The sequence below is a fragment of the Parasteatoda tepidariorum genome, chromosome 5 (genome assembly GCF_982258835.1).
Source record: "Parasteatoda tepidariorum strain Cologne lab strain chromosome 5, Ptep-v5.0, whole genome shotgun sequence".
In the NCBI taxonomy this organism is placed as follows: Eukaryota; Metazoa; Arthropoda; class Arachnida; order Araneae; family Theridiidae; genus Parasteatoda; species Parasteatoda tepidariorum.
This window is the reverse complement of record NC_141759.1, coordinates 84,772,748-85,348,638: the sequence shown is the minus strand read 5'-3', so window position 1 is coordinate 85,348,638 and position 575,891 is coordinate 84,772,748. Positions and strand designations below refer to the sequence as shown.

The following is a 575,891-nucleotide window of genomic DNA, read 5'->3' as shown; positions in this document are numbered from 1 at the left end:
GTAAAATATTGCTTATAGCTTGAATCGAATATAATAAATTTAAAAAAACATTTGATCGTAGAAGAAGAAAAAATGTTTAGGTAAAATATTAGTGCTGCCATCTATGAGAAACAATTAGTAAAAAGGTAATAAAATTGAAATAAAAATAAAAATGTTTAACGGATTGAATAAATTAGCAGTCTTAAAAAAAAAAAAAAAAAAAAAAAAAAAAAAAATCATTAATAGGGAAATTAATTTAAAAGTCAGTCTGTCAGGATAGAAAGCCGTTTATAGACTCATCCTTCATTCAAAAAATCTAACATAATTTTACAGAATACACATATCCATCTTTCATAGGGTGACTTATTTAAAAATCAGAGCCTGCATACAGGAATAGAAAACCGTTTATAGGTTTTATTCTTCATTCATACAACCTTACATAATTTTAAAGTATACACGTATCACCTGCATTCATTTGGGGTGGTTCTTTACGAACCAGAGCCCATTCCACTTATACAAAAATAAAAATAATTAAATAAATAAATAAATAAATAAACTGTTTATTATACTGGACAATTAAAATTAAATTAATTTTAAGAGGCTACAAATATTAAAAAGTAACTAAAAAATATTTAACTAATCCAGTATAAAAGGTCATACATCCAAACTATTCCGTCCAGTGGCTTTAGGAATAGTTTATCATAGTTAGTTCCTACCTTGAAAAAATCAGAGCTTATTCTTAAAACAGAAAAATTAAATAAAAATTAAAAATTAATGTACCAAGTTTATTAAGATTTTTTTAAAATAGAAATTAAGAAATGAACTAGGAAAATGGCTATTAATTAAATCGTTTTTATATATATCAGTATCTAATAAAAACTCGTTATAGTTAGAATTATTCCTGTAAAATCTATGAATTTGATTGGCAATAATATTAGAAAAAACCTTATTGGCTAAGTTAGAGTTGAAATCTATGCATTTTTTAACTGGAAATTTAAATTCATTTCTTTTGTCAAAAAGTTTAAATGTAATATTTTTATCTGCATTAATATTAAGAGTCAAATCTAAAAAATTTGCTGAAGAATTACTATTATTTGTTTTATTAAGAATTAATTCATTTGGATAAATATGTTTTGCTAGAATATCGAAATCATTAAAATTAATAACTAATAGATCATCAATGAATCTGAGAAAGAGAGAATCAATTGGAAGATTAACATGTGATTTTACAAATCTATATTCTTGTAGAAAAAGAAAAATATTGCAGATGTTAGTACTGAAATTATTTCCCATGGGAATACCATTAATTTGTTGATATATATATATATATATATATATATATATATATATATATATATATATATATATATATATATATATATATATATATATATATATATATATATATATATATATATATATATATATATATATATATATATATATATATATATATATATATATATATATATGTATATATATATATATATATATATATATATATATATATATATATATATATATATATATATATATATATATATATATGTGTGTGTGTATATATATATATGTATATATATATATATATATATATATAGTATATAAAAGATGGCTTTGGTTGTTATGAATGTTTCATAGTGACAGCTGGTTTCGACATTTCAAGAATGGTGAATGGTGTTGTATACAATGAGCAGCTACAACCTAGAGATTTCATTACGGGAGAAAGGCATAGGCTGCAATTGATTCGTTTGAGCCATGAATTACGGTAAAAATGGCCGGAATATGAGCAAAAACATGTGATTCTTCTGCATGATAACGGTCAGCCTCATGTCACAAAAGTAGTAAAAAATATTTGGAATAGCTCAAGTGGGACATTTTACAGCACCCGGCGTATTCACTGGACATTGCATCTTCTGATTACTGGTCTTTCCGTCGGATGCAGCACGATTTGGCAAGTTACTGGTAAACTTCTTTCGCAGAAAACAAGAATTGGCCCATAACGTGGATGGCCTCGAAAGAGGAGACATTTTATCGATATGGAAATCGAAAATTGCCTAATCTGTTCAGAACGCGAAAATGCATTCAAAATAAATGCAAAATAAATGCATTATTTCTTTGTTCAAAAATAAATGCATTTTTGACCACACAAAAAACGGACTGAACACTAATTTGTACTCCCAATATATATATATATATATATATATATATATATATATATATATATATATATATATATATATATATATATATATATATATATATATATATATATATATATATATATATATATATATATATATATATATATATATATATATATATATATATATATATATATATATATATATATATATATATATATATATATATATATATATATATACTAGCTGTACCCTGCGTGCTTTGCAACGCTTTCAGTTTGAATTTAAATTTTGTATTTAAGTGTGTAAATGAGATTTGTGATTATGATTTGAATAGAGAATTTTATTTAATGGTGAAAAAACCAGTGATAGTCTCAACAGTTAATTCTCTAGGATATCGTTAGTGCATTTTCAAACAGACATGTATGGTGATGCACACCGACCATGAAACATATTTTGGATGATGACCTGAAATAATTCTGGATCAATGGCGTCATGAATATTTCTGCTGATATGAGCTGACCAATTTGTCCTGGTGTGAGTTTTTCAATAAGCCAAATCATGTGGCAATTCTCTTTTTCTGCTGTTCAATAGAATGCATCAAACACCGTGTCTCTCTAAAAGCATGACTTTTCGCAATAAAACCAAGTTTAGAGCTTAATATTTGTTTTAACTCACGTGTGATAATGCATCATGAAGATCCGATGATGTTTGCCTAAGTTACTAAAGCTCTTTAATTTTAGCTCAAGCAGGATTGCATGTGAATGTAATAAATAACTCTAGCTGTCCATATGCGCACCGATACTTGAAGCAGCACCGAATGAAGTCATTTGGAAACACGAATGTACTGACCTATATTCGCCAAGAAAAGTTTCTATTGATTTGCTTGACCCGATAACAACGTTGATAATGGCTCGGCTGGCGACGTTAAATCTGGTAGTTACACTTTGCCTCCAGAATAGCAAATTCCAGCTGTTTCATTCTTAAATTTGAGAGCACTACAAAACATACATAATTGATCCATTTTTCCGATGATGACGCTTGGGTGAAAGACTATAGTTGGTTGTCGGATTATAGTGAAATGCACTGAGATTCAAAGCAGAGTATTGGCAGCGTCTGAATAGCGAAGTGCGTTCTTGAATGATTTTTATTCTTGCATCCCGTTGCTCTGATGTTTCCGACGAACGGGCTTGAGTAGTGCGTAGTTGATTTGTTAACAGTCTTCTTTCCTGTTTCTCAGACGTTTCTAAGTAACGGGCTAAAGCATTGTGTTCTCGATTAGTTTCAAGTCTTTCTTCCCGTTGCTCCGATTTTTCTGAAACACGGTTAGTTCTCTTCTTGCGTGCTTGAGATGTTGAGTGACTAAGAGCGATTCGTTTAGGTGGCATATTTTTGCAAATATTCTCTTTCAAACAAAAAGAAATGTAGAAGTTGACAGTGGTCGCAAATTTGCTAATTCGAAAATTCACGTATTTATTTTAAATAATAAAAAAGCAATAAAAATGAAATAAATTAAATAAGAAATATAATAATGATAAAATTTAAAACAAAAATCTATTTTTGGTAAAAATATACTTGTGGGTGCCCCTTGACGAAATTGGCAACTTATGTTTATCACCATTCCTGTTTGCGCGGAACACCGCGGTAACAGGAATGGCTGCCAAAGCATAATGATATTTTAGTAATACATTGGAAAATTTCAGCAAGACATCGGCCAAAACTTTATAAAATTGCAATGAACCCAATGTAAGCAAAATTAATAAACCCAATAAAATGCATTTTGAATCGAAATAAAAATTAATGGAGTAAGCACAGAAAGAAAAGGAAAAAAAAAAACATCTCACTTATTCATTAAGCTTGAATTTCCTCAGTTTTAAGTGGACAGAATTCTCTAATAGCAGTTAGATACTGTCTAAATTTATCATGAATAGAATCTGTGTTCCTCCATCGCCACATAAATTCGGCGAAATACGAATTGAAAATGGCGTCTGTGGTATCGGAATGGCGGTGACATTTTTTTCTAAAGTCCTTTTTTTATGACTGCCCACATACCTTCGATCCTATTGATCAGAAGCAAAAGTAACCTAACCAGCCGGTATCCAACATAGAACTAACGGACTTCTGAAATTACATATACCGTTGAACATTTAAAAATAACGCTGAAATTTAAACGAATCAGAATCACGATTGGGATTCAACATCGGCCAGCTTGGAGATCAAGCGCTATCACAACTTGGTGAGAATCAAGGGACACCCTCAAATATAGTCTACTCCTATTTTTTAAATGAAATAATTAAAATGAATGTGAATTCGCAAACTTTGTAATAATAAGCAATCTAATAGTTTTCAAATGACAACTGCCAGCAATGAAAAATTGCATACTAAATTGAGCTAAAATTGCATACTAAATATAAATAATTATTAAAAGCGTGCAAGATGAATACAATTTGCTTTTGCCTTGATTTTTATTAGTTTTCACAAAACTAAATCCGTGATACGACCAATAATTACGAAACTTATTCTCGTTGATTATACGTGCCTGTGCTCACCTGAAATAAAGAACCGAATTATGATTAAATATTAAAGTATATGTAATTTACTTTTCTAAAAGAATAGAGCTATAAGATAGAATATATCACTGTTGTTATCTTCAAGATATTTGAAAACTGATTCGTGTACAGCAAAATTTAAAACAATGGCTAACTTTTAACCAATCAGAAAATTCCATTTCAATTTTCGCTGATACCGCTGGAACGGCTTGTGGCAGAATGTTCTATTGTGAATCTAAACCATTCTCGAATCCTTTTGAAGGTACACAGAAAATTTCATTTAAATCAATCCAGCCGTTTAGATGGAGTTCAGTGACATACACACGAACAGACGAAATATATATATAAAGATATATATATATATATATATATATATATATATATATATATATATATATATATATATATGTATATATATATATATATATATATATATATATATATATATATATATATATATATATATATATATATATATATATATATGTATATATATATATATATATATATATATAAGGATAAAGTGGGTATATATATATAAAGTTTTGAATACCTCGTAGTAACAGTAGATTTTCAGTATATTCATGTATGCAGTATGCATTAAATAATACTGTGCTCCAGAGTACATAAAATAATTCGTACTGCAGTATGCATTAAATAATGTATAGACACAGTATAAATGCTAATCACCATTTTAATGACAATAGCAAAAGCCATTTTGAAACACATTGTTAGAGGACAATTTGTCTATGGCGTTAATTACGCTAGTCAAATGATAATAAAATAGAAGAAATCATTATATTTAAGAGCAGTCTTTAATTCATAATTTTAGAATAAAAGTTAAATTTCATTGGACATACTCTTGATTAATATAAAATTACAAATGCAAAATATCACAATATTGCTGGAAAGGAAGAAATTGAGCCAAAATTTTTGGTCATCGTACCTGCGTCCTTACTGAAGAGATGCTTTATTTTAGCACTGTTTCAAAATGGATGGTTAAAAGCCGCGTAACGTAAGAAAAAATTTCTAATGCTCTTAGATGTTTATATCATTGTCAATAAAAGTGTATCACTTTCCCCCAACTTTCAAAAGGGTTAATTTTGAATGCTTTACGTTTCAGGAAAAATAGAATTATGCTTGATATACAATATATTTCAACAATGAAAACCTATAAAATATTTCAATGCTGTATATTTTGAATAGTGAAATTAGTTTATATATCTCACGAAACACAAAATATTCAATTGGTGTATAACATAAATGAAGAGGAAGTATTAAAACCATTCCTAGGTCAATATCTATATTTTATTTATTTCTATCTAATTTGAAATCACGAACTGTTTACTGTAAGCCAGACGAAACAATATATAAATATGATTTAATATAAAGGAAAATGAACAATACAAAGCTAATCATGATATTTTATAAATAACAAAAACATTTTTATTCGAAATACAGATGTATATTTTTATATTTTTGAATACTGATTGAGTTTGAAGAACGCAATTTCTGCTCATTTCTCGTTTTTATGCACGCAAAATTTTTTGCTTCCAATTATTCCATTGTAAACCTCTCATTCTTAAAATATTATTTATAATGCCAGTATAAAGGAAATTTTTTAATGTTAATAACTGATTAAACAATCTTTGCTCTTTGAAATAATATTCTAAAAAATAAAAATAGGAAGTAATTTTTCTTTCTTATTAATTTTAAAAATTTTTCCTGTTAGTGTATATCAGTTCTTTTAAATCATCGGTTGTGATTACTTTCTAACAGATGTTTTCGTTACTGAATTGTGCTTTTAAATCCATCTATAAGCTCATTAATTGAAAAATGTTTTTACATATTTTTGTGTTAGCTCAATTTTATACAGAATAATGTTTTAAAAATAAATATGAGAAATAAGACTTTCTTATTTATTTTCTTATTTATTTTTTGCATTTAGTTTTTCTTCCTTATTTATTTAAAAAATTTTTTCGTTAATGTATATCAGTTCTTTTAAAACATTTACAGTAATGGTTTCTTTCTGACAGATGTTTTTGTCGCTGACTTATAATATAAATCAATATTATAAATCAATTAGTAATTCCAATAATTTAAAATGGAACACTCATTTCAGGGTTGGTTCAATTGTCTATTGTATTGAATAATATTTTAAAATAAAAATTGAAAGTAAATTTAAAATTTTTCTACGTTAGTATAGACGTGAACAGCAATTGATTACTTTCTTTACTTTCGTAGCTGGATTGTATTTATTAATCCATCAATAGTACCATTAGTCGAAAAACAATTGCATATTTCTGTATTAGCTCAATTGTTTACTAAATAATATTTTTTAAACAAAATGGGAAGTAAAATTAGTTTTTTTTAAAATTTATCTAACAATTTATCCCGAAGAGTATATCAGTTCTTCTAAAAAATGAACAGAATGATTTCTTTCTCTTCTTTCGTTGTGGAATTGCATTTAAAAATCCATCAATAATATCATTAATTGAAGAAAAAAAGGTTTCTACATATTTTTGTGTAACCTTAATTGTTTGATGAATAATATTTTAGAATGAAAATTGAAAGTAAAATTTTTTAAAATTTTTCTTTTCAATTTTGTACCCGTTAGTGTATATAAGATTATCTGAAACATCTACAGTACTGATTAATTTCTGAAAGATGTTTTTTTTGTGCTGAATTTTATTTATTGATCCATCGATGATTTTAATGATGCAATTTTTTGTATTCATTTCTTACTTCAATTGTTACCGGAATCATATTTGTATGGAAAAATAGGAAGTGAAATCAGTTTTTTTTACTATTTTTCCCTTTTCGCGAATATCAGTACTTCTAAGACGTGTACAGTAATGATTACTTACTAAAAGATGCTTTCGTTGCTGAAAAGTATTTAGAAATCCATCGATGACTTTTTTTAATTTGACTGACTTTACACTTTCCTATGCTTGCACAATGGTTATTGACTGTTGTCAAAACTATCTGAATATAGAAAAAAGATTGGGCTATCAGAACACAAAAAGGCTCAGAAATTATCGAGGCCCTTTGCTGATGATTCTGATAAAATTAACAATTAAATATGGTTTAATTATATGTGAAAAAATTTTTTACTAAACGTGTGATAATAAGATTTATAATTTAGAAAACCAGTATTTCCGGTTATTACCATTTGAATGAAAATATATATATATATATATATATATATATATATATATATATATATATATATATATATATATATATATATATATATATATATATATATATATATATATATATATATATATATATATATATATATATATATATATATATATATATATATATATATATATATATATATATATATATATAATTTTTTAATTTTAAAACCAGAAATTTCAGTAAAACTTGGCAAAGTATAGTTGACAAATAAATTAAACTCATCAGGATTAGTCACCCTGGAAAATATATTAGGAATTAAAATGCGAACGCTATCAACTATCATCTATCTCTCTCCCTTGCATAAATATTAATTTGTAATCCCGCGTAAATTTTTTTTTGAATTTCTGCTTTGAACAAAGGTATCTTTAATATTAATGATTCTAATGTGTGATTAAAGTTAAGTAATTAATGCAAGGATAATTTATAATTAAGGTCTAATATGCATTAGAGCTGTTAATAAACACCCTACATAGTTTTAAGATATTCTTTATCAATATATAATTTTCGGAAATTTATTTTTTCCTCACTAATTATTATATATATAATATAGATTCCATCTTTTAGTTCGCAACTAAATTAAAACCATTTGTTTTTTAAATTAATGAATTATTCATGAATTAATTTCTTTGCCATTTTTTCCCTTTCCTGAAAAATTGGTTTAATCGCTATTCATCGAACTCAACTAGACGGTCAAAAGTAAGTAGGTATTTTGACTCATAAGTTTCATTTCTAAACTCTGCATGTCAATCTTGAGTGACTCTAAGATTTGACAATCTTTCCTTGCTTCGCACAAATGACAAGAGATGCTTTTACAGACTTAAATGCATTATAAACCCATTAGGAGCCGCAACGTCAAAGAACGATATTTGTTGATTATTTCAGAGTTACTGCATTTATTAATGTGGATGTAAGACGAAGTAAAATTATTTTTACGCACAAAATTAATTAGTTTAATTTTTATAGCATGTTCCCAAAACGGAAGCTTTGGCGCCGAATAGTTGGCAAGCATAGTCATATTTATCTTCCATCCTTTTTGATTCGTTGACTGTGGATTGAGAAATCCTTACTATTTTAAACCATTAGACAGATTCGTTTTTAAGTGAGGAGTCCCGAGTTCGAATCCCAGAGATAGCTAGTCGATACAAATTTCACCCCTGGTAAACACAGATCACAGTGTGGAGGTTAAAAATTCTTAGTGGGAGACGGATCATGGGTTAGCCTGCTTGCCCCCAGGCTAACCATTGAAGATTTTTGCGGTTTTCCTCTGAATGTAACGCAAATGCGGGTCCTCCTAAAATCCTCCACAAATTCAGATTTCTCCCAGTATCTGATTCAGTGGTTCCCTTGTCTTCTGGATTGGGTTCGAAATTACATGGCATTCTGATGACCATCGGTCATCATAAACTCAAAATTGGGTCAGCTGTTTAACGACGGATACAAATTAAAATAAAACTATAAGATAAGTAAACCTTTTCTCATCACAAAAAGATTATAAAATAAGAAAATTTAAACAAAAAATGAGAAAATATAAAACTTATTTATTTTTTTCTCTTAGAAAATTACCAGAAAGCATCCGACCTAATATGGGAAACCAAATAACACGGATAAAAGTTGGACACGTTATAAAGAATGTGGCAAGCAGGTTTAAGTAACTGATGCGTTTATAATGCAAAAATATGATTTGGAATCAAATGAAATGTGTACATATTTTAGAAAAAATACAAAATTTAGATTATAGAAGGTATACGTTAGCTCATATATTTTAGTATTTTAGAAGAAGGAATGCAGAAAACGATTGCTCCTGACTACACAAACAAAATCAATCATTAGAAATGAATGAAATTGAGTCAAATTTCTAGAGAAGTGATCACTTGGAGACTTGGAAAACATACTAATTGTTGTCTTAGCTTCGTTTGATGCCATTTCTCACTCCCTATGTTTACAAAACAGTAACTGTAACTGTTTCTGTAGCTGCCATCTGTAACTTTCTTTCACTCAAGAGGAAAAAAAAATCTTACCCAGAAAAGTTCTTCACAGAAAGATTTCAGTGATCAAAAACAGACGGAGTTTTTAATTTATCAGATAAATGGAGTTAAAATTTTGGGAAAAAGGCCGTTTTCTTAGGCCGTTCTATGTATAAAGGCCTATGCTTAAAAGGCCAATCTATATAAAGGCCATTCTATGTATAAAGGCTTATGTTTAAAAGGCCGTTCAATGCATAAGGATTATGCTTCTTTTTATTTCCTTCCAAATTTGGAATGAACTTTCCATATAACTCATTTATTTATGTGAGATATACGAAATAAATGATTTTTTTTAAAATATTAACCCTATGTGACTTCATTAAATTAGCTTTATAAAGTCAGGCTACAGAATTTATAAATTTTCAAGAAAAATTATTGTTTCAATTATTTAGAAAAAAAAAAGTTTTTTTTTTCTTTTTTTTTTTAAATGAGTACAGCACTTTTTAAACACTCAATGACGCATTTTAAGAAATAAGGTAAAAGAATTTAAGAAACGTATTTCTCAATAGTAAGATATTATAAGGATGATAAACTAAGCTAAACTCAGCGGCGCGACAGCTCATAGAGGGCCAAGGCCTACTGTGCCCATCTCAGTTTTCTTGACCTTGGGCTCTGAGATGCAGGAGCAGATGTTTCGGTCAGGTGGTCAGCTGAACGCGGAACCCCCAGTGTTTAGTTCCCAAGCATGCTTGGTACTCATTTATCGACCCACTGAAGAGATGAAAGGCTGAGTCAACCTTGCCCGGCCCGAGGATCGAACCAGGGACCTGTGGCATGACAGCGCGAAACGCTACCGCTCAGCCACCGGGAATCATAAGCATGATGCTTAATGAAATAAATAAAGAAATAAAATTTTAAAAAAAAGTTTGCTTATAGTGATTTTTAAAATTTGGATTGAGGTGGGTTATTTCTTGAACATTTAAATAACTAATTGCTTTAATATAGTTATTAAATTTAATTGATTGATAATTAAATGTTGTAGAAAGCATTCCACAGATTCTACTTAGTCTTTGAATTTATAGTAAGACAGAGGAATATCTTTTGAATTAGTTGAGACAAGATAATGACATTGACATTCGCAGTTTTCAAATTATACAGGTTCCCCATTTCCATTGTAGAAAAGTACCAAAATTTGTAAATTTGTAATAGTATGATGCTTTGAGCTACACTGTCATTTTGTGAAATTTCCGTAAACTCTTAAAGAAATGTATTCATAAAGAACGGAAAACATTAGTAGAATCTAACTGAAAACTAACTGAACATCTCACTTAATACATTAGTAGAACAGCAAAATCTGAAAATTACAGCAAATCTAGGTTTCGATGGAATTGAAAAATACAAGCAAGAAATAAAGTTTAAAAATAAGTTAATGCGATATATTTCAGGCTCTAATTTGTTTATATCATTTACACGGAGATAGAAATTATGATAAAGATGCATTTCTGAACAAAAAAAAAAATACATAACTCATTCAGAATTATTAATTTAGAAATTATTTGTTAATATGGTTTTTCTTTACTGAAAATTCTAGCTTTAATAATTATCATTCCTTTTGCAAAACAATTAGTAAGGCATACAAATCTGAAAAGTAAAATTATCCTAAAAAATGGTTTTAATACCGTACCCTTAAGTATCATGATTAAATTACAAAATTTTTCCACTGTTACAAAATTTTATCACAAATCATGAAGCCGCATTTTATTTTTAATTTTATTAAAATCATCATCGAAGTGTTTTGGTAGATATTACTGAGCTTTTTAGTGTCCCCATAGAGCGAAAAACACTGTATTTTTTTAGTTTTGACCTCCTATAACAGGGCAAAAAGGTTTTTCCGTGAGCATGACTTAAAAACAATAAAGCGTATTAATATTTTATTTTTTCAGTGCTTGTTTTTCGTTCTACTGAAATATAAGCACATAATGCCCGTCTATGTATGATTCAATTATATTTTAGACAATATAAAGAGCAACGCATTCTTTATGAGGAAGTATCGTTATCGCTGTAATTATTATGCCACTGGAACACACAATGGCTGGAATACACAATTTCGAAACAATGCCAAATTATTTGCTCAGCTTTTATGATTTGACTATAAAACCATTTTATTTAGCTCATAAATTCTATATCGATTTGCTTAAGCTTCAACTTTTTGCTTCAAAATGAGTAATTTTAAGTTTTTTATATTCGTTTATACTATTTTTGCAATTGCCTCAGTTCCAACTTTCGGATTTGGAATGGCACCACCCATGGCAAGTCCAAGAGGATCGGACCATTTATATCCTTGCTCTATACATGTTGCATGTGGAGATCCTGGTATGATTTAATGACTTCATCATATTTTGAAATAATAATTGTAAATACATTAATAAGTAATTATTCAGATGTATTGTTTATCTGTTAAAATAGCTGAAATCTGGAGATATACTGGACTATTTAACTCATTATGACTTAAATATTTTATAAAATGATTAGCTCCGTGGTGCATACAATTTCTGCAAATGATTTGAATCACTTTTTAACTTTGATAAAAATTTATTTGCTTTGTTTCTGTTTGCATGTTTTTAACGTCAAACATAATTTTTTGATTTTTATAATGCTTCAAATTCATAAGACCATGATAATTCCCAATTTGTTAATGTTGCATACGAGAATAATGGTATTGCAAACTGATATCATATAAAAAATAATTATAAACTTACACTGTTTTGCAGAAGTAGTTTTGAATATTAGAGTCTGAGCGCATAAGGTGAACCAGGGATGGGGGAACTACGGCCCGCGGGCCAACTGTGGAACGCCTGAAGGTTTTATGCGGCCCGCGGATGGAATTTTAACTTGCTGATCTGTGGCGAATATAAACAATATACATCCATTTTCTTGTCTACTTTGTTTAAAGTTATTTTTCTTTCTTTTTTAACTAAGTACTGCGGACCTTTTAACTTTCTCTATTTTTGTTCTACAAAACATAAATTGATCGAGGCTAGCACAGACAGCTTCAATTGGTAAAATGAGCAGAAGTTTTTTATAGAATAGCGTAGATTGGTGCCATCTGAAGCAATTGTTTCTGAATATGCCAAAAATTGAGTTTTACAAATCATTACCAAAAGCTAGTTTCCCAAATATTTCATGCCTAGAAAATCAGGGCTATGTTTGCTTCCTTTTATTTATGTGTGAACAAGTGTTTTCATCTACGAACCTGAGAAAAAATCATTTCAGATGTAGAATAACAGAAAAACATTTCCCCTTGTCCCTGAAAATAAGTACATCTCACTTGGAACCTTAATATAAGGAACTTTTAAAAATGAAATCGCAATTTTATTCATCTCATTAAATATTTACATTGAAATTTGCATATAGTATTTTTTTTTAATTTTAGATGTTTTTATTTAGCCCACCAAATTTTTTTTCTTTCAATTTTTGGCCCTCGACCAGAAAAGTTTGCCCAATGAAATGAAAATTCACAAAAAATGAAAATTCACTTTTTTCCTGGAAAAACCACCGATTTTTCTGCGACAGATAAGTGACCATTGGGTGGCATTTAACAGGCAATTTTTTAATACGCAGTTCTTAAAGTTAGATCTTTCTTAATTTTTATCTTTAAAATTTCAAAAGTCCGTAGTAGAGTAGTTTCTTTTATTTGAAGTAAATCTGATTCCTCTGTTTTGCTAATGCATTCTGTCACGTTCAAAAGATCAAAACCATCCATATAAGCGCATTATTTACTTATCTTCGCAAAAATTTAGTATAGTTCATGGATTATTCTTTATAGTTTACGGATTAGTGGCTTCCTTTTTGCAAAAAAATAAGTGGCCAACAAGAGGCAAAAAACGAAAAACTTTTTTATTGCCACCTTTTAAATTAATATTTTATTTAATTTTTTCTTTCATATTTCAAAAATGCGATATGGATCAGTTTCTTTACCTTTAAATAAGTCATTTGAGTAATCGTTTTTGCCAATGTATTCTTTCAAATTTAAAGGGTAAAAGCCATTCATATTAGCGCATTATCTTAGTATCCTTCCGAAATTCATAGTATAATTTACGGATTATTCCTATCTATTAAATAAGCCAATAATATGGAAACATAAATTAAGCATTTAAACTTTAAAACGTGAACAGTATTAAAGTTGTAAACGTAAAAAAATTAATTTTATTTTACTATATGGTGCATTACTATACTATGTGTTATTTCAAATTTTAAAATTCCATTCAGAGCCAATTCTTTTATTAGAAATTAACATTTTTATGCATTTCCTATCCACCTTAATTCCTACCAGATGCCAATGTAAGAAAACATTTAGTGTCAGCAAGAGCTTGTATCACAAAGCTCAGCAATTTTGTAAGTGATTAACAAATGCACCATGCAATTTTGAGACAATGTCAAAAGTTAATTTTAAAGCAATTGAGAATCTGGATAAAGCTAGAATAAAATAAAGCTAAAACAAGCATTATAGTCCTGTAAATGAAAGGTTAAAAATGAGACAGTTTTCGTAAGGGGTTTTGCTTGCCTTTACTCAATATTTAAGAAACCAAGTTTTGATTGTTTTAATAGATTTATTATTTGATTCAATTTAAAATAACATTAAAAATATTCATTAAGAACTATTGTAGTGGAAAATGTTTAATAAAAGAAATGTTTTTAAAATTAATAGACTTCAGACAACAGCAGATTTCTTTAATATTATTGCCTAAGAAAATGAGATTTAAATGATTTTTTTCTAGATCCGAAGGACAAAAAAGAATTTGATGACATGTTTGCTCGAGTTAAACAAGAGGTAATATCATCAATAAATTGAACTATTGGATGCTAGTGAACTGAATTATTTTTTATATCGCATTTATAAAACATTATTTAATCAGAACATATACATATTTTAAGAAATTAAACCCAATCACACCATATGCACATTTATATAACTTTCATCAATCGCATTTAAAGAACATTTATTTTACTATCTTGTATTCAACAAATAACATATGCTAACTTTGTAACAAGGAAAATCATAAATATTAGGGAAGAGCGCCCTTTTTTACGCTTTTTATTTGTGTAATATATTTGTTGTGAGTTTCATGTCAATTTCATTATCTTTAGATCAAACGTTCCATTTCCATGTTTTTATTCTTGCTCTTATAAATATTAATTTACCTGATTTTGATATTGCTGTCGTTATTTTCGTGTTTAAATTGTAACTTTCAAAAAATTAATATGCATTTCTTTCATACCTCTTATAATAAGCAAAATAAGAATTGAGGTAATAATTTGAGGTAATAAATTTACGGAAGTCGCCGGTAAACCAACAGGTCTTCTTTGATTTTAATTAATTTGATGCCAAAATGTTAAAATAATTGGATATCTTTACACTTTAAAAAACTGATACTCTAATCTCATGAAACTCGATTAGTTTGTGACGAAATAATTTTCTGGAATATGCTACAAGCGAAAATTTTACCAAAAAATGACGAAATAACTATAGACACTTTTTCGACGAAACAGATTTTGCCAAAAGTGAGAAATTCATTCCTAATTCTATTTAATTTTTCAAAAAAAAAAAGTATCATGAGGAACTTGTAGTGCCTCATGGCAACTAACGGATGACGTAATTATCCACTTTTTCGTGGGCACCATATAAGATAATCAACGTCACCCCAACAACACAAAAAGAACAGAAAAAAAACCACACCCATACTCGAAACGGGAATCGAACCGTGGATCTTCCTGTTATGAGGCCAACTTCTTAACCACAATATCATTCTAGTTTTGGTCATATATTTGACAGTTTGCATTTCTTTACAAATCACGTGACTTCGTGACGAAATGGTCCTGAAATGATTGCAGAATCAACAAAAGTGAGAGTTTTAGTTCTGATTGTGCTAGTTTATTTTATTGAAAGTCGTTTTATATCTCTTCTCTCCTTATTTATCCAATTATTAATTTATTTTGAATTAGATTGTAGCAAAGCTACAGCTACAACTACTCAATTCCCATTTACTAGTATACAAGACATGTTAACTAGATTTAAACTTGATGTACCTTTTACTAAATGGTGGTCGGTACTTTGTCGGTACCCTACTTTCATAATTGGTGATTAACCTTGCGTGATCTCAGCAAGCTTACTTAAACTAAAACACTCACTTCAATTAGAACACACTTAGTTCGATGGGTGGTCCGCTGTAAACAGTTGAGTTACTATTTATGACTGTGACATTGTTCTGCTTACTCTGTTGCTACTCTATCTCTATCACATACAACTGGGCCTGCATACATTCAACTGCTAATAGCACCACAGGAGGGACCCCACATGCTAATATTATCGTAATACATATGTCACGACCAGCACTCAAAAGTTCGATGATTTTAATACGGCTCGCCTGGTTTCTCGCACAACAACGAATCAATTAGTATTATCCATTCATTGAATTTTATAACAGATAAAATTCTAAAGGAGGACTAATGTAGCATAGCTACCACTACAACTCCTCACTTACCACTCTCTAGTATATAAAACATGTTAACTCGACTCTATCTTGAGGTACCTATTGATAGATGGCTGTTGACATTGTCAGTAGCCTACACAAGTTGTTTTTAAGTAAATGTGTCAAGATGAAATATTTATTCAATAGACTTCCAAAAGACTCAAAATTATTTTTATATGTCATGTAAAACACGGATCCCTTTTAATCTAAATTTAGGATTTTGATTACAGGATTTTTTGATTGTAGCAGAGGATTTAAAAGAATCAAAAGATCTGTATACTTACAAAGCTTATGAAGAAATTAATCCAATGATAGCGGAAACATGTGGAATAGAAGATAAAGAATTACGGGTAGGTTTAGTTGTTTTTCTTTTTCTTTGGCAGAAATAATGCTTTTATTGTTTATTATTATAAATAAACAGTTTCACCAATTAAATGGTACCACCTTTGAGATTCAAGAAAATTCAGTGTTTTGTAAAGAGCAAATGAATTTATTTCATATAAATTGGAGTTAATTATAAAATAGATTACATTTTATTTCCAAATCACATGTTTATATTCATTAATTTTGAAAACGGGGCTGTTTTGGTGTCAAGAAGAAAACTATCAGTGATTTAAACAAATTCAAACGAATTTCAAATTCATTTTATTTCCATTCCAAATTCATTTTATGTCCATTCATTTCACTAAACCATGGCTGTTCAATACCCTGTTATGTGAATAGACCAGTTAACCTGAGAGAAAAGAAATAAATCTTTCTCCAAAATACTGTGAAAAAGTTGGGGAAGAAGAGCTGTCAAGAATGTCTACATATATCTCAAAGTTTTTGTTCCTATTCACAGAAACTTATATACCCAGTTCAAACAGCTCTCAGTAGGCCAGTTCAGGTTTAAAACAACCATATCACTAAACCATGGCTGTTCAATACCCTGTTATGTGAATAGATCAGTTAAACTCAGAGAAAAGAAATAAACCTTCCTCTAAAATACTGTCAAAAAGTTGGGGAAGAAGAGCTTTCACGAATGTCTACATACATCTCAAAGTTCATGTTCCTATTCACAGACACTTACATACCCAGTTCAAACAGCTCTCAGTAGGCCAGTTCAGGTTTAAAACAACCATATCACTAAACCATGGCTGTTCAATACCCTGTTATGTGAATAGATCAGTTAAACTCAGAGAAAAGAAATAAACCTTCCTCTAAAATACTGTCAAAAAGTTGGGGAAGAAGAGCTTTCACGAATGTCTACATACATCTCAAAGTTCATGTTCCTATTCACAGACACTTACATACCCAGTTCAAACAGCTCTCAGTAGGCCAGTTCAGGTTTAAAACAACCATATCACTAAACCATGGCTGTTCAATACCCTGTTATGTGAATATACCAGTTAAACTGAGAGAAAGGAAATAAACATTCCTCTAAAATACTGTCAAAAAGTTGGGGAAGAAGAGCTGTCAAGAATGTCTACATACATCTCAAAGTTCATGTTCCCATTTACAGAAACTTATATACCCAGTTCAAATCATGAAAAGCACCCTCACCATGATTAACCTCATTTCTTTAGTTAGGTAACTGTATTTTTTATACGAAGAATATACTAAACAATCCTTTCATGAACATTGCTATTTAATCTCACAGTCTATGATAACGAATGTCTATGAAACTAGCTATCATTTTTTTGCTCAATGTCTTCCTTTTAAATTTGTACATTCTTAATGAGAGAACGATCGAGATATCAAGTGTTAGAGGAAGTCTGAACCCATCTTTGCCAGGTTACAAAAATTACAAAACAACAAGCAAGTAACTTTAGTTATTCAATATCACCTCCTTCCCCCCTATGAAAGGGGACTTATCTAGACATTTTTAAGAGTAGAATGCAAAGGAATGCTATGTATTCCTTAGCATTCTACTCTTAGCACTCTACATTGTTCATTTGAAGCAAAATTCTTCTTCCCCCTGTACATTGCTCTTAAGGAAAATGGCACAAAATACCTTTTATAACAGACATGCCGAAAAAATGCTTTTTTAAGTGTGTTATATTATTGGTCATTCGATATCTATTTTTCGATTTCTGGCTTCTGAAATCAAAAGTAACGTTTGAAATATTTTGAATTATTTAAAAAAAAATTTCAATTTATCTCTCTTCAAATTCAAGCCTCTTTTCTTTAAAAGCTAAAAGAAATAATGAGATTAATATACAATAGCTCAGTTATCAAATCAAATTTACATTTTGCATGGTATGAATATATTAATGTTCACCGAAGAGCCATTACATTATGGCCACCTTACATCTATAACAATGGACTCGCCCAGGGCTTTAATGGTTTCTCGCTCAGGAACAATGTTTTCATTCGGCACATTAGGACCCATAATCCTCATAGAACAATCCCTGACGCTGCTTGAACATAGTTGCAGACCAGGTTCACCCATTCATGGCAACAGTTTTTCCTGCGGGGGATGGTGTTTACCAACAGGATAATGCACCATGTCATAAGGGTCGAATCGTCGAGGCACATTCCAGTGACTTTCAAGTCATGTCTTGGTCCTCAAATTCACCTGACATTAATCTAATAGAGCATTTGTGGTCCTACTTGGAAAACTGAATTCGTACTGCCACACTACCCACTCGCAATGTGAGGGAATTGCAGGACCTGTTGGTGAGCGCTTGGTGAGTTGGTGAGCTTACTTCAGACTACCTATCAGCAACTTGTGGAATCAATGCCACGACGAGTGCAAGCAGTTTTGCGGGCTAAAGGTGGTCCTACATGCTATTAGCAGGGTGGTCATAATGTAATGGCTCTTCAGTGTATCTTGAACAATGTTTTAATATTTTCCTCCTAAATATAATATTTTTATTGCAGTTTTTATTGCAGTCTATAAAAACATTATTTTCATTGCAGAAAAAAGTTTTTTTTTTGTCTGTTTATAAATATTTTTCATTTTGCTATTTGTTTAAAAAAATACTTACAGCATTCCCACAACTGCTAGTGTTTTTGTAAATGAATCACCCAATGTTAAGATGAACGATACCACGTTTGAATGCTTTATTGTAAAAGTCTTCTGAACATTTTCACTGACCTGCTCTATGTCATCCTAATGTATTCAAAAATATGATAAAGAAAATCTGAATGGGTCGCTGAATTCTGCCTAGATAAATTAATCGCAATTACTATTTATTTTACATATTAGAAATTATTATAAAACGTTAAGTAATTAATTACTTACTTAACTCTTAAAAAATAAACTTTTAATTAAAAAAGTTAAGTAATCAAGGAATATGTTAAGTAATATGAGGTACACTTATAGATTTTTCAATAACTGCTGTTATTCCTTAACATAAACATTTGAAACTATTCAGTAATTAGAGAATAGTAAGAGCAAGTTCAAAGCTCTTTTAAATTCTATAAAATGTTAACAAAAAATATTGAAGCTAAGAATAACTATTTTCTCTCACTTTCTTTACTTCTTATATAAAAGTAATGGTATAAAAAAAATGGAAAGAATTGGAAGCAACTTATTTTTTTTAAAAATAAAAATTAAATGTTATTATTAAAATTAGCAGAAATCGTGTAACAATAAATTATTTGTTTGTGTATTTCACAATTGTGTATTTAATTCAAAACATATCGCGCGAATTGAAAATTATCGAACATTTTAATAGTCTTGGCTCTAGAGGACGACTTCAGAATTAAACAAAATATTTCTAATTTACAAATAATTAAGAGAACATTAAATGTATTTTTGTGCAGATGAAATTAAGTTACAACATTTGAAGAGTACCTTCTCTGAATAGAGATACATTTCCTTTTAAACAAGAAATGATTTTTTGTTCCACAAAATAATAAAGGCACTCACAATCTAAAAATTACGTTTCCAATGGTTTTATAGCTTGATTCCCTGAACATAAAATTCTTTTTTTGTACATTTCATCATATCTATGGAATAACTTAAGCAACGAAAATGCTTACTAATCTCCTTTATCTTCATATAATTGTATGCAATTGTTTAAAAATTATTACTAAATTTTTATAATTTAATTTAATAATGGTCGAGATATTTGAGAATCATTTTGTGCTCAGATTTGATAAAAACTAGGGCAATATTAAACAACAATATTTGAAATTGTCATCAAATTTCATACAAATATTCATGAGAAATAGAAATTTAGAAAATTTTACTTTTGCAAAATTTTATTATTCGCATACACTTTGTAATTTTTGTTCAAATTTTGTAGTTTACCTTATAAAAATACTTATAATGAATTTGTATACAAAGTAAACTAAATAAAAAATCTTAGCATCATTATTAATTTATTCAATAAAAACAGAATATTAACCTTAATAGTTAATATTTATCTAAATATTGCTAATTGGTAAATTAGCTTTAAAGTCTATTATAACAAAATGTATAATTTGTCTGTGCGCTTGCCTCTCTTATAAATTCCGAACAGCTTGGGCCAGTGTCCCGAAAATTAAACAGGATAAAAAAATCAACTTTAGCCAGCGAGTTTAAAATCATTCAAAAATTTCCATAAAATCTTTCTTGTCACATGCTTGAAAAATCAAATATTCTGATTGGCTTAGAACTAGTCTTTGATATATAATAAACTGTAGATGATTATATTTTTTGTCTTTGTCTTTTAGATATGTTAATGATAAAATCAGATGATATTTGCTAGCTTATAGCCCTCATAAGTAAATGAAGAAGTCTTGCACCTTCTTTAATAACTAATTATTTTTTAATCTTTATGTCAATATAAGCACAATGATTAACGACATCATGTTAACGATTAACATTTATAAAGTTATATAAAACCACGTGTTTATTTGATAGATAAACTACTAATAACGTGCTTTGTTTAATCTAATAATGCAAAGACTCTATGACGGACAAAATATGATATTAAATTTAAAAAAATAATATTAGCATTACTAATTGTGTAGGTATATAACTTTCTGCTCTGTGCATGTTTTCCTTATGATGCAAAATATTTGTTGGCTACGCAGACTTATCGATGTTTTTTTTCACCCGAACGAAAAACACGTATTCAGATAGTAATGCATAAAATGGTTATTGATTTAAAATACTTTCAGAGATATAACGTAGACAAAAAAAAATGCTTAAGAATCTAAAATTTCATCAATTCTCCTGGCAAAGCAAGTGTGATGCATTATTTTCTAGATTACAGCTATTTCCTTTCCCTCCTAAACGAATTTAAGTTAAATATTCCCCAAAAAAAAGACTACTTTATTCAATGAAATTGCACTTTCAGGTCGGATATCATAACTTAAATACCATTTGCATAAATTAAAAGGCATATTTAATTTTAGACATTTGATCAATTAGATTGTAAAAAAACTAATCACTTGTTCAAAAGTTATTAAGGATTTCTGAATTTTAATTTGGGCATTTTAATTTTTGTTCATCACTATTTTTCAATACAGTTTTAATCTGGAAAAAAAACTGCTGTCAAAACTGTAATATGATATTTACTGTATATGTTGATGATTCATTAGTGATTTTCTTTAATTTTACAGGAAACTGTGTTTAATACAGTTGTACAAATATATCTAGAAAACTATTCAGTAAGTTAATTATTTTTTTCTCTATAAGATGTAATGCATGTGTGATATTTAATCCAAAAACTGTGGTTTCCATGTACTAAAAAAGTCTTTAAGCAAGGTTTATACAAGGTTAACTTCAGACTCAATAATTAAAAAGTCTATGTTTGAATTTTGATGAATATATTTCCCATGTAGGATAATCAATAAATGTGATATATTTAATCTAATCTAATAAATGCAAGATATTGTAAGATTCGATCAAAAAATTCAGAAGAGTAATAAAAGACATGGAAACATCTTTTGACTGTGTTCATGCAATGCAATGCATATAGGATATGTAATTCTAAAACTATGGTTTCAATTTACTGAAAAAACCATTTAAGCAAGTTTTAGACTAGGCTAACCTCAAACTCAATGCTTCAAGCTTTGTTTGGTTTATTTGTTAATTATTTACAAGGCTTGTTGGGCTTTGTGATAAACATTGTTGTTGACATTAAAATCAGCATTAGACTGCACTCTGGGTAGGCTTTGAATCTAGAAGAGGTAAATGCTGGAAGTCAGTTGAAATGTGTACTATCTAAATTTACCAGAAACATGCCACTCCTCCTTCCAACTTTCAGACTGCTTTCAATTTGGCAGAGATCAAAAGCTTACCTTACATCTTCAGGTGCATCTAGGAATTGTTTTTTCATCCTAGTATACTGTGAAATGACGCCAATGACCGCCATTTTGAACAACTTTTGTTATAATAAGTTAAATAAGTATTTTTGTATTTCAAAAATATATGGGATATACACAGTCCAGTCACATTAATGTGACCACCTGTCAAAAGCCAGAATAACCACCTTTGGCTGAGTGGACCGCTACGAAACGTGCAGGGAGAAAGTCAATTAGGTTTCTGAAAGTGTTCACTGGGATGTTGAGCCATGCCGACTCCAGTGCCGTGGCCAGCTGAGCTAGATTACGTGGTTGAGGATCTATGGCCCGAACAACCCGATCGAGGTGATCCCACAGATTCCCGATTGGGTTCAAATCCGGTGAGTTTGCTGGCCAGGGGAGTACGGTAAATTCATCCTGGTGCTCTTCGAACCACGCACATGCACTGCGAGCTGTATGACTCCTCGCATTGTCCTGGTGGTAGATGCCATCATTCTGAGGAAAAATCATTTGCATGTAGGGGTGGACATGGTCCGCAAGGACAGATATGTACTTATACTGATCCATCGTGCCTTCCACAATGATTAGTGCACCCAGTGAATGCCAGGAAAACATTCCCCAAGCCATAACGCTCCCTCTTCCAGCCTGCAGCCTTCCGGCAATTGTTGCAGGGTGTTTGCTTTCAGACGTTTTACGCCGTATACGCCAACGTCCATCTGTCCCATGGAGCATAAAATGCGATTCATCGGAAAAAGCCACCTGTTGCCACTCTGTGGACGTCTAGTTGCGGTACTGGCGTGCAAACTCCAGCCTTTGTCACCGATAAACAGCAGTCAGCATAGGTGCATTAACCAGGCGTCTGCTGCGGAGGCCCATGCGCAGCAACGTTCGATGAACAGTTGTTGAGGATACACTTTTGGTAGCCCCTTGGTTCATCTGGACGGTAAGTTGCTCAACAGTTGCACGTCTATTCGTCTGAACGCATTTCCGCAGCCTTCGTTTGCCTCTGCCATCTTTGGCCCGTGGTGCACCACATGTGCCACACCGTTTGTTTTGTATAGTGCCATTTTGCCATGCACGGTATACTTTTACCACGGCGGCACGCGAACAGTTCACAAAATCAGTCGTTTCCGAAATGCTTCCACCCTTGGACCGAAAGCCAATAATCATGCCCTTTTGGACGTCGGATAAATCGCTACATTTCTGCATTGCGCCAACGACTGAAATGCTTTTCGATGCCCCAGGACGTCCAATATATACACTACACTGTAATGTGCTGCCACCTGCACTCTGTGAGTGGTTATTTCACGTTGACGTCGAAAGTCGGTGGTGGTCACATTAATGTGACTGGACTGTGTATATACAGCTAAGTGAGACAAATGTCAATAGTTTTCCTCCACGCAAAACACACATGTAGATTTCATAATTTTGTTCTGGATAAGGAAAAAATAATAACCCATATCAATAATTGGGGAGTGTTTTTGTCTTGAATTCCGATTAAAATTGTAAATATATTAAGGAGAAAATTTTTTATATTCAAATACAGCAATAAAAAAATAATGTTGTTAATTTTTCCACAGGCAATACATTTACATTTTTTAAAGTCAAACTACATTATAACATGTAAAAGTTTGCATGAAATTTAAAACTACAGAACTTATGCATTAAAAGTTCATTTTATAAATTCACGACTACAGGTACTTATTATCAATGATATGCAAGTTCCTTTATAAGTGTATATATTTATACTTTTGTGAAAATAAATATGTAAATAAAGCAAATTATATATTACAAAGAAATCCGAAATAATTATTATACATCTTCAATGACTATTTAAAAGAATGAAATAAAAACAATGCTTTAGAATTTCTTTAATCTTGATATTTATTTACTATTATAAACATTCTTCATATTTGGAAAAACTTAGTTCATTTATTATTATTTATTATTTCATAAAGGAAATTTGTACAACTCCAACTCCTACGTGCAAGCGCTGGTCAGAACGATCGGTAAGTTTCTCTACCTGTATCAAAAATCGGAAATCAAGATGTTAAATAAAAAAGTCCTTTTTGAAAATGTAATGCAAGTAATATTCCAAAAAGCATCAAAAATAACATTTATGTTTCTGAAATATTTCGTCAAGATATTTTTTGCAAGTATACTTTAAGAGTGTAGTATACTAACGTTTCATGAAGGAAATATTAAATAAAGAATTTATAAAGGAAATATTTAAAAAAAAGTGTACTTAAATAATAATTTGGCTTAGATTTATTTGAAATTTAATTTTGTTAATTTTTTTGTTTCGTTTTTTATCCATAGGAAACTGATTTTTTTCGACAAGATCATTATTTGTGTTAAATTAGTTTTATAATGATGTACCTTAAAAATTGAAAACATTCATCGTTAAAAACTTTAAAAACTTATGTTTCAAGAACCTTAACTTGTCTTCAGAAAGTTGAAACAAATATTTGATATTTTATTAGATATTTTTTTGAAAAAATCTAGCAAAAATTTAAAAAAAAAGGTAAACTTAATTTAAAAATTACATATATTTATACAAAGTTATTTAAAATAAATAAATTATTAAAACAAATATTTAAAAAATTAATGTATAGGTATACAATGTAAAAACGTAACTAATGATATCATATAATAAAAAATTTCAAATTATTTCATGTATTGGGTTGTTTATAAAGTAATTCAGCTTTTTTTCCCCTTTAAATGTTTTATGAGTGCCAAGGAATAAATGTTTTATGCTTTATATGTTGGCCATTAGGGTGAAGCGAAAAAAAAGATTTCGATAATTAAAAAGCACTACCTCCCAAAATTTGTACATGGTCTTGTATATCACATGTGGGTTTTTTCAGATTTTTTATGCATCATCTTCATTTTCCGAAAAAGCTTCAAAATTTTAATATTCCCCAAAAAACAGCAAATACTTTCAAATTTTTTCACATTTTCATAAATTGTCATATGAAAACAAATTATCTCTTAAAAGTTGTGTTTTCAATTAATATTACTTGTGTATTTTTTCAGAATATATCAGTTGCAACAGCTGTAAAAATTATAAAATTTTACAAAAATTTTAAAATGTTTAAGAAAATGTCATATTTCTAAAAATTGTCGAAAGAACGTAAAACACCTTGCAAACGTTGTGTATTTAGAATAGTACTACTCAGGATTTTTTTTGAAATTTTTCTGGTTCATTTTCCTTTTCATTCAGTAACTGACTCTGGAGGTTTTTCTTTTTAGCTTTTTTAATGTTATTAATAATATTTTAAAATAGCAACTAAAAGTAAACAAGATATAGAAAAGTGAAGAGTATACCATTTCTTCACAAATGATGAATTACATTTGATATAAAATCATAGGAAAATTCATCGAAAGACGGGTTTTTTCATGATTAGCTAGCTGTAATATGAATGGGTATAGGTTCAATTAATTGACAAGTTTTTTACAGTTAAATCAAAGTATGGATAGAAAAGAAAACGAATCCAGCTTTAGGCGAAGCACAAGTTTCCAGATTTCAATAAAACAAGCGAAATCATTACAAAAGACATCAAGAAAACAGCATTTTAGTTAAAAAAGAAGGCAAAGTAGCGCATTCTGGATTTTTCAAATTTGATGTCAAAGGAGAAGCAGAAGTCTCATGCTTTCCAGCACCTTCAGTCTCAGCCACACCCCTAGCTAGAATTAAACTTGTGACTGTTGCTAAAACATGTGCCAGGTATAGAATGCTGGATGGTCTTGGTGCTGCATTTGCGGTAGCATTATCATGTGATTTACACAGAGTAAAAACAAAGATGAAATTACAGAATGCAACGATTCTTCAATCACTGAAGACAGATGTAGAATAGACAAAATTAGCAAAGAATACTGTAATTAAATATGCTGAATTAAATAGCTGAATAGGAAATCAAACCTCTAGGTATTTACTTTCATGGAGGAAAAAACAAGTCGTTAGTCCCAATGGTGGAAAGAGAGTCATTTCAATCATAGATCTAAAATAAAACCATATATAGAGATTATTCAAGAACTAAGAACTACATATTTAACTTCGACACATCTCTCCGTAAACCCCTTCAGTGTCGAATATAAAGGAATCCATTTTGATTCTTTTAAATAGCGAAACTAATGATGCATCTCAACTTATTGTAATTATTTGTATTAGAACTATGGTAAATGTCCAGAATTAGGCGTTATTTGTCTGCTTAAAAGGATATGCAAAAAGGGTGATAGGTGAGTTAAACTCAAATGTGCTAAGACTAAAAAATATTATGAATTGCCAGGACGGTCGGAGAATGAGCCTTTAAAGATTTTTCTGACCAATGAGTCAGGGTTCAACTGCGAACAATCTAACTATCACGTTTCATCAGATTAAAAAGGTTCGTCAGAAATGATGGTTCATATTTTTTTTTTTTTTGCGTCATAAAATTACATTCTTTAAAATGATGTAGAAATTTGTGTACCTTAAATTTACAAATTATTCTACTATTATAAAATATTACCATAAAAAATAATGAAAAATATTCAATTCCTACTATTAGAACAAAAATTATTCAAAATGAATCTCTTTTTTTGCGTAATGTACCTTTTTAAAATTTTCGAATCGAGAGAGAAAAGGGCATAAAATTTATCACCAAGGGAGGATTTTTTCTAGATCAGTAAGTAGCAGTTAATTTTGGTCAAAAGATGCACTCTACACAGTAATCCCATCTGCTTTAAAATAATTAAGCATCATTAATTAGCATACATAATTAAGCCAATTAAATAACATAATTAATAAGCATATATAAATAATAAGCAATCATGGATAGTTAAATTTGTTCAACCCCCATTCTTTATGAGTAGTTTCTAATTATTAACTGGTATTTTGATGCTTTTATTTTTTAAACTGAGAAAATATTTAAACTTTATTTAATTATTGATTTTCGTGTTGCATAAACTATTTATCTATCAGTCGAAATTATTTATAAAAAAAGTTAAATTTATCATTAATAAAGATTTCTTGTGTTATGTGTATAACAAGAAGTTTAGTTCGCATAAATTAAGTATCTAATAATGCCCAAATTTATATTTGTAGATTATAAATACGTAGTCTAAGGGTTTTCGCATTTTGTTTAATGCATACATTAATAAAATGATTTTTAGTTTCTAATATGAACTTTAACTTTAAGAAATTCGATTTTGATATAATATATTGTTCTAAAGCATACTAATGGAGCTAACCTAAAACCATTACAATTTCGGTAGGATCCTAGAACTTTTAAACATGCTGTTCAATCTTAAAATAATATATTGATTTCTTTTTTATAGAAAGAGATCATGGATTTCTTGGATAGACTTCGTGATGAAAAAAAATGTTAAAATACTGAAATGCTGAAAAAATAAAACAGCTGTTGACCTTTAAACCGTAGCAGTTTTCAAGCATTTAATAAAAGTTTGCATAGATTATTAAGAATTATTATTTCCTTGCGTGTCAGAAAAATAAAATGTATTAAATAGACTATAAGAAATTTCATGAGAAAAATGGATAAATAACAATTTATTTAATTGTTATTTTACCATGTTCAAAGAATACAGTAATATAACTGAAAATGAGAAAATATTTAAACTGTTAAATGTGAGAAAAACAGTTTATTAACTGCTTTTCCCTAATATTGTTAAACAGTCAGAATTTTGTAGCACAAACTAGGCTCACCTAAAGAAGCTGCTCAGTTCTTTACAACTGGGTGCATTTTATCCGGAGCAAATCCGGAAATCTCATGATTGACAGAACGGGGGTCCAGACCCAGCTTTTACACAACAATATTTCCTCATTTTCTTTTAACTTATGAAGAGTTTCCAGACTCCTCAATTTGTGACCCTGGGTTGTTAGATTATGATACTTTCATTCACGTATCGATGGCAGGAACATGAAACTGCTTACCACTATAAAAGTCAAATATTTCCCATCTCTTATGATTGGTGAAACCGAATTATTCAAATAACTCACATTACTGGTACAGTCCGCAAAAAAAAAACGAATCACCCTGATTAACTTTCGTTCTAATGATCGGATTTTCTCGAACTAAGTGTCAATCGTAATGGTTTTTGAGGGTGACCTTAAATATGCTAATTAATTAGTGCTAACTATTAATTAAGTTACGAAATCAGACACAAAAACGTACTTTCTCCGAATAAAAATGCATTTTTTTACATATTTGGATTTCTTATCCTCAAAATATAGGGGGTAGCCGCAATCTGGGAAGTGTGGTCCCCATAGTTTGGTCAGGAGAGCGATTCAAAGTTCGTACCCTTTAATGTTAATTTCGCTTTTTGCGTTTTCAGTCATATTTTCAAAATTAATGAAGCAATTCAGAAAAAAATTGCACCCACTCATAAAACTCATTTACCCAAAGATAATTTCATGCAAAAAATAACTTTTAATATTTATTTATTATTTTTTTATTATTTAAGTAAAGTGAGGATGAAAAAATATTGAATTATAAGGTATGATTTTTTTTTAATACCATATTAATCTACATATTTTTCAATTGAAAAATCTATAGTTTCAACTGTTTTTATTTATTAGAAGCTGAAAAAAATTAAAATTAAATATTTTTAAAAAAATAATTTGGCGACAATAAAGAAATAACTAATTGGGGTGATTAATATTAAAATGTGATAAACTTGGGAGGAACTTGAGTTCGCGCGCGTAGTGTAAAATTTCATTCATATTTTTTTCGCTAATAATTGTTTGCTAATCTTTTTATTTTTATTTCTCCCACACTATAAAATACGATGTTTCTTTTTTAGTCATTTAATAATTTATTTGCAATTTAGTAAGGAATTTTGAGTAAAAAACACTTTATTCAACAAATGTCTAGTTTCAAAAAAGCGTGCTTCTGATAGAATACTCCAGATTGCGCTTATTTAATGTGATTATTTTTTATTTTTTTTATTTTGTTTTTCAACAACTGATACAATTTCAATATTATACATACGTATGCATAGATTTGGAATACTAAATTTATCAATTTCTTGAATATATATTTTATAAATATTAATAAAAATACGTAGTCAACATTTTTAAACATCTCTCACAACATCGCAAATTTCTCAACATCTTATAGGGTAAACTAAACAATGAAGGAACACTTAAGCTTAGCTTGCCTTTAAAAAAAATTCATAAAAATTTTAAAATTTGTAATTTTAGCTAAATGATGGTGTCTACATATTTGTTATTAAATGCAAATTATGCAAAAGAAAGTTAGATAACTTACGTAATATTGTTTAAAGCTTTTGGTGGTTTAAATAATAAGTAGTAAGATGACCAAGTGAAGGAACAGTTCTTACCAGTGAATAAACACTAAATTTTCCAGTGAATGAACACTTAATTTTTAGAATGTTTGATGCTCGTTAGGAATTCATAGGCCACACAAATGTCTAAAAACAGGATTTTTCTTGGAATTACGACATATAACCATAGTTAATGAGGAAAATATTACTTTTTTTTCAGTCATGGAATGGAAAGTAAAATGTGTTTGAATACATAATTTAAAAAAAAGGTTTTTCATTTTTTTCTCACAGTTTAATAGTCCGTTCTAAATTATGAATGCTTATCATTGTGTAATCCGATGATGGTTTTATTATTATTATAATTCGATCATTTTTTTGTTTACTCTTTTCCCCATATTTTTTAAGCTTTATTTTAAATCTTTTTAAGTATTTTTTTTCTCTTCGTCATGAGTTTTCTTTTGATTTAACCTTCCTCTTTTTTCCAAATTTTTGGCCAATGTAAATGTATCTTCGAAATTTCTTTTAATTTTCCTGTTCCATTTCCAGAATTCCTCACTGGATAATAAATGAGAAAAAGGAGTTTCGAAGTTTGAGTAAAACCCATCTCTCATTGACTTATATCTAGTAGTTAATTATGAAACCAATTGTTTTTGCAACTAACAATGCCTCAAGAGGACTTATCTCAAAATCAGTTTTCAAGATACTTTCATTATTAATGTTAGTCGTCTCAGCTTCAGAGCCAAAATTTGATTATACAATTGCTCTTTTTTAAATAAATTCTTCAATATTGAGAAAAGCACAGACTATTGGATATTTGGGAGATTAAACTTTTCTGTCAATGTTCCTTTAAAAATTTGCAACATAACTCTCAAGCTTCTGAAGAAATAGCGCATCGTTACTCTCGAAGCATGTGTTTTGTTGATAAGTTGTCTTGCTCATTAACTCCTGGTGCCTGTTTTGCATGCATTTGTTACAGTCAACGTTTTCTACATCGAATGGAAAAATATTGCATTTCATAAAAGCATTTTAACTTCATCAGTTGATGCCTCAAATCTTATTTAAAAATGGATGTAAAATTTTCTAGACATATTGTTTTACAATTCTTTTGTTTTCAAGATCTAACGAGAGATTTCCATGAATTAGGTAGAAAATTAAATCAGAAAATTTGTTTTGAGGAACAAAACTTGCTCAGTTTCAAATTGACATGAGATTTTTACCTATCCAGAAGAAGCAAAATATGAAATTTTATTGCAATTTTAATTAGCCATGGGTAGAAACATTTGCAATATATTTGTAAAATGTTGCTCGTTTCATTTCATGAATAGCTTTTTCCAATGAAATATGAAGCAGGGACTGATTCTGTAATATCTCAACGAATTCTACTGTAAGGAAAAACTACCAATGAAGGTACTTTTACTTTCCTAGGTACTTTAGAATATAAATCCTTATAATTTTTAAGGCCGAAGATTTTTCCCGTTTAAGGGCAGTGTTCAACTCTTGTTTCATTCGCATTGTAAATGCAATTACTTTATAAAAGGATGCCAGGGCTACTTCCCTCCTGAAAAATTCTTCTGAAGTTCTTAAAACCAGTTTTTCGAATATTGTTCTCTAAGGGAAGTTTTGCTTTTTGAAATTATCTTCGCATTGCACTGAGTTATCGGTGGATGTTGCCTTAAAAAAACTTCTCCCATTTTTCACCAAGATAATAGTCTTTAAATGGATTTTTCCTACCAGTTCTCGTTAGGACATTAAAGACGGCAATAAGATAATAATTTAGCTAATTATTGGCACAAAATCCAGCGAAGAAATTTTCCATTCAAGCTTTTATTATTATATTTAGTTGTTATATTTAGTTAATAAACATACTTTATTAAGGTGTCTAAGGTATGATGTAATAACTAATCACTACATTTATAAAGATAAATAATAAATTAAATATTATTATAATTCTCTAAATATATTTAGCAATTAAATTTGCATATTTAAATGAAATTGCTACAGGAACTATTCAAGCAACATTTAACTGAATTTTAGGAGTCCTCTATGTCGCTGAACTACTAATTATCCATGTAAAATCATATTTCACACATACTATTCACTGGGAAATCTATTCTCAGTGAAGGAACATGCCTGTTCCTTCACTGGTTAAAAGTTGTTTTTTTTTTATTTTTAACATAATTTTGATTTATAATATGACAAAAGGTACAAGAAAATTAAAAATTTTCTTTTATTTTCATTAACTTGAGAAAATCCCAGTAAAAGAACACTTGTTTATTCATTGGTTTTTCATCGTTCGGTAATCCAGTTAATAAACACCCCCTAATCTCAGTACTTACTTATGTTATGATGCTTAAAATAAATAAAACGTAACCTCAATGACCACATTTTGAATTATTTTTTTTGTAATGAGAAAAAAAAGCATTATTATATGCAATTAATTGTAGTTTAAACGGATAACAACAAACACTGACCTTATAATTTTGTCAAAGAGACAAGGCGTTGAACAGATACTAACAAATTCAAAACTTTTTCCAGAGATGAGTCAAAGACCAGATAACTAAATGCATTGTTAAAGGACTTCCTATTGTTAGGTAGTAAGCTACTCTTACCAATCAATCCAAATTAAAACGTTTAAAATCTTATTTCTAAGAAATGTCTATGAAATGCTCCTTCATTTGTTGGTTTACCCTATATCATCCTAATCTTGAAAGAAATTTCCGGAAGTGTATTGCAGAACTATTTTACCAACTATTTAATTAAACTTTAACATTTTAAAAATCTTATTCTTTACCATTTTACGTTTATTATTTCTTCATTAATATACTAATAAATTTCTTTAGAACTTTAATTTAGATTTTCTTTAATTTAGGTTTCCTTTTTAAATTATAGTCAATTTTTTTTTAAAGAATTATTGTCTGCTAGCTAAGAATAAAAACTTGTTAAGAAATTAAAAACATTCAGCTATTTAAAATTATTTAATGCAAAACAGCTGATTATTTACTTAGCATACTATTTTTTTTTTGGAAAAAAGAATATAAATTATTGATTGTCTTTTTTTTTGTTTCTTGTGACTTCAACTTAGATTATCTAAAATAGTGTTGATGTTTAATAAATCACTACAAAGAGGATAAAGATACCTAACATAAAACGCTGTGGAATACGTAGCCAATTTTTTTAGTGTCTTAAAATATCTCAGTATCTTAAATGTCGTCCTACTATCTTAGTTGTGAAATTAAATTTTTAATTATCTGACCACGTGTGATTCACTAATTATTTCATTATATCTTTTACTCTTTATGATACCAATTAGATTTTTTTTCCGATAATATACTAAACTATTTTGTTTAATTTTTTACTTTAGCATGATTTCCAAGATATTATTGTGGTATAATTTGTTATCAGGAAAATGCCTTATTTTGTTAAGCAGGAAATAAAAAAAATTGAAAAATGATTCCGAAGCTGTGCCAATTTTAGAATCATCTGATTTTTTAAAAAAATGCTATAAAAAAACACAATTTCCGAACTTATTTTAATAAAAATAAATTTAAAAAAAACGTGGCAAGTAGGCTAACATACTTTTTACAGAAACTGTGAAAACTAATTTTTCCTATATTTCGTTAAAAGAGGATAAGAATGATATTGCTCCAAGGGACCTACTCAATAATTTCGCTATTTCCAGAATGAAATCTGTTTGATCGAAGCATATTATTCCTTGAAAATTAAAACGAGGGAAAAATTAACTTTTATTATTTATCTAAGCTTATTCTATTCATTTAGTGATTAGTGATATATTCCATTTATTTAATGATAGCGGTATTAAGGTTAAGGATATGCGTTGGAAGCTCCGTTTATTATTATACTATAAATGCATTAAATCATGTAGCTTGAATAATTTATTTTAAGTAAATTATTTAATAATTTTAAGCAAATAAGGGTGTAAAAATAAACTCGATCGAAATACTCCAAAAGTATACCCTGAAATATATGTAGAATAAACTTTGGAATCGATATATAAAAAATACCTTTTCAAACAACTTCGAGTAGGACGGAAACGCTAACTTGTTTAAAAAAGTTGTCCTTCTAACTATTTCATTTCGATTCCTGGTACTAGGGGACATTCCATTTTCACATTCGACTTTTGCAATTTCAATTGTAAACGGAATTTTTTTATGACCTTAAATTAAAATGTTAAGGCTTGCAGCAAAAAAAAAAAAATTTTTTTTACTGCATTGATTTTTTTACAAAGTAGTGAATTATTATTTTTCAATCTAAGAACCTTTGCCTATAACATATGTAAAACTTATTTTAATATCGAGTGAAATAATTTAATATGTTGTGTAACTAAATGGATAATCCCAAGAAACTGAATCGAAAATATAAAAACTTCATTGATTTAAAAAAATAATAGATGATAATAAAAATAGACATGTTTTGAGCGTCCAATAATAAAAGTCACAAGGTATCCAAGCCTGACAAGTCTTGAGAATGGGCGATTATATTTGAAATCTCGAAACATGTTGACTTTTACTTCCCTCTTCATATGTTTTGAAGCCAGTTGAGTTTTTATCGTCAATTATACTGTTTTACATTTGGGTCTTGATCATTATTTTGATAAGGATTTTACACTCGTTAAAGTAAACATATGCATTTTAATATTTTATCAGGATTCATGTGGTCTTTAAAAACGTAAGAACACCACTATTGTAAAAGTTATATTTAAATTAAAAATTAACATTTTGACACCAGATATTTTGCGTTAATGAAATTAAATATTTTATCTTTTAAGTTTTTGTGCCCCCATTTCAGTATCTTGAGGATCTTACGAGCTCTGTTTAAAAAGAGAGCATTAGATATATATAAGAAAACAAAAATAACCATAGTAGCAGTATTTGGTGGTAAATGTAGCTTATCGTAATTGAAGAATATGCTGTGCGATATTTTATGGTGAATTTGCGTACGTATAAGTTTCAGAATGTATCGAAACATGAGGATGCTATTTGCTAACCATCTTTATCCAAAGAAAACGATGTAACCTAAATATCTAGTAGAATGAAGCGATTTTTTAAACAATGAATCCTACAATATGCAGCATATTATTTCAATATCTTATTCTTAAACATTACATATTTCAATCTTTTTAAAATGCCACTAAACATTCAGCAATTCCTTGAGAAAAAAGAAATATCGTAAATTATAGAAAACCTTGTTAATGTGCATTAGAATTAAATACAATCTAAATTTTATTTTTCAAGCACTTTTTTTTCTTCAAACTTTCTTGCCTAGAAGACTCGATTAAAGCATTAAAAATGATTATCCCTAAAATTTTGTATATAGCTATAATAAGTTTTGTATATAGCTATAATAAGTCATGTATTTAAATTCTAAAAACTATCATAATTAATTTATAAATCGATTCAAATTTACTTTTCAAAGGAGATTAAAATAATTTTTTTTTTTTTTTGCTTTTTGGACAGAAATTCCCTAAAAAAATTGTTTATTGCCTAGAAACTTCGAGATATTTTCTATTAACAATAAATTAAACCTCTCCCAGCTATCACTGAGCATTATTTCAATTTTTATACTATCAGAGCATGGTTGCGTAGCAACCTAGTAAAATTAAGCACTCCTCTTTTGAATTAGTCAATGGGTTATCTTAAAATATTTATTTGCGACGGCGACTTTTTTTGGCGGTTTTCAGGACTATCGCTAAATATATAAACTTTTATTGCGGCCCAATTTACCACCCAATTTTTTTAAAATTTTGTCTTGTCACATTGCTGTTGGTTATTTTGTCATAATTTCACAATGATAATTCTAACAGTGTAAATTTGAAAATTCAAACTTTTAGACATTAGACACCTAGACATAGTTAAAAATTTTGTGGTTTCTTGAATCGTAATTTCGGTTACAGTTATTGTGTTTTTAATTCAGTATCGGATGACATTAAAACCTAATTGTCTCTCTGATTACGCGACACTGTAGTTTAACTTAATCTAATTACAATGCAATTCAATACAATTCGAAGATGTAGAAAAACTGCAAGATATAACATTTAAAATATGATATTACATTTATAAAGGTTCATCTTTGAATTGATTTTCTTAAAAAGAATAAATCAAACCTGTATTAAAGAATTTTGTCTTATGATGCAAAATAATATTTATAGACTCCTCTTATCATTTCGGACATGCTTTTAAGAAGTACGAAAACTGCTTAGAAAATTGCTTGAAATTTTTTAAATTTTCAAGATATTCAAATCGGACTTTTTTTATTAACTGCAAAATTTGATTCACTACGAGATCCCGCACATGCGCAGTATAAAAGAACTAATTTAACTACTCATATCTTGATCAATTTTAACATATTGTTTTCAAATTTTAAACAAATATTTCTATTATTAATTGAAAATTACTCTAAGAAGTTAGTTTTATTGAATGTAGCATTAATTATAATTTTATAGAATATAGTTACAACAAAAAAACGTAAGACGAAAAAAATGTATCATGTCTCCATAAATATTTAAGCTAGGTTTACGAAATGTTGTGTAATGGTTGCACATAAAAATCAAAATAACTGCCAAAAGTTACAAATCCATTGCTACACTTTTCGGCACATCGTGATCAAAAACATAGTTTTCCTTTGTTATTCACTGTCGGTCCTTCAAGCCTGTATCAGCTTTGAACTTCATTGATATGTATTATAAATCACATGCTAATTCACTGAACAATTCTTAAGTTTCAAAACAATTCATTAAGTAGTTTTGGAGAAATATAAAAAAAATATTAATTTAAAATTGTTTACATTATTTTGTCTATCCACTGCAAATAGTGATGTTTAAGATGATATGTATTGTTTGTAAAAAAATGCATAGTGAAAAATAGTTTTCATTTGGTTATCAACTCGAATATAATAAATAAAATATACAAAAAATATTGTACTGTTCCTTTCCTCTGCTATTTACATAGATTCATTAAACCACTCTCACACTTTGGCTTATCGTAATTGTATACAATGCTTGACGTTACGGACCATGCTCAAAATAAATGGCAGTATTCCTTACATTTCTGGTAACATAACTTAAAATGATTAGAGCTTCTTCAGGCCTATAACCTAAGAGAAAAAAGTGTATTGGGTGGTTCATAAAATATATTCAGAAGTTAATTTAAATAAAATTAAAAAAAATTTATGTATTTTTTTAAAAAAAAGTGCAGTTCTTTTCTATATACGCTAATGGTCTGAAAAAATAAAAAAATGGAGCCATAAATTACACATGACAGAACTTTTACGCACTTTTTAATTGTCATGCTGGATATATCAGTATTCATTATTTTTTTCTTAATTAGGATCTAATTAAGTATTTTAAAATAATCATTGGTTGTTGTTGTTGTTGTAGTTCATTTACGTCGCACTAGAGCTGCACAATGGGCTATTGGCGACTGTTTGGGAAACATTCCTGAGGATGATCCACAGACATGCCATCACAATTTTGATCCTCAGCAGAGGGGATGGCACCCCTGCTTCGGTAGTCCAACAACCTGCAAGCGAAGTCGAGCACTTTACGGTAGCACAGTTTAACGAGGACCAATACCGCACACCCTCGGTCCCTACGCAGACTGATTCAAGTGGTCACCCACCGTCACACTGACGTCAGCCAGTGATGCTTGACTTCGGTGATCTGCTGGGAACCGTGCCTTAATGATCAGTCCACGGCGGGACAAATAATCATTGGAAGTAATATCACACGTAATCAAATGAATGATTTTCCAGCCTTGAATTTGAATGAACTATAATAAATTATAAAATACTAGCAAAATCATTTTTTGTTCAGAATTTTTACATAAATGTTGCGAAGCGAATTTTGTGCAAATAATGCGGTTAAAAGGGAAAAGAAAAACTTAAGAGAAACAACCCGAAAACATTAAAACAAGTACATAATTTCACCTATTTGTAGCAAGTTCACTTATTTATTTGGGAGACATAAACTGCAAGAATATAAACAAATGAACTTAAAGGGCACATACGGGTACCTGGATAAACTAGTTAGCAGTCATCATTTACGAGTGAGAGTTCTGATATTGAAATGATTAATATACATCATAGTTTATACAATAAATTTGCTATTGGCTATAATGAAAATACTGGTTTGTTAGATTTACCAGAGATTGTAAATCAAAATTCATACGTTCTTCATGATAGAACATCTTAAAGTTATCTGTTTTGATTTTCTTGGTAGTCTCGACTAAAAACAAAAAAAAATGTTATATATATATTTTCTTTAAATGTATTTTTTTTATGACAATAACAATAAATTTCTTGGATTCCATAATGTGAAACCTTGTTGCTCCAACGTAGATGGGCCATCTAAACGAAATGTCTTTTTTCATCTTAAGTATCATTTACGAGTTTAAATTTCGCTGATGGATATTACGCTCTGGATGATTCATTAATGGATCTTACGAATGCACTTTGGGTGTATCATTAGTAAAATCCTTTTTACCATACAATCTATTTTTACAGTGAAATATTATATCGTAATTTTTACAGTAGTATTTACTTAATTAGAGTGATTCAATGATTTTACGGTAATTATTACTGTAAAAATTTTCATAATTTTTACAGTAATATTTTCTTAATTAGAGTGATTCAACGATTTCAAGCTAATTATTACTGTAAAAACTACGGTAAAGTTATCGTAATTATTACAGTAATGTTCATCTAATTAGAGTGAATCAGTGATTTTTACAATAATTATTATTGTTAAGTTTGCGGTGCATCAGTAGTTTTGCTCCATGAGATGTTCTTGGAAAACCTAATTTTACCGTAAAACGCCGTTACTGTTTATACCGTATTTTTAACCCTGAATTTTTTACAGTGTAGGGTGCCGGTAATCCTTAACGGTCACTTCACCATTAATGACTGAGTAATTATGATAGAAGTTTCTGTAAGTTCAGCAGAAACAATCAATCAAAACTTTTGCGCTCCTGACGTCAGACCATCTTAAATTATTTCAAGCTCAGTTGGTTGGGTCATTGAAATTATGATTTCAATTGCTGGTTCCTGTAAATAATTTTCATGTTTGACCAGCATGGAAAAAACCCGTCAAAATAAATTGTTTTTTCTTCATGTTGGATCACCATTAATAAATTTAAATAACGCGATGATTTCGATAGTTTCCTCAAAAATATGTAGGTTTTATAATGGAAGCACCTGACAGTTACCATTATACTTATGTTTGTACATCAACTGAAATCCGCACTAAAATTTGACTTAAAAATTCCATCACATTTTTCACAATTTAAAAACTTATATTTAATTTTTATTGTTCTTATTTCTTAGTTTCACAATCATAAAACTCTTTGAATTTGTAAATTTTTAATTTGAATTAAAGCACGTGAAATGATTGATATATTTTTCATTTTACAAGCATAGTATTTTTTCATTATTTAAATATGTGTGCTAATCCAATAAAAGATGGGCAGTGTACTTGCTGGAAGAAGGTAGCAGTCAGTAATTAAAATTATTTTGGAATGCGAAATTACTTTTGCTTCAAGATTCCAAATGAAGAAATTAACATAGTTACGTTTGAAAAAATTATCTGCATCAGTGTTTTGTTAGTTCAATTAAAATGGTTGCAATTGTGAATAGTTCTGTCTTTGCATTTAAAACAGATTTACTGGCGAATGTTCATTCAATTCTTAGAGCATTATTTAATAACCGGTGGTGCTCCAAAGACCAAGAAAGTCTCAGAAACATTAATAATGTGTCTAATCCTTAACTTGACTTAGTTATTTTTTTTAATAATTGTCATAATATTCATTTGTAATAATCATTCCAAAAGTAAGTATTTGATTTTTATGCATGGGTGTCTCCAACGAAATTATATGGGCAGATCTCTAGAACCTTTAACTTTTGATAATAAAAAAAAATAATGAAACATAATAGGCACACTATTTTTACCCCCCCCCCCCAGAATTGTTTGAAAATTTATAAAATATCAGAAAATAATCGTGAACATCGAAAATTTTGATGCCCTTATAAGTATAAGCAAAAAATAAAAAATTTTGAATTTTCCATATTTACCCTTAATTTTTCATCAAAAATTATTAGTATCATAAATGAATTGAAAAATTTTAATATTAAGCTAAATTGTTACAAAATATATAAAAAGGCTTACTTTAATTATTTTCAGTCAAAAAATATCTTTAATCAGTAAATAATAGGGAAAAAACTAATTTCTGATTTGTTAAATTCAATTAATTAATCCGGAGGTTACGGTTTGACAGGGTTACGGTCTGGACAACCTAGGGAATAGATCGAAAACTTTACTCAGATGCAACGCAATGTGATGCACACAACACAGAAAATAAATTAGGCAATGAAAGCCAAAAGCAAGTGACTCGCAATCAAAACTGTACCTATCTTGAAGTTAGTAATGCATAGTTATTCCTGTAATTTTATTAGAATTAATTTTCGCTTATTAAATTATATATTTATAAGAAAAGTTTGAAGACATATAGGTTAATGATTCCTGAGATTCGCCCATATATATATATATATATATATATATATAAGTTCGGTCCGTTTTCAAAAGATGGCTCTGGTTGTTATGAATGTTTCATAGTGACAGCTGGTTTCGACATTTCAAGAATGGTGAATGGTGTTGTATACAATGAGCTGCTACAACCTAGCGATTTCATTACGGGAGAAAAGCATAGGCTGCAATTGATTCGTTTGAGCCATGAATTACGGTAAAAATGGCCGGAATATGAGCAAAAACATGTGATTCTTCTGCATGATAACGGTCAGCCTCATGTCAAAAAAGTAGTAAAAAATATTTGGAATAGCTCAAGTGGGACATTTTACAGCACCCGGCGTATTCACTGGACATTGCATCTTCTGATTACTGGTCTTTCCGTCGGATGCAGCACGATTTGGCAAGTTACTGGTAAACTTCTTTCGCAGAAAACAAGAATTGGCCCCTACCGTGGATGGCCTCGAAAGAGGAGACATTTTATCGATATGGAAATCGAAAATTGCCTAATCTGTTCAGAACGCGAAAATGCATTCAAAATAAATGCAAAATAAATGCATTATTGCTTTGTTCAAAAATAAATGCATTTTTGACCACACAAAAAACGGACTGAACACTAATTTGTACTCCCAATATATATATATATATATATATATATATATATATATATATATATATATATATATATATATATATATAAGGATAAAGTGGGTATATATATATAAAGTTTTGAATACCTCGTAGTAACAGTAGATTTTCAGTATATTCATGTATGCAGTATGCATTAAATAATACTGTGCTCCAGAGTACATAAAATAATTCGTACTGCAGTATGCATTAAATAATGTATAGACACAGTATAAATGCTAATCACCATTTTAATGACAATAGCAAAAGCCATTTTGAAACACATTGTTAGAGGACAATTTGTCTATGGCGTTAATTACGCTAGTCAAATGATAATAAAATAGAAGAAATCATTATATTTAAGAGCAGTCTTTAATTCATAATTTTAGAATAAAAGTCAAATTTCATTGGACATACTCTTGATTAATATAAAATTACAAATGCAAAATATCACAATATTGCTGGAAAGAAAGAAATTGAGCCAAAATTTTTGGTCATCGTACCTGCGTCCTTACTGAAGAGATGCTTTATTTTAGCATTGTTTCAAAATGGATGGTTGAAAGCCGCGTAACGTAAGAAAAAATTTCTAATGCTCTTAGATGTTTATATCATTGTCAATAAAAGTGTATCACTTTCCCCCAACGTTCAAAAGGGTTAATTTTGAATGCTTTACGTTTTGGGAAAAATAGAATTATGCTTGATATATATTTCAACAATGAAAACCTATAAAATATTTCAATGCTGTATATTTTGAATAGTGAAATTAGTTTTTATTTCTCACAAAACACAAAATATTCAATTGGTGTATAATATAAATGAAGAGGAAGTATTAAAATAATTCCTACGTCAATATCTATATTTTATATATTTCCATCTAATTTGAAATCACGAACTGTTTACTGTAAGCCAGACGAAACAATATATAAATATAATTTATTATAAAGGATCAATGAACAATACATAGCTAATCATGATATTTTATAATTAACAAAAACATTTTATTCAAAATACAGATGTATATTTTTATATTTTTGAATACAGATTGAATTTGAAGAACGCAATTTCTGCTCATTTCTCGTTTTTATGCACGCACAATTTTTTGCTCCCAATTATTCCATTGTAAACCTCTCATTCTTAAAATATTATTTATACTGACAGTATAAAGGAAATTTTTTAATGTTTATAACTGATTAAACAATCTTTGCTCTTTGAAATAATATTTTAAAAAATAAAAATAGGAAGTAATTTTTCTTTCTTATTAATTTTAAAAATTTTTCCTGTTAGTGTATATCAGTTCTTTTAAGCCATCGGTTGTGATTACTTTCTGACAGATGTTTTCGTTGCTGAATTGTGCTTTTAAATCCATTGATAAGCTCATTAATTGAGAAATGTTTTTACATATTTCTGTGTTAGCTCTATTTTATACAGAATAATGTTTTAAAATAAATATGAGAAATAAGACTTTCTTATTTATTTTCTTCTTTATTTTTTGCATTTAGTTTTTCTTTCTTATTTATTTAAAAATTTTTTTGGTTAATGTATATCAGTTCTTTTAAAACATTAACAGTAATGGTTTCTTTCTGACAGATGTTTTTGTCGCTGACTTATAATATAAATCAATATTATAAATCAATTAGTAATTCCAATTATTTAAAATGGAACACTCATTTCTGGGTTGGTTCAATTGTCTATTGTATTGAATAATATTTTAAAATAAAAATTGAAAGTAAATTTAAAATTTTTCTACGTTAGTATAGACGTGAACAGCAATTGATTACTTTCTTTACTTTCGTAGCTGGATTGTATTTATAAATCCATCAATAATACCATTAGTCGAAAAACAATTACATATTTCTGTATTAGCTCAATTGTTTACTACATAATATTTTTAAACAAAATGGGAAGTAAAATTAGCTTTTTTTTTAATTTATCTAACAATTTATCCCGAAGTGTATATCAGTTCTTCTAAAAAATGAACAGAATGATTTCTTTTTCTTCTTTCGTTGTGGAATTGTATTTATAAATCCATCAATAATATGATTAATTGAAGAAAAAAAGGTTTCTACATATTTTTGTGCAACTTTAATAGTTTGATGAATAATATTTTAGAATAAAAATTGAAAGTAAAATTTTTTAAAATTTTTCTTTTCAATTTTGAACCCGTTAGTGTATATAAGATTATCTGAAACATCTACAGTACTGATTAATTTCTGAAAGATGCTTTTTTTGTGCTGAATTTTATTTATTGATCCATCGATGATTCCAATGATGCAATTTTTTGTATTCATTTCTTACTTCAATTGTTACCGGAATCATATTTGTATGGAAAAATAGGAAGTGAAATCAGTTTTTTTTTTTACTATTTTTCCCTTTTCGTGAATATCAGTACTTCTAAGACGTGTACAGTCAGCAAAAAAAAAAGATATCACCCGGAATAACTTTTGTTCTAATGATCGGATTTTCACGATCTAAGTGTCAATCTTAATGGTTCCCGGGGGTGACCTCAAATATGCTAATTAATTAGTGCTAACTATTAATTAAGTTACGAAATCAGACACAAAAACGTACTTTCTCTGAATAAACATGTATTTTTTTTTACATATTTGGATTCCTGACCTTTAAAATATAGGGGGTAGCCGCAATCTGGGAAATGTGGTCCCCATAGTTTGGTCAGGAGAGCGATCCTAAGTTCGTACCTCTTAATGTTAATTTCGCTTTTTGCGTTTTCAGTCATATTTTCAAAACTAATGAAGCAATTCAAAAAAAAAATTGCACCCACTCATAAAACTCATTTACCCAAAGATAATTTCATGCAAAAAATAATTTTTAATATTTATTTATTATTTTTTATTATTTAATTAAAGTGAGGATGAAAAAATATTGAATTATAAGGTATGAATTTTTTTATACCATAATAATCTACATATTTTTCAATAGAAAAATCTAAAGTTTCAACTGTTTTTATTTATTAGAATCTGAAAAAAATTAAAATTAATTATTTTTAAAAAAATAATTTAGCGACAATAAAAAAATGATTAAATGGGGCGATTAATATTAAAATGTGATAAACTTGCGAGGAACTTGACTTCGCGCGCGTAGTGTAAAATTTCATTCATATTTTTTTCGCTAATAATCGTTTGCTAATCTTTTTATTTTTATTTCTTTCAAACTATAAAATACGATGTTTCTTTTTAGTCATTTAATAATTTATTTGTAATTCAGTAAAGAAATTATGAATAAAACATTTTGAATAAAAAACACTTTATTCAACGAATGTCTAGTTTTATAAAGGCGTGCATCTGATAGAATATGATTATGCACCAGATTGTGCTTACTTAATGTGATTATTTTTTAATTTTTGATTTTCTTTTTCAATAACTGATACAATTTCAATTCGCGATCGCAACGAACTATAGGGGGCGTTGTTGTATGAGACGCATACCTGCGATTTCTATATGAACCGTCATTCAGTTACTCTGGAGACGTCGTTAATGTAGCGTGTAGCATTGCAATGTTCCTTCTTTAATGTGGCTAATTAAATTTAAAAAAGAAAAATGCTTGATATTCTTTCTTGTACAACCGAAAACAAAATGGTATCTCTTTTTATTAGAGAAGGAATATCCAAAACACATCGGAAAAATATTTGTTCATTAACAGAAAAAAATATGTATATTCTTATAAGAGTTAAAACCTAATGCCCGAGAAATAGTATTACTAAATTTAATGATATAGCATGAAAGGCCCATTTAAACTTTACATTCTATAGTTTTAAGAATCATATTACTTCAAAAATTAAAATGAACAAAAAGTATACATAAGCCTCATAATTTTATGAAATTTAATTTTGTAAACAAAGTTTTTTGACAACAATTTTTATCAAAAAATTTCATGTTTCAATAAAAATCATTATTTAGAAACTAAGAATCGTAAAATAAAGAATGCTGACGAAACAAAAACAAAAAAACAATTCTTTTTTGTCGTCATTTTTAGTGCCACGAAAATTCGTCTTTGGGATTTGCCAAAAACAAAACAAGATGCAATTTTATTTTTTCAGGAGGGAAATATTTTACCGAAAAAACGAAAATGTACCAATTCCCACAACACGAAACTTTATCTTGGTAAACGTACGTTTTGGAAATGTTATTTCATTTGGAATCTTATTTATCAGAGTTCATATGGCGATATGATTGTTTTGAATCTATGCTAAACTCTATATCGGCTCATTTTCCACCGAAATCCGATTGACTATTTTGATTTTAAATAAAGTGTTTTATTTTATGAATTGTCGCAAAAATTTTAAGTGTAGATTGGCGGCACTTAAAAACCGCCAAATTTGTAGCCGCGGTGGAGTTAATACGTAAGTACCGAATTTTTATTCCATATTTTTCTGAATCATATTACTTCAAACATTGGAATATACAAGAAGTATACATAAACACATAATGTTATACCATTTAATTTTTCAAAAAAAGTATTTTGAGAACAATTTTTATCAAAAAATTATAAACTAAAAAACGGAAAATAAAGAATTCATAGGATAAAAAAATGATTTTAAGAATTCTTGACATTGAAAAAAAAACTTTCATATTGTTTCTTTGTTTATTATTCTTATAGTTCTTAATCAGACGTAAAAAACCATTCTGTAGAGAACCATCATCAAATGAAAAAAAAAATATTTACAAGCATATTTTTTATTGTAAAAATCATTGCACTTACCTGATTTATAATTCCCGGAGAATTCCAAAATGATAAGTTCCTTGTTTGAAAACTTTATACTCAAATAATAGATACATAGTTTATCCCTTCATTACTTTTAGATAACATACTACACAGCAAAATTTTATAATTGATATGAATTTGAATATGTAGCTAAAAACAGAATAGCTGAATTCTAGTTGAACTTATTCTTTCAAAACTAAAAAGAACTTACCAAGAAAACGATTAAAATTAATTAAGAATCAGCTCAAATGGCACTATTTCAAGTAACTTGGATAATTTTTTATTGTTGTTTTCCGAATTATATGGATACAGAAATATATACTATTCTATAACGAAGAAGAATATGCTATAACTATTACAATTCTGTATGTTCTGAATTCATATTTATTCACTGGAATGACGAAAGCAATGTTGACTTCACTTTAATTCGTAATGAATTGAAGACAGAAGAAATGCATTTTACCTTAATACACACATCTGTAACAGTATCCGAAATCGGAAGTCATCAGTTGCAAGTTTGTTGATAATAGAAATTAAAAATTATTGAGGAATTTTTCTTCAAATGTTTGGCGTGTTCTGTTCCTGAAAGATTTACTAATATTCTGGAGATTTTTTTCAAGTTCTTCGGCCTTTTCTTTCGGGAAATTTTGTTTCTTATTTGCTGCTAAAAAATGGCGTCTGATTCTGTCAATGACTTTGATGGAACTAAATAAAAACGTGATAAATTAATGTCTGATATTTACAGGCTCCCGCTAGACGGCGTACTCGAGCGTTGCGATCGCGAATAATATACATACGTATGCATAGATTTGGAATAATATATTTATCAATTTCTTGAATATATATTTTATAATTATTAATACGAATGCGTAGTCAACATTTTTAATCATCTTAAAACTTCGCCCGGTGGCTGAGCGGTAGCGCTTCGCGATGTCGTTCCTCGGGCCGGGCAAGGCTGACTCAGCCTTTCATCCCTTCAGTGATTCGATAAATAAATACCAAGCATGATTGAGAACATTAATATGAAACTTTATTTATCCAAAAAACAAATCGAAAAACCCGTTCGAAATTTGATTAAAAACAATAGATTCCTAACTAAAGTAATAAAATTTGTTATATAATATCATTGAGTTAATCGTATATTATTGTAGATATATTTACCAAAATATTTCTTTGTTAATTTATATAATTTTTTCCCGCGCAAATCCATGTCGGGCAAATCTGGGGCTAAAATTATGTGCGAAACAGGCAATTCATGTTTCTTTCTCCTTTCTATTTTTTTCTCTTAAATAAATATTAATTTTTTAAATTTATTAATTGTTAACTTCTTTAAATTATCCAGTATAATAAATATTTCCTTGCTCACATCCATTTTCGCGCCCATCCTTGGTAACTAACAAATCAAACGCACTACAACACTGCAGTAAGAACGCACTTTAATACAAAACCCCTCTATTTAAGCTTTTAGCTCAATTTCCGCTTTTGGTTTCATATTTTGTAATGTGGCTATCTTTTTCGAAAATATTTTAAATCATTCTTTAAAAATTTCACGTTCATGTAATAAGTTCATTTGAATTCGCAGCTCGCTTTATAGATTTCGTTTCATGTTTTATTCTGTTTCTTCTTTATACTTAATTTTCTGATTTCGCTTGATATTTTTACTTATTGTGTTCCATTACATTTGTAATTTTTTTGTAAAATTTTTTTGAGTGCTTCTCAAACTATTGCATTGATATATTTTACTTTGGCTATATTGATACAATAATAGAAAGTGCTATTTTTTTGCTGATATAATCGTGTAAGCTGATGAAAAGATATAATCTTTTATTTTCCGGATATTTTTAGAAATTTTTTTCCTTTTTTCGGAATTTTTTTTTCCGGTATCTTGCAGTTTTATTTTTTATTATTATTTTTCTTCCCCCCTTTTTTATTGTTCTGTAATTTTTCCCAAGTTTTTTCTACATTTTGAACTTATTTACTTATTTTATGAGTTCTATTTACTTGCAGCTTATGCGCAATAAATAAAACTTATTATTTTTCGTAATTTTCTTCGTGTTTTTTTTGTTTTTATTTATTATGATATATATATATATATATATATATATATATATATATATATATATATATATATATATATATATATATATATATATATATATATATATATATATATATATATATATATATATATATATATATATATATATATATATATATATATATATATATATATATATATATATATATATATATATATATATATATATATATATATATATATATATATATATATCAAATGCCATATAACATTTATTAAGTTTTACAATTTTATCGAAAATAAATACCGTGATTTCTATAAAATTTTGCGATTATGCATCAGAATAGCTATCTTTTTTCAGGTCCACCTTTACTTGATCGCTTTTTTTTTTCCTTTCCTAAGAAACTCGAAGTGAGGGGCAAAAGCATTTAACCCTACAACTCTTCATAAATTTATGATAACTTATGAAAATTTGGTTTTAATTCAAAACTGTCATACAAATTACATTAAAACAGCTTTAAAAAAATAAATAATGTCAGATAAAAATTCAAAGACTTTGTAATCTTGGAGAATCAAATATAATTTATTAATTTATTTAAATTTCCTTTTTAAAGGAGATTTAAAAAAAAAAAAAAAGCCCAGAAAGCAACGCGAAAAATTATTTTGGTTGCTTAGCAACGAGAAGCACTATCTTTTCCCATCTTGTCATTCATTCAGTTTCTTTATGGTTGTTATAAATTATTTCCCCTTCTATGGCGAGGTAATTTGGCATATTTTTAAACCATCGCCAGATATATAAATCCTTATTGCCACCTAATTTACAACCCATTTTTTTCGAAATTTTGTCTACCCCCCCTATTTTGAAGGTCAGGAATCCAAATATGTAAAAAAAAATACATGTTTATTCAGAGAAAGTACGTTTTTGTGTCTGATTTCGTAACTTAATTAATAGTTAGCACTAATTAATTAGCATATTTGAGGTCACCCCCGGGAACCATTAAGATTGACACTTAGATCGTGAAAATCCGATCATTAGAACAAAAGTTATTCAGGGTGATATCTTTTTTTTTTTGCTGACTGTACAGTAATGATTACTTACTAAAAGATGCGTTCGTTGCTGAAAAGTATTTAGAAATCCATCGATGACTTTTTTTAATTTGACTGACTTTACACTTTCCTATGTTTGCTCAATGGTTATTGACTAATGTCAAAACTATCTGAATATAGAAAAAAGATTGGGCTATCAGAACACAAAAAGGCTCAGAAATAATCGAGGCCCTATTGTTGATGATTTTGATAAAATTAACAATTAAATATGGTTTAATTATATGTGAAAAAATTTTACTACTTTTTTTACGTGTGATAATAAGATTTATAATTTTGAAAACCAGTATTTGTGCACCAGTGTATATATATATATATATAATTTTTTAATTTTAAAACCAGAAATTTCAGAAAAACTTGACAAAGTATAGTTGACAAATAAATTAAACTCATCAAGATTAGTCACCCTGGAAAATATATTAGGAATTAAAATGCGAACGCTATCAACTATCATCTATCTTTCTCCCTTGCATAAATATTAATTTGTAATCCCGTGTAAATTTTTTTTTGAATTTCTGCTTTGAACAAAGGTATCTTTAATAATAATGATTCTAATATGTGATTAAAGTTAAGTAATTAATGCAAGGATAATTTATAATTAAGGTCTAATATGCATTAGAGCTGTTAATAAACACCCTACATAGTTTTAAGATATTCTTTATCAATATATAATTTTCGGAAATTTATTCTTTCCTCACTTATTATTATATATATAATATAGATTCCATCTTTTAGTTGGCAACTAAATTAAAACCATTTGTTTTTTAAAATTAATGAATTATTCATGAATTAGTTTCTTTGCCATTTTTTCCCTTTCCTGAAAAATTGCTTTAATCGCTATTCATCGAACTCAACTAGACGGTCAAAAGTAAGTAGGTATTTTGACTCATGAGTTTCATTTTTAAACTCTGTATGTCTATCTTGAGTGACTCTAAGCTTTGACAATCTTTCCTTGCTTCGCACAAATGACAAGAGATGCTTTTACAGACTTAAATGCATTATAAACCCATTAGGAGCCGCAACGTCAAAGAACGATATTTGCTGATTATTTCAGAGTTACTGCATTTATTAATGTGGATGTAAGACGAAGTAAAATTATTTTTACACACAAAATTAATAAGTTTAATTTTTATAGCTTGTTCCCAAAACGAAGCTTTGACGCCGAATAGTTGGCAAGCATAGTCATATTTATCTTCCATCCTTTTTGATTCGTTGACTGTGGATTGAGAAATCCTTACTATTTTAAACCAATAGATAGATTCGTTTTTAAGTGAGGAGTCCCGAGTTCGAATCCTAGAGATAGCTAGTCGATACAAATTTCACCCCTGATAAAAACACAGATCACAGTGTGGAGGTTAAAAATTCTTAGTGGGAGACGGATCATGGGTTAGCCCCCTTGCCCCCTGGCTAACCATTGAAGATTTTTGCGGTTTTCCTCTGAATGTAACGCAAATGCGGGTCCTCCTAAAATCCTCCACAAATTTAGATTTCTCCCAGTATTTGATTCAGTGGTTCCCTTGTCTTCTGGATTGGGTTCGAAATTACATGGCATTCTGATGACCATCGGTCATCATAAACTCAAAATTGGGTCAGCTGTTTAACGACGGATACAAAATAAAATAAAACTATAAGAAAAGTAAACCTTTTCTCACCTCAAAAAGAATATAAAATTAGAAAATTTAAACAAAAAATGAGAAAATATAAAACTTATTTATTTTTTTCTCTTAGAAAATTACCAGAAAGCATCCGACCTAATATGGGAAACCAAATAACACGGATAAAAGTTGGACACGTTATAAAGAATGTGGCAAACAGGTTTAAGTAACTGATGCGTTTATAATGCAAAAATATGATTTGGAATCAAATGAAATGTGTACATATTTTAGAAAAAATACAAAATTTAGATTATAGAAGTTATACGTTAGCTCATATATTTTAGTATTTTAGAAGAAGGAATGCAGAAAATGATTGCTCCTGACTACACAAACAAAATCAATCATTAGAAATGAATGAAATTGAGTCAAATTTCTAGAGAAGTGATCACTTGGAGACTTGGAAAACATACTAATTGTTGTCTTAGCTTCGTTTGATGCCATTTCTCACTCCCTATGTTTACAAAACAGTAACTGTAACTGTTTCTGTAGCTGCCATCTGTAACTTTCTTTCACTCAAGAGGAAAAAAATATCTTACCCAGAAAAGTTCTTCACAGAAAGATTTCAGTGATCAAAAACAGACGGAGTTTTTAATTTATCAGATAAATGGAGTTAAAATTTTGGGAAAAAGGCCGTTTTCTTAGGCCGTTCTATGTATAAAGGCCTATGCTTAAAAGGCCAATCTATGTATAAAGGCCATTCTATGTATAAAGGCTTATGTTTAAAAGGCCGTTCAATGCATAAGGATTATGCTTCTTTTTATTTCCTTCCAAATTTGGAATGAACTTTCCATATAACTCATTTATTTATGTGAGATATACGAAATAAATGATTTTTTTTTAAATATTAACCCTATGTGACTTCATTAAATTAGCTTTATAAAGTCAGGCTACAGAATTTATAAATTTTCAAGAAAAATTATTGTTTCAATTATTTAGAAAAAAAAAGTTTTTTTTTTCTTTTTTTTTTTTAAAATGAGTACAGCACTTTTTAAACACTCAATGACGCATTTTAAGAAATAAGGTAAAAGAATTTAAGAAACGTATTTCTCAATAGTAAGATATTATAAGGATGATAAACTAAGCTAAACTCAGCGGCGCGACAGCTCATAAAGGGCCAAGGCCTACTGTGCCCATCTCAGTTTTCTTGACCTTGGGCTCTGAGATGCAGGAGCAGATGTTTCGGTCAGGTGGACAGCTGAACGCGGAACCCCCAGTGTTTAGTTCCCAAGCATGCTTGGTACTCATTTATCGACCCACTGAAGAGATGAAAGGCTGAGTCAACCTTGCCCGGCCCGAGGATCGAACCAGGGACCTGTGGCATGACAGCGCGAAACGCTACAGCTCAGCCACCGGGAATCATAAGCATGATGCTTAATGAAATAAATAAAGAAATAAAATTTTAAAAAAAAGTTTGCTTATAGTGATTTTTAAAATTTGGATTGGCGTGGGTTATTTCTTGAACATTTAAATAACTAATTGCTTTATAGTTATTAAATTTAATTGATTGATAATTAAATGTTGTAGAAAGCATTCCACAGATTCTACTTAGTCTTTGTATTTATAGTAAGACAGAGGAATATCTTTTGAATTAGTTGAGACAAGATAATGACATTGACATTCGCAGTTTTCAAATTATACAGGTTCCCCATTTCCATTGTAGAAAAGTACCAAAATTTGTAAATTTGTAATAGTATGATGCTTTGAGCTACACTGTCATTTTGTGAAATTTCCGTAAACTCTTAAAGAAATGTATTCATAAAGAACGGAAAACATTAGTAGAATCTAACTGAAAACTAACTGAACATCTCACTGAATACATTAGTAGAACAGCAAAATCTGAAAATTACAGCAAATCTAGGTTTCGATGGAATTGAAAAATACAAGCAAGAAATAAAGTTTTAAAATAAGTCAATGCGATTTATTTCAGGCTCTAATTTGTTTATATCATTTACACGGAGATGGAAATTATGATAAAGATGCATTTCTGAACAAAAAAAAAATACATAACTAACTCAGAATTATTAATTTAGAAATTATTTGTTCATATGGTTTTTCTTCACTGAAAATTCTAGCTTTAATAATTATCATTCCTTTTGCAAAACATTTAGTAAGGCATACAAATCTGAGAAGTAAAATTATCCTAAAAAATGGTTTTAATACCGTACCCTTAGGTATCATGATTAAATTACAAAATTTTACCAGTGTTACAAAATTTTATCACAAATCATGAAGCCGCATTTTATTTTTAATTTTATTAAAATCATCATCGAAGTGTTTTGGGTAGAAATTACTGAGCTTTTAGGTGTCCCCATAGAGCGAAAAACACTGTATTTTTTTAGTTTTGACCTCCGATAACAGGGCATAAAAATTTTTACGTGAGCATGACTTTAAAACAAACAAAAAATTTTAATATTTTATTTTTTCAGTGCTTGTTTTTCGTTCTACTGTTATATAAGCACATAATGCCCGTCTAAGTATGATTCAATTATATTTTAGACAATATAAAGTGCAAGGCATTCTTTATGAGGAAGTATCGTTATCGCTGTAATTATTATGCCACTGGAGCACACAATGGCTGGAATACACAATTTCGAAACAATGCCAAATTATTTGCTCAGCTTTTATGATTTGACTATAAAACCGTTTTATTTAGTTCATAAAATAGATATCGATTTGCAAAAGCTTCATCTTTTTGCTTCAAAATGAATAATTTCAAGTTTTTAATATTCGTTTATACTATTTTTGCAATTGCCTCAGTTCCAACTTTCGGGTTTGGAATGGCACCACCACCCGTGGAAAAACCAAGAGGATCAGAACATTTATATTCCTGCTCTATGCATGTTGCATGCGGAAAACCTGGTATGATTTAATGACTTCATCATATTTTAAAATAATGATTATAAATACAATAATAAGTAATTATTCAGAAGTATTGCTTATCAATTAAAATAGCTGCAATCTGGAGATATTATACTGGACTATTTACCTCATTATTACTTAAAATATTTTATAAAATGATTAGCTCCGTGGTGCATACAATTTCTGCAGATGATTTGAATCACTTTTTAACTTTGATAAAAATAGATTTACTTTTTTTCTGTTTGCATGTTTTTAACGTCAAACATAATTTTTTGATTTTTATAATGCTTCAAATTCATAAGACCATGATAATTCACACTATGTTAATGTCGTATGCGAGAATAATGGTATTGCATACTGATATCATATAAAAAAATAATTATAAACTTAAATTGTTTTGCGAAGTAATTTTGAAAATTCGAGTCTGAGCTTACAGTGCGAACTATAGAGAATAAGAAATTACAAGATTCTCTTGTATTCCTCCTACATTGATTCTTTACAGGCCAGAGGCCATTTTTTCGAAACTTGAAATGTGTAAAAGCAAAACATGAAAATTCACTTTTTTCCTGCAAAAACCACCGATTTTTCTGCGAAAGATAAGTGACCATTGGATGGCATTTAACAGGCAATTTTTTAATACAGCAGTTTTTAAAGTTAGATTTTTCTTAATTTTTATCTTCAAAATTTCAAAAATAGTTTAGAGTAGTTTCCTTTACTTGAAGTAAATCTGATTCCTCTGTTTTGCTAATGTATTCTGTCACGTTCAAAAGGTCAAAACCATCCATAAAAGCGCATTATTCACTTATCCTCGCTAAAATTTAGCATAGTTTATGAATTATTCTTTATAGTTTACGGATCAGTGGCTTCCTTTTTGCAAAAAAGTAAGTAGCCAACAAGTGGCAAAAATGAACAATTATTTTATTGCCACTTTTTAAATTAGTATCTTATTTAGTTTTTTCTGTTTTAGTTTTTTGCCACTTTTTTATTAGCATCTTATTTAGATTTTAGTTTTTACATATTTCAAAAATGTGATATATATAAGTTTCTACATCGCATAATGCGATATAGATCTTTTTTACCGATGTATTCTTTCAAATTTAAAGGGTAAAAGCCATTCATATTAGCGCATTATCTTAGTATCCTTCCGAAATTGATTTTTCTGTTCTATTAAATAAGTCAATTATATGGAAATATAAATTAAGCATTTAAACTTAAAAACATAAACATTACTAAAGTTGTAAATGAAAAAAAGAATTAATTTTATTTTACGATATTGTGCATTACTATACTATGTGTTATTTCAAATTTTAAAATTCCATTTAGACCCAATTCTTTTATTAGAAATTAATATTTTTATCCATTTCCTATCCACCTTCATTCCTACCAGATACCAATATAAGAAAATATTTAGCGTCAGCAAGAACTTGTATCACAAAGTTCAGCAATTTTGTAAATGATTTGCAAATGCACCATGCAATTTTGAGACAATGTTAAAAGTTAATCTTCAATCCCAAACCAAGAGTGGAAACAGTTCCAAAATCAAGGATAAATTCACATTCTCTAGTTTTATTTTAGACTAGCTGTACCCTGCGTGCGTTGCAACGCCTTCAATTTGAATTTGAATTTTGTATTTAAGTGTGTAAATGACATTTGCGATTATGATTTGAAACGCAAATTTTATTTAATGGTGAAAAAAACCAGTGATAGTCTCAGCAGTTAATTCTCTAGGATATCATTAGTGCATTTTCAAACAGACATGTATGGTGATGCACACGGAGCATGAGACATATTTTGGACAATGATCTGAAATAAGACTGGATCTATGGTGACATCAAGAATTTCTGCTGATATCTGATCAGTTTGGCATGGTGGTTTTTTTTCAATAAGCCAAATCAGAATGTGTGCCTGTGTCAATCCTCGTTTTTGCCATTCAGTAGAGTACACCCAACACCGTGTCTCTCTAAAAACATGACGCTTCACAATGAAATCAAGTAAAGATTATCATTTTTGTTTGAACACACGTGCTGTAATATCATGACGATCCGATGATGATTGTCCTGGTAACAAAATATCTCTAATTTCAACCCAAGCAGAATTGCACGTAAATGTAATAAATAAATCTAGGAGCCCATATGCGAGAACATATGTCATTGCATCCTGTGAGTATTCATACATGTGCCTTGGAGTCCAAGGCACATGTATGAATACTCAGACATGTATAAATACTACCTTTGCAGGGAGTCCAAGTTTTTCTCCCTGCAAATGTAGTCGGCAATATAATCATTTTCCCCACATCGTTAGGATTAACGTTACCATCATTAATTATTGCATCCCGTAAATGAATGCATTCTTCTGAACGTAATTTGGTTTGATTTAATTTAATATACAGTAGGCGTTCAGTTTCAATTTTCGCATACATATAGATAATGTATTAATGAACTAATTGTCGACATTTTAAAGTATGATTATCAGCGTTTTGGCAATCATTAATCTATATGCATAAAAACTTATTGCACTTGCTTTCTTATTGGTTTTCTCGCCTGTTTGCGGACTTCTTAATTTTATGTTAAAATAATATCCCTCCTCTCCTCACCAAAATAAAATAGGATATTGCAATGCATCATATGATCGATACGTTTCTGAGAACTCTTTGAACGTCACGATTTCTACGATGAAGAACTGTATCGCGGGAGGTAAATTCTTCGCCAACTATAACAATAGCCACTTCATCCAATGTTGGCGCATTGTATTTTTCTTTGTGGTGGCCTACAGGTGTTTTTTGAGCTCTAATAACAACTTTGTAAATATCGGATGACATTTAGTCAAGGGCAATTGTGAACAGCCTAATTAACTGATTATGTTGATCGAAAAATTTTTGTAATACGGTAACAATTTTTCGTTTAGTGCCATTGTTTACCTGACAACGTTGATTGACTTGATCATTTGTGTTATCCATGAAATAAATTTGTAGAAATTTATGATCTGCGTTAGGCATTGAAAGAAGTGATCCTGCACGATGATAAATTTGGCCTTGCACTTTGAATGTTGGGATGTAACTCTCGTTCACGATACGTGTAGCACCGAATAAAGTCATTTAGAAACACGAATTGTACCGGCGTATATGCGCCAAAAAATGTTTCGATTGGTTTGTTTGACCTGATACGAAGGTTGATAATGTCTCAGCAGGCGACGTAAAATCTTGTAGTTTCAGTATGCCTCTAGAACAGCAAATTTCAGCTGTTTCATTTTCAAATTTTAGAGCACTACAAAACATACATAATTGATATATTTCTCCGATGATGACACTTGGGGGAAGACTATAGTTTGTTGTCGGATCATAGTGAAATGCACTGAAATTCAAATCAGAGTATTGGCAGCGTCTGAATAGCGAAATGCGTTCTCGGTCAGTTTTCATTCTTGCTTCCCGTTGTTCTGATGTTTCCGACGAACGGGCTTGTGTAGTTCGTAGTTGATTTGTTGACAGTCTTCTTTCCTGTTGCTCAGACGTTTCTAAGGAACGGGCAAAAGCATTCTGTTCTCGATTAGTTTCAAGTCTTTTTCCCGTTGCTCCGATGTTTCTGAAACACGGGTAGTTCTCTTTTTGCGCGCTTGAGATGTCGACCGACTAAGAGCGATTTGCTTATGCGGCATATTTTTGCAAATATTCTTTCTGACAAAGAAAAAGAAATGTAAAAGTTGACAGTGGTCGCAAATTTGCTAAATCGAAATATCGCATACATATTTTAAATAATAAAAAGAGCAATAAAAATGAGATGAATAAGAAATATGAAAATTATAAGATTTAAAACAAAAATCAATTTTATAAATGAAATAAATAAAATGGATGAATTCGAAAACTTTGCATAAATAAACAAACAAACTAATAGTTTTCAAATGACAACTGTCACAGCACTGAAATCTTTGAAAACTATATTTAATTGTGCTAACCTAAAATTACGTACTAAAATTTGAATGACATTTGCTTTTGTCTTTATATTTATTAAACAGTTTTCACAGTACTGAATCCGTGATACGACCAACAATTAAGAAATCTATTCTCGTTGATTTTACTTGCTTGTGCTCACCTGACATAAAGAAACGCGCTAATTAAAAATTAAAGTATATGCAATTTACTTTAATTTACTTTTCTAAATGAATAGAGTTATAAGATAGAAAATATCACTGTTGTTATCTTCAAGATATTTGAAAACTGAATCGTTTATAGCAAAATTTAAAACAATGGCTAGCTTTTAACCAATCAGAAAATTCCATTTCGACTTTCACTGATATCGCTGGAACGGTTTATCGCAGAATGTTCTAATGTCGACAGAAACCTTCCTCGTGCTTTGAACTATCTGTATGCCAAGTTTCATAGCTTTCTGTCGGATGGTTTAGGAGTCTATAGAGGACAGACAGACACACATTCACTTTTATATATATAGAAGATTATATAACCATCACTGAAAAAAGGGTTTATTTGCGCAGGATTTTATATATTTTCCTTAGGCACTTCAAGAGTGAAGGTTGGCCTTATCATTGCGTTTTCAACACTAACTAAATGTCGCAATTGAGAATCTGGATAAAGCTAGAATAAAAAAAAGCTAAAACAAGCATTATAGTCCTGTAAATGAAAGGTTAAAAATGAGATAGTTTTCGTAAGGGGTTTTGCTTGCCTTTACTTAATATTTAAGAAACCAAGCTTTGATTGTTTAAATAGATTTATTATTTGATTCAATTTAAAATAACATTAAAAATATTCACTAAGAACTATTGTAGTGAAAAATGTATAATAAAACGAATAGTTTTAAAATTAATAGACTTTAGACAACAGCAGATTTTTTTAATATTATTGCCTAAGAAAATGAGATTTAAATGATTTTTTTCCAGATCCAAAGGACAAAAAAGAATTTGAGGACATGTTTGCTCGAATTGAACACGAGGTAATATCATCAATAAATTGAACTATTGGATGCTAGTGAACTGAATTATTTTTTATATCGCATTTATAGAACATTATTTAATCAGAACATATACATATTTTAAGAAATTACACCCAATCACACCATCTTCACATTGATGGAACTTTCATCAATCGCATTTAAAGAACATTTATTTTTACTATCTTGTATTCAACAAATAACATATGCTAACTTTGTAACAAGGAAAATCAAAAATATTAGGCAAGAGCACCCTTTTTTGCGCTTTTTGTTTGTGTAATATAATTGTTGTGAGTTTCATATCAATTACATTATCTTTAGATCAAACGTTCTATTTCCATGTTTTTATTCTTGCTCTTATAAATATTGATTCACCTGATTTTGATATTGCTGTCGTTACTTTCGAGTTTAAATTGTAACTTTCAAAAATTAGTATACATTCCTTTCATACCTCTTATTATAAGCAAAATAAGAATTGAGGTAATAATTTGAGATAATAAATTTACGGAAGTCGCCTGCAAACCAACACGCTATAGGTCCTCTTTGATTTTATTTGATTTGATGCCAAAATGTTAAAATAATTGGATATCTTTACATTTTAAAAAAACTGATACTCAAATCTCGTGAAACTCGATTAGTTTATGACGAAAATATTTTCTAGAATATGCTACGAGCGAAAATTTTACCAAAAATGACGAAAAAACTATAGCCACTTTTTCGACGATACGGATTTCGCCAGAAGTAAAGAATTCATTCGTCATTATTTAATTTTTCAAAAAAAAAGTATCATGATGAACTTGTAGGGCCTCATAGCAACTAACGGATGACGAAATTATCCACTTTTTCGTGGGCACCATATAAGATAATCAACGTCACCCCAACAACACAAAAAGAACAGAAAAAAACCGCACCCATGCTCGAAACGGGAATCGAACCGTGGATCTTCCTGGTGCGAAGCCAACTTCTTAACCACAATATCACCCGGTCAGCTAACATAGTCATTCTAGTTTTGGTCATATATTTGAGAGATTGCATTTCTTTACAAATCACGTGACTTCGTGACGAAATGGTCCTGAAAATTAACGAATTTGTGCTCAATGATTGCAGAATTGTCAAAAGTGAGAGTTTTAGTTCTGAGAGTGCAATGTGTTAGTTTATTTTATTGAAAGTCGTTTTTTTATCTGTTCTCTTTTTATTTATCCAATTATTAATTTATTTTGAATTAGATTGTAGCGAAGCTACAGCTACAACTACTCAATTCCCATTTACTAGTATATAAGACATGTTAACTAGATTTAAGCTTGATGTACCTTTTACTAAATGGTGGTCGGTACTTTTTCGGTACCCCACTTTCATAATTTGTGATTAACCTTGCGTGATCTCAACACACTTATTTAAACTAAAACGCTCACTTCAATTAGAACACACTTAGTTCAATGGGTGGTCCGCTGTAAACAGTTGACTTACTATTTGTGACTGTGACAGTGTTCTCCTTACTCTGTTGCTACTCAATCTCTATCACATACAACTGGACCTGTATCCATTCAACTGCTAATAGCAACACAGGAGTGACCACACATGCCAACATTATCTGGATACATATATCACGACCAGCACTCAAAAGTTCGATGATCTTAATGCAGCTCTCCCGGTCTCTCGCACAACAATGAATCAATTAGTGGTATTCATTCATCGAATTCTATGACAGATAAAATTCTAAAGGAGGACTAATGTAGCATAGCAACCACTCCAACCACTCAATTATCATTCGCTAGTATATAAGACATGTTAACTAGACTCAAGCTTGATGTACCTTTTAATAAATGGTGGTCAGTACCCTACTTTCGTAATTGGTGATTAGCCTTGCGTGATTTCAACTCGCTTATTTAAACTAAAACGTTCACTTCAATTTGAGCACACTTAGTTCTGTGGGTGGTCCACTGTAAACAGTTGACTTACTATTTGTGACTGTGACAGTGTTCTCCTTACTCTGTTGCTACTCAATCTCTATCACATACAACTGGACCTGTATCCATTCAACTGCTAATAGCAACACAGGAGTGACCACACATGCCAACATTATCTGGATACATATATCACGACCAGCACTCAAAAGTTCGATGATCTTAATGCAGCTCTCCCGGTCTCTCGCACAACAATGAATCAATTAGTGGTATTCATTCATCGAATTCTATGACAGATAAAATTCTAAAGGAGGACTAATGTAGCATAGCAACCACTCCAACCACTCAATTATCATTCGCTAGTATATAAGACATGTTAACTAGACTCAAGCTTGATGTACCTTTTAATAAATGGTGGTCAGTACCCTACTTTCGTAATTGGTGATTAGCCTTGCGTGATTTCAACTCGCTTATTTAAACTAAAACGTTCACTTCAATTTGAGCACACTTAGTTCTGTGGGTGGTCCACTGTAAACAGTTGACTTACTATTTGTGACTGTGACAGTGTTCTCCTTACTCTGTTGCTACTCAATCTCTATCACATACAACTGGACCTGTATCCATTCAACTGCTAATAGCAACACAGGAGTGACCACACATGCCAACATTATCTGGATACATATATCACGACCAGCACTCAAAAGTTCGATGATCTTAATGCAGCTCTCCCGGTCTCTCGCACAACAATGAATCAATTAGTGGTATTCATTCATCGAATTCTAAAACAGATAAAATTCTAAAGGAGGACTAATGTAGCATAGCAACCACTCCAACCACTCAATTATCATTCGCTTGTATATAAGACATGTTAACTAGACTCATGCTTGATGTACCTTTTAATAAATGGTGGTCGGTATCCTACTTTCGTAATTGATGATTAGCCTTGCGTGATTTCAACTCGCTTATTTAAACTAAAACGTTCACTTCAATTTGAGCACACTTAGTTCTGTGGGTGGTCCACTATAAACACTTGACTTACTATTTGAGACTATGATATTGTCTCCATACGCTGTTGCTATTCACTCTCTATCACATACAACTGGACCTGTATCCATTCAACTGCTAATAGCAACACAGGAGTGACCACACATGCCAACATTATCTGGATACATATATCACGACCAGCACTCAAAAGTTCGATGATCTTAATGCAGCTCTCCCGGTCTCTCGCACAACAATGAATCAATTAGTGGTATTCATTCATCGAATTCTAAAACAGATAAAATTCTAAAGGAGGACTAATGTAACGTAGCCACCTCTACAACTCCTCAATTGCCATTCACTAGCATATAAGACATGTTAATTCGATTCTATCCTGAGGTACCTATTGATAGATGGCTGTTAACATTGTCAGTAGCCTACACAAGCTGTTTTTAAGTAAATGAGTCAAGGTGAAATATTTATTCAATAAACTTCCAGAAGACTCAAAATTATTTTTATATGTCATGTAAAGCACGGATCTCTTTTAATCTAAATTTATGACTTTGATTACAGGATTTTTTGATCGTAGCAGGGGATTTAAAAGAATCAAACGATCTTTATTCTTACAAATCTTATGAAGAAATGAATCCAATGATAGCGGAAACATGTGAAATAGCAGATGGAGACTTACGGGTAGGTTTAGTTGATTTACGTTTAATTTCTTTGGCAGAAATAATGCTTTTATTGTTTATTATTATAAATAAACAGTTTCGCCAATTAAATGGCACCACTTATGGGATTCAAGAAAATTCAGGGTTTTGTAAACAGCAAATGAATTCATTTCATATAAGTACGAGTTGATTATAAAATAGATTACAATTTATTTCCAAATCATATGCTTATATTCATTAGTTTTGGAAACGGGACTGGTTTTGTCGTTAAGACAAAAGCTATCAATGCTTTAAGCAAATTTTAATTAAACGTTAGTTGAAACAGTCAATCTTCATCAATATGGTATAGAATCTAAATCATTGAAGACAGTCTCTTTTATTCAAACTCTACCTATCTAAGAGCTAAATTTAGAAATAAATTAAAAAGAAAACTCATCTGGGAATGAAATGTCTGAAGTGAAACAAATTGATATTGACTACGAAGTAAACTTCATCAATTTTAAAAACGAGACTGGATGTGGAGTCAAGAAAAAAACTATCAGTGATCAAACTATCTATTTCTATTCGTATGGTAGAAAATCTACATCCTGAAAGACAGTCTCTTTAATCTGAACTCTACCTATCTGAAAACTAAAAATTAAAATTCGATTTTTTTTTTTTAAAAAAAAGCTTCAAGGAGTGAAATATTTTATATTTAGAGTTTCTTGAGAAATTGCAGAATGAAATAGATTTGCCAAGATCGGCTTTCTTAGATATATATTATCCGGGCCAAAATATCCGAACATCAAATGCTACGAACTTAGAGAGCCATATGGCATGCCTTAGTAAATTAGTCCTATTTTTATATAGTCCTATTTTTTCTTAGTCCTATTTTTATATCCCATCGATGACTGCCTACACAAGTCCAGAGAAACGTTCCATGATTTTTTCAATAGGTGGCCTTAAGAACTGACTTGCCAAGGTTCATCACAGCCAAAAGGTGTGCTGGCAGTGAGGATTTCCAATTTGACTCTGTATGCAATCTTTGTTCCAATTCATTCTAAAGGTTTGTATAAGATAATGATCAAGGCTCTTAGTAGGCTAGCTCAGGTTTAAACCACTAAACCATGGAATATACTAAACAGTCCTTTCATGAACAGCGTTATTTAATCTCACAGCCTACGATAACGATTCGAAATGTAATTTACAACCCTTTTTGTGCTCAATATCTTCTGCATTTGTGCATGCAATTTGTGCATTCTTAATGAGAGAATGATAGAGATATCAAGGGTTGGAGAGAGTATGAACCCATCTTTGCCAGGTTACAAAAATTACAAAACAATCATCAAGCAACTCTTGTTTTTCAATTTCAAACTTCTCTCCAATGGGAGTGGACTCTTCTAGACAAAGAAAGCTAAGGAATGCTATGTATTCCTTACACCATTATTCATTTGAAGTAAAATTCTTCTACCCCCATACATTGTTTTTAAGGTAAATGGAAAAAATAACTTTAATAAAAGACGTACTGAAGAAATGCTATTTTAAGTGAGTTATATTATAGGAAATTCGAATTATATTTTTCGATTTCTGGCTTCTGAAATCAAAAATAACGTTTGAAATATTTTAAATTATTAAAAAAAAAATTTCAAACTAACTCTCTTTAAATCCAAACCTCTTTTATTTATAAGCTAAAAGAAATAATGAGATCAATATACAATAGCTCAGTTATGAGATCAAATTTGCATTTTGCATTGTACAAATATATTAATATATCTTGAACAATGTTTTAATATTTTCCTGCTAAAGATAATATTTTTTTGCAGTTTTTATTGCAGTTCATAAAGATATTATTTTTATTGCAGAAAAAAGTTTTTTTTGTCCTTTTATGAATATTTTTCATTTTGTTATTTGTTTAAAAAATACTTACAGCAATGTTAAGATGAGCGATACCACGTTTGAATGCTTTACTGTAAAAGCTTTCTGAACATTTTCACTCACCCTCTCTATGTCATCTTAATATATTCAGAAAATATGATAAAGAAAATCTGAATGCGCCACTGAATTCTGCCTAGATAAATTAATCGCAATTACTATTTATTTTACATATTAGAAATTATTATAAAAAGTTAAGTAATTAATTACTTACTTAACTCTTAAAAAATAAACTTTTAATTAAAAAAGTTAAGTAATCAAAGAATATGTTAAGTAATATAATATGAGGTAAACTTATAGATTTTTCAATATCTGCTGTTATTCCTCAACATAAACATTCGAAACTATACAGAAATTAAAGTACAGTAAGAGCAAGTTCAAAGCTCTTTTAAATTTTATAAAATATGAACAAAAAATATTGAAGCTAAGAGTAACTATTTTCTCTTACTTTCTTTACTTCTTATATAAAAATAATGGTATAAAAAGAATGGAAATTATTGGAAGCAACTTATTTTTTTTAAGAAATAAAAATGAAATATTATTATTAATATTATTTTCTTAAAAGAGGTTCCGCTATGATTTTTTATTCACTATTTCTAGCCATATTCAAAATTAACAACAATCGTGTAACAATAAATTATTTGTCTGTGTATAGTGTATTTAGCAATTTTGTATTTAATTCAAAACATATCACGCGAATTGAAAATTACAGAACAGTTTAATTGTCTTGGCTCTAGAGAACGACTTCAGAACTAATCTAAGATTTTCTAATTAACAAATAATTAAGAGAACATTAAATGTACTTTTGTGCAGATGAAATTAAGTTACAACATTTGAAGGGTTCCTTCTCTGAATAATGATACATTTCCTTTTAAACAAGAAATGATTTTTTCCATCACAAAATAATAAAGGTACTCACACTCTAGAAATTACGTTTCCAATAGTTTCATGCCTTGATTTCCTGAACATAAAATTCTTTTTTTGTACATTTCATCATATCCACGGAATAACTTAAGTAATTTTTATTATATAATTTAATAATGGTCGAGAAATTTGAGAATCATTTTGTGCTCAGATTTGATAAAAACTATGGCAATGTTAAACAACAATATTTGAAATTGTCATCAAATTTCATCAAAAATCATGAGAAATAAAAATTTGGAAAATTTGACTTTTGCAAAATTTCATTATTCGCATATATTTTGTCATTTTTGTTTAAATTTCGTATTTTGCCCTTTAAAAATACTTATAATGAATTTGTATACAAAGTAAACTAAATAAAAAATCTTAGCAACTTTATTAATTTATTCAATAAAAGCAGAATATTAACCTAAATAGTTAATATTTATCTAAAAACTGTTAATGGATAAAATAGCTTTATAGTCTATAATAATAAAATGTATAATTTGTCTGTGCGTTTGCCTCTGTTATAGATTCCAAACAGTTTTGGCCAGTGTCTTGAAAATTAAACAGGATAAAAACAGCAATTTTAGTTCGCAAGTCTAAAATCATTCAAAAATTTCCATAAGGTCCTTCTTGTGAGATGCTTGAAAATCAAATATTCTGATTGGCTTAGAACTCGTCTTCGATATATAATAAACTGTAGAAGATTCTATTTTTTGTCTTTGTCTTTTAGATATGTTAATGATAAAATCAGATGATATTTGCTAGCTTACAGCCCTCGTAAATAAATGAAGAAGTCTTGCACCTTCTTTAATATTTAATTGTTTTTTAATATTTATGTCATATAAGCACAATGATTAACGACATCGTGTTAACAATTAACGTTTCTAAAGTTATATGAAACAACGTGTTTATTTGATAGATAAACTATTAATAACGTGCTTTGTTTAATCTAATAATGCAAAGCCACTGTGAGGGACAAAATTTGATATTAAATTTAAAAAAATGAAATTTGCATTACGAATTGTGTAGGTATATAATTTTCTGGCTTGTGCATGTTTTCTTTATGTTGCAAAATATTTGTTGGCAGTGCAGACTTATTGATGTTTTTTTTCACCCTAACGAAGAAAACGTATTCAGTTAGTTATGCATAAAATGGTTATTGATTTAATAAAATACTTTCAGAGATATAACGTTGGCAAAAAATAAATACTTAAGATTTCAAAATTTCATCAATTTTCCTGGCAAAGCAAGTGTGATGTATTATTTTCTAGATTGCAGCTATTTCCTCTCCCTCCTAAGCGAATTTAAGTTAAAGCTTCCCCCCCCCCAAAAAAAAATACTACTTTATTCAAGGAAATCGCACTTTCGGGTCAGATATCATAACTTAAATACCATTTGCATAAATTAAAAAGCATGTTTAATTTTAGACATTTGATCAAAAAGATTGTTAAAAAAACTAATCACTTGTTCAAAAGTTATTAAGGATTCCTGAATTTTAATATTTGTGCATTTTAATTTTTGCTATTCCTTTTTTTTTAGTACTGTTTTAATCTGAAAAAAAAACTGTTGGCAAACGATATATTATATTATATTTACTGTATATGTTGATGACTCGTTAGTGATTTTCTTTAATTTTACAGGAAACTTTGTTTAACTTGATTGTGCAAATATATCTAGAAAACTATTCTGTAAGTTTATTATTTTTTTCTCTATAAGATGTAATGCAAGTGTGCTATTTAATTCTAAAACTATGGTATCCATTTACTAAAAAAGCATTTAAGTAAGTTTATACAAGGTTAACTTCAAACTCAATAATTAAAAAGTCTATGTTTGAATTTTGATAAATCTTTTTCCTCTGAAGGATAATCAGTAAATGCAATATAATAAATCTAATCTAATAAATGCAAGATACGAGGGTTGCTATTTATATTTCTGGCCTAATAATGAAAAAACAAATATGTAGGATCGAAATTGGTTTTATTGTTTTTCAAAATATTCTCCATGATGATCAATACACTTTTGCATGCGTTTGAACCAATTTTCAAAGCACTTTTTCCAGTCCGATTGAGGTAACTCCAAAACATGCGTTTTGAATGCATTAACCGGTTCTTCGGGGGTCGAAAATCGTTGTCCACGTAATTTATTTTTGATGTGAGGGAATAATAAGTCATTGGGTGCCAAATCAGGGCTGTACGGTGGATGACCCATCATTTTGATCTTTCGCTCCGTCAGAAATGCCTTTGTTTGAGTCGATGTGTGAAAGCTCGCATTGTTATGATGAAGAATGATTCGCCTGTTCTTCTGCTTTTTTTGAATTTCTCCGATGACTTCTGGCAAACAAATGGTCGTGTACCATTCAGAATTGACCGTCCTGCGTTGCTCTAACGCCACATGACCGTTAATGACGAAGAAACAGGCAATCATTTGTTTCGATGTGCTTCTACCTCGAACAACTTTTGTTGGTTTTGCCTCGTCTTGGAAGACCCATACAGTTGATTGCTGTTTTGTTTCCGGCTCATATGCATAGATCCATGATTCGTCACCTGTGTAGAAGTTATAACAGCCTTTGATGTACCTTGAACTTATTTTTCCAACATTTCCTTGCACCAATCGACACGAGCCTTTTTTTGAGCGTTTGTCACATTATGCGGGATCCAACGCGAACAAATTTTTTTTTACGCTCAAATGTTCATGCAATATTTTATTGATGCTAGTCATACTAATGTCCAAAGACGCCTCTATCTCACGGTATGTCACATGACGATCTTGCTTTATCAGTTCACGCACAGCATCGATCTTTTCTGGCACAACAACTGATTTTGGACGACCTGCACGGGATTCGTCCTGGATCGAACATCGACCACGATTAAATTCGTTATAACAATTTTTTACAGTGCTGTAGGATGGCGCTTTATCGCTGAATAAAGAATTAAGTTCATCGAAGCACTCTTGTCTTGACAATCCACGTCGAAAGTTATGAAAAATAATGGCACGAAAATTTTCACGATTCAATTCCATTTTTTGAAAGAAAAGAACTTTTCAATTTACTGTCAACAACACAAATGAAGCTATAATGGTAAATCGTCTGCTGAATTTATGTTTAAAAATATCAAACTTTCGATTGAAATCGTCTGCGGTCGCCTAGCAACACTTACTGTTGCCAAGGCCAGAAATATAAATAGCAACCCTCGTATTGTGCAAATTGAATCAAGAAATTCAGAAGAGTAATAAAAGGCATCGAAAAAAATTTCTGACTAAAAGATGCAATGCATGTGTGATATTTAATCCTAAAACTATGGCTTCAATTTACTAAAAAAAACTATTTAAGCAAGGTTTTATTAGATTGACCTCAAACACAATGATTGAAAACTCTATACCCGAATTTTAACAAATATTTTTTTAATGAAGTATGGGTGCAGGATAGTGTAAAATTCAATCAACAAATTCAGAAAAGTAATGAAAGAAATCAAAACGATGAAATGTTTACATAGAGCATGGGTTCGCAAACCTCGTTGATAGAAAAAAAAAAAAAACTGCGAAACACGTTAGTTTTCAGTTTACAGTACACCTTACTGTAAACGCTGTATTTTCATTTTCATTTGGTTGGCATAGAAATGTTTACTTATTTATCTTCTTTTAAACTTAGTAGAAACATTTGTACGCCAAGTTTATTTCCTTAAAGATTTCCTAAAAGCATGCCTAATTCTTTCCAAAAAAATTTCCTTTTTTACCTTTTGCTTCAAACTACCTCGCTTTTGCTAGTTTGCATAGTTAAACTTAATATTGCTTCCAGCTTTGTTTGGTTTATTTGTTAATTATTTATAAACCTTGTTGGACTCTGTGAAAAACATTGTTTTTGACATTAAAATCCACCTTAGACAGCTCTCTGGGTAAGCTTTGAATCTAGAGGAGGTAAATGGTGGCAGTCAGTTGAAGCGTGTACTACCTAAATTTACCAAATACATGCTACTCTTCCTGCTAACTTTGAGACTGTCTTCAATTTGGTAGATATCAAAAGCTTACCTTACATCTTCAGGTGCATCTGGGAATTGCTTTTGCATCCCTGTATACTGTGAAATGACGCCAATGACCGCCGTTTCGAGCAACTTTTGTTATAGAAAATTGAATAAGTATTTTTGTGATTTAAAGTCAAACTACATTTATTGTTACATTATTGTTTATCAAACTACATAACATAAAAAAGAAATCAAATCAACTACGGAACTTATGCATTGAAAGTTCACTTTATAAATTAACAACTACAAGTACTTATTATCAATAATATGCATTTTATCCTTTTGTGAAAATAAATATGTGAATAAAACAAATTATATATTGCAAAGAAATTCTAAATAATTATTATACATCTTTAATGATTATTTAAAATAACGAAATAAAAACAATGCTTTAGAATTTCCTTAATCTTGATATTTATTTACTATTATAAACATTCTTTATGTTTGGAAAAACTTAGTTCATTTAATATTATTTATTTTTTTATAAAGGAAATTTGTACAACTCCAACAGCTACGTGCATGCGCTGGTCAGACCGAACGGTAAGTTTCTCTACCTGTATCAAAAATCGGAAATCAAGATGTTAATTAAAGAAGTCATTATTGAAAATGTATTACAAGTAATATTCCAAAAAGCAACAAAAATAACATTTATGTTTCTGAAATATTTCGTCAAAATATTTTTTGAAGGAATACTTTAAGAGTGGATATTATTATTTCCTTTATAGAATTAAGATGCTTACATTTTATAAAGGAAATATTAAATAAAAAATTTATAAAGGAAATATTAAAAAAAAGTGCACTTTAATAATAATGCAGCTTAGATTCATTTACACTATTTGAAATTTAATATTGTTTGTTTTATTTTTTAAACATTGGAAATTGATTTTTTTCGACAAGATCATTATTTATGTTTAATTAGTTTTATATTGATGTACCTCAAAAATTGGGAACACTCGTTGCAAAAATCTTTAAAAACATATGTTTCAAGAACATTAATTTGTCTTCAGAAAGTTGTAACAAATATTTAATATTTTAATAAATATTTTTTAAAAACATATTTTTTTGAAAAAAATCTAGCAAAAATTTAAAGAAAAGGTAAACTTAAATTTCAAATTTTATATATTTATACAAAGTTATTTAAAATAAATAAATTATTAAAATAAATATTTAAAAAATTAATGTATTGGTATACAATGTAAAAACATGTCTAATGATATTGTATAATAAAAATTTTCAAATTATTTCATGTATTGTGTTGTTTAAAAAGTAATTTAGCTTCTTTTTATTTATTTTTTAATGTTTTACGAGTGCCAATGAATAATTGTTTTACTTCTTCATATATTCATGGTCTCGTATATCACATGTGGGCTTTTTCAGATTTTTTATGCATCATCTTCATTTCCTGCAAAAACCTTAAAATTTTTATACTCTTCAAAAACAGTAAATTCTTTTAATTTTTTTCAAATTTTCATGAATTGTCATATAAAAACAAATTATCACTTAAAAGTTGCGTATCCAATGAATATTATTAGTGTATAATTTCAGAATTTTCAGAATTTTAATCAAAAGATGCACTCTACACAATAATCCCATTTGCTTTAAAATGATTAAGCATTATTAATTAGCATACATAATTAAGCCATCTAAATTGCATAATTAATAAGCATACATAAACAATAAGCATATTCATAATTAAATTTGTTCAACCACCATTCTTTATGAGTAATTTCTAATTATTAACTGGTATTTTAATGTTTTTATTTTTTAAACAGAGAAAATACTTAAACTTTATTTAGTGATTGATTTTTGTGTTGCATAAACTATTTATCTTTCAGTCGAAATTATTTATAAGAAAATTAAATGTATCTTTAATAAATATTTCTTGTGTTATGTGTATAACAAAAAGTTAAGTTCGCATAAATTAAGTACCTAATACTGCCCAAATTTATATTTGTAGATTATAAATACGTAGTTTAAGGAGTTTCGCATTTTGATTAATACATAATTTAATAAAATCATTTTTAGTTTCTAATATGAACCTTTACCTTAAGAAATTCGTTTTTGATATAATATATTGCTATAAAGCATATTAATGGAGCAAACCTAAAACTATCACAATTTCTGTAACATCCTTAAACTTTTAAAAATGTTGTTTAATTTAAAAATAATATATTGATTTCTTTTTTATAGAAAGAGTGTATGGATTTCTTGGATAGACTTCATGATGAAAAGAAATGCTGAAATACTGAAATGTTTAAAAAATAAAACAGCTGTTGACCTTTAATCCGTAGCAGTTTTCAAGCATTTAATAAAAATTTGCATAGATTGTTTGGAATTATTTTTTCCTAACGTATAAAGAAAGTATTGAATAGACTGTGAGAAATTTCTGGAGAAAAATGGATAAATAACAATTTATTTGATTGTATTTTAATATATTCATCAAAAACAGTTAAATAACTAAAAATAAGAAGATTTTCAAACTGTCAGCGGTGAGAAAAGCAGTTTATTAACTGCTTTCACCTAATATGGCTAAAAAGTCAGAATTTTGTCGCACAAACTAGGCTCACCTGATGAAGCTGCTTAGTTCTTTACAACTGGGTACATTTTATCCGGAGCAAATCCGGAAATTTCATGATTTACAGAACGGGGGTTCAAACCCAGCGTTAATACAACAATTTTTCCTCATTTTCTTTTGACTTATGAAGAGTTTCCAGAGTCCTGTACTCCTCAATTTGTGACCCTGGCCTGGATACTTTTATTCACGTATCGATGGCAGGAACATAAAACTGCTTACCTTTATAAAAGGCAAATATTTCCCATCTTTTATTACTGTGAAACCGAATAATCCAAATAACTCACATTACTTGTACATTTGATAAAACACAACTCCTTTAAAACCAAACTGCTATGCCCTTTACCTAACGAAAAGCCTAGCTAAAATGTCATGTTAAATTTCCGTTGTTTGTCCGTTCTGAGACTATGCTAGCTGCAAATGGTTAAAAAAATCATATAATTTTGTATTCATGATTTTCTAAACATACTAGTTGAAAACGGTTTAAAAATGGTTTAAAAACCGTAAATGTTAAAAAAATGCTTTCTACTGTAAACTTTAGGGCTGATTGAATGAACAGACAGCTGCCGGTTATTTAATAATAATTTCAGAATGATAATTCTTCTTCAGGGGCGCAACAGCCCTTTGCAGGCCTTGGCTGCCTGAACAGCACGCCTTCTCCAGCTCTCTCTGTCCATGGCAACTCCCCTCCAGTTCTTAAGTTTTAGGACTTTGATAATTGCAACAGTGTAAATTTAATCTTACACTGTCAGACATTAGACACAGTTAAAAATTTTACAGTTTGTTGGATCGTAATTTCGATCATAATTAGGTCTATTTTAATTCAGTATCAGATGACATTAAAACCTAATTATCTCTCTGATTACGCGACACTGTAGTTTAACTTAACCTAACTACGATGCAATTCTATGCAATTCGAAGATGTAAAAAGCTACAAGATATTACGTTAAAAACACGATATTATGTTTATAAAGGTTCATCTTTGAATTGATTTGTTTAAAGAAATGAAAAGTATTTTGTACTGGTGTACGGAATGTGAGAAACGGCAAACATGCCAATTGCATGCCAAGAGTTGAATAAGACTGTTGTATTATTACAATACTTTGACGATTAACTTAACTCGGAAGTTAGTTACAAAAATTATTAAATTACGAAAATAACATCTATTTCTTATTCTATTTAAAGGCCATTTTTGACGAAAATTATTAAAATAACATACTTCACAAAAATCAAGATAATTTATCTAAATAAATATGCTAGTCCAGAGGCGTTTTGTCAGAATGTTCATAATACGGAAGAGCATCAAGTGGTGAGTGATGGCATCCTTTTTCACGGGCTAATAAGCAATTTTCAATTCTTAATAATGCCCTCAACCTATCAAATTTTCATAAATATTTGTGGGCCAACCTCAATATATTTATCTACTAGCTGATTACATTGTCTCCGATAGGTGTGAAAACGAGAAAATTATCAATTAACCAGTACTTAGCAACACAAAGAAATAATACAAAAAACAGAAGGTACATGGCAACACAAAGAAATAATACAAAAAACAGAAGGTACATGGCAACACAAAGAAATAATACAAAAAACAGAAGGTACATGGCAACACAATTAGAAAAGCTAAACTAATACCAAATAAATATTTCCCCTCTATTCTACTTGATATTTATTAATCAAGAAAAATACAAGTGTCCTTTAATCTCAATGAATGTTTATTTCTAGAAATATATATATATATATATATATATATATATATATATATATATATATATATATATATATATATATAGAATATATATATATATATATATATATATATATATATATATATTACTGATGTGTGTAGGCAACAGTAGTAAAATAAATTGTACAACATAGCTGCACTAGAATATTGGTCAAACATTTAATATGTATTAAATGAAAGTGGTTACATGTGCCTATAAAGGATAAGGAGTCACTTTATTTCGCAGCATCATTTTATTTACGATATCATTTTGTTAACGATATCTCACTTTATTTCACGATATAATTTTATTTCACAATATTATTTCATTATCATTTCAAGATATCATTTCATGTTGTCAAAAAAAAAAATAAAAATAAAAATAAAAAAAAACTTGAAGTGAACGCGACAACCTGACACTTTAAAGCTAATTTAAAAAATATATATTTTAATTATTTGCATCGAAAACTTTTTTAATCACACTGTTCTGTGTATGACAGACGTTATAGATTGAGTAACTTTCATAAAGGGAACGCAACCAATTGTCTTTCTCAATTTTAGAATATGCACATTTTACTTAGATATGCTTGAAACAGAAATGAATTGCCTCTGCAATTAGACATAGAATTGATTGAGTTACTTTTGATAAGGTGACTCAATGGCTTAAGTCTGTCAATATAAGAATATATACCTCTTATTTATATGCAACTATAAAAAAATAATTACATTACCAGCTGCAACAATGTTATGTGTGATATATTTAATATTTATTATGCAATAAAAGTAAAGCCACCACGTCTGCCTATAAGCAATCTCAATTCATTTTATGATATCTTCATTTCACTTCATATCAATGTCATAAAAACTCCATGAAGTGAAAGCGAGAACATGACGCGAGCCTGAAGGCTAATCTAAAAATATATATATTTAAAGTATTTGTTTCGAAAACTTTTCCAATCGCACTATTCTGAGATTGACAGACACAATCGATTGAGTTACCTTCGGGACGCGAGGAAGGTGTCAGGAAAAGACTTTTACCTTCAAAAAAGATAACTGAAATATTTCAGTTCTGCACCCCCTAAGGAAAAAAAGAAGTGATTTTTCACAGGAAGAGGAGAAAAAAACATTGGTTGTGCAATATATTTGGGAATCAAAATAACTCAGTTAAAGTTGAAAAGAGTAGAAACTGTCTATTCAACTTGAAGAAAAACGACAGCTTCAAAAATGTTTTCCTTTTTTTTTTTAATTTTTTTTTTTCAAAAATATATCTTCCCAATTCTGCCGGTGTTTATTTAAAACGATAAGATCGTCTTTATATCTGAAGTTTTTGACAATTTAAAAATTCATATGGAAATGCCAACTGGAAAAAAGATCAAAAATAAAAATAAGCAAACATTTTTTGCTCTAAATAATACAGTAGCAATAAAAAAGATTCTTACAAATATCTATGAAATAACTAAGAGTTTTATTCTATAAGCAATATAGTATAGTTTCAAAAACAAATTAAACTGCGTTAATGAGAAATACCTGCGGCAAAATACAAAATTTAAATTGTTGAAAAAAAGGCAAAAAAAATTTTACTTAGAAAAAAATATTTTCAAAATGTCATTATCAAACTATTTCTGTTCAAAGCTAAATGAATATTAAAAAGTATAATTTTTTTTAAAAAGAAATGGTGCTTTTTTACAAAGAAAAAAGGTTCAAAGCTTCCTTTCTAAAACTATTCAGCTCTAACAATTATTTTTAACGAAAAAATATTAAAGTGAGTTGAAAGAATTTTAAATATTTTATTCTATAGTATAATAGAATAAAAGTAAATATTAGAAGACATAAAACACAGTCAACACAGTTAATTTATATATATATATATATATATATATATATATATATATATATATATATATATATATATATATATATATATATATATATATATATATATATATATATATATATATATATATATATATCTTTATATAATATAAGAAGATAGTGGAATGATAACACATAGCCAATCACAGAAGACTTCTGGTTAGCATCGCACGAAACAGCCAATCAAAATTGAGAACGCATGAGTGTGAAAAGATAATAATTTTTAATAATGCTGTCTGCAGAAATGTTACAACTAAACTTACCAGCTAAATGTTGTTGCAATTTTTATTTTGTATTGAATGTGTGGAATATATTGAACAGAGTTTAAAATACTTATATCCTTTATAAAAAATGGATCGGCGTGAATATCTTAGGCGATATCAACAGCGACATAGGGCTGAACATAATTAAGCAATAAATAGATAAAATAATCGGGAAAATAATCGTAGTGCTGTCAATACGCGACAGCGGAATGAGCGGCGAAGAAACGTTGAAGAGTCAAGACGTTTAAGTGAAAACGAATAATATGGAAAAGAAATTGATAAAGAATTTTGTATATGAGGAGGTTTTGTAAATAATTTTTAGTTTTATCATTGTTTTTCCTTACTTTTAATTGCTTTTCACTTACTTTCAAAAAATCGTTCAGCCAGAAATATTAATTAACAGTTCATATTTGTTTGAGATATTTCTTAAATAATGCATAAAAGTGCAAATCATTGGTACACAAAATGACGTAAAAAGAAAAATCAATAAAAAAATGTACATAGCTAGGTTTTGTGAATATTCAGAGATCTATCGTAAATAATTTTTAATTATCCTATTTTCACCTTATTTTTTTATAACAATTCAGACAAAAATATTTATTGATCATTGATAAAGTAATTATTTCATTTTAAGTTCGTTTTTTATTAGTATTCAATATGACAAAATATTGCTTTATTTAATTTATTGAATTTCAGTTACATATGTTTTTATTATATAATTTGCTTTTTGTCTGATTGAAACTAAACATTTTGTCAGCTGACAGTATTGAAGTTAATTGGGCAATTACTTGCAATGATTTTTGCTTTTGAAATATGACTCATCATCAACTTATTAATATTACATGTTTTAATTTGTTTGCCCAATTTTAAAGTTTTTTTTTCATTAGGTTTTAATTGTTTTCAGTTTAAAATTTAAATTACTTTGGGGAGAGGGGAGAGAAATGAAGCACCATATAGGGAGCATCCGGCATCCTATAAGATCAACAATGATTTGAGTTAGGCGTAATAATATACCTGAGGGTGCCCCTTGACGAAATTGGCGACTTATGTTTGGCGTCATTCCTGTTTGCGAGGAACACCGTGGTAACAGGAATAACAGCCAAAATATAAGGATATTTCAATAAAACATTGGAAAATTTCAACAAAACATTGGCCAAATCTTTATAAAATTGTAATGAACCCGATATGAGAAAAAATAATAAACCCAGTAAAATGCATTTTGAATCGAAACAAAAAATAATGGAGTAAGCACAGAGAGAAAAGGAAAAAAGCAACTCACTTCTTCGTTAAGCTTGGATATCCTCAGATTTAGGTGCACCGAATTCTCTAATAACAGTTAGATACTGTCTAAATTTATCATGTATCATGAATATGTGTACCTCCATCGACACATAAATTCGGCGAAATACGAATCGAAAATGGTGAAATGGTTTCAACATTGTCCAGCTTGGCAATCAACCGTGATCACAACTTGGCGAAAATCAAGGGGCACCCTCAAATATAGTTTACCTGAGTTAGGCTCTGCCACGCGCGCTTCGAATACGGAGATTGATCTCCGGCTAATGCCCTATAGTAATGTGTTAAATAACATTGCTTCCTCGCTTTATATAAGTTTATAATCTTGTTTATATTAAAATTGGTTTATATAAGTTCATAGTGCTGATATTAAGGACATCTGACATTTTACAATCCTATCATATTCTCTCTATGTAATTTTGGTGCTGAAAAATTGCCAGCTGATTTCCAGAAAAACGACTTTAGTTTTGTTCGCGGAGCGAACAAAACTGTAATTGCGGGACAATTATCTGGTGTTGGCGAGCGGAAGCGAGCAGGGGGCGGAGCCCTCTTGTATCTATCTATCTATCTATCTATATATATATATATTCTTCTCTCTAAAATTCAATTTTTAAGCGATGAAAAATATTATTATTAAATAACTTGTTTTTAAAAAAATATTAAAAATTTAAAAAAAATGAAAGCAAATTAAAATGCAGGAAAACAAAGAACGGAAAAGATATAATCTCATCATCAGATCATGGGACTATGTGCGCAAAAAAAGATTATTGTGAAAAAATTTAAACAATTGAAAGTCAAATATACTGTCCATTCAATTTTTTAATCAAGTTGGAAAAGAAAAAAAAAAGAAACTTGAAAAGACGAAAAAGTGAAATTTATAACGATATCGCGTAATCAAATTGAAAAATCAAGATATGATTCAGGTTAGAATCATATTAAGTTTACTGAAAATTGTAATGGATTACTGCTTAATAAGTTCCAATAATGTAAGCCAAAAAATGAAGGTTTTAGAGAGACGGAAGAATCCGGATATTTGACCCTTTTGCTTGGAATGTTCAGATTTTGATTCCTTCACTGAATATTTATTGTTTTAAAAACAGTACTTCTTAAATAGATTCTTCGATAAATTCAACATATGATTGAGGATGAACAAATGCACTTTTAACACTCATAATACCAAAGCCGTACCGTTGGTCGCAATTTTGCTCACATTTTTGGTAATCTATTTCCTGATTTGGTGAGTAAATGTGGATGATTCAAAACTAAAATTAAGTCATAATCATCTATATATATATATTTCTCTTACATGGCGACAAAAAAAGCCTCATTGCAACTCCCCGAATGGCAACGTTAAAAAATCGACCAATGATTGCAGCTAAAAATATCACATGCCAAATCTAGCTGAAGTGGCTCAACATATAGCACTTTTACAAACGGAAACTGAAATAACCAGAGAGAACTGAAATAATCAATCTCATGCTATTAAGCTAGGCAGAAGTGAGTAGTCTTTGTCGATAGATCTCCATTTTGCAATTCACTCATTTTAATTTTTAAAAGACTTAATTATAGCCAAAATTTTAACCTTTTTAAAGAAATATCAGTTTTAGAAATTTTATCTTAAGAATTTATACTATATCACATTTCTAATAGGTTTAACGAATTACATGTCATTTATTTGAACAGGGGGCTGAGCCCACTAGTGTTATTTATAATGTATCCAACAAACAAATAGTAATCCATTGCATTAGCATTATCAATTGCTTAGTGAATACAATAAAGTTTGACTGTTTTTATAAAATTTTAGAATGAGTTCCAATTTTTATAGCGAGAATAAATTCTTCAGAGATACACCGCAGCAAAAGTGTTAAATTGATTTAATTTTAATTTTGACACATTTTGAAAGAGTTTTTAAAGCAGCTTGTATGACTCACAGTACACAAGGTAACAACTCAAGCTTTTACAATTCATTTATTTATTTATTTATTTTATTCAGTTTCTTGCAGACACAATAATTTTGTTCGTTGCTCGTAGAAATTTTTTATTGAATTTTAAGTTTTCAAAGAATCAAATGTTGAACAGCGATTTTTGTTGTTGATATTTTCATTTAGTTTCTTGGCTGCTGAAATGCTATCCATTTTCATAATAGAAGAAGTTAGCATTCAGTTATCTGAAAAAGATGTACCTGATCTTTCTATGACATATCATGGTTTCATTTGTACATAATTTGCTTTAATGATCAGTTAAACTGTGGTTCAAAACGTAAACCACGTATTTTTAAACAATCTTCTTTTTAGAACTGATAATCCAAACAATTCTTTCAAAGCTATTTGCTTAAAAAATTACAGTAAAATTTCTTATTTATCAACACAGTGCAAAAATTGAAGTATTTCCAATGGTATAATAAGAAGAATCAAATAAATGACTCTCAAAACATCGAATAAATTGAAAAAAAAACAATTCCAGAAAGAATTCTTAACAGTATTTCCAATGGTATAATAAGATAAGAATAAATTAAAGGACTCTCAAAACATCGAATAAGTTGAAAAAAAAAGCTAATTCCAGAAAGAATTCATAACAGTATTTCCAATGGTATAATAAGAAGAATCAATTAAAAGACTCTCAAAACATCGAATAAGTTGAAAAAAAAGCTAATTCCAGAAAGAATTCTTAACAGTATTTCCAATGGTATAATAAAAAGAATCAATTATAAGACTCTCAAAGCATCGAATAAATTGGGAAAAAAAACTAATTCCAGAAAGAATTCTTAACAGTATTTCCAATGGTATGATAAGAAGAATCAATTAAAAGACTCTCAAAACATCGAATAAATTGAAAAAAAAAACTAATTCCAGAAAGAATTCTTAACAGTATTTCCAATGGTATAATAAGAAGAATCAATTAAGAGACTCTCAAAACATCGAATAAATTGGAAAAAAACTAATTCCAGAAAGAATTCTTAACAAAATTCTTTTCTGTTCTTTGACAAGACCAACAGTAATGATTCCTTAACTGCCGACTTCAATGTTCTTGCTGTTTCTGTTTCATTGTGCTAATGTTTTGGTCGTGTGAAATGTCTGCGTTAATGATTGTTGTTTAGCTCTTGCAATCTCGACGGAAACTAAAGTTGTTTGGAAAGAAAATTCTGAAATGGAAGAACTTAGGTTATTACCATTTGCAGTTTTTTTCTTTCAATAATGTATATTTCAACCGAAGTAATATAAATATATATTTTGAGAAGAATCCGTATATTTCTTTTCAAAAGACAAAAGCAAGTCTAAACCTCTATTTTATAAATAGTTTTTTAAATGAATAAAAATAAAAGCTATATATATCATGATGCATATACTGAAACACTTATTTAAACGGTACAAAGCAGTTGTAAATAATGTAATTATTTTGATGAGTTTAGTAACGGAAAACAGTTTGTAAATATAAACAAGGCTTTGAACGTTAATTTAGTTAATTTAGTTCCTGAAATTTTAAAAAACTATGTATTTTATAAATAGTTTTTGAAATAAATAAAAATAAAAACTATATATATATTATGATGTATATACTGAATCACTTATTTAAACGGTACAAAGCATTTGTAAACAATGTAAATATTTTGCTGAAATTAATTATGGAAAACAGTTTGTTTGTAAATATAAACAAGACTTTAAACGTTAACATGTGAGTTATTTTTGTTTCTTTTTTCTATGACAATGTATTGGCTCAGAGAAGCATCCATGTTCAATGTTTTTGCTTAGTTCCTGAAATCTTGATGAAAACAAAAGTTATTTACAATAAAAATTTCGAAATGAGAGGATAAGGGCTATTATAATTCACAGTGTTTTTGGTTTTTAAAGTATCAACTTCATGCCGGATGATATAGGATGATCCCGTCCATTGCTTTTGTATTAAAACAAGGAAATGAGATATGGCAAAAACATAAAAAAATCATTTACATTTTCGACAAAAAATAATTTTATTTCTATTTTTGAAAGATCATAAATAGGGCCACAGTTATAAGCTGATAAAATAACATGTTAGTAGGACATCACGCAATCCTTTTTAGAGAAACGAAGATAGTTTTTTTAAGTTCCCCTTTATAAAAATGAGCAACATTTTTAGCTGCCGGACTGGGGGCGAGGAAAGACTTTCAAATTCTCTCCTGGGGCCCTATTTCACGGAATCTGATTCCGATCGAAATGAAGCTCTCGTGACGTCATAAATCCGTGAATGTCAGTTAGGCCGTATTACGAGCTCTTGATTCCGCTCGGAACTAAATTCCGATGCGAAATAATTACGAATCCGATTCCGGCAGGTTTAGAGCAAGCGAAATCTAGATTCCGATAGGAGTTAGTTTATTTTAGTGATCAAAATGGCGCTGTTTTTTGTAATTTCTACCGATTAAAGCCAATCTCAAAAACATTTTTGTAGTTTTTCTTAGCGTGTAACACAAAATTTGATAATTTTAATTTAATTTGATTTAAAATAGGATATTTTTATAGCTTTCATAAATATAACTGCATTTCGATACTTAAATTGCGGCTTATTTTGTCTTAAGGATTGAGTTAAAAAGAAGAGCTTTTCGTTATATTCAGAAAGATGATAACTTATCTATTTCATAATTTTATAACTGTCGTCGAATAGCCGACCTAATTTTTGTTTGCGACTACTGTTGTTCAACTCTGTAGTCTTATAATTTTGAACCCAATCCAGAAGACAAGGAGAGTTCTGTATCAAGTATTGAGTGAAATTTGCCTCCGTGGAGGACTTTATGATGGAACTAACCCTCATTTCCGTAACATGGAGCGTAAAACCACAAAAACCTCCCACGGTTAGCCTGACCTCAAGGAGACTCCAGATCTTCTGAGCCACAACGGCTAGGCCTGATTAATAATAAAAAATGATTGCTTATGAAAACATAATTTCATTGAGATAATGATGAACATTTAGTTGAAATCCAATTACCGCCAAGCAATCTGAAAAACATTTTCGTAGTTTTTCTTTTCGTGTAATGCAAAATTTGATCATTTTAATTTCAACTTATTTATGGTTAAAATAAATTATTTTTGTAACTTTTATAAACATTGTTTTTCGCCGAAACTTAAATTGCGAGTTACTTTGATTTTTGGGATGAGTTATAAATACAAATAAAAAATATATAAAGAGCATCTTGCTATATTCCCAAATATAATTGGCTGTCTGTCAAAGATGCTAAAAAAATGATTCATTACATTAAAATAATTCATTACGATTCCTGAACATTAAGTTGGAACTCTTTAAGCGTCAAGCAATATGAAAGATATTTTCGCGGTTTCCCGTTACGTGTAACGCCAAAATATGATTGTTTTCTTTAAAAAAATAATAAATAAAAATTAAAAAAAACAAACATAAAGGCAGAAATGTTTAAAAATTTACATAAATTATGAGTTATTTTATCTTTCTTCCTTGTTAAAACAAAACAAAATGAAGAGCATTTGATTGAGGGCAATTCATTAGCAGGGTAGATAGTCTATTGCGGACGTTAAGAACTGATTTGGCAGATTTCTTCATAGTAAATACTACGAATAATTATTTTGACGAAAAAGATTTTTATTTTCAATTCTCATAGGAAAATTTAACAAATTTACAGTTGCATTATAAAAGAACTAGACGCTTCAAACTAGTAACTATGGTTGAATAAGCAAATATCCTTCCTTCGGTTTTAATTTATCCCAAAATTGCTTGCAACGAAAACAATTATAGACAATCTTGATTTTCCTTCTGGATATTTATTCTAATTGCATTCAGTGATGGATATCGCTGGCGAATATTGATTTTTGTACGGGAAGCCATTTTTTAAAGTAAAACGTATGAATTGTTAAGTTTTCAGTTCTAAGTTAATGCGATTTTAACTCTGATAGAAGTAGAGAAGACAAACATATCGTTGCCAGATTAATAAATTAGAATTATAGTAATTTCCTAATTGGTCAAAGTTAGCTCCGCCTACAAACTTCAATTTCACCAGAATCGTGTGGAATGGAGATTTCGATTCCGGATTCCGATATGCTCATATTACGGCACAGTGGGTTTTACGAAATTGGCAATCCGATGAAAGCTAGTTTCCGATCGGAATCGTTTCCGAGCGGAATAAATTTTGATGAGTTGGTAATAGGGCCCCAGATGGCAGACGAAAAAGAGGCAGGCCGAATTTGAGATGGATAGATGGCCTAGAAAAAGACCTTTTGATGTTAGCTGGAAACTGGAAACGCTATTAGAAAAAAAAGATTAGCCTGCAAAAAACTTTTTGTAAAGGCAAGCCCACCCTGGGCAGTCAAACCATTGACGATGATGCTGAATATGATGAATTGACATCATTTTTTAACTAAAAATTGCAATATAAAAATCCATGAACTATTGCTAAATTTATCTATATATATAAAAATCTCTTGTCACAGTTTTAGTGGTTAAACTCCTCCTAAACGGCTCGACTGATTTTAATGAAATTTTATATGTGCATTCAGTAGGTCTGAGAATAGGTTTATAACTAATTTTTTTTTTCATTTTTTGGACAGATTTAACGTATATTTTAAATATATCTTTATTTAATCGCATTTGGATCCAAACTAGACATAGAAGCATAATAATTAAAAAACAATTCGCGATCGCAACGCTCGAGTACGCCCTCTAGAGGGAGCCTGTAAATATCGGACATTAATTTATCACGTTTTCATTTAGTTCCATCAAAATCATTGACCATGACGGATGCCATTTTCTTAGCAGCAAATAAAAATCAAAATTTCCCTAAGGAAAAGCTGAAGAACTTGAAAAAACTAACCAGAACATGCCAAACATTGAAGCAGAACACGCCAAGCATTTGAAGAACAATTTCTCCATAATTTTTACCTTTCTATTACCAACAACATAGCTTACAATTTCATGATCACTTGCTGTTACAGATGTGTATATTACGGTAAAATAATTTTTTCTGTCTTCAATTCATTACAAATTAAAATGAAGTCAACATTGCTTTCGTCATTCCAGTAAATAAATGTGAATTCAGAACGTCAAGAACTGCAATAGTTATAGAATATTCTTCTTTGTTATAGATGATTAATAAATTTTTTATCGTTTTCTTGGTAAGTATTTCTTAGTTTTGAAAGAATAGATAATTTCAACAAGAATTCAGCTGTTCTGTTTTTAAGCTACATATTCAAATTCATATCGAGATCTTACAATTATAAAATTTTGATGTGTGGTATGTTATCTAAAAGTAATAAAGGGATAATCTAAGTACATATTATTTGAAAATAAAACGAATTGAATCAAACGAAGAACATTTCATTTGGAACTCTGCGGATTTATAACTAAGGTAAGTGTTATGATTTTCATAATAAAAAATTAGCTTGTAAATTTTTTTTTCTTATTTGATGATAGTTCTCTACAAAATGGTTTTTTGCGCCTGATTGAGAACTAGTAGAATAATAAGAAAAGAAACAATATGAAAGTTTTTATTTCAATGTCATGAATTCTTAAAATCGTTTTTTATCCTAAGAATTCTTTATTTTCCGTTTTATAGTTTATAATTCTTTGATAAAAATTGTTGTCAAAATACTTTTTTTGAAAACATAAATGGTATGACATTATGTGTTTATGTATACTTCTTGCATATTCTAATGTTTCAAGTAATATGATTCAGAAAAGTATGAATAAAAATTCGGTACCGTCATTCGGGGCTACTTTGTGCAGCGGGGGCTACTTTGTGCAAATTCGAATTTGGCATTTTTCAAGTGCTGCTATTCAGTATTATGCTTATTTCACGTTAAAAATGCGTGGAATTTGAAGATAGAAGTCTCTTCTATTACTACAATTTTTTTTTCGAATTTTAAAACAATCTCAGAGTGTGTTTCGTTCATCCAATGCCAACAACTTTCCGAGGACGTCGGATGTTGAAAAGTGTGCGTGGAAACTTTAGCTGTGAAATACAAAGACGTTGATAAAAATATTGTCGTAAGAGCAAAATTTTTTATTTATATATTAATAAACAATTATATCATGTTAGCGTTAAAAAAATTTGAAAATTAATAACAAATAAATGGAAAATGAAAAAAAATGCATTTTGGGGCTACTTTGTGCAAAGTTTCATTCGCTTTTTTTTTCGACAGAAAAATGGTCAGACGTTATAAAAAAATACCTGGAACGAGAAACTACCGTGATTACACTTTAGAAAAGCTGCAACAATGTGTGCAAGCAGTTGTTGGTGGTATGTCGATTGCAGAAGCTTCTCGGAAGTACAAAATCCACAGAAATACTATCTCTAATAAAATTCACAAGAAACACGTGAAACTTCCTGGTAAACTATTATTTTTCTTCTACAAAGATTTTTCTAATGACTTAATCAAACGATTTAACACATAAAAGTATATTTTATAGGACATCGGGTAATTTTGACAGAAACTGAAGAGCAAGTTCTGTCATGTTCATTCAAGGATGTTATGTTCAAATTTAACAATATTATAAATGTTAATGAATATGTAATAATTATTATTTTTAAAATTTCATCCATTTCAATGTTTAAAAATGTATATGGTTTTCTTTTGTTTAAACTCAAATGTTTTGAAATAAACATTCTTTTTAAGAAAAAAATTCTTCAAAAAAATGGTTTTTTAGCGCTGAAAATTATTTTCAAACTAATATCTTTACATATCTTGATGTGTTTGTCTTTAAAATGTCAACAATAAACTTTTTTAACAATTTTATATCAATATTTTACTAAAAACATGATTATTAAACTAAATTCCTGTCGCTGCACAAAGTAGCCCCATTTGGGGGCTACTTTGTGCAAGGTATGTTTTGACTTATTACTCGTAAGTATTACATACAAATAATGCCAATATTTATCAAATTCACTCGTCTGAGTCCAGTTATGAATATAATATCGATAAATTTTACTAAAGTTTGAATTAACATAGTTTTTTTACATGTCCAAGTTCAAAAACTGCGAAATCCTGCTCAAAGTAGCCCCGAATGACGGTACTTATGTATTAACGCCACAGCAGCTACAGATTTGGCGGTTTTTAAGTGCCGCCAATCTACACCTAAAATTTTTGTGACAAATCATAAAATGAAACACTTTATTTAAAATCAAAGTAGTTTATCGGATTTCGGTGGACAATGGGCAAAATATTTCGCTCCTGAAAAAACAAAATTGCATCTTGTTCAATTTTTGGCGAATCCCAAAGACGCATTTTCGTAGCACTAAAAAATGGTAACAAAAATAGAAGAGCAAATCATTTTGGAATTCTTCTGATTTATAAAACAGGTAAGTGTCAATTTTTTTAAAATAAAAAATTTTACTTTTAAGTAGTTTTTTTCTTATTTGATGATAGTTTTCTATGGAATGGTTTTCTGCGTCCGATTATGAATCAAAAAAGAAAAAAACATGAAAGTTGTTTATTTTAATGTAAGGAATTTTTAGAATTGGTTTTTTCTTTTTTGCTTTGTATCGTAAGCATTCTTTATTTTACGTTTTTTAGTTCCTAAATAATGATTTTTATTGAAACTTGAGATTTTTTGATAAAAATTGTTGTTAAAAAACGTTTTTTTCTAAATAAAATTTCATAAAATTATGAGGCTTATGTATACTTTTTGCTCATTTTAATTTTTGAAGTAATATTATTCTTAAAACTATGGAATGTAAAGTTTAAATAGGCCTTTCATGTTATATCATTAATTTTAGTAAAACTATTTCTAGGGTATTGGGTTTTAACTCTTATAAGAATATACATATTTTTTTCTGTTTATGTGCAAATATTTTTCCGATGTGTTTTGGATAATCCGTTTTTAAAAAAAAGAGATACCATTTTGTTTTTGTTTGCATAAGATTGGATATCAAACATTTTTCTTTTTTAAATTTAATTAGCCACGATAAGGAAGGAACGTTGCAATGCTACACGCTACATTAAAGACGTCTCTAGAGTAAATGAATGACTGTTCATATAGAAATCGCTGGTATTAGTCTCATACAACAACGCCCCCTATAGTTCGTTGCGATCGCGAATATTCACACACGTTGCAACAAGTCGTATTAAACTCTAATACTTATGCTCGCCCTTAAAAGAAGATCATCAAATATATTTGCAAATATGTGAATAAAGGCAGTGATATGGCAGTATTTCGAGTTGCAAATACTAATGTGACTGCTCTTCCAGTGAATAACAACGATGAAATAAAGCTGTACCAAAGTGGCGGGTACATCAGTTCCAATGAAGCTGTTTGGCGTATCTTTGGTTTCCCAATTCATCAACGGGATCCAACCGTTATTCATTTAGCCGTCCATCTGTAAAACGGTCAGCACTTATATTTCACGAATGAGACAGCTATTGACCGAGCTATAAGTCCACCAAAAACTACACTCACCCAATTTTTTGAATTGTGTAATCGTGCTGATGCTTTTGGTGCCTTTGCACGGACATTACTTTACTCAGAAGTACCACACTATTTCACATGGTCTCAAACAAAAAAATGGACACCCCCGCAAGCAAGGCGCACCGGTTGATGCATGTCCCGATTTATTCAAATCAAACGCCTTGGGGAGAGTATTTACAGTCAATCCAAAGCACACTGAGTGCATTTATCTTCGACTGCTGTTGGTTAATGTCACCGTCTCATTGTCATTTCAAGATATACGTAAAGTCGATGGACATCAGCATCCAACGGATAAAGATACATGCCTTGCTCTCCGCTTGCTGGAAGACGACAACCAGTTCCAGCAAAAACAAATCTGTAGGTCCAGCTCCACAAAACTGCTGTTTGCCACCAGCTAAAGCGACGGGTCTGTGCCGGCAAAAGTCACTTTCAACTGTACTAAAGTGAATGGCTGGCCTTCTGTCGAGCCAACAATACCGGCCTATCGATGGCCGGTAGTACCTAACCCAGCAGTTACTGTCTAAAACGCGCTGGGTGAGTGATTGCCCGACATTTTCCAGTAGAGGGTAATCAATGAATCAATAATTGAGGGCCAGCAATTTATATACACCCAGCAGCATCCCTTTAGTTTATAGAGGTTTACGAGAGGTCATTGACCTAGTTACAGGAGTAATTAAAACCCACAAACCTAATTTTTATTTAATTCAATTAGCTAAATAAATATCTAGCTATCTAATACATTTCTGAATAAATTATTAATATATGAGCTAAGAAAATATTTCTAGGTTAATTTTTTCATTTAAATTGTTTTATGCAAAGAATATTTATTACACAGTTCAACCCCTTAGTCCTAAAGATTTGCTGTGCACAATCTATGCTTCCACTTATCAATACATTTTTAAACTAGGTAAACATATGTAATAATCTTTTCTTTACAGTGATATTCTACTTAAAAGCAGAATAATAAAACTGCTGTCCAGAATTATGAAAATTCTGTATCTCACAAGTAATTTTTCAAGTTTTAACTTGAAGTCAATATATATGTCTATAATAGCTTGTAGTCAGTATATATATGTTTTAAAATAAAAGCTGTGTTCTTAAGGAATCTAGTGATACTATTGTACCCTATACAAAAATAAATACAACCTACAGCCGATAATATTAAGAGGCTGTCCAGAGATGATCATTTAGTGCGATACTGATCATGAATTCATGTTTTACTGATTATATTTAGTCTTGCAGCAAATTTAACAAAAAATAGGTGTATTGGACAAAAATGTACTAATGTAGCCTGTCATGTAATGAATTGAATGTACCCTGAAATTAGTTAAATGAATAATCAACATTGTCTCTTGCAAACATTTTATTATACAAAGACATATAAATACAAAGACATAACCTTAATCAATACAAATATTACACAAATTTCAATTTAATTTTAAAAATAATAAAAACAACAGAGAAATCATATCTTTGTCTACATAGAATCACTTGGAATAGCACAGAAGAGTTCTCCTGAAAGAGAGGATAATAAAATAAAAATTATGCAAATCGTATATTTTAAAAACATAAGTATTTTTGTGAAAATGAGCATTTAAAACTAAAATTTCTATCGAAAAGTTTTTGCTTTTATCATTTCATTGATAAATTTTGACTCATCAAATTAGTCTTCAAATTAGTAACACCATGCAAAACATACACCTGTCTTATAATTTAGAAAGATTTTGAACATAAAATTCCTTTCTGAATGAAATTATTGAATATTGACTCACGAACCCATTAAGATTGACAACTAGTACATGAAAATCTAACTGTTAAATGAAAAGTTATTCAGGGTGTTTAATTTTGTGCTCACCTTTTCTCAGAAAATATTTAATTTAAAAAAACATGCAGTTTTTTCTTCATTAATTTTATGGTGCTCAATTTTATTGCATTTAATATTTAAAACAATTATGATATTCTAATGTAAATTATTGTTTCAAGGAAAGGTATAGAAGAAAAATTACTTTTAAATATATATTACTTACATGCACGAATGTATCAATAGTATTTCTTTTTCGCTTTACTTTTATGATTAAATTTTTAATTGTATACCCTTGACAAAAAACATTTCAAAATTTACAACATTTTTCATATTAAAATAGGCATCAAAACAATAATATGTATTGAATTGAAACCAGAATTGAAACCATATGAAAAAAGGTTGCTCAAAATTTGCTAGTTAAAAAGGCAGATAATTTTACAATTCTGTAATAACTTTATAAATCAATAAATTCTTAAATTACTTTAATGGTGATGCTTTGTGAAATTAATGTTTTCCTCATATAAAAAACACAAGAACTAGATAAGAATAACGACAGATTTGACCAATGTCACGATTTCCGTAATGTCTTTATATAACTGGTATAGATGTAAGACAAAAAATGAAAAGTTTACATAAATATTAAAAACATTGTTTACATCTCTGATGAAATTTCTTTTCTTCAAATTTTTTTATTAATTTAGTTCCTTCTTTTAACAAAAAATATTTGTTAAATACTCCATTACTATGCCTAGGAATAAAAAAGGGAAAGGTGCTTCCTAAAAAAAAAGGGTACACCGAGTTTTTAAAGGGCTTTTAATTAACACCGTAAATAGTTAACAAAATGTGTACTATTATGTAACAGCTGAATTCGATTCTTAACAACTGTAAAATTACCATCCTATACCTACTATTTTACATGTATATTTCAAAAAGTAGTTCTCACCCATTATCAAAATGAGAAAAATTTGTAGCTTACAAAGAAAAAAAACATGCTAATAGAAAATCATTGTGCAATAGAAAACATTGTGCAATAGAAAAAAATATTGTTAAACTTGAAGGCTTTTTTCCATAATTTAAACTATTAACTAATAAACTATTAATTAAAAATAAATATTGAAAGGTACATATTTTTAAAAAAAATATTCATTTCAAATTTTTTTAAAAAATCTTTTAATAAACTTATTGATACTAAAAAAATCTTTTAAAAATTTAACCAGTTGAGAATTAACAAAGTAAATATTTGTAATGGTATCTGAATCAAACTTATTAACACGAATAATTTTAAAAGTGTGTAATCATCATTTACACATTAAATTTTTTAAAAGGAATATTATCAGACAGTGTCGTCAAAGGGCAGTGAGGACGGTTGGCCCTTCTCGAGGAGGTATACTGCATTTTTATTTGATACAGAAAAATTAGTTGTCATTTTCTGTAGATTAGAATAGCAGGAGTTGCACATTAACCACTTTCAACATATACTTTTCGAATTCTAGCAAATAAACTCTGTAATAGGATACACACATTATGGGCCACAAATAAAAAGAAACAAAACTTATTTAAATCTAATGAATAATTCAGAGAAAAATTAGACTGAAAACATTTAAACCTGTTTGATTGCCCAAGGACAGGAGCGTTACAATGGGCGTTTCCTTATTATAGACTTTTTTCCCTTTTTTTTTCAAATTGCAGGCATTGGGGGGTTGTCCCATTGGCCACAGGAATGCCAGAACTACTACTTTCTTCTCGTTACCCAGTGGGCACCTGTGGTGAAGCAGGGTCGCCCACGTCACACAACCACAACCCGTTTATAGGGCGGAAAGTTAAAAAAGAATCTTTAAAAACTTCAACATTTCAATATGCAGTTAAACTGGTTCTGATGTTTTTCATCTCGTTTAACTCATAAAATCGTAAGATTTCTATAATCTTTTTGCTTCTGTCGCACTTAAATGTTAGTTTAGAGATTCCTAATGTGTTTACATTTTAAACTTCTGTTTCAAGAAAACTTTTTTGTTTTTAAAAAGGTAGGTGTATATATTTTTGCCAAATAAAAATATTTTGTACTATTGAAGAATAGATAAATAAGTGAAATGTAGGTGTTATTAACATTATTTCTTAGTTACCATAAATTAAATTTACTTACACATTTTATTAAGAATTTTTTAACTTTTACGGGGCATTTTATTTGCTTGGACTAAAAAATTGTTCTTATCGCAAAAATTTTTTCTACCAAATAATGTCTTAGAAGGCATTCAATATTGTACAGGTTAGTTTCAAGATGCTTCAAATCAGTACTTTGTCGTTACTTTTTTTTTTTCTCTTTAACCTACACGTTTTTAAGCCATGTTAACAAGGTAGGTTTTTAAATATGATTGCGTTTTCACAATCAAAATCTTACTGTACTTAATAAAATTTTTAAAAAAATATTTTATATACATCAATAAAATTTATAAATATAACACTTTTTTTCATTGAATAGGGAAGTGAACGATTAAAATGAAAATTAATAACCATTATTAAAATATAAAACTACATACAGTGACCAATCACTTCTGCGCCACCTCTTTTATGTGCCTTTTGCATATATACAAAGGTTTTCAAAGGCCCTTGATCATTATATAGGAAAATAATAATAATTATAATTCTTTATGCATCATTCAGAAAATAAATATTTCAATTCAGCACACAATTTTTTTTAAAAGTCTAAAATTTTGATTTTATTTTTTGTTTAAATAGAAAAAAATAATCCCATTTTTTAGAAAAAGTTTTCAGTTTAAAGCAAATAAACAATCTTCGTTACAGATAAAAGGAAATAAGTTACTGGATCTAGTAATACAGTTCATTTTTCTTCCCTATGGGATTTTTTTCACTTTTATTGTTTCTAGGAAGACATTTTTTTATATGAATTTGAATAAGGTGTCTTATCTATCACACCACCCACATTGAAACCACCATATATACCACCCATATGCTTCCAAAATTTATCTAGCAGTGTCTTTCCCACCACCAATTAAAACGTTAGTTTTTGGTCAAGGAATGTAAAGCTATAGCGATTACTATTCCTCAGTTTACGCGAAAACAGAGATGACAAAAACATTACTCGAAATCATTAAAAACAATTAGAAGGTTTAGCCGCTATTCACGACTATTTGTAGTTTTATTCAGCTATTGAAACTTTTCTATCTAGCTTTTCTTATTTGTATGAACTTACTGTTTTTAAAATCTTATGGACTTTCTCTTGGTCCCAAAGACTGAAGCATAATGAGAATTCACTGTATTTTATAAATGAATTCGCTTAATACATTAAAATGTCCCTAATCCTTCTTTAAAATCATAATTCAAATAATAATAATTAAAATAATACTTCTCAAAATAATAAATTATTTATGCACATCAAAGACTCTGCAGATGATAAAAGTAATAAAACTTACATAAATTCATGGTGGACTGGCACAGGTTTACCAACATTTGAAGAGCTAAAAGGGAAAAAAAGGGTCTTATTTTTATGTAAATATTAACTTGAGATATACAGTAAAAAATTTTTTCAGTAAACTTTTAGCAGAAATTTAAAAAACATTATACAACGGACACCCAGAAAGATTAAGTAAAAATTAGAATAATATTTTTTAGAAATTTGAATGAGAAAAATAACTTGCAGGCTACGAAATTTTATTAACAGAATCGTCATCAATAAAACAACAAAATTTTCTAAGTTCGCCTCTAGGATCACAAAATATAAGGTCAGCGTTTAAAATCTTCCAAAGAGTTAATTGAAATTTATTTTTTTATTTCCACTTAAAGATTCTCCACAAAAAATTATTGTAAATTTAGCTTTCGCTGAATCTGAAGCTTTTCTTATGTGCATGAACTTACTGTTTTTAAAATCTTATACACTTTTTCTCTTGGTCCCAAAAACTGATGCATAAGGGAGAATTCACTGCACTTTATAAATAAATTTGCTTTATACATTAAAATGTCCCTAATTCTTCTTTAAAATCATAATTCAAGTAATAATAATTAAAATACTACTTCTCAAAGTACCTAATATTAAATTAATTATGTACATCCAAGATTCTGCATATGATAAAAGTTAAAAAACTTACTGAAATTCATGGTGGACTGGCACAGGTTGAAAAGCTAAAAGGAAAAAAAGGTCATATTTTTATGTAAATATTACCTTGTATACAGTAAAAATATTTTACGGTAAACTCTTAGCAGAAATTTAAAAAGTATTACAAAATGGACACCCAGAAAGATTAAATAAAAATTAAAATATTTTTTAGAAATTAGAATGAGAAAAATAACTTGTAGGCCAGGAAATTTAGAATGAAAAAAATAACTTTTCGACCAGGAAATTTTATTAACAGAATTGTCAACAATAAAAAAAAAACACAAAATATAAGGTTAGCATTGAAAATCTTCCTAAGAGTTAATTGAAATTTATTTTTTTATTCCCACTAATAGATTCTCGGCAAAAAATTATTGTAAATTTAGCTTTTGCTGAATCTGAAGCTTTTCTTATTTGCATGAACTTACTGTTTTTTAAATCTTATACGCTTTTTCTCTTGGTCCCAAAGACTGGTGCATAAGTGAGAATTCACTGTACTTTATAAATGAATTCGCTTAATACATTAAAATGTCCTTAATCCTTCTTTAAAATCATAATTCAAATAATAATAATTAAAATATTACTTCTCAAAATAATATTAAATTATTTATGCACATCAAAGATTCTGCAGATGATGAAAAAAAATAAGTTAATTGATAAATCATTTTAACTATTAATATATTTAAAAATTTGTATCAGGGGAATCGGTTGGTAATAGTTGCTTTTCTCAATTTAATTTATGTAAAATAGAACAGTTTCACATAAAAGTCATTTCTGAAATTTAATTTATTTTGAAAAAAACTTTTCAAATTGATTATAATCAAATTTTTGTCGTCTCCATATGGTTCGCCCCCTAGTACAATAATTTAAAATATGTGCGTTTAAACCCTCACTTTGCTGTGGTCAGACTGACAGGCAAACAACAACTATTTTGCTCAAGCCAAAACAGATTATAAAAATAAAATAAGAAAATTATCAATAAAAAAAAGCGGCTAGATTTTTTCGTTAAGCCGTGTTTCAAACTACTCGTAAATTTACGTTTAAATTAGTGTTCAATGGAATCTAATATTAAAGCATATTGTGTCTAATAAACTATTATTAATAATTATATTAGTCTAGCACTTCCATACAAAGCTCAATATAAGGATTTGATATTTAGTTTAAGAAAAAAAAAATTCCTTTAAGTGATAAGATGTAAGTTGTCAATGGAATAAGAGTTGAATTTGGAGCACTTCAGCTACTTGGAAAGTGAAGTTGATGAGAACAGAGACACAGTACTTCACCCAGTTGGAAAATAGTAGAAATTTCAATTGCAAGTTACCATTGTTACAAACATGAAAGCGAGATAATTCAATAAATAATAAATACATTAAGTAATAAAACTTACAGAAATTCATGGAGGACTGGCACAGGTTTTCTAACATTTAAAGAGGTAAAAGAAAAAAAAAGGTCTTACTTTCATGTGAATATTAACTTGAGATATACAGTAAAAAAAATTTCGCTTAACTTTCAGCAAAAATTTAAAAAGCATTACACAACGGGCACTCAAAACGTTTGAATGAAAATTAGAATAATATTTTTCAGAAATTAGAATGAGAAAAATAACTTGTAGGTCAGGAAATTTTCTTAACAGAATTGTCAACAATAAAACAACAAAATTTTCTAAGTTCGGCTCTAGGATCACAAAATATAAGGTTAGCATTGAAAATCTTTCAAGGAGTTAATTGAAAAACTTTTATTTCCACTGAAAGATTCTCTGCAAAAAATATTATAAATTTAGTTTCAGTGATCTGGAAGCAGTTATAACTTGTTTTCTCAATAGAATACAAGTTAAATTTGAAGCACCTCGGCTACTTCGAAAGTGGTCAAACATCCTTTTAAGAAGTTGTACTTGTAAATAAAATGGTATTATATTCTGTCTATAGCGGTCAGGAAATGATTGTAATTTAAATTGTCAACAAGTACAGAGCTCCTGTAGATTTTAGTACTCTAACTAGTCGAAAAGTAGAAATTTTGATCGCATGTTACCAATACGAGTGCGAGTTCATTAAATTAATAATAAACACAGCAAGAAATAAGAAAACCTATAGAAATTCATGGAGAGCGCTAACAGGTTTTCTAACATTTTTAATACTAATAGAAAAAGAGTTGTTTGTTATTTTTATTGAGTATGAATTTTGTTTTCATATTGTATTGAACTTTTATATATTTTTGTAATCCCTATAAAAATCGGGCATTATTTTATATGAATATTAACTTGAAATTCACAATAAAAACATTATTCACTTAACTCTTAACAGAAATTATGAAGTAACTTAACATTGATTTCAAAATATAAAAGAATTTTGTAATATTTTTTTTTGTATAAGTGGGGTTAGCCAATATACAATTAAGTATGAGCAACTGCGTGCTAAAAAACTTTCCATAATCTATATTTTTTTTAGGTTGTTTAAGAATTCACAGCACGATTCTTCGCAATTATTTATATTAACATGTACAAATAAATTTTTCATTTTAATTTAAACTATTTAGTATAAATTATTAAACCTTTACCTATTTTTACACTTGAATTTAGCTCAAAAATTTCATTAAAATGAAATACATATAACAGAAACAATTTTTAATATTACTAACAGCAATTAGTTAACTAAAATCTAAATATTATTTAACATAAAGAAATAAGTTTTAATGAAAATTCTTGATTATTATACAAACCTATTTTCATAATATACTTAGATAAACCTGATTTATATCATATGCTACAACATATTATGAATTGCACTTAAAGAGTCATCATACAACAGAATTTATATTTGTTTTTGGCGTGCTACTGCTCGATTGTCGCTAAAAATTTGGCGGCGATCTTGGTGTTGATAAAACATTTGTCTGTACATTTTCATTGAATTAAATTTAATATTTTTTATTATTCTATCTTAGAAAGGTGTTAATTATGATGTATTAATTGAATAAAGATGATTGCCAATCTAAAACATAGCGCCAAAACAGCACTTCAAACGCGGTTCTTTGTAAACCGAAATCTGCACGTCGTAAACATATTTGAACAATAGTAAATCAAAAATGATTAAAATAATAACTTCAATGTAATAGAAAAAAATAAAACCTTACCTTTTTTGAAAATTATAAGAATCCAACGTGCTTCTTTTTCTAAACAATAAATTCACAGTTACAGTTACTCGCTCGACCGCTTCACTGGCGGCAGCAGACAACTTTAACTTGGTGGCCCATTGGGTAGATACAGACTGACGGGATGCGGCTGTTTGTAATGTACAGGCCCAACACTTCCTACAATGTTGGCAAAAGTTCATAGGGTGGCCCAGCAATCAACCCAGCTGACAGTAATTTGCTCCTTCACTTTTCAATCAGTACCGTCAGTAATTTCGAAGATGGCCAGAACTTATGTTTTTGCTGGGAATGTATGCTTGCTGAAGCAGCGTTGAACTATACTGTAAACAAATTCGTCTATTATTCGCTATAGTACTAACTACATGTTTCCCGGCCCGAATAGAAACGTTATGGGATAATCACAAAGATTCGATGACTGATATTATACTGTATCAACATCGCACACGTTGCAACGATCTAACGATGGCATTCAGCGATGCTATGTACAATGAAGCACTGATTGCTATTGAGAATCTTTGCATTATTATTACCAACTTGCCTCTCTGTCATTTCGGTATGCTTTCTCCAAATCGAAGTGCATCTGATTTATTCAACAATGACATGAATCGTGAACTTCAATACAACACGGTAGAAATGGCAGCGATTGTTACTCGCAATGTTCCATTGCTTAATGAGGAACAAAGGAACATTCATGACCGCATTATGCTCGCAGTTTCGGCTGGACAAGGTGGATTTTTTTGATGCACCAGGTGGAACTGGCAAATATTTATTATTTCGCTAATTCTCGCTGAAATACAATCAAATAATGGCATCGCGTTGGTCGTTCCATCTGGCATTGGGGCAACTTTATTGGATGGAGGCAGAACGCTCATTCAGTATATAAGCTGCCACTAAACATTCAAAACAACCCAGACGTAGTGTGAAACATAAAAAAGCAATCGTCTATGACCACAGTGTTGAAACACTGTAAAATTATCATCTGGGATGAATGGACTATGGCACACAAACATTCGCTTGAGGCGTTGAACAGGACATTGAAAGATGTAAAAAACAATGACAAATTATTTGGTGGGATTCTGTTACACCTTTCAAGTGATTTCAGACAAGCACTTCCCGTTATTCCGCGTTCAACGTACGCTGATGAGATCAATGCTTAATGACTATTAATAAATCTCAAGGCCAAACAATGTCTGTTTGCGGCTTAGATTTGAGCACACCATGTTTTTCAGACGGACAATTATACGTGGCATGCTCTCGAGTAGGCAGACCATTCAGTTTATTTGTGTTAGTTAAAGATGGAATGACAAAAAATATTGTACACTCCATTGCACTAAGAGATTCATATTATTGACTAATATTTTCAGAATTCATTGTATATATAATTTATAAAAAAAAGTTAACATAAATTTTAAAAAAATATTATTTGGTGTGTTGTTATTTTCACATTCCGTCATCGTTCATAACGCTCCATGCCTCTTCCACTCATATACCACATACGCACACACTTACAATAAATAACATATATTTTCATACTCTAGAAATACTTCATACGGCAAAACAACGTTTGCCGGGTCAGCTAGTAACAATATAAAAATGAACAATAATTCTTTTTCATTATGTTATAAATAATTTTACAGCTATGTAATTGGCTCAGATTTAAAAATTTTAACTAAAACATATTCATTAAAGAAAATGTAAACATTGAAGTTTTCGCAGTTAAACAAAATCAGCTTTTGATAGTGAATATGCTAAAACAACTCATTTAAAAAGGCATTCCATAGATATTTCACCACAAAGCATGAATAGGATCACAAAATATTAAAAGATAAATTCTCAAACTATCCCTACCAGTTTTATTGTCCTTTTCTGGAACATTGCAATTAAGAAGACTAATGAGAAGCGTTGGTCCCGGGCGCGTGCTCTAATGACTACTGATTTTAAATCTTTCGCTTCATTAAGGCTCTCCGTTGTTGGCAGAAACTGGAGAAACTAATGCCGAAAATGTTATTACGCGGCAAGAAACAGACACGGACCCATCCATCTATCGAGATGTTCCCGAATGATTGCTATAATTCTGAATTCTGTTGTTTAAAACTTTTGTCTTTTTTTAGCCACATACATTTTGGAGATATATATTTCATTTTTTTTGTTGTTGATGAAACTAGAATTTTAATAATTTCTAACAATTATGAAAAATATGTTTTTTTTTTGTGTGCGAGGCATTGAATTGCATTCCTTGCTTAAATTTCTAACCTATATATATATTTCTCTGACACGGCGACAAAAAAAGCCTCATTACAACTCCCCGAATGGCAACGCTGGAAAATCGACCTATGATTGCCGCTAAAAATGTCACATGCCAAATCTGGCTCAGATAACTCAACACATAGCGCTCTTAAAAACGGAAATTGAAATAACCAGAGCGAGCATAAGCTAGACAGAAGTGAGTGGTCTTTGTCAATAGATCTCTATTTTAGTATTTTGTCGAAAGCGCGAATTTTTCACGAATTTATATATAACGAATTTATTTGACGATTTTTGATTTATATCACGAATTTATTCGTTTTACTAGAATTTATTTGTTTATGCAGGTTTTTCCATTGCAATTCACTTATTTCAATTTTTAATAGACTTAATTATAGCCAAAATTTTAACCTTTTTAAAGAGATAACAGTTTTAGAAATTTTATCTTAGGATTTTATACTATAGCACATTTCTAATAGTGTCACATTTACACTTAATGTAATGTGACAATTTTAATTTCTAATTTTACTTAACCTTTAATTTTTCTGTAAACGTTATTCTTTTTTTCAATTTGGCAATTTTATTTTTAACTTTCTTGTTGACCTTTCTCACGGTCGTTGCGGTCATCGCACTTCCTGTGGGGAAAGTCAACCAACCCCTCTACTCACGCCTTTCTTTTTCTTCCTTTAATTTTAGGGGGGCTAACTAACCAATCTCTTTACTTTAAATTTCAAACTCTCCGCCTCTTTAAATTTAATTGGTCGTAGTTTTTCTGGTCTACCCCAGTTAAGGAATTTTTAAGTCACTTGGAGGAGATTCTCTGTTGGCTTCTTCCTTGCATGTTCTTTTTTTTCGAGATGCGGACTTCGGTCCGTATCGAGGGATTTCTTTTTTACATTTTTTTTAACCTCTATCTTAAATTAAATCCCTAGCTGTAATCAATTTCTGAAAAATTTAAAATCAACAGTGTATACCTTCAATTTTTCTTTAACATTAAAAATCCTCTCAAATTTAAGTTTGCTTTTCATATTTTATTTTAACGATTAAATTACTCGTTCTTTTATATTTAACTTTATGCATGACGCCTTTGGTTTCGTTAAATTCTCTCGTCACCCATTTCTACTGTTAAAAATGGTTTTAAAGACGTATTTCCAATAGTTATGTTATTAAATATTTTTTCTTAAATAAATCTTAAACGCAATTTAAAAATGTGTGTTCCATTTCGTCTTTTCTTGATGAGTCTTTATCTTGTCCTCCAGTATGTGTGCGGTGAGTACCTTTCATTTATTGTTATGGGCATGCATAAATGTGAATTTATTAGTTTTTCTTATTGGAAACATCAATTTACTCCATTTATCTTAAATACTTATATCTGGATATAGCATGACCTTATTTATCTTTTTATCTTTAATTATTTTTAGTTTCACCCTTATTCTAAATTCGGTGATACCAATTTATCCAATTTGTTCAAACCTCACACTTTGTGACCTTTTGAACCTACTGGGTTATTGCTATCCCACATTAGCATTGTACTACCACTTTCCTTAACGATCACATCCCCCTTAATTTATTTTATTTACCCTTTCATATATTTCGGCCTTAATTATATTTACCACGACGTTTCAATCATTTAACCTTTTTAATCATGACTATATCCAATTATTAGTACATATACCAAATATTTCAATCTATTAATTATAATACATAAACAAATTTACTTTACCTTATACGCACCAATATAAATATTTTTATTTAACTCTTACAAATAGGTTTAACGAATTGCATGTCATTTATTTGAATTCAAATTTATTTTAATGACTTAGTATTTACTAAAAAGATGTAATTTTTTTTAAAAAAAAAGTTGTTATATGGATTTGAATTATTGTTTTGAATTCTTAGAATTTTGTGCATTTGCAAAGTACTTAAGTTAGTAGCGAGCGAAGCGAGCTTGGCTTGCGAAGCAAACCATATAAGATTGCGTAGCAATTTTCGGGTGTTGGCGAGCGTTAGCGAACAGGGGGCGCAGCCCACTAGTAATTTAAAATATTCCTGAAATTAGAAACCAAATTTGCCAATGACCGCAAATGAATTGAAGTCCCGCTGTGGACTGAGCATTAAGACACGGTTCCCAGCGGTCCACATTTATTTTTAGCATTAAAATAACCGTTATTACGAATCAAACACTTATTTTTTAAATCATCTACATATTTTTTAGTTGAAGAATCATTATCTTCCTGAGGATGTAAAACATTTTTTAAAAGTTTACTTTCCATATCATAATTACCATCATTCGTTAATTTAAATCCTATACCTGGTGGTCCTAAAGGTCCTTCTTTTATTTCATCGTCGTAAAGTGGATAATAAGCGGCCATTTATTAAAATAGAAAAAATCCTTTATGTTTTCAGAGTTTTAATCATTTTTATATCTTGAGTTGACATATTAAAAGAGCATTTGTTTATTTCTTTCAAAATAAAGTAAAAAACATAATTTTTAGTAGTATTATTTCTCAATCTCCAATTGAATTCAATCATTAAATTACTTAAGTTCGTATAATTTTCATGGTTTGCCAAGTTGAAACAAATTATAGGATACTTACTGAAATTTGAATAGTTTATCATACAACCTGTTTCAGAATTTATATTATTCATTCCTGATTCTAAAATAGCATAATATAATCGATTATAATCATTTTTATTAAAGTCCATCATATAACTTACAGTGGGAACTTTAATGTTATTAATCATTAACCAACATTCTATCATATCCAAGTGATCAAACATCATGTTATTTTGATTCATATTTTCATTTCTTTCTTCATATTGTGGAATGACATATAAACTCAAAACTTCATCAGATGTAGCAGGAATAGAATAGGATCCACTGGAATTTTTATAAAATACATTTGATTTGATAATGTTATAATGATCCCAATTTATTTCTATAGGAGTATTTGATAATTTTAATTCATTGAATTTTACAGATGCTGAATTTTTAAATCTAACATAAGGTAACCAAAGTGATAAATCTTCAACAAGAACCTTAAAATCTGGATTTTGAATATCTGTATACAACATATTTTTACTATCATTTCTTTGAATTTCTATTTTAACTTGGAAACCTGTCATTACTTTTTTATATTCGTTAAAGAAATCAAATATATACTTTAAAGGAATCCATATTTTTACTGTTTGACTATTTTTAGTAAATTTACATCTTTTTGAAAATCCTTCATTAAAACTTTCATTTAGTTTAAGGTTTTTAAAAAAATCAGTTATTTTGGTAGTATCTATCAGATTTCCATTATATTTGAAATTGTTTCTATCTACAGAATCAGTTGTATCTACATAAAAGAACATGTTAGTAGCTTCCGATGTTGAATAATCAGGGGTGAAGTGTATCATCCCTAATATTTGATTCATAATGGCTTTATAATTTATAGTGGATTCAACTTCAGTATTTCCTATAGTCAACCTGTTTGAATTTATGAGACCTCCTCCATTCACTAGAGTAACATTTTCATTACTTATTACACCTCCATCTCCTTTTACAATTTTTAATTCTTGTTGCAGATATCCTGCAGAATATAAAATATTAGCATTTGTATCATTGATAAAGAAATTATATGTAGCATTTTCATGATTATTAATTCTATTTTCACTTTTTAATTCTCTATATTCAAAACTTTCAACGTCATTATTATAATAATAACTAGTGTCTTTCAAATGGTAAATTTTATCCATTTATTTAGGAATAAAAAATTTCAATCCAGTACCATGTTTTTTATTTTTGGAAAATATTTCATTCCATTTTTCTCTCACAAATTCCTTAGATTTATCTTCTACAATTGGACTTATAAAGTCTGAAAAGAAGCTCTTCCTTGTATTTTTTTTACTCTTTCTGTACAACCTATGTTTATTCATTTATTTAGTAATAAATTTGTACTGTACTTCTTGTTTATTTAAATCAATTAGTTCACCTCTATGATTTGTAATTCTCATTCTAATTCGATTAATAGAATCAGATTTAACAGGAATAAATATTAGTTTATCAAATTCTTTAGCATATAAACTTCCAGGAGGATTTGATGATGTAAAAGAATAAATAACTTGAGATTGAAACTGATTTATATAAGCACCATCCACTATATCACAGTGAATATAAATATTATCATTACCATTAGCTATATCAGCAATAAATTTACTTTCTAGCTCTTCCTCTTCATGTATTTTAGGTTCAAAGCCTAAAATTTTGTACAATTCACTTTTAGATAAATCAATTTTATAATTCTTCTCGAGTTTAATACTAAACCTTTGTCTTTCTTCGATTATTCCAAATAATATAGGTGAATCATTTCCAAAATATTTTACCATATAAAGATTCAAACCTCTTATACTATAATGACCATTTGGAATAATAACCTCTTCCCATTTGGCTCCGTCAAAGTATGAAAATTTATTGTTTTTCTCCGTAATATTATTCCATGAAATATACATTGAAAAAGACTGAAGAGCTATCTCTGTAAAATGAAAAGGTCTCGAATACTCAATGGTGAAATCTTCAGATTTATCTACTTTTTTCGAATCTAATATAATATACTTCATTTATAAAGAACAATTTTTTCATTTAAATTACTAGGTTCTTGAGTAAATGAATATAAAACTTCAATAGGAGATTTATTTTTATTTTTTTCAGTTATATATTTCATACAATAGAAACCACATCTTACAGAACTCGGACTTTGTAAAAAACTATCGTTATATCTAATTTCCTTACCAGAAGTATTTAAATAACTTAGTATGTTTTGAGGAAGAAAATCATTTTTTATTTTTCTATTGTTATATTCATATTCTCCAAAAGGATCAAAATATTCAACAAAATTATATTTTGGATCATTATAATAACAAACCCAATGAGTTCCAGGACCTGTAGATACATCTAAATTTATGATTCCGTTTTCAAATTTTCTTATCTTTTTAGGTAACATATCTATAGTAAATATACCTCTAAATCCTTTTTCATTTTTCATATTGTTTTCAATCATTTTGTTGGATATTCCCCTGGCTGATAGACTCCCTTTCCACAAGGTTTTTTTTTCCTGATCTAGAAATTTTGTCCAATACTTTTTTAGTACCCCAACCAGCTGCACCACTAGCTGCTCCTAATGCTAAAGTAGAAAGTAAAGGTACTAAAAATGGTAAAAACCCTCCATTCTTTTTCAGTTGAGTCTTTGATATGTTAATTCTTTTACCTTTATCAATTTGGTTAATTTGTGTAGCTGTTAAATGTAAATCAAAATTGGGTGTTTTACTTTTATCTATTTGTAAACTAAGTTCTTCACCATTTTTATAAGCTGATTTCAATTTAGAAATCTGACTGTCGCTCAAGTATACCTTTTTCACAATATACATTTATTTACTAAGAAATTTCTTATAGTATTCCTTTACCTGATCGTTTGTCATAGTTCCCTCTCTTAAAAGTAAATCCAACAAATCTACAGTTTTATTATACAATTTTTTACTTTTAGAACCTTTACAAATTTTATCTGTCAAATCAACTAAGATATTCAGTTTATCTTCTAAACCTTTTCCTGTGTAATGTCTACCTTGTTTAATAGCTGATAAAGCTTCTAAATATCTTTTCATCATATTCATTTTATAATCAGCATTATCAATCCTTTTCTGATACTCATCTTTGTTGTTTGTTAAATTTCTATTTTTGGTTTCATTTCCTTTCTCTCTTTTAAATTGATCTCTTTTTGCTTTTGCCCTTTTAATAACTTCTTCAATATCTTCATCAGTTTTATTCCACATTATTGAAGGTAATTCAAATTCTAATTCTTCTAGTAATTCTTTATCTAAATTTTTGTCTATATCTATTTTTAAAAACATACTTCCTACATCTTCAGTATAATCTTCCTCTGACTGATTCTCTATCTGAGGTAAAGATCTATAGGTCTCATTCATAGTGAAAGATAAATTATCAACAGCATCTTTTATGCCTAGCAAGTTTTGTTGTCTAGAAGTTTCTAGTTTTTCCATTTGATGAAGTACAGGTTCGTGAAAATCGGCCAATGATTTTTGTATTCCTATATCTTCTTCTAATTTTATCTCATTATTTTTCCTAATTTCTGATTGTAGTTTAACTAATCTTAGATCATTTTTTAATTGCTCTAACAACTTTTTATTTCTCTCTTTTTCAATACTTTCCATTTATAGGTAGTAAAAATAACTGTAAGGCGTTTTTGTCTAAAAAAAGTATTCTAAAAATGTTTCTTAATAAATGGATAAGATTACAGTCATCCTAAACATTCAGGGATTTATTTTTCCCAATCGTAAGATTGTAAGAGAGATAGGATGGGTTCATTTAAATTTACCAATCGGTGAATATATTGGCGTATTTACACCTAATTGTGAATTGAATGATCAAGAATTGAAGATTGTACGTAAATGTACTTCAGAAGTACACGGATTAAGATTTAATAGAAATAAGAATAGTTTATGGATAAATCATCAAGACGTAAAAAATTATATAAATAACCTATATCAACTATATGGTGGTACACTTGCTTATAAAGGAGGTATTTTAAAAAAAGAGATATTAGATGAATTGAATATACCATCTATTGACATTGATGTACCTAAATGTACTAAAATTTTAGGACCTGGATGTTCGTTATACAAGTGTATGTATTACAGAAATTATATTACAAAAAATGTTCTTAAATAAATGGAAGAATTTAATGACCTCAAACGATTTCCTGAAACATATAAATTAAATGAACTCGAGATAGGTAAATATAATTTAATATCACTGAGAAAAATAAATACAAAATACGGTGACTCTATTATAGCTAGATTAGAAGTAGACAATGATGAGAAAGATTTTTATCTCTTGAAATGTCATGGTGAATTATCTGATAAAGCTATAAGAAAAATTAATAGTGGAAAATATATTTTTGATTTTAAAGGTAAAAATAAATATTACGATTATGAATTACATGTAAAATAAAAAACGATATTTTAAATAAGGTATAAAAATAAGAATTTTGATTACTAAAGTTATATAAAATACAGGATTATAAATAAAATAAAAATTATTAATATAAAAATAAGAATTTTTAAATATACTGATTTTGTTTAATATTTCGTATAAAAATACAAAATATAAGTCTATTTTAAATTTTTTTAGTATAAAAATAGGAAATTAATAGTAGTATATGAGGAAGGCAAAAGTGTCCTGTAGCCCCCCCCCCATATACTACTTTTAAATTTTAAAATATTTCTCTATAACTCTTCCTATGCCTATAAAATTCTTAGAAGATGTATAAATATTTTATTTTACAGATTAATATGCAAAACAGTTGTTTAAAAAAAGTGAAAAGAATTGTAATATAATACTTATGTACTTCGATTATTGTATTAAAACAAATATTAAACGAAATAATAAGAAGAAAAGAAATAAATAACATTTACGCAGAAGTTATTTAAAAAAAATCATAGTTTTATCAAAAAACATGTGATCTAAAATGTAAAGAAAAAACAGTTTTTATAGAAATAAGACATTCCAGCAGACGAAAACTGCATACTTCAAATTAAAATATTTCAATTCCAATTTAGATACGCTAAAAAAAATTTTTTTTCAGTGCAATCATGATTTCTAAAATGCATTTCCTTGGTAAATAAAAAAGTATTTTATTTTTTGAAAAAATATATTTATAATGTAGCTTTTCTCATCAAAATATAAAAGAAATATTTTTCGGAAAAGAAGAAAAAAATGATCCGAGAAAATACAAATTCTTAGAAATTTGTACATAATTGAGACAAAAGTTTTCTTTCTTTCTTTTTTTTTTTAAATTCTCCAATTCTTATTAGGAAAAATAAAGAAAGGGAATATTGAAATCGAATCATGCGTGAACATTAGAACAGGGATTCTTTGTCCTTTTAGGGATTTTTTTATTATTATTATGCGCTAAAATTCTCTTAAATTCCCTTTCTGAGTGATGGAATTCGAATAAATTCTTGAATATCCCATCTATTATCTCCATCTCAATAGACAGGAAGAAAGATTTAGTTACTTTTTCCTTTAAAAAGGGCCTTTTTAAAATAAATTTTTTTCCACGCTATTTAAAAAGGAGAGATTTGATATGTATGTAACTTAAAATAAAAATCTCTAAAATAAAAAAAACTTTCTTTTGATCCTTTTAAAGACATTCTTTTAATGTCTCAAATTAAATATAAATAGATTTTGTTAAAATACTTTTCATGTACACGGAATTGTGTATTTTGTTCATTTCAGGGAAATGCGATTTATTGTTTTAGCTTACATTTGCCGGCAAAGAAGAAATCTTTCTCTGTATGAATGAATACTTTTTAGCAATTTTTATTGTTTTCGGAGTTATTAAATTTTATTCTCTCAAATAAACGAATTTTTTGTAATGCATGTTTTAAATGTTATTAAATGCTCTTCAAGCACAGCGATGGGATATCAAACATAGTTTGGTTTCTATGTGCTAAAATTAACATTTAACTCAGTGATTCATTTGTTTATTGATTCATTTATTTGTTAATTCACTCATTTTTTAAACCAATCATTTCCATTCATTCATTTGTTTTTGCAGTGATTTTTTTTATTTCTATGGATTTTTTTATTGATTCAGGGATTCATCATCCCTCTGACTCGTACATTCATGGATTCATCTTTACACTGATTAGCTTGTAAATTGCGTTGCTGATGTACTAACTCACGCATTCCTGATTCACTGATTCATAGACAGGGTCGTTTATAGATAAACTGACTCACTGTTTCTTTAATTCGTTGATTTACTGATTCGTATTGTTGATATGGGGATTCATCATTCTTCTGACTCGACATTCATGGATTCATCTTCCCACTGATTAGCTTGTTAATTGCGTCGCTGATGTACTAACTCACGCATTCCTGATTCACTGATTCGCAGACTAGGTCATTCATAGATAAACTGATTCACTGTTTCTTTTATTCGTTTTTTTTGTTGATTCATTTTACTGATTCGGGGATTCGCCATCCTTCTAACTCATACATTCGTGGATTCATCATCACACTGATTAGCTTGTTAATTGATTCGCTGATGTACTAACTCGCGCATTCCTGATTCACTGATTCATAGACTGGGGTCATTTAGAGATAAACTTATTAACATCTTTAATTCGTTGATTTTCTTATTCGTTTTATTCATACGGGGATTCATCATCCATCTGACTCATATAGTCATTGATTCATCATCATCTCACTGATAGGCCTGTTAATTACTTCACTGGTATATTAACTAACGCCTTCCAGGTTCTCTGACTCATAAACTGCTTCACTTATTTTAATTCGTTTTTTTTTGCTGATTCATTTTATTGATACCAGGAGTCATCAACCTTCTAACTCGTATATTCATTGATTATTTTTTACACTAATTAGCTTGTTAATTGCTTCACAGGTTTATTAACTTGCGCATTCCTGGTCCTCTGACTCATAGATTGCATCACTTACAGATAAACTAATTCACAGTTTCCTTAATTCGTTGATTTGCTGATTCATTTCATAGATATAGGAATTCATGCATTGATACTATTTAACATATTTCTTAATTAAAGATAATAGTTATTTCGTTTCAGTTTGAAAAGTATAATGAGAAATATTAATTGAATATTTTTAAATGCTTTTTCTTTTCATAATTTTTTCAATTTATTGTTATCAGAAATATTAAATTTTCTTCTAAAAAATGCTCTTTTTATTTCTTTGGCATTTTATTCGAAATAATTTCATAAAGGCTCAAGGAAAATTAAATAAATTATGAATCATTGGTTGAATCTAAATATAATCTTAAGTTTCAAAACTCCACACTGGTTATAAAATAGTTCTAACTCACGAAACCCCTTTAACTCTTCCGCGGAATGCCATTTCGGAACCACTGCTATAGACTATACTAACATTATTTTAAGACTCGAACGATTGTAACTAAATAAATATCTTTAGTTTCAAAATTCCTAACCAAATTAATCCTATTCCCAAGCTTAATATAAAGTTCTCCTCATAGGTTTTATTTCTTTATCACCCGAAGTTGTTTTTATCATCTTAGAAATTTACCTCGGTATTGAAATTTATAGCGCAAACAGCTGAAGTATTTTAAAAATACATGTAAAATATTTTGCTTTTTTTAATATACTCTTTTACTGAAATTTACATAGATATTAATACTATAAACTTTATTCTTTGTATAAAATTTCATCTTGTTTTTTTTCTTTCTATTCACTTATTGTTTTGAAAAAAACCTCTGATTTCCCTCGTTTTAACCTCTGATTTTATACTTGCATAATATTAATTTTTCTATTATTTTTTCACGTGTTTTTTTCTCTACTTCTTTTAAACATAATTGAAGACCATACGGAGGAGACGGTTTATGCTCTTGAAAGCTGCTTCAACGAAAAAATATATTTAAAGGCTTGAGATAGTTCGGGATCCAGCATAAACTGTAAAAAAAAGTGGTGTATAGTTGTCACTGGTTTTCGAGTTGCGGTAAACTAAAATGTATTGCAGTGCATATAGTCACAAATTTCAATCAACCTTTCCCTTATTTATTTATTCATTTTTCGTTTGTTTATTTGCGGTCTACACATTTTTTTATGCGCATTAGGATCAATTTATGTCTTCATTGCAAAAAAATTTCGTTTAGAGAAAAAAAACATGCTAAATTATATATTTGCACTAATTTTTTAGGCAATTATTATTTTGCCAATGTTCTATAATTTTTCTGCACAATAACAACAGTTCTATACAGCTCTGTGTACTTAGTGGAATACTTGCAAGTGACGTAGTGTAGGTATTTCGATCCTGATTGGTCGTTTAAACGTGGTATTTGTTTACATTAGCAACTGTTCTTTCCATTATTTTTCGAGTAAGCCAAGCCTCTCAAGTATCAATTATCCTAAGTCACACATTCTAAATTCTTTCACGTAGATTCTTTCTCAAATATTTCAATTTGTTCACCATATATTTAAGCAGAGACTTAATACATAGATAGGCATGATGCCATGTTTAACATCAACAAACTAATTATGCATTGAAGTTGCCAGGAACAAAGAATAAAACTACATCACATTTGCAATAAAATAATAAATCTAAATTAATTAAAAGAAGTAGATGAGAAATAATAATATTTTAATAAATTTAATGTATAATACGACGTTACATCTAATTTACTTCACGTTAATTAACATTCTAGCTTAGGAGGAGAAACTTAGCTCGACATTAACACACCAGTTTGTTTATAGACGATCTGCTGGGACTGAGGTCACGTGTTTACGTACCAGTGATCGTCTTCTTCTCCAGTTTTCAACTAGAAGTAACCCTTTAGTAGGAAAATTAACGTTTTATCAAAACAAGAACTATTAATTTGGCATATAATAGTGATGTGACTCTGTATTTAATTTAATTAACTTACTGTTAATTAACATCCTAACTTATGCAGAGAAACTCAGCTCAACTTTAATACGCTATTTTACTAATAAAGATTATTTGGCGCTGAAGTCATAGGTCACTTGTGAGGGCTTGTGAGGTCTTGTGTGCAAGTATCCAGTTAACAAGTTGAATGCCACTCTAATTTTACATGGCTTGACCGTCTGGCAACAACGGTAAATAACTAAAAACTAAATTTGCAAATATAGACAGATTTTGCTAGTTTTTTAAAATATTTAGCACGGCATACATGAAAAAAGTGGTGAATTTTACAAGCCTATGAATTGTTTAGAAATGGTGGGGGATAAAAATCTACTAAATTGAATTTATTGAACCGAGAATCACAATTAATAAATAACCACAGGAAAATATTTATTCACTTCCCGGAGCAAGTTGGCATCTCTGTGTATATAAATAAAATTATTTTTGTGTGGTCTATATTGCATTAATCAAACCATTTTAGTAGTATATTAATATAAGAACAAATTTAAAAGTTACTCGAATTATGTGCTTCTAATAATCTTGGCTTTGCCGGTCACCGGTGACCCCCGCGGCACTACGAACAAACTTAGTGACGGTCACCGGTCACCCCCATGGCATTCAACGTGTTAAAGACTATTTAATTTAGACCTTTAGTTTAGTTTGAGAAACTTCATGAAAGTATAAAGTAAGTGTGTTTTATTCACAATGTTTTTTTTGCTTTAAAGCATACCGTACCGTTTGTCATTAAGGCGTACCGTATCATATTTAGTTTACCTCAATACCAAAAATGGTGGCAACTACTCGCCAAACTTTTGTTGCATTGTACGATTGAAATTGTAAAAATAAAAATATACATGCATATCACAAGCATTTATTTACATCTCCCAAAATTTTCAAAACAAAACTTGCAATTTTCAATGTCAAGAAAGATTAAAATTTTTAATCTAGTAGGAGGAAAAGCGTTTTATCCTAAATTAGTCTCCAGTCACTGCCCCAGGAGAACTCCCGTCGAAATTTGTTACTTTACTTTTCTTTGTTAGTCTTGTCTACGCGCAGACTAATAACTCCCGGGGAGAACCAATTTTCCATGTTATTAATTTGTCAAAGCATAGTAATCTTCAAAATGCCACGGAAGGTAATTCAATAGCTACTTTCGTTAAAAATTCTCATCTTTAATTCCACCTCGGTCTTTAATTATATTTATTTCTTCCAAAAATTGCACATTTAACAGATTTCTTATGTATTTTATTACTTAGTATTAACTGGTCAATTAGAAAATTGTTTTTATATATATTCTTATTATATATATTCTTATTATATATATTATTATTATATATATTCTTATTATATATATTCTTATTATATATATTATTATTATATATATTCTTATTATATATATTCTTATTATATATATTCTTATTATATATTCTTCCTATAATGAAAAATTTCTAATTGAAAGTCGCAGTATGTAGCTGATTCAAAACTTTAATTTGTGCCTTAGTGCATAAAATTACAGATGTTCCTAAAGAGTGTTTTTTCTTTCACGTTTTAACCAAAGGTTTTGGTCGATTTACTGTTACGTAACAAGCATTTTTGGGGAAGGAAAATAATGGTTTTCTCTATAGAATAGATAAAATACACATATCTCTAATTTAAACAAATTTGTTTCATTGTAAGAATCTAAAGAAGAAAAGATATTTTTTAAAGTAGAAATCTTTATACCAACTCTATTTGTATGAGAGTTTAATAATCGAATTTTCTTTGACTGGTTTAAACAAGAAATTCTATTTTCTGTAAATACAAAAAAATATCAACGAAAACCGTTTTTGTTAAACTATCTGTTTTTACGCTATTATACTTCCATTACAAATGCCTTCAAACTATTGTTTATAAAATATTCCTTTAAAGGATTCTAACAAAATTCTTAGAACATCTGTTCCTATCTCTTCTAACTCTATGTCAAATCTTATTGATGTAAGAAGAATCCGCCTTTTTACTTTATGTTGCACACTTTGCCCATCGAGTTATATCAATTTTTTTCATGTCCGATAAGAAAAAAACGTAGTTTACTCTTACATTTTTGCTATTTTTTACGGAATATATAGGGTATTTCTTTTTCTACAAATAAAAGAAGGAAATACTATTCCCTTCGGAAAAATAGCAAAGTGATGCCACGCACTGGTTTTCTGTCATCTATTTGTATAGTGCCACAATTTTTGAAGTGACGATAGGATATATATGGACACCTCCGTTCGAGTTCGTATATTTTTTATCTGCTGGGAGGGTTCTATTTCTCGTATGAGAATTTATGAGTCGACTGAGTTTTATTGGTTTATGAATAAGTGTCTGATATTTTAGCTCATGAATGATAAGAAGTAGTAAATCGAATATATTTCTGAAATTGATTTAGGAAATAGCTTTTCGTGTTTCTGTTTTCTCCTAAATTTATGGTCGAATGTCTTGGAGATTTTTAAAGCTTAATCATGTTCTTTCCTTGCTCGCTTTTAAATACAAAATTCCTCAATGTTTCATTGCTCACTGTTGTTTTAAGTTGCCTAAGAATTAGAAGTTCTAAAATGAGCATATGGAGTTTCAGAATGAGCGAGATTGGATAAAGTTTTGAAATTGATTTAGGAAATAGTTTTGCATGTTTATGTTTGTCCTAAATTAATAGCGGAATGTTTTGGAGATTTTTAGAATCTTAATCGTGTTCTTTCTTAATTTATGCTCGCTTTCAAATATAAAATTTCTTAATGTTTCCGTTTCTCAGCATTGTTTTTAAGTCACCTAAAAATTACAAGGTCTAAAAAGAGCATACGGAGTCTTAGAATGTGCGAGATTGAATAAAGTTTTGAAATTGGTTTAGGAAATAGCTTTGTCAGTTTATGTTTTCTCCTAAATTTACAGCCGAAAGTTTTGGAGATTTTTAAAAGCTTAATCATGTTCTTTTCAAAATATGTGCTCTCTTTTAAATACACAATTCCATTATGTTTCCATTGATCACTATTGTTTTTAAGTTGCTTAAAAATTAGAAATTCCAAAATGAGAATTAGGCTGTCTAGAAAGTGCGAGATTGAATAAAGTTTTGAAATTGATTTAGGAAACACCTTTTCATGTTTCCGCTCGTTCTAAATTTATGGCAGAATGCTTTGTAGGTTTTTAGAAGCTTAACTATGCTCTTTTCTAATCAATGTTCACTTTTAAATACGCAATTTCTTAACGTTTCCATTGTTTATGATTTTTTTTTAGTTGATTAAAAATAAGAAGTTTCAAAATGAGCGCAAAGAGTTCTACAGTCAGTGTTATTGAATAATGTCTTGAAATCAATTCAGGAAATAACTTTACAAGTTTCTTATTTCTCTTAAATTTATGACATTATTCTGAGAATATTTTTATGATATTAATTATATTCTCTCCCAAACTATGCTTGCTGTAAAGCATTTTTACTTTTTAAATGTAAAATTCTTTACAGTTTCAAATATTCATCATTTTTTTAATTAATTCCACATAAGAAGTTCTAGATTGGGAGAGATAGAATAAAAATATTAATTTAAATAGCTTTTTATGTTTTTTTCTTTGGATTCATGCATAATCTTTTTTTTTAAAGATTCTTATGAGAATAACCTTTCTATCTTCACATCCTTTTCTAATCCTACCTCTCTCCAAATTATCCTTTCGCGAATTACTTTTTACTTATTTTTTTGCTTATTTAAAATTAAAAAGTTGTAGATTTTAACAAGAGAGATAAAATGTCTGAAATTTATGTTTAATGTTCGAGTTTTTTCTAAGAGTTCTAAGAGTTCGATTTTTTTCTATCAGAAAGTGTGTTAATAAATTAAAGATTTTTACTTAAGAAATCATATGTTTCTATTTTTTCTAATAATGTTTTTATATTTTCGAATTATTTACCATGATTATTTTTTAAAATTTATAATAATCGTATAAAGTAAAAACTGATTAATTGCACGAGTTCTCGATAAAATTTAGAGCGCAATGCTTTAGAGATTTTTATGTACACTATAACACGATTTTATGTTCTCTCCTATTATTTCTCCTTCGTTTAATCTGCTCCAGACTGTTGGAAATGCCTCAAAAAATGGTTAAATAACAATTTATTCAATTGTTATTTTACCATATTCAAACGAAACAATGAATTAATCATAAATAAGATGGTATTCAAAATGTTAACTAAGAGAAATACCGCTTATGAGCTGTTTTCATTCAATATGGTTATAAAAAGAATATAAAATGTATAGAATTAACAAGGCCCACATAATGAAGCTACTTAGTCCCTTGTACCTGGGCACATATTATAGCCGAGATGACTAATCTGTCATTCTTAGCAGAATGGGGGTTCGAGACTCAGTGGTGGCACATGATATTAACTCTATTCTCCTCAACACTTGAAGTATTTCCAATGTCTCAATTTGCGTTAACGGACAATTAGAATATGATACTCATTATGACGCATAGACAGCAACAACATAAAAAAGACTACAAACAACGATTCATTTGATAAAACACAACTCAACCACAACCTAGCTCCATTGTAATCAAGCTCAAGTGTAAATTTTTGTTATGGGTTGGGACCTTGCTAATTGCAAATGGTTAAGAACTGTGTGAATTCATGAGATTTATTGAATATTAGTCGCACGTGGTTTCGAAATTGAAAAGATAGAAAATGATATTTACAACTAACTTTACGGCTAATTCGATAAACAGACTGCTGACGAATATTTTATATCGTAATTTTAGAATGAAAATTTTTATATTGTAGATTTAAGAGAAATCTTACTTTTCAACGTCATACTTGCTTAATTTAATAATTTTTAAATTTTTAAATAAGCTGAAAATAGGGAGTTTCAAATTATTAGAGTTTAAAAAATGAGTTATAGTTCTGTGAATCAACCAGTTATCCCAGCAATAACTGGTTGATTCGAATTCCGCCCCCGGTTCGTACCGACCACAATGGTAAAATATTCCCAGTTTTAGATAGATCATGGATTAGAGTCCCATTGCCGTCAGGCTAACCGTGGAAGGTTTATGTGGTTTTCTTCTCCTTTCGCAATAAATGCAGAATATTTCCATAAAAAAGTCCTCTACGAAGGCAAATTTCTCCCAATATTTGATCCAGGGGTTCCCTTGTCTTCTGGATTGGGCTCAAAATTGCAAGGCTACGATGTTGAACATTGATAGTCGTTATCTCTGAATGGGGTAGTGATGTTTATAAAAGTGATGGTTATAAAATAAAACAACTTTAATTTTAATTAATTTCTCAGCTAATTTGAAATAATAAGTTGAAGAATGTACAACATCAAATAAATGATGTTTTTAATACTTCTTATATCTGTTATTTAAAGCGTTTTGAGAATTTAAGATTTTTATGAGCAAAATTACAGTTTTCTTCATTCTCTAAAATATATTTACATCTTAATTAAATGATTCTTGGAATGCCTTAAAGTTTATTATTTATCTTACTTCTTTCTAATTAAATTGAAATAAGAAGTTGTAGATACACAAGATAATAAATTTCAGAAAATTAGTATTTTATTCATTAGCATTTTTGAACTGTAACAATTTCCTTAAGAGATACGGTAAAACGGAATTGTATAAAGTTTTTTAAAAATAAAAATTTTAAAATATAAAATTTTTTGAAAACATTATAATTTATCATTGATTTATTAAAGTTATTTAGATTTTAATTTATATATCGCAAATTAAATTAACCACATTTCTTAGAATAATTTTAAAAATAGCTTTTACTCTTTCTGTTTTCCCAATAAAAATATTTTTAGTTGCTGTCTTGAAATAATATTTATTTTTAAATATACATGATTATTTGATTCATTTTAATTATGTAAGTTGTTACTTTTTTTTTCTTGAAGGGATTAAAAGACGCATATATATGATGAAATCGAATACTATATAGAAATTATTCAAGTAAATATGTTTTCAGATTATAATTTTTCTATTGAATTGATTTGTTTCTGTGCCTTTACTTCCGTATTGCATAATTCTTTTACGTTCCATCTTTCTCTAACGAGAAGAAACAAATAAAAACCTGTTAATTACATAAATAATAATTTATTTTCTGAAACAATTCTTGCGAATAATTAGAATTAAAGCTTATGTTTCCTTTTGGGGATATATAAGGAACTTTTATGTGCTGATGAATATTTTTATAATCACATATAAAGGAAATTTTTATTTTAATTATTTATATTTTTTGCATACGGTAATTATCAATTAGCAAAATAATTAAAATTTTTAATACTTTGGAGGAAAATAATTGTAAAAGCATCCTAAGATGATTTTATCAGAAAAAGAATATGTGTATTGACAATAAACAAACAACATAATTTCAATTAAGAAAAATAGGATTGTTTTATAATTAGTTAATTCTAACCTGAACACTACATACTTAAATCCTTAAATTAAAAATCAGATTATTTCAACTTAAAATAAATAATTATTTAATTATGTTCTATAAATTTATGAAGAAGATTCTTTGATGTAAAAAAGTTAAGTGCTAAGAATTTATATTTAATAAGCTGTGAAAGAATGAAACTATATTTTGTGTTACCATTGTTATCAGTCAGTCAAATTTTATTTGTCATTTTTCCTTTTCTTTCAAAACACACCACTGCTACTATGTCACTACTTTTTACCGTACAATTTTACGGAAAATAAAGTCTAATATACCGTAAATTTTTAAGTAATATTTACGGCAAAATTACCTAAACAATGTGATTGCAAAAATATTAATAAACAAAATACTTAGTAAAATTTAATTGAAAAAATAATTTTACGGTATAATGAAGTTTACAGATCCTGCCCACATGGTGCTAGTACTTTTTATCATAATTTGATGCAGAATTTTTTAGTGTGTATAATAAAACTAATAGATTTATTCGGCTTTTAATTAATCTGTATATTCTGGAACAATATGAAGAAATGACTACTTTGATTTAAATAAAGCTGAATGTGTAAAGCCAGAATAATAATTTTACGTTAATTAGGTATATATTAGCCATGTAATGAGTTCGTCATTTTCGTCAAGGTATCAAGCATAAAAAAATCATACAGGTAGATTTTAATTTCTAAGTTCTATGTTCTATAACAGTACGAACAAAAATATTTTATTTAAATGAAGTTAATTACAAAAACTCTGAATAAAATTCATATATTAATTAAATATGTTTTGTATTATAATAATTTCATTCGGTCAATTTTGATACGTCGTTTTTCCTCGTTCTAGATTACACAATCAAACTTAAATATACAGAATATACAAGGAAATGCCTAGATTTAAACGAAGTTCAAAGCAAAAAGCATGAATAAAAACGATATAATAATAAGCTATGGATCAAATTTTTTTTTGTTCTGAATATCATGGTATCAAACATTAAAAAAAAATTCTTCACCCTTTCTTAGATTACACAATCAAACTTAAATATGCAGAAATCTATTTGACCTTAACGTTTTATCTTCTATAACAATATGAAGGAAATGCCTAGATTTACACAAAGTTCAAAGCGAAAAGCATGAATAAAAAGGATATAATAATAAGCCATGGATTAAATTTCTTTGGTTCATGGTATCAAACAAAAAAAAATTCGTCTAGATTTATTTGACTTTCTAAGTTATGCTCTTTAACAGTACGAAATTTTTTTTAATGAAGCTAATTACATAAAGCCAGTATAAAATTTATATATTAATAAGATATATTTTGCATTATAATAATTTCAGTCAGTCAATTTTGATGCGTCCTTTTCACTCTTTCTTAGATTACACGATCAAACCTAAATATGCAGAAATCTATTTGACCTTAAAGTTTTATCTTCTATAACAATATGAAAGAAATGCCTAGATTTAAACAAAGTTCACAAAAACAGCACGAATAAAAACTATATAATAATAAGCTATGGATTAAGCTCAAATGTCAATTTTTTTATTTTTTTTCACGGTTTGGGACCATGCTAATTGCAAATGGTTAAAACTGTGAGAGTTCATGAGATTTATTGAATATTAGTTCCACGTGGCTTTAAAATTGAAAAGGTAAAAAATGATATTTACAACTAACTTTACGGCTAATTCGATAAACAGACTGCTGACGAATATTTTATACCGTAATTTTAGAATGAAAATTCTTATAGTGTAGATTTAAGAGAAATCTTACTTTTCATCATCATACTTATTTATTTTATATTTATTTTAATTTTTAAATAAACTAGAAATATGTAGTTTTAAATTATGAGAGTTTAAAAAATGAGTTATATTTCGGTTTCCTTTCGGATTAATGGCGTTTGAAGCTTTTTTTTTAAATAACAAGATTATAATTTACAATAATTACAGCTGAGACAATAATAAATCTAAATTCCTCAATAACTGTAATTTAAGCCGCGGTGGCTCAGGGGATAGAGCATTCGCTTTTAACTGAGGCAAAACCGGGTTCGAATCCCAGTCGATACGCATTCCGTATCCGGCTTGCACCGACCACAGTGCTAACGTGAAATATTCTCAGTGGTAGACGGATAATGGGTTAGAGTCCCTTTGCCGTCAGGCTAACAGTGGGGGGTTCTCGCTGTCTTCCTGTCCATGTAACGCAAATGTGGGTTAGCTCCATCAAAAAGTCCTCCACGAAATCAAATTTCTCCCATAATAGTTGATCCAGGAGTTCCCTTGTCTTCTGGATAGGGTTCAAAATTACAAGGCTACGGGGTAGAACATTAGTAGTCGTAAACCCATAAAATTGGCTCGGCTGTTCAGCGACGGTTATAAAATTAAATAAAATAACTGTAATTTGAGCAGTGAGGTGACGCGGTTTCGATCCCAGCGATGATTGGTTGATTCGAATTCCGCACCCGGCTCGTACCGACTACAGTGGTAAAATATCCTCCGTTTTAGATGGATCATGGATTCGAGTCCCATTACCGTCCCATAACCGTGGAAGTTTTTTGTGGTTTCCCTCTCCTTGCGCAATAAATGCAGGATAATTCCATAAAAAAAGTCCTCTACGAAATCAAATTTCTCCCAATATTTGATCCAGGTGTTCCCTTGTCTTCTGGATTGGGTTCAAAATTGCAAGGCTACGGTGTTGAACATTAGTTGCCGTAAACCCGAAATTGAATCTGCTACTCAACGACGGTTATAAAATATAAAATAACTGTAATTTGTGACTATGCTTTAAAGGGATAAGGTTTTTGCCTTCTAATGAGGTGAACTGGCTTCGAATTCCAGCCTTGGCATGTCAATACGAATTCCGTACCGATCACTGTGAGAAAGCTAAATACCCTCAGTGGTAGACTGATCATGGGTTTGTGCTATCCGGGGGGGGGGTTCGTGGTTTTCCTCTGCTCATAACGAAAATGCGGGTTAGTTCCATCAAAAAAGTCCTGCAAGGCAAATTTCTCCCAGGATTTGATCCAGGAGTTTCTTTGCCTTTTGGATTGGTTTCAAAATTACCATCTACCAGTCTACTGAGTTGAACATTGATAGCCGTAATATCTGAATGGGGTAATCTGTTCAGTGATGGGTATAAAATAAAAGAACTTTAATTTTAATTAATTTCTTAGCTAATTCGAAATAATAAGTTGAAGATTGAACAAAATCAAATAAGGATGTTTTTTATGCTTCTAATATCTGTTATTTAAAACGTTTATATAAAAATATATTTACATCTTAAATAAATGATTCTTGAAATGCCTTAAATTTTCTTATTTATCTTATTTCTTTTTAATCAAATTGAAATAAAAAGTTGTAGATAAACAATATAATAAATTTCTGAAAATTAGTATTTAAATAATTAATATTTTATTCATTAGCATTTTTGACCTGTAACATAATTTTCTTAAAGAGATACGGTAAAACGGAATTGTATAAAGTTATTTAAGAATAAAAATTTTAAAATACACAATTTTTTTAAAACATTATAATTTGTCATTAATTTATTAAATTTATTTAGATTTTAATTTATATATCGCAAATTAAATGAACCACATTTCTTAAAATAATTTTAAAAATAGCTTTTACTCTTTCTGTTTCCTCAAAAAAAAATATTTTTAGTTGCTGTCTTGAAATAATATTTATTTTTAAATATACATGATTATTTGATTCATTTTAATTATGTAAGTTGCTACTTTTTTTTCTTGAAGGGATTAAAAGATGCATAGATTTGAGGAAATCGAATACTATATAGAAATTATTCAAGTAAATATGTCTTCAGATTATAATTTTTCTATTGAATTGATTTCTTTCTGTGCTTTAACTTCCTTATTGCATAATTCTTTTACGTTCCATCTTTCTCTAACGAGAAGAAACAAATAAAAACCTGTTAATTGCATAAACAATAATTTATTTTCTGAAACAATTCTTGCGAATAATTAGAATTAAAGCTTATGTTTCCTTTTGGGGATATATAAGGAACTTTTATGTGCTGATGAATATTTTTATAATCGCATATAAATGAAATTTTTATTTTAATTATTTATATTTTTTGCATACGGTAATTATCAATTAGCAAAATAATTAAAATTTTTAATACTTTGGAGGAAATTAATTGTAAAAGCATCATAAGAGGATTTTATCAGGAAAAGAATGTGTGTATTGACAATAAACAAACAACATAATTTCAATTAAGAAAAACAGGATTGTTTTATAATTAGTTAATTCTAACCTGAACACTACATACATAAATCCTTAAATTAAAAATCAGATTATTTCAATTTAAAATAAATAATTATTTAATTATGTTCTATAACTTTATGAAGAAAATTCTTTGATGTAAAAAAGTTAAGTGCAAAGAATTTATATTTAATAAGCTGTGAAAGAATGAAACTATATTTTATATTACCATTGTTATCAGTCAGTCAAATTTTGTTTGTCATTTTTCCTTTTCTTTCAAAACACACCACTGCTACTATGTCACTACTTTTTACCGTACAATTTTACGGAAAATAAAGTCTAATATACCGTAAATTTTTAAGTAATATTTACGGCAAAATTACCTAAACAATGTGATTGCAAAAATATTAATAAAAAAATACTGAGTAAAATTTAATTGAAAAAGTAATTTTACGGTATAATGAAGTTCACAGATCCTGCCCACATGGTGCTAGTACTTTTTATCATAATTTGATGCAGAATTTTTTAGTGTGTATAATAAAATTAATAGATTTATTCGGCTTTTAATTAATCTGTATATTCTGGAACAATATGAAGAAATGACTACTTTGATTTAAATAAAGCTGAATGTGTAAAGCCAGAATAATAATTTTACGTTAATTAGGTATATATTAGCACTGTAATGAGTTCGCCATTTTCGTCAAGGTATCAAGCATAAAAAAATCATACAGGTAGATTTTAATTTCTAAGTTCTATGTTCTATAACAGCACGAACAAAAATATTTTACTCAAATGAAGCTAATTACGAAAATCCTGAATAAAATTTATACATTAATAAGATAAATTTTCTGTTATAATTATTTCATTCGGTCAATTTTGATACGTCGTTTTTCCTCATTCTAGATTACACAATCAAACTTAAATATACAGAAATCTATTTGATCTTAAAATTTTATCTTCTATAACAATATCAAGAAAATGCCTAGATTTGAACAAAGTTAAAAGCAAAAAGCATGAATAAAAACAATATAATAATAAGCTATGGATTAAATTTTGTTTATTCTGAATATCATGGTATCAAACATAAAAAAAAATTCATTTAGATTTATTTGACTTTCTAAGTCATGTTCTTAAACACAACGAAAAAGAATTTTTCTAAGTAAAGTAATTACAAAATGTCAGAATAAAATTTATATATTGATAAGATATATTTTGCATTATAATAATTTCAGTCAGTCAATTTTGATGCATCATTTTCACTCTTTCTTAGATTACACGATCAAACCTAAATATGCAGAAATCTATTTGACCTTAAAGTTTTATCTTCTATAACAATACGAAAGAAATGCCTAGATTTAAACAAAGTTCAAAAAAACAGCAAGAATAAAAACTATATAATAATAAGCTATAGATTAAATTTATTTTGTACTGAATATCATGGTATCAAACGTAAAAAAAAACTTATAGAATTATTTGAATTTCTTAGTTATATGTTTTTAAGCACTGCGAAAAAAATATTTTATTTAAATGAAGTTAATTACAAAATACCTGAATAAAATTTATATATTTTTAAGATATATTTTGTATTACAATAATTTAATTCAGTCAATTTTGATGCGTCGTTTTGTCTTATTATTAGATTTCACAATCAAAATTAAATATGCAGAAATTTATTTGACTTTTAAAGTTTAATCCTCTATAACAGTATGAAGAAAATGCCCAGATTTAAGCAAAGTTCAAAGCGAAAAACATGAATAAAAACTATATAATAATAAGCTATGAATTAAATTTCTTTTGTACTGAATATTAAAAAAAAAAGAAATATTTTCTCAATTGAACAAAAACACGTACAAACGGTAGGAATAAATTGGCAAATATGTTTGACGGGAAGGGCAAGAAAAACAGAAGCTGGATTGAGACATCTGAAATATGTCTCTCTTTTGCATATTTTACAAGAGAATCAATATAAAAATAAATAAATGATGAGCTTTGCTCGCCAAATATTGCCAATCTTGCTCCAGAAAGATAACGTTCGGAAGAAAAAGACAGAAAGGAGAGCTATTGAAAAGTTCTTTTTATAGCTTTAGTTTGCTTCCATTCGAAAAGAATGACTGCATGTGTTAGACATATTTTGGAACAATCTCATCAAGAAAACCAGAATGTGTCCTATGATCTTAGATGCATACCTCAAAACGACAATTGTAAGTGAACTTTTCTGAAACTGGAAAATTTTGAGACAGACATAAAAACGAATTTGCGTAGTCGGCATTTATTTTATTTATATTTGCTTCAGGGGGATGGATAGTTTAAACTTCTTTGTACTGATAAAAGTTTATGCAATTACAAGAAAAAAAATGATGCAAAAAAAATTTAACTTTTTGCTACATTTAATCTGGTAAGAAATAAATAATATAGACTGAAATATAGAATGTAAACACTAAGGATAAATTACCTTTAGTTTATAGTTAAAGGAAATATTTTAAATTAGTAAAAATATTTTAAGAACCAGCCTATTAAATATATTCTTTTTCTATTTTTGTTATGTACTGCAGGTGTATCACAATCTGGCTTAAATCAAAATAGTTTTTAATTTTCCAATTTAAATTTTCATTTTGAAACTTCTATTTTCTTTTTTTAACAAGCATATATTTGTTTCTTCCTTATTTGTCAGAAGGCAAAAAAAAAAATAGAAATCAAAGTTAAGTGTAATATTTTGTTATAATATTTTTTTGAAGAAAAAATAATTCATTTTAAAACTTATATTAAAAACCATTAAAGGTATTTTAAAATTTATTTTTTATTTGAATATTTATTTCTATTTATTTACTTTATTTTTAATTTACTTCATTAATTTATTAATTTTATTTATTATTTATTTAACTTATTTTTTTATTTATGCTGTATCATTTTTTTATGTTTTTCATTTATTTTTTAATGATTTAGTATAAATTGTTCCATTTCATGAAAACAAACCATGAACCCAAACAATAAATATGATCTTAAAATATATGAATGATAACAATATATTTTTACACCCTTCAGCACTGAAAGTGACAAAACGTAAGAGATTGAATAGGATATTTTAAGGAAATAATAAATTGAAATTCACTAAAAGTTATTAAATTCATATTTTTACATTTATATCTTATAAATCAAATATAACTGAGTGCCTTAAAAAGAAAATCATTAAAACTATCAGGTTAATACAAATACACAGTTTCTCTAATTTCAGCAATATGTTTAGCCAAGCACAGCCAAAATTGAATCTGCACCAAAATTTGTATTTTATTCTTAAGCTAATAAATTTAATTTAATTTCAATGGAAAAGAAATGTTCAAAAAAATGAAAATGTTCAACGAAAAAGAAATATTCAAAAAATATTATATACCCACGAAGAGCAAGTAAATACATAATCCATATAAAAATGATTAAAAGTAGGTTATAATTGAACCATAAAGCATGTTTTTCTTATTGTACAGTTAGTAATTTGGCTTACAAATTATCCCTGACCCATAACCATAAAAATTCTAATTTTAAGCATCAAATTAATGTACATATCTAATCATTAATGTGGATAAAATCTTAATATTTTACATACAATATTCCCTGATTAATGCGATACATTTCCTTCTGGAACCACTGATCGTAAAAATCCTGTTATCGACGTCGAATCTCCATCAAATCAATATATCGTCTACTGGACAAGTGCCACGCCGAGAAGGTGACACATTTTTATGATTTTCCTTCTTCCTTACTGCTTTTTCTTCAAAGAATAAGATAGCCTCCTCTTCAGCAAATGAGTGTCACAATAATACGTCTTCAAGTAAATTGAATGCCTCTATCAAGCGCGGATGGACAATAGACTTCGTTTTTATGGACCCTTCATTGCACTCTAGTCTTGATGACTAGAATCTATGGAAGGTAGGGGTCTGCAAAAGTATTAAGATTCTAAGCCGTAAGGTCTATTTTGTTGTTATTAAGGGAAAAAAAGTGAGATCCGTTTTATTTGAAGTGACTATCTTTGTATTGGGTTTTTTGGGGGCAGAAGTGTTATCACTTAAGATAGATGTTAGTTAAAGGGTTTAATGGTGTTCTGAACTATTACCTCATTTAAGGAAATTGAAAAACAGAACTATAGTAAAATTTCTTTGGAAAATGTATTTATTGATTTTATTATTTTTGACTAATGTGTTTTCGTCGTAAGATATTAATGTGGGTTAAAATATTTGCTGAAATTTCGAAAACAAGTGTTTTCACTTAAGAGTTTGATTAGGATGAAAAATATTCGTTGGATATAATTAAAGGATATAAAAGTGTTCTGAAAACCTATGTTCAGGAAATTGAATAACAAAGTTACAAGAGCAAAAATTTCCTTAAAAAATATTTTTATTAACTTCTGATTTTCAAAGAATTTTTTCTTTAGAAAAATCGAACATATGAAGCAGGGTTGAAATTTTGATATTTTTGATTTTGTTGAAAGTTTCATGACGCGTTTCTTTATGGAAAATTATTAGAAGCGTGTTACTTTTTAGTTTCGCAACAAAAACTCTTTTTCAAGGTTTCTGGGGATGAAACTGAAATTTCATGAGAAACACAATCAATTTACATGATGTAATACTTTTTGTGAAATAAGTGAACCCCACACTGACCATTTTTTGTGTTCTACTAATCCACACTCACTATTTAGACATAAATACTTTTAGTGTACTTTTCCATCAAATTTCAAAGTTAATTCAAAAATTATTATAAATTTTTTTTCTTCTTTTGCTAACAGTGAACCACAAAGTTTATTTTTTGCGATAATAATGTGTGTTTATGTAATGAGTAGTGTTTTCTTTTGTACGTTTTGCTAATTAGAAAGTTCTTAATCAACATTGCTATCTAGAAGTTATCTGAACATGTAAGATTTTTTTTTCGATGCAAATTTTTTATGCTGAATTGATTTTGGTAAAACAGAAGAATTTATAAGATTAATTATTAAAAATTTATAAAGCATCTGTGTACAAAAAGTACAATATTGTACTTGCATTTATAAACACATGTCATGTTGCTTTATAGAAAAGTAAGGTGTTGTTTCCTACGTGTTTTCCCTCGCATAATCGAGTGACAACAAATACAAATCAAAACAACTAATGTTTCTAAAATTGTAATGTCTAGTTTATATAAAAAATACTGTTTTTGAATTGCACTATTTATTATGAAGAAACTATTTACACTATCGGCATGAATTTTATTTTATTCTATTCAGCATTAAAAATTACATCGGATTTTTACACATATAGTACTTTGAAACTCTTAATTCTATTAACCCCTATATAATCTCAACGTAAAAACATCCACATAAGAAACAATACCTCACTTGTTTTGATACTTAGTTATTTTGGCATTCCCATTGAGTCTGCAGCATATCAAATTTTACCACATTCTACTTGCTTTGACTATACCATGTTCTTATTGACCATACCTTTATTTCTCAGTGAGCCAATGAGGCTCAAATAGATTTGGTTATTGGCACTTCTGGTGTTATGATAAATGATGTAGTTTTAATCCATTCAAATATACTGATATAGGGACAGTGTGTGATTATATAAGTTTCTGTTTTATAAGTTAAAACTACGGCAATGCAATACAGTTTTAATAGAGATACTGGTAAAAAAGAATTTTTACATTTTGTCGGAAGAAATTTGCTTGGTGAAATTTGCTTGATGAAGGCAAATTCATTGAGTTAACCTCGGGCAACAGCATCATGCCAAATGAATATAGTTAAGCTCTATTCTGAGGGGAGGAACTACTAAAAAGGTGTTTTGCTTAACCTATTAACATAAAACCAATGGGTTATACGAAATATTATATAAATTACAAACTGGTATTACTTTAACTTTTTAAATTGTGTATATATGTCTTTTTATTGTGTATATATGTCTATTTCTCATCAAATTTTATACTCGTCCAGTTTGGTCGAAGGCAGTTAATAACCTTGCAAATTAGGTAAAATCTCAGTTTCTTGCTAATTTAAGGTCATTCCAAATGTACACTACACTCATTTGCATTTATTCACAGAAATATATATCTTTGTGGTTTGCTTTTGACACGAGTAAATTGTGATTGTCACAGGCTAAGAAAACGGTCTTTTTTCGAGAATTTTTCAATAAAGTTTAACATTTGATGTAAAGATCTAATGAAAGTATTTATGTTTCACTCATTAGTGTGGAAGTATTAGAACGCAAAATCATGCTCAGTACCGTGATTTCAACATAACTCAAATAATATAACCACATAAAAGGTGATGTGTTTTTTGCAAAATTCCAAAGACTTTTGTTTTGACTCCCCAAACTTTTGAAAAAAAAAAAAAACACTTTTTTCGCATTAAAAAAACAAGCGTCTAAAAGTTTTAACGTAAAGAGCATGTCCTAAAAATTCAATAAGATCAACAATTATAAACATCGATACCTGCCGGAATCTCAATAAAACTGGCTCGTAAATATTGGCTAAATTTATTTTGAAAATAGTTGGATCTCCGGATCTTATTGAGAAACGCATTTTATCTCCGGATCTTTTCACCCAGCATTTATAGAAAAAAAACATAAAGTTGAAAATAAAATAATGTATTGAAATTAAAGAAAATTATGCTTATGAGACAACTGGAGACAAAAATATATTTTTTATTTTATTTTCTAACATCAGCAAGAACTAGTTTTGTTAAAAAAAAGATTTCCTAATAAAATGAATTTTTTAAATTCTATTTTTAAGTCTTGGTAATTAATAGCATGAATAATTTTTAATTGACTATTCCTATACAGTTTTTATCTTATGAAAATAAAAACGCACTTCGTAAAATAAAAGCCATATAAAAATATTCTTTTCCTTAAAATTCAAGAACAAAATGTTCGAATTAATTGAATTAAATTACACCACTAAACGCGCATTTTATTGAAAAGTAATTCAATTTGTTTGAAAGAATTTTAATTGTGATCGATATTTTGTTCATTGAATTAAAGTGTTATTACGTTGCGAATTTGCAAAAGAATGATTACATTAAATAGACCCATCAAACCAAACCCCTAAACACCACAATACAACTTCAATTAACTGCAGTCATTTGTTCTTTGTCCCCAAGCTTTCAGAATCTGATAAAAAAGGAAATTTTCATTGAAGGGGTTTGGCTTTTCAGCATTCATTGAGATAATGAAAATACCCTGACAATCAACTTGAGGTGTTAAGTAAAAGAAGGAATTATCTTAAAGACATTTAGCGTATTTTAATGTGAACTTATTTTTAACGGTGTTCTAAGCCCAATCTTTTCAGCTATAATGTTTGTAGCGGTTTTTTTGTAGTGTTTTATTCTAATTCTTTTTTTGCATGCTATTGTTTATCAACAAAGATGTATTGTTTTTATTAAACTTTACTCAGAATATTATCGCGCGATAGATCTCAAAAAAGAAAGTAAAATTTTTAACGTTTGAAAGTTTCTAAAGTTAACTTAGTTTTAATAGTTCGCAGATTTTTTTTTTTTTTCATTTTCAGCATAATGTTTTCTATTGCCAAGGCATTTATTACACTCTAAATAATGCAATTCAAATGTGACCATCCTAGCGAACATTTAGGCTATCGTGAGTAAAACTGTTGTATAGTAAATGTATAAATCGATAAATGTAACAAAAATTATTAACATTTCTTCTTAATTTTGTTTTTTTAAAGTTAAAATTCAGAAAAACTATTTTCGGTTCATGTAAAGGTTAAAATCGATCTAGAAATTAGTGCGAATTTCATTTCTCTGAATATATAATATTTTTTTTTTCATTTTCAGCATAATATTTTCTACTGCCAAGGCATTTATTACACTCTAAATAATGCAATTCAAATGTGACCATGCTAGCGAACATTTAGGCTATCGTGAGTAAAACTGATGTATAGTAAATGTATAAATCGTGAAATGTAACAAAAATTATTAACATTTCTTCTTAATTTTGTTTTTTTAAAGTTAAAATTCAGAAAAACTATTTTCGGTTTATGTAAAGGTTAAAATCGTTCTAGAAATTAGTGCGAATTTCATTTCTCTGAATATATAATTTTTCTTTTACTTTTTTTGACAGATTTATGTTATTTTTTTTTTGATAGTTTAGTACATATGTGATTGTTGTCTATATCAAATTTTCTTTCTTTCTCTTTCTCTCTTTCGCTCAATTGATTATTATTTGTTGAATACTTTTGCTTTAGTTTTGCTGTCTAGATTTAATATTAATTCCTGTTTGAATTCTACGTTTTTGAATAGGTTTCTCTACACATAAAATTCTTTATATACATTTTAAAATAGTAATAAGGTTATACTGAATCTAGATAGTATCGCTATAAGAATTATCAAAGCTAAGTTATTCTGCATTTTTTTTTATTTATTTCCAATGAGCTGCACAATTGATCTTGACGATGAGCAGACCTAGTGCGTTCTCCAGAGGTGGTATCCACTCTTTCAGGACGACCACAATGGATGAGATACCGTTGGCCGTGTTAATTTGGACGTCTAGTTTCTGCCACACTAGATGGCAGCACCGAGACCCTATTTGTATGCTAAAGTGCTCTAGGAATTTAATTTTGCCGGAAATGCCAAGAGCCAATAAGGCACTCCAGGGATCTTTTACATGCCGCATAATCATACCACATGGCCGCTGAGGATTTTCTGCATCCAGAAAATCCGGTGTCTGGGCCGGGGATCGAACCCGCAGACTGGGGCTCAGAAGGCCGACGACAAACCAACTGCGCCACCCAGCCACAGTTATTCTATACTACAATACTAGTTTAACATTCCAAACTCCAATGCTTTTAAATTTTCGAATAGATTTAAATATATTTTTGATGCAATATTAAATTTACGTTCCGAATTTGTCATCTAAATGTACTTTATAACAACGCTTAAATTAATTTATATAATTCGGACGCTATGATTTATGCACCCATTTTCGAAATTATTGAAACAAATTCTTTTATCAGATAATAAAATACTCTGCATTCTGTAATGATTAATTTTTGTACGAAACTATTTTTTAACTAATCTCTACCATGTGAGCTTCGAAAACTAATGCCTAATACCCACTTGTCCTCATAGATTAGCTTTATGTCAAGTCAAATGTCCAATATAGTTATATATGACGTTCCTCTTGGCGTTATGTCTAGCAGTTAGCATGTTTCATTCCTTAATAGCTATGAAAGTTTTAAAATGTGCCGATTGCTTCCCAAGACGTTAAAAACTTGGGCCGAAAAGATATTCAGGCTCAGGATTGACGATTCCACATGCAGAAACTCACTAACCAATAATTTTCAGTCATATTTAGTCGAAAACAATTTACAATAAAACTAATTTGAAATACGAGAGAGAACGTTCCTTAAAGGCCTGGTTTCTTAGGACAGGACGCCGTCAGCTGGAAATCAGCGCTTACCTCTGATTGGTCCATTTGTGAGTTTGATAGTATACGTCATCGAACGCTCATCTTGAACTACAATTGCCGTCCAACTCAACTGCAGTTGAATTACAACGTGACGTTAACCACAGAAGCAATGGCGGACAACATCCAACAGCACATTAAAATCAGCCAAGATTTTGATTTTGACATTAAACATAGCTTCTTCATTAAACGTAGCACTCTTCACTTAGCTCAGCTATAATGTGTTTTTTCTTGGACAAAGTCATTATTTGTTCTCTAAAACACTGGTCGACAATAACAAAATCAATACAAATTCAAAATAAATATTTGTTTACGTTATTAACGCATGCGCAATGAGAGATTATGTCTGCATTGGACAGACTGCTCACGCTGAGCTAGCAAAAAAGTTTTTTTTTGGCGTCAGATCTACGTCAACTTTCCGCTGACGCCCAGATAAGGCGCTAGTTCTAAGAAACCAGGCCTTGAGCTAACAAACCAGTATTTTGTTGGCGTCAGCGTGACGTTGACGTCCCGCTGACGCCCAGATAAGGCGCTTGTCCTAAGAAACCAGACCTTAAGTGTACCTGTATTACCGCTGGAATGGTTAGCTGGACTGCCATTATGCTTAGCTGGACTGCAATGAGGTAACTTATTTTCTCATTGATTAGCTTTATGTCAAGTCAAATATCCAATATAGTTATATATGACGTTCCTTTTGGCGTTATGTCTAGCAGTTAGCATGTTTTACTCCTTAATAGCTATGAAAGTTTTAAAATGTGCCGATTACTTCTCAAGACGTTAAAAACTTGGGACGAAAAGATATTCAGGCTCAGGATTGACAACTCCACATGCAGAAACTCACTAACCTATAATTTTCAGTCATACTTAGTCGAAAACAATTTACAATAAAACTAGTTTAAAATACGAGAGAGAACGTTCCTTAAGTGTACCTGTATTACCGCTGGAATGGTTAGCTGGACTGCCATTATGCTTACCTGGACTGCAATGTGGTAACTTATTTTCTCATCGATTAGCTTTATGTCAAGTCAAATATCCAATATAGTTATATATGACGTTCATCTTTGCGTTATGTCTAGCAGCTAGCATGTTTCATTCCTTAGTAGCTATGAAAGTTTTAAAATGTGCCGATTACTTCCCAAGACTTTAAAAACTTGGGCCGAAAAGATATTCAAGCTGAGGATTGACGACTCCACATGCAGAAACTCACTAACCTATAATTTTCAGTCATACTTAGTCGAAAACAATTTACAATAAAACTAGTTTAAAATACGAGAGAGAACGCTCCTTAAGTGTACCTGTATTACCGCTGGAATGGTTAGCTGGACTGCCATTATGCTTAGCTGGAGTGCAATGAGATAACTTATTTTCTTTCACAACGAGTATTAAAACTAGAATCCGAAGTGAAGCTTAAACCCGAAACTTTACTAAGCCCGAAGTAAAGTTAGCCATTTTACATAAATACATCGTTAAGTTCAATAGCGGTAGTAGCCAAACAGTAAAACTCAAGTGTCGAAATTCAATGGGCAGAGACTTTGAGGTTTAATACGCTAGATAAGAACACTTTTCTTGCAGCAATGTGTACAAGTAAGCCGAGAAGTTTCAAAACAGCTGAATGAGTGTGGAACACCACGAAGAAGCAGAACGGCCGTCTTCCACCTCCTCGCTTGGTTTGATGCTGGTCCAGATGTTACGGAACTTTTCGTTTAACTTATAATCAATTTCTGTTACTGAAAAATGACCCAATATTGCGCAGGAAATTTAACTAATCTCAATTTCAACAACGTCATCCGACTAGTCTGAGATTGCCTTTGCGTTTTTAGAACTACAATTAACAAAACGTCATCGATATTTGCCTGCTAGTCCTACATTTTACCGTAAAAAGATTGTTTTATCAATTAAATTTATTCTCTAAATGTATCTAGATTTTTTCCTATACCCGCTAATAAATTTTGCATTGCTACGCTCTGCCAACTCGCTAAGTTGGGAATTAAGATTTTCTACGTCACTTTGCCCACCTAAACTATTACTTGAATTCCTGAGCCTGACGGGCCTAGTTAACATTTGGAGTCGTGTATCCACTATGCGAACTATCTCTTTTGATAAATTTAACTCTGCATAAGAATTAATCTAGGAATAATTTCAGCTTACCAGCGTGATGTTTGATCAAAGTTTTTACAAGCAATTAATTTCCTTTCCTGAAATACGCATAAGTGACCATTTAACAAGACTTTTAATTAAGTATTGACTAATGTAACATTTGATGAATAAATCGAGAAATATCAATTATTATTATAATATTTGAGTTAAATTTTCAAAGTCCATTTTAGTTGTATTTTATTCTCCAGAAATCTCGCAATAAGAAAACCACAATTCAGAAATAATTATGAATTAGAAGACAATGTATTTAAGAAGATGCATGCACTAATATATGTTACTGTTTCAGGCTATTAATTAGACTGTGTTTAATGGAAAAATATCTTCAAACTTAAAGATGTCAAGTTTAATTTTTATGTTTTTGTATTTTAATTTTAGTTTCCTTTGGTATAAGTAGATCAAGACGTCCAGTCGTAGCACAAATCAATAGTTCTTTTAAAATGTCTTCCAAGTTAAGATTTTGTTTTAGTTTAAAATAGACAATATTTGACTTTGTAAATTATTATTAAAATAGATACACGGTTTTAAAACTCTGCTGTAGATATATTTAATATACCGGTTAACAAATTTTATTTTATCTGAAATATAAGTTTAATTCGAACAATTCTAAAATCAGTTTATTTCTAAAATATTTCTAAAAATTTTTTCACGTAATTTTTACTTTTTCAAAACATGAAAAATAACTGAAAATGATGCGAAACTCATAACCTTAATTACACGAAAATTTTTCTCATCTCGTAATTTTTAAAAATTTCAATTGCTTATAAGTATGCCTTATTGTTTAAACTTATTTAGCAGCTGAGTCAATGAATTAGTGTTAGCTTGTGATTAAAATATGTTATAGTTACTAGTATGTTAGTAAATAGCCAGAAATAACTAATATGAAGTATGTATGTATAACAAACTTCCTTAAACATGAACTGCTTTGAATTTGCTATACGTTGCAATTATAAATGAGTATATAAAAATACATTTAACAGACTGAAGTGTAAAGTGTCAATATGTCAAATATATTAAGTGCTTTCTAACCAGTCATTTTATATTAAGTGCTTAAGTCAAATATATTAAGTGCTTTCTAACCAGTCCCACTATGATAGGGTGATAACAAAGTTTGAAAAATGCGGTGCTATGACGTGACTGCTAGTCCTAAGCTTTAAGGGTTTTGAATAATGTAAGCGATGATCTTGAGTTAAGACAGACCGATAGATCCTGAATTGTAATATAAAAATTGGTATTTGGAACAGTGCTTGTGTTATTTTAAATTTTAAAATAGTTCTTTAACAGTACATTACATATGAGGTTGGATTTATTAATAACTATCAATTTGATAGTGTTTTATTTAGGTAACACTAAATTTGCGATATTGTATATTCAGGTTTTTCCAAACTCCTCAAATAGTTTTGAAATTTTAAAATTTGAATTTAGTTATACTGGTTTCTCCCTGAACGCTTTAATTTGTTAAGATTAAAACAATAAATTTATAAAAGGATGCAATATTTTAATAGCGAATGGTGCGGTTGTTAAAATCACACTGAAGTTTTACTATGGGCTAGTGGCGACGATCTGCGATTCATCCTCAATGATTATTCGATTCATGCGTGTATGACACTACCACAATTTAGCTTGGACAGATGGAAGAAACCGTCCAATCTTTACCACGCTCCCCAGCCTCTTAATTGTACGTGTACTATTATGGCTCTTAAAGTGCCATAAGTCAAAATGTGCCATAAGTCAAAATGTGCAATAAAGTCCATAAAGAGAAAGTCAAGTTTGAAAATAATATTGCTTGCCACCGTAAACCGATACATAAAATATATTGTTGTTGTTGGTTCACTTCAGATGACCCTTCACTAATTGCTTATGGTGCGAAGAAGGTGGTGATTTCGATTCCTGCTGTATATCCGACTTCAAGTTAGTATTTTCTTCATGCAGTAAGTGTTGGTTCTACCCCGTTTAATCACAGAGATCCTTCAGTGACTTCAGACCTCAACTTGAAACCTTTTCTTTTGCCGATCAAGTCAATAGGCAGTCAGTTTCTCTTTAGACACCTGCTTCACAATATCGTCCCATTAAGTCTATGCCTTTTCTCTAATCGTTTTAGTCAATTTCTTAATTTCGTTAAATTCTATTTTGACAAGGATTCGAGAAATACGCATCATGGTTCCGGATCATGGGAAATTCAATATAAAAATATGAGACTCGTGAAATAATGCAAAAATGTTGTTTCGGTCATGGCCATCTTCAGAATGTATTTTTAGAATCTATGTAAGAAAGGGAAGGACTAAGCGACACATTAGAGTTCGATTAGAATTATTGAATCAAATATTGTCCAAAATATTGTCCAACTTTTTATTAATACAGAAAACAAACAAGAGGTGACGATGATTAGGAAAATCATTTCCATGTTTCCTCAAGCAATCAAACCTCTTTAGATATTTTTTGTATCACCTTTCGATAGCTTTTTCGTTGAACAAATTTCGATAGCTTTATTTGTTCTTTCCATACTTAAATATTGGTTTGTAACCCTCTGATGTGTATACCAGGATGGTTTTCATCAATATGGAAAAAAATTAGCAAATCTTTTGCGGCACCCGCTAAAAAGGTGCCATTTGGCATAAAACTAATATTTGAAAAAACAATATATAATATTTAGACCACTACTTTTCTCACGATGCTGTACTTTTTTTGCTATGAAATCCGAACGGGAGGTGGTAAAAGCATAAATCTAAACCCATTTTAAAGATAATGTTATTTACTTTGTCTTATATAATCAAAACTTCCTTGCAAAATGAATAGATCAAAAGATGAGGAGTTTTTTGATAATCCTCACAGTAAAATCAATTTTTTAAAGTAATATGAAAAAATTTTTTCATTTTGAAAGAATGGCTCAAGTAAAAGGGATAAAGATTTCGTTGCTATGTGAGTAAACAAATATTATAAATTTTTCGAATAAAATCATATTAAATTGAATTTTTTCCCGTGTATTATCTTTTTCGTAAATGGATCTTTTATAAACCTTAGTACATGGATTTTGTATGAAGAAAATAAGTCAAATGTGATTGATGCAAATGAGATAATTTATTGCGATTGATTCATTATTTCCTTTTTATTTAAAAAAAAGTTATCTTTATTCGTTGTTTCCATAAGAAAACAAAGTTCAGTTACGATAATTTCTGTAGATGCTATTTTTGAGAAAGAGTTTCATTAATGTTAGTGTCTTTTTGACTTGCCTAATTTGCAAACATCTTGTTTTTATGTAATACGATGAAGAATATTGTCAAAAACAGTGAAATATAGAATTTATTACGAAATGATCAACCAAAATCGTAAAAAAGATATCTGGATTGTTTAATCTAGATTGTTTTATCTAGATTGTTTAAATATATTCGTGTCGATATATTAAAAACATAGAAATAGAAAAGTATAAAATAATGCAATATCTCTTAAACATAATAGTTTAAGCATCTGTGGGCAAATACTGTAAGCAAGTACCGATAATTATATTTTATTTTTTAATAATTATATTTAATTGGTTCCATCCTGTTAAGCCTTGTTTGAGTTTGTGTTTATGTTACCCATGTGTTACACGTATGTTGGATTTACAAATAAATTTAATTTTAAAAATTTGTGTATATACCACTCTAAATTATTGATTTTTACCTTATATTGTATCGCAATAATACACTTACTGACTCTTATGTGTATCTTATTTTGCTATACAAATTTTAGAGCAATTTGAATGCACTACTTTACATCAAGTAGTGTAATGGAACATTTTTGGTGTGGTGGAACTAAGTGGGATATCACTTTGGTGAAAAGTAGTTGTCGCCCTTTTCGGTGCTAATAAACACGAAATTATTTTACCGCGTATCAAAGTTTAAATTTATGCTTCAAAGTCTGTAACAGTTTCGTATCAAGACCATAAATTAGTTGAAGCCTTAATTATTTTGGAGAAAGTAATTGCATAAAAATTGAAAGTAGCGATATCAAAGTTCCTACCCCATTTGTGGTACTTAAATTCTCAATTACTTGCTTTTGATTCCTTTTTTTAAAATAAAAGAAACTTGAAAATAAATGAAAATATCTTCAAAACTATTGTCACGTAATGAACATGAAATGTATGAAACCTTTCTTGTATAAGTATATTGTTTCTTGTATAAGTATGTAGTTCTTGTATGTAGTTTTCTAGTACATATTTAGGAAACTAAAATAATCTTTCATATCCTTTAGCTCTTTGTCTGAGCAATTTGTCTAGAGTCTGTAATTTTTTATTTTATTTCAAAAAAGGGTTAGTATTGTATTTATTCTGATTCCAAAATTTCTTATTTTCAGCATAGCTTATGATTTCATGTTTTGTATCAATGATTGCATTATCTGAAATAACGTCTTTTTTTTATAAATATGTTTTTTTTCCCTTCAATGTCTCATTTTATGCCTATTTTGCTTTAAAATTATTACTTGTGCCTTCATAGTTAACGTTAGTACGACCTTTTCCTCTTACCTTCAAACATAATTTTTTTTGGAGGAGGGATGAGGTTAAGAAAAACATTTGTTATCCTTTGATATGTTCGTTTGTTAAAGACGTTTCAATTATTAAAGTTTAAGCTGAAAACATTTTCTATTAAATAAGTCGATATTCGTGTTTCTACAACTATAACACGGGGGAAAACATCCCATTTTCCACGATTTTTTAAACCATTATTTATAGAGCAGTGATGCCACAGGGGATAGAGCGTTTGCCTTCTAATAAGGTGAACCGGGTTCCAATCCCAGAGATGGCTGATCGGTACGAACTCCTCATCCAGTTTGCACCGACCACAGTGCTGACGTAAAAGATCCTCAGTGGAAGACGAATCATGTAACATGTAACGGAAATGCTGGCTAGTTCCATCGAAAAAGTCCTCCACGCAGGCAAATTTGTCCCAATATTTGGTCCAGGAGTTCCCTTGTCTTCTGGATTGGGTTCTAAATTGCAAGGTTACGGGGAAGAACTATAGCAGTCGTAAACTCTAAAAATTGGGTCGGCTGTTAGACGACGGTTTTAAAATAAAATAAAAACCTTGATGTTCGGGAGAAGAGCATAATTATTTTTTTGAGCTAAAATTTTTTGAATATTAGTTTTATAGTAAAAGGCATTTTCTTAGAGGGTGCGGTCAACGAAATTCGAACCTTCATTTCTTAAGACCACACTAGCGTACACTCTGTTTTGCGGATATAATCGTGTGGGCTGAGGAAAAGATTATATCTTTTTTTTCCGGCTTTTTTTCCGGTTTTTTAATTAGCATTTCATTTTTTTTTCTTTTTAATAAAATGCTGTTTGTTATTTTTTTTTACCTTATTATTTCCCACCCCCTTTTTTTCATATGTCTATAATTTTTCTTTGTTTTATTCTTCATTTTGAACTTATGTAATGAGTGCTGTTTACTTGCAGCTTAAGCGCAATAAATGAAACTTATTGTTTTTCTTAACTTTCTTAGTGTTTTCTTGTATTTATTTGCTTATATATATATATATATATATATATATATATATATATATATATATATATATATATATATATATATATATATATATCTAATAATTTTTAGGAAATTAGTATTGAGAGCAACATGATTAACGAGTCCAGTTTCGGCATGATATTTTATTTAGCTAAACGATGGTGAAATAGCAGTTTCACCCCTCTCCAGACGGAGAGGGAGAGACAGAGTTACAGTCAGATCTGACGGAGTTTAGTTGGTAAACATTATACACCAAAAAAGACACGCAAAAACATTGCTCCTGCATTTTATAGGATGATTTTTAGTTGTAAAGAGGCCCAGTCATATGCCTTTTTCTGTATTCTTACGCCTCATCAATTTATTTATTACTCATAGCAAATCGTTTAATCTTTCCTTATATGGAAGTGAAAGATCTTAAAATAACTTCTCTTTTGAAGTATAAATCTAATTATTATTCATTGGCATGTTTTTAGCCTTGAAGTCCCAAAATAGAATTTCTACCCTTATCTTTTACTAAAGATATTATATGAAAACGAATGAAGTTTTAATGCTTTTATTAATACAAAAGTATTTAATTATTGTATTACATTCTAATATAAGGGCAACAACCCCTATATTTTGGTGGATTTATTTGTCAAGAAAGCAGGAATAATGAGAACATATTGTGCACAAGATTTTATTTACTAAATAGATCGTGAAGCCGAAGTCACATCCCCGCTCTCCCGGCTGGAGAGGGGGGACAAAGTTCCAGTCAGATCCGACGGAGTTTAGTTTGGTAAACAATATACACCAAAAAAGACACGCAAAAACATTGCTCCTGCATTTTATAGGATGATTTTTAGTTGTAAAGAGGCCCAGTCATATGCCTTTTTCTGTATTCTTACGCCTCATCAATTTATTTATTACTCATAGCAAATCGTTTAATCTTTCCTTATATGGAAGTGAAAGATCTTAAAATAACTTCTCTTTTGAAGTATAAATCTAATTATTATTCATTGGCATGTTTTTAGCCTTGAAGTCCCAAAATAGAATTTCTACCCTTATCTTTTACTAAAGATATATTATATGAAAACGAATGAAGTTTTAATGCTTTTATTAATACAAAAGTATTTAATTATTGTATTACATATATATATATATATATATATATATATATATATATATATATATATATATATATATATATATATATATATATATATATATATATATATATATATATATATATATATATAGAGAGAGAGAGAGAGAGAGAGAGAGAGAGAGAGATACCACAGGTCCTTGGTTCGACCCTCGTGCCGGACATGGTTGTCTCAGCCTTTCATACCTTCAGTGTGTCGAAAAAATGAGTACCAAGCATGCTTGGGAACTAAACACTGGGGGTTCCGCGTTAGGCTGACCACCCAATCGGAACATCTGTTTTAGCACCTCAGAGCCCAAAGGCGAAGAAAACTGAGGTGAAAGAAACAGTATGTTTCGGCACTGCATGGGCTGTCGTGACACTGAGTTTAGTTTAGTAGATCATAGAACACCTTAAATTTGTTCAGAAAAAAGATAGGGTATACTTTGTGCAGTGTATGAATAAAGAGTGAACAACGTGAATAAAGCATTAATAAATGCAGGTAGTTTCGATTCTATGGACATAGACAATAACTTTCATCATTTCAAATACGAAAGGACACTAGAAAAGTTATTTGTCTCTTTTCTACTGTAATTTGTTGATTAGACTTTGGGAAAAGTTCTTTTCTAAGTTACAGAACTTATAGTATGTCCATTTCCGTACCTTTATTTGTGCTTTATTTGCGTTGCTTTTGTCTTAACCATATATTTAATCTCGAATTTTAAATTGAAAATTGCTTATTTTTATTAAACGAAGTGTCGCAATGCTAGTAAGAAACAACGTAAGTGCTCCGCGAAAAGTGACTTGACTACTATTTTCTTTCCATTTTCAGCACTTGAAGCTAAAATAGGATTTCAGATAATTCATAAATATTTTTTTGAAAAAAAGTTTTTCTGCTACATGTAACGTATCATACAAAAAATGCAGAAGAGAATATTCGTCAGAATGTAACTTTATTCAAGTTCCTTATTATTTTTTACCCTATAGTCTACAGCTTCATTCAAATTCATTCAATGAGCTAAGAATCTACGAATGTTAGCAAAATAACATAATTTCTTACTGCATCACTCACTATGTTCTAAATGGGTTCATTTGGGTAATGGATCGTTCGAATAATTCGTAAGTGCCTAAAGGGAGGAGATGGGTAAGCGATATGTTTATTTTTGCTAACATGGGGCCAAGAAGGATATTAAGCATTGCTTGCGTAAGGCATTAAAATTCGATAACTTTTAAAATTTTCTAAAAATGAAAAAAAAATGAACAAAAAAAATTACTCGCGGAAAAATTAAAATATAGAGCAAAAGTTGAATATGAGAAAGGAAAAAGTTGGAAAAAAAACTTTCTTGAAATTTTCAGAGATCAAGAGTTTAGACCACATACGGAAAATAATAATGATTCTTAAAGAATAGTCATTTCTAAATTATTTACGATGCTTTAAAGTAGAAAATTTCATTTTATTCTAAGTTATATGACTTATTTTAACTAGATCTCAAAATTAGATTAATTATTAACGTTGCTTTAAAAACGTAAATTTCCTTTTATTCTAAGTTATATGACTTATTTTAACTAGATCTCAAAATTAGATTAATTATTAACGTTGCTTTAAAAACGTAATTTTCCTTTTATTCTAATTTATATGACTTATTTCAACTAGATCTCAAAATTAGATTAATTATTAACGTTGCTTTAAAAACGTAAATTTCCTTTTATTCTAAGTTATATGACTTATTTTAACTAAATCTCAAAATTAGATTAATTATTAACGTTGCTTTAAAAACGTAAATTTCCTTTTATTCTAATTTATATGACTTATTTCAACTAGATCTCAAAATTAGATTAATTATTAACGTTGCTTTAAAAACGTAATTTTCCTTTTATTCTAATTTATATGACTTATTTCAACTAGATCTCAAAATTAGATTAATTATTAACGTTGCTTTAAAAACGTAAATTTCCTTTTATTCTAAGTTATATGACTTATTTCAACTAGATCTCAAAATTAGATTAATTATTAACGTTGCTTTAAAAACGTAAATTTCCTTTTATTCTAAGTTATATGACTTATTTTAACTAAATCTCAAAATTAGATTAAAACAGTAAAATTAAAAAAATAGTAAACTGAAGCATTCTTGCAACACCCCGTTAAGAACAACTGGTCTTTATGGCGACAATACAGACAACATTTGCATCGACCTCCTTTACATGCCAAGCAAGCTAGTACCCATCGTTGTGTGGGCTTCAAGTCACCGCTTGGAATCGAACTCCTGTTCTTCAGTGACAGTTCAGTGTCTAAGAGCACGCCATACCGTGAAAGAAAGTTTTCCTAGCAAATTCTCTTTTTCCTTCATTACTAATTTAAAAGTAAGAAAATGTTAATTCACACAAACCTAGAGAAAGCCATGAAGTATCAAATATTGAAAAGAAAATTATAAAATGTACAAATGAAATTAAATTATGAGATGATAACTTTGGAACACACAACGGAGAAGTGTCTTTTCTAATAATTTATTTGCATTTTAATATTTTGAATTTTTTTTTTCAGAAATTAAAACTTCATGACTAGGTTTGTCTGAATTAGCTTTTTCTTTCTTTTAAATTTTAAATTAGTAATGAAAGAGAAAGATAATTTTTGACGAAAATTTTCTTTCTCGATATGGCGTCCTCTTAACCCTTTATATCTCAACGTCTCTGATTTTAATAAAAATTACTCATACATTAGAATACATCATTCTAAGCATGTAAAAAATAATAAAAAAATTTACAACATAAAATAAGAAAAATTATCGGAAAAAAATTGATTGTTGTATTTCTGCACCCTTCCGCAAAATGACAAAAAGTGCTTGTTGCATTCCTGCAACATTGTGAAAAATGGCACTAAGATTGAAAGATTCAAAAATTTTAATTCATGTGAAAATTTTTAGAACAGTTGTTACTTTTGTTGTAACAAAGTCCTACACCACATTTCTCACAAATAGTTTGCGTAAATTCTTTGCATTTTGAGTATTTGCATCTGATTCTTTTGTTAGCCCAATTAGGCCAGTGTCCAATTGCCCAATTTCATTTGGCGCACTGGTTTTGGCCGACAATCGCCGAAATCGTCCTTCAAAATTTGTTGGGGCAAAGACAAAGGCTTTTTGTGTACGTTGCAGATATGCAACACGGTGATATAAAGGGTTAATTACTGAGCCACAGTGGCTCTGTAAAATTTAAAAAATAAAGCAAAATCCTGGGTGGTTGAGAGTTTCTTAGGTAAGCACAGCTAAGGCTTTGTGATTAGCTTATTTTTGCTGACGATAGGGAAAGGAGTCCAAAATTGCCCAAAATCAGTTCATGTAAATCAGTTCATGTAAATGTTGAATGACCCCTAATTGCAAAATATGGCTTACAAAAATTTTCAATGGTGAAGGTTTAATCCACTTTTCAATATTTACTGTAATAAGTTGAAATAAAATAGTCAATGTTTTTGGAGTTTGATTTTCAATGGCAAGCGTATAATCACATAGAGTGTCAGTTTTGTTAAACACACAAAGTAATTCCCAATCATTGCTTTTTACATTGTTTTAATATCCTTGTAAAAAATACCTAAGAAATAAAAAAATGAAATCGCGACCAAAGGCAGGAAGATAGCAGTGTGAGCAGCATTGCACATCAACCTTCGCCAAACAAGCTGCCATCCATTGGTTTGAAACAAGGTAAGTCTTATACCCACATTGGGAATAGAACCCCAGTTTTTTTATTGTAACAGCTCAGTACTTTAATCTCTGGTTTTAGTTATGAATTTAGCAATTAAAATGTGTGGCCATGATAAATGTCCTTTTTAATTGTTTTGAAAGCTGTAAAATTCTTAACATCATTAATTCAAACACGAAAAATGAATTAAATCTTTCTCTTAGCTTCACAGATTTATGCTTAAAAATATATTTGGCACTTCTTTACTTTAAAAATAGGAATTTAAAGTTAGGAGAAATGTCCCTCGGGGAAAGAAAAGAACCTAATCATACAAAACATTTTCACAAATGCCTCCAGTTCAGACCGATATATTGCTTTCGAATGAAAAATCGCACCACTTATTTCAAGAGCAATAAAATTCCGTGAAGCCATGTAGCATCACATTTTTCTTTAAAGCTCTTAGTGAATAGATTTTTATCATTCCTATCAAAACGTGTAGTGTTGCATAGAAACTCTTTTAAACCAACGCCGAAACAGAATATCTTATTTTTTTTTAAGCAAAATGAATAAATTAAAAAATCTACCAAGACTAAATTTGAAGTATTGTAAGGAAAAATGGTAATTCAGGTTCTCCATTGCTGTCAAAAATTTAATTAGCAAAAGCAAGAAATTTATATATATATATATATATATATATATATATATATATATATATATATATATATATATATATATATATATATATATATATATATATATATATATATATATATATATATATATATATATATATATATGCAATATAAAAAATTATAAAAATACTTTTGTATTCATAAAAGCATTGAAACTTTTTCGTTTTCATAAAATCTTAGTTTAAAAACCAGAGTACAGATATTCTATTTTGGGACTTCAAGGCTGAAAACATGCCAATGAATTATAATTAGATTTATGTTTCATGAAAGGAGTTATTTTAAGATCTTTCACTTCCATATAAGGAAGGATTGAACGATTTTCTATGAGTATTAAATGATTTGCAATGAGGCGTAGGAATACAAGAAATGCAATATGACTGATATTTTTACCCATTTTAATTATCGTATAAAACGGAAGAGCGATGGTTTTTGCGTGGCTTTTGGTGTATAATGCTTACCAACTTAACTCCGTCGGATTTGACTGTAACTATGTCTCTTCCCCTCCAGTTGGGAGAAGGGCTCTGAGAAGTCTGCTTCATCATCGATTACTAAATAAAAGCTTGTGCACTACATGGTCTCATTATTCCTGTTATTTTGGCTAATAATACACGAAAATATCGGGGTTGTTGCCCTGATATTATCTATCTATATATATATAATAAATTGCAGAATATAATTCCGAATTAATATATATATATATATATATATATATAGTTAATAATTACTTTATGAAACTTGATTACTCTGCCTAGAAAAGGATTACTAAAATTGGTTTAATCATAGTACACGGCAGAATTGGCGATATTTGGGAACATGATAAAATTTGCAATCTGTAGTAGTAGATTTTGTATGTTATAACTTTTTTAGCCATTTTGCATTTTCATTTTAGAATTCGAAGTATGATTTTAGCTTTGGCAACAGTTTAGCGACAGCTTTCAAAATCTAACCAAACGTTTAACGTATACCAGGGTTTTACCCTCAGATTAAAGAAATCATTAATTATCCATTATTATGTAATTAAAAAGGTATTAAAATTATAAAATTTAGTAAATGTATAATGACTGGGAAAAGTAAGAGATGTTTACCAGGTTGTTATAAATTTTTTTTTAAAGCATTCTTAGATTCTTTCTTAATTGTATTTATCTTAAATTATCTTAAAAGCATTTATTTTTAACTCTCACGACTGTTAGATCATATAACAGTAATAACAGACACTGAACTGTCAGAAATTCAGAAAAAGAGTTTCTTAAAATCAAAAAATTTAACTTTTTTTTGTCGACATTTTTTGTGATTTCATTAATCCCTTCTATGAATTCGCTCCATTCAATTTTTAATTATTTTCTGACTTTATTTTCGTAATAGTGCCAGCAAAAAGAAGAAAGAAAACAAGGTCATAATTGCTTGATTTGCTGCCATAAAAAATCTTTAAATTGTAAATGCAAATACAAGTAAGAATTTTAAAGATATTTTCAATGCACAGTAGATCTTGACAGGGTCAATAAACTTAGTAATGTAAAATGTAAACATTTTGACCAGTATAATAAATTGCGACTTATACTGGAACATCAAATGTCAAGTTTTATCTTGTCAAGGTCAATACAACTACTGGTGTAAATGCAAAAATATTTTAGCAGTAGAAAAAAATTTTTGAAGGTCAATGAAACTCTAAGTGTAAAGTTAGATTTCTTACTTTGATCTTCAGTTCCGTAATTTAAATTGACTAGATTTATTTTTATTCCTATATAGCAATTCTGAACAGTAATTTATGATATAGTATAATACATTAAGAACTATATTAGTTGTTAAATGTATTTATAGTAAACTTTTTCAACTGAAAACTAGAAAAGCTTAATATTTTACATGTCTTGTTTTGAAGTTCGATAATAAATCGCTCAGAGACAAATGTCACCCTAGTAATCCAGATAGGTCAATCCTAAAGGAGTCGTTTTCAAAGAATTCGCCCTTTTCAATTACTTTCTTTTTATTTTCTTTTTATTCTTCCTCATCAATACCAACAAGGGAGCTGGAAGCAAGTATCGTAGAAGAAGTAATTCTCACGTGAGTTATTTCCAGTCCTTTTTACAGGGGATTTATTTCCTTAGTTTCACTAGGAAAGAATCTAAACTTTTGTTTTAAGAAAATAATAACAGATAAATCTCTAAGACTGAAAAATTGAAAAATGTTGCCAATTCTTAAAACAATAGCTGGTATATATATTCTTTTTTCGTCGAAAGTGTATAATATCCAAATGTCGGTAAAAGGAATTTTTTTTTCATCCACGTAATTCTTTGTTTAATTTATTATGACTATGTCGTTCATGGGCTGCAATAGCGGCACAACATAAAAAATCAAATTTTGAGATAAATGTGTTTAAAGTTTTCATTGCTTAGAAAAATGGATAAGAAATGCTTTCGTTTGCTTAAACGAAGATTACCTTCAAGTTGAATTATGAGTTGTGCAAGTAATTCTGCTGAAAGAATGAGTATTTTCCTATTTACACCTGTTTTTAGTCCAAAACTCATGTTTTTTGAGTTGTGCCACTATTGTAGTCCATGAGCGACGTATTTATGTACAGAATTGACAACTAAGCTCCTGAATTCATTTTTTTAAATTTTTTGAAAGTTTAAAGTGCGTGATTATTTTATTTTCTATACCAGTTCCTTGCCATTTGATGCCAGGGCTAAAGAGAATATTGAGGAGAGTTTGTTCATTCCTTACTCAAGGCAAATTCCCCTCCTCATGACGTCACGCCGCACACAAATTTCGAAAATCACAACTAAAAGGATATGAAAATTTAGTTGATTATATTTTCTGTAGGAATTGAGTGAAATGTTCCAGACTCTTTCTGATAATAGCCGTCAAACTTTGCACTGCTAACAAATTATTTCTGTTCAAAAATATAGAACTTATACATTTTCTTTGTATTCCCCTTGGTATTAAAAATAAAATTTTAAAGTTGGAAAAATATCTCAATGGTTGTCGTCATCATTTCATTATCGTTTTGGAAATATATTTTTTAACTTTTTCTGTTAAATAAAAGAAAACATATACAGACACTTTATTTTACATATTGTCCGATAACAATAGCTTATTAATTGGGATGCCTAATTTTAATATATTTTTTGACACATAATAGGAAATTTTTTTAAGCATTATATCTATGAAACAAAAACGTTGAATGCTAATTACTAACAAAGATCTTTGAGCTTATAATAATGAAAATATTACATTTGCTCATAAATATTTAAAATTATGACGTTATAATTAAAGCACATAAATATTTTGAATAATGATATTCAAACATAGATTATGAAATTGGAGTAATTTATAAGCATTAATAATTTTTATTTTAGTAGCTCGGCATTTTATTTTCTTTGGTTTTAATTTCTATTTAAAGTTGCGAGATAGTATCGATTTGAATGTCGAAATTCTAATAAAAGTTTTTAAACGTCTGAACCAAAAACATAATACATTTTTAATTCGCTTACAATAAGGCGTAGTACAATAGATTAGTATATTTTATAATTCATTTGATGTCATCATTATTTTTTCTGAGGTCATATTTTGTGCTTTATAATAATTCTTGCCGGCAGCTATAGCGCAAGCTGATATTTAAACACTATGAGTGTATTGAAATAGGTTTCATGAAAGAATGCTAGTTACGTGCGAAATAATTTATTTTTGAAGTAAGAAGTTGATGCTGCGCCACCGTGACGTCTCTCACTGAAATCAGAAGCCGGGAGTGGCACAAGTCTATTCAAATGAGTGACCTAGCCCCTTCTACTTACTCTTTAGCCTTGGTTTGATGCAAAATGCCTTTCGTGCAAAAGCATTTACCTTAAAAAAATTCTTTAGAAGCTAGGCATATCAATCAAGAGCAGTTCCTTCAATCAATCAGCAGACACCTTCTCTATACACAGCACAAATATCACCAACTGCCTTTGTGGCTTGATGAGAAACAAAAATGTAGAAAATTCCATTTTTCTCTATTTCGATGGTCTGAAAATTAACATAAATTGATTATAAATTTAACGAAAAAAATAACAACAAGTGTATTGTTTTACTTTATTTTATAATTGTTGTTAAACAGTTGACCCAATTCTAAATTAACAACTATCAATGTTCAACACCGTAGCCTTGTAATTTTTAATCCAACCCAGAAGTCAAGAGAAATTCTTGATCAAGCATTAAGACAAATTAAACTTCGTGGAGGAATTTTCGGTGGAATTAACCCGTATTTGCGTTACATGGAGAGAAAAACTACAGGAACCTTCCGCGGTTATCCCTGCAACAAAGGGATTTTAATTCCAGGGTCCGTCTACCTCTATTGTTATTTTTCGTCTACACTGTGGTCAGTTTAAGCCGAGAGCAGAATTCGTATCACTGCTGAGACGTAAACCTGGATCACTTCATTGATAGGCGGGTGCTCTATTCCTTGAGCCACGGCGGTTCATGAAAAATTTGAAAATGGTTGAAATGTATGAAATTTAATAAAATAATAATAGCTGAACTGGTAACGGAAGGGTGAATAATATTGCATATTCAAAAGCCTTTGTTTCAAATTTGTCAAGATTTTAATATTTTACAGTGAGACTATCACGCTATTGAAGAACAGAATGATAATAAATAAAGTCGCCTTTCTTTTACTTTTAAGAAATTTAACATAAATTTAAAATTTAAACTCATTCGAAAAGGAAGAGGCAGAAGTACATTATTTTCAAAGTCTTCTTCCTTGAAATTTCAAAATTCGAGAAAAACAAAGAAACGAATAGATGTTTGAAAAATTGTGAAGAAAACGAACTGTAATAAATATCTGATGAATCAATATCAAATTAGATCAGTGCAAAATATTAATTAAAATAACTGAAAACCACTTTCTTTGTAGGATAAATATCTGAGGCGTTCGCTTTTCAATGAAAAAATCTTTCACCATCTTATCACAAATAAATTTTTTTTTGCTATTTAAAACATTATTACTTAACTATTATTTGTCTCGATAATGATTAGTGTCAGAATTTTGAATTCTTTTATCACATAAATGTTGTTTATTATTACTAATTTGCCTAGCTTCAAAATATTTTTATTTGCTATGATACAGCACCCTACTTTGATTAGAACCTTATCTCTATTATTTTAGTTCAAAAATGATGACTTATTATTTAGTTTAAAAATGATGACTTATTATTTAGTTTAAAAATGATGACTTATTATTTAGTTTAAAAATGATGACTTATTATTCAGTTCAAAAATGATGACTTATTATTTAGTTTAAAAATGATGACATCAAAAACTTGAAAAAAATGGACTCTTGAAAATCCATTTTAGAAAAAAATATTTTTTGCTTATGCTTGCATTTTATCATGAGCAGGATAAAAAAGCATCTTTAATCAAGCTAATAATTAAGTAAGTAAATTAATATTTTTACTTTTTTGGGCAAAATAAAATTTTAGAAAATTACATTAATAGTTAAAATAAAATCTTAAAAATATTATCAACTAAATGGAGTTCTCCAAATTTTATGGAACTATTTGCTCATTTACAATTTTTTTTACTGCATTTCGAACATTATATGCTTATTCTATAGCTAAGAATTTTAAATTTCAATTTTTGTAAATTTTAAAGCAATTAGCTCTCTGAACTTGCTTTGAACAAAAGCTAGCTTCTCAATTAAATATTTTTAAAATATGCATGTTTACAATATTGAAATTTTTTTGTTGTATAATGAGTGAAATTTTGCAGGTGACTAGCATTACACATATAAGTTAATTATTTATACATAAGTTAGTCACACATAAGTTAATTATTTACACATGTAAGTTAATTATAACATATAGTCAATTAACAGTTATAAATTAAGCATTAATAATAAGTATCAGGATTAGCTTACCGCAATTAAAATTAGCAAAATGACAATTTTTCTTCTTTTATTAAGTTTTTCTAAACACTATTTTCATCTATTCTACACTTTTCTTTGAAAATTACATTTTATTCACTTACTATATAAATTCAATCATATAAACCCATTACGATATCATTTTAAATCTGAAGATATAGCATCAAAATATTTCATGTAGCCATTTATGTAAATTAAGTAAATTCATCTCATGCAATGAAAACAAAATTATTATTTATCAACATTCATTAAATATTATTTTTGTTTATTAAAATGTCATTTAAATTGAATATTAATAATGATATTTATAACTAGTTATATAAATTTAATATTTATAAAATCTGCTTTCTAAAGAATATTTCATGTAGAATAATATATTGCTTGAAATTTCCATGAAAAAATATTTTATTTTGCATAATTTGCTATCCAGAAAAAGCGTAAAAAATCAAAAAATATGTCTAAAAATGATTTAATAGAAACACTGATTTTATTTTAACTAATAAATTCTGTGGTTTCCCATTTTATAAGCCTAAAAATTGCTTATTAATCAAGTGCGGTTTTAAATTTAACTAAATAAAACAAAAATTTATACAATAATCAAATTAGTTTAACTGAAAATATATTAAAATTACTATCATGTTTTCAAATAAGTATATTACATTTTGACTACTCTATTAGATAATAAATTTCCTTGAAAATATATGAAATGGAAGATATAATTTTTTTGGCATTTATCTTTTATCAAAAGATATTCACGCTCATTTAATATAATCCTACAAACATATTTTCTGTTTTCTGTAAGCAATTTTTGCGTATAATTGCCACAATTTTTAGTGATGTGGTAAACTAAAACTTTTAACAGAGCATGGAGTCACATATTTTAGTTACTTTTTTACTGTTATAGTTTTATTTATTAACTTTTTGTTAGTTTGCTTACTGATTCCCACAATTGTTACTTTGTCATGTTTATGAAATGTTTGCTCGATTACACAGTTCTGCAAAAGTATTTAGTTTACATCAAGACCAAAAATGGCGGCAATTTTACACTGAAACTTTTTCCAGTGTTAGGACTTTGAGATTTTCACGTAAGAAATACTAAGATTTTCTAGTAACAAAATCCGGTACAATACATAAACATCAATTTTTTCAGCGGAGTTGGATTCTGTATTCTCCAAATATGTTTATGGTTATTTAAAAACACATTGCATAGCTCATTAATTCTTATATTTTTAAGAAATACAATCCAGTGCATTATTGTGCAAAAATACAAACACTTTTTACGCCATATTTAAAACGAAAACTGAAACCTACAGTACGTTGTATGTTATTCAAAAACGGTGATTAAAAAACAGTTTGTACTACATTAAATTTGTATATTTTTATTACAATAGATACTTTTATTGCAAAAAAGAGCCTTATTAAAAGCTAATTTATTTCATGTTTTACAAGACAGCTAAGGCCTAGTATATATATATATATATATTTTTATAACCGTCGTTGAACAGCCGACCTAATTTTATGGGTTTACAACTACTAATGTTCAATTCTGCAGTCTTGTAATTTTGAACCCAATCCAGAAGACAAGGGAACTCCTGGATCAAGTATTGGGAGAAATTTGCCTTTGTGGAGGACTTTTTTGAGGGAGCTAACTAGCAATTGCGTTGCTTGGAGAGGAAGACCACGAGAACCTCCCACGGTTAGCCTGATGGCAAGGGGACTCTAACTAGGGACTGGGCTATTTCACGTCATCACTGTGGTCGGGGATAGCCGGATACGGAATTCGTATCGACTGGGATTCGAACCCGGTTCGCCTCATTAGAAAGCGAACGCTCTATCCCCTGAGTCAGCGCGACAAGGTCTAGTATATACCAAGAGTGGTTATCAAAAAACATATTGCATAAAATGCAATTTCTCACCTTCCTCTCTGAATTAAAAAAAAATTTAAAGTGCCATCGTCGTTGTTTCGGGTGTTCATATTAGCATTATAACTTATTTCACTAAAATACACATTGCATAGCATATAAATTATAATGTTATGATTAAAAACACCCAATGTTAGAGTTATTCAAAAAAATCATATTAATTCTTTTTTGACAAGACAGCTAATCAACTCTATGTTAAAAATAATAATTAAAATCACCTTGTACAACACAAGCATTCTTATATTTTGATTAAAAAACAATTAAGGCTTATTATGCAAAAACACCAATTCAAAACTCTTACAGTAGGAGTAACTTTTTATTTGAAAAACAAAAAAGTATTTGCGTCTGCTGAAAATTTTTATTCTTTGAATGAAATTTTTGGTTGTCAAAGATATTTAATTATCTATCAGCAATTAAGAGAACCCCTTTTTGGGAAGATTTATTTCTTTTTGGAATTTCCTTCATCATTGGCGCTTTCAAAAGAAAATGACTGACAAGCGCTAATTAAATTTAAATTGTTCTTCCGTTGAATCTAGTGTTAATGGTTTGTCATCGGCTACGTAATTTCAATCACAATCGATTTTTTAATTATTGAACGCATGGTAATTTCGGTTCATTTTCGTTTATTCCATCATCTTTTGTACTTGTATTGTTTAAATCCTAACAATATTTAGTTAATAGATTAAGATGGGGGCAACTGATTTTAATGTTTTTATGGTTCCACGAATCGTGCCGGATCCATGTAATGTCATCAAGCTTGTACTTACACTAGCATGCAAAAGTTTTTGGTCAACGCTTGAAATGCATTTTAACCTTTCTGCACGGTTTTCTAAAATTTTTAAAATTTTTTTAAATTTTTTTGTTGAGATGATTTCTGTTTTATTTAGTAAAGCTAACATATATTTTAAACTTGATTTCAGAATTTTTACTTTTCTTGCATTTTAATGGAAAATGTAATCTTCTTTGGATTAAACTTAATCTTTCTACCCAGTTCAGTTTATTTATTTCTTATATAATTCGTGTCTTGTAAGATCTGACCCTTCAAAAATAAATGTCAATAAAAAATTAAGTTAAAATCACGATTTCTGTTATTAATTATGCAAAACTTATGCTTATTTGTCAAAATTGTATCTTTTAATTGTATTTTCATCCAATTCTTAGAAGCAAAAAAATACCCAACTGATGTGACAATTGCATATGATTTAAAGTGACTTTCAAAGAGCTGACTTTGCTTTCTAGTTGATAACAACGTTAAGAATGTTTAAGAAAAAAATTATTCATTTACATTTCCAATCAACCACCCATAATATTGAGTTTGACCAAAGACTTTTGCACGCTAGCTTATATTTACCATGTTCAAAGATAACAATTATCTAGCCCTATTCACTTGAATTTTGTAGCGATAAAAGAATGTTTTTAATAAGTACATATTTGCTTTTTGGTAGAAATATACATGCATGGGAAGTGTTTGATAGTACCAGGTGTGTACATAAAAATCGAATTGGTAGAATGAAGGGTCCATTGCTATAATTAATTATATACTAAGCGGATGTTAATGGTATATGAGAGAAATAAAAACAATGAAGCCTTTTCTCAGAAAGATAACCAAATTGTGTTTTGCAGAAATTTTTTTTCAGAATATGTAAGATTCCGTTACAGTTTGTGCTAGTTGGCAGTAGGATTAAACACCAATTGATCCAGGCTAAAGGAACGAGATTGGCGTTTTTAAAAAAAATCATGTGAAACTTTTAGAACAATGGATGCTTGAAGTTGAGAAGAGTATCTCTGCTTGTACCACATAAAAAGATATTTCTCATTGAGTTTTCAACCATAACTAATATTTAAATTGGAATATAGTTTTGTGTTATGCTTAATTTTTTTAATTGAATATTTTTTGTATACAATTCATGTTGATGACTCGTAAATTATTTATCAGCAAATATAATCAACATGTGATTACTCCAACATAATTGCGATACCTATCTCACTGTGTTTTCGTCAACGGTTGCATCAATACTTGCATTTCATCAACAACACTTGCGTTCCCTAGACATTTAAATTAATATAAATTGCGAAAACAAACCTTATCGTGTATTGAATTTCAAAGCGATGGGAGTCGGACTAATGTTACAGGCTTCAATGCTATAAAATAAGTAAGTAACTAAAAATTTTCAGTCATCGCGCAGTAAGCAAGAATATGGCATTATTGAAGTCCAGGATGACGTGATTGTTATCACTATCATTCATTGAATTAACGTGATAACAAAATACAATGTCAATATTAAAATTTATCAATGGCAATATTATGCCAATATTAGATAGTTATAAATCTGCGTTAATAGTTGAAAGATGTGAAAGTTAGTAGTCAAGATTTGTAGTAGTTAACAATCAAAGATAAGAAGAAAAACTTTGCATAAGAAGAGTATTTCTTATATAAAAAAAACCCTCATGTAAAGAAAATGAAAAGAAAAGACTTTTCATATAAATTGCAACTCTATGCAAAAGAAAATAAAAGAAGAAAAACAGCTGAAAAACAGCTGAAAAAACACACGAATTTAGATTTAATTTACTATTTCTCCATATGAGTTTTCATATCGCAGGCACCACAGTCAAAGATTAAATAAATTTAGGCATACTTAATGCAACAAGAGTATTCCTGTATACTAGAAATCTGTACATATTGAAAGGATAAAAGATCATTCTTGTGAATTGCTACTCCAAAAATGCAGCCTTGTAAAAGCATCTTACTTAAGTTCAGATTCAATAAGCCATTGTTAAATAGCTAACTAAATTGATCACTGTAATTGCATCGTAGTCATAGATTTAAAAAAGTATATCCTAGGATCTTATATAAGAAAGCAAGTGAACACGAGGGTAAATCTACTTGCAAGAAATTTTCAGGTAATGAAAGTGAAATTAAAAGACCATTCTTGACTATTCCATTAATGCACCACTTGAAAGAAACTTAACTGAAATTTGATTTCAATTAACCATCTTAACCATCTTACTATACCGTTCATGTAAAGATACCGTTGTCAATGATTGGAAAAAAAAACATTTTTGACATGCATTAAAAGTAAGAGCATTCCAGTATACGAGAAATCCTCATATAATGAAGGGATGAAAAACGTTATTCATTATCTGGTGCGTCATAAATGAATTAGACTCTTATCAATATCTTTCGTTGAATGAGATTAAGTTCATTTTAACAGACAATAGAATATATTTTTTCGAAGTATTTATTTGTACTTAGACAAAAAAGTTTGGCGTTGGTATTTAAGGCGTTGTGAAAAATCATTACGTTAAGCATTGCATTTAATACAATGTCTGATTTAACCATGAAAGTCTTCTAATTATCTCTTAACATGAAACGTTGCTTTTTACAAAGATCTTCTTTTCGTTTTTCATCCTCTTAGAAGTTTTCAAAAGGAAGAATAACGTACATTAATTAGATTCAAATTATTTTCCGTTATAGGTAGTTTGATTGCTTTATTGATGGTTTTTAACATTGTAATTCCGCTGACACTTGATTTTAAGAAGGTTTAATATAACAGATTCTTATTCAGCAATCAATATTAGTTTTTGATTGAATTGTTATATTGTCTACAGTGTTTATCTAAAAGATACTTTTATCACATTTTTGTTGCAGATCATAACATATTTATTAAAAATTAAATAACATAAAAAGTATTCTTTAAAGCCAAATTATTATTCGTATTTTTTAATCTTTTCAATAACCATAATTTGGGAAATTTTAGAATGCTTGCCTTTTTTTTTCTCTTTCTATTAGACATTATTCAATTTTGCTTACAGTGCTGGTCTGAATGTCTAAGAAATATGTTTTTTTTAGAAAACTAAGTAAAATATTCACTAGAAATCTATTAAGTCATGTTTTTCTTTTCATTCTGAATGAACACATTCAATATATTTTTACATCCAATAAGCCCTAAAAGCTAAATACTATTTCTTTTTTCATACCTTGAACAGTCATTTTTAGAATTTTTCATAAAGATTTTTTTTATCTTCTTCAGTAGGTCAAACTTTTCTATATCATGATTATTTTTTTTAATTTTAATAGTCACATTTTATCTTTGTTTATTAGTAAGGACTCAAACCTGGATTGCGAGTGTCTCCATTCCCCAATAGAAACTCAATTATGCCCTTTTCCCATACATGCTTCAAATGAAAAAGTAATTATTTTTAATAATTGTTGTAAATGCTTTGAAATCTATTTTAAAGATAATTTGTGGTAAACATGGAAGTGTAAATACACTGGTGGACAAAATTAGGAGATAGAAGACATTTTCCCTAATATCTCAAAAAATACTGAATATAAATAAATGAAATTTGGTATGGATATAGCTTATTCCATGATAACTTTTCTATATAATCAAATAGTAAATCATAAAGTAATCAAAACAAATATGAAAGTGCCATTCACTGGCAAGACCTATTGCCAATAAATCCAATGTAGTCTGAACTTAAGGATAAAAGATGACAATAAAAATGTAGCTTTTACAGTATGTGTTGCCTCTAGTATGGTGTATGGTCACCCCTGACAGACAGATAGCATGCACAACGAGTATGCATGTTGTTAATAAGGGAGTTTAGTGGAAGGATGACTAGTGGAATACCCTCCCATTCTTCCACCAGAGCAATTTTTAACACCAGAATGGTTCTGGGGGGAGGTTGGCGCATCACAATAGCTCTCCCAAGAGCATCCCAAGCACGTTCAATAGGATTCAGGTCAGGGGATTTGGCTGGCCAATCCATTCGTTCAGCAATTCCTCGCTTTCCAGAGCCCAATGTGGCAGCGCATTTTCGTCCATAAAAATGAAATCAGGGCTAACAGCGCCCCTGAAAGGACTCACATAGGGCTCTAGGACCTCCTGCCTGTACCTCTGGGCCTTCACGGAACCACTGTCAAACGCATGGAGCGGTGTGCGGGTATCTTGCATGTGCGAATGAATGTGCGGAAATGCTTTCCATCTCTTAATTTTGTCCACCAGTGTACTATAGTTTTAGGATTCAACTAAACATAGAATCAAATTATTTAACCGGTTCCTGAAAGTCCTTAATTGTCGTTGCTTTTTATTTAGAAAATTATTCCGTTGAAGTTTACCTATGAACCACTTTCTTATCCTTCCAGTATCAACAGAAACGCACAACGATGTTGCTGCTTTCCTGTTATTCTGTTATTTAACTAGCTCAGAGAAATTCCTGATTACAGTTACTTTTTTAAAAAAAAATCAAATCTTTAAATCCACTGAATTGTTCCCAAGTCCACTTCTTTTTCCTTCAAGTTTCAACAGAAACACTCTATGAGGCTATTGCTTTCCTGTTATTCTGTCATTTAACTAGCTCAGAAAAATTCCTTATTACAGTTACTATTTTAAAATCAAATCCACTGAACTACTACCGTGGACCACTTTCCTATCCTTCCAGTTTCCCACGGAAATGATTTGCGAAGTCTTAGTTTTTATTTAATTATGTTATTTAGCAAGTTAAGAAAAATCACTGATTTAAATCGCATATTGAAATGAAATATTTCAATCCCAGGAATTGTATCTATTCATTGCTCTCTAATCTTCTCCGTTTTCAACGAAAAGGATCTATGTGATTGTAATATTTATGCATTTCAGCTTCTATTTACTTATAGCTCCTCATCATGAAAGCACGAAAGGCGATGAAAAGATCATAAAAAAGATCGGAAAAAATTTCTTTGTCCATCACTGCTTGATAAGAACATTCAATTAAGTTGAGGACGTATTATTGTGTCACTCATTTTCCCTATTCAACCTTGTCATTTCCCTTGAAAGGGAAAAAATGAAGAAAATCATAAAAAAAAAGTGTACCAGCCGTTGTGTTCCAGTTGTTTTCTTGGCGAAATATTGATTTCTTCCTGGTGACAAGCCTATAATAAAGTACTGATGATATTTATTGTATATTAATAGAAAGTGAAGGACACTAAGTATTTGAAGAATGCAAAATAATATCAGGTGTAAATTATATAACAGTTCTATTGATTTATGATTCAGTCTTCATATGAAGAAGGCTAATATTTACAGATAAAAAAACTAGTGTTCATTAAAGTATTGCCAGATAGTTCAAAATAATCTTCTTTTTACGTTTTATCGTCTTTTCCGTTTTACGTCTATGTTTGATATATTAATAAATAAAATGTTTGGCAATCAAAAGAATATTATTCTTTCCTTTTAATTTCAAACCAGCGTTTAAATATCATGAAGAAATTATTTAAAAAAAAAATATTTGATTGTAAAATTAATTTATAATTAATTATAACTGAACAACTGACAACAGTATAGGAGTATATATATATATATATATATATATATATATATATATATATATATATATATATATATATATATATATATATATATATATATATATATATATATATATATATTAAAATTAACCTTAATAGTTAAGAACAGTATTGCTTTGAGAAGTCTATATATATATATACCTCGCGTCAAAGTCTGAGGCCGTTTGCTGCTATGAATATAAGAATAGCTCATTTCAGGGAGTGTAGCTTCTCTTCACTGCTAATACAGCAGACCGAAGAAAAAGATTTCCTTGATCTCGCCGACAGTAACCAAAACCTGCCTTAAACCACTACCACTACTTGTCCCCTCACCACAACTTGAAATTGTTATACCTTGTTGCCATAGTCACCGTCATATGTTCCAACGAATGGCTAGGAGAGTTCTTACTTTAGAAAAACTTTGTACAACAGAAGATATAGTCAATTTTTATCAAAAGGCATGTAAAAAGTATATTAAATAAGAGGCTCTACCACGACCCAAACTCTTGCAAAAGGGAGGTCATATTTAAAGTGACCCTATTCAGACCCCTTCAGAATTCATTATGCCAATCGGATTTGATGAAACTTGGTATATATGGCATGTAAACAATAGAGAAAAGATTTCTGCAATAAGAAAACAGTTCGAATTTTGATAGAATGGAACTTATAAAAATTCACTTATGCAAATTGATCAAACCTATAAAGGGACTTGCAGTTAGTGCAAGAAAATTATTCTGTTCGCCTTTGTCATGGTTGGTGTCACAGCGCCTCAACAAGTGTTAGTTTACGGTTACTTTTATTCCGAGACATGTTTGTTCAGTAGAAAAAATTTCAAATGCGTAACTTTACATCACTGCAGTCCTTCTGCTATTTGGGAGGATTTGGAAGCAAGAAAACCACGTATTCTCTTTTGATGACGTCACAGCAGCATTTGGTCAGTTGTAGTATTGAGTTTTCACCCCCTTTCTAATGAGTAACTAACAATGTCATAACCTTCTCAGAACTACTCCTCATCTCCATTTAACAAGAAAAAAGCAACAGGGTGAAAGATTTATTCATTTCAAAACTATTAATGACTCATACTTAATGAATGAACCTTCTTATCAATACTCAAAATTAATCATTTGTAGCACTGACATCATGATTTAGAGGACTTGTATACAACGCAAAGCCGAAAAAAGTAGAAGAAAGAAATATTTCTCCTTCATTATTAAAATGCAACACATACTTTTAGGAACTTGGTCAGAGTGACCCAACCCCGCTGTTTTAGGTAGAAAAGTCGAAAACTAAACATCCATTTAAGTAAGGCTCATAATATTTCCACAGTTTGTGATACACAAAAACTAGTAAAGTTTTTGTTCAGTTTCGTTTTTAACTTTCTGAGAAAAACGATAACACAAACGATTTTGGATCAAAATGACCTAATCCGAGGTTCTAGTGTTAAAGAAAAAAACTCTACTGGTAAAAATATTTTATCTTAACAGCATCAATAACTTAGCTGCATTGCGCCATTTCAATCAATTACGAAAACATCCCAAGTCAAAGAATGGTTTGAAGAAAAGGATTACAAAATTTAAAGACAGTAGAAACTTGGGAGTGCTGCCAGGAAGGGGGTGGAAACCAGTTTCGAATAAAATTGTCAAAGTCGCTGCTAATGTGGTGGAAAGTACTTCCAATTCTAGCTATTTTTTAGTAACAGCTCGATCGATGTCACGTGATTTCTTGATTCCGTGGTCAACAGTATGAAAGCTTCTTGCATCCATTCTAATTTGGAATCCGTACAAGATCGACATGGTGCAAATGCTTCTAACGCAAGACCAGCAAACACGCTCAGAATTCAATTGCCGAGTTTTTAGATTTGGTAAATTCTATAGTTAGATGAGCCGCTGTATTCTTTAGATATGAATAATCAAAATTTCCGCATATGGGGTGCTGCACTTCATAGCCACTGCATTCTGATATCATAGCTGCATGGTGTGGATTTACTGATGAGTTTATCCTTGAGCCATTTTTCTTCGAAACTTTTACTCTTCAAGGTCCTGTAACATGCTTTTTCAGGAGTGTACGGTACAGTGAGCTTTTTCTTCAGCAGAAATGGCACGCCTTTGAAACATTGTTTGCAGATCACTGTCTTCATAAAGATAAAGCAATGCTCCACATTAGCAGCCAAATCAAAAAAAAAAAAAATTCGTGCTAACTTTGACAAGAATCATGCTAGATCAAGAGCTTTTCCGGATGTCCAACCAATTCGTTCACTCCACTTAAATCAATGTTTATTCTTGTTTTAAGGATTCTTTAAAGATCGTGCTTATGGAGGAGGAAGTAGCATTTTATCTGAGTTGAAAGTGCGTCATGTTGTCAATAAAAACGTACGCCATGTTGCTGAAATCCATCGAGAATTTCTCCAAACAGCAATTAAACATACTATAATGTGCTTTCAACGCTTAATTGATGTCAATAAAGCACATGTTGAGCACATTCTGTTATTGATTATATTTTAATAATTCTGGCAGTCTTTTCAGGTCTTTTTTAAGCGCTACCATTCTTACTGGTGGCCAAAATTGGATGAATATAATGGATAGAACCAAGTTGTTTAATGAGTAAAAAAGGGTCCATGAGGGGTCTTAATAGGGTCAATTTAGTTATATCCACTTTGTACTTACATGTTTTTAGAAAACTGTGGAACGAAACTAGTCCTTCAATTATTGATTAAAAAAATCTTCATCAGAATACATATTAAATTAACGAGCTTTTAACTCATCTAAAACCATCTAAAAGATCTAACAGCCATGAATTTTAAATTTTCCTATTTAATGGAACTAAAATGCTCTTTGAGTTCATTCAGGCTGTAGAGCAAAATCCATACAATTTAAAAAAAAATTTCAAACACGAAAGTAATCTTCAAAGGATAAAATAAAAATAAAAACATATACTTTTCTAATGTAATCCTTGTTAAAAACTTATAAAATTTAAACCATGAGGTTTTTATGTTATAAGTTTGCTTCTTCACTGTAAGCAAACCATGAACTGCAAAGCTAATTACTTTGAAGAAAAAATAACGTTAAACATTATTAAGTACTTTATAATGTTTGTTTAATGAAGATCTTACTAAACACGAGCTTTTAAAATGGGTTTTAAAAGATTTTAATAAAAATTAACAGTAAATGTTTTTTAAGGAATGTGTATGACGCTTCGTTGCAATTTGTTTTCTATTATATTATATTTCTATCAACAAAAAAAAATTGAGTGCTCTAAAATCACTTGTATAATATATTCGTTAAGGAATTATTTGAAAGAAGTCTTTGAACTGATAAGGTATATTTTACTAATTAATTTCCTTTAGTTTGCACAAAACTCATCCACAAAAAAAAAAATCGCGTTTAAAAAAAAATAGAATATTTTTTTTCGTTCATCAGTAAAATAATAGTTATTTAGCAAATGGTAAAGAGTTTACTTGATAAATTTTTTTAAGAATGAGGCATAGCTTTCGAAACAGTTTTCATACAATTTTATTACTATAACAGCCATAAGCTGTTTATAAATTACATTTAAATTTTACTTTGTATTATATTTATTAAATTTCAATTCTATATTTAAAAACATTAAGACTGACTTTTCTATATTCTGCAATTATTTATTAAATTATAATTCTATCTATTTATTATATTATAATTCTGCCTTTTATATATTATATAATTGTTTATTAAATTATAATTCTATCTATTGTATAACTATCCATTATTTTTGTATTCTCTCTATTATTATATTATAATTCAATCTTTTAAAAATTAAAGAAATAATTTCAACTAAAACATGAATATTTAATTCGTTATAATGAAACGTATTTTTAATATGTTCATATTAATATTTTTCTATCACATATAATCAAAATTTTCAATCAATCATTATTGCGCATTGAAATTTAATGTTTTTATATCTTAATGTACTATATAGGATTGCCATATAATAATTTTTAAACTTTCAATCAATGCAATTTTTTCTTATTTGATTCAAGAAAATATTTTTTTAAATCATATGTCATATGCTGATTTGTCGTATAGCAATATTATAATTTCTTACAGCTGTATCCAAAACCTTATGATAGAGATATTCATCATAGCTGTTAACTGGGAGGATCGGAAAGTGCACAGAGATGTGTGCTTATTTATTGTTATTTAGTTTAGCTATAAATGAGAGACACTGCTGTAAGTGTTAGCTGTTATAATTTGAGAAGAAATATAATTACTTTATAAAAACTTCATTAAGTAACAAATTATTAAAATTAGTATCAAAATTTATGAGCAAATAGTTTTGGAGCTATAGAAGAAACACACAGAAATACACACACACACACATTTTCTATCATTAGTATGAATAAAAGACGGCTGCGCACTATACATTAATGCAAGTAATAAAAAAACAGAAAGGAATTTTTTAGACCTGTTAATCACCTTTATTTTAAAGATAGGTTACCTTTATAATGGTTAATTTTTTATTGTTTTAAAAAATTCACACTTAAATTTTGCTTAATAAAAAATCACTGAGATTATTTCGATTAACTAATCATTAAGATTAACTAGGTTGTGTTATAAAACCAGATATAAATACGAAATTAGCAGTGAAGAAAAATTACAAATTACATATATTCTCAGGGGAAAAATTCATAGTTATTGAACATGGCCAGGTACTGATAAACAAATAGAACCAATCAATCAATTATCGGCCTTCAGTAAGAGAAGTTTCAATAAATCAAATATTGCAGGAAATAGGAAGAATTTAATGCACAAAAAAATCGATAACAAAGCGTTCATTTTTTCATTTATATATTTATTTTATTCTATTTATGAGAATCAAAAAACGTGTGAGGACCAAAATTATTCAAACAATTAACATAGCTATGAAAATAATTGTATTTAATTAGGGTTTTGTTTATTGTAAGCATTTTTGGTTTTATACATAAGTGTGTACTGTTTTAAAGTTATGTACTTTATGGCACTTTGGAATGCTAACAAACTAAATATCGATAGGAATTGATAAATTGCTTCATATCTCAAAACTTTCAGCAATCCTACAGATAATTATGCTTAGTATTTTTGTGCCTAATTCAAAGAACAAAAAGTTTATTTTAAGTATAAAATGTATACTGATAAATGCAAAACAAAAATAACCTTTTCTTAGAAAATATTATATGCAATTAGGAAATATTATAGTTAAATGGATAAATTCCAGTATTAGCCTTATATAATATAATAATATATCAAGAATATATTAATTATATATAAGGATTAGCTTTATATAATATAAAGCTTCATATAATATAAAGAGATGCTTAATTTAAATGCGATGGTCAACTTACCTGAAAATCATTGAATTGTCATTTATGAAAAATAGCATGCTGCTATAGCATGACTAAAATAAATTTTTTTAAAATTAAAATCCATGTTATTGCTAAAAAATTGGAATAAATCTTAAAAAACAACGATGAAAATGTTATTTATTAAATATAAAACAAACATACGCTTCTTTGGAAAATCCTTTATATTTAAATTGATAACATTTATTAGTTCTTGATAATATTATGGTAATGCAAGCATAATATTATGGAAAAGATATATATATCGTTAACATAGAGGTGTACAGTTTGAAAATTTTTCATACTTTTCAGCAATGAAGTAATCATTTAAAATTTGCTTTGAATTTTAAAAAAGTGAGAGTCAATTTAAAAGAAAATATAAACAGATGCTAAAAAATATTAAAAAAAGAAATTAAAAAGTTTTTTCTTCGAAACAAGCAACACTCAATGCATATATATATCACTAATATAGAGGTGGACATTTTTCGAATATCTTGTAATTTTATGAATCAGAAAATCTTTTAAAACTTGTTTGATATTAAAAAGTGAGTTTCAATTTTAACGAAATCATAAATATATGCTAAGTACTATAAATATAATTCCTTTTTTAATTTTTTTTATATGAAACAAAACAAGCTATACACAGGACAGCTTTCGAATTTTTTATAATTTTTCGGAATGACAAAATTCTTTCAAACTTGCTTTATACTAAAATGTGAAAGCCAATTTAAAAGAACTTTCAAATAGATGGTAAAAATATTTAAAAAAAGTTCTTTTTTAGTTTGAAACATGCTAAACTCTAAAGCACATACCTAATTAACAGAAAAGCAGAAAATTTTTGAATTTTTATAATTTAGTACCATGAAGAAATCCTTTAATACTTACTTAATATTAAAAAAATTCGCTTCAAATCAAAAAGAACGAGCAAATAGATGCTAAAACTAGTACTAGAAATTTTTTAAAAAAGGTTTGTTTTGTCCAAAACAAACTGCTCTCAAAGCATGTACAAGGTTAACATAGAGGCGGAATGTTGGCGAATTTCTTATAATTTTTGCAATACGGAAATATTTTGAAACTGTTTAGAGACTAAAAATTTAGAGTAAAATTTAAAAAAAATTGAAATATATGCCTGGAAATAATGATATTTTTAAAAGGTTTTTTTTTGTTCGAAACAAGCAACACTCAAGGCTTATGTATCTCTAATATAGAGGTGGACAGATTTCGAAATTTTTATAATTTTTTACAGAGAGGAAATCTTTTGATACTTTTTTTACATTACAAAGTGAAAGAAAATTTTAAAGAAAACTTATATGTATGCTAAATATTATAAACAAATTTTTTTTTAAATTTTTTTTAGTTCGAAACAAGCTCTACAGAGGATTTATTGCGAATTTCTTATATTTATTTGAAATAAGAAATTTTTTTGAAACTTGTTTCATAGTAAAAAATAAACATCAATTCGAAAGAACTTACAAATAGATGGTAGAAAATATAAACGAAAATTTTTTATAAGAAATTTGTTTAAACCAAAATAAGCTACACTCAAAGCATATAAGTGACTAACATAGATGCGGATAGCTTGTAAATTCATTTTTATATTTTGCAACGAAGAAATCCTTGGAAAATTAACACTAAAAAGAGGGAATCAAATTAAAAGAATATTCAAATCGATGCTTACAAGTATAACTAAAAATTTAAAAAAAATTTCTGCTTTTTCCGAAAAAAAACGGCACTTAAAGCTTATATATCGTTAACAAAGACGCGAAGAGTTGCAAATTTTTAAAAAAAATTTAAAATACTGGGGAGCAGTTTGCTAATTTTTAAACAAAAACTTTGTTTTGAGGAAATCGTGTGAATCTGTTTTTACATTAAAAAGTATGCGCCAAATTAAAAGAACATATAAATAGATGCCAAAAACTTCAATTAGAAAATTTTTAAAAAAGGTATATTTAGTCCAAAACAAGTTGCTCTCGCAGCATATATATTGCTAACATAGATTCGGACAGTTTATAAAATTTCATAATTTTTAGCAAAGTAGTCCTTTGAAACTTATTTCAAATTTGAAAGTGAGGGTAACTTTTAAGGAAAATTCAAATATATGATGAAAAATATTAATTAAAAAAAATTAAAAATCATTTTTTTGCAAGAAACAAGCAACATGCTAGGCATATGTATCACTAATAAAGTGGTAGAAGTAGTAAATATAAACTTCTTAAAGAATATTTATTTAGTCCGAAACAATCTACACTCAAAGCATATACATCTTTAACGTGGAGATGGACAGTTTGAGAATTTTTAATAAATTTTTCTAATGAGGAAATCATGTGAATCTCGCATTAGTTTAAAGAGTGAGCGTCACTTTAAAAAAAACATAGAAATAGATGCTTAAAAATACAAATATAAATTTCATAAAAATATTGGTTTAGTCCGAAACAAGCTACACTCAAAGCATATACGTACATCTTTAATCTGGAGTTTTATTATTGACATTATGACTAAAATATTAAATTATAATTTTATTGGATGAATGGGTCTGAAGTGTGACACAATTTAAATAACTACATCTTCAGTCTAATCCGTGTGCGAAAATTATGAGTTTACAAACTTTTGAGTGTACAAACCAAGACTTCAAAATTTAGTTCAAATTTAGTTAAAAGCGGTAGAAATCAAAGTAATAAATTATTGTATAGTTCTTCCTGTTTTTTCCCTATCTTAAGTAAACATTCAATTGTCATTTATTGAAATATAATTCCTGGATGTTTATAATAAATACTTTTGGAAATTATTATTGTTGAAAATCTAGTAATAAATTTTAAAAAAAATCAAAAAATTTTGATAATTAAATTTAAAATGCTTTTTCGGCAAGCGCTATGCTCAATTAGATTGTATTCGACTTAAATTGATGATATCGGTCAGTTCTTCATTCATACAAGATATTCAATTTAAAGGAGATACTTAACTTATCTTAACAATATTGAAACGTACTTTATCGAAAATATATGCTAGCCCCTAATCAATACTTGGGTAATACAAAATAATTTTATTTTTAAACTCTCGTATTACTTTAAATAGAACAATAATAAGAATGTTAATTATTAAATGTAAAACGCGTGTACGCTTTCCTGACAAACACTGTACATACTTAAAAATATTTATTTGATAATGTCTATAAGTTCTTCATGATATAAGATTATGAGGATAGAGATGTCTAAGTTATCTTAAAAATACTGAATTGTCAAGTGTAGAAGTTACTTGAATGATATTTAAAATGATTTTGTTCTTTAATAATAAACTAATTCATTTAATTTCAATGTATAATTTAACATATTTTACAAGTACTGCTTAAAATACTAATTAAAGTACCAATAATTGCTATATATCCTTGATTAAACATATTATTAAAAAGAATTAGTAAAAACTTAAAAAAGCAATTTTAAAAAAATATTCATTAGCTAATAATAATAGTTCAAAAAAGCATTCAAGAAATGATTAACTTAAGAAGCCCCAGTTTTTATCTGGCACTTAAAACCTAAAGTGCTTTTCAATTAATTTGATGAATTTTTCCCTTAAAATCAAAAAAGCTACTTATATAACTTTGAAAAAATTTCACAATAAATTAAAAGTGAGAAATTGACAGAGAAAGGATGTCATAAAATTAACTCAATAGCATAATTCATTTTTTTTTCTAAATATATCATTTCTAATAAATATTTATAAATAAATTACTTAAGCATGTTAAAGTAAAACATTTTGAAAGCAAAAATAAGGCGCATATAATCACTTAATAGTTAAAAAGCAACCGAGACTGATAAAATAATTATATTAAAGGAACATTTCATTAAGTAGCATTTTTTTAACTAAAAAGGACAAAAATCTTTTTGTTGAATGACCTCCAGCTAAAAAGTTTAATATTTATTTAAATAGAAGATATTTTTTGTTAAATTCGAAGAGGCGTTATTAAAGATGGTTCCTATAATTATCATAATAAGCCAAGATGAATAATTTAATATGATGTGAAACTTTGAATAAGAAAACAATGAACGATATCGATTTCAGATAGAAACTCATTACTAAAAAAATATTAGTTGTGCACTCCTTCAACTGGAGTTAATTATGTAAGCTAAAATATTAGAAAAATGATTAAAAATAACTAGCAGGGACAAAAAAAACTACTTTTCTATTACACCCTTATCGAGTTGCATCAAAGTCTCTAAATAATATTTAAAAAAATTGCTGTTTGTAGTTTATAAATCATTAAGTATTTTAAGTTTATTGCAAAGAAAGTGAAATACTATTTTTAGTTTTTATTGTTAAACCAATAAAGAAGATGGATAATGTATATGCAATTAACTTGTCGAAGAAAAACATGTACTTTGAAATTAATTTTGAAATTAAGATAAATGAAGGAAAATGTTGAATTATAGTGAAGTTTTAAAATGTAAACGAACTTCATCGGTTTTTTGCTAATCAAAATTGATTTCATTTAAGGAAAACTTTTTTTATTTCATTATGTTAGTTACAGTGCCTAATTTGGATTTTATATTTTTATTTATTTTTTATGTAGATCACTTAATTAATTTTATATTAATCACTGATGATTTATTTTAATTTAAAATTTAAGTTAGTATCCAATGAATCTCATTACAAATGCATGTTGAATTGAGAAAACACACATGGTCAAAACTACTAGAATATACTAAAATTTACCGTCTTTCTGGCACAATGTAAACGACTAGAAGCTTATAGTAATTTTTATTAAAGCGCTTTGATAATGATTATGGTGAAACTAACAATAAAATATGGTTTTATAACACTTGATAAAATTTAATAAGTGTGGTAAGATTTGGTGACCTAAGATGAAAATGAGTAAGAAGAAAATGACTTCGGGGATCTCTGGATCCCTTCGGACCGTCTCAGCTCTCTTCAATGCCTCCACAACTGAATTGCAATTGGAGATCAATATAGTATTTCCATTCTCCTGAAACTCAAGCTAATTTCAAAATTCCATGATGTTTATTTCAGTGGATCCCATCTCATGTTGGCATATACGGCAATGAGCAAGCTGATGGAATGGCCAATGAGCGCTGTTACCACGCTAATCTTTCCTCTTCAATCCTTACCTTTTTAGAACATCAATCCATAGTTAATTCTGAAATTTCGAAGGGGTGCAAGATTCCTCCCTGCCATCACTGGTATGCGGGCAAAGATCCAGGTTCTTCACTGGCCCTCAATTGTGACAGAGTTTCTAAAACCGCAATTTCCAGATTAGCAAGCGGTTACACAAAAAGTCTCTCGTTTTTCGAAGGCAGGAGAATCTTCGATGTCTGCTCCAAATGCCAAACTGAGCAAGCTTCTCCCGAACACATCCTGGACAGTTTGGGACTTTCCCGAGAAGACATATATTCATCTCCCCTTCTGGTTCACGGTTTCCTTAGGGTCAACAGTCTGATGGACCTTGTCTGACTTCGCCAGGCATTTGGAGAATTTGCTACAACTCACAGCAACACAGATTTGGTAATTTCAATTTAATAATTTAAAGAATGGCATAAATACCATTTAATCGGTAAAATTTATCTTTCAGTTCCGTATTTCTTACTAAAGATGTGGTATTTAGAACTATAATTTTGAAAATCAAAATTTCAGGCAAACCGTTACCATGTGAAAGGAAAAATTACGAAATTGCTTTTACGCTGTAGGTTTGTACGCTCGATGACCAATGGTGTGTGTTACGTTAAAAGCATATTTTCATCAGGAGGGAACGTGGCCCTAGAAAGAATCTTGCATTCGTGCACGAAAGTGTATAAGATTTGGCTGTGGGAAAGGGATGGTCTATGCTGGCATCCCCATTGATGGGTGCACTCAATTCCGTATCATTCGAAATGGAGCTCTGGCTGACCGCCGATATAGGGATGAAATAATGAGACCTATTGTGGTCACTTACTCTGCATCAATTGGAGATGACTTCATGCTAATGGATGACAATTGCAGGCCACATGATTTCTTTTTGGAAGAAGGAATCATTCGAATGGATTGACCAGCGTGTTTTTCGGACACGGACCCAATCTAGCATGTTTGGAAAATTCTACGAAGACAAATCACTGGACGACTACCTCCGCAAACTCTCCAAAAACTGGAAAGGGCTCTTCTGGAAGAGTGGGACCGGATAACCCTGCCCCTCATTAATAACCTCATTGATTCGATGCCTCAAAGTTGTTTAACGTTGCTGGCCGTCCTTGTAAACAATGCCTTCTACTAAAAACATTTTTTTATGGAAACACCTTTGTACTTGTTTTTCTCATATGTACAAATTGAGTGTTTTTCCTTTTGTACCCAAATGCTCAATTTTAACGTATTTCTTTCCTGCCATACAAATGTCTTTTTTATCTCATATATATCACGTCTGTCGATTATGTATCAATCATTCAAACAATACTCCAGGTGCAAGATCAGTCCACAACCTCAATATTTTTTTATTTGTTTTGAGCGGTGAAGTATTCTGTCCACACGGAAATAACAAAGTAAATTCAAACAAATAGAGACAATTTAAACACATCAATTATAGATTTTGCTACGTACAAAACTTCAAATATGAGAATGCAGTTTGATAGATTTTTTCCTACTAAAAAGGGCGATCAAACAAAAGCATAAAAAGATGTCGAAATCATTAAGAATATACTAAACTAATTTAAATAGCAAGAAGTATTTGTCACCTAGAAATGTAAATATTCGAAATAATAAAATCATCAATAACCAGAAAGAAATACTATACGCAAATGATTTCTATAAAGAATTACATTTCAGAAGGAAATAAGCAATTTTATTCCATCTTATAAATAGAAATTCGGATTTCATTGTACATGGCTAGAGGAAAAGAAATCGGATTCTAGTATTCAAAGTTATTTCAGAATGCAACATCAGAAAGTTATGCTTTTAATTTTTATAATATGCTTTTTAGCAAAACTATCTTTTAGCTTTAAATTGCCAGAAAAGATTCCTGACGTCGAAATAGCACATCACCGCAAATGCCTGGAATTTATAATATGTACTGAATCAGGTATGGAATATTTTACATGCAACATTGTAACTAACTGCCTTTCGATATTCTTTATTTCATTATTTCTTTTTAATTTAGTCCACACAGTAAAAAGATGAAAAGAACCGACACTCAGAGGGCCGGCAATTTTTATCGTTATATCCATTTTTACCGTAACAAGTTACTGAGCAAAACTCAGATGTACCTAATTTTTACAGAAAATCACCAGTTTTTCACAGTTATTTGCCGTAAAATTACAAATAATTCTATTTAAATAAATATTACTGAAAATATTACAGTGCAAAATTTTACAGTTGAATGATTTTGCGGATAATACATCCAGAGTATCGATACTTAAATTGATCCTGAACATTTTTTACAGTATCTATATGTACTTCATTTATTGCATCTTGGGATTTACCTATTCATACTATACATCACTCATACTTGAATATAACTAATTTTATGTTACTTTTGACTAAATTTCTTAATTGATAGAATTAATATAGACTTGCATTTAAAAATTTATTAAATGACCTAAAAAATCTTAAATAAATTAGTTATGAATGAAAACTAATTCATATCTTAATGTTACAGAAATTCATAGTTTGAACTAAGAACATAAAAATGTTTACGTGTGTGTGGCAAAGTCCACAAGGATATACATATTTTGAGCTAACTGGGACAGTTAAACATACTTTGACCAGTGGAAGTTCCAAAAGCATACACATTTTGATAGTTTTATTCTTTTTCGAAATATAAATTATTTTACTTAAGAAATGAGAAATTTACCTTGGTACATCATGGTACTTATATTCCTTAGTTTTGTTTTCTAATGCAAGAACCATATCTTTTTTTTAATTTTGAAATCAAACTGAATAAAGAAAGTATGCAGTAACTAAGGAAATTCTTTTGCAAATGCCTGGAAAAACAGAATTAACAGGTTTCAACTACATTTACTGAAGGCAAAATTCTCATCACTGTTGTAACTACTATATATATATATATATATATATATATATATATATATATATATATATATATATATATATATATATATATATATATATATATATATATATATATATATATATATATATATATATATATATATATATATATATATATATATGAAGTATGTTAAAGTATGAAATCCGTTATTTTATAGAATACCTAGTGATTCCATGAAATAACTGATCGTGTCCGTTAAAGTGTAATAATTTCATAGAATAACGATCTGCAGCCCGTTAAAGTGTAAAATAATCTATATCATATATCTCGCATGGCATACATTTACCTTCCACCCCTACTGCATTTATCTATTTTAGCTATCATTATAAGAATAACCGAAGAAGGATTTTTCCAATTGGGCACAAGAAACGGCCGTATAAAACAATTATATTCCTGATCCCAGTTCAGTGTCTGCGAACAAAAATTAATTAAAATAGAAGAAGTACCGGATGTAGAAATATCGCTCCGATCGGTTGCTACAGCTCAAAGTTTAGGTACTGGTCAGGGAATTAAAGAATGTTCGTGTAAAACCCAGTGTGTCAGCATAAAAATGTTTTTGTTTTAGAAATAATGTTCTTTGTAATTCCAAGTGTCATTTTAGTAATCCTTGTTGTGACAAATAATTTTATGGTACGTTTCCATAAATACCATTTATGCGCTGAATAAATTAGATAAATTGCTTCTTTTTAATTTTAATTGTCTATCATTAGTTTATTTATAGAACACCTAGTTATTCTACGAAATAACTGCATTATATACTTTAACGGTAACATATATATATATATATATATATATATATATATATATATATATATATATATATATATATATATATACAAGGTCTGGCTATTAATTTCCAGGACTCATGGAATAACTCAGAAGAAAAAAAAGTTAAACACATAGCCATTTAATATTATTCGAAGTAATCCCCATCAGCCGTAATACACGTCTGTGCTCGGCTGTACAAATTTCGGAAAGAAGTTTTAAAGTCCACTTTTGGAATGCTCTTTATCAGTGACGTTACAGTTTTCGTGAAGGCTTCGACATCCTGAAATCTTGTTTCTTTCAGTGAATTTTTCTGCTTAAGAAACAGGAAAAAGTGTGTGCTAGGTCTGGCGAGTATGGTGGATGCTGCGACTCAACGACGCCATGCTGAGCTGAGAATCGCCTCACAGTCAAACGCAATGTGTGTACGCGAACTTTTTCAATTGCTTCCGGCTTGCGTGCGAACTGTGTGCGGATCATCTTCCACGCTTTCGCGTTCAAAAGCGTTTAAACCATTCAAAAGTTCTTGAGCGAGATAATGCTTCCTTGCCATAAACTTGTTTTAACAATTCGTAGGTTTCTGCAGCTGTCTTGCCCAATTTGAAGCAAAATTTAATGTTAATTCTTTGCTCCATTTCACTTCGACAGCATTAATTTAAGAGCTCCGTTTTAATGCGCCTTCCTACGAGAACCACTCACTTCAGAATGGCGCCGATTGCACTGCACATGCGCAAGAAAACACTCTTCAATATGCAATCATTAGCGCCATATTCCGGCTTTTCTTTCTCCTACAGTTACCTCAGTCCTGGAAATTAATAGCCGGACCTTGTATATATATATATATATAGACATAGAAACATAATAAATCAAAAATAATATTCATGCACGTTGCAACAAGTCATATTAAATTCTAATACTTATGCACGCCCTTAAAAGAAGAGCATCAAATATATTTGCAAGCATGTGAATAAAGACAGTGATATGGCAGTATTTCGAGTTGAAAATACCAATGTTACTGCTCTTCCAGTGAATATCAACGGCGACATAATGCTGTACCAAATAGGCCGGTACATCAGCTCAAATGAAGCTGTTTGGCGTATCTTTTGTTTCCCAATTCATGAACGGGATCCAACCGTTATTCATGTAGCCGTCCATCTTGAAAACTGTCGGAGCGTATATTTCACGAACGAGACAGCGATTGACTGAGCTACAAATCCGCCAAAAACTACACTCGCCAAAATTTTTGAATTGGGTAATCGTATGGATGCTTTTGGTGTCTTTGCACGGACATTACTCTACTCAGAAGCACCACCCTATTTCACATGGGTTCAAAAAAATGGACACCCCGCAAGCAAGGCACACCGGTTGATGCATGTCCCGGTTTATTCAAATCAGAATATTTACAAGTCAACCCAAGGCAGACTGTGTACTTTTACTTTCGACTGTTGTTGGTTAATGTCACCGGCTCATTGTCATTTCAAGATATACGTAAAGTTGATGGACATCAGCATCCAACGTATAAAGATGTATGCTCTGCATTCGGCTTGCTGGAAGACGACAACCAGTGGGAATGTATGCTTGCTGAAGCAGCATTGAACTGTCTTCTACAAAAAGTAAATTCGTCTTCTATTTTCTATCGTATTAACTACATGTTTTCCGACCGGTATAGAAACGTTATGGGATAATCACAAAGATTCGATGACTGATGATATACGGTATCAACATAGCACGCGTTGCAACGATCTAACGATAGCATTCGGCGATGCTATGTACAATGAAGCACTGATTGCTATTGAGGATCTGTGCATTATTATTGATAACTCGATATTTACAACTCAGTCATTTCGGTATGCCTTCGCCAAATCGAAGTGCATCTGATTTATTAAACACTGACATGAATCGTGAACTTCAATACAATACGGTAGAAATGGCAGCGATTGTTACTCGCAATGCTCCACTAATGAATGAAGAACAAAGGAACATTTATGACCGCATTATGCTCGCAGTTTCGGCAGGACAAGGTGGATTTTTTTTCCTGATGCACCAGGTGGAACTGGCAAAACATTAATTATTTTGCTAATTCTCGGTGAAATACGATCAAATAATGGCATCGCGTTGGCCGTTGCATCATCTGGCATTGCGGCAACTTTATTGGATGGTGGCAGAACAGCTCATTCAGTATTTAAGCTGCCACGAAATATTCAAAACAACCCAAATGCAGTGTGCAACATAAAAAATATTTCGTCTATGGCCACAGTGTTGAAACACTGTAAAATTATCATCTGGGATGAATGCACTATGGCACACAAACATTCGCTTGAGGTGTTGAACAGGACATAGAAAGATATAAAAAAACAATGACAAATTATTTGGCTGCACTCTGTTACTCCTTTCAGGAGATTTCAGACAAATACTTCCCGTCATTCTGCGCTTAATGTGCGCTGATGAGTTAAAATTATGTGTCAAATACATATGTTTAACAATATTAATTATAATCTATTATATATAATTCTCTTACGTGGCTCCCAAATTTTGGTTGTATTTCTTTTCCGCCGGTGGCAACGTTTGCTTTGTTTTGAAAACTCCAAAGCATTCTGCCTTTTAATGATGTGTTTCTGATCTAATATATATAATTCTCTTACGTGGCTCCGAAATTTTGGCTGAGGTACTTTGTATAATTAAATAAGATTATTTTCACAACAGTTAAATATTTACTTTATTTTCTTCATTTATAGAGAAAACAGTCGGTAAAGAATTCTGTTAGGTTAAAAAACATTTCGCTAAAAAAATAACGAATTCTAAAAGAAATAAAAATAAACAACTTAAAAAAGAAAAATGCTGTTGCCAGCCATAGAATTTTTTGAAAGTTAACTTAGCAACATAAATCAAAATGACATAGAAGCGCAACTAGATCAAAATTATGATACCTGAGAGCTTGACGTAACAAATCCTTCAATTCTAAAAGTGTTGTATCGCGAAATGCCCAAATTAACAATTGTGTTCTTAAAGAAATTATATAAAAAGTTTTAAATAAACAACCTACTTCTACAACTGCTTCTTGAAGAACTTGGCTCATTGATAAAAAATATTGTTTTAATTTTACAGTACTAACTTTACTTCTTCTTTCATTATTGCTATGACCCTCTTTCATTACATTTTACAACTTCATGCTAAATTTGAGGACTTTAAGTTGTTTTGTGGTTGAATACTGACATTTAGAAATGTGTACATAAAAAAAAATAATATTTAGAGGTTAAGAGTTGCCTCAGAAAAATTTGATTTGTTGACATTGAACTTAACAATAGAAACAATCGTTTTTGTGAAAAATTAAATTGTATTGTTGACGTCAAAACTGAAAATATTGTGTTTCAACTTAACAATACTACCTTAATTTACACTTTAGAATTGCCTCGGAGAAATTTGAATTGTTAGCAATGACTTAAACAAAAAGTTTCATTTTAACTGACAAATACTATATTATAATTTTAACTTCTTCTATGACTATACTCATTTTCTGACTCTTTTCTTTGTTTTTTATACATTTTATTTTTTTGTGATAAAATAAAAAACTTATAGTTGTTCTGCTTCTGAACACTGATGAAAACACAAAATGATGGGCTTCATCAACAATCAAAAATATATACATTTATTTTACAAATTCCATATTATTAAAGTGGCTCCCTTCAGATAATTAAAAATACAAAATTATCTTCATCAAAGCCGATGCTTTACATCCGGCGTTCATTGGCTGACTACTATTTCATATTGTTTTACAACTCATGGCTTTAGCCCTCTGGTGGGAAAGACTTTAAAACAAAACTTACAACAGTTACTTTTCTCAACAACTGAAATTTAGAATGGTGTGATTAAGAAAAATATGTGAACTGTTTGCAATTTCAAATTAATATTGAAATGTACAGGTTTAGAATTTTCTACAGTGAAAAGTTTTCGGAACTTCAGTATTCAAAAAAGTATACAAAAACTAGACGATAAGAACGTATCCAATGAGCGAGCAAAGCGAGCATTGGATTGCGAAGCAATCTGAAATGAACTGTGAAAGCAGTTCCGGGGGTTGGTGAGCGCCAGCGAGCAGGGGGCGTGAATGTAGTAGGGGCTCAAAAATAGGTGCCTATTTTTGAGCCCCTACTACATTCAATCCGTATACTTTTCGAAACGAATGAAGTTTTTAATAAGGTAATATCTTACAGCTTTAGTTTCTCTAACTGTAAGAAAACATAATCAAACATAATCGAATTTGTCTTAAAACATAATTTTTTATATTTATTATCAAATTTATCTTAAAACATAATTTTTTATATTTATTATCAAATTTATCTTAAAACATAATTCATTATATTAAAACATAATCGAATTTATTTCTCTTCTTTATTCTGTCATACATAATTGGATATAATCGTTTTACTAATTGTTTTGCTATTATCATCATACTTAAACAGTCCTACTAAGAGGTTTATTATATTTATTGCTTTTAACTATGTTTAGCTGTTTGTTTATGTTAAGTTTAAATTACATATCAATCTTGAGGAGTTACACAGTTTGCATCCTTTAAGAGAGTTAAATATTATTCTAGTCTCTATCTAATAATTCTAAGTTATGGAAAATATTTTTATTCAAATTAATGGGCATACTAAAAGGATCAAATTGCTTGACAATGCAGACTGTTTAACCATTTAATAATTTTTATACTATTGTGAAGAAAAAAATATACACTAAAGATGAAATATGCTTTTAAACTTACATTACTTTGTTACTTGATAGTTTCTCCATGGAATAGCATTTCGCAATTATGACAAAAATATTTTCTTTAGTACTTTGGATTTAAGTATAAAAAAAGACGAAAATATATATGCCGTTGACTTAAACGATAAAAGGAATGATTTTAAGCTTACTATAAATAAACCAATTGCATGAAATTCTAATGTTTCTAAAACCATTTATTCGAATAATACTTTAATCAAATAAATAGAATTAAATGAATACGCTGTAATATTTATTTGACCAAAAAAAATAAACATAATTTTCCAAAATTTGCGTAAGCACAACGGTTATCCGACTAATGAAATTAAATTCTATGCAGAATCAATGAACTAATTACGCATTGAAATTACAAAAGAATGAATATATATGTTTATTTATTTTCAGATCCAGAAGCTAAGAAAGCTTTAAATCAATGCAGCTTTTCAAAATTAACAGAAGAGGTTAATCATTTTCTCTTTTTTTTATATTTGTATTAACTTTTATGAAATTAACTTATCATTAGACGATATTTTATTTATGGTCATTGTATCAATTACCTTAAAGGAATCAAATGGCTTCGTAGACCACTTCAACAACTGCGACTTCATTAACATAACAATAGCAAGCATAGAAGACGGGCTAAAAAAATATTGTGAACTCGACAAGCTACTTCAGGTACGTAACTAAGAGCGGTTGACATCACTTTAAGAGACATTCAAGTAGACTTTCAATGAGTAGGTTATTATTCATATATTTTATGCTTTATCTATAAATACACGTATTGAATAAATAATAAAAATCAAAGCTATATTTTAGTTGAGATTCTTAGACGTTTAAGTTAGTTTTACAAAAACATTATGTACTTAAAATATTAAACGAGGCCCATTTCGATTTTACAAATTACAAACCAGATCAAATGTTACTAGCTAATCAAAGCTATATTTTAGTTGAGATTCTTAGACGTTTAAGTTGGTTTTACAAAAACATTATGTACTTAAAATATTAAACGAGGCCCATTTCGAAATTACATATTACAAACCAGATCAAATGTTACTTAATGATTTAGAAACACCTATTGCATTTAATAAATTTAATTAATAATTCCGTGTTTTTTTATTAGTAACTAACAGTACTGATTCTTCACACACATATCATAAGAACATCGTTTAAATAGTTTTTGTATTTATAACCAAAGAAAATTCACTTTAATATTCAAATAAAAATAAAAAAGAAGCAGATATTATGGAAAAAATTTCTTGGCGGTATTTCAAAAATGGTTCAAATAATTTTGGTCGGTGGAAGCTGGATGCGGAATTCGTATCGACTGGGATTCGAACCCGGTTCGTCTCATTGGAATGCGAACACTCTATCCCCTGAGCCATCGCGGCTCTCAGCGTCCAGTTGTGAGATAAGATTGAAGAGATAAGATCAAAAGCCTAAAATGAGATAAGCTTAAAGTTCTGCCTCGCGAAAAACGGGACTACATTGGCATTGTAGGCAACATTGCGCACCTGTCATTTTTACTTCCCAGGCAAGTTGGTACATAATAATCTGAAATTGAGCAGGTTTGCAACCACCACCAGAACTAGATCCCTTTTCTTTCATAATAGTAGCTGAGTTTTCATCATGGTGGCTCAATCATTCAGACGTCACGACTTCTTAGATAAATACAGCTAATTTTAGATTTTTCTTTTCATTTTTTATTTTAGGATAAAGTTTATGAAGAAGTAATGAAGTTTTCAGTTGATGGTTACACAGTAAGTTTATTTTCTTATTACTCTGTATTTTCTTCAAATTTTCCAATTTTTGAGCAAAGCATCAAGAATTGTTCGATTTCGTTGAATTAAAACAATTCTAAAATAATAAACCCGAGTATACGAGACCGTTTTGTACATTAGATCAATTTTGACTTTTTATTTTTATGAAAATGCAATAATTCACGCAACATAAAAAGGCTTCTAGAAAAAATTAACATGTTTTTCTTTTAATGCAATTTTTTGAGTGTAAATTTTTTTAAAGCAAAAGGCATCGTTTAAAGGTACAGCATAGTATTGTACTTTGGATCAACAACTATTGTACCTTAGATAACAATCCTTGAGTTCTCTTTTTTTTACATTTGTTTGTTGTTTGATTTTGTATATTAATGCAATTAAAAGTTATTTTAATGCAGTTAGTATAAGTTAAAATATATAATTAAGTAATTAGCACCAATGAGAAGTGTAAAGGAACACTTCAGAACATAAAAAAATATTTTTCGTTTTGTGATTAACGTTAACCACATGGAAATATATTTGTGTTAACTTAAGCTTTTTCACATACCATAGAACAGAGAAAAAAAGTCTAAGGTAAGCACAACAGACATTGGACCAATTTTTAGTCAAAGTCTAGCAATATTAAATATTTTTCTTTTTAAAAAAGTGGAATGTTACCTAAAAGATAATTACATTGGGGCACTTATTAACTTAATTCTGTTTTTAAACGCAATTTTTATGAGATTCTATTTAAGATCAAACTGATAGCAAAATTACACATCGGCTAGAAACTAAAAAATAGTTCTCTAGTACACGTCTAAAAAACCTATAATAGTATAATATAACTGCAATTACTTTTTGTTGATAATGAATGATTTGTTTTTCGTTTAATAATATATAAACTCTGTAATAATACTTTCACAGCTTTTGAAATAATAGGTTTAAATTTCAGTTGTAGTTTTAAGTAATTTTACAACTATAAAGTTTTTTTTTTTAGAACTGATTGTGCTTATCTGAAAGTAAACAGATCTTTTCAACCAATAAAATGAAACAAAATTTAGATTATAAATTAATATTTCGTTACACAAACATTACAAAAAAAATTATATATTATATATAAAATAAATTATAAATTATGTATCAAAATAAATAAAAAAATAATTCTGCTTACAACTTTATTTTAAAATCTGCAAGTTCAAACATTCAAAATATGCGATGTTATATTTTTCAGCAAATGTGTGCTGAACCTACTCATGCTCAAAGATGTGAAGTACACACAGAAATTATTGTAAGTAAAATATTTAAAATGTTATTTGTACGGGATTTTAAGTAACAGATTAATGTTTGTATTATATGATATCTGAAATATTAACACAAATAATTTATGAAAATTTTAAATTATTAAAGCTTCTTTTAAAGAAAAACTTCCTGGAAAAAAATTAAAATCGATACTAGAATAATGTAATGCTTCTACTTCTCTATGTGTTTTGATAATTATGTTTACTTAATTTTAACTTACAACTAATTTTATTCCATAAATTTATAATCATAACTAATTTTAATTAACTTAGTTTTGGAATTTTAAAGTAATTTTTGATAGTTGCAAAAATTTCAGGTGTTAGCTCAGCACTTACAAATCAAAGAAATGCTGAAATTGAAAACAATTTAAACAATTTTTGAAAGATATTATTGATTGAAAAGAGCGGACGTATTTCGGTTTAAATAATTAAACAAAACGCTTATAAAGTAACGGTAAAACAGATTTATTGCTTTGACCATTGAAGATAAATCAGAATCCATTTTAGCAATTCAAGGAGAAATCAAAGACCTAGCGAGACAGTCAAATAACCGTAAAACAGGTGGTATTTAAACTGTAAACCGTGTAAAAATGATTTATTGAGTGTTTTTACCTAATACGGTTAGACAACCAGAATCTTATCCTTACTTAACTAGACCGACTTTCAATAATTTTATTCTCGCATTCGGAAGCTTGAAGCTCTATCTTCTGATAAGCATTACGGATTCATATTTTTATTTTCTGCTATCGGATGCCTAACACAACAGTGGACTCATAATAACCATAAAGCAATGAGTGTGTTGAATGAGCCACTTAGTTCTTTGCAACTTTATAAGTATTTTTCCACTAGGGCTAATCTGTCATTATCATGACTGGCTGAACAAGGGTTCGAATGACAAAGTTAACTTAAAAATATTTCCTAATTCTTTCAATGCCTGAAGAGTTTCCCATGCCTGACACTCCTCAATTGGTGAAACTAAATTATTGGAATGCGGAACTTTAATTCCGGCATAGAGCTGCATAACATAAAAAAGATTAGTATTTCCCATGTCTCACGATAGACTGCACCACCAGCTAAACCAGTAAAACCCCATTCCGTGGATCATTTAACAAAACACAACTCAACCACAAAAAAGACTTATATATTCTAGTTTCAATGTCATGTTGAATTTAATTTTTACAGTTTTGAAACTATGCTAGTTGTGAAGGTTTACAAAACCGTATATTTTGGTATTCATAGTTTTTTAACCATACCTGCTGTGAACGGTTTGAAGCCCTTAAAGTTTTTAAAAAAATGCTTATATCCGTAAACTCTACTGTTGATTAGATTATTTTACTAACTGCTTTTTATTTTACTGTAATTTTAGAATGAAATTTCTTCGAGTGTAGTATACTTAATGCGCTAAGAAATTTACATTAAATGAAATGCCTCTAATGCTCTTGTTATATTATTTTTAGGGCTGTCAGAGGGAGCTTTTAGATACTATGCACTTGGAAAATAAATGTTAATTATCTGAATTCAAGTTCGTCAATAATTGATTTTTTTTTCTTTCAAGAAATGTTTTGCATGCTTCAAAATAAATTATATTCAAAATATTGTGTGATTCTTATTTTTTACATTGTGAAATAAATTTTATTTGCATGGTGTCAAGAGTACTGTTTTTCAAAATAATATTTCTTGATTCAGTGCAGTAATAAAAAAGAATAATTCTAAAGTTTTTCATCAAACTATACTTTGCAGCCTTGTTTATGCATTCATGCTAATGCGGCGAATTAAAATATCCTTATAAGTTGAAATGGGAGCCGCACTACGATAATGTAATGAATTTTAATGAAGTATTAGTAAAACTAAGGTAGCTATAATCATAATTTGTTTGTATGAAGTCTTTAATTAATTAACTGATAAAAATAGCATTTTTAAAAATGATAAATCCTCGTATTTAGAAATCTTTTAAACGAGTTACAAATTTGAAAAAAAGAAGCATAGAACAAAAGGTTTGGTTACTGGTATATCGTGTATCTATAAAATTCCAACATCCGTGCAATTATTGTTTCGTCACCTGAATTTTATTCAAATAATCATATTTAAACCACACAACTCTTCTTAATTCTATTGTTCAACAACGCTTCTTAATTAAAATTTTATTTTAATGTGATTGTACTTTTGTAATTTCAATTAGAAAGCCACCAAATTGCACTATAAAATGCAGAATATAGCGTTAAAACCTTTCTTAATATGCATTTTAAGAAATCTGTTTAAAACTGAAAACCAAACAAATTGACATATTTTAGGGGTCCCCAATGTCTATTTAAATAAGAAAAAAGACGTAAACACTCTCAATATCTGAAAAATCTCTTCAAAGTAAGGCAAGATGGCAGAATGTATAATATCTTCAAAACTTGCAAAGTCATATATCTATATATAAGGTGATTATATAATAACTTCACTGACATAAAATAACTTCACTGACATACTCTCAAAGCTCTCGTTGTTACAGTGGTTTTTCAAAGGGTAAAACTCACTTTTTTTAAATCAAAACGTAATCTTCACAGTAAAAAGCTAATCACTTATTCATGAAATTGCGATTACAGATTTAATACTGAAACAATTTAAGAGCAATTTCAAAAAATAATTTTTAGGAAATATAAATTTAACATGAAATTTATATATTTTCATTAATTGCAGGTAAATTAATCGTAAACAGGGAAAAATGGAAGGTATCTTACATTCAATCCCTTTTATTTGGCCTTTTATTTGGTACATTTCATGTCGATCTCTTAGGCCCATTTCCTTTTACAAACAAGAACTATCAACATAGATTTTCTGTGAAAGATGTTTTTACAAAACCTATTTGGTTTCATCCACTAAAATTGGCGTGCGCGCTACCTGCTTTGAAAAATTAAAACAACAACAAGCATTTGGTAACCCTTGAAAAATTATCTCTAATTGTTTTTTTCATTTCGAAAATTTTGAAGGCATTCTAATAACAACTGGCATACCAAGAGGAAATATGCTGGTCAAGACGACTCATAAAACTCTAATCCCCATACTTATGATACTGTCCATAGTTAAGGCAACTAAATGATGCAAACATGTGAGCAAACTTCTCAGAATCACTTAAATGCATTGAAGCAATTGATGAAAATCTCAGTTAAAAAAATTAAAAAATTATGGTCGAGGAGTATGCAAAAGAAAAAAATCATAGAAAATAGCTAATCATTATGGTCATTAGAGAAACAGCGTATTTTGCAGATTTACGATCAAAACAATGTCATGGCACAATGAAAAATTATAGGGAAAAGAAGCAAACTGTTCATCATTGTGTTAGCGATGTATATGTTCTAAATAAAGGTTATTTTTGCCGAAATTATTTTTTTAAATATTTTCTATTAGCATTTCACCGAATATATAGGCATTTTTTCTTGAAAATAAACACTCACTTTAAAAAAATCAAATCATTCTTGCACTACAAAAAAATATTACAAATTCGTAAAATGTCAATTATTATATTAGAGAAATATATACTCTGTATGTAGTTTGTTCTAGATTATACTAGCTTTTTTCATAATTTTTTTTATAAAAATTTTGGGATATATATAGGTTTTTTCTCATACATTAATGTTCAATTTTTAACATAAACTAAGATTCAAATTATTGAAAGATTGTAAAACGTTATTAAAAAATCGCAAACTGTCGACTGTTACGTTACCGATATTTATACTCTGCGTGTAGCTTATTTTTAATCAGGTACGTTTTTATAAGCATTTTCTATGAATATCGCGAGGAAAATAAAGGTATTAACATATAAATCGAGACTCACTTTTTAATATTAACGAAGATTCAAATAATACCCACATTGCAAATTATTACTCAAAAAAGGAAATTTCGGCGGTATTATCTCATTACCCATTATTATCTCAGAAATGTACATGCTCAAAATGTAGCTTTTTCTGAAAAATTTTTTTTTCTAGAAAAATATTTTCTATAAGCGTTTCGTTGAATGTATTAATATCTTTTTACAAATAAAAACTAACTTTTTAAAATAAAATTCAAATCATTCCTGCATTACAAAAAATCCTTAAAAAAAATTGCAAGCTGTCTGCCATTAGAGATATACATACTCTACATGTCGCTTGTTCTGAACTGTACAGGCATTTTCTCAACAGATTTTTTTTGTAAATATTTAATGGCTTACGTGGACATTTTCTTATGAATTCAAGTTTAGTTTTTAAAATAAAACAATATTCAAATAATTTCCATTTAGGAAAATGTTATTAAAAAAACGCAAACTGTCCACATTTATATAGCGTAAATATATTCTCAATATTGCCTGTTTCAAACTATAATAACTTCTTTCAAAAATATCGTTACATTTTTCTTCGAGCATTTATGTGCATTACGCATAAAAAAATATTTCTGTAAATTAACATACAATATGGTAATGACATTTTTGGCAAAAAAAAAAAAATTTAATTCTGGTTAACTAAACCATATTACATGGTATTTAAACCATTCATTTGCTAAATTTTAAGTTCCTACAGTGGCTGTTTACCAGACATTCAAAATTATAGTTCTTATTATCACGCAATTAGTAAAAAAAAATACAAAACTGAAAAGTATATTCAAACTAGTAATTGATTATTATACCATGCTTTAAAGTATAATGAAAAAAATAACAAATTTTTTCACATTTACCAAATTTTATCACACATTCAAAGCCCATATTTTAATGTTAAATTAACCAAAATCATCACTAAAGCGTTTCGTTAAAAATTATGATATATTTTGATGCTCACATATAACCAGAAAAATGGTAAATTTTACCATATTCATGTAGTTTTGACCATACTTTTTTTTCTCAGTGTACCAATTGACTCTCACTTTATATCATAAGAGAAGATTCAAATGATTCTCCTTTTGCGAAATGTTATAGAAAAGCGTACATTGTCCTCTATTATTTTTGCAATATAGGTGCTCGAAATGTAGTTTATTTATAAACTGAACATTTCTTTATATCTTCCGGGATATATATGGGGATTTTATGACAAATTGGCATAGAAATTTTCACATGATCCCAGCAATGTAAGCAATTATAAGCAAAAATTCGTAAACTACTCATCCCTATGTTAACTATATATATAGACTCTGGATATAGCTTTTTTTTAACTTAATAAGAATTTTTTTATTTTCATAAAAATTTAGAAAAATATTTTGCGACACATATGTGTATTTGTTGTCAAACTAAAGTACTTTTTTAAATTTAGATCAATTTTCAAACGATACAGGCATTGCCAAAAATTATGAAATAATCGTAAACTACCCACCTTGTAAATATATGCTCCATCTTATATGCTTTGAAAGTAGATTTTTTCAAAATTAAGAATTTTATAAAATGTTTTGTGGCATATATCTGTATTTTCTTACAAGCTGGCTCTCACCCTTTTCAACATAAAATACAAAAAAAGAACTTTAAAGGAATATATATATATACTCTAAATGTGGAATGCTTGGACTAAACTATTAGTTTAAAATACTTTTCTATAAATATTTCGATGACTTGGATGTTCCTTTTCTTACGCTCACTTTTTTAAAATTAATTTTAAAAAAATGATACCCGCATTACAAAAAATTACAAAAGAATTAAACACCCTTTCGTCTGAGATATATATAAATAAAAGTTTTTTCCTTTAAAAATATTTTAATATTTTGTTCGTATACAGATTTTTTTTTATTACAAACTTACTTTCAGTTTTACGCATAAAGCCATATCAAATAATTCCCGCATTGCGAAAAATTAACAGACTGTTTATCTATTTGTTATTGTTATATATTATATGCAGCTTGTTTTTCACTAAAAAAAGCTTTCTTTAAAATTCGGTATACTTTATGCAGCAATATTTTTACCACTATTTATTTTTAAGCCAATTTGAATGTCAACGTAAAGGAACCATTTCAGAACAAGATAAGAAATGTTTTAAAGTAATCCCCTAAAATAAGATGTCCCTGAGTCAAACAACTGTTAAAAAAAAGAAAGAGTAAATAAAAAAGAACTTTTGATTTGTTTTAGTTAAATAAGATTGCGACACCAATTTTTAATTTCGTTGCTCACATTCTTCGAAAGTAAACTAAAAATTAACAATTCTACTCTCTTTCAGCTACATTCATTAATTTCCACAATCATTTTTAAAAAAAATCGCATGGATTTTAGCAAACGGTTAATGGTCAAATGTTTGGCAGTTTCCTCACACGTGTATTATCTCAGTGCATTCTGGGAATTATCTTATCTGATTTAAAAATAATTTCCCTTTTATGACGTTACGATGGAGATTCCTATGCACCCGCTTGACAATAATTTTTTTTTTCCAAGCTCGGTCTTTCGCAATGAAAGAATGCTTATTCAAATAATATTGTTTTATTTTAGGATGTAATGTTTTCAGATGTCAGTTTAATTTAATAAGATTCCCTTAACCTAATGCATTTAAATATATTCCTAAATAAGTGATGATAATAATTTTTCTGAACATGATGTTAATGTTCGCTGGAAATCGGTGTCGTCAGTAACTAAGTTTCAAACAGTTTTTAGTTTTACAAGGTGGTTCAATGTATCACAAAATAAAATTAGCTCGAAGTGCGTAAGTCATTGAACCAGGAAAAGGAATCAATCATAATTGAAATAGAAATCAAACATTTTATCTGAGAGGCAAGCTTTTAACTCGAATAATTCTAATGTACCTTAGGGAAAAGCATCAAAAAATACTAAACTTTTTGTTAGCATTCAATTACAAAAGCAGAATTTTGGAGAACTTCATGGAATAAGTATCAGATGTTTACACTGCATTTCAATTTAGATTTTCATATACTTCACAAGACATTGCAAACTCGAAGTATAAAATTAGTTCATATCAAATTAATGAAGTAGTAAATGTTAATTAGCTTAATTTGTATTAATTGCGAGTAATTATAATTGAAACCAATTGTGAAATAACATTTATCAGATGAAAAACACCTGCCCTGGTTTATGCTGTTTAAAAGAAATGTAACAAAGTCATAAATCAAAATAAAAAGACACAAAATCAAATTTTTTCACCAATTCCAGGAAGCTGATTCAATTAAAAGAATGGTGTGAAAATCATACAGCGTGTGCCGCAGAACTAAAAAAAAAGGAAAAATTATTTATTCTCTGACAAAACGGAAGTTTTCTACTACAATAGAATACCTATCACTTACCTTAAAAAGACAAATTATACTTCAATACTGTTATGGATCACTTTTCAGCAGGAAGTTACAACTCATTTTTTTCTGATCAACAAGCAAACATATAGATTCATCATAATATATAAATAAAATCGGACTGTATTGGTGGTCATAGAAGTAAAAATTTTAATATTTCCATGAATTTGAGAGAAAAATGAATTTATTTTTCACATTTTTCTGTGTAGCTCTCTATTTTACAATATCAGTAGCTGATGAAGATGTTCAAATGAAACATCATCGTGGATGCTCAAAATATGTAATATGCAGCCAACCTGGTATGAGAAATTTCAAAATCATGACGTTAAGATTTTAAGTTTCATTTTAAAATTAGGTTTTATTGAATTTGTATTATATTATTATATTATAAGATATAACGGAAACATGTACTTAAACGTTTTTGATTTTTACACTAGCCCGTTAAATGTTTTGAAAGTCTCGCGGCTATTCTTACATTTTTCTGGCTGAATATTTGAGTTAAACAACAATATGGCTTTTGCCAATTATTTTTAAATCTGGTTCTGATCATTAAATCTTTGGTTTAAACAAAGGATCAATATATATATATATATATATATATATATATATATATATTCTAAAAAAATGCTGATTGACTTGCCATCTGCTGCATATTGAAGAATATATCAAATTTTAATAAATTAATAACGTGAAAAACGTATCCCTGATAGTTATTGCGCAAATCATTTTACTCTGAACAAAAATAATAGTACCATACTGATGTATGGTGCAATTAAAGAAATAGTGAAATACATAAACTTATAATAAAACTCTAGCCTTTAATTCCCATTTCTACGACGATTAACTTTTTATAGCTATAAATATGCTGACTTTAATTTGACAGCTTTAATATTGAAGTTTAAATGTATGCAATGCATGGGTTTGGAAACGTTACGTTTTGCAAATATTTTTCAGATTCCACAGCAAGAAAAGCTTTAAACGAATGTTCTTTATCAAAGTTAACAGAGCAGGTAAATAGTTCTCTTTATATCTACTTGTGTGTTATGGATCTACTTATGTATGTGCTTTTCATTAATTTTTTTTTGATATCATTCAACGCAGTTTTTTTGAGTCTTAACAGACTTTTAAGTTTTAATTTCTCGGAAAAAATGGTTGAATAAAAATTTTTAAAAAAATTTTATTTTACCATATTCTAACTAAACAGTCAATTAACCATACACGAGATGGTATTGAAGCTGTTGACTTTGTAAAAAAACCGTTTAATAACTTCTCTCGCTAAATGCAGTTAAACAACCAAAATTTTATTCCACCATCTAGGTCCACCTAATGAAGACACTTAGTTCCTTGCAATTAGGTACATACAAAGATAGCTAATCTTTAAATCTCATGACTGACAGAACCGGAGTTCGAGTTCTAGCCCTGACTCCACTGTATTTCATCCACTCCCTTCAACACATAATGATACCTGAGTCCAGCACTCCTCAGTTTTTTTCTGAACAATTAGAATACGATATTATCCTTCATGTGTAGATGGCAGCACCATAAATTTGATTATCACGAAAAAGCTTAGTATTTTCAATCATAAAGGTTAGGTGAGATAAACAGATAAAATAATTAAACCACTTTTCACTGTTCATTTGATAAAATACACCTCAACCACAACCTAATACCAATGACTATTATCTAACAAAAAGCCTAACTCTAATATCCATTTGAATTCCTTTTTAGCTGTTTTAAAACCATGCTACATAAGAAACTAATCTTTAAATCTCGTAACTGACAGAACCGGAGTTCGAGTCCTAGGGCAGACTCCACTGTATTTCATCTATTCCCTTCAACACAAAATGAGTTAATTGTGTCCTGCACTTCTCAGTTTTTCACCCTGGACAATTAGAATAAGATATTCTCCTTCATGTATAGATGGTAGCACCATAAAACTGATTATCATGAAAAAGTCAAGTATTGTCAATCATAAGCGTTAGGTCAAATAAACAGATGAACTGATTAAACCACTCTTCACTGTTCATTTGATAAAATACCCCTCAACCACAACCTAACACCAATGACTATTATCTAACAAAAAGCCTAACTCTAATATCTATTTGAATTCCTTTTTAGCTGTTTTAAAACCATGCTACATAAGAAGCTAATCTTTAAATCTCGTAACTGACAGAACCGGAGTTCGAGTCCTAGGGCAGACTCCACTGTATTTCATCTATTCCCTTCAACACAAAATGAGTTAATTGTGTCCTGCACTTCTCAGTTTTTCACCCTGGACAATTAGAATAAGATATTCTCCTTCATGTATAGATGGTAGCACCATAAAACTGATTATCATGAAAAAGTCAAGTATTGTCAATCATAAGCGTTAGGTCAAATAAACAGATGAACTGATTAAACCACTCTTCACTGTTCATTTGATAAAATACCCCTCAACCACAACCTAACACCAATGACTATTATCTAACAAAAAGCCTAACTCTAATATCTATTTGAATTCCTTTTTAGCTGTTTTAAAACCATGCTACATAAGAAGCTAATCTTTAAATCTCGTAACTGACAGAACCGGAGTTCGAGTCCTAGGGCAGACTCCACTGTATTTCATCGATTCCCTTCAACACAAAATGAGTTAATTGTGTCCTGCACTTCTCAGTTTTTCACCCTGGACAATTAGAATAAGATATTCTCCTTCATGTATAGATGGTAGCACCATAAAACTGATTATCATGAAAAAGTCAAGTATTGTCAATCATAAGCGTTAGGTCAAATAAACAGATGAACTGATTAAACCACTCTTCACTGTTCATTTGATAAAATACCCCTCAACCACAACCTAACACCAATGACTATTATCTAACAAAAAGCCTAACTCTAATATCTATTTGAATTCCTTTTTAGCTGTTTTAAAACCATGCTACATAAGAAGCTAATCTTTAAATCTCGTAACTGACAGAACCGGAGTTCGAGTCCTAGGGCAGACTCCACTGTATTTCATCTATTCCCTTCAACACAAAATGAGTTAATTGTGTCCTGCACTTCTCAGTTTTTCACCCTGGACAATTAGAATAAGATATTCTCCTTCATGTATAGATGGTAGCACCATAAAACTGATTATCATGAAAAAGTCAAGTATTGTCAATCATAAGCGTTAGGTCAAATAAACAGATGAACTGATTAAACCACTCTTCACTGTTCATTTGATAAAATACCCCTCAACCACAACCTAACACCAATGACTATTATCTAACAAAAAGCCTAACTCTAATATCCATTTGAATTCCTTTTTAGCTGTTTTAAAACCATGCTACATAAGAAACTAATCTTTAAATCTCGTAACTGACAGAACCGGAGTTCGAGTCCTAGGGCAGACTCCACTGTATTTCATCTATTCCCTTCAACACAAAATGAGTTAATTGTGTCCTGCACTTCTCAGTTTTTCACCCTGGACAATTAGAATAAGATATTCTCCTTCATGTATAGATGGTAGCACCATAAAACTGATTATCATGAAAAAGTCAAGTATTGTCAATCATAAGCGTTAGGTCAAATAAACAGATGAACTGATTAAACCACTCTTCACTGTTCATTTGATAAAATACCCCTCAACCACAACCTAACACCAATGACTATTATCTAACAAAAAGCCTAACTCTAATATCTATTTGAATTCCTTTTTAGCTGTTTTAAAACCATGCTACATAAGAAGCTAATCTTTAAATCTCGTAACTGACAGAACCGGAGTTCGAGTCCTAGGGCAGACTCCACTGTATTTCATCTATTCCCTTCAACACAAAATGAGTTAATTGTGTCCTGCACTTCTCAGTTTTTCACCCTGGACAATTAGAATAAGATATTCTCCTTCATGTATAGATGGTAGCACCATAAAACTGATTATCATGAAAAAGTCAAGTATTGTCAATCATAAGCGTTAGGTCAAATAAACAGATGAACTGATTAAACCACTCTTCACTGTTCATTTGATAAAATACCCCTCAACCACAACCTAACACCAATGACTATTATCTAACAAAAAGCCTAACTCTAATATCTATTTGAATTCCTTTTTAGCTGTTTTAAAACCATGCTACATAAGAAGCTAATCTTTAAATCTCGTAACTGACAGAACCGGAGTTCGAGTCCTAGGGCAGACTCCACTGTATTTCATCGATTCCCTTCAACACAAAATGAGTTAATTGTGTCCTGCACTTCTCAGTTTTTCACCCTGGACAATTAGAATAAGATATTCTCCTTCATGTATAGATGGTAGCACCATAAAACTGATTATCATGAAAAAGTCAAGTATTGTCAATCATAAGCGTTAGGTCAAATAAACAGATGAACTGATTAAACCACTCTTCACTGTTCATTTGATAAAATACCCCTCAACCACAACCTAACACCAATGACTATTATCTAACAAAAAGCCTAACTCTAATATCTATTTGAATTCCTTTTTAGCTGTTTTAAAACCATGCTACATAAGAAGCTAATCTTTAAATCTCGTAACTGACAGAACCGGAGTTCGAGTCCTAGGGCAGACTCCACTGTATTTCATCTATTCCCTTCAACACAAAATGAGTTAATTGTGTCCTGCACTTCTCAGTTTTTCACCCTGGACAATTAGAATAAGATATTCTCCTTCATGTATAGATGGTAGCACCATAAAACTGATTATCATGAAAAAGTCAAGTATTGTCAATCATAAGCGTTAGGTCAAATAAACAGATGAACTGATTAAACCACTCTTCACTGTTCATTTGATAAAATACCCCTCAACCACAACCTAACACCAATGACTATTATCTAACAAAAAGCCTAACTCTAATATCTATTTGAATTCCTTTTTAGCTGTTTTAAAACCATGCTACATAAGAAGCTAATCTTTAAATCTCGTAACTGACAGAACCGGAGTTCGAGTCCTAGGGCAGACTCCACTGTATTTCATCTATTCCCTTCAACACAAAATGAGTTAATTGTGTCCTGCACTTCTCAGTTTTTCACCCTGGACAATTAGAATAAGATATTCACCTTCATGCATAGATGGTAGCACCATAAAACTGATTATCACGAAAAAGTCTGGTATTGTCAATCATAAGCGTTAGGTGGAATAAACAGATGAACTGATTAAACCACTCTTCACTGTTCATTTGATAAAGTACACCTCAACCACAACCTAACACCAATGACTATTCTCTAACAAAAAGACTAGCTCTAATATCTATTTCAATTCCTTTTCGACTGTTTTAGAACCATGCTGGTTGTAAACTGCTAAAAAAAGTTTAGTTTTGTATTCATTGTTAGCTGTGAACTGTTTCAAAACCGTATAAGTAAAAAATATCCTTCAACGTAAACTTTATGGGTAATTGGCCGGACTGGCTGCTGCCATATATTTTTCCGTCATTTCAGAATAAAAATTCTAACAGTGTAGTACTAATTTGAATCAGAATAGTTTCACCCATCAAAAATTCTGATCTCTTTTATTAATTTTTCCATCCATATGCATTCGATTACTGGAATTTTTAAAGACATGTATAGACAAATATAAATTTTTTTATTATATTTTAAAGGAAACTAAGGATTTTGTAGACCATTTTAACAATTGGGGAATGCCTGATTTCCAAATGACAGATATTGATGATGGGCTTAAAACATTATGTGAAAGAAATAGAGAATTCCAGGTATGTATAGTATTTTTAAATATCAAAACATAATACTCTCAATGCACATAAACCTATATCTTAGTAGTGAATAAAATAGTAAAATGGGGCATATTGTTTTGCAACGCAGTTTTACACAATGAAATTTTAATTAGAAATACTACAAAAATAAAAGAATAATCAATTAATAGAACATAAAAGCATAAATATTGTTATTAGCAATTTTAATTTATTGAACATTTAATACAGACAAGACTGCAGAAATATAAAGAAGGAAACAACTTAATATTAGACCGACTTGGGGCAATAAAATTAAAGTTCACCAGCTTAAATATTGCAACTTTAGAAGATTTATAGTGTTAGTAATAGTGTTGATGCGTACATCCAGTGTTTGCGCTAGTGCGTAAGTGTACGCTATTGCATAGAGTCGTTATAGCATAGAGTCGCTATTGCATAGTGTCGTGATGCATGTCTACGCGTAGGTTATAGAGTTGTGTACGTGTACCTTATATTATAGAGTTGTGTAAGTGTACGTTATATTATAGAATTAATGCATATGTGGACGTGTTATTATAGCGTTAGTCCGACTTGAGCAATATTGCAACTATGACATGTTTTCAGTAACGTAAGTACAGCACGTTCCTAGCTTTATTATTACAGATTAGAAGAACAGTGATGGGTAGATGTGTTTCGCTCCTCCAATCAGAATTAAGTTGCTCCTCCTGCCAGGTCAAATTTGCTGTAAATATGTTTTTTAAATACATATTTCATTACAAATGAAAACTCCAAGCACGTGTCTGCTAAGAAGTAATTCAAATTGGTAAAGAAAAATTAAATAATACTAAAGATTAAATCATCCTCAATTGATAGAGTGTAGAAGCATTATTTAATGGTATAGAACTTTTAGTAAAGTTAAGGCAGCTGAAGCTTAATGAGAGAAAGGCAAGGCTTAAAATAGTTCGACAAGTAGTTTTGAAAAGAGGAGAGTAGTAGCTTTAATAATACACGTCCACATAATTTATAGTTTTAGTAACACGGGACAAATGACTTTAGTATGTCCTGTGCTTAATATCTTAGTACAATACGTTAATAGCTTATTAATACGTATTAGTTGATAAATACAGATGCAAAGAACGATGCATTTCTCTAATTGTTTACATTGTTCTTAAGATAATATAATATAATTAGCTAAATTTTGTAACTAAGAATGATTATTCTCATTTTCAGGAAATAGCTTATGAGGAAATAATGCATTTTTCAATTGAAAACTATGCCGTAAGTTACTAAACATAATCTTATTGCATAAAAATCAAATAAAAAAAAACTTAATTAATATAATTAGTGAATAAGCACTTAATGCAATAATCTAAATAGGTTTTGATAGTCATTAGTTGAAAACTAATCAGTTATTGTTGAAGTTACTGGTTTTAAATATTCCTTTAAATATAGTATTTTTAATAGGATTATCATTTTATTTTTATAAATAATTAAAAATTAATAAATGACATTTATTTAATGACTATATACATTATTAATCTTTCATGTCTAACGTGATTTATGTTGTGCTCAAAATAGTAAGCTAGTTTCATAAGAAAAATCACTAAATTGCAAAACTACACTCAGCAATTCTAGGAAAGATGGGTATTAGGATTAAATGTTACCCAAACTGAATCGAAACTGTACTTAAAGAGTCAAATTAATATTAATTAATATTAATTAAGAGTCAAATTAATAATATTATGTACCCCCTATGGGAAAATTAATTCCTTTGGTACGGTACACTATTCCATGTGAATATAATACGTGGTGCAATTAAAATATTATGGGTCAATATTAAGGTTCCATATCGCGCCTTGCGTTAGTATTGAAAAATGACTTAGAACGTCCCTGTTTCAAAGCATTTTAGAAGACGAATTTCCTCAAAATAAAGCTTCTAAGAATTATTAATTAATATTAATTAATATTAATTAATATTAATTAATATTAATTAATATTAATTAATAAATATTAATATTAATTAATATTAATATTAATTAATATTAATATTAATTAATATTAATATTAATTAATATTAATATTAATTAATATTAATTTTAATAACACAAAGAAAAATTACGAATTTTAATTGAGATGCTGTTTAATGAAACGACTATTATCTACTATTTAAAACTGTTCAGTAAAACAAAATTTATCCTGAAGCATTTGAGCAGGTTGGTAAACTAAGCTAGTAGGGGTGGGTTGCATTCTACATAGTATGCTTATAGCTAAATAAAATAATCCAGTTAAAGTTTTTAACTCATCAATTCTGTTTTGAACATTACAAAAAGTAAAATAGTTTTGCCTGTCTTTTGGCTTGCATTTTATACCCATTTATTAATAACTAAATAAATAAACCTGAGAAATGCAGTATATATTAATGTAATAAAATTTTAGAAACTTTTAATTCAACACACGCACACAATATATATGTATATATATATATATATATCAAATATATGTTATATATATCAAATATATGTTATATATATATATATATATATATATATATATATATATATATATATATATATATATATATATATATATATATATATATATATATATATATATATATATATATATATATATATATGCACGGCGAAAGACCGAAATCGGTGGTTGTTGACTTTTACTGGTTAATGCCGACAATCACAGATATGCCTTGGTGAATGTCCGAAATATTTATTACATTCGATTTGATATGAATTTATTCGTGGATATGATTACATTTATTCGATATTTTAATCCTACACTGATGTTTTTTAAGGTTAAGTGCCACTACCCGGTATACCCTACTGATGTTTTTTTAAGGTTAAGTGCCACTGCCCGGTATACATTTGCCCGGTATACCCTACACTGATGTTTTCTTGAGGTTAAGTATCACTGTCCGGTATGCATTTGCCCGGTATACCCTACACTGATGTTTCTTCTAATCTATCTTCAGTGAGTATTAAATATAGAATAAATGTAAATATATCAAATAAATATAATAATATTAACGAATAAATTAATATAAAATTGGATGTAACAAATATTTCGAACATTCACCAAAGCGACTATGTGATTGTTGACATTCACCGGTGAGAGTCAGAAATAAGGGTATTTAGCAAATATTTCGGACATACTCCAAGCGACTACGTGAATGTTGACATTGACCGGTGAATGTCGACATTCTGCAGATTTCGGTGTTTCACCGTAACATATTATATATATATATATATATATATATATATATATATATATATATATATATATATATATATATATATATATATATATATATATATATATATATATATATATATATATATATATATGTAGTATATATATATACTAGGAGGCTTCGCCCCCTGCTCGCTGGCGCTCGCCAACCCCCGGAAGCAGTTCATTAGGGATTGCTTCGCAATCCGATGCTCGCTTTGCTCGCACATTAGATACGTTCTTAACGTCTAGCTTTTGTATACTTTTTTGAACACTGAAGCTCCGAAAACTTTTCACTGTAGAAAATTCTAAACCTGTGCATTTCAATATTAATTTGAAATTGCAAACAGTTCACATATTTTTCGTAATCACACTATTCTAAATTTCAGTTGTTGAGAAAAGTAACTGCTGTAAGTTTTGTTTTAAAGTCTTTCCCACCAGAGGGCTAAAACCATGTGTTGCAAAACAATAAGAAATACTACTGAACGCCGGATGTAAAGCATCGGCTTCGATGAAAATAATTTTGTGAAATTTTTTTTTTATAATTCGGTGAGAATTCACCCGATTAGACAAATGATCCTCACTACGTGCTCTTGCGCGCCGAAGCCTATCAATTAAAACGCATTAGCGTTTTATATAATATAGATTAGCCATATGATGTTCACTACGTGCTCTTGCGCGCCGAATCCTATCAATTAAAAATGAAAACTGTTGCCAACGCGAGAAAAGAAATATCATCGGGTTTATTGATACATACGTATTAGCGTTTTTTATATATATATATATATATATATATATATATATATATATATATATATATATATATATATATATATATATATATATATATATATATATATATATATATATATATATATATATATATATATATATATATATATATATATATAAAACTTCTCAGTCAAAATGTTTAAATGAACAAAACTATTCATGAAATAGTTGTGGAGATTGGTTGATTAAGCAAGCAAGGGTTGTATTCAATATAGTATGCTTGTTTGCTAAGTCAAATCATCAAATTAAAGTTTTAAATTCACTAAATCTCTTTTGAAAATTATGCAAGGTAAAAATGTTTTTCCTCCTATTAGCCTTAAACTTTACCGCAATGGATTAATAATTTATATTTAGGAGACTATTTATATCTGGGAAATCAAATCTAAATTAATACAATAAACATTTTTTATTTAATATGTTTTTAATTTAATGCAAACTGTTCAAAATAAGAGATTTTGGGGTTTGATAAAATAAGATGGCTGGGCTTGGATCCCCTTAACAGTATTCTATAAGGCTTATATTTTATAGAATTTGAATAGGTAACTAAACTTGAGAAATAATGTCTATATCAAAAATCAAGAATTGCAGTTCCTCATAAAAATTCACGCGAGTTTAACCTTAATAATGTTAATACAAAGCTAAAAAATGAAATTTTTTTCATTGAATAATTTTTCATTCTGATATAGTCATTGATAATTGAATAGTTTTGATACAGTCATTGATCAATGAATAAATTTTTTCTAAAAGCGAATATTATACAGAAATAATTGTGGAGGTTGGTGAGCTAAGCTCGAAGGATTGCATTTAATATTGTAGGCTTGTTTGTGAAGTGAAAACATCAAATTACAACTCTACATTCCCCAAATCTTGTTATGAACATTATACTAGGTAACAGCACCACAACATTATATTCAATCTCTACATGATAACGATACGCAAGGAACTGTTCATGCGATTTATTATTTTTTTGAAAAACTTATACGTCGACAAAATCTCTTCAGTTTTATAAAACAGTTTTATTTTTTTCAAAGCAGGCTAGTTTTAATGAAATTATAAGTTTCAAAACGCTATAAAAACCACAAATCAAAATCACTTCAAATTTAAACGGAACCCTATTGAAGAAGGGAAAAAGGGTATATCGAAGAAAAATATCCAAAATTTTTGCAATAGGTGGCGCTGTTGGCATTATGACTTAACTTTTTATATTTTAAAAGGGGTCGACTACAAATGTAAATGCAACTTAAAAACACGGTAAAGGTGCAAGTTATTCGTTAAAGCAACTGTACTGTTTAATTTTTAACGTGCAATTTGCATCTTACGATTTATTTGCCATCTGTAGTCAAATCTTTTAAAATTGTGATGATTGAAGCATCATCTGTGCTGAATTTAGAACTATTTTTTTCTTTTGCATTACGCTTTCCCATGCTTCAATAATGTTTTGCTACAGTTTGACGCCATTCCGTTTATTGTTTTTTTTATAGCGTTATGTATCTTAAGCTTTAATTATAATCGCGCTATATCCCTAAATACGATTTTTAATTTGCTTTAAATTTACATTTATTATAGAAATGCAAAAAAATTTGACTTTTTCGACTTTGAAAAAAGATACCTACAAAAATTTTTTTGTGAAATTACATTTTTCAAAAAATATTTTACATCAAAAAGACTATGCAAACTTTGTCACCTTGATAGTATTGAGGCCCATTTGTGCATCATAATAAAAAAAAATAGTTATTGAAGATAGAATGAAATTAAAATGAAGAACTTTCTAAAACAATATAAGAAGTAACTATATTAAAGTTAATAGAAGTTCGAACCAGAAAACTTTATAAGTTTAAATATTTCCTTCTTTTCAGAGAATTTGCGCTGACCTCACTCGTGTAAGGAGATGTATAGCACACACAAGAATGATAGTAAGTAAAGTTTCAATTTGGAATAATATCCGCATTTATAAATTACGTAAAATTAAAAACAAATTACATATTTACATTAATTTTAAAAATTGCATTTAAAATAGTTCATAAGATAATATATGAAAATTTTAGCACACAGAATGTTTTTTAGATAGACCTAAAATTCGTTGATTATTTCAAAACATGTATTCTGTTATTTTGAGATGGTGCGACAGATTGAATTTTCATTTACAAAAATAGGGCACAAATGAAAGTTCGTGTTTTCTTGGTCGTAATTAACTTTTAAAAAAAATATATTTTCTTATATACCTTTGGTTAACAGAGAAACATACAGTAATATCAAACAAGAAACTAAATTAATTTTCATATGATACAAAAAAAAATAAGGAATAGAAATAAAAAAAACCGTCCTATTATTAAACACAAACTAATTATCACAAACTGATTATCAATCAGATACCAGTACTTTACGAAATCAGATACTAGTACAGTGAAAGAATTTTTAATCAACTTTAAATGATTTTGAATATTATATACCTACACTTTTGAAGATTATATACCACATATTATTTACCTACATTTCGAAGAAATTTGGTTTGGTCTATTTTGTTAAAAAAAAAAAAAAACTTCCAAGAAAACCGTTCTAGTACTTGCTGGTTATCGATCATACATATTTAAATATTTTCCGCGCATGCGCATTATAAAAGAATTAGTTTTAATACGTTATCCTGTGCGAGGCTTAATTTTTTTTTCAAATTTTAAAGAGATATTTTTATTTTTGAATAACATTACTCTAAAAAGTTTGTTTAATTTTATTTCTGCAGTTATAGAAAAAAACGTCAGGCCCAGAAATTCGTTTTTTTTTAAAAAATGTCCACATTTCCATGGATAAGTGAGATAAGTGAACTGTCGTGCAGTTATTGCATGTAATAACCAAAATATTTGATACAAATTAGAAGTTTATTGCAGTATTTTTTGACATAGGATGTTGAAAAACACTATTTTTCGTACGTAACTTATTGCCGGACCCTCAAACTTCTAACAGCTTTAAACTTTATCGATATTTACGAGAAATCACAGGACCTAAGTACTTTAAGAAATTTGAAACCATTCCCTAAATATATCTCTAGAAATATGACATAAGAAAGTTGGTATAGAAGTGCTTCCATAATTTTGCCCAACCCCTGTTTAATGTAAATAATTTTTCACATCTAAATTTAAAAAAGAAAAAAAAAAAGAACAGTTTAAATAATCTTGATTTTTTTACAATGCCGGTGTTTTTCAACTTGTAAAACATTTAATTCTTTGAAGCTCTTGCCATTTTGAAGTTAATTCTATGAAGTAAATGCTCCCTAAGTAAATATAGGTATAATGATTAAAACTCAATGCAGATGCAGATCATTTTTAAAATAATTAAATACGTTTTGTGTTAAATTAATATTTCCGTTAATCAGATCCTGTGAAACTCAAAAATATGTCTTATCAATGTAAATCACATTTGTATATTTTGGTATGAATAACAAAACCACATTTTTTTTTTCAGGGTTGCCACGTCAAACTACTAGATGGTCTGCACGCAGCAGGGGAATGTTAATAATCCAAATACATGGTGGAAAATGCAGGGGAATGTTAATAATCCAAATGCATAGGGGGAAATGCAGGGGAATGTTAATAATACAAATAAACGATTACAAAAAGAGGGTAAACGATAAATTTGGAGATTCGAATATATTACAAAATAAAGAAATTCTCAGGACTGTTTTGTCTCCAATTGATGATCAATATATGCCTACAATTAAATGAAAGATCGAGGTAAAAGTTTATCTACAGAATATACAATAAGGAATAATTTTGCTTAAAAAAATCTTATTGAGGTCGCTTTGTTGTGTAAAAAGCACTTTAAATTTAAAGGTAGTGATGAGCAAATCTAAAGAAAATTGATATTATATTATTCAAGTTTTCATTGCATCATTAATGCATATTTTTAAAAGTTCCATTATTGTATTTTTAAGTATACAAGTAACAATTCCTCTTAATATGCGATCACTAGATTTGGTCATTAATCTATGATCCATTAATCCATTTGGTTTGTCATTATTCTACTCAATTTATGTGAAGAAATTTTCTTTTTTTACGGTTTTAAGAAAAAGTAAATCAAAATGAAATTGAGTTTTATTTAGTTTTTTCTGATTAATTTATTTACTCGAAAAGAACGGTAATTTTTTCCCTACGTAATTGCATTTTGTATAATGTTAGTGGGAATAGGATCTGTTGACTTCTTTCGAAATATCAGAATGAATATATAATTTTCATAATCATTGTATAGGATGCATAGTTTGTAAAAATTCCAGATCAAATTACGATAAAGTATACTGGCTTATTTGGTGCAACAACTGTAAGATCTATTTTTTCGTAAAATTGTTTTGTACCATAAAATATATTTTGACCGTAAAAAATTTTATACCGTAATTTCTACGGTAATATTAATTTATTTGTAATGATTCAGCGATTTTACAGTAGGTGTTACTGTAAAAATTATAGTATACTGTAGAACCTCGATTTATCGTTTCCTGAGGGACAATTCATTACAAGGGACCATAGATGTGGGAAAATGTCGAAGGTGGGAAAACGACGAAACGACGGGTCAACTAAATAGTAGGTCATTTTTTCCTAACGTAATTGCATTTTGTATAATGTTAGTGGAAATAGGATCTATTGACTTTGCTCAAAATATCAGAATGAATATGCACTTTACCTATTCACTGTTTAGGATGCATGGTTTGTAAAAATTCCTGATCAAATTACGATAAAGTATACTGGCTTATTTGGTGCAACATCTGTAAGATCTATTTTTTCGTAAAATTGTTTTGCACCATAAAATATAATTTTACCGTAAACAATTTTATACCGTAATTTCGACAGTAATATTAATTTAATTGTAGTGATTCAGAGATTTTACAGTAGGTGATACTGTAAAAATTATAGTATACTGTAGAACCTCGATTTATCGTTTCCTGAGGGACAATTCATTACGAGGGACCATAGATGCGGGAAAATGTCGACGTTGGGAAATCGACGAAACGACGGGTCAACTAAAAATATTGGGTCAGCATAAAATAATGGTATGAACGTGTAAGAAAGGTAATAAAGAAGTAATGAATTTGGAAATGAATAAGTTTAAAAAGGTCAAAAAATTTTAATTGTAAAAGCAAATATGCAAAAGCTTTTACGAAGCAAAAAAAGATGAATAGAACTTATTTACTTATTTAATATATCTGGAAATTTTGATTTAGACATACTCTTTTTTTCTTAAGCGCAAATAATAAATTTTCGACGCTTATAACAGATTGCTGTTCATTTCCTGTAAGTTCGTATGAATACAGAAAGCTCCTTATTATTTCAAAGGCTTCTAGGCCAAAATTTCCGCAAACGAATTTCACTGGTTTTTGTCAAGTTAACTTTCTTTATCTGTATCACATTGTACTTCATTAGTTTCTACAACCATTTCTCGGACGGATAACACAGGCTTAAACATTTTTATCAATTGATGCATATACATCAAATAAGATGCTTGATGCGGTTTTTTTCCTAACTACAACAAATTCTCATTATCTTCTTCATCATTAGCATCAAGAGTTACTGCTTTTCCTCTTAAAACAAATTAACGAATAATATTTTTGGAAAATATCAATAGAATTTCTGAAAGATAGGTGAGGGAATCTGGTAGTATCAAAAACGATCTAAACGGGTAACATTTTTTTAAATTTATTTCCAATGAGCTGCACAATCGGTCTTGCAGATGAACAGACCTAGTGCGCTCTCCAGAGGTGGTATCCACTCTTTCAGGACCACCACAATGATGAGATACCGTTGGTCATGTTAATTTGGACGTCTAGTTTCTGCCACACTAGATGGCAGCACCGAGACTCTATTTGGATGCTAAAGTGAACTAGGAATTTAATTTTGCCGAAAATACCAAGAGCCAATAAGGCACAGGTAACATTATAACATTATAAAAACAGCATTTGTGACAGGACCGTTAAAGCAGAACAATATATACGGGAAAACAAAAGATGCGGGAAAGATGGATCAAATTTCGACTGTATCAGATATTTTACGCTTTAAAATTTTTCCTGTATTGTGAGTTTTTACTGTACAAAGCACCGGCACCCTGCGTGGCATTACGTTTTACCGTAATTTTATCCGGAATTAATTACAGTGTGGTCATTCAAAATAAAGACAAGTATAATCTTTAGACCAAGTACAGAACATGAAAATTATCACATACTTTGCCTAGTTATTGTATAAATTTTCCTCGGGTTTCTTATTAGTTCTGTGGATGGTAACACATATATTTTATTTAATAATTATTGATAAAATAATATTAAAAACCTCTTTTTAGGTGACTAAATATCATCGACAAATAAAGATAGTATTATATTTGCATTAGAAAAACAATCTATGGATATTTATTTACAAATATGACCCGTAGTGAAATTCTTCTTATATCTTAATTTTAGGTATGATTTACAGTGGTTGGAATAATAAAAAATTCTAAATGTGTCTTTTTACACATCACGTTTTTAAGCCAAAAATAATATTGACAATTAAATAAAAAAAATAAGTAAAAAGATAAATAAATTTCTTGTGAAACAACCAGATACATTGTTGTCGTTTACAATGGTATCTCTTTTTTTATCATATAAAAATAAACTACAAACCTAAAATTCAAAAGCTGCATTTTTTCATTTTATATTTTTTAACTAGTATAATATGTAACACTGTTAAGAACGTGTGAAATAAACAAAAAGGAAAAAAAAAGAAGCAAGGCAAGAAGAGAATTTTAAAGAAACCTAACCCTTATTCCCGTCTCGAACAATTTAGTTTTATCCCTATGCTTCAGCGGGTCTAACGAAAATCGTTATCCGAAAAACAATCCCTATCATGCTGCCCAACTACGACCATTGGCCACGGTAACAGCAAAGAATAGAGGCTACGTCTCCACCCTAAAAGTAGTAGAAAAATTCAAATTTTTTGAAAGCTCCACTTATTTTATTCCCTTTTTTTCAGAGAAGCTTACTTCTTTCTTTATTTTCTTTTCTTCTTCTTTTACAATACTTCAGAAGTCAAGAGCTTTTTTTTCGAAACTGAACAGATAAGATGCTCTCATGTTCTTTGTATGTTTTGCCATTCTAGTATGTCTTGTTTGCTAAAATTCCTTAAATGACGTAATATGGAAGAAAAGAAAATTGTAAAGGAAATCAGTATTCTTTTAAATGTATATTTTTTTTGAAGAAGAAAAAAACAGTCCCGATAATAGGAGTAACTAATATTTCATTTTAAAAATGCTAAAAGTTTCGAAATTCTCAAAAAAAGAATTGCATTTTTTTAATGTTCGGAGGAACTTTAAGTAATCAAATCGAGTCAAATATTTTTGAATTAGATCTCTCTAATACTCGAATCGATCTGAAAATCTAGAAATGCAAGATTGTTTTGTTTTTTTCTTAATTTCTTACACTAATTGCTTGTGACATTATGAAGTTCTTAATTATGTTTTGAATTCGTTTTCCGAAATTTGTCTTTGAGGATTTGTAAATTTTTATTTACAAAAAAAGATTGCATTAATTGCGCTCTTTTAATATTTAAACTTTTAACAGTTATTAAATATAAAATAAAAATTTTTTATCAGTTATTATTATATATTTATTTTAATAGTTTTTTCAACAAATAACTAACTGCATTTCAAATAAAATAATTTTCATTTGGAATACTGTTGTACAGCTAATTGAATTATTTTTTCGTAATAATGTTTGTACAGTAAGTACTAAATATTAATTATTTTCGCAAGGTCCGTAAGTGATGTGATTTAGGAAATAATATTGGTATGCAATATTGAGTATATATTGAGTATAATATTGAGTATAGTTATGATTATGTAGATAAAAACACCATAAATAACCCTAACCCAAAACAATTGTTTAATACCAAAATAAGAAGCGTGTATTAGATTTTTGAGCTGTTTTAAGTATAGTAACTGCATATAAAATGCTAACGAAATATGATGTAACGTGATACAATGTTCAAGCTTAAATTTCTAAGTATGTGTATTGACACATCGTTTTTAGTTCCATAACTAATTTTTTTCTTTGGCTTTAGGGATGGGGGAAATTTGTTCGATAGAAGCTTTCAACTAGAAAACCCTTTAACTGATCAATCTGTCAAATCACATTACTGACCAGTAATTAGTAGATCATTAATTAGTAAAACATAAGAATTATTACTTAGATGTTTTTCATCAATTTTAGAAAACTAAATTATTACAATTAGAAAACCAAATATTATAGTAAGAATGTTAAATCTCACTAAATTTACTAAAATAATTTTGTTTATATCGTATTGATTCTTTCTGATTGATCCTTTCTGATTGATTCTTTCTGATTGATAGTTTGAGGATATTTGCGACCAAAAATCAATTTTATTGGTGCACCTTCTGGTTAAATTCTTTTAAAAAAAAGTTCTAAATTTTTGCAGTTTTATTGTAAGCCTTATTAAAATTCGATGAAAAACCTGGTAGTAGGTGAAAACTAGCCGATAAAAAAGTTCTCATCTACTTTCGAGCAGTTTGGGTGTAGTATAAATTTAAATGCTCGAAAAATGACCTGTTTGGTAGTTGAAATTGATACGTTGCTCTTAAATTTTAACGATTTAAAATTGTACATGAGATACGATTTTGGCTACTATGTGCAACACAAAGCAAAGTGAACAAAGTGATATTGCAAGCCTAAAACAATAGTTTGCTATAAAAGAAACAAGTGGAACATAACAGAATAAGTTGTTTAAGAATTATATGATGTATTAAAAAATGTCTACATTACTTTACTTCTCCTATATTCGTAAACAGGATTTTCAAAAATTACACTTAAATCTCATAAAATCAATTAACTTAATTTAAAACTTTACGCAGAAGAAATAGCGATTATACTGTTCTGCATGAATCTTCACATCAAATAAGTTTCATACTTTTTCCACGAGAGCGTTTTCTAAAGAATGCTCCTTAAAAAATGAGAGATAGAACGATTTGGGATAGGTACAAATAAGGTAACCTCCCACTATGAAATTAGAAAATACTGTACTTAAAACACTGTAAAATGTTGTACTCATTTTTTTGCTGCACTTGATTTTATATATCTTGGAAATAGTGCTCTAACTAGAAAATTCGATATTTGTTTGATTTCGAGTTGTGTTTATTATTTGTATTATTAGGTTACCCAAGAGCTTGTCTAATAAAGCTCTATATGTTCTTACTTAACGGCTTTTTAATGACACAAAATATTAATTTAAACACTGATTATTAATTAATATTATTTTTTTAATTATTTAAAAATGCCACCTTATATATGATATTTTTCTGTTTTTTTTCTTAAATTTTAAGAAATCTGAACAAATTTACCAATAACTTCTTTAGTAGCCGCTAGTTCATTTTTAATTTACATCAAAAAATCATCGAAGTTACAACTTTTTTTAAATAAAATGTACTTCCTTTATTAATTAATTTCTAAACACTCTTCTATAAATTTCCAGAGAAATAAATCTTTCCTTCATTTTATTATTCATTTTTATTAAATTAATGCAGTGCGCCCTTTTTGCAAACGATTATACATTGCATTATAAACTCATAATTGGGTACTTGCAACTATTCACATGGCTGTGCATGGTATTTTAAAGTTACAGCTTTAATGTTTGGATTTATTATTACACTGAATCAAATTTCAGATCAGATTTAATTAAAAGCATGAAAGCGGCGTCGCTCATGTGTGTCCAACTTGATTGGCTGACCCACGCGTGACGTCATTCGCAGGTAGAAAACTACTAGTACATGATAAAAAAGTTACTCGCTGGAATCTCGATACATCGTTCCTGCAACTTTCATTTTCCTATATGTATCATCTTGTGTTAGCGGTTCTGGGACAATACTATTCTTATAAAGTTAGAAATACCAGTTTAGAAAAACAGGTAAATTCTGGTGGTGATTGTAAAGCAAGAAATTAAAGAATTTTTGGAATTTAGGTAAAACTCCCCAAACAGCACCTTTGATGTTTATGTATCAGTTGATAAAAATGTTGAAATCTGTGGTGCCGTTAGTTCAAGAAAAGGTTGAAGTGCAAAGTGATACGATTAAGAAGAACTGTATCCGTATCCAGTTCCTACATTTGTGGCCTCGAAGCCTTGAAAAACTGAGTAATTTCCTGTATTTACACAAACCTAGAGAAAATAAGCAATAAACAACAATAACAACAATAAAAGTACTCACTAATGTAATTCAACAATTTTATTTCGAATAGTAAGAATGAATATTTTTAAATGAGACGTTCATAGGCATTAATATTTTAATAATATTTGTAATATTTATAAATTAATATTTTTTTTACGAAAAAATATTTCTCAAAGTGTGGAGTAATTAAAATAGATAAGGTTGAAAAATAAAGTAAAACAGTTCATGATTTATGGATATTTTTTCTAAAAATATCGAAAAAAAGTTACTATTCAAACAAATTTTCTGTATTAGATAAAATTAAAATGAAAGTGCTGAATTTCAACTATTTTATAATGAAACATTTGAAATAAAATTATAATTTTATTAAATAATATTAATATGTTTTAGTATATTCATTAAGGAAATTATTGATTTTTACTAGAGAAAATATCACTTTTTTGCTCGGTAAAAAAGTCAATTTGTAATTCTGGAGTACTCGTTTTTATAGCTAAACCATGTTCAATTTACTAAACCATTTTTTGTTAATAAAAATGCCATACATTTTTCCTTTTCAGTGGATGTATTATAATTTCTCTTTTTGTCCATAGAAAAAAATGCTCACTGTTAAAAATTTCCCGGAAAAAGTGCTTAACAATTTATCCTATTATTATTATAATAACAATTTATCCTGCTATTATTTTACTATATTCAAATAAAACAGTCAAATAACCATAAATGAATTAGTATTCAAACTGTTAACTGTGAAAAAAAAACAGTTTATTATCTGCTTTCACCTAATACGGTCAAACAACCGGAATTTTATCACATCAACTAGGCCCACCTGATTAATCCACTTAATTACATGCAGCTGGGTACTAATTGTAGCAAAGAAGGCTGATCTGTCAATCTCATGACCCACAGAACCAGAGTTCGAGTTCCCAACATTGACACGGCAATATTTCCTCCACTTTTTTCAACACATGACGAGTTTCCAGTATTCTGCATTCCCCAATTTGCAACCCTGGACTCTTAGAATACAACAACATCACTCTCGCATAGATGGCAGTAACATAAAGCTGCATAAAGCTGCTTAACTTCATTTTTTTGTATTTCCCAGCTTTTATGATGGATGAAACAACCAGCTAAACAAATTTAACTACATTCGAAGGTTCATTTGATAAAGCGCAACTCATTCACAACCTAGCTCCAATGTCCATTACCTAACGAAAATCCAGTCCAGTTAATTTTCGTTTTTTACTGTTCCGAAACCATGCTAGCTGTAAATGGTTAAAAAACTGCATAGTTTTTTATTGATGGATTTTGAACCACATTAATTGTAAACGGTTATAAAACCATAAAGGTGAAAAATGTTCTTTACCGCAAGCTTTACGGTTAATCGAATGGACAGAGTGATGCCCGTTATTTTACCTTAATTTTAGAATGAAAATTCTAAGAGTACATACAGAAAAATATACGTTTCTGAGCATAATGTTATAATTAGCTAAAATATACCTAAACAATTTATAGTTTTCTTTTGAAAAAAAATTCTGTAAAGCTGAAAAAATATACATTCTTTCTACATTTTCAAAATCTTTCCTTCTTATCTTTACAAAAGCTTCACCGCAGTATAATGTGCTAAAATAAAAGAAAAAAAAGCTGTTACTATTGAGTTCCTTTATATCCCACCCGTCTGCTAATGGTTTGTGGAGAATCACCCGGAATTTACTTTAGAAGAAGAAAAAGCTCTTCTATCTTTACCCGAAAGCTCTGAAAATACTTATTTCTACTAATATAAAGTCTCTTTGGTTAGGAAAGTAAAGGCTTTGTATAAAGTAATTTGCTTAATCTGTGTATTCTTTAGTACAAACCAAGAATTCTTTAACAAATATCTTACAATTTTTTAGTAAAACACTAAACTATTTAAAATTATGTATTCAATCCGGAATGGAAGTTGTATTCTTTTTCTTATTTTCACTACACCATTAATTTAACTAGAATTAATTTATAAATTCTAAATGTATTGAAAAGATTTGTTAGACTCTAAATTTTTCAAACAATTAATCAGATTCAGTTAATTAAAGAAAAAACAATTTACTGAAGGAAATCCTTTTTATTTTCATAAAATGAACAGTATTCCAAAAAAATGAACTTTCAGAACAACTTATGAACTGATGATCGGATTTTCACGTCTACATTGATACTACCAGAATAGGGTCGGATTTTCACGTCTACATTGATACTACCAGAATAGGGTAAATTTTACGGTGTTTCTCGATCTAGATAACAATAGAAAGCAAAGTTATTTTAACCGAAGCGTCTTTGAAATGATTTCGGTAAAGTAAAAAATTAAATATTGTTTTATATTTAGTTACAAAATTTGGAATTTTTTTAAAAATTTAATCCTGATACTTTAACGTGGCGTTAGAACCATATGTTCCCATAGATTTACTTTTAGGTTTGGTATTTTTGACTAAATGTGTGTTAATAAGAATTATAATTTTGAAAACTAGAAGTATCGGTTACTCGTAAGCACATAAATGGAAAAATTACCAAATGGAATGTTGGAACATATGGTATTTTGGTTTTATTAACCAGATTTATGACCTTTTTTAAAATAGAAATATTTTTACCATACAATACTGCAATTTTTCCAATTTTATTTTCTCTCTGTATAATTTTCGGAATTGATTTTCAACTTGTCCATTTTTTAATTATCTAATAAAATTGCAAAGGAAATAATTCAAAATCGCCATTATGAATAAATCATACTAGAAAGAAAAAAAAAAAAAAGGTTATCGCTACCGGTTAATTGCTGCCATATGAAAGAAATAATTTTGAAATTAATGGTTTAAATACCGTATATTTTGGTTTCATTAACCAGAAATATCGTTCTTTTAACTAGAAATATAGTTCTTTCTTCCAGTCATGTCAAATCATAAAACAATTATCATAATTTTATGTCATATTCATCATTTCATATAAAATTTTTTATTCGCTCAGGACTCAATCTTAGGAGTTCGAAAGGGGTTAATTAGTGAAGATTATACTTAAAACTTCAAAATTAGAGATAAAAACTACTTTCTCTGAGAATAAACATACATTTTTTCTACTGATTACTATTTTTAATCTCCAAACTATACGAAGAGGGAAGATATTTCACTATGCCCGTTAACTTTTAAAGATAATCGAAAATTTTTGCACTTAATTATAAAAGTTATTTATCCTTAGATAAAAAAAATTTATTCAACAAAAAGAAGTTTTAAGATCATTTTTTTAATTATTTTACTTAATCAGAGTCGAAAACATATTGAATTATAAGTTATGCGAATTTTTAAATTTTAAAAAAACTTAATTTTAAATTTCAAAATAGAAAATTTAAACCAAATAGGGAGATAATAATTTTGAGTAAGTAAAATAAGAAGAGTAAAATATATTTTTAATTACAATTTTTTTTTAAAATTTGAAAACTCAAATATTTATCCGAATTCGCTTAAATTTTGATATCAAAAATTGCGCACTTTAGTATTGCGCAAAAACATGTAACAATTCTAAATTTTTTAGACCACTATGTAATAAAAGAAAAAAATAATAAGTAGTTATTAAAAATCATTTTTTGCATAGAATTATCTTTAAATGTACGACTTCTACAATTGTGTGCCAGAATTGCTTGATTCTCTTAAAAAATTCCCGTGATGTAGCGAAATAGACTAAAAGGGAAAATAATGATAAGGCACCCTATTTTCCAGATCGTGACTTCCCACCATACTTCTTTTGAATATATATATATATATATATATATATATATATATATATATATATATATATATATATATATATATATATATATATATATATATATATATATATATATATATATATATATATATATATATATATATATATATATATATATATATATATATATATATATATATATATATATATTCCTGAACTCCACCATATTCCTAAACTTTTAAAAATATTATTTTTATTGAAAACAAGTTTATTTTTGTGCCTAATTTCAAAATTTTATCGTCTAGCATATTTAAGGTAAGGACTTCACACTATTAAGATAGAACGTGAAAATCCAATTATTAAATCAAACAAAATACAGTTTGTTCCGTTTTTTTCGTAAGTTGTACCTTTTTAAATCATTTGTTTTAAAAAGGGTTTTGAATTGAAATCCCTCTAAAATTATTTTGTTCCATTTCTGACTCGATCATAACGAATATAATACTCGAACTTTACAAATCTGATTTTAGCCCAACTCTGATAGCCAAAGTAATTTTATTTTAACTGAATTATGAACGAATTTATGTTGTGAAGAAGCGGTCAATTGGATTCAAGAAGCGGTCAATTGGAAATATTTCCAAATATTGCATTTAGAAAGAAGAAAAACAAACAAAAAATTAGTTTTACGAAAAAAGACTAACGAGATACAATTATTATTGTTATTAATCCACAATTTGTCTCTTTTATTTGAAACAGAAAATAAACTTGAAAGTGTTTAAAAAGAGATAAGTTCATAGTTTAATTTTATCAGAAAAAAAGCAACAAAAAGTGTGTCAAAATTGTCTAAAAAAGGTAGTCAAGTATCTTAAAAATGCAGGATTTGTTTTAAAAAATAAACGTTGTTGTTTTTATATAAGTGTTATCGAAATTATATAGTTGTGGAATGTATTGAGTTAAAATTCAATTGTATTGTTCATGGGGATTGGGATTGGTTTTAAGTGTGCCCTTATGAAAAAATCGAGGTATAAATGAGGTATAAACGAGGTATATTTTAAAGGTATAAAGGAGGTTGTTATTTAAATACGTCGTAAAGGTTGAAAAGGGTGCAAATGAATACCTCAAAATCAACCTCAAATATACCTTAAATATACCTCCAGAGGTATATATGTTTCAGCCTGAAGTATATTTTTTTACACTTGTGGAAGTATTTATTCAAAAACCTAAGGTGTGTCATTTTACACTTCAGGTTATTATAAATCAACCTCAGGTGTATTTTGTTCGACTTCAGGTAATTATTTTTCAAGCTCAGGTATGTAATTTTATGCTTGTAGAGGTATATATTTATCAACCTGTGGTGTGTCGTTTTACACTTCTGGTTGTTATAAATCAACCTCAAATGTATTTTGCTCTACCTCAGGTAATTATTCTTCAACCTCAGGTATATAATTTTATGCTTGTAGAGGTATATATTTTTCAACCTAAGGTGGGTCATTTTACACTTCTGGTTGTTATAAATCAACCTGAAGTGTATTTTCAACAATTGGAAAGGTTATTTTTAATTAGCGCCATGTGTTCCATGTTCTACCTTAAGTTATTATTTCGTAACCTCAAGTATATATTTTTGTATTTTTAGAAGTATCAATTTATCAACCAAAGATGTTTTTTTTTAGCACTTACGAAGGTGAGGTGTTATACGGACCACCTAGTTTATTAATTTTTAGACTCACTGTATAAAAAATATAATATATATATAAAGATATTATATATATTATATGAAGAATAATGAACATTACATTTTTTTCACTAGTAGAGATCATTTATCAACCTGAAATTTTTAATATTAAACCTTCGGCAGTAATTGCTACTTTTGTTAAGCTATAAAAGAAAGTTTGAAATGCGTAATTCTTCTATAATTTTAATAGATTGATTTAAATCATCTTAAAATAACACTTATCCAAATTCTACAGTTAGTAAAAATTATTTATGGGAACTCAAACTCGCATTTTTAGAATATAGTTGTCTAAGGTGCTTGAATTTTTAAAGCTATAAAACTACAAATTTAAATAATTAGTCAGCTGAAATTCAAAGTACTTTTATTTAAAACTAAAATTTCACTTTTTTTACAAACCAACAAAATTATTTTAAATACTGTTTCCGTCTACATGTTGAAACTTGTAATTATTGGAACCTAAAAGGAAAAATATATAAATTAGTAAGAAAATCATATTTACAATAATAGTGGCAGGTCTTAAAATATTAAAAAGTATTTTTTTTTTATCATTTAAATTAACTGGATGAAATTAATTTTCCTTTTCAGATAAATATCTTCTGCCATTTCTATTCAATCCTCGTAGCTAAAAAGCATGACATGTATCACAGACACAAAATAAAATACACTGAAGACAGTATTACCATTAACAACATTTACAGAAATTCAAATATACAGGGTGTTTATAAAGTCTCGGACCCATTTTGATGTTTCATGACCCTTTTTAATGAACTTTCACGTTTGCCCCCTTCGTCGCACGGAGAATATCAAGTCGATAGTCAATTTCACGCCAGGTAGCGGCAAGCATGTCGGCATCCACAGAGGCACAGGTTGTAATTCTGGCTTTTAGGCCATCAATGTTCGACACGATCCTCCTGTAAACATTGTCCTTTATAAATCCCCAAAGAAAAATGTCCAGCGGCGTTATATCAGGTGATCTGGGTGGCCAAGGAATTGTACCTCCTCGCCCAATCCATCTTCGTGTAAAATGGTCATTCAAAGAACTAGGAACGATGATACCCCAATGAGGTGGTGCACCATCTTGTTGCAAAAAGACATGTGGCTGAAGCTCTTCTAGTTGTGGAAATACGAAGTTTTCCAACATGTCTAAGTATACGACTGATGAGATTGTCTTTTCTGTAAAAAAGAAAGCTACCTCTCGTGAAACTGACTATCGACTTGATATTCTCCGTGCGACGAAGGGGGCACACGTGAAAGTTCATTAACAAGGGTCATGAAACTTTTTGAGTCTATCTAATCATTAATGTTATTAATTTCAATCTATCTTTATTATTTTATGAGTTATTAAACATCAAAATGGGTCCGGGATTTTATAAACACCCTGTATAATTCCAATCTTATTATGCAATTTTAACGCTTTTTATTTTTCTATACATCTGTAACATTATGGTACTTGTAAGTTTAATAATTAGATTTCCTTCCCTTTCTTTTTTTAAAATCTTTAAACTCAATAAACCTAGTCTAAATTTTTCAACTTTTTGTCAGACTTCATGAAACTAGCAGCTTTTTTTTAAATTTTTGACGCTGATTCTGAAAAGGACTTATGTTATTGTCAATCACATCAGAGTTTCTTAAAAAATAGTTATTTTAATAATTTTTAATCAATGTAATCAAGAATCTACAATCGTTTAATAAATTAAAATTTTAAAGTTATGTACCAATTTTTATTCTTTTTTTACACTCAATCGAATAGAACAAATTACAAGCTGATAAGGAGCATTTATTTTTAAGTTGTGAGTAATTTTATGTGAGGAAAATGTCTAAGAGAGAATGATTTGAAATAATACTTTTAAAATAAGTTGAGTATAATATCTCCTATATAACTTATGATACCGAGCAGAATAAAACTAATAGTTAGTTGTTACAAACACTTGTTTAAATATAAATACACATCCCATAGGATGAAACTCAAAATAATGCATATTACTTTCAACAATAAATGTTTTTATTTGCAATTGATTTTATTCAATTCAGGATTAAAATTGCATACTATACTGACTTATTTCTAAAATATTTAAGATTTCCGAAATTCGCACATTTTTGAAGTAGTGAACCATAAACAGCTGCATGAAAAAGCTCATAACCTTGAAACAAATTGTCATATAAACTTGAAATCGGATTTAATTTAACTCTGCCCAATATTCTAATAAGTAATAACAATCTGCTTAGTAAATAATTAACGTGGGTAAAATGCGAGAAAATAACATGTAGTGAAAATAGCAGTTTTGTGATCAAACATGAAGAAGTGAGCTAGTACAGTTACTAGTTTTCAATTATCAAATATCTAGCAAACTATCGTTATCAACAATTACATAAATTCTGTAGTTTATTAGGAGAGATTACTTTTTCTTCTAGGTATAAATTCAGAACTATATCCTAGGGGAAGGCTGAGCAGTAGCTTGCTTGTCTCTTCTTCTGCGCCGCCGCGCATGTGCTATTTACAGCCTAGGCCATCTCAGTAATATCAGGGAACTGTGGATAAGCTCTGTAAATATATATATATATATATATATATATATATATATATATATAAACTTTGCAACAAATATCCAAACGATAAGCATACAGCTATAGTAGAATTTCAAAGCAAAATTGCTGTTTTAAAAATCTTTCAATTTTCAATGATTTATTTATAAGAGAAATTGTGAACATTTTTCTCAATTAATCAGCGTGCATACTGCTACGTTAAAACATATACATTTAAGCAAAATAAAAAGAATAGTTGTATTTGACTGAACTACAAACAATAAAATATACTGTGCATAACCTGCTGTAACGATTCACCAGGAATGTTACCCTAAACAGTGACGAGAAATATTTCGGTCATTCTCTCTTATTGCTAAGCCTACAACGATAGCTTCAAAGAATATCCTCCAACTTAAACTATTTAAGATCAGAAGGCATCTTTAAAACAAAAATAATAAAATTCAAGTTTGAAAATTGAAGCATATTTGATTAAAAGTGATAAAACCAAATTAATGTCAAGCACACTTACCGAATTTCGAATACACTTTCGATTGTCAACACACACGCCATTTGCCGGCTCGCATGGAACTCTGGGAAGTGAGGTAGTTAATATGAAGTGTACTTTAAGCAACCTTAAAACAAGCCTAGGTATAAATAAAATGACTTCAACACCTCAATAAATACCTCAATATCGTTAGTAGAAAAAAGGTATATTTTTTATACCTCGTAATTACCTCACTCTCGTTAGTTGAAATAAGGTTGATTTTTTTATACCTCATAAATACCTCTTTTGTTACAAGTGCAAGAGAAACAACCTCGTATACCTTAAAAATCATCTTATCAATCTGGATGATTTGAAGTGAATTTAAAACAACCTCAAAATAAGCTTAGGTATAAATAAAATGACTTCATATACCTCAATAAATACCTTTTTATCGTTAGTTGAAGTAAGGTAAAAAATTTTATACCTCAAAAATACCTCTTTTGTTACAAGTGTAAGAAAATAAACCTGGTATACCTTAAAAATCACCTTATCAGTCTGATGATTTGAAGTGAATTTTAAACAACCTCAAAACAAGCTGAAGTATATATAAATCAACCTCGTACACCTTAATTACAATCTTTACGAGGTATAATTTTTATTGCTGTTTTCTCTGCAACCTTAAATATACCTCAAATATACCTCAAAACAACCTTAATACCTCAAAAATACCTCAAATTAACCTTAAATATACCTTAAATTTTCATAAGGGTGAAGCTATGCTATTAGTGATGCATTTCCAAAATTTATTTGACTAAACTATTGAAGCCATTATAGAACTGATGCTGCAAAAAAGGATTTCTCGAAATTGAGCAAAATTGCGTCAAAATAGCTTCAAAACAAATAATAGTCGAATTTTAAAACACTACGCATTAAATTTTAAAACAGATTATACACATTTTCCAGCAAAATGCATGTTGACGGAGAATGTGTGATACTGATTTGACTAGCTGGAGGCAGGGTTTAAAACAAGAACCCTGGGTTCATAGTTGGAGACTCTGACTACCATAGATTTACTCCCCTGCCCATTTAGGAATTGATTGCTGTGTGGAAAATATAATCACGATTAGATTTTCCAGCAATCATTTTTACTTGGCATTGGGAATTAATATGTAATGATGAGTCATTATGGTGGCCACTAAATAAAGCTTCTTAACTATCCCTGAACTGAACTGTGCAACTAGGATGGTTACAGCATCGTACAACAAATCCCGAAGGACCTTTGTTCGAATTTTGAAGACAGACTTACGAGCATATCTCTGACACATTTTCTCTTATACATTTTCTTTTCCACATGCATTTTGCACAAAAATTAGTACATATTCTACTATTATTTGTTTCAAAGCTATTATGACATATTTTGGCTCAATTTTGAGAAATTATTGTAAACAGTGTAGAACAGTTCATAGGTATTCCTTTTCTTATTTGATGTGGTCATTAAGTTAACGAATGATAAACCAAATGAAAAAAAGGAAGAAAAAATATTTGCAATTAACATGATATATCAATATGCATTATTACTATATATGTAATACCACATGCCATGCTATATATATGTTATCGCTTTAATTTTCATAAAACATATCTTGCGGCGAAAGTCAAAACAATTTTGTTACAACAAACAATTAAAAGAGAAAAACCAACTTATAATTTTTGATTTCAATATAATGGCATAACGATGCAAACCATTAAAATAAGATATTTTAAAAATTCCCTTTAAGTTTATTTTGTCCTATCTCTACATTAAAATAATATTTACATTTTACTGAACTGAGCCCGTATTATTAAAACAACATTAGCTGCGCAACTTAGTTCTCAATTGAGATGCAAATGCCTTCAAGTCAACGTTTGTTTCGACATTTTTTAAAAGTATTATACATGCGTTCTTTTTATCTACTAACTGTGACATTTTCTTTTCTTTTTTTTTTTTTTAAAAAAAAAGAGGTCTTCTCAATAGTGAAAACGTTTCTTGAACCAAGAAAAGGGAAGTTCATGTACTTTAATTTTTTCGTCTACTCTTCATCAAATGGAATTCCAACGTAGACGAATTTGAATGAAAGAAACGGATATAGAGAAACAGGAAGTTAGGAGACAGCCTTCGTTTTTGAAACCCTGCATGCTTTATATTCCTGCTCTTTACTAATGGCATTCGGAATGTAAGAATATTTTCAAGGAGCATTAGTAGAAAGGAAAAAGTAAGAAATTCTTTGGCATCGTGAATAATTATTTACATTGGTTGAAACAAATATTGAATTTCGGAAGTAAAATTCATGCGAAAGTTGAAATATTTCATATAAACAGGCATATACTTTTAAAGGCATATAAACAGAGTTTTTGGGTTTCACTACTGTAATTTTTTTTCCAAATGACATAGTCTTTAGAAATATTGTACTCTCTTTTTTCATGCGCAACATAGGAAAATTAAAAATTCTTAGACATTTTATTTAAGAAATACATATTATTAAAATAGCATTATCTGCACAACTAAATTTTCAATTCCTTGTCGTCCGAATTGGTTCAAAATTACAAGGCTACGGCGTTGAACATTAGTAGTCGCAAACCCAAAAATTGGGTCGGCTGTTCAACGGTCATAAAATAAACTAAAAATTAAGAGGCAAATGCTTTCAAGCTAACGCTTGATCAACATTTTTTAAATGCATTATACACGAGTTCTATTTCTCTACCAACTGCGACAAATTTTTTAAAAAAAAAACAGTTTTTCAATAGTAAAAATGTTGTTTGAACCCAGAAAAGGGGAGTTTATATGCTTAAATTTTTTCGTCCACTCTTCATCAGATGGGATTCCAGTACGAATTCCTGACGAATTTGAAAGAAAAAACGGATATAAAGTTAGAAGACAGTCTTCGTTTTTGAAAAACTGCATGGTTCATATTCCTACTCTTTACTAATGGCATTCAGAATTTCAGAATATTTCAAGGAGCATTAGTAGATAGAAAAAGTAAGAAATTCTTTGAAATCGTAAATAATAATTTACATTGGTGAAGACAAATATTGAATTTTGGAATAAAATTCTTGCAGAAGTTAAAATATTTCCTATAGAGACTTCTAAAGACATACAAACAGGGTTTTTAGGTTTCACAACTTTATTTTTCCAATGATATAGTTCAGAAAAAATAATATACTATCATTTTTCAGGCACAACTTGTGAAAATTCAATTTCTAAGACTACTTATATTAGATAATGCACATTAAAATATTATTCCTAGTGTACCTAATTTCCAAAGAAGGAGCTATAGTGTTGAAAAAAAGTATAAATCACTAAAAGTATAAAATCACTAAAGAAAGTGATAAAATGAAAGAAGAAAGGACAGATCTTATATTATAATGATTTTATCTATGATCTTATATAAGGTATGAATACATATATGGTATGATCTTATTTTATAATATAGACGTGATAAAAACAAAAGCAAAATGAAATTGATAGCAAAGTACATTCTTTAATGTGTCATAAAATGATTCAAAAACAAAGTAAGTTGTAAAAAAGTATAAAGTCTGTACAATTATAACATCAGTAATCAATGTGAGATTTTTATTACATTTGTTTTTTATTACATTTATCAATCTCGCATTCATGGACCCAGATAGAGTTCGTAAAATGCTGTTATCCATATTGTTCTAAGTCATCTTCATTGCATCGATCAAATCCGACTTGCGCTAAATTTGTCTGTCATATCTGTTAATCTCTCTTACTTATATCAGAATATAAGTAAAAAGGTTTAGGTAGGCGCAAAGGTTTTTCACTGGATTCAGATCTGGTTTACGAGATGGCCTCTTAAAGAATTTAACAACATTTGTTTTCCTCCAGGAGTTAATTAATTATAAAGTAAGAACTACCAGAATGTCCATTTGGAAGGTTGAGTATCCGATTGTTATAACAGGAGCAACCAGCAATAAATTATCTTTCATTGAATCCTGGTGCATAATTGAATTAATTTTAGTTCATATAAATATAATTGGAGGTGTATTGCTTACCCCAAATCGGTCCCAACACCAAATCGACGTATGAAACATAAGTGTGGTTTAATCCGTAAGTCGTACCAAAAATTTCGACAGCCTTTGTCCATCCAACTCAAACTTCATTTTATTAGAAAAGACCACAGTAGGGGAGAGTGGAGTCAATTGTAACAGATTACGATTGTAACAGAGCAAAACTTTCGAGTGTCGGTTTCTAGATTTGGTTTCTAGGTGGCGCACAAGGTGTATTTAATAAATCTACATGTACATCCTTGCTGGCAACCATTTTTATGTACTTTTGAAAGAGTTACATTACAAAAGATATTTTCACGCTACGTAAGTTCTTTTTTTGGTATTAGAATATTATATTGTAACAAAGTAATTTTGTTTAAACAAATAAAAGTTTTTAACCGAATATGTAAGTGGACACTTTAATTAACATTTCAATAAAAAAAAATTAGTTTAGTTAATTAACTAGCATTTTTTTTTAACAAATGAAGCTGAAATGGCGTCTGGGGGACATTTGTAACAATAAGTAAAGGGACGATTGTAACAGCAGAAAATAAATAATCTTATGTTTACAAACCATTACTTAACTCCTTAAGAACCACCAATAGTTTCCTATATGATTTATATTATGCTGCGTGTGCATTATTTTATTTGTCACCTTTCACAGCATAAATTAAAATTTTTAACCCCTAAAAGTCAAAAGTTTAACCCTTTAAGTATCTGCTCATTATTATTTTTACTCCTAAAATATAACTACTATTTTGATCAATAAAAAAATATATCACAACTATGATAATATGTATAATTAACTATGTTTCAGTTGAATTTATGAACTGTTACAATTGACCCCGTAAGTGGGGACAATTGTAACAAGTGCACGACTGTCAAAAATTGTTTATAACTAATATAATAACATTTAAAATAAGGTATTTTTTTTTTTTTCTAGTAGAGGATAGTCTACTTTACTCGTCTGTCAATTAATACTAATAATATATAGGATTTTTTGTTAGTTAAAAATAGTTAAGTAAAAAATGTTACAATTGACCCCACTCTCCCCTACTCCAAAGTATACCTTTTTTAAGATGTTTCCTTGGAAATGCTAAACGATCATCTTTGCGTAATTTAAAAAGCGGTGGTTTTCCTTTAATATTTTTGAATTGAATGTTCGAATACGCTGCTTACTGCCATAGCTTTTCGGATTCCTGAGAACTATTAACTGCAGCCTTGAAACACCCAATTTTTGGTGTAATTAGAGAAATACTCAAACCCATTTCTTAAAAAGCTAAAATTCTACCTCGTCCACATTCCGTTAAATGCTTTTCTCTTGACATTGCATTGCAAGCACAAACTATCGAAATCTACTTTTATACAACTCGGATTTGCTTCCTGTACTGGAGCCAACCGCTTTATAGCATGTCAAGTGCTTAACAGTGACGTAATTCGTATTAACTTTATACTTTTTTTCTTCAAGTTATTTTTCAATGATTATTTCAATTTTGACAGGATCTAAATAATATGAGGTACAAAACTAAATGCGTCATTCAAAGCAATTAGGCTCGACATTTGCAAAATAAATAACAAAATTACATATTCAGCCATTAACGTGGTGGTTCATATTCAGTGGCATTATGCTGGGCTTCATACTTTTTTCTTTCATCAGTGCATTTCTTTCAAATTATTAAGAAATATAGGTGAGTTTTGCAAGTTTTTATTTATTTATTTCTCAAAACTTTTTTCATTTCGGAGGTCTAACGAGTATTGCACTTCTAAAAATAAGGAGAGGAAAACAGGAGCGTCAGTTAAATAATGAAGCTATTGTTGTTGTTGTTATCGTTGGCCATGAAGGCAAAGGGGCGATTGTTTTTGTTTTCAATTGACGCCATCTATTGCCAAAAATCTGACTTCTGCCATCCCATACGTCATACCCGTTTATAGGACAGGCGCACTCATTCATCCATTCATCCACAGATCGTAAATTTGACATGAGCCAGAGAATGTTCAATTTCCAATTCAGTGCCCCCAGAGGTGTAATTTGTTATGGGAATATGGAGGACATTGTGACCCGACAGATTCAACGTGCATTAGTAACCATTTACTACAAGGAGAGTCATCGGTCGGGTGAAATCGAACCCCCGTTCTCACGAACGTGAGTTCAGTGCCCTGCTAGCTAATCTATCCTGGCCAAAAAGCTATTGTTCAAACACAAACACCTATTATACTAGATTGATATATGCGTTTCGTCAAAACAATCAGTTAATTCTTGAAACCTACCCTATATTACTCCAGATTACGCAACAGATTATGAAAAATATCAAATCCCAAAACACACAATTCCATACCTTCATATAAATTTTGTTGTAATTTATTTCATTACTTAACATCTGTAGAGTTGGTGGGGTGAATAGAAGCCCTGTTTACCATGGCTGTGATCGGGGATCGATTTCCTGTTAACACCACCCAATTATAGCCAATCTCTTAGCCCAATATTTAGGGCTCTATCATTTTTACGGCCATGTTAGGAATGCCACGTAATTTTTTCCATGGATGGTCAGACAACGCGGACAAGTCTGAACTGACACCCATATCACCGAATTTCCACAACACAACCATCAAGATAACCTTCTGTCTCGACAGATTTAACGAACACTTTACTGCGTATACGCGGTAATTGTATTGTCAACCGACAGGATCAAACTCATTATCCCTAATTCTCTGACCAGCTAAGTGAGTGACGCCTTAACCAGCTACGCACCCAGAGCGCCCATTTTTCAGTTAGAACTTAAGCGGCGCTACGCCATGTTAGAACCTAAGCGGATTGCACTTACTGCGTCCCGAATATCAGCACTCATACGTAAGGTCTAGTTTTAGACCCGGATATGCCTGAATGCCTGAAACCAGAGGAAAAATTAACAGACTTTAACTTACTTTATTTTTGTGTAATCGAAAATATTAAAGTGCTTTCTGCAAGTATTTTCTGTGCTTTTTCAGACATTTTCTATTTTTAATGTCCTATAATTTCACATGAGACTGTTAGTAAAGGATTTCCAGTAGATTCATATTTTTTTCTGTTTGCTATACTTCATAAGAAAAATAGTTTTATGATGAATGATTAAAATTTTAATTTACAAATTATTCATAAAAAAAAATAATAAGTTCAGTTCACGGCTCAATTTTATAAATACATAAATATACATAATTTTCTTCCACAAAATGATTTTTTTTTTAATTCATTGCTTGTTGAACCAGGTTTTATTATTTTCATATTTTATTATTTATGTAGTTGGCTTAAAATCATGTTTACTTTTCAGCGTAAAAAGAAAAAATTATATTAAAAAGAATATATTAACACGAAGATATTAACAAAAAGGAAAAATATTAAGAAAATATTGGCTAAGCCTGAACTACCTTATGAAAATATTAACAAAAACTGAACAAATACTTTTAAAGGGTATTGCATTTTTTATTTGGAAAGAAAAGGAAAATGTTAATTTTCTTAAATAAAAATATTTCTTAACATAGACTTCTCTTCAAATTTAATTTTTGAAAATACTAATGTTTTCAAATTATCTTTAAAAAATATTTCTTCATTGTTTGTTTTATATTTCTTACTTCAAAACTTTCTTTTGATATAAAGAACCTTTTTTTTAGTTCTTGACATTTTTATGAATCAAATGGTAGGTTTAAAATATTTAAAATACCTTCCTATAAAAATTTATTGTATTACGATATATTTCCTTATTTTTTTAAATGAAGTCAAATACTTTGAAGGTATTGCAAAGTGAAATATGATCTTAACTATTTTAACGCCTTTTTAAACTACTATAGGTTTTCAGCTTTCTCTAAGAAGTTAATAAGCTGAAAAAGCTTTGTATATTTTAAAAGAAAACAGCACTAAAATATTCAGTCCTTTTTGTCTATCAAAAAACAAAAAGGGTTTTAGTTAGCAGTTTTTATTAAAAATGAGCTCGTTTTGCTTCCTCGAAGAAAAAAGAAAAACCTTTAAGTAAAATAAAACTTTATCATTAGAGTTTTTATTATCTGTAAAATTCTTTCGTTGCTTAAATACAAATAGAAATACAAAAAAATGATTATGAGCTAGTATTAGCCTACACTTTTATACATTTTTGTTTTATGTGTTTGCGATTGATTCTCAGACATAGAATATCAAATAAACTTTAAAGAAAAAATCTATATATTTTTCTTTATCATTGAATAAATAAATGAGCTATTCTAACTTAAACGCTAGGTAATATTTAGTTCTGTAATTGGAGAAAGAAATGAAAAAAAAATCTGAAAAAAAGTCATTTTCTTCAGATGATTACTGGTTAATTTTTTCAGAAGTAAAGTATGCCAATATGAAAAAGTGAAAACTTATTTAACTAAAAACCTATGTACTTAAAGATAAAAAAGGATAAAACATGTAATTTCGTTTTTTGCTTTGAAAAATATTGCTGTTATTTAATTATTTTATAAAACGTTATGGTTTAATATGATGATATAAAAGATTTGAACTCTGGAAAACAAACTTAAAAATGACAGATAATTAAAGAAATTAATAATTTTCGGAAAACGTTTGACAAAAGAAATATAGGATTCACTGCTCTCTTCTTAAGAAGCAAAATTTTATTCTCAATGAGTTTGAAAAATTAGTTACCGCAATTTTCAACAGAGGGTGCAGCTTACTGAGAAGGAATGAAAGAAAAAAAGGTTTTCAGAATAACTATCTTTTACAGGACTAAATTGATAATCTGAGGATATATTTACCTATTTAAATTTACATATATGAGGACAAAATTGACGGAAGCCACTCAAAAACAAGTTAAACTGACAAGCGAATAAAGACATAATTTTATAGTGTTATTTTCTTTAATTTCAACAAGAATAATTTTTAGAGAACTAATTTGGAAATTTCTTATGAAAAACACCTTATTTCCTAAGAATGAAGATGGCCAAGCATTTTTATCTCTCACCACTTTTCAAAAAATGACTTGTCTGAAAATGACTTGACTTCTAAAAATGACTTGAGTCCTGGATAATTTTTAAGACTACCAATATACGAACTGATTTCTTCATTTATTCTATAATGCCTCAATTTTTTGCAAAAGGCGTTGTAAAACCTTAAGGCTACAAATTATTGGAAAATTAATAAATTTTTCTGAGACATTCCTACTTTTTGAAGAAAAAAAAATATTTTGTTATTTTCGATAAAATGTGGTAGGTATTACATATTAAAAGGCATGAAGTCAAAAATTAAAGTTAAATTTGGAGAACTAAAAGAAAATCCAGCTAAAGTGTGCAAACCGCGAAAGGGGTGCGTATTTTTACCTGATATCGCAAGTTATTAAATTCCTTCAAATTATTTTATTACTTTTCAAAAAGAAATATTATTTTATCAAATCATTTCGAATGCTTTATAAAGTTCGATTGCGATATTCTGTACTAGTGAAAAAATATTCAGCTAAGCGAAATGGATTTGAATGTCATAAAACATAAAAAAAAATACCAACCCTCTTTTTTGATATATTCTGCATATATTCGTGCACAGTGATACACTGTAAAAAAATTTCGTGTATGGAAGCACCAAAAATAATGTCAACTCTTTTACATCACAGGGTTCTTTCACTAAGTGTTCCACTCTACCGAAGGATAGTTTCTGGTGCAGTGAAACATCTAGAATGATCTTTTACACTAATTGGTGTTAATAATACACCACCATTGTTGTTTAGTAACATTAATATTTACTGTAAAATATGGTACTCATAAGAATCAGTGAAGATACTTTTACGATGCAATCGGAATCATAATCATTAATTTAAAATAGGTATAGACAATATTAATTTAAATAGAATAAGTTTTTAATCAAACATACACACAGAACAGACAGAATATTGATTTGAATTGAAACAAAACCAAATTGAATAAAAGTGAACTATTGAAAATATATTTCATACAATTGACACATTTATGTAAATCTAAGAGAAAAGAAAATATTTTCGTAATACAACATAACATACATTCAACATTCATATATTGAACAAGCATACACAACATACAGCATACATACATAAAACATACATACGTACACGTATTTAAAAAAATATATGAGTAGTTTGTCTAATCAATCCGACAAATAAAAAGTAATCGGCAAATAAAAAACAATAATCAATACCTTTCATCAATCATTAAAGAAGATTGATACTCACTTGGCTATGATCACTTTGTCATTTAAATCCGACAGGAACACTGTTAGAATTTTCATTCTGAAATTAAAGTAAAATAACCGGCAGTCTGTCCATTCAATTAACAGTAAAATTTACTGTAAGGAGCATTTTATTTTTAACTTTTGCGGTTTTGAAATCATTTGCAACTAATATGATTTCGAAATAATAAAAAAGAAAATTTACGGGGGACATCGTAGTTAGGGGTTTTGCCAGGTAATAAGCATTGTAGTTAGATCCTGGTTAAGTTGTGTTTTATCAAATCAACCGTGGAATGTGATTAAAGTTGTTTATTTGGGTGGTTCGCCTGTTGTGAGAATTGGGTAATACTCGACTTATGTTTTGTGTGAAACAGCTTTATAGTGCTGTCATATGTGTGTGAATCAGAGTATCGTATAACAACACAGGGTGAAGAATTGGGGATTGGAGGGCACTTCATGTGTTGAAAGGAATGACGGGTATATTGTGGTGTCGACTCTGAGACTCAGACTCCGGTTCTGTCTGCATTAGATTGTCAGATGAACCCTCTCGGCTATAATACGTATGCAATGAACTAAGTGGTTTCATTAGGTGGCCCTACTTGATACCACCTTCTTAACCATAGATTTATCAATTCTTGTTGCTAAGATTTAACTTTACCCTTTGAAGCATGTAAGAACACTCGATTTGGTATTAACTTGAAATGAAGTAATTATTCACACATTTTTCACATTTACACTCGATTTTTTTTAACACCAAATTTGGATAGGTATTACATCACAGTTTTTACAGTGTAGCGAAAAAAGTTAAGCAATTTAAAAGTAAATAAATTGAAAATTGAGAAAAAAAGTCTTTAACTGATGTTAATGTTTTTATTATTTTTTTCAAGATTCAAAAAAGTGAAAAAAATATATCTTCGTTTAAATTGTGTTTTAAAATTAATTAAAATAAGTGTAACATATTTTCCATATCATTGTTTGGTAATTTTTCTCCAATAGGAGCGTTTAATTGAATTTTTATTAAAATAATTACGATGTAAAATACCAAGAAGTATTTTAACATTCAAGGAAAATTGTAGAATGTAGCTCTATAAGTTTTTATTTCAGGTTGTTTCACCTATCGTGAGAGATGGGAAATACTAGAGTCTTCTGTGTTTAGCAGCTTCACGGTACTGCTCTCTATGAGTGAATGAGAATATCGTATTCCAGTTGTTCAGAAACACAAACTGGCGAGTGCAGTACACTGGAATGCACCCATCTGCAAGGAACTAATGACTTCATTAGGTGGGCTTAGCTGATGCATATTTAACCATTAATCATTTAACTATATTGGGTGGAAGTAATAATTAAACGGTTTTTCTCACAGTTAGTAGTTTGAATACCATTTATTATTATTGACCTTATTTATAGTTATTTAATTGTTTTGTTAGAATATGGTAAAATAGCAATTAAATAAATTGCTATTTAACAATTTTTTCAGCAAAATTTCTAACAATGCATGGAAGAAATAGGTCAAAAACTGTTTGAAATAGGTCAAAAACTGTGCGCAAAATAAATCACTCAATTAAAATAATTTTCTTGCTTATTTTCAATCAACCATGCTTATGCAGAAAGCTACCTGCTGCAGCAATCTTTTCCTCACTAAGTAGCAGGTTTGCTGTAAGAGATCAAGCAGATGAACATTACACAAAAATATACTAAAACTAGAATTTATGCTTCATAAACACTGTACATAATTTATTTTTTGGATTTAACTATCATAGGACTAAAAGGAAATGTTTACACAATAGAAATATTTTTTAAAATAATTTTTATTCCTATTTTCTAGTTAAATATATTATACTTTCAATAAAATTATTGTAAGATAAAAGTTGCGTATTTATATTTATTTATTTTTAAATTTACATGAAAAAATTACTCTTTCGGCATTAAAAGTATTTTTTTAAATATATAAAAAAATCAGAATTCTTTCAAAGTAAATGTTACATTGCATTTTTTAAAGTAAAAGTATAAGGTTTTTTATGAACTTCAAATTTTACCTTCGAAAATAAAAACACTTCTACTTTACCCAGCCATTATAATGCATTTTCAATTTTTCCCCTTTTACATTGAAATAGATAAGCTGAAACTTCTTTTAAAATATCTAGTATCTTTTTCGCTAAAAAAAAAAGAAGAAAAAAAAGACTTTTCGTTAGAATTATTTTTTTCGTCCTTTGAAATGCTCATTTTAAATTTAGATAGATTAAAACTAACTAGAGTAACAATAAAAAGTACAAAATTAATATAATATTTTTATGTTTTGTCACTTGTTTGGTTAGCCAATTACAAGGGAATAAACACAAATGTCTTAATGCGTTTTTCCAAATCTGATGCATATTGCGATAAAAACATGCACGCTCATTAACAACTTTAAAACTGGTTTTCGCGTACATGGACACAATTTTAAGGAGTAAAAAAATTAACCAAAAGTATGCTATTCATTATTATAGTCGATATTTTTAAGTAATGAAATCATTGACTAAAATGTACTTTTTTTGAATATGACTTTCTTTCTGAGTGATGAACATGACTTTCCGTCCAACAAATTCTGATTCTGGACCCCCTAAATATGAGGGATAGTCACAATCTCTACATGAACCCAATGACTAAGGCAAGGGTGTGGTTGAAACTCTGGTTCACTTAAGGCTAATTTCTATTTTTGAGTACTTAATTATGTAATTTTAATTTGTATAAATGATAAAAAAAAGTAAGGCCGGGATAGCCTGGTTGGTTGGGCACTAGCCCCATGTCCAAGAGGTCGCGAGTTCGATCCCGCCGGCTAAGGACACCTCGTGTAATAAATGGTGACTGATGCACGTTAAATCTGTCGAGTCACAAAGTCCCCCATTTTCCCATAGCAAATCATAACTCTGAGAGCACTGATCCCGAAGTTTCCCTGTCTTCTGGATTGGTACAAAATTACAAGGCTACGGAGTTGAACATTAGTAGTCGTGAACCGAAAATTTTGCTGGCTGTTCAACAACGGTTGGAAAGTAAGAAAACAAAAATAAAAATAATAAAAATGGTAAAAGTAAATTAATAATAAATTACATTTACTCTTAAAATTTTCAAAAAAGTATTTCTTCTTACAAATATAGTAATGGGTGATTTTCAAATTTGGGGCATGCTTGAAACGGAAATAAAATTGAGTTAGAATTTAAACCTGTGCAGATCTTTTAAGTCATCACTGAACTAAAAAGTACATTAACAGGTAACAGTCTGGGAAATTTTGCATTATTAAATTTTTCATTACTACTGCGCTTAAACATTTCAGTCTCATAACTTCATTGCTGAACTATGGTTCACAGACTTTATTTTGTATGTGACAAACAGTTAAAAATTCTTCACTAATTACCTTTAAAAAGTTGGCAAAAAATCTGGCAACATAAAAAAAACTCATTTTTTAAATTTTCAAAAATCTTCAAAAGTAATCTTTTATCTCAACTTCATTTTTTAAAATGATTATTCCCAAATAGTGAATCATATAAGCAAAATTGAAAAACGGTAGCATCATCTACTGAATAATTTTAAAAATTATTTTTTTGGCAACAAACCTTACAATAGCAGACCAGACATTTCTCTTGGATCATACAAAATAATTAATATGTATCAGCAAATCTTTTTTTAAAAAAATCAAATATTTTTTTCTAGGCGTATTATGGAATACTTTTTTGAAGCTATCCTACAAATTGGAAATTGGTAAAACATCAAAAAAGAATTTGACTTAGGCTTTTTGGATAGTCTAATTTCTAGGATGGCTCTTTGTTAAAAATTTGTAGAAAATTAAAACATTAGACAAATGTTTATAATGATAAGAATATAAAACCATATCCTTATGCATTTTCCAAATCACAAGCATCTTAATCAACCGGTTATTGAATTCTATAAATAAAAATATTCTTCAATCCATCGTAATTTGTGTCACCTTACATGTTTGGTGGGGTGAGATTAGTAGATAAATAAAAGCAAGCCATAAAATTTCAATTTTTACAAAAATGCAGATTAACAATTTCATTTAGGTAGAAGAAACAGGCACAAAGAAGTATTAAAAATAAAATGGCAATGACAGGTTAGCACTAATTTAATAAAAAACAAAACCAGATACACATAGTAAGAAGGAAAATTATATAACCAGACGAAGAAGACAATAGATATCACAGAAACTGCTTTTCTTTACTGTAAGAACTGAGATGCATTATCTTTTCAAATTTGAAGTTGAAAAACTTTAAGGAAGGAGCATTATTTCAAATTTAGACCAATTGAGATTTCATAGAGGTTAGTTAAATTTAAATATCAATGATTGATAAAGCTTACGCTGTATCAAATGCATTTACTCCATTCCTGGTTGTCAACAGGCAGGGTGATCAGTTGTCGTTTTAGAATGCTCCGTAAATTTTGGAGGAATAAAGATATATTGATGTTTTATTTGTGTTTCATAAGATATAATTGATGATAGAGGAATAAAGCTACATGTAATGAGTGAGTTTTCTTAATTATCAACATTATTTCTGAAGATCTCACCAATTTTAATTCTCGATCTATAATGGCGGAGATCGAAGATTAAGGCTTAGCTATTGACTCCAGACCTTACAGGAGGGCAAGTTCATAGTCGATTATTTTCCAGTAATTGCCATATTCTTGACGAATTGATTTAACATACTAAACATATTTTATTTTAAAAAAGTTTTAATTTTCTTTACTGATTGAACAAGAACGTCGGTTGTGGTCGGGTGATTTCAATTTTCTTGAGTGAATGATTTCACAAGCTAATCACGTAAACTGTTATAAAAATATTCTCAGTTTTTAATTGTGAAATAAAGATATTTATGTTTTTTATAGTGTTTTTGCCAAGATTTGAAAAACCTGTATGAAATAATTTTAAAATATTTAAATTTCATTCATTTCAGTTTTGTAAAGCCTAGTTCAAATTCATATAAATATTCTCTAAGTGCTGTGTGTATGCTTAATTTTAACAAACTAATTTCATATTAAGGCATATTATATATATACATGCGAAATTTATAATTCTTGCTTTATATTTTATGATTAAAGTAACTTTACTAATTCTTATGTGTTTAATATCTGACAGTAATAAATTTTAGTATTGCTGAATAACAAGCATCAAGGCGGTTACTTTACATTAAGTAGAGTAAAAAAAAATATTTAAGGAGCTTTAATACATTATAATGAAAGGGAACACCACTTTGTTTTTAAGTCTTTGTTACTATTTTCGGTGTTTAGATGAATGGAAATCTCTTAAAGTGTAACCTGTCTTTCCCTTCATTATTATTCCATCCGGAACATTGAGCATGTGCTGAATACTAGCTCTTATTCATTGATATGAAAGTATAAACTTTTTTTTGGATAATATGGATTTTTCGTATTATCCAACATCACCCTTATTTTTTTTTTATCTAAACTGGTTTATCACAGTATAAAATTTATCCTAAATAAACTATAAAACGCATAATATTTAATGTTACGGATTGTATACTGAAAATATTTTACTCAGAGGAAAAAGTACAGCTCCCCGATGTTGACAATGCCTTGCGCCATGAAGTATAAATATTACAAACACATAAACACAAATTAAAGAATTACGCTTTAGTCTCCTTTACTTACAGAACAATCATATAGGGTAAAGAATTGGACAGAAGTGTGCCGAAATAGCTTCGAAAGAAATAACAGTCGAATCTGAAAAACACATGACGTAAAATAGTACGTTAATCACATTTAAATAACACATAATCTCTTAATGTTATAATTCTTTCTCAGATATTATACATCAAATAGATTTAAACAATTAATATATGAACAATGAAATGAAAGCAAATGTATAAACGAATTAAAAGACATTATTAATATGAAAATGCTTTTATTTATCCATGTGAGATAACAGTAAAGTATATTTATCAATAATTTAAAATTTTAACTCAATTCATACCTACTTTTCTGGAAACAGCTTATACATTCCAGTGAGATTTGTTAGGCATATAATTACGAAATAATGAAAAAAAAATTAATTTACCATGCATGTTTTTTTACTGATATTTTGTATCTGCGTATATTCCAAGTATTTATTTATAGAATGCAAACATAATTCGCAAAATGTTATTCGGGGAAGAATTTTAAAGAAAATTAATTCAGTATTTTTAATCTAATCATTAATCTAATCTAATCTTTAATCTAATATAGTATAATTAATCTTCGGAACATAAAAAAATGTATATTGGCATAACAATGAAGTTCTAAACTATTTAGCACGTTGTTTTCTTTTACTTCAGAAAGTAAAATATTTATTCAAATGTGTCTCGCAATATTTAGGCGGGCCTCTGTTATATACTTAAGATTATTAGGAAAAACTTTAAAGAGAGGTTGGGGACATCACAAGGATTCAGCAAGCCATGGTCGGATTGGTCTTCGTTCACAGCTAAGTGTTTTTGTTCAGAAGATGGAATGGGTGAGGTGGCGTGGTTCCAAGACCACCCAGCTCTCCTAATTTAAACAGCGTGTATTTCTTTATTTAGGCTGCACTGCAACACCTGTGGATTCAAAAGGAATATGGTGGCATTCGTCTGTGCTGCCGCGGATATCCAAAAAAATCCTCGTGTATTTGAGCGAGTACACGCATGGCTCGACGTTGTAACGCTAGCATTGGTAGTAACTTTGAGCATGTTTTGTGACATTTCTGTATATCATCTACCACAGCAATGCCGGGATATCAAGGTAGGTAGGGAGTTGGGCCCGCGTCAAGGAGGTCGTGAGTTCGATTTCAGCCTGTCAAGGACAAAATAGTGACTGGTGTGGGCTAAATCTGTTGGGGTCGCATATTCCTGAAAGCTCTCATTCCAAATGAATACCTCTGGGGGTACTGGATCGGAGATTGATCATGCTCTGGTTCAGGCCAAAATTACTATCTGCGGATAGATGGGTGGTGTGTAAATGTGTCCTCCCTGTAAAACGGGGCATGACGTAAGTGTGTAGCAGAAGTTGAACTCTTGGCAATAGATAGCGCCACTATAAAACAAGAAAAAGTGTACCCCTTTACCCTAAAATCGGATTGCAAGTATTGACAAATGGCAAAAACAACAACAACATTTTCCACGGCATATGTCGGTTGGCTGGTTCTAATACCACTTGCCACACGGGTAAGCCTGCTTGATGAAACCGAGCAAATTTAAGGCAGAGTGTGTGTGGGGGAGGTGTTATCACGCAATACCAACCGTCATCTATCAAAAGGTACCTCATGATAGAATCAAGTTAGCATGCTTTATATACCAGTGAATTGATGTTTAATTTTCATAGTGGTAGTTACGCCACATTGTGCATTTCTTGTTTTTCAGTGGCGCCATCTATGGCCAAGAATTCGACTTCGCCACATCATACGTCACACCTGTTTTTTATAAGGCGGACCCATTCATACATCCATTCATTCATCCTCAGATCTTAATTTTGACCTGAATCAGAGAACGATCGATCTCCAATCCAGTACCCTCAGAGGTTTTGATTTGTTATGGGAACATGGAGGACTTTTGCGACTCGACAGATTCAACGTGCATCAGTCACTTTATGTACTACATGGGGCCCAACACATGTAATTTATTATATGTTACAGGTTAAATAATATTTTTGTTATATTTTACAGGTCCAGCGATCCCAACTGGGAACACGACTTACAGATTACGGAACTCTGCTATAAATGATCCTTTTAAAACACAAATGTTTATAAATTTACCTAAAGAAACGATATAGACATGGGAGAAATATTATAAATTCAAAAACAATTGTATATTCTTAGAATCCTATTCTTAATGGTCAATCTATTTAAATCATATTAATTCAACTGGACTGCATAGAAATTTGACAACTGCAATATGTTTCAGGATAATATAAACTATTCATCTTTACAAATTGTATATTTCTACTTGGAAACAAAAGTGAGCATCCCGCATCGATTAACTAATTTAGAAAGGAAAACTCACCAAGGGATTTGGTTTCCATTATGTTATTGCATGTTCTAACAATAACAATTCATCTTGCAGTGTTGTCAAAATCATCAAAATTGCAATAATGTAGTTCATCTGAAATGACATACTAAATCCAAATGCTATTAACATTTTACGCTGAAATATCTGAATATTCAGTGCAAATACTTTAAATTCTAATTTTCTGAATTGAATGGACAGAAAATGCATAAATATAATATGAAATTGAATGATTAGAAGTACTGTGTTTCATTGATTTTATTATATTCTAAAATTTGCACATCTTTATTTCAAATACATTTTTTTTAAATGTTCTAAAAAAAGTAAAAGAGTACACTTAATAGTGAATCTAATCTGAAAAGTTTTTTTTTTTGATTGAAATGATTCGAAATGTATTTATATCTTTGTCATAAAATGTTGCATTATTTTCAACAACATTTTAATTGACATACTATTTTTAAAATAATGCAATATTACGCATCACGTAAAAATCAAATTTTACCAAAATGAGATAATGAGAAAAGCAAAATTCAATGTGGAATTAAATAATTAGCTCTTATTGGCATTATTTATTAACTTAACTTCTTAAATCAAAATTTTTTAATTGAAGTTTCTTTTTAATTCTAAAAGCTTCGAGGTAAATACGTGTTAATTTAATATGGGAATATTTTTAATGGGAATAGAATTAATGAGGTATATTTATATACATTTTGTAAGTAAATAAATTATTGCAATTTTATAGTTTTTGGATAATCTTCTAATCATTTTAAAATAAAATATTTTTAATGAAGTATTTTTTTTATATTACAAATATGTTTTGGTAAATATTAATTATTGGTAGACCTAAACTTAATACGAGGAATCTATTTTTCTAAATGGAAATGATGGAAAATGTAAAGATTTAAGTGTGTTACAATTGGATAGTTTTGTAAATGTTCGAAATTAAAAAACTTTTAATCGATTCACTGCAATTTAAATTTAGTAAAAAAATACTTTAAAAACTTAATTATAGATCTTCAACTTATAAAGGATTATAAAAATTAGAAAAGGGCTCGATATAATATGTTATTTATTAAAACAGAAGTATAACTTAAAAATTTTAAGAGTGTTTGATGACTATGGAAATGATATGAATTTTTAAAAATTCATCTCTAAAATTGATAAATTGATTGATACCTCAAAGCACTTAAAGTTTTTAAATTCATAATTTTATGCATTAAGAGATTCGAAAAATAGTATCTGATGCATGAATAAATAATTGCTTATATTTTCAAATGTCTCTGAACGCAGATTTAAAATACAATATGTAAAGAGACAAATATTTCAAAACTAGAAATTTGTTTTACAGATATTTTTTATTTCCAATGGCAGGCCAATTTAAAAGAACAAAATGGATAAAACAACAAGAAAAACATGGCAAAAAGAGATAAATAAAATTGAATGCATAGTGACTTGCTTAGCCCATACGGGCCCTAGCTTCAAAGTAGCGTCCACACACAGTAGTGGAGATGAGCGCAGGACAGACGGAAATATGGGGCAAGTCCATGTCCTCCCCAGGGCGGCAGAGCTTGCATTTAGGAGAGTCAAAATGTTTATGCTAAAAAGGTGTTTGGCCAGACAGTCATGGCCCGTTACAAGTCTGAAGAGAGCGACTGCCGTAAACCTGGGCTGATTTGGGATAGTTATAATATGGTTGAACCAGGTTTTGTGTATATTTGTTTTACAGATATAACATTCTACAAAAATCAACTATTGTTAAAATCCAAAAAAATCAACTATAATTAAATCCCTTTAAAATCTAAAATAGATCATTAATGTTGCTACTGTTACGAGTCAAGCTGTACTGCAGAGATAGTTTTTATCAAAAACAATATTTGAAATATCTATCACTCATCAACAAGCAAAAATAGATTGAAATACCCGTAAAAGTTTAGTATAAATCTTAAATACAAAAAAAAAAAATATTTCGACAAAAAATAACTGCAAACTAATCAACGAATTCCATAAACGCAAATTCCACAATTTTTCTCGTTTTTTTTTTTAATTTTTTTTTTTTTGTTTTCTCGTTGCACTGTTCTTCTTTTAATGCTTGCGTTAAATATTTAGAACTCTATGCTACCATAGAAAATTTTCTTTTATTAATAAAGTATTATGAGATTAAAAGTTTTACTTCTTGAATTCGTAATCAAAAAATTTAAAATAGGCCTCGATATGGTGTCTAAAATAAAAATATATTTTCACATAACTCGTGGACTTTCTCTCCATGTAACGCGAATGCGGGTTAGTTCCATCAAAAAATCCTTCATGAAGGCAAAATTTCTCCCAATACTTGATCCAGAAGCTCCTTTGTCTTCTGGATTAGGTTCAAAATTGCAAGGCTCCGGAGTTGAACATTAGAAGTCATTAACCCAAAAATTGGGTCGGCTGTTCAACGACGGTTATAAAATAAAATAAAAACATTATTTTCAAACAATTCTAAAAATCACAACAAAAAAACTAACATGGAATTCTGAGAAAACTTTAATTTTTTATAATCAAATAATGGAGTTATAGATTCTGAATTTCAGATGTTCAAAATTAGAATAAGTTGAACTATTCTGGAATTCGAAGCAAGTAACATTTTGACATTAGAGAAATATATTCATAGGAATTTAACTTCTTGAATTTCCAATCTGAAAAGTTGAAAAAAAAATGGATCCAACTTGCTTTCTTGAAAGAAAATCGCAATATTCATAATATTGGGTATACCTATTAGATATTTACAATAGGGATCATGTGGTGAAGGTAGGTTTTACATCCTGTACTTCCAATATGAGAATACAAAACAATCCTATTTATGCTTCCGAAAAAGACAGTTTTTTAGTTGAACAGCTTTTAAAAATAATCGCTGTTGTCGTTCTTAAGTTCACAGGATTAGCAACAAAGCAAAATTGGAATCCACTTAAGGCACAACTCTGCGACTGCCAATTTTGACTGCCATAAGTGGAATATACTAAGCTTAAGTGCACTATTAGAAATTTCTCGAAAACAATAGTTAAATAATTGAATGATTATTTTACCATACTTAATCAAAACAGTCAAATTACCACAAATAAAATGGTAATCAAACCGTTAAGTTTGAGAAAAACTGTTCATTAACTGCTTTCACGTAATACTTTTAACCAACCAAAATTTTATCGCACCAACTAGAACCACCTAATGAAGCTACTTAGTTCTTTGCAACTGCCTACATATGACATCCAAGCAGGCTTATATGTCAATCTCATGACCGGCAAAACTGGAGATCGACTCCTAGTGTTGACACCACAATATTCCTTCCATTCCCTGCGACACATAAAGAATTCCCAGTGTCCGGCACTCTCCTATGCCCATTACCTAACAAAAAGCCGAGGTCCTGTGTCTAGTTAAATAACAAATTTTTTTTCACGTCTCTGAAAAATGCTAGTTGTAAATGGTTAAAAAACCATATGGTTTTGTATTCATGGTTTTATAAAAATACTTTCTGTAAATGGTTTCAAAACCATGAAGGAAAAAATGTTCTTTACCGCAAATTTTACGATTAATCGGATGGACAGACAGCTGCCTGTTATTTTATCATAATTTTAGAATGGAAATTTTAACAGTGTGTTCTTAAGGTTAAAGCAGGGAACACGGCGATAAAATCATTAAATTCGGAAACAATATAAAATGTAAAGAAAAGTACATCTTAACATAAAAGAATTATGAAATTAAAAGATGTTTTACCGACTGAATTTTCAGCTTAAAAATTTGAAATAGTGAAACCAATTCAAAGAAAGGCATATTTTATAAGAAAATTATTATGGAATTTAGATTTTAGTCTACAGAATTTACAATGTGCAATATCGAATGCATTATAACATTTGAAAAAAACATTTTAGCATATATATAAATAAATAGAATTAAATGATATTTTCTGAATTTTGAAGCAAAAAAATTGAAATAGTGAAATTAATATCATATTCAAATAAAAATTTATTGTAACGTAAAAGAAATCTAAAATCCAAGGATTTACCTCTTGAATTTCCAATCTAAAAATTCGAAGAATATGACATTTAAAGAAAATTATTTTCTTGATATTTATTTAATATATAATACTAGAAATATCTAGAATAAACACACTAATACAAAAAAGCATGTTACTCGCAATTTTAATACTTCATGATTGCCTAAAATTCTTTCTCGACAGCTTTTTAAAGTTTTATTATAATAAAAACTAAATAAATCTATTTTCTTACATTTATAGGCAGGTCATACATTACTACATTTTCATAACAACATTTTACTCAATGCGCATCAAAAAATTTTTTTTAAAAAAATTCGTTCTTAAACAACAAAATGTCAAAGATTACTTTTGCCCTATTTTAAATGTTGAGATCTGTTACATTTAATAAACTGGAAAAACTGCTCCAGTGCCAATTTACAACATCTTAAGTAACACGCTAATAATCTATTTTGGAATAGCAACGTATTTTAATGATGCTTATTTTTAACGTTTTTTATTTGTGTAACAGAATTCCATTGTCTAATAATTGCCTCAAAGCGTCTTTTACAAAATTTGTATTAATTTAAATAACGACATTTACCAGGAAAATTTAGAAATATTTTTATCGAGCTCCGAAAGCAAAATTTTTACTCTAATCTGCATGTCTGGAATTTATTTTTATGAAAGAAACAGCAAATTACCGATAGAAAATCATTAACGATATTATTAATATTAAATATTCTAACCAATTATTTTAAAAGCTATATATCGTATATCATTTAGCTCTTCCTAATTACAATTTTTGATGGAATGAATTAATTATATTGAGACTACTAAATGATTTTTAATGCTTTTTTTTTCATAGAAGCATTTAAAATCTCTCTATTATTACGGACAAACTGGAAGAACCATTTAGAAATAATTAAATGTTTTCCAGTATTTAAAATTTTGAAGGAATTAAAAAACATCATATTGCTTATTTGTATAATGTTTTTAATGAATTTGTAATTTGATTTTTGAGCTTGTGCCTTCTTTTAAGAATTTTTTGTCAAATATTAATAGAAATTATAATTTGTTTAATATTGGTAATTAACGAAATCGGAATTGGTATGGTAATACTTTTTATTTAATTGTGGTTCAAAATTATAAAAAAATACAAAAACATTCTAGTCGTAAATTTTGTGTGAAAAAAGTTAATTAAAGTACATATTTTAATCAAAAATTGGAATAATTTATGAGTTGTTTAATATTAAAATTAGCGAAATCAGAATTGGTTTCGCAACACTTCTTTTATTTAATTTCGATTCAAAATTATGAAAATAATATAAAAAACATTCTAGTCGTAAATTCTGTGTGAAGAAAGTTAATTAAAGTACATATTTTGATCAAAAATTGGAATCATTTATGAGTTGTTTAATATTAAAATTAACGAAATCAGAATTGGTTTCGCAACACTTTTTTTAATTTAATTTCGATTCAAAATTATAAAATCATACAAAAACATTCTAGTCGTAAATTCTGTGTGAAAAAAGTTAATTAAAGTACATATTTTAATAAAAAATTGGAATAATTTACGAGTTGCTTAATATTAAAATTAACGAAATGAGAATTGGTTTCGCAACACTTTTTATATTTAATTTCGATTCAAAATTATGAAAATAATATAAAAAACATTCTAGTCATAAATATTCTGCGAAAAAAGTTAATATATGTTTTGAAGTTAATGTATAAAAAAATTTGACAAATCCACAGCTCTCTGATCTCATTGACCATCAGCTTTCAAATGAAAAAAGCACAAATCTGAAAATAAAATAATATAAGACGAAAGTTGGGGAGGAATTTGACAAAATTAGACGATTATTAGTCATGTGCTAAATCTAATTAAATTTTTTTTTGATTCCCTTATGAATTGATTGAATAAAAAAAATATTATGTATGTAAAAGTAAATATAACTTCCATTCCCATCATAATTGCCTGTATTCCCAGGAAATATGCAGGAAAAGCTGTTTCTTAGTTGATAGTTTTGTAGGTAGTACTATTTATTATTTTAAATTTGCCGTGCATATTCAGTGTCGATGGTCCAACATGGTGACATACAATTGCAAAAGAAAAGAAAAAAAACTTGTAGCATCAAAATTTTCAGATTTCATTTTAATTTGCTTATTGTTAAACTGTTTTTACTATTGTATCGGTATTTAAAAAAATGTATATGAAATTCATTTTATAAAAATGCTTTTATAAAATTTGCATTTATGTTTATGACATAAAATATTAACAGAGAAAATATATACTAACAAAATAGAATTTATGTAGCAATTTGATTATTGAATATTGTTTATAAGAAATTCATTCGACTTACCAACCAGTTCAATCATGAACTTTAAATTAATTTAATTTCTTGATTTGTAATTTCAAAATATAAAAATAATTATTTCATACTTTTGAGATCATACTTTCTTTATAAATACATTTATAAATAAATAGCATATAAATACATTTATAAATAAATAGCTTATGAATACATTTATAAATAAATAGCTTATAAATACATTTATAAATACATACTTCATAAATACATTTATAAATAAATAGCTTATAAATACATTTTTAAATACATACTTCATAAATACATTTAAAAATACGCTTATAAATGCATACTTTATCAATAAATACATTTATGGCCATCATACAATAGTTGTTATATTGATACAATTATGTATACTATGCAATACTTTTCTAAACATTTCAATTATGTTTATTTTATAACATTTCTTCTTTTAGGAAAATGACTTTCTGTGAAATGTCTGAAAAATTTTCTAAGTAAAGAAAAAACGTCCACTAATCCTAAATCAAAATAAAAACATTTCTTAGAAACTATTAGGCAGTGATTAATGCGCTGAGAAGGACTGTGTTTTATTCACGGCAGTGACTTGAAACCCAGCCAGCTTCAGATTTATAAGTGCCAGCTTAACCAGGAAAGAAAAGTTGATCGTGAACTATACGAACTTCCAAAACCTTATTGGCTAACAACGGACTCTTGAGGGAATTTTGTACTTTATTTATTACTAATAATTAAAAGGTATTATTTAATAATTATAGCTTAAAAAGCAATTTTTAAAATTATGTATTAAAATATTAAAAAAAAAGTTAAAATTATTTCTTGATTATCTAAAACAAAAAGCTGTTTACTCATATGGTATAATTAATACAATTCGGCTTAAATTTCTTATTTATTTATTTATTTTCTGCTTATTATGTAAGTATCTGACATTTTTTTACATTTAGTAAATTTAATATCTTAAATTTCATTTTGCAAAATAATAAAATCTCGTAAGAGCAAATCTTTTAAAACAGCGGATAGTTATTATTTAAATCTAATTACTATATGCGTATCATTTATATTAATTGTTTAATTTATCAAATTTCCGACACTTCTATAAAATATTTCTTAATTCATTATTATTAAAACTGTATTTTCAAAACTATAGACTCAAATTGTACTAAACTAATCCTCATTAAAAAAAAATTACTGCTTGCGCATGTTATGAAATATTTGTTTAATTTACCAATTTATTTTCTTCGTTTTAATAAAATCTAAAGGGCTATTTATTGAATTAAAGATATTTAATGGGAGGAGCTTTTCGTTTTTTATTTTCTTACGAATTCTCAACACATTTAACAAATAACTGTTGATTCATATTTATCAAAATAAAATTTTTAAGACTAGGCGCATACTGTACTACACTGATCTTTATTATAAACTAACTACTTCCTCATATTATAAAATACTTGTTAATTCACCATTTTTTTTAAAAAAAAATCTCAATTGTTATTTATTGAAGGGAATTTTTTTTTCCATTTTTGTTTTTAGATAATTTCCACACACTTAACAAATAACTGCTAATTAATAATTCTGTTAACTGTAACATAACTGTAGACTTCATGCTTTACTAAACTAGTCTTTATTATATAACAATATTATTGTAAAAAAAGGAAAAAAAATATTTTTAATAAAAACTAATTTTTTGGAAGCATTTCAAACTAAACATAATTCTCTAAAACATATATTAACCCTTTGTATCACCGCGTTATGTACCTGCAACATACATGAAAATTCAATCCTATAATGAGCTGGATTTATCTATAAAATCGAACAAAATTCAGGTAAAGAAAATCTTGCAAACTCGGGGGAACCACGTCTTGGTGCAGCTACCTATATTATAATGCGCTTAGCAAGAATTGTTCCTCGACATAATTGCAGGATATACATTTTTTTTACAACAATTCCCTTGATTGTATATTTGGCTAAGGAGCGATTGAAAAATGTGGTATGAGATTTTGTTACCATAAAAACAACAATTTCAAAATTTTTCACATGAAGTTTTAAATATATTGGAATTTTTGTGCTATTTTTCACGATATTGGAGATGTTCAACAAATGCTTTTTATCAATAAATTTTTGATTTTAAGGACTTAATTTTTTCATTATTTTTTACACGTTTAATAAGATGTATTCTAACATCCACGTAAATATTTCTTAAATCAGAGTTGCTGAGTTACAAAGGGTTAAGGTGAAATTACTGCATTATGGTAAAAGTAAATTATATAGATTTTTTTCCCTATCAAAAATTATTCTTGGTCAAAAAATCAGAAGATTCGTTTTTAAGATCAGGAATTCTCACTTTTACCCGCGGCAAATTCAGAGTGTCTTTCTGAAAAACCATTAGCAAAATAGCAGAAATATAAAGCAAGAGGAATTTAATAGCAGAGTACTCGGTCGCTTATTCAACCGGGGAAGCATATCCGTTCATCCCTTTCAAACTCTTACGAATTTGGACGATACATTTGGAAGAGGGAACGAAAAAAAAAGTTCCAAAAGAACATGAAGAACGATACTTCCTTTTCCTTGGTTCAAGAAATGGCTTGACTTTCTAAAAGAATTCCATTTTTCCCCTCAAACAAAACTCAGTGCATTGTGATGAGTAGGGAAAAAGCATCAGCGTATGCATCTTAGGAAAGAAAAGTAGGGAAAAAACACGGACTTCAAAGAATTTGAATTTGTACTGTAAAGCTGCTATTGTAAAGTCCCGCCTTTTCCCTATGTCACCATGGTCAATCGTCACTGCTGTGCTGAATAGCAAATGTGTTCTCAGGATAACGAGGAAGCACGGTAGGGAAAAGGATTTTTTTCAGAAAGGAAAAAGTCACGTCTCCATATTAAGTATAAAAATATATAGGGAAAAATTGTCTATCATATGATGTACAGGACTATTACGGTAATAAAAGTAAAATAGTAGTAAAATAGTAAAGTCCCCTCAGTTATTTTATTTTTTAAACGCAAATCCATTTTTTTTCTAAACTAGGTATCAATTTTTTCTTAATCCTTATACATTCTCAGAAATAAAACTCTCACTTATGATGCATCAGTAATCTTTGAGCGGTATTTCGTTAATTTTGCGACTCACTTTGTCAACAAATCACGTGATTTGTGATAAAATAGCGCACACTCTCAGATAGATGATAAAAATGTTCCCTCTATTCGGAACCTCATCGCAGTGCACTGTGGAAGATTGTTAACTAGAGTGACAAAACTAGAATGAAAATTAGATGATCGAAAATATTGACGAAACAAGCTGGTCATCCTAGGGTGATCAAAAAGTACGCCTTAAACAAAAAACCGGGTTCGAATCCCGCTATTATCTATTAATCTCTATTGTACTTTTAAAATAAAATTGATACGCCTATATGGTGTCCACGATAAATTTATTATTAGAAAAGTTCAATTATCTAAGCCCTACATGGTTTTCTTTCCTGAAAAAAAATAAAGTGAAAAAATATGTAATTTTTAATTTTGATAAAATTCCTTTTCTTGAAAAAACGATAGTTACTACATCGTTTTGACGAAATTTCTGCTCTGGGCATAAACCAGGAAATGGCTTTATCAAAAACGTAGAAAAGATCCTGAGATTTGAGTAATCATTTTTTACAGTATATCATTAGCTTTACTTTTTATACAGGTGATATCTTTATATCAAACTATTTTTTTAGTATTGTTTCATGAGAGGTTCTTTAAACATTCACTTAATGGCAGCACAATGCACAAACTCTCAACGTCCCACTCTCAAGATGGAAATTGGGGTGTTCATCAACAAAATCACTTTGTTTAAGCAGTTTAAAAGATGAGGCTTTTCATTATGTGGTACCATACCTTTCAATAACAAATTTAAGTTATTCACTCATTTAGATATTATGTAACATCTACTTTTAGGTTTTTATATCCATTAAATATCCTGATCCTGAAACCCTCACGGTATAGACAGAGTGTTTTGTAATAACTGTGCAATATGCGTATCCTTACAATCCTGGGAAAGAAAAAAAGGCAAGAAAAAAAGTAAACACATTACGGACATAAAATTTAATATTTAATCATGAAAAAATAACCTAAATGCTATCTAAAGATTTAAAATAACTAGTGCTGATGGCGGGGTAGAAATATCAAGACTAGTTTCATTGTTTGAGGAAAATTAAAGAGTATCAACTTTAAATTTTCTATGGAAACCAAACATTTTTCATTTTTTCAGTCCTTCTCTTCTTCAATATTGATTCATTTTATTTAGGTTATGGTTATTTAAATTTTTATTGGCTTAATTTGAAACCTCAAATGACAATAATTTATTGACAAGGATTCTGAAGATGTATTTTAAGGGTGTTATTACAGAACACTCTTCAAATTGATTTTTTTGTTGTTCATTTGTTTTCATGGATATTTCGAGGGAAGCAGAAAATTTTCAGAGAATATTTCTCCAGAAAGTAGTTTTGTTTTGGATTGAAATTTCTCCAAAAATTATAACGTTCTTGTTAGTTACAATAACGTTTTTCAATAAATTTTAGAAAGGAAATGTATATTGTTAAAACGTTTTTATAATTATTGAATAAATTGACATGCGTGTTAAAAATAATAAAATTGCAAATGTATTGAAGTATTAATAATTTGTATAACTAAATATGATGTTCCACTCATAAACGTATGGAATTCAAACTAATGAATAAAAAAGCTGACATATGAAGTTATTTGTGTTATATTTAACATAACAGAAGAAATATTTTTTTTTTCTTTTTCAGACGTATGGAATTCAAACAAATTAATAAAAATACAGACATACGAAGTTATTTGTGTTATATTTAACAAAACAGAAGAAATTTTTTTCCCTTTCAGACAGTAAGTTGATATGGCATAAAAAATCAAAAATTAAATTAAGCTTAAGTATTTAAATTATGACACATTTTTTCATCGTTCTTAAGACTTATTTGTCTACAACATATAAAACTAATCAGGAAGTCAAGTAGTGTAATTTGCTTTAGTTAAATGTGAAAACACTGGAAAGTTTTTAAGTTGTTTAAAATAAAATCTTATTTATCATCCGTAAATGGCAACCCCCTTTCTCCTGAAGCATGCTATCAATGAAATAGATGTTTTCTACAAAGTTAGATGTTTCATGCATAATTAGATATTTTTAACAAAGAGTTGCTGATAAAAACCTAAAAATTGAAATTTCTCGTTATGAAAATCTCTATTTGAGGACTCTTTTAAAAGATTTGAAGCTTTATGAATTGGAGGTTCATTCCATTAAATTAACACCTCAAGCAATAGTCTGTTAAACTAAACATTCCAATTAGACAGATACGTAATTTCTAGAACTACGAATTATACTTAATGGTTTGATAGGTTTGCTTAAAACTGAAAATTTTCATCTCCATGTATGGTAATCTTAATACTAGTTTTTACATACGAACTTCACTGTTAGAAATTTCTCGGAAAAATGGTTAAATAACAATTTATTAAATTGTTATTTTACCGTATACAACCAAAATAGTAAAATAAATGTTAAAAAAAACGGCATTCAAAATGAAAACTTTGAGAGAAATCGTTTATTAACTCTATTCACCTAAATACGGTTAAAGAACATGAATTTTATCCGTGTTAACTAAGGCAACCTTATGAAACCTCTTTGTTTCTTACAGCTGGGTACATACCAGTACCTAGCTTCGAATCCCAGCGCTGACACCATAATATATCTTCTATTCTTTCAGCACATGAAGACTGTCCAATGTTCTGCACTTCTCAGTTGGTAATTTTCGAACATTGCAATACGATATTATTATTCACATATTGATGATAGTAACGCACAGAGCTGCGTAACATATAAAAATAGTATTTCTTACGTCTCACAATAGATGGCACTACCAGAAAAAACAATTAAATGACATTTCGCTTTTTATTTAACAAAACACAAATCAACCGCAACCTAACTCCCATATCGATTATCTAATACGAAAAGCCTATTTCGAGTGTCAAGTTAAATTTAATTTTTACAGTTTTTAAGCCCTCCTAGGTCGCAATACACTGTACTTTTGTAATAACGCTTTTTAAACTTTACTAGTAATAGTTTCCAAACAGTATAGGTAAAATAAATGTTCTTAAACATAAATGTCACTATAAATTAGGCTTATAGACAGCGGCAGCACAGATTAAAAAATAAAATATAACAAAAAAATATCAGGAAAAATTAAAATCTTATTATCGCCTTATTAAATGTTATATTTACAACATTTGCTTCTAAGTCTATAGTATAAAATGACGCAAAATTTTTTTTTTCATTTTTTCTCTAAAAAAAAGTAAAAAAAAGCAAGACTGTACATATTATTAAAAGAATTAAAAACTGACATTAATACTTAATGACATCTATAATGTCTCAGCGCAATGGAAGTTATGGATTTAATCTGGAACGTTTTTAATTATGGTCTTAACAAATTAAAATTTTAATTAGCAGAAAAATCTAAAATACTTATCAGTAATGTTCAAACACAAATATACACGCCAATTAAAATCATAACAAGCTAATTTAGAGTTCAGATTGCATGCAAATGATGTGGAATTCATGTTAATCCTACGTTAGGGAAAATAAAATAGATGTGCAATTTTCTAATGAATTATATAAATTAATGAAAAACACGATCTAATTTTAAGATTTCATGCCACAGATATTTTTTCTGAAATTTTATCTATGTTTAGCAAAATCTACAACATCATGGATCAATTAGTTAGATTAATTATTAAAAAAAATAGCACAGTGTGTTATTTTTCGTAACATACGAAAACTTCTGCAAAATATTAGCCATAAATTTTAAATAATGTATAGAAGTTTTGCTGAAATTCATCGGGAAAGAGTTCACGTGACAAACACTAATTGCATTTGTAGCTCATGTTCTGTTAGGCAAAGGGTTTATGTATATAAATATATATTCTTTTTTTAAAAATTATGTTACATTTCTTGTTAAACTTTTGTATCTTCTACACGTTCATCGTTATAAACCGGTAACGACAGAGAGGACACCAAAGAGCTGAATCTGGACATTTAAATTATTTTTATTCCAACCTCCATGACTTTAAACTGATTATTTCTTTTTATTTTCCCAAACTCTGAGTAATGCATTAAAGAAGCATATAAAGCATGTCCTAAAATTAAATGGAAGCTTACGGTGCATAAATGTTTCATAATTAATTAGGGATTTTTTTTTTATGTATTTAAATATGATTTTGAACATCAGCTTCGGGATAAAAAAAAAATAAGTTTTTGGCGCGAAACAGCACCTGTTGGTTTGGCGAGGAGGCTCCCCGGTTTCTCTCGACTCCATCTGAGCGCCCCCTGTCGGGACGAAAGCGGGGGTGCAAAAATCGTCTGCTCTTCATCACCATCAGTTCTGCTTGCGATTTCCCGGCTTTCTCACATATAACGGTGAAGAGTTCTTTTGCGGTAGTCTATTAAGAACTTTTTTATTCTATATTTTCGTTACTGCGCTCGATTGTTTCTGATATTGAATTATTAACCACCTTTTTTTTTTAAATTATTTGTGAATAATTATTTTTGAATATTTATTTTTTTTTTGGTATTTTTTGTTAAATCTTCATAAATAGTGTTGTGTTGAGAACTTGTAATTCAATATGTTGAGTTGAAATAATAATCCACCAATAAATATGACTATGATGGATTTATAAGTTGTTGTGGTTTTCTTCAAGTCTGTATAAAGATGGAATATTTTATTTTCGTTAGAAATTCACACTCTTATTAAGTCTAGGAGGTAGAAAAAAATAAGAGATGTAAATTTTTTTTTATTTGCTATCTTAATATAAACAAGCAAAATTTCATTCAAATCTTTTTAGAACTATATGATGGATACTAGTTTTTGGTTTTTGTGTTTGCCATAGTTCAAACTGTGTGTTCCTAGTGTCAAGGATATTTATTCACGTTGCCACTTTAATTGTGAAAAGTAGTTGGAAATAAGAAATTTTAAAATAGATCTATAAATTTTTAAAACGGCTTTCAGCGAAATAATGGATCAAGAGAACTAAAATTTTTATTATATTATAACATCAAGAATGCTAATAAGATTAATTATTCCACTTTACAAGGAAAAAACTCGTTTGAAAACGAATTATTTGAATTATTTATCGTCTCCATAGTAAAAACTCACTAAAGAACGAACTTTTAATTTTTTTTCTTCAACTGTGAATTATATTCAGATGTTGAAAAACATGCACATTCTAATGTATATGTGTCTGTGTCTGGAAATCATTGTTTTCAAAGTACATTAAGATCATGTTTTCAATTCAACTTGTGACATAAGAACATAGGATGAAAAAATCCATTGGTATGGATTACTCAAAACTGTTTCAGTGTGGTATATTTCGAACTGTAAAGAGCTGATTTCGAATTAAGAATTTTTAACAACGTGAGCTACATTTTCATTTGTCAAGCAGTTTTTCATAAAAGTATAACATTTTTACTCAATGGTGATATCAAAATGATGCATCGTAAACTTTCACATGTTTGTAACACTGTATATACAAAGAGTGTGCACAATTTCGGATATTGGTGTACTCATTTGGTAATACTTTTCGGATTTCTATTTCATACAGCATATGGAGGAAGTAATCTCCGTAAGTATTTGCATGTTTATTCAAGTTATTAAATTTTTTTTCCATGACAAACTGCAATTCTGACAGAGTATATGTTTTCCAATTTTTAAATAATATTCCAGTTATTTTATATTTTTATTGGTATAACTATTTAGATTTTAAAATATTTGAACTAATTGTATTTTAACGGTAAAAAACTTGTTTTTTTTAATGTCTACCAATTTTTTCAGATATTTTATAACTATTTTCAGGCGCTTTTCTTTGCAATCGTTTCATTTTTCACAAAAATAATTTCTAGACTACTATTACATAAATGGTAGCAGGGGTCTGCTTAGAAGAAATTTGGGTCCGTTAACGGATCCTTCACAAAATATTTTAACTTAAAAACGGACCCTTCACAAAATATTTTAACTTAAAAACGGACCCTTCACAAAATGATTTTTCTTTTAATCGGACCCTTCACAAATTTGTTTATATTCATTATTATTTTGTTAATTGAATAAACCCTTTCCAGGGCAGAAAACAAGAAAAGATGGATGTAAACGAATTAAGTTCGATCAGCAACTTCGGCAGACGATTCTTCCATTATTCGTCCGAAATTAATATTCTGTGTTCAGCAGTATAGGCTAAATACCAAATATTTGTATGTTGCATCTCTAATTTAGAAGCAACAATTGTTGTTTATTTTTTAAAATTTAATTTCGTTAATTATAATTTTACAGTGTTGAGCAAAATCTTGTATGTCTTTACAATTTAAAAACTCCTTGAAAAAGTTTTTTTTTTTTGCAATAACGGACCCTATTTGCACAAATTCATAAAAGCGGACCCTGGTTGAAAGAATGTGAGTAATTTTTTCACAATTTCACGAAAAACGCACCTTTTACAAAATGTCTGGACAGACCCCTGGGTACATAAAAATAATTTCTAGACTACTATTACATAAAAATGCTTAAATCCATTTAAAAAAGTACAAAAATTATTTTGCATAGATGTTAGAAACATTGTAAGAGTTAGTTGATTTATTCAGTTGGAAGAGCCTGTGCCAAAAAGCCCATTAAATTTTTCAAAAAAAGCTTTTTTTTTCAATTTAATATTGCTTATCAGAATTTTGCTTCGTCAGAAATTTAAATAATATTGTTATGATGTAAGATATAATATAAGTTATATAAATTTAAATGATATAATATAAATAATATTAAGTTAATGATATACATAGTTAAGTTTAAATTAGCATATCTTTATCTTTATATCTTATGCTCTAATCTATTCTCGATGGTAGTATTTGGTTAAGGATTGAGTGTCTGGAACTTAAGGATTTCTAAAAGAGACCAGTTCACGCTATTATGTACTTTGAAATATGACTTTGAAGTTTTTTTTAAAATCATTTTTTAGTTACAAAATTATTTAAAAAAACTTTAGATAGATTTCTTCATTTTGAAAGCTATCTCATAAATTATAAGATACAGATTGCGCAATCACCACCCTTTAATGGGTCGAACCATATTATTTGAATATGTTAACATAAAATTTAAGCATAAACTTCAAACAATATCTTATTGCTTATACTCGATCAACAATGTTAACATTATTTTTTTTGTAATGTTTGATTAAAATATGTTGCAAACATTATGAAATATGATAACTGTCTAAATTATTGAAAGATGAATTTGGAAAAATATTAGAATTTATATCATGTTTTTAATTTTAAATTTTCAAAAGGTAATTTAAAACAATGAATTTGAATACAGCTATCTTACGTAAATTATTGTAAAATAAATTTCATTTGTAGAAGTTGTATTTTACTTTTAACAAAGAGCGGTATTTTATCAAACATTGTAACATTTTTTTAATATTTAGAGACATTTATTGCTTCAAAAAATTATTTTTTTATTTTAATTTTAAAGTAAGATTTGATAAATGACAATTTTCCTCGTATGAGTTGTTTTAAATATTAATATTGGTGAATTAAAGTAAATTTTAGCTTTTAGAAATGTTAAGTCAAAAAAAAATTTTTTTAGAAAAACATTATTTAAAAAAAATATCAATCAATACCATTTTAATCGATTGTTTAATTCACACATCGAACTATAAATTTAAGAACAAAAAATATTTTTTTGTTTCCAAAAACTACAATATGAAAAAAAATTACAAAAGTAAGTTCTAATGCTCATCTTTTAATTTTGATACAAAATAAATTAAAAACAATTGATTGATTTCTCGATTATCACCTTCTTCTAAGTTAGGAAGTAAATCCTAGATTGTTGGTGTCACCATCAAAAAGCGTTAAGAGAACTTGTTTTTAAATCTATGAAAATCTTTTAATTCATAGAGATAAAAGGAATACTTTAAAAAAAGAAAAAAAAATTTCACACTTTTTTTTACTCTGATTTTATTATTAGATTTACCTCAGTACATAAAACAACTCGATTTCGCCAAATGAATTTGTGTATTTTGACAAATAGGTAAAACAATTTAAAGCAAGATTACAATTTTGGTAAAATATGAGCAACTAAAGGATGAACTAAAGAAAGCCAAAATATCCCAGTAACCAGCAGTAAGCAGTTTCCCACTATATTGATTACCGAATTGTTAATTTTTTGGTAAACGCTAGATTTTTACGAGCAGTCGTTTTTGTGCTAGTAAAATATATCTTTTGAGCTTTTGTGACATCAATGAGAGCAAAAGTTTCGAAAGTAATCATTTATTATAAATAATTTCGTAAAAAAATAAATGTAGCATTTTAATTTCTCAGATAGTTTTTTCAAAAATAACTTCGTTCTAAGAACAAATTAACCTTTAAAACTGTTGTTCTTCTACAGTTCGTCAAGCTAAAGTGGGCTTTTATCCTTTCACGAAACTTTTTCCACTACTTTTCTTTCCTGCTAACGTTTTCCAGTTATCGGTTTTTAAGACCAAAAGATCTCAAGACCATCAAATTACTTCAGATTTGGTTTTCCTTCCTTCTTTATTCCAGCTAGTCAGACATTGAGTTATTGCAGATAATACAGATCCTAGAAGTGTAATTATTCATTGTATTATTTTATTAAATACCGGAACTTGCTTAGTCAACTTTCAATATAATCTAGTACAACATATAAACTTTAATTGCAACTAAGCCGAATGCACGCACAACTTTTTTTTAAAATTTACTTCATAATTTTTCAACCCTTCTCCACTCCTAGCGTCTTAGTTAATTTTAAACAATATATTAAATAATTTTTTTCAGAATCTATCAGCCTATGCACGTGCAGAAGTACTTCTTTGATTTCAGTTTTAACTAGTTTTAAGAGATGTCCGTGAAATTATCTTAAGTTCTTTATGTATTATGAATTTTAGTAATAATTTAAAATCTCACCGGCATCCATTAAATCGCACAAACCATGGTAAGCATGAGATCGGAAAATATCAGCATAGTAGGTCAGTAGAAGTATTAAAATTATTTCCATCCATTTGTTAGATAAGAATAAAAAAAGTCATGTTCCATTATGTGCTGCACTACTTACGCACCTCTCGGGTAACTAGAATATCGTATCATGCAGATATATGCTATTGTGGAGAAAGTGTGCTGTCGATCAAGTCAACCTTCATCTACCATTAGGTAACTCAAGAAAGAATCAAGTTAACATGTCTTATATACTAGGGAATTCGTACTGAATAATCCTATTGGAAGTTACGCCCCGCTATTTGTCGAAAGCGAAAATCTTCACCAATAATTGGTATGACAATATACAGCACAATTACCCCCGTTTTTCTACTGCCATTTGAGAAAGGATCATTTGTAAATCAAAATAATTACACCGCAACAAAGCTTCTTTTTTTTTAAAAAAATGTATAAAATTTCTATGAAATAAATATTTAAATAATAGACAACCTAACAAAATTAATCTAAATAAATACTTAACGTGCAACTAATTATTTATCACTACTTAAATTATTTCTTAAGACAACTTTGGAAAATAAATAACAATAGTGTAACCATAAGATAGAGAAATACCAGAGCTTATAGTGCTACATAAGAAAAATATAAATATATATAGAAGAGAGAAAAGTTTATGTTCTTTTTTTAAGAAAATAGTACAATTTTCATTAAAATGAAAATAGTATTCAATAGTAATAGTAATATTTTCATTAAAATGAAAATGAAAATAGTATAATTTTCATTAAGTTTTTTATGAAAAATCACGATATTTATTTTCGACATAATTTTTTTCCTTCAAATGTAACTAATAGCAATAAATTTTACTAATTCTTATTGCATAGATATTTTTAAAATTATATAAATATTTATGAGAGATGCGTGTCATTACCATTTGCATAAATAGTTCCTTCCTTTTGATTAATAATAATTATATTTTCCTTCTAAATTCCTTGTATCATTAATGTTTGCATAAAAATCCCATTAACCAAATTATTACAAATAATTGAAGGAAATACAAAAACAAGAGGTTTTTAATGTGGTTTGCAATCATGTGTCACATTGTAATATACTATTTTACTTACGTTGATATAACTAAAAACGCGTTCAGTGGGTAAAAAAATAAAACTGAAATTGCAAAATATTCAAATTGAACATTTTTGAGTAGTAAAAACCGACTAGAAATAGGATTTAGAGAATAGAAGTAGGATAGAGAATGTCTCTGTAAGAACATCAATATTATTCTCTTTAGAACAACGAGGAATAGCCACCAATCATTTTTTTAGTTCTGCTTTAATTTGCATATGTTATAGAAAGCTCATTATTTAAGGTTTGAATGAAAAAATATTCGAAAGAAATCAAAAACGTTTTAGAAAAAAAGTTTTTTCCATTGGTTAAAAATGAAGTTAAAAAAAAAGAAAAAAGATTTTGCTCAGTACTTTAATTATGAAAACAAATAGTAAAAGTTTAAAAAAAATACTAATTTACACCTTTTGCCAATACATTGAGAGAAAAAAGTATTGTTAAAACTACAGAACATGATAATATTTACCGTGTTTCTATCTTTATGGGAACTAATCATAAAGTATGTTAAAATAGATAGAGTATGTTAAAATTGAAATCAAAGTGATTCTGTGCAGGCTAGTAAGCTAGTAAATGCTACAGCTAGTAAATGCTAATAACAAAACAATTGCAATATTACTTAAAAAAAAAAGAAAAAGAGAGACGTCCTTTTCAAAGGACGCTAGACACAGATGTGTTAAGGAAGAAAAGGCTTAGTTGCACACTAAGTAATCTAAGAAACAACTGCAGAAAAAAATAAAAAATGCGCGTGAAAAATACTACACACAAAATAAAAATCTACACTACTACCTCTTGAAATAAGAACCACTTCATTCAAACAGTTACATCAAAAAAGGCTATAGATATCTAATTATGCAATAAAAATAACTCCGAGCTTGTTCAAACAAACTTTTGTTTTATTAAAAGCATAAGCATAAATAGAATAACGCCATGTCTTTTTGGCGCGCTTCTTGGCCACCTGCAGCTTGGGCGGCTGCCAAGTGTATAATAACAGTTGGAACAAATATGTCCTGCTACAACAGTTTCGAAGATTGAAGGAATAAAGAAAAAAAGTTTTAAGCGTCAAAGAGAAAGAAAATTGTGTTATGAAATATATCTTTTCCTCCTGTAATGAGATAAGGAAAAGAAGTTTTAGAGGTCGTTTTTTACGAACTTGATAGGAATTTTGGCGACAAGATAGAAGATTTATGAGATTTGTTTGAATGTTTCTGATATGTTGCTAAAGTTATCTAACAAAATATTTTCCGGTTAAGGTGTTGATATCATTCTATGCAAAGTATAACATACGATAACTAAATTTATGGTATTTGAAATCTAATTTAGATAGATAGTTTTTTTAAAGCATGTGAATTATGTAAACAAATAAAAAGAAGTTAGAGAGCCATTTTTAAATCACTTTATAAGATGAACTAGTAATTGAAACTTCTGAATATTTTTCGTTAATATCCATGAAATATTTCCATGTTTTACAATATACGATATATACTATTTGGCACATAATATTTGGCGTATATATTTTTTTTACATATTTTTTAAAGTTATATAAATATTAAAAACATTACTTTTTAATAACTTCTGCTTCCTAATTTAATTTAACATTCCACCTTAAAAATTTGATTTTTTGATTTCAAGGTAATTGGGGGGTTAATTTAATAGTGTTATCAGGTCTAATAATGTGATCATCATTTCTGTGGTAGGTAGGCCGTGTGATTGAGCTCTACATTTGTAATTTTTGTTTAAAAAATGAGTATAATTTCTAAAAAAGTCAATTAAGAAAGGTAATTTCTACCCTTATAGCAGTCAGTGCATGTGCATTATGCTTACTATAGATGGCAACATCAATAAATATGATTCCTAAATATGCAGGGGTAGAGTCAATATTTTTTCCAGGGAAGAGGTGCTTTCTGACAAAGATTACAAGTTCTACAACCAATGCATTTTTAAGGAAATTTTAATACAAGTTTTATTCAGGTGAAATTACCATAAGTGTTAAAATGTTTTTCAAAATGTTTATACGAATATTTATATACATCCCCTGATTTATCCTGGATTTATCCACTGTATATGCTCATCCCTGGGTTTATAAAAGATATTATGTTTTTAAGGGGTTTCATTGATTCATTTCATTGTTGTAGAGTACGACGGATTTTGTAGGTAATTTTATGCAGATGGCATTATTACAGAAGCAATATAATATAAATAAAAATATTAAATTAATTAAACAACCCCATTAGCAAAAAACTTCCAGCACGATAGCGAGAGCTGCAGAATATTAGAGTATCTGCAGATTGTTTGTCATGCATAGAAAAGTGTCACAGCATTTAAAGTTTTATTTTTTCAATTTCATATTTAAAAAGATTATATTTTAACTCTTAAACTTTAGGAATTGCTATTTGTTTCAAGTCCTTGAGGGCAATTCTTTTTGAAAATTTGCTGCTTTAGAAGCAAACGAAAAATGGAAACTTTCAAAGTTTCCGACTAATCGACTTTAATTCACTGGTATTTTGAAAAATAAAGAATTTAAATGACAAGAAAAATTATAAAAATAAATTCTCAACTTCGAAAACTACGGTTGCATGATTTTAGACTTAATACGGTTTAATTTCCTTTATTTACCTTCACTTATTCTATTTTTTCATTTATTTATTCACTTATTCTATTTAAAAAGAGTTTAATTTTTTTAGCGTAATGTGTTTTTCTATCCCATATGTTTTAATTTTGCTGTACGTTTGTTAAGTTAAACTTGATTTTTAAAATAATAGTCTTGGTCTGATTGTGTTAGAGTCAGTGAAAAATTAAAATTTATGAAGATTGTGCTGCAGATCGCCAGTGTTAATTTTGATTCTATGAATGCATTTATTAAAATCATTAAAAATGATAAAATAAAACAAACAAAGAAAATCTTTATTTGAGTAGACTGATACGAGAAAAAAATTGCTCCTGACATTAAACGAAAAGGATTAGACGGATAACATTCGAAAGGCGTGCAGTGATTACTGTGATGATAGAAGTTCGTTAAATAATGCAACTGATTATTTCAAATAATGCAATTGATACTCTTACAAACATATTAGGTGTTTTTTAGTTTGTTTTGCGGTTGACAGATGTAAAGAAATACACCTGAGGTAGAAAATGTGGTAATATTTTGCAGCAAAAATAATCTCATCAATAAACCAAAATTTCAATTGAACCTCATATATAACTCAGAAATAATCTTAGTTTAGATCGGGTGAAATTATTCACACCTCAAATATACGTATTTGCTTGAAGTGGTGTAGAAAAAATAATCTTTAAACCCCCAAAACAACCACCTTAAGGTAGTTAATTGGAAGTAAATTTCCATAAAACTCAAAACAACCTCAAGTGTGAATATAAAACAACTTTCCACACCTTGATTATACTTTTTGAAAGGTTGATCTTTTAAGGTTGTTTTCGAAATCAACTTTAAATAAACCTCAAATCAACCTTGATAGCTCAAAACAACCTAAAATGAACCTCAAAAATATCTCACATTTCTGTAAGGGATTATATAGATTGAAAATAGAGACTTCAAACTTAGAATATTGTGTAATTCGGCAATTTTCAGTCATTTAAGCGCAACTAGTTCCTGAGTGCCTTTTCTCAATCTATCACAGCATTAATGCAAGAAATAGAATATTTTATATAATTTATATTTTCACAGTTTTATTAAAAGTAAAGCATTCTTGCAACAGCCCATTGTGGGCTAAGGGGGTTATAGAGTTTAAGGTTTCAATATTTCATGATCAACATTATAGTGTTATCATAGTGGTCTGCAGTCAGTAACCTAGGCTAGATTTTTCCAACCGATCTGAAGTTGGACCGCAACAGGGAATCGAACTCTAGTTGTTCACAATGATTGTCCAATGCTTTAAACACTGGGGTATCGCTGCTCTAAGAGTTTTGTTATTTCTTTTTGATATCTGTGCTCAGAAATTATGCTAGATTTTTACATCATAAATTTTACAGTAGTTGTTAGATAATTGTAGTGCAAAACCTTGCTGAAAAGATGAAAAAGTTTCAAATTATGAAGAATGATATTTAACATACATTAATGAAGTTTTACTCAAAAAAAAATATTTTCGATGTCTTATATACCCACAATAGTTTTAAAGAGATAGAATTTGAATAAGCATCAGTCCTTAGTGCGTGATTTTGTTCATTGAAACATAGCTATAACATATTTTTCCTGAATAAGAATTTGACTTCAATTTATAAGAATAAAACAATTTTGCAAGTTAAAAAGGAGAAAAATATTAAAATATTATAATCTGATAGCATGAAGTTTTATTCAAAAAAAAAAATATTTTCCATATCTTAGAACCACAATAGTTTTAAAGAGATAGATTTTGAAAAGGCATCAGCCCAAGTTCTTAGTGCGTGATTTTGTTCATTAAAACATAGCTATAACATATTTTTCCTGAATGAGAATTAGACTTCAATTTATAAGAATAAAACAATTTTGCAAGATAAAAAGGAGAAAAATATTTAAAAAAATTATTCTTTTGATACAATTAATACAATTTTGTAAGATAAAAAGGAGAAAAATATTAAAAGAAATAATTCTTTTGATACAAGAATGAAAAATAAGAAAATACAATTTCAAGCCTTTATTACTTTAATTTAGTAAACAAAATAAGATTTATTATTTATTTTTTAATTATTGATAAAATATATATATTTTATAACAACAAAACAAAATATTTGGCACAGGAGAAATGCTCTGAAAAGAAAAAAAAATTTAAAAATTGTCATTAGCATATCTATAATAATTAAGTTAAAAATATCATTACTTTGTAACATTTTTAAAGCATTATTTAAAATGAAAATCATTAGTTTGTGTAAGAAGATATTACAGTTAAAAAAAAAAACATTATTGAATAAAATGCGCCTACTGGCTTCATATCTTAGCGTATTAAGTTAATTATATCCGGAGAAAATTTTTGTTCATTTCTATTTTTCCTTTCCCCATTACCCTTCTCTTCTAATTTTCATTATATTATTCCAATTTCCCCTAGGCGAAGAAACCCTTTTGCAAAGTCTATATTTCCGGTTTCCGGTTACATTTCATGCTGCAAATTTTTCCAGTGTTACTCTCTGTTAAATCTCTATTTACACATTTATAATGCGGGCTCCATATCGTATTTCCCTTTCAGGATATCTTCGTTATTGGTAAATCAGAAGTCGAAAGGTTTTAAGCACGTTATCAGAATATTTAAGGTAAATAGAAAAAGCAAGAAAACTTGTTTAAGCCTTTGGTCTGTCTACAGAATTCTATTCGTAAAATTAATCCTTTTAAGATCAATCAACTAAGCTCCAGGCAACATAAGGACTAATTAGTTTTAATTTGCTCCGGTAATAGTTTTGCGTTCGTAAATTTGTAAGACGTTGGTCTTTCTTCGTGGAAAATGTTGTTGATTTTTTGTTCTTATTAAGAACTTTACGCTTGGCAATCTTTTTATTTTTTGCTTGTAAGTAAGAACGTATATTAATTAGATTAATAAAATATTTAATACTTTAGTTTCTGCTTTATTTAAAATGCTTTACACGGTTTTAATGTTTAACTCTAATTCAATTTTGTTTTATTTTCAATAAATGTATCGTAGAAGAACTTGTTTAAAATATTGTTTTTCTCAAAGACTAAGAGCTATTTTTGCATCAGGTTAACAAAATTTAATAATAATATAGCATTAAAAAGAAATATTAACGAAAGGCTTGCAATCAATAGAACCGAATTTAATATTTTATCTTAATTCCTACTAATGATTTAAAGTCCTTTTTTTAAATAACAAATATAAATTTTTTTTCAACCTGTGTTAAAATTAAGAAAGAGAAAAAAATCTTTTATGATTAACATATCTATTAATATTTTCACAAGATGCTTCCTTATGATATTTGATAAATAGATTGCAGTATGTTCATTATATTAAGTTCCTTCTTAAATCTAATCTTAAAGATTTTCAAAAATCGGTTGCAATTTACGTGCTTTCTTCTACAAAATTAGTATCGGTATTTCGAGAAAAAAAAATCATTTTTTTCTTAATTTTTTCAGCTTTGCATTGCTTTGAACATTTTTTAAATATACATAATTGTTTTTTTTTTCACGTTTGTTCTTATACTGTTCATTCAATAGCAATGAGATTTGACGTAATATAATGAAGCCCCCCCCAAAAAAACTAGAGGCACCAAAATTCACTAACTTTCTACTCTGTATGAAATTCTGGTAAAAATAACGGTAAAATGTACCAGCACCCAGTGGGACAATATTTCCGACTGCAAGATTTTACGGAATGTAATATGCCTATGTATTGTATCACTTACTGATATATCGTAAATTTTACAGTATCACACAGTATACGATAAATCACTGAATCATTCTAGTTAAATAATATTTAATGTAAAATATATGTTAAAAACAATAATTTATTGTATCATATTGCAACAATGAAAATGGATTTTACGGTAAAATTTAACTTAACAAACGATTCACCCAGAATGCCGGTTCTTTTTATTGTAATATGATCCAAATATTTTTTATAATGCAGTAGAGTCTATGAAGAATTAATTTGTTCAATTATATTAAACTCATGTTTTTTCCTTTCTTTTCCTTTCTAAAACATATATCGATGCATCTGTACAAGCCAATTATCGGGAAAAGCAATAAATATTTCAAATTTATATAATATATGTTTTAGGTCACAATATTAAGTGGAATTATTTGTTGCAGGATTAAATGCATGTATTTTTTGTCCTGTACCTCTATTTTTATTAAAAACTAATTGTGTAGAAGTAATAGCGCGAGTATCTAATTTGATAAGCACAATATTCAGAAATATATTTATTTTATTTCCTCACTTTTTTTAGTTAAGCAATGCCAGGTACGACAGCAAGTTGTTTTATAAAATCTTTACCATTTTTTTTATGTTTTTCGAAATTTCTTTTAAATAATCATTCCAGACAGAACACAGACATTTTATCGGAAGGTTTACCAGATATTTCTAGAATTCTAAAAATTGACATAGAAAATAAAGTTCTTAAATGATGCTTATGAAAATTTACCTGGATAAAAACTTCAATATTTCCAAATAACGGTAAAGTAAAACTATGCTTAAGTAACACGCTAAAGATGTTTTCAAAAGGTCCTTTTACCGTATGACATAATGCGTTTTAGCTCCTTAAGCATTACTTCAACTGGCTCGATTTCTCAACGTTTATTTTTAACAATTGGTTAAAGTTTTGAACAAAAAATAATTGAAATTTCGTTTTTTAAAGTAAAATTTTTTTTTTATTTCTTGTATTTCTTTATATATATATATATATATATATATATATATATATATATATATATATATATATATATATATATATATATATATATATATATATATATATATATATATATATATATATATATATATATATATATATATATATATATATATATATATATATATATGAAAAGCTACAACACTCGCAAATAAACTTAAATTATTTCGAAATGCTAAGTTTACGGAGTTAAGAAACTGAAAATACATTTATAACATGTATTTATTATTAAGTTACATCTAATGTTTTTTTACTCCGCGTTACTTACAACAATCTGTAACTAATGCCATTATCGTTGAAATAACCATAATTCCAGAAAACGTTTCAAAACATTTCAGTGATATTTTGTCTCAGATAAGTTAAATTCGATTTTTTAAGTCATTTTGAAAGTAAACTGGATGATTGCTAAAATATCTCTCTATTACTATTATTATTTTTATTTTTAATGTGTACTTTACTGCTACAATTTTTATTTCAGTTTTTATAAAAATACTTCTATCCAAGAAAAGTAAAAACAAATAGATCAAAAGACAATGTTTTATTTTTTCTTCTTTCTCTTTTTAATCATTTTATCCCAAAAGTAAGAAAAATGTTATTAAATTTTTACGAATGACAAAAATCAAAAAGTTTATTTTTGTCTTCAAGAAAGAAATGTTGAAGCTGCATTAATAGTTGAAAACTTACGTCGGTATCCTGCTCAAAATATTGTTCTTTGACTCAGATAAGATGATTTGATACAACTCCAGATGTATTAGATTAACGTTTATAATGGACGGAATCAAATTACATTTTTCACTGCAATTCTGGAAGGAAGTATATTTTCTCAGTAGGCGAGAAATTTTTTTTTCAAATAACTTCTTGTTTTAATAGTATTTTTAATTTCAGAAAATGCTGAAATCTTTAACATTTTAAGACAGCCTTTACAGTAAAATGTATATATATATATATATATATATATATATATATATATATATATATATATATATATATATATATATATATATATATATATATATATATATATATATATGTGTGTGTGTGTGTGTGTGTGTGTGTGTGTGTGTGTGTGTGTGTGTCACGGAGAAAGACCGAAATCAGTGGTTGTTGACTTTCACTGGTGAACGTCGACAAACACCAAATACGTCGGTGAAAGATCGAATATTTCATTGCATTCTTGTACATTCGGACTCTCACCGTAGTATGTCGACAATCACAGATATGCTTTGGTGAATGCCCGAAATATTTATTACATTCGATTTGATATGAATTTATTCGTGGATATAATTACATTTATTCGATATTTTAACCCTACACTGATGTTTTTTTAAGGTTAAGTGCCACTGCCTGGTATACATTTGCCCGGTATACCCTACACTGATGCTTTTTTAAGGTTAAGTGCAACTGCCCGGTATACCCTACACTGATGTTTTTTTAAGGTCAAGTTCCACTACCCGGTATATATTTGTCCGAAACTCCAAACACTAATGTTTCTTCTAATCTATCGTCAGAAAGTATTAAAATATAGAATAAATATAAATATATCAAATAAATATAATAATAATTACGAATAAATTATTATAAAATTGGATACAACAAATGTTTTGGACATTCACCAAAGCGACTATGTGATTGTTGACATTCGCCGGTGAGAATCAAAAATAAGGGTATTTAGCAAATATTTCGGACATACACCAAGCGACTACGTGAATGTTGACATTCCCCAGATTTCGGTGTTTCACCGTAACACACACACACACACACACACACACACATATATATATATATATATATATATATATATATATATATATATATACATATATATATATATATATATATATATATATATATATTGAAAATTGACAATAAGGAATAAATATATATATCAATTATAATGAATGAACGCAAAGTACAATTTAAGTGAGCTGTATCTTTTTAACATAGATTTGTTTAAATATAATGAGAACTAGAAAATTATTATCTTTCCCTATATTTTAAAAAAATATTCGAAAAGGTCCTTTAATACAGTTCTAGACACACTGACAGTCATATTTGACGGAATAAGTTTGAAATTAACTAATACATTTTAAATAAGGATGAATAAATTTTTGTGGGACAAGCAGAAACTTTTTTTATCAGTTTTTTATTACGGTTTCTTGATTGTTACGAAATCGTATCGATGTTGATTTGTAACGAAAAATAGAATATTATTCATTTATTTATTTATTTATTTTATTTTTACATCTATTTACGTCCGCGACACTTGATTCATTCATCTAAAAAATTTGAGGTAAGGAATACAAAGTTTCTAAGTTTTGCAAAGAGCAATTAAGCATAGTAATTAAACACAGCGATTGTCACTGAATATTTCAGACAATCTCTTAGAAAATAAAAATAAATAAATTTAGAAAAAAATTAAACTTATAATATATAATTGTTTTTATATTAGTTACAATAATTGTGTGATTAATAACTTGTGTTAATATAAACTAGTTTTATATTTTCAAATATAAATAATTTCCTTTATGAGAAATGCTTTTGGTATTAAATGCTCATCTTTCATGTGCTGTTATAATTAATTTACCTAATTAATTTAATTTATTAACTTAATTAATTTATTTAATTTAAAACGACACTGTTTTAGTTTAAAAATAAAATATTAATATAGCAGCATTGATTAGTAAGGGTAAAGTTTTTCTTTCACAGTAATTTTACTTTACAATTAAAAATATCTTTCAAAATATTTGCTGCAAAATAGTTAAAATTAGAAACAAGTTATATTTTATATCAATTTTTATCTCAATTTTGACTTCATTAATGCTTAATTTCGTCATTACTGATTTCTGGTTTTTATAAAAATTCCGTTTTTACAACCGATTAAGATTAAATTCAAAAATCATTTTAAATATCATGATATACATTAAACAAAATGTCGTGTTTATGCAAAAAAGAGAAATATATTTTTAAAGAAAAACTAATTAATACTATGATTTTATTCTTTTCTTTCTTTTTTAATAATTTTCTTCCATACATTTTGTGCCGTTTGATAAGGAAATGTATGTTTTATCATTTAATTGCTTAATGAATCTTTCATTTTAAAAATATCCTGCTTCAAGCATTAATTGCAAGAATGATTTTTTTCAGTCAATTTCCCCTGCGAATTACTAATTAAATAGATATCACGTTCAGGGGTATTTTCCTATGAATGGTTAATGAGATGTTGACGAAAAGTTTTGTCTTTAAATTAATATTTTTCCTCTTGTCATATTTTGAAACGAAATATTTAGGATTAAATTCTTTGTTTTAATTATAAATTCATTGATTTATTAATTTGATGCTGAGAGGAATTCATTATTATATAAATAAAACAAGATAAAGATTTTGTTGCTAAATAAATTGCACTTTTTTTCTCACCATTTTTAAAAATGGATCTTTCCAATAACTTAGAGAGATTCAATTTTAAGCTATTAGTTTCTTTTATCGGAAAACGCTTAGTTACTTTAAACTTCATTTGTTTGAGTAGTTTATTGAAAATTTTAGCTATTAAAATTGAAATTTTTAAGCAAAATTATAATTATGGATCATCTGATTTTTTTTCGAAAAATAAAAATCAGCAACTTTTTGCGAACATTAAAATAATTTTTGTTTATTCGAATTTTACAAAAAAATTGTTCAGTTAAATTCACTGTTGCTCATTTTACTGTTTCTAAATGTTTAAATTGGAATTTTAATACTGGAAAATGAAAAGCAAGATCAAAATGTAGAGAAAACATGGAAAAATTTTCAGAACAATGAAAGAAGAGAAAAAGAAAGAAAACTAATAATAATACTAACATAAATCCGAAAAAAAAAAGAAAATCCGAAGAATGGAAAATTGATTCGCTTTTCTTTTATTCAGTTTAGAAAATAATATTAATAATTCATCAGTCAGTTCAACAAATTCATCAATTTTACTTTATTCAGTTTAGAAAACAACATTGATTAATAAGAGATTTGTGTCTGTACCTTTTATATTATATGAGCTATCATAACACCATCATTAATTAAAGTAAATACATTGATCAAGTAATATTTTATTCAGTTAAGAAAGCAAAATTGATTTGTTCTTCTTTTTCAGTTTAGAAAACTAAATTTAGTAATAAAATGGCACTTTTTATGTTTGCTTTATATACACAATTATGCACACTAATATTTATTAAATAATTGGTTGGCGTAGCCACGCTACTCAGCAAAGGAAGGCAACTATGCGAGATTAAGTCATAAAATTTCAATTTTCTTTTTATTGCGAACCACAAAATAAAAATCTCATCATCAAAAATATGCGCTCTTTAATATTACGATCATGCTAATCATCTCACAGACAAACCGCACCCATAACTGTAGTTATGACTACTAAATCACTTTCTTGAAACGAGGGGTCGTAAAAAAAAAGATATCACCGCAACTCTGTCAGAGAAACATAAAAAAAAAACGCGACATCTTTAAAAGAACTCTTTTGTTAATACACAGGAATATATACATATATGAAAACATTTTTTATTATTTAACTAACATAAAACGCAAATATTTTATTAAAATAATTTTTCAAAGTGTAAAAAAAAATATTTTATGACCCTAAAATTAAAAACCGCCATTTGGAAAGAAAAGTAAAAAAAAAAATGCTTCTAAAAAAGGATCAACTCTTAAAGGAAATTTTATTGGGTGTAATTGCAATTAACTTTTATGTGAAGGGAAACTGAAGACAACAAATTACTTCCACTTTAATACATTTCTGTCTTCTTTTAAGTTAAGCGAAGTTGTTTTTAAGTGTTTATTTGCTTTCTTGTTAATAAGTTGAAAGTTAATTCATTCTTTTTTTCTTCTAAATTGAAGGGAGGCGCGATAGAAATATTCGTCACGGACACTTTAACAGCAGCATAAACGTTTTCAGTGATTGCTAGTATAAATAAAAAGCACAAATAAACTTAAGATGTACAGAATGATTTAAATTATATTTATCTAACGTAGAACTTTTAATCTAATGTGGAATATCTAATGAAAGAAATGAGTGGAAAGTTTGATAGAGCAATAGATATTTTTCTTCCTTTTGGAATAAAAAGTTATCTATTTATTTTAGGAGTTATTCCTGTCTATTTGTTAAAAGTTCGTTTTTGTGATCTACCAAAATCTACCAATAATTTTGTGATATTGTGAAATTTTACTAATGATTCTGTGAATTTGTAGAATTCTACTATCTATTTTGTGAATTAGTGAAAATAAAGATCTGATTTTGTTAAAAAAATTTAAAAACCAAAACTCTGGTTAGACTTTCGTGAAAGAACTGGTGGTCTGTTTAGATTAGATTTTTAGGAAATTTCCGGTTTGTGATACTGTCAGACCTTTACCATAAATTTGTGAAATTTTCTAGAATATGGGCCTGATTTTCTGAAAAATCACAAAAGGGATTCTATAATTAGACTTTTTATGAAACATCCAGTTTGTGACATTGCAAAAAACTTGCCCGTAACATTGTGAATACATAAAAACAGGTTCCTGTTCGATGCGAAAGAAAAGACAAAAACTATGTCATTCAACGCTGAGAAATTGATATGGTCAAAATCACCAACTTATGGTGAAATTTACTTTGCTTATGGCTGTATGGGAACGCCAAAAAGAACTTTAATTTTTGCCAAAGCTCTTTGGTAAAAACTTTTGGTAAAATAAACAAAATGTATGATTTTATTAACATTCTGTTTGGAGTAAATGAGGTAAAATTTGATAATTTTATTATAATCATGATATCAACACCGATTATTCCATTAAATTTACTAAATTTGTGGTAATAGGAATTATAATTTGAATACCAAAATTTCTGATTAAACTTTAGCCATACGAAATGAAAAACTACCAAATGATAGGTTTAAAAAACGTATAGCTTTGTTTTATTACCATGCAAGTACAATAATTTAACTTTATTTTTTTTTTTTTTTTTTTTTTTTTGGTAAAAAAGTTTTGGTTATAAAATTTCAAATCAATGCTGACATTGATTCTCTCTTTTTTTAAAAAGGAAAATCTTGTGAACAGTAAATTTTTTCTATACAATATTTTGTCTAAGGCCCATTTTTTCAGATAAAATAGTTTGAGAAGGGTCGGTCTTATCGGCAAACTGAGGTATGTTCAGTAATCCAGGAAGAAGTATCCGATCTAGCGAAGTATTGGTTAAATTTCTCCTAAAATTACCTCTGTATCCGTAGTTTTTATTGAACAGTTTTTCAAATAATTTCATTCTAAGAGCTGCACTGAGAAGCAAATAAATTCAGAACAACTAGAATATGGTACAATTTGCCATCTATCAGGCTTTACCGGAGCTCAAAAATTTTCATAACTTTTACCGAAGTGCTTAATAAATGATAAAATTTGTTATTTGTAGATATATTTGGTGACGCCCAATTGCAGAGTGATAGTTCTTCGCACTGTCGTGCAGCAGGTCCTTAATTCTATCCGCGGGCCGGGCAAGGTTAACTCAGATTTTCATCTCCTCAGTGGGTAGATAAAAGGAGTAGTAAGCATGATTGAAAACTAAACATTGAGGGTTCCTCGTTAGGCTGACCACCCTACCAGAATATCTGCTCTTGCACCCCAGAACCCTAAGGTCAAGAAAACTGAGATGGGCACAGTAGGCCTTGGCCCTCTATGGGCTGTCACTCCTCTGAGTTTAGTTTTTTTGGTGATATTTGGTAATTTTATTACAAACTCAACTCTTAGCACACGTACTCAAACAAAAACATTTATGCAGTTAAATTTACTTTTGATGGTTTTGTATTTTTTTGCTGAACATGCGTTGATAAGGACTAACACTTTGAAAACCAGAATGTCCGATAAACTATTACCAAGTAAACCTAAAAAAATACCAAATGAATCATAAATTTACATTACGTTTTGGTTCAATTGACCAGAATTACATGGTTTATTTTACCAGAAGCGATATCACCAGAAGCGATAATAATTCCTTCCCTTAATTTCAAAAGGAAGGAATGCCGTAACATAATTTAAAATAAAAACGTATTATATACCAACTTGTAATGCATTTTACGAACATGTTCTGTATTATTTTCCATTAAAAAATATCGTACAAATAGTTTTTAATTGAATTTGGTAAATGTATTAAAATTTATTGCAGAATTTTTAATGCAATGTCTGTTTTAAAATATAAGATAATAAAATCCATTTCATTTCTGCCAGTATAAAAGTTTACTCATATCCTGAATACATTTTTGAGAATTAGAATTTTGTTTCCTACATAAGATGTTTGCAATTTAAAAACTATTGGCACTTATAAGCAAGACATAAAGAATAAAATGCATTTTTTGACAGCACAACATTCTAGATTTTTTTTCAATATTTATTCTAAAATTCAATATTTTTCGTATTTGCATATTAACATTCTCTTGAATAAATAAATATAATATTGATGCTTCTGAGGGGAAAAAATGCATTAGAATTTAATTCTAATCTAAACTTACTTGTAGAACGTGTATTTGCATTTGTATAATTTGCTTTAAATTTAATTTTACCGCACGTGAAATTCAATCAAGAGATCTACTCAAGGTTTTAATTTCCTTGGGGTATTCAAACATTCACTCATAAAACTAATGCAAAATTAATCATGTAAAAATAAAAAAAATTCCGAGAATCAACTATTTAAATCTCGAAGAATGTTCTGTCGTTGAATTTGTTTATTTACGGGTAGTAAGATGGATTTTGCAAGCCAAGTTTGTTTACTCATGGCAAGAAAATTCCACGCAAAAAAAAAAAAAAAACACAATACAAAGCCAAATATTATATAAATGGAGACTGTTTTGTTTGTGGTCTTATGCACACATACAAAACTTAAATAAATGGAAATTTTACTGTAAGAGAAATCACTAACAAATAATACATATTTAAAATCATTTGGAATTAATTTAAACATTACAAAGAAGACAGATATTTTGTTTGCTTCTAAAACATTATATGCATGTTACATTTGATTATGATATTAAAAGATTAAAACACTTTCTGTCTCTTTATCGCAGCATATTTCTAACATTTCATTTTATTATTGAAAACAAATAATTAAGTACATTTCTCTTGAAAACTTCCTTTTCGTTAACCCAACTTTTTTTGCTGTGCTGCTAAACTTAATTATCTGTAAAAAAATGAAAGCTTTTGCAAATAAATATGTTTCATGTTGAAAATGCTCTTGTATGATGTCACAGTAACAAATTTTACAAAGTTTCTGCTTGCACTATAAGACATTTTTTCGAAAAAAAATGGTTAAATAACAATTGTTGCCAATGTAAATGTTATGAAGAAAAAAAGCGTTTTTTTAGTGACAGTTTTTTTTCTCAACTTTCGCAATTCTCAAACAATCTACTTTAAAATACGGAATTACAAATAACCTACATTTAATGCTTAGAATTATTGAACTTGACGATTAAAAACTGGTCATCCCATTCTTCATATCGTTGCATCAAATTATCTTTACAGGATGCACAAATGGGTCATTGTTTTGGACTTGACATGAATAAAAAACCAAATCAATTCCATTTGAGTAATTTCTTTCGAAATCGTCCAGTCTTATGTTTATGCTCTTCATCAAATTATTTCGAAAAATAAATCTTCTTAGAATAATTCTTTTTATCCTCTCTTTGGCTCGTTTGTGAGAAAGATTCCAAATTTGATTCATTGCCAACAAGAAAACAATTTTAAAACAGTTCATACCGTTAAGCTTGCGCATGTCCCCAAAAATAAACCAGAGCACCGTCTTTTGATTTTTTTTTCTACATTTATTTATTTATTGTTTTTTTTTCGTTTCTGGCATTCCTGCTGCAGTTCTCACGTTCATCTTTATTCTCCGGTCGTCTTATTGTTTTGATCTTTTATTTATTTATTTATTTTTTTTTGCTTATTTTTCCTAAGAGTATCTTCTTTTTTGCAATTTAAGAAAATTATGAAGTGTTTTGGACTCGGGATCAGACACTCTTAGTGACCTGAAAAAAAAAATTATTTTTTGCATCGTAACATGTGTTTTTTTTTTTAACTTATCTATCCAATTACTACGAATTACTTTTTATTTTAAGTAAGTAAGTATCATTATACAAAAATGATAACTGGTGGTATGTTACCACAAAAAAACAATATTTTTTTTTAAAAATTGAATAAATGCTTTAAAGGAATTTTAATTGAAATGAAGAATTATATATTTTAAAAAACTGAGCTTCTACCCACGTAGCATGATTCGTAAATTAAACGTGAATTGTTGGGAAATTGATAAAATCAATGCACTTTATACATACATCTATATATATATTTCTCTTACACGGCGACAAAAAAAAGCCTCATTACATCTGAATGCCGAATGGCCCGAATGGCAACGCTAGAAAATCGACCAATGATTGTCGCTAAAAATGTCACATGCTAAATCTAGCTGAGATGGCTCTACATATAGCGCTTTATAAAACGGAAGCTGAAATAACCAGAGAGAGAGTATAAGCTAGGCAGAAGTGAGTAGTCCTTGTCGATAGATCTCTATTTTAGTTATTACGAATTTATTTGACGATTTTTGATTTATATCATGAATTTATTTGTTTTACTACCATTTATTTGTTTATGCAGGTTTTTCCATTGCAATTCACTTATTTCAATTTTTAATAGACTTAATTATAGCCAAAATTTTAATGCAATTTTTTTTAAAAAAAAAGTTGTTATATGGATTTGAATGATTGTTTTGAATTCTTAGAATTTTGTGCATTTGCAATGTACCTTATCAAGTTAGTAGCGAGCGAAGCGAGCTTGGTTTGCGAAGCAAACCATATGAGATTGCGTAGCAATTTTCGGGGGTTGGCGTGCGTTAGCGAGCAGGGGGCGCCGCCCACTAGTATTAAATATTATTGACGAAATGATATTACCATTGAGATATTTGGTGAATAGCTTCGGTATATTTTACGTAATATTAGCGTAAAGCATTTTACCAAATACCTTTCGGTAAGATTGCTTTCGTATTGTTTACGATGTTATGTATTGTGAAGTGTTGTATTGTTATTTCGTATTATTGACGAAGCAAATTTACCGTTAAAATATTGTGTAAAAATAACGCATTTATTATTTAATAGTATAAAGAGGTTAATTAATTATTTGCAAATAAACTAATTTGTTTAAGTATGAGTTTATGTTTTTTGGATATCCATTTTTTGCTATAATACGAAGTTTCAGTTTAGCGTTAATTTTACGAATGCTTGGTAAAATTTAAAGTTGAAATATACGTATTTTTGATGTAAACTTGATAGTTCCCTGCCATGATTTAAAGTTGCGAAGATCTTTATTAAAATTCATTAAGTATGCATTTTTATTTATTGATATTGAAAATGAATTTCTTTCTGGAAGAAATCATTAGAATTTCTTTTGGGTTTCTTTTGTAGAAAATGATTTCCAAAAAGTGTTGCTTTGCAAACCATATTTCTTTATTTATTCTAGGCAAGCGTTTCAGAAAAAAAACATAATTTTGATATTACACAGGTACAGTTGATCGTTTTAAACTTTATTTCCATGAAATAATATCAGAGTATTTCAAAAGAGAAATTCGATTAAGAAGAATGCATCTCGAGTGTTATGATTATGGATCAGAACTTACCAGCTATTTAAAAATTTACATTGAAGATACATTGTTAAATACAAAACATGGAGCAATAGGAGAATTTTTTTCAATAGTAATGACAATCAGCCTGAAACGACGAAATATTCTTGATTCCTTTCATAACCTATCAGAATCGATCATACTTTACTACACTATAAAATGTTCCGGATCAAATTATGTTAAAAGATTTTTTTCTATAGTAATGACAATCAGCCTGAAACGAAGAAAGATTCTACATTCCATTCATGATATACAAGAATAGATCATTCCTTATAGCACTATGAATAGCTCCAGGTCAAACTACGGAAAAAAATACTGGTATTCAGGGTGCTACTTACAGTAACATCCATTATCCCCGTAGCTTTTAAGGAAAAAAAATTACAATATGCAGTAGTTTTCATATAGTAATATTTACTGTAAAATCATTCAATCACTGAAATTAAATAAATATTGTTAAAAAAAAATTAAGATATTGAATGTTTTGGTAAAAATTATTTTACAGTAAAATAGATTTTGTGAATGCGGCATTCAGGGACCAGTATTTTTTACCGTAATTTTATAAGAATTTTTTACAGTGTTCATATTTATATACCTAAGCTAACACTTATATACTAATGTTTACTGTAAATGTAGTACTGTAAATAAAGTAATATATTCTTTATATAGTAATATTTACTGTAAAATCATTGAATCACTGTAATTAAATAAATATTGCTATAAAAATTAAGTCATAAAATTTTTTGGTAAAAACGGATTTGACAGTAAAATAAATTTTTTGAATGCTGCATTCAGGGACCAGTATTTTTTATCGTAATTTTATCAGTGTTTTTTACAGTGTTCATATTTATATACCTAAGCTAACACTTTTTTTCTTCTTAATATCTTCTAAAAACTGAAAGTTATACTGAAAGTTGAACAGTGGATGGAAACTTTCGTAATCTAATTTTTTTAGATTACGTGAGAAGACAACCACAAATTTCTCAGAAAGTCGTTAAGAAAAACTATCAGAGATAAGGGAAAGTAAAAAGAAGAACTAAAATTGTTACAATTATTTCTTTCATTTCTGTTTACGTACATTTTTAAAATGAGAAATGAAATGGTAGATACATTTGATTTGATTTTATGACATAAGGAAAATTATTTTCAGAAAAAAGTAGTTGTAATTTTTGATGAGCCATTATAAAATTGATTTCTATTTATTATGAACTCCTGTAAACTTAAATAATTTTAAAAATGTATGTGTTTTTCCTTGGAGTATGTTTTTTTTATTATGTGGCTGGGTGGCGCCGTTGGTTTGTCGTCGGTCTTCTGAGCCCAAGTTCGCGGGATCTGAAATTTAATAGATTATAAATAAAATATATGTCCAAATAATTTATGGTATTAAATACCCTGTATTTTGCATAAAGTCGTTATTAAAGAAACTATGAAAAAAAAATTTCTATACGGATCACACTGTATAGTAAAATATCATACAGTATAGTAATGACATTTTTTTAAAAATGCATAATTCTGGTTAATAAAAGTCTAAATATAATCAAATCATTCAAAAATCAAATCATTCATTTTCTAATTTTTCTGTTAATATAACAGTCTTACGAAAATTCCTGTTTTTTAAATATTTTTTTTTATTATTTCGCATGTAGTGAAAAATACATAACTGAAATGTAAATGTAACAAAATAATTTCTTTTTATTTCATGGTTTAAGATATTATGATAAAATTTCCAAATTTTAGCTCATTAACCGAATTTTATCGCACATTATAGAATGATATACTATTTTTAATTATAATAAAATCTTTATTAAAGCGTTGTAATAAAAATTACCGAGAGTGTTGATGTTCCCATTGAGCTAGAAACACTGTAAAAATTACCGTAATCTGGTAGTTTTGACTATAATTTTTTTTTTCTCAGTGTATGATGTTTAAAAGATCTAATTATGCCTATTATGTACTTAGTAGTTCATTTAGTATTATTTTAAATCCTTCATAAAAAAAATTAGCTAGTTTTAACGTAATAATTTTTTAAAATATTAAAAAGGTAATATAGAAAGATAACGAAAAAATTTATTAATTTCAATGAAGTTAAATTAGGTATTTTTGTATTTGCTGAAAAAGAAGTAGTTTTCCACATTAATCCAGAAAATAAGCACTAGTAGTAAAATAATAAAAGTAACACTTAATAAGCTTACTTTCAGCTGATTAAGCTTAACATGCCCTATTTTAATGCATAAATGTTTCGTAAATTCTGTTTTAAATAATTTTTAATATCAGTCCTTTTATTAAATTACAATATCACTTTATTTAATGAATTTTTAGCTCATATCTACTAATGCTAGTTTAAATTTTATTGAAAATAATTGTTTTATAATAATTACTAGATAATATTTATATCAATTAAAACAATATATATAAATTCACCAATTGCGTCGGGGAAATAACAATGTATAAAAGATTATTTTTAATACAGGAATAAGACCTGCATTTATTCAAGGATCAAAGAAAGGGTTTTATATTCTATTTTTCAATATCCTGTGTGAACAAAGTAAAATTAAGAAATTTGTGGAGGCAATTCAAATAAAACATATTTTGAATTTCAAAACTTATTTTGTACTTTCATGAAAAACTTTAAAACACTCTAAGTTACATATTCAAATTGCTTCCTAATGGAAACTCTGACTTTCATTCTAGAATAAAGCAAAAGAACAAGAATTTCAGTTTATTTTGTTTCTTATGAATATCGTCCTATTAGCTTATTTCAAAAAAGACTATTGCTTCCGACGTCTTTAAGAAACTATTGTTTTCAGTTTCAATTGGAGTTTTACGTTTTACAACTTTTTTATCTTTGCTAAAGGCTTGAACGGAATATAATAGTTCCTAGTTACACATAAATATTCGCATCTGTGCTTTGTTCCTTTGCCGAAAATCTTTTGTTCCGTCTTGAAATTTTGACAACGAGACATTTTACCATTTGTTGAATAAATTTGAATTGGAAAAATTTATTGCCATGTTAAAATAAAGTTGGACAAGGTTGCTGCGCAGAAATGCGCCTGAATCCTACACTTTTTTTTTCTATACAGTATAGAAGGGATTTAAATATTTAAAATAAAACAGAAGGGTAAATTTTCCAGAATGTTTTAGAATATACCTGTTTTGCTGCTTGCTCAAAAGGATTTATTGACAACAAAAGCGCTTGTTTTAAAAACACATTTTTTTAATGTTGTCATCACAATGCCTTTAAGTTATGTACACGATTATGCATTTTTTTTCAAAGTGAAATGTTTATTTTTTCTCTAGAATTTAATTGACATAATTCGATTCTTTGAGCTAAAATATAAAATAATTTGGTAAAATAAACCGTAGACGTATCACCTCTGAACATAATCTCGATTCAACGTAATACTACGTATTATTTTATTTTGTAACCGTCGCAGAACGGCTGATCCAATATTCAATACTACTAATGTTAAAAAGCTCCCCAACCAGAAGATTCCAGAAGACAACCAGAATGACCAGAAGAATCCAGAAGACAATTTTGAACCCAATCCAGAAGATAAGGGAACTCATCCTGGATCAAGTATTGGGAGAAATTGTTTCGTGAAGGACTTTTTAATGGAACTTTCCCGCATTGCATTACATGGTGAGGGAAACCACGAACACCTTCCGCGTTTAGCCTGCAGCAAAGGGATATTTTACACCAGCACTGAGGATATTTTACATTAGCACAGTGGTTAGTGCGAGCTGGGTGCGGAATTCATATCGACCAGGCATCGCTGGGATTCGAACCCGGTTCACCTCATTGTAAGGCAAACGCTCTATTCTCTGAGCTACCGTGACTGTTGGTACTAAATTTCTAATTGATTTTTTCCACCTCATTTTGAGCACACAGGATTCTGTCCTTCGAAGAATTAGTTTATTGACAAAATTTAATGAGTAAATCTGTACTATATATCAAAAAGTATCGAAAAAATTTAAATATCACGATAACTATATTTAAGCATATTTCCTTTTGAGGACATTCGTGAATCCTATGTCATCTAATAATTGACGAATATAAAATATGATGAGTTTGAGAAATCGATCAAATACGATACTATTATTGTATTTGGTAATGTCTGCACTAAATTTCGGAAACTATAATATTTTATAAACGATAATATTCGATATATCGTCTATAACCTGACTATATCGAACTATAAACGAAAATATTCGATTATAATATTCAAATAATTACTGACCTTCGTAATTATGAAATATAAAATTATTTCCTCAGATATCGATATCGTTAGTATCATGAGTTCCGGTTTTAATGCACTATACTTTTCTAATACTATATTTTTATAATTGTTCATTGATTTTTCTTGAAATTAAAATTAAGAAAAAAAATACTAAGAAAATTTTGAGGAAAAGATTGTTTCATCTTTTTGCGTAAAGAAAAATAATGTACAATGCAAAAAACAAGCTTATAGTTACTTAAAAATATATCGCGATGTTTCAGGATATGAAAACATGGATATCGCTCAACACAAGTTATAAGTTTTTTTGTGTGCATCGTTTGCGATATATCGAATATTATAAACGATAATATTCGACATATTATTTATAACCTGACTATATCGAACTATAAAGGATAGTATTCGATAATAATATTTAAAAGTAATTACTGCCCTCCATAATTATGAAATATAAAATCATTTCTACAGATATTGATATCGTTAGTATCATGGGTTTCGGTTTAATAATTAAATTATGAGAATTATGAGAATTGATGAATATACCATTGATGAATATACCAAAATTATGAGAATTGATGAATATACCATTGATGAATATACCAAAATTATGAGAATTGATGAATATACCATGTGTTTTCGTTAAGCAAACCCTTTTTACATTATAGTTCAATAAATTAACTAAATTTATTTTCAAAATTACAAGAGAGCGTTAATTAATTGAAGTAACTGGTTATCAGTTTACCAAGAGTGTAAGATGGGGTATAATAAATTTTATCTTTTCGACATATTTAACTCTCAGAGAAAAATAGAAATTAGAATAATTTTAGATACCGAAAGGGAGAAAAAAAAATCCTGGTAAAATATTATACTCGTTTGCAATACCCTAATAATTTGTTTGCCTTACTTTCTGATAAAATTTATTCATATTGACAATTTTGAATTACTTCTTTTCCGATTCTATTGGAAAATGACGAATGCACAAATTAAAGTCAACTTGGATAATGTTGTAATGCTTTGCTGGCAATTGTTTGTCTTATTTTCAAAATTATATTTTGTATTATTACACATTTAGTAAAAAAAAAACTGAAATGCAAATTTAACCGAATAAATATTTTTTATGTCATCATATAAGGATCATGATAAAGTGACCGAAATCAACCTCATTTACCACATTTTATCAAATATTATAAATTTTTTTTATTTTTTTATTTTGGCCAAATTTATATAACCAAAGCAATTTTATAAAAATTTACTATTTTTTTGGTGTTACCATAGAGTTAGAAAGATAGTATATTTTACCATATTCTGGTAGTTTGTTCATACTTTTCCTTACAGTGCAATAGTATAAAAAAGTTGTAAAATCATAAAAATATAAGTTATCATATTCGAAATTAATTAGTCACTCATAAAGCATGTTTCGTCAGTTGCACGTTTTCAATAACATATTTTATAATAACATTATATGTAACATTATAACATTATATGTTGAAAATGACTAGAAAATTTTTTCAAAAAACTCCCACTGCGAATTTTTTTTGTTTTATTAACACCAATCACCTAAGTTTTTAAAACTTAAATTCTTCAGCATTGTATAAAATACAATTCCGCTTACAAAAACTTCATTGAATTTTCTCAGCAAGTTAGTTAAAGCAAATAAAATCATAAATAAATTAAAACATCTCTTCGTTGTAATAAGAAAAATTTAATTTTATTTTCCTTCAATATAAAATAATTATTAAAAATCGAATTCAATCAATAAGACATTTATGAAAGATAATGTATTAAATATACTCTTTGAGACGCGTTTTGTAGTGCAGATAAGAACATCGCTGGGAAGAACAAGGATAAGAAATATTTTATTCTTGTCTGAAAAATTCCCACTCATCTAACAACTAAAATACTTTGTAGCTGGCATAAACCATCATCGAAGAAAACAATCTGATATTTCATTTTGAAAAGAAAAAAATATCAGCAGAGACAATGGATCTGTTTTTTTACTCCAATAGAATCGCTGTTTTTAAGAAATTGTGGTTTTTACCGTCTAGAATTTCTTTTGAAGTTATTTGATCATATTATTCTTAGATCTAAGATAAAATCTCTTTTATTGAGAGTCACTTAAGTACAAGTTGTTGCAAAAGAGATACTATTTTCTACCACAATGGTTGAGAATAATATAGCATTTTTATACTTCAGTCAATTGCTTTTTTTTTAAATAAATCCTTAGGGAGACTAATAGCTAGTTTACAGACGAATCACGTTTTGTGGTTATTTACTGACGCATAAAGTGGGATGAACATTTTCACAAATGATTTACTTAAGGAGAACGGTAATTTTTTTGAGCTCAAATTAGGTATTGTTTGCATTTTTTAACATCCAAATTCATTAATATTAAGAAAGATAATTATTTACTGCGTGATTTAACGTATTTTCTGGCAAAAAGCGAAGAAAATGACTTCCATAACTTTTGAAAAAATTCCGCCCTTCTTTATCGCGGAGAGCGGAAATATTAAGATAAAGTTTGTCGGGACATGTTTTATTTGTTCATTTCGTGTAACGAGTAATTACTAATACGCTAATTATTTTACGCTTCGTGTAGTTATTTAGGATAAAAAGTTTTTAAATAACCAGCTTTTACTGCAAATTCAGTATTTAGTAAGTAATAACGTATATATAAAAATAACGCAGTATATAAAAATAAAGTATATAAAATATACACGTAGTATATAAAAATAAAAAAATACAAGAGAGAAGAACTACGACCAAACACCAGTGTTACCATTGTTTCATAGTACTACCTACTTTAAAATCAGATAAAACATGTTAGAAAACAGCTCATGACGTCATAGCGGAAGTTAGGAAAGCTACCACAGCCCTCTATTGGTTTATTTCTAGGCTGCTTTCACTATTTTATTCACTGTACAGGCTGATTAGCATTTTCATTCTGCATTAATATTTAACTTGAAGGCATCTTGACTTCTCTCCTAGTCTAATTTCGCCAATTACTACCCGTTAATAGCAAATCGAACGACGTTATTTTGCTCTCTCTGCTATATTAACAATTATAAGGGTTAAAAAGCAAATGTTATTGATTTAAAACCTCGTACGGTGATCAGATGTACAAATGCATTGGCCCTGAAGCACGCATCATATCACAAGAAATTCAGATCTTTTATCTTCTTCGCATAATTTTATTAATTTCGCTTCTTATTTCCAATGATGTGTATAAGTATTTTGTGAAATTATTTCTAGTAGAAAATTGTTCTACTGATTTTAGAAAGATTTTATTTCTACACTGAATATAGCACATTACAAATAAACTGTTATTACGATAAATAAATTTTTATCGTTTTCTTGTTACAGTGTTTTTATAACAGTGCATTAAGTGTAAAATATATTTATAAGTCCAATTATTGGGAAATTGAAGTTAATCAAAACCAAAAAGGAAACGATTATTTTTCCTTATGGTCAATTTATCGCATTACTTTTTTTTAACATGCACTTTCCCCCGTGTAAGCTACAATAATGTATATTACCATCCCAACATTAATCATAATTACTTGATAAGACAATTTCTAAAAGATATTCATTTCTTTTATTCATTTTGGTTCATAATTTTTCATGTTCTAGTCTTGCACATTTCATGCCTGAAACTTTAGGATATTGTAAATGCATAAGCATCGTTAGCATTTAAAAACTTCATTATGTTGTTAAATAATTGACATATTCATTGCAAAAGCTGATTTGAAGCTGTATAACTGGAAACTAATTTAGCGCATTAAAACCCTACAATATTTTAACTAGGGGTCAATTAAGCCCAAATTCGGGTCCTTCAGATCTTCAATATTAATTTTATTGCGAAGAAAACCCTTCACAAAAAACAGTTATTTACAAAAATATTTACGGAATATTTTAACTTGAAGATAGATTCTTTACTATATTTTTCATGATAAAAAAGGGAACTTTCATAAATTTTTTCTTTTGAAAAATACAATCGAAAATTCTGAGCATATTGAGTTAAGAAATTCTGAGTTCATTACTAAAAATATTTGAAAGACATTGTTTTTATATTATTTTTTTCCATAAAAACTGGACCTTTAGTTTTAAATATTCCCCAAAACAGGACCCTAGCGGAATAAAGATTAACACTCTAAAAAATTCCGGGTCAAATTACGGTAAAAAGTTTTACCTATTTTTATTTTTTTTACCGTAAAATCCATATTGACTGAAACAGTTTACGAAACATATGATCTGATATACTGTAATTTTTATAGTATAACTACCATAAAATCACTGAATCACTTTCCTTACATAAATATATTATTGTAAAAATTACTTATAATATTTTACGATAAAAATAGATTTTACAGATGACTCCCCCAAAGTGCCAATACTTTATACCGTGATTTGATCAAGACTTTTTTCTGAAGTGTACTGTAATAGAATATATTATGAGTAGATTTTTTTAAGCAGTACTTTTCACGAGAAGTCATGATAAACCACTGCTTTTAGTAATTTTTCACTAAAACCACAAAAGCAGAACACCATTTAACAAGATCACAAAGCTATGAGCAGTTTTTTTTTCTTAACGAAAGCAGAAATTTTCTTAAATAGTTTGGAATAACCTACTTAAACTAAAATGTTACGAAGTTAAATCAGTTAGATCTTTATTTATACATCATCATTTAAGCACTTTTCAACTATTTAATATTTATAATTGTAAAATATTTTTTAATAATTTTGTAAAAAAATGTACTTTTCATAAAAAAATAAATATTGCATCATCGTGTCGAATTATAACGGAATCTATATTTCTAATATATGAATCAAGTATGCATATAATTGTAGTTTTTTAAGACTTAATTAAATATAATTTTGAAGGACATATACATTGGTTATTTTTATTTAATTTATTTTTCCTTCTCCATTATTGTCTAGAAAAAAATATTAGCCAGTGGTAATTATAGAAACATCCATTAAAAAATTAAAATTGTCATAATTTGTTTAAAAGAGATAACGTTTTTAAGCAGACAAATCATAATTACGTTACATCCGTAATTTAGTCAGGAAAATGAAGGAAGGCAGAAAAAATGTTTTTTAATTGATAATTTGCAGTAATCATTACTATCTTCGTATTTTTAGTAGTTTTTTCATTGATAAATTCAATTAGTAAATTTATGCATTTATGTCATTTAAGATGACTTTTTTTTATTTACGTTATTTTTTGTATGTTTAATAGATTTTTCCTAATTCTTATTTTCAGTTAAAATTCGATCGCTTTATGCTTTCGAAATGAAAGATTTTGATTTCTTGTATCAGATATTTATTGTTTACGGTTAGTTTTGAGAAATTTTTATTTCTTTTTGATTTTTTTCTTTGAATATTTACTTGTTTTAATGTCTTATTGTTCTGTTTAGATAAGAAGTCAAATTATAAAATAAAATAAAACTTTTTAACATTTTTAATGCAGACTAAAAAGAGGAGAATAATTTTATTTTGGTCATATCCTAACCTAAACGGAAAACTTAAGTCTCATTCCTACAAACTGGTGTAACGTATGGGTGTAGCGGAAGTAAAATTCTTTGTCATAGATGGCGCTACTGGAAAAGAAGAACAATCGCAATATCTCTGCATTAATGGTCGACAACAACAACAACAAGACTCATCCCTTCTTACGCAGTGGGGATTTCAAAACTCAAGTTAGCCACTAAGTGGTAGACATTTTGTGTGACAGTAAATTTCTAACTGTTGTTAAAAAGACGATAAAGGACTGCTTAATTTCATCAGGATACGTTTAAAACTTTCAATGCTAGAAGCCACAGATCTTCAGGTAAAATTTGAGCACCTTACAGAGCTTACGCTTAAAGGAGAGTGGTGAAAATCGTGTTTGTCGATAAAATTACGATAGTTTCTAAAATTAGCTGTTAAGAAGCAATTGAATCTTGCATTGGTATTGGGCATCGAGATGAAGCAGAGATTTGAGAACTATTGCTAATGGTAAACGGAAGATGGCCTATATTTCAATAACGTGAAAATAAGGAAAAAACACATTTTAAATAATTTGTCTTAGTTTAACATAGTAAATTACAAGCAAATGTAGAAATCATTTAAAATAAGAGCAACATATTCAACGTATTGAGTGTTTTGTTTGCTTATTGAAGTTAAATCAATTAAAATAATTTAATATTTTTGTGCTTTCTGGATTCCAATTCCTTTTTTTTTCCACAATTTTTTTGTTTTGGGTTTGATGATGGCTTAATCTACGTTATTAAAGGCTTGATAGTTGATATTTTCAGTTTCAGAATAGTTTCATAAAACTTAGTTCCTTCTTGAGTTAAAAAAATAATCTTATACACCAATTTCAATTAGTTTAGAAAATATTTTCCAACATTAGTTACACACAATCTCTTTTTATTCTCATTTCTTGGTCATTTTCAGTGAGAAATCAATTGGTAAATTTAATTTATGTATTTATGTTAATTAAGATATAAATACTCTTTAATCGAATTTGAATTTATCTGTTAAATTTTCATTACAACAGTTTCTAAAGTTTTAATATTTCATTCTGATTAAACGCAAAATATCATGGCAGTGGCTTATAAAGAAAAATTGAGTATATGATTGAATAAGTGTGAAAATTTTTGCTTTGTCTGAAACTATCTTTTGCCAAAAACACCAAGCTAACTTATTAAAATTTTTTCTAGAATTTTTAAACTTGAGTTTCCAACTTTTTAATGTCGTTTTTAATAGCATGAAGCAACTGCTAGGTGTAAATGTGTAAAAGTGCGCAAATATTTATACTTAGGAGATTTTTTTTAACCTTTTAAACTATTTCTTCTGCTCTTTGGCCTAACATTTCTTCAAAGGACTCAAGCTTATCTCAAAACAGCTCTCCAGTCTGCACAGTTCAATACTTTAGATTTAAAGCTACATTAAACATTTCGAACTACACCAATAAAAATGACTTCAACAGTTTGCTTTAAATAAGTTTTTGTCATTGCTGCTCTTGCCAATGTTTGCTCATTTTTTATAAAGTAACTATAAAATTAAACGTTTCACTTAACTTTCGATTTTAGACATTTACTGAGATTAAAATTTCTTGATACAACATACAAACAATAAAATCTTTAAAAAAATGCATTCTCCACTATAGTTGCCATCTAATTTTAACTTCAAATCTTTCAACCAATGCCCATTGCATCACTTTCTTTGATGTTAATTGATTGGATAAACCTGAGTTTTTGCTGACCACTTAGGTAATTGCTGATTTAACGTGACCGGGCACCTAAAAAAGAAACGGACACAGTAGCTGGTCTGCCCACAACAGGTTTTGTTGAATATTACATGAAGACATGGATCCCATTCTTGATTGCGTTGGTATTTTTGCCATTTTTTTGTTATTTTCTCTCAACAGCAATAGAGAAAGATTCTTTTCCTAAAGCTACATGTTCTGTGTTTTTTTCCCTTTTATTTTCCCTTTTTTTGCCGTGGCTTTGTTGTTATAGATGACGAACGGAAAGATACGCTCGTTGTTTGATGTGGTCCACCGAGCATGTTATTGCCGGGAATGATAAGTGATCTACTGAGTGTTTCTGCCCATTTCCGCCACCTCTGGAATTGGAGCATTGACTTTCAAATGCTTCGTTAACTTGTTCAGTAGATTATTAGTTAGGCTTCGCGAATATTTAAACTTGCTCTTGTTCATTTTACTCAATTAAAGACTGCGAATGCCTTAACGAAATTAGAACGCATTTTCATTGAAATCTAAATTGAACAATCATTTAAATATAAATTAAACAGGGTGTCCAATAATTTATCGTACTCCTTCAAATAGGCAACAACTGAATAGCGTTAAACATAATGGGACTTTTATTAAGAGCAAAATATAACATGTGCAAAACTCACTATTATGATTAGTTGATCGAATTTGATTTTAGTTTTTTCGAGTGCAAGGTGTTCTATTCTGTTCTAAATTTTTACTGAGAAAAAAAGTATGGTTATTTTTACCGAAGTGCTTTGGTAATGATTTTGGTAAGAAAACGTGCAAAACACTGTTTTATAATGTATGACAAAATCTGGTCAATGTGGCTAAATTCGGTAATTTCTTATGATACCTTGAAGTATAGCGTAAAACCTATTTATTATAACTATAACCTATTTATTATAACCTATTTATACGAACAATAATTTTGAAATCTGGAAAATCATTACCATATGAGCGGAAATAAATCAATCGTTTAAATACTGCAAATCTGATTTCAACTAACAGATTTACGCTTTTTTTAACCATAAATGCCTTTACCATGCAATCCAGTAATTTTACCAGAATTGTTTTTCCTCTGCGTCTAATTCTCTGAAGTTGGTTTTCATTTGTACTTTTGTCATTATTCAATGGAATCCGAAAATAAATAATTCAAAATCGCCGTTTTGAATAAATCATACCAGAAATAGAGCAAACAAATAAGGTCTTTTAAAATTCAGTTTCATGAATGGTATTGTCTTGAAACTCTTAAATTTAACAAATAATTGTTAAATTTAAAATTAATGATACACTCCGAGAAATGGAGATTCTTCTCTATGGAGATTCTTCATGGAGATTCTTTATGGTATAGCAGGAAAACAGTTTTTTTCTGTTTAAATTCAACATTGTATATCTCTTCAACGTTGTATTTTTACAAAATGTGTAGACAATAAGAATTGTAATTTTGTTAAATTATTATCATACTGAACAGAAAGATTATCAAATAAATCATTCAAATATTTTAAATCTTGGAGAAGAAATATCTCTATCACACATACCAGAAATGACTTTTTTCAAGAATTTGTTTTCTTGATGAACGGATTCTGCAGAATCATAAAGGGAATACTAAGTGACTGTGCTTATTCAGAAGTATCAGGAACTTGTGTGAGGGAATATGCAGATCTTTACTTTAAAATTATTGGCTAACATAAAGCAAATGCAAATTATACCAGTTTCCCCAAGTTTTGCTCAAACTGCTAAATGCAAAATTGAACGTACAAAAGTATGAAGCTTAACATACAAGAGAATACATTAATTTAAATACACGTTGTTACGAAATTCAAGGGCAAAAATTTAGGGTGTGATAGGAAACATCTGTAGAGTTCGCTCGATCGAAGGGAATACCGAACGTGCAACCTGTCATCGAGCACATCCTGATTTTCTTTCTGCTTTCGGAAAATAGCTGTAACCGACTGCAAGATGCATGTGTCACTTTTGAGTACAGTAGAGTTCACTCTATCGAGGGGAATACCGAACCTGCAACCTGTCATCGAGCACATCCTGATTTTCTTTCTGCTTTCGGAAAATAGCTGTAACCGACTACAAGATACATATGTCACTTTTGAGTACAGTAGAGTTCACTCTATCGAGGGGAATACCGAACCAGCAACCTATCATCGAGCACATCCTGATTTTCTTTCTGCTTTCGGAAAATAGCTGTAACCGACAACAAGATACATATGTCACTTTTGAGTACAGTAGAGTTCACTCTATCGAGGGGAATACCGAACCTGCAACCTGTCATCGAGCACATCCTGATTTTCTTTCTGTTTTCGGAAAACAGCTGTAACCGACTACAAGATATATATGTCACTTTTGAGTACAGTAGAGTTCACTCTATCGAGGGGAATACCGAACCTGCAACCTGTCATCGAGCACATCCTGATTTTCTTTCTGTTTTCGGAAAACAGCTGTAACCGACTACAAGATACATATGTCACTTTTGAGTACAGTAGAGTTCACTCTATCGAGGGGAATACCGAACCTGCAACCTGTCATCGAGCACATCCTGATTTTCTTTCTGCTTTCGGAAAATAGCTGTAACCGACTACAAGATACATATGTCACTTTTGAGTACAGTAGAGTTCACTCTGTCGAGGGGAATACCGAACCTGCAACCTGTCATCGAGCACATCCTGATTTTCTTTCTGCTTTCGGAAAATAGCTGTAACCGACTACAAGATACATATGTCACTTTTGAGTACAGTAGAGTTCACTCTATCGAGGGGAATACCGAACCTGCAACCTGTCATCGAGCACATCCTGATTTTCGTTCTGGTTTCGGAAAATAGCTGTAACCGACTACAAGACACATATGTCACTTTTGTTATCACGCACTTTTCCCAGCATATATATATCTGTGAAACCAGAAAGTATTTACTACTACTACTACTCAGTGTGTTACACAATTTTATATTTTAATTTATTTTAAGTTAGTCACTCAGTTTTGTGACTGTATTTTTTTCCGGAAAATAAATATTTTACTTTTATCCTCTGATGTATTCATCTTGTCTTTGGTTCCCGAAAATGTGAGAACGTTATACTAGTTTCTACACATCTAAGCAAGAAATTTTCTCCATACAATACATCAATGTTTAGATATTATCTATCATTCCTTATATTTTCGTCCACGAGTATAGAAACACCCTGTACTCTAAAAAAATTAATTACAAATAATTTTTACTAATTGGATAGTTAAAATGAATTGCTTAATTCCTCTTGAAACTTATTTATAAGCTACGAAATTAGTTTGTCCTTCTTTTAAAACAGTTTTAAAGTATCCCTTAACCACGCTAGCTGAAACTCTAAGATTTTTAAAAAATATTTTTAGCATAAATTACTTTCATTTTGGTTTTTTACTTTCATTTTGGTTTTTGGTTTGGTTCCATTGTTATTTTATTTTTTATAGAAAATATAAATAATTAGAATTTTTTTTTCAATTTCATTGGATCAGACCATATTGGAGAAATGAGAAGTATCTAAAAATATTTCTCCACATTAAAGCATTGCATCTGTTGAAAATATGACTTAAAAAAAGATTTTCATTAAATATGCTTTTTTTACAATAAATCAATATCCCATTGTTTATTAATTCAGCATTATTAAATAAAAAAGTTTAAACGCGAATCTTACCAAGCGAAAGAAATTTATTTAGTGAAAAATCAATTGAAAAACTATTTAATCTTACATTTAATAAACTTGAACCAGAAAAATCTTTTCCTTCTAAGAAGCAGAGTAAATAAATTTGGGCCACAGCAATCATAAAAGAAACTCATCTTCACTATGAAAGCAGACGATACTCATTAAACTCCTTTTCGTTTAGGTTATATTCGATCGAACTAAAAGCACCTTGAAATAGAATTCGATTTTTCGCCTCTTTCTTCTAGGTGACCAAAAAAGGCTAGAGTCTTCTGGTGTAAAAAGCAAAGAAAAAGCAAAGTGTTTAGTGTCTCTTTTGATGTTTCGTCGTAAAAAAATTCTGTAGCACCCTAACGCTCTTTCTTAACTGCTGAGTTAAATGGTTTTCGTGAAAAATTCTTGAAGAAAGTTTGAAATAGATTTGTGAAACAAAAGAATGTTGGTGTGTTTCTGTAAGTTACTTGCAAAAAAAGGCTTGGTGTTTTCCTTTCATATTTATTTATCTCGTCTGTTGATATAGTAGATGTGAAAAATAAGTATAACAGTTTGACAATTAAAAGGAATGTTTTGGTAGGTAATTTAATTTTTTAAAGATAGCTCACCTACCAATGAAGTGACCCAGGTTTGAATTCCAGCCGACAGGTCGTACGAATGATGCTCTGATCTTGCACGGACTACATACAGCCTGACATAACTATTTTATAGAATGTTTTGTTAAAATAACAGAGGATATTAAAACAACGGAGTTTGTTTGTTGAAATAGCAGTACTTATGTGCTTCAAAATCAAGTGCCTGTTTCTAAATAACAGTATTTTTCTGTGAAATAAATGATTTCATCCATCCTGACACACCAGCTGGCAGTTTTTTCCGTTTACTAAACATATTCTTACAATGTATATATTCATATTTTTTAATTGTGATCTTAACTCTAAGGCTCATAGATAATTCATTAACTATTAGAAATGTTAAAGTAACTATATCTGCTACTGTTTTAATAGAAAAGTGCTTCGTTTTGGAAACTAGGTGAATTTCTTTGCCACTAATATTTATACATCTTAGCCTTCTTTTTTAAATATATAGTCTATCTACGGAAGTTCATATTATGATAGTTAGTTTGTTAAGCTCTGTAAATTAGATTGGTGTTCTTTTCTTAAGCTCTTATAGATTTTTCATGACTATATCAACAGAGCCGAGCTTCTTAACTATTTAATCCAGATTTAACTATTGCTAAAATAATGAGTAGGATATAGTTAGGTGTGTATGGTGGTTAATTCCAGCATAATAATGCATTATTTGGACAGGGACTAAGAAGCTTTCTTGATTTAGGACATTGTCCAAATGAAGGCCGTTTATAGTTCTGATTTTTTTTAAATCTATATTCCCCTAAAGTGAACACGAGTTGTACAACCCAAGGTTATTTTCCCTTTTTTTAAAAAAAAACTTAGTTCTTTTTGTTTATCTTTCATTTTTAAATAAGATTTTGTTTATAATGCCGTTAATTTAATCTTAACAGATTAAAAATTATTTTGATTTTATAATGATACAGAGTATTTATATTAAGCACTTTAAGCATTTGAGCAGTCTTTATCAGAAACTATGCAACACAATTTCGTGAAAATTAGGTAGTGGTATGGAGAAAAAATATGGATATTCTAAAAATATAAGCTCTAGATGTTGTACAATAGTTATATAGAAAAAACATACAAATTACAACTTAACTTCCCAGATCACTAGACTTAAATCCTTGTGACTTTTGGTGGTAGAGATCCCTCGCATCTGACTTGGAACTTGCAAGTAGTATACCATACTATGTGCGTTACATTCCCTAACGTATCACATGGCCTTTTTAACGATTGCACATCTGATTTCACTTTTACAGATAGTAGAAGGCAAGGTTTTCAGCATGATTATTTTCATTGCCTGGTCATTGTGAAATTTTGAATATCATTAATTTTTATTGGTACATTTTCTCTGTAAGGCTATGCAACACCATCTAGTGGTGCATTTTAGAACTAATGGTTTTTAAATAGATTTAATTATCATCATTTTACTATAGAAATGCTCGAATTTCTTTAAATTCAGGATATAGTTTTTGCAACAGATACTTCTCGAAAATTCGAACATTAATTAAATTGACATTAATTTATCTCACCTTATCGTCTGTGCATACGATCAAATCCCATTACAGTGCACCATATTCAACCAAACAATAAGTTCATTATAAACGCTGACGGTAGTTTACTGAAACCTAAAATGTTCTCTGCGACCGAATCTTTCCTGCCGTGTTCATTACTCCAGTGATGGAGCACACTACTAAATCAAATTATTTTTCAAATACTCATTTCAATGTCATTATCTTAAATTCTATAAAATGTAAAATTTATCTGTATCTATGAGTTTCTTGTATAGCCTTTACGTTGTTGGCAATTTCATTAGTTCGTTCATAACAAGTTCGTTCACACATATCGATATTAACAAGATATAAAACAGAATTTATGAATATCTCATCGTTTTATTTTTCATAGTTTGAGAAGTTTAATTTACATTATGGACAATAGTTTATAGTGCGTTTTCATTGTTCTTGCCTGTTTTAGAACTTTCCCTTCGGCATAAATGCTAATTTCATCTCGCACAAATGATCTCTTTGATTTGTATTAATTTTGCCAAAGAAATATTCAATAAATCATTAAATCTCCAGATATTTTGCATTGTAAATTATTTTTAATTAAACACTTCAGTTTTATTGCTAAACGGTTGAATACAGATTTAAGCGCAAAGAAAAAGACTAAATAATCCCAAAGGGAGAAAATGAATAAATAGGACACACCAATTTCCCAAACTAATATAATAGGAACGATGCTTTATGTTTTATTTTTCATATTGGCAGGTACTAGATTTGCAGAGTTCTTTTTACCCTTATCGCCTGCAGTCATAGATAAAATTGCTTTGAAGAAAATGAAGTCATGAATGTTGAGGAATGTACTAGAGGAAACAAATTCAAACATCAATAACATTACTGGAAGTATTAGTGGGAGGGAAGAATAAAATAATACCTCCCAGAGGTAGTCCACTTTGTCTTTAAGAATTCAACAATAAGCCTATTTTTTCTTCTTTGCAAATCGAGTCTTTTGTATACATTTTTTTTTCCTTTCAGTTTTTCATTTATTTGATATCTTTTTTTGCAATCCTTTCAACTGAATAATCTTGAAATCAGGTCTTTTGATTAATAGTTTTTTAATGTTTTTATCTTACAAAGAGAGAAAACTTACTTCTTAAGATTTTTTTTTTTTTTAAAGAAAACGTTAAGAAAATCAATATTTAAATTGAATGTGTTATAAAATGAATAGAAATGTTTTGAAATTGAAAATAAAAGAATGTTTATGATGTTTTCTCTGAAGGTTTTTATACGGTTTATTGGTGTAATTTGATTTTTGTTGCATCAAAAAATTCTATTTTATTAAGTAAAAGTGGTTTTATTTGCAAATTAGTGTTCTTTTTTTCGATTCCGAACATTAGGCGTTTTCAATTTTTTGTATGGCAATGCTTACGAATTAAACTAAGAATTTATAAATTGCATAAGAAAATTAGCTGACACTCTGCTGGGGGGGGGCTGTGGAGTTTTCAGTATTGCGTAATAATAACAGCATTTTAAAAAAGAGTATTAAGAGTAAAGATCAGTCAGTAATGGAAAGATATTGATTAGTCCATAATTAACTGTTATTATGAGGCACGATATTAAAATACGATGTTTTTCAATATACCATAGTCAGTGCACGATATTTCTGCGTACCCTAAAAATTGTAATGCTTACAAATTGTAATGCCTAAAAATTGTAAAGCGTAATGCTTAAAATTTATAGTTTTATGAAAATCAACTAGTCTTCTATTCTGTAATATACACTGTAAAAAAATCAAATTATGGTATAAGTTGAGGAGAGTGGGGTAAGTTGTAACATTTTTTACTTAACTATTTTTAACTGACGAAAATCCAATATATTATCAGTATTAATTGACAGACGAGTAAAGTAGACTGTCCTCTACTAGAAAAAAAATACCTTATTTTAAATGTTATTATATTAGTTATTAACAATTTTTGACAGTCGTGCACTTGTTACAATTGTCCCCACTTACGGGGTCAATTGTAGCAGTTCATAAATTCAACTAAAACATAGTTAATTATACATATTATTATAGTTGTGATATATTTTTTATTGATTAAAATAGTAGTGATATTTTAGGAGTAAAAATAATAATGAGCAGAGACTTAAAGGGTTAAACTTTTAACTTTAAGGAGTTAAAAATTTTAATTTATGCTAGGTGACAAATAAAATAATGCACATGCAACATAATATAATGATATAGGAAACTATTGGTGGTTCTTTAAGTAATGGTTTGTAAACATAAGATTATTTATTTTCAGCTGTTACATTCGTTCCTTTACTTATTGTTACAATCGTCCCCAAGACGCAATTTCAGCTTCATTTGTTAAAAACAATGCTAGTAAATTATCAAAACTAATCTTTTTTTTCGAAATGTTAATTATGGTGTCCACTTACATATTCGGTTAATAATTTTTATTTGCTTAAACAAAATTACTTTGATACAATATAATATTCTAATACCAAAAAAGTACTTACGTAGCGTGAAAATATCTTTTGTGATGTAATTCTTTCAAAAGTACATAAAAATGGTTGCCAGCAGGGGTGTACATGTAGATTTATTAAATATACTTTCTGCGCCACCCTGGAACAAAATCTAGAACCCGACACTCGAAATTTTGCTCTGTTACAATCATACCCTTTTACAATTGACCCGACTCTCCTCTACAGGCATTTTGGTTGCGTCATCCTTAAAATCCATTTTACCGCAGAATGCCTTTTTACCGTAAAATATTATACAATAAAATTTACAGTAATAGTTATTTAATCAGAGTGATTCACTAATTTTGGTGTATTTATCACTGTAAAAACTGTGGTTTATCGAAATTTTTGTTTCGAAAAAGTATCAGTTACAAGGAATCTGATCATCACTCAGTTAATCTGGCTAAATGTTCCTTTATTTTATGCTTCCTTTTTTCGTACAGATCCTATAACTTTCAGTAATTGCTGCTTTCCTTCGCATTTTCTAATATTTAATTATTTAGTAATTATATCAGTAGTAGTATTTGCGATATATTTATAATTTCCCATATGCCTTTGTAATATAATTTAATATAGTTAAGCTTATTATATATACAATGGAATGTCAACTATATAGTTAATAAATACGTTTTATAAAACTACAAAAAACTAGCTCTTGAACAATATAATTATAGGTTGGCCTCAATTATGTTTAGACAATGCAGTAAGGAATGAAAAATGTATTATACTGTGTAATGTTCCTTTTTCTGCGAAACAAATAGAATCTAGGAATTATAACACTGAGTATCAATTCAATGATGTCGTTGATGGCTTAAGAGGAAAGATCATAAACTGATAATTCTCAGAGGTGGTCCGCTTTTTATTAATAACAACAATAAAATGATTGTAGCAGGAAAAGCTTTTTTATGAAAACTTTTTGTCATTTTATCACTTTTTCAAAATGTTTTTTAGTATGAAGATATTAATTAAACATTCCTTTATCAAGATTAAATGATGTTGATGAAGCTTTTTTTAATTATTTTTTTTATATTTCTTTCATATAAGTAAATATCACGTTAAAAAGCGCTAAAAATCTTATCTGCATAAAAAAAGTTGTATATATATATATATATATATATAGTACTTTGCACTAAAATCTTACACGGTTAGTCTCATGGAAGGGGACTCTAACCCATGATCCATCTACCACTGAATATATTTTACGCCATTACTGAAGTTGGACCGATATTTTAAGATCACGCTGACTCCTCCTCGTCCCAAGATTCATAACAAACCAAGATGTCATGAGACATCTTTCCAGCTCAAAAGTTCTAGAAGTTAAAATAAAAAATTTAAAAATACGAAAACCACGTTTTTTTTTCGTTTCATTTTCATTTTTACTCGTTGTTCAACTTGTTAGCTCATCCCAACAAACTGTAATTTCGAGGTGCTCGTTTCCAAACTAGCCAGCGGAACAAATATGAATTGTGAAAAATCAGTTCTCATAGATTCCTTAAATACAGCATTATATCACTAAATACAGTTAAAGTATTCATTTCATTGTAGAAATCAGTGATTACGTTCCTCCTAATTTCTTTGTAGAATTTACTCAAATTGTAAATTTTAAAGTTTTAAATTGTTGAGGGCCAGACTACTAGTACACCATGCCTTCTACCACTACACAGTAAAAAAAAATCCGGATCAAATTACCCTGGCATCCGGATCTACACCCTGAGTTCCGGAACTCAAGGTATTGGTACTTTTTTTTCGCCAAATCCCTTTTTATCGGAAAATGTTACGTAAAAATTTGATATTCCATAAAGTATATAGTGATAATTATTTTAAATGCACAGTAATTAAATGTTTTATTTTTAATTACAGAATAACATCTTACAGTATTGATGATGTACCCAAAATGATGGTTAATTAGAATTTTTTTTTCAGTGGGACCCTATTTGTCGTGGTTGGACATGGTATCTGGTTAGTCAGTTTTGGCACGTTGGTCATAAATTTAGACTCCGCTGGTTCTAAAAAAATATTCGTAATGTTTTCGATAAACATATTTTTATAACCGATGCGAGCATTTTTAACCAATAAAATCTCCTAAGCACTTAGTACGTTAAAATTATTCATTTGCAAAATAACATGTTTAATGAGTCAACATTTATTGAATTTGTCGATAAACGTAATCTTAATTCCGTATTTTCTGAGTGTAGGCATTTTTTTTTACATTTTTTATTCAATTCCTCAGCATATAATCCCTAATCCAGTCTATTCCCTGTAATTGTATGAACGTATCATTTTGTCTCTTTATGCTACAGTAAAACTAATCGCAATTCACCCCACACAGCGATTTCCAACCCCACTAATGTTAGCCAATCGTCTTCGCAAAATAAGCTTACCTTTTTTTCATTATTCCCTTGAGTTTGAACATCGTCACGTCAGAATCAATCCTACTGTACAATTTTGGCTCTAGTCCAATTACTTTTCTGATTATTGTGTAAGATACTAAAATTAAACAAACCTGACCAAAACATTAATCAACTTCTTTATACACCGCGCTTAATATTCGGATTCTAATTTTTTGACCCCGCACGAATTTAATCTGAGCTAATTAAGTTTATTTTGATTGCTTAACTAAAACAACGAGTAAAAGTAGTAATGAAGAAATATTGGAAAAAATATATCAATGGTTTACGTATTTTATCCATGTTTATATATATATATATATATATATATATATATATATATATATATATATATATATATATAAAGAGAGAGAGTTGTGTAACTTCATTTAAATAACTAATAAAATTCTAGAAATAAGTTGTTGTGCGTCAAAAATAATTAGTATGTTATTTATTATTGATTTGTGTTGTTTTTATGTTTTGGAAACCCATCTTGAACTTAAACTCTTCCAGCGTGTGATATTTACTGTTTTTTATTATATAATGTTTAAAAACGGCTTTTTTAAAAATTATTTTCAAGCAATAAAAAATTGTATTTTGAAAAGAATATAAATAAAGGGCTAAATTATGGCATGAGAATAATTAGAAGCCTTGTGAAACATAATGATATGGTGAAAAAAAATTTCGAATTGAATACGAATGAAAATGAAAAATTATTTGAATGCAAATAGATTATATTTTAAATATAATAAGTATAACGCTTGGAAAAAGAAATAAAAATGAAAGTGGCACAATTTATTACATAGTTCATTATTATCGCTATTATTTTAAGATTAAAAAGTTCTGACTAAAGAATTTCAAGTTTGTTTGCAATTTTTATTGAGGATATCTTATGGTATTTTGCCTTGCATAATTTCATTGTATACTTTTAGAACAAGCGTTGAACAACAAATCCATTTCTGAGTTTACGACTATTAATGCTCTACTCCGTAGCTTTGTAATTTTGAACCCAACCCAGAAGACGTGGGAATTTTGGATCAAACCTTGTGACAAACTATCCTTCATGGATGACTTTTTATTTGAAACTTTGTTTGATTCATTTGCGTTATATGATTAAGAAAATGACGTAAACCTCCAACGGTTAGCTTGAAGTCAAGGAAATTTTAACTCGTGGTTCCATCTACAACTGAGGATATTTTACATCAGTAATGTGGTTGGTGAGAGCCAGTAGCAGAATTTGTATCAACCAGCCACAGATGTGATTCGTACCTGGTTCACCTTATTCGGAGATGAACGCCTTGCTCCTCAACCCCCACAGCACCAGCTATGCAACACTGAGAAAATGAAATCAAGAAATTATTAATTGCTTGTAAATTCCATATAATGAAGTCCCATATAAAACTTGATTGGGAGAGGAATCTTTCATTTTTTAATTAATAACTTTTATATATTACGTCAAAACGATTGCACGTTCTTTTTATGTTTATCTATCTATCTATGTATCTATCTATCTATGTATCTATCTATCTATCTATCTATCTATATATATATATATATATATATATAATGTTAAAAGAATTATATATTAAATATAATCCATAAATAGAGCATTTATCTTACGCGCAATCCCTTAGAACCTTTCCCACAAGGAAAAAAATAATATTGATCTAATTATCTCAGAAAATGTGATGATGTGTCTTTAGTAGCTTGGGAAATTAATCAGTCCCACGTTACTAAGACCTATTAATATTTAAATATATTGTCCAGAAAGATATAAAAACCCTCTTTTCCAAGGTCAAATCTGTGCTTCTCCATCTATCCACCAACATGTTCTCATTTGTGGGCCTCCGGCCCTAACTTAAATAAAATTATATAATTCCTGCATTATCCTGCAAGCACCGGGCACACTACGAACTTACAATAATTTTTCAAATCGTAACACATATATATATATATATATATATATACATATATTATTATTATTATTAATTATTATTATTATTAATTATTATTATTATTAATTATTATTATTATTATTAATTATTATTATTATTATTAATTATTATTATTATTAATTATTATTATTATTATTTATTATTATTATTTTTTAACGATGGTATAGTTAAGCGTCTGTGTTTCTCATCATATAAAATAAAAACACTTTGACCTAAGATGGCATTCTTATGAAACGGCAAATTCTATTACATCTCATCACGAACTGAATATATTGAATGGAAACTCATGAAGCAACATTTGTTATCATTTGAAAAAATAAGTCAACGCACACACGAATGAAATTAAACAGACGTGAAAAATAAAACAAATAAAAGGAACATACAAAAAGAGAATAACTTGAATTTTTGAAAATACAGAAAGAACAAAAAAATAAAGAAAAACAAAGAAATTTCTTAAAAAATTGTAAACATTGGAAAATAGTGAAAATAACACTGAAAAATTCAAATACAATTAGAAACGGAGAAAACCTTGAAAACAAATATATGAAAGCACTTAATCATGAATGACGCAATATGAAACTATTGAACCAGCATTTGTCCCTAACACTAAAATAATACTAATTAATGAGATTGGAAAGACTGAAACACATTAAAATAAATAAAAGTAACGCATGATTATGAAAGAAGCAACACAGTGAAACCAATGAACCAGGATTTGTCATTAATACTAAAGCCATACTAATGCGTATGGATAAGTGGACACACGTGAAAGTAAACAAAAGTAACGCGTGATCATGAAAGAAGTAACAAAGTAAAATCTATGAACCAGCATTTGTCATTAACACTTAAGCGACACTAATGCGTGTGGCATCAACGAAAACACGTGGAAATAAATAAAAGTTAAACGTGATCAGGAAGGAAGTAAAAAAATAAAGCTAATGAATCAGCTTTTGTCATTAACACTTAAGCGATACTAATGAGTGTGGAAGCAATGAACTATTGCAAAAATAAATAAAAATAATATATGAAAAACGCATGTTCATAAATAAAGTAACCCAGCAAAACCAATAAACCAGCATTTGTCAGTATCACTAATGTAGCATTAATGCGTGAGAGAAACAATGGAAACACGTGACAAGAAGTAGAAATAACATATGAGGAACACGTGATCATGACTGAAGCAACATAATGAAACCAATGAATCAGAATTTATCATTAGCACTTAAGTAATACTAATGCGCGTGGAAGCAACGTAAACACATGGAAATAAACCAAAAGTGATACATGAAAAATACGTTATCATGACTCATTACTACGGTGAATGTTTTGCATTCAATGCATTTTACATTAGCAAACATTTTACATTCACGTACTGTGAATAAATAAATTTTGTGGGCAGCTTTTACATTTATAACCGACAAAACTAAATTCTTAAATACGTTTCCGGTGTTTCTGAGAGCCGAAAGTTGTTTTATAATCATCAACTTTAAATACTTAATGCTCATCAATCATAAATGCATCAAAGCTGATAACAAATGCCATACCGAACGCTATATAAAAGTTCAGATGTATAAGACTTTAAGAATGTACGTGGTTAAATGTTGGTCCATTTTATAATTTTAACGATATAAGAAATGTGTGAATCCTTCAGATCAATAATTGCCCCATGAAGCCATTCAAAAATAAAATTAAAAGTAAAGAAAGCTCCCACTTATCGCCGAGCAAGCACCATATAAAGAAAGCCATAAATATCTCGAAGCTGAGGACCAAAAAGGACATTGTTACATATTTCGTCAAATTCGTTCCTCCAATTCTTCCAACTTTTCTTCATTTATTAAACGACGGCGTCCTTTTTAAGAAGACAGCGTCTTCATAATTATAAGTAACTACTTTCTGTCAACATTCCTTTCTGAACTATGACCCTCCACTTCGCTTTTACAGTCAGTAGAAGCGATTAAGATGAAAGAACTGCATTAAATGATCTTTTCTCCGGCTACTGCAAAAACATGGTTTTCTCAGGATCTTAAACGTTCTTTTTCTTTTCCCATAATTTTTTTGAGGCCCGTTTTTTTCTTCTTCTTCTAAAACCTTTAGATTAATTTCTTTCTTTCCACCATGCTTCTTCGGTGGGTAATTTCTCTTCCTGGAAAGATTATGGTATTAGTCAAAGAAGAAGTGAGACCGGATATTATAGCTCAAATTTAAGTCCATTTCATATTTCATACAGTTTTAATAATAAGTTGCAGTTACTTTAATAATCCCTTAACTTCTTTTTCAGAATTGGCTGTTTGCTTTAATAGAAGCTGCGGGGAAACTGTCAATTCACAAAACTTTTTTAAGACTTTTTTTCGTGACTTATTTCAGCTTAATGCTGCTACTATAGTAGCAATTTGGCGTGTTTAAATGCGATGAATATATTGGAAACAAAAACCTATTATAATCGAAAACAACTATCTAAATTGCAGATTTTATATTCCAATTTAAAACACTAATCCAAAGGAAATTGAAGTCCATTTCATGCAGTTTTAATAATATGTTGCAATTACTTTAATAATCCCTTAACTTCTTTTTCAGAATTGGATGTTTGCTTTAATGGAAGCTGCGGGGAAACTGTCAAATCACAAAACTTTTTTTTACTACTTTTTCTTATTGATTCGTGACTTATTTCAGCTTAATTCTGCTTCTATAGTAGCAATGGGGTGTTCTTAAATGCGTTGAATATATTGGAAACGAAAACCTATTATAATCGAAAACAACTACTTAAATTGTACAACTGATATTCCAATTTGAAACACTGAACCATGGTACTAGTCAAAGAAGAAGTGAGACCGGATATAGCTCAAATTTAAGTCCATTTCATATTTCATACAGTTTTAATAATAAGTTGCAGTTACTTTAATAATCCCTTAACTTCTTTTTCAGAATTGGCTGTTTGCTTTAATAGAAGCTGCGGGGAAACTGTCAAATCACAAAACTTTTTTTATGACTTTTTTTCGTAACTTTTTTCAGTTTAATCTGCTACTATATTAGCAATGGGGTGTATTTAAGTGCGTTGAATATATTGGAAACGAAAACCTATTATAATCGAAAACAATTACTTGAATTGTACACAACTGATATTCCAATTTAAAACACTTATCTAAAGGAAATTGAAGTCCATTTCATATTTCATGCAGTTTTAATAATAAGTTGCAGTTACTTCAATAATCCCTTAACTTCTATTTAGGAATTGGCTGTTTGCTTTAATGGAAGCTGCGGGGAAACTGTCAAGTCACAAAACCTTTTTTTTTTACTACTTTTTTATTGACTTATTTCAACTTAATTCTGCTACTATAGTAGCAATGGGGTGTATTTAAATGCGTTAAATATATTGGAAACGCAAATCTATTATAATTGAAAACAACTACTTAGATTGTACAACTGATATTCCAATTTGAAACACTAAGCCATGGTTTTAGTAAAAGAAGAAGTGGGATCGGCTATTACAGCTCAAATTTAACTCCATTTCATATTTCATACAGTTTTAATAATAAGTTGCAGTTACTTTAATAATCCCTTAACTTCTTTTTCAGAATTGACTGCTTGCTTTAACAGAAGCTGCTGGGAAACTGTCAAATCACAAAACCTTTTTTTACTACTTTTTTTATTGATTCGTGACTTATTTCAGCTTAATTTTGCTACTATAGTAACAATGTAGTATATTTAAATGCGCTGAATATATTGGAAACGAAAACTTTTTATAATCGAAAACAACTGCATTGCAGAATTGTATAGTTGTTTTAGTAGAAGCTGTGTGGCAACAGCATTATCATATAAAATCTTGTGTTTCTTACCAATTATTTTTTTAATATTTGCAACTTTGCTAAATATTTAATGCTAAAGTAACTTTCTTTTGTATTTAAATTTATTGGAAATTAAAACGCATATCTAAAAAAGTATAACTGATATTCCAATTAAAAACAGAGATTCAAAAACAATAAAAATATCTTCTTTGTTTTTTTTTCAAATTGGTTGATTTGGAAAGACTGCCAAATGCTTTTAAAAAACAGAAAAAAAAAAACACTTTTGTTGTGTATTTAAATAAGTTGGATATAGTAGAAACTAAATCCTATTGGAATTGGATACAAAAAACTAAAATAGTGTAACTGATATTCCAATTTAAAACACTTAACTAAGGAAAATTAATGTCCCCATCACTTTTTTTCAGAATTGCTTGCTTGTTTTAATAGATACTGTGAGGAGACTGCAAAATCGATAAAATCTTGTATTTTCTACCAATATTTTTTTAAGGTTCGCAATTTCATTAAATATTTAATGTTACAAAATTAAGATTCTGATATTTATTTAAATTGAATAATTAATTCTTCTAAAAAACGGAAACACATTGAAATTGAAAAAGTAAAACTAAAAACGTAATATAGATATTCAAACTCAAAACACAAATTTAAAGGAAACTGAAAGCTCTCCACCATAATTTCAGAAATATCTATCAAAAAAATTATTTGCAGTTTATTAAAATCATTAAATATAAGTTGCTGACTGTGTTTAAATATGTTGGAAAGCATATGATTGAAATCAAATACGTTAATAAAAAATATATTCCAACGTAAAACACAAATTTAAAAAAATATGTTTGTTTCATCTAATTTTTATCTCTAAACTTGCTGTAAAACATATTCAAATTTTAATTTAAATGAAACTTTCATTCGAAAATGATAAGCGACCACGTTCTTTTTAAAATCAACTAAGCTTTATTAACTACACCATTAATCATATTTATGGATGATACGTGCGTGGTAATATCCTAAAAATTAAGATATTTTATTTTAATTTTTTTATAAACATCAGTATTCTAATCTTTTCGCTTTTTAAAATATTTAACAAAACATTTCGTTTAGTATTAAAAACGTAAAATATCCCTGCATTATCTGGAATTGAAAATTTCTCCACGCAGCAAGCAGAAAACCACAGTTAATTATAACGCGTTTTACTGTGCTTTTACTTCTCTTTTCCCTTTTTTAATAACTTCATCAAAATTCAGCTCACGACTCTGACTTCAGTTCAGTTCTGTTGCTCTTTTTCCGGTCATTATCGTTTGTCTTTGGAGAACATGGTAAAAAACATAATTAAAAAAGCCTAAGATGCCGCAGGATTTAATTTTTGAAGAGGATAGAGAATGATTTGTTTCTGCTTAATAATTACATAGGTATATTACATTTTGGGCAACAGAGCAGGGAGATAAAGCAACATAGATTCTTTTTTTTTCTGGATAGGTACTGTATGACACCAAATTAATGTATTCAACTTCCATATCAAGTTAGGGGAAAGATTGTTTAAGTAAAATACCACGACATCATTTTTGCTCTGTTTCTATTTTTGCAATTCAAATTTCATCTTAAATACCTCGGAATAAAATAACAGGCTAAATGTATTTATTTATATATTTTTCCTGGCTAAAAAGTAATGCGAATCTTTTTACTCTACTTTTCAAATACTTTTTTGTCTTGATAATAAAATTATAATTAAATCATTCATTGCTAAAAATAGAGTTCAATATTTCACCAACCTATGGGTTTCAAATCAACGGAATTTTAATTTATGCTATTATAAATTAGGCTTAATGCTATGACTTTTTTTAAATATGCGTATAAGTAGCAAATGATCTAAATAACAGCTTAAAATGCTTTGGTTGATTAGTTTGTTATTAGTAAAAATACTCTTTGGACGAAAGGTATCTGTAACTGGACCACTTTTCACTAAAATCGACCAAATTCTAAGACTTTTGTTTTTACTATTTTACTATATTTCGAACCTTTACCTTTTAAAACTTGTTTAAATTTTGCTTCTACCCTCTTTAAAATAAAGTTAACTGCACATCAATAAAAACTACTAGAAATCAGAAGCCACTTTTTCTCAATCTAAAGAGGCTTCGGTTCATTCTTTGTTTTCTGTCTGAAATCACATAGAATTACGTAAAGTTCAATACTGTTCACATAATCTCATTTTTTTAATTACTTTTAGAGATGGCTACATATCTAGAATGCATTTTTAGAATCATATCTGGCAACAAAGGAATAAACAAGTAATCAGATCCTTGTTTATCTTTGAACTTGTGAATGCGTTTGGTTTCCATTATTCTGCTATTTTTGATTTGTCTTTTCTGCTTTGTTTTTATTGCAAGTTAAATTTTAATTTTTGTTATTGAATTTTATTATAGTTCTGTCAAGTTTATTTAAAAAACAAATAAAAAATTTGGCTTACATAGCTCTTAAGAATCTAAAAGAATATTCACAAATTCTATTCGATTTTTTTAAAGCATATAACGAAAAAAAGACAAATTAATAATCCGAACTCTATAAACCGACATTGCCGAATGGCTGTCATTAACCTGGTTACAGTTACGTTGGAATGTACCGTGGATGTGGTGAAATCGCTTCATGTCGTAATTGGTTGTCAGCAAGGGTACGGTAATCAGGTGAAACTGGCAAAACCTAACAACAAGCAGAACGACTTGAATAAATGTTCTAAAGTAGACAAAGGTCAACCCTGGTCTTTCGTACTGATGAATAAAGTTTATATAAGGTGATATCAGTCTGAAACTGCCTTCAGGTCTTTGCATTTATCAGCGTTTTGATGAAATATTTATCTACTAATTTAACAATTATTATCTAATTAAAAACTTCGTTCGCTACAAAAATATGAAAATGGGGAATAAAATAAGGCAAGTCGAGTATTTAATCAGGTAAAATCTTACCACTTACCTTACAGTTTCTTTGGATTATTTATTTAATATTTTTAACAGAATAAAGTAATTTTTTTTAATTTAAAGTTTGCTCAGAGAATCTTTCATCTTTTCATCTTTCTTTTGATGCCGAGCATTTCATTCTTTTGATGGAACATCATATACGTAATTCTTGGCCATATATGACGCAAAAAGAAGTACACCTCTCTGCCTTAAAAATAAGCTTGTTAGTATTGACAAGTGGCAAAAGAGAACAACATTAGATTCGTGGTAAAATAATGGTCACACATTGCGTATTCATTTAAATGAATGTTTTAAAGTAATATTTGCTAAAAAATTGTCGGAGTTTTCCAGGATTTCAACTTTTTCATTTTGGTCTCAGTATTCACAAACATTTAGCTGCGAAAGCAGTAGGTTAGATTTAGGAATATATAACATTCTTGATTATTTAATGCTAACAAACATTGATTTGTAGAAAAAAGTTAAAGGTCAGTTTTAAGATTTGAAAATTTTTAAAGTTTGCTTAACATCATCGAACATTCAAGTGTAGAAGATAGTTAAAGATTCGCTTAAAATTTTCACTTTTTCACTGGTTTATTGAATATTTACAAGTATCGAGCTGCAGATTATAGGGAGTTTACAAAGTGAAGGTCATTTTCCCTACTACATACTATCTAATTCCTAATAAGCTAGTAAAAGACTCTTTTTTTTAAAGTTTTCAAAAATGGATCTAATTAGCCGCATCATTAATAATTACATGAACTATTTACTGAAATATTTGCCAAGTTTTAAAAATATGCAACTTGTCAAATTTTAAAAATTCCATTTGTAATTATCACCAAACACAGGATTTAAACCCCTCGTTTAAACTCTAACATTTTGAACGAGGTTTGTCTAATGAAATATTAAGAACCGTGACGGTGCCTATCTCTAAAATTCAATAGATGTTTTGAACTGCGAAACATATCGAATTGCAGGTTTAATTATTAGAAATTTGAAGAGCAGATGAATACCACTAAGCGCGTTGTACGTAATCTACGTAGCTCCCCTTTCTTTCCAAAAGCAACGTTAATTAATGTATGGAACTTGTGAAATTAGTTGGGGCACACTTGGCTTAAGTTTGGCGAGAAAAATGGAGTTTTCACATTGCGTATTAGCGTTCGTTATGAAATAGCTTGGTATTGGATGTATGATGTGTGCCTTAATTAAAGGGATAAACATCAGAGATACTGATAAATGTTAGAATATCATTGAATTAGCTAAGTTTAAGCAAATCAACCTATGAATAGATAAATTTTAGTTCTGAATATTACGTCATTAGGCATGGACCTGAATAATTGTGTTTAACATATAAATCCGTTAATAAATCAAAAAGATTGTTCTACGTCTGTGAATTACAAGTAGTCTTGGGACGAATTACGTGGCATAATTCCAATAATTATTTAATTTGGTATTGTAGCATTAAACATATGGTTAATATAGTTCAATTACTACTTTGTAAATTTTTTTAAAGGAATAGAAATATTGCTTATGAATAACAAATGCTGTAACAAAAATTTACGGATATATCAAAGCATTATTTGAATAGTTAGGTAACTTTAATTTCGGAATTTAATTTGATAACCAGAGCCTTATTGTGTAATGAGTTTATTGCTTTTGCTATCTTAACTGCTGCGTCCTTTGTTTCGTATTTTATAAAAATTGGAGGAGTACTAGTTTTAAAATATGAAGAAAAAAAAGTTTTTTTAATGAGCTTGAAAGTGGGGCTAAATTCATTTTTTTAATTAGTGGAATTGGCTCATTTATCAAATAAGTCTTCAATACTCAATATCATATATGAAAAAGAACAATAAACAATGAAATAATTCTAGCATAAAATGTAGTTAAAAGAATAGTATAGATCCACTTTAATTACAAACAAATTTATGGTACACTGAATACAAAATTCTGATCAAATCACAATATAAAGACCCTTTACTTTTGATACAACAACCGTAAAATCTATTTTACCGTAACATTTTATACCATAATTTTATAACTAGGATGAGTCAGTGATTTTGAGTTAATTATCACTCTTAAAATTACGGTATATCAGATTTTTTGTTCCATAACATGCTCCAGTAAAAATAGTTTTTACTGTAAAAAAGAACCAGCATCCTGAGTGCCGGTAAATTTTACCGCAATTTTTTACAGAGTTCGTATTGTTAATCTGAATGGTAGAACAATATACGCATTGTATCGTATCAGACATGTATTTTTAAAGACACAAAAAATTCATGCATTTTAAGAAATGATGACTATAATAGCAATAAATAATTAAATATTCCTATATACCACCCATCAACTATATTCTCCTGAGCCAACATTTGGTACAATTTTATCACTTAAGAGCTAGTATTTAAAGGTTTTTTTCTATGTGTTTGCCTTTGTAAAGTGATTGTCTATGTAAAAATATGATCATGTTTATCCTTGTTGGTCGAAGTTTTAAATTACAATAAATATTTGTAAGAAATATAGGGAATTCGATTCAAGTAATCATTTGTGCATTTTTATGTCATATAAATGTCTTATTATTTGAATCTAATGTATTTTGTTTCATGATCAAAATATGAAGAAATACATTTTAGGGATTAAAACATAAAAAAAGAAAAAATGCTATGAACCTAAATTTACCAATTTAGTGCATTTGTTAAAGAGTAATTAAAAATTGAAATATTCTTTTATCGCATTTATGATTTTACTTTCTTTTAAGATACATATTTTTGAATAAAAATTGTCTTTTGTTCTATTATTTAAAGTTCAGTACTCGGCAGGGTTTTATGCATACTATTAAATTTTCTAAGAAAATGTATAGCGGCAGTAGTTTAGCACTGTAAAAATGGATACTCAGATATCACGAAACTTCCTTCGGTTTTGTCGAAACTATTTCCTAGTATATGCTCTGTGCAAATTTTAGTCGAAGTGACGAAATAACTACTATCACTTTTTTGGAAGAAACACATTTAATCGAAATTAAAGTAAAATTTCGTCAATTCTTTAACAAAAAAAATCTATCCCGGGTTCTTTCTGGTGTGAGGACAACTCCTTGACCACCATTCATGTCAGTCGACTGGTTTTGTCATTTTATTTTTGATCGTCTATTATTCATTCTAGTTTCGTCATTCTTGTTAATCTCCCACAATGCATTACGATGAGGTTTCAAGTTGAAGATATATTTTCGTCATATATTTGAGAGTACGCATTTCGTCATAAATCTTGTCTTTAATTGCGAGATTATTCTTAAAACTAACGAAAAACAGCCCCAAAAATTGTCTCTTAATCGTCAAAGAATTTAATCGTCAAAACTCAGCAATTGCAATTTAATTGAGGAATTTAATCATTAAAAGTTAAGGTTTTATTTCTCAGAGTGAGTGTCAAACTGAAGTTTTAATTAGTTTCAGTTTATTATGTGCTCGAAAAACATACATTAACAAAATAATTTAACTTCAAACATCCCCTTCTATTACTCATTAACATAAATTTTATTAGATAAGAAAAAAAAGTTTGAATAAACACTACAGCAGTTTGAATATTGATTCGAGAAAAAAATCTTCTTTAAATATCCCAGTCTGAGCATCTTAACTCAAGGAAACTGTACAAAAGAACTTGGAAAAGTAAAAGAAGCATGAAATACTTTAATCTTCAACGCTATAATTGAATTGAAATTGTGTGTAATATGTTTCACAAGCTTTTCTACGTTTCAACCCCTCTTTCTCCCCCATCCAAACACCGAAGCTAGATGATCCCCTCTTTAACTCCCCCCCCCCATATACACAGTACAGATTTGTACTTTTTTTCTTCAGCTCCTACCCCTTCTCGTTTCATTTAATTTTTCCACGAACGGTATTCACTCTAAAGTACAAATCCCTAAGCTCCTCAGAAGCAGGGAAATGCTGTTATTTTTCCCTTTTTTTTTATTTGAAGAGTTAATACAAGCTCCCCTTTAATCATTGAAAGACAGGTCTTTTATCGTAATATTTGGTATTTCATATGAGTGGGACTGGATTCTGCCTTTTTTTCCCTCAATGGGTAAGGTATATTTGTAAAATTCCAATCTTTTCATTGGTTCAAAGGAGAGAACAGAAAAATCAATCTGTTTTATTAGTTCCAATATTAAGGTAGGGAGAAGCGCGTATTGAAGAAGTAAAAATACTATGTACAGCATGTCTCTAGTAAATCTAGTAAGAGTTACTGAAGGAATTTTATTCCTGTTTTTTTTTAAACTTTTTTTTAATCTTATATGATTATATTAGTAAAGTTTATGCTTTTATTTCAAGGGTTATTTTAATTATTTTTAGCGATATTTTGTACTATCCTATTAACTTCCTATTTATAAAAAATACTATTAACTTTCCATTTTCTATATAACTTATGAAATAAAATTTTAATTGTTTAAGTGGATGGACTGTAAAATGATTCGATTACTGGTAAAAAAATATCCATTGAGCTGGGTACAAGTACTCCTGATTTAAGCAAATCACTAAAAACACTTCAATAAATATAGTTATAATTTAAAAAGTTTGAATTTGTAACTCAAAGATTGACAGTTATGGATAGTTATAATTTAAAAACTTGCAGCTTCACGTCACATATGTCTGATAAGAAGTGGAGTACAGAAAATGAAATGTAGTTATAATACAACTATAAATGCAGGAATTAATGGTGTGCCTATGAGTTGCCTTAAACAGAACCTTTCTGAGGTATGAATAGTAGTTATAGCTTGAGACACTTCGAATATTTTTTTAAAGTTTTGTTTTGTTTTGAAGGATCATGCAACATGCTTAATGTTCCTATTTGTCTATTAGTTTCCGGGCAAAATCTATTAATTACGTGTTTCTAGGTATATTCAACCACTTAAACAAGAACAAACTTGTAGAAAGAATTATTTCATGCTGCATGCAAGCCTGCCATAAATATTCATACTGAGTTCTTCAAAAAATGATTTAAACTCATCTTTAATAAATAGTTCTTGAGTTTAGTATATGCGTTGCAAAAATCAAAAGTCTTATGAAATTGCCTTGCTAGATCTATTTTTCACGCTCTATTACTTAAAGTTCTATGAAATATTTAAATAATTAATATATAATTTATTACAATAATAAGTAATATTTATATGTAATTTAAAAGTTCGATACAATGCTTCCATAAATTAGTTTAAAAAAGTGTCACAATCAAATATAACCCCATTCCAAAACGAAAAAAAAAGTTGTTTACACATGAATTACTCAATAAGTTTTTTAACTTTTAAATTCAACTAACAACTTTTAATACATTACATACATTTCATTTTGTTACTTGCTTAAAAACTTTACATTTAGCGAAAAGTTTAACTAAGTCTTTTTAAAAAAAATTTAAATATTTTTTTTTTTATATTTGCTATTTTCAACACAATATGGGAAAGAATTTAAAACGCAGTTCATTCAATCTTTGTTTCAGAATTATGTTTCTAAGCATACGCTTGAATTAAACTACCGAAAAAATAACCCTTTTTGAGATAGAAGGAAGAAGAAAAAAACTATTAAAAATACATATATTCATCGGAAACCTCACAGCGCCTATCACCAAATTATGCATGCTCACCCTGTAAGAGCCTGAAACGGTGGTTTTAAACCCATGGGGAAAGGAAAATTCTCATTATTTATGCAAAAAGCAAACAAAGACATTTCGCCGCTGATAACGGGCAGTCTTTATTCATAACTTCTGCTCGGCTTTCATTGGTCCGGAGCCATCCTCTCTTCATTGTTTCGCCAAGTCACGGCTTGAGTATTTTCGAAAAGTACCTCGTCCCATTCTAGCGTTGTAAGACGAGTTGATGAAACCCTTTACTGGGATCGCCATTTCACCAAGAAAAAGAGCAAGAAAAAATGAAGTGAAGTTAAACAAAAATAAAGGTCATGGAAGACACTGGTTTTTTTCTTCTTTTTTCATTCTTTTAATCTGTGGAAACCGTTTTCGTTGGAAAAGAAATTAAGATCACACACAAACTGCTCGAAATTACATTTCCGCTTGAAAAAGCGTGAAAATTGGAATTGGAGAGAAATTCTGTACGTGAAATCCACTAGAAATTGGTTTTGAAAAGCGTTCTGATGCGTTTATTTTCTCTGACCACAGCTAAGATAAATTACGTTTTAAACTCATGTCGTTACGTGTATCGGAGACTTCGTATGAGAATTATTTTTCATTTAGTTCAAGTATAGCGCGTAATTTTGACAAATTATTATTTATGAAATAGATGTTTAAAATGTTGCATACATGTGGCAAGGTAATTTTTCATTAATATTTATGAGTTGTCTAAATAACATGTCTCTTTGAATTTCGAGTTAAAATTGTCTCTTCTTTTCGAAACCTTTTTTGAATAGTTAGCGTAATTTAAAAAGATTAATGTCTGTTTCTATAAACAAAATATGATATCTGAAATTCTGATTCTGAAATTAATTCAAAATTAAAAAGTGTGATGTATTTAGATGGTTCATAGTTTGAAAATAAATTCTTTGAACTTCTGAGAGTTTATTGTGCTTCATTCTGATAACTTTTCTTTAATCAGAAATGCCTTCTTGTTATTTAAAGATAAATTAGGGTTAAAAAAAAGAATTTATGGAAGATAGAACACTTTTTACTCCGGTATTAATAATTAATGCAGGAATGGGTAAAATACGACTCACTGGAAAGTTTTAGGTTTCCCTCTCTATACTTAAATAAATTTTTATGCATTTATTTTTTGTACGATACATTTTAGTCTACTGGGAGTTCAAAAATTCAATCAACAAATTTGGGAAATCGCATATAACTGGTTGACATACTGGAGAATCTTATAGCGTGGATAGTCGCTAATTCAGCAGACATCAAATGCATAATTTTGTCTTACTCAAGCATAAATATGTCTTCTTCATCGGGGAATCGAGTTTACGTCGTTGTAGACTATGTAATGACGTCCGAATTTTCAAACTTAAGCAATAATTTTAATAATTAATCAAAAAAGTATTTTTGCAGTTTTAATATTTTAATATATATTGCAATATTTTTTTCCTGTTTTCTTGCACTATTCTACATAATAATAACCTATAACCATCCTGGTACGTCTTCCCCCAAAACAAACTATCTTCTTTTGATTTTCAATAACACATTGAGCTCTGAAAAGGCACCTAGTTTGTTTTTAAACAGAGAAAACAGAGTTTGATCTAAAAGAGTGTGGTTAACGGAAAACTTTTAGAAAAGGTTTTATTCCGTATGCTGCCTTCATTTACATTTGTAAAGTAACAAATAAAATTTATTTTGCTGCTTTCTGGTGTTTACTTAAAACACGAATAAAATTATTGAAATACTATCGTGTGGCCTCATTTTAACGTTTCAATCTATAAAAATACCCTAAACTATTTGTTTACTACTTCTAATATAGTTTAGCGTAAGTTTTAAATAAGATTTGTCGCTGGAATTTAGAATAATTTTGAAGAAAAATACCTCCAGTTAAAACTTTAGTCAGTTTTAACTGGAGGTTATCACTCCGTTATCAGGTATACTCTCAAAAACACAGCATAGCTTTTAAACCTGTTTTCAAATAGAATTTTTTAAGGATTTACTTGTTTAAAATGTTTCGCTACGAATTAGTATTTTTGATCTTCAATACCAGCAATGAAAATATATCCTGATACATTCAAGCTTCTGCTGAACACAAGTTGTTATACTTTCAAAACTTAAAGATATTTACTTATTATTTTACATTTGATAAAATCACTGTGATAAAAGGCTATAAAGCATAAAGGCTTTTTTCACATAAATACTTTCAATTTATTTGTTTAATTATTCCATACTTTTCTTTTAATAATATATTTTTCATCCTACATTACATTTTCTATTCTTGCATTCCTTTACTGCTCTTTGTTCAACTTAGCACACTGTTTTTTATTAATGATAATTCAAATCATGTTATAAAATCACTACATCATATAATTTCATTTCTCAGGGTATTAGTATTAATTATGACTTATTGTATTTTTATAAATAGTGCACTGCAATCAACAGAATTAATAGAAATTCCGAAGAAAATATTAATGAAACTTCAACAAATATCATAATCATAAAATTTTCCCAGCTGAGGTTAAGAGAAGGAAGTTTAAAAAAAAACATTTTTTTTTTTAAAAATAACCTCATCAATATCCAAAAAATCTGTTATTTATTGCTATGATAGAAAAAATTTATTCAGTATTCTTATTGAAATATTTAGAGCGCGTGAAAGAAAAACGTTATTGAAACTGTAAACAGTTAAAGAACATGCTTGGATCTCTTATATAACATTACAAGTTTGCAAAGGTTTTTATATATGATACAGTTTGAAAAAAGTGAGAATAATATAATTTTGCTAATTTTTAAATAAAAAGTTTTATTGGCTTATTTAAATTAAAAAAAAATTAAATTTAAAAATGCTTATATTTTCAGTAAAGTTTTGCTATTATATTATTATTCACAATCTTGCTCCAGTGAATTATCATTTGTCGTCAATCTAACTATCTTGCCAAATTTTTTCCAGCTTATTCTTTTCAGACTGCATAAATATAAGAAAAATTCCAATCACCATACATTTATGGGTAAAATGGAGGTCGAAATATAATTTTTACACAGAATGTATTAATTAAAACACCTTTTAGAGTCGTAATTTTTTTTTGTATTTTAAGTTCAGATCATTAGTTAATTTTGTGTATTTTGAGTTTTTAAATAATGACATTGTTGAGTTTTTACATGATTATTTCGCCATTTGAAAAAATCACATGTCCACGTATATTTAATTTTAATTACATTTAGTTTGGAAATGATTCCTAAATTTCAGTCATACTATTTTACTATGTATAACAGATTAAAAGAAAACATTTAATCACGTTGACTATTGAGTTTTTATACCATTATTACTACCTGACTTTTAAATTTTTATAAGCGATTATTTTTTAGTACTCATTTAATGATAATAATATATTTTGACTATGTTTAATGGATTTCAAACAAATCTTTAGCGTTGAAAATTGAGTTTTAATTACAAAATTTTACCCTTTCTTTCAAATTTTCATAAGCTATTACTTTTTGGAACACATTTAATAATAATATCATTTGAGCATGCTTCTTTAAAAAAAATTACCTGGTTAAATATAGGGAATTCTCACTAGCTTTTACAATTACTATAAATGCTTTTAAAGTACTTTTCAAAATGTATCATTTAAATATTTCATCAGTCTTACATTAGTACCAATAGAAAATATAATTTTTAAGTAAGGAAATTGTAGCATTTGAATAATTTAAATTCCATCAGCTAAGCAATATCATTACAAATGTCTGAACACTCTGGTTTAAAGCGCTAAAATTGAAATCTATCCATTCTGTCTTGTTTAATTTCTCCATTAAATTTACATGGACAAAGAGGTAAGGTGATTTCTAAAGGTTCCATTTGTGAATGTTAAATCTAAATCAGACTTACTATTGATTAAGTAGGTAATTTAAAGATGACGGTCATTTTTCAAAGTTGGGATAAAAACAAGACCCAATTGAGTAACTTAAAGGTATTAATATCTGTGAGCACATTTTGTAAAACAATTAATAATTGCGAAACTTTAGTTTTATTTAATTTCCTTGCGTTTTCGATAATGTTTTTAATTTATTATTAGAAATTCTGAGTTTTTATTATGAGAAATATGTTTTAAAAGCATTGGGTTCTTCTAAAAGGACATTTTTATCCGTATACTAATTTTAAAATTTATAAGTTTATTTAATTAATTTTTATGAGTTTTGCATGTGTAGGCTTAAAAGGTGATCTCTGTACAAATAGACCATGCAAGAATTCAGTATACGATGCAACATTTGTGACATTTCCAAGACACAAAAATTTATCTAAATGTTCAAAAAACCATGCTAGAGCCCAGTTCATGATGCCCCATTTGCAACAGTTCCGAGACACAAAATTTTACCTAAATGTTCAAAAAACCATGCTGGAGCCCAGTTCATGATGCCACATTTGCAACATTTCCGAGACACAAAAATTTACCTAAATGTTCAAAAAGCCATGCTGGAGCCCAGTTCATGATGCCAGATTTGCAACATTTCCGAGACACAAAAATTTACCCAAATGTTCAGTAAACCATGCAAGAGCCCAGTTTATAATGCCACATTTGTAACATTTTCGAAACACAAAAATTTACCTAAACATTCAAAAATGTTCATATTTATTAGCTGAAATTCCGATTTTCCTGAGCAATAATTAAAACAAAATTACATTTACGTTCATTAAAAGTTTCATAGTTATAGCAAAAATATTTCAAAGAAATATTTCAAAGAAATGTTTCAAGCCCTAGAATGCAGAATAAAATCAAACTGCAATCTATTTATTGTTTATTTAATTAATAAATCATATTGCAAAGCTAGAAATAAATAAATAATAATAAATTTTACCCCACTTAAAATCCGAAGAAAAAATAAAATTTTTAATAAAATTTTAAAACATAAAATTTGCTGAATTAAGAGGATAGGTTTCTAAAATAGCAGATATTGATATATTTCTAAGATTGTTTTAGAGTAGAGTCTTGCATTATTTTACGTTACATACTAATTGCATTGGAATAGACTTATGGATTAAAAATTAGTTGGGAAATATAATAAAACCTTTTTAAGAAAAAATTACAGATTATTTTATGTTTAAGAGAAATCATTATTTCTTAAACTTGAAGGTTATAGTTTTTGCCTTGGGATTTATTATTATCACAATTATGATTAGCAACATTTGTGCCAAACATACTAATAACATGGACTTAACGCAGAATAAGCGTTCGTTAAAAAAGTTCAGTACTTGGTCAGTGACAGAAATTATTAAAAAAATAAATAAATAAAAGACGTTAAAGTACTTAAAAATGGTATGATAGGAAAATGGCATTAAAAGAAATTATTTTAGTTTGCTATATGTTATTCTATAAGTTAAAATTCATAAAATATCATAAATATTTATGCATCGAAAAATTTTGAAGAAAATGTCCCGAAAACATTTCATATTCTGCTGTAAAGTTATATTTCAAAAGTTTAATCACGGAAATGTTTTCGGCAATACATAAAACTTTCTATTAAAACTGAGTTTTGTGCTGTTATATGTAGTTCTTTATTTTCTAAAGCGTGAAAAGAATGCATGATTTAAAAAATTTAGATTTTTGCTGGTCTCACAATTTGTTACAAAACCATTTCTTGAAAACTAAACAGACACCAAAAAGTTCACTTGGGTAACCAAAATAAATTGTGGTTATAACAAAGGCGTAAACCTTATAACTTCAATATTTTTAAAACAGACATATTTTTATATCTTCAGAAACAATCTCTTAACATATTTAAAAAATAATTTTTCGTTTTGGTTTTATACCTTTATGCGTTAGTAGATAAATTAAAGCTTCAAAAATAGGCTTATTAGCCTAAGTGAATTGTGAAGTATAAAATGGGAATTTATCTACTAGGAATTCAGTTGAAACAGAAAGGAAGCGAAAATATTTTATTTTAAATTTTGATCAATTCTTCTTTCCAAAGCTTCGAACTTTTCCTGAATAAATTGAATTCTTTCTCGCTCGTTCTCCCATTTATCTCCTGATTGATTAAAATGCATTCCATCGGAAAGGAAAAATAAAAAAAGAAGATTCGAAATTCTTAAAAGGTATCAATAACTTTAAAACTTTTGCTTGATTATGCTTTTTAACAGACGGGGTATTGAACGAAATTTTCGGTTCTTTCCTGGTACAAAGTAATATTCATTTGTTATTGATTCCAACCAAAATTAAAAGAGAAGTATTTTCGAGAAAAGAGAATATATTCGAATAATTAGAAGAGTTCTGCTTCAATCACCTGCTGCTCGTTTTAAATTAAGTCTTCATTGATTGGAGTTTTATTTTTGCTCAGTATTTGTTTGTTGTGAAAACAAATTAAGTTTTGATCAATTCTACGGACCTTGCTGCATTTTAATTAATTTATAAATTCAATTAGATTCTTAGGGAACAAACAACTTAGGTAGGTTTTCGTGAGATTGGACGGCGACAGACATTTTAAACACTTTTATTTACAAATTTTGGTTTAATTACTTTTAAAAGTAGGAAGTTTATATATTTAACATAATAAATTCAAAATTTTTTTTTTCTAATCGATGTTTTTTCTACTTACTAATTAAATTTCCTGTTTGCGTAATTTTTTTTTTGAAAAAAAATGCTATATTAGACTCATTTTTGTCGTACTTATTACTTATATGTGTATAGTGTTTTTACTTTTATGGTAATTATGTGTTTTTTTAAAGATAGGCTGAGAATTTTTAATCTCCAGATAAAAGTTTTGCTTTATTTTTTTTCTAAAAATTTAATTGTTGATCACCATTCTAATTTTATGGTCATTGTACTAAAATAAGTATATATACACTAAGGTGATGAAAGTTATGGGATACCTCATAATATCATGTTGGACCTGCTCTAGGTCTACGAAGTCTCTGGCAAGTATATTCAGCCATACAAATACATACATATATATATATATATATATATATATATATATATATATATATATATATATATATATATATATATATATATATATATATATATATATATATATATATATATATATATATATATATATATATATATATATATATATATATATATATATATATATATATATATATATATATATATATATATATATATATATATCTGTAATTATAGGAATTATAGGAATTTAATCTGTAATTATAGGAATATAGCTACAGATAATTTCAACTATGTATGTAATTGTGATGATTTTAAAGATACTCCTTTTTTTGATAACTTCCATAAACACGTTATTACAGGGGATTTAGATATTATTGACAACGAAAATATTAAAAAATTTATGTCTTTAGGTTCAAAATTTAGACCATCTTTTCCAACTTCAAAAAACAAAGTTATTTCCATTTTTATTAAAAATCTCGATGATTTTATTTTAAAATTATCTTACAAACATAATTTCCCAATTGAAGGTTTCTTTGAATGGAGAGAGAATATCATTAAAGATTTTAAAATCAATATTAAAAGGGACAAATTAATTTTTCAAAAGGATTTAATTTTTAACTCTGTCTTAAGACAAGATATTAAAAATATTCAAAATAAATTTTGTATAACCACTGTTGATAAAGCTAGTAATAATTTTGCAATTATTTGAAAATTTTTTTACAAACAACTTCTTTCCAATGAACTTAATAGCAATATTACCTACAAAAAACTTAACACCAACAGTGATATTATTATTAATAAAATTAATGCTATCTATAAAAGACTTAAAATTAAACCAAATAATATTAACAATTTTCCTTTTCTTTTTGCCAATCCAAAATTCCATAAGACTCCAACCAAATTCAGGTTTATTGCAAGTGGCGTTAATAGTAACATGAAAAAAATCGGTATTTACTTTGAGAACATTCTTAAAAAAGTTTATAACAAAATTAATAAACTTACTAAAAATAATAACTATTTAAATTGGAATATTAAAAATAGCATTCAGGTTTTAAATACACTAAAAACTTTAAAAAATGTAGATTCAATTCACTGTTTTGATTTCGAAAACCTCTATACTTCCCTTCCAACTAATAAAATTCATGATGACCTTCTTCAAATTCATAGCATGTTTAATCTCAGTGATATTATTAATGAAGATAACTGGAACTTTCTAGTACATATTAACCTTAACAACAATTATATTCTTTTCAATGACCACCTTTTTCAACAAATTAATGGTATTCCCATGGGAAATAATTTTAGTACTAACATCTGCAATATTTTTCTTTTTCTACAAGAATATAGATTTGTAAAATCACATGTTAATTTTCCAATTGATTCTCTCTTTCTCAGATTCATTGATGATCTATTAGTTATTAATTTTAATGATTTCGATATTCTAGCAAAACATATTTATCCAAATGAATTAATTCTTAATAAAACAAATAATAGTAATTCTTCAGCAAATTTTTTAGATTTGACTCTTAATATTAATGCAGATAATAATATTACATTTAAACTTTTTGACAAAAGAAATGAATTTAAATTTCCAGTTAAAAAATGCATAGATTTCAACTCTAACTTAGCCAATAAGGTTTTTTCTAATATTATTGCCAATCAAATTCATAGATTTTACAGGAATAATTCTAACTATAACGAGTTTTTATTAGATACTGATATATATAAAAACGATTTAATTAATAGCCATTTTCCTAGTTCATTTCTTAATTTCTATTTTAAAAAAATCTTAAAAAACTTGGTACATTAATTTTTAATTTTTATTTAATTTTTCTGTTTTAAGAATAAGCTCTGATTTTTTCAAGGTAGGAACTAACTATGATAAACTATTCCTAAAGCCACTGGACGGAATAGTTTGGATGTATGACCTTTTATACTGGATTAGTTAAATATTTTTTAGTTACTTTTTAATATTTGTAGCCTCTTAAAATTAATTTAATTTTAATTGTCCAGTATAATAAACAGTTTATTTATTTATTTAATTATTTTTTATTTTTGTATAAGTGGAATGGGCTCTGGTTCGTAAAGAACCACCCCAGATAAATGCAGGTGATACGTGTATACTTTAAAATTATGTAAGGTTGTATGAATGAAGAATAAAACCTATAAACGGTTTTCTATTCCTGTATGCAGGCTCTGATTTTTAAATAAGTCACCCTATGAAAGATGGATATGTGTATTCTGTAAAATTATGAATGAAGGATGGGTCTATAAACGGCTTTCTATCCTGACAGACTGACTTTTAAATTAATTTCCCTATTAATGATTTTTTTAATTTTTTTATTTTTATTTATTTATTTATTTATTTATTTATTTATATTTTTTTTTATTTTATTTTTTTATTTATTTATTTTTTGTTTTTTTAAGACTGCTAATTTATTCAATCCGTTAAACATTTTTATTATTATTTCAATTTTATTACCTTTTTACTAATTGTTTCTCATAGATGGCAGCACTAATATTTTACCTAAACATTTTTTTCTTCTTCTTCGATCAAATGTTTTTTTTTAAATTTTATTATATTCGATTCAAGCTATAAGCAATATTTTACATCTTCGCGATTTTTGTTAACTGTTTTATTATTGTACTTTTAAACCTAAACCGCGTTTTAATTCACGCCGGTAAGTTTGATTTCCTATTACATTTTTCTTTTATTTCATGATTTTTTTCAAAATAAGGTTTTTTGCGATATCGACACATATAAAGAATAATTTTTATCTTAGGATAATTATTCTTTATTCAGAAATATCGCATTATTTATGGCAATTAGATGTGTCTTGACAACGACTATTTGCTTATACCATTCTTGTTTCTCTACCATTTAGTTTTTTATTTTTATTTTATTCATGTTTTTCATGTTAATTTGTGTATATATATATATATATATAATACAAAAAGTAAATACTTTTGTATTAATAAAAGAATTAAATCTCTGTCGTTTTCATAATATGTCTTTGTTAAAGAATAAGCGTAGAGAGATTCTATTTTGGGAATTCAAGGCTGAAAACATACCATTGAAATATAAATAGATTTATATTTCAAAGGAAGAGTTATTTTTAGAATCGTTCCTTTTTCAATTCCATATAAGGAAGCAGAAATGAGTTTCCTTAATGCGTAAGGTTACAAGGAATGTACAAATGTGCCTTTTTACCCCAAATCTATGTTGGTATAAAACGTAAGAACGCACAGTTTTGCTTGTCCTTTTCATCATAATGTGATCCTGATAAGCTGTGCCGGGATTGTCCGGAGTCTTGTCCACTCCCCCTCCTTTTCAGGAGTGGGGACGTGAATTGTTAGCAATACCAGCCTATCTTTGAATAAACCTGTTTAGAACGTCTGATGGCTTATGACTGCAATTATTTTAAGCTAAAAACAACACTGATAACAGGGTTGGAGCCCTGATATTACATATATATATATATATATATATATATATATATATATATATATACATATATGGCAACGTTACTTTTAAAAAGTAACGAGTAAAAGTACAAGTATTTTTAGAAAAAGTAACGAGTAAAAAGTAAAAAGTTCTTATTTTAAAAAGTAACGAGTAAAAGTACAAGTAAAAGTACAAGTACTAAACAAAAAAAGTAACGATTTAAAAGTACATTTCTAGGAAATCGAAAATTCAAAGTAACCTAAAATTTTATTGAAGAATATTCTTATATTCTTCAATGGTTTTGCAAAATTGGTTTTATTTATTTAATTATTTTTAATTTTGAAAATTATGGACATTAATTTATTTTTAAATTCGGAGGAATATTATAATATAAATTTATGATATAATCGTATAATATAATTTTAAAATCAAGTATAATTTTAATATGAAACTTTTTATGGATTAGCACGAAAAAGCAATTTTATCTATTGATTTTAATTTTTAGTTTATTATCTTTATTTATTTAAATTATCATTGATTTAAAATTGTTTTACTCTATAGAAACGCGTTTTAAAAGCACAAACATAAACAAAGCAAGCACGGGGTTTCAGATAGCTTTGTGATCTTTGAGCTAATAAAAAATAATTGAATGTGCATCAGTATAAGTTGAAACAGAACAGTCTACAGTTTTATTTGTAACAATGGCTAATGCTAAAGTCATGCGAGAAAATCATTTTCCGAACATTTCTGCCAAACGGAATAATTAAAATTTGTAAACGAATTTTAGTATCTGCGGCTACATTAATACCTTCGAGTTTTCAAGAGTTGAAATAGTAATTATAATAGTTTTCAGTAGCACAAATAGTTCCGAAGTTCTTAGATATTTGACTGGGCGTTGTTTGACAAGGTTTCGCATAAACATAATTTTAGTAAAAAATGTACTTGGTAAAAATGTATTTAGTAAAAAATGTATTAAGACAAAAATGTATTATTAGTGAGTCCAAAAAGAAAATTGAAAAACGTAATAACAAAATCCAACATCTTTTTATTTAAAATGTATTAAACAAATGCATAAAACTTGAAAATGAATGAAAATAATTTCAAAATTAATATTTTTATTCATTTTGCAAAATAATTGCATTTTGACGGTATTTTTTTTTTTAAATTTATTTTTTCTTTTAGAAAGCTTACCGAGTTTTAGAAAAAAGTAACGATTTCATTCAACATTTCCGTTACAAATACTTGTACTTTTTCCTAAAAAAAGTAACGAAAGTACAAGTAAAAGTACTAAATTTAAAAAGTAACGAAGTACAAGTAAAAGTACGTACTTTTTACTTGTACCGGCGGTACAAGTAACGAAAGTAAAAGTACTGCCATATATGTATATATATATATATATATATATATATAACAGATACTTCTTTCAGTAGGAGAAAGAGTTCAGTATAATGGCTTGATGATACTTAGGACTTAATTCAATCACTTAATTTTATTTCATGATGCTCAAGCCTGATACTAGTTAAAAATTGTTAAGTTTTTAAAGCAAGTTAATAAATGCTTAAGGTCCAAGGATAACACAGGTGCTTAAGTTTTTATGCGTTAGTAGGGATAACTTTATATTTTTTTCCACAGTTTTTCTCATGGATTCCAGATTTTGTTGATATGCTAGCCAAGTAAGTGAGTTATTAGAGATGCAGTGCGTCGAAGATATTCTGCTAAGGGGATTTCAATAGCTTGGGGAAAAATAGTTTTTAAAACTGATGATACTTCAAAAGCAATTCCTCTAGTCATAATTTATTTTTTTATTTCCAGACTTTAAAATCACATAATTCATTTAAAAAGTTAAATAAATATTACTGCATTTTGTACACTTACTATCATATTTAGAATTTTTTATTAATTAATTTTTTTAACATAATTAAAATTTTTGACAGACAATATGTTAGTTATGTATCAGCTATTTTTTATTCTTTAAATAAGAATAAAATCAAATTTCTAAGCGGTACTAAATTTAGCGTGAAAGTAAATGGCACTAAGAATTATTTTACCAAAAAGTATTAAAATTATATTAATTAATTTTATTCTTTAAATAAGAATTAATTCAAATTTCAAAACGGTATTAAAACTTGGCGTGAAAGTAAATGGCACTAAGAGTTATTTTATCAAAAATTATTAAAACTATATTAATGAATTTTATTCCTTTAATAAGAATATAATAAAATTTCTAAACGGTACTAAAACTTGGCGTGAAAGTAAATGGCACTAAGAGTTATTTTATCAACAAGTATTAAAACTATATTAATTAATTTTATTCTCTAAATAAGAATAAAATCAATTTTCTAAACGGTACTAAACTTGGCGTGAAAGTAAATGGCACTAAGAGTTATTTTATCAAAAAGTAATAAAACTATATTAATTAATTTTATTCTTTAAATAAGAATAAATTCAAATTTCTAAACGGTATTAAAACTTGGCATTAAAGTAAATGGCACTAAGAGTTATTTTATCAAAAAGTATTAAACTTATATAAATTAATTTTATTCTTTAAATAAGAATAAAATCAAATTTCTAAACGGTACTGAAACTTGGTGGGAAGGTAAATGGCAAAGAGTTATTTTTTCAAAAAGTATTAGAACTATATGTATATGATATTTAAATTTTTTATGCGTTCCGCCTTCTAAGAATGATATGTAATGTCATTCGTAAATAGCGGAATTGTGTACTGCTACCAAATTTCCTCGACTGCCTGGGAAAAAAAAACCAAAAATAATTTTTTACAACAATAGTGTATTACATTGAATGAACGAGCAATGATATACTATTATTCGTCTTTCTTTTCCTCCAATAAAATTTTCATGAAAGTCATACATTAAACTTCTTAAAGATAAGATTAAGAAAATATCCATAGTTGTTTTGATTCTTTCAAAAATTATTGTAACATATCAATAAACATTTAGATTATTCATTTGTTAGAGTTAAAATCAGCAAACAGATTTGGTAAACAGTCGATCAAACTATTATAAAAGGTTCAACAAATATATTGGGATATTTGTTTCTATTTTATCATTTTCCTTTATAAACAAAGCAGATAGATTTATTTGCATTGATTTTAAAGCTAACGATGCATGGCATGATTTCCTTAGGTTATTTTTCAAAAAGTCAATATAAGTTAGCTTAAAGGACATGAAAATCGATGCTTCAAATATCAAAATAGTTTTACAAGATAAACAGACAAAAGATTTCTTCAGTTTAGTTACTTTAGTCTTTATATGCTGTTATTTTGTTTTAATAATTTTAGTTTGTTCTAGATAAAAAATCTCTTTATGGATATTTTCAAGTTCAAAAATGATAATTGTGGTTTATTTAAACATTGCGTTAGTTAAATAAGAAATAATATTGATTGTATTAAGCCATTGAACTATTTAGTTAGATTACAAACTAAACCTAGAATTGATATTACATACATTTAATTATGTTACATTTGCTAGGAATTAAGATTCTCTAATTGGGGAGTGTAACAGCAATCAAGAAAATATGATTTTACGTAAATCAACTAGAAGTTAATATACTTAAAATACATTTGAAATATTAAATAAATTAATTAATTTCAGACAATACTTATAAGCTCATATTGATGCCTTGGAATCTTGTTTTATCCATATGAATACTAATTCCCTTGTTAACGACATTAGTTCCTCACGAACTCTCCATAGCGCTAGGAAATGCATTTTACCCCGATTTACTCATCTTGGCCACTGTAGTTTTCATGTTCAGTTTTTCAACTTTTTTCTCTCTCTGCTATTGTGGTTTTTCAGTATTGTTTCTCAATTTTCTTTTTTTTTCCCTTTTTGTTAGCAAATTTACGTTTTATATTTCTTATCACTTTTCTTTCTCCTTATTAACGTCAGACAACTCTTGAAAACGGGCTCCCATTTCTGTGTGCTTGAAACATGTCAACTGTTTATTCCTATTTATATATTTCTGAAGTGAATGTAGTTTCAATCAGGTAATAACACTTGAAATATTTCCATCCAAATTATTACTCAGTTGATGCATGTTGAAATCTACTTTTCGACCTGTAGTCATTTCTTCAGTTTAAAGAAAGATATTGCACGTTATTAAATATTTAGACGTTATCAGATGTTAAATTTTCCCCCGATTCGCGAAACTGCAAGAGGATTAAAATTGCATTATGTATGAAAAAGATTAAAACGATATGTTCAAATTATATTTTAAATATACAGGGTATTCATAATTCCCTTCTGGGTTTCGAAACGTTATAGTAAAAAAACGAAGACAAATATAGCAAAAAAGAACATATGAAATTACTCCGAAAGTATTCAAGTTTAATTTAAGCAATTGCCGGTAGATGGCTGTAACATGTACCACTGAAGCTAGTTGTAGTGTTATACCCTTCGAAACCCCGGAGGGAATTATGAATAACCCTGTTCAATTAGCACACTAATTATGTTACAGGTTTTACAAGCTCGTTAACACACACCAAGAGGAAGTATTTTTAATTGTAAGAGGGGGGGGCACAAAAATATTTTCAGTGCTTAGGGCCTCAAGAGGTCTTTATCAGGCTCTGTGTGGTAGAGTAGTGTTTTGACAAATGAACCATGGAATGTCGATCAATTAGTTTATTTGGTTGTTTAGCCTATCGTAACAGATGGGAAATACTAGATTTTTTTTTGTGTTAAGCAGTTATGAAGTGCTGCCATCTATGCGTGAATGAGAATATCGTATTCTAATACTCCAGGTTCATAACCGAGAGGCTGCTTTACACAGTAAACTAGTCATGTGTTAAAGGCAACGAGGGTGTAAGTGAACGCTGGGACTTGCACCCTCGTTGTATCGGCCCCCGCCACAAGGAACTTTTTGGCTCCATTAGGTGGGTCTAGTTGATACGATAAAATTCCGGTTGCTTAACCATCACGGTTAACAGTTAACAGTTTTCTCACCGTTAACAGTTTGAATATTAGTTTTTTTCATCCTTATTTGACTGTTTTGTTTAAATATGGTAAAATAGCAGTTAAATAAATCGTTATTTAATATCTTTTTAAGATAAATTTTTAACAGTGTGGGTAAGTAAAGCAATAAGGGACGGGGGATTGCCATATGTGTTCAAGAAAAAGAAGGATAGCTATGTTTAATCATTCCTTAAAAATATAAGTTATAAATAAACAAACTTATGATAACCACATTCAGTTCCATATTACACTTTTAAATCTTTACAGTTACTATAAAAACAATTAGACAACTTCTTTTTAAAGTGACCTTTAATGGCTGCTCAAGATTCTAACCTCCCTAGTTAACTGGAAAATTTCTTTTCTCCAAAGAAGAATTTTTGTTCGGTTTCTATCCCCATGTATATTTAATGAGTTCCTTATCAACACCCGCAAGACTTTCCGAAGCAATTTTTGCCACTGAATCTGTCGCCTGTTTTGATTAGGAAAACAGGAATTTTGAATCTCATAGGGGTGGTTGTTTACAAAGACAAGGTGATCTCGAAACTCTTATGAGAAAAACACCTAGTACTCCTTGGAGAAATGATACAGGCGTAATCGGTTAGTTTTCGTTTATTTTGGTCTCGAATACTTCAGGAATAATAATGAATGGTCGATATTGCTGTCTGCTCAAACAACGTTAAGAAATTGATGTTTACTTGTAATATTTTATACAAAACAAAAATTTTTCGTATATATTAAATCTTGTGGTTCTTGTGGTTTTTCACAATATTCCGATTTCTGACACCTGTTCGAATCGTCAATAAATTAAGAATACACGATTGATATTCGTATTTGCTCATTGCTAAGTAAAATTTTGTCTCCGTGTAATGTTTAGTTGAGGGTAAAAAGTTTTCGTATATTAAATCTGCATTGTTCTTGGGGAATTTTAAATGTGACAACTCGAATTCGCACTGCCTGAAGAAGAATTAACAATCAATGTTGCTATCAACAGTGTTAATTTGATGTAAGCAATGTTTAGGAGCATGCTCCAACAATTTTAAGAATATGATGTCGAAGTGGAATGTTTTTTAGAGAGTATACGATTATAAAAAAAAAGAAAAAGAGATTATATTTATTACATATGTACTCCTCAAAAAAAACTTTATTTGGCTTTAATCCATAATGTCGATACTGTCAACTATAATACGATATAAATAAATTTTACCGTTAAAAATAGTTAACTTGAACCATATTTTCGTGCTAGTTGAACCATAGTATTATATATTAAAATTCAAAAAGTTTGATAATAGGGCTTAACTTGTCAGATCATTAAAGATGAGTTCGGACGATAGTGATTCAACAAAAATTTTATGCTTATAGTAAAAATCCGGTAAGTATCCAACAATAATATTGATGCTCCCAAACATAATACAAATCAAATTTACTGCAACCGTAATAAATTGTTAACTAGAATCATGTTTCTGACCAAGTTCTACCGTAGTATCATGTAATAAAATCTTAAAAGTACGATAATATGGCTTACCTCGGAACCACTCCGCACGCTAATTATGCTCAAAGCAAAATTCAGTTTAGCGTTGAACCATAATGATGATGCCATCATCCATTATATGGTTCAAAACTTTTGTGCCACAATGAATCGTTTGCTTGAGTCATTTTGCCGATCTGTTTGAACAATAGTATAATATAATTAAATTTCAAAAGTTCGATAATATGGTTTTAATTAGCACTTCATTTACGTTATAGCAAATTATGGTTTACTCGCTCCAAAACCATTATGGTTCACTCGGAGTTATGGTTCACTATGGAGTGAACCATTATGGTTCACTCGCTCCAAAACCATTATGGTTCACTCGGAGTTATGGTTCACTATGGAGTGAACCATTATGGTTCACTCGCTCCAAAATTTCTAACGATATAAACAGATTCTTTTATTTTTAGAAATTGAAAGCTCAGTGAATTTTCGAGCTCTGTGGAATAGTGTCCAAATTATAATTTAAAATTATCTGTTCTTTCATTGCCTCTTACTCCATTATTAAATAAGGGCACAACGAAATAAAATGTGGTCAAATTACCGTACTGATTGACAATGAGATTGCTTTCAAAAAAAAATTTTTTTTTAATTTAAAAAAGACTTAATTCTGGTTTTAATAATTAAAATATTAGGTATTTGAACTATTTATTTGATAATTGTTCCGTTAATATATTAACCGTTTACTGTAAATTCTGTTTTTCAAAAGTATAGCTCGTATTACCATGAATTTTGTAATTAATGCTAGGTTAAAATAAAATAAAAGGTTTTTATGACTTGCCTAAATGTATCATAATAATATTACTAAAATTTTCCATAATTATCAAATTTTGTACCATAATATACTTATTTTATTATTATTTTTACCAAAATCAGTACCAAAGCACTTCGGTAAAATTTTCCACGCTTTCTGATTTTCCAATAAAAGGATGCCACTGGGAACTAAAAATGTAAAAAGTGGTAAAAACCAAATGAATTTTTATTTATTTATTATCTATTTAATTATTCAAACGTACTACCACTATTACATGCATTTTTAATTATTCATATTTAAAGCAAGCAAATTCTTTGTATTTACTTTCAATAGTAAACTGAAAAATAAACTATAAAAAGTTGCTAGTTTTATTCTCTTTTAATAAAATTTTGAATTTTATCAGCCACCACTTTTTACATTTTTAGTCCTTTGGTAAAACTCTGCCCATAGAGTCAAATAACGGTAACTTTTGCCATACTGTGGTAAATTTTGCCATATTTTTCCCAGTGTGGATAATACTTTAGTTGGCACTGATACGAAATTCTTTTTCTTTTCGTTTTTAATTTCATATTCTACTAAGTTTCTAAAAAAACATATAGATGTAAACATACCCCTTTATTTCATCTGATAATTGAAAAATATATTAATTGAATATGATTGTCAATGGAGATATTTTCCATTAATGGAACTATAAATCAATCAAGTAGTAATACTCGTTTCTTCTCTATTTTATGTTTACATAGTTTATATTCTTCTACGTTTCATGAAAATAAAACACATCATAAACATATTCCTTTAAAATTATTCGTTTGTTCTGTAAAATAATGTCTGAACCATAATCAAAAGTTTTTTTTTTCATTCCATTGTCTCTTTCTATCAACTTTAAGCATTCGATAAGTGAAAAATACATCGATTGACAAAGCTGCAAAATCCTCATTTCTTCTTTATTTTTTGTTACACGGTTCATATTCCTCCAAGTGTTTTTGAAAGAACATATAACTGCAAACATATTCCTTTATTTTAAGAATTCTTTATTTGTTCTATTAAATAATTTCTTAAGCATAATCAAAAACTTTTGGGTCATTCGTTGTCTCGTTTGTCATTTGTATGAACATCTGACAAATGAAAACTAACTCAATTTACAATACTTGTCAATTTAGGTATTTTTCAACTATACATATATTAATTGTTCAATTGACAATTATTGTTTCTTTTTAAAGTTATACTTCTTATGCGACTTTCAACAAGGTTGCGTTAAACGCTTAACGCTACATTTTTATTGGCCGGGAAATCACGTGGTAGGATCCAGTTTTCCCTCATTCATTTCATATTGTTTTGGTTCTCACTAGCATAAAAATAATAAAAGTCATATATGTATTGCTTTTCTATAAATATTTTTTTAGTTTGTTTTGATACACATATAATTTAATAGGGTTGTTTTTTTATTTTCAAATTTGGTGGATAACAATTGTAAAAAATGAGTGAAAATGCGACGGATTTGAGGTTATGTCAAGGTACGTCTCTTGTGAATATCAATTGATTGCTAGGTTTTCTCTTTTGAAATTACATTATGACGCATTCACATACATTATTAATACAAATACATTTTCCATGGCGAGACGATGAGGCAACCACAAGCACTTCCACTGGTTCAAGAGGTCCACGAAGGAAAAATGCACAATATTATGGTTATTACAGAGCAAGGAAGCGAGCGGAGCAGGAAAAAGAGTCATTGAATAGAACTAGTGATCTTTCTACGACTGCTGATTCTTCTACAATTAACGTCACAGGTTGCGAAGTTTAACTTCTTCCGAGCGGAGGGACTCCACGCACTATTTTTTTTTTATATTATGTTTACGTAGTTCATGTTTTCTAAGTTTCGAAAACAGAGACATAGCAGTAAAAATATTACTTTACTTTACGAATCTTTCACTAGTTCTGTTAAATAATGTCCCAATCACAATTTAAAATTCCTTCTTTATTCCACTGTCTCTTTCATCTTTAAACATCTAATAAGTGAAAAATACCTAAATTGACAAAGTTGCGAAATCCAGGTTTCTTCATTATTTTAATGTTCATGTGGTTCATATTCTTCAAAGTTTCTTTTTTTAAAAAAAAAGCGATTCTTAAGATACAGGGAGTGAACATACTGTTAATTTGACTTTGATATCACGCAATGTTTGAATTATTTTGAAATTAAGAATCTTAGTTACCCGTGATACTTTCAATGAGAGGATATTAATCGTTGATGGAGCTTGTTGGAATGGGCTTTGTTCGATAGGTTGTTAAGAAAGTTGCATATATTTTGAAATGAACACTGTTCGATGAAACTTTGCTCCCTTAATGATCTTCCGAAGATCATTTAACAAATTATTCTGATGTTAATGATGTTACCGAGTACAAAGAATGCTTCAGCTCTTCTTAGTATAAGAAATTTTATATTGTATGTTTGAGTTTTATGTTTGTATAATAGTTCATTTATTCAAAAACAATTCTAAATTTAATTATTTATATAGCTGATTTCAAGAAAAAATATTGCTTTATTAATTAATTTTCAATTTTTTTATAGATTTGCAAAAGTCTGCAATAGAAGTAAAATAATGTTCTTTTTGCAAAAATGCATATGATTAAGTTATTAGGAAATTATCGACTCTACATTTTATTCAGCAAAAATATGTTGCACTTGAGTTTTATGTTTGTATAATAGTTCATTTCTTCAAAAACACTTCTAACATTAATTATTTATCTAGCTGATTTTAAGAATCTTGAAATGTATTTTGTTCTTTCATCTTGAAATGTATTTTAATTTCTGATTTCTATTTTTATTCAAATGGCTGTTCATGCTAAAGTGGGAAGAATTAACTACTGATTTATTTGTTTACCGTTATATTAAAATAAAATATCTTGAAATGTATTTGAATTCTATTTTTATACATTTAAATAAAGCATTTTTGATAGAATATTTTTTTTTTGCATTTCACTGTAAATTCTGTCAGAAAAGCTTAAGTTATGTGAAAAATAAGTATATAAATGCAAAAAATAAATAATAAAGGCTACCAAGTTTAATCAATTTCAATATAAAGAGTGTGAATAAATAAATTACTTTGAAAGCACTGTTCAATTAAGATATTTTAAGCATAAATTTGTACATCAAAATGAATAAATAAACTGTATTTTTATTTTATTTTTAACTTACAATTTTTATAACTTTTTTCAAGAAACATAATTTATTTTTACGAAGATATTTTATTTCGCATAATTTATTTGTTATTTATAATTGTATATTATGTATATATAACAAAGAATTAACAGAGAACAAGTTTTTTTTTAAATTTTGTTCACAATTATTCATTTTTATATCTTTTTATTTTTACAAGTTTAATCAAGTAAATTTTTTATTACAAGCATTAAAACAACAAATATGATTTTTATTCAAAGTTTTTATGTCCTGGTAGTGATAACAAAATAAATATATCTTTAACTAAAAAAACTCTTTATTTTACACATATTTAAATTTCTGTAAAAAATTGAAGATTTTATCCTCGCTTCAATGTTTTTGAACACAGATGTCTTTTTATTCCAGAATTTTATGTTTTGTTAATGGAAAAGAAACCAAATCCTTAAATAAACAAAAAAGTAACCAAAATATGTTTTTCCTTTGAGGAAACTTTTATCTTTGTTTTTGGTTTTATGCTTATTTGCGTTGACTGTCTCTGTTCCATGCATTTTTTTATACAAATAATAATAATCCACACCAAACATAAAACAGAAACTCTTTCATTTGTGACAAAGTATTATCTGAGAACTCTTTCTGCAAATCCCTTAGTGTGTGACCTCAAATATTTCCCACCCTCCCCACAAAAAATGCAAAAAAAAAATCTCTAAAAACAAAAAGTGGATTCAAATGTCCCGAACGGAAGCTTAACCTATCCACAAAGGAGGAAGAACTTCCCTTATCCACCTACACTACAGAAGATCCTTTTTGTCGGTCGGTATGGACAGACACACAGACACGCGTCAGAAAATAGAAACTCTAAATTTCGCTCACCCCTCATTGAAACAGATAAAACGATAGATTGCGAGGGGTTAAGTTCAAATCTCATGTCAACTCTAACCCCACAAAATAGTTGAAGCGGAACGCAGATGTTAGAAAGCTTATAGAATCTCCAGCAACTTTCAACATTTTTTTCCCTTCCATGCTTGAATGATAAACAGAGTATTTCACAGAAGAGTTGATGTTTAAATCAAACATAGATTGCATGTGGGAGAAGAGGCTTCCCCTATTTTTTAACCCAGGGGATTTAAAATTTAATTCCAAGTGGTTGCTTAAATTAATGATGATTTTTTCAGCGATGTTTTGATGAATCACCGTTTTTATGCAATATGCCAATTTTTAAATGAACATATCAAGCTGTGCGTTTTACCCGTATATTTTTAATGGGTTTTTAGATGCTTTTATTCGACAAAAAAGAATTTTTTTTCGGGTATTTTAACGAGATCAATTTGTGCAACGTATAAATTATAAATTAATATATAGTTGTAGATTTTTACTAATTCCTTAATTGATTTATTTATATGATTACCGTTAGTGAGTAATTAATTTCATGCAAAATGGTAAAGTCTATTTTTGCCTGAAAATATAAAGCTGGGTATTGCATCCATTCATTTTTAAGGATTTTCTGAGGTATAATTTCTATGTTAAAAAAAATGTAAGTTGTAATAGGTTTTTCGGATTTAGGACTTATTTAGGTTTCCGAATAAAGGATTCATATGACATTTATCACAAAAATTAAACTATAGTTTTGGATTATTTATCAATTTTAATGGATTCGTATATATAGGATACCAAATTTTAAAATTAAATAAAAAATAAAATTTTTGGAATTATATAAATCTTTATTTACGTGCACGCATATAACTGACTTAATAAGTGAACATTACATTTTTTCCACATGGCAAACTATTTAATATTTTCGTATTTATCAATCTAATTTAATAATATTTTTATTTATTTTTGAAATCCTTTCTTTTCTTCTGTAATTGTTAGCTGTAATTAATTTTGCTATGCATATTTTTATTAACTAAATAATATTAAAATAGTTTTTTACTTGCGTGAAGGAATCAAAATACCTGATTACATAATTTTAAATAGAATTGTAATACTTCTCTGAAATATAAATATTTTGAATTAATTATTCAAAAACGAAGCAATATTTATGTTAATTGTAGCTATATTTTCCGTTCTTTTGTCATGAAAAAAGTCATTCTTATTATTTACTGTTATTGCATACATTTTAATATCCTTTTAATATTAGCTTTTAAACTGAAATACAGAAACTTTAATTTTTGCTTCACATTTGAGCGTTTACTTGAATATCTAAATTTAACAGTCGTGAATTTCAGTTTTTGTTTATATAAAACAAATTCTAAAATGATATCAATTAAAATCTCAAAGAATCACCATGTGGTTCAGCAAAATTTCTTACTAAAGATGCAAGACGACTCAAAACTTTTAATAATGCACTGATGAAAAAAAAAAGGTCAAAACTACCAGAATAAGGTAAAACTTATTGTGTTTATGGGAGTAACAAAAATTTCGGTAATTTTATTCGAAGTGCTTTGAAATTGAGTTCAGAAACATTAACAGTAAAATAATACATAATATGTGTTAAAATTTGGTAAATATGATAAAATTAGGTAATTTTTTTCATGATACCCTTAAGCATGGCATAAACACATTTCATTCGGTATATATTACCATATCACATATGAACGGAAAAATTACCAAAAGAATGGTTTAAATACAGTATACATTAGTTTCATAACCAGAATTATGTTTTTTATACGTCATTACCGTACAGTACCACTAATTTTACAAGATTTTTTTCTCTATGTACACGAATGTAGTAACGAGACTTGAAATATCTCAGAACAAAGTCATGTTTACTAATTTAAATTAACTTAAAATTTTTATACTTTCGTAAATTTGACTTATGTGTATGCTAGTGCCATACATAATAAAATTATACATGTATAACCTGATGATATATAATAAAAGACCTTCGCTACTGAAAATATTATAAATTTAATCCTTTCTATCGAAATCACAATCAATTACAAAGGAATTTATTTAGCAATCTCTGCTTGTGTCTTACTGTTACAGTAAAATAATTTATTATACTTTAGTTCCAGAGAGAATACAATTTGAGGGAAATAAATACATAAATCTCCCAGTGATGAATTACTTCAATTGAACGATGTTTGGCGTAAAATCCTATTTGGCGTGATGTGTAGAAACTGTCAAAAAGAATGAAACCACAAATAATTTGTTGCGTTGTATAAATCAATTCTTATACCTTTTTCTGTTTATTTTGTATTTGGTTGGAACCCCATTATCATCAGTCACTGGTAGCAGAAGTCATTTCAATCAGATGATAAACTTCACCAAATTTACCACATCAATTTCAAAGAGAACTACGAAAAGTCATATATATATGGGCTAACAAGAAACTTTATCCAAGAATTATGTTGTCTTATTTCCAACTGTTGATTCTATCTATTTGCTTCAATTCGATTCATCGAACAAGAGGCTTACATTATTCCAAGTAATGTATTTTTTATTGGTTTCAAAAAATAAATAAAGTATATAGCCCCTGAATTTCATTGAATATTGGTATGAAAGTTAAAAACTTATTTAATTTTATCTATATTTTATATTTCTTTTTGAATAGTAATTGAATTATTAGTAGTAACGTTATTACATTTTATGAAAATTTTATAATTATATGCCACATTTGCTTACATTATCCACTCATTGCGTTTGTATACTTAAACTGTGAGAACTTCACAAAATGCGCATAATATTTAGCCTTTTTTGACATCATTGATTAATTAGATTTGAATTGAATTGATTTGAATCAATAATCAATTAATCAATTATTGATTATTGATTAATTAGATATGACTCTTTAAAGTAAACTCAAATGGTATGACATCTTTTGTTTTTAACTGTAAACCCGATCTCAGTCGAAAACAGCACAAAACAAGTTTCCAAAGATGCTTGAAAGATTAGAAATTTAAAGCCTCAGAGCAATAAAATTATAGAATGCAATTATTGCACACATTGAGCTTAAAATATTTTAAATATATTTCATGAAATTACTTGCCATGAATTATGCTGCATGAATTATTTTCTTGCATGAATTATTTTTTTGCTGTTAGAAAAATTACACTTGCCTCCACATTAACATTAACTAAATATAGATATACTAATGAAAATTATTATCAAAATTAATTGAACATATTTACTTTACATACTTATAATTTGAATTGTCAAAGGCAATTGCATTTAAAGCCAGGAAATAATCTATGCAAAAGTCAAACTTCCGGGTCGATTAAAATATACGAGTCCTGATGCGAATAGTTATTTAATCATGAAATAATTATAATAATGTTAAATATTTGACTAATCTATAGCAAATTTTCCGTTTTGTTTTCACTAATGAATATGAAATAAATAGAAATAACCAATCAGTTTTAAGTAAACACATAAGTTAATTTGATATATTTTGAGCCTGAATATAGTTTTGATAAGCATGTAAATACACAAATGGTATGAATTTTCAAGTAACTTGTGCCCTTCAGTTACATTCCTATAAAAAATCATCCAAGAGAAATTAAAGTGTTACAACAAACCACCAAACAATAAACATTCTTGAATACAAAGTCTAAACAAACAATGCCTTTTATAAATGCGAAGGCAATCCATTGAAAACAATAAGGATCAAGGCACCATTATAATCTGAGATTGAACGATGTTCATTTTTTAAAACCATTATTCTCTCGCTAATTTCAATGAAAACTGGAGGCATAAAAATCACGTAATTGCTTTATGTCTGCTTTGCTTAATGAGACACAATCATTTAAGAATCTTCTTTCTTTACATGGAATCATTTGAGGTTCTTCTTTCTTTTGACATCCTGTTTTCTCACTTGCCACGCGTCTGGCCTGTCTTAATCGTCTCTTATCGGCTCTGAGAGGAAACCAATCTCCCTCATCTGGAAGAAAAAAAATAATAAAAAATTATCTCCCCAGATGCTCCTGAACGTAAAAGAAAGATTCAACAGTTATGAAATGAGAGCTTTCTTTTTTCTTTATTTAAGGTAAAATGTGTGAATAATTATTCAGAGGAAGCTTTAACGGTGTAATGTAAGAAAACCCGCTTTATTGCTATTTTTGGAGTAGTTTAGGGAGTTATCGTTTAAGCTGTAATTTATTATACTGTCGTCATAATGTCCTTTTTAATGTTTGGTATCGTGTATTAATGCTGAATTCGTTTTGTTTTAAAAATAGATATCTTTTCACTGTTCGCATTATGGGATTTTCGTTCGTTATTTTATTTTTGTCGCTTTTAATTACTTATTTTTCGCATTACCTTAAACTTTTAAAAAAAGTATACATTTAGTTGAACTAAGGAAAGTAAAATAAATATTCACATTTTAATGATTGCAGCGTTAGCATTTTAATGGTTAGTTTTGTTAATGAGTAATTATGATAATGTTAAATGCAAGACAAATAAGTGATAAAACTAAATGTAACTAAAGTAAAATGTAAACTAACTAAATGTAACTAAATGAAAACTAACTAAAACTAAATTTAAACCCTGAGAAAGGTGAAAAAATGTTACTTTTTGAATAATAATTTCATTAAATTAGTTATCTTTTATCAAAGATACAAGTAAATAAGCTATATAAACCTAATTTTTGTTTTCTTATTTTAGCAAAAAAGTATTTAATGCGTGCTCCAAAGTATAAATCTGCATGTGGAAGTTATGTTATAATAAAAATATTTATATTTTTAGTTCTATAAAAAATAGCACCTATTAGTTGAATATGATTCTGTACGGAATGATTTTCATATTCGTAAAACATAATATGAAGCAAATAAAATGAATTAATGATTATAACATCTTAATAAAATGATACTGTTTTTTTTTTTTTTTAAATTTTGCTTTTCAAATTCTGGATATAGAACGTTTCTATGATTAAAATTTTATACCAAAAGTTCTACTGTTTACGTAATCTTAAACTAACACAAACTATGGCGAGGTATATACGTATAAGGATCTTAATACCAATGGAATAAAAAATTATTAGAATATGGACAGTTTAGTATTTCACATTGGCGCTGTTTATACAGAATATATATTACTGTTCTAGAATCCTTCCTGGCGGGAAATTATCTTCATGAATTTCTTTACTTGTTATGCTAGATTTAGTCCCTGAGAAATTAAAAAAAGGGGGGTTTCGGTTTTGTGTCCATGAGAAAATAATCATATGATATCAAGTCCAAGTCCATATCAGATTATACCAGATTGAAAAGTATTGGAACCCTGAGTGCAGCATCCATAAAATCTATTTTATCGTGGAATCAATTTTACCGTAAAATCATTTAAACCGTAAAATCTATTTAACCGTAAAATTTTTTTTTACCGTAAAATATGGTCTATACCAAAAATTTGTATTTTTGTATCTACGGAATTTTGGCAACACGAGCTTTTATATCCCCCAGAACAGGAGTTTCTGTATCCTCGAGATTATGACGTCACGATGAAAGTTTACGCACAATTTTGTGCAAGCGATATTTTCATCCTTACAACTGTTTATGATAAAATTTTAAAAAAATCAATCAAATATCCTTGAAATGATGAGCAAGACAAATCTATATTAAAAAATATATATATTCTGAAACTCAAGACGACAATAACTATAAAAAAGACCAGAATCGAATACTGGTTTACTTTAAGCCTAAACTCTATTTTATATATATTTTTTTTTTAAGAATAAAAATTTTTTTTTTGTTCAAAAGAAGGTGTAAAATAAAATATATGTGTCTTCAAATTAAGTTACATAGGGTTATGGCTTTTTTTCTCACCATGAGAAAAATAAAAGTACTTTGTTCTATCACGTTTCCTTATTTCGGCAACAAAGCAAAAGTCTTAAGATTTGATATGTACTTCTGTGTGCACCATACGCTGCATTGACAAAAAAGAAAATCTAATTTATTTCAGTTCGCAGAAAGCATATGTTCTACTGGTTGGATTCCGTCTAGAATGATTTTCAAATATTTTATTTTTCAATCGTGAAATCGCATTGGATAAAAGCTGTTCGACGATGAATTTGCTTGAATTCCTATTTTATTTTTATGTCCTTCAGCTCCCAGTGAATCCCAGAAATATCAAACGCTTGATAAAATTTATGTTCTTGCTTTTATGCTTGACTTCAAATGGGATTCACACTTAGGAAGTTTAAGACGATAAAAATTCTGAGTTAAATTACTTACTTCTCGGAATAGTTTATCTGTAAATGGTAGTGAAATCCATATTATTGTGTTGTGAAATTTCTAAGTCTTCTTACTGAGCATCAAGTTGGATTGTTTTATCCTGGAATCGAGTAATTTTTGTATATTTTCAAATAATGTACAATTTTTTTAATGGACCCTAGTAGTGAATGTTAGCTGAAAACAGTGCACATACATATATTAAAGTACCAAAGAGGCGCAAATCAGTTTGTATTGGTTGTGTTTTTGATCTAGAAGACTATGTTTTCTTAATTTTCTTGGAAAAATGCATTCTGTCTGATAAATATAAGATGAACTAAATTTCTGTGCATTTAATACAAGAGATATAAATAACAGCTTTATCGGTATCAATATAGCAGAAGTTCTTAACTGGCGACTAAATTTCTACTAAAATCAAGGCAAGGTGAATTATAAATTATAGAAAAATTTAACATTTACGAATAAAATAAAATTAAATAAAATAAGCAAGGAAATTGTCGGAAAAGCAATCGGATAAAAACGTAGATGTATGAAAAAATTTTCATGAACTGACTGTGTTAAAAAGTGATTACTCAAATTATAAATCTCGTAACGTAGTATGATCGGTCTGAAATATTGGATTTTAAAAAAAAAAAGAAAGAAAAAATCACGTGAAGATGACCAATAGAAGAAAAAAAATTGAAAAACCAAATAAATTTACTAGAAAATGGGTTCTAAAAGATTGTTTTTTCTACTTTTGTTTAAAATATCAAGGAGTAAGTAGGATTTAAGGGTGGGGGGGGGGAATTTAAGAGAAACGTGGAACCTTGCAAACCTTATATTGTCTGGAATGAACCTATATTATCACTTTACGTTTTGTGTTATTTTTATTATCACCGGATGATAGTTTTTTAGTTCTGTAGATGATTTTTTGTTTTTGATATCAGGGCTCATAATTAGAATCTAAGAATGGAGTGAAGATTTTTTATTATAAATTAAATGTAGCACTTTGCAAACCTTACCTAGAATGAACTCATATTATTTCTACTTTCTTTAGATTTCTTTACGTTATATGTTAGTTATAATCAGCTGATGTTATTTATAAGTTGTGATGATTTTTTTTTAATTATCAGGGATCGTAATTAGGGTCAAAGCACAATTTTTTATCCGTTTAGTAGCCTGCCTAGAATCACCATGTTATATATTATCACTATTTTTTTAACGTTTTACGCTGTTTTTGTTATTAACAGATACTGTTTTTTAATTCTAAGGACACTATTTAGACTACAGATTTTGACTTTTGGGACTATCAAAGCAACGAATTTTGAATTCCAACTTCAATGGAGACCCTGAAGTTCAATCTTTTGGAGTAAAATTTTTTTGTCCTCCCACTTTCAGAATATAAAGCATTTGGATATTTGTTTCATTTCAAATTTTTTTCGCACAATAGAAGTTAAATAAATCAAAAACTCTGAGTTTTGTTTCCTGAATATTAGGGTTGCCCTTATTTTTCAACTCCCACTCCCTTGTCATCTTCAAATTGAAATAACTTCAAACTAAGCTTTGAATATTAATTAATTATTTAAAAAATATATATAATTACCTTTAATTAATTATTTTATTACTTTAAATTCCGGTGAAACAGCCCGAATTGAATTTGATGCTTAATAGTTCATAAGATGCTTTTTTACTGTGCTTTTTTATCTATTTTTCTTCTGGTGCTTTTTTTACAGTGATTCCTTAAAATGAAAAGCACATTTATTAAGCTATGCATATTTTTAAGCACTTTTATTGAGCACATTTATTAAGCTATGCTTGTTCAAAAGATATACATATTTTTTTGTATTTTCGATTACTGCCCATTTAAGCATTTTCAAATTCTTTTCATAAGAATACTCACAAAAAAAAGAGTTCAAAGAGATCAACTAAAAAAAACATGAATCTCATACTCACAATTCCTTAAAAATTAGGAACCAATGTTTTTTCGAACGACTCCTTGCAGTTATTTACCTCATAAAGTGAATTCCACAGTGTAAGTGATCTCATTCTAAAAGCCGACAATCGGCTTTGCAAAATATGCCCGGGTCACTTGGGATCTTGTTTATGTAAGCCTACGTTTTCTCCCTGCGCCGTTGGTACTAACAGGAATTTTTATTTCAGACATTCAGAATACTTTTTTTTTCAGTTCTGACTGGAATGTTTTTCGTCTTTCATCTCGAAGAAATGTAATCTTTGTAAGAATATTTACCCCTGTGTCCTTGTTGTTCTTAATATGCCGTATGCAAAGCGCATTTTCAAGAAGCATATTTTCTAAAAGTGCAATCCTTATGCAAGAAAAAGAAGAAAAAATGTTGAGTTGAAAATTTTATGTAAACTGAAAGCCGTGTAGAGATTTATTTTGGCTGACTTGCAAGTTTCATTTTTTGTGCTATGTTGTCAATTATAGCGAATAGTTTCCTTGTATTTTTTTTGACTTGCAAGTAATTTAAGCTGTTGTATTATTTTAATTTAACATTAAATTTTCCTTTCATTTTCTTAACGCATACACTCAGCTAAAAATAAATGAGTTTTTATTTATTTATGCATTCTTTGAAGTTATACTTCATATGCGACTTCCAACAAGGTTGCGTTAAACGTTTAACGCTACATTTTTATTGGCCGGGAAATCACGTGGTAGGATCCAGTTTTCCCTCATTCATTTCCATATTGTTTTGGTTCTCACTAGCATAAAAATAATAAAAGTCACAAAAGTATTCGCGATCGCAACGCTCGAGTACGCCGTCTAGCGGGAGCCTGTAAATATCAGACATTAATTTATCACGTTTTCATTTAGTTCCATCCAAATCATTGACAGAATCAGACGCCATTTTTTAGCAGCAAATAAGAAACAAAATTTTCCTAAGGAAAAGGCCGAAGAACTTGAAAAAAATCTCCAGAATATTAGTAAATCTTTCAGGAACAGAACACGCCAAACATTTGAAGAAAAATTCCTCGATAATTTTTAATTTCTATTATCAACAAACTTGCAACTGATGACTTCCGATTTCGGATACTGTTACCGATGTGTGTATTAAGGTAAAATGTATTTCTTCTGTCTTCAATTCATTACGAATTAAAGTGAAGTCAACATTGCTTTCGTCATTCCAGTGAATAAATATGAATTCAGAACATACAAAATTGTAATAGTTATAGCATATTCTTCTTCGTTATAGAATAGTATATATTTCTGTATCCATATAATTCGGATAACAACAATAAAAAATTATCCAAGTTACTTGAAATAGTGCCATTTATGCTGATTCTTAATTAATTTTTTTTATCGCTTTCTTGGTAAGTATTTTTTAGTTTTGAAAGAATAAGTTCAACTAGAATTCAGCTATTCTGTTTTTAGCTACACATTCAAATTCATATCAATTATAAAATTTTGCTGTGTAGTATGTTATCTAAAAGTAATGAAGGGATAAACTATGTATCTATTATTTGAGAATAAAGTTTTCAAACAAGGAACTTTTCATTTTGGAATTCTCCGGGAATTATAAATCAGGTAAGTGCAATGATTTTTACAATAAAAAATTTGCTTGTAAATATTTTTTTTTCATTTGATGATAGTTCTCTACAGAATGCTTTTTTACGTCTGATTACGAACTATAAGAATAATAAAAAAATAAACAATATGAAAGTTTTTATTTCAATGTAAAGAATTCTTAAAATCGTTTTTTTATTCTAAGAATTCTTTATTTTCCGTTTTTTAGTTTATAATTTTTTGATAAAAATTGTTTTCAAAATACTTTTATTGAAAAATTAAATGGTATAACATTATGTGTTTATGTATACTTCTTGTATATTCCAATGTTTGAAGTAATATGATTCGGAAAAGTATGGAATAAAAATTCGGTACTTACGTATTAACTCCACCGCCGCTACAGATTTGGCGGTTTTTAAGTGCCGCCAATCTATACTTAAAATTTTTGCGACAATTCATAAAATAAAACACTTTATTTAAAATCAAAATAGTCAATCGGATTTCGGTGGAAAATGAGCCGATATAGAGTTTAGCATAGATTCAAAACAATCATATCGCCATATGAACTCTGATAAATAAGATTCCAAATGAAATAACATTTCCAAAACGTACGTTTACCAAGATAAAGTTTTATGTTGTGGGAATTGGTACATTTTCGTTTTTTCGGTAAAATATTTCCCTCCTGAAAAAATAAAATTGCATCTTGTTTAGTTTTTGTCAAATCCCAAAGACGAATTTTCGTAGCACTAAAAATGGCGACAAAAAAGAATTGTTATTTTGTTTTTGTTTCGTCAGCATTCTTTATTTTACGTTTCTTAGTTTCTAAATAATGATTTTTATTGAAACTTGAAATTTTTTGATAAAAATTGTTGTTAAAAAACTTTGTTTAAAAAATTAAATTTCATAAAATTATGAGGCTTATGTATACTTTTTGTTCATTTTGTTACTTTTGTTAATTTTTAATAATTTTTGTTCTTTTAATTTTCTTCTTTCTTAATCTTGTTAATTTTTTTAATTTTTGTTTACTTTTGTTAATTTTTGAAGTAATATGATTTTTAAAACTATAGAATGTAAAGTTTAAATGGGCCTTTCATGTTATATCATTAAATTTAGTAATACTATTTCTCAGGCATTTAGGTTTTAACTCTTATAAGAATATACATATTTTTTTCTGTTAATGTACAAATATTTTTCCGATGTGTTTTGGATGTTCCTTCTCTAATAAAAAGAGATACCATTTTGTTTTCATTTGCATAAGAAAGAATATCAAGCATTTTTCTTTTTTAAATTTAATTAGCCACAATAAAGAAGGAACGTTGCAGTGCTACGTGCTACATTAACGACGTCTCTAGAGTAAATGACTGTTCATATAGAAATCGCAGGTATTAGTCTCATACAACAACGCCCCCTATAGTTCGTTGCGATCGCGAATTGTTTTTCTATAAATATTTTTTTTATTTGATTTGATACACATATAATTTAATAGGATAGTATTTTTTATTTTCGAATTTAGTGGATAACAATTGTAAAAAATGAGTGAAAACAATCCCACGGACAATGCGACGGATTTAAGGTTATGTCAAGGTACGTATCTTGTGAATATCAATTGATTGTTAGGTTTTCTCTTTTGAAATTACATTATGACGCATTCACATACATTATTAATACAAATACATTTTCCATGGCGAGACGATGAGGCAACCACAAGCTCTTCCACTGGTTCAAGAGGTCCACGAAGGAAAAATGCACAATATTATGGTTATTACAGAGCAAGGAAGCGAGCGGAGCAGGAAAAGGAGTCGTTGAATGGAACTAGTGATCCTTCTACGACTGCTGATTCTTCTACAATTAACGTCGCAGGTTACGAAGTTTAACTTCTTCCGCGCGGAGGGTCTCCACGCACTATTTTTTTATTTATTTTTTTAAGATACTACTTCTTAATATTTTTTTGTGAATAAAGATTTTTTCTTTAAATTTTTATTTATTTTATATTTATTTTTTAATGTAGTTTCCGCAATAATTTTTATTGCAAAATACTAACAAGCTTTTTTAAAAATACCATTACACTGTAGAAAATTCCGGATCAAATTACGGTCTAAAATACCCGTACTCAGCAGTGTCCGGAAAACTCATTTTTACTGTAAAATACCATTCTAGAATTTTTACGGCAATATTTATTTCATTAGTGTCATTTAGTGATATTACGGTAGTAATTACTGTAAAAAGTACGGTCTGTCAAACTTTTTATTCCCTTACATGTTTCGATAAAAAAGGGTTATACGGTGAAGAGTACCGGCACTAAATACCGTAATTTGATCCGTAATTTTTTTACATTGCATGATAGCATAAGAATGGTGTTTCGCTCAGAAAGCAAACCACACAAGGTTATGTAGTAATTTTTGGGTAATGGCGATTAGCTACTAAGAGACGGAGCCCACTAGAATTCCATGACTAAATTTACACAGCAGAAAATCAAATGTAATCAATACGAAAATTAAAATCATTTAATCAAAACAATAGCAACATAAATTAAAACAATTACAATATGTTGATTTAAAATACATTTAAAATATACATAAGGTGCAAAGAATCTAAAAACTATTAAGTAATCTGGCTAACATAATAGTTTTTCAACATTATTCAATATTGAATTCTCATTTCAAATCATTCGTGTAACTTTTAAAAATTAAATTCTTTCCAAATTCCTTTTAAACATTTATAACTTACATGAATTGTTTAAAATAGGCGTGAACATTTAAATATACTTAATATTATTCAAGTAATATATATATATATATATATATATATATATATATATATATATATATATATATATATATATATATATATATATATATATATATATATATATATATATATATATATATATATATATATATATATATATATATATATATATATATTTATTCTTTCCCTATACTTAATGGAAATCTGTAAGAGGAGTCGTTCATTTTTATCCGCTTATCCATACTAAGCAGTTAATCGTGCTATTTTTTTTTTTAAATGTTGAAAAATATAGTTCAGAAATTACAGAAAGTTCATTCTAGATTTTTTTTTTTATTTAGTTAAGACTTCTGCTTCACGGTGGGAAAGATATTTTTAGACCATTTTTTAGTTTCTCTCCCTAAACTTTGTTGTTCAACATCTTTCAAGTAGAAAATAAACATTTTGTTTATTTATAATTTTCAGAGCTTTTCTGTAAAAACCTGTACTTTCAAAAAAAAAAAAAATATCCCTAATATAATTTGAGTCAACAAAGATTTTGTTATTATGTATTGCTTTTGAATTTTTTATACAATGTTCTATTTTTTTTTCTTCTCCTCAGCATACTATGTTTCAGAATCTCAGAGAATACAATTTTTTTTGTTACTGCTTGTATAAAATGATAAATAGCGTTGTTTTAGAAAGTAAAATGAAATATTTCAAAAATACTTTAGGAACTTTAGTTTATATAAAGGAAGGAAATTTTTTCATTACATTCTCTGTCCCTGTCTCTCAAATGCATTTAAGATAGCCATATGTTTAATAGGTTGCATTATCTAAGGTCGCATATTGTTGACTATTTTCTATCTAAGATCGTATCTTGGTCACTATTATTTGTCTAAAGTTGTGTTTTGATTGGCATTATCTTATTTATTTATTTTGCTTTAGCACGTATTGTTTTGAAAATAATTCAGATCTGTGACCATCACATCTTTTTTGGAGAAAACGAGATCTTTGCAATATATTTTGTCAAGAAAGCATTTTTACTAATTGAGAGCTACAAATCAATTGAATAACAACCTGCACGCTAATTCAAAAAATTACATGCTGTTGTGATACTGAATTCAACTATATATTTAACTCCGGATTAAATGACTTCATTTACAATGAATCCAGATTAACTGTCACACCTGTAAGTATTTAATGAGAAATCCATCATATCCCAAGATCTTTAAATATATTTTGATATCGAAGCATTTTCATCAATCTGATTTTAAAAAAGTACTCGTTATAATTCTAATTAATTTTTTTAGTAATTTAACAATCAAATATTAATGTAAAATTGAATAAAAATTACATTTTAGTAATTAAATGAATAATAAAATTTGCTATAAACTGAATAATTATTTTAAACAATTTAATTAGAAAGGATACAGCCGGGATTCCGAAGCATAGATATTACAAAAATTTGAGACAGAAAACGTTTACCATAGTTGAATAATTCTACATCAATTCATTAGCTGAATTGTAAATTACATAAATGCAGATCAACATCATGGATAAAAATTAACCATCCAGTCCTGTGAGCATTCGTAGCCGGACTTTGGCGCAGGAAAAAATTCCTGATCAAATTAAGTTGAAAAGTTCTGAAACCCTGACTGCAGCAACCATAAAATCTCTTTTACCGTAAAATCCATTGAACCGTAAATTCCATTAAACCGTAAAATCCATTTAGCCGCAAAATTCATTTTTACCGTAAAAAGTTTATTTCAAATTTTTACAGCAATATTTATTTGATGCTAGTGATTCAGTGATTTTACAGTAAATATTGTTGTATAAAAATCATTGAACCACTGTTATTAAATAAAAATTACTTATTAGCGTTTTTACTTATAGTAGCAATTTTTAATTAAGATAATGTAGTCACTAATTGTATTTGAAATTTGGAATGAAAATAAGTCAGATGCAAATTGCATCATGTATTTACACTTGAAGAAATTAAAATTGAACTATTTATATGAAGGATTTTTTTTTCCATTCCTATTTTGGGTACAAGCTTCTGTCTTTTTTATGATTTCAATGCTTTTTTCTTCTTTTTTTTTAAACCGAAAGCACAATTTTCTGTGCTTTTTAAAAGAAAAAAGATTTGGCGCTAAAACTGCGCATTACCCCGTGATAAGTACTACTTCCTATGAATACCCAGAATAATGCCGTACTATTATATAAGTACAAGGATATTTGTAAGCTTTAGAGTTTACAGTCAATCCTATACTAGAGCTCAAATACCTCTTGTAGTCATTGTGATCAATAGATGTATGTGATTCAACCCCTTCTGGAGATCAATCTTTGTGAATGGTACCCTGATATTGTCAGGAAAGGGCCGTAACTATTGACTGGAGATCAAAGGCTAAGTTCAAAATTATATATCAACCGCATCACTAGAATTTCCATTTATATCACTTCTTTGACATTCCGTCTTGATATTCAAAGGTATTGTTGTTTTTTGATATAACTATTAGGTAATGGTCATATATCTGTTTATAGTTCTAGAACCATGCCCCATTTTTAGATAAGTTGGTATTAATATAGCTTATGTTCTATATTTTTAAAGATGCCGATTTTTGTCTTTGTATAAAATGCCAGCATTCTATAGAATATTTATTCTACAATTCTATAGAACTGCTGTTTTTTTATATAATTATTAGGTAATGGTCATATATCTGTTTATAGTTCTACAACCACTCTCCATTTTTAGATAAGTTTGTATTAATAATACTTACGTTCTATATTAGAAGAGATGCCGATTTTCGTCTTTGTATAAAATGCCAGCATTCTATAAAATGTCTGGTCATTGTATAGAGGTCCTGGTGTTTTCAGGTAAAGCATGAAAGAGTATTATGTATTTCTCCTAGTTGTTTTAGAATGTCTACGTGATGTTGTTAATCGTCCTTTAGAATGCATTCGCAAGATGTCTAGTATTATTCATTTTATACTTTTTAATGTTGTCATTAGCTATTCTACGGAACGCCTAAGTAATATGCAATAAAAAATATAGATGTAATAATTATTTTATACTTTACTGGTTGATTTTGGACGCTCTAGACAGTCTGGCAATCACTAAAATTGTTCTAAGGGAGGTCGAGGGTGCATCTCGTGATGGACAGATAGTACCACGATTCGACATTCTATAGAATGCTAGATTTAAGCAAATGCTATTTAAGAATGCTAGAAGTTTCGCAAAACGAATAAGTATCTTGTCTCCATTAACTTCACTTTTTAAAGCATATTTTTTTTAATTCATTCCATTTAATACATATTAGGAAAATTAATTAAGCATCATTGTTGTCAATAAATCGTAAGACGATTTGCTACGTTTTTTTTAGACGACTAAATACCTTTACTACATTACTTTCGCTTTCTAATACATAGCTTATTTCTTTTATTCCAATACGCATATATTGCATAAATTAACTAAGCATCATTGGCTTCAATAATAATTTGGCGATATTTTTAAGTTTTTACCAACCGAATTAGTATCACTTTTCCTCTAATTTCGCATTTGAACCTATAAATATTTTTTCTACTCCAATACCGTTAATTTAAAATTTTTAATATTTCATAAACATATTTTAAAATAATTAATGCAAATAAAAAATAAATAAATGAAAAACTTGACATCAGATAACTTTAAATGTTTAAATCTGATGACATAGACCACGAGTGCTACCACGTAATGATGTTAAATAAAATAAAATATAAAATTATTAATTATTTCAATGCTTGCAATAAACTTTTTTCTGGATTAAATAGAATTATAAACAAGCAAAAATCTCTGACGCTATCTTTAAAGTACATGAATCGTCTATAGTTAAATTTAAAACAATGGCTAACGCTTAACCACCAAAAAAAATTTTTCGTTTTGCCTTCATCTCGCACGAATGCTCGTCGTGGAAAGTTCTAATGAAAACAGTGACCTTCATCGTGCTCCAAACTATCTGTATGCCATATTTCCTCAATTTCATCTAGATGGTTTAGGAGTCTATAAAGGACACACATTCTTGTATATAGAGATAGATAATAATAACAAAATGTTTTGTAATCGACTAATAATAAACATTATTTCTTCAACCTCCGAAAAATGAGCATTATTTTGCATCTTTCAAAAATGTTATTACACTGTACTAAATTCTGGAACAAATTATGGTATAAAGTATCTGCACTTCAGGTGAATTATCCGTAAAATCCATTTTCTCCGTAAAATGTTATTACGTAAATTGTACTGTAATATGTATTTAATCTGAGTGATTTTACGATAATTATTGCTTTAAAAATTACGGTATATCATAATTTTTGTTTCCATGCTGCTGTGAAAATTGAGTTTACTGTAAGAAATTTCAGTACCCGGACAGCCGGGATTTTTTACCGTAATTTTATTCAGAGATTTTTACATTGTATGACGAAATAGAAGGTTTGTTTGAAATTGATGATGGATAACTATTAGAAAAAAGTTGTAATTGCGATAGAACACAGCATAATACTTTAAAATATCTACAATATCTAATCATTACTTTTACACAAACTAATCGTAGCATAGGTTACCTCTATTTCTTTTTTTATATGATAATAATTTAATGCATATTTACAATATTTAGATTTAAAAAAATAAATCCTAAAACAGTATGTTAAATAATTTTAACTGTAAAACCGTTATTTCTAGAAGAATCTTTAGCTATAACTTATTCAAACACTACTGTAATAATATATGAAGGTAAACTTAGAAATCTTCTATCACCATTCCTCAAGAGTAAACATCATTTTGTTTGACTTAAAGATTACATTATTTAATAAATAAGTTGACAGGGTTATTACAACGAACCCGACAGGTATTGATCGCCAAACAGTGAAAGATTATCATCTCAGCGATGAAGGAGATAAATTAAATTTGAGCTTAGAAATGTAAATAAGGCCTGTGGGTAATAACAGTAATAATTTTGAAATCTGTTTTTGAATAAAAAAGCTTAAAAATTTTAGTGACTGTGGAAAAATAATTTGAAAAATGAACTCGATGAAGTAATAAGGTATGAAAATATCGGCTTTTCATATTTTGAAAACTAAATTTATTTTGAAAAGAAAAATCAAAATTTTGATTGGAACTTCTTATCAATTTTGCTGTGATTTTTCGAATATTACATAAGGCATATTTTTTAATGAAAGACGCTGAACTAGTGAATATTAGTAATAGGTCTGTACGCTAATATCTTTTTTTTTCTGAACAAAAATCATACTCTCAATTAAAAAACATATTTATAATATTCTTTAGCTGCAACGATAATTTGAAAGACGAAGTCGAGAATTGTAAATAACATTTCTCGAGTAAGTATTTTTTGACTTGTGTCAATTATTATGTTTCTTAATAACTGGCATTGATCGTAATAGTGATAACAGCGAATAAATATGTGATAACAATAGATGGTAAACAGTGACAGCTTACCATCGAGATGAAGAGGGAAAATTTGTTTCGAATTTAATATGACTATGTTGACTATGGAGAAGTTTATAAAATTAAAGATATATTCTACCAAAAAACAATAAAAAACTGAATGTCAGGAAAGATATTCAAGGACAATCATGGCATTTTTGGCAATTAATTTTCAGAAATATATATATATGTAATACAAAAATTAAATACTTTTGTATTAATAAAAGCATTAAAACTTCATTCGTTTTCATAAAATATCTTTAGTAAAAGATAAGGGTAGAAATTCTATTTTGGGACTTCAAGGGTAAAAACATGCCAATGAATAATAATTAGATTTATACTTCAAAAGAGAAGTTATTTTAAGATCTTTCACTTCCATATAAGGAAAGATTAAACGATTTGCTAAGAGTAATAAATAAATTGATGAGGCGTAAGAATACAGAAAAAGGCATATGACTGGGCCTCTTTACAACTAAAAATCATCCTATAAAATGCAGGAGCAATGTTTTTTCGTGACTTTTTGGTGTAAAATGTTTACAAACTAAACTCCGTCGGATCTGACTGGAACTTTGTCCCCCCTCTCCAGCCGGGAGAGCGGGGATGTGACTTCGGCTTCACGATCTATTTAGTAAATAAAATCTTGTGCACAATATGTTCTCATTATTCCTGCTTTCTTGACAATTAAATCCACCAAAATATAGGGGTTGTTGCCCTTATATTAGAAGTCGGCAGCACAGTTGCTTGCGGAGGAAATTCACGCATTTCTATCTCAAAAATTAAGATTAGCGGAGCCCGGCTGGGACTTCGGAAAAATCAACGGTGACAAAATGCATCGAAAATATCGAATATCTCATTCGCATGGACAGTTGAAAATTTATCAAGTCAAATTTTTCTGCAACTCATGATAATCAATAATTCATCGAGTATCTTCAACAAAAAACAAATTCTTTAATCGTCAAACTTTTCATTTGTTTAAATGATACCTACATCCAGTGGAACTTTCCGTTCGTGTACTACCTTCCGTTTGTGTATGCTGCATTTTATGTCTAACGTTCTGAAGGCGAAGGATGCAACTAGAGAGTTGAGCTACAATATTTCACCACCCTTGGATTCCCCACTGCTTTGGATTTAATAGTCGATGAAGTGTTATTACACTCCGGAATGCTTTACCATGGTTTACTACTCCCTCCTACTCAGAACTTAAAGAAAAATAAGCTTCAATTTCTCCTTCACTCTAATTTATGAATCATTTTAACGAAAAGAAAAAAGAGCAAGAATAATTTTTTCTATCAACTTTAAATTGATGTTGTGGCTTTCAAGATATGTTTTGGATTAATTCGAACTTTATGCAGCTTTGCATCCTTTAAGTATTTTTTTCTAAAACATTTAGTTCTTTGATTTTTAATGATTAATAAGAAGAAGAAAGTGAAGTGCGCGAATGATTTTTTTTTTTCCTCTTCGCCAAATATTGAAGAAAAAGTGATATATAAATTATTTTTTTCTTCTTTCTCAAAATTTATGATACTGTTATGATTACATATTTTAGTGATCAAAAATTTTTTTTTTATTCTGAATAATTGAGTAAATTATTAATATTGGATTGCATTTCTTATATTTATATTCGTTTTATTTTTAAATTATGATATATTTTTTTTTTCTCTTCAACGAAATTGATGAAGGTCAACGTTGGAGAGTAGGGTGTTCATATTTTATTGAAATTAGATATGAGTAATGATAAAACTTTTTATTATGAATAATTTAATAGAATATTTTTAAGAGTTGCATTTTTTGTGTTTATATTACTTTTTTTAAAAATATGATATGTTTTCATATTGCATTTAAAATGTTTTTGAAGGAAATAATTGCGGTTCAAACGTCAATTAAATTAGTAATGGCAAACAAAATTAAGTTTTTTTTAAACTTTTGTTTCCTAATGATTTATCACGATGAAATCGAAAAAAATAAAAAATAAAAACTTAAAGAAAATTTGTAAAAATTTTGCTTTTTCGGACTTGGTCAAAACTAAATATTCCTATAAAAAAAAATGTAAGGAAATAAATGTTACCCAAACAAAAGGACAGTTAACACTTAACAAAATTTGCGAGTTTCCCTTATTACGATAGGCGAAAATTTTAACTCAGTAAGTTTTTATACTTGATACTGATTTACCATAGGCTTTAGTAGGGTTGTAGACTTGCAAAGAGTTTTGTTTGTTTATTAATTGTGTCGGGCCAGTTGTTACTTAATTTGGTAAGAGATTGATCACCTCTGCTAATTCAAACAATGACAACTTATCTTTGCACATTAAACAGCAAACTTCTAAAAATGTTAAGGTTAAAAATTGTGGAAAAAAAATGAAGTTTGATGTTTCAGTAAAAGTAAACATCGAAAAAATAAAAAAGTTGAGGATGTTTCAGTAAAAGTAAACATCGAAAAAATGAAAGGTTTGATGTTTCATTAAAAGTAAACATCGAAAAAATGAAAGGTTTGATGTTTCGATAAAAGTAAACATCGAAAAAAAAAAGTTGAAGATGTTTCAATAAAAGTAAACATCGGAAAAAAAAAAGGTGAAGGGTAACAAAAAGAAAAGAAAAAATAGGAAAAAGGAAGAATGACCAAGAAACTGATCACAAAATAAATAAAAATAAAAATGTAAGTAAGCAAAATTTCGAACTAGTACTCGTATCAAAACTTAGGAAATATCACAACCTACAAATGTTAAAATTAAATCATGAATAATGTCCAGTTCGTTTTGCATAAAAATTTTGTACATTTTTGTGTGGAAAAATTTTTGAAAAGTTTAATAGAAAAGTTAAAAATTTATGTTTAATTTTTCTTTCTGTTTAGTTCACTAAACAGATAAATTTTATTATTATGTTTTTATTGTTGTTGCTGTAAATAATTTTTTCACATATTGGAAAAAGGTTATTTATAGTAGGAAAGAGGACAGTCATACCAACATAAAGTATATATTCATAGTATTCTAAAGTTTTATTTTTTTTGGCTTACCAAAATTTTTTTTTGGGGGGGATGTAATACAAAAATTAAATACTTTTGTATTAATAAAAGCATTAAAACTTCATTCGTTTTCATAAAATATCTTTAGTAAAAGATAAGGGTAGAAATTCTATTTTGGGACTTCAAGGCTAAAAACATGCCAATGAATAATAATTAGATTTATACTTCAAAAGAGAAGTTATTTTAAGATCTTTCACTTCCATATAAGGAAAGATTAAACGATTTGCTAAGAGTAATAAATAAATTGATGAGGCGTAAGAATACAGAAAAAGGCATATGACTGGGCCTCTTTACAACTAAAAATCATCCTATAAAATGCAGGAGCAATGTTTTTGCGTGACTTTTTGGTGTAAAATGTTTACAAACTAAACTCCGTCGGATCTGACTAGAACTTTGTCCCCCCTCTCCAGCCGGGAGAGCGGGGATGTGACTTCGGCTTCACGATCTATTTAGTAAATAAAATCTTGTGCACAATATGTTCTCATTATTCCTGCTTTCTTGACAATTAAATCCACCAAAATATAGGGGTTGTTGCCCTTATATTAGATATATATATAATAATTGGTTTTCATGGTTTTGCATCCACAACATTAAAGATTAAAGATTAATTAACACATTTAATCTATAAAAAATTTGGTTACATTTATTTCAAAACATGCACAAAAAATGTGTACGGAATATAGTTGATTAGTTAGAAATATCAGAAATACAAATTTTGACCCTGATTGAAACACGTTAAAGAATGATTCTAGTAAAATATACTATTTACTACAACATGTGGTTTACGTTTTTTGGCAGAGTATTCTGAGTCCTTGGTTCTAAAATCTTATTTTTCTTCCTTTGAGAAACTAGATGTTCGTTCAAAAATAAAATGAAGGTCAATAGTTTTGGCGCCGAGCAGTGTGAAGTTACGTTCGTTAAAATAGTGTTTCAAGCTTCATGTTTGAATTTTAAGAGAACAGTTTATAATCCAAATTTTATAAGTTTCTTGCTTATTGAAATGAAGATTACACTATTTCGAAACTTATTCAGCAAGTGAATGTTTTTAATATCCTATTATTTAGTTTTTATTACCAAAATTATGTTTTTCTTTTCCGAAATGTTATTCATTACCCTTACAGTTCGGTAATTTCGCCAGATTTTTTTTTTCTCCGAGTCTGTTTAAATTCTTTAATAAAAAAACTATTAAATTAAATTATTTAGCGTAAAAATAAAAATGGTGTTAAGTTCTATTTTTCATGTTCCTCTTTCCACGATAGCTTTAGAGTGTGTTGACAGATTTCAACAATATCAAATACTTCTTAGAAGTAGTCCTAAAATATGTGTCTTTCCTAAATATTTTCTTCGAAAAACACGCCAGAACCTCTTCTAGAGATTGACATGCGGGCGAAACATACTTCCAAAAGTTGAGGCATCGAAGTCTGACAGGTAATTCTAGATATCAACACGACGTGTAACGATTTTAGACGTTCCTATATCCCACTCCCCTATTCTGGAGAAGTCTAGATAGGGGTGAGAAAGAGGCCCCTCATCACCCATGGGGTTGTGCGGAGTAGTAACCCAAAACGATATTTTGTGGTATCCGCGAATTTCGAGTTGTCAATATCACGTATCTCGCATTCGGTGTAGAATACGTGCTGCTGTTAAAATAAAAATAATCGTGCCAAAATATATTTGAGGAAAAAAAAAAAAGCCAAAAACGTATGGAAATATTGATGCGAAAAGACATATGAGTTTGACGTATCCTTTGATTTTGAGATTGGATTTGAGGAAATCGATTACAGGAATATTGAAAAGTTCTTATTTGTGAATGTTTGAATGAAAAATACCCGTTTGTTCTCTTATGATCAATGCCTTATAAAATCAATAGTTTTTTGGAAGCAAAATCTTTCACAATACATTGCATTAAAGAATCCAATATTCCATTTATTGTTAACCTCTTTGAAATGAAATTTTCTGGAAATAAGACTGAGTATTTATAAGAAGATACTTTCACTTGGAATATTTCTGTTAACTTTTCTGAATTTATCCGGAAAAGTAATTTTAAAAACATCAAAATTGGAAATTAATTTGATATGTATTTTAACTTTAATTATAATGTTATTTAATTTACGAAACGTTATTTTAAAATAATTCATCGGCAACGTTATAATTGAAAAAAGTTAAATAAATACTGTTGTTTCAAAATAAAACTGATTGTGTTAAGAGGATCCTGATATTAGTGAAAAGAATCACCAGATAAAGAACAATGTAAAAAGCATTGGGAATTATAGAAATGTAACATTTCATTCGAACCAGGCTATTTATCTGGAATTTGATATAATTAAATAATTATTCTAATGAAATTATATATTTTTTGGAAAAAGTATTTAAATATCAAGCTTAATTTGAAATTAAAATTAAACTTATGGTACTCAGAGGCTCCTCGAATTTCCGAGAAAAACGATTATAAAAAAACTCATCATTAGCTATTATATAAATTTAACATTTGATTCGTTTTAGGCGATTAATATCGAATTTAATGTAACTAAAAAAAATTGGAATGTAAGCCGATATTTTTTGAAAATTAATTCATTAGTTTAATACAAAGTTTACTTTAAAGAGGACTTATAAGATCTTTTAATACTCTACATAAAGTCGTAAATACAATAACGCATAATTATAATTTTTGTTTTAAAAATTTTTTCAATTATCACTAGTTTTTCAGGGTAGTAAGTTAAATAAAAATGTTAGAAAAAATCATAAAATATTTCAATTTTAAAAATTTCAAAGAATAACATTGGGAAAAAACTTTTTTTTTTAATTATAATAACACAAAAAAATATTATTTGTATATTATTAAATCACAGTAAATATTGAAATTAAAAAAAAATAGAATGGTTTAAAAGTCTTAATCAGTTTGTCAAATAGTATGGAGCTTTAAAGCTCTTTTACACAAATTTTATGATCATGGCGCGAAAAACATTTATCGTGTGTTTGGCTCTATGGGAACACCAAAAAGCAAAATAATTTGGCCTGAATCGTTTTGATAATGATTTTGGCAAAATATAAAGTAAAATATTATTTTATAATATGTGATAAAATTTGGAAAATTTGGTAGTTTTGTAATGATACCTTAGAGCATGGTATAAAAACTATTTACTCGGTTAAATTTACTTTTCAGGCTTGCATTTTTACTAAAAGTGTTGTGTTAAGAACTGTAATTACGAAAACCAGAATTTTCGGTAAGCCTATGCCATACGGATAGAAAAAAAATATTAAATGATTTGTTTAAATATTGTATATTTTAATTTTATCACATTTTTATATATTATATTTTTATTTAATTGAGTGGCTGGGTTTCGCAGTTGGTTTGTCGTCGGCCTTCTGAGCCCAAGTCTGCGGGTTTGATCCCCGGCCCAGACATCGGATTTTCGGGATGCAGAAAATCCTCAGCGGTCATGTTGTATGATTATGCGGCATGTAAGAGATCCCTGGAGTGCCTTTTTGGCTCTTGGCATTTCCGGCAAAATTAAATTCCTAGTGCACTTTAGCATCCAAATGGAGTTTCGGTGCTGCCATCTAGTGTGGCAGAAACTAGACGTCCAAATTAACATAGCAAACGGTATCTCACCCATTGTTGTGGTCCTGAAAGAGTGGATACCACTCCTATTATAGAGAACGCACTAGGTCTGCTCATCGGGAAGACTGATTGTGCAGCTCATAGGAAATAATTTTTTTTATTTAATTACTTTAAATATTGTATATTTTAATAAATTTTTTTATTGTATATTATTTTAATATTATAATTTCATTATTAATTTTTTTTTAACCAATGTCATTGCATGTACGGTATTTTTTCATTGTGTACGTTTATAACGCCGTCATATCTGATACAAATTAAGACAATATATTATTTTACTTTTCCCCTAATAAGAGTAAAAATAGTTTACATTTCCTTATTGTTAATATTTTCTTATATAATTAATGTCAATACTAACTATCTATATTATATTTTATAAATACTTTCAAGTTATTTTTAAAGACATTGTCTTTATATAATCAACGACATTAAACTAAATTCTGCGTGATTCAAAATTACGATCATCATCTATCCCTTTATATAATTATCGGAGATAGGAATAGTTTTTATCATACTATTCTTGAATATCACTGAAACTATCGAAGTTTTTGCAGGCAGGTGTGAGGCATTGCTTCAAATGAAGTTCCTCCTTATCTCTCGTCTCTTTCTATTTTTAGATCCAATAACATACCGCGGTGTGCTTTACAGTAAGCTATCTCACAATCGATAGGCATCATTTATCACGAGCCATTCTTATGCATTGAATCTCCTCGTCACTTTTACCGAATTTCATGCTAAAAATGTGATTCTAAAAGGGAAATAAATTTTGTAAAATGGAACATTAAGTAATACGTAAAAATGGATCATAATTTTTTATAGGTATCTACTAAATTATGTTTATAATTTTTTTAGTTGTGAAAATTGATATTTTCTAGAAAATTTTATAAAATGTTAATAGAAATTTATTTCTTTTTCTTCAATTTATATATATTTCAATTTATATATTTATATATGAAGACGGTAATTTACTATTTTTTCTTATTCCAAATTATTATATAACTGAGTTTTTTTATACACATAAGTGATGAAAGTGTAAATAAATTATTTTCCTAGTTAATGAGCTATTTTAACGAAATAAAAAATATTGGTACCTGTTAGTGCGCGCTGTCATCGAAAAAGAATTTTTCATTTGCAATTTGTTTTAATAAAATATGTAGTGGATTGTCCGGGGAGGGCTACACTGTAAAAAATTTCAGATCGAATTACTGCAAAAAGTACTGGCACTAAGCTTATCCACCGTTGCATAAGGATTTACGCAAAATCCATTTTAAAGTAAATCCCCCAATCATTTTGATTGGAATATATAACGGAACAAAAAGTTTTATGTAAATTTTTAAAATCTGGAATGACTCTAAGTAAATAAATATTATTCAAAATAAAACGGTATGATCATTTACAGTGAAAACGGATTCTACGGAAAATTAGATTTTACGGTAAAAGGGATTTTATTGTGAATTAGATTTTACGGTAAAATGGATTTTGCGGCTAATGCACCTAAAAGCACCGGTACTTTGTAAGGTATCTGATTAGGTATTTTTTACATCATTCGAGTTATACCTTTTGAATCTGCCCACCCCCCTAAGATATTACACACACTTTTTTCGATTCTTTTACAATAACTCTTGAAATAAAGAATATTTTATTGCGTAAAATAATTGCAAAAGGGAACAGCATTGCTACACGTATGCAGTCCTTTACGTCGACCAGTTACTTTTCAAAATGGTGGACCAAACTGGAAAAAAATCACTGACAACTTGATTTCTGTAGTTACTATCGAATTATATCGAAGTCTTTAACTATTGCTGATGTAAGTGATCAGTGATTTTTTAAAGTAACCGCATTTTCAAGGTAACGGCTTCAAAATCGTTAACCCCTACCACTAAAAATGTCTAGTGGGAAAAATTTATTGTTGAAACGCTTTCGGTGAGAACTAAATCAGGAAAGTGGAAAACAAATAAATAAAAAAAACATTGAAAGTGGTTTCAGGAAGTATTATCATTTCTGTTAATCTATGAGATTGGCATAAAAACTAAGCTGAAATAAGTAAGCTTGATTAAAACGATGAGCGACTTAGATAATCTGCGTGTTGAATTACCATCTTTTCCATCTTAAAAGACAGGAAGTACGGCTGGGTTTGTGGTATTTATTCTGTGTGGTCTTGTTATATGCGTTACGACTTTTATACTTGTTACACTGCTGTATTTTGTTAAGAAATGATATTTTTTGTTTTTTTCTTTATTTTACTATTACAAAAATAGGAGTATTTTGTTCAAAGGCAAACAAGGAAAACAAGGTGTAAATGAAGAAACAAATTCTCTTGAATGAAGCCATAAAAGTAGCATCTTTAATCACATCTTTTTAAAAAAATCTAATTAGCATAGAAATATTGATGGAATAGTGTATATATTGATTAAAAAACTACATTTAAACCAAGCAAAATTTTAATCTTAAATTTTGAAGAAAAAATTAAATTATTTCAATTACTTTTTATTGTTTTTATTTTTAATTAAGTTAAATGGTGTTACTTCCAGTTTGAAATGAAATATGTATAATTATAATTGATTAAGGGCATGGAAGTAAGAATAAGAGGCATGAATTCTTATTTACATGGTTGTATATTGCAAAGAATTCGGAGTAAACTTTTTAACTAATATGTACTTAAAATTTAGTTAATATAGTTTTATATTGAAAAAAAAATAATACTCACATAAAGAGTACAGTTTATTATTATAAGAATGTCTTTAATCTGTTTGGTTTGATTCGTTTTTGATTGATACATATAGCTTGTTTGATGGTCACAGGGTTTTGGTACATTTTACCATAAATTCCAGTTTTATCAAACAAAATCTGATAAACCGTATTTCTTACAATAATAATTACAATAAAATCTTTCAAAAACTCTAAGCAAATATTTCTGTAAGAATTCTGGAATAATATTTTACGGTAAAAAAATTAAATTTACGGATTATTCATCCAAAGTACAGGTAGTTTATAGCGTAATTTGATCCGGAATTATTTACATTTTAAATTATAATGATGCATAATGGCTTTGCTTTGATATGATAAAGAAAAATAATTTTCTCAGCAATCTTGCAAGTATCCGAAATAAGTATTGCAAATTTATTTTAAGGTCAGACGAAAAAACAAAGATTATACACACAAAAAAATTAAGTAATAAAAAAATTAGTTTTATAATAAAAAAAATCCCACTTCACATTTCAAAAGAAAATAGAATCTCTTAAAAATTTATCTTCAAATCATCGACGCTGAATTTAAATTGCAGCAGCATTCTTTTTCTTTAATTTCAGTAGTTTCAGTTGGAAAAAATGATTTGTCTATTAAGACAAATTTTGTGCATATCACTTTATGCTAACCATTTTAATAAAATAGTTCTTAACAATGCGAATATTTTTAAAATAAAGTGGGTGTTGAAATTTTAAGCAGGCTGATGAAAATAAACTGAGATGCAAGGAGAAAAAGAATAGTAAAAAAATACATTTTGAAGAAAAAAAATCATATTTTATAAAATATATTAAAAGTTACTGGTATAATTGTAAAATCTATTGAAAAATTATACAATTCATAAAATGTCATTTTCAAAATAAAAGGAAAATAATTTTATGAAAGAAAATTCTCTATTAGCGTATTAAAAATCTCATTATTTTCAGAAGATTGTTATAACAATTAATTATATTTGCTAAAATTATTAAATCAATTCTTGGAAAGTAAATTTGCACAAATGATGAAAATTTTAAATTTTGAGATCAATATTTAAAAAAAGAGGAATATAGAAAAATTGCAGCTGCTCTGATTGGAAAAATCGAATGATCTAGGATCTCTCTTCATCGTGGGTAGAACCCAGGAATTCTCTAGCTCATTATAGAGGAATTTGTGAAATTATTCGTCTAAGCCAGACGTTGACAGAGGGATTTGCGGGCAATTATATTCAGCAGATACTGGAGCGTTTCAAAAATAAATAAAAAAAAGTTAAAAACGTAAGAAAAGTTGGATTGGATATAAGGTTGAAGAAGTTTTTAAGTTTTGTCGCAATTCTGTCTCACTTGAAATCTTTATATTTACCTTTCTTTTACGTATTATATATTTTTTTAAGTAGGATTATTTGTTAAAAATAATCTGCCGCATGCGAGTTAGCTTTAATTTCGGAATAAAATAATAATAATAAAATTGTTATTATTATAATTGCGAAATAAAAATAGTCTTCCCTTAGATTATTTCAATTATTTCTAAATACTTTATAAATGCCTTATGAAAACATAATATATTAATAATGAAACTTTTTTATTATATAAAAATATTATTTTAAGATTCTTTTTTTAATGATGAGCCCTGATATTTGATAAATAACAATAATATTTTACTTTTTTACGTATTAAAATTCCTTACTTTGATTAACAATGATGTTTAAAATTTTTATATTTCAACTAATAGAAATATCCATAACAATGCATCCACTACAGCAATATAACGTATTAAGATTAAAATATTCTAACAAAACAAATTTTTTACATAATCCATTTTTCTTTCCTTAATTTATAGTTTTGAACTACTTGAATTAATTGGTATTTTAATTGAAATGCTTGATTTAATGATAATTAACTCCGTAATTATCCAATGATGATTAACTCCGTAATTATCCAATTCAATTTTTGAATTTAAATATTTATTGCTACGTATGTATATTTTTAAATAACATCCTTGTTAACTATGCAAAAAATAAGCTATCATAAAAAAATAAAATAAAATTATATTAATCTGTTTCAAACTGTTTTTCAGATATTCGTTTGTTACATTTTCATTTCTGTTTGACATAATTCCTGGAATTATAATACAGAAAAATGTAACTCTGTCACCATTATATCATTTCCACAATCTTTTTCTGTTTGTAAAATCATTATTTTAATATTTATGATTATAATATGTATTGTCACAAAGTTTTCATTTCAGTTACATCATTCTTGTAATATTTCTATCAATATTTCATCAGTCCCATTTCAACTCTATATCTAATGCCTCACTTCTACAAGATATTGATAAATATTGTATATTTATGATTGTGACGAAATAATAATAATATTCGCAGCATTTTGAGTAATCCTTTGAAATAAATTAATCGCGGTTGTTTATAATCACATATGCGCGGTTGACTTCACAATTATTTTAACTTATCTCACATATGAAGAAGAAGGGGAAAATTGGTTTATTTCCGGAAAAAAACTGATTCTGCGGAAAAACGATTTAAACGATTTCTCTGGAGCTAGTTAGTATAAGTTAGTGAAATCATAAAATTAAAGATATTCATGTATTTTTTTGCATATCCCTTAAATTTCAAAATAGAATTTTTTTTTCTTTTGAGAAGTAATAAAATTGGAAAATCGGGTTGGATAAGAACTGCTTTTTCTTCAAATTCCTCTCCTAACCGTACTTTCCCAGAAGAACTTATAGTGTATACTCTATTATGCTTTTCTTGGTTTATCCTGTCTGCGCCCGGAAAGATACCGTTTTTTTCACAGCCTGACACATATTTAAAGTTTAACTATCGGAGAGAATCGATTTTTCACTTATTGAAACTTAGAAATCCTCAAAATGTGATCCAGTCCTTATTTTTGTAAAAATGGACATAAATCGATTTTCCTATTTTGTCTTCATTTGTGTTAAAGTGATTTGCATATTGCTATTATTTTTTTTAATTTTACCTTTGTAATTTCAAATATTCCATCCCGTTCTGGTCTTATTTGTATAATAAATAAAATTGTACAAAGATATTACCATGCTTTTATATTTTTTCTTCTATATACTCACAAATCTAAATTTACTAACGATAATTTTTGGTTAGCCGGAAGCAAAAAAATTAAACTACATTTTATTTAATTTTTTTATTTATTATTTATTTTTTTCATTTTGTTTATTTGTTTTTATTTTTATAATGTATGTTTATTTATTTATTTATTTATTTATTTTTATTTATTTATTTATTTATTTAGTTATTTATTCATTTATTTATTTACTTATTCATTTATTTATTACTTATTTGTTAACAAATTAATTTATTTATATATTTGTATTTATTTTTATTTTTATTGAGTTATTTAATATTCGAAAGCTCCTTACTTTTCCAGATCAATTTAAATAAATAATGCGAAAAATGATAATAAAGAACGAAATAAATTTATTAATTTGTCCTCCGCTAGCCGAAATTTGTGTGTTATTTTTTTTTTAAAAAAAAGAATAGTTTACATGTAATTTAATATCTTATTCTGTCTACGTCATTTCTATGCGGTAAGATACTTATTACCAACTAAATGATCCGTGTCTTCCTCACTCCAATCAATCTTTTTTAGACATTTAAAAATTATAAACTAAAAGAGATAAGCAGAAAAACCAACTCCTCCGTATCTGTCTCCAAAAAGAAGAAATAGCATAACGAAAAGAATAATGATTCGAGTACTAATTTGTCTTAAAAAAGCTGCAATAAACTGAAAATATTACTCCGGAAACAAAACAAAGTAATCACAACCGTAACGCTCCCATTCTCTTCGGTGTTGTTGGATGCTAAATAAAACCCGCCACCCCCTCATTTCAAGTAATGGTTCTTGAAACCATTCTATGCAGTTCCCGTTTTATATTTCACTCCAAGGAGAATTTTCCCAACTCTTGTTAAGAACTAGTGAATCATTCTGAAGTCGTAGTTCATTTCCCCTTGCAAAGCACGTTGCGGAAATTAAGACGCTTCACGTTGACTCTTGGCGTTCCACCCCCTGTTGACGTTGTCGTTTATCACATTACAAGGAGGATCAAACGTCCCTCTTCAAAATACCATTTCCATCAACCCTTAGCAGCATTCCTTTTCCTCTTCGTCCACCCCTTTTTGTTTCCCTCCCCCGTACTTCGACCCACTCTGAAAATCTGTAAACAGAATACTGATGCTGTTCTTCAAGCCGGATTTTCATTCTTGAATTTTAAGTATTTTTCCTTCTTGGCGTATTTGGCTATTTTATTGGATGTGCAACACATTGCATGAAGAATGTAGCACTTTGTTTATTTTTATTTGATGCTGGGAATTCTGATGTAATTTTTCAGTACTGTTTGTTAGTAAATAAAATTTTTGTGTGGGCTGTTTAACACTCTGGAATGTGCAATACTGTTGAAAGATTTTACATTTCAACAGATGTTATACTCATAAGTTATATATGAATTCAAAACAATGTTTTAGTCTTGTCATATTTATATTCAAATGTTAGCAACATTGTTAGCTTTGAATGTGCAAAATTGTTATAAAATTTTTCGAACGGATTTTATTCATTTTTGTATAATTTAATAATGGATGCAAGAAATATTTTTTCTGAAAATATTAAGAGGCTTAAAATCAATAAATAAATTACTGTTTGAAATATATAAAAAAAAATTTACGTTGCTTTTATCTTTAATAATTTGGTTTCTATAGATTTTATTTCCACAAGTGGCACATAATTAGTGGGGCTGATTGTTGTATTAAGAGAATTTTGTTTTTTCTCCAAATTTACTTTCGTATTTTATCGCTTTGATTTTTCATAGTCAAATTTGAGTAAAATCAATAAAAAAATTTTTTTAATTTTTTTTACGTATTTTTAATGAACAATATAAAATGTATGCATATATATGTACACATACCTGCCAACTTTTAGTCCTTTCAAGGATGATTTTCGCCAGTGGTAGTAAAATGGAATATAAATTGCAATTATAGGCAGAAAAATACGCTGTACTTTGAACAAGCATATGCCGGCTGCAACAACAGTATTGCATATCAAAATATGTGTTTAAATTTTTTTAAAAATAGTGGTGGATCAAAAAGATTATAAATTAAGTTTATAAAATGCATGGTATATATAGAAAACATACTTTTACTACCACTTGAAATATAGAAAAATAAAATATATATACCTGCCAACTATTATGCTGCTATTATTCTTTACGTACTGTATATAATATACAGTACGTGAAAAATAATAAATAAACGAAACACCCTGAATAACTTCTGATCTAATGAGCGGATTTTTACGTACTAGAACTCAAACTTAATGGTTCAAAGGGATGACATCAAATATGAAAAATTAATTAGATATGACGATATTTTACAAAATTATGATTAAAAGAAAATTTGTTTCCTTTTTTTTTTTTTTTTTTTTTTTTTTTTTTGAAAAAAATTACCAATTTTTGAGGGATTGGAATTTCTAATCCTCAGAATAAAGGAAAGTTGCAACACTCTCCAAAATAAGACCTCAATATTTTAGTTAAGAAAGAGGTCAAAAGTTTGTACCCAGCAATGCTATTTTCATTTTCACGCATTTCACCATCTCAAGAACATTTTAAGCGAATCGATTTTTTTTTCTCTTGCGCACTATAATAAAATTTGTCAAAAGATTATATATCAAAAGATAATTTCAAAAGATATCAAAAGATAATTATTTTTTAGTTTTATTATTTTATTTAATAAAAGACGAAAAAAATTTAAATTGCAATTTATACAAATTTTTACTCAATTTAGAAGAATGCAAATTTATGGGGCAAAACACAAAATTTGGAAGAAACGGGGAGAATAGTTCTTAAGAAAATATGATTAAATATATGATTTTTAATAAATAAATATTTTTATTGTGTGCAAAGGTTTTTCAATTCATTTAATTAGATTCTTGAGATGCGAAATATGCATAAAGTAAAATTAATATTAAAAGGTCCACGCTTTCCACCTTTCTCCTCACCAAACTATTGGTGCCATATTTTCGAGATTACGGCTTCCCTCTATAATTTGGGGATTGGAAGTCATTATCCGTCATAAAAAAAGTCGGTTTTTTCAGAGAAAGTATGTTTTTGTGATTGATCTAATAACTGTATCTAAATTAGTCTGCATCGAAAGCATTAACTTATTACTTGAGGTCACTCATTACACACGAACCATTAAGATTATGTCCTAGTACGAGAAAAATCCTATCTTTAAATCAAAGTATTATTCACAGTAGTAAATTATTCACAGTAGTTCGTTTATCAAGTTATTACTTTTTTTTGCTCACTGAATATATATGATGCAATGATACATATATATGATTGATTATATTTGGAAAGCGTAATCAATTTACTCAAACAATTTAACACTATATTGATTGAGTCTATCTAGTTTATTTATCAAAATCGAGCAGCATATATGTAAACATATTTTTTTAAATAACAATAATCATAATTTAATAAAAATATTTTTGAAACAACTTACTTAGCCATTGCTGGTTTTTTTTTTAAAAAAAAATACCCAAGAAATTTACCCGCCATCGCATCTTTTTAGAAGGGGAAAAAAAGGAAATACTTCGCAGATGTGCCAGATAGGGGCAAAATTTTCCTCCACGCGAATTACAGCTATCTCATCTCCGGCAATGTTCTCTTCCCCTCAATTTAGAAGGCGTTTATTTGATTTTGTTTATTAGGTTCAAGGGGCGTAAAGGAATTCTGTATCTGATTTTTTTGCTATTTCTATAAAAAATAAAAACGAAAAGCTTAAATGGAATGGCAAGAACTTTTGAGCTAAAGAAAATAATCTTTTAGAAGTATTTCCTGGAAAGTAATTACACAATGTTTGGAAAAATGTTCTATAGACTTGATTAAAACTTAGTTTCTTAGCATTTTTTAATTATTTTCTGAACTACATTTTTACTAAAAAAAAATGGTAAAATCTTTAACTTATAAGTAATAATCCTCTGCATCGCATGACAAAATCTCACTAATTTAATGTATGTCATTTCCCTGAATTACCTATTTATGTCCGTTAATACTCTGGAAAAAAAGCTCCTTAGTGTGAATTTAACATCTGGAAATCAAAAGAACTACTATTTACTAACTACTTTTCAAAATTAATTTCTTAAGCACCTTAAACTGTATTTTTTTTCTATATAAAATAATAAAATGTTTTATGTTTATGTAATAATCACCTTCATCATCGTATTTCGAATCTCAACATTTAATTATAAGTCTCTTTCCTACATAACCCAATTTCTTCTCTAAATACACAGGGAACGATAAGTGTTCTTATGAGAAACTAATTTTCAAACTATTATTAATAATAAAGACAATTTAAAAACTATTTTTGAAGCATTTTTATATTGCCTAAACTATTATTTTCCTCGATAAAATGATAAAATCTTTTACATTAAAGTAATAATCCTCCTCAATGTGTCAGAAAATTCACCATTTTAATCTAAGTAACTTTCCTGCATTACCTATTTTTTTCTACTTTATTTAATTTTATTTTAAATAACATTATTGTGTAAAATATGTATCTTATTTTATCAATAACGGCCGACTTTTCAATGGTTGCGTAAAAATATAAATATTATACCGCTGTTACGCATCGATTTAGAATCTTTTTAATAATGGCGCTTATTGGAAAACTGCCAAATGGCCTATTTGGGTAAAAATGACGAAAAATCTCTTTACCCAAAAAAAGAAAGGAAAATATTTATCGATTCAAGGAATGTTTAAGATTACGAACATAAAAAAAAATCTGTCAGGTAGCCAAACTGTTAAGTGCATCAGCTGCAAATTCTGATAAAATTTCTGAAGATGCCCAAGGAAAAGAAGATGAGGTTAAAGCGAAAGAAAAATGGTGAGTGAGAAAGAAAAATGTTAATGCTCCAGAAGAGTTATTGAAGGAAAAGCTTTCATATGGTATTTTCTTTTAATATTTCATTAATATAAGTTCAGGTTTTTCTAAATTAGAATAACCAGTACTGTTGCGAACAGTAATAATTGAATTGGTTAATTATATTTTAATAAATAACAAATCAAGAAAAAAATTCATCTAAGTAAAAGTAAGCTGAAATATTTTTTAAATAAAGTGCTATAGTAATGAATTTTTTATTTTTTTTTTCCTAAAAAAGTGTAATAGTTAAAGTTTGTGTAATTGAAAATAATGGTATTAGCTTTTTTTAATTTTTATTAAGGAAATATGGAATTTATTAAAAGTCTTTTATTAATTTTAAAAAATAATATATTTTTGTATAAATTAAACAGCTGAGAAGCATAAAGGATTTTGTTTCAAAAGAAAATCTGGAAAAACAGTCTATAAAAATAATTTTTACTCCGTGAAAATTTCCTTTTAACCAAAATAGTTTAATTTCTAAAATAAAGGAATGGGTCAAATATTTTCGATTAAAAGACAATTTTTTAACATTTCGTAATTTAAAAGAAGTATTTTTAGAATACCTCTATTTAATAATATTTTAATTTTCATCGATATATAGATTTCCTTTTAATGTATATAGATAATTATTTTCTAATGTGTTATCTATGAAGAGAAAAAGTTGTTATTTTTATACTATTTTAATTAATAAAATTTATTAAAAACTATTATAAAGGGATAACAAATTTTTAGTTCAAAAATTATCCATTTATACAGTAAGGGCATGCATTATATAAATAAAATAGAGGGGATACCGAGATTTTGTTATTATATTTGTCATGAAATAATTTTTAGATAGTTGGCTTAAAATTATTATTTTTAAGATGATTTTTATTGAAATATAAAACATTTTGATCCCTGTTAAGAACACTAGAAATGTTACTTGAAAATTGAATGCGAATGTATTTAAATGTGTTCGAAAATTGAACTTATCTGAATGTATTTGGTGATCATTGATTTTGTGTGGTGAGTTTGGTGTGCCTTTGAATTTATTTAAATATTTGTGTATATTTTGTTACTTATGTACACATCCGGATTAACTGAAAATAGCTTAACAGTATTTAATGTAACCATCCATGAAAACTAGTGTAGCACAAACTAAGCTTAAGGTTCGTGGCAATATCATGATAAGCCACATTTTTAATGATATCATCGGGATACTTTTTATTAAAAGCACCAAAATTTCGATGTAGTTAATAAGTTTTTCTATTTGTCGTTCTGTTATCTTGCAAACGTTCTGGAAACCTTCAAATTACCTATTCAGCAACAGTTGGATGTAGAAACAATGTTTTTCAAAATTATCACTCTTTTTCCCCAGTTTTAGTCATTTCTGTGAGGTTTTTCTTCTAAATAAATAAACTAGGTATATGAGGATGGTAACCTAGCGTTTGAATTTTGTTTTGAAACGTTAACCTATTGTAGGAATCGTTTACCCGTCAAAACTTTTCATTCTCTCATCCACCAAAAAAAAAGTGACCGCAATAAGCTTCAGCTTATTTAAAACGTAGAAATCTAAATTTGATTTTTGCCCCGAATTGTTAGCTCAAATTAGCCAACTAAATATACTTGGTAGCTCACCCGCTAAATCAAGTTTAAATTTAACTTTTAATGAATCGGATTTATTTCTGAACCTTAGATATGAAGAGGTCTGATGATTTCCAATAATGGATAAGTCAACCGAGGACAAATTCAAACTTTAAAGTCTAGGTCATAAAATGAGATAAAACTTATTTTAGCCACAGCATTTTTATTATTATTTTAGGGGTGAGCTAATGATACTTTTGGTAAGTTGATGATTTTGTACAATTAATAAAGATATAGAGGGAAAAGTCAAACTTTTGTTTTTTCAACATAACACTTATATCTAAATCTAATATGAACTATAGAGATCTGTATATGTGTACCCCATCATCAACTTTAGTCTTCATCAATATATTTGATTGAACTACAACAAAGCTTTCGATACAGGAGTGCTTTTAATTTTGTTAGCACACTTGTTTTATTCATGTAATACGATAAATTTTTCTTATTTCATTAAACTTATCTTTTACTATTATGACTTCATTTAAAATAGCATGCATTGTTGATTTTTGCATTTTTCTAGCAATTTTAGCAAAAAAAGTGTGTTTTTAATATATGCTAGAATCGAAAAAAAAACTTTTTAGCTGTTTTCAAGAAAACATTTTATTAACGCCGAAAAAGCATCATTGTAATTTATTTTTTTAATTAAGTTATTTTTTGTTGCCTCATCAACTTTTATTGCATTCTGACATTTCTTTCAATCATACTCTATAAATAACTTTCGTATGAACAAGAAATAATTTTTTGAGCGTGCTTTGATTATCATGTTCCTTAAATAAATGTATAACTATTCTGTTGCAAAGCATGGGACGAACAAATAGTTCATATGATTTGAAAACATAGTTTTTTTACAATAAAAAAAGCCTCTTTGTGATTCATTTGATTCATTCTAAAAAAAAATATCAATTCTTTTTTGTTTTCTCATCAAATTCTACTGTTTTGAGACATTTTTGTCAACCATAATCCTTATAAACTATCTTCATTTCGAACAGAAAACAAATTATTACGCGTGCTTTGATTGTCATGTTCTTCAAAGAAATGTATAATTATTCTATCGCAAAACAAGGGACGAACAAATAATTCATATCATTAGAAAGATAATGTAGTCTGAAGTACACAAAAGACTATTTCATGCTCTATCCATCTTGTTCTAGTGACACTTGGACGAGATTCCTTCGCCTTGTAGATTTAAGAGGTGACGAGATCTTAGACATGAGATTGGTCTATTCCCCCATTTCATTCTGTTTTCGGAAGTGTGGGAGGGTAAACCCTGAAAAGGGGTCATTATTTTTGATTTATGAGAGCTCTTCAAGAGTTTGCTGGTTTCGTCATACACTAGTTTAAGTGTGCTGAGCAATACATCATGCTTCTTGCTATTAATTTCCCCCTTCTATATTTCAGTTGCTTTATTAGTCGAAATAAGTCAATATTATTAATCTGGCTCATTAAGTAATAAATAACCGTTAGTTAGTAAGATTAAGGTGTATTTATTTACCTTTTTAGGACGTTTAAAAAAATCCTTAGATTGTACTGTATTTAACAGTGCTTTGAAAGGAATAGTGGGAATGTAATATTTTTATGTCGTCATATATTTTTTTATAGTTTTTTAACGGAATTAAAGAAATAATTAAATAAATATGACTGCAAAATAGTCTATTTTAGCAATCTAGCTCATTAAGTAATGAATAATCGTTAGTTAGTCAGATTAAGGTACCTTTATTTACCTTTAAGAACTTTAAAAAAAAATCTTCAGAATGCACTGTATTTAGCAGTGCTTTGAAAAGAGTAGTGTGAATATAATATTCATGTATTGTAATATATTTTTTTATGGTTTTTAATGGAAGTAAAAAAATTCAATAAAAAAAACTTCAAAATAATTCATGAAAAAATTCTCTTAAACCACTTACAAGCTTTTAAAAGAAGTGATGACAGTGATAATTTTCTGTATTTTTCTCCTTTTTTTAAATTTATCCCCACGCGTCATTTATAAAAGCATTTAATTTTGTTGAATTACGAATATTGGTTTTGTTTCATAACTTTTAAACATAATCCGAATAGTAAATAAAATATGCCTAGATATTTAAAGTTAATAATCATTTATTCACGTCTCACAAGCGGAGTAGGGTATGAAAAAAATTTTTGGTATGGAACAAAAACTTCCTAAGATTGTATTAAACGTTATTTAATACGCACAATGATGTAAGTATATTCCTGCGCAGAAATTATTTTTCAATGAAATCACCAATTCTTATGCTACATCATAACTCAGCCATTGCTGTTAGATGGCGCCACTCACGTTTAAGGTACTTCGCTAAGTGAAGGATTTCTTGACTGTCTTAGATTTATAAATTTTGCAAATGTTAATAATCGATACATATATACATTTTTCAATCGTAATTATAATTTGTAACAATTTTTGTTAAAAAAAAGAGCCTTCAGTTCATGTTGGTAGTAAACAAAAGATTTTTTTTAAAAATTCTATTTATTTCGATTTAGTAACTGTTTAAAATATTTCAACAAGAGAAATGTTACTTGTTCGAATATTCATTGAACGAATGGTGAAAAAAGAACATTTTAAAAGGGATTATTTTGTCTACAAAAATACATATGGAAGAAGTATTTTTTCAAACGAATTGAAGCTTAACATCAGAGATCAATTTATGTTTGTAGAAGTTTATATTTTATTCATTTTATTTCAAAAATAATCGGACTAATATTATTCTGCTTCGTTAAAATTGTGCATTTAAATTTGAACAAGACAGACAAATTTCAGTAAAATCTTATGACTATAATGATTTTAAAAAAATTATTTCCGTTAGATGTAAATTTTGTAACAGATTGTATCGAGCGGAATTTACTTTTACTAGGGGATTCATGAAAATTTTTGTATTACATTATATAGGTTGGCTTAAAATTTCATGTTTAATATTATAAAAATAGTAAATTTTTATTGAAAATAAAGGGGCAAGTGAGAAAATTTATAAATATTGTAAAACTTAGAGAAAAATATTTGAAGAGAAAATGTATTATTTTACGGCTTTGCTCAATTATGAAAATGTGCAAGGGTTAGTTTATTTTTCTTCCGAAATTTGAAACATAATTTGTGAATATATAAATATATCATTGCCGCAAAAGCTTATTATTTATATTGGTTTATTGTAAACATGCATGCAGTAAGAACTATTTTATTTTTAACCTGTCTTTGTTAGATAAAATTTGAAATAAATGTCATACGAAATTCCTGTCATATGAGGTTTGATAGGAATAATCGTTAGAAAAATTAAAGTAAGCAAGAGAACATCGAACATACTTTAATCTGCAGTTTTATCAAAGAATATTTTTTAATAGAAAATAAAAAGAAAATATATTTAAAATTTTAGCAATATTTAAATGACAATATTTTCTTTTGAAAAAAGTTTCGTTCTTTAAAATTTAGGTTTTGAAACTTATTTGTTTGTATTATTAAATAAAGTTTCATTGAAATATATTTGTTTATATTGTTAAACAATGCTTTCATTTTGATTTGAAAAATATTACTGGACTGTTGTTTTCAATTTATTGTTGATATATTCGAGGAGCTGAAACTATGCAATTCTTTGTCTGTTTTAGGTTTTGGTCAGATAAAAATAGTAGTTTGCAAAATTAAAATTTCAAAAATCCATTCTGAATATCAATTTGATACTATAGAAATGTTAAATACGGTTTTCAATTCAAAAATAGTTTTTTTTATTTTCGGATTAAAGTTTATTTATTTAAAGAACGAAAACTTCGCATCTCAAAAAATTTATTCCTCAAAAATCAATTTTAAATATTTTTTGTTTACAAAGCACATTAGAGTGGAGCGAAAAAAATAAAATACCTATTTCAAAATGCATGTATTTCTGACTGTTGCATTTTGTTATCACATTCATGTTCTGACTCAAAATTTTTCTCTGCTATAAAGTCTTGCAATGCTTTGAATGAAAAAATGTATGGAAAAAAAGAAGTATTTTTTATGACGAAATTGTAAGTTGCAGTTTAAAATAGGTTAAGTTCAAAGTGTCATTTTTATATAAGCTTGCTTTTTCTGTATTTCAAATCATCTACAATCGATATATAGTATCATAATTTCTTAATGTAAAATTTTTCATTCGAAAGTAAGAAATTAACTGTATATGTTTAATTAACGTATTTTAAAATAGTTAACATGAAACGAAGCTAGCGCCATGACGCTTTGGCTCCAGTAGAATTTGTGTTTAGAGCTCTAGTTGAAAATTTCTTTCTTTATGGCCCAATATAAATACAGAAATAATTTCAGGTGCAATACAATTACTTGATATTCATCTTGATTGACCACTTATTCTGTGTTAGTATGTATGTTACATACTGTCATTGCGATGTCTTCTACTGCAATTTGATGGAGCAACAACAGGACCGAAAGCTTACAGTGGTTAACGAACGCAGCAAAAATTTGCCAATTTGTTACATTTATACCGGTGTTTAGTCACCACATGAATCACAGTTACAGGATCTAAGAACTGATGAAAGTTACATAGACGATGTTTGCTGTCGTATTACAGATAAATCATGGACTATTGATATTGAAACGAGGAAACCAGGTCTTGTTAACTGAAGATATCTCACAACAGCAACGTTCTTACGTAACATCAAAGTTACCTTCAAAGAATTCGGCAATAATGCATAAATATATTGTGAAAGTCTATACACTAGTTTCGTTCTGAATAAAACCAAATTTATCTCACCAAAAAGATTAAAGATGGCATCATATGTATAATGCTCACATATTCCAGGTAATTTGTTATCGACTTACGTAACATAGTTATTGCAGTGTTCAAAAGAAACGCTTTCTACGAACCTCCTGAACATTTGTTACTTACAATAATAGATTAAAGAAAATCTATTTGCTATCTTGCATACAAGAAGATTCTCGTAGCAATGGAATCTTCAAAAATATATTAGGAATACTCGTTTATAGTAAAGGAAATAAACCTTATGGTAGATGGCTATATAAATTTAGTAAATTGGCAGATAATTCCTAGAACTGGCGCACCACTTTTAAGAACTATATTTCGCAGGGTTTTTGGAAGTTTTCAAGAGATACGGGTCATCGATGCAAAAGCTAACATTTCAGAATATCTCGTCCCACCTAGGAGAGGGACTGATATGTAAACTGTTAACAGAAGCAGCGATTACGCATTGTTTCATACAAAAGTAAATTATTCTGTTTAATTTTATATTATTTCTTCTATATTTAATTAGACTATAAAGAGAAAAAAATACTATACAGTTCTTATGTAATTTTCGTACGTTTTATCATAAGAATCAATTACTTCAAGTTTATTGTAACAGAACAAATTATCCCTGAACATTTTTTTTTTAAAATTTTGGATGATTATTGGATTAAAAAAATATATGTTTTATCTGTTATGTAGGCTCATTTTTAAGACAAAAAATATTGGTAAAAAATGCGAAATGCAAGTATTTTTTTTTTTTTAAATTCAATACTTCAAGATCGTCGTGGTTGAAAAATATTTCATTTTAATGGCTTAATTTCCTTTCCTTTTTCTTCTTACTTTTTTTTATTTATTTTCTTTCTATTCTTTGCTTTAATAATGACATGGAAACTCACTTTTTGCGCGTACAGGCTAAATGAAAATCCGAAAATTCTCAAAAAAATGAGCCATTTTTGAACCCTAATGAACAAATTCTAAGCAAATTGACAATTGTTTCTTAATCAAAAATTTTAATTATTAATGTTTTCTTTATATTAATATAATATTGTTAATAATTTATTATTAAAATACATTATCAAACAGTAACTTTAACTGATGTAGTATCCGATTTAATATGTGCAATATGATATCTTATCCGAAATAATATCAGCGAGGAAAACGTCTTAACCGTATTAAGAAAAAAATAGATTTTTAACATAATGTAATTTACATGCGTTGGTGCTTTTATTTTATCATAATTTCCACCGGAAAGAAACTTACAGATCAATCTAATTTTAAGAAATAAAATTAAATTAAAATTTAATTTTAGTTTCACCTTTATCATTCCACGATAGCCGAATAATGCTTACTTCATAGAATTCAACTTTGTCGTAAATAAATCTTTCCCATTTATTCATACCGCAAAAATTATCTCTATAAAGCAAAGGATAAAATAATTGACAACTAAAGCTAAACATTTAAAGCTACTTACTACAACTCACAACTCTAATCTATCGATGACGACTTAGACATTGATATTTTATCAAACTATTACCGACGCTGGTTGCTTAAGCGACATCGTGCAATAATTAATTGCTATCACGCCAAAGTAACCATGTTCTGAGGCAAGAGATTTGCGTTACAGAGCTTGCATCATGAGGTGGAGGCTTAAACTCGCCAATCACCAGAAGCTTTGGGAGGAAATATCGCCGTATTCAAGCGTCAGAAATTATTAATTCCCGTGATTAGAGACGGAGTTATACCCCATCGCATTTCTAATTACGTAAACGGTAGGGTAGTTTGTGTTACTTAATTAAAAATGTTGTTACTTTCACAAATTCGGAATAATGTTTGATAAAGAATGGCGAAGAATAAAAGTAAGAAAGTAATTGCTTGCGACAACATAAACCAGTTATATTTACCTCTGCTAGATTTGTTTCGCAAACTGGAAATGTTATTGGGAGATATGATGTGTTTTGCCATCAGGAAGCATTAATTTTATCATGATAAAAATGTCCCTAATTTGGAAATGATTTGCTTACGTATTTTACCATAGTTATGTAAATGTCACTTAAAATCATTTATGCGCAATTACTTAAAGAATTAAATGCAATTATAGCATTAATATACAGCTAAATGCTATGCAAAGAAAATATGAAGTATGTAATATTTTAAGATAAGCCATATATTGAATCTTGCAGTTAGTTTAAGTATAAAGAGACATATTTCCTTAGGAATTAATATTTAAAATAGAATTAAGTCTACTTTTTATCACTTATTACCGGTTTATTTATAAAGTTTTTGTTTTATTACTTTTTTTCTCCAAATGCATTCTACTGATTTTTTGCATTTTAATCTAAAGGATAAAATAAAATTTAAAACTTTTTTATAGCACTTGATTTTTTTTTCAATTAAAAACATCGTGTTACAATTACAATAATTGACATCATAGTTTATAAGTTAGAATATGGTTGAATCATACTCTTTCTGCGATAAGTCTAAAGCAGTTTCATGGATTGCATTTGAAATCCTTAAACTTGACGAGGGAGAAATAAAATACTCTCTCCTACGAAACACTCGAAGACAAGACACTTGGCACTTCTGAGATATTGGTCTTTTGATTGTAGGGTAAGATTTTCAGTTTTTGCTTGGAGAGAGAAAGTTCAGAACGTCTAAATTGGTCTCTTCATTCAATTTTCTTACCAAAACAATGATAGGATAAAGTACATAAATAGTAGGATACAGTTCAGATGTGGCTCATGTGTTTATATTGTGCCATCAGTCTATGTTAAAAGCTATGTTGATTTGGGAAAAATGCTTAAAATTACGAAAAACAAGGTATAGCAGGGACAAAAAGCATACCTGGAACATTAATAAGCTGTTCATTGATAATAACTAGCTACGAACATGATGATTTTTTGTGATATTATCTTGAAATGGAATTTATCTTTAACTAAACTGTCAGCCAGTTCATGATTAGAATAATAGTTAGTTAATGTATTTTTGACATTTTTAAGTCTCTTCTTTTGTAATGTATTAAACAAAAAATCAAGCTGACTTTAATGAAGAATAAGATATATTTGAATATGATATATTGAAGATATATATGATATATTATGATTTGATATATTATGCTATGAAGAATTAGATATGTTGAAGAATAAGTTATAATAAAATGAAAAAAAAAAACTGCATTCTCCAAATGGTTTAAAATGGAACTTATAATTCTGTTTTTGTTAGACTACAAACGAATTAAAATCACGGTGCAAAATTTTTTAAGTCGCGGGACATTTTAGGTGAATGTAAAAGAGTAATACAAAAGTGATGCGTTTTTTCGATTTCAACAAAGTTTTTCGTCCGGAAGTGTCGTTTCGAATGATTTGTGACGCTATTCAGCTCATATCCCTGGTTAAAATTGTGGTGTTTATGTTAATTTTAAAGTGGTAAGAAATTTAGTTGACGATAAATTCCTGAGGTATATTTCGCTTGCAGTCAGCAAGCTGGAATATTTATTTTATAATCCTCTTCCGAGTTTCAGTTAAAATTAGAGTGTCAGGTCATAAAGTCGTCTGAGTTTTTACTGTCGTCAAGTTCGATTTGGAGATAAAACGTCGATAAGTTCTGCTTAAAGAATTTATCTTCATTTTCCGATGGTTAGAAAACTATCTCAGCTTGTAACTCCATTAAGCACAGAGTTCGAAAGAAATCACTCGTTCGATTACAAGATTTTGTCTAGCGAGTCAATAAAAACGTTGTAAAATATTAAAGAACATTTAGAAATTTCAAACTTTAATAACAAAACCAAATTTTAGGCATTACGTATTGCTGCCATAAAAAAATTATAATATTTATGACTCCTTAAAACTGTTTGTGTTATCAACATTTATGCACGCTGCATAGTACAATTAACATTCTTAATCTAAAAGTGCATTGTACTGCCCTGTGAAATTCTCATTCTTTCGGTTGTGGTTGATCACTTTCCTGCTCTTCTGCGAGAATATCAGAAACATTTCTAATTAAAACTTATATCTCGTAAATGAGAATTCTGGCGTATTTTACGCGCAGATAGCTGCAACAGCTATTAAAACTAATAAACCCCTTTCGTTACAAGATAAATCCGAAAATTGATTAATACTATTTAAAAGATAAGCATGAACGACAAGAATGAAATAGTAATTAACAGCTCCATATCACAAGTTAAACGTAGATATTTTTGGAAAATATTTCTCTTCGCTCTTTAAGTCGTAAATTTTCAGTGAAAGAAGCGGAGGGCAATTTATGTACCCATCGCGGTGCCTCAATTAAACTAATAGCTAACATTTGAAATATTCACATTGAAAACATCTGTCTTTTGCAGAAATACTCACATAACGTTAAAGTTAGGGACGATCAGTTTAACTACATAGTTTTTATTTTTTTTCTACTAACATGTTATATACGAATTCTTTTAAAAAAACTAAAAATATATTACGTTTAAACAACTAGAAAACAATTGTTATAATTCTTACAAATGAAATGCTTTAAGAAGTTTTAAAGTTATAATTAGACAATCAAATAGTATCTTGTAGGTAATTGGTTCCAAGTTAAAAGATAAATTCAATTGTTCTAGGAATAAAAAACATTGACATTTATGCTAGATACTTTTGGAATTTTTAAGAGTTTAACTTCTTTTAAGGAAATTATGTTTCACTTTTGAATAGGATAATGACTCACTTAAGTTATGATGCTGTCTTGTTAAATAATTTCGCACTAATTCTCTTCCTTTTTTATTTCAATAATTATAGCTTATACCTCTCGTTAGCAATAGTTTTTAAAATTCATCATAAATTGCACAGAAACTTATTTTTTGACGTAAAATATTTTTGAGTATTCATTGCACTGCTAGACATTTCTCGGAAAAAATAGATAAATAACAACTTATTGAATAGTTATTTTGCCATATTTAATCAAAACAGTCAAATATCCATAATTAAAATGGTAATCAAACTTTTAAGTTTGAGTAAAACTGTTTATTTACTGCTTTCACCTAATACGGTTAGACAACCAGAATTTTATCGCACCAACTAGAACCACCTATTGAATCTACTTAGTTATTTTCTACTGCTTACATATCATAGCCGAGCGGGCTTATCTGTCAATCTCATGACCGGCAGATCTGGAGTTCGAATCCTAGTGTTGACACTGCAATACTTCCTCCATTTCCTTCAACTCATGAAGAATTTCCAGTGTCCGGCACTCTCCAATGACCATTACCTTACGAAATGCCGACCTGCTATGTCTAGTTAAAAAAAAATTTTTTTTTACGTTTTTGAAGAATGCTAGTTGTAAATTTTTAAAAACCGTATAGTTTTGTATTTATGGTCTTATAACCATACTTTTTGTAAATGGTTTCAAAACCATAAAGGAAAAAAAATGTTCTTTACCGTAAACTTTACGGTTAATTGGATGGACAGACAGCTGTCAGTTATTTTACCATACTTTTAGAATGAAAATTTTAACAATGTGTTTTAAAAATTAATAAGTAACAGCCCTGCAGTGTAGATGGTTTTACCGTTCGACCCTAAAGCTATTTTATATGCGCAAAAATACATGTATTAAAATTATTTCATTACAGTTTTAATACGTTACTTTATTTTTGTCACTGTGAAAACCGTTTTTAAATACAACGAAGAAACTTGTTATCAATTAATTTATGTGTATAATTCTAATTTTTTACTTAACCGTTTTGAAGGCCGTGGTAAGTATACTTACCACCACGTTTTACCACTTTTAATTTAGGTATCAAAATTGATGAATATTTTAATATCAAATAATATCAAATAATTTTAATAATTGATGAGTATTTTAATATTTTAATGTATCAAAATTGATGAATATTTTAATTTTAATCCTCGAAATAATATTAAATTCAAATTGCCTATTTTAAACGTTTTAACACATAATATGCCGCTTAAAAAGATCTACCAATGAGCTCTTCCAATTTATTTATATAATTGAAACTAGAATCTGAAAAAAAACGATAATAATCTTGCACTAAGAATATATTTAATTACATAAAATATATTTTATCAATTAATGCATTATTTTACGCTTTAAAAAACTGCATTACTCTTTTTTAATTTGAAAAATATGTAATATAAGTAATTGATGATTTCAATTTAACATCTCAATACTAAAGAATTTTTCAAGAATTTCAAGAATTAATAATTTGAATAAATTACGCCTTATTTAAAGTGAAACGTAACTATTCTCGGTATTTTCGAAGAGAAAAAAAATAGAAATGGCGTCTTATAATATAACTTCGCAGCAATTCCCACTTCTTGAAATTCCAGTAAGAATCTATGCGACACGCATTTTACGTGGATTACTCCATATTTCTTCTTCTTTTTGACAAACTTCCTCTCCGAGAATTTAGACCTGAAGAAAATAAAAAAATAAAGAACTAAAGAAAAGAAAAAGACAGTGCACACTTAAATCATTAAACTCCACTTAATGTTAACTCATATCTGGTGGAAAAGTACTCTATACACCCTTGGCGTGGGATTCTTTCCCATCTGTTTTGTGAAGCGCATGCATTCTTGTTAAAGCTCGCCAAAAGCATAACCATGCGTGAGATTTTATCATGTTTTTAGATGGTAATAGTTCGTGTCGTGAGTTCACGGTTTAGCTAATTTGAAAGAAAGATCGAAATTATGTTTGTACCTTACTGGTTTCTGCTGTCGAAGTCAAAATAATTTTTCAAGCGTACTGCGTGCATTTTGCATTGATTTAAAGCAGAATTTATTTAAATGCAGTGATATAATTTTTCATTGCATTGATTATTAATAATATTTCTTTTCAGTCTGTATGAATACATTTCATATTGCATCCCTTTTGCAAGTATTACCCGCATTTATATGGGTAATACGTGCATGTGCATATGCATATTGTACGTAGTGCACGCATTTTGTATTGATGCAAAACACATTTTAATAAGAAAATAAATACTTCTGCCATAAAAGAATGGAATGGTATAATTTTTTATTGAATTGATAATTTTTGCTTTCCAATCTGCATACATGCAATGCACATTGCATGTATTTTGCATTAATTTAAATGCAAAATGCATTTCAATGAAAAATTAGATCATTTCTACCATTAATGAGTTGAAATATATAATTTTTCATTTAATTGATAATAGATAATTTTAACTTTCTCCTCTGGATTGCAACTAACATGCTTTTTTTCTTTTTTCTTCTTCTTTTTTGTGATAAGCAGATTGTTTTCAATTGCGTGACTTGCATGCTCAAAAATCATGAAATTTAATGAAATAAAAGAGAAGACATTTTAAAATGAATTTACTACGTATTTAACTGCTGTTAACTCTGCAGAAAGTACCATAGTTTTTGTAAAAGTAATCGACTTTTTCAAATAAGGGTAATCAAGGTGATATATATTTCTTAGTATTATTTGACATTAAGTATTTTAAAATTGGTATCATATGTCTTTCAGATATTCTAAATTAGATTGACCGTTATTAGAATTCGGAACATGAAAACGGTTGAGGGAGAAATTAAAAAAAAATATAATATATTTACGTAAAACTGCATAAATATATCTTCTCGGCATTGTTATTTTTAGTTCAAGAAAATTGTAATATAAAATACTGAGAGCATATAATAAATGGTACTGAGAGTTTAATAGATGAATTTGAAAATTATGGGGAGAAACAGGGAACTAACAAAACAACATCATGAAGTCTTTTAACGAATTAAATAATTTTGTAATGTCTGCCAATAGTTACAATGCTACAAGAAGTTTACATGTACAGTCCGCAAAAAAAAAAGATATCACCCTGAATAACTTTCGTTCTAATGATCCGATTTTCACGAACTAAGTGTCAATCTTAATGGTTCCTGGGGGTGACCTCAAATATGCTAATTAATTAGTGCTAACTATTAATTAAGTTACGAAATCAGACACAAAAACGTACTTTCTCTGAATAAACATATATTTTTTTTTACATATTTGGAATCTAGACACTTGAATTAGGGGGGTAGACAAAATTTTAAAACAATTGGGTCATTAATTGGGTTGCAATAAAGGTTTATATATTTGGCGCGAGTCCAGAAAACCGCCAAAAAAAGTCGCCTGCGCAAATAAATATTTTAAGATAACCCTTGACTGATTCAAAAGAGAAACGCTTAATTTTACTAGGTTGCTAGGCAACCAATTTCTGACTGTAAAAAAATTGAAATAATGTTTTGCGATTGCTCTGAGAGGTTTAATTAATAGTTAATAGAAAACACCTCGAAGTTTCTAGGCAATAGACAATTTTTAAGTTCATTTATGTCCAAAAAGCAAAAAAAATAAATAAATAAATAAAATAAAAAATTATTTTAATCTCTTTTGAAAAGAAAATTTGAATCGATTTATAAGTTTTCAGAATTTAAATACATGAACTTTTTATCTGATATTATTTAGATTATGCTATTTTTGCTATGTTTATTCGAGGATTTCATACTAAAATCAAATTAACATAACTTATAATAGCTATATACAAAATTTTAGGGATAATGATTTTTACAGCTTTAATCGAGTCTTCTAGGCATGAAAGTTTGAAGGAAAAAAAAAGTGCATGAAAAATAAAATGTAGATTGTATAGTAATTCTAATGCACATTCACAAGGTTTTCTGTAATTTACGATTTCTTTTTTCTATAACTCAATGAATTGCTGAATGTTTAGTGGCATTTTAAAAACATTGAAATATGTTATGTTTAAGAATAAGATATTGAAATAATATGTTGCATATTGTATGATTCATTGTTTAAAAAATTGCTTCATTTTGCTAGATATTTACGTTACATGGTTTTCTTTGGATAAAGATGATTAGCAAATAGCATCCACATGTTTCGATACATTCTGAAACTTACGTTCGCAAATTCACCATAAAATGTCGCACAGCATATTCTTCAATTACGATAAGCTGCATTTACCACCAAATACTGCTACTATGATTATTTTTGTTATATATATATATATATATATATATATATATATATATATATATATATATATATCTGATATGATACTCTCTTTTTAAACAGAGCTCGTAAGGCCCTTAAGATACTGAAATGGGGGCACGAAAACTTAAAAGATTTCTTTTTCCTAATGCCCGCCTGTGTTAACATCAGTCAATTCAGGCATCTACAGGGTGACAGATATCTGTGTGGCCTAAGGATTCCTAACGAGCATCAAACATTCTCAAAATTAAGTGTTCATTCACTGGAAAATTTAGTGTTTATTCAATTTAAGAACTGTTCCTTCACTTGGTTATCTTACTACTTATTATTTAAACCACCAAAAGCTTAAAACAATATTATGTAAGTTATCTAAATTTTTTTTACATAATTTGCATTTAATAACAAATATGTCGACAAGCATTTAATAACAAATACGTCATTTAGCTAAAATTACAAATTTTGAAATTTTTATGATTTTTTTTTAAAGACAAGCTAAGCTTAAGTATTCCTTCACTGGTTAGTTTACCCTATAAGATTTTGAGAAATTTGCGATGTTGTGAGAGATGCTTAAAAATGTTGACTGCGTATTTTTATTAATATTTATAAAATATATATTCAAGAAATTGATGAATATTTTATTCCAAATTTATTCATTCGTATGTATATTATTGAAATTTTATAAGTTATTGAGAAAAAAAAAATAATCACATTAAAGAACCACAATCTGTTGTATAATCATATTCTATCAGAAGCATGCTTTTATAAAACTTCACATTCTCTGAATAAAATGTATTTTATTCAATAAAATGTTTTATTCAAATTTCTTTACTAAATTGCAAATAGAATTTTAGACGACTAAAGAAGAAACATCGTATTTTATAGCTTAAAAAAATAAAAATGAAAAGATAAGCAAACGATTATTAGCGAAAAAAATATGAATGAAATTTTATGCTAAGCGCGCGAAGTCAAGTTCCTCGCAAGTTTATCACATTTTAATATTAATCGCTCCATTTAATCATTTCTTCATTGTCGCCAAATTATTTTTTTAAAAATAATTAATTTTAATTTTTCTCAGCTTCTAATAAATAAAAACAGTTGAAACTTTAGATTTTTCAATTGAAAAATATGTAGATTAATATGGTATAAAAAAATTCATACCTTATAATTCAAAAATTTTTCATCCCTAATTTAATTAAATAATAAAAAATAATTAACAATTATTAAAAATTATTTTTTTCATGAAATTATCTTTGAGTAAATGAGTTTTATGACTGGGTGAAATTTTCTTCGAATTGCTTTATTAGTTTTTAAAATATGACTAAAAACGTAAAAAGTGAAATTAACATTAAGGGGTACGAACTTTGGATCGCTCTCCTGACCAAACTATGGGGACCATATTTCCCAGATTGCGGCTACCCCCTATATTTTGAAGGTTAAGATATCAAATATGTAAGAAAAAATATATGTTTATTCAGAGAAAGTACGTTTTTGTGTCTGATTTCGTAACTTAATTAATAGTTAGCACTAATTAATTAGCATATTTGAGGTCACCCCCAGGAACCATTAAGATTAACACTTAGTTCGTGAAAATCCGATCATTAGAACGAAAGTTATTCAGGGTGATATCTTTTTTTTTTTGCCGACTGTACAGTCTCACTTGTTGGGAGATTTTTGAATTTTTTACCCATCTCATTCGGAGTGAAAATTCTATGCGTAGTCACATATATTTGTTAATTTTTTTTCAAAAAAACCTTTTAACTGACTAATTTCAATAAAACATCAAACTTTTATAAGTTTTTTTAATAAACGTTGATTTCCAAACGTACAATTCTCAATAATTCATTTCAAATTAAAAATAATTAAATATTCGTATCAAACTCTAATTAAAATATTAAAATTGCTAAATTTTTCAGCTAAATTTCATGTAATTTGAATAACAATGATGTTTATAATTTATCGAAATGTCATTTGCCCTTTATGAAGTGCATTTTTTTTTAAATTTTGTATGTAAAGGAACGAGAAATTGTATTTATTACTTAAAAATAATAATTAAACAAAAATTTATTTTACACCCACTTTTTGCTACCTTAACTGTTTGAATATTCAGAGTAGTTTTAAAAATAATTAATAAATTTGTAATTTATACTTTACTCTAACTAAGTGCTTTTCCACATTTGAGCTAGTAATTAAGTTGCCAGGTTTATTTAAATTATAATTGCATTAAATATTTTTAGTTAAATAAATTTTTTTTAAATAAATATATTTGGAAATACTGGAATTATAAGAATAATTGTAACAGGAGGAAAGAATTTCAAAGAGCGTGTAATAAAGGATATTTAGGTGGATTTTTTATCCTTTAGTGGACAAAGGAGCATATGAAAAATTTTAATTTTAATTTTAGTTAAATATATCTAATTTTGATTGTATAGGAATTATATTATAATATTATACATATGAAAAACAAATCCAAACTGATCGTTTTATGGATCACATTAGACACAAAATATAGCCAAAAAAAAATAATAGTAAAAAACTTTTTCAATTAATATGTATTAGTTGATACAAGAGTAGTTTGATAAATGCAGCAGTATCTTTCACAGTAACAAAAAATTGATCTTTTAAATGTAGTTATCATTCAATATACTTTCCTTAGATTTGAGTGTTTTCAATGGAAATGAAGGATAAATTTTTAAAAAAATATGTTTTTTAAAAGAAATATTTAATTACATTGTCCAAAATCACTCCAATTAATTAACTAGAAAGATGCTTAATTGATTGAAATATATACCATTTACGTAAAAAAAATACTCATGTTTGTAAGAAAAAGACAGAAATGAACATCTAATGTAACAGTAGAATTAATGAGATTAGTACTGTTTTTTTCATTTTAGTAAAAGTTAAATTCTTCTTTAGTAGTCAGTTTTCGACCTAAAGCTTGTCATATCTTAAAAGTTTTACAGTAATTTCAAGAGCAATGACCTGGGAAATCTAGACAACATTCTGTACTTCAAGCCTTTACTTTCCTAAACAAACTAGCATCCATCGATTTGAAGCTATGGTGGTGAAATTCAAGTCCCCCCCCCCCCGGTCACAAAACCTAGTTCTTCCAAATGATAGTCAAATGCCTTACTCACTGTGCCATTACGAATTATATTTTTATTTATATTTCCGTTGAACAAATAATCAAAATTAAATAATCAAAAAATTTCATTTTCACAAAAAAATTTTTTTCTTCTTCTCTCTATAAATTTTTAGATTATAAAACGATGCTTAGCCGATCAACATGAATTTTTTTTCTTTTAGAATAAAAAGTTTTTTACTCTGAAGAAAAATAGTCAAGGTAAGGTACTGTATGGTAATGTTATAACCATAATTAAGTAACTGAAACCATAATTCTGGTAATAAAACCCAAAATATATGGTAATAAAACTGATAATATATGGTATTTAAACGATTTTTTTGGTAATTGTTTCATTCATATGGTAATGGTTTATCGGAAATTTGATTTTCAAAATTTTAGTTCATATTACTACTCATTTATTAACAAATGCAAAATCGAAAAACAAATGTAACTGAAAAAGGGTTTTTATGCTATACTCTTTGGTATCATAATAAAACTACTCAATTTTACCATATTTACTAAATTTCATCACATATTATAAAACCATATTTTATAGTTAATTTTACCCAAATATTTACCCAAAATAAAAAAGCTCTTCGGTAAAAATTGCCGAGTTCTTTGGTGTTCCCATAGAACCAGAAATACGGTGAATTATTTTACCATATTCTGCTAGTTTTGAACATACTATTATACTGAACATACTATTATACTGAGCATACTATTATTATTATAATTTTGGTGATACATTTTTGAGCAATAGAATTATAAAGTGGAACTGAACTGTATTAGCTATATACACCATGCATGATATGATTATGTACAGAATTTGAAATCCTTGTATACAATGCTCGTCCCTGATCATTAGTCAAATGATTGATCACCATTACTATACACTAGAACAAACTACATCACCCTTTAATGAACCGATAGAGAGATTGAATGCTCTGTAAACAGACATCCTCTTCACTATTAATAAACATCGTTTGTCTAATCATTAATAACTAAACTGACGGTTTTCCTTGTAACTACTAAAATATCAGTATATTATAATATTTTGGTAAATTTTTATGAGATAGTATTGGAATAAGTAATTTCGAAATACATTGGATCAATTATTCTTGGTTCTCCGAATAAACAATTATTGAAAAAAATAAAATCTCGTCAATAAATTATTTTCATTAGCTTATGACTTCTATTGTTTTTATTCTTCAGATTTTAAAGTCAATTAATTTTTATAGTATTATTTAAAACGTTCTATAAATAGTTTGCGTGCTTAATAGTTTATATTTATTTAAACGTGATATAAAAACTTCTAACAAAGAATTTATATTTTCAAAAATTACAAAAAAGCAGTAATGCTTTTTGATGCTGTTCTCAATATTCTTTAGCATTTTTTTTTCCAAAATGATAGCTATCTTGTAAAAATAATTATAGTCTAATTAAAAGCTTATCCTATGTTCTATAAAAAATCAGTTTAACCTAAATTAGTTATTATTTCGATATATAATTTTAAAAAAATTAAGCTTCTTTCAAACTTCGATTATGAGTGTCAAAAAAATTATTTACATATTTGCCAGTAATCAAATGGCAATTATAGATGTTTAAGTTTGTGAAAAATAAAGTGCTTTGCATATTTGTTATTTTATTCTCTTTGTTCTCTACAAAATAATGCGTGCATGTAGGTCAAGTAATGTTCACTATAAAAAAAATACGGATAAAATTATGGTATGAAGTACCAGAAATTAAGGTGCATCCTCCGTAAAATCCATTTTTACTGTAAATATTATACCGTAATTTTTACAGTAATATTTATTTAATTTGATTGATTCAGTGGTTTTTACTGTAATTATTTCTGTACAAATTACCATATATCAGAATTTTTGCTCTCTAACATATTATGGTAGCCGACCTGGTGGCCGAGTGGTAAGCGTGCCTGACTGCGGAGCCGCTGGTCACGTGTTCGAATCCTGCTCAGGGCATGGATGATTCTTTCTCTTTGTGTTCTATGTCCTTTCTCCTTTGTGTGCGATGGTGTGAATGTGACCCGCCCTATAAACGGGTTTGTGGTTGTGTGACGTGGGCGACGCTGCTCCACTACCGTGTCTTTGTCACAGGTGCCCACTGGGAAACGAGAAGAGAGTAGCAGTTCTGGCATTTCTGTGGCCAATGGGGCAACCCCCAAGTGCTCGCCATTAAAAAAAAATTTAAAAAAAAAACATATTCTGGTAAAAATTGATTCTACGGTAGAAAGTACTGGTACTCTAAGTGCAGGTATTGAGTGCCTTTTTATCGTTATTTGATTGGGTTTTTTTACAACATATGCATTGTAAATTTTTTATAGGAGGTTAATTGATAAATACATTTTTATTGCTTTTTGATCATTTTTTTAAGTCGTTAATTGTAATCTATATTACAAATTTCAACTATTAATAAAAGCTTAGGTAAAATGAATTTATGTTGAACAACACCTGCTTTCATCTGACGATTTTTCTACTATCAAAATATTTTATTTATTAAAAAAGATTTACTAATTTCAAACCAAAAACTTTTTATTCTCTGTCAGCTTTTTCTGGCATTTTAACATGAAACAGTCACACAAATTTAAACTGTTGACATTAAAATTGGAAACATATCCAACAAAATGAATTAAAATAAAATAAACATGCTATTGATTTTTATGATATCATATATATTTATATTGGAATATAATTTAATAAAGAACATTACAGAAGAAATGACATTTATTTTAAGTTATAAAGTAAAATAAAAATATCCTCAAACAATTTTTCTTTTAATGAGAACTAAATATAACGTAACGTTTGTTAAATCAACAAATGTTTCTTTAATCAGTTTCAGACAAAATTTAATTCTGTATATTTTCTTTCTGTCGAAGCTTTAGATAAATCGTGATGTCTTTATTATTTTAAAAAAAGGAAAATAATAAGTCTAATATTACATCAGATGTCTAATATAACAAACAAAGTAATCAGATTAAATTGTCTTTCTTTCGAATAACAGTTTCCAATTTTTATATGAACTCAAAAACTGAAGTCAACTCCAGTTTCAAAATTTAATTTTATTAAGAGGAAGGAACATTAGAAAAAAAGTTTCTTTTTAGAAATAAAATATTGGTATTTGTATTTTCTTTCCGGCACTTATACGATAAAGTTTATTTATTTTTCTTTAGGGAAAACAAAAAATACACATTTTATAGGAGTATTTATTGAAAATTCTTCTTTTATAAAATATTGATAAGAAGACAAAGTATACAAATTGCTTTAGTGGAAAGAATTTTGATGAGAGTAATGATATATATTTTGTTGATTAATTTTAGGGATTAATTTTGCGTTTAAATTTTTCTTAAACTATCAAGGTCACCTTCACAGTTTTTTTTATCATTTCAGTACTTCAAATAAACCTTATTATTCTAAGAGCTTATAGAACTGTTAATACACTCGGAGGAAAAAATCTGGTGAAATTATCGTACTGTATATAAACTACATTTTAGGTGAAAGAAAAAGGGAAAAAAATTGGCTCTTTAAATCAGAATATACAGTACTTAAACCATTTATTTGTTAATTTTTTCCAGGCATACGATAATGGCTAACAGGGAATTCCTCAAAATTATAATTCTTATTACCACACTTTTAGTTAAAAATTCAAAACTGAGGAAAAGTAAATTTAATCATGTAAATAGTTTCCTGCCTTGCTCTAAAGTAATATGACAAAATAAGCCAATTTTACCACATTTACTAAATTTTACTTTCTGAATATAAACCCATATTTCATTGCTAATTTTACCGAAAATCTTTACCAAAACATTTCTGTAAAAATTACAGAGACTTTTGTTGCTTTCGAAGAGCTAGAATCACAGTAAATTTCACCATATTCTGGTGTTTTTGACCATATTTTTTTCTCAGTTCCTAAAAACGTAATCAGGCGGTTTCATAATAACAACTCTTAATATATATTTTTAAAAGCTTTGTCAAAAATGATTTAAATAAACACATATATAATACTCAAATTAATATTTCAGCAAGCAAAACAAAAAACGCTATCCAAATCCTGCAACGAACAACAACTACAAACGAACAATCACTACAACTATCATAATCAGTGAATCACAAAAAGTGTTCCAGTTACTGACCGTAAAAAATAATTTTATACTTGAAAAGCTATATGGACCGTATGCAAAGCTTTATAAGGGCCATAACTATATAAGACTGTTCATAACTTTTTTTCGTAAAATATATAACTACTGGTAGCGAATTCAAAGTATGATTTTAAAAATCATTAATAGTCTGGCCCTTTACTGTTTTTGAGACCCAGATAAATTGTATGTCGAATCAAAGGGAGCAGTTGAAAAATCTGAAGTAGTATAGCGCTGCCATCTGTCGAGAAGTGATAGAATTACAAGTTCGTTGTCAGTTATCATCAATGTGGAGGGAATGTAAGGTAGATGTGCTTTGCTGCTGTACAAAACAAAATCTAGGAATGTCGTGTCCGCAGCCCAATGCTTCGAATAGCATAGAATAGTTTAGGTGACCCTGTATTGAGTTGAGAATCTTTGATAATTGGTCGATAATTTAACGGTTTATATTTTTTTTAAAATTATTATTACAGTTACGAACACTACCCTTCTTTCTCAAAAATAAAAGATGGTCTGTTAATTTACCTGAAACTCGTTACAATTACAAACATTGGGCTTCTTTTTTTCAAAAAAGGAGCTGTTTGTATAAATTAAGGTCTAACTCTCCGAATTTTAAGGAAGTTTCTTAAATAGTTTTTAGAAGATGTGACTGAAAACATCAAATTTTGTTTGATTGCCAGGAGAAACAGAGATGAATTAAAAATTAAATTAGTAACACTTTGATATTTTTTTGATATTTCTTTGATATTTACGTTTTGATATTTTTTATTTCTGCTCTCTTTAGTAATTTGTGAGATTTCGTGAGAGTCGTTTTCCTCACCAATTTTTCTTTTGAGAAGGGTTCTATGAACATATTTTAAGATAGTTTTTTTTTTTAGTTTTTTACAATATTCCACATGCGCTTAATTTAATTTTACATAGTCAATATGTCAAATTCTGAGAGACAAAAGGACAATAAAGTGTACAATTTCATTTTATTATTAGTTTGCATCAAAAGCAATAACTTCACACAACTAACTTGGTTTAAAGTTTTGGGTTCGTAATTTTTTAATGCTTTTTTTTTACTCAAGTTCAACAAAGTAATTTGAAAATACTCTTGATTTAATAATTAACTAATCAATAGTTTTTTTTAAAAATATCCAACCAGCCTTTAAAAAAACAACAACTGAAAAGTAGAATTAATAAGTTTCCGAAATAGGAAAAATAATTAACAAGAATAGTTAAATCAGTTAAATATTTAACACAGTTATTCCTTATTATTATAGGGACAATTCTAGTTCTTAACTTACACAGAATCTTCAGAAATATCCTCTTTCGCATACTTTTCCTTAAAGCGTTCCCAAGAAGACGCCTCTTTATCCCCTTGTACACCATATGTTACACCCAACAAAGTTTCCTTATTGTTTATGATAGTTCAGAAATCCTGGCTGGATTATTTATATATGGAATACAACCGAGATGTTCTTTTTTCACACAGTGACTAAGTGTTGTAGGGAGATAAAAGATTCTTTTTAAGAGGTGCTGTATACTTCTTTCGATTTACAGTGACGTGTGATGTTCTCAAGTTGAAAAAGTTTTTTGTTTGTTTACTTTTTTTTCATGTAAAGAATTATTTTGATCTATGTTTAGATAAAGATAAAAATGCATTTAGATATTACATTTCAGTCTGGTTTTTAATATATTAGTGTATGTTGCTTTTTTAGGTTATATCTTTTTATTAGAAATTTATAAACATTATTTTTTGTTTGGTAAAGTATCCCACGTTTAGTAAAATTACAATTTAATAAAAGTATTTTTGATTATATTTAATAAAATTATATTTGATTGTATTTAATAAAATTGTCATAGATAATTAATTTATTAAAATTATAAATTTAAATTTAACAATTTATTGAAATTATTAGTGCTTTATAAAAGGAATTTAGTTAAGGAAAATGTTAAATGATACTTTGAAATGCCATTTAACATGTTTACTTTCTAAGACTTTTAATTGATACATATGTTCTTTTGGTTATTTTTTCGTATACTGATTTATTTAGATCTATGTTTAGGTCAAGATAAAAATACATTTAGATATAATATTTTTGTCACTTTTTTAATGTCTATGTTACTTTTTCTATGATACCGCTTATTGTTTTTTCATAAATAATGCTTTGGGCTCACAAAGCTTTTTAACTAAAAATATTGTGTGGAATAATTATTCAAGCATGGCATACAAAAGAACTAAGTGTATGAACTTGTTAATTGACACTTTGAACATCAAAGTACCTTTTGACATGATCTTCCACTGAGATATTTTCAAGGCTCTTAAAAACTCAAAAGGGAAACAAATCGTAGACAATATAGTGATGAGCCATCACATTTCGAAAGCTGATATTTTTAATTTAAACTGTTACGATATCTTTAATTGTATCGGGATTTATTTTATATTTTAATTTAGGTTATTTAATTCAATATTTATTAAATTCTATGGTTTATTTAATTGCCTTTTCTTTACTTAGGAAAAAAAATTTTAAGATAAAATTTATTTTCGATCCTACACTGTGTTTGGAACCTGTTTGAGGTGATGTATTGGGTCAAGTATGGGAAAAATCCCGGTCAAGGGGTTGAGATTAACCTTTGACCAGCTGGGTTTAATGTTTGAAGATCATTGAGCTCCCCTTTATAATTCATGATTGGTTAAAGAAATTTTAATTTGTTTTGATCTCCATCCTAATTTTAAGATGATTGGGATTTAAATTCTAAGAGGGTGGATTTTGGTAGAACAGTAGAAAAAAAAAAGATTTTTGGATAGTTGGAGAATTAGTAGAAAATGGATAGTTTAAAAAATTTGTTGAAAGAAAAAAAAAGTGAAAATAGTAAGGTTTTAGATGGGGTGCGTATTTAACAAAGGTAACAATGAAAATAATCTAATATGTTCTTCCAAGTTATGGTCATTAACCGCTTCCCTTAAAAATTGTTTTTGAAAAAAAAATGCAGAAGGTCAATACATTTTGTATTTTATTTGTAAATACAAGGAGCTAAAACAAAATATAATACACATGTTTTAAGATTGAAATTTTAATTGTTTTTTTTTTTTGCTTCAAAATATTTTATTTATTATCAGTTTACAATCCAGAGCTATCTCTGGCAAATGAAAAAAGTTAAATATTAGTCTTTGTATGATAGTTTTTAAAGCAAGGGGCAAGGCAAAGTGATACTTACCAAATGCCAGAGAAGTGATTCGCCAGTTTCTTACACTTTTTTCATTGTAAATTAGCTACCATCGTATATACAATCGTACAAAGCACGCGTGCTGTCCCATAATCCAACAGCAGAACTTCCAAACAAAACTTGGCAAACTTCCAATCACAGCAGATTATTTTTGTTTGTTTCCAGCCGAGTAAAATTGCAATAAAACAAAACGTACAGTTAAATTTTGCCACGTCCGTGTTTTCTCGTGATAATAAACATTTGCAATATATACATACATGAATTAACTCGGGATAATAAATATTTGCAATATATACATACACGAGTTAACTCGGGATAATAAATATTTGCAATATATACATACACGAGTTAACTCGCGAAAATCAGAGAAGCGGTTAAGCGCCTTCCTTTTCTATTTCTGTGGATTATATCTATTTAAAAATTGAAACTCACTTAGAGTAAAAGAATTATTAATTTTACATGTATTCACTTTTCTTTTAATTATTTTAAAAATTTGAAATAAAAGGTACGGTATATTATAATTTTGCGTAGTTTAATCGTCTGAGTAGTCTTTTTATTCTTCCACAAGTCAAGCTTGATACGTAACAAAAAGGCTCTTTTATTTTACTTCAGAGTATGATTTTTAGAATTATATAACAGTACAACACACACATAAATATTATATTCCTTACCTAAAATCATGACTTTTTTCTCTCTCAAAAAAATGATCCTGAACAATTTAAGAATAAAATGTTTCATTAAGTTGAATTAAGTCCTTTAAATGTTTAACAGATATTAAAAAATCGTTCTCTCCAACATCTTACCACCTAATTTATTTTTAACCTTTCTTATATAAATCAGATTAATTACTGCTATCAAATTTATTGAAACGGGGAATAAAATTTATGCACACCATTTTTTGAAAACTAGCTGTATCCACCAAATTTAAACAAATATTGACATATTGGAGCATGTTACTTCATGCAAGTTGTTGTTTAAACTAATGATACTTCCTATAAATTCAAATCTTTATTTTTAAAAGATAACTTAACCCGTAACTAACCATTTTCAAATAATGGCAATTTAAATACATTACACCTAGTTAAAGTTTCCTCTTAGATTAAAGTGCAATTAAGGTTTTCGATCTTCAGCTCATTTATCTTCACCACACATATGTTACCAGATCTGATTTTTAGAAATAGAAAGATTAAGCGCTAATTTAAAACAGCATGGATGTTGTAGTTTTTTGGGAGAAAACTAGAAGTGTGACTTATTATTATATCCAGATTTATGTTTTTAAAGCAATCCTTAGCTTTTACAAAATAGTTAATAAGATATAACTTTTATTAACAAGCATTTAATAGGTTTTTATTTTAATTTACTTTTACTTACTATACCAGCAGAATTCCCAACACAATTATTAATTTTTAATCCTAAGATTTATAAAATCCAATGCAGGCTTTCTCTTTTATTTGATGACATACATTAAATGTTTGTACAAACTCATTTAAAAAATTTATTTATTACTCACTGTAAAAAGTAATTTTAACAATTAATAGTTGTTAAATAATACCGAATTAATAGTAGTTAAATAAAACTGAAAAGTCTATTGAACATGTATTTGAAGAAACTGGCTTTTGAACATTAATAAAATTAATAACGGTATTTAATTAAAACGGTGTAGCAGATAAAATTTAAAAAAATCTATTAGCGTTTAATTTATATTAAAAAATAATAATTATATTTTGTTGAAAATGTAACGCAGTGATATAAAATTTAAAATTAAATGAACGATAAATTGTTTTATCTAACTTTATCTAAAATAAAAAATTTACTGATTTTTTAGAATAATTTAAATTTTTTTTTCACTTTTCCATAATGTTTGAAATTTTAAAGTAGTACATAATTTTTTGTTTAACTCTTGCTAAAATAAGAAAAATCTGTTGCTCGAAAATACTCTAAGCAATTTTGCCTAAATTTTTATCTTCCAAACTTACAAGAATGCCTTTTCGTTGTGACAAATGAAATTGTCAATTATTTGATCATTAGGGTTTCAGATTGTGTGCCGAAAGAAAAACAAGTCGAAAATATTTAAAGAAAACCAAACAAATGCACCACCGAAAGTGAAGATTATCTTATATTCTGTTCTTAATACATGGTTATCTTTTTCCAATGAATTCATATAAGCAATTAAACGATATTGATCATGCAACTTGAAAAGACTACTCTTTTTTCTTCAATGCTGACTGATCGAGCAATCTCATCTTTTAGTTTTCTGCTCCTTCCTTCTTATTCCCTAATTAGTGTGCGCTGGAAGGGAAATTAATCTTCCGAAAATCCCTTTCTCTTCCCGTTCACCGCGTTGCTGATGATTACGATTCATCTACCGAATACTTGAGAAAATTGCTGTCGAAACGATTCTCTTTTATTTTTTTCCCTCTGTTCTTTTTGCATTGGAAATGCCGATTTCTTTTACAGTTATGCAACTAAATCTTCTGCTTTTATTCACGGTTGAGGCTGTTTTTTTAATGGCGAGTTTTACTCAAGAAGACATTCAATAAGTTGTTCGAGCGAATGCTAATATTTGGGCCAGAAAGAATAACATTTTTTTTTTACGTAAAAAGGCGGCTTGGATATTTTTTTTCTTCAATTGTTTTCTCGAATGAGAGTATTAAAGAGATGTGATATAAAAAAAGTAGTTAAATATAGGAAATTCTAGTTAAGTTTGACATATTAAGTTAGGTTAGACAGTGTAAAATAAACTCTAAAAACTAAGTTCACGTTAAATAAAAAGGTAAAAATAATGATAACTTTTCATTAGTTTATTTTTTTGATCTCGTTTATTAAGAGTATTTTGAAAAAAAAATTGAACTCAAAGTTTATTTTAAACAAACTATATTTTAGTTCATTTTTCCTACATTTTTTCACATTTTATTTATATTTATTTTTCATCCAATTTATTTAGTTCAGTATTTATTTCTGAATAAATTTAATTCATGTCCTAATTACCATACTAATGGTCACGTTTCAATCTACTTATAAAAATTCTGAACATTTTGGTTGCCAACGATTTTATTCTTATGAAGTTCTGCAACTGAATAATCTGCTTTTATTCACGTTTGAATCTGATTTTAAATGAAGAGTTCTACTCAAGGACACAATTGTTCAAGTAAATGCTAACATCTAGGCACCAGCAAAGTAACATTATTTTTTTTTGTTCTGAAAGAACGGCTTAAATATTTCTCTTTAAATGTTCTCCGAAAGAGAGTATTAAATAGATATACAAAAAAGATGGTTAAAATGGAAAGTTCTAGTTTCACGCTACGATTATACATAAAGTAAATTTTAAAAAACTGAGTTTATATTTAAAGATAAAAAATACGAAAAAAAAGAATGTATGCTGAAGATAAATTATTCAACAACTTATTTTTCTCTCATTTAGAAGTAGCAATTTTTGAAAATAGGGCATATGAGGAAGGTTAATATTTTCTCTTCATTACTTTGAACATATTTTTTTTAAATTTAACTTTTTTTCTTATGTATTCTAGGAATTTTTTTTCTGAAAATTTTATCTCTTTTCTATCTGAAAAATTTGTTTAATTTACTAAAAGATGGTATTTTACTTCCGTAAGTTTATTTTTTGCAGTGGAAATGCAGACGTCATTAGTTATTTTATAATATATAAATATATTTGAGAAAAAAAAATAAAAATGCATTTATGTAAATATTTCTTACTTTTATGTATGAGATAAACAAGTAGAATTAATAAAGTGTGATGATGCGATACGTAGCACGATATCGTTGTGCGGATGTAATGCTATTAGAAGAAACCTGTACCAGCCATGTTAAAGTAATGACCAAAAGTCTGTAATGATCTGATCGTAAACACGCTGTATTTGCATTTAGAGAAGAAATATTGTAATGCTTCTTAAATTAAACACACTATCGTTTGTATGCATTTGTTTTCTTCCCAGTATTTCTAAAAATTATCAAGTTAGTGGTTAACTTCGTTGATGATCGTAGGTAATTGTTGTTAAAACTGGCGTCGATTGGGAAATTATTATGTTGCTCCCTATTCGCATCGACGACTAAATCCAATGGAAAATTCTCCCAGTGGTAGAGTTCCTTTGCTGTTGGACTAACCGTGGGAGTTATCTTAGTTTTTCTCTCCCCGTTAAATGAAAATTTGGGATAGTTTCTCTAAAGCATCTTCCATTAATGTAAGTATTTGTCCCAATGCATCATTTAAGAGTTCTTTTGTCTTCTGAATTGAGCTCAAAACTATAATACAGTAAATTTGAATGTTAGTCGAATGTTATAGTCATGTCTCAATAGCGGAAATAAATTGCTTTGTTTTGTATATATTTTTGCTTTTGTGCAAAAAATATACAAAATAGATATTTGCCGTCTACACAGTAAAAAGATCCCAAAAAAATTATGGTATTAAGTACCGGCACTTTGGGTACATTATTCGTACAATCCATTTCATCGTATTATCCATTTATACCGTAAAATATTACATCGTAATATTTTAAAATTACGTAATATATCTTATTAGATATATTAATACTGTATAAATATTCAGTATTATTTATTTAATTAGAGTAATTCAGTGATTGAAAAGTAATTTTTAATGCTAAAAATACGGAATATAATTTTTTTTACGTAAAATGTTTCGTTAAAAATGGATTTTATGGTAACAAGTAAGGTAAAGTAAATTAAATGTGTATAAACATCATAGTAACTATAAATATAGCGTAATTTTTTATTAACCAATACATACCAGTAATTTTATATTAAGCAAAATATAAGAATATTTATATGGTAATCTTTTATACCGCATTGAGTGATTGGATCATTAGAAAATGGATAAAATTTTTAAAGAATCCTATTATTTTTCTAATTAGTCAATTACAAAGTATATTTAATGTTTATACGTTAATTAATACGTAGTATGATTATACTATAACTATTTTCTAAGATAATTATATTTTAGGATGTTTATATGATAATTATTACAGTAAAAATTACAGCTTATAAAATTTTTTGTTCCGTAACATGTTCCAATAAAAGTGGATTTTACTGTCAAAAGTATCACTACCCTGAGATCAAGCACTTTTTACTATAATTTAGTACAGCGTTTATCATAAATTAATGTTAAATGAGTACAAACATAACAGTCAAAATAAATAAAATGCAATTTTTTAATAACCAATATGTACCGGTAATTTGAAATTACGTGAAAATAAGCATATTTATCTATATATTTTTGACTTAAATTATTAGAAAACTGATAACATTTCTAAGTAATTTTATTATTTTTTCTAATTAGTTAATTAAAAAATATATATGTAATGTATAGTTCCGCTTTCAATAACGACGTAATATTTGTTGCAAGGCAGCATATATAAGCAGCTAATTCAATTTTCGAAAAGCTTATTAAATACACAATCCCAAATTAATCAGATACTACTTCTAGTCACTCAGAAACTATCAAAAATAATATACTCCCTCCTACAGAAAATAGAGAATATCGGATAAAATAAACATAAATCCACAACGGATAGGAGTTATGTTTATCTTGCTACTCTCGTGCCGGAAATAACTTCGCATAACTTCTTCCTCTTTTCATCAGGAATTACGTATTATCGGAAATGAATATCATAACAAAGAAAATTCATAATAACATAATAATAAGCTGCTGATAGTAAGGTGGCAAGAAAAAAAAGCAATGTGCATTTTCATGCTTATCAATTTAAGGATAACAATGAAGACCTTTCGCCAAAAGAAGTAATGGAACAAAATTTGGCGCTAAGCTCTTTTCACAATCCCTTGTCCTAAAATGGAGTAATACAACTTTCTGCTCTTTCCACTGTAATTAGAGAGTCGATGGTGTGAAAATTAATCTTTCCGTAACGATTAAAATTTCAGCGCTTTTCTAGGGGATTTTGAGATAAGGGAAGTATTTCAAACCATGTGCACTGATTACCCAAAAGAAGGATTGAAGGTGAGGGGGGGAGGACTTTTTTTCCCCTCCTTAATATCATCATTTCATTTCCGTCATTTTCATGGGCGTGATTTCCCCATACAATTTTGTTGAAAGACGGTGATAGCAGTTAAAGCTTCAAATTACTTTTTCTCTTTTTGCCATTCAATTAAAATGTAGGCTTATTGAAGATGACAGAAAGATTAAATATATTTCTGTCATCTTCGATAAAGCATAATACTTCTGATGTTGAGGCGTCTAGATTATTTAAGAGTATATTTAAGAGTATATTTTTTATTAAATTAAAGCATACTTGAAATAATAGAAGTTATATTTTTGATTTACAGATGATTTACAACTTTGATTTAGTGATAATTTATTTTATTTCATAAAAGGCGTTGAGCAGCAGACCCAATTCTGAGTTTACGATCATCAATTTTCAATTTGGAAGACACGTAACTTTGAACTGAACCCGTAAGAGAAGAGGACTCTTGGATCAAGGGTTGGTATAGACTAGTCTTCGTGGAAGACTCTTTTTTGATTGAACTTACCAACATTTGCGTTACATGGAGAAGGGAAAATCCGGAAAACTTCCCATGGTTGGCCCACTGTGAAGTTGATTCTAAACCATGATCCGTCTAGCACTGATGATATTTTACATCAGGACTCTGGTCAGTACGACCCGGGAGCAGAATAAGTATAAACTAGCCACCGCTGGGATTCGAGCCTGGGTACCTCATTGAGAGACAAACACTCTATTTCCTGAGCCACCGTAATTCTTGTAAAGTTTCCAAGGTATTATAATACTCATACTCTAATTGTTGATATATTTTTTCCCAAGATCGAGTTCAGGTTAAGAACATTTAATTAGATATAGTTTTAATTTAGCACAGACAACATTACTAACATTAAATTATCTCCTACAAAAGAAACAAGGAAGATACAACAATATTAATGCCAGAGATGTCGTTTCATTTAAAAGAACCATAGTTGCTGATAGATGCGGCCCAGGATCGAATTTTGGGGAAGATTGGTTAACTTGTAAATTGCTACTAGTCCGTGCTGACATTAAATTATCCCCAATAAATGAAAAATTACGAAATTAGATTTTTTTGAAACTCTTTAAGTAACGCAAAAACTGATTTATTTCTTTTAAAAGAGCAAGGTAGCGACAATAAGTTCCATTAGATATTTGAAACAGGATTTCTCTTGTCTTCAGAGTTAGATTACCTTAGAGATTAAGTTACGGAATTACTGCAATTGCCTTTTGGTACATATAGATTTATAGCATTGTATCATACATTCACAATTCACATGAATTACTTTTATCTAATGATACAATTGCTGAAAAAAGCAGTTATCATAGTATATATTAATATCCTCGTGACAAAATGAATAATAATCAGCTACACTCTGGAACGAATATCTTATCTTGAAACTTCAGAATGCAAACGAAATGAAGTCTCAGTTTGAAGTAAATTTTGAGTAATTGAAACTGTCGATTTGTTTAACCTCATTGCCAAGGTGTTTATCATAACACTTAGTAAGGCACCTATAAATTTTTAGTTTTTATATTTATTATGTGAATGTAAGCAACGATAGGTTTCTTAATAAATAAGCATTGATATTTATTTTTACTTCGTATTTGATTGCAAAGAAACAAGTTTCACAAGCAAATAAAATAAGTAATGAAATGAGTTTCCGAAGTTATTATCAAAAGCGATCCAATTCAAAGATAAACTAGAATCAGAAATAATCCATTCTAAGCCAATGTACTAAAGAGTATAAAGACCAAACACCATTGGATAATATTTCGCTTGAAATAGACTCAAAGCAATAAGATTTGATCCGAACATGTATTCTTCATTTTTATTTGTTCTATGGCCCATCACAATTTTATTATTTTCTTTATTGCTCATTTTATCCTGGAACTTTGAGCAGAAGCAATGAAAGAAAACATGGTGAATGCCCTGGATTTACTGAAATCTCGATTTATTTCATGCCCTACGTTTGTTGTATTGTGGATAGTATCTCGGATGCTATTGATTAGATTGAGCGCTGATTAGACGTCTATCCTAATTCTCGAAAGCAATCTTAAGACCATAAATCTTTTTTTTTTCCATTCTTTCTCTTTTCGAATTCGATTGAGATAGAGCTTATGGACCAATATTTAAGAATATATATAAAGTAAGATTATTTTAATGCTAAACTCATTGTCATAATTCTATTTAAATTGCACGAAAAATAGAAAAATGTAGAAATTTCATATGAAAAATATAAATTTTGAAATTAGTTTTTTTTCAGTCGGAATTTTTAAATTACGATTTAAAATTCTGTCATAATTCAGTTTTTCGAAAAATTCTGCCATAATTCAGTTCAAATTTATGAATTCTGCTCATTCCTTTCTGTTCAAACTTTGAAATAAGTTTAAAAAATTTCAGTTCTAGAAGTACTAGCAAAATTGAAATTTTCGCACCATTATTAACGCGAAAAATTTGAACAATTTTTCATTGTTTACAAATTCATTATAGAAAACTTTTTGTTAACCAAAATCATAACAAGGAAAAAAGAAAATCAAAAATATTTATTGCAAAAATATAATTATAATAATCATCATAAATTAGATTGACAAAAGGATTTAAAGATTTCTATATCACCCATATATCATTAAAATAAGAACAATATCATAAATGTTCCCTTATGTTTTGACACCTAATCTTTATTTGCCGTTGCCTTTCGGCTCTTTAAATAACATTTATCAGTTTCAAAATACATATGGGGTACATTTATAGCAGTTAGTCAATCATTCAAGTGAATATCGATTCCGTATATTTTCCGAAATTCTGTTTCGATATTTTTATTGCAGACTTTATATGTAAGCACTTCATCTGGGGAAAATATTAATAATGTTTTGATTGGAACACAAGATTTTACAAGATTAAATTTACTCAACAAACTTAGATAATCGATAGTCAGTGGTAAGCTGAAAAAAATAAATTTCATGACCTAGAATACATTACTGGATTTATTTATTTTCCTTAAATGCAATTCAATGAGGGTTATTTTTCTTCAAAAATAGTGTTATTTTATACCCATAAATTTTCATAGATTTATTTGCGTCTTTTCTAAACATTAATTTGAAGTAAGTTAAGTTCAATTTTTGAAAAACGAGGTCACTGCAAAGGAGCCGAAGGACCCTCTTATCTGTTAGGTCAATGATTCGCAATTTAAAATGTCGTCTGCATTAATTAATTAGCATATTTGACGTCACAGCTTCGAACTATTATGATTTAGTCCCAGAACTGGAAGATCCGACCATTAGATCAAATGTTATTCAGGATGGTCCGACGTTTTTGCGCACTGTACGCATTTGTAGTAGTATATTCAATTTTAATTTTTATGCAATTTCCCTTGTTTCACTATTGTAGCAATTTGAAAAGATCTAAAGCTGGAATTTTAATTGTTTTAGTATTTTAGTCTCCAACACCTTTCAGAGTTTCCACAATATTACAGCGTTTCTTACTATATTAAAAACATTGACAAAAAAATTATATTTAAGCCAATAAAACTGTTTTTAAGATTGATTACTAAGAGTAAGTTCCTAATATTTCAGTTGTTGCTTTACCGTGTTAAATATATTGATTGAACTAAATCAAACTGATCAATTAGTTTTCAAAATTGATAGCATCGTGAGAGATCCTAATATTGCACTTGTGTGTTTTTACCGAATTAAATAGATCAATTTATTTAAAATCAGGTGTAAAGTCCTGATAATGCAGTTTCATGTTTTTACTCAAATAAATAGATTCATTGCTCTTTAATAATTAGGCTGATCAAACAATTTTCATGATTAATTGTATTGTGAAAAATCCTGATTGTGTAGCTTTAACATTTTACTTTGCTAAATAGATTAATTTGATTGTAATAATTAGGATGATAAAACAATTTTCAAAATTTATTTTTCATTCAATAAATAATAAATGTTTAACCCTAGTGATAACCTAAGTACGAAAGAGCTTTTTTTTATTTATTTTTTATTATTTTTTTATTTAAACGACTTAAAACTCCTCATGCACCACAAAGTATAGCATGAGGCTTACAGTTGTAAGTAGAAAACAAAAAAAAGAAAAATTTACAAATTTACATTAAAAACAAAATTCCGCAAGGCCGTAAGACTTTCTATACTTTTGACCAGTTCTGATAAGACAGGTGGCCAACAAATAGAAAGACGTCTCAAATCAGTCTTTAAATTCATTCGGGAACTCGCATACAGACTGCAATTTTTTTTTTAGAGGAGGCATTGTAAAATTTAAAATATTATTATTTTAAGTATTGAATTAAGTTTCTAATGAAAGAACATTAACCAATTCAAGAATAAAAACAACCAGTTTAACAGTTAATTAAATAAAACATTTCATTAAAAAAAATTAACCCAATTAAGCAATATACTTTTCTGGAGATTTGAACGCAAAGAACGATTTCTCATAATAATTAAAAAAACAGTGTTGTGGTAAAAAAATAAGTATGCCTATGGTTTTTACGGACTTCTCTATTTTGTAATTATTTCCATGCGATTAAGTCTTCTCCATTCTCGAGTTTTTTCAAACTGTATTCAAATACTAAAAAAAAAAAATTTAAAAATTGAGAAATAGCAAAATAAAATACCGTTTTCCTTTAATCATTTCATAATTAAAATACAATAAATGAGATTTTTAAAAACATATTTGAAAAAGTAATTTTAGAACATTAATTTGCATGTCATTACATAAAACTAAAAATATTCAAATATATATGTATTTTTTTTGCAATTTTTTATTTGTTGACATTAAAAACAAATGACGTTTTGTTGTAACTTAAACTAAAGTGTTCAACACAGCAAAAAACTACTGCATAAAGTACCTGTACATTGAAATACGAGTATCCACACTTTGAATTTTCTTTTTTGTTCTTAGTGTGTTTCCCAAAAGTCATAAAACACCAGAAATGTGGAATAATAGATACCTCCTGGGTATGTGCCAATTTAAAGGATGATAGCTTTAGCATCTTCCTTTGCAACGATCCTACGTCCTCGGGAATGCATAGTTTGTATTTTCTTCGAAAGTACTAACTTTAGTGACTGGCTTGTTATTCGTTAGAGAAAAACAAAAATTCTCTGTAACAGTTATCAAATTTATGCAAGTATTTTTTTTTGAAGAAGCACTGTTGTATTCAAACGTAGAAAGAGTATACTTTATGTTGCATTTGAAAGAAAAGCTAGATAACATGAATAAAGCACAAATAAAAAATCAATAACACGTAGACAAAAACAGATAAATGAATTTATTGATGAGCAGAATTCAGTCCGTCACCCTTCTATGACTGTTCAACACAGGAATTCAAATCGGAGGTTTGAGTTTGTTTATTTTAAAATCATTTAACACTGCATTTATATCCCTGACTTCGATTCCTGGGAATCATTTCATAGTTTGAAAATTCTGAATTTATTCGTTAATCACCATTTTAGTATACCATATTTTCTTGATAGATCTTTTATAGCCCTACATAGTTCTAAGTAATAACATAGTAACTACTACATAGTTCTACATATAACTACATATATCAAAGTAATAACATAGTAACTACTACATAGTTCTACATATAACTACATATATCAAAGTAACTACATAGTTCTAATCGAAGATTTGGTTTTTTTCTGCAAAAATCCTTTGACTCCTCTGCAGCTAATGATATCGATTTCTGGGAATCATTTCATATTATGGAAAATCTTAATTATTTAGCTATTGATCTTTCTTGCATGTCATTGTTTCCAAATTTATTTGCTTTACTAGTTTCTTGGACATTTGTAAATTTTACACCTTGAGTATTGCAAATTATTGTACGATTTTTCATATAATGTCACTTGTCCCAAGGTATCTTACATCAAATTTTAGTAAATGATCTGCGTTTCGCTTTAAAGTGGTTTGCTTTCTCTAAGATAAATTACTTGGATAAAAAGTTATTATAAAATTTATAGCAAAATTATACTAAACTGCTGGAAATTTTACAAATCATGAAAGTAGTTTAAATATATAACTTTATAATTCTTGCTAGTATACATATATTTTGTATAGCATTATTTTATCACACATTCCTGAAGTTGGCATAGGGTCAATGAGGGATGTTTTCTAAACATTATCAGTCCACCGAGGCATATCCTTTAATCCTGCTCTACACTTAGAATGATTTTTTTGACTTTGGTGAATATTGGTACCATGCATAAAATATCATCAAATGGACAAGGAATTCGCGAATAATCATTTATTTCTGAGAAAATGTTATATTTTTCACTTATTACGACATTGTAATAAAAACTATAAGTGTTTTAAGCCTTTCGGAAGTATTTTAATTTATTTTTTAGCATTCATTGTTCTTTTTCTACATATTGATACCATGCATAAAATATCATCAAATGGATAAGGAATTCGCGGATAATCATTTATTTCTGAAAAAAATTACAAAAAAAAATGTTATAGTTTTCACTTATTACGACACTATAATAAGAGCTATAAGTGCCTTTCGGAAATATTTTAATTTATTTTTTAACATTTATTGTTATTTTTCTACTTATTGATACTATGCATAAAATATCATCAAATGGACAAGGAATTCGTGGATAATCATTTATTTCTGAAAAAAATTACAAAAGAAAATGTTATGGTTTTCACTTATTACGGCACTATAATAAAAACTATAAGTGCTTTAAGCCTCTCTGAAGTATTTTAATTTATTTTTTTAACATTTATTGTTCTTTTTCTACATATTTTCAATTCAACCTTAACTTTTCATCACATGTACCTGAAGTTTACATACTATCTCAGCGGTAATTTTCATAAACGTTATCAGTCCAACGAGACATCTTTCTTGGTCCTGATATAAATAACTTTTTGGCTTTAACAAGCCTACTGAGCAAGAAGCACACAAAAGGTCTTCTTTACGTAAAATTACAATAAAATTTTTTATTTATTTTTCATATTACGACATTATACTAAAAACAACAATTACTCTGAATGTCCCGAAAATAATTTATATACTTTTCTTGATAGTTTTTGTTCTTAACAATATAATTTGGAATTTTACTTCACTTTTCTTTTACACGTTTCTAAAGTCTGCAAGAGATGTTTAAAAAGGTTTTGAAAATATACTTTAATTACAAGTACATGATGCAACAGAAAAAAAACTGGACAAAGTTATTGCCCACTGGAATAGAAGTCATTTGATTTCTTTTAAATCTGCGTGGTCATTTCCTTTTGTCTACCAATACGAAATATTTTATAATGTATCCCTTTGTTAATTCCTTTAATTACAAAATATTTTATTTTAAATCTCGTACGTTATTCATTTTTTCCGTAATGTCAAGCAAAAGATCTATTATTTAAGAGTTGTTTGAGCGAAGAAAATGTCACTGTGAAATCTTTCGTCTGCTCTGTGTTCTCTCTCTAAGTTTGGGCTCTAAAGCGATCGAAGACCATTGCTGAAAATTTCCAAGCGTTTGCTCCTCTGGATTAAATTAAAAGGCTTTCACTTTTAAACCAATTAAATTTCTTTATTAAAAGTCAACTCTTATTATTATCTGTTATATTTTGTTTATTTATTTTTAATAAAATTTGATTAATATTACTTTGTCCAGTTTTGTTTTAACTATGAATTTTGAATTTCACTTTAACTTTTTATCACATGTTCCTGATGTTTACATTGAGTCTCCGAGAGATGTTCTCTAAACGTTATCAGTCCACCGAGACATCTCTCTTAGTCCAGCTCTTTACTTAGAATGACTTTTTGGCTTCCACTTTTAAACCAAATAAATTTATCTATTCATAAAAGTCTACTTTTATTATGATCAGTTATATTTTGTTTACTTATCTTTAATAAAGTTTCAATAGTAATATTTTGTCCCGTTTTGTTTTAACTATAGATTTTGAATTTCACTTTGACTGTTTATCACATGTTTCTGATGTTTACATTGAGTGTCCGAGAGATGTTCTCTAAACGTTGTCAGTCCACCGAGACATCTCTTTTATTGCTGCTCTTTACTTATAATGACTTTTTGGCTTTCACTTTTAAACCAAATACATTTATTTATTCATAAAAGTCTACTCTTATTATGATCTGTTATATTTTGTTTATTTATTTTCAATAAAGTTTCATTAGTAATATTTTGTCCGGTTTTGTTTTAACTATAAATTCTGAGTTTTACTTGAACTTTTTATCACATGTTCCTGATGTTTACATTGAGTCTCCGAGAGATGTTCTCTAAACGTTATCAGTCCACTGAGACATCTCTTTTATTCCTGCTCTTTACTTAGAATGACTTTTTGGCTTTGACGCATATGGTTTGCTCTCACATAAAAACACCATTGGACAAGAAATTCGTGGAAAGTCTTTTATTTTTTCCCCATCCATTGGCGTTTGAGTATTGAATGTACTAAGATGAGGAAATGAAAAAAAAAAGGCCATCACAAAAAAAAAAGGTTTATTGAAGAAAACATTTTTTTCTTCCTTTCCTATGCTTTCCGCCTTCTTTCGTTTCCTTGTCTTGCCTGCAGGTATGTTAACAAAAAAGGGCTCTGATAAATATGATAAAGGAAAGTTTTTTTTCTCCTTTTTATCTTGGATATTTTTCGGCCTTGCGGAAAAGCCACAGCCCTTCTGGGCCCCATCATTTGTTTTGTGTGGTTGCTCATAAAACTCTAAGCTTTCTGTCGATTTCTTGTCATTGCTGTGGGATAAATAAATTATCCTAAAATAAATTTAAGTACAACGGACTTCAGCTGCTAATAATAAATTTGGTAAATTGACTATAAATCTTGCACAAAGTAAGAATGTTCCTTTCACCAGAAGATCTTTTATTAAAAAAAGGTTTTCTATTAAACAGCGGATATTGGACTTATGAAACTTGAAATTTTACTTTACGATGGAATTCAGATTTAGGAAAATAAATTATTTTCTACTTTTACTCTCAATTACAAGTGTTATTGTAAATAATAAAAAGGTTTTTTGAATTAATAAAAAACATTTAAACCTAAAATGAGAAAAAAGGAACTAAGAATTTTTTTTAAGTAAAAAAAACTGTTTTAAGATTTTAATTTAATTAAATTAGAATAAAATTGCAATAGATAATTTAAGAATGAATTTTTACTTTTATGAATAACTGATTTTTTTAAATATTTTGCTATTCATGCAAATTTCTTAGACAACGTAAAAGAATGCATATTTATGTTGTTTATGATATCCAACTACAGCACGTTCCACAATTGCAATCTTCTGTATGTATTTAAAAATTTCATGTAAATACGCGTATTATTAAAGAGCTGATGATTGATAACTAAGCAATAAAAAAAACATTTTTTTTCGTAAAAGTTACCTACTTCAATGGACAAAAGGATAAAATCAACAAAAACCAGTTTGATTGCGACACGGAATTTTTAGGTATTTCAAATATTTGCCTTTCATCTTTTTTCCACTTCCTCGGACTATCAAACATGTTTTGGTGTTCTTAATCCTGGTTTTCTTGTTAATATTTCTTCAGGGTTGGTCAATTTTTTTCCTCCTTTTATTCGTTAAATATTAATTTGTATTCTCGATTACGTATTCATTTTCTCTTTTTCAAAATGTATTTCAAATCCTTCAAAACGTCAAATTTGGTGATGTTTTAGTCACTTATGATTAGGACATTAAATGTGGTATTTATAAAATGCACTGTTTAAAACATTTAATATAATTATATATTAAGTGTATGGTTAATAAATTTTATTGCCTTATAAATTTAGGTTGGGAAAAGAAATGTCTTAAATATTACAAAATTTTTTTAAAAAAATCTCAAAGTCGATTTTTTGGAAGTTTTGGGGTCACTAAATGCGGTGATTATGAGATGTGATGCTTAAAGCGTTTACAATTAAAACATTAAACGTGGTGTTTATGAAAGATACTACTTGAAGTCAAGGCATTAAATGTGGTGGTTATAAAGTACACCGTTTAGACATTTATGAATAATATATTAAGTTAGCGATGAAAATTATATTGCTTAATAAATTTAGGTTTGGTAAAATAAGGTCTTAAATACTTGAAAAAAACCTCAACATTGATTTTTTGAAAGTTTAGGGGGACTGACATCCCTTAAGACGATTATGATTATGAAATACTCTGCTTCAGTGTTATGATTAAGACATTAAATGTATACTTTGTACAATGTTTACATTGTTAATCAATATAATTTCACAATCAGAACTAAAATATTAAATTAATTTATTTATCACACCAATTGATGAAAACTATTAACCACAGTTAATACCTTAAAATTATTCCTGTGTGCGCTATTAGATAATTTCTTTCTTTTCTTAAAAGACCCTTTTTGCACTGATACACTGTTTTTTCCTATTTTTATTGTTTCCTTAATTTACACATTTATTTTAAGATGCAATCAAACTATAAAAATAATTATACTCCATTTGACGTTTGGAAGAGAGAAAAAATTAAAGACATAATTTATTTTTTTGTAATATTTAATGTCACGCATTTAAACAGCTAAAAGAAATAACTGAAATCGCTGATGTCAACACTGTCAACTTCGATTAACTTGTGATTGTTCAGATTTCTTTTATTTTATTCAGAGCGAGCAGAATAATTGATGAGATGAAAAACTAAAACGAAAAGCCATTATAGACATGTTTGAAGTTTGTTAAACATCAAATCGTTGAACATCAAACTGATCTCTGAGTGACTGAAATTGAGAACAAGCTTTTCATTCCATTAACTTAAATTTTTAACTATTTACTTTAATGTCAAAAGGCCAAAAAAAGGGAGAAAAAAAAACAGCATAAATATTTTTTTCTTCAAATTTAGTGACTAATATAATATTTAAGGTTTTGTTAAAATCATATGAGTTAATAATTTATCAAAAGTGCGCTTTAAATTTAATAAAAATAACGTATAAAGGTTACAATATTTTTTATGTTAAAAATCAATTTACTGTACATAATAATATTTATGAATTTTGTTTTATCATTTATAAATATATATGCCATTTCAGAAGAGGTGTTTTTTCGTTTTTTCTTAAGCATCGCATCTATTTATATTCTTGGAAAAGACATATACATATATAAAAACGAAAGGGAGAGTATGTATTTCTGTTATCGTATATTTTTTATGCCTCTTATTACTCCAGCAACGTTTTTTTTATAAGTAATTTCCAAATACATTTCAATCATCGCATCTTTTTATATAATTGAAAAAAGAAATATATTAGAAAATAACCAAAAAGATAGTTCGTATGTCTCTTATTGTATGTTTTTTATGTCTCTTATAACTCCATCAACACTTGTGTTCAGATCTTAAAATTTAAATATCGGGTGTAAGACGTAAATTTTATCCCCACCTCAAAAGTCGTTCAAAAAATTGAATTTGTTTCTTGGGAAGGTAGCTTGCGAAAATCGAATTTTTCTCTGAGATTTAGCGTTGCAGTTGTTCCAATGTAGGCTCTAAATGTTATTTTATCTTAATAATAAAAAAGATAACATTTGGGATGTTTACTGGTTTATAGCTCAATATAACAGTGAAACGTATTTCATTAAAATTGTAGTATGTTTTTGTAAAGTTATTTATCTTTTCTTTTTAATGTGCGTTAGTATAATTATAGTCAATTTGAATGATATGTTGAGACGATACCACCGAATTGATATTTTGAAAGCTATGCGAAACCACGTGTTTAATTTGTTTATAGTGAAACGCTTTTGAAACATATATTTTCAAAAATCCTAAATAATTTGAAGCACAAATTAGATATTAGAGTACTAACAATGTGGTATATTTTGACTATTAAGTGCTATGCAAAATCATTAGCACCAATTTGACTGACGAAGAGTTAATATTCAAAATGGATGCGAATATAATTATATCTCACTTTTGATGAGTTAAATTATTTTTAGAGTCATCTTTATAGCCTCTGAGAAGGCCAACTAATAATAATAGAAAAAAATTCTATTATTTTAAAGTTTTTAGTTTTTATGGTATATGCCCTTAAGTGTTATGCAGGATTGTGTTCTGCGTTTTGCACTTTTTTATTCTGCATTAGAAAGGGCAATTGGCTAGTTAGATTAGAAATCAGTAGCAAGGGTAGTTATTATTCTTTTCTCATGAACCAAACTGAAATATATGGACTGAAAATATGGTTTTTCGAATACACAAATAATCCCATTTATATTAAGAAAGTATTTTTACCTCCTAAATTATTTAAATTATTTTAAGTACTAAGGTATAATATGCTAATATATATATATATAAGTATATTAGATTGTTATAAGTTAGCCTAATAAAGTTCAATTTTAAATTTTTTAAAGGCATAAAAAGTCCTCTTTTAACATAATGCATAAAGTATTTTCAAATCAGTATAATATTTCGACAATTATTTCTTTCAAAATGAAATTTAATTTTACACAGTTAAGGAAAGAATAAAGGATTTAACATTTACTAGAAAAAAAAATCATTTTAGAATACTCGTTTTAAAAATGCTGATAAGATTCATTGTTTAAACTTCAAAATTCGATTCTGTTTACTATGTCTGTATCTTTTTTATCAATTTAATTGAATATTTTGAGTAAAGAAATCAGAAAAGGATCAAAAGGTATTATAATAGAATTGTGACAGAATGACAAGAAAATCCACTCAGACTTTTCGAGTAAATTTTATTTCAAGGAACACGGTTTTTATTTTATTCAAAGTTTCAATTTTTCTTTTGATTTTTGTTTCTGAAGCTTTGAATAAGTATTTAAGTGTGGATTTTCTATCGAAGCATATAAAATATCCGAATAGCATTTAGGTTAATAATTTACCAATGAGACTTCCCAAACGTTAAAAGCCTATCACACTCAATTTTTGTAAATAAATATTTTGTGCAATAAAATAGTTAATTGTGAAATGAATTTGACATATAAGGGTTATGGTTTCGTATGCTTACTGAGTAATTTTTGTTTTTCCTTTTTTTCTATTCTTTTTCTTTTTTGCATTTTATAAAACACACTTGCAATCGACTTTTATTTATTTTTCAAATTTTATACGGAGCGCTTTTTTACGATTATTAAAAGTGCCCCACAATAAAGTTGCGGAGCTATATAATGACATTTTTTAGTACATTTTAATTGTTTTCTGTATAATATATGCATTTAATAAAATTTATACTTTTAAAAATCAGAAAATGAATACTAATTGCTTTTAAACATTTTATACTCAAGATTGGTTGAAAGTAGTTTCGGTAATTTTTTGTTTGTATTAAACAAAGTAATTAGTAAAAAAAAACTAACGGTATTTTCATAAAGTATTGATTTCTTGAAATGTTTTATTTAGGCAAATTTTTATAAACTATTCTATAAAAGTTTAATAGGTAATTTATAACCTTTCAAAGAAATTGAAAAATTAAGAAAAATAATAATAATAATTTCTAAAATAATATAGTTTCAGGTTTTTGAAAATAACTGTAAAGTTATAAAGTGTTCTAGAACCCATTTCCTAAGATTGTTATCCTTAATTTTGTTGATTGTATCATCTGTGCAACTGGTCATTGCCATCATATAAATACGGAGAAAAATATTCTGGTTATATTACAATTTTATTGTATTATTATATTGCGTAATTATTATATTAATTATTAAATGTATATATTAATTAATAATATATAATTAATAATATATAATTAATAATATATAATTAATAATATATAATTAATAATATATAATTTATAATAATACAATAATTCATTATATTGCATATTAACATTCCTGAAACCAAAAAAATAAAAATAAATAAAGAACGAAAGAGACATTCTGGTAATAAAAATCAAACTATACGATATTCAAGCCTTTCATTTCGTAATATTTCCGTCCGTATCGTAACGGTTTACTAAAAATTTTAGTTTTCAAAATTATAGTTCCTATTACCACCCATTTAGTAAAAAATGCAAAACTGAAAAATAAATTTAACCAAATATATTGTTTTTATGCCAAGTTCTAAGACATCATGATAAAATGTTCGATTTTTCTAAGTTTACAAAATTCTATCACATATTATAAAACAATATTTTATTGTTAATTTTACCAAAATTATTACCATAACACTTATTAAAAGTTATCCACCTTTTTAGTATTCTCATCACCATATTCTGGTTAATTTAACCATACTTTTTTCAGTGTACATCTTTTATAGTATTTTTCAATCCTCTAACTATTCTATATGGCTATTCTTGTGTCATAGACAGTACTACTTAAACCATACTTTTTTCAGTGTACATATTTTATAGTATTTTTCAATCCTCTAACTATTCTTTATGGCTATTCTTGTGTCATAAACAGTTTTCCGAATGAAATGTCAATGTATACATGCACATCCTTTTGTTTATTGTGAAGATTGATACTCTTTTCTTGAACTTCTCCACCCTCCCAAAAAATAACATACTTACTCGAATCAGAACTAAATGGAATTTTGAACATGAATCTAGTTATGAATCGAGGGAACAAAAAATGATACTCGAAATTTGTCAAAAACAATTTTCTCTTGAAATCAGTACATAATATAATTACAATGAAGACTATACAATCGATCTGAAATCATTAAGTATTTACAGCTCACATTACAAAACTTTTTCTGCATAAGTATGCATCATGCATATGCACTGGAAAAAAATCTGTTAAATTTACCGAAAATCTATCAGCTGTTATGCCTGCATAAAACAGTTTAATTTTTCTGAAAAATAGCGTTATTTAAAAACAAGACACATGTTTTTTAAGCAGATAAGCACTGTTATTTCATTAAACAAATTCTGTTATATTGACAGAAAATTTTATAAAATAATTGTGGTCGGTGTGAACCAAGAACAGCAATAGTACGGCCCGTCGACTCTGGGATTCGAACTTGAATACCTCTTTAGGTGACGTGAGTTCTGTTCGTTGAGCTTCCTCAGTTCTAGTGTCTCACTATGAAGAAAAATTTTAAAATATTTTTATCATAAAGGTCACTTATTGAAATATTATTTAAGAGTAAGAGTGGCAATTTAACTTTCCTGAAAATTATATTTTAAGACATATAATAATCAGGTAGGTTATAAATTGGGCAATGAAGTCTGATTACAGTTTTGTGTATACAATGTTAACCAGAAAATAATTTCTGAAAAGTAAGAGCAAGTATAGAAGATAATCGTAAATAATTTATTTCACGGTAAGAAAATTGCATGGTAAAAATTAGAATTTGAATTGACAGTTTCAATCCGCTTATGATTAAGATGAAAAACTGCTTTGTGAAAAACAGCTTTAATTCGCCGATTATACAAAGTCTGTAAAAAGAACAAAAATTTTTACATCACTTGGATAACGAATGAAACCAAAAAAAAAAAAAAAAAAAAAAAAATGTATTTTTCTTTAAACAGGCTTTTTTTCTCTGAAAAGTATGCCTTTCTTCTGTTGAGTTCCAGCTATTTTTGCAGCGTGCTGATATTCGATATAGTATTAAAGCCACACATAAAATAGTTTACTCTCGAAATTAGAACTTAAACATCATCTCCCATTAGATAAACAAAAGTAAGCTTTTATCTAGCAATAACACAGCTCGTTACACTTAGCTTCAAATAATTCATTCCTGAAACGTTTTAGCTAGTTTCAACTCACAGCTCAGGAGATTTGAAGAACTATTATGGAGGTTAAAAGTTAGAAATGTGTGAATTTGAGTAAAGATTGTTAAGAGAATTAAATTCTTAGATGTCTTTGAGCATTTGAATGTCTTAGAGTTATTTTAATTTTATTGGGATTTTCCGGCAGTTAATTCATTAACTGAAAGGGACTTTCGATGAAAAGAGCCAATAATAGTGATTTTCTCTTTACTTTAATCAAATTCATTAACTTTGCTTAAAGAATTAGTTTCCGATTAAAAATTGTCTTATCATGTTTCATTTATTAACTGTAACAATACAAAACAAGCTAGAAGAAAATTATTCTGGTAAAATTACCATACCGTACGGTAATGACATTTCTGGTAGTAAAACAAAAACATAATTCTAGTGATAAACACCAAAATCTGCGGTAGTTAAAGCATTCATTTAATATTTGTTCCGTTCAAACGGTAATTGTTACCCAGAAATTCTGTTTTTCAAAATTATAGTTCTCATTGGCCTTCATTTATCATTAAATGCAAGACTCAAAAGCAAATTTGACTAAATAAATGGTTTTTATGGCCTGTTTTAAAGTAGCATGATAAAACTACTAAATTTCACCGCATTTACTAAATTTTATTACAGATTATAAATCCATATTAAGTAAATTTTCCAAAATCATAAGCGTTTCGGTAGAAATTATCAATTTTTTTGGTGTTCCCAAAGGATTCTTAAGGGATCCTAAAGGACTCTTAAAGGATTTTAAAGGATTCTAAAGGTTTCTTAAATTAATCTAAAGGCGTTCTTAAAGGATCGAATGAGATCAAAAACATTTTATCTAGTGAGAAATGCATTTGGTGGATCTATCTCTTCTGTTAATGAGAGAATAAAAACTTATCCGGTGTATATGCTATTTCTCTAAAAGCAAAAATGAAAGAAAAATTCTTTCCAAGAAAGGAAAATAGAAATCATAGATAAACATTTCAATTCAATTTCGAAAATTCGATTATTTTCGAAATTTTAATCTAAAATTGAGAATCATTAATTTTACCATTATTCGTATTTATCTTTATTACAGATTCGTTTACGTACAATTCCCTAAAGTGGCTGCTATTTTGGATGCCAGACTACTTCATGCGTTTTATTTTTTTTCGGTGTATTAAATAATACTTAAATGCGTGAAATTTTGGAAATTGAAACCATTGAATTAAAACCATTTATTCGGATAAATTTGCATTTTAGATTTGTATTTCTTACTAAATGTGTGGTAATAAAGACTATAATTTTTGAAAACTAGAATTTCCATTAAATCGTTACCAAAGGAACTGAAAAATCACCAAATTAGTTGTTTATGACTATCATATGTTTTGATTTAATTACCAGAATTCTGTTGTTTTTTTTTACTAGAAATGTCACTACGATACAGCACGGTAATTTTACCATGAATATTATTTTTCTGTGTGGAATAGACAAATTTCAACCTTTGATTATTAATTCGATAATTATAAGAGCTGTTATTCTAACACTCACTTCAGAGTTACTGCTGATTGACCTTCAAGAGCACAAATTATTTTTTACAAAACATAAGTAAATTATCATAATTTTATTAACCGCTTATCACACCGTTACTAATTTCCTAATGAATAAATATTAAAATATAATATATTCTTCAAAATGACATTTTAACAAAAAAATTGCCCGAAAGAATAGTAAAGTTTTAGAAAAAAATTCTATATTTTTAAAACTGAACTTGAAGCACATTATTATTTCTTTAGTTTTTATAAAAAAAGTAATTAAAATCTTAAAAAATGCACTGGAATCATAAATTTAATCAAAAAACAAGTCCAAGTTAAGAAACAATTTTGCTGGTTATTATTATTCTGTTCTATAAAATATTTTATTTAAGCAAGAAATTCTGACAGTAAATTCATTTTGGAGGAATGAGCCTTGCGATGGAAATGTAACGTATTGTATTCACGTTAAAACTATATTAAATCCAGACTTAATTTTCAACTTTATTTCTCAATTGTGATACTTTAGTAAGATTTAATTAAAATTTCGTTGCCTGGAGAAATTATGAAGCTAACTTTAATCTAAACACATATTTTTCATTTTCCTTTTACTTTAACAAGAATATTTTGCACTAGTGGGCACAACACCTTTTCGCTCACGCTCTCCAATCCTCAGTGATTGTTTACCAGTTTTATAAGGTACCATACTCGCTACTACCTTGAACCCATTTTAAAAGTGATAGATTTTTAAATCACTTATAGATTTCAATAATAGAATCAATTTTTAAATTATATAAATTGAATTCCTCCTTTAAAAATTAAGAGTTATAGATAATTAAAAGTTATGGAAATTAAAAAATTGAAATAAATAACAATCACAAAGAAACTGCATGCAGAAATAACACAATAATTAAGCTTTTAAAACCAATTACTATTATAGTTTCGTAACATTGTTAAAAACAGAATTATAAACTATAAAATTCTGAGCTATCACTGTATTGTTTTTATTATTATTAATATTATTGAACTTCCACAAGTAAAATAAATACATGATATCGAACACTTTGTTTGATCATATCGCTTGTTCGCTTTTTAACCTTTCAATTCTTCTTAATTAATAGCTTATCTTGTTTTTAGCTTCTTTTCTGTCCACGTGAGAATAGAATTTTCTTTCAGAAAAAGTGTAAAGATGTACTTAACGCTTTTATGATTGCAGTTCCCAAATTTGATATTAAAATTTTTTGCTTCCAATGCGAAAAAGAAATGAGGACTTTTTTGTATATATCCGTATATAAATGAAGTTTTAATAACTAATTATAAAAAATCAATTAAATTATCGAAACGCCAGGGATTCCTTTTATTTATTTTTACCATGTTTCTTCCGTCATGTCTTTTATTTATTTATTTTCATTTTGCTCTCTAAATGTCTTATATTTATTTATGTGCATTTAAGAATAAATGCAACTGAATATGTTTGGTGAGATATATAGTTAGTAAACATGCATTACATGTAAACATGTATTTAATAACAAAATTAAATTACTTTTGAAATATATATTTGTAAAGTATAAAAATAGATAAATAATACAATGCTAAAAACTATTGACTCCTGCAGAAGAAATATTAATCTCCTAGCTTCTGAGGGAAGGACTGTTGTTCTGCAGTGGATTCCATCTCATGTAGGAATAAATGATAACGAATGGGCTGATGCATTAGCAAAGAAGAGATTTGCAGGCAGGTAATGCCAAAGTACCATTTTCATCAATTAAATGAATTATAAAAAATATTGTGAAGAAAAGCTATGATGCTAATTTAGTAGGAGAAATCAAGTATAAGAAATGGAGATATTCAATTAATAAAATTCCAAACTCTCCTAGATCCACTGCAGTGGCGGCGTTCCGTCTGGAGACTGGACATGACTGCCTTGCTAAACATCTATACAGAATTGGTATATTTGGCAGTCCTATGTGCACTTTGTGCAACCAGAATTTTGAGATGGACAAAGATCATTTGCTCAGTTGTTCTTCATTAAATGAAGAAGATTTATTCAATCGATATTGGCGAGCTAGGGAGTTGATGCAATTGGTATCCAGCGACTGATTCTCGTTCATGCTTAAGTGTTTCACGTTTTGCAAGTATTTATTGTTCTTGTTATTATATTGTTCTTGTATTGTTCAATGGCTCAGTTTTTGTTTTATATGCTCCAATCTCATGCATCTTCGATGCATTCGGACCAATGATGTAAAGTCAAGTGCTTTTGCAATAATAAAAAACAATGCTAAAAACCATATCATTTAAAAAATATTAAAAAAATAATTAAATAAATTAAAATTTTGTGTGCATTTATTATTGCAGCATAATCTGCAATTCCCAATGATAGAGGAAATAAAGAAAAATATCATTAACAGTTTAATAAATATGATGAAAAAATTAAGCGCCTCAACGCAAACAAATGCTTTATAAAATTTCATAAACAAGTTATGTGAGTTAGTTCTAAGAGTGGAAAGATAACATTTTATATACTTTAGAGAGATTAATAAAAGTCGATAGAGTGATCGATAAATGTCGAAGCAACCTTAATAGCTGAATTTAGAAAAAAATACTTCCCAACATTATTTACACATTACACATTGAAAAATTTAAATAGTTATGTGTATTATTATGTGATAAAAACGTTGTTTAGAGTATTTATTTATAACAACAATTGTAAATAGTAATTAATTAATAAAAAATTACAAGTTAAACGTGAATTTTATGTTGAAAATGTTACAATGCTATAATATTAAAAATTTAAATTTCTAGGGTTATTGATGGACAAATGTATATAGTCCTTGTATAATAAGATAAAGCAGCTCATACAATAATAGTTGAGGAAACATGACTTAACTTAAAAAGGAGGTCCATGAAATGCCTGTCAAATGCATTGCCTTTCTATGCATGCAATACATTTCATTTCTATGCATTATTTATTTTCAAATAAGTCTCTTACATTAAATGTTAATATATTGTAAGTTAATAATGTCAATTCATTAAATATATAATCCCTTAATGTGTTACTTATGTTAAAAAAAGATATTATTAGCTGTATTTTTTATTTTCTATTGCTTCATTTTCTTTGTCATCTCAAATTTAAGTACACTGTAGAAAATCCTGGATCAAATTACATTAAAAAATACTGACCATCTGAGTGCAGCATTCATAAAATTGATTTTGCTATAAAATCCAGATTATCGTAAAATTTTATACCGTAATTGTTACAGTAATATTTATTTAATTACAGCGATTAAGTGATTTCATAGCTATTATTAATGTATGTATTAAGGTATATCAGATTTTTCCGTCAAGTTTTTGTTCCGTAATGTTAAAACGTCTAAATAAATTTTACGGTAATTTTTATCGCAATTATATTCTGATTTTTTTCACAGTTTACCCTTATATTATGATGCAACATTAACAGTTCGTTATAACTATTTATAACTATGACTATAGTAGCTAATTATATTTTAAGAAAATTTGAAAGAAAAATCTATTGTTTTTTTTTCTATCACATACCACGTTATTATTAAAAAAATAATTTGATAAGCATGTACCATAAAAAGTTTCAGATTAATTGCTGTATAATTTACCGGCACTTTCGGTGCATCATTCGTTAAATCCATTTTACCATAAAATCCAATTTGACCGTAAAATATTATACCTTAATTTTTATAGTAATATAATAACATGTTCTGTAAAAATGTATTTTACTATAATTTAATCCAAAATATTTTATTGTTTATCACCTCCCATATTTTATTGTTTATCCCTATTAAGATAAACTCGCTTATTCGACTACAGTTAGCTTGCATCAATAGTAATATTTTAAGCGAAATGACTTGAATTGCTTAGAATAGTTAAATATGATTGATCTTTAAATATATTGGCTATATCATCAAGATATTAACGTCAAGTCATTTTAGATATCATCTTACTATATGTTTCGCAAATAATAAAAATAAAGAATAATATAATGCGCCATTTTGTTACCCTATCTTCTTTTGTCATTTCGGATATTTTTCAACAAAATGTGAGCAAGAATCAAAAGAGAATACATTCTTTTGTGTGAAGGACAGAATTATTTCCTGAAAGTCCAACGAACATTTACTGTTCCTAACTCCATCTCTTCGCTCAAGGCACTTTCTGTTTAGGTAAAAAGGAGATTTTACCGTTATCAGTTTACCGGTGAAATTTCAGAATTTTAAGACCACGAAGTACAGTAACTTCGATGTTTCTTGGCAATAAAAACGTATCTGAACAAAAAAAAATATAGATATACTGAGGAAGTTCTAAGAGAACTATGAAAAAGTATCACTATATTATGTGTGCCTTTTCTCGATGTATGTTTACAATATAAAAGAAAGTTGTTTGCGTTAACAGAGGTTTTTGCTTTTATGTTAAAGTCGTTTCCGTTTTTTTATGACCTGTTTTATAAGCAAACTTTTCAGGAGAAAAATAGATAATTTTTAGTTATTTCATAAAATAAAATGGTGTTAAAATATTAATATCAAAGTTTTTTTTTACTGCCTTAAGGTGGATCTTGAAAGCTGCTGTAGACATTTCGACGTGTATCACTGGTAAGGGACGTCATAAATTACAGTTTAAGGTGTTGAAATAGTGGTTATTTAAAAACAACCTTGAAACTTGAAATTTAGTATAAGATATATAATAAAACTGAATTTAGTATATTAAATTTAAAAATCTTTAAAATTCTACCGTTTATTAGCACTTTAAGTGCATAAATCTAAATTTAAAACAATTCAGATGCTCGAATAAGTTTTTATTTAAATAACTCATGCCCAAGAGGTAGTGGGTTCGATCCCCGTATTAGGCGAACCAACGTTGCTCCCACAGTGATAGTACAGTAAATGAAAGAACATCCATGCCTTGTCCGGGATTTCAACACAGACCCGTTCTGGTTCCAGTTTCCTGACTCTTACACAGTCCGGTAGCCGTCTTTATATTAGTTGTAGTAAAAGTCTTTAAATTCCAATCGTTTATGTGTACTTAAAGTGCATAAATCTAAATTCAAAACAAATAAGCTGCACTTATTATTTTTGAATAAATAACTCATGATGGCGTTTACATTTACTCCAATTTTAATTAAATTTAGAGAAATTTAAAAATAATTTAATTACCAAAAAGTGACATTTCGTTCATAACACACATTCATTATTGTCTATTTAAAATAATTTTTCTGACCATATTTTTACACGTTGCTTTAAAAGTGAACGAAATCATTCAGCATTACATCATGAAATGGTTCATATAAAAATATTTAATTATTTAAACTTTAAATTTTCAAGCTAAAAATGTAAATAATAAACAATATCTGAGTTAAAATTATATTGAATTTCCATACTTAGTCTTTATGCAGTAAAAAATATGATGAAAAATCAGTGTTTATCAGTTGTTGTAAAAGTCATTATATTTTAAAAACTACAGATAATGTTATAATTTTGTGTAATTACTTTTGTAAAATTTAATTGCTCCCTTCTGCTCAATAAGTGAATATATTCCTTCTGGGGAGTATTATTTGACGATTTATAATAACATTTAATTTTTTTCTTAACATTTCAAGCTAAAACGTAACAGCAATAATTGACAGCTTTGTATGAAATTATCGGTTAAAACTATTCTTTTCTCAGTGCTAATTATACTGAGAATAAAATTACAGTCAAAACTATAAAAATATGGTAAAACTTACAATATTTCTGGCTCTATAGAAACTAGAAAAACTTCGGTGATTTTTAAAGTGATTAGGTAATCGTTTTGCTAAAATTAACAATTAAATATGGTTTTAAAATATGTGATAAAATTAGCTTTTTTTTCACCATTATACCTTATAGCATGCCATAAAAAGCATTTATTCAGTTAACTTTACTTTTCATTTTTTTTTACTAAATAAGTGGTAATAAGAATTATATTTTTGAAAATCAGAATTTCCGTTAAACCACTACTATATGAACGGAAAAATTACCAACTGCATGGTTTAAATACCATGTATTTTGTATTTATAAACCAGAATTATGTTTTTCTTACCAGAAACGTCATTACTGTAGAATATGGTAATTTTACTATAATTACTTTTTCTCTGTGAGTTGATTGGATGCTGAAAAAATTCTAATCGTCAATTAGAGTGTAATAACAAATCATTTAGATCAATTAGAGTGTAATAACGAATTTATAATTTATATTTCAGGAAAAAAATTAAATATTATCATTATTAAATATGAATTATTTAATCAGTTTTTTTTCCGAAATCTACTAGGTTCCTAAAATCTGAAAAAATTACTTCGTCAAAATATTAGTCATAATGTAAAGAATAAAGCTATTGAATTTTTTTTGGATAATGATATGAATTAAAATTAAAAACTTATATTGGCACTCTAATGGTAATTAAACTCATGAAATAGAATTGCCCTATCAGATTTTTTTCTTATAAAATATATCGAAAATTTTGTTGTGTTATGTTTTAGTTTAAAATTCCTTGTATACTTTCATGAAAAAGATTTGCATTAAAATTCTATTTTAAAAAATTCTGCTTACCATCTTACAAAAGTGTTACTTGAAAAACACCATTGTTATGGATCATTAGCTTTATAAGAAGATTTGATGTTTAAAAATATATTAAACCATTCTTGGAGAAAAATATTTTTTTAAATGTTCCTAAAATTTTGGTTTGCTTACGAATGTCATGAAATCTCGAGGAAAAAAATTGTTACACTCTCAACACATGAATTATTTGTTCATAATACTAATGCTGAGTTTTGAAATTTCTGTCAGAATGAAATTAACATTAAGTTTTTTTTCGTTACTCTAATTTCATTACGTTAACAATTTTATCGAAACTTGGCAAACCTCCAAACAAACACTTTCCTTAAATTACATTAGAATCTCGATTTGTGTAAAATGAGACCTCCTTAAATTTCCATTTAAATCCCCTACAGCAAATGTGGTTTTTAAAATTAAATTCGTTTCCATTTACAGTTCACAGATTTACTACTTTTGCCGTGAGCTTTTCTGAAAACCTTTTTTTGCGTAATTTTTTTAAATCAAATTTATAATTAGTTTTTTTTCCTTCAATTTTGAATTAAAATTATAAATGCATTTTTGATCAGCGTTTCCAATATCATAATTATATTTAAATTATAATTAAAAATTAAACTTATTTAAAAATATTTTCGAAGTATTTTTTGTAGTTGTTGCTTTGCATCCTGCGCACTTTTTAAATTTTTAATTAAAATACGGAAATTAATAAACAGATTAAAGTAGTTTTTTTCTTCATAAACATACATAAAAAAATTGGAATGTACTTGTAAAGCAAAATTTTAATTAGAATGTTTTTATCAGATTATTAATAAACATGAAACTCGTTTAACTGCAGTGGAAAAATATTTTTAACATTTATTTTTAAATGTATGCATATTTTTTGCATTATTTTTTTTCTTCCAACGTAACTCAAATAAAGTTTGTATATTTTGAATTTTAAAATTTTCATTCGTGCGATTTAAATTAAAAAACAAATAGAAATTTTGTTTCATACAAATTAATTTTGAGTGAAACTTTAATTTTTATTAAACGTGTGTTAGTATGTGCTAGAAAAAATTAACTTTTGTATTTATAGTTTCATTTTCAGTTGCTTTATCTATAAAATGAATTTCAAGTTAATGCTCCATTTTTTTAAAAATTTTTGTTTAAATTGATGAGAGTTGATTGCAAATTTATACTGTTACATTCATAAACAGTTCAAGTCACTATTTTTTTACATTATTTTCTCTGTATATACACATTAAAATGTGTAAAATGTGTATTTACTCTGTAAACACACATTTTGCACATTTGCAAGGGATTCTAGTTGAAATAACGAAACATCACTATATTGGTAAAAAAAATTTTACATATTAACTAATTTTTAAGAACAAAAAAAGCCAGTGTCTACTTTCTTATCCCCTCTATTCATATTGACATATTTTAGTTTTAAAATTCAAATATTTTCACGTTTCCTTAAATCCATGAGGTATTCTGGTATAAGTGCAGTTATGTAACTCGCTATTGATCTTTTGTTGACGTTTTTACTTTTAAAAACGTCAATGTTTTCTAATTTCTTTATGTAATTGATTAATTCTGATTTAAATATTGAATATCAATCTGAATGCTACATACCAAATTCTGTATTCTTTTTATATTGACTTTTTACAATTTTCAACTTGTCTTAATTTCTTCAAGAACTCTAATTAAAAGTCTGAATATCAAGTAAAATGTCACAAAAATATGATTCATAATTATTTTCATATTGACTTTTTACATTTCTTTATACATTTAAAGGTTTTTGGTTGATGATGCTATTACTATATAATATAATATTATTATATCGATCTGCTATCATTTTTGTGAATTTCCAAACGCAAAACGTAACTTTAATCCAAATACATATATTTCATTTTCTTTTTTACCTTAATAAGAATATTTCAAATTAATGATGGGTACCACCCCCTTTTCGCTGACGCACCCCAATCCCCCGAAGATTTCTAACCAATTTCATATGGTACCATGCTCGCTACTAAGTTGAACCATTTTAAATGTATTCCAGCTTTAAATCAGTTATAGAATTCAATAACAGAATCAACTATTAAATTATTTAAATTTATATTCCCCTTTTAAAAAATAAGGGTTTTAAACAATTATATATTAATGGAAATAAAAATAATTAAATTGAAATAAATGGCATGCAACAGAAAAATTGCCTGCAGAAACAAGAAAATAATTTTGCTTTTAAAAACAATAACTATTATAGATCCACAACTTTGTTAAAAACCTAATTATAAAATTTATAGTTTCAAGCAATCACTGTAATGTTATTATTATTGAACCTCTATGAGTATAATTATTACATAAAATAGAACACATTTCTTATTCATATCAACTGTTCGCATTTTAACCTTTCAATTCTTCTTAATTAATAGCTCATCTTGTTTTAGTTTTTTGTTGTACACGAGAGAAAATAATTTTCTTTCAGAAAAAATTTAAAGATGAACTTTAACGCTTTCATGCTTATGACAGTTCACGATCTTGATATTTCAATTTTCTGTTACCAACGTGAAAAAAGAAATCTGAACTGTGTAAGAGAAATATATGAAAGTATATAGATGTGGTTTTAATAATTAATACAAGAAATAAGATTAATTATTGAAACGCCAGAGATTACGTTTATTTATTTTTATCATGATTCTTCCTGTATGTATTTTATTTAATTATTCATATATTTATTTTTCTCCCTAAATGTCTTTTATATATTTATTTATTTTTCTTTAATAATAAATGTAACTGAAGATGTTTGGTGAGATACATAATTGGTAACCATGCATTCCATGAAAACATGTAGAATATAGCAAATATATATTGCTTTTAAAATATATGTTTTTAGAGTATGAAAGATGAAAATACTGCAATTCTAAAAGCCATCTTAATTAATAATCAGTATTTAAATCAGAATTAATGAATTACATAAAGAAATGTGTAAAGATTTGCTTTATAAAAAATAAAAACATCAACGTAAAGCAATGGCGAATCGACACATAGCGGCCTTTAAATCAAAATACCTTATGGATTTAAGAAAACGTGACATGGTAAAATGTCATAAATATTAGTCATAATTACTTTCATACTGTTATTCATGCACTTCCTTATACATTTAAAGAATTTTAAGTTATGTTACTCCGGATAAATATCACTTTATCCATCCGCTATTATTATTCCGGTCATTTTTCAAAAGCAAATCTTTCGATTTTTTTTTCATTTCTTTGAGTAATTCTGATTAAAATACTAAATCTCAGACAAAATATTACTATTCCGTTCCTTTATTTGGTTCTATTCATTTCTTTTAATTCTTCAAAATTAAATTTTTTCACTTTCTTTTTATTCTCGGACGGATTTCGACTGAAATACTGATTATGAAGCTAAATGTCACTATGTTAATTAAATGTGAAACGTAATACCTTTGAAATAACGAAATTTTTTATCTTATATTTAAACGATAAATCAATTATTTAAGATAAGTGGTAAATATATTATTAGAAAAATCGCAACGCTTTTCTAATTACCGATTAGAGGTTTTGACCAAAAATTCTCACATCTTTTGAAGAAAAAAAAACGCAATTTATACTGTAATGCAGTAATTACAAACCCTAACTTTTAAAATGCCAGGAATATCGTTATCTCAGTTTTTTTCCAGTCTAATTTTCTTGAATTCATAATTCTCTGGTATATGATAAAATATCGGTGAAGAAAGACTCGATGAAGCATTAAAGAGCTTGTTAAATGGCGTGATTTGCATATTTGGAAAAACTGTTTTTATTTTTTTTATTTTCCCATGATGAAACCTTATGTCTGCACAAACATAATAGCATTTGATTAATTAACTAGAACACAATAATATCTCTTGCCTGACGACATGTTATTAAAATCTCAATTTTCCATATTAATTAATAAACTTACGTGTAAAAGTAATGTTCCTTTACTATTTCAACTCATCAAGTATTAATGAGAAAAAGCTGCGAATTCTTTTATTTTTCCAAATAGTTAATTAATTCATGTGTAAAAATAAAATTAAATCTCTTTTACTATTTTATCCTTACTACTACTTATATCGGAAATGTAGATTTACTCTCATATTATTTGATGATTTATATGATTTATACATACGTTTGGCATTTTGCCGCTTAAAATTACTCAACATTTTTCCGCAATTATAGTCCCGTGATTATTTATTCTTTCTTATCTACCATGAAACCTATGCGAAAGTAACGTTCTTTGTTAATTTAATCTAAACAACCCACAATTAAAAATTTAAAACTGAGCACTTGACAAATGATATCAAAGGCAATTGATTTGATGTTAACAAGATAATTACACGAAATTACTTTTCATAGAAGCAATTGCTAATAAAACTACTGGTTTATTTCTCGTCTTTAACTATTCATGCAACAATTATACTCAATCCATTATAGTATTTTCTTTTTTTCATGGAGATCAGTTCATGGCCGTAGCATTGAAACAATCTATTCCAAATAGACTCCTCTGGACCCAAACTTGACAAGTCACAAACAACTTACCGCCGCGTAAGACTTCACGTAGTTTAGTTGTTATTCGTAGTTGGTTGGTAGCCAAACGAAGCCGTACAAATTTCGGAAAGGAGACAGGGCGGCTGGCCAAGTGGCTGTTTTGTTATTTGCTCACTGGCATACCATTCCGTGCTAAAATAAACTTAGCTGAGGCCTTTGACACTGATCATTCTTACAGGGTATTTTTTTTTTCTGTTTTTCAACGTAAGAACTCCGATTTCTAAGTTTGTAATCAGTTGTTCCTTTAATTAAGTCTAGGTAATGGTGTGTCGATTCGAAGACATGTTTGAAATCACAAAAAAAGAAGAAATATTTGCATTTTTTTATCAGTATTTTTTCTGAAGTAGTCTTAAACAAACAAATCTTACAAAGTGTTTTCTGAATTCCAGGTTTATTAGTATGTTTTGAAAGTTTTTTTCTTATTTACTATGCGTTTTTTTACAAAGAAAAAAAAATAGGTAAGGTTAAAAAACTATCTTAGATATGCATTGAAAACAAATTAATTCATAATCATAATCTTCAGAAAAAAGCAATTACTTTCATTAACAGTTTTATCTAAAAGTTTGATGCAAAGATGAGAACAAAGGGTGAGTTTTAAAATTAGAAAACGTAAGGCGTTGCATTATAATTATGAAATGCTTGCGTCTTATAGGTATATTATTGTAAACAGGAGTTTTCATTAACAATTTTTTTAATGAGATTGCCAAATATCTTTAAAAAGATTGACTAAATCACCAGAAAAGAAATCAAGCAATTTCCTTTAAGAATAAAGAGATAATATGTGTTTTTTTTTCTCGAGAGATTATCAGTAGTGTCGTACTAGTAGACCAATTGAATTTATTTAACTTAAATGTCGTGAGATAGTAATATCACAGGACTGATTTTATGTTGAGCCAAATCTTTGATGATATATTTTAACTAAAACGGGTGAAAAAGTTTTGGTAATTAAACCTACTGCATAATGATTACATTTTTGGTGGAAAAAAAACAATTTTGGTGTAAAAAAACAAAATGTTTTCAAAATTGGGATTCTAAACTATAGTTCTAATTACATCAAATTGTGTAAAATGATACAAAACTGAAAAGTACATATAAGTGAATAATTAGTCTTTATGCCATGCCATAATGATTAAATTACGAAATATTATATTTAACAAACTTCATCTCATATCATAAAACGATATAAAGTAAAAATCACCAAAATTTCGGTGTTTAAACATTACAAGAAACACCATAATTTTTACCACATTCTGCTAGTTATAACCATGTTTTTGTTCTCAGTGCAATTAGTACTGTAAAAATATCAGTTTTAACTGATTATTTTATACATGGCTATAAAATATTGCTGTCAATGATTTTGAGAGATATTAACAGGCTTTTTAATATTTCTGAGTCAGAATAAAATTTAGACACACGAAAAATATGTGCAAATGTAAACTAATAAAGTATAATAAGATTATTTCTCATTCATAGAAAAATAAACCTACAGGAATAATACCATATAAATATTTTTCGTATCATTCATATAAATATGAATATATAAAATCTGTAATAACCTCTATGAATGCTTTCAGTTTGACAATTTAACATTTGTCTTTATTTCAGCGTAATATGATATATTTTGTCACAATAATTTAAACATTTCACATTAATATTAATCATCTAATAGCTCTAGACGCGGCAGGTGCATAGAAAGTCTAGACACCGATACGTTGCCTGAATAATTTATCTTCTATCTCTAGGTAACTTGTAGAAAAAAAAATCATTTCTGTTTGGTCTTAGTATTTTTCAATTTTATTTAAATAAAAACCTGTAATAGTTTAAAAGAGAATTAGATGATTAAAGATTTTTTGCCAGTAAAAAGCTTTTGTAGCTTTTTTTGCGTTTGTTTAATTTCTTTCAAAAATTCTTAAAAACGCAATTAATACAATAAAAATATTTTTCCATTTATGTGCTTTTGTAAATTTATCTTAAATACTCGCAATGTGAACTATGTATTATTCAATCATAAAAGAATTAATAAAACTTGTGAATTAATTTTATATAAAAAGTAAGAGAAACAGTTATTTATTATTGAACATTTTTATTATTTGGCCTTTTAAATGTTGAATATATTTAAATAAAATTACACTTTATTATTTAAATCTATAATTACGTTATAAACCTCTGACATAGTAATAAATTATTCAGTTTAAAATGCCTTAGTATATTACCTATACTTATTATTTTCTTAACATGTGCTTTTAATTCCAGCCTGCATAAGAGAGACTAAAAGGGTCAGTTTGTCCTTGATCAATTCGACTTAATAAATTCGACCTAGATAATCATTAATAATTTAATAAAAACATATAATAGACTTGATTATCGAAATTTTTTTGGTATTTCATTCTGTGATCACCGAAAATATTTGATTAAATGGAACACTTTCTGTCAACTCTACATATATATTAGTTTCTTAGATAATTAAGTTTTCTTTTCTTCAAAATAATAATTATAGATACGTTGAATTCTTCTTTGTATGGAATTGCAGAACAAAACAAAGCAAGGAATTGCAGTACAAAAATTACATAAAACAAAGAAAAATTATAGACATATGAAAGGAAAAAAAAAGGGAGGGGGAATAATAAGAAATTTTATTTAAAAAACCGGAAAAAAAGATATAATCTTTTCTTCAGCCCACACGATTATATCCGCAAAACAGAGTGCTTTCTGATATTGTATCAATAAAACTAAAGCAAAATATATTAATACAATAGTGTGAGGAGCACTCAAAAATTTTTTCATAAAAATTACAACAAATAAAATAGAACACAAAAATATGACGTATATATATATATATATATATATATATATATATATATATATATATATATATATATATATATATATATATATATATATATATATATATATATATATATATATATATATATATATATATATATATATATATACGTCACGGCGAAAGACCGAAATCGGTGGTTGTTGACTTTCACCGGTGAATGTCGACAAACACCAAATATGTCGGTGAAAGATCGAATATTTCATTACATTCTTGTACATTCGGACCCTCACCGGTGTATGTTGATAATCACAGATATGCTTTGGTGAATGTCCGAAATATTTATTACATTCGATTTGATGTTGATAATCACAGATATGCTTTGGTGAATGACCGAAATATTTATTACATTCGATTTGATATGAACTTAGACGTCGATATAATTACATTTATTCGATATTTTAACCCTTCACTGATGTTTTTTTAAGGTTAAGTGCCACTGCCCGGTATAACCTACACTGATGTTTTTTTAAGGTCAAGTGCCACTGCCCGGTATACATTTGCCTGGTATACCCTACACTGATGCTTTTTTAAGGTTAAGTGCCACTGACCGGTATACATTTGCAAGGTATACCCTGCACTGATGTTTTTTTAAGGCAAGTGCCATTGCCCGGTAAATATTTGCCCGATACTCCAAACACTTATGTTTCTTCTAATCTATCGTCAGCAAGTATTAAAATATAGAATAAATATATCAAATAAATATAATAATATTAACGAATATATTAATATAAAATTGGATATAACAAATATTTCGGACATTCACCAAAGCGACTATGTGATTGTTGACATTCACCGGTGAGAGTCAGAAATAAGGATATTTAGCAAATATTTCGGACATGCACCAAGCGACTACGTGAAAGTCGAAATTCTCCAGATTTCGGTGTTTCACCGTAACATACACACACACATATATATATATATATATATATATATATATATATATATATATATATATATATATATATATATATATATATATATATATATATATATATATATATATATATATATATATATATATATATATATATATATATATATATATATATATATATAAGTATATATATATATATATATATAATAACGGTGTATCCACACCGTTATTTTTTAGTTAATTAGTAGTCAAAGCAGAATGATTAACGAGTCCATGTTGTGCATAATCTTTTTATTTTAGTAGCGATGGTGAAAGCATACATCTAGCCCCCTCCAAGCTGGAGATGGGGGGAGACCAATGTCCCATCTAAGCTGACGGATTTTATTTAAGCATGATAAACAACAAAAAGCCACGCAAAAACATTCGGTCCTGCGTTTTATAGGATGATAACAAGTTGTGAAGAGGCCAGTCACTATTGCCTTTTTCTGTATTCTTACGCCTCATCAATTTATTTATTGCTCATAGCAACTCGTTTAATCTTTCCTTATATGGAAGTGAAAGGTCTTAAAATAACTTCTCTTTTGAAGTATAAATCTAATTATTATTCATTGGCATGTTTTCAGCCTTGAAGTCCCAAAATAGAATTTCTACCCTTATCCTTTACCAAAGATATTTTATGAAAGATATTTTATGATATTTAATGGTTTAATTAATACAAAAGTATTTAATTTTTTTATTACATATATATATATATATATACCGAATGTCAGCTCGGGTTATAAAGTACATCTCAAATTATTTAAGGGGTCTCTCCGGCCCCTCTTATCATTCTAGGTATAAGGCTCTCCATATACGTTTCTATAAGGTAAGCACATGAATGATGAAATAAGCACTTAAATTGGATAATATTATGGAAAGTCTGAAATACTCAACACTTTCAGTAAGTTATTTTTAGACTTATAGAGCAACAAAAATCGAGAGGGGCCCGTGGTCCCAACCGTCTTTCTAGTGTTAATATACTGGAGACCTGAACTTTAGTGAAACATCTAACTCCATAAAAAACAATGCTTCATCGCATTCCTTGTTGAAGTGAATTTTAAACTAGATTTTTTTTAATGCATTCTTTAATTGATTTTGGAAATTACCCTTTTTATATGTTAATCATATGTTTAAAAAAGAAGGACCCTCGTATTTCTCTATTGTTAGCTATGTAGACTATGTAGACTAAGCGTTAAAAATTTACGATGTAAAGTAAATCTCTTTGAAAAAGTTTTGATCTCACACTCGGAATGTGTGATTCTGGTTCCTTTTTTAATAATGTTTAGAGTTCCTTCCGTACTCAAGGAAGCCTTAGAAACCTTAAATATAAAATTTTCCTTAATAGATTTATATCGGTTTTAAGACATAGGTTTTATGACAGTTACATGGTAACTTTTTTTTTACAATTATGGCTTTTGATGCATAGTTTAATTATTTAATTACCATACAATTCATCTTTTTTCAAATAAATATCAGCTTAAAAAAATATCACTTGCCTATTGCGACATTATTTTCAAAACAATATTTTTTTATTTATTTATTTTTATAGCCGTCTTTGAACAACCGCTCCAATTTTATGGGTTTACGACTACATTATGTTCAACTCTGTAACCTTGTAATTTTGAACCCAATCCTGAAGACAAGGGAACTCCTGGATCGAGTATTGAGAGAAATTTGCCTTCGTAACCAGCATTTGCGTAACATGGAGAGGAAGATCACAAGAACCTCCCAAGTTTAGCCTAACGGCAAGGGGACTCTAACCCGAGATTCGTCTACCACTGAAGATATTTCATGAATAAAAACAATAGTTTTATTTTATTTTATAACCATCGTTGAACAGCCGACCCAATTTTATGGGTTTACGACTGCTAATGTTTAACTACGTAGCCTTCTAATCTTGAACCCAATCCAGAAGACAAGGGGACTTCTGGGTCGAGTATTGTGAGAAATTAACTTTCGTGTAGGACTTCTTGATGGAGCTAGCCCGCATTTGCGTTACATGGAGAGGAAGGCCACGAGAACGTCCCACGATAAGCCTGACGGTCGAGTATTGGGAGAAATTTACTTTCGTGTAGGACTTCTTGATGGAGCTAGCCCGCATTTGCGTTACATAGAGAGGATGGCCACGAGAACCTCCCACGATAAGCCTGACGGTCGAGCATTGGGAGAAATTTACTTTCGTGTAGGACTTCTTGATGGAGCTAGCCCGCATTTGCGTTACATGGAGAGGAAGGCCACGAGAACCTCCCACGATAAGCCTGACGGTCGAGCATTGGGAGAAATTTACTTTCGTGTAGGACTTCTTGATGGAGCTAGCCCGCATTTGCGTTACATGGAGAGGATGGCCACGAGAACCTCCCACGATAAGCCTGACGGTCGAGCATTGGGAGAAATTTACTTTCGTGTAGGACTTCTTGATGGAGCTAGCCCGCATTTGCGTTACATGGAGAGGAAGGCCACGAGAACCTCCCACGATAAGCCTGACGGCAAGGGGACTCTAACCCATGATCCATCTACCACTGAGGACATTTAATGTCAGCACTGTTATCGGTGCAAGCCGGATGCGGAATTAAAAAATCAATAGTTTAAGATACCATCACATTAAATAAATAATCAATGTATTATCAATAAATAATCAATACAGTACCTGGCCAAATTATTGGACGCACTGTAAGATTCTTTGTAAGATCTTAATTATTGGGTGATACTACACAGCTTTATTGTTTTTACGCGTCTGAAACCGATTTGCACTTGCTTACGTTCGAGTATCAATTGGTAACATTGTAATATAATACGTTAAAAATAAATACTAATAGAACGTCTATAAAAAATCTTCTGTATAAAAAAACCCATTACATGTATGTTTAAATCGAAAAGTACTGCATATAAACTCGTGCAAAGCATTTAATTTTTAAAAAACTACAGGGCGTTTAATGATTTGGTCTAATTATTATAATATGCTAATATTATGCCTGATACAATGAATAATATATATATATATATATATATATATATATATATATATATATAGTATATACATATATTTAAAATTAACCAAGATGATCTTTTTGAGGTCTATTGACTATTGATGCTTTGAAATATATTTACAATAATTTAACATAATATAAGAGAAGTTGTAAAGACTATATCAACCATAGATAAGAATTTATGCATGATTGCCTTCAGAGTGAATATTTCATTAATTCCACCCTATGAACTTCAAACACGCCTTAAAATACCTTTTGAATTCCACATGCCAAAAGACAGATAGCTGATAACACCATTAAACGCTAACAATCCTCTTACCTCCTTATAAGCGGAAAAGATGGCCAGTTTTGGCATCTTCCCACATCGCCAAGATTCTCGAAATAAAGCGAGCGGTTAAGCACAGTACCAGCTAAGTGCTTTCCATTGGCCTGGAATAAATGGCTGCCTCTTGGTTACATTATGCCTGCAATTGCGTGTTAATCAAATTTTAGAGATGAATGTAACACACATAAGTGAATATATCGTCTGTTGTATTTTGTAATTTTGTTAAAAGGCATCCGCTTGGAGGTGTTTACTGCGTTTCAGAGATTAAAATTTCCAACGAGGGATTATAACCATAAGCTAAAGTTTGAAACAGCATCACGCTTTGCTTTTGCTTTAGGGTTGTTATAATCACTGTTGATAACAACTGGTAAAGCGAGCTTGAAATGTACTTAATAATATTTATCTCTTTAAGAAGATTAGAAAATTTTAAGTTTGCCATCGTAGAAAAAGAGCATCATTTTGAAATGATTTCAAATAAAGTTAGGGAATATGTTTATTTTTTTATTTGAAAAACTGCAGACATTGTGATTTGAGAAAAGAATTTTATAATTTCGAATATTTAAATATCACTTGGTTTATCTTTTAATGTTTTTAAAAGATTAAAAGGGAACTGATACCATACTGTACTTCTGAAATTGTACCTTAAAACTTATTAATGAAATGCTATTTTAAGTGCACGGTTTTCATTTTAAATTTTACTGATTTCTCAAAAGCGTTAATTACTATTTAAAAACTCATGATTTAAAAGATAAGAATGATTTAGTGGTGTATAAAGTTAGTGCGTTTGAAATCATGAATATTTTCTTTTTATATCAGATAAGAGATCTTTCTTCATCTTTTGATTATGAGAATGATTATGATACGCTTTTGATAATGATAATGAATTCTTCTCCTTCTTTATTACTATTTTAAGGATATACGAGGGAAAAAAATATTAGTACCGAAAAAAACGGAGTTTTTGCCTGAGTTTAAAAACAGGTTCAACTTAAGGGAAAATTGCTTAGTACCTTCCCCTTAGTAAGTTGTAAAAAGTTTCACGACCTCTCATATGGGAAATTGGCCAAAGGGCGGAATATGGTAGAGATCTAGACAAATAAATAATTCCTATAATTTTTATACATGCTGAATTAAATAAGACCAAATGTTAGACAAAAGATATACTGTTTTGAAGTTATGATTATTTTATATACATAAAAAAAGTATATTTGACTTGTACCTATTACCATACCTGCCGACTTTTAATCCCTTCCATTATTATTTTTCCCTGTGGTATTAAAATGGAATAAAAACTTCAATTTTAAGCAAACAAATACGTTGTATTTGAGAAAACTTAAGTTGACAACCATGACAGTAACGCATACTAATATATGTTCTTAATTTTTGTAAGAATAGTGGTGATCAATATCATTTAAAAATTAAGATTATAAAAGAAAAAATAGTATATATTTACTACCACTTTAAATATGAAAATAAAATCTTCCGGAAAATCCGGAAGAGTTGGCAGGTATGCCTATTACGCATCAGACATATTTGTTTTTATCTGAAAGCTAACTCACTAAAAGTTTTGGTTTAAATTTTTAAAAATGTTTTGCTTGTTTAAAAATTTATAAATATGGCTACTATAATAATTTCCTCAGGTGTAGGTATAATCACTTTATTTTTATTAAAGTATATAAAAAATATATTATTTTCTGTACCTTCAGAGGAAATAGATATAAAAGAAAGATGCGTGAAACGCACAATTTTTGTATTGTTTTGAAAAATTTATTTTTATCCAGAAATATATTTGAAAACAGTTGTTTAGCTGTTCTTAAACTTTTAAATGTACTTCAATATAAATATTCGTGTTTATATTCGTGTAAGCAAATATAGACAGAATGAGTCATTGTTTCAATATTTGATCATAATATTTTCATCTAAACACGCAAGGTTTTATCCCGGATTGAGTGTTGCACGCGAGGTGGGAAGATTTTTATTACATTATTTGTTGTTTTTATTTATCAAAGTCTGCAGCTTTTGAAATTTTATTTCTTTTGCAAACTACTATTAGCGTTCAAACACACTCTTTGTCGAACTTTTTTCTAACTATTCAACTTTGCACGTGCATTTAAGTTTATTCTTTTAGAAAATAAGCAAAGAACACACTATGTAAGGTCGCAAATATTATTTTGCTTATTTTTTTGCTAGCCGGACGAAAATAAGTTCAATTATCTTATTTTACTTTTTTTATTTAAAAATTGTCCGACATGAAAATAGGTAAATAAAAAATAGTTGAATTTTGTTGCGACGGTTAACGGAAATGTACTATTATATCTTACCACACTGTTTACAATATTTTTTACAGCATAATATAAAAAAATATTTCTAAATAGTACAGCTAAACAATTATCATGAAATAGCACTGTTTTTTGATTGTTTTGTATTTTTGTCTGCATAAAAGTCAAATTACGAATATCGTTGCTAATTTAAGCACTAATATTTGTCTGTTAAAGTTAGATGCTTGGGATTTTTAACTCTTCTTTTTTTGCATTATCTGCGTTTGGAAATAGCTCCTTTATTTTCCGCATAAAATCAAAATTAAAATTTTATTGTTAACAGTATTTCTACTCTACAAAAAGTAAATATATATAAAAAGTCGGAAAAAAACCTCACATATATGTATAATTTTATTGGTTGTAATTTTACACCATTATAATGAAAGGAATCAATTATAATGAAAGGAATCAATACTATTGGAAGAGAGGAAAAATTTCAAAAAGGCATTATTTGACTGTTTTTGAGGTTTCAGGTTTAGATTTTATAAATATTTTTTAAAAATATTTTGCATTAATTAATGTCTCTGAATCGCTTTATATATGCATATTACTAATAAAGATAAAGTTTTATTTTCATTAGCCTAAATTTTTTTTCAATATTTTTGAGACTTCGTATCATTTAAGTAAAAGTATATATTATGGTCTTTCGGCCTTGCTTACCTCTGTAATGCCATCAGATGGAAAAAATCAAGCGCTTTTTACCGCATTTTCCGGACATTTAAGATGTATTCTTAACATAACTTATTATAGATAAAGTATTCACAGTATTACTTTAGGTTTGATCAGCAAAATTAATTACATATGAGTTAGGAAAGAAGCTTCTGTGCAAGGCTTTCATCTAAATAGTTCCTCTGCAATGTGCAACGCAGAAAAAGTGTTACCAAATGAGTGAGGAAAAATCAGGATTTTAAATATATTTTAAATGTTTCATACATGTCATTTATGAATGTATGAAACAGATTTATAATTGAAAAAAGTTAAATATTAAAATAAAAAACAAAATTTCAACTGGTCAAGAAAAAAGAAAATAGTTGCAACATTGTCACTCTTGAAACAAAAGATCATTGAGTCAATCACTTATTAATAAATTTTTATCACTATTGAATGTTTTCTCAAGAACTTCCGAAGGTGGTGCATCCTAAATTTTTAGCTCGGTAAAATTAAACTTTCCTCAGAAATTTCTCTTCATTATCAACTTGAAAAACATACATTCATTAATTCCTATTATTAATATACCTATTATATATATATATATATATATATATATATATATATATATATATATATATATATATATATATATATATATATATATATATATATATATATATATATATATATATATATATATATATATATATATATATATATATATATATATATATATAATATATATATATATATATATATATATATATATAATCTACGCTATTAAATTTTATGTTTAAAGATACATGATACATTCGTTGTAAAAGAAATATTTGAATTAATTGCAGAAGTCTTTGGGTATTGCAAAAGCTTAAATTTTGTAGCTAATTTCAACCCCAATATATGAGTGTAATTATAATAACAATAATAATAATAAATTGTTTATATATCATATAAAACTACCTACTTTTTACTCGCACTCTTTACAGTTTCAGTGATACAATCATGTTCATCGAATTCATAAAATGTATTTAATAATCTTATTTTATATTTATGCCACTTGCACCATATTGTATATAAAACTTTAAGTTTAAAATTACTGTATTACAGAAAATAGGAAACATCCCTTGGAGGGCGGATAGCCTTAAAACTAAACAACTCTCTCAGAACTACGTTTCAGTATTAAATATTTATTTTCGTAATCATATCATGTATTTCTATTCACCTGTCATAATACACGCAGTGCAGTTTTATTTCTTTGACCCACCCACACCCTAAAACGTTTAGAACCTCATATTCATTGTATATCAACATCAAACTCACACAGATGCACTGTCGAATGTCCCGCCCCCTGACGGGAAATGCCATCATCTCAGTTCTAACAGTAATTGAATCAGTTTACTACATTCTAGATTCAGAATGTTGCCACTGAAGGGGTGGCCAGAAGCACGCGCCTCGATCTACAGATGCGTGCTGCCATATTTCATACTATAATGATTATGCTTCGTGTCATCAACTGCACGAGTTAACTGCCATCAAATGGACCACTGTCATGTCCTAATGCGTAAACACACATCGGCGTATACATTAAAGCGGGAAATGCTATCTATTGTTATGGATGGCATATCTTGGTGAGCAATCTGTAAAATATTTTCATGAATCATAAAAATAAAGAAAATAATGGCATTAAAACTGAAAAAAATATATTTCATAATAAAGAAGCTTAAAACTTTTTTAGAGGAGTCACGGAAAGCAATGATTTGCTTTTTGATCGAATTCAATTTTTGTTACAATTTAGATTAACTTGATTATGTACTTGTTTCATAATGTTATTATGAGTTAAACTTAGACATAAGGCATAGCATTAGATGTCTTAAATCTTAGATTGGCAAACTGAATATTAATAAACTGCCTAAAAATTGCAGTTTTACGCATGTGTTGTCTTTTAATGCAATCAAATTCTTTCAAATTTTAAGTTTTTACCATTGCTATCTAAAAAAATACCCATAAGCTGATAATTAAAATAAAGAAATTAAGTTTGCCAAATAAAGCATATAATTCAATAGTTTTAGAAAAAAAGCACTTATTGATATATTTCTGTCATTGTTTAAAAAATGTCTTACAAGCATTATTAATTTTTTGTATTTTTTATGTAATTTAATGTATTTTTAGCTTAATAAAATACATAAAAAAATTAGAGAAATTAAATTATTGAGTAACATGGTAGCTAATTAAAACATTTCAAAATATCTTTTTCCATATTTACTGACCCAACTTATTACTAAAATATTTTCTTAAACAGTGTACTCATCTCAATCCTCAAAAATGCTTCAAAATTTCAGTGGAGTTAACCAAGTTTAGTAGTAATTTCTTTTGTAGAAACGTTAATTTAGATATGTTCCACAAAGATATCAAAAACAGTATTTTTGTATTGTGATAATTTTTTTCTTCAGAAACCGTCCAAAAAAAAAAATACTTTCAGCAGTCAAGTAAAAAATATCTAATGACGCTGTGTCATAAAAAAGAAAGAAATTCTGAAAAATAAACTGCTGATGAAAAAAAAAATCCGTCGTCTTTTAATTTCACCAGTCGAACCACGTCAAAACCAAAGATTACAAAAAGAAAGAAGTCAGGAGTTTTCCGTTGAATTCGACATTTTCGACAAGAGAGAAAAAGTATTGAACATAAAGGTAAATCATTGCTGTGTATTTTCTCGATAAAACCAGGTCCTTTAACGCCTGTTGGAAAATATATGTACAAAATATAAACTTTGATAAATTGTCTGTCTTTGCTTCAGATGAAAGCAGATCAATCATTCCGATACGGAATATTTCAAAAGTAAAGAAATATAGAAAACTGGAAGTTTTATGCTCCCAGTGAAAAACCTTTCAGCAGACTAGACAGATATGGATGGATTCTTTCAAATATGAATAAATCATTAAAAAGGGGATTTAGAATGAATAAACTTCATCAAGCTGAGCAATTTGGTGTCTTAAAGACTTATGTGTTTTAAAGTTGACAAACAGTCATGAATATATGCCGAAAAATTATTACTTTCACTCTGCCTTATGGTGGTTAGGATTTTAGTACGGAAAATTAGAGCTTGGATGAATGAATGTAACATTCTCCACCAGTTAGTGACAGATTTGAATAAATGCAAATTGCTAATTAAAGTCAATTTCTGAATATATTACTTAAATTAAATCACGTAAACCTTCAGTAAGAGTTAAATACACCTCTTTAGCACACTCAAAAAGGCGGCCTACTTTTAAAAATGTGTAGTTAATAGATGATTAACTAAATTGATTAATAATTATATGAACAAAGAAACATTTGGCAAAAAGCATTGTTGCAACCCATTTTAATATACCTGATTGCAATTAATTGGATATAGAGTAAGTTTGACTGCTGTATATATTAATGCTGTGTATCTCTTAATCTGTGTTGAACGTTTTTTTTAATTTCCAATGCACACTTGTGTTAATATTTCGTCAATTTTGTTATTTATGGGACAGATTTGCTGGCCTTTCTTTCAGGAGCACCATATTAGGTGGGCCAAAGTTGCTCTCTCAGTAAGGACAGATAGTACAGAGAATGAAAGAACATCCATGCATTGCCCAGGATTCAAACCTAGAACCTCTCTGATGCAAGGCCAGTTTCCTGACCCCTACACATCCCGGTCGGCATTATTTTTTACAATGCCCACCTGGGTTGCCAGTTTGTCAATGCAGGAGTATTAAGGCAGATCTGTTGGCCACTCTTTCAGGTGCACCATGTTAGGTGGGCCAACATTTCTCCCACAGTAAGGACAGATAGTACAGAGAACGAAAGAACCTCCATGCCTTGTCCAGCATTTGAACCCAGAATCTTACTGATGCAAAGATAGTCCCCTGACCCCTTCACAGTTCAATCAGCGTGTAGAACTATGTAAGGAGTTTCCTTTAACCATTTTTAAAAAAGCAAAGTTGGTAGGGCGTTGGGCTTGTGTTCGTGAGTTTGTGAGTTAGAATTCCGCCAGCTGAAGAATCCCCATGTATTAAATGGTGACTAATTCACGTTAAATCTGCCGGAGTCAGAAAGTCCTCTAAGTCCCCAAAATAAATCAATACTTCTGGGGGTGGGGAGTGGAATAGCCTGGTTGGTAGGGCACTGGGATGTCGAAGAAGTCTTGGGTTCAATCCCGGCTGGCTAAAGAATCCCCGTGTAGTAAATGGTGACTGATGAAAGTCAAATCTGCTGAGTCACAAAGTCCTCCATGTTCCCATAACAAATATACTTCTGGGGGTGCTTATTCAAGAGTTTCCTTGTTTCCTGGATTGGTTCAAAATTTCAAGTCTATGGAGTTGAACATTAGTTGTCGTAAATCCAAAATTGGGTAGGCTGTGCAACGACGGTTATATAATAATATTAAATACCTCTGGGGGTACTGAATTGGAGATTGATCGTTATCTGGTTCAGGTAAAAATACCGATATGTGAATGGAATGGATGATTGGAGTATGAATGGGTTTTTGTTGTAAAATAGGCTGTGACGTGTGCGTCAACAAAATCATATTCCTGGTCATTAATGGCGCTACTGAAAAACAAGAAACGCACCCCTTTGCATTATGCAAGATGAGCAGGATGGCCAATAATGGCAAGTGAATAATTAACAACAATCAAGCAAAGTATTGAAACTCTTTTTTTTTTTTTTTTTTTTTTTTTTTTTTTTTTTTTTTTGAAAAAAACTGCCTCAAGTATTCCTTAAAACAACATAAATCTCTGAAATAATAGTTTTTATATCTTTAATTTATATATCTTTTATATCTTTTTTTTAACAACCACTTTAAACCTCGGAAAATTTAAAGACAGTGCTTATTACTTTATTCCTAACCTGCAAATTATAACCGAAATTCCCAAGGCTCTTTTTCATTCAAACTTTTTAGTTCCGCTAATGATTAAAGCTACTATTATTTCAGTTTATTGTTTATTGTGTGAAACGTTATTGATTTTTGCCAGAAATAAAATTCCTAAAACTGAAGCATTTTTTCAATTATTCTTTATTTTGCGGATTTGACAAACAATATTTGTTCACATTCAATATTTGTATCAAATATTGAAAATATAAGCAATCTAAGCAGTAAGAATGCAAACAAGAAAGTGAAGTATAAAATGTAAACAAATGAAAATTTGAAAACTTAAACAATAAAAGTAATATACTTTCGAATTTTATATTTGACGAACATATATCCAATTTATCTTTTTCTGAAAGAGAAATAAAATCGTTTATTTTATGCCTTTCAATATTCGCGCATTTATTTGTTTAAATTTTGAAAAATTATAATATCGAGTTAATAGTAAAACAACAAAATATTCCTATCTATTTATTTACTTATTTTTACAAACTAAAGAAAAACCTAGCAAATAAATTTTTATTTCTATTGCCTTTTATCTTTTTAATAAAAATTGATTTTTATGCCGCATTAAATTTCGAACTATAAAAAATAGCGTCACAATTAATTAATCCTTAAACATTGCAGAAGAACAAGAAAAAAATATGTAACTAAATATTTACAGCCTGACCTGAATTGTAAAATATTTTTAAAACTTGGATGTTTATAAAATGAGTTTTGTAGAAACTTAGTTTAAAAAATCCTTTTAAAGATACTTTATGCTAAAATAAATTTGATATGTGTCTAAATCAGAATAAAACAAACATCACGAACTAAAACTCCATAAAAACATGAATCCGAAACCTTCTTATTATTCCATCTTTCAATTTTAAGATCGTAAACATTTTATCAACACAAATAAACAAAACAAAAAATGTCCCAAAGACTAAAACGAAGTGTAAATTCTCTTTTCCTTTCAGTTCGTTTTAATATTCCATATTTATTTTATTCTTCGTCTTTAGTACATTTTATTTTACATTCTAAATTTCTTGAAGTGCTGCTGAAATCTTATATAGGTAAGAAACCAGAGTTTATAGATTGAATAAAAAAAAAGGGGAAAAACATCTCTCTAAAAACCAAAATCTTTTTTTATGATTCATACAATATTTTGAAGAAAAATCAATCTTTCTCGAAACACTTCGTACAAGCATAAAAGGTTTAAAACGGTAAAATGATTTCCATAAATGGTTAGTGTGCTGTCTAGTGACCGGCTCATTTCCTTTCATCGAAAATGAGCCCTGTACTGTTTTAAAAAAGTAAATAATGGCTCATGTGCTTCTCTCAATGGAGCCAAGTCCTCTCCGAGCCATTTCTCTTACATAGTGTGGCGTGGAAAATGGTTTCTTGCCTATATTCCCGAAGCAGAATTGATGTCGCCAATTTTTTCTTTACCATTTCCCCGTCATATTTATTTTGTTTTTGAATAGTTTTCGGAATATAAGACTTTGCCATGATATTTCATTTTTGTATTGATTTTTAAATGAGTTACTTATAAGAGAAATTGGAAAATAGTTTATTACGGCCATTTATTTTTGACTTTAAATTATTGGAAATAGTCTATAAATTTCATTTTAAGTAGTTGGTATTCGACCGTTATAAGGTTACTCCGTTTAATGCGGTAATACGCAGGTGTTTCTTTTTTTCAAATTGTGATAAATTAAATTGATAAAAATTCAAAATCATATCAGAAATTGTTAATATTTAAGAAAAGATTTTTATAATTTCGTAAACTTATTAATTTGACTACTGGATGAGATTAGAGAGTCACTAGTTTTAATCCTCAGTGTTTACTGAGGATTAATACTGGCGTATCCCTAGTAAAACAATTTCTATAAATAAATTATAGGTGTGCTGTCTAGTGTCCGGTCCATTTCCTTTCATTGAAAATTAATCCTATAATGTTAAATAAATCCTATACTGTTAATAAGAAATTAAATAATAGCCATACATCGCTTAATGGAGTCACGCTCTCAACGAGTTGCTAATGATGTTAATAATGATGTTTTAAATAAGTTACTTGTAAAAAATATTGAAAAATAGTTTATTACGGCCATTTACTTCTGACTTTCATTTATTGGAAATAAACGAGCAGCTATATTTTAAGAAATCGATATTACACGTTTTTAAAACTACTCCCTTTATTGCTGCACGATGCAGTTTCTTTTTTGCAATGTACTAATTTATATTGATAATAATTCAAAAATATAAACCAGACATTGTTGACATTGAACTATATTTATATTACTTTTTAATTAAGTTTATTAATTTGACAATTGGGTGAGGTTAAAAATAATTAGTCAGCAATATTCTATTTTTTTTTCTTTTCTACAGTAAAAAATTGCAAACTCTGTAAAATGGTTTCCTGTCTAGTGATGATGTCTAACGAAAATGAGACCTGCACTGTTTTAAAAAGTAAATAATGACTTATGTGCTTCTCTTAGTGGAGTATAGCCCTCCAAGGGCCACTTCTTTTACATGGGTTTAAGGGGAAAATGGTTTATGGCCTATTTCCGAAGCCTACTCGATGTCATCACTTTTTTCCATACCATTTTCTTGCCATAATTATTCTGTTTTTGAATAGTTTTTGAAATATAAAGCTTTACCGGGATATTTTATTTTTATAATGAGTTTTAATTGAGTTTTTTTTTTCATGTGAGTGGAAAAAGATTTATTACGGCCATTTGTTTATGGCCATAAGCTATTGGAAATAAGAGACAAATTATATTTTAAGGCATCGGTATTCAACATTTGTAAAATTACTCCCTTTAATGCTGTACTATGCAATTTTTTTTTTCAAATGTTGCTCATTTCAAACTACACATGAAAATCTAATGATGGTGCCACAGTTCCATTGTTGGATTGTGATGGTTCCATTGTTGTGGGTAAAATTTTTATTGACCAGAAAATCAGGTGGTTGGACCAAGTTTTCTCACATCAAATTCCACATTTCTTTGTTTGCTGTCAGCATAAATGCAACCAAGATATTTTTTTTACTGCAAAATATTTTTATTTCTTAAGTTTGAATGTACCCGTAATGTTCTTTTTTAATCTGCGATATATTTTTTATTTTTTTTATTTTGACTGTTTTCTGAATTAAAGCTTAAAACTGAAGGAGTTGTTTCTTTATTAAAACGTATTTCTACTATATTACGTTATTAAATCGGTGTCTAAACTTAATAACCGTTTTACAATTATTATTTTTTGGTTTAAATTACATTAATATGCTAATGAAAATTATCGTTAAAAATATTAGTTTAATGAGTTAGAACCTAACGATCTGTCTTATAAACAATGTAATGATTGCATAAATTATATTTAATATATAATATCTGCCTGTTAGCAAGCAGAAGTTGTGAACTCATCAAATTTATTATAAGATTATACCTTTAATTTTAAATGTTATTTTAAAAAAAAATTATTACTAAGCAAAGTTATTTATGCTCACTAATAGACCTAAATAGAATCATACGATATATTTCATAATCTATATATATATTTCTCTTACACGGCGACAAAAAAAGCCTCTTTACAACTCCCCGAATGGCAACGCTAGAAAATTGACCAATGATTGCAGCTGAAAATGTCACATGCCAAATCTAGTTGAGGTGACTCGACATATAGCGCTTTTAAAAACGGAAACTGAATCACCCTGTCGGGTTGTTCAATTCAGCAGCGGCAATCTCATACTATTAAGCTAGACAGAAGTAAGTAGTCTTTGTCGATAGATCTCGATTTTAGTATTTTGTCGAAAGCGCCTTTTTTCACGAATTTATATAGTATTACGAATTTAATTGACGATTTTTGATTTATATCACGAATTTATTTGTTTTATTATTGTTATTAGTTATCAATTGAAAAATGAGTCTCAGTCGTGCAGTTACGCTTTTGAAGTATAACCGAAAGGCATTCATGGTTATTATTTTTTAAAAACTTAATGTTTTGTTTTATGCAGGTTTTTTCATTGCAATTCACTTATTTCAATTTTTAATAGACTTAATTATCGCCAAAATTTTAACCTTTTTAAAGAGATATCAGTCTTAGAAATTTTATCTTAAGATTTTGTACTATAGCACATTTATAATAGGTTTAACGAATTGCATGTCATTTATTTGAATTAAAATTTATTTTAATGACTTAGTATTTACTAAAAAGATGTATTTTTTTTAAAAAAAAGTTCTATGGATTTGAATGATTGTTTTGAATTTTTAGAATTTTGTGCATTTGCAATGTACCTAAGTTAGTAGCGAGCGAAGCGAGCTTGGTTTGCGAAGCAAACCATGTAAGATTGCGTAGCAACCCACTAGTATTTACCTATTATATTCAATTCAAAATAAACATTTAATTCAAATAAATAAATATTATACGTGAAAAGTGGGGGCACAGGAGTAAGCAAATGGTATTCTTTAAAATACATAAATTTGTGTCAGTAATTATATTGAACTGTTTTATGCTAAGCAGCAAGATTGCGAACCAATCACCCGGGTTGATGGGTGGCTGCTTAGCCTCCTAGTGTATTGATAATAATCCGAAATCATATCAAGTTAACGAAATCATTGTTGACGTTTAAATATATTTCCAATACTTTATAATTCAGCAAGCTCATAAATTGAATTACTGAGTGAGGTAAGAAATGGTCAGTCAGAAATACACTAATTTTGATTCTTAATGAAGGAAAATTTATTTTATCACATATTATAGAACCCAATTTTATTGTTAAATTTTACTGTTAATATCAGTGCTGTTAATATCATTACATTACTGTTAATATCATTGCTGTTACTATCATTACATTACTGTTAATATCATTGCTGTTAATGTCATAACATTACTGCTAACATCATTGTCACAGAGCGCCGGTAAAAATTAACGAGATTTTTAGTGTTCCAATAGAGCCAGAAACATGATACAGTTAACCATATGCTTTTTTTTTTCTTTTCTTCCAGACGTGGACACGTACCTAGGTTTGTAAAACCCTTAACCGTATAGTCCACGTCTGGCCGACAGTCTAGCTCGCACAATACACAGACAGCACAGTTAACCATATGCTGGAAATTTTAGACCATAATTTTTCTTACAGTGCAGTAATAATTGTTTAAATATTTTCACATTTGTAAAAACCTCTATCGACTTTTGCCAGTTTATGGAATTAGCCTTGTTCCGTCAAAATCAACATCTTTTAGAATTGTGAAAGTTACATTTCATCACATATTCTTGGTTTGATAAAAATGTATTTGTATTTTCCTAAAGATACTCTGTGTTTTTAGAAAGCAAATGTGAACTATAAAAATATGTCTTTTTTTATTCGTTGAATATCTTTCTAATGAATAACGCATAGTAACATTGGTTTAAAAATATTTTTATGTTTATATATAGTAAATTTAATATTCTTTTCACCGCAAATTAATACTGATTTCTGAAATAACTAGACTAACTAACTTGCGATTTATGTGACTTCTCATAATGTTTTGTTTTCTTCAGAAACATTAATATTTTTTTATTACATTTTATAACTAGCGGATAAAATGAAGTTCTACCTAGAATGACCATAGAATTTGAAGTGACCGCTATGGTCAAATTAACTATAGTGGTCAAAATGACAGCTATAGTTACTTAAGTGTGTAAAAAATGAATAGCACTTTTTTTTTCTCAATCACTTATCTTTATTCAATCAATACAAGTGCCTATCTTGACAGGAACTATACGATTAATTTTTTTTACACCAAAGAGATCCCACTTCTGCTCATTATCGCTCTCCATTCTCTGAAAGACAGAGTTCTCTTTAAATTGTTCGGAATATGAACACGTGAATTAGATTTTAATCGACAGTTTTCAGGTCCATTAATAGGTACGAAAAGTTTTGGTCATTCTAGTAAGTAAATGATGCATTTCATCCTCAGCATTTTGGTCTAGAATAAATAAAAGAGAAATAAAATTTTAAGACTTACCTACAAATTCTTCAAACATGAGCTTATAATTTAAAATTATTTATTTTTGTAACTAGAAAAACTCCTAATGTTTAACAACTTCTGAATTTTCTATTACTTATATGCTTTAAAATTAAAGGACTGCTAAAAGCAATGAGTTTCAAAATCACGTGGATTCTAAGAATTTTGAAGGCATGTTCTGTAATTGTTAGAAATTCCTGATAATATCAGAAATATCAAATTGCAACTGTCTTTCTTAGAATTAAGATTTCGTTTCATCCATCCTTCGTTGCATCCATCAATTATGTTTTCAAAAGACATCCATAACTACAATTCTTTCCATGAAGAAAAGAATCAAAATCCAATAACAGTGTGAAGTGGTGCGAGTTCCTTCTCGAGAAATCTATATCATATTTCCCAGAAAAATTCATGGAAAACCCGTCTAAGAATTCTTGGAATCACTCAAAACTCAAATTCTTCCCTTGCAATTATAAAAAGAATTATTATTGCTTTCCAGGAATAGTATACTTTGAAAATTCCTTGTAAAAGTTTACACATTTTCAAAATAGAGTGGTTCACATTTAGACTTCATATTCGCAATTTTATATTTAGATTTAAAATTCTGATACAATAGACATTTATATTGTTATTCTTTTTCTGAGAAAAGTTTATATAGATAGATTTTGGAGTCTATGCTTTTCAAAATCACTCGCTTAATCAATGATTTAACCTCAAGTAACAAACAAAATCCAAAAGATTTCATTTCATTTGTCCGTACCGTAAATTTTGATATATAAAGTAACAACAATATATATATATATATATATATATATATATATATATATATATATATATATATATATATATATATATATATATATATATATATATATATATATATATATATATATATATATATATATATATATATATATATATATATATATATATATATATATATATATATATATATATATATATATATATATATATATATATATATATATATTAATATATATATATATATATATATATATATATATATATATATATATATATATATATATATATATATATATATATATATATATATATATATTTATAAACTATCTGTATCTTAATATATATATAGTATCGAAAACCTTCAATCTAGTAAGAGGTTGTTAGGATGGAACTTTTAAAATACACTAATTTTAGCTTCAACATTTGTAGTTCAGCATTTTTGTATCGGAAGAATTTGTTTCAGAGTTATTTGTTTTTGATGAATTCGTTTCTTTCGAGTTATAAAAAGATTTTTTTGAAAAGCAAGGTGCTTATAGGACAAAATATTCTACTCTTTTACATTTAAAGTTATGATTGTGTTGATGGTTTGCAGTGATAAAAGCTTAAAATAAGAAACTTAATAAATCCAAGTTCGTATAGCTTTGAATGATACAGGTCATGGTATTTTGGGTGACGTAATTCTTATTAAAATAAAAATGTGCCATAATAGGTACTTTAAGTAATCTCTCTAAAATATATATAATTAATAAAATTCCTTTAAATTCCACCATTGTCATTAAAAGTAGCCTAAAAAGTTAAACCAATCCCCAGAGATCTTGTTAACAAATATCTTATGAAACTACAGAAAAATCACCTCGGTTTCAGATCTTTTAGCAAAAACTTTCTTCTCAAGGACTTTTTTAAAATTGACCAACCAAAAGCATTCTAGTTTTTGTTTAATTTGTACATAAGGAGAAGTACATGTTATGTTGTAAAAGCTTGACGAAAAAACATAAAATATAATATTGTTTTACGTTTCAAAACATAATAGTAAAGAAAATGCTTTGCAGTGATAAAAGGGTAACATTGAAACTAGTTTCTTTAGAATTGAATAAAAGTTCCCAAAGGAATTTCCTCAGTGTAATTCTTATCAGAATAAAAATTTTTACGTTGAGAAATTCAAATATCCTTTTTAAAGATTAAGTTCTCCTCCAAGTTCTTATAGCTTTGAATGTTATAGGCGATGGTATTTTGGGTGATGTAATTCTTATTGGAATAAAAATGGGTTATAATAAGTACTTTAAGTATTCTCTCTAAAATATATATTGGTCTTTTAAATTCCACCATTGTCATTAAAAGTAGCCTAAAAAGTTAAACCAATCCTCGGAAATCTTCTTAACAAATATGTTATGAAACTACTGAAAAATCCCCTTTGTTTCAAATCTTTTAGCAAAAACTTTCTTCACAAGTGGTTTTCTTAAATTGACCAAGCGAAAGCATTCTAGTTTTTATTTAATTTGTGCATAATGATAAGTATATATTATGCTGTAAAAGATTAGTTAATATAACAATAAAGAAAATAATAAAGATGATAATAATGAAGATGAAGTTTTAATATAATTATGATGATAATGAATTTTAATGTAAGTTTAATATAATGATATATCTTATGTTTTAAGAGCTTGGTACAGAAAATATAAAATATATTATGGTTTTATGTTCAAAAACATAATAGTAAGGAAAATGCTTTGCTGTTATAAAAGGGTAACAATGAAACTAGTTTCTTAAGAATTGAATAAAACTTCTCTAAGTTATATCCTCAGTGTAATTCTAATCGGAATAAAAAGTTTTACATTGAGTAATTCAAGTATGCTATTCAAAGATAAATTTCTCCTTCAATTCCCACCAATATCATTAAAAGTAGCTGAAAATTAAAAGTAATACCCAGTAATCCTTTGTTAACGAACTGGTGTTGAAAGTAGCGATAACCACTTAAGTATCAGAATTTTCAGTTCCTATAAAGCATCGCTTCACACTTGGTGGGTTCTGAAAATATTTATCCACAGAAAGTTAAGCATCATCGAGTCAAACTAGTTTCTTTAGAATTGAATGAACTTCTCTGAGTTATATCCTCAGCGTAATTCTAATCGGAATAAAAAGTTTTACATTGAGTAATTCAAGTATGCTATTCAAAAATAAATTTCTCCTTCAATTTCCACCAATATCATTAAAAGTAGCTGAAAATTAAAAGTAATACCCAGTAATCCTTTGTTAACGAACTGGTGTTGAAAGTAGCGATAACCACTTCAGTATCAGAATTTTCAGTTCCTATAAAGCATTGCTTTACACTTGGTGGGTTCTGAAAATATTTATCGACAGAAAGTTATGCATCATCGTGTCATAAATCTCCATTTTATTTTTTAAAAAGCGTCTTAGAGAAAATCTTAAATTCTCCTCCCAGCATCTTCCCTGGAAAGAGTAAAAAGCAATTTGAACCTGAAAGTCGAATTGAATTACGATCTTCTCGAATGCTTTTTTACAGGACTTCTCGTCATGTCTCAAAGGCATTTCGACTTCCAGAGGTGTTTTAAATTGGATTAGAATGCTTGCTCACGCGAAAAGTATTGGAATTTTTCTACGACTCAATGCTTCGATAAGTCTTGAGTAAACGTGTGCTACTCTCTTAAATAATTGACTTTATTTTACTTAGGGTGTTTTAGAGTAACGCCAACCGATCGCTCACTTTGAATTTTAATACCGAGGAACATCAAAGTCTTTAGTGTGAAGAAGAGACAATAATTTTGTTTAAATAGGAGTTTGCTGATTTTTTTTCTTCTTTAGTCTGATAGAATTTATTTTCTGAAAATAGTTATTTACTTTCCTCCAAGGCATTAATAAACTTTTTTTTAGATTAAGAAAAGCTATGAAATAAGTCTAGGAACTACTTTTTAGATATTTCCATACCAATCAATAAGGCAATAAACGATATCAAAACAGTTTCCATCCTTGTTAATGAATATCTTATCCAAGATTTGGGTTTAAACTAACATTGATTAACCCTTTACTGTTATTTTACATTATTTGATGTTAGATGAAAATTCCTTTATTCTATGTTTTAAAAAAAACAGATGAAAATTTTTCCAGATAGCGAATATTATCATTTTGCAATTCTTGATGCTTTATATCAACATTTTAAAAATAGTTGGTACAATAAATGTACCCTAAGTATTTATACCTTTATATATACACAATATTTGATACATGAGATCTAAATATAAATTTTTTGAGAAACCATATTTGATTTGTCTTCGATATGGCCCGTACACACAACTCAGTTAGAATGGAATCTAATTTTTGAAATTAGTTAAATGTAATTTATAACTAGAAAATATTAAAAGAGAAATTTCGCTTATATAAATTACTCTTGTACCGCAAAAGGTTAAAGCACTTGTTGTAATGAGCCAGCAGTCTGTACGAATTAATACAACTAACTAATACGTTATCTAAGAGAGAGGTTTTTTAGTGAAATCGATTAACCCCTATTTTCTTATTTAATCCTCCGTTGCTTCAAGTGTGAAAACAAAATCAGCAAAGCTTCTATTATTGTAATAGTTCTGATTCTTTTGTTACTATGGTTATTTTTTATTAAAGTCATTGTAGCAATTAATTTGCAGATGTATGTTAACCAAATTACTAATATCATAGCCAAGAAGAAGGTTTAAAGTAATAACGATTGATTCTATATCCTTATTTACCCTTAATTTAAGTTAGATTGGAAATATTAACGAAGTATCTTTCACGTTTCTCACGTAAAGATCGTGATATTTTTGTAGCTCAGTTTATTTTATATTATGGACCGGTAGTTGTATAAAAGCCAACTAGGTAATAAAGGGATTCAAACCCAAGTCTCCGTGTTTGGAGTAAGCGTTCCAAATACGAAAGCTGGCGACATCTGGCCGGGAAAAACAGTTAATAAAAATTGCTAAGTCTGGAATGTCAATAAAAATTGCTATGATTGGAATGTCAACAAAAATTGCTTTATTAAATGACAGTTTAATAGTTATTTCTTCCGTTTAATAAATTTATAAGAAACTAATCACACATACGAAATGACATTAAAAAAAGGAGAATAACTGTTTTTGATGAACTTATAACTATAATGCATATAGAGTCGATTCAAAATAAATAAGAACTTTGTAACACTATGTTATGACATCTAGTAACTAAAAAGAATTATGTGTTAATAAACATAGTAATAATTATCTTATAATTAGGTACTTGACGGATTTCGTTAAGAGTTATAGTTCTTATAGCTGAATAAAAATAACTATATTATTTTTTGAATAAAAATGAAAAATAAAACAAGCAATAATTTTTAAAAGAATGAACTTTTCTCTGATGAAAATAGACAAACGTGATTTCAGCAATCTGCTTTATTCTGTTTGCTCATTTTTTATAATAGTTCTGCCAATTTTAGTTTTATCAGCACTTAAAAATATTGCAGTCGAATCAAATGAGTTTAAGAAACTAAAATTTTTAATTAATTAAATTACATTATAGATTAATAATTCACTTAAGTAATTAATTAATTTTTTTCCAGCTCTACTATCAGGTACATTAAGGACGTTCCAAGTGCATGCATGTGATGGGAATGAATTAAAAATAGAATGTTGGCCTAATACAGTGATCAATATTTATTTGGCCCAATATGGCCGTCAAGTGCCCTCACATCAGCTTTGTCCGCCTGAAGACGTCACCGATGGAGCTTTATCTAGCCTAAACGATACCACCAATTGCTTATCTACGCATGCTCTTAGGGTAAGAATTTAGAATATACATTATTTATTTTATTTGCATAAGCACTAATTGAGCTATATAGACCCGGAATAAACTTTTGTATTTATTGTATAAAGTATTATGATGATTTTACTATTTAAAACCGGATTGTAGAAATCTTTAGGTGAAAAAAAATCCATCAATTGGTTGCTGTGATGTGATGAAAGGAAAAAGGTATAAACAAACAAAAACATATGTTTGGCAATTTTTTGGTGCGAAATATTGCGTATTTTATTTCAGCATTATGAAATGGATCGATTGTCAACAATAAAAAAATAGAAATGCAAAAGTTAAAATATTACTTTACTTATAAGAAAATTTAAATTAACACATTTTTAACAGCATCTTGCAGGATCCTAGATGCCAATAGAATTATAACAGGTTAAAAAAAAGAAAGAAAGAGGAAAAAGTGAAGATCAAGCTTTTAAACATATCAATGCATGTTTCAGCAAGTTGAATTTATCTCAGTTCATTTCAGGTTACAATCCGGGTTTAGCTATGAAGTTTTCCGGTTAAACCACAGCGAAGATTCTTTTGTGGTAGTTCCACCCCAAAATGGTTTGGTACTCGAACCTAGCTAAATGCTTGATTGCACCAAAATTTTTCTTTTTAGGAACCGGTGGTATAGGCTGATGGAATCTTATATTTTTTCCACGTCTACCACTTCTAGTAAACAGAAGATGTTGAGATTCAGATTATGTAGAATTATTCAAAGGAACGAACACTTCTAAAAGCTTGACTTGAGTTGTTCTGTGCCTATTGTCGCTGTACGGGATATGTCTAAATATAAAAGAGAAATGCTTATCTCTGTGTGAAAGTACCTGGAAAGATCCTTCGAATGGTGGAGTTAATGGTGATACAATCCAATCTTTTCGAATGAAAACATGGGTAGAATTCTTTAAAAAAGAATGCAAAAAAGAGGTTCGCAGTGAATGATCAGCAGCAGGAGCAGATGTAAGCTTTTCTGTGATATCTCTCGCAGATATTAGATGAAAGTAAACTTTTTATGTGTTTTCTGGAAGGACTGAAAAATTAACCAAATAGTCTTAACCACTTCAGAAGAGGAACATCTTAGGTTTTCCTTAAATACTAATCTCACTCCTAAAAAGGGATAAGCAGAGACTTGCCCCATCGAAGCTTGTTAGGGCACATAATACTTTTCTTTAAAGTTCTATAAAGGAGTTCGACTGTACCATTTGCCATTGAATGATATAGCGTAGTACAGATTATTTTATTCCATGCATAAAAAATAAAATGGCAAGCAATTTAGACATAAGTTGTCGGTCTTGATCACTTGTAATCATAACTAGCATGCCAAACTAGGCTACCCAATTAGCAACGAAGCATTTTGCAACAATTTTGGCAAATATCAAAGTGGGTTTGACTTTAGGCCTTCGAGTATAGCAATAGATGCGGGTAAGCAAGTAATGGTGTAACAGATCAATATTAATGAATGTGTACGAATCTGTGATCAGGCAACTGGAAAAATCTTATTGTGTCTATGAATCTTTGACTTTTGATAGCTGATTCAAGATCATGTCCAATGTTCAACACCCGTGTAATGAAGACCAGCTGAGTCTCTCCCTTTTCAAACCCTTGTGTCCTTTATACCGGGAGGCGAAAGACTACGTAAACTGTCAAAAGCAATCTTTTGATGATTGAAATGCACATACGGTGGCACCAGCTGGCTCTACGCATCACAATGAATAGCGGGAAAAGTATTGTTGAATCAGCCTTTTATTTAACTGAAGCGATGAAAATAAATGAATCTGTCAATCGATTCTGTAGTCCCTGGTATTCTTGTAGAGCTTCAACGATATCCTCCAGATTTGCGGAAGACCTGAAAATGGAATTTATCCGAGAAAGGGTATCAGCTACTACACCAGGTGCGTGTTTAATGTCCGCAGTATAGTGAAAAATATATTCGAGTAGATTTAGCTACCTAAAATAACGGGCATCATGCTTTTTCCTAATAGTGTATACCACTGGACAATGATCTGTAAAACTAGAAAATTATCTTCTATTTCTAACGTGTTGCATTCCAAAGAAGATGACTGATAATACTCTGCAATAGGTACTGTACCTTCTTTCAGTTCGGTGTTTCGATTGGAACAATTTCAGTGAAAAGAAGGACACTGGTCGTGAACAGTCTCAAACATAAACCGCTAATGAAATTGGTTTATCTGAAGGCAAATATACCAAAGTGGCTGAATTGGCGAGGTCATGTTTACACTTTTCGTATGCAAATGTAGATTAATTAGTCCAATCTACCAATTTATTATCCCCTTTCTTAGCATTCTCCAGAAATTCCTGAAGCTTAGTTTTTGCTGTATTAAGAACAAAATTGTGTGAAATGTATCAGGGTGTGCTTAGGTGTGATTTAACATCATAAAAAAGAAACTGATCCTCTGCCTAAAACACATTTAGTAGCAATCAAGGTTAAACCATACAGGAGAAACCTTTGAAAATACAAGTTTAAGATGCATTTATTTTGTTCTCCTTTTTATCGATCTAGGCAATTATGAATAATAAGGTAAATCGCACTCTAAACCTTATAAAGCCTGAAATATAAAGTGATGGAACGGTTGGACTGCTTTTGGCAATCCAAATGGCATAAGACCACATTCAAGTAAACCGAACGGAACAACTTATTACTGTCTTAGGTTTACCATCAGGGTTAAATGGAATTTAGAGGCATGCTATACATAAGTCTAAGGAAGAAAATATCCTCTTACCTTCAAGTAGTTTCGTGCAATCCTGAATATGCAGTACGGGATATCTATGAATCCGGAGTCTTATGATTCGGAACAGTAACTGTCTTCAAAAGTCAATCGTCACCAGCTGCTCATTTGCTTTATAGACCATTAGAGGGCTTGTAAAATGCTTTACCATAGTCTCTTAAATGGACAAATAAATTCCCAGAGACATAAGGTAAAAAATTAAAGTAAAGTAATTTGGAAGTATCGGTCTCAGCATAGGTTTCTTCGATATTAGACAATATAACTGAGAAAAAATTATTTGATGTATCGTGCTATATGCTTATGTATAATATATATATATATATATATATATATATATATATATATATATATATATATATATATATATATATATATATATATATATATATATATATATATATATATATATATATATTAACCGTGTATATTTGTACTGAAATAAATTTAAAACTTTATCTTCTTATGAAATGGCAAATGGTTAATTTTCCTTTATTAGTTAGCAACAAAAATATTCAGGAAAAAATAAATATTGAAATTCTAGTTTTTGTTCTTGCTAAATCAAAGCAAACACTCCCTTTTTTTATATCTTATTTACCTCAGCTCTCCATCAAGCATGTACGTTGCTAACTAATAATCATTAAACTTTATAAAAAAAGCCTTCTGTTATGTAATTTCTTTTGTTAACCAAACACTTTTAAGCTGGGCTTAAAGAAAGTAATTACTTTGATTTTTGAAAAAATTAAGACTCTTTAATGCACTGAGCTATTAGCAATAATCGATTACCTGACTCGTAGAAAATGCAAAACAACTGAAATGTTTTTATGAGCAAAAAAGCAAAAAAAAAAAAAAAAAAAAAGAACACTTAATCTTTCTAGAACCACATTAAAGTTATGTTTCTACAAAACATAATAAGTTAAAAAAATCATTCAAGCAAGCATGAAATAATTTAAAAGTTTGAACAAAAAAGCCAAATTAGCTGCGTATCATAACATTTTATGTATTTTTTTTATATCGGGTAGTTTAAAAAATATTAATTGGAATATTTTTCAATTGTTTAGATTTATTTCTGCAATTAATGATTTTTTTTAAAAACATATATTTAATTTTCGGTTTTCTTTTCTGTTTTGTTAAGATTAAAAAGATTCGAAATGGAGATTGTTTTTTTTTTATATATTTTTAATTCCCTATTTACTTTCTCTTTCAATATGTATTGGAAAAAGTTGTGATGTATAGCCCACTTAATTTTTGACTGATCAGTGTACCATTTAATATTATTTCAAATAAAAAATTTTATTTAAAAAAAAAAAAAAAATTTTAGAATAAAATCTAATTTTTTTTACAAACAATTGTCCTTTTATTAATTTTATAATTTTTCAATGTGGCTCTATGTACTATCATTCAATTGGGGAGTTATAATCTTTGACTAAAGACTAAATATATTGCCTCCTTTTTTCGTCACTCAAGAGATAGATATTTTATTTACTTGCTTTAATTTTAATGAAAAATAGTTTCTTGTAACATTATTTTTTTAATTTTAATATTTTTATTGACTTAAAAACTCACATGAAATGAAACGTTTATATTCATAAATTAATTATGTTTAAATTAATAATTATAAAGTTACGTAGAAACCACGTGAAGATGATTTACTTGGAAAGGATTCTTAACCTCTTTAAAGTTGAAGCCATTTTGAAGTGTGCTTTATTAACTCTATTTCCGGAAATTCTTCACGCAATATATTATAATAACACCAATCATCTGGAATTTAGGAATCAGATTACAGGTAGCACCAGCTTCGAATGTTAGTATCCAACAGGAAAGTTCTAAACAAGCAGCTATAGGGTTCCATATTATTGACATCGTTACCTTGGGTTAGTTCTGCAATGAAACAGCTATAAGGCAGTTGAGCTTAGAATTGTGTACTTGCAACTGGAGAAGATGTGAAGTAATTATACCTAACCAGGTTATTTAAAAGGATACATGTTCGCGACGTCACCCGTTTGTGTCGAACCTGATTGGCTTTTGAATTGACAAATGCCGCAATTTATCTACGATGACGTCACTTGCAGGTATCCAATTGTATAACTTCATGACTATTGCTTCATTGCATTTTTTCAAACTAATTCAATATGCACTCTTCTACAAGGTGTTTCATAACAAAAAGAAACTTCTCTTTTAGAAGTTGCAGAATTTGTGCAACCTCCTGCATCTTCCGCTGGGAAACAGAGCAAATAGAGTTAACTAGTTCTAATTATCACCTATTTTCACGAGAATATTAATTATTATTTGTTAAATTAATTATGTTTCAAATTTTTCAAGCAACTTTGACGTAATTGTAATTAAATTATTTGTTTGAACATAGCGAAAAACTAAATACAGATAGGGGAGAGTGGGGTCAATTGTAATATTTTTTACTTAACTATTTTTAACTAACAAAAAATCCAATATATTATTAGTATTAATTTACGGACGAGTAAAGTAGACTATCCTCTACTAGAAAAAAAAATAAATACCTGATTTTAAATATTATTATATTAGTTATTAACAATTTTTGACAGTCGTGCCGTTGTTACAATTGTCCCCACTTACGGGGTCAATTGTAACAGTTCATAAATTCAACTAAAACATAGTTAATTATACATATTATCATAGTTGTGATATATTTTTTTATTGATCAAAATAGTAGTGATATTTTAGGAGTAAAAATAATAATGAGCAGAGACCTAAAGGGTTAAACTTTTAACTTTAAGGGGTTAAAAATTTTAATTTATGCTGTGAAAGGTGACAAATAAAATAATGCACATGCAACATAATATAAATGATATAGGAAACTATTGGTGGTTCTTAAAGAGTTAAGTAATGGTTTGTAAACATAAGATTATTTATTTTCAGCTGTTACAATCGTCCCTTTACTTATTTTTACAATCATCCCCAAGACGCCATTTCAGCTTCATTTGTTAAAAACAATGCTAGTTAATTAGCAAAACTAATCTTTTTTTATTGAAATGTTAATTAAAGTGTCCACTTACATATTCGGTTACTAATTTTTACTTGTTTAAACAAAATTACTTTGTTACAATATAATATTCTAATACCAAAAAAAGTACTTGCGTGGCGTGAAAATATCTTTTGTGATGTAACTCTTTCAAAAGTACATAAAAATGGTTGCCATGAGGGGTGTACATGTAGATTTATTAAATACACCTTGTTCGCCACCTATTAACCAAATCTAGAACCCGACACTCGAAATTTTTGCTCTGTTACAATCGTACCCTGTTACAATTGACCCCACTCTCCCCTACAGACTAGATATTTTTGAAATCGTTGAACACTTTTTAATTTATTTTTATTTCCTGTGTGGATAGTTTTGATAATTCTTTCTAGTATGATTTCTTGCAGACTGTGGAGGAGTCGTGTAGAGAACAAAGGATATGTAAAGTCAAGACTTCCCCACAGACCTTTGGGAATGACCCCTGTCCTGGGGTCAGGAAGTATGCAGAAGTTGCTTACAAATGTAGACCAAGTGAGTTTCATCTTAACATCGATTGTTATTTTTTAACGTCTACAAGGAGAAAAAAGTTCTGTTCATTTTTTGGTAAAAAAAAGCATTATTCTGATTAATAAAACTAAACTATACGGTATTTAAGCCATTTATTTGAAAAAATTTCCATTCATTTAGCGGAAACTCTGGTTTTCAGAACTTTATTTCTTATTACCACAGTTTTGGTAAAAAATACAAAACTGAAAAGTACATTTAACGGAATAAATATTTTAGTGCTAACTATATATGCATCATAATAAAATTACCACATTTACCAAATTTTATCGCATATTATAAAAGCATATTTTATTGTTAATTTTACTGAAATTATTACTAAAGTGCTTCTTTAAAAATTACCCAGATTCTGTTGCTGCACAGAGTTATAAAGGCGGTAAAGTTTGCCATGTTCTGGTAGTTTTAACCACATTTTTTCAGTGTAGAGTTTACTTAACACACACTTACATTTCTTTCTCTAAAAAAATTAACGCTTACATTTTAAGAAAATTGAATTATCCTTAATGAGAAATTAAAGAACAGTTTGTACTTAAAATATTAATGCTATGTATTTGAAGCATTGCTTCTGAAAGAGACAGAGAAGTAATCTGGGATTGCAAAGCATTGAGACCAGTTTTTACACGATTTTATTTCATTGGTGAGTATACAAAATGAGCTGAACAATGTATTAAAATAATTGATGCTGAATGAAACAAAGGGTATGTTAAACCGCGAATCTTTCTGTTAGTTCAGAAAATCCTTTGGTACGACGAGGATATAGTTATAAATAAAATAAAATAAATAAATTGTACGCAAACAATTTACTGAGAATACTTTATTACTTTGGATTTTTTTTACAAAATAAAAAATATATAATCAGTTTTATATTTAGTGCTTTACATAGATCAATCATAATGCTAATGATATATGAAACTTTTGAAAGTAATAAAACTTTAAGCCAAAATTTGGGTAAAGTCAAATTTTCAAAGATCTGAAAGAATCTATTGTATGCACATCAGAAGTAAAAACATCCATTTTATTCATATATTTTTCAAAATTGCATGTTTCTAGTTAGAACACCTGCGCAATTTAGAAATAGAATCTATTTTGTTCTTGTCAAAATGTAATAAGAAAATTTTTGTCGCACCACCCCAGAAAAGGTTGACGACCGTTTGTCTTCTTTAATAAGGGTTGCACGAAACATTATCAGTTTCGCTATAAGTTCTTATAAACAGTGAAAAAAATAGCATGGATAATTTGCAGACTAATCATGAAATTATGCGTTATGAATTGCAACCTTAATGATTTGGGAATAGCATTCAAAGTATAAATTAATTAGTAGGAATATTTTTTACTAAGTTAGTTGAAATTAATAAATTTTGAAATTGATTACTTAGAGTTTTCTTTTATCTTCATTTAATACCAAATCCGAGTCATAAACTAAATTAGAATTGCTGCTTGCATCAATTTGCATAAAAGCAAATGAGATAAAATTCATAATATTTCTGAATTGCTTTTTATAAAATTTTGAAAAAGTTTTTAATGCATGTTTCTTAAAGCACACTAAAACACAAAATAAAAATCTAGTTTAAAATAATCATTAATTCTTAATTGAACACGCAACAAAAATGGATTAAAAAATCAAGTAAAATAATCTATCCCCTTTTAAGAACTGTCCCAACGGTTTTAAAACATTTTATATCTTGTCTAGAAAAAGAATTCTTTTTGGGGAAAAAATCTTGATATACATCTTTCAAAATCAAATCATGAAATTGCAAGATCTATCTTCACATCTCTACTCTTACATGCAAATAAAGTAACTCAAGGGACTGGGGAAGTTACCGTAGATCTAAAGTAAAAGATATATGCTTAATGAGAAAAGCAAGAGTTAGCTAAAAGGCTTTGGAAACAAAAATTTGATTATGCTCAACAACAACCCGGCTTAGAGGTACGTCTTTTTTACTACGGTATCAAAAAAGCAAAACAGAAAAAAAAAGAACTAAGACAAAAAATGAAGGTGTGTAGGATTCGGTATTTTGATCAAGTTCCATACAAATGAAGTAGGGGAAAACAGTTCTATTTACTGTTCTAACAAGAACAGAACTTAATCAGTAACAAAAGAATACACAAAATAGATTCAAAGTAGCAGCAGCAGTAATGTCATTGATCGAGAAGATTGTCTTGGCACCTTTTATTTGGCGAGGAAGAGTGGGATCTTATGTGGGATTAAATTATCAGTTTTGTTCTTAAATAATGTCTTTCAGAATTTCATCCATTGTAACATTAAAAATATAAAAAAAGAAACATGTTTTGATTAGGTTTTAATATTACTTTTAAAGGGTTTTTTTAATTCTTGAATAATGGCATATTTAGGAAATAATTTTGATAAACAATAATGAAACGATAATATTGTTTGCTAGATAAAAAATTATAACTCAATAAGAAGTACATTGTGAAAAGTTGGTGCATAGTTTTCACCACTTTTTATGTTGAGGTAAACTGAAAATTTAATCTCAATATGTGAACAATAATGAAACGATAATATTGTTTGCTGGATAAAAAATTATAACTCAATAAGAAATACATTGTGAAAAGTTGGTGCATAGTTTTCACCACTTTTTGTGTTGAGGTAAACTGAAAATTTAATCTCAATATGTAACCAATAATGAAACGATAATATTGTTTGCTAGATAAAAAATTATAACTCAATAAGAAGTACATTGTGAAAAGTTGGTGCATAGCTTTCACCACATTTTGAGTTGAGGTAAACTAAAATTTTTACAGTCAGAGTATTTACATTATTATATTTGTACAGTCAGAATCAGAGAACATTTTTATTTACTCTTTTACTGTTATAGTTTTATTCATTCAATTATTCAAAATTTTGCTTATTTATTTACTGGCAGCAAATATTTTCATGCGCCTTAGAATGAATTTAATGGCTTCAGTGTAATAACATTTCGTTTAAAAACAACTACATTTTTAGTAGAATAATTTCATTTATTTCTATCAAAAAATTGTTATGTTTTCAATTTTATGTAATTTTTTGTACGATAACTGCAGTTTTGTACTTAATAATGTATTTTGTTTACTCCATCACCAAAAATGGGGGCAACTATGTCCTAACAATTTTTACATTAAATAAATATGGAATCACTAGCCCTTGTAGTCTGCTATTTTTTGTCTCTCGGGTACCGCGTTTCTTTTACTTTTTTAATTATCTGTATTTTATTGTCCTATTTTTTCTTCGGCAACTTTGCTTTTATTTACATCTGTTTTGTTTTCTTCACATAAGATTGATGAGTTTTGAGAAAGGGTGTCTACTTTAAAGCTCTCAAAACATATAGACTTTTTCTACCATTTTAATCTATGAAGCAATTGAAATGTTTAAATTTATTGTTTAAGTATATTTTCCTACATTTATTACTTTTATCAGTATCGGTATTCTTGCAATTCTAAGCATTTGTCAAGCACGTGGCGCATGGAGTTAATAAATATATTTGGCAAAATTTTTTAATTATGTATTTATGCCTGAAGCATTTTTAAAAAATGTAAATACAAAATAAAAATTTCATTCTTCTAATATAACCTTAGCATTCTACATTTTTAGGATGTAAAAAAGGATTTTTTTTAAAAAATTCTTAATATATCTTTTAATGGGTTGAAACAACAACACAACAAGCGATGATAATTAAAAATTGTTTACTAGCGAAAAAATGATTCTTCAATAAGTTCTTTGTTTATCTCCGTATTTTTATCATTTTCGGAATTCCAATTAAGTTTCATGAAATTGAAGAAGCAATAAACGATCTTCATTGTTGGAACAATAACAAAAGACTTAATCAGTTATAAATGACTACTAAAAATATCTTCACAATTGAAGTAGCTAAGGTAACATTGATTGTAAGGATTGTTTTCTCATTCTTTTTTAGTTAAAAATGGATGCGTCTGGTTTTTAATTCTTGTTATTAAAGGTTATTGAGTGTTTTAGTTACATATCCATCATTTAAACTGGATTCTGTGTTTCAAAAAAAAATACAAAAATTTAAGTTTTTTTTCAATATTTGATTGTAAATCTTTGTTTATTTTATTCGATAGAAGCGGAAAACTTTCTATTTATAAAAGTAGGAAAATAGCGGGAAAAAAAAACGTTTTTACTTACAAGTGTGTAATTAAATGGAAATTTTATGAATGCGTGCATTATATACATAAGTATTATACAGTAAATGATGGTTTGGGAATTTTATTAAAACCTGCTTTTAAAAAAAGTTTAAGACAATTGCTTAACTTGATAAATATACTTATAGTATCTTATACAATCACACATGGAGAAAAATCTGGTTAAATAACCGTATAGTATGGTAATGACATTTCTTTAAAAAAAACATAATTCTGGTATTTCTGTTTTTTCTAAATGTGCATATTAAGGGCCACAATATAATAACGAAGCCAAAAACAATATCGTGGAAGAGGCGAATTTAAAATAATCGAAAACCATCTGCTAAAGTTAAGTGCGAAAAAAAATTTTTGAAGGTGATTATTGGAGCGACCTCCAAGTTTCGTTTAACAATAAAACTGGTTATTATTGTTTTTTTTAATGCTATTCCCCTCTATTGCGTTTCAATAAATTTGGATAAGATTTTGTTTTTTTTCCCTCGCAAACAAATAACTTCGAGCATACTTATGTTTTTCATCCAATGAATCAATAAATACTTCTTATATTTTCCTTCATTCATCTGATAGAAAGTGAAAGGAGATTATTAAAAACACCTTTAAGTTTTATCCAGGTATGAAGCTTTTTAATTTATTTATTTATTTTTAATTTTATTTTTTTATTTCCAATGAGCTGCACAAGTGCGCACACATGAGCAGATCTAGTGCGTTCTCCAGAAGTGGTATCCACTATTTCAGGACCACCACAATGGGTGAGATACAGTTGGCCATGTTAATTTGGACGTCAAATTTCTGCCACACTAGATGGCAGCACCGAGACTCTTATTTGGATGCTAAAGTAAACTAGGAATTTAATTTTGCCGGAAATGCCAAAAGCCAATAAGGCTCAAAGATATGAAGCTTAATTTGATTATTTTAATCCCATTTGCCAGAGTTGTGATTAGTTAGATTTTGTTCAGATTTTGTTTCTATATAATTTTCTAAAATACAAACTTGAAACCTAAAATGTGCATAAGATCTTGACTTCATTTAAAAAAAAATATTCATTGAAAACACTATATAGAAAAGATTTCTAAGAATGTACTTTAATATGTTATACACAAAATTTCTGAAAATATACATTGAAGATTGTTTTCGAAAAGATTTTAAAAGTATAGGTTTAAAAACTATATGCAAATTATAAAGAGATTTTTTTACAGTATATCTAAAAATGCGTTTTAATAAAAGTTTACCAAAGGTTTATCCTAAATATGTTTGTACAGTATTAATATGAATATTTTTCACTGTAAAAATACCGGATCAAATTACGATAAAAAGTACCGGCACTCCGAAAAGTCCCTTTTTATCGAAACATGTGACAGAACAAAAAATCTGATGTGACACAATTTTTGTAATAAAAAATTACCGTAAAATCTCTGAATCACTCTCAATAAATAAATATTATTGTAATAATAATTTTTTCCATAAAATTACGGAATAATGCTTTACTGTGAAAATGGATTTTACGAACGATGCATCCAAAGTGCCGATACATACTTTGTACCGGTATCTTTTACAGTGAGCTTGTGGTGTATGGCACTTAAGAAGAACTTCTAATTTAAAGTTTCTGAACTTAAATTTGATTTTATTTATCTATCTGCCCTATTTCAGCACAATTGATTTAATTAAGCAGAATTGAAGTGACATAATAGATTACATTATTTTCTATCAATATTTAATACAGTGTAAAAAAATCCGTAAAATCCATTTCTACCGCAACATGTAAAAAATCTGGTATACCGTAATTTTTACAGTAATGATTTCCGTAAAATCACTAATCTACTCTCATTAAATAAATATAACTGTAAAAATTAAGGTATACAATTTTACTGTAAAAATGGATTATATGGTAAAACGGATTCCACGGATGATGCACCCAAAGTGCCGGAATTTTAAACCATAATTTTATCCGGAATTCTTTACAGTTTATTCGAGGTGTATGGCGCTTAAGCTCAATGACTCGTGGTGCATGGTATTACTTTTCTACTAAACCATTTTAAAGTTTAATTTTTAAATTGCTTATAATTATATTTATATTATTGCTTATAATTGATCCAGAATTCTTTATAGTGAGTTCGTGGTGTATGGCACTTAAGCAGTATGGCTCGTGGTGCATGGTTTTACTTTTCTAGAAGGCCATTTTAAAGTTTAATTTTTAAATTGCTTATAATTCTATTTTTAGATGTCTTCTCGAACAAAGTTGTTTGCGAAGGAGAGAGACTTCGTCTAAGGTGTCACAAGAATCTCCGAATTGTTATATATTCGGCGGCCTTTGGTGCCACCCATTACGGAGTCCCTGAGTGTCCGCAGCCTGAAGGAGAAGGAAGAATAGAAGGTAACTTGTTACTTATTTTATGGATTTCATTTAAAGTTTATTTCTTGCTTAATATTGCTGTTTGTTAAGTTTTTCAGAATTACGAAACGCCTATAAAATAAGATAAGATAAAACTGGGGAAACAAAAATTTTTGAAAAGTCTGAAATATCTCAAACATATATTGGAACGATAGAGTGAAAGTAGTCACATTGAACGTTATACAATGATACCAAACTCGATCTTTCATCCCAAGCCCCTGGTGACGGTAAGTGTGGGGGGGGGGTAACATCGAAATGTTAAATATGAACCCGTATTTTTTATTGCAGATTTGGATTCTTCAGGAAAAGGAACCTTATTTGAGTTGCATGTTTTTGCTTCTAGCTTAGCGGGTGGCGTTGTAACCGAGGGAAAAAAAGAGTAAAAACTGTTAAAAATGGCAAATCTTGAGAGCCATCAGAATAAGAAAATTAAAATTAATCGTTTTTTTTTTAAATTTTCTTCTGGAAAAAAATACAGAATTTTTTTTAGCATTATTTTTTTTTCCAATCTGATGAGACTCGCTCAAGTTACCATCAATTTAAGAAGTTTCTACACTTGTCAATTTTCGTGGCCACAACGCCATATGCAACGCAAAATACGTAAATCGCTTACTCAAATAGTATTACATTTTTCTGGTAAATTCAAATCTGCGACAAAAAATAGGGTATCATATTTAAGATTTCAAAGTTGCCTTCCGTCACCCGGGGTAGGCATACTAATGAGAGAGATTATCTGCAAAAATTCCATTTTACTGCAAAAATTCATTTTGCGCTAATACCGTTTTTTTAAACTAATATTTATTTAGTTAGATTGAGTCAGTGGTTTTACTGTAATTATTACTGTAAAAATTACGTTATACCATATATTTTGCCCCGTAACATGCTCAGGTAAAAATGAATTTTACGGTAAACGGTACCTACGCTTCCTAATTTTTACAGTACTTCTATCGTAATACTTTTTACCGTAATTTAATTCAAAATATTTTACAGTGTAATTTAGAATCTTTTACAAATAAATTTAAATGAATCATACTTTTTTGACAGTTTTTACTGATCTAAATCATGAAACAAGTATCAAGTATAAGTTCGATAGAAAGAAATAAGAATTCTTACGATGGATAATTTGTAAGATATATTACAATGCATTATTACCAATTTTTTGACTAAATAAGAAATTGTTATCATCAGTTTTATTTTATTAAAACGTATTTGGACGTAAATATGTCAAGAAATATATCCCGAAATTGTGAGAAATGTTACAAACTTTTAGTGTTGTTCTTTTATTTTTCTCTAACTGAATTCATTTTTTAAATAATGAACGTAAATATTAAACTTGAGGATTTAACGAAACTGAAAAATGTCGAACAATGAATTAAACAAGCGAACGCTGAAGATTTAAATCCTTTTCGATTGAACGCAACTCATAACATACTTCAAGTAGAAACTGCATATTTCATGCAACAATTCATATCACGGATTTACATAAGTTTCGCCGCAAAAGGAAGTATATTGGTCCTCGCTTAGTTAGTCTTTGGTATTCTATTTTATGTTCGATGAATAAGGAGAATGTTCGAAAGTATATTCCGAATTCAAAAGATGCGTAGCTAGAAGAGGATTGGGGGAATGAATAATTTTAGAACGAATAATATAATATCTGAAAAGAATTGATTAGAAGAGAGGATAAGTTAGAAACGCATAAATGACCATATATAAGAGAAAATGTATTGCTTAAATGATTTTTAAGTTATCTCGATAGTTACTGTAATAATTTTTGACATTTTGTGAATAACAATATCGAATCTATTAAAAGAATGAAGTTATTTTAAGAACTGGGATTTAATTAAAAAATACATACAAATCAATACCAGTGATTAATTTAATCAATCCCTTCATTCTTTCAATGGTTTAATTTAATTATTAGAATAATCAATTCCACGATTTTGAACAAATTACAAGGCAGTTTAGGTATAAAATTAAAATCAGTGTATTAAAGCATGAACACGGAGGGTAAAGCATGAAGTTTTTTAAACATTGGCTGTAGTTGAACAATTCTGTAGTTAGACACTGTTTGTTGAATAAGCATTATATTTTTTCTCCAGTGTCCTGGCTACTTCAGAATATTGAAGCATCTGCTATTTGTTTCAGTCGAGATTTTTAATTTCTCTTTGAAACATCATCGAAAAAAAAAACTTTCGAGTTTTGGTAAGTTGCTCTTAAGGAAATTTTCTGCATCACAAGTTCGAGGGCATTCAAAACACCGTCCAGTAGACAATGCCAATGGTTTTAATCACATCCTTAAATTCCTTTCAATAGTTTTATTTAATTATTAACACAATTAATTCTATGATTTTTTAACAAATGACTAGACTGTTTAAGTTTACAATTAAGATCAGTGAATTAAAGCATGAAGGTTTTAAACACGGCTGTAGTTGAGCAATTCTGTAGTGAGATACTGTTTGTTGTATAAGCATTATATTTCTTCCCAGCTACTTAAGTTAAACTAACGCGTTTAATATTTTTTTTGACATTTTGACACATCAGAAACATAAAAAAAAATCCCTTCGTGTTTTGATAAGTGGCTGTTAAGGAAATTTTCTTCGCCCCCAATTTCAGAGCAATCAAAACAATGCCCAATAACTATCTTTTTTGATACATTATGTAGCAACTGATAAACCTCAACCGTATAAAAAAAATTTAGCCTTTTCGTTTTTTTTCACATTTATCACACGATTGTTATGTTTTGAAATATAATGAAATTACTTATTTCACTTTTTCGTACCATATATTTTTTGAAAGAAAATGTACCAGGTAGGATGTACAATTTTAAGAAGTACTTTTGAAAATCAATGGCCAAGGGTGAAAAATCTAAATTTATGATAAAGATGTTTGGAATATAAGGAACTCAATACAATTCTCTTAATATTTGTTAAAAAAATTTGAAATAAATACTATGGAATTTCATAAAAGGAAAACGCTTTAATTACGATATTTACAATAATTTTGGAAGCCTAATGAAAATTCGAATTGCAACATATCTAATCAAAATATACAACTATAGTAGAGTTGAGTTGTAGGCTGCTGGTAGTTGCTGTTGTTGATACTTCAACAACATTATTTCTTTAGCAACAGTATTTCTTTAAGTAAAAAAGATGATCGTATGCATCAAATTCAGTGGAACAATCTTCGCTTCGATATTTAGTTTCATCCATATTGTAGTGCAAAAAGCGAAAACTCTTAATTTTTTTAAATAATTCATATTGCCTTACTACCATCAACAGTCAAAGTTATTATAAATTAAACGATTTTTAAAGTAGTGCCTATATTAGGTTTAGTGCCCATACTTGAGTATCGTACTAATTTCTAATTTACCAAAAGAATAATTCTTCCTGTGTGAGATAAATTTTAACTAAAATGATGTAGTAAAGAAAATTACATAATTAATTTACTTTCTTAACTACAAATTAATAAATTCTCAACTGATTAATTATGTTAATTTTAACAAAAGAATTATTTAAAGCAAAAAAATACTTATAAAAATTGTATATTTAAAAATTCTAACTATAACATTAAATACATTCCATAGTTTATAACCATTCAATAGTTAAATTTAAAAACAGAATTCCAGTTTTGGTCATAAATATGTTGTTATTATTTGATAAATTGTACTATATTCTATATAAAATGGTCAATATATGAACAAATAATGTAATAAATGATTACAATGTATAACTACTATACATTATTTAGAACTTGAAGGAATTTTATCTCGCTGGTTTAGAAATATTTCAGATAAAATATAGGTAAAAAAATGCATTTGAAGGATATTTTTCAGATATTTTCCTCCAAAAAAAAAGGGGGATCTGACAACATCGAACTACCATTAAACGATCTTGTTACAACTTTTTATTTCTACGATAAAATGATCGATGCTCTAGTATATTGTGATTGATGATTTAAATTTAAAACTCGATATACAGCAATTTCGCTGTATTTTGCGTTACATAACAAAATAAGCTTTGACATATTTTTATATCCAGTATAAATGCTTTTTCCGTGTCTTTCATAGACAAGTTTATTCAAGTTTAAAAATTGCTGGACAAAAAACGGTAAAAATTTAAATTTTTTGTTACAACTTGCATAATAAAGTATGTAGCCAAATTATATCACGATTAACAATTTTGATAACAATAGTTAAGAGGTAATAATAGAAGCTATATTCTCAGAAGCATAGTTTCGACATAAAGCGATAATATTGAAAGCTTAAAATACAATATGGTTCACGTTTGCTATAAACTAGTTAGTCTTCTATTGTACCACATTTCGGTTCAAGCTTACCGTTACTATCCTGTAGCAAGGATTACATTACATGGTGAAATGGTTAAATTTTACACCATATTAAGGATGCAGCTTTTTTTTTTCATTATATTACGTGGTGAAGGATTACAATACATGGTGAAATGGTTAAATTTTACACCATATTACGTGGTGAAGGATTACATTACATGGTGAAATGGTTAAGTTTTACACCATATTACGTGGTGAAAGATTACATTACATGGTGAAATGGTTAAATTTTACACCATATTACATGGTGAAGGATTACATTACATGGTAAAATGGCTAAATTTTGCACCATATTAAGGATGCAGCTTTTTTTTCTCAATTATATTATTTTTCAAAATGCTTCAATACGGTATAAATACCATGCATTTTGATCACTGAAAGGGATGATAATTTGGATTTGGTTTAAAATTGTTAGACGTGGCATAAATATTACAGTAAGAGTTCAGCACGACGAAAACAAATTCTGATAAAATTACCATAATGTATAGTAGTTTTTTGGTAAAAAGCCATGTTTCTGATTAATAAAACAGAAAAATATAGTTCAGGGAAACCTCCATAAAAGTCCACGTATGTGTAGCGACCTCTTCTATTTACGACCACTTTTGGGAGGCACGTAATTTTTTTCAATGGACTTTGATAACCTGGTTTGAGGATAACTTTTAGGAGATACCATCAAAACCTCTAAAAGAGACCGGGCTCAAATAATGAAGCACGATAAAATATCAACAAAACAAATAAGTAGATTCAAATGTGTTCAAAATATTGGTGAGTGGCTCTTATTTAGAGAGGGCTCTTTGACAATCTCTAAAAGAGATCGGAAAGCTCATGTTAAAGTTAAAGTTTGCTAAAGACGATGCTATCTGATGCTATCTATTATTTATTTTTAGAGTTGAAAGTTAGATTCAAAAGTTATTTTAGAAAAAAAGAAAAACAAAGCATCTCAAACAAACAAACAAAACTAAACTAATTTATATGATATAAAATTAAATACAAACTTAAACAAAAACGTAGTTGCGTATTTATTTCAAATAGCTCGATTATTAAAAAATGGTGAATTTGATTTTACATATAATTTTGTCTGTATGGGTTATTTTTATTGAAGCTAAATCTTTTTCATCGATCCGGTTTTCATGATGTCAACACAAGTGACTTTTCCGCAGCAAGAAAATGACACTGAGTAAAATTAAAATCACTTGTAAAAAATCATGTACTTTCGATAGCATTTTGAAGTCAATGGAGATAACCCCTGAGACTCAACCTCCGTTAACAACCATTCAACTGTAGACCATTTAACTGTGGTCACAAAAGGTCACGAGAGGTTTCACTAAGTTTAAATCTTTCATTTGGTAATTTTCTGTTCATATTGTAACTGTAAAGAGTACAGACTTAATAATGAAATATAGATTTTCAAAATTATTGATTACCTCATATTTAGTGTAAAAATACAAAACTGAAAAGCAAATTTACCCAAATAACTGATTTTCATGCCATGCTCTATGGTATTATAGTAAAATTACCAATTTTACTACGTTTACAAAATTTAATCACACTTTATTAAACAATATTTTGCTACTTTGCCGAAATTATTACTAACGTGCTTCAGTTACCGAACTTTTTAGTGTTAACAAAGAGCCAGAAACACGATGAAATTTACTATATTCTGGTAGTTTTTGCTCAATCTGTTTCAAAATACCAACTGTCTATTTCAAAATGTCTAAATTTAAGAAAAAAATATTAACAATTTTAGCATTTCATACTGCTTATTTTTATAATAGAAGTAAGTGTAATAAAAACAATTTTTATATGATGTAAAAATAAAACAAATAGTTTTAAATGTATGGTAATAATTCTTTTTTTAAAAAAGCAGTGGTGGCTTAGGGCAGTGTTCCCCAACCTTTTTATCACCGCGGATCCGTAAGCACTTGATAACTTTACCTCGACCCGCTGAGGGCCGTAGATTGTTTACATTTTATATTATTTTGATTTATTAATTTTAATTTAATTGTATTTAAGCATGCCTTAAAAATCAGATACAGCTACTCCAAAAAATAAATATAAAGCGATTCAACATTTTAGCTTACTGGAACGTTAAAACAATGAGAACCCTGAGCTTGTTTCTTTGCAATGAGGCTGCTCCATCTGGGAGTAATCTGAGACAATGACACCAGAAGTGTGTTGCTTAGGTCCAGTTAATTTCGCTGCTTTGTTTTGGTTGCTATTACTGCAGAAAACCCTGCTTCACACAGATAGGTGGTCGGAAATGCCAATAGGGATTTAAGTGTTGTGATGGCCATGACTTTATCCTGCCATGACTTAAATCCTGAACACCGGCAGAGTTGCTGTCTCGAACGCAGTTTTAAGGCCATAAAGTTGATCTTCTTCTTGCACAGACTTGCTAGATTCGCCCGATTTGTTGACAAATGGGTCGCAGAAGTTCTTCATTAGTTCCAATGTAAATTTCGAGCCACGTTTTCGTGTTTTACTCATACAGGGTGTCTCATTTAAGCGTTTCAGAACTTCTAAGAGGGGTAGGGGTCATCCTGACGACTCGAAATCATATAGCAATGTGGGGTCGGAAATGCTTTCCTGAAGCAGTGACGTACACAGAAACACCATAAAGAAACGAGACCGTAAGTAAAAAATCGTTTTAATAATACATTGAAAAAAGCATAAGGCACATGGGTCAAAGTAAGTGTTCGAAGTTTCTGCCACCGGCGACAATGCACACCTCACATCTCCGGTGCATGGACATCCGAACATTCTGCAATACTCCAGGCATATCTCGAATTTCCCCTGCAGCTACTGAGATTCTTGCAACCAGCTCCCCAGCATTGTCAACAGGGGTATCATAAACCAGTGTTTTCATATGACCCCAGAAATAAAAATCAAGACATGATAGGTCGGTTGACAGAGGAGGCCAACGCACTGGAAAGCTCGGTTGGAACTTTCGAACAACGCCATCTACCGCGTCAGGGAAGCATTTCCGACCCCGCATTGCTATATGATTTCGAGTCGTCAGGATGCCCCCTACCCCTCTTTGAAGTTCTGAAACGCTTATCTGAGACACCCTGTATTTACAGTTATGATAACTGATTTTTTTTTATCAAAACTAATTGAAAGAGAGAATAGTTGCGTTGGTTTTCTTTTTTTTTAATATTTAAAACATTAAAAAATTTATGAGACTTCCCTCGGGGGGCCCTTTTTTTAAAATAAATAAAATTTTAATGGAACACATATATTTTTAATTTGGGGTATAAACTTAGGAATTTAAATTCAGTTTCAATGAAATGGGCGGCCCGATACCATTTGATCCATGGACCGGTACCGGTCCACGGACCGGAGGTTGGAGAACAGTGGCTTAGGGGATAGAGTGCTCACCTCCCAATGAGGTAACCCGGGAGTTGACGTAAAATATCCACAGTGGCAGATGGATCATGGTCGCCTAGCCGTCAGGCAGACCGAGTGAAGTTTTTCTGGTTTTGCTCTTCATATGGGTCATTCTCACGAAAGCTGTCATTTTTCAGTTCATAAAATCCCAAAAAAGTAAAGTGAATAAAAAGCTCTGAAACTTTTTATATTAATAGAAATATGTAATGGCATTATAAAGAAAGTATATATCCTATAAATTATACTTAATATTTAAATTAATTAATTTTTTAAATAATTAATTTATACTTAATTAATTTATAATAGTTAATAATTAATTAATTAATTTAATAATTAAATTAATTAATTTAATAAATAAATTAATTAATTTAATAAATTAATTAATTAATTATTTAATTTATTTTTCAAATTAATTAATAAGTAAATTAATTATTTTCACTATTCAAAAAGTGAGGGAATGACACTAATAGTGAGGGAATGATATTTTATTTTAATACATGTTTTTATCTAAGTTACATCTACCTAAAGTTTGAAAATGATAACATACTAAGTATATCTAATATTTATTATAATTTAGTCCTATATATTTAATAGTTTTTACAGGTTTGGGAAATAAAATTGGCTGGCACGATTGAACAAAAAAAAATTTGATAATATACTCGTCTTGAATCATTCCCTCACTTCAGCGTCATTCCCTCACTTTATACACTAGTGAGGGAATGACGAATTCAATAAAATTTAAAAATAACAGTTAGGCCTAATTAATTTCTGAAGTCAATCGCATACAATTATATTCATACAAGAAAGCAACATATAATTATCCACTTTCTCGATGAAGTTGTATTTTATTTTACTCTAAAAAATGACATGAGGGAATGACAAATGTAAAAACTTTTACCTGGTTTGATTCATTCAAATTTATTCCACAGCAAAGCTTCTTTAAGTTGAAGATGGAAACATACTGCAATTTTGTTCTATGATGCCAGTTGTTAACTTCTGAAGTTTTTATTAAAATATTTTTATTCTAAGAAGATTGCAGGTGATAAAAACATTGTTGTGAGGGAATGACGCGAAACACTGGGGACAAAGTTTAAAATAGTGCTGTGTTGATATTTTTATCAGAAATTAAATATAAAATTGATTTTCTGAATTCTATATTTCAGTATTCTGAAATAAAAAACACGAATTTGTAAAAAAAAAAAAATTATTTCATAAACAATTTTGTTCTTTTTTTAAATCAGCAGTGGGGACAAGTAAGGGAATGACATATTGGTATATTTTAATTACCTAAAATAAATAAAAAATAAAAATTTATAATTTTATTTTTATTCTTTTGTTAGCTTGCATTCCGAAGGACGCTTTCCCAGAATTTTTTTTTTTCGTAAGCTGTAAAACAAACATAAAATATACTGGGGTCATGGAAATGACTGTTTTTGTGAGAATGACCCATATAATGAATGAAAATGAAGGTTATTTTCACAGAAAAATCCTCCACGAAAGCAAATGTATAGGATTAGGCAAATACTCGATTGAGGACCCTTGTCTTCTGGATTGGGTTCAAAATTACAAGATTACGGAGTTGAACATTGGTAGTCGTAAACTCAGAATTGGGTCGGGTGTTCAACGACGGTTTTAAAATAAAATAAAATACTTTTTTAGAAGATTTAGTTGTAAAAAATGGAATTATTTTTATTTTGGATTAATCTCTTATTTTTACATTGTTAAGCTGACCATAAATCGACGCAATATAAATAAAAAGAGAGCTTTTCTTTGTAAAAAAGAAAAGAATTTGGCGTTTGAGAAGAGAAGAAAACTCTAAAAGCTTCGCAACCCCTAAGGAATTAACTAAGTTCTGTCACAATCAGGCAAGCAAAACGAAGTTACCGCTCTTTTTGTTTCGTTTTTTTTCTTCTTTAGTTTGTACCGTATTGCAACGGGATCAAACGGAAAAATACAAATCTTATTGGAGGAAAAAAACTGAGAGAAATGTTCCAAGTAAGTACATTTATAAGTATAATCTCAAAAAACGTATACACAGAATCGTTGTATGTCTCATTTGTAAGTTTATTTTTACTATATTTTAAATTTATTTTTCAGTTTATCATTTTTAAGGAGAATAAATATTTTATATATGATTCAAAAAATGTGGTAACAATGAGCTTTACTTTTCTTTCATGAATCAATTTTTTAAAATTTATAATCGAACTATATATTTTTTCTTTCATTAAAAATTACGTTAACTTACTAATGGGAAGGGAGAAGACTGGAACACATTTGAAAATTTTAAAAAAACACTGTTTTTCTTCAGATTTTTCTTCTAATATTGATTTTTGTAATATTGTACAGTTACACACGGATATAAAAATTTTCTCGCTACTTAGAAAAATAAAATATCAAAAACTTTAAAGTATGATATTTAAACTTGATATTACTTAAATTTTATGCATCAATAATAACAAGTAATTTTTGAGCCATTTGGAATAAAATTGTGATTTTTTTTAACTAGTCTTCTTAAAATTTTGTAATTATTTTTAAAAAATAAATTAAATGAAAATATAAAAATGTCAAATTTTAAAATTTGAATAAATATTTTCCATTTATATATGAATTAATACTTCTGTTTATTTATGAATAAATACTTAATATTTATCATTGAATAAATACAAAGAAAATATAAAATGCAATTTACAAATTTCCTAACTGAAGTGTTTTAGATATGTTCAGCTAATAGTGTTTAGATATTTTGTCATTCTATAATTTTGCAAAAAAATGCAAAATTTTCCAATGGCCTCTTTTATCAAATGATTACATTAGAGATTTAGCTCGTTTTAAGTGTAACACCCTTCTAAAAGTTTTTGTTAAGTACTGAAGTTAAAAATACACACACATATATATATATATATATATATACATATATATATATATATATATATATATATATATATATATATATATATATATATATATAATATATATATATATATATATATATATATATATATATATATATATATATATATATATATATATATATATATATATATATATATATATATATATATATATATATATAATTACTTAAATAGAAATATCATAAATAAAAAAATTGCCCCTATGTAACTTTTACAGAAGTACTACAACAAAACAATGAATTTTTTATTAACATTTATGATTAAAATAAACAAATAAGAAGCAGGAATAAGATTCTATAAATGTGCTTATAATGATATAGCAGTACCGCTATTGCTACTATGCCAGAATGTCGTCAGATTCGCTAATAAAAACAGTTATTATTCCTATTACGCAGAATAACTAATTTTTCTATTACGAAGAATGGCTAAATTTTCCTTATTTTTTCTTAAATTTTCCTTAAAATTTCTTAAATTTTCCATAAATTTTTTCTTAGTTTCGTTTTTTCAGTGTTAACTTCAAAACATTGTAAGTTTTTAAGTATTTTCTCTATTTATATACTCTGTTCTAAATATTGTTTCTTAATTCATTGCTTACCAAATAAGAAATATTAATATATTTCAAAAAGATAAATATTTCATTATTTCATCAATCCTTCTTTTGTAAGCAAATGAAAAATGAGATTAATTCACAGATTGTTTGCCCTACTAAGTCTTATTTTAAATTCATAAATAGTTTTAAATAAATGGTAATATTTACTTGAAAAATAATGAATTTATATATTCACTACATTTATTTTTGATTAATTACTTTATTTTAAAATGCCAATCATTAGTCTTGCTTAACCCATTTAGTTCAATTGTTAAATTATGTAGTTCCGTTTCTTCAGTTTTGTACTGACTTCGAGATTGACTAACGTTTCTTTGCAGCGCCATCTGTAGTATCTGAAAATAACTTTACTGTTAGAAAAATCCTAGTAATGTATTTCTACTAGGTATCAAACAAAGTTCTATCAGAAACAATTTTTAAAATTATTTTTTCATGAAATTCTAAAATTATTAATTAAATAATTAATTCACTGAAGTATTACGGAATACAACAGGAAAAAAATTTGAAATTAAGAGCTTTAGATTGAAAGGAGTTAGTAAAATAAAAAGACCCTCAATAAGCACCGTCTCATTTTGATTGATCACTTTAATACCCTACCTTTCATCTGTGTATAACTGAAACAAATCTATCTTTTAATTAAAACTAAAGATATTTTTTAAATTTCAGAAAATATGCAAAGTGACCTTTATGTTAAATAATAGTGAAAAAATAAAATAGCTTTATAAATTTGTAGCAAAATGTGATAAAAAAAATATCTAAATATTTTTTTTACATTTTATTCTTACAAAATTTGCTAAAATTGATTTTTTGTAATATAAATTTTGAAAGGAATGATGAACTGATTCGGATACTAAATAACTTCACTTTTATCGAAAATAGTTTTTTTTTAAAATATCATAAATGAAAATATCATAAATCTTTTAAAAAAATCTTTTTTATGCTAAGTCTACACATTTCAAAAATTAATGCTATCCACTAGGTTTAAACTATCCCTTTATATTAAATAAAATAAATCACAAAAGCTGAAACCGTTGTTCAAGGTGTTAAACTAAACGTTACATTTTCTTTTGCTGCGCAAAAACAATTCAAAATTGAAATTACTAAGAACAGTAGAAAAATGTACTTGGAGTATGCACACGGAAAAATAATCTGTAGTGATTAGCTCGAGAATTAATGACTGCTTAAGTTAATCATTCTGACGACTACAGAAATAAATATACAGAGTTTTCAAATCATATATGCTCGAAAATTATTCAAAATTCGAATTTGTTTGAAAATTATTTCAATTACAAGTGCTTTTATGCTTGTTTTTCCTCTCTTCTTTTATTTACGTTACATTTTGTTTTACTGCGCAAAAGCTATAAGATTTAAGCATTAGAAATGCAGGGAGTATGAAGAAATAAAAAAATAACGCTCGACAGTTAATTTTTGAGTTATCAATTCTTAAACTTATACGGAAAAAATACCATGTTTTGTTAATTTTTAACCTCTGAAATACTGCTGCGGAGTTAAAATTTGATGTGCCATTTTTATTTGTGAACTTAACGCCAGTTTTGTCTCGAAAATTCAATTTTTTTCAAAGTTATTGAAAATTTATGTTTTTTTCTTAGTTTTATTTTATTTAAAATATTGACTATTTATCCGTTGTTGCGGAAAATGTGTTTTTTTCCTACGAAATCTTACATGTTACCAGGTATAAATCTAACATTAGTTTAATAAATTAAAATACAACTTAGAGAAAAGAACATTAAAAAGAGTTTGTTATTTGGATTATTATAAGTCTCGCCATTTAGTAAAACTACTTCTCATTTATTTCTTTTTAATGTATCACATAACTTGTATTCTTTAGGTTAATTTTTTTCAAGTACAGATGATTATTTTTAGAACCTAGGTAATCACCTATTTCGTAATGTTTAACGCGTTAACGAAATATTCGTACGTAAAGCTAATAATTATATATTTTGAATACAAAATGTCCTGTGTATTCCTGAAAAATAATGACGTTTAAGAAAATAAAAAACGCTAGGATAAATGTGAAACAAATACTGGTGTTGGTGAGTGCAGCTTTCAAGTTTTCGAAAGTTTCATAAAAAATACATTTATTTAAGCTCACATTACTGCTAAAGACCGTAATCTGGGAAAAATCGACATTTTCGGTAAATGTCCGTATTTATATATGCACTTCTGTAAATGTTAGTAATATCTGTTGAATAAGCAAACACCAGAGTCTCTTAATTACAAAGTAGAATTGTTCTTGCTTAAAATATTCTTTAGAGAGAATTTCATGTACGGGGAATGGATATTTTTGCATTTATTTAAGTAAATACTGTAAAATATTTAGTGTAATACGTTTAAAAGCATATACGAATGAATTTGTATCAGAAATAAAGTTATGCATATTGCAAAACAATTGAGTTGCTTATTTATACATAGAATCTTGTTATTTTTTAATCGCCACATTTAATAATGTTAATGGTTCCAGAAATAGGAACGCATAAGAGCGAATATTCCGCTCAGAAATTCCATTCATCAGTTACAATTCTATTCAAAAATTACGAAATGGAGTAAGAAAAAAAACATGAAGAATATTAAGAAAATGACTATAATTTAAGAATTAAACTTCCAAAAAACATCATGAGGGATAGTCACTATGTTATAAGGGAGTACTTTGATTCCAATTTAATGTACTAATGATAATTTTCGTTGTGGTGAGTTATTTGCTGAAAGACTTAATAATATGAGTGGTCTAGAAATAAGAGCGCATGAAAGCGAATCATTAGAGAAGAAATTCCAGTTTTCAGTTGCAACTTTTTTCAAAAATGACGGAAATCAAAATATATGAAGAATTTCCATAAGAGGCGAAAATCAATAAATTAAATATCGGAAAAAAATAGTTATGGGGGATATAATCACTTCGTTATATGGGAAAAAGTTTGTTGTAGTGAGGCTTTTGCTGAATGGTGGTAATAATGTGTGAATGAAATTAGTTTTCACTAATGGTAAATAATGCTAATTAAATGGTAATTTTTTTTTAACTTTTATGAAAAATTATCATTCACGTCAGCAAGCTCAGACAGCGCGCAGTGTGCATTAATGGTAAATGTTGAATAAAAGATTTTGCTAAATATCATAATTCATCATTAATATCCCCAAATGCAGGCAATTAGAATTCCAGTATTTAAGAGATAGCAATGATAAATTAGAGATACAATTATTTTATACAACATTCACTATTAATTTATATAGAAAGTAGACTGCAAGCTACAAGATAGAAAAGTTGATTTTCATTATAAAATGCATGTTTAAAGATTTTTAAAGAAAATATTTTTAAATTTACTCACAAAATGTTTTATTTTAAATGTTTTATCTTTTTCAACAATAAATAACTTTAATGATCTTCAAAAATATCTATAAATGACTTATTGAAATAGAATTACCATTAAAATGAATTTACAAGATTTTAAACATTAAAAAAAATAAATATTTAAAACTATATTTGTTCAAAATGCATTGTTACTATAATTATTTTGTCAATGATTATACTGTGTTTACCTTATAAGTAAATAATTAAATTATTATATTTGTTTAAAATGTAAGATAAATACAATTTTCCATTTATATAATATTTAATTACAAGATTTATCAGAAATTTTTTGTGAGATATAATTAAAAAAGAGCCTCACGAATTTTTTAACAATTCATAAATTCCTACATACTTGAAATAATTACATATTTAAACAACTTAAAATGCTATTCATTGAATTTTAAATTTTGCAAGTATATTTCCCACATTCATTTAAATATTTACAAGTGCGACTTCAAATACCTTGATTGAAAAGAAATTTTAATATTACTTTATCATATCATTATTTAAAATTGGTCAAACGGGTGATTTAATAAAAATAACATTTCCTATTTATTATTATTTTAAATAGATGTGTCAAATGTGTTTTCTTAAAATAGTGCACATTATATTCCTCAGAAATATATTACCAAAAGCTGATAAAAATATGATAAATATAGCTTACCCAATACCAATGACCTTTCACCTTATAAATAGTCCAGGTCATAAATTCCTAAGAAATATTCCAATACTGCGTCCTGAGACTGTTTTTTTATTTATACTTTTATTTACTTTTTCTTTCATAATAAATTGTAAACATTTAGTGTTAATTATATTTTGAGAATAGTCATATCTTGCTATTTAGACAAATTTATTTCTTAACAATTCAATTCTTAAAAGTCAATTATTATTATGTTTCTATTAACTTTTCTTAATTGTAAGAAAATAAGAAAAGTTAAAGGAATAGAGATAATTTCATAATTGAAGTTTGACTCTTTTTGATCAAGTAAATTTATTTGAAGTTTAATTGCGACTATATGTTTGATTAAAAGGAAATTTTTAAATGTTTCCTGACAATTACAATCGAAATTTATCGCTATTTTACCACCAAATCGAATTAAGCGTCAATAAAATATTTGACCACTTGAAATATAGCTAAAGCATTCTAATTTTGGGTGACATATGGGATTTATGATTACCAACCACTTAAAGATTAGCTAGAGCATTAAAATTTTGGCTAATGTCCTCTGCTGGATGACACAACCAGTTCCGATAACTTTCCGATCTGCTACAAATAAATTTTATAGTCAAAAATTTTAAAAACTTTTTCGTCCGACTAAAGTGGTCAGTTTTCTACTGGATTTCTGCGTCTGATTTCAGTGCAAGTTTAAACTGTTCCCTAACTGCTACGAAATAGTTTATTGCCATATTGTCCCTGAATAAATTTCAACATCAATTAAAATTTCGATAACTTTTCGACCAGTTGAAGAACTCGTAACTTATAACACAGTTGAATATCATTTTCGATGTTACGATTTAAGGACCTGATCGCACTGAGAATCTATGATCAATAGAAATAAAGAGAATTTTTGAATAAGCTGAAATGATCCAATTGCTACTGAAGTTCTTTTTCAGTTGCAAATATATGTTTCCAGGACTCTTCGACTGTTATAGACCAAATGCATCGTTATATTATCGACAAATATGATTTATTACTTATCGGAATCCCAACCACTTTACGACTAGATAATCTGCTCAAATATAAACTGAAGCTCTCTAAATGATGGCATTACAAAAAAAATTGTTTCTCAAATAATGCAAGGAAATTGTTTCGTCATTTTATCTTAGATGGGAATTTCGATAATTTTTTTTAACAAATACTGAAAATTAAAATAAAAAAAAGAAAAAAAACAATAAAAATTTTAGATACATATTAGAAAAAAAACTATATAACTGTATAACTATGAACTAAATTCATTACAAGCTATATAACTATAAACTAAATTTATAACAAACTATTTAACTATAAACTAAATTCTTGACTAACTATATAACTATAAACTGAATTCATAACAAACTATTTAACTATAAACTAAATTCCTAACAAACTATATAACTATAAACTGAATTCATAACAAACTATATAACTATAAACTAAATTCATAACAAACTATATAACTATAAACTAAATTCATAACAAACTATATAACTATAAACTAAATTCATAACTAACTATATAACTATAAACTAAATTCATAACTAACTATATAAGTATAAACTAAATTCATAACAAACTATAAAACTATAAACTAAATTCATAACAAACTATATAGCTATAAACTAAATTCATAACAAACTATATAACTATAAACTGAATTCATAACAAACTATATAACTATAAACTAAATTCATAACAAACTATGTAACTATAAACTAAATTCATGACAAAAAATGTAACTATAAACTAAATTCATAACAAACTATATAACTATAAACTAAAAACTATTTAACTTTTGCTATTTAAAAAAAAAACTTTTTAGTGGTTCAAGAAAGGAAAAAAATAAAACCGTTTCTTTGTATAACATAAGTGAAACAGTTAGTGTGCATCACTTTGATAATGTCAAGTACAAGGAGATTAATTCTCACCAAGAATCCCCAACGTCTTGCGAAAGTGATGCGCCTTGCATTTTTTGTCTTTGTTTATTGATCTGGAAAAATTCTACTTGAACGTCCTGTGATTTTTTTCAGTTCTGCAATGCTTCACATTTTTCTTTAAATCATAACAGCCATATAATAATGAAATGTTTAATTCATAGTTGGAATAACATCTCAGCCTATTCAACAAGCAAAACTTATAGCCATCGTATGCATTAAAGTAACATCACAGCGCATTTTGTGCTCTGCACTTGTGTAAATAGCGCACTGCACTAAAATTGTTACCACCAATGCTCATTGTAAACCCAGCTAAATACTTATATAAGGGCCGCGATGACTCAGGGGGTAGAGCATTCGCCTTCCAATGAGGTGAACCGGTTTCGAACCCCGGTGATGTCAAAACAATGTCCGCATCTAGTTCTTCCCGACCACACTGCTGAAATGAAATATCCTCTGTATTAGACGGATCATGCGTAAGAGTTCCCTTGCCATCAGGCAAACCGAGGTAGGATTTCGTGGTTTTGCCCTCCATGTAACGCAAATGTGGTTTAGTTCCAACAAAAAGTTCTCAACGAAGGCAAATTTCTCCCAATACTTGATCCAGGATTTCCCCTTATTGTCTTCTGGTTTGGGTTCAAAATTACATGGCTATGGAGTTAAACATCAGTGGACATAATCCCGAAAAATTGGGTAAAAAGGAAAGAAATCAAATGATGAAGTCAGGATTTCAATATTAATTTTATTAATTAGTAAAAAATAGTTAAACTTTCACAAAATGGATTAGTTTAATCATGTAATTATTGTTATATTAGAATTAGCATTATAATTAGTCTAACTAGGTATTGCTTAATTCTTTAAGTTATTTTAAAGGTAAAATAATTAAATGATGTATCAAAACAACTTTTTCCTAAAACTTTTTTACGCGATTAATTTATATATTTGTTTTAAATGATTTCTTTTAATTTTTTTATGTTTATCAAAACGTAAATCCCGATCTAATAAAGTTATACAGAAAACTTTATCATTAGTTGATAGATTTAAATACTAAAATTCTACCGCATCACAACAAAATTCTGAATAATTCCAAATAATTTAGATCACCCAGCACTTTCGACATCAGGGCGTAAATGCAAATGAGAATGCTTCTGTCTTTCTCGTATTCGTAAACGTATGAACAAATAACTTAGTGCACTGAGACAAAAAATATGGTCTACCAATATATGGTGAGATTTACTGTGTTTCTGGCTTGGTGATAACATCAAAAAGCTAGTTTTTGTTGATACCGCATTCTGATAATGATTTTGGTAAAATTAACTATGGCGTGATGAAATTCGGTAAATTTGGTAAAATGTAGTTATAATGTTTTATTATAATAACTTAAAAAAAGGACAAATCAAGCACTTTTTCGGATAAATTTACTTTTCAGTTTTGAATTTTTCTTACTTAACAAGCGGTAATAAAAACTATAATTCTGAAATTAGCTGTAATTCTTCTTACCACAACTTCCGGAAAGCCGTTACTTTATGAATGAAAAATTTATCAATCATATGGTTTAAATACTGTATATTTTGGTTTTATTAAGCAAATTATGTTTTTTTCCTCTTACATGAAATATCCTCAGCCTAATTACCGTGCAGTGTACCAACCTAATACCCCAATTACCATACAGTGGGGACATTTTGCAAGAATTGTTTTGTCCGTGGGTGATCTCAAAATATTGATTTCATTTTGAATTCTGCTTATAAATTTATTAAAGGAAATGGCGCGAATCAAAGGAGATTTGGCAGGTATTCATAATAATAATCTCGTTATGAAAAATAAGCAATAAAATCAACTTTTAAATTTCTATTTTCAAAATAAAATGTTTCATTGAAACCTAATAAATCTAATCTTCCTAGGATAATCCCTGCTTATTTTCCATTTTCTCGGATTACAAGAAAGATTTATCATTTATTTCCGTTCGATAATAAGATTTTGAGAGCTTTAGATTATGCTTTAAGTATTCAACTATGTGTTTGCTATTGAAGTATATTATAATAAATATTTATTCCTATGAATATCCAGGTTATCTTTAATTGGTTTCTCGTAAATGAAACTAAATAAAATTATAGCAATGTTTTATATTCTTTTCTTTTGGGGTGTGCGGCAAATTGGTCTTTATTTTTCTTTAAATAGCTGTAATTTTAAAATATTTTTGTGCAAATTTTGTAAGTGATTCAATAAAATCTTTCACATTTTCTAAAATATTTATCATATTAATTGAACAGATATATAATTCCAAGGATCAAAATTTCTTCTTCCAATAACTTCAAGAAATTAAAACAGTTCTCTATTCTGTGTGTCCCACAAAGACAGGGTTCCCAATAGAACACCGAAGTGAAGCATCACTATCTATGGTCAGTAAGCAGATGGGAGACCACTTTCATCAGTCTGCTTAGAGATCGAGGGTGTGCTGTACTGATCCTCGTTAAACTTTTCTTCCGTTAAGCACTCGACTTCTCTCGCATGTCGTCGGACTACCAAATCAAGGGAGCCATCCCTTCTGCAAAGAATCAAAATTGAGATGGCCCATCTTCGGATCATCCTCAGGAATGTTTCCCTGACCGTCGGAAATAGCCAATTGTGTAACTCTAGTGCGACGTAAATAGAGTACCTACCTAAAGTACCTGCCATCTATTTTGCATTTTTTCTTATTTATAATAAATAATTTTTTCTCTATTTTGTGTACAATGCTGCTTTTTCAAGTTGTGACAAAACTTTGTTTTATTTATGAAACTAGTTTAACATATCAGAACTTTATGTGCTTAAAATTATATTGTTCATCTTGTAATAAGTAACAATAAATGTAATATCCTGAGCGTAAAGTATTTTTCTAATCAAATTGTGTGTTTCCCGAAATTCTCATTAGTTTTTGATCAATACTTTTACACTTTGACCTGTAAATGCGGAATATCAGTAAGCAATGTATTTATATTAAATACATGTTCAGTACTGTAAATCCATGTTGTTTTTTTTTAAATTAGCAGACTTAACATTTTTCATGATAAGTAGAAGTAAATTTTTAATGGGTGCAATACGCAAAATGTAATAAATACATTAATTTAAACATAAAGAGAGAGAGAGAGGTAATATTTAAGCACCTTTTAAATGTACTCTTTAAATATCTGCTATCTGTGCTCCTTTTGTTTTACGGCATGCATTAAGCGTGATCTTTAATTATTGACAAACTTTATGCAAATTTTCTGTTTCGATGCTGACGAGAGTAGTCTTATCGAAACTATACGAAACATTACTAATGCAGGTGGATGTAAAAGCATAAGAACCAGTTTGATGAAGCCTAGAAGTCCTTTTATCTATAAATATTTCTACTTCAAGTTCCTTTCTCCTGCAATCAAACAAGCTTTTGCTGCTTTTAGTCACAATATCTTTAATAAAGGCTCATGAGGTTTAGAGAATGTTTTTGTTCTTTCGCTCCTTAATATGTGAAAAAGTCTAATACGTGACCTTCAAGACGTATACTTCTTTGCTTTAAAATTTTATATTAAGGGCTTTCCTTACGGAACACTAGTTATTTTTAATTTTTCTAGAGTGTTTCCTCTGCTTCTGAATATAGATGATATTTTATGAAAAATTTTAATTTTTTGTGAGCTGAAATAATGTCAATCTACACTACTTCTTTTCAGATTGCCAAGTAAGTTATGCAACAGAAGCTGTGATGAGTAGCTGCCATGGGCGTCGAAAGTGTTCTATCGGTGCTGATGTTGGAACGTTTGGCAAACCTGGATGTCCTACAGGCACAAGACTATTTTTAAAAGTTGTGCACACGTGTGGTATGTGTATATATCTCATCACTTAAATATCTTCACACACATCAATATAAAGTGTGTAGTGTAACATAGATGTGATAAATATATGATGAGGCAATATTTAATTTTTTAAAAAATTGGCATTTATAGAGCTTACTGAGAAATTATTTTAAAACTCAATTTAACAAGACAAGACATTTTGACTTAGGAAACTAGTCTAGAACTTACTTTTTCTCGAAATAAAATAACGGGAACGGAAAAGGTAATTGGATAAATGCACTTGGCTGTTAGAAAATGGGCAAGCTTCTAAATATCAGCATTAAGAGAATAAGTATTTATTTATCTTTTTTGAAACTTTTTTCTTCATGCTTCTTCTAGGCTAAGGACTGGCACGGACTCATACAGCCTGGAGTGTTTAAAAAATTGAGTTAGGTTTTTTAGCGTTGTCTGAAAGCAGGATGCGTGCCTTTCAATATTAAGCAAGATATAAAGAATCTTATAGCTCCTAGTTTATCTTTAAAAAATAACGAGTTACGTCTTATAGCCTTACCCTAACTGAAGCAGCATGTCCAGTCTGAAAACACATTCAAAATTATTACTGAACTAATAGAAATTTGAAATTAATCGTGTATGTTCTTCTTAACTTTCACCACCGAATTTTAGCAATCACTATTTGTTAAGCAACCTAGAACTAAAGTATGTCTCTTCACTTAGAATTCCCTGTTGCACTTGCTAATGTGCAGTTCTAGTTAACTTTGCTGAGCCAGAAAGAGTTGAAGTGAGATAGATACGTTTCCTTCAATTTAAAGCAGCATTTAGTGAATTCCTAAATTCAGAAATGGCTTGGTTGTTTTACTTCTGTTATAAATCTGCTTGTTTCCTTTCTTGGCACTATTATAAGAAATAGCTTTGAATAGTTAATATCTTGAGACTCTTTCTTCCCATGTTTTATTTATTTATTTTTTAATCTATTCCTGCGTCTTTCAGTTTAAAGCAACATTTAGTGAATTCTTGAACCTCATAAATGGATTAGCTGCTTAACGCCGGTAATCAATCTGTTTGTTTCATTTCTTGGAACTATTATAAGAAATAGCTTTCAATAGTTAATATTTTGAAACTCTTTCTTCCCATGTTTTATTTATTTATTTTTTAATCTATTCCTGCGTCTTTCAGTTTAAAGCAACATTTAGTGAATTCTTGAACCTCATAAATGGATTAGCTGCTTAACGCCGGTAATCAATCTGTTTGTTTCATTTCTTGGAACTATTATAAGAAATAGCTTTCAGTAGTTAATATTTTGAAACTCTTTCTTCCCATGTTTTATTTATTTATTTTTTAATCTATTCCTGCGTCTTTCAGTTTAAAGCAACATTTAGTGAATTCTTGAACCTCATAAATGGATTAGCAGCTTAACGCCGGTAATCAATCTGTTTGTTTCATTTCTTGGAACTATTATGAGAAATAGCTTTGAAAAGATGATATCTCGAAACTGTTTTTTCCCGTGCTTTATTTATTTATTTCTTAATATATTCACGCGTCTTTCAGTTTAAAGAAGCATTTAGTGAATTCTTGAACCTCATAAATGGATTAGCTGCTTAACGCCGGTAATAAATCTGTTTGTTTCATTTCTTGGAACTATTACGAGAAATAGCTTTGAAAAGATAATATCTTGAAACTGCTTTTTCCCGTACTTTATTTATTTATTTTTTTTATCTATTCAAAAAAATCCGTTCTTTTATATTTTCTGCAGTATTTTCTAATTCCCAGACATCACCTGGATTCGTTTCAATACTTGCAAACAATGTATGATGCAAACAATGTACTTGCAAACAATGTATGTTACAGCAATTTCAGTATTAGTTTAAAGAATTAAAATGTAACATTTAGCTGATATATAAACTCATAGATCATTTGTTTCTTGTAATTAAGGTTAATTACAGAGACAATATCATATTGCGTAATATATTTTCTCAGCCAATCGCATTAAGAAAATTGCCGTAATTTTGCTATTTAGCATTCCAAATTATTATTATTCTTAGCTCTTTAGAAATAACATATTGATCTACAAACTGTCATCATAAAGAATTCTCCAAAACTTTTTACTTTCCGAAATTGCCACATCAAAGTGTCATTAGTAACACCTGCAGCTTCTGTGTTAAAAGTTTCACATACTTTGATAATATGTTTCCTGATTGTATGCTGCATATTAAGCATAATAATCTCAAATCTGTCTTAACTTGCAATGAAATGAATTTGGAAGAAAGTTCAATTTTATTTTTGTGAAGGAATTTGCGAAATCATTTTTGAAATCTAGGATTAGTTGTTATAAGGAACGTTGTAAATATATTTAGATTATAACTTAAAAGATTTTTGGAGATTTTGACAACAATATTAACAATAATTAGAAACTTTAGGTTTTGAAATCAAATATTTTAGTCGACATGAAAAAAATATAAATACTGTTTTATATTATATTCTTTTACAAAAGTTTAAATTTCAATACACTTAAAATGAAACTAGGAGTCTTTTTCACATTTCTACACATTCAAATTTTAAAATGTGCTTTCAATATGTTTTGAACCTAACTCTACTCATTTGTTATGTTGCTGCATCATACTTGCAGCAGAGTTTTAAACTTAATGCATTTAACTCAATTTTTTTTTGCTTATTTTTGCTTTACCTTTTAATTCAATGATTTGCTTTAAATATTTATATTCTTTTTTGTTTAACTGTAACCGAAGGGAGTTTATCTGCTGCACGTATTCAATTTGATCAGAATTTCATAATTATACTGCGCCAGAGTTGGTTAGCCTCTTCGGCAAACGTTTTTTTTCTCCTTTCATTTTTTTTTTGTTCCCCGTGGCTTTTTCAAACAACATGGAACTCACTTTCGAAAAGCTAAGTCATTTCTAGATTTTTAACTATTGCATGTGAATGATGAATTCACGTGTTCTGGATTCCTCAACATGTTTTCCCTATTCCTCGTTCTGGAAGGATCATATTTAGGTCTTGATTTTCAAGTCTCAAGAAATCTCTAAATTATTATCCCAATAAGAAAAAAAATTTTTGTATTCGTAGTTGTAGTACTTTATTTACTTCACACCAGCATTGTACAATGACAGTCTGGGAAACATCCCTAAAGAAGACATGGCATCACAATCTTAATATTTTGCAGGACGGATGGCTTTCCTGCTCCGGTATACTCCAAAAGATCCCAGATCAAATCACGGTAAAAAAGTACAGACACTGAGGTTGCCGGTATTTTTTACCGTGGAATCTATTTTTACTGCAACTTGTTACAGAACAAAACAACATTTATACAGTAATTTTCGCAACAATAATTACCGTAAAATCACTAAATCACTATAATTAAATAAGTATTACTGTAAAAATTTCCGGATACAATAATTATTACCGCAACACGTACCGTATAATAATTACCGTACCGTAATAATTACGTACCGTATAAGAATTACCGTTTACAATAATAATTACCGTAAAATCTCTATAATTAAATAAGTATTACTGTAAAAATTACAGGATACAATAATTATTACCTTAACACGTACCGTATCATAATTACCATACTGTAATAATTATTGTACCGTAACATACCGTATAAGAATTACCGTTTGCAATAATAATTACCGTAAAATCATTATAATTAAATAAGTATCAGTGTATGGGTTGTGGTTGTGTGAACAGCGGGACAGAATTCGAATTCCTGGCCATAGATGGCGCCACTGAAAAACAGGAACAATCTCGCACTCCCACTGCCTAAACAGGCATACGACAAAAAAAAAAATATCAGTGTAAAAATTACGACATAATATTTCACTGTAAGAATGGATTTCAAGGTAAAATGGACTTTACGGATGATACACCCAAAATACCGGTATTTTATACGGCAATTTGATTAAAAAGTTGCTGACAGTGTATCCCGATTACCTGCGTGTGTAGCGAGCATTTTACGGTTGGATAGTTTAAAAAGGACCGATATCGTGTACCCTCCGTCTCTTGATATGCTGATCAAAAGAGTCACCAATCCATTTTTCGTCCCCTACCAATAAGTATTTTTTCGGTGATCTACTGGAATTCGTGCTTTACGATTAGTTCACGATGAAACCATGAGTCTTTTCTCCATATCATTTACTTATTCTTCGCCAGTGTTTGATGGAGATGCGGTGTTTAAGCCTGGATAGCTTTTGGGCGTATGGATGACTTCGTTAAACACCATTTGTCAAAGGCTCTTCTTCAAAATTTCCATACAGCGATGTTTATTTGCAAAAATAACGGGTGCGTCGTTTTTCCTGTGACGCCACCGACAGACTCGTGAGTAATCATTCTTCCCACTTTTACTCAGCAAGTTCTCACCAAAACAAACTTTTGCCACAAAACTGAAATTATTTTCGTTATTGATGAAATGAAATCCAAATAAATATAATTTAATGGCTAAAATGTAAAAGAAAGGACTTAATTACAATCATTTTAAACTTACAATCATCTTACGGCAAGTTGGCTGGGGGAGTCACACTGATTAAAAAACCTACAGCAGGGACGCATCAACTTTGGAGCTGGATAGTCATGATGTTGCACACAAAATGGCACACGCGCAGCAGGGAAACACGATTTTGTTACAGTTAAGCTAAGAAGAACCGATATATTTCAAAAGAATCATTTAAAAACTAAATGCTATTTAGTGATAATATAATAAATTAAATAAACTGAATCGAAGCTGAGAATTTCGAATTCTGACGCAAGTGTGACGCAGCAACATCACGCATAATTTATGTATTTGAAACATTTTATTAAAGTGCTTGAAATCTAACAAAACTCTCAAATAAAAGATTTCGCAGACTTATTTGCTTTAACGTCATCATTTTCTTTCTTTTCTATCACGAAATTCTCTTGTCTACACAATTAATCCAATTATAAACTTACCAACTCTTATCGATCCATAAAATTCTTTATCGTGCTTTAGATTTTAAATTTTGATATCAAAATAACTAGCCATAACTGTGCGTAGTGATGTTGCAGAATAAAACGAATTATGCAGGAACATAAAGTGCAATTTAGTTTAAAAAGCAACGCTTAACTATATTTTCAGTTTGATATAAAAACTTTTAATAGCATAATCTTACTCAAAAACACTTATTTTTTAGACATTGGCAAACAGTATAATCATTAGATAAATAGTTTATTTCAATAGGTTGAAAATTTATAATAGTTTTAGTAAAAAGGCTTTATCCATTATTTTTGTAATTTCTCTCAATAAATTCTAGATAATCTTGAATTGTTGCAATAATTTTAACTAAATTATATACTCTCAATTTAACTTTGGTAACAAAAAAAAATCATTGGTATATCCTATGATAATTGACTGTTTTAAATCTAAAAGACGAAATAATACCATTGCATTACAATATTTAATAAACCATATTTCTACGCTATCCATTCTTATTCAAATTTGAATTAATATCGAGGGGAATCAAGCTTAATTAGATATGCAGTTTTAATAAATATTTAAATTCATTAAACAGAGACTTAATTTAATGGAATTGAAGATTTGAATGTAGTAATTTGTAGTCATTATGTTTAATGGATCCATTGTTTTTTGAATAAATATTAGTTGCATTGAAATATATATGATAATTACATTTCGTCCACAAGCAAACACAATATAATCTATGCTTCCATTGTTCACTGTAAATTATTCTTATTTGTTAGTGAATTTAATATTCCGAAGTCAGTTGTTTTCATTTATATATATACACACATTTATTTCTTATATAGGACACAAAAGTACAAAGTCATATTTCATCTAAATACCAATATTTATACAATATGAACATTTGTCATAACAGTTTTGAAAGTAGTAAATTGTATTCCAAAGTATTTTAGAAATAAAGAATATAATTTTGAGTGGAAACTATTTTAAAATTGACAGTTTAGTGTCAAAAACACATGCCTTCATTTCAATGCATAATGTAGTGTCGACGTATTGTGTGACGCAGAGAATACGGTGCTGCCATCTGTTTATTAAAAATTAAACAAATCTAATTTATAGCGAAGTGTAAACATTAACGGAAATAATTAGAATATAATTTGGTTTTCGCTTAAGCAAAGCTCACTCATAATTCGTTAATCAAATTTCTTAAAAGATCACTTGCCTTGAAATTTTGGATTCTGAACTATATTTTGCTTTTAACAGATATTTAATTATAGATTTTTAATCTACATATTTCAAAATAGTCAGATTCGTAAAATTCGATAGCTCCGGAACTATTCGATCGACTTCGCTAAAATTTTGTATTTTGCTATATAGAATTATACTCTTTAAAATGATACAAAAATTGTATTCCTTGCATGGGATTATCTATGGATAAACGAATTTTCATAATTATGTGTAAAATATTTTCATTTCGATTAAAAAGTTCTCGAGATAAAACGAAATTCAGAAAAAGAAAAATTAACATAAAGAGGTCCAAACTTTAAGCACTCTCCTAACCAAACTATTGGTATCATATTTCCTATATTGTGGCTATCCTCTATATTTTGGGGGTCGGTCAGAAATTTAAATCCCATCGAAAAAAATTATGTTTTATTTTAGAGACAGTAAATTTTTGTGTCCGATTTTGCAATTTAAAATATGGTCTGAACTTATTAATTAGCATGTTTGAGGGCACCCTCATGAGACATTAAGATTGAGGTTTAGAACTTGAAAATCCTATCATTAGATCAAACGTTGTTCAGGCTGGTCCATTTTTTTTAGCTTTCTATGCATTTATCTGTTTAAAAAAATTTTTATTAAGAAAATATTTGTTACTTTGCTTAAACTACCCTAAAGCGTTCTGTAGGAAATATTTTGATGGCATTAAAAAGCATATTATTTAGTATTAAATGAGAAAAATTTATAAAGGGTTTTTGGAAAACATTCTAATTTAGAACCATTTTCCAAAATAACGAAAAATTATTTCATAATCGTAGTTAAATATTAAATTATATAATGAATAATAAAATAAATAAAAGGAATGGTATTTGAATATTCATCTAGAAAACATTTAAAGAACACTGCAACTTAACAAAAATTAAATAAATTTTATTATAGTCTGTAAATACGTTTAATTTACATAATATTTTCTTAACACTAATGCAAGTTCATAAACGTTGCTAAAATGAAATTTATTTTTATATTTTATGATTAATAGGAAGTATATATATGATTAATAGGAAGACTATAATAAAATTATTTAGTATTAAATGAGAAAAATTTATAAAGGGTTTTTGGAAAACATTCTAATTTAGAACCATTTTTCAAAATAACGAAAAATTATTTCATAATCGTAGTTTAATATTAAATTATATAATAAATATTAAAATAAATAAAAGGAATGGTATATGAATATTCATCTTGAAAATATTTAAAGAACACTGCAACTTAACAAAAATTAAATAAATTTTATTGTAGTCTGTAAATACGTTTAATTTACATAATATTTCTTTAACACTAATGCAAGTTCATAAACGTTGTTAAAATAAAATTTATTTTCGTATTTTATGATTAATAGGAAGTATATATATGATTAATAGGAAGACTATAATAAAATTATTTAGTATTAAATGAGAAAAATTTATAAAGGGTTTTTGGAAAACATTCTAATTTAGAACCATTTTTCAAAATAACGAAAAATTATTTCATAATCGTAGTTTTATATTATATTATATAATAAATATTAAAATAAATAAAAGGAAGGGTATATGAATATTCATCTTGAAAATATTTAAAGAACACTGCAACTTAACAAAAATTAAATAAATTTTATTGTAGTCTGTAAATACGTTTAATTTACATAATATTTTCTTAACACTAATGCAAGTTCATAAACGTTGCTAAAATGAAATTTATTTTTATATTTTATGATTAATAGGAAGTATATATATGATTAATAGGAAGACTATAATAAAATTATTTAGTATTAAATGAGAAAAATTTATAAAGGGTTTTTGGAAAACATTCTAATTTAGAACCATTTTTCAAAATAACGAAAAATTATTTCATAATCGTAGTTTAATATTAAATTATATAATAAATATTAAAATAAATAAAAGGAATGGTATATGAATATTCATCTTGAAAATATTTAAAGAACACTGCAACTTAACAAAAATTAAATAAATTTTATTGTAGTCTGTAAATACGTTTAATTTACATAATATTTCTTTAACACTAATGCAAGTTCATAAACGTTGTTAAAATAAAATTTATTTTCGTATTTTATGATTAATAGGAAGTATATATATGATTAATAGGAAGACTATAATAAAATTATTTAGTATTAAATGAGAAAAATTTATAAAGGGTTTTTGGAAAACATTCTAATTTAGAACCATTTTTCAAAATAACGAAAAATTATTTCATAATCGTAGTTTTATATTATATTATATAATAAATATTAAAATAAATAAAAGGAATGGTATATGAATATTCATCTTGAAAATATTTAAAGAACACTGCAACTTAACAAAAATTAAATAAATTTTATTGTAGTCTGTAAATACGTTTAATTTACATAATATTTTCTTAACACTAATGCAAGTTCATAAACGTTGCTAAAATGAAATTTATTTTTATATTTTATGATTAATAGGAAGTATATATATGATTAATAGGAAGACTATAATAAAATTATTTAGTATTAAATGAGAAAAATTTATAAAGGGTTTTTGGAAAACATTCTAATTTAGAACCATTTTTCAAAATAACGAAAAATTATTTCATAATCGTAGTTTAATATTAAATTATATAATAAATATTAAAATAAATAAAAGGAATGGTATATGAATATTCATCTTGAAAATATTTAAAGAACACTGCAACTTAACAAAAATTAAATAAATTTTATTGTAGTCTGTAAATACGTTTAATTTACATAATATTTCTTTAACACTAATGCAAGTTCATAAACGTTGTTAAAATAAAATTTATTTTCGTATTTTATGATTAATAGGGAGTATATAATTGTGAGTCGTCTGCTTAAAATAATGAAAAATATATTACACTGTATTAAACCATACATGCTAAAGTAAATGTTTTTATACTTTCTTCAAAATAATAGTTTTGATCTTTTCTGGGTTATTACATTTTAGTCGATATTAGTACCTGTAATAAAAAGATGTAACTCGTTTCCTTTTTCCTGTTTCATGTTTTATTAATTTTTATAGTTCCTAAAGAAATTCTAAAAGATCTGGATATAGGAGGTAATGATGACAGCAAAGACCAAGATGACAGCGATTATACCGGTTTTATTGAAGAACCTAGGTACGTACCACCAGCAACGATGGGACCTCTTCTGGAAGCTAGCCAACCTCCAATCAAAGGGACGCCAACACTAAAACCACAACTAGGTAATAAATTCAATGTTGTTGAAAATTATCACCCAATTATAGAATGGACGCAAGAACTAAAATTGAATCCCTAGGTGCCATCAAAAAATAAATTAATGTTATTTAAATGTGGTTATATAATAAAATATCTTTTTTTTCTTCTCTTTTTTTTAAAACTCGATATCCAAATTAAATTTTATGGGTCCTAAAATGTTTTGATTTTAGAATCTCTATTTGTTCTTAATACTGAAACAAAAGAAGAAAACAAATTAAAAATAAACAAGCAATGTAATTTATTGATGATTGGCGTTTTAAATCATATATACATTGTTTTAGTTAATTTAAAATACTCTATAAAGTACACTTGTAGATTTTAAGATGCACTGTCGATGAAATTGCTAATCTTCTCCATATGGAATTAAAAATAATATGATAGAGTTTATTAGAATTCTACCTTTATAGTTTAATTTGGTATTTTTTAATATAAATAATGCAGCCTACTATTGATTGACGTTGTAAATTATATAGTTCATTTAAAATGTTATAAAAAGTAAACAAGCGAAAAAAATATTTTTCAAATATCTAAACAATGCATTTAGTAAATTTTAAAATGCATGGTACGTCTAGGATAGATAGCCATAGTTAATTCAAACTGAAATAAATAGACTAGGAATAGATACTCAAGGAATGTTTATGCATACTCTAATTATGCAATTTTTTTTTTACTTGCACAGCATATTCTAAGTAAAAAATAAGGAAATATTGAGTGCAAAAGTAGAAAAAAAAATCGCAAGTGACCATTTTTCCTTAATGTCAAGGTGAGCTGGCCACCCAATACAACAGCAAGAAACTTCAGTAAAAATTTTAAAAGTCATATATTTTAATCAGTTAACCATAAGAAACTTACGAGAAGTTGTAAAAGTTAATTTAATCATGAGAAATGAGTAAAAAGAATCTCATAAACAAAATCTAGCATAGAGATTTAATCCATCACTTCTGAAAAACATTTTATCACATTTTCGGCAAAGGTTTTCATTATTTGTGTTAAGTTTAAGGAGACACCTAACACATGTCATCCCTTAATTATGGGATTATCCAGAATAAATGCACAGATATTCATCAAATTCTGAGCCAGTAAGATCAGAATATTATATGGATGATTGAAATGGGAATGTTATCTTATTAAATGATACAGTAAGATTATATAGATGGAGTTGTGGGGTTCTTGCGGATAATATGTTAGATCTGTCGAATCGGAATGTTGAATTCATACGAGCTTCAAAGAAATTAAGAAATTGGCTTCAATATTGTAAAGAAAAAACTTTTTATTAGCTTTCGTCATACAATTACGAAACCAAACGAAAACCAATTACGAAACCAAAGAATTCGTAGCTAGATTTATTTATTTGAAAAATATTAAGCGTAGTGGTAAATGCAAAATCACTAAAATACTTCTCATTTCCTCACTTTTTCCACCATTTGTGAATTTTTTTAAGGAATCTAAGATCTAGGATATATCGCATTAATATACGCATTAAAAGAGCCGTAATGGCTCAGGGTATAGAGCGTTTGCCTTCCAAAAAAACCTAACAATCAATGTACTGTCTAACATTTTAATTCAATACAAATGCTTAACTCATATAAGTACCTATCACTGCAGGTGTTCAACAATACAAGTACTTAACAGTACAAGTACTCAACAGTACAACTTCTTAATTATGCAATTCATTACAAGTACTTGCCTCATTAATTCACTGTCACCACTATTTGAATATATATTGAATTTTAACAACATTTTTTTTAAGATGCTTTATTTCTCTAACAAGAAAAATGCTTCGGTTACAGTTTTATATAAAATTTTCACGGTGTTTTTGATTATTAAGCTGCAGCCTGATTATTTAAAAACTCATATTAATAACGCTGAGTTGGCTTTGTTTCTGACTGTATTATCTATTGATAACTCGATAACTTTCGATCTCTTCCCATGCTCCTAAGTGTCCGTTAGTAACTATTCATTCACTGGTAATTTAAAATTATTGGTATTTTAAATTAGTAATAATTACTGGTGACGCGGAAAGTTTGGATTACATCGGTTGACGAATATTTGCTACAATTTATCAGTTGGAAAAATAGGTAAGTAAACATATAATAGGAAAAAGGGGAGATTTCATTTAAATTACTTGTAGAGGCATGTTATTGATCATTAAAAATAGAATAATGTCTTTTTACCCTTTCGGCCACACTGAGGCATGTATGTTCCCCAGATCTAAACAGCACTGGAGAGTATGTGTCTGTGCCACCAACCCAAATAGCTAAAACTTTTTATTTAAGCAGAATATCATTCTTTTTACTTTATTTGATCTATTGAAGTCATACTTTGTCTTCTCGTTCCAAAAGAAAAAACTGGTCTTGACAGGGTTAAGTAAACGTGAATTAAATGAATAAATATGCCGTGATATAATTTCAAAGTGACAAAAATCTTATCTATTATAAATCTAATTATTATGCAAGGTAACAATACTCAGTAACTATTATAATTCTATTAATAAAAAGTGACAGATTAAGAAATCGAAGCTAATAGAATCACTTTTTTATGTTAAAGCGTATTAATCCTTTCAATACTTTATTCACAGTCCCATATTTTTTATGTTTGACAAATATTGTACAAAATGTATCATGTGTCATAATAATTGTAATCTTGAAAGTGGCCGTCATAAAAAGCAGCCAAAGAAACAAGTCCCATTTTTTATCGTTTCTTTGCTTAATAATTCAAAAGAATCATAATTTTTTACGTTCGTTCATTGCGAAACGTGAGTTTCTTAAGAATTGTAGTTATTATTATTATCTGTGCTTCCTAGACACGTAACAATATTTTCTTCTGGATTGCAGAAATTCTTTATGATGTTTCTTTTTTGTCTATCGGTTCTGATTTTTGTTGATAATTATCTGAAAGATTTTCTTCAAAAAGTTTTATAGTTAGAATGTTTTTGCTATCAAATTCATAATTTATTTTTATTCTTAATGCGTTGTTTAGTTTATTGCTTTTCGCGTGTGTGCTCATAAAATTTTAAATGCAACTCATTTGGTATGACATAAAATTACTAACTAGAATTGAAATTGATGTCAAGCATTTCTTAAATATGCTTTGTACCAGATTTACTACATTGAGTTCATAAACAGTTTGCACTTTAACGACAGTTTTTAAAATGCATGGTGTGATCAATATGTAAGAATTGCCAACATTTTTTTAGATTGCGAGGTGTTTTTATCTAAACTATGAAACATGATAATCATTATATACTTTACCTAATCAATAGTGGTTTTTTTTTGTTAATTATTCTGTTAAATACATGACAATGTCATTATATGATGATACCATAAGGCTGATAACCATTAGGCAATGTATGGAATACTATAAGCAATATATATTTTACCTATTACATTACATGTCTGAAGGTTTTTCATTATTTTTTCTATAAAGTACCTAGTTTTTTAGGATATATATGAAAAATTAAAAGCATTATAATCTTTGCCCAGATATTGTATAGACCTGTCGGCATTTTGCTAACTATTCCTCAGAATATTTCACGGAATTATTCTACAGGTTTTATTAGACAGAGTAGGAAGTATGAAAAGCTTTAAAAACTTTGCCTAGTCATTGTATAGAATGTCGTGTATGGCTTTCATTAATTATTTGAATGAATACTTCATATTTTACGCAAAGTATGATATTTAAAAATTATATACTTTGAATAGTCATTGTCTATTAGTCTATTAGTTATTCTATAAATGACTAAAAAGTGTGCGAAAAGTATTTGTTATTATCTTCATCGGTAATAAAAATCTAATGTGATGTATAAAGTATCCCATCACTGGGTTGTGGCTCAAGGTATGTGGTTTCTGATGAAATGGTCAAAGTATTGTTTTTCAGTCAGATTATATTTTGCCTTTAAGTGCTATATTATAGTTCATATTGCTAGTTTATCAGTTCATGTAAAGATGCTAAGGTGTTCTATAGTGTTGATCATTTTGTATAAAGTGTTAGTAAGTATCGAATTGTTCAATTTGTAACAAATACCTTTGACTTTTCATAGATTAAAAATAAAGAAACATTACTTTGGTGTAGCTTACCAAAGCAATATTTAAATAATATATACATTTTATTTTTTATTGCCAGATGAATCGAATTTATAGTCCTAATTATTTTTGTGTGAATTCTACATATTCAAAGTACTTTAGATGCAATGTTTTATAAAAAGTTTAGAAAATTATAAAAATATTAATTGATGGAATTACTTAATTTTATGTAACAAAAAATGCCCTTTGCTTGGAATTTGCTTTTCATTTATTTTTAATTAATTTAAATACAAATAAAGTATAGAACAAAAGTTCAAATTTTCATGCAAACAGTTTGAACAATTCATAGTAAAACTGGATATTGTATATTACAGCAATATATTATAGTGCATATTTGACTTGTTTGAGTGATTGCATAGATTTTAGTGTCTGTACTACTTTGCATTTGAAATTTGAAGAATATTACACAGTAAAGAATTACTGCGTTTATAGCATCTTTAGTGGATATAACCGCAACATATAGTATTTTTTTAACTTGTTCGAGTGCTTACATAAGGTTTAGTGTCTAGACTACTTTGAATTTAAAATATGAAAAATATTGAGCATTAAAAGATATGTATATTGAATATTACAGCAGCATATTATAGTGTATATTTGACTTGTTAGAATGCTTACCTAGATTTTGGCGTCTAAACTACTTTCCATTTAAAGTTTACAGAAATTACGTAGTAAGGAATATTTAATGAATTTAATAGTAACATATTATAGTGTTTTGTTGACTTGTTAGAACGCTTACATAAATAAAAGTGTCTAAACTACTTTGCATTTAAAATTTGAAAGAAAAAAAAACATATTTCACAGTAAAAAATATTTGCTATATAATACAGCAATATACTATAGTTTATATTTGACTTGTTAGAATGCTTACATTAGCTTTAGTGTCTTTACTTTGCATTAAAAATTTGAAAAAAATGATGTTCATCATGACTTGGGTTTTCTAGAAAGTGCTTGTTAGTAAATTGGAAGAAAAGTTAAATTAGATTGTTTTTCATCGAAACTAAGTTATAAATTTTAAATACTACCCGTCATATGCACAAATTGATTACTGTACTTCCGAATAAGCCTATTAAGTGAGAGAGTTTTATTAAGACCAGTGCTACAATTCTTATATGCTTTTTTAAATCTTTCTCAAAATTCAGATGCTCAAAATACTTAAAAGTAACATTATATTTTAATAATTTTTAAAGCGATTTCATGCATGAGAAAATTAATGTTGATGATATATTTATTCATTTCATTCCTTATTATAATGTTATAATCTGGTTTTGAAACATTTTAGGGGTGTGCAATTTATTGCACATGAAAAGCGTATTTTAAACTCTTTAAGCATATTTTACATATTTTTCCATACTTAATAAACCTAAATGTTTACCATTAATACTAAAAATTCACAAAAATGTATTCCTTTTTGGTGAACCGTTAACCGGGAAGTGCTTCAAACGAACATTCCAGAATATTGACGAAATTATCATATCTTATTTTGCCGTAGAATACGTATTTCCAGAAATCCATGAGGTTTGAAGAAGCGAAATGTATACTAAAGCATCACATTTAATGTTACAAATCGATTATACAATAGGATAAGAAATACAACATAATTTAAAAAGGGTAGGGAGTTAAATCATTGCCAGATATGAACCTGGAAGATATACTTAATAAGCAGGATCACTATTCCCTGTACCATCCAGTTATTCAGTGTAAATAGTTTTTAGCTCAATCGGAAAAAATAATGTTTCAGCGCTCTAAGAATTCAGTGCTATAGCGCACGAGTTAAGAAGCACTTTCAGTGATCATTCTGCAAGGAAAAAAAACCCTTATATCATGTAAAAATTGTCTAACATAACGGAAAGGACATGAAAAACAGTGCAAGAGTTGCTTAATCTTAAGTGAGAGTGTTTTTTTCTATAATTATCAGAATTATGGTTGGATTTCATTGGTATCTGTCATACTAATAAACCTTCCACCCCCCTTGTTCAATTACAGCATTTAGGCATTTACTTTCGTAATCGTACTTTTAAACCCATGATCCTATTTCTATAATCTATGAAGGTATGGTTTATTACGAATTTACATGCTATGAAAATATATACTTTTTAAAATATATAAAAATTACGAACTTTACACTGAAATATGGTTGCTAATCTTGGAGTGCACCAATTGGCAATTATAAAAACAAGAAGCTTCCCTTGAGATTCACGTATTTTGCACAAAATTAGCAGCTTTCGACGAATTATTTAGTTTTTTTCTGTTTTATAACTTTTTATTATTATTTTTATTACGTTCTGTATAATTTAGTTTTAATTTATAAAAACGTATCGGGTAACATATTTGAACTAATTACCAACTTATAATTGTGTAGTTTTACATATTTTTTACTTCAGTATGTTTAAAGAACAGCAAAGAATTAACATTAACTTTTTAAAAAATGCGTCATTATTTGGTGTTTGCTATGTTATTACTTTTAGCTCTGCTTATTGAATAAGTTTTTCACTTTTAATATTTTAAGAGAAATATTTTAAAAGAACACTGAATTTCAGTTTATTTTAAAATAAAAGTAAAATTAAAAAATTCAGCATTCTTGTTTCAGTTTTCCAAATTGTCGACGTTTTACCTTTGCAAAGCTGATTATTTTACAGAAATTATTTTATTATTTTATAGAAATATTTTATTTATCTTCCTTTTTTATTAGTATATAACTGGCATTTACATTTAATGTATTTTAGTTCGTCTAATCTTCGTCGTAAACTGTAACACGCTAATTATTCTTCATTTACCTTTTCCAACTTTAAAGATTCCATGATTAATTTTTAAAATTTGTGTTTCATATTTTTACTTGGGTGGCATTTTAATTCTTAACCAGGCTTATTGTTCTTTTTTTAACTGCTTTATTTATATTTTCATTTGTGGCGCTGCTAAGAAATAAGATTTGCAATTCTTATCTTCGTATTTTTATTTCATGATTTTATTTTAGTTGCATTTCTAATCTTAGCTATATAATTTTTTTTTCCATTCAATTTATTTACATAATTATTTACTTCCATTTAATCACACTTAATTGATATTTAAGAATTAAAGCTTTTTTGTTTTGTTTTAAAAATTTTCTGTTTCATTATTTTATGTTGGCGACATTTTTACTGTTAGCCGCGCTGATTATTTTTTCCTCTTCAGAAGAAGGAGTTACAAAATTGGACGTTCAACAGACAACAGTCAAGACAGATATGCAGAGCGATGAAAATTCTGGTGAGGAAGGGGAAGCCAACAGCACCAACCTGGAGGGGGATCAGAAAGTGATAGGTTTCTTCACAGAATGGGTTTCCGCTTACAACTTCATAAAAGGTAAACAAAACAAATGCATGGGGTATAGCAATCCAATCTCATTGGCGTAAAAACTTACTCCGTTAAATACTTTAATGAATTAGGAGCCTGATACAAGGAACAAAATTAGAAGTAGAAAATAAGAATCAAGTATATTATACTTGATGCTATAAAACTTCATTTCCTTTTAAAAATTTTATTTATAATTAGGTTTCTTTAGAGAAAAGGTTTCCGCTTACAACTTCATAAAAGGTAAACAAAACAAATGCATGGGGTATAGTAATCCAATCTCATTGGCGTAATAACTTAGTCGGTTGAATACTTTAATGAATTAGGAGTCTGATACAAGGAACAAAATTCGAAGTAGAAAATGAGAAACGAGTATATTATACTTGATGCTATAAAACTTCATTTCCTTAAAAAATAATATTTATAATTAGGTTTCTTCACAGAATGGGTTTCCGCTTACAACTTCATAAAAGGTAAACAAAATAAATGCATGGGGTATAGCAATCCAATCTCATTGGCGTAAAAACTTACTCCGTTAAATACTTTAATGAATTAGGAGCCTGATACAAGGAACAAAATTAGAAGTAGAAAATAAGAATCAAGTATATTATACTTGATGCTATAAAACTTCATTTCCTTTTAAACATTTTATTTATAATTAGGTTTCTTTAGAGAAAAGGTTTCCGCTTACAACTTCATAAAAGGTAAACAAAAAAATGCATGGGGTATAGTAATCCAATCTCATTGGCGTAATAACTTACTCGGTTGAATACTTTAATGAATTAGGAGTCTGATACAAGGAACAAAATTAGAAGTAGAAAATGAGAAACGAGTACAATGTACTTGATGCTATAAAACTTAATTTCCTTAAAAAAATAATATTTATAATTAGGTTTCTTCACAGAATGGGTTTCCGCTTACAACTTCATAAAAGGTAAACAAAACAAATGCATGGGGTATAGCAATCCAATCTCATTGGCGTAAGAACTTACTCGGTTAAATACTTAAATGAATTAGGAGCCTGATACAAGGAACAAAATTAGAAGTAGAAAATGAGAAACGAGTACAATGTACTTGATGCTATAAAACTTCATTTCCTTAAAAAAATAATATTTATAATTAGGTTTCTTCACAGAATGGATTTCCGCTTACAACTTCATAAAAGGTAAACAAAATAAATGCATGGGGTATAGCAATCCAATCTCATTGGCGTAATAACTTACTCCGTTAAATACTTTAATGAATTAGGAGTCTGATACCAAAAATAAAATTAGAAGTAGATAATGAGAATCGAGTATATTATACTTGATGCTATAAAACTTAATTTCCTTTAAGAAAATATTATTTATAATTACGAATATTGATACTAATTTCTACTTAAATGTAATTGCCCAGAAAAGATCCAAACTATTATTTTGAAGAAAATATAAAAGCATTTATTTTAACTCGTATGGTTTAGTACAGTTTAAAATATTTTTCATCGATTCAAGCAGAAGACTCATAATTAAATGTTACTCACGATAATTTGATATGATTTATGTTATAAATATGATTTGAATATGTAAAAATCTACATGTTTAGAGCCTGAAAATAGACACCCATTTTCAATACTTCATTCGATGTGACTGCGCAAAAAATTATTTAAACAGAAAACGATAAAATGATCACAAAAATGGAAATAAAACTGGAAAAACCACGGTAGACGAGAGTGAAACAGAATATGAATAATAAGTGAAGGTGAAAAAATGCAAATCCTGGAAAAATCACAGCAACCCAGAGAGGCAAATCAGGATAAAATGCAGTTACACGTGCTAGGAGGGTTCGTTTAATCATAAATATTCATATGATAAAGCGAGGTTCAAGGGCATCAGAATGAGCTTCTGTGACAAGGGTTGAAAGAATTTTGAATTTATCGATATTGAATTTAAGCTCAAGATTGCATCACGGCTTGCGTTTACTGTTTCAAATGACATTTTTTCTTCTTATTTACGTCTGGCGAGTCCTGAGAATTAGCACCTATTTTTGAGAGCTGGAAATATGTCGGCTTTTTTTACTATATTCATAATTTTTTAAAACAAGTGAAGTTCTATAACACCAAGTATGTTTTCTAATTTATTTTCTTGGAATTATTCTCTTAAAAGAGGATATCATTTCCATTAATTGATATGGGAATTAATACAACGCTCTAAACACAAGCATTTTACTAAAATGATCATTTCCATATTTTTTATAAATTATAAAAATCAAATTATGTTAAAATAGATTTAAAAAAAAACTCATCGATGGTGCACTCCAAGCCGGAAGAGAATCGATAAATTTCTAGATTATATATACATATATATATATATATATATATATATATATATATATATATATATATATATATATATATATATATATATATATATATATATATATATATATATATATATATATATATATATATATATATATATATATATATATATATATATATATATATATATATATATATATATATATATATATATATATATATATGGGTCATTCTCACAAAATTTTCATGTCCCCAGTATATTTTATGTTTGTTTTACAGCTTACGAAAAAAAAATTTCAGGGAAAGTGTCCTTCAGAATGCAAGCTAACAAAAGAATAAAAATAAAATTATCAATTTCAATTTTATTTTAGGTAATTAAAATATACCAATATGTCATTCCCTCACTTGTCCCCACTGCTGATTTAAAAAAAGAAAAAAAATTGTTACTGAAATAAAAAATTTTTTTTTACAAATTCATGTTTTTTATTTCAGAATACTAAAATATAGAATTCCAAAAATCAATTTTAAATTTAATTTCTGATAAAAATATTAACACAGCACTATTTTAAACTTTGTCCCCAGTGTTTCGCGTCATTCCCTCACAACAATGTTCTTATCACCTGCAATCTTCTTAGAATAAAAATATTTTAATAAAAACTTCAGAAGTTAACAACTGGCATCATAGAACAAAATTGCAGTATGTTTCCATCTTCAACTTAAAGAAACCTTGCTGTGGAATAAATTTGAATGAATCAAACCAGGTAAAATTTTTTACATTTGTCATTCCCTCATGTCATTTTTTAGAGTAAAATAAAATACAACTTCATCGAGAAAGTGGATAATTATATGTTGCTTTCTTGTATGAATATAATTGTATGTGATTGACTTCAGAAATTAATTAGGCCTAACTGTTATTTTTAAATTTTATTGAATTCGTCATTCCCTCACTAGTGTATAAAGTGAGGGAATGACGCTGAAGTGAGGGAATGATTCAAGATGAGTATATTATTAAATTTTTTTTTATTCAATCATGCCAGCCAATTTTATTTCCCAAACCTGTAAAAACTATTAAATATATAAGAGTAAATTATAATAAATATTAGATATACTTAGTATGTTATCATTTTCAAACTTTAGGTAGATGTAACTTAGATAAAAACATGTATTAAAATAAAATATCATTCCCTCACTATTAGTGTCATTCCCTCACTTTTGAAAATACTTAATTTACTTATTAATTAATTTGAAAAATAAATTAAAAAATTAATAAATTAATTTATTAAATTAGTTAATTAATTTATTAAATTAATTAATTAATTATTAATTATTATTAATTAATTAATTATAAATTAATTATTTAAAAAATTAATTAATTTAAATATTAAGTATATTTTATAGGATATATACTTTCTTTATAATGCCATTACATATTTCTATTAATATAAAAAGTTTCAGAGCTTTTTATTCACTTTACTTTTTCGGGATTTTATGAACTGAAAAATGACAGTTTTCGTGAGAATGACCCATATATATATATATATATATATATATATATATATATATATATATATATATATATATATATATATATATATATATATATATATATATATATATATGATAACAGTTTGAGTTCCACTACACGGAGAAGAGAATTCTGTAAAAATTAATACACCGTATGTTAATTAAATTTCTTGTAAAGAAACCTTAATTTTAGTTAGAAAATTCGAAATATATGGTATATAAACATTTCATTTGGTAAGCATTCCGTTCATATGGTAATGATTTGGCAGAAATTTCTGTTTTCAAAATTATAGTAATTATTACCTCATATTTAGTAAAAAATACAAAATGAGAAATTAAATTTAACCAAATAAGGGCTATTAAGCCATGCTGTTAGATATGATAAAACTAACAAATTTCATAGCATACTATAGAATTTATATTTTAAAGTTAATTGTATCAAAATCCTTACCAAAGAACTGCGGTAAAAATTACTAAGCTCTTGGGTGCTTTCATTGAGCCAGAAATAAGGAACATTTTTCTAGATTCTGATAGTTTTAATTACATTTTTTTCTCAACGTACTTCTGTTAAAGTTAGATTTGAATACAAAGTTCAGAGAATGTTCAGAGCATTTATATCCAATTATAAAAACTTTTTCATGTTTTCTGTAGCATCAACTATGCTGGCAAAACATATGAATTTAACTACAAATTTATTTTGGAATGTTGAACAGTAAAAATTAAAAAAATGGTGTTCTATATTTTTTTCCGTGAAAGCGTTCGTAAAGTTTACATCTGAATCCAATTTGCAAAACAATAGTAATAATATGAGTTGCATGTTTCATTAAATGAGATATTTGATTTTCATACAGTTCTGATCAAAATATAGATCAGATGTAAATATTCCAATACCATCATTTGAACTCCACGATGTTTGCGTGGTTTCCATTTACTTAGCAGTTTAGTTTTACTTAATACATGAAAGAAAATGTATTGAAACTTGAGTCAAATGTTGAACAAGTCTTAGTAATGGTGTTGAACAGCTAAGGGACATTTGATACATGATAATTTGCTTGATTCTGGTGATAAAAACTATATATATAACTGTCAAAAATGCACTAAAACATAAATTAATAAATAAATTTAATTGAATTTTTTGATTGATTAATTAACCTGAAATTAATATTTGATTGATTTAATCTAAAATTAATCATTGATCGATCGATCTAAAATTAATTTATATAATCTAATTTATATTAATTATACTTATGTTACTTAAAATATATGTTACAATTTCCTTTTTTGCAGAACAATAGTCACATGTATATTTCATGCAGGCTTTAACATATTATTTATACTTAAATTAATTTTTTTTAAATATTTGAACTCAACCCATATGATTGTTCCATCTTGGATAAAATATATTAATTAATAAGACTTTGCTGGAAAAAAACATGTACGTTTTACAAGTATTGTTATTTTTAACGCACTATACCATAGTTATGAGTGTTAAAGAATTTTCTAACATACGTTTTGATTCTAATATTTCAATTTTAAATGTTGGACAAGTCTTAGTAATGGTGTTGAACAGCTAAAGGACATTTGATACATAATAATTTGCTTGATTCTGGTGATAAAAACTATATATTACTGTCAAAAACGCACTAAAACGTAAATTAATGAATAGATTTAATTGAATTATTTGATTGATTAATTAATCTGTAATTAATCTTTGATTGATTTAATCTAAAATTAATATTTGATTGATCAATCTAAAATTAGTTTATATGATCTAATTTATATTAATATTACTTATGTTACTTAAAATATATGTGAAAATTTTGTTTTTTAAGTACAATAGTCACATGTATATTTCATGCAGGCTTTAACACATTATTTATAGTTAAATTAGTTTTTTTGAATAATTATACTCAAAACATACTTGTATGATTGTTCCATCTTGGATAAAATACATTAAATAATAAGACTTTGCTGGAAAAAAGTATGTATGTATTACAAGTATTGTTATTTTTAACTCATTATACCATAGTTATGATAGCTAAAGGATTTTTAAACACAGTTTTTGATTTTAATATTTTAGTTTTAAATCTGAAGTTTTTTTTCAATTTTTTGTGTTTTTTAGAATATAGAAGTTTTATTATTTACTAAATAAATGTTGAAAGTACACGAAAGTACTAAATGTGCGGGTATGTAAAATTAAACAAAAATACTTCCTTTTTTCCTAAAATTCTTTTACCAGTTAATTTAAAGTATGTTCATATCTTACAACAAGACATCTAATTTCCATATTTTTAATTTTTTATGAATTATTCTTATTTAAGGAGTAGATTTAAAAATGAAAAATCACCTTCTTAAAAACGTAAAAAGCGGTCTTTGAAGTAGCATTTGGAAAAAGTTCTTCGCGTTTTTTTTTAAATAATAAATGAAAACTACCTTCATGTTTTGGGAAAAAAACAAGTGCGTTAAAGTTTAGAAAACAAGTTAGAAATTTATGAAAAACTTCTTTTGCAAAAATTAGAAGCAAATGCTATAAGTATACATAATTTCATCTCTAAGAGAAAGTTTTCTTTTACACTTTTGAAAGATGAACAAGATCCATTAATTTTCCTTCGCTGCTTGTAAGTAGAAAAATAGAACAGTTCTGTTTCTAAAGAATGAAGAAAGAATTCTTGTTAGGAAATAAATTGCAAAATTAAAAATGTAAACTTTTTTGAGAAAAAATATTTTTTTTAAACATCTAAAATAAACTCTTTTTCATTAAACGTCTGTTTAAAATGATTTTTTTTTTGAGGGTGAATGTGTTTTATCTACGCTACGAAAAACATTTTGGCAAAAAGTGATACTTGCACGATATTAACATTTATGGTTATAGAAATTTTAATTCTGGTTATTGAAGCAAAGTATACAGTCTTTTTAATCATTAATTTGGTAATTTTATCGTTTTCTATGCTAACGGTTTACCGGAAATTCCTTACCTTGCGGAATTTCCATAATTATAGGTCTTATTACCTTTCATTTTGTAACAAATACGAAACTGTGAAGTAAATATTACCCCAAAAATTGTGTTCATGCCATGCTCAAAAGTATCACGTAAGTCTATGGAATGTCTAAATTATAGAAATTTTAATCTTGGTTATTAAACCAAAGTAGTCTTTTAAGCCATTCATCTGGTAATTTAATCTTTCACTATATGAGCGGTTTACTGAAAATTCTTTACGGAATTTTCATAACTATAGTTCTTGTTACCTTTCATTTTGTAACAAATGCAAAACTGTAAAATAAAACTAGCCAAAAAATTTGTTTTTATGTCATTCTCTAAAGTATCACGATAAAAAAAAATAATAATCTTCAGAACGGTTACTCATTTTACCATTTATTGGGCAGTTTTAACCAGTTGATGTCTACATCTCTTACACAATAGAATGGTAATAATTCGCTTACACTCCTTTTGTTTATTTAAAATAGCGGTTTATTTAAATGGTTGATAGAAGTTAGATTACTATTTATTAGAGATTATGAATTATTTCTTATTCTAGTATGTTTTCGTTGCTATAACAAGAGGTAAAGGACTGCGCTCGAAGTGTTTTTAAGATACTTAACGCAGTTATACCAAACTATGCTGGCTGCCTTATTCATCATTTAGGAAGGTTGTTGTTGCAGTTCATTAACGTCATACTAGAGCTAGCTGCGCAATGGACTATTGGCGACATTCCTGAGGATAATCCGAAGACATGCCATCACAATTTTGATCCTCTGCAGAGGGGATAGCACCCCCGCTTTGGTAGCCCGACGACCTGCACTCGAAGTCGAGCACTTTACGGTAGAACAGTTTAACGAGGACCAATACCGCACACCCTCGGTCCCTACGCAAACTGACATTTAGGAAGGAAGTTACATTTTTCAATTTATTTATAGGCATATGTAGGTTCTTTGTGAATACAAAGAACAGCTTAAAATCTCTTTTCAGTTTGAAAAACAAATAGCACAATTTAGAGAAAGATAATAAAGATGTACATTTAGTGATATTAAAACTGACTAAATCTACGCCTTATAACGGTTAGGGGAACAGCAATACTTCACGTCAGGGTGAAATTGAAACAATCATACATTATTTCCACCTCAATTTCTGTGTTGTCTTTCCATAGAATGTTCTGGAAAGTAGAGGAAGCGGGTTTAATATCACCGTGTTGTTTTTTCTCTGTTTTGTGCTATCTCTTTTTGAATTTGGCGAAAAACAAGCTATTATTTATATTAAGCGCACAAACATATGTATCTGAACCAAATTCATTTATTTACTGTAACACCTCTATGGTCATGCTTTTATTCAAACCGATACCCCCATTTTAAGCAACGTTTGGCAGAAAGACAGTACTGCTGTAAAAAAATAATTAAAATAGGTACTACTATTGCAAGTATTTATTTATTGTTACACACACAAATGCAGGATTATTGTTCATTACAAAACACCGTTGATGAGACTTAGTCAAGTTGAAAAACAGATTTCTCAAATTTGAGAGAGAAATTGCAAAGATGCATTTAGTGTAGCTAGAAGGTACCGTGTTCAAATCCCACCGGATCTCAGGATATGTATTTTTTTTAATGTCATTCCAATCTTGTTCTCTCTGTATTTCGATTTGATAAGAATATATTATCCGAAATTTACATACAAACATGCGTATGTGTGCAAAATAATAATAAAAATAAATATTTATAAATATAAGCAAATAAATATAAGATGCATCTAGGGTTGAAGTGAGATTTAAACCAGAAACTTCTACGCTTCCAATGTAGGATGTTGGGACAGCCTTGATGCGTAACAGTTAAGCTACTGATTTAGTTCAGACTTGTCCATGCTCCAGGCATTTATGCATTTAAGAATGCTCATTTTTGCAGTTTCCAAAGATGGTAAATGTAAGCTTACTTAAGGAATAAAACTATAAACCAGCGAGAAACAAAGTTAACAAGTGTTAAATAAATAAAATTAAAGTTAACAAATTTAAAAGCATAATCTCAACTCAAACTATGCCAATACTGTTAAATATGACGGCTTTTGGTTAAAATTCCCCAACTTTTCCCACTTTACAAGTGGTAATAAAAACCATACTTTATCGTTAATTTTACCAAACATTCAATAAAACGTATTATATATATTACTGTATATGTTTTATAATACTTAGAGTTGGAGTTTTGATAATAATTTATAATGGCATTATTTTATTTATAATGATGTAATATTAAAGAAGCAAAATTAACCACAATAAAAGTTGTAATGTTAATAGCATCAATAGTTACTAAACTCATTTTATTTATCTCACCTGTCTACATGGATAGATTCCGAGTAATTGTTTTTTTTTGTTAGTCAATATCTATAATTAGGACTGAAATTATACTATAGTTTAGGATAAAATGCTAGTTAAACGGTTGTATGTATAAACATAACTTATAATTTAAGAGAACATGGTTTGTTATTAAACCATATCTCTGCATAATTTTCCTCAAAATTAATAAGATGTTAAATTAAACCAAGTTATTTCAGTAAAGTTTGGTGATCAAGTAAACGAATTTAAAATGCATTATTTGTGTTATAATGTGACTACATTGATTTGTATTAAGTTTACAGCAACTGTGCTCTTTGTTGAAGTTTAATACTTTTCAATGTTTATTATAATGCACACACATATATATTAACTCACTTATTAACATAAAATCTTAGATGTTACTGGAATACACTATAAAAAATTTCCTAATCAAAATTACGCAAAGTACTGTCAGTCAGGGTGTCTGTACTTTTTACTGTAAAATCCATTTTAACGGAACAAGTTAAGAAGAATCAGATATACCAATTTTTACAGTAATAATTTACGAAAAATCACTGAATTACATTAATGAAATAAATATTACTGTAAAAATTACGGGGTGACATTTTACAAAAAATGGATTTTAAGGATGATGCACTGGATGTGAACGTACTTTATACCGTAATTTGATCCTCAATTTTTTTACAGTGATCGATGAATATATAGCGCTTTTATACAGTACATCGATGAATATACAGCGCTTTTCATGACTTAATATAATTAGAAGATAATGAAGTTTGGGTTTCACGTAATGAAAATGTTTTAAAAATGCTCCTAATCTGAAATATCACACATTAATAACTTATTAGTTATTATTGGACCAGGTTAGTCTTGCTGTCAGGGTGTTGGACTCTCGTTCGAATCCAGTTTGCCGAAAGCTCCCCTTGTTGCAAATAGTGACTGGTACAAGTTTAATCTTTCGGGTCACAAAGTCCTTACCGTTCACTTAACAAATTATACCTCAGGTGGTACCGATTTTTTAATATTGCAGCGTATGAATTGGATAAATATAGAATTTTTTTCTTACTTAATATAATTTAAAAATTAAAGTTATAAATTATTTCAAATATTATAATAATAATACTATTATATAAGAAGAAAATTAATACAATAATAATGCTATTAAAGTAATTTTAATTTAATTAATACGGCAGACGTGTCACATGGTGGCAAGTGACACACATTTTGATCCAGATGAAGAACTCCAATTCCAGTGACCACCATGCGCAGATTCAAAAACTAACACAGTTTTGGGGTATTTTTTTACATTTACAGGGCACAAGGATGAATAGAGTTCTCTTCACTGTGGAAGTCCATGTCGTAAGAAAAATTGGATTTTCTTTCAATGCATGAGTTGCATTAAGAAGAAAAAATCCAAACTAAATTAAAAATTATGAAAAAAAATTACGATTTACAAATTTCTCTGATGTTGTGAGCAATTTCTGCCATCAATGAATTCTATGCAATCGATTGTAATGAACCACTCTGTTTCAGTTTTAAAACAAATTTATAATTATACAGCAATTATAGTCATGTTGGGGGCGGAGTTATCGACTATGATGCCAGCCTTCATCTACCAATAGGTACCTCGAGATTGAAACAAGTTAGCATGTCTTATATACCAGTGAATTGATGTTTAATTTTCGTAGTGGTAGTTACGCCACAGTCACATAATATAATTCGGTGGCTTGAAATCAAAGTAGTGTCTTACCGATTATTTCTTTTTAATAAATATAATAAATGACACACTACACTTGAGACATGGAAATAGTAAGATTTAATTTAACTGGAGCACTAATCAGAAACAAGTTTGCATTTTATGCTGTTATTTAATGTTACATGGAAATAAGTTGTTCAAATTTTAACAAATTGATTATGTTTTCTATTTTCTTTGCAGAAAATAAAGAAAAATTCATTTTGTATCTGACGCTAAGTCTCAGTCTTGCACTTCTTGTGGTCTTTGTGATTCTTACAACAAAGTTCTACATGCGTCGTTCCAGACGGTTGCGCGAAGCAAGAGGTGCAGCAAACAAGCCGCCAATACCTGACACACCACCTGGCAGTGGTGGGATCAGTCCTTTTGGTGAAGATTGCACGGACCTTGACCACTTCGACAATCCAGCTAGAGACTCTGGTGTTGAAGTTGTTAGATTTGCAACAAGATCTTCACTTAGAAGAGCTCAACCCATTGAGGATGATGACTGTAGTTTTCCAAGAGCGCCAGTCAGAGCTCAGAACAACTATTACTACAGTTAACCTCAGGAGCAACCTACATCTTTTGTTTACATATGTGGTTCAAATTCAAATCGAGACTGTCTTCTTACAACGTCGATACAGAAGAAGCCTTCATTTAATAGTGAAATTTTAAAATTCTGAGTTGGTAATATATTTTTGTAATAATCGACTGAATAAGCCTTTTTGTTACAACCTGTTCGAAGTGGTGAATCTAGTCATTGTTTATTTTGGACTACTGAATAAGCTCGAGGTTCTTGGTTACGCATGGAACTCGAAGTTTGGAATACTTGCTAAAGTACTTGACAACAAGCTTACGATTTCTCGCAAACAGCAGTTTTATGTGATTTAAAAAAACTGTTGAGGGTTGTTGTTGTAGCTATAGAGTAAGCACTTGTTAAAGTATTTTAAAAAGTTCTCTAAACTTTATCCATTGATGATAACAAGAATAGGCTTAGAAGAACATCTAACTTAGTCTTTAAATAAAAATAAAAAATAATTATGTAAACAGCAGTTTTTGTGAGCAGTTTAAAGGTATTTTTTATTTTTTAAAAGTGAAGTATAAGTATTGGCATAATGAAAAGTGGACACATGTTAGGGCGTTTGAAATACAGTATTAAAGGCAGCGCCATAAGGGCTATAAATTTAGTTAGAATAAAGCACTACACGCTGATTAACCAGTTCACGTTAGGGCATTTAATGTGAATGTTAAGTCAAGCTAAGAAGGAAGTGATTAGAACAAAGCGACATGACTATTGTACTTCTTGGTAGAAGGTGTTTGCCCTTTGCTCATGTCAGACATGTTACTCATGTCACAAATGCAATATAACTTCACATTTACGCTAAACAAAAACTGGATAATCAGTAGTTCTTTGGAATCCGTGATATATTCCTATTACCTTAATTATGAAAGGTGACGTTGCTTTTACTAATGTATTTCTGGTACTGACGGGAGAGCCCATTTGATGATATTAGTTAATCATGCGAGCATCCCATTGCAAAGTCGCTTTTACCGAATATATTTTTCTTTGTATTGATCTTTGTTTTGTAATAATTTTATTTCATATGTATATTTTTAATTTTTGAAACGGGTACTTTTGAACAAGAGCCGCTGCATCTAAATAACCTGGAAAAGGTGTTGATTTTACCACTAAGCAAGTTTTGGATTTTAATATTTATCGTGTGAGTCAATTATTAAATTAATTGCGTGAATTTAAATACATAGGAAATTTCAATGTCAGGATTAGGTATAACGTTGCTGTTTAGCTACAATTGTTTGAATTTCACAGTGCAGAAATGTTAAATAAGAAAAACTGAAAAAAAAGTTACCAATTATAGGATTTTTCAAAATTTGGAGAACTTTAATTTTAAGTTTGTGAATGAATTAGGTAACTCGGAGCTATGTTAAAATATTTGTGGTTTTGAAGCTACAATCATCAATATATATATAACGATTGTAGCTTCCTAAGTTATATATATATATATATATATATATATATATATATATATATATATATATATATATATATATATATATATATATATATATATATATATATATATATATATATATATGAACCAAAAGCAAAAAAGAAAATACAAAAATATATAACTTTTTTTTTAAATTTAAAAATAAATTTATGTTTCTAAATAAAAGCTTTTAAGTCTGAAAAATTCATACAGTTAAATACACTTTTTTACGCGGGGAAAAATTAATTGACATGTTAAAAAATACCAATTTTAAATTCTATTAAAAATATATTTGAAACTTAACATTTTTAAAACAATTAAGAACTTTTAAAAAGGAATAAAATATAACTAAATTATACAAATAATGTAAATCTCATTTTGCTCTTGTAATTTGCGTTGAATTTAGTTTTTTTTAATTTAAAGGGGAGTAAGGAAAGGCAGTTAATAAAATGAAAAGATTATTTACATAAACAAGAGTGATTAATTTAGTCCATTTTTAATGTATAAAATAACAACTAAAATAATTAATAAAAAGTAATCTTTACTTTCATTTATCAATTTCAAAAAGAAAAACTTAAATTTAAAGTTTTTAGAAATTTTTTTATTTAATCCTTTAATAATTAATTATAAGATTATTTATCTTGGAAATTTAACTTATATAGTTATTAAACATTCCATCTCTGATTCAAATGTAACGTAACTTAGGGATTACAAATTCTCCAATGACGAAGATAAAATTTCATATTATTATATTTGATTTATACTCAGTATTAAAGTTAAAAAATTGCTAATTCTCAAAAAATAACATTATATTATTAAAACATAAAATTAATTCCGTATTTTTCTTTCTCTCTCTAGATATCTCTTAAAAAATTTCTCACTAAATTTATTGATAATATTAAATTTGTCGCATTTAAATAAGTTTAAAATTATGCTAAGTACTATTGATCATCACATAAAAGTTATAGAATATTTTCTTATTCAAATCTCAACGGATTTTAGTTCAGCATTCCTAAAAATCCATATTTATTTGTAAACAAAAGAAGAACAGTTTTTCTTTTTTTTTTAATATTAATATTGCAAAGTAAACAAAAACCTGAAAATTTAATGTTTAAATTAAATTTATTAATCCAGTGGAATATATTAACGCTAAATTTGTCATTCAAAAATCTACGAAAATTAAATATAGCGATATTCCTTTTTTTATTTTAAAATGTCAATTTTTTATAAGTATAAATACTTTTTATGAGTTAAGTAGTGACTATATTTATTTAATACTAATAAATAAAAGTATTTAATTGAAATTTTTCAATTCATGTCACAGAAATTGTGATAAAAATTCGCTACAGATATTAACTAGCACATTTCTTGTAAAAACAAATGCATTGGTGTAAACTAAGTGTTGATTATCACTGTAAATTTACAGTGTACATTAGACTTTATGTGTCATTTATTATTTTTGTTTATTATAAAATTGATTGTTTTAAATTTGAATGTAACTGCATATTTTTAAAATTATCTGAATATTTTTTTTCTATTGAAGCTAATGTGATGGACCAATATTTTATGCAAATAAGGATCAGGACTCATGAAATTTTATGAATTGGGAATCATTATTAGAATTGATTATACCCATGACGAGTTTACGACTCATTGTCACTGTCATTTTTAATGGCTATATGGATATTTAAAAGATTCCAAAGAGCCTTGCATAAAATTATTTCATGCAACAATTTCATGCATTGAAACTTTAACTAATATGCATGAAGGACATACAATAATGCATTGCGAACTTTGTGACTTTATAATTGCCATGTTAATGGCGTTCAAGTGCATTAAAACTGGAGATTGTAATCTGATAGAGCTTTAAATCTAGTGTTTATATTTTCATTCAGTTTTTACAGAATGAAGACCACTGGAAAAAAAACTTGTCAAAGTCTGCAGTTGTAATGAAGAAAATTCGTTTAAAAGTGAAGAAATAAAGAAAAAATTCGAACAGTATGTATGTTACTGATGCGTATGAACATAGTATAAGGGTTCAGTTTTCAAAACCAGTTTTGTACATTTTTTTGTGGTTTTAAAGAAATAAATATAAAGAAAAATATTAATCCAGAAATTTTAATTAAGTTTAAGACGCTTGGCAATTTAAAAGAAAAAGTGGAAACACGGATTTTATCGAAATTTTTATCGCTGAGCAATTTAGTTTGTAGATGAGTTTAAAAAAAGTGAAAACTAAAACGGAAGTAGACGATATTAGTTTTTGATAATAAGTAGTTTTTGATTATTTTATGGCCGTTAATTTTATATATCGACTTATTTCACAGTCTATATATGTTTCGAAAAATAAATAACTTATACTATTTGTAAATAGAACAGGCGTCTCAAGGTTACGTGATTTTCCCACTCTTCACACTTTTCCCCTTTCCGTTATGATGAATACTGAAAAACTTTGGTTTTTAGAAGTGGCGTGGGAATTATCAAGATTTTTGGATACCATGATTACGAAGAAGGTTAATATTCGAAGAGTGGTTAAATTACGTAACCAGAAGAATCAATGGTAATTTTTTGGTAATGGTAGGGTAATGGTAAATTATTGTAATTTTAATGGAAGTATTCTATCGGATACTTTGTAGTCCTCAACTTATCTCATAAAACTCCATATCAAAGTAAAAATTGAATATGACAGGAAGGCAATGTACTCTGAGAAAAAGATTATTTTCAAAACTACCGACTCATTTACCGTGCTTCTGGCTTTATGGAAACACCTAAAAACCTGGATATTTTTTTCATTGAAGCTCTTTGCTAATGCTGTTTTTAAATTTACTATAAAATTTAGATTTATAATATGTGATGAAATTTGGTAAACGTGGTAAATTTTAGAAATTTTTATCATACCTTAGGGCATGGCATAAAAATGATCTGTTCAGATAAATTTAATTTTCAGTTTTGCAGTTTTTGCTCAATAACTGATAACTAGAACTATAATTTTTAAAACCAGAATTTCTGGTAAACCATTGTCATAAGAACTGAAAAATTACCAAATGAATTGTTTAAATATCGTATTTTTTGCTTTTATTGCTAGAATTATTACTTTCTTTACAAAAAGTATCATTACCATGCAATATCATAATTTTACTAAAATTTAATTATGAATTTTTATTCTGTTTTGTAAATGAAACTTCGTCAGTTGTAATATTTATTAAAAAATCTTGTAAGCATTTATTTGTTTTCCGAGATTTTACTCTATCACAAGAAATAATTTCATCTTTTCGTTTTTTTTTAAATTGCGGCATCAATTAAGTTTTCTGAAAGCAATATTTCTGAAGTTCCAAATAATTAAATGCCAAAATAAGTATTATTTTGTAAGTAGCATGCTTAAATATAAAAAACAAAAAATAGCAATTCTCAATTAGTACTTTACAATAACGTTAAAAAATTTTTTTTTAAATATAAATATATTTATAAGTATTCTAAGGTTACATTTTAAATGCAGTTATGTATGAATTATTTTTTTAAATATTTTTCTTAATAAAGTAATGTCTTTTTTTAACTAAAACTATTAGTTTACTGCAACGGAAATACCTCTATATTTAAAAAATCTTGTTATTTACTTTTTATTTATTTAGTATTATCTAACTGTTGTTGGTAAAATAATTGTTAAAATGAAAAAAAAAAAATCATAATAATTGAAAATTAATTTCTGCAAGAAGATTAAAAAAGATGCATAAATCCAAGGCTAAAATCAGAATAGAAAATTAATTAAGGAAAAAAAATGAATCAACCTGGTTTTGAAAACAAAAGCCTTAATTAAAAAAACGTTGTAATGAAAATTCAATTCTAGTGATCAACAAATCTTCACAATTGTGACAAAAGGACTTGATTTCGAAAAGAAAAGAACAAATCGATCACAATCGATCGAAATTATATGTTGGACGTTTCCAGTGGAAAATGAACTATTTATAAAAATCATTTTGTCAAAGTGCTGTGTTAAAATATATCACCTTGTCACGTGGTGAAGAATTATTGTAAAAAGTCATTTTAATATTATAAATGTTTTATGAGTAATGCAACAATCTTATTTATATGAAATTGAGCTCCAGTACTTTGACCCATGCATCCATTTTAATTGACAGCTTGTAATAAAATAATTATTTAAATTCGACTAATGTTTGCATTTATTTGCGTTTTGCTTATTACACTGCGAATTCCGTTTCTTTTATACACTGTAAAAAAATTTCTGGATCAGAGTACGGTAAAAAGTACCGAAACTTAGGGTGTAGGTACTTTTAACAGTAAAAACCAATTTTACCCGAACATTTTACAGAACAAAAAATTTGATTTACCGTAACTTTTACAGTAATAATTACTGTAAATTCACTGAATCACTCTTAATTAAATAAATGCAAATGTAAAAACTTTGAATAATATTTAAGGGCGAGAGCAGGCTGCTTTTGCTTTCGTCAGTGAAATAGATATCCCACAATTACAAATTGATAATTTGTAAGCTACAAATCGTTTGCGGTCGCCCCCTTTTACATGGTGGACACTAGGTGAAGGGGGTTTGAACGGCGAGAGGGCCACTCGTCTGGTCAGCAGAAGGGGAGATAAGGAGTGATAGATTTATGAGGAATTAGAATGCAGAACGCCTTATCTTAACAATTTGTTCTTGTGGAATATAACATTTCTTTCAATTTGTTTTTGAGGTGTATCTATTTCATTGAGGGACGAAAAAGTTTCTAGTTGCGACCTTGCTCTCAGCCTAACGGAAAAATGGATTTTACGATAAAATTTTACGAATGATGCACCCATAGTGCCGGTACTTTATACTGCAATTTGATACGGAATTTTTACAGTGTAGAGTTTGTTGTGCAATTTCTGAACTTTTTTTTCCTTAGTTTTAAGCACTTCACTTAAGTAAGTAATATAACGAAATATAAATTAAAATATAAACTGTTTTATCTTTTTAGTCCAAACATTTATTATTCCAGTCTGTTTCAAAGTATATAATTATTTCACATAAACAAACTATTTAGCTTTATTTAAGTAGTTTGCATGAGAATTTTAGTATCTATCTGTAAATATATGTATATATATATATATATATATATATATTCAACTTCAGCGAATTTCTACAAAAAAGCACGGTTAATAAAACTCTATTTTTCTCCAATTAAAATAAAAGCATTAATATTTTTTAGTTAATTGTATAAGTCTTAAAAATATTAAAATCATAATTATCTATAACTTAAGAATTGAAAAAAAAACTTTTATCTTATTTGAAAAGGTACACCTGTCTTACATTATGGGATTACTTTTTAATATAGGGACATCGTTTTTATTTTTTGCCCTTTAATGTGGATTAACAGAGAAATTTTTCAAAGCCTGAAGGTTCCCTGTAACTCTAAAATGCCATTTGTGATTCAGTTTGTGATCTGTGCATGTGTAAAACTTTCTCAACTAATCACAAAGCTGTAAGTTGTAGAAAATAAGGTTGGAGTTATGGTTAGCGTAAAACAAACTTTACTCAAAATCCCTTTAATAATTAAAATCAAAATTGCTATGATAGCAGTGATTTTAAGGAAAGTATAACTGGATGATAGATAAATATTATAGGTGAATATCGCTAAAAAGTTATGAAAAATATTTGACAGCATAAAAAAAAATTATTAATTTTATGTTGATGGTAACCAAAAAAAGAGAAAAAAAGATGTATCTTCATTATGGTTAAAGAACCATACCGTATTTCTGGCCAATACTGTATACGAATTATACCGTATGCGATCCGTGCCGTATACGCAGACAAAAATGATTAACAGGTTCAGATCACTACATTTTTATGTTTTGCAAGCAGCTTCCGGCAATTAGCTGGTATGTCTTTTTAAATAAGTAGAATCTCAAAAATTCGAGATGCAAAAGCGTACAGTCGGAAATCACAACAATGGGTAAGTATAAACACTTATTGCTCAAGTGAGAGGGGATTTATAATTTTTGTCTTTTACCTGCTCAAATGGTACAGTTGCGAATTTGTTATTGAAATGTTCTGTGCAACATATACTAATGAATTTACGGATTTGAAGTAAAATAAAACAATAGAGTCTCGGTGCTGCCATCTAGTGTGGCAGAAACTAGACGTCCAAATTAACATGGCCAACGGTATCTCACCCATTGTGGTGGTCCTGAAAGAGTGGATACCATTTCTGGAGAACGCACTAGGTCTGCTCATCGTTAAGACTAATTGTGCAGCTCATAGGAAATTTTAAAAAAAAATTTAAAAAAAATATAGTAAAACAAATTAGCATTTTAGAGCGAATCAAACAGAGCATTTTTTTATTATTAATTATGTAAGCCAATTTATTATTTTTTGGAGGTTTAATTTAAAGAAATACATAGATTTAAAACAGTAAAAAGTTCATTTTGAAGTTGCAAATTTAAAAAAATTATAATTTATCTAATATTTTAAAAAAAATAATTTGTCTAATCACATAAATTTTTAAAAAATAATTTTTCTTACGGAAAATAATGGTTCAAGAACCGAAAAACAGCGTGACCAAATAAATTACTATTTACTTAAGCAACAATCGGACTTTACACTTATAAGACATGAGTAATTGAACATTAAAATTGAAATTTGATTGTTAATCAGTATCATATCATTACTGATCAGTATCATCAGTAGCATATTTTTAGCATTAGCTCAGACGAAATATTTTTTCCTGTTAAAAGTTGTTTTCTTAATATTTGGACTCAGTATTTAAAACTTAACTGTTCTATGCATTTAACAGGAACACACAAACATAATTTATGTTCGTTTAATACGTTCCTGTTTTAATTCTGTCTTAGAGAGAATACATTTCCAGGCAGTTTAACTCCTAACCAAGATTTGTAAAGGGACTGATTTACTAGACAAAAGGCTCTTTAACCAATACAAGGCATTCCGCTTTCGGCACTTAGTTTTCACAGATGGTGGCTGGGGAGATGTAGGTGCTTCTGAAAGTTGAGTGCATATTGAGACATCTAATGGTACAATTAATCTTGGAATCAGAAGTTGAGACGCTTTTTCTGTCTTTAGGTCTAAACTTATAGCAATCTATAAGGGTCTTCAAAGTATTGACATTCCATTGAACTTGTCTTTAAGGACTTTTGGTTTTTAATGGACAGACTTGCCATCTCTCTCAATGTATGACTGTGAAAGATATGACAAGTCTGAATATTTTATATTTTGCTGACTGATCGGCATTCTGTATATATTCAATGGGCCCCCTCCCAAGCTTGTTTGAACAGTAAGAAAATCACCGAAAGTCTAGCCAAGACTGCTTCTGCTGACATCCTGCATGGATATGAAAGCTTAGCTTTCACAGAAATTTCCTCTATCTAAAGGAAGGAACTAAAGGCAATTTGGAGAGTTCCACCTGTTCATCCTTGGTACTTTAGAAAAATACCTGGATGGGCTCATCAGCTCAATAATTTGAGAAAAAGGCAGGCGGCTCACTCACGCTTTTGGAGTGGCCACTTGAAATCCTTTGCCTTTCACCAGGGGGGGGGGGACTCTTTCTGTTTGTGCAAGGCTCCCCAAACAAATTCTCAAATTATTAGGTTTCACTGTTCTCGAGAATTTTAAGAGATTCGTATTTGTTTTTGGAATTTAAAGAGATTGTTTCGTTTTGAGAAGATGGTGTAGCTAATCTGCCCCACCTGGGTCTAGAAACAACACCTTTAATACATCTAGCCGCTGTTTTTCAACTTCTCGCCATTAAAAACTTGGATTTTGATTCGATGAATAAGATAATCATACTTATATTGAAAATTACTTATTATAATTTATTAATATGGTATTAAATGTAGTAGAAAGTGCTTCCTTAATTTTTGGTAACTTATGTCACCCTGAGTATTTGTTGAAGGTCATGCTTTTACTTCAACATCTGATCTATGAGCTATCTAATTAGGATTTTTTTTTAAACGCAATTTGTCTGCTTGTGTCTCATTTTGTAACGTTGCTGCTTTGAGGACAGCACAACGGTGTAAAACCGAAAAAGCAAAAACATTTCTGATATTACTTACAAACAGATCAAAATAGAGGGAGGGAAAATATTGCAAAATGATAAAAAAGCATCAGCAATCTGTAACAAAAAACATCACGTTGATAAAAAACATCGCGAATGGATATTTTTCAATTAATATATTTAATATTATGAAGTACTGATTTCATTTATCATTCGCTTTAATGTAAAATTTCCTTTGTTCTTTCTAGAATATTGAACGGTTTCTTATATCCAATTCGGGAAGATTGAAAACTGTACTTGAAGTGAAAAAAAAATTCATCTTTTCATGTCAAAGATTTCATTTTAAGTACCAAAATTCAAGGTTATAATAGCCTTTAAGACTGCAATTTGAAACATTCATTTCAAAAGCTGAAAAACTATTTAATGGATTTACTTTTTTTTAAAAATATGACTATTAACTTACATAGCCAGAATTGGTGGGGATTTATTTAGCTCATTAAAATAACTAAGCATATTAATCAATCAATTAATAAAAATGCCTTTATTTTAATAGTCCTAAACAATTTTTATGCCCTTATTATTTATCTTAATCTGCATCATTAAAAATTTGATGATATTTTTTGAGGGCAGCAATTAATTAATCCTTAATATTACTTTTCATTTTAAACATTATTAATTCAAAGCACAAAAAATGATATTTAAAGAAAAATTACCTAATGAATGTAATTTTCTTTCTTTGTAACTTTCTTCTTATTTTCCCATTAATGAAGATTAAATTTGTACAGTTCACCATTAAAATTTCAAAGGAATGGATTAATCTTTTATAAAAGGATAGGAACAGTAAATTGATGAATTAAATTAAATATCATTTGCTTAGAGAGTATTTAATTTCGAAAAATTGATTTTACTTCAGCGTGTCAGAAAAATTCTGTTACATTCTAAAAAGAGATGTTGTTGAAAACTAATGACTATATTTAAAGAAATAAATGAAAAAATCCATTACCTTTTTTTCCTGATTTTTCTTCGAAGTACAAAAATTCATTAATCAACGCATTTGGTATACACTGTAAAAATAATTTATGTAAAAAGTTTCAGCAGAAAGAAAGTATGGTCAAAACTACGAGATTATGGTAAACATTTGGCATCAATGCCAATTTTCAAGCTTAATGGCAACCTCCAAGAATATGTGGTAGGAAAAAGAAACATTTTCAAGTTTTGCACTGAATTTTCTTAACTTTCTTTGATTGATGCAATCATTCTATAAAATCGTTAAAAAAAAAAGAAAAAAGGAGGCAACATACATTGAGAAAAAAATATGGTCCAAACTACCAGAATATGGTAAAATTTACCGTGTTCCTAGCTATATGGAAACACTATAAATTCACTATAAACACTATAAATTCGCGGCAATTTTTGGCAAAGTTGTTTCGTAATTATTTTAGTAAAATTAATTTTAATTACAATATATAAAATTTAGTGAATATGAAAAAAATTGGTAATTTAATCATGATACTTTAAAGCATGGCATTCAAAATATTTAATTGGTTTAAATTTCTTTTAAATTTTATATTTTCTTTACTAATTGTGCAGAAATGGGCATTATAATTTTGAAAATCTGATTTTCCGGTAAACCGTTAAGATGTGAGCGGAAAAATTACCATAGGTTTCAATTACTCAAACTATGTTTTTTTAATTTATATAATTATTATTACTGTTTCATTAAAAATGCCATTACCGTATGGAAATTTGGATTGAATTTCTTTTTTCTGTACTGCGTGCCTGTCCTTTTAACCATAAAAAGTCATTTTTCAATAAAATTTTACGGAACAAAAAAAACTTATCTACTGAAATTTTCGAAGCAATATTTAATGTAAGATCACTGAAACACTATAATTAAATAAATGATACTGTAGAAATTACGACATAAAATTTTACAGTGAAATGATAAATGGTTGCTGCAGTCAAGGAGCCAGTACTTTTTATCGTAATTTGATTAGTTATTTTTTGCACCATAGAACCATTTTAGTACAAATTCATTCCTGTTTAATTTTCCTTGTTTTTGTTCTCTTTATTTTTTACTGATGCGCAAATTTCACAAAAACATCATTTATTTTCCATGTTCAAACAATATCTATTGCTTTCTAAAAATGGCAGATGTTTTGTACAAATTTTACAGCTTTGAATACGTTGTTTGTTACATAATTGTTAATGAAATTAAAAAAAAGTCTTAATTTAAGTCGAGAAAAATACACAATACTATTTAAGCAAAGAAAAAAACAAAATCGCTAATACAAGTAAGGGAGACTAGAAGAAACACAAAAATCAGTTTGATTGCCTAATGAAACATGAATCTGAAAGTAATATTTCAACTACGTTCTGTTTTCTCTCGCTATCTAACAGGTCTTGAAAGTTTCGATTTCGCTTTCCTTAGATTCGCTTGATTTGTTTAAAACGCTTTAATTGAGGATTTGTTACTTTCCGTAAAATAAATGATTTTTTACTTTATTGTGGAAAAGAATACGAAAAATATAAAGGCAGTTTTTAAGGAATACCTGAAAATATTACGTCTCAGAATTAATTAGTTTTATTATTTTCTTCTTTATTTAATTTAGTTAATGAGAATATTCATATTTTTATTTGTCTTTAATATTGTTTTCATGATACGCAAAAAATAAGAAAAAGAGAAACATAAAAAACAAAGTTGCACAGATTTTATTATTATTATGTGCTTAAAAATTTATCCGCAAAAGTAGAAAAAAATATCTTTCTTCTTTATTAGTTCGAAGAATAATTAAAGCAATGTATTTAGTATTCCCCATTTGGGCCTTTATAAAATTAATATTAAATTTTTTGTGGTTTTTGATAAACATCTTTAAATTAGGAAAAAAGTACAAAAACAAATAACCATGAGGAAATTTCTTTTTTTAAAAGTTTTACCATCATCTGCACTGAGAAAAAAGTCTTATTAAAACTACCAGAAAACGGTAAGATTTACCATATTTCTGACTCTATGGGTACACCGAAAATCTCGGGTATTTTTATCGAAGCGCTTAGGTGATGATTTTGGTAAAATTTAAAGTAAAATATGGTTTTATAATTTGTGTTAAAGTTTGGTAAATGTGGCAAAATTTGGTGATTTATTAAAGAGCACGATCAAACCATTTAGTTTGCAAAATTTAGTCTTTCAGCCTTGTATTTCTTTACTAAATGTATGGAAATAAGAAATAAAATTGTGAAAACCAGAATTTCTTGTAAATTGTTACCATGCATGAGCAGAATGAATGGTAAAATATTGTACATTTTGAATTTATTAAGCAAAATGATGTTTTTTTTTCGTCCTTTTACCAGAAATGTTATTACCATACAGTACTGTAGTTTTATCAGAATTATTTTTTCGTGTGAAATCAAAAACAGAAAAAAATGAAATGAGTATTGAATGGAAATAATGCCAAAGATCGCGCAAAAAATCATCTTATGTAAGAAAGATTCAGAAATGTTGAAGTCAGTGGTCGATGATATTTAAAAAAAATTAAATAACAGAGAAAAAAATATTTGAATTACTTATATTTTATAAATACTTATGTATATGTTAAAGATGTATGTATGGAATACTGTGTATCTATGGTGAAAGATAATTAATGGTTAAAATGACAAATTAGCTATTATGAAATGGGTTTTGAACAAAATACGTAATGGAATTTTCTGAAGTTCATCAATAGTTAGAGAGCTTATTACATTTTTGAGAAGTTAAACATTATATGGAATGTTTTTAATATGTTTAACCAATTTAAATGTTCATATGGGTGAGATACAATATTTTTGTGTTTTAATGAACTGAAACAAGAGTTAGTAATCGATCATACACAGACACTAACCATATAAAGTGTAGCCTCAATAGTGAATTCAATATATATTTAAAAAAAAGAGGCTAAACGTATATGGAGAAAAAAAATTTGAAAAATTACCGTTCCGTATGGTAATGGCATTTCTGGTAAAGAATACTTTAATTCTAGTAAGAAAACTAAAATATATGGTATTTAAACCATTCAATTGGTATTTTTCTTATTCATATGGTAACGGCTTACCAGATATTCAGGTTTTCAAAATTATAGATCCCATACCACACATTGAGTGAAAAATACAAAAGTTTTAAGTAAATTTTACCGAATAAATGATTTTTATGCCATGCTCTAAGGTATCATGCCAAGTTTATCCAATATTATATAACCATATTTTAGTGTTAATTTTACCAATATCATCACCATAAGATAAAAATTCGGTCAGAAATTGCGAAGCTTTTCAGTGCATTCATAGAGACAGAAACAATGTAAGTTTCACCATATTCTGTTTTTTTTTAGCAGTTTTTCTCCTAGTGCTGCAAAAAGTCAATTAACTGTAATTACTAAAAAAAAAAGAAATCCGAATATATAGAATAAAATTTGCATCGAATTTGTTTAACATTTTTATTTTCTGTAAAAAAAAATCGAGTGAATCACTTTATTTTACTTTGATCTCAAAAAAATGGAATATTCATAATAAAAATTTCAAATGAATTATTATTTTTTATTTGCAAATTATACCTTGTTTTAGTATAAAATATCTGCTATGAATACACTAAAATTTTAAACACTTAAAAAGAATTTATTTAAAACAAAAATATAAGTGCGATACTACTTAAAATGAGCTTTTCCTCACTGATTTATAAAATTTTTTGCATTCTTGTTTAGAAAAAAGTATGTTTGAATTTAAAAAGAAAAAATTCCAAACATAGCTGTTTTAATTTTTTTTTTTTGAATAATTTCATAACATAATTTTAATTCTTTTTTATACCTTTCAAGACCCAATATTTTTTTTTAAATATACGATATATTTTAGTAAATTTAAATAATTTTGGAACTATTTTTACAAGTTCATAACATTTTCCGAACTTTCAACCTATTTTTAAAGTATTCTGGGAAAAAATAGAAAGAATTTCACTTCAACGCAATTCTACAAACGTTGTTCTTACAGAATGTGAAAATTAAAAAAAAATGTCTACTTTTTCTGACTTTTATTATTTAATTATTGCTCCACTGCTTCGAACACTCTATGTTAAATGCTAAAAGAAAACAATTTTCAAAAGAAAAATAATTAACTCTTGATAAAGAAAAGTGATTTTTTCTAACTTTTCTCTATTGAGGGAAAGTAAAAGTAAAAAAATCCTTATCAGCGTATTTTTTCTAATAATCTTTTGCTGAAAATTAATTTTATGTGATAAAAAATTCTTCTCAAGAGATGGGTAGAAGTATTATCTTTTGTAGAACATTTTTCGTCTTGTCATGGAATAAAAAAGGTAATTTATTATTTTTTCATGTACTATTTTAGAAGAAAAGTTGTATTGAGTGAAGGTAAGGAAATATTTCTCTATACTTCTCGCTGCTTTGGAAACAAAAGTAGTTTTTTACATGGAGAGGATTATGCTATACAGTGTTATTATCAGTCAAAAACAACCATTCATTATCTTTTCAAGTGATTAAGTTATGTTTTGTCAATGATATTAGAAAATAATATTAAAAAAAATATTTTGCTCTTTTTTAGGTGCTTTATATGAATAAAGAAGTTAAATTGTTAACAGAGTATGTTTTTCTCTAGATAGTATGGAATTTTTTAATGGAAATTTTAAGATACTTTGTAGCAGTGTAAAGCTAGTTTTCATTGCGTTTAAAAAAGTAACTGTAGTTAATATTACTTACTTTTTATTTGTAGTTTCAACTTATTATTAGTTATTATAATGAGTGGAAACTACAAATATATTAACAAATATAATAAATAAATTGAAACCTGTTATAAGTTTCAACTTTTTTGCTAAGATATTCCTTAATAAGCTTAAATTTAAATTTTTTGAAACCTTCTCAAAAGTAAAGTAAGACAAATATACCCATATGGGGTCTCAAATATGTATTTGTGAAGATAAGTCTTCCTTCTTTAGATAGTATGAAATTTTTTAATGGAAATTTTAAGACTCAGTTTTTAGCTGTTTAAAATAAATCTGTATTGTGTATAAAGCAATAATAGTAGTTAATACTACTTACTTTCAATTTGTAGTTTTAATTTATTGTAAGTTATTACAGTAAGTGGAAACTACAAATATCTTAACAAATATGTTAAATAAATTGAAACTTATTATAAGTTTCAACTATTTTTGCTAAGATATTCCTTAATGAGTCTTAATTTTTTGAATCCTCTTCAAAAGTAAAGTAAAACAAACATGCCCATATAGGGGCTTAAATTTGTATTTGAGTGAAGAAAAATCAAAATCGATGTTGAAATATTTTGAATCTATTGTGAGGAAAGAGATATAGAAATATATAAACCAGATTTAATATCTTTTAAAATTGAGAGGTTTTTCCAATATTTGCCTATTCAGCCGCTTATCAAAGAGGTATAGGTATTTCAGTTATGCATCTTCTGTAGGGATGAGTTTAATTTCAATAAAATTTTTATCATATCCTCCAACCATATTAATCAAACATGTTTCTTAATTTTTACATGCTTTTTTTAAAACAAATTATGCATGGTTCACAATTAGTTGGAAAGAAATGCGTTCGCAATAAATACTAAACCCTCCCGAGGGCACAAAAGATATCCAGTCTTACGTTTATTAAAGATTAGATACTTTTAGGTAAATATTTCAAATACCATAATCTGAACGAATATTGATTGATATTGGTTCTGGGTATTTAAAGAGCATTTCAAGTACCCATTTAATGATTGAATTTTTTCCTTTCAACCCTTCTAAATAATATGCAAAAAATCTGAAAACTCTATTTATCCAGATTCTATTTTATTTAATTTTTTTAAGACATAAAAAACTTATCCTTTATTTCATTTAATAAAAAAAATGCTTTCTTTAATCGTGAAATGCTGGAAAAATATAGAAAAAAATCTACATTTTCTTTGCAATTTGAATTAATCAAGTAGGTTTTTTTACGAGAAAAAAACTAGAATTTTTTTCGAAACTGCACTGCTTTTTCGTAAATTCTGCATTCTTAAAATTCATTTTGCATTATTTTTCTACTTGTGTAGCTTTATTTTACCAAGGGGACTAACCAATTGAAACACCAATTCGGGGATATTTAGCATAGAGTGACAACTTGTATTACCAGTTGGCATGAATCACACATTAGTGGCTAACCACATTCACGTGTTTTAGCATTGACACATGTTTTGTTTTCGCTAATTATTGAATAATTATTTAATTTTTCTATTCTTTCATTAAATTATTATTATTATTTTTGGTGGACATTCAATAAATACTTAATTACAGATAATTTAACTATTGATTATTATTTGAACAATTTGCACATATGAGCGTCGCACTGCACTTGTCAGATGATATAGAATATCTCAAACAATCTTCCAGTCAAAAATTGTTTTTTTTTTAAAAATATTTTTTTGCTATTATACTAAAAATAGCTTTTTAATTTTTAAGTGAAAAGAATTAAGTTTGCAAAAATTTTAAAAAGCAACAGTAATTCTAGCCTATAATTAAATAATAAAATTATTTTATCAAAAATTAATATTTTCGTTAATTTCAAGTCTTGTTTAATGATATTATTGCACAGAAAAGTCTCAAAAATTTTTAATTGCTTTCATTTTTTTAATTAAACATTGCATTAATAACAGAAACTAATATTCATTAAGGAATTAATAATTTCTACTGTACTATGTAATTTTTGTTGCGTTATAAGGACAATTATTTTCTAATTTTTATATCTCTGAGAGCTGTTATGAATGATTTTATAATTAATAACTTCTATCCACTTCTGTTCTGTCAAGCCAAGTGCAAATTCGTCTAAGATTCTCTCTGTGTGACGTAGATATTTGCTTTACAAACTAAATTGCATTCTAAATTAATGCATTCTAAATAATGTATTCTAAATTAATAATTCTTACTTTAAATTGTATTGTAAAAACAGCATTACAGACTCTTATGTATACCTTATTTCTTTGTAATTATAAATTTTAATGATATTGAAGAACAAAAAGGAGGACGGTTACTTTACGCAAAGTAGTGTAAAAGAATATCCACACTAGATCTAATAGTCTTGTATGGTGTTTCAGTACACTACTTTGACGTAAAGTAGTTTTTACCTTTTATAGCCTGGAGATTCATTGAATTTTTTATAGTGTATATAAAGTATCGACTTGGTGTTGTTGTTGACGTATGCCTGTTTAGGCAGAGGGGGTGCGATTGCTCTTGTTTTCCAGTGGCGCCATCTATGGCCAAGAATTCAACTTCTGCCACACCATACGTCTCACCCGTTTATAGGGCGGACCCATTCATGCATCCATTCCTTCATCCACAGATCGTAATTTTAACCAGAATCAAAGAACGATCGATCTTCAATCCAGTACCCCCAGAGGTTTTGATTTGTTAGAGGAACATGGAGGACTTTTGAGATTCGACAGATTTAACGTGCATCAGTCACTTTACTACTCTTCGGCGGCGGGATTCGAACCCACGAACTCTCGAACATGATGGGTCCAGCGCCCTACCGACCAGGCTATCCTGGCCCTTAGTTTAACTTGGTGTTAGTTAGAAATAAAATATTCCTTCGAACTATGTTGGTTTGTTCAACATCATATTCGGAGGGATATTACACAGCAGTTTTCATTTTTTTTTTTGAAGAAAATCATGTCAGCATCGCGAGGGATACATTTTAGTTACATTGCAATATTTAACTTATGCAAACTTGATTCTTGAATTCAAAATAGCCAGCTAAAAATATTTTCGCAAAAATTAGAAGGCGGTTTAAAGCGGTTTACTAAACAATTTAGACTAAATTTTCTAAGTTTCGAACCCATATAGTATTTCTTGTAAAGTATCTAATAATAGGAAGAAGAAAAATATTGAATCTGTATTAAATCAATAAGATTTTGTAGTTAAATTATTAAAAGCATTTGAATTATACATTTAACTTTTTAAGTTTTTAAAATAAAAAAAATATTGAAACTAAAACAATGCAAGTCAAAGAGAAGAATTTCTCCTAAACAATAAAACTTTGTTTCGAAGTAATAAAAATAATTAATAGTTACAATAATACTTATTCAAAATAATAATAATAATATAATTTAAATGCAACTATCATTTTTAAAAATAAGATGTTAAAAAATAATTGTATTTTTTTCATATTAATGGATCAAAACTAGCGCATAAGTGTTAAAACTACATGAAAAGCTTGTGGAAATGAAGTGATACGCCACACGAACTATCCGAAGTTGCCAATTTTACATCAAACTATTCCTTAGTATAGTTTAAAATTAGGTGTTTCTAAAATGTTAAATTGATAATACATAATAGATAATAATACATAAGATAGATAATACATAATCGATACACACAAACATTTATTTTCTTCATAACTACAAAATTCGACTAATTTGACACCTTTTATGTTTTTTTTTTTTTTTTTTTTTTTTTGAAATTTGCGTAGTATCGGTTAAAATGTGAATATGGAACAACTTATTAAGCATCTCTCTTTAGGTCCTTCTCTTCGCTTTTTCTTGGAAAAGGTCGGATCAGAACCTCTCAATTATGTTCGCTCTGAGCTCATTCTTATTAGATGCCATGCTTATCTCATTCTACTTTACTTATATAATAATAAAGTATATTGGATATAATAATTATCTCACTTCTAAAAATTCTTCATACTTCGAAATTATATCTTTTTGTCCAGCAGAAACAGCACCAAAGAAGGTTCCCAGAATCTTCCTTATAAGTTGACGCCCGGTGGCTGAGCTGCAGCGTTTCACGCTGTCGTGCCGCAGGTCCCTGGTTCGATCCTCGGGCCGGGCAAGGTTGACACAGCCTTTCATCCCTTCAGTGGGTCGATAAATGAGTACCAAGCATGCTTGGAAACTAAACACTGGGGGTTCCGCGTTCGGCTGACCACCTGACCGGAGCATCTGCTCCTGCACTCCAGAGCCCAAGGTCAAGAAAACTGAGATGGGCACAGTAGGCCTTGGTCCTCAGTGGTCTGTCGCGCCACTGAGTTTAGTTTAGTTTAGTAATCATATAAGTTATTTTTATTTAGGGCATTTACATTGCTTGAAATTCGAACCTTTGTTTGTCGAAGCAAGGTGAACCTGGAACAAAACGATCGAATGCCGTTCTGTCATACTGTCCAAGCATGAGAGTTCTGCGTGATTTTGCATTGGTCAACATTGATGAATATGCAGGAGAGAGATGTTCTTTGGGACCAGCCGTCATCGATCCTAAGATTTTCGTGTCCGTATCCTGCTGATGTCAGCACCATGGAAGGTACAACCGAAAAGAGTTAGAAAAGCTTTGTATAATGGATACTGCAATGGGAATTTGTTTGTAATACAACTTATATATTAACCAGTATCGGTTCTGAAGTAGTATAAATATTGTATGAGGTAGAATAAAAAAGTAATATTTTTTGTTTATAAACTATTGTATTTCCTTTGCCTTTATAAATTTGCGTAAAACTTTATATTGTTTAGGCCAAGGTAAAAAAAAAAAAAAAGATTAATGAAAAGATATTATATTAAACTGGTTCTTTCGTCAAATAATGGAACTTTCCATGTGCCCTAGTCGTCTATTCCTCGATTTTTTTGTTGAATTTCGTTGCATATGCAGTTATTGAGCTTGCTTCCTAAGAAATCTAACTGCATAAATTAACGGTCAACTCTCTGGATTATATAAAAAAAATAAAAAAAATCAGAGTTAAAAATATAAATTTTTCCTTTTTATTATCGTTACAAATATTGTCTAGTTTTCTGTTTTATCCTATTACACTAGGGGCCTAATCGCAGTTCAAACATATTTTAAGTAATCAAAAATCATAAAATCAATAGAAAAATATTACCTGCTCAAAATTATTTGCTTTTTTACCTATACAAACACTTTCTATATATTTCTTAAATAAAAATAGAGTTCGACCGTCAGCTTCAATTACTTCTTTCTTTTTCTGCAGGGAAAAAAAGTCATTGAAAGAAATATTTCTGAGACAAATTTGCATGTTCTCTGAAAAGCGGTGAAAAAATTCCGAAAGTTAGATAAGAAATCTTCTCCTATTTCCTTTTGAGCAAATGATGCCTGTAATGTTTTCGAACGAAAGAAAAAAAAACTGTTGGAGTAGCAAATGTATAAAAAAGTAAAACGGTTGAAAAAGTTATTATTGCAATGCTGTATGTTTAAGCAGCACCACTGAGTTCGCAATGAGGTGTATCCACCTTTCTGCATTAAGTAAGGTTTTGTTTTTTTACTTACACTTTGTGTTTCAGTCATAGCTTGATTATGTATTTTTTTTTCTAAATTTTTGATTAGTATTTTTATGATATGGATTCGAAAGTTTCCGACGATGGATCAACGAGTTTCTTTACTTTGGGTTATCTTTTTTTCCCATTAAGTTAGTGCTTTTTAAGTTTTTTTTTTTTATGGATTTAAATTTTTTTTACAAAAGATTTACTAGTTGTTTAAAATGTTTATTTCCACAGAATTTTTTCAAATACGTGAAACGAGATTTAGATACAGACTTTGAATTTTTCAGAAAATTTTTTTAAAAAAATAAACTTTTATTTTTGGAATTGATAGTTTTAAAGGAAATCATTAAGAGTTCTCCAAGCTGTAAAAGTTCAATCTCACATAAAAGTTAAATGTTTAAAACAGTAATTGGTATAAATCTGCATTTATATAAAACAGATTTTTAATAGACACTTCGATAGATGCTTTAGTAGATACTTCAATGCCTTAATAGATACAGCAACAACTTCAATAAGTTGACCAGTTTAAAAAAACTGTTATACCAGCATTCCTTGCTTCAAATAAAGTCAAATCATACCAAAAGTTGACTTTGCTCTGCAAAGACTGGCAAACTTGAAATGAATTTAGAGAAGAATTAAATATTGTTATTATTATAAATTTATGTTTCAACTCCTCGTTTTCTACACTGCTGAGTAAAATATATCTTTCTTATCATGAAATCAGTTTACAAATCAGAACTATAGTCTTGCATAAATGCTTTATTTGAAATGTTACTTTCGATAGGTGCTTTAAAATTTAAAATTTATGAAAACAAAACAACAACAAAAAATCTGTTAAGGAATATCAATATCGATCTAGATACAATTAACTATATACTGAAATTTAAAATTAAGATATTTTAAAGTAGAGTAATATTTTAACATAATTCACTGTAAAAAATGCCGTGTAATATTTCTCCGAACAAGATGTTGCACAACGCAAACAATTGTGAGAAGGTGCACTTTATTCTAAATTTGCCCCCATTTTGAGAATTCCTTAAAGATTTAAAGGATGCAATTTAAATCTAAGCATTTAAAATCGAATAATATTACACCAAACTCTCACCCTTCCACACAATACGCGGATTATTTTCATTTCCAAAAAATTAATATTGCCACTCTTTGAAAATCAAAAAATCAAGAAACACAAAGTAGAATATCGCCACAAGTTTGCTTACATTCTGGAATGAGCTCACGAGAGTTTGTTTTGGTTTTCAGCACTGATATTAGTCAACAGAAATAAAAATTCACCGCTAGATATGCATGTATGTTTTGAGTTAAGTAATAAAGATAATTGTATTTTTCTCTAGAAATCGTCCCGTAGTGGACTAATCGTTAAGACACGGTTCCCAGCAGATCACCGAAGTCAAGCATCACTGGCTGCGGTCAGTGTGCGGGTGGGTGACCACTTTGATCAGTCTGCGTAGGGACCGAGGGTGCGCGGTATTGGTCCTCGTTAAACTGTTCTGCCGTAAAGTGCCGACTTCGCGTGCAGGTCGTCGGGCTACCGAAGCGGGGGTGCCATCCCATCTGCAAGGGCGCCATCCCATCAAAATTGTGATGGCATGTCTTCGGATTATCCTCAGGGATGTTTCGCAGACCGTCGCCAATAGCATAATGTGCAGCTCTAGTGCGACGTAAATGAACTACAACAACAACTTCTCTAGAAATCTGAACTAAATGATTTTATCATGAAAAATCTCTATTCGCTTTCATTCACTTAAGCCTAGTTCAAATTTATCTTAAGATTACACTTATTTATTTTAAGAATAAGTGTAAAGGTGCATTCAAAATCAGTTGTCTTACTTTATATTGTAAAAACAATTTCACTAATTTTTATGTGATTCTTATGTGCTTCTTATTATGTGCGTTTTTAAGCATATTCAATTTCAGATCTTAGTATTATTGAGAAACAAAAATAGTGACGTTTACACCAAGTAGTGCAAAAGAAGTATAATGAAACACTAGATCCAAGAGTTATAAGTGGACCATTTATTATTATTATTTTTTTATTTTTTATAACCGTCGTTGAACAACCGATCCAATTTTTGGATTTACAACTACTAATGTTCAATTCCGTAGCCTTGTAATTTTAAACCCAATCCAGAAGACAAGGGAACTGTTGGATCAAGTTTTGGGAGAAATTTGCCCTCGTGGAGGACTTTTTGATGGAACTAGCACTCATTTACGTTACATGGAAAGGAAGACAACAAAAACCTCCCATGGTTATCCTGACGGCATGGGAACTCTAACCCCTGATCCATCTACCACTAAAGATATTTCACGTCAGCACTGTAGTTAGTGCAAACCGGATGCGGTCTTTGTATCGACCTGCCATCGCCGGGATCGAACCCCGGTTCACCTCATTGGAAAGCGAACGCTCTGTCCCCTGAGCCATAGCGGTTCAAGTGGACCACTTAGATGTAAAGTAGTTACCACCATTTTAGGTGCTCAAATACGCAATTTTTTTACATAGTATTATCAATACTTAGATTTAATAGCATTGTTAAGTATTGATTTTTTCTTTCAATAATATTTTCCTGCACCAAAGCAAAAACATAAAAAAAAAATTATTATGAGTATTTTCTAAATATTATTTAAAGGTTTTCTAGTCCAAATTTCCATTAAAAAAATTGCAAAATGTATAACTAGTTTTTAAAACATACTGAAACCAAAAATTGCATTTCAAGAAAAGAAATTTAAAAATCTTTACTATTTGAAAATTGGAATATTTATATTTTTTCATATTATATTTCTTATTGAAATATATTACATATTATGACATATATATTACATATATATTACTTATTCATGACATGTTTTGTATTGGAGGATTAATATAGTTATTAGAAATAAAAATGGCTATATACATTCAGAGAAGAATGGAATGCTTATTTGATACAAAAAGGAATCTTTCAAAACGTAAAAAAAATATATATAATATTTCTTCAATGCGAAAATAGAATAATATAAATTAAATAAAAAATCTAAATATTTTCAAACAATTTCAAAACTTGAAAGATGTAACTTAAATAAAATACTCATACACAGAATAAGAAGAAGAACAGTACTTCAAGAAACATACGAAAAAGTGTCAAATATTTGCTTTTGCATAAAGATAATGAAAGAAAACATTTCAGAAAGACATTTGTTATTTGAAAGAGGCACAAAAACATTATCAGTTTCTTACAGCATCCGAAAAATAATAAAATATTTGAGGAAAAAAACAAAACAAATGTTGAACATTTTTTAAAGCCAATTCTTTAGAGCAGGCTCTTATGAAGTATACGTATAGTTATAAATATATTGTTTGTTGTTAGAATCACTTGCTATTTTTTTATATCTCCTTTGAACATAATCTTATTTTTGTACTTAATATATCTGAAACAATTACTAACCAATTCTGACTGCATCCAGGAAAAGAACATTTAATTCCAATCAAGCAAAGTGCTTAAGAGTAAATAATATTGCAATATATGTTTATGTTACGTTATTTACTCATAAATAGTATAGGTAGATGTTTGAAATTTAATGTCGCAATATATTATCAGCAAATGTCGATATTTGCTGATAGTTTTGAAATACTAATATTGATATTTGCTAATCTAAAATTTTTCAATTTAAACAATACGTATTATATTTAATCTATTATTTTGTCATACGAAATAAATTTATTAACACTCCCGATAATATCACTTTTAATTAGTGACAATAATAATATTACTCATGTTACAACTATATTTAAAAATTACCTTTTACATATGCATATTTTATTTTATAACCGTTGCTCCACAGCTGAATTAAGGCTTACAACTACCAATGTTCAACTTCGTAGCCTTGTAATTTTGAACCCAATCTAGAAGACAAGGATAACTTTTGTTTCAAGTATTGAGAGAAACTAGCATTTTGAGGATTTTTTAATGAACCGCATTTGCATTGCATGGAGAAGAGAATGACGAAAACCTCCTGCACCTAGCCTAATGGCAAGGAGTCTCCATGATCCGTCTAACACTGAGGATATTTTATGTCCTCCCTGTAGTTAGCGTGAGCTGGGTGCGGAATTCATATAGAATAGTCACCGCTGGGATTCGAACCGAAATCACCTGAGTGGGAAGCGATCACTTTATCGCTTGATCTCTTTAAATGTCTTCGCTCTCTATTTTTATGTTGTTGTTGTTGCTTATACCCTTGGTCTAGAGCCCTAGACCAAGTCCAGAAAGTCATGTCGCATCAGCAAGTCATAGACAGTCTCTCCATCACTCATCAGTTGCTTAAACAGAAGCACCAATGTAATCCAAAAGATGAGATGGAGAAGCGATGGCCGAGCAATGACAATAGGCATAAGTCTTTTCTTTCGCTCTGAAGGTCAAATACTTTTTATGATCGGTCCTAAGTCTTGACAAAGCTGTTTGAGCAAATCTAGGACAAGTGCACTGCAGGGATAATCCGGGACATTTGGCGACATACCAATCATGATCAGGTGGTTGCTTCCACGCTGAATTTACCCTAGCTAACTTCAGTGAGTGAACCTCAGACACTAGTAGTTTAGAGTAAGGGGGAGTAGCAAGTTCACTTCCTTCCTTGGCAAGCCGATCAGCAATCCCATTCCCATAAATACCCACATGGGAGGGGATCCACTGCAAGTGCACTGAGCCGATCTGAGACAAAGTAGCCAATTTGATAGCGATTTTCTGTCCCAAATTCTCCAAGATACTTGGCCAGTTCTTCAAATATTGAATTGAACTCTTGCTATTCGTATATCCATATGGCAGGTACGCCAGAGTCCATGGCTAGGCACAAGGCCTCATTTATGGCAATTAATTCTGATCGAAAGACTCCATTTTTATAGAAAATAATTTAAATGTTGTACAACATTTCTCGCATATTAGATATTTGTCTTGAAATATACTTTTAAAAAGTTTCAAATTATTAGAAGAAGTTATAAATTATTTACATAATTAACTATGATAAAAAAAATCCATATCTTGCGATAAATCAATGTCATATATCCTCCAGTTCTACTCTTAATGTAATCACAAAAGCTCTTTTTCATTATGTTGTGTGCAAGGAGAAGATATTCTGGTATGATCACTATACTCTATGGTATGAACATTCCTGAAAAGAAAGACAATTTTTGTATTGAAAACAAAATATGGTAGATGTGAAATACTATTTATTTATTAAATTTGTACCAGTTCTTTAAATTATAGCTATTTTGTACTTTAACATTGGATATCAGTTTTGAAAAAAAAATAATAAAAATGAACTTTGACATTATAATACCGGCATTAAAATGAACTTTGACAGTATTATACTCCTTTAAAAAAGAAGCCCAAACACACGTTTTCCATCATCAGTGATATAATATAACTCTGCATAAAACTTAAAAATGTAATCATCTTAAAAATAATAAAATGGTTCGTTGATATAAAAGTCAAAATTTTCAAACAAAGATGCATGGTCCTATTTTTACGGCTTTACTGCCCAACATAACATTTTAATGCAAAAAAAACTTTTTTTACGAAAGTACTTCGGTAAAAGTACTTTATTTATACTTCCTTTCTCTTAAAAGTTTCATTTATATGTTTACTATAGGGCACTTCCCTAAAGTTTATCATTCAATGACGTCTAAACTTTCACCGAGAATTAGATATTTTACGACACTGTTACTAAAGCTTTTATTAACGGAGTTGAACCTATTGGCTTCCGCTTTGTGAACGCAAAATTACTTTTATTCTTGAAACAGTAGTGTTTTCTTCAAATAAATAAAAGGTTTCGCTTGCTTCACCCTTTATTACGCAAAAACATTTTATTATATGCTATTATTAGTAAAAAGGACTTTTATGCTATGTTTTGTTTTAATTCTAGTGAATTATGTTGTTTTGGGAATTCACTGTTTCTTCAAACAAAGTAAATTAACTTACATAAGGATTAAAACTATAAGTTAAGCGAGATGTTATTTTTTTAAATGTGTATTTTAATCAAGAAGAATATTGAATTGTTCGTTTTCGTTTTATTGTATACTACGAAAAAAAAACATAAATATTTGTAAGCTTTTATGAATGTAAGAAAATAAATTGATTCCCAAGTATTGAAATAAGAAGAGTTTAATAATGATATATATTAAGTTCATTATTTCTTTTAATTTACTTTATTTGCAAAACCAAATTTTCATATTAAAGGTCATCTTTAATTTTGTTTTAACATTCTAACATATTAGCATGCTCTATGCATTTTCATATTATTTTTATTCTATGTATTTTTATTCTATATATTTTTATTCTATATATTTTTATTCTATAAAATACTATGTATCAAAGTGACACAATATTTTACTATACATTACTTTTTATGAACTACACAATACTTTTAATGAAAAAGAATATTTCCTCCCTTTTTCCACTTTTGCTTTTAAATTTTAATGAATTTTTTTATGAAGAGTTTAATAATGAGATATATTAAGTTTATTATTTCTTTTCATTTACTTTATTTGCTAAACCAAATTTTCAAATTTTCATGTTAAAGGTCATCTTTTATATTGTTATAACATTCTAACATATTAGCTTGCATTTTCATATTATTTTTATTCTATATATTTTTATTCTATATATTTTTATTCTATAGAATATTATATATCAAAGTGACACATTATTTTACTATACATTATTTTTAATGAACTACACATTACTTACAATGAAAAAGAATATTTCCTCCCTTTTTCCACTTTTGCTTTTAAATTTTAATGAATTTTTTTATGAAGAGTTTAATAATGAGATATATTAAGTTTATTATTTCTTTTCATTTACTTTATTTGCTAAACCAAATTTTCAAATTTTCATGCTAAAGGTCATCTTTTATTTTGTTATAACATTCTAACATATTAGCATGCATTTTCATATTATTTTTATTCTGTATATTTTTATTCTATAGAATATTATATATCAAAGTGATACATTATTTTACTATACATTATTTTTAATGAACTACACATTACTTACAATGAAAAAGAATATTTCCTCCCTTTTTCCACTTTTGCTTTTAAATTTTAATGAATTTCAAATATATTTTCCCCCAAAACCACGCTTTTTAAAGTATAAAATGTCTCTAAAATTAATAACTCATTAATTTATGCAAGAGTTTAAGTATTCAGCAAAGAGTTTTCTAAAATGAAATTTTTATTTGCCCAACTTGACATGACAAACATGAACGGGATTGCGAATTTTTATTGCAGTACAGTAAAATAAAACTTAAATTTTATTCTATTTCAATAAAACAAATAAAAAAGAGCGCAAACATCTTCAAATATAATAATTTTATTATAATATTGTCATTCACAAGAAGTAGGTGTAATATATTTATGAAAATAAAAGGTATAGAATTCTCTTTGCACAAGTAGAGAAATAAAATCTAAGAAGTGTCAGAATTTTTTGCCAAAGCGAAAAATTTATATTTTTTAAATATTTAAATCTAATCCATTTTTATTGAAAAACTGCGATACATGAATAAAATTTGAAAACTAATTATAATAACCAGTTCTGACAATCGTTATTAAAAGAATATAAATGATTTAACGTAGGAATTGTTTTGACACGAATTATAAAGCGATTGATGATAAATGACATCAAAATTTAAATAACTTGATATTCCAAATAGAAAAACTCTTTAATTTTATGAAGTGTTAATACCATAGGTGGCTATATTTTAATCTTATAATACATATTTATCATAAAACAATCAAAACTAATTACTTTTGAGATAATTAAAATTTCACGATGCAATGTAGAAGACAAAATATTTAAAAGCAATTTTATAGTTAAAGAAGCCTTAAGAATAGTTTAATTTAAAATAAATATTTGCTTTTCAGCAGAGTTTAATAAAATGGAAAAATATGAATTTTAAAGGGAAACGATTATTCATTGAAAAATTTCTTCAAAACGTAAGTATTAAATTTCTTGAATGTCGTTTAAAGCATTTGAGTTTCCACTGAGTAGGTGGAAATAAATTAATGACATTATATTCAATTCAAAAGATTAATAATATCCTATTTTGCTGGAAATATGACGTTTACTGATTAATAGTTGCGCTCATGAGGCGGGAGAATATGCTTTCTAAGTCCCACTCGAGTATGCATACATATATATATATATATATATATATATATATATATATATATATATATATATATATATATATATATATAATTGACAAACGACGAAATATTTAATTCACAAAAAATATCTGACCCTTAAATAAAGTAATCATTAAAAATTTACATAATTTTTTCAGTCAGGAAAAGGAACACTTTGACCAAATTAATAAACAAAATTGCATATTTTGCAATATGTTAATGAATATCTAATATATTTAATTTGGCCGTCTCTCTTCCATGTCTTAGATTTATCATTAGTCTTATACAATGAATCTAGACTTATCATATGAAATATTTTAACTTTAGCCTTAATTACCATTTCACATCTATTTCTTTAATTTTTCTAAAATTCTTATACTTTTTCATCAATTTATTTCCAATTCTACTTATCAATGTACAATGCAATTTTTTAATGTGCTTTTTTTTCTTTTTCTTTTTTTGCAAATTGAAAACTACTTTTCGATTAGAAAGATCTGGATTGAAGAGAAAGTTATATCTTTTTTGTAATTTATAGAATGAGTATAGATTAGTGATGTTAAAACACTTACAATATCAAATACATAAATTAGTTTAAATAAACTACTAAAACAAACGTGCCTTAATATTTTTCTCTATTTTATCTATCGGTATCGCATAAATCAAATATATGTAAATACGTTTGGAATCAGTTACTTATAATGCAAGATTATTCAAAAATATGTATCCAATTTCATTCATATGTATTTTTGTTTTGTTTTAATAAAATGAATAAGAGCAGGTTGCAACCTAAAGAACAATTAACCCTGTATAATGATAATTGCGATCACCGCCTGCTTTCGCTATGTAGAGGTTCTAAGGTTGCAGTTGAGAGGATGCAGGGAAGAGATATTGACATTCATAATCTGTGCTTGTTATTGCACAAACATATTGGGACGGTCTTGGCCTGTCATAGGCTGTAGTACTCAAGAAGAAAAAAAAGAACCCGTGCTTGTAAAAAATAAAAACTTATTCATGTTATTAATATTAGATTTTACATGTCAGCATACACTTTATTAAAAGCATACTTATTAAATTTTATCGATTATTTTCGAATAACTTTGCATTATTCTTGTTATTGCCATTACTTTTAGTTTTGACATTAAACAACTTAATTTTTTTGACAATCAGAAATTCGAATAAATCGGAGAAAAAACCAAACAAAAATTGGAGTGTACCATATTTTGAAACCTAAATCTAAATTTTTTAAGGCTGCACCATACGGGAAAAACATTTTACAGTAAAATTCATTTTTACCTTACAGTAATATACAGTGATTTTTACAGTAATTTTTCATTTAATTAGATTGATTCATTAGTTTTATGGTAATTATTTCTATAAAAATTACGGTATATCAGATATTTCGGATTTTATGGTAAAAAGTGAAAGCCCCTTGAGTGCCGGTGCTTTTTACAGTAATTTTGTACAGTGTTTAGAGGTTGTTTGATGGTTGGTGTCGTATCCTCTATTGAATCATATTTCATGGTGTGCTTGAATAGTTTTTGTTATTTCTATGGCATTAAAAGAATACAAATCCTCTTCTGTGGGGTAGTTTAAGAGGTGAAGGCCTGCAGCGACTGCAGGGCAGTTAAAAACAAGATATGGTGTCAGTTCCACATTAAGACAGTTGCCACAGTTTTGATATTTTCTAGTCCCATCTGTAGAAATTTTCATATTTTTATGATGTTTTGTTCTTAGTCTGATGAGAGTAGTGGCTGTCTTCCTATCGATGTCAAGATTAGTTATTTGATCGTGGGCTTTGATTTATGTATTACAGTATGTATTATTACAGTACAGTTTATGTATTACAGTACAGTACGTATTATTCTCACTTAAATTTCATAAGGAATATGTTTGAGCTATTGGAATGATTAATACAAATAAACACTGTTAAAGACAACTTAAAAATCTCTCTATGCGTATGAAGAAAACATTTCTTGTAAAATTAACATACCGCATAGAGAAAAAATTTCGAGTTTAAAAAACACAATTTCAGAAATAAAATCAAAATACAGGATATTTAAAGCATTCATATGGTAAAGGTACGAGTTTTAAAAATTATACATCTTATTACCACATAAACAGTAAAATTACAGAGTTGAAAAAATATTTTTAGCCGAGTAAATGGTTCACCAAAGTGCCAAGTTTACCACTTATTATCAAGCAATATTTTATTATGAATTTCACCAAAATCATTACCAAAGCTCTTCGGTAAAAAATGCCATGTTTTTTGTACTCAAATAGAGCTTGAAACACAGTGTGTTTTGATATATTCTGGTAGTTTATGCCTACTTTTTTTTCTCAATAAAAAAATTTAAATGCTCATACATTGCGCTTAATTCTGAAATCACTCAAACAATTAAATTTAAATTTCTTTGATTTTTAGGTAAAACATTTTCAAATGCAGAAAGGGCAGTGGCACGAAGTCCCGCAATGGACTGATCGTTAAGACACGGTTCCAAGCATTACAGGCTGCGGTCATTGTGCGGGTGGGTGACCACTTGGATTAGTCTGCGAAGGGACCGAGGGTGTTCTGTATTGGTCCTCGTTAAACTGTTCTACCGTGAAGTGCTCGACTTCGAGTGCTGGCCGTCTGGCTACCGAAGCGGGGGTGCCATCCGCTCTGCAGAGGATCAAAATTGTTATGGCATATCTTCAGATCTTCCTCAGGGATGTTTCCCAGACCGTCGCCAATATCCTATTGTGCAGCTCTAGTGTGACGTAAATTAACTACTACAGCAATAACATAAATGGTACAAAAATGAATTATAAAAAAATTTATTTTTCGTAAAAAGATATTTAAATAAGGAGGAAAAATGAATTCTCTATATTTTTTATTTACATGAGACATAAATTTATTTTTTATGAAGTTATTATTTGGTATTGATATATAGTGATTTATCACAAAATAAAATTATGAATAAAACCTTTCCACTAAAAACTTTTCTTAGAAAACATTATTGTAAGAATCTGATGAAGAAATTCTGTTCCAAAGCGAAAATCTATTTTCCTATAAGAAAACAGATGTTATACTCCCATCGGTTTTGACTTGTTGAACTTTTCTTAAAAAAATTCATTTTCCGATTAAGAGGTTTGACTTATATTCGTACTTAAAAGTTTTTTTTTTTTAGCATCACAAGTTTGTTATAAAATTCTGCTAAAATGATTAATGACGTGGTAAAACCGAAAAAAAATAAGTTTGGTTATCGCATTTATTTTATCATTAATTACTCTTCGAAGAATATAGTTAGTCATAATGGTAGTTTTAGTATTTTTGAAAGAATATTTTAGATGTTAAATATTAAAGTAAGCTATGTTTGGTTGTTTATTTAAAGGACTAAATCTTACAACTGTAATCTATTTTAAATATAATATAAGTCTCAAAATTCTTTTTAAAAAATCTTTCGATTCATGTTTTCATAAACATTATGCGTTATCATACATTGAAAACTTAAGCATTTTTTATTTCGCAATATTTGCAACATATATTGCAATTGATCATTTCAATCCTTCATGAACACTAATAAATCATAAACCATTCATTTGTCTAACAGATTGATCTTAATTTTATTTTAAAACTGATCTTAATTTTATGTATAACATTATAGCTGTAATTTAGAGCAATATTATAATGGGCTTATCATTTATTACAAGGAACGTTTCCAAAATGTAATAATTAAGTGCAAACTTATCTAAATGTAAGTTTAATAATATTATAAGGGAAATTTAATATGGTATACTATTATTATTTGTTAATTAAGTTCTGGGAAGTAATTTATTTAAAATAATTATATTTACTTATATATAGCAAAACTAAATTCATTTACTAGATTATAACCTTCAAGGGAAATGTGTTTATTTGCCACGAAACTTTCAAAACGAGCCACGAGTTTGAAAAAAGATGTAGAAATAGTTTTGGTTCTGTTCTTAAATGCATAAATCTTAAATATATACACTATTTATTACACTTTCTTTTCTCGTGAAAATGTATTTTAACACACAATTAAGTCAAAAGAGATTTATTTTAAATTGGAAAGTTTATTAAATGGTTTCCAGACACTGAACTGCTAATGAAATGTTTTCATTAATTTTAAACGATAAAAATATTGTTTCCTTTTCTTGCATCTTATAATTCTGCGTAACAATTAATTATTCAAAGAAATTATCACTTCTCTTAATTTTTTATGCATAGCTAGAAAATAATACAATTTAATAGTTTCCATGCTTTAAATCCCCCAGGACCGTGTTCAAGCGATTTAACAGAACTCGGTATCACATATGAAAGGAGCCTCTGTGATTCTAGCGGCCCAAGATGAGACGGACATTATCTCAATTCTAGCAATAGATTTCGTATTTGTACGTATTCGTATTATTTAGCAGGTATACTCTAGGCGCGTGCGCGCCTAGGGATGAGCTTCCTTACCCATTCATTTCTGAAGGTGTTATAATTATACAAAGTGCCCTCGTTAGTCCTAATCTTACTAACAAAATATAAAAATTTTTATTCAAAATACAGTTTGTCCATTGAAAAAAAAATGTTTTCTTTCCATACTTCAAGGAGGTAATCTACCTAAACAATTTATTTTTTATTTTCTCAATTCTTCTTTTGCATTATCTCAATTCCTCGTAATACATTTCGTATTTGTGTGCATTCCAATTATTTAGTAGGTATTATCTTGGTGGGTGCATGCGTAGGGAAGTGCATCCTTACCTGTTCGCTTCTGAAGGTGTTATAATTATACTAACAAGGGAAACTAGGGAAGTGTGACTCGCCAATTTTAAAATAAACTTGTGGGATGTATGCCTTATGAGGAATAATTTTAGGGGGCAATATTCGTTTCGGCCCATAGAAGGTCCTGTGAGAGATAAAAAATAATTCAATATATAGAAAAATCGGTATTTTATTACTTCAATGCAGACTATTAGTTATTGTAATTGTCTCATACTCCAATTAATTTGTAATTAATTGGTTAATTAATTAATTTTCTAATTAATAAATCAATTCGCAAATTAATTAATTAATTAAATATTAATTAATTATTAATTAATTGATTGATTTGCAATTACATACTCCAATTAATTTGGAAAATTTTTGAAAAAAAAGAGTAAAACAATTTGATGTCAATTTTTTTTTTAAATTAACCTAACAGGTTTTTCTGAAAAACTACAGATATATAAAATTTTCAAAATCAATTTTGAGAATAAATATGCATTATATAGCATGTGAAAGTAAGTACCACAAAATTAATTGGAGTATGAGATAATTACAATAACTAATAGTCTGCATTGAAGTAATAAAATATCGATTTTTCTATATATTGAATTATTTTTTATCTCTCACAGGACCTTCTATGGGCCGAAACGAATGTTGCCCCCTAAAATTATTCCTTATAAGGCATACATCCCACTAGTTTATTTTAAAATTGGCGAGTCACACTTCCCTAGTTTCCCTTGTAAGTGTGCTCGTTATCCTCTAATCTTACTTACACAATATAACCATTTTTATTCTAATTACAGTTCGTTCATTAAAAAAAAATTTTTCGTTGCATACTTTAAGAAGGCATTCTGCATAAACAATTTTTGCACTATCTCAATTCTGCTTTTGCTTTATCTCAATTCCTCGTAATACATTTCGTATTTGTGTGTATTCCAATTATTTAGTAGGTATTATCTTGGTGGGTGCATGCGTAGGGAAGTGCATCCTTACCTGTTCGCTTCTGAAGGTGTTATAATTATACTAAGTGTGCTCGTCATCCTCTAATCTTACTTACGCAATATAACCACTTTATTCTAATTACAGTCCGTTCATTGAAAAATAATTTTTTTTCGTTGCATACTTTAAGAAGGCATTCTGCATAAACATTTTTTGCACTATCTCAATTCTTCTTTTGCATTATCTCAATTCCTCGTAATACATTTCGTATTTGTGTGTATTCGTATTATTTAGTAGGTATTATATCTTGATGGGTGCGTGCGTAGGGAAGTGTATCCTTACCCGTTCGTTTCTGAAGGTGTTATAATTCTACAAAGTGTGCTAGTGAGACACTAATCTTACTTACACAATGTAACCATTTTTATTCTAGTTATAGTTTGTTCATTGAAAAAAAATATTTTTGCTGCATGTAAGAGTCATTGTAAGACCAATTGTAAGAGTCATATATTAAAACGGGTGTCAAAAAATTACTCTTTACTGTTTTTCGATTAAAGTATTTAATTTTAAAAATCTGGTGATGCATTTTAAGCATGCGAAATAGTATTTAATATTTCAATTCTTCGTCACGTGGAGAAAAAGAAAGTGCTAAATTTACCATATTGCATGGTAAAGACATTTCTGGTTTTTAAAAAATCCATGATTCTAGTTAATAAAACCAAACAATATGTATAATTCATTCTTTCAATAGTACCGATTCATACAATTGTATTCATTCGGTATATTCTCTGTTCATAAGGTAACAATGAATTGAAAATTCTGGTAATTAAAATTTTCATTCTTATTGCCAAACAGTTAATACAAAATACAAAATTAGAATTTAAAATTTACTGATTAACTGAATAAATGGTTTCTACTCTGTGCCTTAAAATGTCATAATGAACTTACCTAACTTTATCACATTTTGTTAAGTTACCTAAGTTACTAATTATTAAGTTACCAATTTTGCAAGGGTCGTTACCACAGAGACAAAACATTGTAAATTTTGCTGTATTTTGGTAGTTTTGATCATAGTTGTTTTTCCAAGGGTAAAGTTGCGTGCATTTCAGAAAGAGTTCTGATCGACATAAAAAGAAGCAGAAAAAAGAGTCTCTAAATTATTAAGCTGTGTAGTTTTCTACGTAATTCCTTTAATTTCAAAATTCAATCAATACAAAATTTTACCTGCATCAAATTACAGTAAAAGGGTTTTTTTACCTCATTAATTATGCAATAAAGATTAAGGCACAGGAATAAAATTTCAAACTCATAAATTCATTAATGTACAGTAAATTTCAATTAATATAAAAGAAAGCATTGTATAAAACACAATATTCCAAAGAAAAGTGAAAAATTTTTTTGTAAGGAACATAGTCTATGCATCCACATACCTTATTCGTCGATTAATTTTTGCTTATAATCTCTATCTTAAACTTTTTAAGTATGAATACTATTTCATGAGATTTTTAATAAAACTGTCATGAGCATTCGACGATTTTATTAAAATACCCTTACCAAACTGATGTAGTATCATTTCTTTAAACTTAAAATTAAATTTCAAATGTCATTTTCTGAAGTTTCTGAGGGCTTTATTTATAATTAGATAACTATATTTTTACAGGAAAAATATGTTTTGGTTCGATTTAAGACAGAAAATGGATGCCTTTTATAATTTTTTATACTTTAGATTTGAATAAGCTCAAAGCATTATCACCATTAAAAGAACTTCAGATATAAGAAGAAGAAAAACGTGATAAAATGAGACTAGAGTTTCAGTCAACTGATGTGAAATCATTAAATTTTGAATTATATTTAACATAACATATTTGAAAAAGATGAAGCGTTTTATTTTAAATTCAAATAGTGGATATAATTTTCAGTTACAAACTTTTCACAGTTATTTATGATAAATAAAGAATTAGGCAATTTTTTTATGCATTGTATTTATTTCATTTTTGCTTAGTTTTTAGATTTTAAGATTTTTATGTAAAACAATTTTTTTATTAACTTAAATTTAACATTTCGTTTTCGATTTAGGCACTTAATTGTATTAAAAAAGTAGCATTTTTGCTAATTAAGTTATTTGTTTTGTGCAAAATATAAAAGTCCTCTTTTCAAAATAAAAAAAAAAACACAAGCATTCAGAAAGTAACTTTATAAGTCATTTGTCTCTTTCCAGAAAAATAAACGCTAACTAACCCATTATTTAAGTAAGATTATGGTAGCACTGCGAATTGAAAAAAATGCAAAGATAAAAGACTTAATATCATTGTTTTCAAGAAAATTTTTTCTCTGTCTCACAAGAAGTAAGCAAAAAGATGAGCTTAATATAAGGTATTGATGAAATAGTGTGAATTTAAAATAGCACAAAAAATGCATTATCCTAGGTTTGAAGAAGAAATTCGATTTTCTTAAGTACGCTTTAATGTATATCTTCCTAAAAAAAGGGTATAAAAATTATCTAAACAGTTAGAAAAAAATGATGAGGCATCATTGATGAGAAACAGAAATTTAATTTTGAAAATGCAGTATTTACTTAATTAATGGAAAAATGAATGTTGAAGAAAGTTACCTAAATCGAACCGCCTTTGATTTCTAAAAGAAGAATTAAGGGGCAGAAGGCCTTAGTGCAGTGTTTCCCAAAGTGTGGTATGCGTACCCTCAGGGGTACAGGAACAGTTTAGCTGGGGTACGCTCTCTAATGCGAAATATTTTGCTACAAACGAAAATTTCAAAATTTTTTATTAAAAAACAAAGCAAGGTTGGAAAATTTACGATTACGTATTTTTCTATTGACTATTTTTTGCAGAGTTAACGCTTTGCAGAGTTAGTGGTGTCAACAGCCAGTTGTGATTTGTAACTTTATTATCCATTCTAAATAAAAAATTTAAAAAAAAATACATTAATTTTCTTATTAGTGGTACACAGCGTTACGAAAAATTTAGAAAGGGTACACAATAGTCATAGGTTTGGGAAACACTGCCTTAGTGGATAAATCAGGAAGCATTTTTCACTGGAAGATTCAGGCAGAAGAATCAAATCACTGTGTTCATGCGTTAAGTATTCATTTAAGTTTTTTGGTTTTGCAAACTCTTAATGCCATTCTTGAACATCCTGTGTTATTAAATATCATATACACCGAGGAGCCTTTGCATTATGACCACTCTCCATCTATAACAATGGGCTCGCCCAGGTTTTCATGGTTTGTCGCCCAGGAACAATGTTTTCATGGGGCACAATAGGATCCATAATCTTCATAGAACAATCCCTGACGTCTGTAAACTACTTGAACATAGTTGCAGACCAGGTTCACCCATTCATGGCAACAGTTTTTTCTGTGGGGGATGGTGTTTACAAATAGGATAATGCCCCATATTATAAGGGTTGAATCGTCGAGGAACATTCCAGTGACTTTCGAGTCATGTCTTGGCTCCCAAATTCCATCTTTATCCAATAGAGCATTTGTGGTCCTACTTGGAAAACAAAATTCGTGCTGCTATGCTACCACCTCGCAATGTGAGGGAATTGCAGGACAAGTTGGTGAGCGCTTGGTACCAGATACCTCAGACTACCTATCAGCACCTTGTGAAATCAATGTCACGGCGGATGCTAGCAGTTTTGAGGGCTAAAGGTGGTCCCACATGTTATTAGCAGGGTGATCATAATGTAATGGCTCTTCGGTGTATAATGTTGCGAGAAAATAGTTAAATGCATCAGATAATTGTTAACCAACTTATTTTGTTATGTTCTACTTGTTTCTTAAGTGCTAACTATTGTTTAAGGCTAGTAGTAACGATATGATTAAAGAGTGACGCAGGGACTCCTAAATCGTACCAGAATGATTTAGAAGCCTATTTAAACTTCCACATCTGCAAAGTATGTTTAATTAGTTTCAGTATCTGTTTAGTAAAACAGTTTGGCTAGAAATAAAAAAAATTACACCATTTACACGTGATTGAAATTCACGAAATCAAATAGCACTTTTAATTACTTATTTAATGACATGCAAGTTTGCCTACCTGTTCCCATATAATAAATACTACATCTTTTGGATGATTATTTGACTTATTTGTGTTATGTTGTGTTATGTAGACTTGTGTTGCGTTAACTACGTTACAGCTAGAAGGGCGCACGGCGTATCTACTCAAACCACTGCACAGTTCGTTTTTTAAGAACTTGAAAATGTACTTTAATTAAGGAGTTAAAAAATAACTGTGAAGTTGTTTCAAATTTTCTAGATTGCTACGATATAGGGAGCTAGCGGTGCGAATTAGGTACCTGAATTTCAAAATCATACCACTTGCAGAATTTGTAAAAATAATGTATTTTTGTACTTTATGCAACAATACTTTTTAACAAAAAAAAATAGAAGTAGCTGAATAATTATATTTTATCATCAAAATGTTTAAAATATAATTGTCTGTGACTGATAAAAATTGAAATGTGAAAACTGGTCGGATTTAGGCAGCTCTTCTCTATATACCATAAAACTATATGAATAAAGATATACACACTCTTATGTAACATGATTAATCGTATATTTACTCTTATCTTGCATGAATAATTCTATACACATTCGTATCTTACATTAATAATGGTTAAGAAGAAAAGAGAAATATCCTTCGTTGACTGCTAAACAATTAGAATTCCATTCGCGTAAATTAAGCTTACAGCCAATGATAAATCAAAAGCATGTTCTTAAACTGGGAGCTAAGCTTTATGATGAGGATTACAAATTCATATTTTTACTTTCTATCATCGGATGCCTAACACAGCACCAGATGTCTAATATTCATATAGTATTTATTGTGTAAATTTATCACTTAATTCCTTTGCAGCTGTATACATACTTTAGACGAGAAGGCTAACATGCTAATCTTATGACCAGCTAAACGCAGGTTCAATTTCCAGCATTGACACTACAATATTTCGTCCATTTTCTCAACGAGTGAGAATTTTTAAGTAGCACGTTCTACTCAATTGGTTACCGAGGGATATTAGAATATCATACTCTCATTCACGCATAGACGGTAGTAACACAGAGCGGTTAACACAAAAAATTAGTTCTTCCCATATCCCACCATAGATTGCACCTTTAGATAAACTAACTCAGCCTTATTCAATGGTTTTCTTCACAGGACACTACTCAACCGCACCCTAATGTCCATTACCTGTTGAAAAGCCCAACATATCCCAACTCCAAATCCAGTTAACGTTCTTTTTTGGCTCTCTTGATGCAATGCTAGTTCTAAATAGTTATAAAAGTGAATATTTTTGTATTCAGTTTTTTAACCACAGCTGTTGTAAATGATTTGTAACAGGTACGGTTACGTAACAGTGGTTACGTAACACAAATTGGTTACGTAACAGAAAAGAAATGATTCTAACCGTAAAATTTACGGTTGCAGTAAATTTACCCTTAAATTTATGGTTACAGTAAATTTACCCTTAAATTTACGGTCACAATAAATTTATAGAAAATTTACGTTTTATAGGATGGGTAGGCTGTTGTCGGTCACTTTACCGCAGTTTTAATTAAAATTCTATAAGGGTCCAATATAACTATCTATCTGGAAGTAAAATCAGCGCATAAAAATGTCTTTCTTATTCAAACAAAGCAGAAAAAGTTGTCATTTTTCATCGAAATTTGAGTACATATGTAAAGCCACAAGCACGAGCACAATAGGCATTCATTTCCAAATTTTTAAAATTTCTTTAATTTCTTGATCAAATTCCATTCTTAATCAAACTTGAATTAAATTAAATCAATCATTTAATTTTTATTACACTTTGTAAGAGGAGAATATAAAATGTATTATTCTTTTCTTATTGATCAATGTAACTGCTAACTGTTTATTTCAATACTAATGTAAGACTCCTTGACTCCCTGTCGCGACTAATCGAAAACAAAAGTCTATTTATAACTCTTTAGCCTTTATTTCTTACCACAAACATGTTTCGGTTAAATGCTTAAACTAATTCTGTCAGTCTCGTTGGCTATTCACAATCGCCAAAGTATTTTCGATTCCAATATTAAACTGCTGTTTGTAGAAAATGCAACACCATGAAAGAATCATCAGAATCAAATGAAATTTAATGCAGAAACGACTTGTACTGATACAAATAAATGATGAAATTTTCAAAACAAAAGAAACAAATTAAGCGTCCGAAATCAGTATTTGGTGCAGCCACCACGCGCTGCAATAAGTGCTGCTATACGACGTGGCATGGAGTCAAACAGATGTTGAATATCTGCTTGAGGAAGAGAATTCCATATCGCTTGTATGCGCAACCAAAGTTCGTCTTTGGAAACTGCAGGACGCGGATCACGAGTGAGACGCCGACCAACCATATCCCACACGTGCTCAATAGGCGACATATCCGGCGAATAAGCAGGCCAAGGAAGAAGTTGCATGCGTTGTGCTGAACAGAAGTCTCTAACAATCCGCGCAACATGTGGGCGTGCATTATCCTGCTGAAAGATAGCTCCAGGGATGCCTTGAAGGAAAGGAACGACTTCGGGCTGTAGCACTTCACGGACGTATCTGTTGCTATTGAGATTACCCTCAATTCGTATCAAATTGGATCGTCCATGATACGAAATCGCACCCCAGACCATAACTCCGGGTGTTCGACCACTATGTCGTTCAATAATACACTCAGGAAGGCAGCGTTGACCGGCATAACGTCTAACACGAACACGGCCATCATGGGTCCACAAATTGAAGCGTGATTCATCTGAAAAGACAACTTGGTGCCAATCAGCTCGCCAGTCTCTGTGCTCAAGAGCCCACTGCCGACGCAGCCGTCGATGATCCGCCGTGAGGGGAATCCTGCATAATGGCACCCTTGCACGCAATCCACGGCGCAGCAGACGACGACGAATTGACGAAGCCGACAATTGTACACCTGTAGCAGTAGACCAATGTGCTGCCAGCTGCCTGGAGGAAGCTGTGCGATCATTCACCGCCATGCGGAGCAGGTGTCGATCATCGCGCTCTGACGTCACCTTCTGTCGTCCAGTGCCTGTTTTTCGAGTTGTTCGGTGCTCGTCGGTCCACTGCTTCCAAACTCGCATCACTGTGGAACTGTTCCGCTGCATACGAGCTGCTATTGCGCGATAGGAAAATCCTCCTTCTCGAAGGCCGATTATCCTCCCTCGTTCAAACTCCGTAAGTTGCTTGAATTTCTTATTCTTCCGTCGTGGAGGCATACTCAGGTCTCACTAAACGTTTGCCACTAACAAATAATCATAGACTATTTTCAACGTCCCGCTACAGCACTTTATTTATACGCTTTCAGCATCAATTCAGAGGGCGCTGCGCGCCACGCACGCGCGATGGCTCTGAAACTTTATTAATTTGCATAATATCCTATAATTGACATTTGCTGCGAATTTCATTTGATTCTGATGATTCCTTCATGGTGTTGCATTTTCTACAAACAGCAGTTTATTTATTGGGAGTTGGCTTTATTTTTGCCGATGATATATTTCGTTAAATCACCAATCTTGAATCTCTTCTCATGCTCCTAACAATTTCAAATTTTTGGCGACAGGGGTTGCCTTTTGAGCATCTCAGTCCCTAGCGCTGAATATAAAATCCTAATTGAAATTATTTATACGTAGAGAATCACTTTTATTGATCCCTTTAAGGGTTTTCTCTTTATTTTCATATTTTCTATTATGGTCATTTTCGATACTTAATAAATGAATTTTTCTTGAACGATTTTATTCATTACTCTGAGATAATTATCATAGTGTTACATCCACATTAAAATGCTTCTGTAGCGGCCGAAAGTCAATAAAGCTACATGTACGAATCCACTAATTAATTTAAAACGATCACTGCCACCACAATCTAGTTTACCTTTGCACTAAAATATGATTCACGAGTTATTCTAATTAGTTACATGTAACAAACGTTATTAAATAGTTTTATGTACTTTTCACTTATTAGAAATTAAGATAATTCAGGAAGAAATGAAAAGTAATGGGAAAAAAGGGTGAAGAAAATTTTTTTGAAAAAATGTCATACATAATCAAAAATAAGTAAGAATATGCGAAATCTACAAAGTAACAAGAATAAAAAGTCAAAAGCTACATCAGCTGAGTTACGATTTATTACTATTGTACTTTCCAACCCGTTAAATTTAATGACAAGTAAGCAGAAAGGAATGCGAATTTAAAACATAAAGCAATTTAAAACTTGCCTAGTCTGAATGTTTCACATAATTTTTAAAATGTCAGATCGATATGTATTCAAATGCATTCAACCTATCAAGGAACATTTTATACTATCAAAAGTGAAACAAAAGTAGGAAAAACCTTGGTGTTCAATCAACAAAACTGAAATGATATATTGCAAATTATTTTCAGGAGAAGATATTCGAATTATTCTGGCATCTGGATCACCATATTATTCTAAAAAGGGTGGATTCTTTCTGACCCATAAAGTAGGATTTATTGCAGCTGTTTATGGGAAGCGTTTAAACGTTCTGGTTAGAATAAAAATATGCAAATATACTTTTTATGCTAAAGTTATTCTTAGCTTTATTGCTCAATATTTGGTTTCTAATATTTTTCTTCCATTTCTTATTAACCTAGCAACGCTATTAGAAAAGAAAAAGGTAAAAATATACGAGATAATTAAAGCACAGATTTTAATAATATTTCATTTTTTCATAATTTTTGCACTTTAAAGGTAATAGGAATCTTTAATTTACAATGTGTTATAATTTTTTATAAAAACTGATTATTTTATTGAAGAACATTGAGTAACGCTAACCTTTATCTATCTCACTTAATTCAAAGATTCATAACGTTTACCACACATACTTTTTTTGCTCCTTTTTTTTATAAACTTCAATTTATTTTTATTTAATGTAAATTTTTAGTGTGCTCGTTATTTATCCTTCGGCGATGGCACTGATGTATATTTTTGACCCCTTTTGTATATTTTTGCACTATAATTTTTTTAACTTTATTTTTATTCACTTTATTTGTATATTCCTTTCACTTTATTTTTATTTGATGTAATTTTTTTAGTGTGCTCGTTATTTGCTCTTTGGAGCAAAAGGGGCACTGGTGTCCCTTTTGTATATATTTAAACTTTATTTTTATTCACTTTATTTTTATTTAATGTGATTTTTTTAGTGTGTTCATTATTTCCCCTTTGACGAAGAGGGGGCACTGGTGCCCCTTTTGTATATTTCATCACTTTATTTTTATGCACTCTATTTGTATATTCTTTTCACTTTATTTTTCTTTAACGAAATGGCTTTAGTGTGTTTGTTATTTGCCCTTTAACGAAGAAGGGCATTGGTGTCCCTTTTGTAATTTTTTTTTTCAGTTTACTTGTATATTCTTTTCACTGTATTTTTATTTAATGTAATTGTTTTAGCGTTTTCGTTATTTTTCCTTTGACGAGGAGGGGGCACTGATGCCCCTTTTTGTACATTCTTTTCATTTTATTTTTATTTAGAGTAATTGTTTCAGTGTGTTCTTCATTTGACCTTCATCTTAGAAGGGGCACTGGAGCCCTTTTTGTATATTTTTTTCTGGCTCTCTAATTACACGCAAAATATATATTTTGATATTTTTTTTCGAAAAAAACAGTAATTAAAAAAACCAGTCACATAATCAGAATTATTGCATTTGCAACAAAATATAAATTTTAGAAAAAAACTAGTTGTAATCTGAAAGTAAGTCAAAAATTTATCAGTAATTGATTTTATAATTAAGCAAATTTCAATAATGAATAACTATTTCTCTTATATCTAAATAACTGCAAATTAGTGCGAATTTGAAAAAAATATTTGTTTAGAAGTGAGCCGTAGGTGCTTATAAAATTTTACCTTCAACGCAGAAAAAGACACTGGTGTTTCATAACCACGAATTGTCAGAATGATAAATATAATACTTTCCCCTAATTTTGACCTAAATTGATACCAATAAGGCTGAAAAAAATATGAAAAATACGTTTAATAAAAATTCTTCATCAAAGTGTACTATCCCAAGATAATTGAATGTCTATCTCTGATAATAGTATGTGGTTTTTGCTGAAAACAAAATGAGTTTGTGATGTGGTTTTTGTTGATAACAGTATATGATTTTTATTAACAAAAATTATTTTTTGTTCCTTTGATTAGTTCATTTTTTTTCATTGTTGACACAATTATTTATCGTACTTAAAATAAAAATTTACAAATCAAGCTCGCGTAGCACAGACAGAATGTTAAGACAAATTTCAATTAGGCTTAACAGAGCGGAAGCGGATCGGAATTATGCAATTTAAAATAAGAGAGTAAATTCTCAGAGATTTAAAAATTAAAATACGATGAGCGCAAATTTCTGGCCTCCCAGTTTTTTTTTTCAGGTCGTGCATTCTAGGTTTTTTTTAGAATAAAGAACTACTGCTTTAGATCTCTTTATTCTTTTTTATATTTCCCGTCCACTGAATCTACATTCTCGAAAAACAACAATATTACTTTTTCTCAGAATCAGAATGATGTATTCCTTTGGGCATCGTTTAAATGTCACTATGAAAGTAGACGAGTGCGAAATTTCTTTCACTGACCAATATTTTAATCCTGATTGATATTTTCTATTTTTAAAAATGCAAATGTTTCAATAACTAGGGAAGAAAAATCAATGCTCTTTTACTTTTTTAAAAAAGTCATCAGAATTTAAAAAATAAAAAAGTAAATTTAAAGGGGTTTATGTTAGGAAATTTTGTTAGTTTATAAATGAAGTAATTAAATTTTGTTTTTACTTCAAATTCGGCAATTTTTCGCCTGGTACTTATACTTTTTTCACTCATTGCTCAAAGTTGCATTTTATATGATACTTTGAATTTTTGATAGGTCGAGCAGAAAAATTACTTAACATGAAAAACAATAAGAAAAAAATAAATTAACTTGTATTACCACTGAAAAATACTTTTTACAAAGCTGAGCGAAACGGAATTTCCGCAAATGCCATCTTTTTAGGCGATGCTGTAAAAGGCTCCATGAAAACCAATTCTTCCCACGATAGTAAGAATCACACTAATATACAGGCAATTAGATTTATCGGTACAATTAAACATATAAATCAGTAAAATTAAACATACATAATTGCAACCTAGAAGGGAAATTTAAATGAGATAAAATTATAAAATTGCCAATTCAACTATATGTTGGATTAACCACAGTGAATTTTAAAATTTTTATTTTACATGCTTGACCGTTCAAATCCCTAAAAATTTTAAAAAATGCAGTTTAATCGAAATCCTTAGATTTTTGGAAAATTTTCTCTTGATTAAAATAACTGTGTGGCGGTATCAACATTGATACAAATAGATTATATTTTTCCTGAAATAAAACTACAATATGTTTCATAAATCAATGACAGAAACAATGATTAAAAAAAATTAAACACAGAGAATTTTGAAGTTGTTTATTTAAGCCTAAAAATTATATAACATATTTAACCAGTAAAATCTCATCTAATATAAATGTATGAATAATGTAATGTAGCATATGAAGTAATCTAAATCTGATCTAAACTAATATTCAAGATCTTTTTATGTTTCTTTAATAAAATTCTTTGTTTTTAAGAGACTTCTTTTTTCTTCGTCTTTTTATTCTTATTTGTTTTTTTTCTTCCGAGACATGAGACAGTTTTCAACACAAGGGACAATTTTCTTTTTTACTTTTATTGTTGCGTTTTCATTATATGATTTTTTTTATAGATTTAAGCAGTGCACAGAATATATCTTCCTTCTCTTCTAACTCACGGTGACAATTTTCTTCGCATTTGCGACCAGAACTTAAAGCATTCAATATCTTTCTAAACTTCTTCATTCTTTACCGCTCTGATGTTTCTTACTGAAGTTTCTTCAATCTTAGCTAGCATTATTTATCTATTCCAGATGTTTCCTTAATATGTACCAGTTTCAGTTCTCTATTCCAGATGTTTTCCCAATCTAAACAAGTCTTATTTATCAATTCCTGATCAATCAGTCCGATGTTTCTTTCTGAGGTTTCTTCTATCTCAACGAGTCTTATTTATCTACTCAAGATGTTTCTTTAATCTGTACCAATCATAATTCTCTCTTCCTGATATTTCACCAGTCTGAACGAGTCTTACTTATCGATTCATGATGTACTACTGATGTTTCTTTCCGATGTTTCCTCAATCTCAACTAATCTTATTGGTCCGAACCTGATTTTTCTTTAATCTGTATCCGTTGTTAGGTTTTATTCCTGATGCTTGATGTTTTTTTCTCAAAAGAGTGAGTCAAGTTGAGCTAAACATTTCATCATTGCACTAGCGAATGAATTAATGAATTATAGCCTTCCTGATGTTTCGTTTTCCTGATGTTCCTTCCTGATGTTTTTCTCTCCTGATGTTACTTCCTGATGTTTTTCTCTCCTGATGTTCCTTCCTGATGTTTTTCTCTCCTGATGTTCCTTCTTGATGTTTTATATCCTGATGTTCCTTACTGATGTTCTTCTCTCCCGATGTTCCTTCCAGATGTTCTTCTCTCCTGATGTTCCTTCCTGATGTTTTTCTCTCCTGATGTTCCTTCCTGATGTTTTTCTCTCCTGATGTTACTTCCTGATGTTTTTCTCTCCTGATGTTCCTTCCTGATGTTTTTCTCTCCTGATGTTCCTTCCTGATGTTTTATATCCTGATGTTCTTTCCTGATGTTCTTCTCTCCCGATGTTCCTTCCAGATGTTCTTCTCTCCTGATGTTCCTTCCTGATGTTTTTCTCTCCTGATGTTCCTTCCTGATGTTTTATATCCTGATGTTCCTTCCTGATGTTCTTCTCTCCCGATGTTCCTTCCAGATGTTCTTCTCTCCTGATGTTCCTTCCTGATGCTTTTTTCTCCTGATGTTTCTTCCAGATGTTCCTTCCTGAAGTTTTTTTTCCTGATGTTTCTTCCTTATCCTTTTTCCCTCTAATTACGAAACATTTCCTTTTAAAGGTAATTAAATACCTTAAAATATAGGTAAAGATATACCTAAATCTGTTGTTCTTATGAAGTTCTGCTATGTGAATAATTTAAAAAATTCAGGTACATTACTACCTGATAAATTAAAAAAGCTAGGTATAAAATACCTATAAAGCAGAATTTACTCTTTTTTATGCTGTCATGGAATTTCCAGATATGTTTTGATTCTGGCACACGCATGACCCAGTGTTTCGCTCTGCATTTCTCAAGGCACTTGACTCAATTCATCTGTATTCTCTTCAAATCTCTCCTTTTTATATCACTTCTTCATTAAACACACTCCTTTCTTCCTTTTCTCTTATTTTACTTCTCTTTCTTCAAACTCTCTTCTTTGAATGCAATTCCCTTCCAATCATCCTTTTTATTCTCTTCTTTCTTCTTTCCATTTTCTCTCTTCTTTTCTTCTTTCTCGTTTTCTTAAAACTTTCTATGTTCTTTATATTTAATTTATCATCAAACCTCATAGATGTTCTTCACGTCATCATTTCTTCTCTCAGATTACAATTTCTATCTTCTCTCTTCAAATAACTTTCGTCTTTGACGTTGCACCCGCAACACGTGCTTTACCAAACAAGATTCAGCTCAGTCTTTGGTTCACAGCATTTTCTTGCGCACCACATCTTTTAGATTGAAACATATAAAATTAAATAGGAAAAGAAAAAAATATGAAAGTTTGATTACAATTGCAATCATTAATTTTGTTTGATCTTGAATCGAAAATATTTTGTGAATGATTTGAACTTTTGTCTCAAAGATATTTTTTTCTCTTTTTTTATTTCTTTTAGATCTTGCAATATGTATGCTTCTTCGGCTGGAACAGATATAATAGGTGAATTTGATCTGTTTTCTTTCTTCCTTTTTTCTATTTCAGTGTCAGTCTGTCTTGCTTTTTCTATAATTTCGAAATAAAAATCGAGGTTTTGTGTTGATCCGAAATCTATGAATATTGCATCTCGATACTTCCAACTGTCGTTTCCAGTGTGGAGTTCAGCACTTTCCACCGCTGATTCGTGGTAGATTAGATGATCAGGGGAACTGCTAAAAATTTCCTTTGATGTTTCACAATCAGCATTTTCCTCCTCTGCTTTTTGGTCTGATATTGAATGGGAGGAACTGCAGAGGACTTCATTCGATGCTACATTTTTAAATTCTGCACTTTCCTCTCCGTATTCTTGACATGGTGGTAAAAGGGTGGAACTGCTGATTATTTTGTCTGATGCTAAAATTTTTACGTCAGCACTTTCCTCTTCAAAATAACAGGGTGGTAAAATTGAAGAACTGCTGGAGATTTCGTCTGATGTTTCAATTTGAGTGTTAGAATTTTCTGTGCTTTGGTCTAATTTTTCCTGCTTTAATATCTTTTCTTTCATGGCGGGGCTTAATATGAAAAATCTTTCTCTTATTTCTTTCCAATCCAGGGGTATGAGGGTATCTTCTGTAAAAGTAGGTGTAAACAGGTCGAGTTCTTGCGCTGGTATAAGCTGTTTTTGGTTGTTGATACTATTGTAGTATGATTTTGTTTCACAAAGCTCTTTGCAGTATTTATCATTTTCAAACAGAACTGGAGGAGTTTTAGGGTGATGGTGAAATTTTTTCTTTTGGAATCTGAAAAGTTTTAATTTTTAAAAAATATGTCTAATAGTTACTTTACCTATGTTGCATATAAATATAGATGCTGTATTTAATTATCACGCATAACTCTTCCATTAAATGCAAATCGGCTTGTTTTGCTATTTATAAGCTTTTGTATACTATCTATGTATGTATTCTTAACTCATATCCTGTTGTGATAAAATCTAAAGTTTTGCTTAGGAGGCAGTAAGTTATAAAGATAAAATTTTTAACCATTGGGAGATTCCAAAAAAAATGCGAAATATTCTTAAAATTTTAAACTTTCATAATATTGCAAACTTTGTTTTATCGCGAAACACTAACCTGGTATATTTAACATAAATTTGCGTTGCGGTCTTCAGAAAGTTTAATTCTTGTGCTCTTAAAAATTAAACGAAATATGCTTTTTCATTGAGTTTTTCAAATTATTTCGAAATTAAATTGTTTTATAACTTGGCCTTTAATTAACAAATGGATTCAGCAGGTGATTTAAATGTCTCTCAAAAACTGGCTTTATTAAATAACTTTTATTAAGAGCTTAAATGGTGCCATTAAACAACAAGTAATTTTTGAAAAAAATTAAATAATTTCCTTAAAATAAATAAAATATTACTTACAATTTGGACCAGATGGTTCTGAAGAAGTTTTTCATATTTAGAATTATTTTAGCAAACTTTTTGCAGTTCGGAATGGGAAATTATTTATCACAAAGATTTGTCAGAAAAGTAAGAAAATGAAACGAAAGGTACTTTTGTAAAAAAGAATTCTTTGTTGCAATTGTTAACAATAAAATATTTTATTTTTAAACATTATTAAAAAGAACTTCAAAAAGTTTAAGCTTTTTTCATTGTTGTTATGCTCTATCATTTCTCCAACAATATCGTAATTAGTAAAGGTGTATTGTTGAGGGTAATAGAGATCCAGTGATCACCCCCCTCTTAATACTATTCTAAAACTTCCAAGTTTTTTTCAATGTTATTCGTTCAAAGCTTTTCAGACCTTTTTCATTTTTCGGTTAAAAAATTCAAATGGTTTATGTATAATTGAACAAAATCGATTTTATAATTACTATATGCTATGTGATATCGTAAAATCCATTTGATTTTTTTCCCTCCAAGTTTTACAAATTTGACGAAACACAGAAACAAAATTTAAATTCAATTACAACTTTGTAACTTGTGTCCCTGCAATAACAATATTTAAGATGCAAAATAAAATAAATAAGCAAATTAATTTTATTACAAATATAGAGAAAGTTTGATTACAGCACTCTCCTTTTTATCTCGGAGCTGCCAATAAGTTTTCGACATTTGTATCCGATTGCTGTTCATTTTCGGTAAGTTTCTGTGAATACAGAAAATACTTCATCGTTTCAAATGCATCGAGGTTCACAGCAAAATTTTATATACACTGTGGCTTTATTGCTGTTCACTTTCGGTAATTTTTTGTGAATACAGAAAATTCTTCATCGTTTCAAAGGCTATGAGGTTCACAGCAAAATTTGTTTAATATAATTAATTAATGTTTGTTTAATATAATTAATTAATGTTGCCAATAAGTTTTCGACATTTGTATCCAATTGCTGCTCTTTTTCTGAAAGTTTCTGTGAATACAGAAAATTCTTCATCGTTTCAAATGCATCGAGGTTCACAGCAAAATTTGGTTTACACTGTGGATTTATTGCTGTTCATTTTCGGTAAGTTTCTGTGAATGCAGAAAATTCATCATCGTTTCAAAGACTACGAGGTTCACAGCAAAATTTGGTACACATCGTGGCTTTACTACGACATTATTCATCTTTGTATTTCTTTTATATCTACATTTCTTTTTTGAACCAACAACAAAAGTTTCAACGTTTTCATTAACTGAAACATAAAGTGTTTAATGCTGTTGTTGTTTTTCTTCTGAAAAATAAATAACTTGATTTTATTTTAATGTTGATAGAATCCAAGTATATTTTATATTCTTGGGAATGAAGATGTGGAATAGAGGAGCTCAAGGAATCACCAAGAAACTTTCAATCCGTCCTGTGGAACAGCCGACAAAATGTTTCACTTGATGGTGCGAATGCCGTACTTTAACTTCGCTTGCAGACATAGCGCATTTCCCTCATTGTTCATCTTTGAAACTTTTACACTTTTCAAACATATGACATTTCAGCATCATCAAACCTCATAACAAGACTCAAACCTAACCTTTGCAGAGCTCAATCAAAATATTTATGTTACCAAACTTTTCACAGGCTCTGTACTTCCGTTATTGAGTTTATGGGTACAGATGAGCGAAATTTCTAATAGCAAATCTTCCAGGCATTTCTTTAAATGATGTAACTTCAATTTTTTGAAGAGTATGAAAAAATTTAATATTCCCTCTGGATTGAGTCTAACTCTAGCAAATAAGAAGACTCAGTACACAAATGTGATACAATTATGTGCTATATTTCCGTTTGCGTTTGCTTTCGCTGCAGTGATGCTTGATGATGGGCTAGCGAAGATGTTAGAGTGATATGATGTCATGGTCCTGGTCTAGACATTCCTGGACCATGGATGGTCATGAATAAAAATCAACACACCGCTAGTTTTTTCCTGATTGCATAAGTAAAATTTAGTGATTACTTGCATTAAATCATTATTTTCGCATAATATGTTATAGTTCTTTGTCATCACTTCTGAATTATTTTTTATTTGTGTTGGTAACGTATCAAACTTTTCCACAGATTTGAATCCTCTTAACCCAGATCATATAACAAAAAGTACATTATTACAGTTTATTATCTTCTCTTAACATCTTACTGCTGTTATAAAAATCGAAGCTATTGTCAAAGGAATGACTTTTTTTCCTACTATTTACTCTAATGTCTGAAAATGAGCCACGATTGACTTTGTTGAGTCAACAATTTTCTATATTATTTGAAGGTTAAATTATCACTTGTGGTTTTATAATCAAAAATCATCCATAGCTTGTTTTATCCATTACTTTTGTATTTGCAGTCGGTGATCGAACTCCGGTTTTCCCCGAAGAAGATAGTGCTTTAATCTCTGGAACATAGTGACTCTTTCTTAATCGTGTCCAAGAAAATATTTTAAAGCTGGTCGGTTAACAAAGAGTTTTTAGTGAAAAACATGAGCCTACAATATCTGTTTCAAAAGTATCGGGGTTTTTTTTTTAAAAAAAATGAAAAGCTAATAAAATGCTGTTTTAGATATCTTTCTTATTTTGATTAAAGATTATTTCTTACAACAGGCAAACGTTTGAGGGCAAAATCAAAAACCTTGATTTCTAAATTCAGATATTACCTAAAACAGGTTAATGTTATGAATTATTTTAATTGTCGGGGAGAATCGACGAAAAAGAATACCGACATTTTTTGATGGGCCAGAGCTGAGAAGGACAATGCGAGAGACAAGTTGCACTCTGAGGAATTCTGAGTGACCCACTACAGTGCTGGAAAAAAGTATTCAGTCGCTGACGAAAGTGATAAAACTTAAGACAAAAGTACTTACATAATTTTATTTTATAATGTAGCTCTAAATTTTGACATAATTAAAATGAAAGCAAAAGGAAATTAATAGCTGAATACATTACACTTTAGTGTATTTGTCATGATAAGATTTCGGCACTAAGTAAGTTGGAAAAAAGCTTGATGTCGGTACAACTATTATATCAATAATCAAATCCTTTGTATTCGATTACACCTATAATTTTCGCATTCATGGACCCAGATAGCTTTGGCAAAATGCTGATATCAATATTTTTTCAAGACATCTTAATTACATCAATCAAATCCGACTTGTCCTTGAATTATCAACCCGATCTGTCAAAGTCTCGTACTAATATGCCCCAAAGGTTTTCTACCGGATTGAAATCTGAACTACGAGATGGAAACTCAAGGTATTTATGCTTCAGTTGCTTTCATCCAGGAGTAAGTTGAATATGAAGTATGGACCACCACATGTTCTGCAAAATGCCAGTCTCCGAATGTCATAAGAGGAGCAACAGGTAATAATTTTTCTCAGAATATATTCTGATCGATAATTAATTCATTTTATTTTGTATAAATATAATTGGAGTACTACCACCTGCTGCAAAAGCGGCCTAAACCATAACGGACCATCCACCAAATTGATATTTGGGAAAAAAGTGTGTTATTGTCAGTAAGTATTATCAAAAATATTGACAGCTATCTAATTAAACCTTAGAAAAGAACATATCACTTCAATTCCCATTCTTCTTAAGATGTTTCTTTGCAAATGCTAAACGATCATCTTCGTGTAATTTAGTAAGTGGAGTTTTCTTTTATATTCTTAAATTAAATGTTCTGATTATTACTTAAACCCTTCCTCTGATGCGTTGTGATTGCATTTAGTTTTTAATGTATGCAGATGCCATCTTACCATGCAAGCAAACTTCCAGTTTCATTTCTCTACATTTGGTAAATTTCATCACGTTTGATATATCGATAACGCTTTATCACATATTTTGCGTGGTATGTGTACTTGAGTGGTCGTAAGAAAAGAAAGTTTTAATTATTTTCAACGACACCCTCTAAAGAGTTACCGTTTGCTATAAAACTAATATTCTGAAAGTTACAGTTAAAGGAAAATATATATTATTTAGACCGCTCTCCCGAGTGTCTAAGTGAAGAGAAATCATGATTTTTCTCCAAAAAGATGGAATATTTTTCGCTATAAAAATCGAACAAACGGCTGCAGAAACACAAATTTTGGCTTCTTTTGTAGAATATGCTTTAAGATGAAACAATTATACCTGAAACGTCTTTGGGAATCGAACAGATCAAGAGAAAAAGTGGGTTATTCCTTACAATGCCCGAAATAAAATTTATGATTGAAGGAAAGAGGATTTGCGTACAAAACGTAACTATCGTAAAGTGGTCAAAGTAAGAAGGAATAAATAATATATTTTTTTAAAAAATCACGCAAGCACAAAATATCAAATTGAAAAAAATCTATGTATTTATTAAAAAAAATATTTTAGCTAATTTCATCATTAAATCAAAACATAGAACCATAAACTATATTAAAAGTAGCAAATTTAGTAATCAAAGTCCATTCAATACTTATTACCCAGGTAGTAGAGAACCATCAATTTTACGCAAGCATAAAATATCAAATTGAATAAAATCTATGTATTTATTTAAAAAAAATATTTTAGCTAATTTCATCATTAAATCAAAACATAGAACCATAAACTATATTAAAAGTAGCAAATTTAGTAATCAAAGTCCATTTAATACTTATTACCCAGGTAGTAGAGAACCATCAATTTTACGCAAGCATAAAATATCAAATTGAATAAAATCTATGTATTTATTTAAAAAAAATATTTTAGCTAATTTCATCATTAAATCAAAACATAGAACCATAAACTATATTAAAAGTAGCAAATTTAGTAATCAAAGTCCATTTAATACTTATTACCCAGGTAGTAGAGAACCATCAATTTTACGCAAGCATAAAATATCAAATTGAATAAAATCTATGTATTTATTTAAAAAAAAATATTTTAGCTAATTTCATCATTAAATCAAAACATAGAACCATAAACTATATTAAAAGTAGCAAATTTAGTAATCAAAGTCCATTTAATACTTATTACCCAGGTAGTAGAGAACCATCAATTTTACGCAAGCATAAAATATCAAATTGAATAAAATCTATGTATTTATTTAAAAAAAATATTTTAGCTAATTTCATCATTAAATCAAAACATAGAACCATAAACTATATTAAAAGTAGCAAATTTAGTAAGCAAAGTCCATTTAATACTTATTACCCAGGTAGTAGAGAACCATCAATTTTACGCAAGCATAAAATATCAAATTGAAATAAATCTATGTATTTATTAAAAAAAAGTATTTTAGCTAACATCATTAAATCAAAACATAGAACAATAAACTATATTAAAAGTAGCAAATTTCGTAATCAAAGTATATTCATTACTTATTACCCAGGTAGAAAAGAACCATAAATTTCACGTCAAAAATGCGTATATTTCACTTTTAAATTTCATTAAAAAATTTGCTTGCTACTGTAACGTTGAATTCTAGCAAATAATGGTTATCCTAAAAACAAAATATTTTACGTAATAAAATTCATTCCCTTTACGGTTATTTTACCAACCAATTTTCAATAGGTAGGAATGAATACGTTATTTTTACATATTATTTACGTCAACAGTACGTCAAAATGTACGTACATTGAAGCGTCAATTAAGAAAAAAAAGTAATTATCCAGAAACCGAAAATTTGCGCAAATAAATTCGTACTGAAATTTAAATGGTAAATTTGCTTTGTCAATGATACGCAAATTCCGCGTAATCACTTTTAATTACTTTAAACAGTAATTATTCTTTCGTCAATGTTTCGTAAAATATACGAAAGCAATCTTACATAAGGGTAATTGGTAAAATCCATTCCGGTAATATTACATAAAATGTACGTATAAAGCTTATTGATTTTACCAATTTTTCAAAATTTTACCTTTAAATCACGTATCATGCTACGTGGGAGCTTTTAAAATAGAAAAATATAGAATTAAAGAGTTAAATATTGTTAAAGAATATCAATTATTCTAGTTTCTGAATTGAATTCTTTATACCTTTCATGTTCATCATGCATTTTCATTCTTTTTACAATTTTTTTTCGAAAAAAAACAACTAAATAAAAATTTAAAATTAACTTACGAAAAGCGTTGTAAGCGTTCGAAATGCGTTGTAACAGTAATGGTTTTCTATATTTATTCTAGTGGTAACACGAATAATAAAATCCAGATATATTACGTATTGAATGTTTTTTTGCGTCTCATATCTTAATTTAACTAATTCATTTATGATATTTTTTTAACTGCTTGTTTTGCATATGTTAATGTATGAGTTGTTCTTTATTCCAGGATATTTAGTCTTTTATTCTAAAAATAATTTAAATTTCTTTGCTCCATAATAAACAAAAAAAAAATTATGTGCCATTTATATGTTATAAGTCTTTATTCAATATTACCTCACTGAGTCAATTAGTGTACTTAAACTTACATAAAAAATTCGTGTTTTGGGAAGTTGACATTCCTCCACTGTTTTACGAATAGTACAGGAAGTGAAGCAATTCTGTTTTGTTTTTACATTTGACCAAATCATTTCCTTTCAATATTTTATTTTAATTAAAATACGTTTTTCAAAATTAAATCAAAAGATCACTGTTATCACTGCCTCTACTGTGTATTAATATCTACACGATGATCAAATAATTTATTTAATCTATATTAATTTTTAGAATCTGAGTAAGATTAGGAAAAAAAATTAAATCGTTTTTTTTAATTTAAATTATTTCAATTTACTTATTCTGCATTGTGTTACAATTTTTATAATAGGAAATAATAGTCTGAGTAACAAACTAAATTGGCAGTATTTTTTAAATAAATTTAGCAACAAACACGGAGAAAAAAATTCTGGTAAAATTTCCGTACTGATTTATTATTGGTATAAAAAATCATTATTGTAAATAAACCAATATGTACAGCATTTAAATTATTCCTTTGTTATTTTTCATTTGTTCACTTGGTAACAGTTCAACAAAAATTCCTGTTTTCAAAATTATAGTTCATATTACTACACATTTAGTAAACTACACATATAGTCATTACCAAAGCACTTCGGTAAAAATTACTGACATTTTTGATGTTCCTATAGAACCCGAAGCAAGGTAAATTATACCATATTCTGCTAGGTTTAACTACACGTTTTTTCTCAGTGAAGTAGAAAATTTTTCATCTAATTTTATGCCATCATCACCTGCAAAAATCTTCCTAAAAAAGGGCTCAACATCGTACTATGATTTCTGTACCTTGAACCATGCAAATTTGCCATTCTGGTAATAAAGTGCAAAATTAAAGCATGTTTCTCCTTAATTTAAATCATAATATCGCTTACTCAAATATAAGAAGGGATAATTTGCTCAATTTCATAGTTCAACAATGTCCCGTTTCAAGTTTGCAACAAAACCGATACAGCTAAAGCGCTTCTTTGAAAGAGGGTTTACTTTAGTTCATTTATTTAAAGAAATTAACTCGCTGAATCACTTAAATGCTCTCCAAAATTTCAAACAGTGTAAAAAAACAATGGCATTGAGTACTAGCAGTATTTTTCTTGTCATAAAATTTATACATACAATGTACCAAATGTAAACGCTCCAAAAGAAAAGCTACCATTAAATTGCGTTTTTCTATATCAAAGAGCTTTTCAAAGATCAAGAAGTAAGAAAATCCTTTTTAACACTTTTTAAGTAAGATTTTTTTATACATTTGTAAACCTTTGCATTCAAGTAGTATTTCAGCAGAAAAATAAATGAACAAAAGTAGCTCAGTTTGGTTTTATAAGTTTTTTCCTACCTTGTAAACATTTCACTTTGAAACGTTAATTTTTTTTGCAAAAATCAGGTTCTTGACAAAAAAGAAAAAGAAAAAAATCTTAAAGTGGCAGAATGTCATTTTCTCCAGACATTAAAAAAAATTAATTAAATGATAACGATTTTTCCCTTTAACAAATGTTAATGTATATTCCTCTAATGAAAGAAAGAATGTCAAAGAATAAAAGAAAATTACGAAGTTTCGAGTAAATATAATTACTAATCGTAATTACGGCATAGTTTAAAGAAAGTAAAAGAAGAATCATTAATTGCATTTTTTTGGTGTCAATTACGAAGTAAAACACTCTTACTAAAATGGTTTTTTTTCAGTTACATTTTAAATGGAAAGGAAGATTAGAATTTTTAACTTAATAAAAAATATCGAACTTAAATTTTTTTTGAATGCTTGACATTAGCACTTTTTATCCGTTTAAAATGTGTTATTTGAATAATATTTTTCCTAAATGAGTTTCTAAATAAATTTGTAATAATTTATTTAAACAGTGGTACGACAGGATAATTCTTGAATTTCACATTCCGTATAAGCGGATACTCTTGTGATCAAATTTATCATTTTTCAGACATTAGGACACTAATAATTCATTTTTACTAAGAATAAAGAAATAATAAATATCTCAATTTTAATGACGAAACTATGACAAATTTACGTTTCAGCAGGGCCAAATCGTGACAAAGATGTGTCATGTTTACATCTCAATTGAATCTCCGAGTGTCAAAGATTTGACACATACGCATCTCAACAGGGTCTCGTTCTCAGTAGCAAATTCAATCGTGGTTAATCAAAAGTCAGTATATGGCTAAAATGGGAATTTTTTTGTTAATCAAAGAGTATCACGAAAGGAATATATTACGAAATTTAAGTTAACAAAATTTCATGAACTATTTATTTAAAAAAATTTTTTTTACAAGAAACTACTGTATTTCTTTTTTTATAATTTGAAGAATGAAACACCTGAAGATGGTAATAGAATTCTTCTCAAGGGACTTAAGATGTGGTATATTTCATTTCGCTTTTGTGCTTTTGAGTGTGGGGTAAGTTAAAGTTTACCCATATAATCCAATCGCGGTTAATTAAAAGTACTTCTGAAATGCATAACTTACTTCATAATTCGAATGAATTATAAATGTTTGCGTGCGCATTTTTTTTTTTTTTTTTTGTTGGTGAAACGAAGAAAGCGGTATTCCGACGATAAAGCGAAGCGTAAACGAAGAAGTATTAAATAAGGAATTTAAATAAGCAGAACATCAGCAAATGGTTTATTGTAGATGCTTTTTAACGTTCTAAAAACTTTTTTATTTATTTTGGATCATAGTATGAAACTCTTAAGACTATAGTAGGATTTTCATTTGATGGCTCATGTGGTATTGTACTGTATATAGCAAAAATTGTAACTTAATTTAAACACCAAAACGTTACAATAAAATTTGCACTTTTGTGTTACGACAAACAAATGGAACAAACATTTTTTCTAGGAACGAAACTACAGCAATATTTTGTATGCGAAAAAATATTATGATTCTCGTATATTCCTAAATTAGCAAAACTCCAGCAAACGGTTTATTTCAAATACTTTCTACGTTTTTAAAAATCATTGTCTTTCTTTCTTTCTGATTTAAAGTATAAAACTCTGTAAGACGATAATCGAATTCTTATCTTGTGGCTTAAGAGGTATTGTACTCCATTTTGCTGAGCTTTTGTATTTCTCCTCGACCTAGAATTGTTCTCAGAGAAGACCCATAAATCAAACAGAATTGCTAGTCTCTGACTTACAGCTAACAGCTTTCTACTTTTCTTTTTTAAGTAAAAGATAATATAGTTTGCTTAGCAGTTTCGCTGATAGAGACACTCATCAAGTAGAATATTGGTATGACTGGTAAGTCAAGAATAACAGTTTTAGAAAAGAATTTTCTTTCCGATTGTTCCGAAGATATGTGAAACTCATTCTGTTCTTTGAAATCCAATTCACTTATTTCATTTCACAGAACTTTGGTTGAAAAATATCTATGGTTATAAATCATCTTTGACAACACTCATTCTCTGAAGCTTTTAAGAAAGCTTTAAGAATTAAATCAGGGAAGTATGAAAAATAGTTATCTCTAAATGTAATAAACTATTTTATTTAAAATTTGTTTTTAATTGGATATCTATATTATTATTATTATTTAAATAATATAGAATTGTGAAGTTCGTCTAAGAACTGTGAACAACTAGTAAAATAGAAAGTAGTTGATAAAATATGCCTAACATATTTCATCAACTAACGAGGCTTGCAAATAATGAATGGACTAACAAAGAATATCTACAACCTCATTTCATTAAAAGGACACAAATATAGAACATTTACATTTAAAAGTAGGGCTGAGTCAAATATGTTTCATTCCATGAATATTATTTTTTTAAGAAGAGAAGGGGTTTACTGCAGGGTTAGCTTTCATCCTTGAAATAGGTCAAATAATATTTTTCTTCGCCTATAGAGTATCTTTTTTAAATCTAACTTAAGTAGTAGGAGTAAAATAGCAGTAGAAGTGGCAGTAAGGTAGTCTTGAAAGTAGTAGTAAAGTAGTCTTGAAAGTAGCAGTAAAGTAGTCTTGAAAGTAGTAGTAAAGTAGTCTTGAAAGTAGTTGTAAAGTAGTCTTGAAAGTAGCAGTAAAGTAGTCTTGAAAGTAGTAGAAAATTAGTCTTGAAAGTAGTAGTAAAGTAGTCTTGAAATTAGTAGTACAAGTAGTAGTAAAGTAGTCTTGAAAGCAGTAGTAGAGTAGTCTTGAAAGTAGTAGTAGAGTAGTCTTGAAAGTAGTAGTAAAGTAGTCTTGAAAGTAGTAGTAACGTAGTCTTGAAAGTAGTAGTAGAGTAGTCTTGAAAGTAGCTGTAAAGTAGTCTTGAAAGTAGTAGTAAAGTAGTCTTGAAAGTAGTAGTAGAAGTAGTAGTAAAGTAGTCTTGAAAGTAGTAGTAAAGTAGTCTTGAAAGTAGTAGTAAATGAAAATGATGTTCCTGAAATGATATTTCTTCAAACTGAAGCAAATTATATAAAGTGTAGTAAACGAGAATGGCACGTGGAGAAACATCATTAGATTTATTTTTATTTATCTAGAAGGAATAGGTTATAACAATTTTAATTATTATCATTTTTGCATTCCTTGACAAAAAACATTATAATGATACAGAAAGCAGTAATCAGGCGCAAAAACTAAATTAGTAAAATTCGAAATATAAAAGAAAATCCTGTTAAGGCTAATACTCGATTGCTAATATGTCATTGTAGATTAATGTTAAGAATTTAAACACTAATTTGTATAACGAAAGTTTTTTTAATATATAACTGACACAGAGTATACCATTAGCGAGAAAATGGCGTATTTTTTTGTAAATCGAAATTACTGCATATTCGATATCATATAGTTTTTTTAATAGGCATTTTTTTACTATAAAGGGGTAAAGTTTCTGCTTCAACACCGAAAAATAAATTTTGAGTAAAAATAATCGTCAATTTTTTCTTAACTTCCTGTCAGTGACCTTCGAGAGACTAAAAAAGGGCCATAAAAGAGAATCAACTCAAACCTCCCAGGGGCAAACCCCTGATATATTTAACCCTCCAAGCGTTGAACCATGTTTTTTTTAATTTAAATTAAACTGAATTTAAAAATGGATTTTAACACATAAAAGTACATTTTATAAAAAATTTTGAAATTCAAGGCCAGCAAAACAGAAACTGTTTTATTAAATATGTGTGTCTTCTATTATTTCATTCGCTTCAAAATATCCATCTTTCTACGTACCGCAAATTATTATTATTATTTATTTTATTTAAACCTTAACAAAAAGAAATGCAAAGCAAATCATTTGTGAATTAGCTTATAATGTTTCATTTTAAAGGATATATCAAAGGATTTTAAGTAATTTCATTATTAATTTGCAAATGGTACCAGATATATTTGCATCGTATTATGGAATATCTGATTAGCTTTTCAAATTTATGCATTAAGTAAATATTAGCTTTATATGAATATTAATTAGAGAGGATAACATTCCTTTATTACTTAAAATTAGTAAATTCTTGCACAAATAAGGACTTTTTGTTAAACAGCAGCTATGGAATCTAAAATATAGTTAGCAATTCTTAAAAATTTGAACAAATAATATTATCCGCTTTAAAGTTTATGCAATGTAAACATAATGTTGCAAATGTAAACATAACGTGACTACAATGTTATAAAATTAAATGTTACGCATAACTATTTTGAAAAGAGAAATAGTCTCTTATAACAAAAGTAATTCAGATCCAATGTTTGTTTATAATTAACAATTCTTTCATGCGTTTCGTTAGTTGGAATTGTGTCTGGTTAGAATAGAATTCTAAAGTTCCAATTTACAAAGTATTTATCTTAACACTTACAATTATTCTCGCGTATGAATGGATTATAAAACATATGTTCCTTTGAAATAAATAAGTGCTGACTTGTTAAATCTTCATAATCAACATTCTATCTGTGCAATGATGAAATTTCAAATGGAATTATATTTAATATTTTTGAACGCATGGAAATAACAAATTGAAGTTAGAAGAATGATAAAATTTCGTTTCATTGTGCTGAAAAAAGTTAAATAATTGAAATGTGATAAAATAAATTTTACTATATAAATTCAAATATATACAAATGTTATTAAAAATAAAAATAGAGTGTATGAGATACTTCAGAATAAATAATCGTGTTATTAGTTCCCTCATGAGTTCAGTTACATTTTAAATAGTTTTTTATGCAATTCTATTAAATTTAACGCATGACAAGTGTGTATTTAATGCCGAATGTGAATTTAAAGTAAATTACTTATTCATCATATAACCAGAACATGTTAGTACTTATGCGTAAAGGGAATAATTTATTTAATATGAACTCCGATATAGATGCATTACATTCCATGCAATGTTCCCATTACAATAGAAAATATGTGCTGAAACATTTATATATATATATATATATATATATATATATATATATATATATATATATATATATATATATATATATATATATATATATATATATATATATATATATATATATATATTAATAAATCCTATTATAAATACAATTTTCAAGCTGTATTTCATCTAATATTTCGAAAATGTATTAAAGATATAAAATAATAGAAAATTTTTTTTGGCTGTGTAATAAATAGCTATGTAACTCAGATAAAAATTGTAGGAGTCTTATAAGAGCTTCACATCTTAGGCCTTCAAGCATTTAGTTTCAAATTAAGTATTTTAAAAGCTTTCAAACGTAATGTGTTTGCCTTTATTAAAAAATGTGTTTTTTTATTGCATTTTACAGAAATATGCTTGCTTTGGGAATATTTATATATTGTCAGTGGAAATAAGTTTTAATAACCTACCGAAGGAGATATATGAAGGAGAAAATTGCTGCTTACGGCAGCGTTTGACTATGAGGAATTGACATCGAGCAACAGCATTATGCCAGGCGATACTGAATGTAAGTTGACTTTATTTTGAAGGAATGAACTTAAAAAAACATGTTCTGTTTAACCTGATAACACAAAGCCACCGGGAAGGGCCACAAATAACTAAAAAATAATTGAAATTTTATTAATCAATTAATTGTGTCAGTATATGTGTATCAGTTCATTGCATGATTTCAAAGTGTTAATTAATGCTTATTTATTGATATTTTTCTTTTTTTCTCCTTGTTCGTAAAACGGATATTAAACTAGTAAAGAGGGAGATTCAAATAGCAATTCGAAATTAATAAT

General features: G+C 28.4%; 4 protein-coding genes and 4 long non-coding RNA genes across 12 annotated transcripts; 5 read left to right on the top strand and 3 right to left on the bottom strand.

Annotated features, from left to right (window-relative positions):
• Window positions 1-12,008: 12,008 nt before the first annotated feature.
• Window positions 12,009-28,099, top strand: LOC107455519 (uncharacterized). The gene is made up of 6 exons (XR_015433819.1): window positions 12,009-12,213; window positions 14,619-14,671; window positions 16,601-16,720; window positions 21,909-21,956; window positions 24,551-24,601; window positions 27,909-28,099. It is a non-coding gene; the product is annotated as an uncharacterized LOC107455519 (long non-coding RNA).
• A 25,118-nt stretch (window positions 28,100-53,217) lies between these two features.
• On the top strand, window positions 53,218-71,058 carry LOC107455520 (uncharacterized). Its single transcript, XM_043054405.3, has 6 exons — window positions 53,218-53,406; window positions 58,294-58,346; window positions 61,802-61,921; window positions 66,357-66,404; window positions 69,222-69,272; window positions 70,923-71,058. The coding sequence occupies exons 1-6, from the start codon at window positions 53,250-53,252 to the stop codon at window positions 70,971-70,973; spliced, it is 480 nt and encodes a 159-aa protein (XP_042910339.3). The 5' UTR covers window positions 53,218-53,249; the 3' UTR covers window positions 70,974-71,058.
• A 17,143-nt stretch (window positions 71,059-88,201) lies between these two features.
• LOC147809622 (uncharacterized) lies at window positions 88,202-96,146 on the bottom strand. 4 transcript variants are annotated; one of them, XR_015433815.1, is made up of 5 exons: window positions 95,892-96,146; window positions 94,153-94,182; window positions 92,761-92,794; window positions 92,089-92,133; window positions 88,202-88,371 (listed from the first exon to the last, which is right to left on the bottom strand). It is a non-coding gene; the product is annotated as an uncharacterized LOC147809622 (long non-coding RNA). The 4 variants fall into 4 exon arrangements; XR_015433818.1 differs by having other exon boundaries at window positions 95,481-96,122; XR_015433816.1 differs by lacking the exon at window positions 94,153-94,182 and having other exon boundaries at window positions 95,892-96,125.
• Window positions 96,147-169,109: 72,963 nt separating this feature from the next.
• LOC107455521 (uncharacterized) lies at window positions 169,110-180,501 on the top strand. Its single transcript, XM_016073112.4, has 6 exons — window positions 169,110-169,360; window positions 176,279-176,334; window positions 176,438-176,548; window positions 177,583-177,630; window positions 178,856-178,912; window positions 180,380-180,501. Exons 1-6 carry the CDS (start codon window positions 169,213-169,215, stop codon window positions 180,428-180,430), a joined length of 471 nt encoding a protein of 156 aa, XP_015928598.2. The 5' UTR covers window positions 169,110-169,212; the 3' UTR covers window positions 180,431-180,501.
• Window positions 180,502-186,273: 5,772 nt separating this feature from the next.
• On the top strand, window positions 186,274-199,505 carry LOC139426626 (uncharacterized). Its single transcript, XM_071186020.2, has 6 exons — window positions 186,274-186,451; window positions 187,107-187,162; window positions 191,720-191,830; window positions 193,037-193,084; window positions 197,698-197,754; window positions 199,298-199,505. The coding sequence occupies exons 1-6, from the start codon at window positions 186,331-186,333 to the stop codon at window positions 199,346-199,348; spliced, it is 444 nt and encodes a 147-aa protein (XP_071042121.2). The 5' UTR covers window positions 186,274-186,330; the 3' UTR covers window positions 199,349-199,505.
• A 30,756-nt stretch (window positions 199,506-230,261) lies between these two features.
• Window positions 230,262-253,243, bottom strand: LOC139426355 (uncharacterized). Its single transcript, XR_011637609.2, has 3 exons — window positions 253,013-253,243; window positions 232,741-232,839; window positions 230,262-230,452 (listed from the first exon to the last, which is right to left on the bottom strand). It is a non-coding gene; the product is annotated as an uncharacterized LOC139426355 (long non-coding RNA).
• LOC107455518 (protein eva-1) lies at window positions 246,422-513,907 on the top strand. Of its 2 annotated transcripts, none has more exons than XM_043050992.3 (8): window positions 246,422-247,746; window positions 450,062-450,279; window positions 456,423-456,561; window positions 462,968-463,120; window positions 484,070-484,216; window positions 493,415-493,597; window positions 500,882-501,049; window positions 512,112-513,907. In XM_043050992.3, the coding sequence occupies exons 1-8, from the start codon at window positions 247,611-247,613 to the stop codon at window positions 512,468-512,470; spliced, it is 1,503 nt and encodes a 500-aa protein (XP_042906926.1). In that variant the 5' UTR covers window positions 246,422-247,610; the 3' UTR covers window positions 512,471-513,907. The 2 variants fall into 2 exon arrangements, with proteins under 2 accessions (XP_042906926.1, XP_042906927.1); XM_043050993.3 differs by having other exon boundaries at window positions 246,434-247,746; window positions 456,438-456,561.
• Window positions 331,883-387,762, bottom strand: LOC139426459 (uncharacterized). The gene is made up of 2 exons (XR_011637730.2): window positions 387,590-387,762; window positions 331,883-332,387 (listed from the first exon to the last, which is right to left on the bottom strand). It is a non-coding gene; the product is annotated as an uncharacterized LOC139426459 (long non-coding RNA).
• Window positions 513,908-575,891: the final 61,984 nt, after the last annotated feature.

What these genes read in the sequence shown, in the direction of transcription:
- LOC107455521 (XM_016073112.4), top strand. Translation starts at nt 169,213, where the DNA reads ATGCAACATCAGAAAGTTATGCTTTTAATTTTTATAATATGCTTTTTA. An exon ending in TATAATATGTACTGAATCAG is followed by an intron (nt 169,361 to 176,278) that starts GTATGGAATATT and finishes ATTTATTTTCAG; the next exon opens with ATCCAGAAGCTAAGAAAGCT. An exon ending in AAGTACACACAGAAATTATT is followed by an intron (nt 178,913 to 180,379) that starts GTAAGTAAAATA and finishes TATTATTTTTAG; the next exon opens with GGCTGTCAGAGGGAGCTTTT.
- LOC107455520 (XM_043054405.3), top strand. Translation starts at nt 53,250, where the DNA reads ATGAATAATTTCAAGTTTTTAATATTCGTTTATACTATTTTTGCAATT. An exon ending in TAGCAGATGGAGACTTACGG is followed by an intron (nt 61,922 to 66,356) that starts GTAGGTTTAGTT and finishes TTAATTTTACAG; the next exon opens with GAAACTTTGTTTAACTTGAT. An exon ending in TGCGCTGGTCAGACCGAACG is followed by an intron (nt 69,273 to 70,922) that starts GTAAGTTTCTCT and finishes TCTTTTTTATAG; the next exon opens with AAAGAGTGTATGGATTTCTT.
- LOC107455518 (XM_043050992.3), top strand. Translation starts at nt 247,611, where the DNA reads ATGATGCATCGTAAACTTTCACATGTTTGTAACACTGTATATACAAAG. An exon ending in TATCTACGCATGCTCTTAGG is followed by an intron (nt 450,280 to 456,422) that starts GTAAGAATTTAG and finishes AATTCTTTCTAG; the next exon opens with TATGATTTCTTGCAGACTGT. An exon ending in CGCTTACAACTTCATAAAAG is followed by an intron (nt 501,050 to 512,111) that starts GTAAACAAAACA and finishes TTTTCTTTGCAG; the next exon opens with AAAATAAAGAAAAATTCATT.
- LOC139426626 (XM_071186020.2), top strand. Translation starts at nt 186,331, where the DNA reads ATGAATTTATTTTTCACATTTTTCTGTGTAGCTCTCTATTTTACAATA. An exon ending in TGTAATATGCAGCCAACCTG is followed by an intron (nt 186,452 to 187,106) that starts GTATGAGAAATT and finishes AATATTTTTCAG; the next exon opens with ATTCCACAGCAAGAAAAGCT. An exon ending in AAAGAAATAGAGAATTCCAG is followed by an intron (nt 191,831 to 193,036) that starts GTATGTATAGTA and finishes TCTCATTTTCAG; the next exon opens with GAAATAGCTTATGAGGAAAT.